Genomic DNA, 576716 nt, shown 5'->3' with positions numbered 1-576716 from the left:
TCAACCCTGCCTTAAGAAGGCCATTTTTAATTCAGTCAATTGTTCTTTAAAAATGGAGAGGCTGAGAGAGAGAGAGGAAGGAGAGCTACCCAACTGATGTGCACACTGGGCACAACTGCAGCTCACTGAGAAAACATCCCCTTTTACGCAAGGATAAGGTAAAGTTCCAGCCAGGGAGAAATGGCAGGTGCTCCCCACCGAGGAAGGATTGCTCTGGGGTTAAAATGCTGGGGTGGGCTGCTGGTGTGCTGGATTCAGTTCCCAGCTCTGCCACAAGCTTCTTGTGTGACCCAGGGCAAGTCACTTAACTTTTCCGTATTTAACTTCCCCATCTACAAAATGGAGCTAAAAGTGCATCTTCCCTCCCACTTTTTGTCTACTTAGAGTGTAAGCTCTTTGTGGCAACAGCTGTTTGTGCAGTGCCCAACACAATGGGGCCCCGATCGTGGGTGGTGACTCAACGTGCTATATGATGTTATAAAACCTTGGCAACGTTTCTCAGTCTGGGCGCAATCGTTTTCCCAGGGATGTCTCCGGAAAAGATCCGGGCATCGATTTCTGATGCCCTTCCGACGACACGCAGGTTTACCCTCCCTAAAACACCCCCTGACCATGCAGCTCTGTTGGCTTCAATGGGAGTTTGGCCTTTGTAAAGAGAAAGTACAAATTAAAGACAAATTTTATTCTCCGTGGGTGATGGTTTCAAACATTACTAAGGGAGTTAGTCCCTGTGAAAGTCAAGGGCAGGTGCACTGGTGTCAAGCCAAGGTAACGTCATTAAAGTCAGTGGAGTTGCTCGTATTGACACCTGCGTAACTGAGACCAGGCCTTCTATTAGGATTTCAGGTTTTAGCTCACTATGTTGTGTCTATTTTGGGGCCATGGCAGTTATGGGGAAAGGAGCAGCCCATGAGCCAGGTTTCAAATTGCTAGCTACATCCCTGATCACATCACGGAGGAGAAACCAAGGAAATGAATATACCCCAAACAAACCGAACCTCAGGGCAAGCAGCGATCAGCTGTCTAGTGCGTAGCCTTAGAAAATAAAATGAACTAGAATTACGTGATCCTGCCCTTGAAAACAGATCCATTTGTGACCTAATCTGTGACTCTGGGAACACACAGCTCTGGTCTCTCTGCTTTGTGCGCTAAATGGCAAGAAATACTATCTTGCATGCAGGCCTATCACACTGATATCTTAAGGGATTTCATTCCCCAGGATTACATTTTAATATTTTAAAGCAAACAGGACGTACATTTCCGTTTAATCCAAAGCAACAGACTTAGCGGGCAGAACTGGGACTTCGTAGGATGGGGATGTACGCAGATTTATTCAGAGAACAAATGGATTTATGGAAATGAGTTAGTGGATCTCTCAGAATTCAGTACAGGACAATTAGGGGACTACAGTAGGGAGTCCTGTCCCTTTTCTCGATACATCCATGGGAGAACAGCATGGCAAAGCTGCGAGTTTAAACAAGGTGTCCTGAATCCTACTCCTTCCTCTTAAATATCTTATAGTTCATAAATACGCCACATTTCATATAAGGTAGCGAATGTCTATTCAAAGAGCAAGGGGGCTAACCATAAGTTCACAGTTTTAAATCTGTTGGACTCCAGTGGTCCTGATTTGTCTCTCACTCACCCTGGTGTGAATTAGGAGAAACTCCATGGAAGTCACTGGGCCTGTTTCTCCTCTCAGTTACACTAGTATAAATCAGGAGTCAACTCAGTTGAAATAAATGGAACTGCACCAGTATGAGATCAGAATATTGCTGCTATAAAACCAGCATGAGATTGGAATCAGCCCCAGTGTATTACAAGGAAGCTATAACCAACGCCTGGAAATATTATTATTTTTTGAAATCTGAAAAAAAAAAGAAGAAAAAATTGATTGTAATTTCCTTCTGATTTGGAAAATCAAATCCTCTAGGCATGGACTCCATTCCTCTTCCTTTCCTCCAGTCCCTCTGTGTGTGTCGTTCTAGCCTATAGGGCTGTCGCGGTCTGCAGTTCCACTGGAGTGTTAGCTCTGTATTATTTCACTCCCTGGGCGAAGCGGCGGGGAGACACTCTTTATGAAAGATGCCATATAAAAATAAATGGAATTGAATTAGAATAACAACTAAAGCCATTTCTTCTCAGTCCTCACATTAATCCATTTAGTTTGATTATCTGGATCCTCCAAAGGAAGATTTGCATCTCGCTCTTGCCAATTTCCACTGTTCCTTCCTTTCCCCTTAGATGAGCCTCGTCAGTTTCTAATTTGTAGTCTTTTTTTTCCCCCTCCCCTGCATAGAGGCTTCAAAGAGATTTTTACCTGGCAATCAACTTTCTTGGCAGGTTGGATTAAGTGGTGATTAAGTGGTCAAATTGCAGCAAGTGACAAAATTATAATGAAATTTTCAGGACTTAAATTAAGGTAAGGGAAGCAAATACCCTCTTTTAAAAGAAATAATGATGTGGAAGGCCTGGAACATAATGAGAAGTGTATCAGTGGCAATTTGATTTTTTAATGGGAGGTTGCATGCTGACATGCAGTGGCTTCCACAAATTCAGTGGTGAATATTTTATGTTCATGACATGCTCACAGAGAAGTTAAATAGAGAATATAAATACACTTGCCAGAAGATTGCAATTTAACATTACTTTATTTCTTAGAATTCAGAACAATAACACACAAGAACCCAAATCAGAGAGAGACAAAGCAGGCTGCTCACTAAGGCAGGCTGGTACCACTCACCCCGCCTTATTCTGGGTTGGATGTCTGCTGAACTGACCACTATTAGGTCCAGATTGCACGCACCTGTACAGAGACACACACACACTCCCCAGCCTGTAAGGAAGACCAGGAAAAATCATGAAATTTAAAGTGACAGCCTAGAAGTTTAACACAGTTTTCAATGCACCACAGCATGCAGCGTAGGAGTCCTGTATCTGACTGAGGCTGGAGCATATCATACAGTGAGGGGTGGGAAACTAACACCACGTGAATAGCACTAAGGCTGTGGGACAAACCGAGGCCTCGGTTTTAGACCCAGTCACACATTGTGAAGAGGAGGCTCATGGGCTTGAGTATCAGTTCAGGATGGAGCATCAGCCTTAACCTGGCTGCTTTTTCTCATGCGTACACCGATCCTTTCATTTTAAATTCAGCTGGGTGGCTGAAATTCATGCTGGCACAGAGGGGATGCCCCAGGGTTGGGCTGGAGGAGGGGAGAATGGCGCAGACAAGACACCTAAAGTAGCCTTCTCAACACAATGTGCTGCAGAGGTGGTATCAGCGAGAGCCAAGAACACTGGGGAGGGGCTGCTGTTGCCGCAGTGGTCCTGACGCCCTCGGTCGTTGGGAAAGGTGCTCATCAGCCTGTGGGTATGTGACGGGTGTGAATCCTCCAGGTGGCAGAGCCAGCAGTAATGGGAGGAGTTCGAGCAAAGGCGTTTGAGTGCTGCGGGGCGGGGGGCGCTCTGAGGGAGAGGTCTAGTGGGTTGTGGATTACTCTCCCAAGGAGGAATTCAATTGTTTGAGTCTCTGAGAATGGGTCTGGACAAAGCCGTGGAGAATAAACAGTGCTGTGGGGAGGAATTATCCCTCCCCCCCAGGGGGATGGAGATGATGAGTCAATCTATCTTTCCCTTCTGTGATTTCTGTGATTGAGTTAAGCCCCTCAGGCAGGGCAGCGGAGGAAATGAATGATGGAAAGTCCTAGGTCCCCGGGGCTCCCAAGGAGGGAATTGTTTGCGTTGGAAGTTTGGTTCCATGGCTTTCGCCCCACTTTCCGCTGCCCCTCTGCTCCTTTCGCGGGCGGGGGGGAAGGGAAGGACTCCCTTGAAGTGTTGGTGAAGTGCACTGGTTTTCTCGAAGTTGCAGAGTCACTGGGTCACCAGCAGCACCCAGCACCACACGCTAAACCCGACCACCAGAATGATACCAAAGCATTGTAGCCCACAGGAGGCTAGACAATTACACCTCTACCCCGATAGAACGCTGTCCTCGGGAGCCACCGCGTTAGAGGTGAAACCGCGTTATAGCGAACGTGCTTTGATCCGCCCGAGCGCACAGCCCTGCCCCCCCGGAGCACTGCTTTACTGCGTTATATCTGAATTCGTGTTACATTGGGTGGTGTTATATCGGGGTAGAGGTGCATGTGCCACAGATCTGTCTTTCCCAACACCTTCCTTTGTTCTGAGTTATTATTATTGATCATGCTTATTACGGCATTGCCCAGGGACCAACTGAGAATGGGGCCCCATTGTGCTAGGAGCTGTACAAACACAGAGAGTGCTTGCTTTTCCTTCAGCTTAGCATGACAAGGCAGAGATAGGGAACTTCCCTAAACACTCCCAGGGCCGCCCAGAGGATTCAGGGGGCCTGGGGCAAAGCAATTTCGGGGGGCCCTTCCATAAAAAAAAGTTGCAATACTGTAGAATACTATATTCTCGGGGGGGCCTGGGGCAAATTGCCCCACTCCCTCCCCACCCCCCTGGGCGGCCCTGCTCACTCCTGTGTTTGCTTTAGATCACTAACAAACACAGATCTGAGAGAGGTTTCAGCTAGCCTGATTTACATGTGGTTTGCCTGGGCATGAATCTATAACATTGATAGGGCTGCAATATGGACAGACTGTAGGGAGAAAAAATCCCCTTCTCCAAAACTTCAACCCTCAGATGCTAAACCCCTTTGGGCAAGGGACCTTCTCTTTGTTCTGCGTCTGCCCCACGCCTAGTGTAATGGGGTCTGTGCCTGGGACTGGTAGGTGTTACTGCAAAAATAATAATAAAATAATGATAATAATAAATATAAATAATAAATAAAAAACCATCTCACTAATTCTGCAGGTGGACATTTCATCTCGGTGGGGAACACATCATTGGGCCAGATTCTAGTCTCAGTTACTCTGGTTTAAATTGGGGAGCAAGGGAGTTACTCCTAATTTGCCCTTGTGTAAAGCAGATCAGAATGTGGCTGTTATGCCACACAAGGCAGAGCAGGTTAAATTAGGTCAATTAACCTGGGAGGCAGCGCCTGGGAGGAGATTGAGGCTTGAAGGACAAGCACTCAGTGAAGATGGAGCCCAGCTGGGCAGGGGCTGGCTGAGCTAGAATAAAACCAGCCAGAGGAGCCTAGAGGAGAAGGTGGCTGTATGGGAAGTAGGCTGCAGTGACTCTGAGGGATGGTGGTGTGAGCAGCTATAGCGAATGGCAAGAAAGTAAAGAAAGGAGCGGTCTGCAGTTATTCCATGGGAGGAGGGCATTTGGGTTGGTAAAGCCAGAGGATGGGGCCAGAAGATAAAGTGGGGAAAGAGGAAAGAATCCAGGGAAATAGCAGGGTCTGGGAGCAAGCAGACCACAGTTGCTAGGTATAGAGTTCCTAGGCTGGATCCCAGAGTAGGGGGTGGGCTCGGGTTTCCCCCACCAGCTGCTGGGAAATTGGCACAGGACCTGGCTTAGAGGGCATGAGGACAGCTGACCCAGTGGGACTCTGATATCCCCGAAGGGGAGGACTGTCCAGTGACCTGGCTGGAGGGCTGGATCATAAAAAAGGAGCACTGCAGGTCTCGGAGAACGAGGAGACGCCATGGTGTGAGGAAAGGGGCATCAGACCAAAATGGAGCTAGTTCCCATGTGGCCCCAAGGAGGTGCCCAGCAGTGAGTAAGCCCCATGACAGTGGCACACTGACTTTAGTGGGAGTTTCGTCTGCCTAAGAAAGGAGTGCAGGATAGGCAGTAGAGATCAGGAGGAAAATGTTGCCCCCTGTACGTTACACAGGTATGTGCCTATGCACGCTCTGCAAGGCATATAGGTCATCACCATACATGTGGCACGCCCTGTATGGGACATGTGAAGGAGGCTGGAGACTGCAGCCCTAAAAAGAGACCCCAATCCCAGTACTGGTCCCTGAGCTGATTCCTCTTGGGTGCTTCTCTTACTGCTGTTGAACAAGTGACTGATATCCCTCTGTTCAGTGCCAAGGAAGGAATTGCTCTTGTCAGCTGGTGCTGTAGGAGCTAGCTGAACTAAACCTATCTGGAGGTCTGCTCTAATCTTTTGTATTGCCATCCCCTAGGAGCTACACAACAGAAGGAGATGCCCTTAGTTCAGCCCTTTGGACATGGGAAATGCGCGTGCCTGGACTGGCGTGGTGCCAGAGCTCTGGCAGATACAACAAAGACCTTGAATTTCAAACATGGTCATGGGGATTCCCTTGATCCTCTGAGTGTGCTAAACTCTGTGTCCTCTGCTAACGCTGTGCTCTCATCACAAAGGAGGAGATGGAGACATCAGGGAATGGGAAACGGAATTCTACCTTTAGCTCTCCCCTCCTTTACAGCTTTAGGAAGCATGCAAGCTACCAGAGCAGTGACCTACTGCATAGGTCCTGCTGCCAGTGATGACCAGTAGCCACCCAGATATTCGAGTTAAAAAAATAGTGTTCAGATCTCATGCTTTGCGGTGTAACATGAGTGCTACTGGAGTCAGGCACGAAACTATTCCTCCTGTGTTCCACATCACTCAATGCGCTAGATGCATTACAAAGGATTTTGCTTTTTTCGGAAGCATCACTGTACATTACAGGTCCCCCTGTGTGCCCATCCATAGAGGACGTGAGTCCCTTAAAGCAGTGCCTCTCAACCTTTCCAGACTACTGTCCCCCTTTCAGGGGTCTGATTTGTCTTGTGGGACCCCAAGTTGCACCTCACTTCAAAACTACTTGCTTATAGAATCAGACCTAAAAATACAGAAGCGTCACAGACACGCTGTTACTGACGAAGTGCTGACTTTCTCCTTTTTACCATATAATTATAAAATAAACCAATTGGGATATAAATATTGTACTTACATTGCAGTGTATAGGACATAGAGCAGTATAAACAAGTCATTGTCTGGATGAAATTTTAGTTTGTACTGACTTGGCTCGCGCTTTTTATGCTGCCTGTTGTGTAACTTGGCAAATATCTAGATGAGTTGATGTAACCCTGGAAGAGCTCTGTGTACCCCCAGGGGTACGTGTACCCCTGGTTGAGAGCCATTCCCCTAAAGCTTCCATTAGAAAGCATCAGCTCAAAGCACGGCAGTTTATGCTTTTGGCTCTGGAGGTCCCCGGTTCAGTCCTTGATGTGTCAGCCAGGATGGTAACCATTGCGTAAGTACAAAGATGAGGGTATATAAACCTAGGAGCTGACCTGATCCCCGGGAAGTCAGTGGGACTATCTGCTGAGAACACAATCCTGAAATTCCCTGCTTATGTCAGCCGTGACAGTCCTTGCTCTGAGTGTGGGGACAACCACAGCTTGAACTGAAGGAACAAACTCTGGCAGTGGGAAGGAAATTCCCTCCCTAAAAATATACTAGCTTAGAATGTATCAGGAGAAGGCGAAGACAGAGGAAAGGAAGGTTTGCCCCAGCTGGATGTCCATCATTTCAGCACTATGTACAATGTGACCTGGTACCTCAGTGGGTGTGACTGAGTGAAATCTAGTGAGATTGTTTGGTGATATTAAAAACCTGGGGAACTCCTCTAACAACATGGTTTTCAAACTGTGGTCTGCATACCACCAGTGATCCACTGGTGGTCACGTGGACCTGGCTAGTGACATGAGGCTGGTTCTTGTCCTAGCTTCCAACTGCAAAATCACATTAGCGAGACTAGCAGTAGATTGAATCTTTGCTAATGGTACTTCTCCACGTAAGCCACTGCCATAGTTTCCAGAGCTGTTATGAGTTCACAGATGGGATGGAATATGGCCACCAGAATCATGCAGTTAGGATGTGGTCTACTCTATGAACCAGTCTGAGACTCGCTGCTGTCCAGTGCAATCTGACTGAGTGAGTCACTGAAAACGTCCTGGGTCAGTCAGACTTCTAAAGAAGCTCATGATCCGCGGTGCATCTAAATGGCGCATGCAGCTGCTGCCATTGCGTATGGCATGTAAATGGACATTTGGATGCACAGTGGCCTGATTTGCACATACAATGGTGGTAATTGCACATGCAAATTATACACAATGCAGCACATGTCTCCTTTCTAAAAGCTGTCCGTCTGTTACTCTGCATCTAAAATAAAGTCACGGGCAGTTTTAAGTTCCCAGGATGTGTATTTTTTGGCTTTTGAAGGACAATCAACACCCTGAGCTCTGTTCTCCCTGTTTCTTTCCCAGCATGTCCACCTCCCCGGTCTGCTGGCTGGCTTCCCAAGCCATGGTTTCGATCCCCAAGTGCTGACATTGCATAGTTTAGTAAGAGAGGCATATTGCATGGATTTCTAGTGTAAATTACGGGACAATCCAAGATAAACATTTTGAAAGAGATGGCAGAATAAAGGGGGTGAAAGAAATGTTTGGGGCCATATCCTGCCACCATTTACATTGCTCTAAATCCAGAGTAATTCCACCAACTGGAGCAGCCTTTGCTGATTTCAGTGGAGTTAGTCTGACTCCTCACTGATGTAACTGAGAACAGAATCTGGCTTGTTAGGTTCAGTTACTACCCACTGCGGAGCAGGCAAGAGTATGATTTCAAATGATTCAGCTTGAGACAGCAGTCTGCATAGAAAAATATTCATATGGCTACCCCATAGGAATGAGGGTTGACCTTCTGACCCACATGCCTTGTGCGTTGATGCTCTCTGATCTGAAAGAGGGGGTGAATTTTATAGGGAAAAAGAAGCATCAATATTTTTTTCTTTAATACTTTGTGGGGAGACAAATTACGACTGATTCCAAAGTCGTAATTTGGACTTTGGTGTCCCTTCTGATAGGAAGGCACCGAAGAGGTATGAAGATATGTCTCTTCACATGTTCATCCACTGAATCTACAAACCTGCCCATGTAGCATTAGATCTCAGAAGAACTATATATCCTCATAACATCATCTGGAATATTTTTGTTCCATAAATGCAATGGATCCAAATTCAGCCTTCAGCTACAAAGGTGCAAACTGAAAAGCATTTGGTGTGGAAATGTCAGCTGAAGGTAACATTTTCTCTGGGCTGTTTTATGACCATCTGTTTCCGATACTGTTTTGAGCAATTTTGGATACCATTGTTATGAATGCACAGAAATGCAATGAATCAGTCAACCACATGGTAGGAAATATATTCTAGTTTGATTTTTTTTTCAATGATCCAGTGATAAAAATACTTACTCATGGATTTACATGACACGTGACTTACTGGGAAATGGGCAGTAGATTGTAAATAAAGGTTCACTTTTTAAATTTGTAACGCTGTTGTTAATTGCGAAGTGTTATATTCGATATCAGTATATTGTTGCTTGAGTTGCACCCTATGTATGGCTTACTCTTAAAATGTCGCTCCGTGCTTTTAAAAACTAAGGCCGAGATCCCCAAAGGTCTAATGGAAGTGAGGTGTCTAAATACCTTGGGGGATCGAGGCCTTAAGTGCATTTTATAAGTAGAAAACCTACTGCAAACCCTTACTCCTGTTGATGTTGGTGGGGTTATTCCCACAAATAAGGAGTATTTACACAAGTGTTTGCAGAATTGGACACTGTACTTTTCATTATTCTTACAGGGCCCAGAGTATGGTTGCTATGGGAGATTTGTCTGAATAAGGAATGCAGGATTGGCCTGCTTGTTTCTGTTCAAGTTTTCCTAGCATCATAAGGCAAGAACCAGTACGATTTTATTTCCCTTGTCCACTTTTTTCTCCAAGGCCAGTCGAACTCCAAACATTTTCTGCATGCAAACCAATATAAGTATAACTTAGCTTGAAAAATTCACTCAGTGTTGAAGGCTGGCTGGAATTCAAAGTCTCAGCAAGGGAATGAATGGTTTAGATGTGGGTCCAGCCCTCTTCTAACGCCGAAGTGCTGCCTGATTCTTTAGTGTTTACTGATTTCCACTTAATTAGTAATTAATGAGCTGGGAGATTGTAGGGTTCGAGTCCCAGAATCAGGCATAACAGAAACAAGGTTATCAAGTTCAATATCGGCCTGGGAACCCTGGTGTGCACAAGGAAGACATTCATAGCGGGGCAAGGTAAAACTCGAAATGTTTTTATTAGCACAACTAGCAAAGACACAAACGCTCCAAAACACATTAAAAACTAGCAAACTACAGAAGTGAAGCAGTCTCTGGTACCATTCCTCACATACGTACTCTCACTCTTTCTTGGGGAGCTGGTGGTAAGAGACAAAGGTCCTGCTCTGTCCCTGGCATCCGATGGTCCAGGTCCCCTTCTTACATGGTGGTCTTGCCTGTTATAGGGCCGAGGGGGTGTCATGAATATTCATACAAATGCCCAGCCTCCCTTGTCCATAATCAGCCTTCTTCACCCATATCCTATAGGTTAGTGTATTCATGATTTTAGCCTACTACCGTACACAGAAATTCATTGCCAAGTAGGGTGACCAGATGTCCCAATTTTATAGGGACAGTCCCGATTTTTGGGTCTTTTTCTTATATGGGCTCCTATTACCCCCCCCACCCCCATCCCGATTTTTCACATTTGCTGTCTGGTCACCCTATTGCCAAGGCAGGTCTACGGTTAAGCATTTGCCAAGATTTTATCCTAAAATATGCAAACCAATTATCAGTTCAGTGTTCCCACAGTTACCTGGTATCAGAGGTGCTGGAACAATTTGTATAGTGGGGGCACAGGTGCTGACTTTTCATTGTGCCGGGAGGTGCTCTACGCTCCGGCTCTGCCCCAGGCCCGCCCCCCCTCCACCCCTCAATGCCACACCCCTGCCCCGCCTCTTCCCACCCCTGTACCATCCCCTCCCCAGAGTGTGCCGCATCCTCGCTCCTTCCCCCTCTCTCCCAGCCTCCTGCATGCCACAAAACAGCTGATTGTGGCAGGCGGGAGACGCAGGGACGGAGGAGGAGGCGCTGATTGGCAGGGCCTGCCAGTGAGCAGGAGGCACTGGTGGGTGGGGAGGAGCTGCTAGGGGGGCCTGATGTGGGTGCTCAGCTCCCACCATTTTTTCCTGTGGGTGATGAAGCCCCGGAGCACCCACGGACTTGCCACCTATGAGTGGGGGTGCTGAGAGCCATTGAACTAAACTGTACGCCCCGTATATGATGGAAACCACTTCAAGCCAGGGAGTGCAGCAGTAGCCACACAACTCCTAGTTCTAGCACCTATGTCTGCTATCACTTTCTACAGACACCCCCTCTTATGCAAACTATTCCCAGCTCCCCCAAACCCAGAGTGACTGTCAGGCCAATTATGCCAAAGTTCATGAGCCTCAAAGCCGTATGCTAAGTGTTTAAGCAAATGTCGTACTGGCCGGTAGGTTTCTTGAGTTACTGCTAAGTAAAATAAAATGCTAAAGGTAGCTCTATGGGCTACACAAGTGGTTTTGATTTTAAAAATTAGATTTGGCATTTACAGCATGCGATCCTTCCGTCATACGGTCTAAATGCCTTTGGTATTTGGAAAGTGAAACACAACATGGTCCCAATCCTGTGAGATGTTGAGTGCTCCCCACTCCAACTGAATTCAATGGGAGTTGGGAATACATTGGCCCTGATCCAGCTTATGCTTAAATTTAAGCAGGTTTAGTTCCATTGACTTCAGTGGGACTGCTCACATGCTTAATGTTAAGTGCAGGCTTAAATGCTTTGCTGTGTTGGGGTGCTTGCAGGATCAAAGTCTAAATAGCCAAGATGTTGAAGATTTAGAACCATCGTCTTTGCATTTAACAGCTAACATTTCCCAGTGATTTTTCGGAAGGATTTTAACTACAGATGGCACACATGCTAACTACATTGTTCAAAGAGGCTGGGATGGCCCACCTGTTCCAGACTATTGGGTATGTAATGCCACCTAATTACACATGTGCCCATGAGAGCAGAACCATTCCTCTCTGGCATCTCTCGCACAGATTTTTTTATTTTGCTTATCACATATCTACCCAAGAGAGATGCTTAAGTTTCTTGGCTGAATAATCCAACTTTCTGCAACTAGCTGAACCAAGGAGAAGCTGAAAAATGCCTCTCCAATGACAAACACAATTTTTAGGCTCTGTCAGGTCCAAGTTTGACTATTCTGGCTCTGTGAGAGTATGTGTATGTTTGGCTTCCCCCACTGTAAAATAGGGATCATTGAGAAGGATGAGAGGAAATGGAAGTATTAATATTTTTTCACTTTTTCTACCCCTCTGGTTAACAGACCCAGATGAGATCCTGCATGAAGCACCCTGAATTTCCTTTGTCTTCATGGTGACCTCACTCATTTGCACGACTGATTGTTACATCCATTGCAGATTGCCAACATTTGCAAATTAGTGAGTGAACAAACACAGGAAATAAAATTGGGCCCAGATCTCCAGCAGGTGTACATTAGCATAATTCTCTTGCATCTAATTACACCAGCCGGGGATCTGGCCCATTAATCTGCTGCATCACAAAATGCACTTGGTTCATTTATGTTGACACGTTTCATTTAGTCTTCACTCTGCAGGATGCTAGTACTTTCCAATATATCAATGAACACATGGTAGCACGTTTTATAAACATCATGAAGTCTTGGTAAGAGGAGACCTCAGGATGGCTGTTGAAGTTAAATCAAATATTATTAATAAGGTTTGCAAAGCCCCTTGGCAGTGAAAAGTGCTCCGGAAGTGCTAAGTATTGTTGTCTGCAGTGTTGCTGTAGCCAGGATATGAGAGAGACAGAGGTGGGCAAGGTAATATCTGTTATTGGACCAACTTCTGTTGAGAGAGCTGAGCTTTGAAGTTTCACTGAGTTCTTCACAGAGCTTCCCTAGACCTGAAGAAGAGCTCTGTGAAGTTCGAAAACTTGTCTTTTCCACACATCAAAAGTTGGTTGGCCTGAAAAAGTATTATTGTTATCCCACTATAGTGTTGCCTCTGCTATTAAATCTTAGGTGAGCTGTGCCTAGCAGAGTGGGATCTCAAGCCTTGATCAGGACATCTAGGTACTACCATAATATTCCTAGTAAATGGGTGATAGTGCCACATAAGAAGGATCAGGTCCATGGATTAGCAAAGTGACAAGAAGCAATGTTTTCCTATAGAATAAATACAGTAGAGAGAGACACACACACCCGACACAAACATCAGTATTGTATTTTTTCTAATTTAAATAAATATACCAATTCAATATTACACCGTAACTCTAACATGGAATTATGATGTGATGGGGAAAAATAATGAGCATACACTGCATACGGTCCAAAGACTATTGGCATGATGGACGCTTTTCTCACTGGCTCAAATGAGATAATCTTTTCCAACAGGTTTTGTTTCCAGAAAAAAATTCTCTGTAGTCCTCTACAGACCCCAAGTACATGGAAGATTGAAATCAAAAGCTGCCTTTAGTCGTTCTGAGGGTGATCCTGCAAGGTGTTTTAGTGGGAGTTGAAGGTGCTGCTGGCCTTTATGGTATGTGTGTTTATAAATGCACATGTCTATTGTATATGGGTGGAATTTTCAACTGAAAGCCAATAGGAGTCTGGCAGTCAACTCCCTTAGGCGCCTATGAAAATCTCATTCTTTGTGTCTCTGTATACTGTCTTTGTATATGTGCCTGTAAGTAAAGAGAGGCAGTGTGGTCTAGTGGCTACTGACCTGGGACTCAGAAGACCTGTCTTTTATTCCTGGCTGTGCCATTGGCCTGCTGCATGACCGTTTCCACTCTGTGCCTCAGTTTCCCATCTGTAAAATAATACTGACCTCCTTTGTAAAGGGCTTTGAGATCTACTGATGAAAAAACACTATATAAGAAGTATCACTATGATTATGTGTGTGTGTGTGTATACCTAGATATATTTTTGTGCGTTTGCATATATACATACATAGATTTGTGTGTTGTTATAGCAGGGTGTGACAGAGGCTTGCCTAATATAATACGCCCCAGTCACAGGCACCAGTGGCTGGATTCTGCACCCTCTTACATTGCAGTAGTGTAAACAGTTCGCTGTTAGTGGAGTGACTCCAGATTTACACCGGCGAGCCAGTTCTGGCAGGACCCTTTCAGGCAGAGGAACCGCACGATTTATAAGCGACTCAGAATTTATTGTTAGAAACAAACCACGACGACCGGAGGCTTTTAAATCCCGGGTAGGCATGAAAGCGGAAAGAACAGTGAGAATGCAACCAAGAGGCAGCGGCGTCCCAGAAAGGAGGGTGGGCAGTACTGGTTTGCACCTTCTCTCCCTCCACCCCTCCCCGTGGGCTCGCTGCCAGCCCTTCCCACGCCGGCCGGTGGGCCCGTCCCAATCCCCCCAAGGCGGGGGACCTGGCCTTTTTTTTCTCTTCCCCCCCTTATGCCTCTGCCATTTTGTCAGCTAGAGAGAGAAGTCACAGGCAAGGCAACTGTGCAGCCTGCAGGTCAGGGGCGGGTCAGCTCTGGGGAACAGAGTCCAAAGCCAGGCAGCCACCACCACCCAGCCTCAGCCTGCTTCTGGCTGGGGTGTGGGGGGGGGGGGGGGTGCAGCCACTTGGCTTTCCGCAGGGGGGCGGGGGGAGCTGACAGCCTTACAAAAGCGTGTCATCTATCTGGTGACTAATAGGCCTGGGCTGACAAGAACTGATGAAGCCCCTTTCCCGGGCTGATAAGGAGAGGGCGGAAGGGTGGGCCAGGCCGGGTGAGATTCTGCGGGGGGATCAGGGCCAGGGGGGTGGGGCTGGGCCAGGAAGGTGGCCTGGGGCGATCAGAAATGGGAGAGGCACCAGGCCGGGATTTGGGGTGCAGACGGGCTGGGGGGGCAGCCTCCATCTATAGACCCAGGCCAATGTAATAAGGACAGCGGCCTCCTCCCGGAGCTTTGCTTAATGGGATGCTGGGGAGGACAGGGTCGCCGCTCGCGGCTCCTTCCGCGGGCCTGGGGAATCATCCATCTTGCTCTAACCCTATTTTCAAAAAATATAAAAGGAAAGAAAAGGCGGTGGAGGGGGTGGCGGCGAGAGAAAAATGATGAATCCGCTCGGCGCTTTTGTTCTCCCACGATTCCTGTAAGGGACAAAAAAAAATTAAATAAAAGCCAGGCCCATTTTTTTCCCCCCACTCGGTGTTGCCATGGGATAGAAAGCGCCCGCTTCTCAATAGGGTGACGCCTTTGGGAAGGAAAAAATCATTAACGTGATGAGTTGCATCTGTTCCCTGGTTTTGATGTCAAGTCTCCAGCCTGCTGGCTTTCCCATCGCCCCCATTGCTAATTTATTTGAATACTCTGCGTCGTTAACATCTGAGACGATGAGTGTTGCATTGGAGGCACTCGGCCGTTTGCAGGATCTGGCCCTGTGGCATATTGATCTGGGTTCATGAAGCTACAGCTCATGAAAGGCAGGCTCCTTAGTGGTTAGAGCCAGGGACTAGGATGTAAGAATCCTGAGTTCTAGTCCCAGCTCCGAGGGTATATGGTCTATTGATCAGTACAGGGGACTGACAGTCAAAACTTCTGGGTTTTAGTCCTGGGTCTGATGCTGACTTGCTATAGGAATCCCAGCAAGGTGTTTCATCTCATTGTGCCTATTTCCCCCTCTGTAGCAGGTGGGTAATAATGCTTCACAAGGAGGCTGGGAGAGTCCCAACCACACTTGGAGCGAGATCCTAGGACAAAAGGTGCTGTAGATAGATTTTATTATGCATGAGGGTACATTCTCCTTACCTGCACATGCCCGAAGAGGCAAAAGATTGCTGCTTGCACTGTTGCCTTCGGTCCTGTCAGCTACAAATAATTAAGAAATCAAACCAATAAACTTTATGCTTCTGTTTGTGCTCAGTTCTCAGAACCTTGCTTTCCTCGAGGAATTACCGACATGCGTATTATTAGTACCCCCTGGTATTTACTGCATCTGGAGGGGGAGGGGGAAAAATCTTTGATGTAACGCACTCTAATAAAAACATGTTTGTACAGTAGACCAGACTCTCTCAAAGACTCTTAGGTATGAGGGAATGTGCCTGATATTTCCAATTGCCTGTTACAAAGTATGTGTGTATAATCAACTTTATTGGAGCTGTGTGCTGGAATATCGCAGCCCTAGCGGCGCTGGGAGCCATAAAGCAAAGACCTTCCCAGTACAAGACAGTACAGACAGAGCCAACGCAGAGGGCACTGTTTTCTTACCCAGCTGTGGGTTCTAGCTGCCCATCTCTCATTTCTAGGCTATTTATAAATGAAGTGAGTGATGCAGAAAGGCCCTGTGATCCTGTCTATGAGACTCCATACACAGTCTCACGTCCCCTAAGGAGGGCCAGGGACTCGCTGTTAGACAGAGTGATGTATTTGCGACTCTTTGTAATGGGCAGCTACGTTCATTCGTATCAGCACAGAGGGAAAGGGGGGAGGTGCTGATATGAATTTTTGTGTATGAGCCAATTATTTCTTGGCCCCGTGCTGCTCTGCCGCTGCTCCTGCATGCTGAAATGTGTAGATCATGCTAGTGAGAGCCAGCATATCGAGCCAGATCCTAATCTTGGTCTCCCTGGTAGAAGGGCTTTAGCCTGCTCCCCCAGAAATCAATGGAGAGCTAATATAAATCGGGGCAGCTCTGTAGAAGTCAGTGAAGCTACACCAGTTTACACCGGCTGAGGATCTGGCCCCCTGACTTCAATGGGAGCAGGAGCAGACCCTGTATTATCACTGAAATTACTCCTGATTACAGTGGTGAAATCCGACTCTGGCCTATCGGCCATAACTCACTGCTGTCATTGCATGGCTGTCCCAACTGCTTTTAATCACCTGCCTTAAATAAATGCGCTGGATGGCTCAGGAGCAGCTTAGATTTGGTCTTTGCCAGCTCCCATTGGAGCAGGAGCAGGCAGTAGTTTAGCCTGACCATTGAGTGAGCTTGCTAAAAAAAAAAAGAAAGAAAGCAATTGAAAAGCACCCTCTGTCCTGCACGCATGTGTCCTGGTGAAGCGTCGCAGTTAATTGCTACAGAAACTGGTCAGCAGTGTCAAACAGATTGACAAATGAAACTGCAGTGGTTGAAATGTTTCATTTCCAAAGAGCACAGGAAAGTTGGTGACTTAAGATCGTTGTAATGATCTGGAGCCTGGTTTTCCTCTCACTCAGATGGGTGTAATTCAGGAAATAAATCTAATAAATCTAAATCACAGATCCTCAGCGGGGGTAAATCATAGTTCTCTTGACTTCAGTGCATCAGTTTACCCCAACTGAAGATCTGGGCCCATAAGAGCACTTCCATTTTCAGAAAGAAGCAATTTAATTTTTACACATGTCGCAGGAGATCATAAACAGGAGTAGCTCTCTGAAAGTCAATGGAGCTATGCTAATTTACATCAGCAGAAGGATCTTGCTCACAAAGGTCCAGTTCAAGTCAGGTGTAACCCAGCTGATGTCAATGAACTGATTTGTTCCACTGAATGAAAATATCCATCTCGCTTTGCTGGTTTTAGACGGAAGTTTTCTTTGGGATGAAAGAAAGTGACGTAAATGGCATCTGAAAACTAAAAAAACAAAAGAGTAACTTTCACAAAAGCTGTTTTGCACACTCTGTGCATAATTTGGTAGCACTAGGATTTGTCGGTATCAGTTTACTAGATTCTGCGTAAAAGGTTTGGAGTCATTATTAGAAACGCTATAAACAGGTCTGTGGTTCTTCTTTGAATTTAGGAACGAAAGGGCTGTTTCATTATCATTAAACTTGAGTTTGAGTCACTGTGTGACTGGGTGTCTGGATTTTTATTGCGAGCCAGGACTTTCAAAAGCTCCTTGAATGTTAATTTTGCCCTTAAAGCAATGGTGTCCAGGCCTTTGATCATTCAAGCTGGTCATTTCTTATAGCTGAGGTAAAAAAAGATTGATTGAATGATCATGGGGCTTTTCTTTTTTTCGGCTGTTAGAAGTGTTGACGGAAAGGAGTGCTTTGAGCAGATCTAACTTTGCAGTAATCCTGGCCTGATGTTTGCAGGAGATATTTGATGTTTGCAGGAGATACTCATTGTTTCGTTTTCGATGTTCTATTGTGCCTTGCTGAGCTGATGAGTAAGATTCGTTGCATAGTGAGGCTACTCAGGTTACTTGAACCACTTGAAATATCCTCCATTCTTTAGGACAAGTATTTCATTCATTCTGAAAGAATCTCACTCCTGAGCGGAGGCAGGGCAAACAGAAGATCTATGTGCCACTTACATTTCTCTTTTTTTCCCCCTTTTCTTTTTTTGAGTGGCGCATAGGCCGGAATTTCCTCTGTAGCCAGCATTCAGAAAGCACCGTTCCCAATTCTTACTATGGGCAAACAGACAGGGTGGTGGAAGTGGTAAGCTGTGGCTCTGTGACCTTCTCTGGAGCCAGAGGAAGGTCCTTTCTGTGAGATCCATTGGACTGATGCTGCACTGGCCAGAGAGGGGCATATTGAGGGCAGGGATGGGGGGACCCCATTTTCCACTTCTTTCCCTCTGGGCCTGACAGATTTCTGAGACAGAAACTATTCTAGAATCTGTATTAGCACCCATGGCTCCCGGCTGAGAGCAGCATAGGTGCAGCAGAGGTATCCAACAGCCCCCGGGAAGGCAGGGGGCTGGGCAGAGTTGGAGCTACCGTTCCATGAAGATCACCTGAGATTCTTTAAAGCAGGGGTCTCAAACTCCCCGCCCACGGGCCATCTGTGGCCCACGAGCCTCCCCAATGTGGCCCGCAGGGCTCCAGCAGTTTTGGGGCCGGGTCTCTCCCTTGGCCCCACCTGCCGCCCCCGGGCGCTCCCCGTCCAGGGGCCCCGGCAGTGCTGCGGAGCTGAGTGGCATCTGCCTGCTCGCTCCAATGGCTGCCGGCCCCCCACAGTTGCCCAGGGGCGGGGCTGTATCTTTGCCCGCTGCCCCCATCCCGAGCCCCCCTGGGGGCAGTGCCTGGGGGCAGCAGTGCACGGAGGCCCCCCGGCCAACCCCGCCTTGGAGCCCCAGATAAGCGCCGCACCCCCTAACCCCCTCCCAGAGCCTGCACCCCCACCCCCCAACTCTCTCCCAGAGCTTGCACCCCCCCCCTTCCCACACACTGCCTCCTGTCCCCAAACTCCATCCAGAGCCTGCACCCCAGGCCCCCTTCCCCACGCAACCTCCCTCCCAGAGCCTGCATCCCAATCCCCTCCCCCAGACCTCCTCTCCCACCCAAACTCCCTCCCAGAGCCTTAGGCAGGTAGGGGCAGAGTTTTTTGGGGGGTGGAGTTTTGGGGGGCAGGTTCTGGGCAGCACGAGTGACATTGGCCCACTGGGAGGATTTGAGGACTGGCACTGGCCCTAAGGTAAATTGAGTTTGAGACCCCTGCCTTGAAGTGTTTCCTGGGTTGTCTGTCCCCCTCTCATAGCATGCAGTCCAGCTCCCACTGGAGTTAGTGAAATATCTCCCCTTGACTTCTGTAGACGTTGGATCGGCTTGTGGATTTTACAAGATATACGCATTTGAGTTTCTTCATCTGGTAAAGCTATGATTTCCCCCCAACTCTTAATCCTAAGCACACGCGTGCGCACCCCTCCCCCCCCCCCCCAGATGCTCTGTTTGTGGCTGTTGAATTTGTTTTTTCACACGTGTGACTGTTAAAGCAGCCAAGGAGCATAATCCGAAAAGAAAGCACATTTCAGGTTCAATTAATGACTTCTATACCCAGGGCGATTGTGTTGGTCTGGGTGCAACGATATGTTTGCAGAGATAAGTGTGAGTGTAACCTGATGACACAAGTTGCATGCCTTAAAATGTCAGGCAAAGTTCACACGACCCATGTGAAATGAGTTAAAATTTAACACAAGTCTGCAAAGCATTGTGCTGTAATTGAATCCCAGATGTGGACGGGAAGCATGCTCCAACATGTCCAAAATTCTCCTAAACCATATTATTCCTCTTGAAAAAGATCCATTTAAAGGAGGCGGCTGCCATGATGTATAGTCAGATGTATGTTCTTTTCCCTCTTCAGCAAAAAGCCCTATTCTGTAAACTTCGGAGTCATTCGGCAACATTTCTGATGTGTCAAAAGTGGTTTAAAAATCATGAAATGTTCAGCTGAAGCAGAAGCAGGGAGAACACAGCTCAGGCCCAAGGAGCTGAATGCTAAGTGGTGCAGTGCTGAGCACAACAGTCAATTAAACTGTACCCACGCATTATGGGTAAAATGGCTTTTCAGCATCTTGACGCTGTAGTGTGGGTTTGTGGTGTTTTTCCTTTACTAACTGCCAATTTTCTTTTTTGTCCTGGTGTGGTAGAGTGCAAGCTACTCAGGGCTTTGGAAATAGAAAGTCATTTTGTTTTTCTTTAGTATGTTTCTTGCAGCTTTTGCCTCATAAAACAAAGCTTTTAACATTCTGCAGTAGAAATTGTGCTGGTGTGGGAGCTGGGCTGCTCTGGGGAGATATGGGCTCCGTTCCTGGCTCTGCCACAGCCTTCCTGGGTGATAAAGGGCAAGTTACTTAACCTTTGTATGCCTCACTTCCCCATCTGTAAAATGGAGATAATAATACTTCCCTGACTCACTTGAGTTTTGTGTGTACTTGGGACATGATCAGATACTACTGTGATGGGGACCATATAATCAGCTAGCTGGGGATAGGTGTGTGTCCATGTATCTGCAAGATGCTCACCTATCACAGTTATGGGTAAAGAATCTATTCTAGGGTTGCCACCTTTCTAATGGCTGGTAACCGGACCCCTGAGGCCCTGCCCCCTGTACTGCCTCTTTCCCCAGACCCCGCCCCTTCTCCGTCTCGTCCTCCCAAGATAAAAAAAACCCCAAACATCAGAGCTTGTCGAATGGCACCCGGCCCCACAAGCCAAAACCCGGACTGTCTGGGTGGCAAACCTAATATGCCTCGACAGACATGGCATATGTCCAGAACTGCTGGGCATATGCCACCTCCTATGGGCTGAATCATGAAGGTGATTAGAAATTCTAAAAGGCAAAGACTTACCAGGTCATCCAGTCCAGGCCTGGAGGCCAGTGCAGGAAAGCCCCCACCTGATTTTCAAATGCTCTCTCCAGTCTGTGCCCCAAGGGCTGCTGCGGCTTTCATCACCTCCCTTGGGAAACTGACTTGGTGTCTAACCAATTGCAGTTTCAAAGCTGTTGAGGCCCCAGGAGTAGCCATGGCGGCATGAGGAAGAGCTGACCCCTGTCCTGGGCACGCTAGCATGTTGTCAGTAAATTGCACTTCGAGGATCACTGTTGTCAGCAGATTCGACTCCTTCTCCCTGAAGGTGGGGGGTCGTGATGGGACCCACCGTTGCATTGTGTGTCTTTGGCACAATAGCAGACAAGGAAGGGGCAGCAGTGTTGCCTCCACCAGCTGAGAACCACGTCCCCTTTAGAGCAGATCCAGATGGGCTTCCGCACAGCAAGATAAAACAAACCAGTAGGTGACATTCTCCCTTTCTCCAAGCCCACTCCCCTGGCCATGAAGCAATGTGAAAACAGCAGAAATGCAGAAGGAAAAGAGAAAGGGAAACGCAAGCAGATACCATGTCCTGTTGCAGGCCAGCCATCTAAACCTTATTCCCCTCTTGCTTACAGGAGTGTGACCATGAACTGGAATGGGGGTAAGAGCAGAATCGAACCCCCTTGCAGCCACCCTGCCTCAGCAGAACAAAGTTGCAATGAGGTTAATTAAAACACACATTGGGCTGGATTCTCTGGAACGACACTATCTTCTCGCAGGCAAGTACAATCTGCCATCATTGCATTTCTTAGCATCAACTAATGATTTTCATGATCTTGTATTCATTGTAGTGAAATATTGCAAAGAGCGATGGATTGTCAGTTTTCTGTCTTTGAATCAGGTAGAGTCTTTTTATTTGAACTCCCTAGGCTGAATTTTGATCTCCGTTCCGCCAGGACGCTGGAGTCCCTTTGGATTTGAAATCAGTGATAGGACTATGGGAAAGATTCGATTAAAAAGAAGTGGAAGGGAGGGGAAATGATCTCCGTGCTGTGGATCTCCCCAGGGTACGTTTACACGGCATTGTAAATCCAGGTCTGTGGGACCCAGGATTGTGGACTCAGTGTTTCCAAGTCCACACTTAAGTGTCCACACAACATTGCAAACCTGGATTTACAGTTGCTGGACCCGAGTCTCACAGCCGTATTGCCACTACGCAGACTTTCCGACTCGGGGCTGCGGCTTGAGCTGTGTTCTTCTGCAAAGTGACAGGGCTTAGCCCCCAGCCACAGCAGGATTCAGGCTCTGTCCCACCCCCCAGTAGGGTCCTAGGACCTGGGTCGTGAGTGTTTACTGACTGATTCAATGTGGACAGAGTCAAACCTGAGTCAGAGCCTGGGGTTAACGTGCAGTGGAGGCATCCCCCCAGCGTTTCTTGTCTGTCTGCAAGATTTTGTGGGCAGGGAGTGTCTCATTATCTGTATCCCGTACAGCACCAAGCACATTGTTGGCACTTAAAAAAATAATGATAATACTCAGCTTTACTCTGAAGGAAACAAAAACAGCAGTTGGTGCTCTCTGTTCAGCACTGATCAACTGAAGAATCCGGTTCAGGTTGTAAAAATCACGATAGAGCCCCTAGATGGTGAGTTCCTTGGGACAAGGACTTGTCAGAGATGGAGCCGAGTGGCAAAGTTATGGGGGTGTTTGGAGCTGGGGTTTCGGTCTGGCTTCTCCTCTCTGTTCATTGCACGTTAAGTAGCTGTGGTACTCTGTAATCCTACTGATCCGTGCTTCATTTGATCTTATGGAGCATCTGTTGTATGTGGCCGCACGGCAAGGCTCCCAGCTGGCTGCAGGAGTCTGTGATTAGAGAACGCTGCAAGGTATGACTAAAACCCTTGTGTGATTTGCTCGTAAGGGCTTCTTCATAAGCCAGCTAAAAACAAATTTAGCACTTACTGCTCTGAAGAGTAAACACTTACATGCCCTCTCATCTGCCCAAGTGCTTTGTTTATTATTCAGAGCAGCTAAACTGGAGCCGTTTTCCATGGAGATGTAGTACCTCCTTCAGATTAGCCAGCTTAATTAGATCCTGGTTGCACAGAGCTTTGCTCTGATAGAGGTGCTGATGAGCAAAAGTTGAACAATGATTACTTCCAGACACCAAGTCCTCCATCCCACAGCGCTGTCTGTGATGACCCTTACCCCTGCGCAATGCGCCATCTCTGCCTTTCGCTCAAGAAAGGCCACAAGTGGACCAGTGAAGTTGGGACACCTCATGCAGCAGGAATTCCGGTTCAGGGCTGCCGGTGGAGCAGCATCTGAAGTCCCAGAATTCAGAGGGGCTGAGCCGTAAAATTAAATCTGGGCTTCAGGAAGCAGAATTCAAAAGCTTAGGACAAGGAGCCATGTTCTCAGCCACCCTGAATTCACACTCGCAACCGTCTGGGCCTGCAGAGTGGCCGCATACCTAGTTTGTGCATGTAAATCCCGTCTGTGTGTTATTGGGATGGGCATCTTGGATTTCTTTCATGATGTTTTCCTACCTACATTGGCAATGGGCCAGACTGGGAGGGACCCAGCTATAGGCTGCTACTTGGGGTTAAAGATCCCACCTGAAAGTGAATAGCATATGGCTAATTTGTATGAAGGTTGGAAGCGCAGAGCATATGAGAAGGATGCTAGAAGTAAGCCAGGGTAAAGGGGCACAGAGTCAATAGGTTAGAGGCAGGCCCTGCCCTAAAGAGCTTATTGTCAAGACAAAGAGCGAGGGGGGAGAAAGGGATACAGCACCGAAGAGGAAGAGTGAGAACTAAGGCACAGAGGGGTTGAGTGACTTGTCCAAAGTCACGCAGAGAGTCCATGGCTGAGTCCCAGCTCAGCTCCAGAACATCTTCCTCTTCCTGTGTTCTACTCTAGGGGGAAATGTTACATTTCAGATACCCCTGTGGGCTAATCACCAATAGCAAATGCCACCATTTAATGGTGACCACTGTGAGTCACAATCCATAAAAGCCAGACCCCCCAGACTCCTAGTTTAAAAGGCGAAGGTGGCTCATGGTCCAGTGGTTAGAGTGGGACTTGGAAGACCTGGGTTTACATCCCTGCACCACCACAGACCTCCTGTGTGTGTCCTAGGGAAACCGCTTAGCCTCTCTGCCGCAGATCCCCGCTTTACAGAGGGGAAAATAGTTCCCTACCTCACAGGGGTATTGTGAGGATAAATATATTAGCGATTCAGAAGCACTAAGATACTATAGTAATGGAGGCCAGATAAGTTCCCTAGATAGCTGGTTATACACAATTAAAACTAAAACATCCCATAAGCAGAGAGTTATACACTATTAAAGCTGAAACGTCCCATAAGGGACATCCGTTGATGAACAAGAAAAACAGTCAGCAGTAAACCACCACCATAGCACTAGACATAATAACAGACAAGGCACAAGAAGAATATGACACACAGACAACCAGGAGCAAAACGTATGTCACGGAAGACTACAAGGACATCAGATATCGCCTACAGAGTCTGGCCAAGAATAGTAACACTGGAGTGGACTTAACCTTTCCCGGGAAGCCCTCGGAGCAACAGCAGCAACACAAATAAAAGCTGTGTCCCTTTAACATACTCGCTCTTATTTTGAAAGAGTTGATAACTTTGGTATCAATGGGAGGAGGATGCCAAGGTTTAAATTACATAATCTCCAGTCCCTGCTGAGTGGGAGAGACCTGTCTCCTCAAAGTGAGAGGCGGTGGTGTGCCAAAAGCTACCTGCCAATTGCAACAAAAGGCAAATCAGCTCTGTGTTTCAATCCAGGCCTCTCAACCTGCCAAGGCCCATATGGGATGAAGAGCCAGGATGAAGGGCATAAACCCCACTATTAATGCAGGAAGCCCGCAATGCTGTGGGATTCCTTCCTTTAGTAGAAATAACTCTTTCTGTAACTGCCCTGGCATGATTCTGCATTTCTGATGTAAACCATTATCAGCAAAAGTGAGAGAACATGAAATGCATGCACTGTAGATCATTTTAGGGCTAAAATGATGGACACCTCTCGAGGGAATTTTGAGAGGTATGCCCGAGTCCTTTCTCAATTTGCGACACACTTGAGCACTGGCCAGTTTTGTTGCAATGTTCATGAATTTTCCATTTGCAACTGGGGCGTGATTGCACAACTTTTTCAGCTGAACACAGGCCAGTTTTGCAGAGAAAATGACATGACTGACCTTAAAGAGGTAGCTTTGAAACACCAAGGGCAAATGTCCACATTTGAATTATTGGTTCAGCTTTGCCTTTCACTGTGGGACCTGGCTCCATCTTTCCCAACATGATTTTGAGGTTAAAAGCTGCCATTTTGTCATATCTGGCAGAAAAGCAAAGATTGAGGGACCCCAAAATAACTCCCCCCTCAAAAAAAAAGCTGAAACAAAAAAATAATTTTGGTGCAGAATTCCATAGAAAACTTTCTCAACACTTTCTCAGGTGTCATTGCTAGCTGCAGCTGTATGTGATGCAAACAACTCTTCCTCAAGGCTTTCCTTACACGGGTCTTTTAATGCACCTCGGACTACAACAACACCTGCTATTGTAGGAGCTCTAGCAAGCTCAGACTGTCAAAGTGTGCTGTAGCTTTGGTTGCTGATGTGCTTCAAGGACTTGCTTTCTAAAGAGCTTATTTGTGACATTCAGAGCTGCTGATGCAGGACAATAAAGCTAACATGCTAATGATCAGAAAGCCACGAGGCCTCTTGCTTCCCACTCTTCCCCTACTCACACGCATCCATAGTTGCCCACAACGACCTGGATGAAATTCCACCTCACCACTGAGAATGGAGAATGAGGATGTTATGCCTGGGTGTAGTACTCCAGCCTCATTGCTCCCTGACATGATTCATCGATCGGGGCTATTAATGACGTAAGTCTAACAAACAGCACTGCATCGTGAGCTATGCGGTCCAGGCCCGTGCAGTGTCACAAATGCTGCGAAGTTTTCATCAGTGGCACAAAATGGCAACATTTATATTTGGTATGAATTATTGATCTTGTTCTTACCACTAATAACTAGAGTGGATCAAATTATTCATTGGAAATATTTGTAATGAATACAGCCCCATTCCCCCCCTCATTTGCAAATTATTCATGAATTGATCCTGATCTTTGATTCGTTACTTGCTGTTTTTCACCCAATAATTTATGCAAATTGATTTCAGCCTATGAGTGTTCAGACGCTGTTCTACTCAACGGTTTTCTCTTTGTGACGTAGGACTGGTCATCTAAGTCCCATCATATTTTTTCTGCTCCCTGGGAGAGAGACTGATCCAAAGCCCACTGAAATCCATGGGGGTCTTTCCAGATTACTTCACTGAGCTTTGGGTCAGGTCCTGCGTGATTGAACAGGAGGCTAAAACATGGCCGATTGCACATAACAAGTGGGGAATACTGTTCTCTGCACACGAATAGCACGTGAATACGAACATTCATCGGAAGGATAACCATTCACCACACAGTTCCGTGACCCCACAACCCATTCGTTAGCCGCATCACTAGCAGTTCCATAATTATGCCTAGATCCTCATTCCAGGCCCCGTTGTGCTAGGCATTGTATTCACATATAATGAAAAGATGGTCCCTGACCAGATAGTTTACCATCTAAGCACACAGCAAGAGGCAACACGCGGAAACAACAAACAGATGAGGGAAGCATAAGGTGACAGGGAGACACTGATGACTCTTGCAAATAATAAGGGATACAAACTGGTCAAGGCCAACACTCACTTCTTCGCCTGCGCACAGATTCTCACAAACAGCACTTTTGTTCTCCCCGCTCAGAAGAAGGGTTTAATCATCCAGTCCAGACCTTTCCCTGCACACTCCTGGCAAGGGCAAACCAAACCAAACTCAAGCCCAGCTAGCCTAGCCCACAGCACAAATGACAAAGGAACTGTGATTAGGATCTGGAAGAGGATCCTTTCCCGCAAGATGAAACAAGACTAGATCACTAAACGAGTAACATTACAATTGTGGATGATGGATGGCAATTGCTTCATATACCCTGGACTGAACTACTGTACAAGGAAAATTTATGCTGACTATGTGTGGGAATTGTACTTTTTTGTATTCTCTTTCTTATGTTCACCCAAGTACGCGTAGTTCACTGTGAAAACACTGGAACAGTAGAAGGGTGTTCCCTTTTACCTGAATTTTGTGTAGGCTGATTGCATAGGGCTTTGCTATTGTTTAATATTATGTTAGTCTGTTGAGCACCCTGCCTTCTGATGTGAAAGGCAAACAGAAAGCTATTTAAAAATAACCTTTCCTTTGTATAACATCACACATCCACAATGTAGCAAATGTCCAGCGAAGCAAAGCATGTCCAGTTTTGTCTCCTGCAAGAAACCTCCTCAGCCTATTATGGGAGGCCAAATGTTACTTCCCCCATTTCACAGACCGGTAAACAGAGAAATCTTAAGTATCAGAGGGGTAGCCATGTTAGTCTGGATCTGTAAAAGCAACAAAGAATCCTGTGGCACCTTATAGACTAACAGACGTTTTGCAGCATGAGCTTTCGTGGGTGAATACCCACTTCTTCGGATGCAAGTGGTGGAAATTTCCAGGGGCAGGTTTATATATGCAAGCAAGAAGCAAGCTAGAGATAGATATCTCTATCTATTCACCCACGAAAGCTCATGCTGCAAAATGTCTGTTAGTCTATAAGGTGCCACAGGATTCTTTGTTGCTTTTAGAGAAATCTTAAGTGATTTGCCCAAGGTTGCATAGTAAGACAATGGCTAAGCTGGGATCAGAACTTTGTAACAGTGTGTCAGATTCTAAAACCCTGCACAGAAAGTTGGAGGTCTTCTGCAGTCTAACCCTAGGTTCTAGGACTCTAAATAAAGATGCAGAGCTATTTTCTGACTCTTGCTGGGAGCCAGACCAGACAGGTCCTATTAGCAACCCAAGATATGAAAGGTATTAAACATCTACCTAAGGCAGAAGGAAACAGAGCAGAAATACAGAGATCCTGCAGGAAGCAATCCCAGATGTGTGCTGTGTTATAGGCATCGTGTCTACCTGCTCAACAGAGCCAAAGTACCAAAATCAGCTATAAGTCACAGCATTATTATTGTTGTTTCAAGTATGCGTGCTGATACTCACATTTTGGAATAAGAGTGCTCTATTTCAAAATAACTTAATTCAATGTTTTATTTAGATTTCTGTTACCATGTAGACAAGCCTCCAGTCAAGCTGACCTTGCTGACTTGAAAGGGTCTTGCTCCACTCTTCGGTTGCGTTAGTAATTGTCAGAGTTGGTCAGCCCAGCCATCATCTTCTACCCTGTCCTCCTACCTCATCTGATGACAGAACCAGAGCGAGATTATTTCATCGCTGGGTGAACTCATCACAATAGCATCTCAGCCTTCACCAGGCATTCCCCTTCACGGCCCAAGTTTGTTATTAGCTTCGTGGGGATCCGACCCCCCTCAACTTCTACCTGCAAAACAAAAATGCCTTCTTTTTTTTCCCCAAAGCCACAAAGTGACTATTCAGGCTTCAAGCCTGGAGGCCAACAGCAGAGGTAACACCTTTTCCCTTCCCCCTCTTATACAGAGATATTGCATTCATTCATCTCAGGGGCTGCAGAGTGCTTACAGGCTGACAATACATTATGATGATATAGGTCTTCATTTCATGCTGTCAGGGACTATAACAACTGTATCTATTACCCAGGAGGCCTAACAGGAGTTTTCAGGGAGCTTGCTTACCTGGGCCTGGGCTAACTTGACCTTTCTTCAGCTGAATGCTAGGGGCAGTTCTGTTATCCCCCTTCCTCTTCCTCCATCCTTTTGTGTTCTCAGCTGGAATATGGAAGGAGGAAGGCCTGCTGATGCTGATGCTGTTCTGGGTTGAGCAGAAGGGAGCAGGGGAATGACAGATCAATGACCCTGTGCTCAGTAAACACAATGAGGTAATTCTACTGAGTACAGGCTCATCAATTCCTGAACTTCACTGCGGCTTCCCTGGTGCTCGGTCTCAGATACAGTTGGCCTGCTGGAAAGCTCAGGTGTGAGGCTGTCACTGAGATAAAGGAGGGCTAATTAAGACCCAATAAGCTAAATGATTTGTTATCTTAGTGCAATATATTACTGCAGCCTATTGATCCCAGAAATACACATGAGTCAGAGACACTGACAAGGCCAGGTCCCTCGCTCTGAATATCCCATACCAAGCAATCTCCTTCCAGCTCACCAATCTACCGCACTCACCCTGGCCAAAGGCAGAGCAAGAGGGGAACAAGAATCCCATCCAGGATGCTGTTAGGTCAGAGCTATTTACTCTGTGTGATTAGTGAAAAGCCTCCCTTGGAACAACTGCTAGTGATAATGAAAGTCATTTTTCCAGGGGAGATTAACCCAGAGACATCCTGGTGCTCTGAATTGCTGTGATGAGGACAAGAACAGAAATGCAGTAATGCCAAAAAGGTTCCCGTTTACAAGGGAGGAATCCAAGGTAATTGCCTGCTCCCTCTCAGAGTGTGTGGTTGATTGGATGGGTCCGTTAAATGGTGGGAGGAAGAGATCCTGTGTATATTCAAAGGGCTGGGGCTTGCTTCTAGAACAAAGAACACAATAATACAGGACTGAAAAAAGGGCCCTGACCCAGATCCTCAGAGCGGTAAATGGGCCGTTCCAGTGAAGTTACTCAGAGCTGCGGAGGATATGGATACTCGCCATACTGCTGTGTCTCGCTTCTTTTGTTACCTGTTATGGCCCTAAGCCTGCAGTAGGATCCATGCAGGCTCCCCTCATGCCCATGGTGTCCCATTAGCAGAGTGAGACTGAGCGCAGGTTAAGGTGAACAAGTGGGACTTGACTATACCCTGTGGACTGCTCTGTGCCGGTGGCTGAGTAGCTTCCAGCCACGACTCCCTGTGTTCCCTGTTCTGCTGATGTCCCCTTGCTAACTGTTTCTCTAGGGAACGTGGGCCCTCTGACTCCATTCCACCGAGCACGATACATGTGGAGAGCAAGGGGCTCTGTATGGACGAAAGGGTCCAGCCAGGTGGTTCCAATTTCAAACTTTATTCAATCTTTTCCAGGAACTCGAAAGGATTCTGTAGCCATGTAGGCTTCTCTGTTGTAAATGAGGCTACACCTCAGAATCTTCTGCTCCAAAAGCATTGACTAGTACAGTATTAAGACCTATCTCCTCTGTACACTCTAGGAGTGGCATTTCCAAAAGCACTCAACATTGGCCTCTGCTCCCACTGAAGTCAATAGCAAAACTAGTAATATTAGTAATTTGTATGACAGCCATGCCTACAAGCTGCAATCATAGACCAGGTCCTCATTGTGCTAGGTGCTGTACAGACAAGTAACAAAGGAGCCAGTCCTTGTCCCAGGGAGCTTATAGTTTACAAATTAGCCAGCACACAACAGGAGGATGAGATGTACAAATGGAGGGGGAATGGGTCTGGAGGGTGAGGTGACAAGAAAAGGGATAGAGCTAGCAGAAAAGCAGTCGTCAATGAGAACAAGATTAGGCCAACCCTCTGCAATTGTGCACCTCCAACCTTAGAGGGCAACGGGGCCATAACCACGTGAGTAAATCTGACATTCCATCCAGCAGAGGGCAGCGTCTCTCTCATGTATGTGCACATAGAGCTGGGTAAAATGTTTCAATCTCAACTTTTTTTTTATGAATAACACAGATTCTGCAACACTGAAATATTTCACAAATTTCATGACAATTTTGCTGAATTGATTCTGTTGGGGAAAAAAATTAAAAAATCCAAAAAATTGAAATGTTTTGATTTTTTTAAAATTCAAAATGATTTTTCCTTTAGAAATGTCCTTTAACTTTATTTAAAAATAATCAAATGTTACAAAACACTCAAAAACAAAACAAAACATTTGGTTTCAGGTGGAACAAAACACCAAAATGATTTTTTTCAACTTTTCAATTTGCCAAAAACTTTATTTTCAATTATACCAGAAACAATTTGTTCACAATTTTTTCAGGAGAGGAGGGATGTATAACGCACTTCAAAATGCATGACATTGGCATGGGAAAGAACTTCTCTGTCTCTATGGGCATTCAATGCAATGCTCAGTGACAAGTGCAGTCCATGACCTATCATTGTCTAATGCCAATAGACCCCAGTTGTCGGTGGCTGGGATTGAACCTGGGACCTCTGGAGCTTAGTGCATGAGCCAAAAGCCATTCTTGATGCCACTAGATGGGACAGAACACCACACCCAGGAGGTGTGTGGGTTACATACTTCTCCTAGCTGGGGAAGCACAACACGAGCTTCAGAGACTTCCCAGTTGAAATCCCAGACAAGCCCCCACTTGTAACACCAACAGACCCCAGTCAGCGGTGGGTGGTATCAAACCTGGGACCTTAGTGCATGAGCCTCTACTGCATGAGCCAAAAGCCACCCGGCTCTTAGCTAAGGCTGTCGAGCAGACTCATTTTTTTCTTTCTCTCTCTCAGTGGTCTCGGTGCCACTCGATGGGACAGAACACCACACCCAGAAGGTGTGTGGGTTACAATTGTTCCTTCCATACTCCCCCTGGGGCCTTCGGCAGGCCGGAGGAAGCAGAGTTCACCTTGCACTATTCCTTTCTGAGATCCTCTTAGTGTGGTGCAACTCTGCTTCATCCCCCAGCTCAAAGCTGGGGCATCGTGGTGCAACCTAGTTCTCCTCCAGCAAGAGATACTGAGCCACTCTGAAAAGTCACTTCAAAACAGGGACAGGCCTGGCAAGCCAATAACAAGGCTAGTCTGGTAGGTCTTGATGCCCAGATTCTCAAACCCACTCACCTACCATTGTTCTCCCAGGGGCGAATTCTCCAGTCTTCTCCGTGGAAGGTGCTGAGCCCTGAGCACCTTTTGGAAAGATTAAGGGGAGAGTTGATCACAGCCTGTAACTACCTAGATGGGGAGCAAAATATTTTATAATTGGCTCTTCAACCTAGCAGGGAAGGTCTAACACGATCCAGTGGCTGGAAGCTGAAGCTAGACAAATTCTGACAGGAAATAAGCTGCACATTTTTACAGAGTAATTAACCACTGGAACAACTTACCAAGGGCCGTGGTGGACTCTCCATCACTGGCCATTTTTAAATCAAGATCTGATTCTTGTTTCTAAATGATCTGCTCTAGGAATTATTTGGGGGCAGTGTCTCTGGCCTGTGTTACACAGGAAGTCAGACTAGATGATCGCAGTGGGATCTATGAAACCTAGCCCTCAGGGGCATCAAATGTGGTGGTCTCCAGAGTGCCCTGCTTTCAACACAAATGGGTTGCTCGCCCTTCTCTGTTCTTAGTTTTGGGGAAATGGTTGACATTGGAAACAAAGACTCGTGGAGCTGAGGTTACAGAAACAGTCAGTTCCACTGAAGGCAGGGATCCCACAGCTCTGTCAGTTTCCTACATCAACAGCTGTTCTGTGTCCATCCTTTTGACTCTTTGTCACACACTGAGTCCCCCCGATGATAATACCAATCTTGTTTTCATCAGTAGACCTCCAAGGAGATCAGTATCATTATCCCCATCTGTAACATTTTACAGATGGGAAAACTGAGGCACCCAGAGGGGACGTGACTGGCCCCAGGTGACCCAGCAGGCTAGTGACAAGACCACAAATGGAACTGAGTCCCAGCGCAGTGCTCTCTCCACAAAGTCTCTCTGTCTCAGGCAGGAGCGCTGCCAGCTTTTTTGGCGCCCTAGGCAGCAGAAGGTACCGCCCCCGAAATGCCGCTGACGACCGGGGCGGCCGAAGATCCAGCCGCCGCGGTCGCTGCCCCCCAAATGTTAGTGCCCTGGGCGACCGCCTAGGTCGCCTAATGCATTGCCCGGCCCTGGTCTCAGGAGTGACTCTGTCCTTGACACTCCTGTGACCCTAAGAGCTGAGCCAGGAGAATGAATCCGAGGCATTTTATGGAGCAAAAGAAAATCAGACCAATGCAGGCCCCCACAGGCTCATGTGCGCCAAAGCCGTGCACACTTACAGAGAGGGCCTGGCTGCCAAGAGGCCTATCAGTGCTCCCTGATAACGCCTATCGCTCCACTTGCACTTACTCATGTCCCTGAGCAGACGTGTGTGCGCTTCTATTTTTTTTCCTCATTAAGGAAGTCACACCCTTTGATTACATAACCATCAGCAAACCCTCTGCAAAAGCAAACAAACTTGACATTCACTTAACCTGCTGCACTCATCTCGGCAGAAATTAAGTCACTGGAGTCTGGTAGCACATTTTCCCAAATACCTCTTGCTTCGTCCCAGGAGCGCCTGGTTTCCTAATGAATCCAGCAACCCAGAAACCCTTACAAAAATCAAGTATCAGAGGGGTAGCTGTGTTAGTCTGGATCTGTAAAAGCAGCAAAGAGTCCTGTGGCACCTTATAGACTAACAGACGTACTGGAGCATGAGCTTTCGTGGGTGAATACCCACTTCGTCAGATGCATGTATTCACCAACGAAAGCTCATGCTCCAATACGTCTGTTAGTCTATAAAGTGCCACAGGCCCCTTACAAAAATGACTCCGGGAGAGTCCCAACCTTCCGCATCTACATAGCTGCAACACCCACCTTCCCTATTACAGTGTTGATTGGCTGCAACATTCTGCTTCACTTCCTGTCCTGAACTGTTGCCTCGCACTGTTGTGCACCGTTCAACAGCAGCTCCACAGCTAGTAGACAGGACACAAGCCAGGACACCTGGGTTCTCATGTCACTTCTGCCCCCGACTCCGTGTGTGACCTTGTACAAACCTCTTCCCCTCTGTTTATTGGCCTGGGGTCCTTTTCATACATACAGCGAATACAACCCTCCTCCCTAACACAACAGACCCCTCCACAGTTTGGATGGCAGAGGAGCTTAAAGAGAGGGCTGGGCTATGAGGTTTGGATCTGAGTCCAGTTTTAAGGTGTTTGGGTCCAAGGGTTTTGGTTCCTTCCAACCCAGACACTGCTGAGTCTTCTTAAAAATCCTGTGTACAGCTTAGCTGCTGCTGCTGCCTGTTTGAGCAGAGGAGGTCAGAGACAAGCTGCTTTATATTCCTCCCCTTGGTAACAAACGCCTTCCTTTCTCCTTCAGAGAGCTGGCAGCCCAGGGCAGTATTTCTGAAAGGCAAGTGTATTGCCTAACTGGAGACAGAATAAAAAAAAACCTGTCAGGCAGGCCAGTTAACTGGCAGGGAGCGATGTCTCACCCAGTGGCAGCTGACGTGCCCTCCTGTTCTTTAGGCTGAACATCAACAGGTAAATAATATGCAATTTTGGGTGATGTGCTGACGTGCTCCTACCCCTCCCTTCCTTTGGGGCCCTGACAGCCTGTGAGCTGGTTCAAAACCCATTGACACCAATGGGAGTCTTTCCACTGACTTCACTGAGCTTTGGATCAGAGAATCAGACCCTCCAACAGGATTAAAGTACAGAGATTTTTTTCCCTACATGGATCTACAGGTGATCGAGTGGCACGTACCAGTCTATATTTAGCTCAGCGTTTCAGCTGTAAAGTGGAAGGAAGGGGGGCATGTCTCTCCTGCCGTAAGAATGTAGGAGTCAATAATACAAATAATCTATATTATTTATTATTTAACGGGGTTCTAAATCAGCCCAAAACCAAGTGAAACAAACGCAGGCATGGGACTGAGAATTGTGCATTGAAACAAATAACCTGAAATGGATTAATGTCTATTACAACTACCCCTGAGTCTGGGGAATGTATTGTAAAGTGTAATCCTATGCTGGCAAAAGAATGGTTGGGAAGCAAGGATGGTCTCAGCATTAAGGCACTGGTGTGGAACTTAGGAGATCTGAGTTCAATTCGTGTTTGCACATAAATGGAGAGCAGCCAACGTATCTGTGGGCACTGTCAGTATTGCCAACTCTCACCATTTTATTGTGAGTCTTAATGATATTTGGTGTTTTACTTAAATCCACAGCTCCTGGAGACAAGTGATCACATGAGACTCTCAGCAAAGAATCCTGTGGCACCTTATAGACTAACAGACGTTTTGCAGCATGAGCTTTCGTGGGTGAATACCCACTTCTTCCGAAGAAGTGGGTATTCACCCACGAAAGCTCATGCTGCAAAACGTCTTTTAGTCTATAAGGTGCCACAGGATTCTTTGCTGCTTCTACAGAACCAGACTAACACGGCTACCCCTCTGATACATGAGACTCTCAGTGTGCATTAAAATCAAATAGGTTTCTAGCCCTAGATGTTGTAAGAAAAGCTCAAAAATATGTCCCAGGTGTAATCTAAAGACTCAGAAACAAGAAGGCAATAAATAAATAAAGAAAGAAATAAATCCCCAAACCACCCCCCACTTTTTTTTTATCTTGTGATTTTTAAGACAGTCTCCTGATTTGGAAGGGCCTGGCTCATGTTTTATGAACATTTGGCATTGGCCTTACGGATAAGTACAAAACATAATTAATAATATTCATCATCATCATCTGTTAAAACAGATGAGTTTTAGACAGAACTGCAGGAAACCATTGATTTAGAAAGGCTGCTGACTACTATTTTGATATCAGTTCACATGAAACCAACCGCTCTGAAAACCTTTTAATAGATCAGAAAGGTTAGGGTTTGTAGTTGGTGCCATTTTTATTTCCATTGCATGTATACAGTATGATTTAGAAGTGTGTTACCTAGGGACAATCTACTTGAGGTACAGAATGTACAGAAATTCAATCCCTATGTTCCTGGAGCTGCCTATAGCCCCGGGTTAAATATTTGAGCCTATGGCTCCTCTTTCTGTTGGAGCTAGAATAGGGGACTCAAGAATGTAACTGATGAACTCTCTATTTTCAGGCCACACAAGACACTATTGCAACGACTGGGCCTGTAAGTCGGGCAGGCTGGAAAACAAGAATTCCATTTTGCCAAAACTCTTGAGGTTTTAAAATTTGTTTTCATTCCGCATCAGAACGAAAACTAGAGAGAGAGAGAGAGAGAGAGACCCATCCCCAGAATAGTTAATAGCCCAGTGGGATGTGGCTACCTAGGCTCAAGTCCTTACTCCAAATCAGCCAGACCAGGGACGTTCCACCATGGACCTGAGAAAACTTTCTGATGAAATTTGCATTGAAACATAAGGTTTCTGGAAAAAAATTCCCGTCCAACTTTATCTATAAGCCACATTAGCTACAGAATCCAACTCACTTACATAGACCTTCAATCCACAGCCTTGAGCTGTATTTTCACAATGATCTATTCTTTACTGATGAGCTAGAATGCTTTGATGTCTTTGGGGTTATATTACAAGCAGGGGAAAAAATATCTGATTCCTTTTATTAATATTAATATTATTCTTATTACATAAGTGCCTAGAGACCAACCAAGATTGAGAGTCGATTGTGCTGCAAACATAGATCAGGAGACATTTCCTGCCCCAAAGAACTTAATCTATACATAGACAAAGGGCAACATTTTCTAAAGCTGCTAAGTGACTTGGGCACCTCCGTCTCATTGCCTTTCAATCAGATTTAGGCCCCCAAATGACTTAGGTGTTTTTGAAAATTTTACCCCAAATCTAAATGATCCTTTCCTTAATAAATGACTCTGTTTATCAGAACCCTTTATGCTCCCTTTGACTTGGGAGTCCTCTTTCACTGATGAACCATACATTGGAATGGCCAAGGAGGAACAGGTAGAACTCCCTTTCGGAGCCCATCAGTGTTACGGATTCATTAGGCACGCGCATGAAATGGAAATCTAGATCAGGATCAGAAGTCAGCAGGTGCTCAGATGCAGGATTTTGCGTTGGGCCCATCTGTAATCTGCTGCTGACTGTCATGGTCACAAGGAAATCTCTCCCCTCTGAGATAACCTTGCTGCTTCCCCAGTATGCCCAGATCCTACAAAGTCAGAAATCATACCCAGAAGTCAGAGGTGTCTGTGTAGCACCATGCCATCATAGCTGTGGTTCTGTCTGTGCCTGGCTAGATGAGATGATTGCAATGGATGACCTTTTCTGCCTTTACTCACTTTAGCCTGATGCTCTCTCATTCACACCAGTTTTAGGCTAGGGTAATGTAGTCAACTTCAAGGGAGATTTCCTGATTTACGCCTATCCAACCTGTTCGGAGTCTGGTCCACTGACTCTGCACATGGGAGCCACTGGCCATTCCGCAGGATCATACCCTTTGTTCGTCTGAGGGCACTGAGTTAAAGACTCGGGCACCACATTTTCTGTGGTCTGAGTCATAATTTCCCTGCGTCGTCTCTTGCAAAAGTTACCAATGAAAGGACACTTGTCATGTCAGCCTGCTTACACTAAAAAATGACTCTCCCTTAAAGGCAGAATTTCTAAAGATACCCTAAAGGTGGCATTAAAGTGCAATTAAGGTTATATTCCTCTAGGGATGCCAGATTGGATTTACCTTCCTTTAAGACAGGAAGGAAATTTCAGCTCCAATAGGTTGACAGTGTCCCTTTAAACTTTTCCGCTAATCTGTTTGGGTGTTTGGGTTTTTTCCATTAAATAAATGGATGGCTTTTACCTGTACGTTTTCTCCTGTCATTGGGTTAGGGGGTTGCACTGTATTAAAGACCTCGGTTTTCTCAGTAGAAAACAAGTTTGATCATTCAGAAAGGGAGCTAAATGCCTGTTTGAGAACACAACCTTTATTTTCCAGACAAATGGTTCACTTGCACGCAGGAAGCCAGTATACAGCACAGTAGGAAAAAAAAATAATTAAAAATTAAAAAGCCCAATAGTAATGTAGGTCAAGATGCTGCCACATGCTGCTGAGATGACTTATTTGGTATTTGAGATTTCACATCTTAAGGCAAGATAAACGGAAAGAGAGATTCTGGTGCAGAAATTCTGCTTAAGGCTAAGTGAATGGCTGCGTGAGTAAGCTAATCCATATCTGGTCCAGATAAAGGAATTGAGACCTATTATAGATACAGTCAACAGATACTTTGCAAATGTTTCCCGTCACCCAAAACACACACAGTCCTGAAGCCTCACTAAACAGGCCTGGTTTTCAGAATCAGTCATTGGCCTATTTGCCAAAGACATCACTCTTTATTCTGTATTGATTTTTAAATCACATGCTATAATGTAAGAAGTCCAAAGTGTTGCCGGGCATCAGAGAGGAAAGTTTGTCATCACATGAAAAACACTCTGTCCCTGGCCAGTGGCCTTCCATCTCTCTCATATAGGTATTCCTACCACACTCATGGTGGTGGCACTTGGAACTACCCCTTCTCTGACACCCCTATGAAATAGGGATACAATACCCTCATTTAACAGCTGAGGAAACAGAGGTGCAGATAGGGCAAGTGAGTTGTCCGGGGTCATAGGTGAAATCAGCAGCAGGAAATGAACGAAAATCTCCTAGACTTTAGCCTTAACCACAAGGTCTTCTTTGCTGATGACTCAGATTTCCTCCTGCATTGGGTTTCTTCAATCTAAGATGATCATTCTCTCTAATCAGGGAAGGTACCTCAAAATGTAGCTTTGCCTCCACCTACTCCTACCTTTCTGTCTCATTGAGAAGGCAGGACAACAGCCCTGGGAACCGAGGTCTGATCAGCAGACAGCAGCTGCAGCAGAGACTTCGTGCCAGCTTCAGCGGCTTGTTAATTAAGGAAACATGTTGTCTCATGTACACACCTCCGCAAAGATGCTGTATTAGCATGATAAGTATTTAACACTTGGCACAGGGGGAAATTCCCACTTAGCTTCCAGCAAGAGCTGAGCTTGCTGGGGTGAACATGGCAGAGCGAGGGTTTGTGGGAGGGAGAGAGCCATGGTGAACGGAGGCATTGTCCCAGAGCAGCTGAGGGTTAAACTTCACCCTTCTGTTGGGAGCGCTGTTGGAAAATGGATCTTAAAAGGGAAAGTGTTCGAGTTGGTCAGGAGTTTTTCATTGGAAAATGCAGATTCAGCTAAACTTCCTGGGAAAGAATCAGTCTGACAAATCTCCCAGTTCAATAAAAGTTTTGAAATTGTCAAAACATTTCTAGTGGACAGTTATCGAATGAAAATGTCTGGTTTTCCAGTTGACAATTGCTTTTCATTTTGAAATTTAAGCTAATGATAGTGAAAAATGTATAATGAAAATGGTACAAATTGAAATGAAACGTCATGAAATATCAAGCTGCTTTGACCTGCGCCAATTATTTTTTATTATTTTATTTTGTGGACAATTTTGAGATTTTGACTTTTTGTCCTGATTCTGCATGGGCAAAATTTTCAAAATCTCAAAAATCTTCACAGGGCAGCCAAACCGGTTCGGGCCCAGCCGTAGACAGCCTGTTCCTCCCTCTTTGTACTATTGCAATGTGTGCCCTGCGGGGAGACTTTAGTGGGGCATAGGCCTTGCTCTGGCCTTCTGCACAGGTCCTGGACAGAGGGGAGGGCAGCTCAGCTGTTGGGTTCATCTTTCTATCTAATGCACAGTAAGACCCCTGTAACAGGAGCTGCCGCAGTGAGTGGATATCAACCCCCATCCTGCAACGGGGGCATTAATCTTTCCTAACCCTGAGCTATGGGGCCATGAAATAAGGCTCACCTCTCATTAGGGCGACCAGACAGCAAGTGTGAAAAATCGCGACGGGGTGGGAGGATAATTGGAGCCTATATAAGAAAAAGACCCAAAAATCAGGACTGTCTCTATAAAATCGGAACCTCTGGTCACCCCACCTCTCACCACCTTCCTGTGTGGCTCACCTTTATTTACATCTCCACACCTCCTTCCATTCATTCAAAAAGTTCCTCCACTCTCATCTGTTCCGTTCTGCCTTCCAGCTATCAGGGCTGTCCGGGTTCTGTAGCCTATCCTGCCTGCTCCTCGCTTTACTCTGCAAGCTTTTCAGGACAGAGGCCTCTTCGTTTTGCATGCCTGACCCACTGTGCAATGCCTATTGTGATGGCACTATAGCTACAATAATAAACAAGCTTCCCGATGTCATGCGCTGGTGGGCTCAGCTGCCTGGGAGCTGCCAGCAGGAGCTCTTCATTCTGACTGCTGATATCTCACTCAGATTGCTGGGTTAGTAGCCAGTTCCCCCTCCGGCCCCTTTCTTCCTAGGATCCAAGAGACTGGGGATGGACAGCACGGGTCTGATCCTCAGCTAATGTAAATCCGACATCACTGGAGTCCACTGAAGTCAATGGAAATATGCTCATTGAGCACTGAGCAACTCCCTGGCTGGGTGGTCAAGGAGATGCATGAATAGCTCCTTGAAGGCAGTGGGGGGACTGATGTGTTTGAGTGCACTCTTACTATGATCCCATCTAGCATGGTGCTGGTCACGCCGCATGTGAGCATAGCAGGATCCCCATCACCACCACTACCAAGAGTTTAATAAAAACCTCCAGTAAAGGCCAGTTCTAGGGTTCCTTTCACAGGCAAAACGCCCATGACCATCACTGGGGCAGGTTTGCATATGTCTGCTTTTTTCCTTCTGGTGCCCAGACCAGAGTGATCTACAAGTCATGATCAGAAAGTAAATGCTACTATTTGCATCTCTGAGATCCTTTTCCCTCTGCATTGTATGGCACAGTGAATGCATAGAAATCTATCCCTCCCTTTTCATGGGCAGGTTATATTAGCATTTTCCATATGTTTGAATGCAGAGAAATCTTTTGTTTGGGCCAAAATCAGTAATTATAATTCAATATTAGCGCAGAGTGGATGAGTCAGGAAAGAAAGCATTTTTGCCTCATGCCCTCAAGGTCCAAGATATATCGCTAACTTAGCCTCTTATGTGTGTGGTCTTAATGTAGGGCTTTTGCAAACATCATTAGCAATCCATGAGCGTGGCAATAACCCATGACCAAGCTGCAACCCTCAGTTTAATTCCCTATAGTAGGCAAGTGCACAATACCTGGATGGCCTTAATTCGATTCATGTTTGGGATGGGTGGCAGAGAGCGGTGAGTGAGTTTTCTCCCAGAGTGGTGACCATCATCGCTGGGAAGTCACATGAATATGGATCAGCCCAGATAGCACTCCCATGGTAACAATAATGAACGATGAAATTCTGGGTTTGATTCCTGGCTCTTCCAGACTTTCTGTGTGACTGCGGCAGGTCACTGAATCTCTGTGTCACAGCTCCCCATCCTACCCAAGGTCTGTCTTGGCTCTTCAGACTGTCAGTTCTTTGGGGCGGGGATTGTCTTTTATTATGTGTATGTACAGCACCTGGCACGCTGGGGCCTGATGCTGAGTGGTGCTCAAATAACAATACAAATAATAATAGTAATTAGTAAGTGCCTGCCAAGTACTCTAAATCCTTCACTTTCGTGAAAAGTTAACCCCAATAAATAACACCATAATCAAAGAGAAGCAAGGAATGTGTAGGCACTCTTCAATATCTGAGTCATCTTTTTTTTTTTTAAATAAATAACCACATGGCACTAGCTCACAATAAAAGGTAAGGGACTGGCACATGTCGGTTCTTGCCTTGAATAGATTAGCCTAGTGACTGCTTGTTTGGTTTCTTTTTAAAGCACGTGGATCCACAGCAAGTTGGACATGACCTAATGTCTTAGTGAGCCTGAAAAGTTACAGCCAGATGTGGTTTCAAATGGCCGAGCTCTCTACCTCTGAAACCTGAGGTTTATTAATGAACGTGACCATTGAACCTGAAAGGGCTGTTGTAATTATCTCAGCCAAGTTTCCTTGCTCTTCACAGAAAGGCTGATGTGCACTCTGGGCTCCTGGGGACCAGCTGTGAGTACCCAGTGTAGCAGACACGGCATCTTTTCGAGGTGAGTAAATAGGTTAAGGTCATTTCCTACAATGACAGGTCTACGGCTTCATTGAATGGCTGGATAGAGATAACAGACCAACAGGGGTCACTGAAGATAAAGGCTCCAGAGGAGAGAAATAATTACACGTGAAGGGCATCATCTTCCTTCCAATGACAAGCTCCCTGTCAGAGGCCTCCAGTGTTGAGATTTACTGGATGGGATGGTGCATACACAGAATAGAACGGCATCATGTGTCTCTAGCTGGGGCAGTTGCTGAGGGGAGTATTGAGGCCGGATAGCCAAAGGAGCATTGTTCCCGTCTATGCTGGAAAATCGGAGTGTGAAATTCCTTCTGAGACAGGGAACAATTCAGGACCAGTGCTGGGTCCAAGCTCCCACCAGAAATCTGAATATGGATTCTACTGTGCAGCACCTGTCCCAGTAAAGACAGTCTCCTGAGGTTCTACTTCCCATCCATTCTAGGGATGAGCCTTCCCTGCCCTCTCCACCCCTGGGTTGTGGTGCAGTTCCTACAGGCAGGGCCAGGCATGAGAGAACGGTCTTCTCGTCCCAGGGCCCAGGCGAAGAGAGATTAATCAGCAAGAATCTAATCCATCTCCACCTCCTCCCCATCTCCCCTGCCGACAGGTGCATGCTCCTCGAACCAGCCTGTTGAAACCAGCCTGGTCTTCCAAGCCTTCGCTCTTTATTCAAGCCACTGTTGGCTGTTCTTGTCAACTCTTTGGGATGAGCGTGGGCTGTGATGCCCCACTTCGTTCTAATGAAGATCCAGTACAAGGAAGGCTGTAAAAGTCACACACCGTTGGCCTTGTTACTAGAGCTTTTGCCCACCGAAGTGAGACCTGCGTTTAATTTCCAGTCTCTTGCTTCCTAGACAGGCAGAAGTACAATGGAGGAAGCTCACCGTAGGAGCCTGATTCCGCCAGCACTGAAGCCACTGGAAACACCACCACTGACCCAATCAAGTACTAAATACTTGGGGAAGGATTTGTTTCAGGTCACCCAGCAGCCGATGAGCCTCCAGCCAATCTTCCTGGATCTGAAGAATGAGCCACAAGAACCCAGAGAGTTACTATTGTGGGGAGATAAGAGCAACCCCACATCTCTTTTAGGGAAGCAGCAGACTTTCCAGCCGCCCCAGAGTAAACAAAACTGATGTTTGATGTGTACTTTTCCCACCCCTTCACAAAATGGGAGCATGAAAAATTTAGAAGCTGCAGCAGCTGGCTAGAGAAGGGGAATACCCACTGGGAGCTTTTCACACCTGTTTTTGTCTCTTTGAAGTTTCACACCAGTGAGTAACTGTGAGCTCAGGAATGGAATGCATCAGCTGTATTTCCCAAATATCAGCAAAGTGTGTGTGTGTGTGTGAGAGAGAGAGAGAGAGAGAGAGAGAGAACAAACCATTATCATCCTTCTTAGTACCACTTAGCTGAACTGTTAAAAAGATCCAGGGCTCCCAAAGACAATTAAGCTCAAGGGAAGCCATAAATTTCAATAAACATCAGCCCAAGTTTTCTTCACTGCTTGAAACAACAGATATAATTTCATTGGTTACTGAGCTCACACTCCCAAAGGGATCGCAGATAAAAAGCCACTTATTCAGAACGCCAAACCCAGGCTTCTCTTGTCTTTCTGCCTACCAGAGGGGTCAGGTTTCCCAGCAGGGGAACATGGGCCTCGTGGTTTGCAGGGCGTTGAGCATGACTGGGAAAACCTTTGAAGATTTGGTACGTCCGTGGCACTGAGCCAGGGCCTAGTATGGGGGACACCCAGCCAGACACCTGGGCCTGCTACTTGTGAAGCACTAACATGCTAGGAAGGCATCAGACCTGATAGCATCAGGCCCTGGCACCCTTTATGCAGGCAGGCTCTGCAGCTCTCAACTGCTTGTCCTTACCAGGACCCAGAGAAAGGGCTGCATGACAGGGGCCTTCATTTCGGGTCCGTGTCACACAGTCCGAAAGGGCTTGTTTCTCAAGATAAGGCTGGAGGCTAGAAGGAGCCCCAAGTATCCCGTAGCCAGACTGGCCAACGGCATTGTCTGGGGCGGCCGGCTTCAGGCACTATTCCTACAAAGGCAACACAGATGGTTACATTCTCCATCAAAAGATGACCCTAAACTGTAGGTGCAAGTCTGGGCACAGAATGGAAACTGCAAGCACAACTGCAGATGAGCACTGAGAGATTGCTGCTTGGGCTCGGGCAGTGCAGTGTGTTGAAAATTGCAAGCTATGTCTCTCAGTTTAAGGGGTTTCCTGGTCCTTCTTGCAAGGTAGAGGGCTCTGTGCAGTCTGGGTCTTCAACAATCAGTCTGCAAAGGGCCAGCCTAGAATCAGGTGACCTGAGTTGTGCCCAGTGCTTAATTTGTAAAGAAAGAGGTGCCAGGGCTCAAACAATTATTTTACATTCATAACTGATGCAGCAAGCCCAGAGGTGCTGGGGCTATGAACTCCCAAGCCTTGTGCCCCGGCAAGCCCTGGCACCAATTAAGCATTTGTTTGGCCTCTCCACGTTAGAGAACAGCCTGCTTTGTCTCTCTCTGGTTTTGGTTCTTGTGCGTTAATGTTCTGAATTCTAAGAAACAAAGTTGTGTTACGTTGCAATGTTCCAGCAAGAGTATTGCAGGTTTTTATCTGACTTCTCTGGTTGTACGCCATGAACATAACTGCGATTTCCCAGTTTGCAAGGGCAGCAGCACGTGTTATGCACACACATTTTGGAATGCTTCTCCCCATGCAAGAGCTACACCAAGGAATCACCCAGCAATCTAGGAAATTTGCCTCCAGGACTTTTTGCAGAAGGCTTTCCAATTGCAGACAGGCCAGGTCCTGGTTTTTGACAGCCGGCCAATTGCAGTTTCCATACAGCCAGCTTCAGAATGTTGCTCCCTGCTCATAGTGTTGCTTCCTTACATTTTGATTTAAGTTCTTGCATGCTTCTTGTATTGATTTCTCTCAGATGTATTTTATGGGGAATAAGCACTCAAACCAGAAAGGCCAAGACCTCCTACATTGCGCACAGCATAATAATAGATGAGTCTCTTCCCTCTCTTGTGCACGCTCTTTTCCCCCTTCTTGTTTGAATCCACTTCAGTTTGTACTGGGACAAGAAATGAAAAATGAGCAAACAGGAGGGTGGGGGGTTCTCTCCTTAAGTGTAAAACTGGGTATGTGAGGTGAGCAGTTGGGAAGGGACCTAATGCAACGGGTTTGCTCTAGGACGCAAGTGGGAAGATATTTGCTTGGGATTGTTTGGAAGTGGGGTGGTGTATTTAATACACTTTCTGCCCTTTGGAAATGTCAGATGCCAGCAAGGGTAATGCTCTTATGAATTGCAGAGGGCTGGAAATACTACAGCCAGAACTGCAGGATGCCAGCTTGTCTGAAGTGGGGAGCCACCTCAGGCCAGTCAGCATTCTGCTTCTCTCTCACCTGGTATCGGAAGGCAGCATGGCCAAAAGTAAGGCAATCCGGGTTCTTTTGCTGACTCTGTCACTAACTTTTTTTGTGAGCGGATGCAATTCATCCATCTTCTGTCAGACTGAGTTTCCCATAGTCTGTAAAATGGGGATGACCCTATTCACCCACCTTTCTAAGAACCAAATCAAAAGACCATTGAAGTCAATGGAAAAACGTCCATTGACTTCAGTGGATTTTGAATCAGGCCCCTTGTGCTTTGAGATTCTCAAGTGCTACATAATGCAAAGATGTTGTTGTTATTATTATTATTTTATTTTATTATATAGTACTAAGCAAGGAGACTTGATCACCACCAAGAACCTGAAAGTTACAGATTGGGAAGCCAGTTTGAATGAAGTAAGAACTAATCCACATTTTTGCCCAAGCCTCAAACTCATTCCAGACTGTTTCCTGGCAGAAAGAAGGTCAGATATTTTTTTTTCATATGTCTCTGCATTTTCTGGAATCTGTCTGCAACCGGATGCATCAAAATACCACAAGGAAGGATGCTCTGGCTGTTGCAATACTTCTGACCTCAAAAGAACCGGGAAGTGCCAGAAATCTCACAAGACAGCCTGTTCTACTGAGATTTCCAGCCCAGTGATTTATTGCTCTGAGTATCTAAGGAGTATCATTCTGATTCCTGCTACAGCTAGCAGGATTTTAATTTTAAAGACATAGTGAAATTCAACTCTCTGCAGAGTGACAGCAGCGCCACTGAAGTCCCATTTGAACCATGGATTGCAGTGTACTTGAGTGGTGCCTGGAAAGAGTAAAATGGAGATTGTTGATGTTTTCACTGCCTAATACAAACTGTCTAGAGGTAAAACTTTTGGGACTTTTTTAAAAAAAGAAAGGTTACTTGTGAATCTTTTGATCAATATTGCCAATATCAGGTGTCCCAAAATCATGAATCAGGCTGGCAAAATCATGAGATTTAAAAAAACACTAAATTTTGGATTCTTGTTTGTCTTCTGTCTTCTGAGCTTTTTGGTAACATTTTCAACTTTTCTCCAGAACCTAGAAGGCTAGAAACGACTCTTTTTTTTTTAAAGTGGAAGTTAAAATTCTCACTTAATCACATACCTCCAGGAGGTGGGGCTTTCAGAACACCACCAACTATCACAAGACTCACGATAAAATCATGAGAGGTGGCAACACTGCTTGATTTCCTTTTTCTCCTTCTGTTTCAGCTCAACTCAGTCACTTCTGTCCAAGACAAGATATTTGCCTCTTCTAAATAAATCTTACATCCCATTTGGATTAAAGACTTTCCGTTGCATCCTCTGAGTATAATCTATCTGATTTGCATCTTCAAGAAACTGAATTAAAACCAACTAAAAACTACACACAGGGCACATGGAATTAATAGGATGCATGAACTATTCAAGAGTTCTCATTTGGATTGTGGTGCTTTGGCCTCTTATTTATTGTGATCTCTGTTTCCTGTGGCTTTGGTTGGGCTGGGCAAGCTGGGAACCTTTAAATATGGAAAGAGTGAAAACACAAGGTATTGGATTCAGGAGTCTGAGTTTTGCACCATAGAAACTGAGACCATTGTAGAGAAGGTATGAGACAAACTTTGAAATCCAAGGCAACAAATGGAATAGCTGTGATAGCAAACCATGATCAAGAAAATACACCCAATTTTAAATTGGGTTTAGTGCTGTATTTCTAATTCACTTCTCATAGATATTTTCCATGTTGAGGAAAAATCCAGCCGTCTTTGCTTAGCCTCTAACAGAGCTATCACCAGGATTGTTGCAAGATAGGACTAAACTGCCATGATTCTAAGCGTGTACTCTCTTCTAAATGCACATGCATCACTGGGTGAACATTAACAGGGGCACTGTGGATGGCTGGTTTAAGAGTAAACGTTGGCTACCCTTTAGAGCAAAGGGCTGAGTTTTCAGGACTCCTGTGTTTATTCTTGGCTCAGATATGGATTTCTGCAATCTTAGGTAAGTCCTTTAACCTCTCTGTGCCCCAGTTTAACTGTCTATAAAATAATCCATGTGAGGGTGGGTTAATTAACATTTGTAACATGTTCTGAGATCCTCAGATAAAAGGCTCTGTAGCAGCCTGCTCTTATGGTTCCTTTGGCAGTCATCCAGGGGTTCCCAAACTGTGCTAAGTGAGGCTGATGTTCCATCAATTCATTTTGCAACAATTTCTTAAGAAGGCGGCACGTGACCCAGTAAAGTCTGGGACGTGCTGCTCATTGGTGTTGTTAGTCTCTCGCTGTCATGAGCAGTCACATCCCTTTTTTAAAGAAGGGGAGGGGGAAAGCGAGCCCCCCAAAAGCAAAGCCAGTGTCTGCCCCTTGGATAGCCGCACTTCAGCTGAAGTGGGCATGTGATATGAAAGGCAACTGATTGCCAAAGCAAAACAGATAGGATTCCTCTTCAGCAGGGACGGTTTAGAGCTAATCAGTTATCTCCATTACATGTATTGTTCAAAAACACGCCTCGCTAGAATAGCCAAGGACACCAGAGCTCCCTCCCCTCCTCTCATGTCAGACAAGGGGAGGAAGAGAACGGATCTTAATGCTCAGTTACCACTGAACTGCAAACAGAGTGGGCAAGCTCCTGTGATTGGTGACTATTTTAAGATGAATAAAAAGATGTGAAGGAAACAAGCCCCTTTCCAGCTACAGGGCTGAATTCTGCCCGCCAGCATCCCGGTATCAATCCAACCAAGTCACAGGAGTTACTCGGAATTGATACCAGTTTATCAGAGAGCAAAGTTTGGCTCATGGCATCACCTATAATTTCTCACTTTGCAGCACCCTCTGGGCTGGACCCGAAGAAGGCAACCCAGACACCACCGATGCAGCAGTTCCTTTTTCAGACGTGCTGGTGGCGGTTCTTTTTCTCTCCCTCTGTCTCCTGTGGTTACCACAGGTGAAGGAGAAGCACACGAGAGTGTCGTCCTGGTGAGAGCATTACAAAATGTCTCCGCCAGTCGGCCCGAGTCATCCAGAGGGCATCGGCTTCACCTTTTGACTCCTCACCTCTTGAACCCCAGCTGCCCCCGGTGCTGCTGCCTGGGTAATATGATTTGTACAGATTGCTTGATTTCACCCTTGTATAGCCAGACAATTCATAAGCTCTCGGCAGAGAGAAGGCAGGGTAATGTGTGCCCGCCGCCTCCAGTCCAGAGCGGTAAGGTCTGCACTGCATTGAACTAGCTTGGCAGGAACAGAGAGCGGATCAGCATCCAGAGGCAGGGCTGGGATATTCCCTGAACTGAAGCCAGTGTTCAGTTCTACATTAGACAATGGCCTCTTGTCATCCACGGAGCGGTGACAGGAGAATCCTTCCTGGCCAGGTCTGACTCTGGATTTGGGGGACTTGAGAGACAGAATAAGGAACTCAGATTTGCCCTGTAGGCCTTTCTTTCCTTTGCAGTTGAGAAGGATTAGCAAAGGTTTGGGCACTTGCTGTGATCACACTCAGGGTTAGCCTTGGCCCGGATGGAGTCAATGAGACGTATTTCACCCTCGAGGAGGAAATAAGGCCTCAGCTGAAGTACTGTGTCCAGTTCTGGGCGTCACATTTCAGGAAAGAGGTGGACAAATTGGAGAAAGTCCAGAGAAGAGCAGCAAAAATCATTAAAGTTCTAGAAAGTTTGTCCTATGAGAGAAGATTGAAAAAAGTGGGTTTGGTTAGTCTGGAGAAGAGAAGGCTGAGAGAGGACATGATGACGGTTTTCAAATACATAAAAGGTTGATACAAAGAGGAGGGTGAAAAATTGCTCTTATTAACAAGAGCAATGGGATTAAATTGCAGCAAGGTCAGTTTAGGTTGGACATTAGGAAAAACTTCCTAACTGTCAGAATAGTTAAGCACTGGAACAAATTGCCTACAGAGGCTGTGGAATCTCTCTCATTGGAGGTTTTTAAGAACAATTTAGACAAACACCTGTCAGAGTTAGTGCAGGAGACTGCACTAGATGATCTCAGGATGACAAGATGTCCCGATTTTATAGGGACAGTCCTGATTTTTGGGTCTTTTTCTTACATAGACTCCTATTATTCCTCCCCGTCCCTGATTTTTCACATTTGCTGTCTGGTCACCCTAGATGATCTATAGGTCTCTTCCGGTCCTGCACTTGGATGATTCTATTGAATTGTGGTACATCCAGTACCTGCAATGAGAGATCCAAATCTCCTTGAATCAACAGAATGGGTCCCCTTGGGGGGTCAACGGGCTTTGGGTCAAGGCAACCTTGCAACAACACTGATTCCAGCAGAACTGGTTTGGCATGTTCATATGCAGCGCACCTTACACCGGTGGTTGTACAAGTGCATTCTGGGATTCCTGAAGTACCCAGGCCAGGTACCCAGCACCATTGCTGAAAGCAAGGGTGTCTGAGTCTTTTCAAATCAGAGGCACTGCATTGTGAGATCAGAGGACTGGCTGAATGAATGTGCCTTTGACATTGTGGCTTACTCTGCTGCCCTGGGAAGAAACTAATAATAATAACAATCCCTCGTTTTGATATATGAACCACACTTCACAGACATTAGTTGTGTCAATGCGCTAAAGGAAGAGGCTCAGATACTGCACTGATAAGAGTAGTACAAGAACCTATATAGTCCCAGTCTAGTGCCTTGCCTGGAAAACTCTCTTTTCTCAAGGTTGTACAATTTCAACTACACTTTATTTAAGACCAGGCCATGGAGCTAGCTGGATCCTGACCCAAGCCACTAGAGAGCACAGGGTGTCGCATACAGGAAACTTCACCCTCAGCCATTGTCTTAGTAACCAGTGCCAGATTAGACAGCTGTGGAGCCATTACACGGCTATTAACATCCAAATTCATTTCCGAGGCTGGAGCTAACTCTCTGTAATACGGACTCTTTTGCAGCTGTGACTCAGTGTGGCACCTGAGCTGAGAGGTTAATGATACAGGGATGTCAGCAGCCGTAATTATATTCCCATTTTTCTAGTCCTTGATTAGTTTTAGAGCAGATTTAGTGTCAAAAATTTTGTGCCTAAACTGTGACAAAAGTGTTTCATTATTACTTAATAAATGGGCCAAAGGGGAGGGCATGTGTTTAAGGTCTGGGTTGTAAAAGCTTTTTTATTTCACCTTACTAAGGCTCCTCCCTCACTGCACAGCATGAATGCTCTGACCTGAGGCCTATTTCAAAACTTAGTAACTGTGCATTTCCTTGGAAATCTCTTTAATACAATTCACTTTTCTGGCATCATCTTTACCTGTTTGGGATCTTGGCTGTGGGGTGTTTCACCCAGTGACACCATCACAATAGTTCCACAATTCTTGTTAAACAAGTTCCACTAAGGTAGGAGCCTGCTGTTATTTACCAGCCCGTGCCAGTTAACGTCGTCATTGACTGTTTGTCTGTCGCCCCAAAATGTGCTAGGAGCCTTGCAGAAAAAATAAAAGAACAAAGCCTCTACCCCAGAGAGATGAAAATCTAATGGGAAATACTGGGTCTTCCCAAACATAAGACTTCCTCTATTCCTCAGTGACTAGAGAATTGAATACGTTGTAATATGGGTAATAATGGTGAGAACGAATGGAGTCTTTTTTATTTCTACAGCTCCTTAAATGAAATGGTAGCTAGCTTACTCTTCAGTGTGTGGCATATGTCCTGTCTCTGTATCTGCTCCCCAGAGAATAGCTACCTGCTCCAGCTCCCACTTAATGGATTTAGGGTATGTGACTGCATCTTGCATAGACATACCCACGCTAGATTTACCCCTGCTAGCATGGCAAAAAATAGCAGTGTCAATGAGTCTGCATAGGCTCTAACAACAAGAGAAGCTCCCTAGGCTCCCAGCTTGTTTGCCCAGCCCTATGCTAGCCCGGGCACATCTACCTAAGCTGCAATCACACCTTGGAGTGCAGTGTAGATGCACCTTTAGGCCAGGTCCACACTATGGGATTACTTCAGTATAATTGTGTCGCTCATGGGGTGTGAAAAATCGACACCCCTGAGCGGTGGCGTTATACCGACCTAGGCACTGGTGTAGACAGCGCTATGTCTCCCGCCAACATTGCTCTGGCAGAGGCGGATTAACTATGGCAATGGGAGAGCTCTCTCCCGTCGGTGTGCAGCATCTTCACTAAAGCGCTACAGTGTTTTAAGTAAAGGGAGGTGGAGTGATGTGTCCAAAGTCAGTGGCAGAGCTAGGAAAAGAACCCAGAAGTCCAGACTGTGAGACCCCTGCTCCAAACACTGGGGGACAGGGCCTCAGGAACTGAAGTTAGTGGAGCTATGACCAAAAAAAACCCCAGCTGTGGATCTGCCTCCTTGGACTGCTCTAGCTAGAATGAATCTTCAAACAACTCGGTGAGATTGTTTATTCCTTTCACCAGCACTTTGTCACCTTCTCAGAAAAATAAAACGGGAACTCAGCCCTGTGACTACTGAAGCCAGGGGGAGTATTCCTGTTGTCTTGAGTGTGTGCCGGACCAAGCTCCAGATAAGCAGAAGACAGGTGTGGTTGAACTTTATGACGCTCAGATGCTTGCTGTCCTCTCTTCTGTGCTTTCCCATTTCTCCTGATGGTTACTAAAGATCAAGGCCATCCCTAATGGCTTTCTCCTTGACCTGTGATCAGCCGCAGAACTACAGAAGTTTCCATCCCAAGACTGCTTAATGTTTAACTTCTGGAGACTGATATGATATAATTTTGACTTTATTCAGACATGTTGGCTCAAAGGAGTTGACTGAAAATCATTAGCAAGACGGCTCTCATTCCTGCTCTTGACTTTTTAATTGCTCAGGAGATCTGCATGGAACATTTACAGCAAAACCGTCAACCACATGAAACGCGCCTGGTTTGAAGTTTCATTTCAGCAGAGCAGGGTACAATGGAAACCAACCAGATACCAGTGCAGTCACTTTCATTGTCTTTGGTGCAGTTACTCCACTGGAGTTGTGAGCAGAATTGGGTTGAAAATATTTAAAAGTCCAAAGGTGAATAAGAAACAAATAACAACCACTTTTAATTAAAAGTCTGAACTCAGCTGAAACCGTACAAGCAAGCTGGGAATGGACAACTCCATTTCTGCCCAGTTCAGCATAACCTCCAATCTATCTATCTATCTATCTATCTATCTATCTATCTATCTATCTATCTATCTGGCACCACAGTATCTAAAGGCTGAAATACGAAAGGTGGGATTTCTAAGCCAAGTGCTCCCCACTTGTGGCTTCACGGCTTTTTGTTTGTTTAAATCAGTGTAGCTCCTTTCGCTGTAGGGAGGTATATACAAAGGTGCAGCTCGGGCACTGGGTTCTGAAGGTGGCTAGACACAAACACAGAGTCCCCCGTTCCACAGCCTGAGAGGAAGCACTGACCCTCATTTCCCACCAGTCTAACTCTAGATCCTATGTCGTTAATGAGCGTGGCTCAGTGAGGTCAAGCCCAGCCCTCCTCAGCAGGATAACCAGTGATAAGCATTGCACCTTCTTCGCTGGGTCTAGCCTGAAGGCAGGATATGCTTGTTAGTTGCTTTTGGGAACACTAGGCATATACCACCAAGCCCTTCCATCATCATCTTCAAGGCAAATCCTTGCAGACTGAGCCCCGCCCAGCCTGAGCTCTAGCTAGGTCCTTAAGATGGCCTGGATGTTCCACACGCTGGTGGCAAATATAAAATTGGTGCCTGGAAACCCTTTCATGGCCATCACCAATGCCACATAGATGGCTCTACATGCCAGGAGAGCTGGTGACAGATACCTATTGGCAGGGTTCTAAACATGCCTATATTCAGGAATGCCCAGTGGAGGTCCAAAGAGCCTCCTTTCCCTCCCTGAGCTAACTATGATTTACTATGGGGGGAAAACAACTGGCAAGAGTGGAAATGACCTTCCTCGGACTCTCCTGCAGCCAAAGGCAGGTGAGAAAGGCCGTCCACAGCGTCCCGGCTTGGAGGAGGGTGAAAACGCTGTGGGTGTGCCGGAATGGGGCTGGGAGCTAGGGCCAGGGCAGATCACGGCAACCTCCTGACAGAGCCTTGTAGCCTGAGTGCAGAATAACGCTGCCCCTTCGGAGTCAAAAGTGCATCCACTTCCCATCTTGTTCCTGGGGCAGGCTCCCGCGTTCCCGGTGCAAAGATTGGACACCGTGCTGAAGCTACCCAGGCTCAAACTAGTGTTAATTAGACGGAGAACACAAGCCCCCCACACTGTAAATCTCCATTAGCAATTAGACTGAACGGGCCATAAAAGAGAATTTACAATGAATCCACAAGGCAATACCGGTTGGATTCTTGGCTCTGTTGCAGCCTCCAATAAAGTCTCCTTTTATTATAGCCCATACCCTGTCCTCAGGAAAACATACAAGCCCCAGGCTTCTGGAAACAGCCTCAGCCAGATGATGCCAGGTACTTGTTGCACTTTGATTTGCTACAGGCGATGTGGGGGTGGAGTACAAGGTGCCTTAGAAAACCTGAGCATTTTCAGCCTGTTGTTACTCTTTTGATCCCAGTGTGACACTGAATCATTGCAGGTGTGCAGCACCAGACCCTGATAGCCCCTATAAACTGACACCATAAATAGTACCCAGCTTGTAAAACACTCCAGTAAATATAAACACTGTGTCATATGGTACCTAGGTTCCCAGGCAGCAGAATGTTGGTCTGGTGGGCTTCGTTCTGGGGGGTTTCTTTTTAAATAATGGCTTTTGTTTGAAGTCATCGTGAACAGATGATATTGAGCACACAAGATATGGGCACAAATCCAATCAACTATGGGAAGCCCAGGCCGGGAAGACCTTCAGAGAGCTCCAGGTTCATGTTAGGAAAAAGCGAGTGAAGCTTGGTTATTGCAACTCGTTCTACTTAGGAATGAAGCCACCCACCCTGAGAAAGCCCCAACTGGTACCAAGGGCAACTGCCTGTCTCCCTAGCAACACAGGTTGCCATGAACACATCACCCTGTTACTCCTCTCTCTGCATTGGCTCCCCACTGAACAGAATACAGCTGGAGATCCCTACTCTGATAGTCAAAGCCGGCCCCCGTCAAATGGCCCCAGCTAGCTGAGGAATGGCACCTCCCTCTTGCAACCAGCGCTACGTTCCACTGGCCAATGAAACTGTCGGCCAATAGCAGGAGGGAGTGTGGGAGACAGGACTTTTGTGGGGGGGACACAGACTGTGGAACTTGCTCTTTCAGGAGATAAGAATGATCACAGCGCTTACCTCACTCAGAAATAAAGACATAACCCAGCACCGCAGCTTAACTTTTCCTCAATAATTTATTTACACATGTGCACGCAACACACTCGTTCACTCATACACATGAACATAAACGAGCCAACAAACACACACAAAAACCTTGTAAACTTAAATCAGAAGGAAAAGACAGAGGAAGAAAGAGACTGTTGTTAATTTTATTCCTGAATGCTTGGGAAGCATTATGTGATGGGGCCTTCTAGGTAGTTAGACAGAGAGATACCAGTATTGCCAGCCTCAAATGTTCAAAAATCATGAATGAGAACCCCATTCCCAAATCTCAGGATTGACTTAAAAATCAAGAGGTTGTTTTTTTTTAAATGTAGTTTGAGTTCTTTTTATTCGCCTTTTGGTCTTTGATCTGTTGAGTCACACTCGGGTCATATCTGTTTGTATGTACTCAACTCTGAGGGCTAGAAACCAACTTTTTTATAAAATGAAAGCAGGGAAGTCTCATATATTCACAGGACTCCAGGAGATGGGGCTTTAAAACATGAAATATCACGAGACTCGCCAAAAAAAAAAATCCCGAAAGCTGGTCACACTTAGGCTACGTCTAGGTTGCAAATAAAAAGTGTGATTGGAGCACGGGGAGGCATAATCTAGCATGGGTAACTATAGCAGTGCAGATGTGGTGGCATGCACTTCAGCGTGGGTTAGTAACCAGAGTACATACCCACGTACCCTTAGGGTATGTCTGCCCAGTAACAGGGAGGGTGCTTCCCAGCACAGGTGGATGGACAGACGCTAACTCTGCTTGAGCTAGTGCACTACGAAATAGCAGTGTGGCTGCAGGAGCACGGGCAGTGACTTGGACTAGTTGCCTGAGTATGTAGCCGTGCTGCCATGCCCACTCTTGCTGGTTTTAGTGTGATAGCTCACGCACTGCTCGCACGTCTGTCTACCTGTGCTGGGACGCACGCCCCCTGTTACTGGATAGATGGAGATGGGTGGATGGATGGATTAGACACAGATCTCAGATTTGCTTGAGGATGACTTCACATCACTTCAGGGCCTCCTTTGAATCTCCATGTCCCCTCCTTGTGCACCTGACCAAAACCATCAAAGTCAGTGAAAAGGAGCCACTGACTAGATCAGGCCTTCAGGACTCTGGTCCAAAAGAGAGCAGCACCCCCAGCTGGAGGCTTGAGGTACTGCACCAGTAGGGTCTAAACTCCATCCATACTTGCTGTCCTCACATGGTGTCCTGCAGTGTCTATCCGTGCTGACTGGGAAAGGGCTGACTTCATTTAGACAGAGGTGGGGCCTTTCAGGGAGGGGAAGGGAGAAGCTGGTTGGGGTATGATGGGGAGGAAAAGGCTTTGGTCCTAATTTTCAAAGCAATTAATGGATCAAAGCCCAGCAACATTTCAGACCGAGTTTTTGTCTATGAACCGTGGCAACAGCTGTGCTCCTCTAGGCCAGCTCAGAGCCCATGGTGAAGTGCAACAGAGCTGAGGGTAAATCATTCTTTGCTGAGGGGATCCAGCAATGGAACAAACTTTTAGAGGGGATCAAGCAATTCCAGTGTCGGAGCCTCTTTAGCAAACACTGCAAAACCTTCCATCTTCCAAAAAAGCTTTCTGCTGTTGAGAGCATTGAAGAGTCCATCTCCCTGGGCTGCGAGCAGCACACCGGACATCCTCTAACAATTAGGTCTTGCTGCGCGAAGTCCATGTCTGCTTATGGATGCAAAAACGTCTCTGCATTTAGACAAAGTTCAGGATCTATCAAACCTGTGTATTGCCTGAAGTGCTATATTGGTCAGAAACCTGGACCATCTTACAGGCAAACTTGGAGTGGCTAGAGACACTCTATCTGTGTGGTCAGCGCTAAAACCTGGGCATAAAGCAGTTTGCCTTTGTGTGAAATGCCATGATGTCACAGCGATCTGGTCTTCCTTCAAATGCTCATGTTCAAAAGCAGCACTGTACGCTCTTTGGCCATGTCACCAGGATGGACAAAAACACCCCAGCAAACCGTGCTCTGAAACTCTCCATCGATACACAAAGGGGTGTGTGCCCTGACCCTCCCTGGTGTCGGCTGCGGGTCTGTGCCAGAGATTTTTTGATCTGTAGGACTGAGCCAGATATGGAAATTTCACTACATGATGCCTGGTACAGTGCCATCAACCGGGGTCACTCTAGCTGGCATAATGGTCCTCGGTAGATTATGCACATTTGGTGATGATGATGATGATGACTGTAAGGATGAGGTTCAGAATACTGACATCCTCTTCTAACCAGTAAACCCCAAACTAACAAAAAGGGGGAAATTGCTAAAAATCTAAAAATTCAAAACCAAAAACTCTACCCCAGCATAGTTTTTACACCAAGAAGGGAGATGTGCCAGAAACTCCATGAAGTCCACAAGGGATTTCCTTATTTCTATTAACTTTACATGATAGGTGCCCAGATACTTTGGTGATGGGTAGCAGGATAGCATCCGAAAACAGATAGATAGAAAATGTGAGGCTCGCAAGACCCTTTGGGAGGAAACAATGTGCTTGTTAATTCAAACACACTCAGGATGCTCCAGGTGCTGGTATGAAATCATTGGTTTTTATTTAGTTCACTGGTTAGGTATGATTGTTCTGAACTGCGATTCAACCTTGTTCTCGTATATATCTTGCCGTGTTAAAAGTAACAAGTCTCTCACCTCTGGAGCCATATCTCTGTAATTTGTATCCTTGCCATGGCTGCAGTGTTTAGCTGGAGGGTTTCATATCTTTTAGACAGCCACCTGTCAATTATCAATCTCTTCAATAAATAAAATAAATCCGTTGTGACATTTTTTTATATAAAAAGTAAATATCTCTAGATGTCTGTAATGAAGTCAGCAGCGCGAGGCTAGGAACATTCAGATTGATTTCCCAGGGAATTTCTTACCGATTCTAACACTGTGGTTTGAACCTTTTTTTAAAACTGAAATTCAATTTACTGGTATCCAATTACACGGCTCCCTTTTTACAGGCCGGGGCAAGGAATATTTCCATTCTCACTGTCACCACTTGTGTGTCCAGCTCTTCTGTAGGGCCAAATTCTGCTCTCATTTACACTAGTGACAATCCCTAGGAACTGCCAGATCAAATCAGACCGGGGTCTATTTCATCCAGCTGACGTCAGATGCTTCAGAGGAAGGTGCAAGAATCCCTGTAGCTGCTGGCAGTTATGGAATAATCTGCCCCCAGGAAAAGTTTCTTCCTAACTGCCATTGGTTAGAAGTTGCCCTGGAGCATGTATTTCTATCCCTTCTATAGCTATTGGGGGGTTTATTCTTTACTGTTATTACTCTGGATGTTCTTTAAAAAGCAACCAAGAGTCCTGTGGCACCTTATAGACGAAGCGGGTATTCACCCACGAAAGCTCATGCTCCAATATGTCTGTTAGTCTAGAAGGTGCCACAGGACTCTTTGTTGCTTTTTACAGATCCAGACTAACACGGCTACCCCTCTGATATCTGGATGTTCTTGTTACTTATGTAAATATTCAACCCCCCTTTTTTAAATCTTGCTAAACTCTTGGCCTTGATGGGGTCATGGGGCAGTGAGTTCCACAGGCCAATTTGCATTGTGTGAAGAACTGTTTCCTTTCAACAGTTTTAAGTTTTTCATCTTGTAGCATGAGACAAGGTGACTGGCAGTGCCCAGTCTGGCCCTACACCTCTCCCCGCACCTGCTCATAACACTCCTCCATATCCTCTCTCCTTCAGCTCCCTTTGTCATCAGCTCTCACTTCCAGGTATGCCTCTTCTTTTGTGCCACTCTCTAGGTTTGGAATAACCTCCCACCTCCCAAGCATAATCCCTCTCCTTCAAATCTTTCTGTTATGAAGCCTTCTACATGGATTGCCTTGATTAAACCCAGTGCCTGTGGAATATTCTTCTCTGCGTTGGCCGGGAAGCCCCTCTGGCCAGGCACTGGCCAGGGTTTAGATGCTCATAGCATTATTCATGCGAAACTACTGGTGGAATAAGATACTATTCAGCATGAGGAGAGGTATCAGAATCTGGAACCAAGTGCCTGGGGCTCAGTAAACATCTCAGAGTGACGAGGGGCACAAGGCAAAACCTCTGATAAACACCCCGAGGTGCAGAATGCAAAACCTGTGTTTGCATTTCACCATCATAGGCCAAACCTAGGCCCTGGATCCAAACACCTCTGAACCTCACGGTGTTAGGAGTCTAAAGTCAGATCCACATTGTGCAGTTTGGGCTCCTTTCTGAATAACCGCGAGACACACAGCTGGGCCCAGACTCCAGCTGGGGAGTCAGCATCAGCAGCCTAAGTAACTATCCCAACCAAAATCCTAATTTCCACAAACTGATTCTATGTAGTGCTGAGTTCAGTGGGAGTTGACAGAGCTTGGTACCTCATGAGGCTGAGGGGGCTAAGGCCGGCTCTGCAAATAAAAATTAAGGCACCAGCTGAAATTTTAGGTTTTTGGTTTTTTTAAAAGATAACATCTCATTTTGGATGAAAACCAGATAGTATCAATTATGTATGAGGGATCTTGGCCAGTGGCATCTCTGGCTTCCATCTCCAGAAAGTAGCAGCCCAGCTCTCGGCAGCATAAACAAGGCTGGCTGTCTTCACCCTCCGTGTTAATATAGATGTTAAAGGGAAATACCAGACACACCCCCCTTCAAAGGCAGGTTAAATCAGTGGCTCGGTGTAATGAGGATGCGGGGGCTGGACATAGTGCTAAAGGGACAAAGAGACAATGGGAGTAACTAGAAAACTGCTGTTTTTCCTTCTGTGTGAAAACCAAAGACTCTAATCCATTGTAAACAGCAGCTCTGTTGGCATCACTTTGCAGCCCTCTCTGTATGTCCCTGCGTGACACCATCCGCTTGGCTTTAACCAGCTCACGCCTGGATCAGTCTCATCTAAACATGCCCCATTCCCCTCCGAGTGTCACTCCACTGACTTCAGTGACGTTAGTTCTGATCCACGCTGCGGTAAGTGAGAGCAGAAGCTGGCTTGGGTTTTCTCCTGGGTTTTAGCCCACAAAAAGCGCATGCCCAAATAAATGTGTTAGTCTCTAAGGTGCCACAAGGACTCCTCGCTCTCTATACAGTGTTGGCACTTTCCTCTTGGATCAAAACCAGTTGGGGCTACAAATCTAGCACTTTCTCAGACTCACAGGAGAATTGTGCTTCTAATGTGCTCTAAGCCTCCCCGGGCTGTGAAACACCATAGCTAGGTGTTAAGGAGAAATAACTGAGTGTTTTCTGTGGCTGTTTGCAAAAGGGTGGGGGAGACACTGATGTAATAGGAGATATTAGCCAGGACATCTGCCTAATGCACCTCACGCCTGACGTACAACATTGTTGCTGTTCTGTTTGAGACTGTGCCTTTACTTCAGTTTGGATGTCCTCTGCACCCCCATCCCTGTTTTTCCAGTCTTGCCCTTCTCGAAAACTACCAAAGCACCCAAGGAACAAAAATACCTATGCTAAAAACTCTGATACAGGCCCCTTCCTTAGGAGGAGCGCAACTGTCTTTGAAAGCCCTTTTACAGATGGGGAAACCGAGTCACAGAGATTTAAAGTATCTTGCCCAGGGTCCCGCAACAAGTCTACAGCAGAGCTAGGAGTAGAGCCTGGTTTGCCTGATGCCCTTGCATAATTTTGCCCACGAGCCCATTCTTCCTCCCTAAAGCTTCAGCTACTGATCCTAGGCAGTAGTCTGCAGGGGCCATAACAAGCATTAGTCATCCACGTCCTATCAATCTTGCATGATGCATGTGTTTACCACCAGTGGGAGGGTCTTTTTTATATATTTTACTGCAGTAAGTGTCCCTCTTTCTGTGGCCAGAGAAATTACTACTCGGTGCTTTTACAGCATAATAAAGAGAATGTGTTATACCTTGCATAAATTTAGCTCCTGATCTGATGACCAAGAAAATTTTCACCTTCTCTGTCCCTAATTGCATAGACGAGTGCTTACAGCCATCCATAATGGGCGTTGGGGAGAAGAGAAGGGCTGTGCTTAGTGAAAAGTGAAAATAATAATCATATACACGCATACATATATATACTGAGCTGGAAACACTGAAGCTTTCTAAATCTACCCAGCAATCCTGTGCTAATCAGTTCCATCATCACAGTCACAAATATAACTCGGGGACAATAAATAAACCAACTGGAGTTAAATAAGTTCAGCTTCTTAACCTTTGGACTGATCAATCCGCATGTTATCTCATTTCTCTCTCCCTGTGTTACCCTTCCCCCCCTCCCCATCTCTCCCTCTGTTTGTAAATGTCAAGGCAGATTGACAGCTGAGCTAATAGAGAGCTAGGAGGAGGTAGTGGAGTTGTTGGCAAAAGCGCAGATTCCATGAAAATCACTGGGTGATTCCCTTGTGAGAACTCTGTTGTGTGTGTGAACAGGCCTTTACCATTTTGCCTATAGGAGAAAAGACCTCACAGATGTAGCTGTGAATGGGTTTGTTTAAAAGTCCTATGGAAAAGAGACCTCCACCCTCTGCACTCAATGGGGTAGGTAGCTCCTGTTCTCTGAAGTCAGTGAGAGATAGCCGTACCTTGTGGAAGGTTCAGAGCTATATGGCTTCCTCTGGGACCTTTGGCAAGTCACCCTCTCTGCCGCTGTTTTCCCATCTGTACAACAGGGATGATAACATCTGCCTCCCTCCCAGGGGAGTTGAGAGGAGTCAGTTACTATTTGAAAGGCATCACATCCTTTAAATGCTACAAACCTAGTTCACTGTGCTTCCCTTTTCCATAGCAATGCTCATCGAAACCTAGCCTGGACAACATGCTAGTTAGGGAACAATCCTGTGCCAGCTGAACCAGAGACTGGATGACCTCAGTCGATCTGCCCCGTCCCTTCTTCGGTGATCAAGAAAGCCAGCGAGTACAGTGTAGCCAAGAGTGTCATAATGACTTGTTGACTTGCTTGCACTTTGCTGTAGGGAGGAGGCTTCTTGAGCCGTGCCCCTATCCATAAGGTGCCACAGGACTCTTTGCTGCTCCTATCCATGCATCCATCCCTAGCCCAGCATGATCCATCCATCCCAAATGTCCCCTCAATTCACTTGAGGGTGGAAGCCTTCCCAGCATGGCCGCTGCCCACCGTGCTAAAAGATCTGGCCATATTGGCCTCTTTACGTCTGTTCCCAGAAGTCCATAATATTCATGATCATCCTCAGAAACTGTCTCTTCCCTTCCTCAAGGCTACAGAGTCCTGCTTTTCCCCAGCCGGGAAAGGGAAGCTGTTCCCTGCCTCCCACTTCTCTCTGAAGATGGGTTTAAGGAAATTAGTCACTATGCAAGATTGGAAAAACTGATTTGTTAGAGTAAGTTAAAAGCGGAGCCCAGATGAGGACATCTGCACACCACATGCCAGTCTCATTAAAGCACCAATAAATCTATCCAGGCTGGTACCAACTTAAGGAGGCCTAAGTTCTGCCAGACCTAGCTGGGAAAGTGTCTAATGATTGTTGCTTTGAAGGGAAATGCTTCTTTGCTGAAACTAGAGCTTGTTAAAAAAAAAGTGAGGGGGAGCAGGGGGGAATTGCAAACTTTTGCAATTTCGAAGTTGTTTTGCAGCTTTTGAAATGTATACTAATTTTAATAGAAATGTATCATCACTGAAAACTGCATTTTCTTGCAGAGTCAAAAAATTTGATAACTGTGCATTGGACTAAAATTTGGGTAAAACTATTGATTAAAATTGTCACGGAAACTTTTGGAGGGAAAAAGATTGATATGTTGACAATTTTCCACAAAGCGATTTGTATTTAAAAAGGCCATTTTTCATCCAAAAAGAAAAACTTTCCATGTGAAAAATTTGGATCAAGAATGTGATACAACTTTTGTCTTCTTGTGCTGACTTGCACTGAACAATTGTTGTCTCTGCAGGACATTTATTCTGTCTGATACTAGTTAACAATAGAAAGCTTTTGAGCAAGTAAAACCTACCCAGGAATCACAATTGAGGTGTTCTAAACCTGAACTCACCAGCATCTCCTACATGGAAGAATCAGATACCGAGCAGGATGGGTGAAATTCTGGCCCTATTGAAGTCAATGAGAGTTTTTCAATTGGCTTCACTGGAGCCAGGATTTCACCTCGTGTGTTTTTACATCATTCTCAACTTGCTACCACTGGATGCTGCCGGGGACAAAACGTACATATTCCCTGCCTATAGCATGTTTGGTTCTAAAGTGTGCTGTCAGTCTCCAACTTTAATGAACATTAAAACTCCCAGGGGGGGGGAGTAAGAAGATTGGTAATGAGTCATATGGAAAAAAAACAGGAGTACTTGTGGCACCTTAAAGACTAACAAATTTATTTTTTTTTTTTATGATGAGTGAGCTAGCTGAGCTCTCTTCGGATTAGGAGATAGACACACACACACAGGATACATATACATACATAGAGAGATGAAAAAAAAAATGATGCATGCATGCCAGCAGGCAGAAATAAATCAAATGATTTGATGAGCGTTAGCAGGAAAAAAAAAAACTTTTTGATATGATATAAGATGGATATATAGAAGGTGAGAGAGAGAAAAATATAGGAAATAGATTCAATTGGTGTAATGACCCAACCATTCCCAGTCTTTGTTTAGACCACAGTTAATAGTATCTAGTTTGCATATTAATTCAAGTTCAGCAGTCTCTCTTTGGAGTCTGTTTTGATCCTTCATCTCTAAGGCCTTGACTAGGATAAAAGGTGTGCTGACGTTCTAAAAGGTTAGAACGTCAGAGCTAACATGGCCTAACACACATTAAAAGTTGAGTGCAGACAACAGCAGCATATACTGTAACATGTGCTAAGTGAATCAAGTTAAAATCTAGACTCCCCGCTCGGCTTTAACTTGATCATCTTAGCAGTGCCCCTTAGTTAACACATTCTAACATCACACCTGTTACCCTAGTCTAGACAAAACCTAGGTCTCTGGTTCAAATGCAATGTCTAAAGTTGTTGCCAATGGATGGCTGTTGGGAGGCATCTACAGGCAAGTCGCATCTTAGGCGCATTTAACATGCACGAATTCAGCTTTGCGCGGTCAGCAAAAACAGGGGAAACAAAGAAAAATAACAATATAAAAATTGCATCTGTAGTGCAGGCGATTCCGCCCACCATTCAACTCAATGAGTGTTACACTATACACGGTTTTCACTTTTTGCGCTAACCGCAGAACGGAACCCCCGCGTAAGATGAGACTTGTCTGTATATGAAATGGGTTAGTAGCCTTGGGTAAGGTAGGAACTGCTCAAGCGTCCATGGGAAACTAAGTAGATGTCTGGTGGACACCTTCAGAAGAGGATAATAAATAGATGAGCTTTTGGAGAATGAAATACTCATTCAGCCCCTTCATAGGTGACCCCTCCAAGGCACATTGGGGGGGAATGACCTGTCTGACCCATCACAACATGTCCTGAACACTAATTATTGGTGAATAAATTGGAACACTGAGGAAATCCCAGGAACTGCTTCCAGGAGGCGAGGTATCTGTCATTCCCCATTTTACAGACAGGGAAACAGGCAAAGAGATGGGTTATGATTTGCCCAAGATCACATAGCAGGACTGTGTCAGAACCAGATCTCCTGACTACCCGGTTCTGTGTGTCTCCTATGAATTGCAATGGCTACATGAGACCAGATTCAAGATCCCAAGGCCAGATTTCCCAGTGCTCAGTACTCGACTTGCAAAAGTACCCCGTATTCAGTTCCCATTGGGATACTTCTGGGCAGATCTTCCAAAGAGCTCACTACCTAGTATACATCCAGGCAGGGTGCTAAACTCTTTTGAAAATCTGTTGCATGCAGTAGAGCTTTCTCTGTATCTCGAGACATCACTGACTCTTATAAAGAAAGAGAGGGATGTCCGTCTGTACACACACCATCTTCCCCCTCCTACTCCCGCAGGAGTTTTGCAGGGCTAACGCTGTTTTAGATAAAAGATACCAAAAAATGAAATGTACTGAGAATGGCTGGGAACAGGACATTCAGACTGCAAGAGAACCAGACAGGGTAACTGACCAAAATCCCCGTCTCCAGCAGAAATCTAAACCACCGACTCCACATGACTTCATTTACTCAGCAGCAGCAGCGGCAGCAGTCGCCATCGCTGTGGCCACTTCTAAAGTGTATTCCATCAGGGGTAATGGGTCTTTCCTCAGAACCTGTGTTTTCATAGTAAATCTTCGGCCTTACACTGCATTACAGAGTTCAGCTGCTGCTAATCCTTAAAAACAATTCATTTCCAACTGCAAAGTGCAATAAAGAAAGGATAATCACTATTAATATTAGTTATTGTTATTGATTTCAGCTTTAAAGAATTGATTTTCAGTCCGGGCTGCATTTATGAGTCTTTTTGCTGAAGATGCATATCCAGCACCCACCGCTATTTTTAGATCCTTGCCCCAGCCCCAGGCCTCAGCCCAAATTGGAACCAGGGTGAATCAGACAAAAGGAAGAGGGGAAGAAAATTGGCTGAGGGAAGATCTTTCCTTTCTCCTCAGAGGAAAGGAGGGAGACTCAGAGTGGACTCAGCCCACTCTGACGGCAAGTGCCCAGGGAGCTCTGACTGTCCCTCAGGATGGGAGCAGAGGACCAGTGGGGTTTTCCGGGTTGAGCCATCATTTTCTTGCTTCCTGGTCATCCGCCATTGCATCATGAGACTAACTTTATGCCCAAGATGGTAGGTTAAATGGGTGTTACAAAGGCCTTGTCTAGAGTGGGGGAAAGGTATTGACCTACCAGACTCGACTGTGCGGCTGGCTAGCCGGCAATCAGAGGTGTGACTGCAGCAAGTGTAGACCCATCTGAGCTCGCTTTGACTAGCAATGGCGGTGAAGCCGTGCCACCATGGGCGGCAGCACGGGCTGCAGAAGCCTGTCTAGGACTTTGGGTGTGTACTCAAGCGTCTAGTCCATGCTACCACAGCTTCACTATTGTGATCTTGGTTGGGACGTCTTGGCGCTTCATCAACAACATTTGTTTTGATAGCCCCCCAAGACCACACTGCATCCCCCACCACTCCCAAAGAGGAGAAGAAAAGCTACAAAGGAGCTAAATTCAGACCCATGAACGCCCCATGGTACAGAATTAAATGTATAGCGAGTGCAACCAACCAGCCTCCTTTACTCTCTTGAAATCCAATTTCTTCTGCTTCTGTGCCTTATAGAAAAGAAATCAGGCATAGCAGCCTTGTAGAGAGGTTTCCTGAATCCACAGCATCATACTGGTCCTTCCCACCACTTTTCCCCTGCAATAAATATGATGCTTCTGACCTTGTTATTTTTAGGTTTAATCTTTTCTGCTCATAGCTCAGGAACCCAACATTCCACTTCCACCCCTCAGCCTTTGAGGCCTGAGACAAAAATTAAATGAAGCCAGTTTTACACATGAACTCCGTGGAAAGGTGTGATATGGTTTGATGTAGCAGTGCTGTAAATGGTTTGCCTGGCACTACATCCACATAGGCCACCTGGATCTTCATTCCAGGCATGCGGGAGTAAGCAAACACTGCGTGCTCCCTTATTCCCCTTCCTCCAGCCCATGTGGGTGGGGGGGAGCCAGGAATGGGAGAAACCACAATTCCATTCCCCACTCACAAGCCAGTGCAGATGAGGTGCTGTGGTTAAATGTCACAATTTGCTGACGGTAAGACCAGCAGTAAATTACTACTCTCCAGGAGTGAGGAAGATGTGGGGGAGGAATTGTGACTGAGAGAGACGCCCATGAGTCACAGCACCTCCTGCAGTGGTGCAGCTTAAGACACAGCTGGGCTAAGGAGGCATAGCACCTCTGAAAAAATCCCAAAGGCTAAGGTTTAATTCATCTGAAAGGCCCAGCTTGGGCACCCAAATCACAGACCACATTGGAAAATCCCTGCCTAATAAATATGCATGTGTATTGACACATGAGAGTAGCAATAAGACTTTCAGTGGGAATCAGGTGCCTAACAGCCCTTCGTGATTTGAAAAATTTCCTCTTGGTTACATTGAATCCGATGATGAACGGCATGGTCTGGGGCTGGCGGGTTGGGGGAGGTTGCAAAGATTTAGCCAAGACTCCAAAGTAATTAAATTAATATTTAATCAAGTCATTATTTTCCTCTATTTTTGTTTAAACCCTGGGTAGAATGGCTTCAAATATTGTTTCACGCTATTACTGTGCTATAAATTATTTCCCCATAGCATGGCGAGGCTTTGTAATGTGATAGATATATATATATATATATATATATATATATATATATATATATATATATATATATATATATATTTTATAGTGCCATAAAGCAATTATGAGCCAGACAACAAACTCTTACAGAAGTGACATATTTTATGCTGAAATTATAATGAAATTAAAAGGTGTCTCCTCCCCTCAACATTTATAGAATGCATATAATCTGTGTCAGGTGCAGTGTGAGTAGAGATGCTCACCCATGGAAAGCAAAGACTGCTGCTGAAAATGCTGTTAAAAAAATTATCCCTCTAAGTTTGATATTTTCAAAATATTTTCAACACATCTTTTTTGCCTAGCAATGGCAAAGCTACACATAGCACAAACAATTCCTGTTTCTAACGGGTGATTTGTATTGCTGTCTAGCTCACCGTGTAGGTCTGGATAATGCACATTTTGGGAATGGTTGGTCTAATGGTTATAGCAATAGCATGAGAATCTCTCTCCCCAACAGAAGTTGGTCCAGTAAAAGCTATCTCACCTTGTCTCTCTATGTGGCCTGGGGCTGAGATCCTCAAAAGTATTTAGGCAGCTAACTCCAAATGGGATCTGGACCTGGGAGCCTAAGTCCCATTTTCAAAAGCAACGTAGGCCCTCGGGAACCTAAGTCTCTTTGAAAAGCAAGGGGTGCTTTTGAAAATTTTGCCCTGGGCTCCTTTGTGCCTCACTCTACCCACGTCTAGGATACTTATAATTGACCTGTCACCACAGAGGGATGTGAGGCTTAATTAAGTACAAATGAGAGAATAACGGCTTAGCCATTTGAACCCTTGATGTCTATTTGGCTGCCATTCAACTTGAAAACGGGGTAAAAGGGTGGGTATGAAAAATGCAGTCATCTGAAGCAGAATGTGAATGAGATCTAGTGACTGGAGCAGGGAGTCAGATCTTGGGCATTCTGTTCCTGTTTCTGCCACTGGCTTACAGCATGGCCTTGGGCAAGACACTTAACCTCACTCTGCTTCAGGCCTGGTCTACACTCAAAGCTTACATCGGTGGAACTACATCTCTCAGGGGCATGAAAAATCCACACCCCTGAGTGACGCAGCTATGCTGACTCCCATGTAGACAGCACTAGGTCGACAGAAGAATTCTTCTATGGCCCTAGCTACTGTCTTTCAGGGAGGTGGATTACCTCTGCCAGTAGGAGAACCCCTCCCATCCGCATAGGTAGTCTCTGCACTGAAGCACTACAGCTGTGCCTCTGTAGTGTTTTAAGTGTAGACATACCCTACGTTTTCTCATCTGAAACTGGAGCACGTCTAATAATGAATCCCTACTTCCCAGGGGTGCTCTGAGGTTTAATTCATTAACGGTATTACGTATTATTTACTCGCTAATTATTTGTGCTCCACTTTGACTGTTCTGGCAGTAACATGCTGGCTAAATGTATTGTGCCCTCATCTAGCATCTTGAGGAGATTTTCAAAAGCACAAAGGCCAGTTAGGTGGGCAACTCCTATTGACAGTCACCTAACTCCACTCTGTGCTTTGCAGCATCTCCCCACTATGAACCTGCTGCTGTTACTAGGTGCTGGAGTCAGTTGCGCCTTAATTCATATCTTAATTCAAGCCTTTGCCTGTGCTACTAAATGTTCTATCTCTGCTCATGAGCCGTACTGGGGTGTTAAATGGTTATTGACAAAGATCACGCGACCACCTGCTAATCAGAGCTGGGCGAAGAATGGAATTTTCAGTTCACTGGCGGTTCTGAAAAATTGAAAAAAAAATTGTTTCTGGTCGAACCAAAAATGCTTTTTTTCCCCCACAAAATTTTCAATGAATTGGAAAGTAAAACGAAAAAGAAAATATTCATGTCTGATCAAAACAAAACATTTCATTTCAACACTGCCAAAACGTTCCATTTTTTCAGTTTGGTCGAAACTATTTGGTAAACTCAACATGGATTTGAGAATAGCTTCAGGTCGACTGAAAACGCATTTCTCAGCAAATAAACTATTTGCGAAAAAAGTTCGCCCAGCTCTGTTTGCTAGAAGTTGGGAATGGACGACAGGGGATGGATCACTTGATAATTACCTGTTCTGTTCATTCCCTCTGAAGCACCTGGCATTGGCCACTGTTGGAAGAAAGGATACTGGACTACATGGACCTTTGGTCTGACCCAGTATGGCCATTCTTATCTGCTCCAAAGCACCCAGTATCAACACGATAAAAGGTCAAAATTAACACAAGGCAATGGTGACCCCATTCTGGAAATTCTTTTTCTAAAGCCCAAAGTACTTTTTATGGAGAGCCGAGAGCAAACTTCTCCCACACTGCAGGGTGTGGTGCAACTCTGCTGTCTGAAGTTATTACAGCAGAATTCGTTCTCATGTGCTTATGTGTGTTCTTAGTGGGGACCATGTGCCGAGTAAGAATTTCTACCTTAGTGATAATGGTTCTAGCCCAAAAGGAAATGGCTTTTGTGGTTTCAGCCAAGCTTTTCTAGGAAAGTGCATTGCTCCCGCCCCACAACTTTCTTCTCTTCCTGCCTGTATCGCACACACAGTTATAATCCTGTAGGTCGGATATTTGCTACCCTGGAAAGGAGGCAACATTGAGGGCTACATACAGTGGGAAGCAAGGTGAAGGTAATTTCTGAGGTAATGCCGTGAAAGAGAGTGGTTAGAACAGGGGGCTGAGAGTCAGGACTCAAGATCTGTTCAAGGTTCTGCTTTTGACTCACTGGCTATGTCTACCCTTGAGCTGGGGGTGTGATTCCCAGCTGAAGGAGGCATACTTGCCCTAGCTCTGCTCCAGCTAGCATGCTAAACGTAATAGTGTAGCCACAGGCAGCAGTGAGTAGCAGCATAGCTAGCCACCCTGAGTATATACCTGTGGGGTCTGGGTGGGTTTGTACGCAGGGCAGCTAACCCATGCTACTGCAGCTATGCTATTTTTTGCACTCTGGCTTTCATCAAGAGTATGTCAGCTTGAGCTGGGACTCACACCCCAAGCTCCAAGTGTAGACATAGCCACTGGGTGATTCCTGTCATGTCACTGCTCTGTGCCTCAGTTTCCCCACCTGAAGCCAGAGGGAGTACACATGTGGGTAAGGGCTAAGGATCATGTTCCATGTGACTAACACTGTTCAAACACTGCCATTCTCAGGACCCATGTGAAGACAGATAAATTTCTCCTCTCACCATCTCCAGAAGGGTCAAAATATACATTAGGAGCAAGAACAGTTTAGTTGAAATAATTTTTTACAGATCTAGCTAGACTTTTGCCATTTCTGCTTGTGAAATAGCTGTGCAATTGCAGAACTAAGAACTCACATTTCTTCAGGATAAATCCATATGCTGATAGTTGGTGCTTTGCTAGAGAAAGGTCATTTAGATTACTGCATGACAGAGCTTAAGCACCCTCGGTATCCTTCCTGTCTTGACTGCTTTTTCAGCTTGAAATCCTTTCTGGGAACACGCAGAGGAAAAACAGAGAACAGTCCCTACAAGTGTGTGCATTTATTTCATCCTTCTACACTATATGCTTGAATGTGAATAGGGATAATTTCTGGTGTGCTCTAGCTGAAGAAAAGAAAATGGCCTTTTAATCACTTCTAAACCTCTTAACTCTCCTTGGTTACTGAACAAACAAAAAAATCCCTCTAGTTTGGGGGTGCCCTTAAGAATTCTGCCCAGCCCAGAAGCAGACAATGACCCATTGTAAAGTCTTTTCTTGCTGCTATGTCGGTTTCTGCCTCCATGTCCTGTTGGAACACACACCTTTGCTGAGACTGTGTTACAGACAGTGTCAGCCTGGAGTCACTCCACTGACTTCAGCCACCTGGTGTTCTGTCTCGGCGCAAGTCATGCTGACTTATGAAAATATAAAAAGAATAACGCCTTGCGCGTCTTTTTCAGCGGGCGCGGGGGAGGGCAGGGGTTAAATCCAGTCCTCATAGAGCCGAACTCTACCCAATAAAAGCGGATGTGGCCCTTCCCAGATGCACACAAATCAGAGACACATGCTCCATCTGCTATTACAGCCCACGTGCGCTGTTTGGTCTATCTGTAGTACCTAGGTTATCTGTAGTGGGTGGGTGAGATTCTGAGGCCTGCGTTGTGCAGGAGATCAGACTAGATGATCATAATGGTCCCTTGTGACCTTAAAGTGTAAGACTCTAAGACTTTATTTTGGTTTTAACTCCTCAGTACTGAAAGAGTCACTTTTCTCCAGCCGCTTCCACCATCTCGCGTTATAACAAGGGGCACGTTCTTCACTGTGAAGGGGCAGCTTGAAAGCTATGTTCAGTTCCTGGCCTAAAGAACTTGACAGTGCCCTTCTGAAACCAGCTCCAGACTGTTGTCCAACCCCAGCGCTTTTTCTCTCTCTGAACCCTGCCATGAGCAGCTAAACATCAGGAACCTATTCAAGGGACTGTTCCGCATTAGCAGAAATCCAATTATTAGCCGCCATCCGATGTCTCCCTGCCCCTTCCCCCTCTTTCACGGGCCTGAAAGATGCCATTTGTAACACTCAGCAGGTTAGAGGCAATCAGCCATCCAACGGCTCTGGAAATAGCAATAGTGGAGGCATGTGGCTGGTGCAGTTGCTGGGACTCTGGAAGCTGAATGTTTATACAAGCCCATTCCTGTGATTTCATTGACAACAGAGCCCTCTTGGGTAAAGTCCAGTGTTACGTTGTCCGTGAACAAAGAGCAAAGTTACCTCAGAGTGAGCAGACAGCCAGCGGATAGAAGGGGAGTACAGACAGTACAGAGAGGGATAATCTTACATACACAGGCTGACGAAAGGACTTTAGAACATGGGACACAAACAGCTTTCTGAATGGCTGCCAGTTGCATCTAAACTGTGTGGAGGGAGCGTAGTCTAGTGGTTAGCACACAGGGCTGGGCATCCAGTCATAGCTGTAGTGCTAACTCACTACACGACCCTGCCATGGTTGTTTTTCAATCTTTGCTGCGGCTTCCGCTCTCACTGTTGGTCTGTCTTGTTAGATTTTAAGCTCAAAGACTGTCTCTCATTTTGCATTCACACAGCGCCCAGCACAACGGGGTCCCGCTCTCGGCTGGGAGTGCCTCTAGGTGCTGCCACAACACAACGTCTAAGACTCTGTAAACTGGGGATAAAGATATTTCCCCATCTCAAGAGTCCAGTTGTTAAACATCTACAAAATGCTTTGAGATCCTTGGATGAAGGCTCCTGTCCGTGTAATAATGAGCATTGCTCCAGGAAAGGTCCTCATCTGGTCTTTTATTTTATTTTTATTGCTAAATTCTGCTTCAGTAAAGAAAGAAAACAACACTCCAGGCAGCTCATTTCTAAGGGATTATTGCTGCGCTTAGATGGTTAAAGTCACTTACCCTCCAAACCTCCCGCAATGTAGCAGCACTTGAGGCATGCAATAATCGGCCGTGAATGCAGCATCTGGCGTGTCATATTGGCAACATCTATCTTTGACTATAGTCTATCGTGCCAGTAGCGCATTATAGCGCCAGTAGAGGGGTGCTTTGCACTGACGGGGCATCTTTCAGGCAGTGAGCTCAAGCAGCCTTACAAATGGGGGTTAATTGAGCCTCACGACACCTCTTTGAGGCAGGTGGGTATTGCAGTCTCCGTTGTGCAGGCGGGGGGAATCTGATGAGCAGTTTAAGTGACTTTCCCAATGTGAGGCAGGAGTTCAGGAAGAAACTAGGGGCTCTGCCGCCCAGTGCAGTGGTGCTAACCACTAGACCACACTGCCTTTCATTTATATATAGAGGGCTTGATTCATTCCCGGGTGTTTGCTGTAGGCCCTCAGTGGTAAGAAGTCCTCTGAGAGGGGAAAGGATAGAGGGCCAGTGAGCAAGGTGCCCACAATCCTTTCTCTTCCAAAGAGCCAACAGCTGAGCAGAGCAAGCCGGGGGTAAGGCAGGGCCAAAGCTGCGGGGAGATAGGCCCCAGCTAGAATGGAAATCTGCCGTCCCCTGGCAGAATTGTGATGGGGCTGCAGCTTATGCATGAGACAGCCCCTCCTGCACCGCAGCGCCCCCTAGCACCATGCAGGGGAATGGTTCCGTTCTCACTCAGAAGGTTGGATTATGAAAAAAAAGAGCACCTGTACTTATACAGTCTAGTCCGTTGGCATGCGGACCCTTATTCCCTGCAACGTGAGATGCCCAAAAGGGGACTCGGAGTGGAGGGGAAGGCTTGACCTGAATTCAAGCTGACCCACCTGACGGTGTGGGTGAGCTTGTGTCAGGTGAGGCTGCTGAATCACACCTGCTGGAGTCATGCCCTGCAATGACAGATAGCCACTCTTTACAAGCAACATCTGGACGGGGATTCATCTCACCTTCCTCAGCCAGAAAATGAGCGTGGGAGTGGCAGCTGATTACAAACAGGCAAGGCAGAATGAGAGTTTTGGGATGAGACGCACTATATTAGAGAATATTGACCTGCGGAATTCACTGCCACGAGATAGCCTGGAGGTCAAGAGCTTAGTAACAGTCACAAATGGGCTAGGCATGCCCATGGATGGTGAGAACAACTACAGCTTCACTAGATGGGATAAAAAGAGAAGAGAGAGAGCATAAGCCAACCTTCCCCTGCAGACAGCAGACTTGCCCATTATGGGGTTTTCCTGCACCTTACTCCAAAGTAACTAGTCCTGGCCATTGCTAACGGCAGGGTTCTAGGCTAGATGGACCAGTGGTCTGGTTAGATATAGCCGTTCCTATGGGCAAGGGACACGGAAATTGGGGGATATAGGCCTGGCCTAAAACAATGGGGGGGGAAGTAGGAACCTGATGATAAAAACTCCCCCCTGAGCTACCACCCCAGCACAGCCCCCTAACGCCATCATTCCTGCCCCCGGAAGTGCTGTGACCCAGACCCTCCCTCCTGCAGCTGCAGCCCTCAGCCGGGGAAACGTCCTCCCCACCATGCCCCTGCAGCGCCCACCCAGTTGTGTGCGATACTTGTGAATCCACTGGAGCTTGGCGGGTTTGTTCTTGTTTTTAATCCTCGCATGAGGCAAGGCTGGGATCCGGAATGCCTTTGAGTCCACCAGGCACAGTGCCAGGAATGTGCCGGTCACATGAGCCTCTGCGAGGCCTGCCTTCCGCTCCTCAGAGCAAGGGCTTAGCGAGTACCTGCCCAGCTGAACGGCTAGGCTGGATGGGATTAATTCTGACTCGGGGTTTCCAGCAGTGAGCAAGGCTTGTTCACAGCAGCGCCTCTTGGCAGCATTACATCAGGCTCAGCAGGCCCCGCTCTGCGCTGCAGGGCTGTCCGATTTCATTACCGTTAGCCACCACGTCGATCAATAGCAGCCCTCCATGTCACAAGCTGGGAGCTTCTGCCGAGCAAGCAGCTTGAAACAGACCGTTTCCAAGCCCTGGAACCCACCAGAGATTGGCGGGGAGCGGAGCAAGGGGGAGAATAGGGATGGGGAAGGATCAGCTGGTAAGTAGCCTGGGCCATTATCTGGGGAGCCCTGCAAACTCTGCTTCCTACCCTAGCAGCAGCAACAACAAAAGCAAACCAAATGTGCACCCAAAACCTGGCAGCAACTCCCCGATTCCTCCCTCCCGCCTCAGCACAAATCGGTCTTTTCCCCCCAGCTAAGTAGGCAGGAAGCACCTCGTCCGACAATGACAGCATGAGAGCTGAGCATGCTAGGCATGTCATGGCCAAGATGTTATACAAGGGCTCTTTGTAACAGGCTTCCATGACGCTGGAGACCAGGGTACAGAAAGCAGCCTTGGCTCAGAGACAAGGCTGAGCCTGAAATCCTCCAGGGCTACCAATGTAAAGGCTCTGCAAGCATCTTAGATGGTCCCTGATGGTCCCCTGACTGGGATGCAAGGACAGGCCTACCACGCAGATAAAAGAGCAGCACAACGCTCGTGACTGTGCTGGTGGGTCACTGCAGGCTAGTGGGGTGATTGTTGGCCTCGGGTAGTGGAATTCCTACAAGTCACTCATTAGCCTTGCACGGAGGTCCCCCTCTGATAGCCTATTCGGATGATCCGCTCTTGGGGAGGAAGTCTCCATTTTCCTTCCTGATATGCTGGGTCAGCTACGCCCCCAAGTTCTCAACCTCCTGCAGCCCCCAGATCTTCCAAAGCAGAGGAGATGCTGCTTGTTTTCTGTGTCCATACAGAGCGAAAGAGGAGCAGTCCCCAGCTACCTGCCTCTGAACAGCCCTTGGTCTCTCCATGCACTGCCTGATGCCCTTTTGCTCATTGGTCCTTGGCATTTGGTTGCAGGCTGCACTCTAGGCAACTCGTCACTGGCTGGCTGCTATTCAACTTAAGACCTCCAGTGTGGGGGCCGGGAGGGAGGGGAGAGAGAGGAGGGGCCAGATCCCCACCTGATGTAAATCAGAGCATGTCTGCTGAAGTCAGGGGAGCTCTACTTAGCTGTAGAGATGGTTGAAAATTTTCATCAGTACAGGTTTTTCCGTCGGAAAATGCTGCTGCCACAAAATTTCGGGGACCGTTTCCACGTCATTCCTGTTTTTGACAGGAAATTATCAAACGGTTCGGTTTCAATAAGGTTAAAATGTTTTGTTTCACTGTTGTTATTCCACCCTTTCTGTTTATAATATAATGGAGTCATATAATCAGTTAATAAATAGACTAAAAGATGTGTTTCGATAAGGTCGAAATTAAATATTTTGGGAAAATTCTGAGATGTTGGCTTCTTGTCTTGCCTCGGGGCTAGATGAAACCTCGGAATTTCCCGAGGGATGGAAATTCTGTTTTTCCACCAGCTCTGTTAATCTCTCCCAGCTAGAGATCTGGCTTATGAAATCCAGTGTTAACCACACTTCGCTCTGTGCAACAACAGCAAAAGCGGTCATGGCGATGAAGTGAGACATGCAGATCATCCAAAGCCACCAGGCACATATTACCCACAACATACCGGGTTGCTCTGCCGAGTGGCATCCGACAATTGCATTGCTCCCAGGCTGTGGTCTGTGGGGGCTGATGCTGCTCAGAGAGGACTTGTTCCTATTGGAGCTCCTGAAGCTTTAGGATCTGCACCTTCCTTTTAATGCATCTCAGGGGATGACGTGCCTGGAAGAACGCAGCAACCCCAAGGCCCTTACTTCTCTCTTAGGACAGATGGATTTATTGTTTTCCTCTGGCTGCCAGTGCCAAGGGGAGAGGAAGTGTTGGAGGAAGCTCACTCAGCTGATTAAATCTGTCAAGAGCAGACCTCTCAACATCACCCCACCTGAGGACAGATGTCCTTGTCGTGGTATTTTTCTTTTCAATGTTCTCCCCCACACGTCCCATGAGGCGGGGGACTGGGTTTATTACCCTCTTTCTGCTGTTTGGAATCTGACCAAGGGCCTGCCCTTGGAAGTGACTAAAAGTTCTCAGAGTCGACAGACAAAGGCTCCGCGTAACCTTGGCAAGTTGCAGTGGTCGGGTGTTGGCAGCCAGCACGCAAGAAAGGAGTGCAGGAGGCAGCAGCAGTGTAAATCAGAGTCTGAAGAAACAGGCGCAGGAAAGGGAAAGGACCAGGGCAGGCCATGCCATGAAACAGGCGAGAGGCTTAACCTGCAGAACGTCAGAATTCAAGATGAGTTCCAATCACCCCACCCCATCCTGAAACGTGGATGCTTCTCTCCACTATTGGCACCCCCTTTGGTATGTCAAATCTCCTGAGTACAGGCTTGTCTTGAGGTTGCTTCTGGGTGGGCAGGGATACGGAGAACACGGTATCAGCCTTCCTGTGGGTCTGGAACCCAGAACCTGAAACTGCAGTGGCTTGTCTAAACGAAATGGAGTGCTGAGGCCTGGGGCAAAGGAATGACCCAAACTTCAGCGGGAGATTTTGGTGCACAGCACCTCTGCAGATCTTGCCACTTACTTATGTGCTTAACTTTAGGCACCTAAGTTTGCAAATTTTGGCCTTAACATGCCCATGCCTCCATTTCCCCATCTGTGACCTGAGGCTAATGAGATTTATCTGCTTCCCAGGATTGTTGAGAGGCTTTTTCATTAAGGCTTATAACTGTATTGCCAACAACAAGCATTCACAAACCATGAATCAGGCTTTCAAAAAATCACAAGATTGGCTTGAAAATCATGAGGTTTCTTTCAATGATAATTTTGGGGCTTATTTTATTGGTCTTCTGGTTTAGGATACTCTATGGTTGTTTTCAAACTTTTCTCCACAACCGCAAATGAAAGCCGAAATCCCTGAAAGCCGAAATCCATGATAGTCACATGACTCCTGAAGCTGGAGCTTTAAGAAAAAAAATATTGCAAGACTCATGGTGAAATTGTGAAAGTTGGCAACACTGCTAGACTACACTTTACGATCCTTGAATGGAAGATAAATATACATTATATTAATTATTATTATTATATGCAGTATATAAATGCATTACAACCAAAAATATCAAACTTGGGTGACTGAAGGTAGTTTGCTAAAAACATACATAAGCATCTAAATAAAAGGGACTTGATTGCAAAGACATTGAAGTCAATGGGATTTGTGGCTTCTTAGCATTTCTGAAAATCACGCCACTTTGATTTAGGTACTTGAAGTGCGGATTTAGGAGACTAACTTTACACACCCACATATATACATAGCATTGCAAAATATAGTAGTGCTCTAAAAATTCCTTGCAATCCGGTTTGCACTTGTGTCAGAGTGCACGCCTTGTCACACATGCTGTTTAACAGATGTCTGATTTCAGTCATTGCGCTGACTTCCTGCCTGCAGTTCCTGGGGTGCTGTAGGTTTCCACAGTCCACCTGCATGCAAGAGTAATGAAGCAGCAGAACATGTGTAACTGAGTCCACGATCAAGCAGTTTTTGGTGCCAAACGACAAGAACAAGAGCTGATGTGTGCCATCTTTTGCTGAAAGCCCATAGTCCATTTCTATCACACAACTTTCTGTGTCACCTTCAGTTTCGCAGCAACATCTGACCTGAGCTCCAATTGTTACTCACGCTAATATCTACTGCAAAATCTTCCTACTCCCTCTCCCCATCTTTAATGCATCTAGGCTAGTGGTTAAAGCAGAGAATTGAGACTCCTGGGTTCTATTAATACTTACCTACTGCTCAGAGTTGTGCGACTTCATTAATTAGGACTAGATCAAAGCACGGTGCATAAATTGCACCAACCCAGGAGGCTTTTGTGGCTCAGAGACACAATTCTTACTCCTTGCTGGCAGGGGTAGTTTCTGCAGCAAATTACGACCCCTTCATCCTTGCTGGCTCATCTACTCTTGCCAGTGAGTAGGAGGCATGGAGCCACGGTTCTGGTCATTCCCCAGCACCCAGCCCACCAGCGCCAGGTACAGAGTAAGCAGATGGGAAGCGTCTACGTATGGGTGCATTCTCGGGGGGGGAAACACCAACACAGCAATTTGGGGCCTGATTTGAACCTCACTTTACACCCATTTTACATCTGAATCACTGGTACTATTCTCCTGATTTACACCACTGCAATGGTAGCCTGATCCTGCAAATGGCTCCATGTACCCATATGTCTGTTCGGGTCAGGTCCGTAGATTGGAATTGGCCCATTCTTTCTAAAGACAAATCCTGGCCAATTAAAAATAAATGGAGAGGTGACCATGAGGTTTAGCCAGGATTTTGTTGTGAAATTTCTGGCTCGTGTGCTGGATTCATGCCCCACTCCCTGCCTGGCTTCTCTGAAAATGAAGCAGATCGAAGCAGCCATTCCTGCATTGGCACCTTACCGATGGGAAAAATTTAAATTGTTTATTTAAAGGAATCTGAAGACTCTTTTAGCTAGTTAAACCAACATTTAGGGATTGATCCTGCTGTCACTGGAGTGTCAATGTCTGAACTCCCATTTAGCTACAATTGTGCTGGATCAAACCCTTACAGATGAATATTTGCCATGAACCAGACATTTTCGATATCCCCATTGCAGTGTCACTTACTTCACAGCTACCTGTGGTGCCGTAGGGGCAGCTGCCGTTCCACTGACGTTTCCCAGCGGGACGTCCAGTCCGCTGATGCGGATGAGGCCCTTACACACCACATTCAGCCTTAGTAAAGGGAGTGCAACATACTGAAGTTGATGGGACTGGGGCTTGCGGACAGGCTAAAGCACTTGGCAGGGACCTAGCTTGTATTCCTGGCTCTTCTGCTGGGTGACTTTGGGCACGTCACGTCCCCTCTCTACGCCTCAGTTTCCCCATCTGTAAGATGACACTGACCTTCCTTTATAAAGTCCTTTGCGACCTATAGACGAAAAGTGCTCGATAAAAACTAGGTATTGCTAGTAGGGCTAGTTTTGACCCAAGAACTGCAGTTCAGCGTTGGGTCCCCCTTCAGCAGAGCAGTTAGCCACTTGCTTAATGTTAAGCAAGGTTTTAAGTTTCAGCGGCATCAATGAGAACTGAGCATGTACTTGACGTTAAGTGTGTGGTGAGGCTCTAAGGAGCCCACTGGAGTTAGGCCTTCGACTCCCATTGAAATGGGACTTGGGCACCTGACTAAGGGCTTTTGCTGAATAGGGGCCTTGGTGAAGACAGCAGCTTCCTCGTCCATAACAGAATGGGCCAAATTCTTCTCCTGGTTGCACCTGTATAACTCCATTTGCCCTGTATCTATTATAGTACATTAGAGATTTTCTTTAAAAACAGGCATTCTGGAAAAACGTTCACCTTCCTCTCTCACTGACTATGAACCCTCGTAACCAAGGATGGAAGAAGCTAGAGACCATGTGGGGCCTGACGCTGTTTAGTTTTACAGCAGTATAACTCCACTGGCATCACAGAATCATAGGACTGGAAGGGACCTCGAGAGGTCGTCTAGTCCAGTCCCCTGCCCTCATGGCAGGGCTAAGTATTATCTAGACCATCCCTGGCAGGTGTTTGTCTAAGCTGCTCTTTAAAATCTCCAGTGATGGAGATTCCACAACCTCCCTAGGTAATTTATCCCAGTGCTTAACCACTCTGACAGTTAGGAAGTTTTTCCTAATATCCAACCTAAACTGCCCTGGCTGCAATTTAAGCCCATTGCTTCTTGTCCTATCCTCAGTAGAACTGCTCCTGATTGCCCAGGTGTGAAATCAGACCTCGGGTGCCCCTGTGGCTCGGAGAATGGGAATTTGCGGTGCATTTAAAAACTCTTTGCTCCATTATTTTCATGTGAGCTCCATTTTTAGAGGGAAGTTATGGAAAATTCAATGGAAATCCAGGGGTATTTATTGTGTGATTAAGCAAGATCAGCTCTGAACTATCGCAGCAAGATATATTGCTGCACTCAGACCAAAATGCCAACCTTCTGAGACTTAGTTGGAAAATCAAACTCACGGCTGCTTGGCTCCAAGGGAAAATCCTGAAAGCTGCCAACATTTTATTCAGTCATGTTTCCTCAGCAGCCACAGTGAGGGGGAGGATGGAGAGAAACAGGGGCCTGTATTCACTCTAGGGACAACCACGTTGAGCCATCCAGTTGCAACACATTTGTCTCCCAACATGGTTACGTGTTAATCTAGCAGCAAAGGCAGGACCAAGCCGTGTTTTAACTGAGTGCCCCATGCTACAGAAAAGTAGCTGGAATATGATTCAATCTCATCCATACTGTGAGGTTAACACATGGTTTTATTGTTTTGGAGGACAACCATGTTGAAGCAGGGTTTATACTCGATTGATTCCACAGCATGGCCTCTCTTTCTCCTCACTCCCCCAGCGTTCTTTGAAGCAACACGTCTGTATTAAATGTTGGCAGTTTTTCCTCTGCGCCAAACAGCAGTGACTTTTGTTTTCCATGCAGTTGTAAAGGGGGCTGTTTTTTCAGGCTGTCTGCATGACTAAGTCTGGCTAACAAGTCTAGCTGGGAGCCTTCTGAGGTGTGCTTACCTAATTAGCCAGGAGCAAAACAAGAAAGGTTTATAGACCTTGATTTCAAGTGAATTTTCCATGACATCTCTTTAAAAGAAAAGAGAGATTGTAGTCAAATATGGGTTTTTAAGTCCAAATGTTCCCAGCAGACAGAGAAAGTCTGATTTTTTTTTTATTTTTTTTTTTTGCAGGGATGGGAGGGGATTGCTTTTGTTGTTGTTGTTTCTTTGTTTGTTTTGTTATAAATGAATGGAAAACTTCCTAGCAAAGAGAGAGAGAGCGAGCGAGCACTGGGATTCAGAGAGCACGTTAAAGGCCGGTCCACACTAGAACGCTTTGGGTCACAGTTTGTAGGAAGGTTACATTTATCAATGTATAAAGGGTAAATAAATCAAGAATAGATGTTTTAATCCATTGTTATACAATCCAACAGGCTGCTTGCAGCCATGGCTTATAAACCTTTATACTTCCTTCTACTGATGTGCTTCTAAGTACCTGAAACATATTTTGCTCCTGTCTAGAACATGCTTACACAGAGCTCTTCTGGTGCGACACCCCCAGCTTTGGAACAGTCTCTAGAAGGAACCCCTTCCGTGGGCAGGCTGTGTGGCCAACCCGGTGCAGGAAGAGTCAGGCCGCTTGGGGGTCTGGCACCCCTTCACCTCCAAGGGGTCTCACTCTTCCAGCCACTCACCACCTCCTTAAACTGAACCTCTGGGGCTCCAGCCCTCCTGTTTCACCCTGTGAGCTCGGCTCAGTGAGTCCAGCTGAGATTGACTCCTGGTAGAGACTTGTCCGCTCTTCGGGAATTAATGCACCTCGCCAAGTATTTGCAGTGACACTCAAACGGCGTTGTCAAAACAGCAGGGTTTATTAGTCCACTGGAACGCACCAGAGGAAGTGCTTAGGTTAGCACAGAGAAATGAAGGTTAAAGCATAGACCATTCTGCTTAGCCCAGAGCCCAGCCAAAAACCCTGTGGTTCAAAATGAAAAACTCTCTGTAGTCTCGAAAGCATGTCTCTTGCACTAACAGATGTCAGTCCGATAAAAGATATTACTTCACCCACCTTGGCTCTCTAACATCCTTGGCCCAACCTGGCTACAACAACGGAGCATGTAACATGCTTGTAGCAGCTATTACCTCTCGATATTAAGGCTTTATTTATAAATGGTGTATAAAGGGTTAATAGATTGTGACTGAAATTTGCCCAGTGGAAGTACACTGCTGTAGTTTTGCACTGGTGCACACCTCTAATGTAGACAGACTGCACTGATGTCAAGCAGGGTTGTACTCAATTGCAGAGATTCATGCTTTTAGTCCTTGGTTCAGTCTCTTGTGCTGGCCAGACTGGCAGCCTTCCTATTGACACTTGAATTTTTAATCCATGTTCCAGGTTAACTAATCTGTTTCATTAGTGGAATGCGGACAGAGCCCCAGTGTCTGTAGCCAGTTGTGTTTACACAAGAATTTACCATCGTGTTAGTTACCAGGTGTTAAAACAGGACTAAATATTCAAGCACAGCCACACCCTCAGTGAATGAGAGAGGAGCATACACGTACCCACTGTGGGAAAGGAAAGGGACACAGGACTGGAGGGGCTCTGACAGCAGACAGAGGTGTGTAGAAGAGTCCCAAAGTCCCTTGCGAAAGGCAGGCCTGTTCGTTAATGACAAGACAGGAAGCCGAAAGGGGGAGTCACAAATGTTACTCCAATGAGCTAGACGCTAGCTGTGCTCATGGCTACCTCCAGGCTGACACTCTAAGCTGTAGTCAAAGGTTGATGACGCCAGTACAACGTTGCTAACGGAGATGCTGTGCCGATGTCGCTACGTGCATGTTGTGTGGGAACGCCGTATAGTCCTATTTCTGGTACTGGTTCTGGGAACTCGGTAATGGGATTCAGCAGAGGCAGCCCTGGTGTGAAACCATTCAGCAGCCGCATCCAAGTACTTCGTTAAATGGTTAACGTTAAGGAAAAACTCTTACTTTCCAAGGCTGATCATAACTCAGCTGTAAAAATTTGTTCCAGGTGGCAATTTGGCAGATGGCGTCTGTTTTCATTTTACCCCATGTGCAGAAATATTGCAAGAGACACTAATGAGTGGCTGATTTCACATATTATGGGCCAGATCCTCAGCTGATGACAGCCACCATTATACATGAGGTGGGGATTAGACCCGTAAGAGTGAACTGGTCCCAATTCAAACCTGTGGTGTACTGAAAACTGTAAGAATTGCATGCTGTCACTTTAAATACTGGTCCTGCTGGTAAGATAGGGAGCTCTGTAGGAAAGTGTGCAAGTGTGATCAGTGTTAATCTGGAGCCAGACAGCCTAGACTAATGTGGGGTGATTTGTGCCTTTTTGCACTAGAGAGCAGCCTGCTTTGTCTCTCTCTGGTTTTGGGTTCTTGTGTGTTCTGAATTTTAAGAAATAGGGTAGTGTTATGATGCACCCTTCCAGCAAGAGAGCCTCTTTCAGAAAATTCCCAAAACAACAAGTAGCAGACAGTTGTTTCAGGCTTCCCAAAAATTCAGAGATATTTCTGTTTGGTTTCTTAAATGACATTAAGATTGTTCTGCTAAAAAAAATTGGAGTAGGCACATAATAAAACCTTAGGACCAGCTCTTCAGCTGGTGGAAATCAAAGAAGCTCCATTAAATTCAGTAGCGCTCTGCACATTTACACAAGCTGAGGTTCTGACCTTTGGAGTCCAGTGCTTACAACACTTACTGCTGAGCACAGGGCTCATTATTATGAGTGACCCTTCTGGCTTCCTTGCACCTAATCACAGTAGGAAACACGGCCCTCGGAAAAAAGCATTTATTGCATCGGGCACTGCATGGCTTCATTTCTGTGGTTTTAAAACGTTATTTGGATATAAGTTAGAAGCTGGGGGAATGGGATTTGTAGCATCATGGAAGAATAAGGGCATATTTTCATTATCCTACTTTGGCATTCTCAGCTGCCACTGGAATCAATGGGAGCTACTGTTCAGCGTCTCTTAAAAATGGGATATTTATCGATATATGGAGTTAGGGGAGTAACCTTAGGCACCCAAGTTTGAAAGCTTCAGCCTCAACCTTCCCCCTTGCCTCAGTTTTAGCATCTGTAAAATACTTGCCTTACCTTGCGGGGGAGGGGGGTAGAATTCATTAGCAGAGCTGTGCAAAGCTTAGTGAATTCTCCCTGCAGAGGTTCCTATACCTATATTTGCAGGGGTTGTTCACCGCCCCCCCTGTAGCCACGTTCCAGCTTGTGTTTCAGGTTTAAGCAAACCCAAAAAATCAAATCAACACCCAGCTGGAAAAAAACAGAGCCATAAAGTTATTATGGTTTCTATTACTGTACTGCCTACAGGCCCCAGTTGTCCTGAGCACTGTACAGGCAGACAATAAGAGACAGTTCTGGCTTCAAAGAGCTTACAATCTAAATAGTCCAGATGGACAAAGGACAGATCATGATCCCTGCTTGACAGACGGGGAACTGAGGCACAGAGATATTAAAGCCTGGTCTACACTAGGAAATTAGGTCAGTATAATTGTGTCGCTCAGGGTTGTGAAAGATCCACACTCCTGAGCAATGCAGTTAAACCGACCTAACCCCCAGTGTAAACAGCACTAGGTCAAAGGGAGAATTCTCCCATCGACTTAGCTACCCGCTCTCGGGGAGGTGGAGTACCTATGCCCACAGGACAACCCCTCCCATTGGCATAGGCAGTGTCTTCACTGAAGCCCTAAGCAGCACAGTTGATCCACTGCAGCATTTTAAGCGTAGACAAGCCCGGAGTGACATGACCAAGGTCATACAAAAAGTCTGTGGCAGAGGCCCAGATCTCTTGGGTCCATAGGCTCTGACTTCCCCTCTAGCCAGGGGGTGTTTAACACTCCCCTCCACCAAGCACCTGTTATTTTTCTCTGTGGGTGCTCCAGTCCTGGAGCACCCATGGAGTCAGTGCCTATGCTTGGGTCCCAGGATATATCTACACTATGGCCACTAGCGCGGCACCGCTACGGCACCCTAGTGTAGACGCTCCCAGCATCGACAGATGGGCAAAATCCCAGAAAAATGGGAAAAGCCTATCTGCAAGAGGCGGGAATCCTTCCGCCGACCTAGCCACGTCCACACCAGGGCTTAGGTCAATCTAACAATGGTGCTAACGGCGCCAATGTTTTCATAGCCTACGCAATGTAGCTAGGTTGACCTACACTTTAGGTGCAGACCAGGCTCCACTCCAGTCCCTTAACCACTGGTCCAGAGTTAGACCTGAACTTTCGCCACAGCTCAGGGTGTTCATCTCTACGGCGTGGGGGTTGGGCTCGTCACTCTCCATAACACCAGTGATGAGAGCATCACCCCCACCCTGGCCCTTTTATACAGGGTAAAAGAGCTGGAGCAGCATAAAGGGGCCCTGGAAGCCCCCACCCCACCCTTATGTCCTGTGCACAATTCCTATAAGTCTGTGTTCCAAGGACTCCTCGCAAGCCCAGACGTAGGGGGGTCATGTCAGGGTGGGCCACAGCACCCAAGCTCGCCCCAGATCTGAACCCCACTGCACGTTGTCCTAACGGCTCTGATCATAACAGCTTGATACGGGTCCTAGCGCCACCTTACTAGTCTGCCTGGTGTCTCATTTCCCCACCTCCGTTCTGCGATTTGTTACGAGAGACACCCCAGCTCATTCCCATTAGAAACACCCGTGGCTTGCTGTTCCTGTCTGCAGCCCCTTTAAGCGAGTGTCTGATTTCTTGTTATCTGTCTGCTGCTCAGAAGTATTTTGCCTGAGTCTCAAGCAGCCAAAGAAATTTGCTGACCAAGGGCTAATTCCTTGTTCCCCCAAAATGAGCGCATAGAGGTGGCTTCTCTTGCTCGGTGTCCCCTGGCAGTGGGTGACCTGCACAGTGTCAGCACATCCACACACACGAAGCAGAAGGGCCCTGAGCCAGATCCGGATCTTAGCGCCACCAGTGTAAATCCGGAGTAACCCCACTGGGCTTCATTGTCCTCTCACACTGGTGAAAATCCAAAGAAACTCCACTGAAGTCAGAGGGGCTACTCTAGTTTCATACTGGAGTAAGTGAAGTGATTCAGACCACGTGGATTCGCACCAGTGTAGCTGAGATGAGAGTATGGGCTCCGATCTGGGCACTAACATCCAAAGTCTGAGCACATTTACACCCTTTTTTTACACCAGAGGAACCCCATTGGTCCCAGTTCTCCAGTTCAACTCCATTGGCTTCGGTACAGTTACTTCTTATTTACACCTGCATGGGAGGAAAAAAGAGACCACTGGGCCCAGTTCTTCATTGCCCTGCTTCTTGGGTAGAACCTTTTATGCCAGTGCAAAGCGAGTATGAAACCGCACCCTGCTTTGCACCCACCTTGCACTTAGGTGGCACTACTGAAAATGACCAAAGTGCAGCGCAACAATGAATTGGCCCCATTAGACCAGATCTGCCGCTGGTGTCAATCAGCGAAAGGCCATTGATTTAAAAGGAACAATGCCAAATCAAACCAACTGAGGGTAACTCTTCAATGGAGTTACTCCTGATTTACGCCACTGTTTGAAACAGAAGAATCATGCCCCAAGAGGGAGAGCTGGCAAAAATCCACATGGTGAGAAGCATTTCTTGCCACTTGGACTTAAATTGGGATTTATAATTACAGCTTTTCTCTGATTCACTTACCGGAGGTTCATTTGATTGAAAAGTGACATAGCTGCTGACACCAAAAGTGTGGAAGCCCAGAGTCAAGACAAACACATGGTTTTCTTGCTTTAGTACTATTTAACCTTGGGTTTACTCCTTTACTAGACTCCAGCAATGTAACAGCTGCCTGCAGGAGACTGGACACGGCAGATTTTATTAGTATGCCGTAACATTCATTCAGCAAAAGACTGGGATTGTTTACTTTAGAAAAATAGATGAATTGGGGTGGAGGGAGCATGGTAAGAATATATAAAATAATGAGTGGCCTTGAGATGGGAGATCAGGAACTTCCTTTCTCATAATACCAGAACAAGGGGGCATCCCAAGAAATCGAAAGGTGGCAAATTCAAAGCTGATGAGGCAATATTTTTGTGCACAGTTCGTAATTAGACTGTGGAACTCATTGCCACGGGATTACCTTGAAGCCAAGAAGTTAGAAGGCTTCAAAGGCCTCGATACTTATATCATTAATAAGAAAATCCACTTTTACAGTAGTAAAAACTTTAGAAAAAGTACTTTGGGAAAGGATATAAGACCCCACAATTCAGGGCTTAAACCAATCTCTAACTATTAGGGGTTAAGAGGAGACTTTCCTGGTGAATTAATTATACTGCCTACTCTATGGTTTAGTGTACCTTCCTCTGAAACATCTGGTTATGGCCACTGGCAGAGATAGGATACTGGCATATATGTATCTTGGGACTGATCCAGTATGGTGATTCTATTCTAGTCTATTCTATACAGGTTCTTATCCATGCTCATCATCATCACATCTTCATTCCTAAACTCCTATGTTAACTGATACAGAGAAAACTAGGTTTTTTTGCATCTCTTTCTATAGACAAGCCCACCGCTTTGACAGAAACAGCCTGTCTCCTCAGCCTAACCTGCTCATTATCAGCCATTCATTGCAGAAAGCGTTGGCTGAAGCTCATTCTTAGCAGGCGATGGTTATTAAGTTGTTGACAGAAAGCTCATCCACTTTGAACAGTTATCATGGCACTGTTCAGGCTGCTCCTGACAGAGCCCCTTGTCAAGCAGATGCCACGTGTCGGCAAACCCTCCCTCTGGATACATATTTCTCCCATTTTCCTTATTAATATGTGTAAATGATTTTCCCGACATGGGCACGGCCACGCTGGCATGTTTGATTAGGCATGTGCAGCAGTTTGGAAGGGGAAACGGCGACAGATGCACACGGAAATGGCTTCCCCAGAATACGTATTTATCTGCAAAGCAATCAATAGGAGCGTGAGTGTAATTCATAGCTGGTTGATCTCTGTTATGACACTTATCTTTAAGAACGGAGAGACAGAGGGATCTGATTTGTAGTGGCACTGCCATGGGTAAATTAGCCCTCCCTGAAAGGGAAGGTAAACTATATACACACAGGACTCGGTCCACCCACGTGCATCCGCCTTGTGGTCGGTAAGGCAGCAGCCGGGCAGATAACTGGCACCCAGTTGCACAACAGTTGTGGGAGTGGGAAATTCTGCTCTCATGCTAAATACCACTTGATCTTTGACGTGCACACAGAGCAGATAGGACCCCAAGCTTGGGTACCTAAAGTTAGGCACCTATCTCTGTACTAGATACCTATGTCAAAGATTAGTTTTTCAGAGGTGCATAAGAGCAGCCATACTGCGTCAGACCAATGGTCCATCTATCCCAGTGGCCAGTGGCAGCTGCTTCAGAGGGCATGAACGGAACAGGGCAATTATCGAGTGCTCCAGTCCCTGTCCTCCAGTCCCTGCATCTGGCAGTGTGCTGAGAGGCCACATCTCCAACTGAAGTCAATGGGTTTGTATTTGTCCTTGAAAGACCCACCCTGGACAATGCTGAATTTGTTCTAGAATCTGGGTGTGCGTGCACACACACACACACACACACACACACACACACACACACAAATTGGTCCCAAGCCACAACATTCCAGTCTCACTTTTTAACCCATCAAAATTCAGGGATCTGGGGTTTTGCCTTATCCCATTATAGAATATAGAAGAAGGGGTCGGCTTTGCAGTCAGGATCTGAGTTTGGATCCTGAACCTCTGTTCACTTCAGAGCCGTTCAGGTCCAAGGTCTACGCTCTGGCCCATGTTTAGTAGATTCATACCTTCTCCTGAAAAGTCAGCCCCGGTGACTAGCTTTGTGGTGGCCACAGTTAGCAGCGCACGCACTGTTTTGAAGAGCGAGACCCTGGTTCAGCACGGTGTGACTGTAGATTTACACGTGAAGTGGAAGGAGTTACCCTAGTGCAGCACTGGATAAAGCAGCAATGAACAGGGCCAACGCTGTGATCTGTCTATGGGCTAAAAGCTGTAGATGGATGGAATTTAAATTCCCATTTTGTGGCACAGCGGCTCGTAGCCTTTGGAGCTGCACCGGGGGCAACCTGAGAGCACAGCATAAATTTAGAGGGGAAAACCAGAACTCAGTAAAACTCCCTAGCATGTTGGCCACCCCTGGGCTTCCTGGTGCTGGGAGGAAACGTATTGGCTGGATCTTCAGCTTGTGTAAATCAGCATAGCACTACTGACTTCAGTGAGACCCCAACCAGGGATGTGGCCCACAGTAATGCAATCTGGTGGGATTATGAGGCAGATGCTGCAAAGTCTGGTTGAGGATGCTCAGCTCCTTACATGGGGAGTTTACAGGATCAGGTCCCTTCTACTTTCTCCCTTCCATTCCCCAAATGGGACTTGCTAAGTACAGATTAGTGGGAAGTCTCTGCAATCTCTGTCATGCAGAGTTAGCTGATCTCTCACAGACACAGCAGCCCGTTGGCAAAGTAAGAATTGGCCAGGGCTCCAGCTCAAAGCAAAGCACCAGAACCTCCTGGAAAACGTGAGGTTTTCAGTGAATTTTCCACATTGTTGCTTTTCTGCCAGAAATGCCTTCGGATCGTGCATGATGCCCTGTCACATTCCCACTACCACCCTGCATGGCTGACCTGCTAATTGCAGGGAAAGGCTCTGGGGACCCACGTGAGGATCCTGCACCCATGACACCACCCTGGAAAGCTCAGGGTTTTGAAAACAGGTGGCCGATGAAAAAGGTCTGGCTTAAAATCAAACCCAACGCATGTAAATTAGTAACACTCTCCCCCACGGAGTGCTTCTGTTAGCACAGTCCAATGTCCTTGCATGCTGTAGCCTTTAAGGGAGAGCAGACTGTGAATTCAAACAAACCAGAGGGCTTGTCCATAGGAGGAAGGTAAGTCCTTGTATTTCCCAGGGTTGCAGGCTTTTTAAAAGCATTGAATGCTTCTGTTTTCAAGCCTATTGGAGACGACAGAGGAACATTTAAAAGACTTTTTAAAATTGCCCAGTGTTGGTGGAAAGGGCGCAGGACTGCACTCATTCTGTAGGGGTGCACTCTTCTCCTGCAGTGTCAAGGATACACGTTCACAAGCAGACAGCAAGGAGATGAGAGAACATCAAAGCAGCCAGATGCAAGAAGCAGGGACTGCTAAAAGGGCTGGATGAGAGAGGGGGCGGAGTTCAGAGTGGTTAAAGAGGGAAGGGATTTCAATTATCTAAATTCCATCCATGGTCTAACTCCACTGAGTAGGAATCACATGTAGCACTTCCTCGGAAGATCTCAAAGCACTTGACCTAGGAGACGAAGTGGGTATTCACCCACGAAAGCTCATGCTCCAAAACGTCTGTTAGTCTATAAGGTGCCACAGGACTCTTTGCTGCTTTTGACCTAGGAGAGTAAATGTAACGCCCAATTTTACCGATGGGGAAACTGAGGCACAGAGCAGGGCCATGACACGTTGAGTCAAAGGCAGATCCACGAGTAGAACCCAGCTCTTCTGACACTGAGTGTATGCTGGAGGTCATGTGCCTCCCAGGATATGATAAACATAATTCACACACAGAGACACAATTTAAGCAAATAGAGTTTCCCCCAGAGAAATAATCCCTTTGCTCTGATTGAAAAGTCAAATTTTTGATCAGACATAATGGCACGTTATGTCAAAGATCTTTTTCTGCCCTCCTTCCCTTTTAACTCATCAGTGTTGCAGATGCATTTTCCTTTCATCCTGAGCTCTAGCGAAGTAACCGTGTGGATCAGCGAGAGCGGTGTATCTCTTTAAGGAGAGAAGAGGGGAGGGTGGTGGGAATGGATAGAGGAGAGAATCTTCTTTAAGGATGAAGAGGACAGGAGACAAAATGTTCTTGCTCAACATTGTAAACAACCCTAAAGTGTTTTGAAAGTCTCTGTCAATATAAATTACTGAGAAACAAGACACAGGAATTGCAAAAGAAGAACCCAGCTGGAGAAAGGCTGCCTGCTGCCTCCGCCTCAGACGCTCAGTGGGATGTGGCAATAACACTCTCTTTCCCTCACACATTCTTTTCTATTCTTCTCCCTCTTTCTTTCTCTCTCTCGCTCTTCGGAGCTGCACTGAGTACACCGTGCAACGTGCACGCACAGACATATCCTCTGTGCTCTGCCACTACCGCCTGGTCTAAATGGGGAAATTGACCGGCTTAGCTATAGTGATATAATTAAGAGTAGAGACATCAGCTAAACCAGAAAAAGGCACTTGAAATCCCAATAGATGCTATTCACCTGGGGAGTTATACCAGCCTAGCAACAGCACTGTAATTACACCGGAATAGTCCTGCTGGTCAGTTTGCCCATGGAGACAAGCCCTACCAGAGCATAGTTCTTTCTTTTCCTTTCTCTAAGCTTTTTGATTTCAAGTACAAACACTGAGGCCTTGTGGATTTGCCCTCATTCATAGGCGCCGGGGCTGGAGCACCCACGGGGAAAAATTAGTGGGTGCTCTGCACCCACCAGCAGCCAAGCTCCGCCTCCTCACCTCCTTCTCCCCTCCCAAGCATGCCACATCCCCGCTCCTCCCGCTCCCTCCCTCCCAGCACTTCCCACCCCACCACCGCCTAACAGCTGTTTGGTGGCGCTTAGGACTCAGGGGAGGAGGCGGGGAAGGGGGTGGAATGGGGGGGGAAAGGGGGCGGTACAGGTATGGGAAGAGGCAGGGGCGGGGGGGGGGGCGAGCACCCACCAGGCAGAGGGGAAGTCGCTGCCTATTCCCTCATTATAGCCACCAGGGCAAACCTCTAACATAGGCCTGCGAAGTGTTATTTACACTGGTGGGGCTTACCTCTGTTCGCAGCTCGTGGCTTCTAGCTATTTTACCCTGTCTGCACTAGGGCTTTGCAATGGTGCAGAAACATTGAGTGTTGGCTGATATCAGGGCAATTCCCTAGTGTAGTCAAGGCCTGATTCTCCTCTCATTCGGGTGTAATGGGTGCAACCACTGTGGTATATCCAGTTTTTTAACCACCTTGTATATATCCGCCACTAGTGTGGTTGTAAGAATAAGCCTTTCTCACTCCTGCGTTCCCCTCCCCAGCCAACTTTTTGGTATGTAGTTGAACTACAGTCACTTAAGCCCCAGAGTAACCCCATTTAATTCAGCTCAGTAACATCAGGCCAGAGAGGTGGCTGACCCCTAGATCTCTCTGTATAAAGTCAAGGTGGACCTGAGGCACAGCGTTTGAGCCCATTTTTGGATCTAAGGCCCATTGAAGTCAGTGGAAAATTCAGAACACAGCATCCATTTCCTTGGCACGTTCGTCTTTTGCAGCGTTTCTGTGGGAATCAGGGAATTAGCTTTGGTTGCTTAACACGTGGCCGTGTATATGAACTTGAAGCGGTAAGTTACCAAACCTTGTAGGTCAAAATGCACATTAGGCCTATTAACTTCTCTGGGCTTCCAATCAAGCCATAAATGAAAAATGTGGATGAAATGAAGAGAAAAAAAGCAAGAGTTAAGAACTGATGTGAGAGAGGGGCAGGATCTTCTTGTCTAATGGGCTCTTGTAGCAATGGCCCAAATTCATCTTTGATGGAATTCTTTCAAAGATCAGGGAATTAACACCAGAGGTAAATTCAGACGCCCCTCTTTTTACACTTATAATGGAAACCTCTTAGTAAAACTAGGAGGAAGTTTGTCCCAAAACAGAAACGCCGACTTCACCTGATGACATTCTGAAACAATACAGGACTTTCATTCTGCTTCACTGTAGATGGAGTTTGACTCCATCGGAGTTCAGTACAAGATGAGTTCCACTGAATCCTTCACCTAGAAAGTTTCCAGAGATATTTAACAGTTAGATAATTAATATACAGGCATGGCTTCACTCACCACTGAAATGCAAACAAGTCTGGGGTGAAAGGGAGCCAGGCTACGGGATAATATTTCTGTTAGACGGTAGGAAATTTGAACAGAAATACATTTCAAGAAATACATTATAATGGTCCCAAACTGAAACGCTAGATCCTAACAATACCCTGAATCTTGAACACATTCAGATCCAGCTACAAATTTGGTGGTTCATGCCCATCTGTATTGGGAGTCTTATGTGGCTGCTGCTCCTGGGGAATGAGCTCGGGAAAGCGGAGGGAATAGCCACATTTTACAATTATTTGTATCACAGTAGCACCTAGAAGACCCAACCAGTATCAGGGCTCCATTGTGCTAGGCGCTGTACAAACACAATCAATGGAAGTTAAGCACCTAAATACCTTTGAGGATCTGAGTCATAGTCCCTGCCCTGAAGATCTTACATCCCAGACCCCAGTCTTGCAACGATGAATGCAGGCGCGTAACTTTACACCCGTGATTAGTTCCACTGCATCCAATGGAGCTACCCTCATACTTAAAGTTAAGCAAGTGAGTCAATCTTTGTAGGATATGGGCAAGGAGTGGGAGAGGAACCAGTAGTGATGAAGTGATTTGTCCAAGGTCACACAACAGGGCACTGGGCGATCTGGGCCCATGAAAGCACACTGATTTACACCAGGCTCTGGCCATTCATTGATCCCAGCCAAGGAGGATAAACTGAGGTGATTAATGGAGAGGTTTTCTCTATTGCCCCCTCATGCGCAGCTGTCCTGTCATCCAGCAAGCTCTCTCAGCCCGCTGTCTTAAATATCCATCCTGATCCCAGAATATCCCTGATCCTGTGCTCCGGCCTCAATTAGGAAAAAAAATAAACCCAGCGTTTTAACTTCAAATGCAACGCTAATAATTGTCCCACGAGCGGCATGAAGCAGGCAGTGCTCTCCCGTCCGCTCGCAAGGAGCATTTTGGCTGACGTCTCTCCCTGTCAGCGTTTAGAAATATGACACTATGGACTGTTTGAAGGAGCAGAACTAACAAGCCAACAAATCAGGCTGTTGCCAAGTCCTCCTCCCCCTCTCTGTCTGGTACAATAACAGCCTATGGGGGGAAGGCTCCGAGAACTGCTGAATGGCTCGATATCCAGCAGCCAAAAAAATTCAGAACCACACATCTCAATTAATTCAGCCCGAAGCATCCGTAGACAGTGACCAAAAAAAAAAGGAAGACGAAGAAGAGGGAGAAATGACATGGCCTCGTTTCAAGCCTTGCCTAAACCCCTGAAAGGCTTGGGCAATAATTATAAAAGCCCTTTAGCGCCGCTGCCCTAAATTCTCCAAACTACGTGTCTGATAGTGAGGCAAAAGGGACAGCGGTGGGCATGTCAAATAAATGGAGCAAAAGGGTTTAAAAGCTTTATTGAGGTCCCAAAGGACACAGTGATGGGCACACAGCACATTCTAGCCAGCCGCAGCAAGGTCAAGTAGATAAGGACCGGACTGAGGGTGAGGACACCTGAGTTCTATTTGTGGCTCTGACCTTGGGTAATCACTTCACTTGTGTTTCCCGTCTCAGCCTAGGGGACTGTTTAGAGTATCAATTCTTCAGGGCAGGCACTGTCTCTCGCTGTGTATTTGCAAAACACCTAGTCCAAAGGGTCATGAGCTCAGCTGAGGGCCTCCCGGTGCTGTCATAATAATCAGATGGCTGTTTAACAGCACCGGCTGCTCGGTTTTCAAAAGTGACACTAGCCCTGGATGATTTTCTCTTTTTAATTTCTATGAACAAATTTTCACCAAAAAAATGTTCATCCCTTTTTACCGGCTTTAATGGCCACTGAGTTTGGCTGCCTTTGATACAGGGTCACAATTCAAGGTAACTGCACCTGCGTGGTCCCCGGAGGGTTCCCCCTGTAAGCTCCCAGCTCCTCAGCCATCACCAGTCTTGGGAAGACACCCGTGTTTCCTTCCTGACCAGGGTGTTTTCAGGCTACCCCAACAAGCCGGACAGCCTAAATAGGCCAGCATCTGCACTTAGCTTCCTCTGTGAGCCATGGAACTGCCAGCAGGTATAAGGTGAAAGCATTACAGAGAAAATGTCTTAAGAGCTATACCAGAACCTACATACATGCTAATAAGCTTACCAGCGATTCCCCTCCCAAGTCCGAGAAGGGCTCTGGTAGGAGTCAGTCTTTCAGATCCCACCAAGGCGGGTTTCTGTGGTTACAACAAGTTAGTAACAGCCTTAGCTAAGCACAGTCACCGTCCTTCCTTTATACAGCTTGGGCCTTTCATCTTGACTTTATGTACCAGGTGATTAGCAGACAAAAGTCCACTCCTCAGAGCACAGCTTCAAAAGGCTGAGTTTTTGCCTAAAGCAGGGGTGGAGAATTTGCAGTCACCTCCCTCTAGACATTCCCCAGAAAATCAGCATCACACATGTTGGCCCAAAAGACCCTTCTTGTCTGCCGCATTGTTCAGTACAGTCCTTTGAGCATCCAGGCCCACAATAATACAGGACTTGTGCATTTCATACAATGGACTCCAAAGATACTTAATCTTAATTTAACAAGGTTTTCCAAAGATATTGCAGGAAATTGCCAGACCTGCCACAAGGGTCATTTTCAGGCTCACTGAGCGCTCCCCACTCCAGTTTATGTTGATGCTTTGTACCTCTGAACATAAGACCCCTTCAGGAATTTCAAGCCAGGTGCTCAGAAATTCAGCATGCAGAGTTAAAGGCCACTATTCAGAGTGTGGCTTCAAATGACTTGTCTAATTCAGTGGCACAGCTGGGAACAGACCCCAACCCCCTTGCTCTGCAAGCTAATGGTCTAGCTAGTGAACCAAGCTATAGCTGGGGATATGTTTTAGACTCGCACACAGGTTGCTACCTACTGTAGGCCTTGCTCTCATTCTAATAATAGCATCAGCAGCACCGTAATGGTGAGAGCACAGGGAAGTATTGGGATTACAACACATAAAAACTACCAAACTAAACAAGGCCTGTTTAAATGGCTTGGTGGCTATGCCCCTGCTCTAGGACTGCTAAGACCCAGGTTCAGGCTCCTGCAATATCACAGACTCCCTGGGTGCATGGCTTAGTTTTTATGTGCCGCTGCTCCCCATCTGTAAAATAGGAATAGCAATACTTTCCCTGCTTCACAGGGGTGCTGCGAAGCTAAATAAACTAGAGATTATAAAGTGCTTTGAGATCCACTGCTGAAAAGTGCTTAAAAGGACCACCTGTTATTACCAGTATTCCACTAAGTCTTACACACATCTATCTATCTATCTATATACATCACTGTACAGATTGAAGCTAGCAATTGTGTGCCAACACTCCCACTGTGCAGAACTCAGTGACATTCAGCAGAAAGGCCAGTTTTCTCATGATGGTGTTTGCATTCCCCATATACATTCTGCCTGTTAACAGGAAAGCCAGGGAACTGGAAGGATGAGTCAAAGTGTTTGGAAATGCTGCAGGTTCCCTATTGGAATGGTCCCCTGCACTATTAACACTGCAGCAGACAAGGAGCCAGAAGCAGAGATGCTCCTGCAGAACTTTGTGTTGGGTCTTTTTTTCTACCTCTTTGAACAAGGGAGTCTGCAGGAGCCTCTTTTTCATGCTTGCCTGAGTTTAGCAACACAGTTAAGGCTAAACTGCCACACCTGTGCACGGGGTGGGGTCAGGAGCAAGCAGCATGGCATTGTGGGATAGCTGAGGCTGCTATATAAGGCCACAGTGGCTGTAGTCAGGGACAGGCCAGAGAGAGGGTGGTCTGAGGTGTGGTGGGGCTGCTGGCATGCTCAGTAGTGAGCTCTAGGGCTGTAGTCTAAGGTGATTTGAGCTCCAGTAAGGTGTTTTGTTTGTAGTTTCTGCTTATTGAACAAACCTAGATCTGTATCTCATGCTTCACAAAAAGTAATGACTGATATTTATTTGTTTAGTGGCTAAACACTTCTGGAGGTTCATTTACATTAGAGACAGAACTGAGCTGTAAAGTCTGCCTCTATCTAGCTTAGAAATGTCTAGGGTGCCAGAGTATCTCCGTGCTACAGGGAATAATTAAGAATTGCACAGAGAGCAGCCAGGATGCATCTAAATCTCCTCAATGTTCAGAAGACTCCAAATCAATGGTTTTGATTTAGCCCATTAGATAGCAAGGGGCAACTGCAAAGTTCAGCTCTAGATCCTAAGTTTGCTTTGGGGGAGAGAACTGGTGTTGGAATTTACCTCTGATTTGCATCCTTCTAAAGTCTGCCTATATGAAAATGTCCTGCTAGGCAGCATGCTGGGGGTAAGAACGCATCAGGAGAGGTTTTCTTAGGAGTACTCCACACTCCTTTGGCAGTACCCAATATGGAAGATGTGTCCCTTCCCTCACAGGACTCACAACCAAACATAGAGCCTAGTAGGGCGGTTCACCCATAACACTAAACACACACCACACTAACATGTGTGAATACAATACACAGTACAGAGGAGATCAGGCCTTCAGTGCTGATGCAAAGGATAGTCTCATAATGCGTTTCCAAAATGTGCGTGCACCCCATACTAAACAGTCATTGCATAATGACTGATCATTACTAGGGCTTATGATGTGCTAGGTGCTTCTCCACATGGTCTCTGCTCTTACTCGAAAGAATCTCAGAAGCTGGAAATGCATCTTTGGTAACAAAAAGGGCTCCTATGTGTGTCCCTCATACAATATTTCTCCTTCACAGTTTCAAAGCCCAAAGAAAGGAAGAAATTACGTAGAGCCAATAGCCCAAGAGAGGGTCCATGTGCCAGCCTGATCTATCAGCTGTAGATTTGTACCAAAGTTTGAATCCTAAACTTCACAGCATGTGCCTTGCCTGTAAGAGACTTTGGTCCTAATAGAGGTGGAATACAGAATTTGTTATACTGGATGACACCAGGGGTCCATTTAGTCCAACTTCCTCCCTCCCTGGAGTAGCAGATACCTGATGCTTTGAAGGAAGGGATTAACACCCCCCCTCCCCCCTGATAATGTATCTAGCTGAAACTGTGTATGAGGAGGAAAATCTCTTCCTGGCCTCTGAAGGCAATCAGTTTGCATCCTGCTACAAGAGCTAGGATAAGAGAGAATTCACTGATAAAAGTCTAAAGCATGAAATCTAAATAATTGTACCAGGAAAACAGTCTTGAATAATCCTAACACAGGAAAATGGAAATCAGACAACCAGCAGGGAGCATTGCCACCCTGGAGAGTTAACAAACAACACTCTTATGCTATGTGAAAACTATTGGCCAGTTGGTGCAGAACAGCATCAATAAGGTTTGCCAGACGTTTGTCTATTCCATAGACTTGTGCTCAATGTTCTTGTCCAGGTTTCTATGTTGTATGTATTCTATGTTTCAACAGTAAAGTACAATGCCAGGAGGAAATGTTCATTTCTCATACAAATCCTTTGGCAGAACATAACAATGGGTCCCCTCTCCTTTTCCTAGCTTAAATTTCCCCAAGATAATTCCTCAGTGTCAGGAGACAAGGCACACCTTTTGGATGCATCCTCATACAACCTGGGATCAGCAGAGCTCTGTGCATTGCATGGCAGGACAGGAAGGGTATCTTCTTGTATAAGAACTCGGCCTCACCAGACATGCCTCGTCGTGAGTGAGAGAGAGCCTATGGAAGTCCGTGGGAGTCTCTCCATTGAATTCAACGGGTTTGGGATGAAACCATTTGCAATTAGCTCAAACAATGGCAACTTTGGGGTTCTTTTTACTTGGGTTCTCTTCTAAAACCAAGGGGGACAAAATCTGCTTTTGGAGTTTTGGGGTTCACCTTTTCCAGCTTTTCTCTGCAACCATGAAAGCTAGAAATGTTGATGAAAGATGAGATTATCCCATATTCATATGATTCCAGGAGCTGGAGTTTCTGAAATAGCCTGAGACTGGCAATGAAATCTCACGCCTAGGCCAAACTGCATCTCAAACCTCTAACCTGCAGCAGCTGCACCTGTTGATTTTTTTCCCTTTTTTCACTGAACCTTCTGCATATGTGTGGGAGCTCAGGGGATTTCCCCATGATTTCCCCCTCTTTTCTAGCTTTCCTGTTGCATCCTACCTGACCTAGAAGGGCAAATAGAACTCCCTTCACAGATCAACACTCTTCCTTAGTCATCCCAGCTGTACAGGGTAACACAACCCCATTCATTCCCTCCACCACTAAGGCCACAGCAATCCCACCACAGGATGGGTCAGAGGTTCCACATGAGTTCCTTATGACTCATTCCCCTGACCCAATGAGATCCAAGAAAGGTCCATTTTTCCACTATTCCTTATATAAGGTTGATGTGAGGCCTTCTTTTTTGGACCTGGACCATCATAAAACTAAAGTTCCAGCTTCCTGCATCCTAGGGAGACTTTTTTTTTTTAATATGAATTTTCATCTACGTGATTTAAATGTGCGCTGGCCCTGTCAAACGGAAGGACAATAATGAGGAGTTATTGCCCAGTCGTCAGACTCTGATTTGGGTAGAACAAGCTATTTGGAGCAGGACTCCTGGATTCTCTTCCTTGCTCGGCCGCTGAATGGATGAGCTTGAACGAGTCATTGAACTCTGTGGCTCAGTTTACACCTCTGTAAAACCAATAAAATAATACCTACAGAGAATGTGGTGAGACTTCATGAATGTGTGTGAAGTGCACCAAGATCCTCTGATGAAAGGAGCTAGATCAGTGCACATTTGAATTCTTATTAACCTGTTCTGGTGCATGAGCATCCAGTTATTATTTATTTGTATCACAGTAGCACCTAGAGGCTCAAACCAAGACCGGGGTCCCATCGTGAGCTGCGTGCTGTCCACACATATAGTAAGCATTAGTCCCTGGCCCACAAAGCATATAGTCTCCATAGACAAGAGAGACAAAGTGTGACAGAGAGGTATGTTGTCCCCATTTGACAAAAGGGAAACTGAGGCAGAGACTGATTGCGCAAGGTCACACACAGAGTCTGGCAGAGCCAGGAATTTAAACCTGCTCTCTTGAATTCCTGTCCAGTGCCTTAAAAACAAGCACATCCTTCCTTTCTGATCTGATACTTCCCCACTTTGCAGGAGAAACCAAATCCAACCTCACGATGGAGTCACCTGCGGGGCATGACAGGTAATTACAATTCATACTCTGCAGCAAATGGCCCCACTATATAAAAGTGTTATTGACTGAATACCAGTGAATGAAAAGAGTCCACGAAGGTAACTTCCTTTTTCTAAATGTTTAATCTCCACCATTAGCGCTGGTGTGTTAAAGGAGGTTTAGGACAATTTAATAGCTCATAAAACTTTATAGTCCCCGTTGAAATTGGAGTGATAACTCTGGAGTGCAAAGCTATACTTCGCTAAACGTCTCCCTTAGATTTTTTTTTTTCGTATTGGAAGCTTAACATCTGCTACAGAAAAACAAAAAGGATCTGTTTTCACTGTCGAGAGGCATAAGCATCCTGCTGCTTTTCATTCTGTTTATATGTTTACTGCTTAAAACTTTGGCATCAATATTCTCCTTCGTTATTGAGATTCTGATCACTTAGAGGAAGGAAGAGACTAAATAAACCAAAGCTGACCTGTGCTCAATTTAACCTGTGAGCAGAATAGAAGCCAAGGAGACCCCTAATTCCATCCATCAGTTTTGTCTAGGGTTCTTTTCCATTCCAATTAATACTGTAATTTCATAGCCAAATTGTGGCAGTATTGACATGTGTGGAGCTATCCTAGGAAGAGGCAGTGTGGACTGGAGGCAGGATCTGGAAACTGGGTTCTACTCTTGACTTAGTCATTACTCTGCTGTGTGACATGATCTGTGCCTCAATTCTCCTGTCTGTAAAATGGGGATAAAGATACTTACCTTCCTTGAAAGCATAAAGGGTCCTATGGACAAAAAGCAACGTGTAAGAGCTAAGTATTTTTATTGTACTGAGAGACCAAATAAACCCCATTATATCCCTCAGACTATATCGGAGGAGTTTGTAGCGTTTGAATTTTTTTCTCCATCAAATTGAAATTTGGGAATCTCTCAAAATTGCTTTCAGACCAAATCCCAATTCAAGCTTTTAGGCCATTTTTAAAAGTACCTTTCTTCATATTTAACAATGGGCTCTTCAGTCTAGCAGAGAAAGGTCTAACAGGATCCAAAGGGTGGGAGCTGAAGCGAGACAAATTCAGACAGGAAATCAGGTGTAAATTTTTAACAGTGAGAGTAATTAACCACTGGAACAATTTACAAAGAGTTGTGGTGGATTCTCCATCACCGGCAATTTTTAAATCAAGATGGGATGTTTTTCTAAAAGCTCTGCTCTAGGAATTACTGTGGGGAAGTTCTCTGGCCTGTGTTATACAGGAGGTCAGACTAGATGATCACAGTGGTTCCTTTTGGCCTTGGAGTCTATAAATGTATCAAAAAACATGAAAAATGAATCAGTGACTGAAAGACCTAGAACAGAAGAACTGGGGGAGGGGTGAATTTGAGCAGTGATTCACATGGAAAAATTAAACAAGTGTGTTAGCAAACATTAATTAGGATTTAACATTCCAACCCCGAGAAAGAGAAGGTTAACAATTAGCTTGGAGAGGCTTTTTCTGCCAGTGGTCTCGTCCCACTGGGAGCATATTAAATGAATTTGTCATTTCATCTAAAGAGCCCTGCCACAGAAGACTAAGTCCGTTTGGTTAGGATCCTCATAACATTTCACTGGAAATGGGTTCAGTGTGGCCTAGCGGGAAACGCACTGGAGTGGGACTTGCGAGACTTGGGTTCTCTCCCTCTTTCTCCTGCTGGGTGACCTTGGGCAAGACCATGTCCCAGCTCTGTGCCTCAGTTTCCCCATCTGTAAAATGCTTTGAGATCTACTGATGAAAAGTGCTATATGAGAGCTAACTATTTATTACCAGAGATGGCTGGGGAATTTGGAGCTAGGTGTCTGTTTCATCCGCGATTGGCTGCCAGAGATGTATCAATAGATATTGTGTCTCAGACTGAAACAGAATACAAGCTTTATGGCAGAGGTCTGGTTTGGTAAGGTCTGGGTCTGGTGACTTGGGTATGCATGAGGTTTTTAAGGTCAGGCTTGACAAAGCCCTGGCTGGGATGATTTAGTTGGGTTTGGTCCTGCTTTGAGCAGGGGGTTGGACTAGATACCTCCTGAGGTCCCTTCCAACCCTGAGATTCTATGATTCTATGACATGCTGGGGTATATCATAGCATGGTCTGGATATAGCAATATGTCAGGGTATGGTATGGTTTGCGGTAGCATGATACGTAGTGAAGATGAGTGAATAATTTGCCCTGAATAGTTTATTCCTCCAGTTTCCTCTTTTTCTGGCTCCCAAGCAGCTGGCAAAAGTCTTAGATAGATCCATTATTTCAAATGATTAATGAAATACGCCGTGATATTTTTTTCCTTATGGGGCTAGATCACGCTCCTCTCGGCACAACCCAGGGTGAGGAGCCACACCACGCCCGGAGGAGCACCAGGAGTTCAGTCCTCTCCCCCTCCGGGACAGTCCTGCCCTGCTGGAATGACGCCGTGCCTGAAGCAGGCCCCTCATTTCTATACCCAGAAATAGGAAGTCAGCTCTGCGGCTCCTGCCAAGTCCAGCCATTTTCCCAACATTTGGATTGCCCAGTTCCAGTGTTTTGGTCAGAATGGTTCTAAAAATAGCGTCCGGCAATGACATTTGGATCCAAATCCGTTAACCCGCAAAGACAAGACACATTTGTATGTGTGGTTTGTGTCTGGGCCCATCTCTAACTGCTCCAGATTGGCAGACATTTTTTGCACGAACACCTTCCTGGACAACCCATGATTTTGCAAATGCAGTGGCAGCAGTTGAAGGGTTAAAGAGCCTTTAATGGGCACCCCTTAGGGATTCCCCTTCAGGCCTCAGTCATGGCTTTGCCTTTGGTGAAAGATTTCCTCCCTACAATAGATGACATTTAGGCCATTAGGGGATCCTTTGCGGGAAATACTGCTTATTCCCTTACAGGTGGTCCCCATAATTAGCAATTAGGATAATGCAATATTGAAAATGCAAGACACAAATTTAATTAGTTGTGTTTTATTAGAGTAACTAAGGAGAAGGCCCCCGGACTCCACTGAAGGAGAGAGATCAATACAGAACATCTATTTTCACTAGAAAACAATTGCAGCTGATGGCTGTCCGTGGAGCGCAGTGTGGCATGATGGAGTAGCTCTCCACTGCAAACCATTCCTAAGAGAGAAGGGGAAGGGTTCTTGCACGGGGCCTGGTAAATGAATGATCAATATCTCCAGGGAGTCTCTGTGTAATCTCAGTTAGTGTTACAGAACAGCTAATAGGAGATGACACATAGCTATAGGGAGATGGCTTCCATAGCTCAATTAACTAATTATCTTTTAAGCCGTTCTGACTCAGATGGGAAATAATGGCCGAGGAGCTTTGCTTTTTAATTTAGTTTCCTTTTTTGTTTGTTGCTGGCAACTCTCTTTCCATTGCTAGAGCTGCATCACAGACTCTTAACCTGAGTTTCTGGTCCACACACACCCCATGTGCACCGACCAAACAAAAATACACACAGACATAACCACATGTGAACGTGCCTTCCATGTATGCACAATCCAAGCACCGTTACCATGTTTGCATACACACAATTGCATTGTGTACACACAATGGGTATACGCACAAGCAGACAGTTAATTTCCTCCACCCTGGATTTACTGGCATATCTACTTGCATTTCTCATTTTCCAGAGAATCTCTCCTTGCACGCTTTAGGCCTGTCTTCACTACAGCATTAGCTAGGGCAAAACTCAAGTGCTGCCCCTAACCCAACTCCCATCCACACACACACATCTCTAGCTTGAGCTAAGGTGGCTTTAAAATTGAGCCAGCTGACCTGTCAGGTACGACTACACTGCATTGGGAGTGAGTCTCCCATAGGGTGACCAGATGTCTCGATTTTATAGGGACAGTCCTGATATTTGGGGCTTTTTCTTATATAGGCTCCTATTACCCCCCACCCCCTGTCCTGATTTTTCACACTTGCTGTCTGGTCAGCCTAGTCTCCCAGCCGGGCTCCAGTTAGCACACTAATGGAGTAATGGGGATGTTGTGCCGGAGCTGCTGCATACTTTAGCACGCTAGCTTGAGCTCCACTCGCACGTGTCCGTCCCCCCAGGCGGGAAGGCTTGTTCCCAGCTGCAGTGTAGACGTACCCGCCGAGGGAACGGCTTGAAGCCGACACTCGAGCTAGCCCAGGCAGTGGGGATGCCGCGACAGGCAACAGCTAGAGACAGCACCACTCATCAGCTGTGAATCTGATCGCTCTACAAATCCAGACGGTCTGTGTCACTCAGGTGTTGGTTGCAGCGTGGCAGAGCGGGGCTAGCTCCGTGGAGTAACTCCGGTGGGGTAACATGAGCTAACGGTTGCAGGGGACACAGGTGTTCGCTTAGGGAGGGGAGGACTGTGGATGTGGGTTGTGGAAGAAGGTAACTCCTCTTTTTACTCTTCCAGTAGCCCCTCATGGATCCCTTCTGCCCCACCATGGACAAACTGTCGTCACAGTCACTTTTATCAGGGTAGTGCACCTGATTCCTCACTCTCGGGACTTGTCTACACACACAACTATGCACCGGTTTCACTGTAATCTTTTTTTTCTTTTTGAACTATCCCATCCTCCCCATGTGGACACACTTAAATTGGTTGACAACTAGCTTCTATCAATTTATATGAAACGATAGACGGCAGGTGGCGTAACTTTGTATGGCTCATTAGAGCGATTAAAATATAGTCCTTGCTCCAAAGAGTTTACAATCTACGTGCATTTACCTTTACGCCTGTTCTGTAATTCTCATGTTGTTCTCTGTATTACAATAGCATCTAAAAGCCCCAGCCGAGATCAGGGCCCCGTTGTGCTAGTGCAGTACACACGCATAGTAAGATCAAGTTCCTGCATGCAAGAGCTTACAATGTAATGAAATCAACAAGACAAACAGCCGGGAGGAAAGACGTCCTATCACCCTCTTTACGAGGTGAGGAAAAGAGGAGGCTGAGGTGAGGTGCCCAGAGCTGGCAATTGAACCCGTGTTTTTTGAATTGCAGTCGGCTGCCTTAACCACAAAGCTGTTCTTCCCCTCGCTTCAGCGACCGGCCTCAGTCAAGACAAAGGAGTAATAGCACTGGCGGGCTGCTGCCGATGGCAAAAATTAGTGATTCAGCGGTGCTCGCCCCGTGCTCTCTCCGAGACAAGAACTTGAATCAAAAATGCCTGGGCCTGAACTAAGATCGAACTTTTAAAAACAAACGACGAAGATAAAATGCAAAATGGCCATCATTTCTCAGCTCTGGCCGCTTCCGCCGACTAAGCCAATACCGTTTCCACCTTTACAGGGGGAAAAAAACAAAAGCGCAGAGCAATCCAATAGCACAAAGGGAAATAAATACACAGGGACCCCAAACTCATCTCAGCCTAGTGGGAGCAAAGCCTTATGCGATATTTAATGTTTTCCGGGAAGATTCTTATATAAAAATCACTCAGGCTTTGATAAGATCACAGCAAGAGGACAGGAGGAAATTGCAGTTTTGCCCAATGCTTGATCTTACTCTGCTGAACTTGCTGTATCTGAGACATTAGAGCCCAGCCTTAATGGCACCATATTAAGCTGAGACAATGCAGCCCTGTGACCTTGCGATGCTTGATGGCCATATGTGCTATTTTAATGAAAAATTGGGCCTTAAGTAAATGGCCACCTATCGGCAGAAGCCTGTTAACAGGATTTCTCTCCTAGTGAAGCCTCGGTTGTGGGGGAGGGTGGAGAGAATTGGTATGTAGCAGCCATCGTCTTCCCTCTGTGAATGACCCTCTGCTAATGCTAGCCTGGCCTATCATGCCGGCAGAACCCAAATCTAATAGCTCTTTAATCACAGTGGAAGGAGTGTGTCCAATTACAACAGGGGACTGGGAATCAGAACACCTGGGTTCTGCCTCTGGCTTTGCCTGACTGGCTTGCCGTGTATGAACTTGGGCAAACTGCCTCTGTTTTACCCTTCTTAAAATGGGCTGAAGGTCACAGAGCTTAATGAATTACTGTTTGTGAAGCGCTTTAAGATCTTTGCACGAAGGGCGCTAATAGAAATGCAAAAGCAGCAAAGAGTCCTGTGGCACCTTATAGACTAACAGACGTATCGGAGCATGAGCTTTCCTGGGTGAATACCCACTTCGTCGGAAATGCAAAGCACCGTGGGCCTGATTTGCGCAGTTCCCGTTGACTTCAGCCAGAGCGGTGGGGGCGGAGCACCTCTGAAAACGAAGTACTATGATTATTTACTATCACCAATGGAAGCCACTGGTAACCGTGCACTGGAGAGAAGTTCCCCTCTTTCACCCCCCTAAAATCTCACCCTAAAAACATTTCTCTTGGGCGGCTAGCAAGCTCCCTTAGCTTAGAATCCAGCCTCCTTTTTGCGCGATCCCACGCAGCTACCCCTTCCAGACGTACACACTGTTTTCCTCCACCAACAAATTGAAGCTGTAAATATTGATATCTTTTCCTTCCAAGGCTCTTTAAATGCCCTCTGATACTTAAAAACTATTAAGTGCACCCATCATTACTAACCTGTGAAGTAAATGTATCCTAATGGGCAGGCAAGCTACACTCACTCCAACAAATCATTTCTAATGAATAGCACCTGGCACATGCATCACGTTTAAATGCCAAAGGAAATCCATCTGTGTTAGCCAGTGAAAAGAGACAGGCATATCTCCCTTGCTTTCTTTCCAAGGTATGGAAGGGGTTTGGCTGGTAACACTTAAGTGTGACTGTTTTCAATCTGTTCCCATTCCTGCAGTCAGGAGTCTTCAAGGAAGATTTCCCAACAGCCGGGCTGCTCCCAGCATACAATGGAGAAGGGTCTCTCTGAGCTGCATGAAAGGCTTTAAATGGAAACCAGCATTTCTCTTTGCGCACACACAATGCTTTTCTGACCCCAGGCTGACCTCACCCTCGAATCTGGGGTTCACAGCCCCAGCCTTGAACCCAGCTCTGGTTTTTCACGTTTGGCCTTTCTATTTCCTGAGGTCAGGCAGCCCACCGCTCCATTAGCATTAGGCAACTCTGCGCTCATTTGCCAAAACTGACATCCTGGGAAAGTCCTGATGAATTTATGAATTAGAGGCTACGAATGCCAGTAAAAGAATTCAAGTTGGGTTGGGTTCTTTTCGTTTGCAGGAAATCAGCTGGGATGCTGCTTTTTTTGCAAAACACAATTGGCTTCGAAACCTGCTAAAGCTGCTTTGGCAGCACATTTATTTTAAGGAAAACAAAAAGTTTTTAAAAGGCAAAAAAGGGAAGGAAAGGACTGAGCGAGAACTGGGTGGAATATCATTAGGCGAAGTTCCCTTGAGGTGAAGTAGCCTCACCTTTTGGAATTAGCAATTGCAACATCTAAGCGTAAGGTAAAATTTATACCCAATAAATCACGTGTCAAGTGCCCACACGGAGAGGTCATTAAACAGATGTATGAGCCGAAAGGCAAAGCCCATCTATTTAGAAAGCCGCTCCAAGTGTCAGCATCTCTCCAGAGCGCTCAGGGCAAGGTAGCTAACAAACGTCGAAGAATATTTCCTTCCCGGTGTGCCTATTGGGGGGGGCTTTACTTTAAACAACTCTTTCTCAGATCAGCTCCACTCGATAGGGAAGATGTGAAATGAGCGCGCATCAAACAAATTGGGAAGCATGGCCAGAAGGGTTGATGGATGGAGGTGCGTCTGTGATTAATAATCAAACCCAGAGCTTTTACTGGGAGTCATGTGGAAAATGTGGCTTTGGAAACATCTGACTAGATCCCAAACAAGTGATGGTTTTCTTTCTTTGTTTTCTTTTCTCCGCCCCGCTCTCCAGCTCCACTGCTTACCCTCACCCCTGCTTTGCTTTTCTTGTCTGGATTCACTAATTAAAATCTCTTATTATCGTTACCTGGTCTGAGGGGCAGCTCTAAAGGCTCCTATTCTCCTCTGATTTATGTCTTGTGTACCTCAGGCTTCAGTGGAAAAATAATTGACCAAACAATAAAAGGACACGAAGTAGCTCCTCATTCAAATACCGTGGTGTCCAATCTATTGTTCTCCCTAGGAACTGCTGAAACCGTCCGGTTAAATGTCCCACTACTGAGCTGCCCTGGTGTAAAAGCAAGTGGGGAAAATAACGAGAAAAACTGAGCTTGCTCAAAGGCCACAATCATTCTATGACCAGGTGAATTAATTGGGGTGAACTGAGCCTCGCGCTTCAGCTGATGGGTGCAGGGTGTTTTTCTCTTATTGCATAATTAGTCAGGTTCATTATGAGGAGGTTTTCACTTGCCTGTGGAGCATCAAGGAACTGGGAACGGGTAGGAACCTAGGCCTGAAGGCCCACTGATATCCTCTGGAATGGCAAATCTTGTATTCCAATGTATGAGCTCTGCATTGCCACACGGTTTGATTCCTAGTCTCAGCCTTGATTGCTTCATGGGGAATTTGGTTGGATTCCTGGTCCAGGTCTTTTGCTCCCTGGGGCTGTCGTAGCTGGAGGGGAGTCAGTGCAGAGTGCCACCTTAGGAAGGCAGAGAAAAGAAGACCTCACCTTGATCCAGTGTCACTCCTCTGGCTGACGGAAGAGAGAATCATACGACACTCCCAAGGACGTCCTCCCAGCCAGCTCTCCTTGGCTGGAAGTATTTAGTTGTCCTGAAGACCCCTTGAAGGTGGGGAGAATGACTTTTAAAACTGGTAGTAGAGTGGGGGAATCGTCAGAGCCCCACCAGGGAAGCAGAGAACGCTCCCTAATTATACATCATCTCTGCTTTTAAGTCTTTCAGAAATGCTGTGTTGGATACAAAGTTGCCATCAGGTATCTTTCACCTGCTGGCTAGTGCTTACTTAGCAGGTTATCATAGTGAGTCTCGCAACTACCGCTGTACAAATCACTGGGTTTTTTTTATTTTTTAGTTTGGTGGCTATTCAGAAGAACAATAATAATAATTAATACAACAACTAGTTGTGAGTCAGTATGACACGAAAGCTTTTTGAAATTTTTGTTGAAACAAGAAGTTGACAAAATAATTCGTTTCAGCTGGAACAAAATGTTTCATTTGACCCAGAATAAATTTTTGGGTCTTTTTTTTGAGCATTTTGAAACTTTTATTGAAATTGAAGTAAGTTTCAAAATGAAAAATTGTGTCAAAACAAAATGTTTCATTTTTTTCCACAATTGTTTTTTTTTGCGGGGGGGGGGGGGGGGGGAGAAGCAGGAGTCAACCAAAATAATTCAGCAAAATCAACACCAATTCACAAAACATTTTGGTCAACCTGCATCTGGATTTTTCAGGAAAAAAAGCTTTGAACAAAAAATGTCACCCACTCTCTCCGCAGCATTGCAACAGCTGTTGTTTCTCAAGGCTGGGCCATCCAATTCCTTCAGGGCACCAGTTTGCTTGACAGCAAAACTTGCTGGAGTCTTCTCTTTCCAGCTCTTTTTCTTAATCCCTTTGAATAAACCCCTCTGGCTAGCGAGGAAAGCCCCTCTCTCCCACCTGGAATGTGAGAGTCCCCGTTGTCTCCTATGGTGGCTCAGAATTTTGCTATTGCCCTGTCTCACTGGCTTATTACAATGGCTGCAAATAGCTATGTGGCCTTATCTGTTGGGAAATGGAAGACGTTCCACCCTTTGGAAGCGGCTGTGTCATTCACGGGGGCTTTTACTAGCCCCAGAATTGTGCTATGAGCTCTGTTAGGTGATACTACAGCACCAAAGGACAAATTCTGAAGTCTCTATGCAGGCAAAAGTCTCTATTGATTACAAGGTCTTGAGTAATGACCATAGGATCAGATCCTACAATGGGATTGGGCCCTTTCAGTTTATCTGCATTATTCATTAGTGCTGGAGAGAAACAAAGCTACACGGCCTTTGATTTCTCACCCTACCATTCTCCTGACACCGGGGTGGCTAGTGAAGGGTTTGTCATTAATACTGGGGTGGGAAGAATGCATTGTTTAACGTGTGATCATTGAAAAAAGGAATGTTTTTGTTGCCAAAGGACTATTTTTAATTGTAATGTAGATCCAGTTAGGACAATGACATAGCTGCTGTGTGAGAATAACAGGTTGTTTTTAGAATAAACTGGATTACTAAACCTTAAAGAGAAACCTCAGACATATTCTATTCCCAGGTACCCATGTGCAACCATCCTGAAATGTACCTGTGTCACCGAGTGAAATTTGACCCTGTATCTGGATGCATACTAGGACAGTGGAAGTATGTCCTTCTGAAGCAATATTTGGAAAAGATGTGATCTAGTGGTCAGAAGACAGGGCTGGCAATGACGCTGACATCTTTGAGGTAGTTGCTTCACCTCCCTAAAGGGGAGATCGTATGGATTTAATAAGGTAATGACAAATCCATGTCCAGCTATGCTGCACATCATGGCCATTAGGGGTCGGTGATGTTCTGTGGCCTGCAATGTGCAGGAGGTCAGGCTAGATAATCACAATGGTCCCTCCTGACCTAAACATCTATGAACTTATGCAGGGCTACAGTGCACATCCTTGTCTTCCATAAACACAGGGTATTAGCACTTGAACTAGTGGAGAATCTCTGTTAGCAGAAGGGGACCTATAACACACAGTTGAGCAATTCTGATTCCATCCGGTAGAGGGCAGCAGCACAGGAGCCAATCCATCACAGTATGATTTATTTCTACCAGATCACTTAAAAAAAGAAGTGATGATACATTTAATTTGAATGATGTGTGTTCATTTACCTACTAGGGGACAATAATCCCCTCCACTGGAGAAAGTACTGGGTGAAATCCTTTGGCCTGTGTTGCACTAAAGAGAGAATGCTGGCCCCATCTGGCCTTTTAAAGTCTAGGAATTGTCTTCCATTGACTCCTTCAAGTGGGTAGATTATTTGTGACAGGGAAGTTAAGGGATTCTTGTTTATACATCTCTGGCCATGATCCAGCAGATTACACCTATGGCACCAGAGGAAATGACAGAGTTTTATATAGAGTATACATTCCACGTACTATATCGCATATAAATATGTGGGGGGGACATATTTGGCACCACCTATTCCTGTAAGTGATGTAATCTTCGGGAAGTTACTTAGCAACCGTGGAAAATGTTTTGGAGGTTTTAATTTTTCAGGATGGTATATTTATGCAGTTCAGCTAATCAGCTTGCTGGCAAGTCCGCGGCAATGATCTCATTTTCTTCATCATTATTTTATGTGAATTGGGCTTTTAGCAGTAAAGAGACCACAAAGATTTAATTCAAAAAATGTGATCGCTTTACGTTTCAAGGGTATCGTTAACATGGCATCTACACAAATAACCATGGTAACAAACTGGTAATTAGTACATATATGGCACTTATTATTAATACAGAAACAGGATAAGTTCCAAATCAACACAGATAACAGTATATTATTACCATGGTAATTACCTACAGTAACACACACAAATTGAACTAAATGGCCAATTGAACTAGAGTGAATGGCTTTTTATTCCAGTCCCTAAATAATGTGCATTCTTGGCTGAATAGTTCAAGGTAAATAAAACTGTTTTTAATTTATTGCCAACTTCTTTTTTGGAGTGGGGGCAGGAATGCTAATTTAACTTTTAGCTAACTGTAATATAATTACTGTATAGGTTCCACAGTGTAAGCTGTGCTCAACTCTTCTGAAAGGACAAAAAGGATAAAAGTTATTGGTTTTCCAGTTTAGCAGCAGGTTTACTTCTGTCATTCCAGCCATGAAGTAATGTTGAACATTTTTAAAGGGACAATGCCAAGTAATTTAGGCCCTAAATTCAGTCTGTTTTGTTTTTTTTAAATAAAGGAGAGGGAGAAATTGTGTTTGGAGGGGGGTTGAAAAAAGTATAAAACATGAATAAAAAAGCCATTGCTGTTGTATTAAAATCAATAAAAACAGGGTTTTTTTCAACTGAACCATTCCCAGTTTTGGACACCAGCGCACAAGTATTGCACTAGTGCATTTGAAATAGGAAGTGCAATAGACTTTAAACAAAAAGTGAAACTGACCAGTCTTGTGACTGGGTCAAGTGAAGTGCAAAAAGTAAGTAAACTGCATAAAATGATATATTTTTTTTAAATTCATTCCGTTTTAATAGGGTGTTACGTTATATTCTGTTTAAGGTCACAATCAAAATAAAATTCAATGGCCTATATTTGTGGCATGAGAGTAAAACTGAAACAATAAATTAAAAATTTGAACCCCCACCACAGAACCCCAGCACAGGTCTCACTGGCCATCTTTGCTCGGGTATAGTCCAGGATTGAAAGAGCAGGAGTGTTGATGTTCAGGACAATTGCTTGGCTGGCGGGAAGGGGGAACACTACTGATTATTATACAGAATGCATTCATACCGTTACCTTGTCCTTCCCACCCATTCCCAAGCCTTGTCTGTTTCTTCCAACCATTGTGTCTTGTTATAACTCTAGACTATGAACTCTGGCAGAAGGAATGTCTTTTTGACCTGAAGGAGAGCTCTGTGGAGCTCAAAAGTTTGTCTCTTTCACCAACAGAAGTTGGTTCAATAAAAGATATTCCCTTACCCACCTTGTCATCTTTTTGCTTGTCCCTAGAACAATGTGGCCCTGAGAGGGCCTCTAGGTTTTATCATCATGTAAATGATAAGAATCATTCTTTAGACTGTAACTCTTCAGGGCAAGGACTTGTCTTTTGCTGTGTGTATGTACAGCCCCTAGCGCTATGGAGCCCTGATCTTTATGCAAAAAATAATCAAAATAACTCTTGTCAGGTTGGAAGGGTCACAGCGTCCCTCAGGAAACTTGCTGGCACTGGCAGAGTCGCATGGGTGTTGTGAGGGGGTGCGGGGGGGGACTGCATGCCTTCTGTCTGTTATGTGTCTCCAGTGCTACTGCTTTCTCACTTTCACGAGCATTACAGTCACTTTTCAGAGGCAACAAATACCCAGCCAGGTTCTCAGCTAGGGTAAATCTAGCAAATGCTCGCTGAGAACCTGGCCCACATACTTTAGAGATCAGTCCTGCAGCCTTTACTCATGCAAGTCATCTCACTAAATGGAGCTGAGGCTGCTCTCAAATCACTGGTGTTCATGAAAGCAGAATCTCAACTCGGATGAGACTCCTCCCAGCAGACATAACTATTAGCAGGACTAAGGAGTGCAGGCAGGGTAGGAAGAAAGCAGCAGAAGAGCACTTTAGAAAGGACAGCACGTCTGTTGTTGCACAAGGCAATGCTGGCCATGCAAAATAGCCTCCTATCTTGTTTGTCGTGTCCCGTTATTTTTAGTTCTTATTTTATGGCTTGAAGACCTGTTGCCACTAGAGATGCAGTTAACACATCCAAGTCCTAATTCCTTTTAATAAAACATGGGCAGCAAATAATTCTTCTGGGGATTTTTTACACAAGTAAAGTCCTACATATTCAACATCAAGGAGGTTAAAAATAAAAACCACACACACGCGCACACGCACAAGCTTTTATCTTAAACAGAAGAATATTTATGGACTGATTTTTCCAACCAGTTTTGTACCTGGCCTTTTGTAAATTTGGGCCTGCAGTTTTGCACGTGTAATCATTTGTGCACCCAAATTGCAATAACTAGATGGCTAGTATACTAAATGCATGAACAGTGGTCTTCACGCTCACATGCTCTCTGTGCCCACGCATGGGGTTCTGTGGGTGAAAATGTCAAGGTCTCTGTTAAAGTTTGCCTCTTAAAAATTATTATTCTAGGTTCTTTTGGTTTTGTATTATAGTCTCCTGGATTCTTCCTTCTTGGAAGGCATTTCTTAAATATTTTCTTTGACATAAGAATGGCCATACTGAATCAGACCAATGGTCCATCTAGCCCAGTATCCTGTCTTCCAACTAGCCCGTGCCAGATGCTTCAGACCAGGGACCCTCTTAACAAATTTCTTGGCATGGCAAGTGGCTTTGTTCCCACTAAATGAAATGACCAACGTTTCCTCTGTATAATAGAGGGAGAAGTGCAGAAGTTTTTTGTTGTTTTCCTGCCAGGGACAGAATAAAGATTGCACAGTTATTCATAGCTCTTTTTCCCACTTTTCTCTAGATGAGCATTAGTATTTCAACTGCCTGTTGGTAATTCAGACAAGACTGCTTCTCGAGCCAATTAAGCAGTGCAGCACTGAAGTGTATATTGTGTTTCTGTGATAGGGACAAATGGCACACCAGGGACTATGGTGAAGTATGACTTTAGTTGCTAGCTCAGTGACCACAGAGGGCATAATCATTCCTTTTTAGCCTCACTGGGATTAGATAGATACACAGATAGACCCTTATGTGAGACCAGACAGACAGACCCTACTGCACAAAAATATTATTCTTTTTATTACTTTAAAAAAACCCAACAAGTCTTTAAACGGCCTTGGCTCTTTATTAGTAAGTTTCCATTTGGCACACAGGAGAAACTGTTCTTTTATCGGGGCCGTCTTTTATCGTGCGTTACCTTTTGATTTGCAGGAAAATTGTTATTTTAGCAGGCAAGCATTTAAATATGTCTCGCTGTATTTGGTTTGGCTCTGGGAGCATGGAAAATCTATTCCTTTAACAAGCATTCATTTAACATGGGTTTCAATAAAGCCAAATTGTCTGCAACTCAATTTTATGCAATCCCATCTGTATTCTCTATACAGCTCTTTCCAAATCCCAAACCCACCTAATATTGTTCCAGTGCTTTCTGCCTGGCCTGCCAGGCCAGAATTGTATGCGACTCCTTTTAGCATGCAACAGAAGTAGCAATACTTTCATTGCCATACAGTGCTGTCTGCTGAGGCCTTTCCACCCCGTCCCTTCACTCCTGCTGCCTGACTCACATAGTTGATGCCACTTGAAATTAACCAGCATTAGGGCTTGCTTCTGCAGCCCTCTCCCCACACAGCTGCAGCTGATCATTACCCAGGTACAAACGAAGCCTTTTTAACGCTTGTTTGATGCTCAGTCTGTTGTTTCTTTCCCATTCATGTGGCTAATAACATGACTTGGGGAGCAGGAGGTCATTACTTTGTGCTCCTTTAGTACCGTACTGTGTGTCTCACCTCTTTAGAGCAGTTCTGCTTTTTTTTTCTTTGACAACTCTCTTAAACACAGGCCCATCCAGTGCAAATACGAGTGCAAAGTATTATCCTTCTGGTCATAACACTGCTAGAGAGAATGATTGTTCATTAGTGCTTAAGAATCTATTGTTACAATTAATTCTGAATGTGTGTTATTTATTAGGTGACTGTTATTAAGTAATTTTATCAGTAACGGTTGATGGAAACAAGTGATGGTCAGTGGAGTGGGGGAACGGAGAAGCTTCAGCAGGTGTGATCCCTGCTCACCTTGCACCAGGATTTTAGAACAGACTTTTTCATTATGGCAGAGGAACTGGCCCATGCATCAGTCAAGTTTCACTTAAGCACTACTTTGAGGGTTTACTTCGAATGTAATTGGTGCATGGGACTGGCCCCTCTGCAAAGAGGTGGATTTAATCCTGACTGTTCATAGGGCTGATTGTCTCTCGTTCAGTACTGCTGATCTTGTCAGTTGCATTCCCGGTTCTAATGTTGCTTGGCTGGGAGTTGCAACCGTCTGGTTGGGCTGAGCATGAGTTTCACAAGCTATGTGCTGCAGCTTGGGTCGGAGAGGCTTGGAAAGCCAACAACCCCTAGAGAGACAATGGAGACAAACTCAAACAAACCAAGAGTGATCAACCCTGGCCAGATCCTCCCAAAATCCTCCAGCAAGCCCTGGGGACCACCATCATTACTACCAGAATTCTTACCTTAAAGGTCTTCAGGGACCAGCCTGAAACTTGTAGGGGGGATATTGGTGCTGTAAGTAGGAGTCATGGAAGGGGGCCACTTTAAGATTATGATGCTCATTGGCTTCCCAGCTATGAGGCCAAGCTCAGTTTACGTTCCATGAGGTCTCAAACACAAGTCATGTTAAAACCCCGTCCAAGCATCTTTGTGGTTTGAGCTGAATATTTCAGACCGCTCCAACAGTAACACACGGCGGTCCGGCCGGTGAATCTCAGCTACAAGGACAGGGATTGCAGCTCTGCACTCTGAGCTGTGTGTTCTGAGACTTTCTAGCGTTGGCTGTGGATTATAAAGCAGATCTTGGGCCAGAGCCTCAGCTGGCTTCAATGGTGCTATGCAGCTCCTGCTTAGCATATAGGCAACATGCCTCAGATGGCACATGACCGGGATTCTTTGCCGAATTTGATCCGCTGGGTGGATCAGTCACTTTCCCGCCATGGGCCGGGTACTGACGGGGGAGTGCGACGGGAACGCTGATACATGCCTGCCGGTGCTATGCTGGTTTGCACCTACCAAGAGGTTGGTCCCTGATCTAGCCATGAAGAACGAGAATGGTATCTGGGCATGTGTGCACACGCGCACAGACTCATGGGAGCTGGGGGGTGAGGGTGAAGATCTGAACAGATTCAGGAATCAGGAGCTTTCTGCGCTGTCTGTGCTATTTTGTTATTTTAAATTCCAGAGGGGCTGCATTCCCTGGTCCAATCTGTTCATTAAATCTACACAATACCCAGCTACTCGGGGGGTGGGCCTTGCCTGCATCATTGGTTCTCGAAAGACAATAAACCTTGGGATGTAATTGAAAACAGGATAACAAAGGAATTCGTTATTATTTCTTTTCACTGATGTTGCAGCCTAGATGAGTGAGCATCGATCCCTCCACGCTCTCATTCCATTTCCCTAATTGTTACGAGGATGAAGTCGTTTCAAGGTTACCTTGCTCTGAGAGAACGGAGGTACTGCAGAAGGGCTGAGTCATTCAGGCCTATACACGGAAACCAGGAACATGTTAGCTGCAGCTGTGCTGAAATGCAGCCACTGCTAGCAATTTGGGCATCTGTCTGTACCACTTACCAACTCTGCGTCTTTACCAAACTGCAAATTCCATTCTCAATGTGGGGGCAAGTTGACCTCTCTGTTGTGCGTTTTACCTCCATGTTGGACTGAAATTCCAAGGCCTAGAGATACAGTGGTGACAGAGGGTCATTAACTCCAGGTCCTCTCTCCTCAAACATAAACATCCTAGAGACAATAGACTGGCTCCCAGCCAGGAAAACTGGTTTGTCAGGGAGAGGATACCTGGCACCGAAGTCATCTGGTAGAGGTCTGGGATCACCAGACGAGGCTGATCTGACAGAAGGAGTGGAAAGGGCAGGAGTTAATCTGTTTTGAGGACTTCAGCCATTTTCACCAGCTCAAGCTGAGGGAGCCTGATGAGGCTGAGATGGTCCAGGACTCCCAAGCTAGAGTGAGGGGCATTGCATTCAGGATGTTTGTTTCGGTATGATCTGCCCTCCGTGCTTTATCCATTCAGTAAAGAGCAAGGTGTTAGAATCTGTGCACAGTGTCCGTGTGCCTAGGTGTTATCCCCTGGCACGTGGGCCCTTGAAGTCACAAACCAAAAGGCTCACCCCTTCTGCTGGGATTCTGGGAGAGGTGCTGCTGAAGCACAGTGTCTCTGACTGGGGCAGACAGGGATTGTTTCGCTAAGCGCTGCTATGTAGACGCTAATACCCCTGCAGATGGTTTTATGCCAGTACTGCCAACATTGGCTCTGCCCGCTGCTCGGATCACATCATTCACCTGACTTCCTCTGCCTACATCCAGATCAGTTCCTCGTTCTCGCCTTTAAGCACAGGCTTCATTGTAGGCATGTCCCTAATAATAAAGCAATTAGGCCCGTGCTTAAATCCCAGCTGAAGTGCTTGCATGCTGCATCAGGATCTCTGGCACCAAACAGCTCCACCTACCCCTTCCTACTTCTCATCTCTCCCTTCCTCCTGCACCCGCTCCAGCTAATCAGCCATTAGGCTTCTCTCCTCACCACTCCCACTCTTGACTTTGTACCTCCCTTCACGCTGCCTGCTGTGCTTGGCTCATCTTCCTCCTTCCACGGCTCCAAATTTCCTCTCCCTCCTCCTTCAAAGCCACTCCCTGCATCTGGCTTCCCATCACTGGTGTCAGATCTCGCTGCCATCCTTTATTTTGTGTATTGCATCCATCCACCGTAAACTATCACCTCCCAGGGCAGAGACGTTCGGCAGCATCCTCAGGCCCAGCTGAAGTCTGCTTTGCACAGGGCCTCCTGCAGAGTCAAGTCAGGGTGACCAGATGTCCTGATTTTATAGGAACAGTCCTGATTTTTGGTCCTTTTTCTTATATAGGCTCCTATTACCCCACCCCCACCCCGTCTCGATTTTTCACACTTGCTGTCTGGTCGAGTAAAGGGGGCAGTTTGTTCCTGTGCCACAGTCCTGGAGCCAGCAAGTTGTACTTGCCATTTCTTTTAATCCGGCAAAACTCCTGCTGACTTCGATATTTGCCTCGTCTTCTCTCAGCTGTCTTCTCACTCTCTGCAACGTTCGGGAAGAACCTTTCCATGTCCTTGACAAGGACGTCAGACAATCGCGGCACACACCGTCCCTGGAGATTCCGGCTTTACACAAGACCTGGAGTACGCTTGGACAAGAGCGTCACGTAGGGCTCTGTAGCTGGGCCAGTACAAAGCGGGTGGTTCTTTACATTATTATCACTGAGTCAGCACATTAATTCCAGGCTGCTGTAGATCTGGGGCACAAAACTCCACGTTACCTTAAAAAACCTTAAGTGACTGACCAAGACTCCCCCCCTCCCCCCCGAGCCTCTTTGTTACTGTTTGTTTTGAAGCCGGCGCTGCTGTTGCCATGCGAGCGCCTTTTGTTGCTATGGTTTAATTTTTTATTTCTGATTTTTATGTATATGCTGGGAACACGATTGCTGACTTCAGCCTGCCCATTTTGCAGGCCTGATTCTGCCAGGTGATTGTGGCTTCCAAATTTTCACCCCATCTCACCCTCAGCCTCTCTACTTGCATGTGCAAATATGTGCACAAACATCTACCAGCATGCACCTCAGGGAGCTAGGCCCGAATTGCCCAATGTACGCGTGCCTGTTAAGCAAGGGAGATCAGTGTGAAAAATGTAACCCACACACCTCCTGGCTGCGGTGCTCTGTCCTTTCTATTGGCACTGAGACCACTTAAAGAGAGAGATAAAATGAGTCTGCTCCACAGCCTTAGCTAACAGCCAGTTGGCTTTTAGCTCATGCACTAAGCTCCAGAGGTCCCAGAATATCAGGGTTGGAAGGTCATATAGTCTAACGTGCTGCTCAAAGCAGGACCAATCCCCAGGCAGATTTTTGCCCCAATTCCCTAACTGGCCCCCTCAAGGATTGAACTCACAATCCTGGGTTTAGCAGGCCAATGCTCAAACCACTGAGCTATCCCTGCCCCCCAATCCTGGCTGCTGATGACTAGAATCTATCAGTGTTACGAACACATAATAGCTGGGCTTCATGTCTCCCTGGTTCCCCCGCCTCAATGGGGCACTTTAAGGAGCTCTGTCTCACTCAGAGGCTGACTCCCCCTAGGTTTGCCATAATGCTTTTGCTGGCTGTTTACCCACCCCCAGGGTCTGGGGGCAGCAGGGTGTGTTTAGAGAAGGGCCCTTGACTCTGGAATTTGCTCCCACTTGATCCTCCAGAGCCTCAGCTGGGCAGATCTGGGGACTCCTATATAGCATGTCAGTTGACATGACTGTGTAATAACTGAAAGCAGAATTGGCCCTTCTGTAGCTTTTTGCAGATTTGGAGGGTCCTTATCTCATCACTGGCTGAGAAGAGCAGATGCAGGGGAGGGGTTGATCTACGCCAGCTCTTGACAACAGTAGTTTGTTTTCATTTCTATAACAGGCCCCCCAGACACCACTGAGAGGACGGGAGCAAGGTGAGTTTTTACACAGGCTCACGTGAGTTTTGCACATGCAAACCTCTGTGTGTTCATTTAAAGTGGACACCGCCAATGACAAGGAGGCTTTTTGTGTCTGTGTGAACCTTGGCTGCAGTATGAACTCCTTCAATCCACGAGTGTCATAGGTAAGACACGGGAGGTTCTGCTCTACTCAGCTGGAGTCCTGCGTCCAGTTCCAGGCACCACACTGTAGGAAAGAGGCGGAGAAATTGGATCGCATCCCATGGAGAGCAACAAAATGAAAAGAGGTTTGGAAAACATGACCTGTGAGGAGAGGCTGAAAGGACTGGGCAGGTTTTAGTCTGGCGACAGCTGAGAGGAGACGCGATAGCAGTTTTCAAGTGGGTAAAAGGTTGTTATGAAGAGGATAGTGACCAATTGTTCCCCACGCCCACCCAAGCACAAGAAATAATTGGCTTAGTAGGTAGCATGGAGATTTAGGTTAAATATTAGGAAAAACTTTCTCCAATAGTTAAGCGCTGGACCAGGTTGTCTAAGGGGGTTGTGCAATCCCCATCACTGGAGGTTTTTAAGAACAGGTTAGACCAACACCTGGCAGGGACGGGTTAGATGTACTTAATCCTGCCTCAGTGCAGAGGACTGGACTAGATCGGGGTTCTGAAACTTTCTCTTTCTGAGTCCCCTCCCCTCACCCCCAACATGCTATAAAAACTCCTTGGCCCACCTGTGCCACAATAACTGGTTTTCTGCATAGAAAAGCCAGGGCCGGTGTTGGGGGGTGGCAAGCAGGGTGGTTGCCTGGGGCCCCACGCCAGAGGCGCCCCTGTGAAGCTACACGGGTCACGCTTCAGCTTCGGCCCCTGTGGCAGGGCTCAGGGCCCCAGGCTTCAGACCCATGAGGTGGGGCTTCCGCTTTCTGTCCTGGGCCCCAGTGAGTCTAATGCTGGCCCTGCTTGGAGGCTCCCCTGAAACCTGCTCACGGCCCCTCAGAGGGTCCTGGACCCCTGGTTGAGAACCACCAGACTAGATGACCTCTTGAGAGCCGTATCAGCCCTACGTTTCTATGAAATACAGAAAGTGCCCAATGCTATAGCACCATGTCCATTAAAGGGGCAGAGGAAGCGTTTCCCCCAATCATATAACATCAGTTAACTTGCCTGCAGAGTGCACAGCAACTGCCATTACAGGCTTTTCAGTTACTACAATCTTCCCCACTGCTGCGTAGGGAACACCCCGGACTCTGCGGTAATGTTAATTATTTGCAAACCGCATTGCCACTGGAGGGCATTCTAGCCGTGGTTTTCCCACTGACGAAAGGATAACCTGTGCAAATTCCCTTGGCAAGCCTGTGCTTCTAGCTGTACGAACAGCAGACAGGAGGCCTCTAGCAAGGGTTATACCTAGGCCTCTGCCAAATTCACGGCTGTGAAAAACATGTCACGGACCATGAAATCTGGTGCCCCCTGTGAAATCTGGCTATTGTATGGGGGTCATGGCATGGCCATCCTTACTTCTGCACTGCCTTCAGAGCCGGGTGGCCGGAGAGTCTACTGGCCAGGCACCCAGCAGCAGTGCAGAAGCAAAGGTGGCATGGTCTGGTATTGCCACTCTTACTTCTGCGCTGCTGCTGGCGGCAGCGCTGCCTTCAGAGCTGGGTTCCTGGCCTGCAGCTGCCACTCTCCAGCCACCCAGCTCTGAAGGCAGCGCAGAAATAAGGGTGGCAACACTGCGACCACCCTACAGTAGCCTTGCGACCGACCGCCCGCCAATGACCCTCTTTTGGGTCGGGACCCCCATGGTTACAACATGGTGAAATTTAAAATATAAATATCTGAAACTGTGAAATTCAAGATTTTAAAAATGCTATCACCGTGAAATTTACCCAAATGGATTGTGAATTTGGTAGAGCCCTAGCTATACGTCAGCAAAGGGTCACACGCGTCCTGGTGCTTCACTGGCCATTATGCAGGAGGATACTGGGGGAAAAAACCTGTTGACCAGCTCAGCTGCCTCCTCCCAGAATTCCAGCAGGGAAAGGATGTATGTGGTGATGTGCTACCACACAGAGCTATTTGAATGACTGCAGCTTCTTCAAAAGCCTGAACGCCAGGCTAAACTCCATGCATCACTGTTGTTATTAGAGGCCTTAAAGTTTTGATCTGTCTGAATGATCAAAGCTGCTCAGCTATAGAGTTGTGGTTCAAGCCCATCTCCATTGTTATTTAACAGCTGTTTGTATTATTCCCGGCATCCCTTTTTCCACACCCAATGGCTTCCTGTTAGTCATTAATACAGATGGGAGGGGTGCTTTAGGATTAAGACATGGAACTGAAGCTCAGCAGAGCAGGGTTCAATTCCTGGCTCTACCAGGCCTTTGAGCAAGTCACTTAATTGCTCCGTGCCTCAGTTTCCCCATATGTGAAATGAGGATAACAATCCTTCCTTTGCCCTGTCTTGTCTATTTAAATTGTAAGGGCTTTGGCATATAAATATTAATTCAGGAATAAGCCGTTCCCTTTCTCTAATTACTTCCGGCTTCCTCTCCATAGGTCACAGAGTGAACGATGCATAGAAAAATATGGCCCCAGTAGCTGTGAACTCCTCAGAGGGGTTTTGGTGACATGACGGATATCACAGAACAATCATTAGAGTCCTGTGATGCATGTCTAGTCCTGTGTTTTGTTATAGGCTGTATTAAGCGCCCTGTCCATCCTGGGACTCCAGCGGTGTTTTCGCATGCCTCCGGCTAATTTAGTTTCAGATATGGTTTTGTCAGTATGGACTGAACCATCCATGGTAGAGTTGCCAACCCCCCAGGGTTGTCCTGGAGTCTCCAGGAATTAAAGATTAATCTTTAAAGGTTATGTCATGTGATGAAACCTCCAGGAATACGTCCAACCAAAATTGGCAACCCTAATCCATGTTAGAAATCTGTTTTAAAAATCCCATGGCAGCTGATTTCTGGACTGCTGAAGTGTTCAAATGGGAGGGAGGAAGCAGCTGAATCTGTACACAAGAATACACGGTGGACAGACTACAGGTGGTCGGCTTTGCCTGCTGCTTAACAGTCAGCCAAGCTGCTGCTCAGCTCCCAAAATACAATTCCTATGGGCAACCTACCCTCGTAGTTTCCAGAATCAACCACTAGGTGGGACTTTCACTGAACCATGTTAACTTAAAGAGGCTACGTATTCAGACATCTATAGGAGCTTGGCCAAACAGCCTCCCGTCTGGTGGGACAGGATGGCTGACGGAGTGGACTTGACTTCTGGATGAGTGGTTCAGATCTTGCCCAGCCTGTTAATAACCGAAAGGTGTTACTGTCCAGTGGCCCATGTATCAAACAAGATCAGTCCAAGCGCCAATGGGTAAAGTGGTCCACATCAGAGAACACCACCACCACAGCTGTCACCAACTGGTCAGAGCCTCAGCAGAGGAACAAATGGGCCAAGGAGACTAAAGTCACCTTTTATCCCCAGACATGGTCCCACAGGCAAAATTTGAGCAGATTGGGCAGGGCAGGGCCGGAGATGGGGGGAGGGACATAAGCCATTTTAAATCTGTCTGATGAAATAAAGAGCTTGTTGCTGATCTGCAGCTGGTGTGTTCTTTAGTTAAGTGAGGGTCTAGCTGCATTTCAAACAGACCATCCTGTAGTCTATCCATTACCAGACAACACATTTTATTATTCATAGAGATTTATCCTTACTAAACTGGATTCCAAAGACCATCAGACATGATTGATGGAAATAAACATTACTATAATTTATCACCTCCACCACCTTTTTTAAAGTCCCCTTTTGATTTTTTCCCAACCCACTGGTATGAACTGGCAAGATTTTCGGGCAGTTAAGAAAAAAGATTAAAGACTAGATGCTCCACCTATTTACACCAGCTGAGGATCTGTCACTAAAACTTATCACAGCTTGCAGCAGTATTGCCAGCCATGATTTAAAAATCAAACAATTGCAAGATTAGCCTAAAAATTATGAGATTTAAAGGAGAAAATATCCAGTAGCGTTGGGGTTCTTTATGTTTACCTTCCAGTGTAGGAGCTTTAAGGAGTTCAGATTGTCAAGCTTTTCTCAACACTCATGAGACTTTGAAGCTTCCTTCTTGTTTTTGAATGAAAGCTGAGTCTTACATAATCAAATGACTCCAGAACCTGGGGCTTTAAGAGCAACCCTAAATATCTCAAGACTCGCAAGTGCTGGCAATGCTGTTGCAGTGTTCTTTGTTCTTTCAAAATGTCGTCTGTTTCCAGAGTTTTCATTTCTCTTTAAATATCTGAGGAAAGGTTTAGTGCAACATCCTCGCCTTTATACACTCCATCTTTAAACCCATCTCATCCTCCTATCACCCTTTCCCCCTCCCTGCCACATGGGATCAATACAATCACGGATCTATTGATCAAAGTCTGACATCTGGCTTCTGAATTTTGATGAGGGGCAACTTCAGAGAAGATCTGATGAGAAAAGAAACTGAAACATTTTCTACGGGTTTTAAAAATTAAACTAGGTCAGAATCATAGAAATGTGGGGCTGGAAGGGACCTTTCAAATCCAGCCTCCGGCACTGAAACAGAGCCTAGTAAACCTAGAACATCTCTGACAGGTGTGTCCAACCAGCCACTAGGACAGCGAAGCTGTCAGAAAAGGAAATTAGGTTAGTCCAGCTTTGTGTATCTGTTAAGTATGTGTCTTAGAGCCATGTGTTTGCATGTCCTTTTAAAGACAGGCTTCCTTTAAGTCCTATAAAAGTTTTTCTGGTCTTTGTATAAATCAGGGATGATCGCTACATTTTGACACCATCACTGGCTTCCCTCTCTACTGAACCTCACCCAGGTTAGACTCGACACTTAGGTGGAATGTACAAATTTTCAGTGCAACAGCCTGAGAATTAACTCAAACCTTGTGCTGCTAATGCTTTTCCTGGCGAGCGCCTTGACAGTACATGGGAGGACAGAGATACCACGTCATCCCTGGTGCAACTCTATTGACTGAAGTGGAGTTACACCAGGAACAATATTTGGCCTGGTACCTTTTGAGGGCTCTACGGGGCTATAAAGCCATTTTTAACTTTGAGCGTTTTGTCCAGGCTGTGTAAAAGGTTTGTTGTCAAGGCTCCAAAGAGGGGGACAGTACTGGGCTGATTCAGATTGACAACAGAAGAAGGCTGTCCTCTGTTTAACACCTCTCTGTGTGGCTTTCCCTTCCAGCTCAGCTTTGTAAATCTTGGTCGCTTCCCCCACCCTATTCCTAGGCACAACTCCAGGTCCTGATGTACAAAAATGGAGATAAAAATCACACAGCAGCCTGGGTGTTCACTGCGGGGCTCCCTGAAAACCCAACCAACTGTCCTTTTTTATTTTTTTTTTAAGTAGATGAGCTATGTGAGACACACATTCCATGGTGCTTGCTGCTTTCAGTACCGTGCGGTTTAACCATCTGTTGCTGTTGACGCAGCCTCTCTAGCTGCGAAGAAATAAAGCTGGCAAGACCAGTTCCTACCAATGTGACAGAGGGCTAACAGCAGCTGGCATGAAAAGGAAGAGGTGGTCTGTGACATTAGAAAAGCCAGTTCCTGGTTCTGCCACAGACTTCCTGCGTGACTGTGGGCAAGTTACTTAAATAATCTGTGCCTCAGTTCCCCATCTGCACAACTGGGTCAATAAACCCTTCCTGTCTCCCACACTTTGTCTGACTTGTCTATTTAGATTGCAGGCTTTTGGGCCGAGATTATTTCTTGCTATGTGTTTTGGACCAGACTTAGCAATGAAGGGGCCCTGATCTCGGTTAGGGATGCTAGGAGCTACTTGCTGCTACTGATGATGATGGTTTTCTATACAGGTTCCAATCTCCGGAGTGGTGGAAGTGCTGTTATCACATGGCATGGCTGGCAATTCTGTATTGTGCTATGCAGCCCTTTCTGATATTTACATGTGTCCCAGAATCAAAAGCAAGGAGGGGCAGCTTCTGATGCAAGGATTCAAATCCAAACACTGCTCTTGAGTTTTTAAGACATTCGGGCTATGTACACACTATAACTTACATCAGTATAAGTTATGTCGCTCAGGGGTGTGAATAAGCCAGCCTCCAAGGGACGTAAGTTACACCGACCTAAGCACCAGTGTGGACAGCTTCTCCTGCAGACATAGCTACTGCCACTTGTGGGGGCTGGAGGAATTAAGTCAACGGGACTGTAGCCATAGCCTCAGTTTGGACATCTTGAGTTTAAACCCTATCTCTAGTTCTGTGAATTGGACGCGGGTTCTTGTGTCAATTTCACATGATCAGTTACAGTAATTTGGCTGAAATAAACTCAAACAAGTCCATTCTCTCCCACCCTCCAGACCAGATCACTTCCTCCTTTGCCTGGTGTGTGTGTTGGGTTGCCCCTGCTCTTGCTTTTTTGTTTCCCCTTTTAAAGCAGCACTAGAGAAAGCGTCAGGCTGAGCAGTTGCTCTACAAGGTAACAAATCTTCCATATTGTTCCCTCTCCTTTATTTACCCTGAGTGCACAGTAGCAATTCAGGCTGGAAAAGTGCCGTGTTTTCAGAGGCGTGCAGCCCTGAAAATTGATGTTTGCTTTAATCAATCTCCGAGGAGCCCTTGGGGGCTGTGAGAGGTGTGACACTGGAGATTTGTTCTATTGATTAATTGAACACCGAGATGGGGGGGAGAATCAAACACTCTGAGTGGATAAAAGCCTGTAGGTGAATAAGGCTATTGTTGGGGTTTGGTTTCGATGTTTTGTTTTTTCCTCTTCTTTTCCTACCTGCAGGGCTGTTAAGAACCAGGATAACATTTCAGATTCTGATATTTCTTTTCCCCACTTCAAATCCCCTTAATTATAGCAACTCCCATCATGCCCCCGTCCTTCTCTGCCACAAATAAGATTTTCAGTTATTGGATCTGACAGCTCTAATTCCTTAGACGTTTTCTCACTCTTTGCTTGTAGAGGGGGGAAGGCAAATATCGCAGGTTTCAGAATCTGAGCACCTTGGAAACTGTAATATGCATCCTCTTCTTGGGAGGGGGGAGAAAGGTTCTGAATGGGGGAATTTGAGGGAAGGTGGGATTTCGGACACATGCTGGCTAAAGAGAGTTAAATTTGTCTGAGCGAGCATTTGGTTTGGGCTACTGGAAAATGTTTCCAATTTTAAACTGATCGCATTAGTAAGTGCAGCTGTTGAAAAAACGGTACGAAAAATCATGGGGGGGTTGGGTTTTTTTAATATTTACTTTGTTATTATTTTTTAATTTCACTGACATGTTTCAATCGTTGGAAAAAAAGCTGATCAACAAACCCAAACATATTTTATGAACATTTTTGGTGGAGTTGTTCCCTCTCCTTGAAAACCAATTTTTTGATATAAAATTTCAGCAAAAATGCCTCTTTGGGTCAGGTACTATCATCTTCTATGATTGTACCACACCAAGCACCAACTTGGTGGGCCTGTGGATGAAATACAAATAATTTCTGTTGCATTTATCTTCCTGGCACGTTGTACATTAAGAGCCCTGTTCTTTTATCAGGGACTTGCAGGGCTGATCAGCGAAGGAGAATTGTGGCGTAACACAAAGCCAAATTCATCCTTGGTATAATTCCATCTGCTTCTGCGAAGTTACGCCAAAGATGAATTTGGCCTCTGGAGCCTTGCATTAGGCTGCAGGTTCAAATCCAGGCCAGGTGAGTGCTGCCAATGGGAAGATGTCACTGTCTGGTTTCGGTGGCTTTTGTGAAACGAGAGGAGGGGTGTCAGACTCGTTCCCATAAGAGAGGTATCCACAGCACTAGAACTGCAGGAGCTGGTGGTCACAGCAGAGGACTGAATGGGCGGTGGAACCTTAAAGCATACCAGCGCAGCAGAGTAGAGGACACTTCTTTTGCTGCACCTATGCTGTATACCGGTCTGGGGCTAAAGCATTTCAGATCCCCGGGGAGTGTATCCAGCACTTTTACCGGGCACACACATTCACACAAAACATAAGACACTGGATTCTATCTTGGCTCTTCTAGACAGTACCTGAGCTCCAGCTTCACTCAAAACATTTTCTGTTTGCTGCCTCTTTGGCTTTAGTGCACAGAAAATGCACCCTTTGATGCAGGCTGCTTAATGGCAAGTTTCCACATAACACAGACATCATCATAATCCAGGAAACCCCCTCTGTGGTGCAAAGCCCCTTTTCTATGTGTGCCTACTAACGAGCTTTCCATCGTTAGCGCCAGACAGTTTTAATTTCCGTTCTCTACTGCTCTCCTGCACTCAGATTTGCAAGGCTTGGGGATGCTGTCATTCATCTCCTTAGATGTTACCATTTCCTCTCTCCTCTTGTAGAGCAAAGAACCCAGCGAGGGGCAAAACTCACTGTGGGTGTAGGCAGTCACGATTTCACCGACTGCAGTGGCACTGGATCCCTTTACGCCAGTGATTAATCTGGCCCTCAGTGTAAGAAAGAGGTGCAGAGTCTTTATGGGCCGTGCCTCCTTTCTCTGGCAAAGGAAAGGCTAGCGAAGCTACAGCACTGAGGGGAGGAAATCCAAGCTGCTGCTGACGGGTGATAGCTCACCCTGACGTCTGTTTCTCTGACATGGTCATTGAAACAGGTAATGCCCACTTAGACGTCTAGATGACATTGGACCAGCACATGCATCTTCCGAGGTACCTCTGTACAGATGCCTACACCCTCCTAAGCTCCATTGCTCCTTCAGAACATGTGTATATCTGTGGCGTGGAATGAGAACCTAGCACACTTCGTCTTGTCTTTAACCTGCTCATCACCCCACCTCAGGGCTTTGGATTGAAGCTATCGTCCTGCTGGCCAAAGAGAACTGGAGAGATTCCTTTCGGTGTCCCTCAATGCCGCTCCTAAATCAGCTAGATCTGGGGTTCTCAACCTTTTTCTTTCTGAGCCCTCCCACCATCCCCATGCTATAAAAACTCCACGGCCCACCAGTGCCACAAGAGCTGGTTTTCTGCCTATAAAAGCCAGGGCCTGTGTTGGGGGGTAGCAAGCAGGGCAATTGCCTGAGGCCCCATGCCAGAGGGGCCCCCACGAAGCTACATTGCTCAGGCTCCAGCCCTGGGTGGCGGGGGTCAGCCCCATATGGTGGGGCTTTGGCTTTCTGCCCTGGGCAGCAGCAAGTCTAACACTGGCCCTGCTTGGCGGACCCCTTGAAACCTGCTCACAGTCCCCCAGGGAGCCCCAGACCCCTGGCTGAGAACCAGTGAGCTAGATGATCATTCTGTGATAACATGGAGCACCCCCACACCTAGGAACAAAGTTGTTCCCAGCTTCCTGGGGAGCAAGAGACCAGGCTCCCATCTAAGGAGAGATCTAGGGAAAACCTTCTCACTTCAGGGCACAAGACAACCACTAACTGCCTCATGGCCAGATTATTCTATATCTGTTCATTACCCATTTTCTTGCACCGTCCTTGGGAGCATATGACATTGGCTATGGTCCGAGACAGGGTCTGGTCCTACCCAGCATGGCAAGCTGGGTATTATGGGAATTCCTGTGGTTCTATGGGAGCTCTAACCAGTATGGCTGCACAGCAATACAAGACCCGTGGCACTGAGCTGACTTGGGCTTGCAGGGCTTGGGCCGTGGGGCTAAAAACAGCAGGGCAGACATTTGAGTTTGGGCTGGAGCCCGGGCTCTGAGACGCGGCAAGGTGGGGAGGGGATCAGAGCCCAAACATCTACACTGCTATTTTTAGCCCTGCAACCCAAGCCCAAGTCAGTTGACCCGAGCTCTGGAACTCACTGATGAGGGGTTGTTATTGCTGTGTAAATGTGCCCTAAGTGACTGGGCTGGGCCTTGGATACTTGGACAATCCATGTCCAAGAGAAACTACGGCACCTTCATTAGCCTCTTCTGTGCCCAGAGACTTCCACCTGTCTGACCCTCTGCACCAGTGCTGTACAGCTTTGCCTGGCAGAGCTGTGCCCTTGCCTGCGACAGGAGGTTGAGCACTTAATTAATCAGATTATCCCTTGTGTACTAATCAGCAGCCTTGTGCTCATACCTCAGGAACTGATGCCAGACGAGTTTTTTCTCTTGTCACATAAGCAGTTAGTGTTGGATGGCTGCAGAGTCTCCATAGGCACGATAAGCAATTTATCGTGTTTCATGTCTGTGCCTCAACTTGGCTGGAATCTTTCCTAGGAACCAGCGGAGGTAGAGGAATAGCCCATAACTGCCCGAAGGAGGCAATGCTCTTCGACCGTCTACTAAGCTGTACCCTGATTTTATGCTACATCAGGGTTAAACTGACCCGCTCCCCACTGTTTAACACTGTTCAGAGAATAGATACAGTGATCAGCCTAGACCTCCTGCTAACATTGGTAACCGTGTGCCTTGAAGAATTAGCTGTTCAGATGAGCTGTCCATCAAGAGTATGACGTCCCGTTGGAAAGGAGATTCAGGGCAGATGATATCCAGTGGCTGAAATCCGTGATATCCCATGGCTAAAATGGCAGCATCTGAGTGAAACTGCAAAAAATAATTCTCATTGACAAAATGGACTAGACTAATTCTTCAGCTCATGTCAACGGACCTCTCTCTTGTGAAATCAATGGTGTTTACATCAGGTGAGGGACTGTCCCTGTGTATTGCTGAGGAACAAACGCCGGGGGTGTATGTTAATGCTGCAGTGTGTCCTGTACGTAGAGGAGCCCAGGGCGCAAGAGACATAAAGCTGATTTTAGGATGTACATTTGTATGAGCTGGTCAGGAGTGTGGCTGTGTAAGTCACAACAGAAAAGCAACTGAAAATAAATTGTGTATGTGCCCCTGGTTCATAAGCTAAACTGGTTCTCCCATCTTCCCCTCCTTGAGGTGTCCGGCTGAGGAAGCCAAGTGCTACAGTGCAGTGACTCCAGTCTCGTGAACCTGTCACCTGCACCAGAGTTATTGTGATTTAAGTCCAGGGACCTGTATCGTCCACGCCAAAGTGTGAGTGAAAGAACCTGGGTGGGAAAAGGGCACAATGTTTTGTGCATGCCAGAAGAGCAACCCCTCTTATGGTCTCTTAATAAAGGTCCAGTGGTTCAATCTCGTCTTCTTTTGTGCTACAAGAAGGGGACATGCCTCTATTGATACGCTACTCCAGACCCACCAAACAGCCAGGGGGCCCAGCAATGGTGTCGTCCAGCCCCACAGCAAGTGAAAAGGACTGGGTACGAACCACTGTGAGCAGCCATCACTGGATGAGGACACCGTGCCTGAATCTCCCTTCCCGTCAGTGTTACAGTGATATAACTCCGTCAGCCCCAGGGGAGTTCCTTCCTCCAGACTTACATCAGGGGAAGTGAAAGAAGAATCAGGCCCGTAACATTACTGAGTGTTGTGATTTACTGGTACATGTCCTGGTCTCAACTGGGGTGGGTGGGAAGGGAAACTTAAATTTTAATAGTATCAACCGCTGCAGTGTGTACGCTCTCCCTTCCTGTAGTAGCATCGCAGCAGCTTTACATTTAATTCCCTCCACCCCTGCGAGCGACCTTCACTGAAGGACAGAAGAGAACAAACTGTGACATAAATATACATCCCTCCTCCTCAGCAGAATCTGTGAAGTCGGCCGCAGTGGCCCCAGGGTGTAAGATGCTAAAACAACAGTACGGAAGGAAAAGGTTTAACCCGGTTGTGCCATGCTGGATAAATTAGATAATTGGGCAAGAAGATGTTGTAATACACAGATGATCCATTAGCAGGTTCCTTAAGGAAGGATGAATCTAGCTTCTGAGCGGAGGAGAATAACACCTTTTGACTTATTAGCAGCCGACCGACGCATGCATTATTTAGAGGTCTCCCAAGAGCGAGCACAAACGAACGCCTTTTGTTATCGCAGGCCAATCACCGGAAAGCAAAGTCCGCCATCGAGAACTTCCCAACAAGCAGCAGCCCTCGCTGTCTGAAGAATCCACACTCGTTACACAGTACACAGGGTCCAGGCGTGGACTCTTAGTGTCTCTAAATGGGAGTATTAAGACGGGCCAAGCCATATTGGTCAGATACGCTCTTCGATGAATGTAGCTGTTCTTTGTCAAATAGTGTAACCAATTAATCAAATTGCACCTGGTATCCAGACAGCTCTGGTTCTTATAGCTGGGTCAGGCCAGTTGATAGCTTGGGTTTTGTATTATTATTTACTAAAGAGAAAAAGGTTGCCCCACTCCCTTTCTTACTAACTTCAGCTTCAAATCAACTATGGGTTTGTGGCCATTCATGCAGGAGCATGGCACTTTTGTGTCACAATGAATGGCACTTTGGTTCCATTCTATGAGGTTGGAGACTATATTTGCCCTGAACTGTTGAGAGCATCTTCCTATATACATTCCTCTAAATCACCATTTCTTTTTCTGCCAGAAAGCACTCCTGCTTTGGGAGGGGAATGGGTTTCATGACCTGAGAATGCTTTTCGGTCACTCATGTCTATGGGTCACCCCATCCCTTTTCTAATATGTAAAGGGAGAGGAGCAAATCAAAGGGGAAAGTTGTCTTGGGCCCGCCGTACCAGAAGAGAGATCTATGCTGGAATGCTACCCGGCACCCACTGAAGATGTCTGCCTGCTCCACACCCCTGCGGGTCCTGCATACTGAACGAGTGGGGTTTTTCCATTCTTTGTCCCCTCTCCTTATTTGTATATGGAAAGAGAGCTGATGAGGCACTGACTCTCTAACCTTGGAATCCTCATCAATGCAGCGGCAACAAACCCAAAAGCATTGGGGATTAAACCCAGGCTCTTCAGTACCCAAAGCACAGGCCTCTACTACTTGAGCTAAAGGAGCAACTCCTTTAGCTGGAGTTAAGTAGTAGGCTGTTATAATTGCTGGGCCTACCCTTAGAGGAAAAGACAAGATCACCAATGCTCAATCAAGCATCGTCATTCATGAGAATATTTTTTGTTCTTTGTCTATACAACGCCTAGCATAATGGGGTCCTGCTCCAGGACTGGGATGTCAAGGTGCTACAATAATAAACTATCTGAATTCTAATCAAGCACCTATTCTGCAAACTTGTGCATCCACATTCTGCCAATTTATGAATAAACTGCTAATTCCCCACTTTTCCTGAACACTTCCCTGATTAGAAACGAATCAGCAATACGTGACAACTGGCACAATCTGCTAATCTAAAAAGCTGACCAACTCTAGTCTCTGCACTATTCTGGATCCAACTCTCTCCTGGCTGTACAGGACTTTAAAAAAAAATCTGCTCTAAGAATTATTTCGGGGAAGTTCTGTGGCCCGTGTTATACAGGGGGTCAGACTAGGTGATCACAATGGTCACTTCTGGCTTTGGAATCTCTGAATCACTAGAACTTTTGTGTTTTTGCACAATCAAGGCAAGATGGGGAATGAGAAAAATCAGTGTGGTTGCCCTGCAAAATCATGTTCTTCTACTTCTAAACAATGGCCCCCATCTTCCAAGGTGACAAGTGAGCTTTGGTGTCTCCATTATTGGCTGCCCAACTAAAGACACCTCAATGGGGCTTGATTTTGCAAGGGCTGGGGATTCTGAACACTTTCTGAATATCAGGACCCTTTAAGGACTCTCCAGGTGAGGCCCAAAAATTGAAGCATTTGTGTGTGTGTAAGCAATCCCCCAAAGTCCGTACCATAATGAGAAGCAAAACAAGAAGAATGAGAATCTGTTGCTTTGTCTGAAATTTGGAGTGGATCACCCCTGCTTTTTACTAGCTACGGAAACGAATGGCTATAAACAATGTGCACTTCCAGAGCATGAATTAAACAGCACGTCGGCAATGTGACTGTGTTTTAAGTGATGTTTATTTATCCTCGAGTTGCACAAGCATTTATTAAATTTTAATGTACATTGTTCCTGGGTAAATGGGAATCCTTTCTCCAACCTAAGCACTAAGAGCAGAGATAAGCAAATGTTAACGAGAGCTCTCCAATGCATGCAGTGTCTCAGGAAATCTCCCTGAGCCAGAGCGAGGCAGGGATGATCCACTGGGGGACTACAACATAAGAATAAATAATACTGGAATTAAATAGCTGCTGTGCCTCTGTTGATAGCATCAGAGCTGTCCAACTGTGTGCCATAGGCCTCATACAGCTAACAGAGATTCTCCTTTAGTTAAGGTGGTAGACGACTGTGCTTCTGGATCCAAGTTCTATCCCCACTGAGGCCATAACATTCCTAGTAGTCATGGTTCTGCATCATAATGGCTGCGAAGGTCCTAGAGGCTCTCAGATCTGTTACGGTACTTTGCATCTTTCTCCCAAGAATCCCAACGTGCTTTACAAAGGCTAGGGAGGGCTTGCCTCCACTGGGAATTTTACTGTCCTAGCCATGCCTAGTGTAGACAAGCCCTGAGTGGTGTTCTCCTCGCTTCACAGATGTGGCAATGGAGGCCCTGAGAAGCTAAGTGGATTGTCCTTGATCCTATAGCGATGCTGTGATGGAGCTGGCACTAAAACCCCATCTCCAAATGCCCAGTTTTGTGCTCTATTTGGCAACCCTGCCTACCTTACACCCAAAAGCACTATCAGCTGGACCAAGTTTATATGTGTTTGTGCCTCACTGAATCATAGAATATCAGGGTTGGAAGGGACCTCAGGAGGTCATCTAGTCCAACCCCCTGCTCAAAGCAAGACCAATCCCCAGACAGATCTTGGAAGGTCTGTCATGTATTTTAGCCCCCAATTACCCTCTGTTTCATAAACCAACCCCAAATAAGCTTTCTTCTCTAATCAGTTTTCCTTGCATAGCGTAGCTAGATCTTTCTCACACATTACAAGAGCAGTGGCACACACTGTGGATTTGCAGGGCTAAGAGTTCTGCACAGTAGCACGGTGGATTACTGAACTAGATTTCCACTGCTTGGGTTTGCATGCTATAAATTAGGGCTTGGTCTACAGTTAAAAGTTAGATTGACATAGCTAGGGTACTCAGGGGTGTGAAAAACCCCTATGCTGATCTAGCCCCAGTGTAGACGTGGCTTGTAGAGGTAGATTACCTACGGAAAATCAAAACCATTTCCGTCAATGCAGGAAGCGTCTACACTACGGCGCTACAGCATGATAGCACCCATAGTGTAGACATAGCCTAGGTCGCAAGCAAAATGTGCGGTGTTCTACTTCCTAGTGGGTGCACACCACAAAGACAGCACACAACATGGGACGCCACGGCAGGCAGCGTTAGCCTTTGTTCTGGTGAAGCTTGAGAGCAGAATGAATAGTCAAAGTCCTGAAGATCAGACCTGTCTGGGAGGAAAAGATTGAAATAGAAAGGAAGCTGCAGGTCCACAATGAGATGACGTGGCAGGGCTGGGGCCAGGCTATCTGTCAAGGCTGGATTACATTGGGGTGGGAGGCTAACAGGAGGGGTGCTGCTGGTTAGAACTATGGGGCAATAGCTGTGTGAAGGGAAATTGCAACCGGATAAGAGCCTACTACTGCTTACAGCTGATGGTTGTCATTCCTTTAGCTCAAGTAGCAAAGGCTCATGCTTTTGATAGCGAAGATCTGTGATGCAAACTCCCCTGGCATCCCAGGCAGGAGGATCGTTACATTTATTCTACCGTCAATCTAGAAGCCCAGTTTTATACTGGTGCTAGGAGAGACTGAAATTACAGAATGTCCCAGCATCCCAGGTTCTGACATCAGCCAGAGGGGATGGAATGACCCTTTGCAAGCCTGTAGAACAGCCCCAGAGATCAGATATTATCCTGACCTGAGAGCACAGCAAAGCCTTAGTAAGGCAAACCTTCTGTGCATTGATGGTGTTGCTGCAGCTCACGGCTCCTCCATTTGAAGGCTGGTTCTCTATCATCTACTATTACAAGGAGGTGCAGTTCAGTCCAAACACCTCGCTGCTTTTCCGAGGCGCATCGGGAGAGTTTTCCCTGCACTTGGGAAGGGGGAGGCAGTCACAGGAGGAGAAGCTGCTTAGCATGGTTCTCCGAACAGAAAAAGGAGCTGTGACTTGTAGGAACATTTCCGAACTCATGTTTGTTCCCTCTCTCTCTGGTCTGGGCAGAATGTCAAAGCCTGCTTTGAGCTGGAAATATTTGAAGACCAGCACTCACTAGAGACTAAAACAATGGCAATGCTTTAGCTACTGAGGCTTTCATAAAAGGGCTTTTGAGCAGAAACTGCTTCGGTTTTTTTCAAGAAAGGATTGTGCTAGCTGCCCTGTGTGCGTGTCTATGTGTCTGTGTGTAAAATAGTATCTTGAAGTTCAGTCGGGTGTTTCATCTGAAAGTATTATACAAACATACAATGGAACCACTGAAATGCAGCCACCTCTGGGAGTACAAGAGAGAAACCACCAATCGCACCCCTGAACAATGGAGGAAGAAGAAATTTTAGATAAGGAGACCAGGGCAAATCCCAGCTCTTAAGTTAAAAAAGAAAGGGCGGGAGAGGGAGAGGGAGGCAGGAGGGTTTAATTCCCGTGCAGAGTAGAGACAGCCTCATTTCCAAGGGCTTATCCAAAAGATCAACACATGGCAAACTGTGGAAATCCACCTCTCTGGGTAAGAAGGCCAAAAAGAACACTGCTGGGATTTCAACCTAGGCTCCAGCAGAAAGTCTAGGTGCTAGTGTGTCAAACCTGCTAAAGGCCAATCAGCCTTCCTTTAGGATCCACTCAATCCATATTTTCATCTCCCGCTCTCTCTAGTCTGTGATATTCACATACACATTAGGTAAGCGAGGGCAGGTAGCCTGCAGCCAAACCAACACACGCTGCGATCTTGTCAGATCTCATATAAACTAAGCAGGTTGGGGGTGGAAAGCTGGGGAAATAACAAGGCCGTAGAATGTGGAGTCTGCGAAACGGACTCATAAGATCCCGGCTGGCTCAAAACAAACTCCTTCATCGTCTCTCGGAACTCCACGGGCAGCCAGGGCCCGTGCGGAAGCAGTGGACGTAAGGGGCTGGCTGCAGCCTTGCGCGTGAGCTCCCATTTGCGACAGGCTCCAGGCGTAGCTTCACGCAAAGGACTTTGCAATCCTCCTCCTTGGGGGCGACAAACGGGTGGGGAACCAAGCTGCTGGGCTGACACACATCAGAGAGAGCAAAGACCTAACTTGGCTATCTTGCACTGACCCCCCTGTCCCAGCTAGTGCAGGATTCTTTCCCTCCAGGGGAGAAATCCGGCCTCTGCTGACATCAGAGCAAAACTCCCATTAATGTCATGGAGCCAGGATTCCTCCCTAGAGCTTTGCTCAGGCTAGTTTACTCCATTTTAATGCCTCAGGATTATTCCAGGCCTTGTCTACCCTGGAGATTAGTCTTCATTACTCCCTAGCTGCAGGCAGGTGAACCCCTCAGTGCAGGCAGGTGAAACCAGTCTGGTGTAGATCATCCCTTCTAGAAACTGGGGTGGGCTGCACCTCTGCAAACACTGGTCACTAGCAGCTTACCCTGGCAGTTCTAGAAGTTTGCCCCGGTGAAGCTAAGTGGTTGGCCAACAACAGTTGCGATCAGAAACTCACCTACTGACTGTAAGTCAGCACTAGCCATCCTGTAGCCTAAGTTTCCTGGTCTCAATTTCTTCCCATTGTTCCCCAGTTAAATCCCCTCGGCCTGTCCTAAATACTTATTGGCCCTCCTGGGTGTTCAAAGCTTTGTCCGCAATTATCACCGCCCCCTTCAGTCACTGGTTGTCCAGGTTATCCGGATTGAGCTCTCTCCATCTTGCCTCCTGAAGTCAGTTCCCGCAGTTGTGTGTGTGCACAGAACGATAGATTGCCACTGCTTTCCAGTATAAATCAAATCCCTCCCAACACTCCAAAGTAGCATTTTCAACCTCCGGGTGCTAATAGAATCCAGCAGGAGAAAGAAATGTCAGCTAAGGAGCTGCCGCTGTTTTGAGAGTGCGGTGGAGCTGATCCGCTACCCTGGGGCAAAAGGAGCAATCTTAGGGCAAAGGTTAAAGAGTTCAGGCGCACTTCAGCCTACTTAACTGCAACAGGCCTCTTACACATTGCAAGATGGATGACTCAAGCTGGGGAAGGGGGGCAAAATTGGGTAAGCAGTAGCGCCACCTGGAGGAGCATGCAAAGCACAATGGAAAAAACGGATGCTACTCAGGTACCACCTCGACAAGAAGCAGAAGAAACTCGGTTTGGTTCACGGGAGGTCTGGAGACTCATTATGATTTGGCATCAGCAACAACTGGGGCTTTTCTGAGCCAGAACAACACTCAAAAACTCCTCAAAGAGAACCCAGATGCAAGCCCTTTATGTGGTTTCGGGGCAAACCTGAGTGAAACCACCAAATTTTCACTGCAAAAGTATAGCATGGTGCTTACCTACACAAATAAATGATCGATGGTGATCCTAATGATTACTGCAGCTCGGTAAATGGGTTTTGTGCCTGTGAAATTTTCAAGGAAAATTGAAATGTTTGTTTTCATTCACATTTTTCTTAATTTGAGGGAGGGGTTGTCAAAAAAAAACCCAAACCTTAAAATCTAAAAAGTGAAAATGTTTTTGCCTGAACACCAACCCACCAGCATTTTGGGGACTGGTCAACATTTTTCTGGTTCTGAAAGCTCTTTTGAACACTATGGTCTCGCTGTGCCTCAGTTTCCCAATCTGTAAAATGGGAGCAGTACTTCCCTCTGAGAGGTGCTGTGAGTATAGATATATTAATGAGGGAAGGTGTATATTACAGATGAGGAAGATATAGTAATGGAGATGGAGGCCATAGAAGCACCGAGCCAGACCCCATTCAGCCATCTTTGCGTGATTGTGGCCTTCCACAGGGCTGCTCCTGGGGAAAATCTCCTGGGCCCTACTTCTGCTTTGATGGGACATTTTTGATCTGCATCTCCATGGATTGAGGCTTGATTGGAGAGTTCAGCCATAAAGCAAGAAAACCTCACAAGGGATTATAGGAACGACAGGGGAGGCTCCTTTAATGGATCTGTTTGAAAATACAGCTCTCAGTGGGTCTGTGAGCCAGTCACTGATGCTGGAGAAGCTGATGTTACAGGCTTCATGGTTCTTTAAGTTACCCCTGGTTCTTATTAACTTTTTTTTTTTTTTTTTTTGGTAGGGGTGGGGGTGAGTTTTTCAGCTCCCATTGTGAATGGGGAGACTCTTGGAGATCCAAGGGCGCCCTCTGGTGGAAAGAACTGGCTGAGCTAGAAGAGAGGTGTTCAAATGCCAGTGGCTAAAATTCTCATCTGATACCCACTGCATCCTTGGCAGAAATTCCAGGTGACAACGAAGCAGCTCTTAGACCAAAGAGCTGGCTGTGTTGGTGTGCTGGTTTCTGGGGCTAAAATGGCCCTTGGTAGAAAGAGTGGTAGCAGGGTTCAGCTGGAGCCTGCCAGCATTGAATAACAATAATAATAATATCGAGCTCGGACAGTGCTTTGCCTCAGTAGCTCTCCAAGCACTTTACAAGCACCCGGGGAAAGCCCAGGGCAGGATATCTAAGTGCCAGGCACTGGCTGAGCAGCTCATTCAGGCGTGTGGGACTGTACCTTCTACAGGGCACCGTTAGGGGACAGAAATAAAGCAAGATAGGAAGGCATTGCTCTGGCCAGTGCTCTGGTATTATCAGGGCCCGCCCTGTGTGACCCATCCCGCACTGGGACCCATCTACTCCTACCCACAGCTGCCTGCTTGCCCCCCCGCCTCAGGCTGCACTATCGCCTCATCCCACCGTGAAGCTTCATTTATACACCGAGTTGCAGGGCAACCTTCCACATGGAGCTTCAGGAGTTCATGGCCGAGCACTGAGGAGCAGCTGGGTCAGGCAGGATGAGCTTTGCAAGGAGCCTGGAAAACAGGGTCCTATGTGGGCCTCTCGTTTAGTATGACCAGGGCTGGGTGAATGCAGGGGTTTCTCTTTGCAGGGCCTCAGGCCTTGATCCTGGAACTCAGCGCCTTGCGTCACTGGGAACTCCAAGCCCCAGGCTCTATAGACAAGCCCTGGCCCAAGTTCCAGGTTGGCACCGCTTCAGTAATCCCCACAATCCAACAGGACCGAGAAATCTCCAGTGTCAGAAGCCCCCACTCGCCCTCGGCACTGGCTCAGGGAGAGCAAAGGGCTAGTACCGGGGAGGAGGTGCCTTAGCCATACCGTCACGTGAGGAATCAGGACGCAGGTTCGCTGCCCCTCTCGGGAGCGACTCCGAAGGTCGTCAGTCAGCAGCCATGGAAGGAGCCCTGGGAACTGGCGAGTTGTGAGTCGTGGGGCATGCGGGGCTGAGAGAAGAAGCAGGCCCTTGCTGGCAGGGGGTGTGCAGTAGCAGGAAGAGCAGTCCTCAAGCACGAGGCAGCTACTTTGGCTAGATGGCAGGAGGACAATTCAATGAACCCCTTGACAACAGGCCCAAGCTCTGTTGGTACCTACCCACGGCTGCTCAAACACCCTCTCACAAAGTAATGGGCCAGAAGGAACAGCCCAAGAATGAGGCCTCAGGGGCTCGCTGTAGCTCCAGGCCCCTTGTGTCCCTGCTGCACTGCCTCCTGTGCTGTGGGGCTGGCTGGGCTTGGCTCTCCTTTAAATGAAGCTTCTTAAACATTTTAAAAACCTTATTTAATTTACATACAACAATAGTTTCATTATATATTATAGACTTCTAGAAAGAGACCTTCTAAAAAACATTAAAATGTATGACTGGCACGCAAAACCTTAAATTAGAGTGACTAAATGAAGACTCGTCCCACCACTTCTGAAAGGTTGCCGACCCCTGGTCTACGGAATCCACCGTCCCCTATATGGCTACTCCACTGTCACTCAAGTGCCCCATGTCCTCCAAGGCCTTCCCATGATTCCCCCCCACCCCATGTGCCCAGAAAGGCAAGCCCAGCCCTCCCACAATTCCCTGGGAAAGAATTCATAGTGCAGCTCAGCGTAGGGCAGCACTGGGGACCATGAGAGGTGCGCCTGGAAGTCCCATCCCACAAAGGAAGGAGTGCAGCGCCCGTGTGGAGACAGCAGCTTGAGGGTCACTTTGCAGAGTGGCTGCTCTCACTCGAGCCAGGCTAACTCCAGAGCAGTAGGTCAAGTGGAGGTAACCCAAGCTATCTCTGCAGTGAAGCCTTCCCTCCACCCAGTAAGCCCATGCAAAATATGCTAGGAATTCTCCTCTCTGGGGATTGACCTCCCCTTGGGAAGAACAAGGATATTCCCCCAAAACCAGCAGCCCCCAAGGCCTGGGGAGGCCAGAGCCAATGGCATGGTGACTCCATACTCCCACCAGCACCCCAGTGACATGGTCCATATAGGATCTTATGTCCCTAGGAATTTTCCTTTTGGCCCACTGTCCCCATGGCAGCCCTAGAAATGCTGGTATCATATTCCACCGCCAATTACTAAGTAGTGAGGGATATCTCCCACCTAACAAATCCCTTCAGAGAAGATCCTTGGTGATCAAAATCACTCTAAAGACAATAGATGTATTGTGTGATAGACCCAGGCCAGTTGGGAACAGCAAAGTAGTAGAAGGGAGATATAGTGGCCACTGGATAAGCAGTTTTCTGTTCCCTGAGTGACCAGAACAGGGGCTGCTCCAGGCTAACGAGAACACCATTAACCTACCCGCTGAAGTCCTGCATGCTATAAAGAGCGGCTCACCTCTCTCTTCAGCTGTGGAGAAGAGTGTTCCTAGGGGAACTTCTGAAGAGGAAAAGCAAATATGCTGTGGCACGTCTCCTTTGCCCAGCCAATGGCCATCATCTTGGCTAAGAGCAGGAACTGAACCAGGGACCACCAGAGCTATAGGAACAGGTCGCTGCTCTAGAGCCAGCTGTTGTAAATGACTCTCCTCCTCTATGGGTCAGGCCCAGCAGCAGACACATAATACACTGACCAGTGGATTACACACAACCCCAGCCACAGGGTTTCCCTCCCAACAGCCTGCAACAATGGAGGAACAACAAAAGCCCTATGTGTGGTGTATCCTACCTTCAGGTGTGTGATTAAGCCTGGGGCCTTGCTGGGTCACTTTGCTTGGTGTCTTTATTGAGAGAGAAGAGAAAAGGAACATGGGTTTTCTTTCAAATCTAACTTGTTAGAACAGTGAAGTGTTCGTGCCAGTCAGCAGATGCCTTCTCCCCGTTGGCCCATGCTCAGTAGATAGCTGGCCCTTGGATCTCAGAGGAGGAAGACGGCCATAATGACTGAGGACACCAGGAGGCAGCAGCTGGACAGGGTATAATGTGGGAGGGCAGATCTCGGGGAGCCATTGCACAGATCCGTGTCACAGCAATGGATCCGCACACCCGGCAGCTCCTGCTGTTGGCAGTGACGGGACGTGGCACAACCACTAGTCAGCAGGATTCCCAGCACCACTGCAGAGCAAGCAGAGAGAACATCCCGTCAAGGCAGAGGGACATAGTTGGTCCAAACAAAGTAAAACACAGTGCAATATAATCAGTGGCGGGTGAACCTCAGAGAGGGTGGTCCTGGTCCTGATTCTGATCCTGGTCTTACTTACTCTGCTTGTACCCACTCTCACTGCAGTGAATTCACCTGGCTGACACCATGCCGAGCAAGAGCAAAATCCGCTAGTTCTACAAAATTCTCGAGAGCTGCCTCACTCCTGTGGGACTTCCGAGTGTGGACACACGCTATTTCCAGGGTCAGGAAATGTGTCCTGTGTCACTCTGTCCAAAGCCACACAAACAGGGTCCTGAGCTGCACTTTGGAAATGTAAGCAGATCTATTCGATATCATGCCCAATTAAAGATGGTCTCTGCAAGTCGAGACCTGGCTCTTTGCAATGGTCTGGGCACTTCATTACCCAACTGAGAATGGCTTGATGACTTTTGCTGCTCATACCAACTTCAAGGGCCTGATCCAAGGCCCAGTGCAGTCAATGGAAGCATCTCCACTGTCTTCAAATGGGTATGGATCAGGACCCATCTCAACACCCTTTGGTTGTTATGCTCTGGCTTGCAGGCTGAATTACAGGACAAACGCTGCCCCCTATAGGGCTGTAACAAAACAACATCATAGTCTGGTACCAGCAAAAATAAACTGATTTGCTTTTGCTTTTGCACAACAGCATTGCCGATCAGAGAACCCCCCAGACAAGTGAAATGCAGGCAGACTTACCGCTTTCTGTTTTAATGCAGAACCGGTGTTTGAAGCCCTGGTGAGAATGGGAGCAGGTAATCACTTCTGGGTTGGAGCAGCCCATGTCAACGTACTTTGTGCCAACGATGATATTGCAGCCGTAGCACTGTAGACCAGAAGCTAAACAAGACCATTGGAAACATGACTAGATTCTTCCAAGGGCAAATACGTCAGTTCTTTTTAGAGATCCTTCAATAAAATGTTTGTGTTGCCCGTTACCTTGCCGAGCTGATTTAAGCTATGAATCACAAAGTCAACTCTCTCTTACAGTTGTGCAGCCAATGGGACCCAGGAATATCCTCATACCATTATAACAATACCTCCTTTTTCCCACTAGAGGTCACTGTAAAACCAGAGCTATGAGAGAGAGCCGGGACCAAGCCTGAGGGAGCATAATTAGAAGCAGTTTTGTAAGCAGTACAAGAAATCTTACTGCCACAGACCTCTCTGATTTAGGCTCAGATCCTCAACATTATTTAGGTGCCTAACTCTCATGGGACTTAAGAGCCTAAGTACCTTTGACGATATGGATGTTGGTGACTTTAGGGGTATCTCTGTGTATATCACAGAATGTGTTTGGTTATTATTGTGATCGTTATTATATAGGCCAACAAATGCATCAGGTAACTGGAAAATTAAATACAAAGCATTCAGTCCAAGTCTAGGATATCGTGCATCCATCTTGCTTTAAAAAGAGTTTCTGCTCTGAAAAGTGGGTGCAAAAATGGCCCCGGGGGGTCTGCATTTATTCCCATGTTTTGAGTTGCGTTTGAATTGTGTTTCACCGATTCCAGACCAAACGTGCTCAGCACGCAAGTCAAAATGGGTTTTTCCTACATCCCAGCCCTGCAAACACAACCTGCGAGCTGAAAGCCAAACTGGTTTCTTTCCTTTCCACACATCCTCATCAGTGATAAGGGTTCCACAAGGCAACTTCTGCTCTTATGGAGCCCGAATTACACCTGTGGAGCCCCCTTGCTAGGTAACTCTCAGTCCCGGAGCTGGAGCTCAGAGAACCATTCTGTTGATGATGCACAAGAGGGAATGCGGCCCAGCTCTTGTCCATCAGCTGTGCAGGGCTAACAGGACTAAAAAGTGGCACAAACTTATTTTAGCCATTAAAGTCAGCATCTCTGATGCCGAATGCACACGGTCTGGACAAGGTGCCCCGGTAACTTATCAGGGCAGACTTACACTCTAATCTGGTATTTCTCACCAGGCTGACATCACTACTCTATGGGTGGGATGAAAATGTTGTTAATCAGATGCTGTTTCCCAGTAGCAGAGACAATATATACACCCTCCCACATATTGAAAGTCTCTCCCTCTCTCTAGTCAAATAACTCTGCCTGTGAAACAGATCCCACAAATATATACTCCAAGAAGATATCATTAAGCAAACAGAAATCTAGACTATGATCTCTGAAGAGCCAAGAAAAATAATTTCGCCTTCATTTGCACATATATCATTGTCATTTGGATGCTTATTTTTTTCTATTCACGTCTTCCCTTTATTAATCCCTGGTGTCTAGCAGAGCGGCAAACTGACAATGAAATATCAGAGGGGACAGGATGGAAAAGCAATTGTGTGTGACCTCTGGGACAGTGAGTCCCACCCAGTGTTCCAAGTCCCCTTACGGTACAAGGATAGCACATGTTTTCCCAGCCGGATTTAGTTGTGTCCTCTGAGAATTGCCCGTAGTCTAAGCCTGGGTGAAAATCAAGCCATCTCAAGTCCCTAAAAAACTGTGGCCATGGACAGAAAGGAGCAGTAAGGATTTTCATGCAGTCATCATGGGAATTTTAAGGCAGACACAGCATCTGATCCCTGTATTGCGCTCAATGAGCAGAGCAACAGAAGTCGGCAACTCCTTGACTATAGCAGCATTGGATCTCCCACTGTTCCACTGATCTCTGTGCAGCCCTCCAGTGCTGGAGACCTGGCACCGCTTCCACATCCCACCCAAATAATAATACTTAGCCCTTCCGTAAGCCCTCTCAGCTTCGCATCTCAAAGCATTTCACTGAACAGAGAGGGAAATAAAGCCACAAAGGAGCGTTTCCCAAGGCCACCCAGTGAAGAGCGTTAGGAACAGAACCCAGGACTCCTGACTCATGCTAGATCCATGCTCGTCTTTCATCTGTACCCCTCTTTTTATACAATATATGATTCTATCCATTCAGTTTCTGAAACCACCATGACTCAGCAATGACTAGGTAGACCCTGGGTGGAAATGCCCTTAAATTTCCTCCAAAAATAAATCACATTTTAGCAGCTAGGAGGTTAAAAAAGCAACTTCAAACCACCAGCTGGCACATTTATAGCCTTGTAGATTGGAAGCACTTACCCACTGGAAGAACGAAAGCCACAGTCATCAGAGAGAGGATCCCGTATGCAGCACCAAGTCTGTGTCTTAACAGCATGGGGATCAGTTCCAGGGATCCACACTAAGTTAAAAACAAAACAAATCAAATGTGTGTGTGCGAAGTGTAGACAGAACAGACCATCTAACCCTTGCAGCCATTCCTGGCCCTTGGCATGCCCGCTACAATCTCCAGGCATGTGCATCATTCTGCGCTACTTGAAAATCATCTTGTTATTAACTCAGAACCATGGAAACCTTCTTTAGAATCGCATCATGAAACAGACAGAAAAAGACAGCTCGTACGTATAAGATCTTCTTGCAGCCGTCCCCTAAGTCTCTCAATCACGGCGGTGTTGGGGTTTTTGTTTTCCTCCTGAGAGAGTCCCCTGATTCTTTCGCTTCACGAACAGACTGTGTGTGTGTGTGTGTGTGACCCTCGGTTATTTCTGTCCTATTTCCTCTATCCATGATCGTTACCCATTAATACTATCACGCAGCAGCTCTTGGAGAGAAATTCTTCCTAATCAAGATTTAGTTCTAAATCCACTTGGAAATCCTCTAATTCAGTTGGATTAGACAGAAGGGTTGGGGGTTTTTTCCCCTTTTTTTTCTTTTTCCTCTTTGAGCGTTTTCATCTGGTTGAACTGACTTTGTGTGACATACTGTGCTATTTAAAGAGGCCAAGAATAATTTTATTAAAGAGAAATGGACTGATTTTAAATCCCAAATTAAGATTTTCGAACAAAAAGTACCCCCCGGTGGGGTGATGGTGTTAGAGAAAAATTGGAGGCAGGCAGAAATGGTTTACAATTTTTTTTATCATTTCTTTAAAAGAAAACAGTTTCTTTTTTAAACTGGAGAGAGGCCAGAAGTAAAATCCCAGACCTGAACGGTGTCTTGCCCCAGCATTAGGGAGGGACGATGGTCCAGTGGTTAAGACACTGGCTTAGGAGACCAGGGTTTGGGTCCCTGCTCTAATAGATTTCCTGTGTGACCTTGATGAAGTCATGGAGTCTCTCTCTGCCTCAGTTTCCCATGTGGATAATAGCCCTGCCCTGCCTCCCAGGCGTGTGGTGAGGTAATAATAATACCTAGCGCTTATAAAGCACTTTTCATCCATACATCTCAAAGCAATTAACAGAAGGGCTCAGTACCATTATCTCCCCTTTTACAGATGGGGAAACTGAGGCAGAAAGAGGGAAAGTGACTTGGCCATGGGCATCCCCAACAGGCCAGAAGTAAAGCCAGGAACAGAATCTAGGTTCCACTGCAATGCAGTAGCCACCAGGCCACATAGACTCTCAGTACACGTGCTTATTGGCTACACACCAAGGAATTTGGATGTGCAATTCAGAGAGCTTTGGATGCTCAATTCCCATTAGTTTTAATGGGATTTGGGCATCTAAATACATTAGGCTGCTTTGAAAATCTCAGCCAAAACCTAGATCTGAATTTTACAACTGCTCCCTTTCTTTATCACATGATGAACCATCCTCTGGACCCAACATCCCCTCTCCCCAGAGTTGGAGTGCTTGAAAGACAGACTCGGGGCCCCAATCCTGGAACGACCTCCATCTCAGCCAACTCCTTTGCCCCCTGGACTTCAGAGTGGTTCTGCGTGGGCACAGGGCCCTGCCTGCATAATGCTCCTTGCAGGATTGGAGGCCTTGTTCGGTGTATTAGTCACAGAGTTTAATGTCTTACAGAAGAAGGCCGAGCTTTCCTTTTGCCATACTGAGATGTCCTAGGAACACGTCCAACGTCACTGCGGAATCACTAATTACTCTGTCATCTGCAGAGATGGGCTTTTTAGAAGGAATCGTTTTCTTCAGCGGGAGAGAAATGCATGACTCAGGATAACACTTCCTAGCCTAGTTTTGTATCTTGGGTGAAATTCACCCCATGAGCAGAAGGCCTATGCGGCATATACATCCTGCTTGCGCTGGGTCCTTTGCTCCAGGGGTGAATTTCACGTAATACCCACACAGCGTCCTGTTTATCGGGGACTGTAGCAGGGTAATTAGCCCCTGCTCAGCCAGCCCCAATCAGGGGCAATAGATTGGGGCTGGGGCGAAGCCTGGTGCCTGGCCCTTAGAACTGGCTGCACCTGCGGGCCTGAGGATTCAGGGGCTATAAAGGCTGGCTGGCAGCCAAAAGGGGCAAATGGCCAGGGAAAGGTCAGTCTCCAGGCTGAGGGCAGGCTCTGGGTAGGAGCAGGGCCGGCTCTACAGTTTTCGCTGCCCCAAGCAGCGCGCCGAATTGCCGCCCTGGGCGCGGTGGGGGGGGCAGTCCGTGCGCCCTTAGGGCGGCAGGCGCGTTTCCGCGGCGGCGGCAATTCGGCGGCAGCTTCTAAGTTTAGCTGAAGCCGCCGAGGACAGTGATTTCAGCTGGCATCTCTAGAAGTTACTGCAATACACATAACAATACTAAGAACAAAAACCAGCAGCCACGCATGACATTGGCAAATCCATCCTCAAAGCCCCCGTGTTCAGCCTTTTATCCTGTGTTTTATTCCGCTCCCAGATTTTTTTTCCTGGTGTCTTGCAACATGGTCCAACCCTCCTGCCCCGCACACACACGCACCCCCCACCCATCCCAAAAATACACACACTCCTTTTTGTTTCTGGCTTATTCCACAAGCCATATAAAAAACTTCCCACCGGCTCTACCCAAAAGTCAGCTGCACCAGTCTTAAAAATCATGGACGCAAACCCAGCCCTGTCTGTACTAGCGATTCCACTGGCGCTACTATTAAACTCTAGCTGGTCGGAAACCAGAATTTCAGACCTCTGAGAAATGTCAAGATTTGGGAGGGATGGCCCCAAATGAGGATGAAAAGGCAAAATTTTGAACATTTTTGTTAAATTAAATTCTCTTCCCCCCACCCCCCCCCCACCTCCGAAAAATCATTTCAGGTCAGTCAAAATGGTTCATTTTGTTAAAATAAAACTGTTTTATTTTTACCCTTTTTATTTTTTTATGTTTAAAAAATTGAAAGGAAAAGTCCTTTCAAAACAAAAAAGATGTAAACTTCACCAAAACATCTTGGTTTGGCATTTTTTGGATGAAGTTTCAAAACTTTTTTCAAAATATTTTTCAAACCCCGATTTCAATTGAAATTGACATGATTTCGTGAACGATTTTGGTTTTCATTGAAACAGTGTATTCTGATGGAAAACTGGACACACAATTTCCAACCAGCTCTAAGTTAAACCTGCCAGCAGCTGCATTCCTGAGCAGCCAATTCACACCTGCTGGGCAATCGCTAGCCTAAAAATATCTTGGTACAGGGAGCACACAGCACCAGAGGAGAGATCAGCGGTGGAAAAGTGATAGCCAAGAGACCCAAGTTTTAACCAGTGGTATGAGGAAGAGGAAGACAGTTGCACAAGCAAAGCACAGTGGATGCGTTAAAAAATAAAAGGGCACAAAGTAGGAGAAGAGACAAATGCTGATTTCAGACTATTGTGAGTCTCCATTGACCTCAATTGAGATATTGCTGATTTACACCAGCATGAGATCAGAATCAGGCCCACTGGTGACACTTCAGTTATTGCTGATTTGCACCAATATCAGTGAGATCAGAATCAGGCCTGTAGCAACCAGCATGGAACTTGGAGGGAGGAACACGGGTTGCAGGAGAGAAGCATTTGGAGGAGGCATCAGGAAGTCAGTCTGTGTGCACATGACTGGCATGCTCGCTGCAGTTGCAGATCTCTGTAAATAATCCTCTTAATGAAGAGTCAGTTTAGTTTCACAAAAGTAAACTCCTTTCATGTTATTACCCAGCACACGGTACCAGGGGCGGCTCTAGGCATTTTGCTGCCCCAAGCACGGCAGGCAAGCTGCCTTCGGCCCTCCGCAGGCAAGCCTCCAAAGGCAGCCTGCCTGCCGCCCTCGCGGCGACCGTCAGAGCACCCCCAGTGGCTTGCCGCCCCAAGCACGTGCTTGGCGTGCTGGGGCCTGGAGCCACCCCTGCATGGTACATGAATCAAGGCCTGAGTTACTCGTGATTTGCGTCAGTAACATCCGAATCAGGCCCATTGACATGAATGGAATTCTTGCTGATTTGCACCAGTGTATGTGAGATCAGAAGCAGGCTCACTGGGAGGACTAGGGCACAGAGCTCAGAGTGGAAGTGGAGCCTGAGATGCAGCCTCCTAGAGCACTGAGAGCAAGGATAAGAGGTATGCTCCCGTCAATGATTTGCTGGCCGGACTGGATTCAGAATTTGCAACTGCTGGTGGCAATGCCCCGCAGCAGGGACACAACGGCCAGATCAGAGCCCCATCGCCACTGCTCTCAGCCTGCCATACCCTCAAAGTTCTTGGCCATCTAATCGGTGAGGTCCCAAGTCTCGCCAGCTCCCCCACCTCCAAAGCCCAAGCTCTAAATGTAGCTAATTGGACTTAAAGAGCTAATGCTTACTGAGAAGAGAGAACAACCGAATGTATGGGATTAAAAAATTAAAATGGCAAAATAAGCAGCTTAGCTAGCGTGGACATCAACCGCTCGTTAGCTGCACCGGGGAAAGCAGTTTCTCTGGGTCACATCCTCTCACCCAGTGTCTGACTCATGCTGCTGGGGTCACAAGGACAAATAGAAGAGTGAGGTGCTGGCTGCCTGAGGAAATCTCTCCATGTGTAAAGGGATTGGGGAGGGGGGAAACATAAGCAGAGAAATAGAAGCCTTGATCATTGTCACTTTCATTCCACACTGTGCCTAGGCTGCCACTCCACATGAATAAAGCTTCCAATGGGATAGGAGAAATGGGCTGGACTGGAGCTGTTTTGTCTGCACACCATAGCACTGCTGTAGCCCTTTTTACTCCATGGTATCAAAATGCTTTTCAAGGATCAGTATTGCTATCCACATTTTCCAGATGGGGAAACTGAGGCACAGAGCAGTTAAGTAACTTGCCCAAGGCTGCACAGCCAGCTAGTGGCAAAATTGGGACTAGCACCCAGATCTCCCAGTTCTGATCACATGTCACCTACTGGGTCAATGTATTACGCATCCCCCTTTAGCAGCTGGTCCATCCAGGATAATAGCCTACTATTGCTACCTAATAATGGAATTTACTCATTTAGCTCAAGTGGCAGCTGTCAATGCTTTAAAGCTGAAAATCCCAGGTTCAAAGCCCAGTGGTGAGTCACAAGAGAGCCAGTTCATGTTCAGTTTGTATGGTCCAGATCCACAAAAGTATTTAGGCTCCTCACTTCCATTGAAATCAATGGAAAAAGACTCTTCTCCAGCAAGAGGAGTGCTGGCTCACGACTTGCCGTCTGCTTCTCCAACAGCACTGAATGATTATGGTACGGATTTGTCCTTGGGAAATCTCCCCACTAATTAGGATGTATGGCTCAACTAGCAACTGGAAATTGAGCCTTATCTCCCTGTAGACCTATTCAGTAGCTAGTTTGGTCATTAATATTTCACTTGGAGGCAACACATACTTGTCTAAGTCAAGTCCAAGCACTCAATATGGCCAATTCATGTTGAACCAAAGAAGCAGCGCCTAGGAGAGCTGCCTAAATAATGCAGACCATTTATTGAAATCATCACACACACACACACACACACACACACACACACACCAGCGTCTTGCCTCAGAACAATGTGAGTGTAACAAATGTCTAACGTGGTGAAGACCAAAAGCCTGCAGGAGGAGATCAAGTGCCTCCTTGGGATTAATGACATTCAGCCATAAATCCTAGGATTCAACAAGCAGAGGAAGCTAACTTTTAATCTTCAATGCGCTACATTGGTTTCGGAGTTGAGAGACCAATTGTATGAAAGAAGATCTGGCGTCAGCTGATACAAATCAGCGTAACCCTGTTGAGCTGATGGAGTGACACCGATTTAGAGCCAGATATTCAACTAGTGTAAATGTGCATCAACCTTCAACCAAACCATACACTTCCATGAACTTGTCCAGTTTCATAAGGTAGGCCAGGTATTTTGGATGAGAGCAGGGCCGGCTCCAAGGTTTTTGCTGCCCCAAGCAGCAAAAAAAAAAAAAGCTGTGATTGCGATCTGCGGGAGCTCTACCACCGCTGCTTCAGTCTTCGGCGGCAGGTCCTTTGCTCCAAGAGGGAGTGAGGAACCCACCGCCGAAGAGCCGGATGTGCCGTGGGCTGGGCTAATACCTGGAGCCAGCCCTGGATGAGAGGCTCCCAACCTGGAAATCCCAAGGTGCCGTGGAAAACCAGGCCATTGATTCAATAGGCAGGACTCTTCTCTTTCAGACAGGACTGAACTCACACCTGGACACATTGGTCTTATAGCTCACCAAAGGCTGACACTTCCAGCAGCACAAAGTCTTGACCACTTGCAGTCTTTTAAAGCTCCTCCCCATAACAAAAGCTCCACCCAAGTGAATCACCAGAAAGAGACGTCGCTCACAGAAGATCAGCGGTTCCCAAACCATGCGCTGTGCCCCCAAGTTGGGCTGCACCCTCAGCAGATGAATATACAAACCAAATCCTAACGCATCCAGACCCGCTCTACAAAATGGCATCCTCTGAGCAGCGTGACCTCGCGTGCACTGTACGTGCAAGGTCACGCTGCCTGGAAGATGCCTTTTTGTGGAGCACGTATTTCTGTTTGGGCCCATGCAGATGCCGCATGAGTTTCAGTCTCCAGTAGTGAGTCTAGTCATGTAGTTATTGGGTCACAGGAATCAATAAGTCTCAGAATTGGGGTCATGCAGGCAAAAAGTTTGGGAACCACTGCAGTAGATGGTGCAGACATTCCTAATATGATCATGGTGGCAAGTGGTTCAACTGGACTCCTGGAACCTGGCTCCCCCTTGGTGGGGCATGCATGTACCCAGGGCTGCTGCTGGACTCTTCGGCCATAGCTGCTTCTCAATTAGGGTTCAGATAAGCGGTGGCATCTCCAAACACCACCTGCTTAGGTCACCAAAATGAAATGTCACTCACGGTAAATTGTGCTGATCTGAGTGACCCTTCCACTCCCTTCTCAGAGGAAGAATGGAAGTGTCAACAGTCCTGATATTTAAGTTGTCACTGAGCATCTAACACCTTATGGAGCAGAAATTTGAAATTTGGCCAGGAAATTTGCCTCGTCTCCCTGTTTCTTACACAAGCAATGACCAAAGCGTGACGCTGCTCCGCTCATGAGGTCACAATCTGAGGTGCTTCCATTGCTGATTTGCCTTGGCTTCTTGCTTTCATTTCCTTTGGAGCCCATTCTTTGAGAGCGTGTTTTTGGTGCTGATGCCACCTTTGGGATTAGCATAAACGTCCCTCATCACGTCATTAGCCCTGATGTAATTTACAGAGATTTATCAGCACTGGACAATTGGAATCAGCAAACTGCATTCCTCCCCTGATTGAGAAAAATTTGATTAACAAGTTCATGGTACATTCATGTTCTCACTTAAACCTTTGGGATACCCAGAAAGATGGATAAACCGAGCACAGATTAGACGGTTTTGCGGGTAAATCCTTCTTAGAGCTCATCCCCAACCAGAGACATAATTTATCACATGGCACTAATTTCCCCTTCTCCGTCAAATCCCCCAGTGAATGGGTCTCAGTCTGGGGCAGCTGGAACGCTAGTTTATTGTGAATGCTGCAGGCACAAAACCCAGCATGTTGCTTGTTTGCACCTGAAATATTTGTTGATTGTAAACACTGAATTTGCAGCTGCTCTTAGACACTCATTTTTCATTGAACTTTCTAAAGAGTCTATTTGGATGTGTTCAAAACATAAAAGAAGAAATAAAATAATGAAACATGGCACTATCACCACTGGATCTCAAAGATGTTAGTTAATTAACCTCCGGGAGGTCTGCGTTATTGTATTCATTTTACCGACAGCTGAAATGAGCCACAAAGAGATTAGTACTCGCCTCGGGTCACGCACAAAAGAGTCCCTGGCAGAACCAGGGATAGATACCAGGAGGAAGAGCCTCAAATGGTGTAAGTTGCCAATGGAATGATGACATTTACACCAGCTGAGGATTTGCACCCAGAAGCACTGACCCCAGTCCTTTATACTGACCTTTAGAGGACACAGACTCCCCGCCCCAAAATTCTGCACTCCATGTTTCTGAGACTAAGGAAATTGTTCTGGGTTTGCTCCATTCAGAATCTGCCTACTGTAATGGAGACAGAACTAAACTCTGGGGGATTTCACGGGGATTAGGAAGAATTCACATGGGATTCAGAATTCAAAATGCTAAACCCCAAACCACACCCACGTCTCAACAGTTCATTCATGGGCCTCGAGCTTTTTAGACCTACAAAATGCCACCCAAGCAGGTAAAATCCCAGGATTGCAGGATGCCTTTTATATCAATTTGTGTCTCCATAGGCAAAGAAGGAACACACTCATATGCCTTTTATCCTCATCCCATCCCATCCCCTTCCTATGGTCTCTCTCTCTCTCTCGCCTGAGTCACAACTGAAATTGAGATTGTAAACTCCCTGAGGCAAGAGCTGTGTCTTTCTAAGCCTTCTGTGGCACACCCAGAGAGCTGCAAAATAATTAATAACTATACCAGCTCCCTTGTCTGTGACACCATCCTGTGCACTCACCCCACTGCACTTGTTTCATTACAGAAGGCCTTACGTGCCCAGAGGTGCCCTAAAGAAAACTCTGGTAAAGACAGAGCTGTATCTCAGCTGGGATGCTGAGCTGGAAACTGGACCTTTTCCATAGTTTGGGGGTCACTGGATCAGGGACGGAGGGTCAGTTCATTATATCAGCCCTAGAATCTGGCTCGGTGCTGTTCAAATACAGCAAGTTGAAAAATGCTGATAATTTTTCATGCAAAATTTTAAAATCATTGTTGTCTCACAGGTTTCAACCAGCTACTCCAGCCCTGCAGATGCAATGCAAGGAACTTCTTGAGGGCCTCCTGCATTCTTTGGGCACTGTGCTCATATATGGCAATATACAGACCAGCCCAATCTCTCCCCAACTCCCCAGTTCAATGTCTCAGGACCAGAGAGGTGTGACACAGAAGGCTTACAGGGATTAAGACACCCCATGGGCCTGACTGAATCACCCTCATGCTGGAGCAAAGTATGAACAACTCCACTGACATCAGTGTTACAGGTGGGGCTCAGAGAAACCTAAGTCCTCTATACCCCCAGTCTCTGCCCCCTTGGGGGTCCTTGAAGCCCCATTGTGCCACCGCTCTCTGCCCCTTTGGGGTCCCGAGAATGCTAAATTGCCAGCCTTGCCTAAAGTCCTGAAATGAAAAAACAACTACAGTAAAAATGTGGGTTTTTACATCAGTTTTCTTAAAAACAAAAACCAACACTGAAAAAATAATAATTAAATAGAAAAAAGTGTAAACGTTCTAAAAAGTTTTTAGAGAGACAAAGTGGGGGAGTTAATCGCTTTTCTTGGACCAGCTTCTCTTAGGGTGACCAGCTGTCCCTATTTTATAGGGACAGTCCCAATATTTGGGGCTTTTTCTTCTATAGGCGCCTATTACCTCCCACCGCCTGGCCCGATTTTTCACACTTGAGTCACCCTAGCCTCTGTTGGTGAAAGCGAGACGCTTTCACAGAGCTCCTGTGCTGCTGTGGGGCTTTTATTTAAAAAAAAAAAACGTATTTGTAAAACAATGAACTTTTTGTCCCAGTTGGGATTCGAACCTGTAACTCAGGCTCTGCCCCGCCCCGCTGCGGCCGCCATCGTGGGTGAGGCGGATAGGGGCTGGGAACTGTAGCTGCCACATTCAAAATGGCCAGTAAATGTATGTGCTGTTTGGAGACCGCTGATTCGGCTAGGATGTTTCGGGTTGTTGGCGTGCGAGGGGCTTTTTCAGGCCCGTCCAACACGTAGCCCCATGGGAGGATCTTCACAGACGAAAGCGGGATCCTATCGTATTTTTAGGAGCTAAAATTCAGCCCCCCCTTGTATCCGACTCATCTGACTCCTGTGTTCTGATTGGCTAAAAGCGATGAATATATTAGAGAAAGAGAGACAGGCAACAGCCTAGTTTTAGTGGCTTTATGGAATTATTTGGCTTCTGAATCACATTACCAAAGGACAATCCCAGGTTAGTCAATACATATTAGTTTTATGAATCAGCTAAAATATGACTAGTTGATTCTTCATGCTATTTAATTGCTTTTAGACGATATTTCTGAAATCACCATAATTGCTAAATTTTTAATATTCCAGCTATTTAAAAGCATAGGGCCTGTGTTTTGTTCTTGTGTTGTATGAAAGGAGAGAAGGTTAGCACTCCCCTTGATAAGGATGGAAGAGGTCCTAGTGACCTTTACAACACGCATATGGTTAAGGCATTGCCACTTACTTCGTGGCATCTAACCAAGTTTTTTTTTTTTGCTCTGTGATAGGCCAGTAGAGGACAATAGCCATTGTAATGGACAAGGCTGTTTGGTTCAGCATAATCCCATATCACCACTAAAAAGATCATTTGTGAAATGCAGCAATAAAGTCAAAGTATCATATAAACACCACAAGTAAAACCGCAGAGTAAATTAGCTCAGCAAGGCCATTTTCTCCTGCTGATTTTCAGTTCTGTCAAGCGTGGGTTTTATGCATTATCATGGCCACGGTTTGAAAACAGAAATAAATGTTAATGATATGTTAATCCCATTTTAACGATGAAAAATGAGACTTTGCATCAAAGAAATGACTCCATTTTTATAGTGCGATATAACTCACCCACCACATGTAACTATATCGTCATACTATGATACAGTGTCTGGATGTGTGTGATGGTTTAAAAAAAAAATGGGGAAAAAATCATTGCAAAAATCATTTTCTAGGTAGATGAAGTCCTGGTACACAATAGAGGATATTCACATTGCTCATAACTTGCAATCAGCATTTGCTAGGTATTCGACTATTTTCTCTCTTGTTCATGTTTGCGTAGCACCTGATGGGCACCACCATAATACAAATAATAAAAGTGGTTGAAAATCTGAAATATTTTTAAAAGACCTAAACCCCATTGGAAAACTCCAGTATCCTACATATAGTTTAATAATTTACTAGAAATTAGATAATTCATGGAGGAATCGAGCTCATTCTAAATCAGGCTGGCTAGGATGACAAAACCCAGGAGTTTTAATGAAAAACTAAGGAAGAAACCATTTTTGTTTTGGTTTCAGAAATCATGGCTGTGATGACACACATACAGCCTTGTATTTCCAAGAGCACAACTCTGTGCCCCACAAGACCTGTGGGGAATTCACAAATTCTCAAAACAACTTTCAGGATCCGCACAACGCAGCATTTATTACATTGTGATGCACCATCATGTCATAATGCTGATTTGGACGTGACATGTCACTACAGCCATTCCTAGTCCAACTAGGTCAGATGCTGAAAATGGACACACAGCCCTTCTGAAATGCTCTGTGCACAGAGAAGGGCAGTAGCCAGGTGGACAGTATGCTCTACAATGCTGGGGAGGGAGAAAATTTGCCGCAGAGGCTTGTCTGAGATCCCGAATGCTGCTTGTTCAGTCCCAAGTCCTATATGTATTCTCTCATTGTTTCCTTGTATACCCCCATCTTTCTGTAACTATCTCATCTTATCAGGAGTGGCTCCAGGCCCCAGCACGCCCCTGATAAAATGAGAGAGTCCTGTGGCATGCCTGCGGGAGGCCCGCCGAAGCCGCAAGACCAGCGGACCGTCCGCAGGCAAGCCGCGGAAGGCAGCCTGCCTGCTGTGCTTGGGGTGGCAGAATTCCTAGAGTCGCCCCTGCATCTTATGCTTAGACTGCAAGCTCTTTGGAGCAGGGATCATCATAACTGACTAACACCTGCCTAGCTGGAGCCTGTAAAAGTGAACATCTGAACTCTGTCTCAGAGACTACACTCCAGGGAGGAGGAAGTTATCCCTTTTATTACTTAGTTTAGCCCCTCAGGCAGGGATGGTAGCACAAGGCTGGGTCAGAAGCTATTTTTATTAGAAGGTTGGGGCTTAATACTCTCATTTCTACAGTGCTTTCCTTCTGAGTTCATCATGCGGCACTCACAAGACAGGTGGGTAGGGCACATGTTCCCTATTTCACAGACAGGGAACCTACCACAACCTAACTTTCAGAGGCGTTGAGCATCTGCAGTTCCCATTGACTAGCAGGGATTTTAGTGCTCAAACTCTTAGCAATCAGTTCACGAGCGACTTACTATGTGCCAAAGAGCTAAGAACAAACAGAAGCTACAGTTATAAAATCAGGGGTAGGTCCTATAGTTACACACTTTGTTATTCCAAGGCAGAATCCCACTGAGCTAAACAGAAGCCCTTGCTGGAGAAACTGCTTGTTGCATGTGAATCCCCTCGCGTGCAAACAATCAGCAAGCAAGCCGTACACGCTGGCTGAATCAGCCATCTTGAAACTCTAAGAACATAAGAACGGCCGTACTGGGTCAGACCAAAGGTCCATCTAGCCCAGTATCTGTCTACCGACAGTGGCCAATGCCAGGTGCCCCAGAGGGTGCGAAACTTACAGGCAATGATCAAGTGATCTCTCTCCTACTAGGTATTTACCGTAATGAGTTAAAAGATATTGACTCAACATTTTGGAATAGCGTTCAATAGTGTAGGTTTAGTAGGTAGAATGTGATAGGAACATGACAAGTCTTTTAATCAAGAGTGGATGTCACTATCCATAGCACAAAAAACAGGATAATTTTATTTCAAGAACCTTAAGAAATTACATCAGACTGTGTGAATAGCACCTTATAGGAACAGAATCTCACAGGATTCTTGTGACATGGTGTTACTGATACATACAGCAATTCCAAAGTGGGGGGAATCTGACTAGGGACATAGTGCTCCCTTGTTTCTGTACTATGAGTGACTGCAATGAGAAAACAAACACAGGAGGAGTAAGGCTGGCTTAACAGCCCAGCTTGAACCCTATATTTATGCAGGAAAAAATATTGACCCTTAAATGTCTCATCATCCTAGATGGTACAAATTAAAATATGTAGCTTCCAGCTTCAATTTGAACAAGGAGTGGAGAAGCTAGTAAGCCACATGCCAACACCACCAAGTGTTTCAGATTTGGGCCCACTCTACATCAGGTTGTTTCTACTGGTCCATGCTGTGTTAGGTGCTTTAGTGAAGAACCTGACTATTGAGAGAGCCTGTTAAACTACTCCCACTTATTAAATAAAAAAGGACTACATGAAAAAGTTGACAGGACCTCTACACCTAAACTAAATCTGATGATTCAGAAAATTCCATTATTAGCAGACTGTCTTATAAACCTACTCAGTCAAGAGATTGTTCTGCAGCTGTGTTCCCAAGAGTGGCATGCTTACACATGGGATTCACTGTATTTACCAGAAAGCCAGCTCAGGTGTAGCTGAATTCTAAAGGAACGTTTGCAGGTGCACACTTTGTACTGGGAAGTTAATACACCTAAGGTATTAAACATCAGTTTCCACAGCCCTCTCCCCTTCAGATCATCCACAGAAAGAAACAGAACGAAGCAATTTCTAAGTGCCCTGTACCCTCTTGCACTGTTGCTTGGCAGAGGCAATCATCAATATGGGTAAAACTCTCTGCCTTTCACTACTAAGGGAAAAATCCCTTCTCGTGGGTAACACAAGGAGTTTGCACTACTTATTTGAAAGTTTAAGATTCGATGCAAAAATGGGGCTGCCAGAATTGGGCACTTTTACCTCCACAAGAGAAGGTGGTCAGAAGGAACACCCTAGGCAAAAAAAATCTCACATTCTGCCCCACCAAGATTTGGTTTGAGATGAGTCTTGTTTTATGGCAGATGTTTGCCTATTTTTGGCTACTAGGCTTTTTTTGTTGCAAATGGTCAAGACTAATCTCCAGCTAGTTCTCAAACTCCTGTTTGCCTGCTGGAAGATGCAGTAATCCTTTAACCCAATGATTATTTAGCAGTTGAGACTTTTGCTTCCCCTATAGACAGGGCAGCAGAATGGCCAGAATTCTTTTCACCTTAAGTAAGAGTCTAGCCCAGGGGTGGCCAGCCCATGGCTCCGGAGCCACACGCGGCTTTTCAGAAGTTAATATGCGACTCCTTGTACATGCACTGACTCCGGGGCTGGAGCTACAGGTGCCAACTTTCCAGTGTGCTCAACCCCAGGCTCTGCCCCCACTCCTCCCCTTCCCACCCCCTCCCCTGAGCCTGTCGTGCCCCCCTAGCCTCCTGCACACTGTGGGAGGCACAGGGAGGGAGGGGGAGGTGCTGATCAGTGGGGATACCAGCAGGCGGGGCGGGGGAGCAGATGGGGGGCTGCTGACTTATTACTGTGGCTCTTTGGCAATGTACATTGGTAAATTCTGGCTCCTTCTCAGGCGCAGGTTGGCCGCCCCGGTCTAGTCCATGTGATAGTTTACACGTGTTGCCTCAAGCTGAGGACTCCTTCCACGTAACCATCTCTGCTGGCTTCTTTCAAGTGCATCTGGACTGGAGTTCTGCTCATCATCTCTTCCCTCCACAAAATGGACTCTAGCCCCTCTTATAAAATATTGGGGTCAATGATCTGGTAAAACTTCTACAGCAGAAGTGGGCTGAAAAAAAAAGTTGGTTTTGGAGGCAGTCTTGTGAGCTGAAGGGACGCGGACACTTCACATTAGTGCACTCTCACCACCAGCGTACACATAAAATCCCACCTTTTTATTATGGCGTATGGTTCTGGTCTGGATGTGTCAATACCACACTAGTGTGACAAAAAAGGGAAAAAGACATAGCGACGCTGAAATAGTTACAGAGTCATGCTATTAGCAACACAGGTCGATACGATGGATTTCCAAGATACAAAATTGTTTGAGGTGGTTGTTTTTTTCCCTACACTGAACTAACTTTACAATATTTTGTGAACTTGCTTTTTTTCCAGTGAAGAGAAAAATGTAAAATATGCTGAGAACAACTACAAGCAGGAATCATTTTAATGGTTAACAGAAAAAAAAAGCTGTAACTTTGTTCTATAACAGCATCTATTAAACACAAGTAACGAAAGGTCGGCAACTATACAGAAGTAAGAGTAGATATTTCACCACAGGAGTCTGAAGTTGGGGCAGGAAAGGGAACTCTGGAACTGGATGGTTTTATTTGGTCACAAAGTTTGAGCTGAGTGTTTAAAATGAGGCATCCTTAAAGATGCAGCACTCCTATTCAAAACAACAAAGAGAAACTTCTGATAGACTAGAACCTACCGGTCTGGAAAAAAAATATTTAAAAAAAATAAAAATTAGACATTTAAAAAAAATCCAAATATTTCTAGTATTACGACTTAACTTACTGTTACAAAACAGACCGACGGCTCCTCCTTAAGCAGCAACAAGACAGCCAAGGAGCAATGACACCTTCACCACAAAGTACAGTATCTCTGGGTTTTCCAATTCAAGGCTGATACTCCTAATGCGATGTTAGAACAATCCGTTTGTCTGCCAAGTGATCAGGCACGAAAAGGAGAGACTGCCTCTTTTTTCCACCACACTGCCCGGCTCTCGCAACAAGCTAAGACATTCTCTTTGGGTCAAGACTAACAGAAACCGCTTTCTCAAATATTCTTCAGGTTTCCTGCCAACCTGGGTTTTATCATTATTATTCTCATGGGGGCAGGGGGAGGGGGGAGGTTTTTTTTTTTTGTTTTTTTTTAAAAACCACAATTTTCCTGACAGTCTCTAAAGTGATACTGAAAGTGTTTAACAGTCACTCTTCCACAGTTTAATTGTTTTGTCGTTTTCTAGTGCCGCTGATGCAATGATGTTTTCTGTTGGGTGACAAGCTGTTGAGATCACAACATCTAAATAAAAGGAGAGAGAGAGAGAGACAGATGTCATCATTTATACCAGTCCAAGCTGCTTTGGTTCAGAGCAGGTATTTTCAGCTCAGATGTGCAGAGCTGCCCCATCATAAGACATGGCCAGGTTCTCTCTCAACAGCAGATACTGATATGAGTATGATGGATTTATGAATACAAATGTTAGTGGGCCTACCCCAATTGTGAGTTTAATAGCTGGAGAGTGGGTGAAAGTTTATACGATATTACAACAGGCCGAACTTAGGGAACTATTTCACAGCAGTACTATAGGAAAGAACCAGACAGACCCAATGTTCCAACTACACTGCATGCCTACGGTTTCCTGGTGTAAATGAGGACAGAGAAAAGCCCACCAAAGCAAATAGCAGATAGTTGATTAAGCCACAAGTGCCCCAAACTCACAATTGAAAGTCCTGATCCTCCAAAGACTTACGCACATGCTTCACTTTACAGATTGCAAACAGTCCCATTTGCTTCAATGGGCATGCTCAGTGCATAGGGTTAAGTAGGTGCATAAATCTGCAGGATCTGGCCCTAAGATACTGATCATGCAAACACTTAAGCACGCGCATAATTCTATTCACATGGGTTATGCCCCTGACTACTCATGTGAGTAAAGTTGAGCATGTGCTTAAGCGTTTGTAGGCTAAGTGTTCAAGACTCTTTGCAGATGGGGTCAGTGTCTCTAAAGATGCCTCAAGCTCACCTGGAACTCGTCCTTGGACAAGTGCAGCTTTGGGAGGAGCCAATGGCCAAGGTTTTCCCAAAGTGACTAGTGACTTGAGAAGCCTCATGTCACACGACACTTGTGAAAATCTTGGCCAATTTCGTTCCATATAATTCAAGGAAAACAATGCCTCTGATATGACAATAATTCCTGTCAAAATGCCCATCAAGTGTCAGGGAAACACACCATTTGTCCTAATCATGCCCCATTCAGGCCGATTTTTATATTAATCCCATCTGTCAAATTCTAAACAAACGCTAAAAACAGACATTTCCAGGTCACACTCTCAAATGAACCTTAAACGCTGTGTGCTCGTTATTTATTCAGGTAAGGAACGCTTAATCAAAATCAGTGTAACAAAAAGCAGATTCGCACCTGTGTGTCCCTGTAATTTCTGTACAATCTCTTTTGTTTGGAGGTTCCAAATATACACCAGGTTGTCCTCTGAACCAGACACAATCCACTGGAAAAAATGCAGAGGGAAATACGTAGTTATTGACATGCCATTTTAGTCTTTCCTGCCACCCCAGCTTTAATTGCTATTTCCTCTATATAGGTTCATATACCACCCTCATCACCATAGCACTTGAGTGCCTTCCAGTTGTGCATTAAGCAACATGGCTAACATCAGTCATGTGTGGTTTATTCTCCCTTTCTCTCCCCCTCACCCCCAGTGCAGTAGAGTATTTTGTTTCGGTAGGCCTTGGGGTTTGTTTTCATATGTCCATACTCTTCTGTCTCAAATCACACTATCTAGCTCTTCTACAGTGCTTTTCATATGTGGTTCTCAAAGACTTCAAAGGTCGGGATCATTATTCCCATTTTACAGATGGGGAAACTGAGGCACAGAGCCAGGGGGAAGAGAGGGGATGTAACTTGCTCAATATCACCCAGCAAGCCAGTGGCAGAAATAGAAATAGAACTCAGGTCTTTTGAATCTTGGTCCAATGCTCCTTCCACTAGGCCATGCCAAAGGCCAAAAAGGCTGGTGGAAGAAGTGGGCTTAGCCCTCGAAGCAGAAGGCGGTGTGGTTTAAGATGGATCTTAGTCCTTGGGGGAAATCTCAGAACGGCCCCTCAAGAAAGCTCCATCTCCTGCACAGGGATGCTGTGGTCCTAGAGACAGCATCTCAACCAAGACTCATACACAGCAACGCACAATCTGTAACAGGCAGGTGCTGTATTATGAGTTAATATGGCTGCTCATCACTAAGGTTTTCCCTACGTTACTGGGGTACATTAAACCTGGCACAGTTCTAAGCACTGAGCCTACACTGGCACCTGTGGCAAACAGGTACCCTGGAGCACCCACACAGCTGAAAGGAGTTTGCTAAAACTTTCCCTAAAATGGTCCCTTTCAACCAAGCCTCCAGAAAGTAAAGTGTCCAGGAGGTTGAAACCTTGGGACCGTTGCTTCTATTACAATCCCTCCTCATTACTTGGAAGTTTGCAACATTAATTATAGCACTTGTTGTACTGGGCTCCCCCCAGGGTGAAAACAGTTCTGCACTAAGGGCATGTCAGCTATTTATGGCCCAGAGAGATTTGCATCATCTCCTTAATTTAGATGAAAAATAAATCCTCAAAAGCACCCACATCACTAAAAGCAGCTCAGTAATCACCAACCTTCCCACCAGTGACGGAGAAGTTTGCAAAGATGCAGTATTTCTCATTCTTGTGACCTGTGTACGTCTTCAGGCACTGGAAGAGAAGAGCAAAAGGCAAAAAAACATAAGCACAGCTGGCAATGAGATATCTAGCAGTCAAGGACAAACTCCCTTTGCAGGGCAGACTAAATACATCTGTGCACATTTCCCGCCCCCCATCAACTCATCCAAAGGATGCATAGGCCATCTCTGCCCTAGAATGCTAACCAATCACTTTTGGGGGGGAATGACCCCAATTTGTCACTTCCACCCACAGAAAAAACAAGGCAAGAACAATTTACCAGTTCAAGAAACATAGAATTCAAGGTCTCTGGGCATCATAAAAATGTAAAGGAACTTTTTAAATGATCCCATTTAGTCCACTACTATAGAACAAGGCTGTAACAAATATTATTTATAGTAATTATATTGTACAGATGACAGAGAAAAAGCTTAACCTTATTTGAAGCCATCCAAAGCAGGCTACAAACCTAGCTAGGACTTTACAGTAAGAGATTGTGACTGTACCTTTCCTTTGCTGTAGTCCCAAAGTTTCAGTGTGCTAGAGAACAAAAAGGAGAACAAGGATTTTAGGTTTGTTTTATTGCACCGGTCATGTTTTCTTGGTACATAAAAGTTTTTCCATACTAGAGCTTCCCAGAGTCTACATTAGTCATTCTAGTCTGGCTTGGGAATGCAGTTTCAGCTAACCCAAAAATTGGATTTTATTTACATGCCATTTGTATTCGCCTCTGAGAAAAAAATATGGAGCAAGTCTTTAAAAATGCATTTTGTCAAGTCCTTTTCTCTTCATACGTGAACAGACGCTATGTGGAGGTATGTGACCGACAGAGCTGAGAATTGTCATTCAGTTCCTTTCGTCCCCCACGTTTTGAGCTAACACATACTGCAAGATACAGATTTTGGACCAAGCAAAACCAAGCCAGAACCACATGCTGTCCTGCATCTAGGTAGTTACAGGGATTGTGTAATGGGATGAGAGTTTTAAATCAGTCAGTAGTAGGCAAAAGAGACAACGTTCAAATTCTATTTGGTAGCCTAAGTGAAATTGGTTTCAGACAGGTATGTCTCTTTCACACACAAAAGAACACACAAAAACCCCACCCATATTCAAGTATGAGGCAACAATGTTGACTCCCCTGCTCTGGCTTGCAAAATAGCCTTAATTTTGGGTTTCCTTGCACTCACCGGATGAAAAGAGAAGGAACAATCCTGTAATGTCTTTTATGAGAAGACATTCAAAGATAACTAGCTCATCACCCTGTGACTTAGGGATGGGAGGGACTCATTACAGCAGCAGCAATTAATACTTAAGGGTGGAGAAGGGAGAGTGGCTGGTCCTTGCTAAGCAGTGGCACTGGAAATATTCCAGTCGGAGAACTCTCAATAGAACCAATCCCCCTGCATAGCTTTTCTGCTTTGTATGCCCAGCTCTTTTAGCATTGCTGCCTTTGAGACAGAGACTCACAGCCTTTCATGGTGTTACAGGAAGAGAACCATTTGATCAAGGAACTACTTCATGATGAAGGCTCTGAAAAGATGCAAAGCTAAGAGTGCACAGGGGTATGTCAACAGCAGTGCTAAGACTGCCAATGGCATGAACTTTGCTGATGTTCTGACAATAGAATTCCCAGAGGACTGGATTATAGAAATTTGATGGTAGGTATTGAGTTTACCCATCATAAGAATATTACAATAGCATAAAAAAAGGTTACATTTGAAGTTGATGAATGTACTTTAAATGTATTTTTGAAAACCTACTTGTCCAGAGTTGCTGCTAGTATGTATTTGCCATTTGGAGAGAATTTCACAAAAGACACGGGAGGGTTATCATCATCTGTGTTGGAAATACAAGGATGTTACACAGAATATAATGAAATATTTCTCTCATGGACAAAGACTTTCTTGTGATAAAACACACCGACCGCCGATTACAAAAGCCAGCTTCAAGATTAGTTTAGTTAAGTTTTTGTTCAGCTACCATTTTATACTTCAAGCAAACTGATGGGAGATACAGGAAACTGGCAATGTGAAATAGTTCAAGAGGAAGAATATTAGGTTTGCTAGCATTTTATTATTCCATAATCGTCTATTACCCAACCTTCCCACTCCTGCATCAACCTTCCCTATAGTCCACAGCGTGGCTGTAAAAGTCAGAAGTAAGGCCCTACTTCATTTGAGAGATTGTGGAACATGCAATACTGAGCTTCCACCACAATTTTGGCTTTAATTAGCTTACTTTGCACAGTCCTCAATTTTGCATGTGTTTTGAGTATGCAAATAGTACTGCACTAACGTTTAATGCCTGTAAAATGTTCAAGGCTAAAGTGATTGGACTCAATTTCTACAGCACTTGTTTAGTCTTCTGAATTGTAGTCACTGAATTTTATATTGTCAGTCTTTTTTTTTTTTAAATGAATGTAATATTAAAATATATATACCTATCTCATAGAACTGGAAGGGACCCCAAAAGGTCATTGAGTCCAGCCCCCTGCCTTCACTAGCAGGACCAAGTACTGATTGTGCCCCAGATCCCTAAGTGGCCCCCTCAAGGATTGAATTCACAACCCTGGGTTTAGCAGGCCAACACTCAAACCACTGAGCTATTCCCACCCCCATTGCAACAAAATGTCTGGTTATCAAAAAAAAAAATAGCAGGCATAACATAATACTTGAGTGTTTATATCATTCCAGTAATTTTTTTTCTTAAACAAATAGGACTTTTGCCAAAAGCTGGGAATGGGTGACAGGGGATGGATCAGTTGATGATAACCTGTTCTGTTCATTCCCTCTGAAGCACTTGGCACTGGCCACTGTTGGAAGACAGGATACTGGCTAGATGGACCATTGGTTTGACCCAGTATGGCCGTTCTTATGTCTACTCTGGCTTGTCTGCAACTATTTGAAGATCATCCCAAGATTAGGGCCTTAGTCATAAAACCATTACACTAAGACACACCCTACTGCTCAAGTCTGTCCATTGTGAACACCAGAAGGTGTAGTTTTGCCTATGTCACTTCATGTTAACACTAGAATCTGGTCATCAGAGGCACAACATGCGCACTGTCTTAAGAAGGGCATCCGTTCTCAAACACCCGCAACCCTAAACTGTAAACACATTGAGTCTTCTCCCACTGCAGTATGTAGCTATCATTTCTGAAAAGTGAAATAAGACTTACTTTTGCCATAGCAGTTGCAAGCCAATGCACAGCCAGGCCTAATACTACAATGACTAGTGGAAAACCCTGTAGTACAGGTACTTCGATTTATCGTCAGCACACACCGGACAATATTCCAAGCCTAAGGAAGTTTCCTACACATGTGAGAGAGGCTATTTCCCCTAAAATCAACTGCAAGGATGGTTGTGTATGAAGAGGACAGTGTTAGAAGGAAAAGAGAGAAACCAAAGCCAATAAAAAACCACCTAACAGCAGTCAGTCATGCTGAGTACTTCATATTCTGTATGATAATACAGCAGAGAGAATCAACACACACACACACACATTTGCCTGCTTACCAATCAGTGTTTTTAAGCACTGGCCTGATGCCGTATCCCAGATTCGACTTTAACAAAAAAAAAAGAGACAGACATGAGTCAATACAATACATTCCATAGGAACAACAGTATCAACTTAGAACTTTACATTTTAACCTCGAAGTTATGATATAAGAAGTGAAAAACTAAAAGAATCTACATTTTTAAAGTTATTTTTATGTAAGGAGCCTAGAAGGCTATGGCACATAATAAATGTTACTGAAGAAATAACCACTTACCAGAGACCATCATAGCTACTTGACACTATCAGGGACCCATCACGATTAAAATGCACCTGTGGTTTTATATATGGGGGGAAAATAGCAGTATTCATGTTTATGAAGAGCAAGAAGTCACATTCGAAAATTATTTATCTCCCAAGTAGTACGCTGGGTCCCAATTATCACAAAACTAGTATACTGCGATTCATGTGGAGGGTGGCAAGAATTCTACAACGTGATGATGGGCACAGAAAGTTCAGACATATCAGGTTAAAAAAAAGCACTGGAAATTTTACTGTAAGTCAGCCTTGCAAAATTCCAATGCCTCATTTGCATTCGCCTGATTTTTTTTTTTCCAGCTTGAATACAAACAGCTGCAGTTAATTCAGTTAGCAGGGTAATGGCTGGGCAAATAGATTGAGACTAGCTGGTAAATTTTCATAACAATTACTAGACTGTTTTGAGAGGCCTCTTGAAACATTAAGACCTGAACTAATTCACTGCTCCAATGTCGTGAGGAATTTTGCTAACAGTAGCGAGACCATACTAGAAGAGTGCATTATAGTTACACGCACACCTCAGCCTGGTCCATTTATTTTCTTCAGTCACCCATGAGCTTCCCGCAAAGCCCCAGTAAAGTGAATTTTAAATAGCAAGTATTGAAACACACCCATGAGGGTGGTGGAGAGGGGGTTTGTAAGATCATACAAATTTCTGGTAAGCATTGTGGACTATACTCCATTTTAATGTCAGATCCGTGTGTCCAGAGCAGCCATAGCTTAAAATGTCTGAAGCTTAGAATTCTGCTCACCTCTGCTTTCATTTAGTAACATTTCATCTCTGTTAAGAGCTGCACACTTTCTGTTTTCCCTACCATGAATGGATTTAAAAAAAAAAAACAAAAAAAAAAAACACCACACACGTTTTAGTCACTTTCATCCACGAAATGGATGAGATTTTAAATGCAGTTTATTTTGAAGTTAGCTCGTTCTACCTCCTGAAGTGGTTTAGAATAATGATAAAGTTATGGAGCAAGTCAGATGTACAGCAAATTCAGATTTTCATTGAGCAGACAGGAGTAGTCCCCACAATTTGTGCTTTTATAGCAGATGCCGCCTGTTATTATGCCCAGAAGCAGAAATCCATGCTGGGGTTCGAGTGGTAAGTATGGGTCAGTGGCATCTCCATGTTCATTAAGACCCTTACAAGTCATCACATGGCATTTATTACACTGTGTCCTTCACCAAGGGGCAGACAGAGAGTAACAGTGAGACACTGCTCCCTTCTTTGCAAATGGGGAAAAAGCCCTGCTAGATGCAGGCAAACATGTCAGCATGTTAATGTATCTCAAGGCACTTACAGCTGAAACTGGGTCAGAATGCGCAGGCAGCGTCTTGAGGCACTTCCCTGTTTTCACATCCCATATCCTCACACTTTCGTCAAACTGAAGATCAGAGGACAAAGTCACACAGTGATTTTCAAATGCACTCACTCCCCGGCCGTACTGCCCAGCCCACATGAACGGATTAACAGGTTTCATCAGGGAGGGGAAAGAAATATGCATGACTACATTCCTCAAGCATACAGACTTATTTCTGCTTGGGAGCAACCAAGATTTTAATGGAATTCATCTTCCCTGCTAGTCACTCAGCACTGTTCACTTAGTGTGGGGCTCTTCAAAGGAGTTAAATCCTAACCTTCATGCTTTGCACTTCATGGGACTTTCCTGTGTCAATCACAAGGGGTTTTATGAATTTTAAGCTCAAATATTCATGCAAGGAAGCTAGTATTTATCCCTAGCTTACAGACAAAATAATTCAGGTTTAAATGACCTGCTCAAGGTGACACAGCAAGCTGGGAGAAATGTGAGAAGAGAACCCAAGAGTCCTATTCCCAAATCCCTTCACAAGCCAGATGCATAATGCTTCCTAGCTGCACAGCAAGCTGTTGAAATTGTCATGAAGCTATGTTTCAGTGATGCCATGGTTTGCATGAAATGGTCAAATAATCCCTGAAAGAGATAAGGGTATCTTCCAGAGCAATCACAGAATCTGAACTACAAAGATACAAGGAGCTTCTAGTTCCCAAGCTAGTCATGCCAGAGCAGCTCTCAGGACTTAAGCAAGGCTTTGCAATGAAGTGAATGTAGATATGCTGACTGCTAGTGAAGCCAGAAAGAACATCTGGAGCTAGACCTATAGCCAACACTTATGGTGCTATGGGTGAAGCCCCAAACTTCTAAAGCTGGGCTGAGGGCTTTGACCGTGGCTCAACAGCCAATACAGTAGTGATGCTACCAACTCTCCCCTTTAAGACTTCATTTAATTACATGTTATGCATAGAAGAATTGAGATGGTCTAGACTTCTGCAGGGTGTCTGGGACTTGTACTCCACTGAGAGTGTGTTCACTTACCGAGCCTGAAACAATGAGGTTGGACTGGGGGTTGAAGTTGCAGCAGAAGACATAGTTACTGTGCCCCTTCAGTGTCTTCAGACACTTGCCCTGAATAATTTAATTTATTTAATTTAAAATATTATTAGTCAAACATACACACAATAGATTTACCAGTAACTTTCCACACCTTCAAAATTCCCATGGTGACCTACATTCAGAACTAGTCAGACTGTGATAAAGGAACAACGTCAGGTTACATTTCTACCCCAAATCTAGGCTTCTATTAAAAAAAAAAAATCCCTCATGTTTTTATGGGACAGGAACAGTTAAACAAAACAGAAACAAGGTGTTGCCAACCCCAACCCTGTCCCATTCTCATAGTGCATGAGTACCAGGCGGTTAAACTGATTAGGAACAAAAGTGAAATGAACTAGCTTATTTTAATTGCCAATACAGAAGGCAAGCAAGCTGCATCACTGGTGAAAAGTTAATGACAAATGTTCCATGTCAAGTTAATCTTCTTCATTTTAAGATGCCCCAAGAGAGGACTGGGGAGAACAGAGAGAACTGAAGCCCCGCCCTTACCGAGCTCACATCCCAGATTTTGAGAGTTTTGTCATCAGAGGCAGAGACAAGAAGGTTGGAATCTGATGACCATGCTACGTCAGAGATACCCTGAAACAAAGGAAAGCAATTTAACACTGAGCTTTGCTTGCTCATTCACTCCAGAACAGGCAAAACATAGACAGTTTCATATTTGAAGCCACAAAGAGAGAAAAGCAAGGTTACCTTAACTTGGGAAAATCAGCGTAGAAATGGATCACAGCAACTTTAACACATCTTCCTCTTACCACAGGATAGCCAATGATTCAGGGAAGCTTTTAACTTTGCTGAGCCTCGCATTGCAAGAGCCTAGTGGTTTGTTCAACCAGCAGTTCTAGTTACTCTGGGACCTGGTCCTCTTTTTGAAGTTCATAAACAACAACTTACACATAGCTGGGTTAGATTGATTTCCTTCCCCCTCCCTGAAGAGGGGCTCATCCCTACTATCTGCCTGAAATGACCCACAGTAAGATTTTCAAAAGCACCCAAGTGACTTAGGAGCCTAAGTCATGTTTTCAAAAGTGATTTAGGCAGCTGGGTCCTATTGACTTTCAGTGAGATTTAGGAGCCTGAGTCTCAATGGAAGTGAACAGGACACAGGTATCATCTAAGTCAGTGCTTCTCAAAGCCGGTCCGCCGCTTGTGCAGGGAAAGCCCCTGGTGGTCCAGGACAGTTTGTTAACCTGTCACGTCCGCAGGTTCGGCCAATTGCAGCTCCCATTGGCCGCAGTTCGCTGCTCCAGGCCAATGGGAGCTGCAGGAAGCGGCATGGGCCAAGGGATGTGCTGGCTGCAGCTTCCCGCAGCGCCCATTGGCCTGGAGCGGCAAACCGCAGCCAATGGGGGCTGCGATTGGCCAAACCTGCAGACGCAGCAGGTAAACAAACCATTCCGGCCCGCCAGGGGCTTTCCCTGAACAAGCAGCGGACCAGCTTTGAGAAGCACTGATCTAAGTCACTTTTTAAAACTGGACTTCAGTACTTTGGAAGGTATTTCTTCATTTTCAAACATTAGATCTTATTTCCTGAATTTCAGTGGGTGAAGTCATGAGAAATGTCAGGTTCCCTTTAAAAAAAAAAAGCACCATTCTGATCAAAATTTAAAGCAAATCCTGTAGGCAGAGCATTATACCATGTAGTTTTCCTAGGTGGAAGCCAGCTGTTCAAACAGGTAGTGTTAGTGCTCACAAAGGGAATGATTTCACACCGGCTAAACATTGTGCATCTAGGTGCTTTATCAGCAGTCCACAGGTTTCTGCCCATCTCCCTCAATCCTGACCTGAAACATCCCCGTTATTCCAGGACCGGGCCATCATCATCATACAGGGTTGGATGGGGGGTTGCCATAGGGTCAAATATACCCTACCCTCAGATGAGACCAAACAATTTGCTGTCACGTGAATTAAACCACTATACGAAGGCTTCTGGAGGTGAAAGCTAGCATATTAACCCATTACGCAAGCCCCAGATGCAATACTGAATTGCAATTGCGATCTGAAAGGACAGCTATTTAGACTGCAGAATATTCTTTAGAGTTCAATACTTACCAGTTTGTGACCAGATATTGTTTTTTCAAACTTGCCATCATATGCTCCCCAAATTTTAATTAGTTTGTCAGCCGCTAAAAAGAGAAAAGATTCCCAATTACTAACCAAGCAGCACTAAAAATAGCTACCTCACTCCCTTAAAGAGAGAGAAGCACAATGGCTACTTTTCTGCAAACACATCACAGTTTTTACCCTCAAGCACAGTCTTCAATGCATAAGGTAGAGTGTAAACAAAAATGACAAAGTTTCACTGCAGAAGTTGAGATTACACATGCTGCCTTGAAAGTAAATGGTCTCAACTAATTCAGTTCCAAAATTGGATCTAGTGTAATGTATCTGACAAGCGCTGACCTTTTGGTTTCTCATTTTTTAAATTAAATTTATTGCCAATGAGAAAAAAAGTTACCATGCCACATGAGACACTGAAACACTTCTGCCTCAGAGAGAGCAAAAACTGATCCATAAAATGGGCTGACATTACTGCTCGTGAGAAACAAACCCGCTACCCATGATCATGTTAGCTTGTGCTCTGTAGGAGAGAAAGAGGTTGATATTTGCCAGGTGTTAAAAGTTAGAGAACTGTCCGGGGAGGGAGGATAAATTAACTTATAGAAGGTACTATGAAGAGGGAGAAGTTAATTTCTATGGAGTATACTGCCTATATAAAGGCAAGTCACAATAAAGGAAAAGACCAGAATTACTGCCCATTTCTAGAGGCCACGGTGATTTCAGTAGCCATCTCCATCACCTTCAGTCTTGTTCCTCTAAACTGCCTTTTTCCTCTCCAATCCCCTCTAGGTAACCAGTGCCCAGTTATGTGGTACTTGATTCAAAAGGAAGTTGTCAGGCACTTGCAACGGTCACCAAAGAAAAGGTTAAATAGATAAAGGTGGGCTTTGAGTTCTAGGCAAAAAACCTGTCAAGTGCATCAGTCTTGTATATTTCACCTGGCTACTTACAAGAAAGGAACAGGCAGACTCTCCAAGATGCAATTATATTACAATGCCAATGGAGGGGAGTGAGAGCTAGGAGCCCTCTGGGTGAATCCCACCTCAATGCAGAGAATGCAAAATGGTCGCTCATGCCGGGCTTAAGCCAAAGTTTAAGTGGTGCAAAGGGCTGCACGGGGCCCCCTCTGCAAAAGGATTAATTTCACATGTATCCACAATCAGTGTGTAACTGCATTGTTTTTTGTAAAGTGGCTCAGTAGCACAAGTTGAGCATCTCAAGCCCTTCAAGCCCAGCAGAGGAAGATCCAGCATATTGGACAACAGGACATAAAAGCCAACATTAAAGTGGGTCAAACTTTGAAACAGCCGGCTTTGAGTGTCCCTTTAAAAAACAAGCCATGTGGTTATATTCCCCCACCTTCTGATCACTGTTCATTAAGATTAGCCATCTACCTGTCTCCCAACAGGAGGTTCACATGTGCACAATTCAGATAACGGGAAGGAATTAACGAAGACTTATACTTACAGGAGCTGGCCAGCCACTCTCCATTGGGACTAAACTTTACGGATGAAACTGCCTTAGTGTGTCCTGCTAACGTGAACTTTAAAGCGTAGTTTGGTTTTACGGGTGCCGGCTGTAAGAAAGAGTCACACAAGTAAGATGACCGGAGCTTTAACTCGGCGTTTCAGTTGTAACTGGGGTATCAGACTGAGCCACTGTGCAATGCTCTGCACTTGCATGGCAATCCAGATTTAATCCTTTATTTTTTAAAACTTTAAGTTCCTAGCCTTTATGTTTATGAAGGAAACTTGAGCCAGTACTGTCTTCCTGAGCCAACAGAGAAACATGTTCAAACAATGGGTTAAATTCATCCTTGGTGTAACTCCAGCCAAGTCAGCATTACCAGGAATAAAGCTGGCCCAAGAAGTCTGAGAAGTGTGAAATGAGCCATTGATCTCAATGGAGTGACCTGTGAAGGATTTTAAAAAATTGGGGTTGAGCCTTTTTGCTTCTTTATGATTTAAAAAGAAGACCTGAAAAGCTCCCCCACCAACCATAACTTTTCACCTTAAATATCAGCAATGTCAAATCCAACCTTCCCTGGTTTTGCTGGCGGACTTTTTGGTCAAGGGGTTTCAGAGGGGCGCTGCGAGTTCTCACACCCTTATTGATGGGGCTATGGTCTTTAACAAAGGCATCCTTTCTCCCAAATGTCCACAGGCATTGAAAAATTTGAAGTCACTTGCAATCTGTTCCTCTCTCTATTGAGATAACAAATTCACCAGTTCTCCAGTTGTCCTAGAGCTGTCCAATGGTAGATAAGAGCTGAATTGCTAGTGCAGAAAGCACTAAAATATTTTCTTGATAAGACTCTTTTAGGCTTTTTTTAAATATCACAAAACAGAAAAGGGTACAAGGCCCCCTTTTCTTTTCTTTTTTAAACCTTTTGCAAGTCACCTTTACATACCAGCACTGGCTATTTCACTGGTGATCTTTTCAGCTGAAATATTCAGCTACTCTAGGATTGCGGGAAGGCTTTGGTAGGATACCATAACATTCCCCCAGTCTGACCCCGATTGTAATAATTGTGGAAATCATAATTAGCAGTAGAAATAATTAAAGAAACCAAACTTCTAACAGACCTCATAATTCCCTCCTGGCTAACTGGAAACCCTGTTTATTATTTCAAGAAACCCTGACAGTGTCTCCCCATTTCTCAGCAAAGATTTAATACTAGTGTCACACCAATGTCTTACTACTGTGATGGCATTAGTTACAAAATATACTATGCCAAATTTATGAATACTCTGAAGTGTTACCATAAAACAAAAATGTATACATTTTGTGATATATTCTCTTTAATTCATTTTGCAAACTAGCAAAATTCAATAAACCACACTGGACCTCCGTTATACATGTTGAAGGTTACATTATCCACCTGTATCAAAACTAAGCTCTTTCGAGCAATGGCAGGAATCTTGTTCTCTGTCTTGTCCACAAAGCATGTAGCACATTCTTGGCTCTGAACAAAATTAGGAGAAATCTTGAACAATTCTTTTAATTCATGTAAGTTATTCAAATTCAGTTTCTTAAATACCCCAGTACTATTTGTAAGTTTGCCAGTAAAAGATGCAAGTAACTTCCATGTGTACTGACAAGAGGAGATATAGTTCTGAGATTTACACGCACCTTGGTCTGATTGGTTGAGGAGGAAGGAGTAGATTGTGTTTTAGTGGATTCTGCATCTGGTTTCTTCTCTTCTGTTGCCATGGTTCTCAAACTAGCAAGTCAGACGTATGGTGCTTGCAGCGATGAATGAATGTGCTGCTTCAAAAGGGAGCCTTTCACACCAAAAAGAACGGCTCTAATAACACAAACCTACGAGAAAACGAAGCCCCACTGTTAGCCATCAAGGAAATTATTTCAGCACTTAGAAAAAGAGCATTAAACACAACAGTGCATCCTAACCATAATCCATGTCCCCAAATAACCAGTGAAAACACAAAGTTTCATGCCCATGACTTTGTACCATATGCACTGCTCCTCTCAACTCCCCTTCTTATAAGCTAAACTATGGAGCCTTTTGCTAGCCACATTGTGCTTGTCCTTTTTCTCAGATGCCAAACAACATTTAAACAGCTAAGCACATTACTGTTCATGAGAACTCTTTTCCATGTAAAGAACTGCTGTAGTTACCACAGAATTGTTAACCAGTGGCAAGGGAGGTGATCCATGTGATGCTCTGAGAAGTTGTGGTCTATAGAATACAAGCTCAAGAACCTCAGTTATGACCTATTATCACATTTTGCAAGGCTCCTCTGCACCATATTCAGCAATCACTAAGAATACAGTACAGCTGTGAGGATCTGGCAAGGGTTGGGGTAGTTTATTTCTCAACACACTCCCTGAAATGCCATTAAAATTAAATAGTTCAAAAGCGTAAGAGACACAAAGGTTTCATTTCATGGAACAGATGCAAGTAATAGCCCTGGACGTCTTTTGGGCTGAATGACAGACATGATGCAAAACCTATGATAATGCAAAATATGCAACAGGCATACCCAGATCTCAAAATCCTATTAGCTTCCTCTGCTCTCTCAATTCACCCATTTCAACCAAGTGTTGCCTCCTTAACTGCATTTCAGAGCAGCAAATCACACTCGTTTCTATTTCTGCCATATACTTGGAAGATGTTTCACCTGATTAAGAGCCAGCCTTGTAATAGTCTCAACAGACTCGCCTTCTGAAACAAAACCTGTAAGTGCTGTGCCAATGTTCTGCAATCAAGGCTTATACTGCAGAGGGAGTAACCTCTACTGCAGCCCAAGTAGATTTCAGCCTGACAATGGGAAATACCTCTGACACAGACAGTAAGGCTCTGTCTTTAGGAACAAATTATTAGTGTAATTTCCCCATTGTTGCTACCACCAGTTCTGTTCTGCTGATAGCAGCTGTATTTGGAGTGACGGCGTAGGTGACTGGTAGCAGCATTTTAAGCATCATATCGTCACTGGGGGGCTATGCAGCATGGTATTGCCCATTGCTTGTCTAGACTAAAGTTCTCTTTGGTGGAGATGAGCCGCTGGTAGGAAATTTGGAAGAGATCTTTGGAAACGGTATGTCAGCTTTTCAGAGTGTAGCTCTGTTTAGGACAATGTTATTCATCATTCAGCACAGGAACAAGAGGCAGCTTTCTGCACCAAACAGTAGAAACAGCAATAGTCAGTCCAGGTTTCCTGAATGGCAATTGGCTGATGACAATATGGCTAAGACTGAGCTCATGAAGAGACTTATAACCAACCAAATCATTAATGCTTAATGCTTCAGCCTGCTGAAGAGAGTACAAACTCTACTTCCGTACATGTGCCAGTCCAACGTCCAGTCACCTGCAGCAGCCTGGGCACCCAGGATGAGACACACACACTGTTCTCCATGTAATGAATGGTAAGGGCCAGGATCGAGACATGTAAGTAACATGGGCCACACGAGCACCCCAGAACCAGTTCACAGTAGGTGGGGGGGAAAGGAATAATGCATCCCCCTTACAGAGGCTATAAAGCATGTGAACCAAGGAAGGGAAAGGTTGATGCATGCAAAGCAAGATACAGAATATGGGAGCTAGAGAGGAGGGCAGATCCATACACCCTGGACACGGACTGATGCATGCCCCAGCCTAGCACAGGAGCTGTGGGGGGGAGGGAGGAGGCGCAGGGCCAGGCCTATGCATACCTAGGACAAGGTCTGATTCATGTGCCAGCCTGGCATAGGAACTAGAGAACGCGGAGCAAGTCCATACATCCCGGAAGCAGGGACTGGTGAGTGCTAGGGAGGGGACATATTTATGCACTCCCCATGGGCACTAGAGAGAAAGCAGATCTGTGCACCCTGTGGGCAGGGGCTGGTACACACCCCACACACATGGAAGCTAGGGAGGTGCAGGTCCATACACCCTGGGCAGATCCATGTACCCACATGGGTTCTCAGGAGGGGACAGGACAATGCCCCCTGAGGGCGGGTCCATTCACTCCCCATGGGCCTGGAGAGGGACCAAGGACTGGTGCATGCCCCCAACACACATAGAGGCTAGGGAGGGGGCGATGCATAGGGGCTATGTGGGCAGGTCCATGGTCCCCAGGGCGGGCTCGTGCATACCCCACACATGTGCAAGCTAGGGAGGGGGCAGGTCCATACCCCCCCATTCCTCCCATGGGTGCTAGGGAGGGGCCGGTGCATACCCCCCCCAGGGGTGCTAGGGAGGGGCCGGGGCTGGTGCATGCCCCCCCCAAGGGAGGCTAGGGCCGGGGCCGGTCCGCGCGCACCCCCCCCCCCACGCGGGCAGGTCCCCGGCAGGAGGCAGAGCCCGGCGCGTGCCCCGCGGGTCGGGTCAGGGCGGGGACAGCGGGGCCGGGCCGCGAGGCGGAGGCTGGCGCGTGCCCGCCAGTAGGGGGCGGGGGGCTCTGGCCCCGGTCAGTCACTTACCGGGGGGCGGGGCGCCGCCTCCTCCTCGGCGGGGAGCAGGGCCGGGGAGGGGGGAAGCGGCGGCAGCTCCGTAGCCGCCAGGCGGGGGAATGTGGGGCGGCGCATGCGCTAAGGGTGGGAGGGGTGCATAATGCCGCTCTCTCCTGGGGACGCTACGGCGAGACAGCAGGGACAGAAACAGCGGCAGGCCGGGTCCACTGGCAACGCCTTAAAGGGCTAGAAGCCTTTTCTGGGTGAAGAGTTGGCAGGGATGGGTGGGGGGAACTAGGTGTGGTTTGGTGGAAGCCTGCTCGGTTGGGGGCCCCCAGGCCACGCACGGATGCACAGCAGCCAAGGTTCCTCCAGAGATCCCAGCTGGGCTCTGCGATGCACAGCTCCAGTCCAGAGGCTCCTGTGCTGCCCACGTGCGCAATTCCCATTGAAGTCACTGAGCGCTAGACCAAAGCCCAACCTGAGACTTCCCAAGCAGGAGCCCTCAAGGCCTGACTCTTCCCTGCCCGCTACCCCTGTAGTCATTTACACATGGGTGTAAAGTGCTGCCTCTGGGGGGAGCGGAGGAGAGTTCTGGGCTGGGGGTGGCGCGCACACACACACGGTTCTGACTGTTACCATGTCCACTCTGAAAATATGTGGGCCCCAGGTCTGCAAACAGTCAACATACATGGCTCATATTAGGAAACCCAGGCCCAAAACTGCAGCGCTGCTTTAAAACTCAAATTTAAAAAAATTTTAAATTTTGGGCAGGTCCCATGGTTATTGTGTCTTACTGATTCCAGATCAAATGAACTCCATTTGCAAATGAAAAGGTGACTTTTAGCACCCAGCCTTGCAAATTCACTCTGGCATCTGGACTCAAGCTGTGTTCTTTCAAATCAATGACACTCGGGCTCAGGAGCCACAAGTGGCCCTTTAATGTGTCTCCTGAAGCTCATGATATTAAAATACTGTGTGATTTAATTATTAACCAATCAGGATGCTTTTACTATGTCATTAACCAATTGTGAAATACTTGGTCAGTTATTTTGTTGTGGGAATTATGTGAATTCACACTACTGTGGCTCTCTTAGGTAATGTTGATTGCCAATTTGTTTCCTGAACCACTGAGGTCAGAGTATCACTGTTATACATTATTGCTAGTGGTCTACTTAGATCACAGAGAAATCCCACATTTTTCAAGGGTTGGTCATGGCATAATAGCAAATATGCAGATGTGTCCATACAGTATATAAGCATTGTACTGTACTATTGTTAGGTTTGTAAGTCACCCTGGGTAAGGGAGTCTGCTAAATCAACGGTTCTCAAACTTTTTTTGCTGGGACCCCCTTTGAAAATATTTCAGGCTGTTACAACCTCCTCCCCAAAAAGTGACACCCCCCCATCCCATACCAAGGCACCCTTACTTCTGGCTGGCTGCCCAGCACCACCGCCAGCAGCAGCGCAGCAGCGGATACTCTCTGGTCACCCAGCACTGAAGGCAGTGCAGAAGTAAGGGTGGCAATACTGCAACACCTCCCTGCCCTCCCACCAATAGCCAGATTTCATGAGGGAGGCCAGATTTCAGAGACTGTGATGCATTTTTCATGGCCATGAATTTGGTGGAGTCCTAATTATTGCCTGTAATGCAGATTCTCCAGTATGAATTATGTTTTCAGTAACTCATGTGCAACACCCCAGTCTCATAGTCGGGCCATCAGCAACACCTGCCTGGGCAAGACCCTCGTCTCCAGGCTGTGCCTTTGGTGACACTTTTGCAATGCCCAGTGCCACTGAGAACATAATTTGGAGACTATGGACGTGCCCAGATGTTGCTGAGGGCACAATTCATCCTGAAGAATCTTTACTACTGACAATGCGTTTAAAAAAAAAAAAAAAAAAGCTTGATTTTCAGAGGCCAGGCTGACTTTGTAGAGCTTGCAACAAATAAATCATAGTTTGATTTGTAAAATGAGCAAATACGATCAGGAATTAGAGGCAGAGTAAACCTGGTGCCTCACAATCATAAAGGTGTGGCACACAGGAATGCTGTCAAGGGACTGGTTTCATTTTTGGGCCCCCATGGAGTGCTTTCCAATATTGACTTTCAGGATGAGTAAACAGCTGGTATTAAAGGGACTCCCCTAGTCTCAAATCCTTATGATGTAGCTAGTGCCCCATTTGGGTTGCTACACTAGCACTTTCCCTATTGATAAGAAAATCCTCACTAAAGGAAAACGGGTGACTGGACCACTCAGGAAATTGATAATAAGACACATAGCCTTGCTGGTTCAAATCCAGCCTATATGCTGTAGTGACCGAAAGCGGTTACCCTTTGGTCTACTCAGACCAGGGTTAGATGACATAACAGTGAAAGTTCTCACAACTGGTCAATGCTGCTGCCAGCATTGGTGTAGCTGCATTAGTCCTAGTGCAACAGTCGGAGAACTGCAATGGAGACACAGCCTGTGATGGCTGTTCAGTCACTTGTATGAAATGAACTGATGGTCTTAATCCACTTCCTTACACACAAGTATCCACATAACCCCCCCTCCCACTTCCATCCCTCCACACACTATCACAGCTACTCTTATTCACCCCCCAGCATATAAGTACAGAACCATGCAGACAGGTCTCCATCTGAACCGGCACTGAGGTGAGTTGGTGGAGCAGCAGCTGTGAAGTTTGCATTGCCATGGGCCCTGCTAGATCTGTTTTGTGGGTAGATAGAGGACTCCAATCACCAGAGCAGACAATGCGGCTCGGTTCACCAACAGTAAATTAACAACCTATACCGATGAAAAAAGAAAATCAGGATTCCCAACGACTATACCACATGCAAATGTTCAGTGTAGTCACCTTCTCGTCTGTATCTCTTTGTCTTTTGCTTCAGTGCTGGTGATTGTGTAATACAATGGCCTAATACATATCACCATGTCTCCCTCTAGTCATTACCTATGACGTGATCTCTTCTTGAGCTCAAGTGATTAGAGACTCGTGCTTTTGGTGCTGGAGGTATCGGATTCAATCCCCAGTGATGACTGATGTCTGGGTATATACAAGGGCCTCGGCTTGAAACGCTTGCCTTGATACTTCAGTGGATCTCAGGAAAACTATTGTCTATCAGTGTGAATAATGACTGCAGCTGTACCAATCTTTTAAGACAGCTTTGGTTTTTTGGTTAGATTGTGCAAGACAACTCAAAGCAGCTCTTAAACAAGCTGCAGTATGCACCCCAAGTGGCACTGCTGAACGCATAATAAAAACTCTGTTCTGACCCTGCACAGGAGAGCCCATGAAAAGGTTTCAGAGCAGTAGCCGTGTTAGTCTGTAGCAGCAAAAACAATGAGGAGTCCTTGTGGCACCTTAGAGACTAACACATTTATTTGGGTATAAGCTTTCGTGGGCTAGAACCCACTTCATCAGATGCATGAAGTGAAAAATACAGGGATTCTTAAAACTGCAATGCCCATCTGGTGAAGTGAAGAAATAGATTGACAGAGCCAGAAGGGTACCAAGAAGTCACCTACTACAAGACAGGCCCAACAAAGAAAGTAACAGAACACCACTAGCTGTCACCTACAGCCCCCAACTAAAACCTCTCCAGCACATCACCAAGGATCTACAACCTATCCTGAAGGACGATGCCTCACTCTCACAGACATTGGGAGACAGGCCAGTCCTCACCTACAGACAGGCCCCCAACCTGAAGCAAATACTTAACAGCAACTACACACCACACAACAAAAACACCAAACCCTGCTACAAACCCCGGTGCCAACTCTGTCCACATATCTATTCAAGGGACACCATCATAGGACCTAACCACATCAGCCAGACCATCTGGGGCTCGTTCACCTGCACATCATGTGCCAGCAATGCCCCTCTGCCATGTACATTGGCCAAACCAGACAGTCTCTACACAAAAGAATAAATGGACACAAATCTGCCATCAGGAATCATAACATTAAAAAACCAGTAGGAGAACACTTCAATCTCTCTGGTCACTCAATAACAGACCTAAAAGTGGCAATTCTTCAACAAAAAATTCAAAAAGAGACTCCAATGTGCAGCTGCAGAACTGGAATTAATTTGCAAACTGGATACCATCAGATTAGGCCTGAATAAAGACTGGGAGTGGTTGGGTCATTACAAAACCTAAACTTAATTTCCCCAATACTAATTTCTTCCTACAGTTACTCACACCTTCTTGTCAACTGTCTGTAATGGGCCACTCTCTTAGCACTTTATTAGCTATTTTTCCTCCCTTGGTATCCTGCTGTTAATTGATTTATCTCATTAAACTGACCTCACACTTGGTAAAGCAACTCCCATCCTTTCATGTATTTATACCTGCTCCTGTATTTTTCACTTCATGCATCTGATGAAGTGGGTTCTAGCCCATGAAAGCTTATGTCCAAATAAATGTGTTAGTCTCTCAGGTGCCACAAGGATTCCTTGTTGTTTTTAATGAAAAGGTTACAACACATAAGGGCTGAATTTAGCAAATAGAATCTATCCCAATTATGCTCCATGCAAGCTCTATAACATTTTACAGGGTCTCAGAACATCCACACAAAGGCCCACATTTAGGAAAGCACTTAAGCAGATGCTTAACTTTAAGCATGTTAAGTGCTTTCCTGAACTGAGGCCAAAGGCTCCACAGAAATTGCAACAAGCTGCCTTCGTTTAACAGAGAATAAAAGACAAGAAAAGTGTGTCAAGAGCTGGTCCTTTAACAAAGATCTTTGAGATCCAAAAGTTCTAACGGCAGTTGGGGAATGGAAATTCTCTGGTGTTGGGGGGATTCAAGGAAAATTTTACTGCCTGCTTAGGAAATCTGGAGCAGGAATTTAAAGAATTAAACCTTATAAAGCAAACCTGGAGGAGGGGCATAAGTTGAAGATAGGAAACAGAGTTGGAAAGCTGCACAATCCCCAGGGACAGCATTAAGAGACACATCCAGTTCAGTTCTCCTTTTTTGTAACCTAAAGGTTGGTTGGTTTGTTTAAATAGACTAAGTTCACCATTTTAAAAGCAGGTACTTATTCATTTGACATTGTTCCTACCAAAAAGTATTTGCTTTTCTTGCTAAAGATTATAATTCACATGTACTGCGCCCCACCTCTCACTTACTCCCTTGTTTTGGAGATTTCACCTACCACTTCCAGGGTGCTCTTAATTTTTATTACTATTTTGCTAGTACCTAAAGATCTCAAAGTGCTTAACAAACAGTAATTAAGCATCTCAACAACACTGCATTTCCCCCTGCCCTAGGAGCTGGGTAAAAAAAAACAATTAACTTTTTTAAATTAAACAAAACTATTTTTAATTATAATAGGCCCTGTTAAGCACATGCCCAATTTTAAGTACCTGAGGTTTTGATGGGATTGCTCAGATGTATCAAGTTAGGCCCCTACATTTGGAGACAGAAGCTGGCGTGGAACTCAGCCTCTTGCTTACAGAGTGGGGCATCTTGCTGAAAGTATTGATCTGTGATCTTTACCAGCTGTCCATTGACCTGCAGGTGGAATGTAAGGTGTTGGTTATAACCTATAATAGGGCCCTACCAAATTCACAGTCTATTTTGGTCAATTTCATGGTCATAGGATTTTAAAAGTCATAAATATCTCAGTTTCAGATATTTAAATCTGAAATGTCGGGTATTGTAACTGTGGGGGGTCCTGACTGAAAACAAGCTTGTGCGGGAGGGAATTGCAAGACTATTGGGGGGGGGGGTCACAGTATTACCACCCATATTTCTGTGCTCTTGCCTTCAGAGCTGGGCAGCCAGAGGGATTTCAGTTCTCTGAACATTTTGAAGTTTTTGGTTTGTCATCTCAATTCAGGATGAAAATTTGTGAAAACTCAAGTTTTTGCATAACTAAAATTTGGTTTCCCAGCCAACTGCAGTGTTGGGGTACCCACAGTCTTGGATAGGTGTCATCATTTTCAAAATATTTAAAATCTAAATAAACAAATAAATATCTTGCTGAAACCTGAGGTCCCAGTGCTGCTCCCATTGAAGTGAATGGGAATTTTGTCACAGATTTCACTAACAGCAGGATCAAACCCTCAAAGTTGGATCCAAAATAAATTGAAGTTCCTGGAAAGATTATCATTGAGTTCTGATAAGCACTGGATCAAGTCCTTAGGCCCCAGTGTCTTGCACACACTTACACACGCACTTACATTTACAGCAGTGAGTAGTAAGGGACTTTCTCAGTTGCAAAGTTAAGCACGTGTGTAAGTCTTTGCAGGACTGGGGCCTTAACTAGTATTTTTATTAGTCTGAGACATTAATACTGCAGACAAGAAAAAACATGTACCAGGTCAAATGGCAAACAAGAAGTTATATACTAGTCAAGAAAACGAATGCATTTACTCAGGATTAAGACTAGGCATAGTAGATCCACCAACATCTTCTGTGTTTTTAAAGAGCATCTGATCCATAGCAGATTGCAAATTCTCTGTGATTGCTGACAATGCCACTCTGTTTTTTTCCAAACCACGGCTACATCATGTTCATACGCTCACTCCTGAATTTAAAAACAAACACTGAAAGGTTTCCAGGCAGATTATTTTTTTCCTATACATGAATTTATGTCCAAACCCTGCTTGCTCACTGTAAGTGATGAAATGTTACCATTAGCAAAGTGAGCAGATCTGGTGTGAGCTTCCCCCCATACTGCATGCACAGGTTCCCACAGACAGTAACCAGGGGGTCAGAAAGGGCCTGATCTTGAAAAGTTAGGGGTAGAGAGATTATTTTACCTGTATATTTGGCACTGGTGCAACCACTGCTGGAATAGCGTATCCAGTTCTCGTGTCCAAAATTCAAGAAGTATGTTGACAAATTGGAGAGGGTTCAGTGAAGAGCTATGAGAAGGAGTAAAGGATTAGGAAAACCTGCTGTATAGTCAGGGCCGGCTCCAGGGTTTTTGCCACCCCAAGCAGAAAAAAAAAAAAAAAAAAAAGCTGCGATCGCAATCAGCTCTACTGCTGCCGCTTCAGTCTTTGGCGGCAATTCGGTGGCAGGTTCTTTGCTCCAAGAGGGAGGGAGGGACCTGCTGCCAAAGAGCCGGATGTGCCGCCCCTCTCTGTTGGCTGCCCCAACCAACTGCTTGCTGGGCTGGTGCCTGGAGCCAGCCCTGTTTATAGTGATAGACTCAGTGATCTAATTATCTTAACAAAGAGAAGGCTAAGGGGTGACTTGATCAAAGTTTAAAAGTAGCTACATGGGGAACAAATATTTGATAATGGGCTCTTCAGTCTAACCGAGAAAAGTGTGATGCAATCCATGGGATGAATTGTAACTGAAATCGTTTTGGTACACCCCTTTGTTTGGTATACTGGTATAAAACTGCCTCCTGCTGGTATAGCTTATTCTCCTGCCCGTACAAACAGCTGTAGCTGTATAAGCAGACGTATACCAGTATAACTGCGTTCACGCTCAGGGGGTTGTGTAGCTCTGACCAGGGGCGGCTCCCTAGACATTTCGCCTCCCCAAGCACGGCGGCATGCCGCGGGGGGGCGCTCTGCCGGTCGCCGGTCCCGTGGCTCCGGTGGACCTCCCGCAGGCAAGCCGCCGAGGACAGCCTGCTTGCCACCCTCCCGGCGACCGGCAGAGCGCCCCCCCGCGGCATGCCGCCCCAAGCTCGCGCTTGGCGTGCTGGGGCCTGGAGCCGCCCTGGCTTTGACAAGCCTGGTATAACCAAAGCAGGACAACTTGTAAGTATAGGCAAGACCCAGAGCCAATTCTCTGCTCCACCACAGACTCCCTGTGGGACCTTGGGCCCAGTCACTCGGGGTATGTCTCCCGAGCCCGCGAGCCTCTGAGCCCAGGTCAACAGACTCTGGCTTGCGCTACCCAGAGCCAGCCCTGGGCATAAGCAAACAGCAATTACTTAGGGCCCCGAGCAGCTCAAAGGGGGGGCCTATTAATTATTAGCATGTGTTGTGTGGGGGCCCCCCCAAATATTCCTGCTGAGGGTTCCCAATGGGCTAGCACCAGCACTGCTGGGACTGCACTGAAAACGACGGTGTCGATGTTTTGGCTCAGGCCAGAGGCTGAGCTTGGCTTCTGAAGCCCGAGGAGTGGGGTGGGCCCAAGCCGCAGCTTAAAAGCACTGTCTACACACCTGCTCTTAACCCGGCAGTGCAAGCCCGAGCCTGGCGATCTGGGCTCAGAGACACTGCCGGGGCAGCTGCTGCGGCGTAGACATACCTTCAGTCACATTGTGCCTCAGTTTCCCACAAGCTCCGCTACCTCACAAGACTGGAGCATTGTGAGGAAAAATGCCCAACCAGAAGCGGTGCTCAGATCCTATGTTAATGGGACCATAGATGTACCTAAGATAGATAGAGAGAGCCCCTCACAGTCTAAACTGGCAAGACAGACGAAGGGGTGGGAGAGGAAATAGAGAGAAAGCCACTTGCCCAAGGTCACGCAGCTGGTTCAAGCCTCAGCAGCAAATAAAATCCCAGTCTCCTGACTCCCAGCCCGGTGCCTTTCCCACTAGCCCGCAGCACAACACTGCCTCTCTTTTCACCCTCTCTGCTGCCTTCTCTTCTGCTCGCTTATATTCAGGACTGTGCTCACCCTGAAAACAACTGGAACTCTACCCAACAGCGGATATTTACTGCCCCTTAGTTCAATGTCCGCCTGCTTCTGTCTGGAACGGAACAGCATCAGGGATGCTTCTCTGTGCTTTTCAATGCAGCTAGATCAAAGCAAAGCAAATTCCTGCCCGTGGGCCTAATTGAGGGAGCTGCAGCAGAGTCATGCCTAAGTATCTCTTCTTTCTATCAGCATTCTTTTCTGTTCAGTCTTTCCCTCTGCTTCCCCCAGACATGTGTTTAACTGGCTAAATGATTTGTGGTTCTTGTCTTTGACTTTAAGGTGTCTGTAAGCCACCTTTGTTTTCCATGTTCTGAAGCCATTTGGGGGCTGCCATGATCTCTGATGTCAGAGCAGCGCTCCCTCGCCCCAGGCGCCCCTCACACCACTGCTTTCTACTGGACGGAATTAGAATTGCTAGGGCCGTGGGTCATAGGCCCTATATTGCTTACAACTAGTGGAGAGTATCCGTTAGCTCAAGTGATGAGGGCCTGCGCATTCAGAGTAGAAGGATCCGACTTCTATCCTTCCTCTGTCTTCACAACATCCCATGTGCTCAGTGTGTGCTGCACAGCGACAGCTACAATGTCCTAGATGGACATGGATTCATGGGCAGTGGGTATCAAAGGCCAGGGCAGGCTAAGCCTCCCCTAACCCAGGCCATGCCCCTGCCCATGTTCCACCCCGAAGCCTCACCTCCCTCCCTCCCTCTCCCCCCTGAAGCTGGTGGGGATTCAGCTCCAGTGGCAGCCTGGAGCTCAGGCCTAACTGTGCCCAGGGCCACCCTGGGTGGCTCAGGCCAGCGGTTCGGCCTAGAGGTTGGGCCAGCAGCTCGACCTGGCGGTTGGGCCAGTGCCTCAATCTGAGGGTCCGACCAGCGATTTGGCCTGGCGCCGGGGCCGGTCAGTGGCCTGGTGCTCGAGCCAGCTGACGCCGCTCCTGCATGAATTGGTTACAGTGTGGTCAGTTGGTGATACCTCCTTTGGCTCTCAGATAGTTCACATTCTTCCCACCGTCTCACTAGTCAGCATGGCAGTGCACCTGTTCTAGGGCGCATAGACAGCTTGGCAGTCAGAGTCCCTTGGGTGGAGGCTCCATTTTCCCTTTTCCATCTGGAGAACAAGGGCTTGGCAGTGAATGCTGTGGAAGGATAAAGGCCATGCAGGCGCTGACAGACATTAGCATGCACTCAATGGTGTATTTTTTGGGGGGTAGCATTATCCAGTGGTTAGAGCAAGGGGAACAGACTGTGGTCCCTTCACCTCACTGTGCCCCAGCTTCTCCGGCACTGAAAGGGGGTGATAATATTTACCCACCCTCAGGAGGATGTTCGGATGATTATTGAAGTGCTCTGAAATCCTCAGATGAAAGGCAATATAGTAGTGCAAACTATAATTATTCCTTTCCAAACCCCGAACCTGATGTGTCACCCTTACTCAGGAAAGTAACCCTTACTTCGCTGAGTAGTCCCCCTGACTCCAGCAGGAGCGTTCATGTGAGTAAGGACTACTCAGGGCTGCAATAATAAGCATCTATACCCTGACTCCAATACCACTGCTCCCTGCCTATGAATTCCTACTCCAATTACTTCTCTGACTCACCTACAACGTAGTATTTAACTGGCCACTATTCTCTCCCCCCTCCCCCCCGCCATACTCAGCTTTTGCTGAATATGTTCCCCATTAGCACTGTACCATTAAATCCTGGACCAAGCTTGCTGCCCTTTGTGTACCTGGATGCATGAGGTCCCCCGAGGCCCATGGCTGCTGGCGGATGACAAAGTGGCAGGACTGTGACTGCCAGCCTTGAGCTTTGCAGAGCTGGAGGAGTCACCGCTGCAGACTCTCCTGTGCTTAGCTCGGTGTGGGTATATAGGGAAAGGGAGTGAAACTTCACAATGCCACTCTGAGATAGAGGAGTGTAATTCTGCCTATTTTCTTGATGGGGAAAACAAAGCACAGAAAGGCAAATAAACTTGCTAAAGGTTTCACAGCAGGTCAGTAGCTAGGGCAAAATAAAACCCAGGTGTCCTGGCTCCCAGTCCAGTGCTCTAACCTCTAGGAAACACTGCCTCTCCTGATTATAAAAATCAGACAGGACCCAATCCTGCCAGGTTCCAAGGCCCAGCTCCTCAAAGGCATTTGGGCACCTGACTCCCATGGTTCCTGGGGCTTAACAGCAATGGTCTCTGAGAACCATTTTTGCACTGATGACATTAAATGGGATTTTCTGCAGATTTAGTTGAATTGGTGCAAAAACCAGAGTGCGGCCCAGCCCTGGGAAGGGCACCCATTTTGCATGGACAGACAGATTCCCCTTTCCAATGCCAGCCAGCCATCCATCATGGTGTGTGTGTGTGTGTGTGTTAAGCAGCCTGGTGGTAAGGGGTTAAACGCAACAGTGCAGTGTGGCGGAGTAAATAAACTGCAGGTGTGTGGTTAACGAGGTACTAATTGAGTAACTGGGGGTGTGACTAAAAGGGACCACAGAGGCTAATCAGAGGGCTTTTGTTGAAGGCAGAATGGCTGAAGTCCTGAGCTCCCTGAATGAAAACAAAAAGCTGTTGAATGTTTTGTTTCTTTTTGCCTCCCTCTTGTACAACATGGAAAAACTGGAGCTCTGGCTCCCAAGAGTGGGCAGATTTTTAGGGTCTTGTCTATATTAGAAAATTGCACTGAATTAACTGAATTGGCTTAGAAACTAGTTTAATTGGAGGGTTGCACCTCCCTTCAGAAACCCTCTGATTGTGGGTTAAGAGTGCCTTATAGGGCGGTAGGGGATTTCCCTAGGCCTAGATCCTCAAAAGTATTTAGGTGCCCAACTCCCCTTGATTTGAGTTAGCTGCCTCTATACCTGTGGGGATCTAGACTTTCCTGACATAAGCCAAATGGCTCCAAGGCGCTCTTCTACCAAACCAGAGCGTCCACACGCAAGGATTGTGCCCAATTAATAAAACTAGTTTAAACAATAAAACTAAAACAATTTAGTATGATTTTCTTGTGTAGACAAGACTTTACGGTATTCCTAGCAAGGTTTGCTTTTTTCCACCCTGAGTGGATGCAACTAGGCTCATCAGACACAAGAGAACAAGAGTGGAGGTAGGTGAGCGATTGCCTAGTATGACGCTTCAGGATAAAAGCTGATAGGCCTTCGGGCCCGGCAGGTAGTATCCCCCTATATAGCATTGCACGCTTGGCTAGATGCAGGGGAATGTTGTTATTCTGGGATTAATTCTGTCCTGAGTTACACCTGGTACTCATTAGTGAGCATGCACTAGGTACAGCTGAAGACTGGTTGCTTTTTAGATTAATATAGCACTCTGCAGCATCAAGATGCTGCTCAAGCAATCATTAAATAATTAGTATAACATTTCTGTAGGGTTGGTAGATCAGTCAGTGCTCTTGGCCCCTTTTATAAATGGAAATGCCAAGAGGTTAGATGGCTTGCCAAGGACACACAGCAAGTCACTGGCGGGGTTAGAATACAGAAATCCCAGGCTCCGAATGCCATGCACTCCCCATTAAGCCCGTGTGGCACCCACGCTGCCCAGGGAGGGGTTTCATGTCGTTGTATTTGTAAGACTTCTCTGTGGTGCTCATCGCTATGTTATCCGGGTAGCTCACAACATTCATGAATTTATTCCCTCAACACTCCTGTGAGGCGGGTAGCCATTGTGGGGGGGAGAAGGGGGGCAGGAGCACCATAGTAGTTGAAACTCATTTAAAAGGTTGAAACTAATTTAAGTGAGGATTTTTCTAAGTGCTCTAAAATCCACATGCTTGCCTGGCTTGTTTTAAAAATTGCTGGGCCTCATGGAGGTCCAAGATAGGGCTAGATGCCCAACTGCGGTCACTTGAGTAAGGGCTTCCTGACATACAGCTCCTTCCCCTAGAAAAATCATGTGATGTGAAAATTGTCTGGCTCTTGCATGCTTCTTTGCACATCCCCATGGCACAAATTGTGGCTCTGAGCCTCCTCACCTGACGTCACCTGTTCAGTTCCGATCTCAGCTAGTGTCTCGCCCCCCACTGCCCCTTTGGAGAAGCAATATTTAAAGGGGATTCAGGGTAGAAGTTGGATCCACAATGTGGCATGAGACAATGAAAGACATTTTTGCACATGCAGCAGGACTTGGGGCTTTGTTGAAAGCCACAGTATTTTCAGACAGCCTGTTGTTGGAGTATGTGGGTAGTTCTAGGTGACATGGGGAGACCATAGTGTAGGTTAGTTTACCACCTTTTTTACCACTAGACTCCATATTCCCCAAAGGAGAAGTGGGTAAACTCCATTTCCCCATGTTTCCCTTCAACTACACTATTGCAGTTGAGGACTGTGGTCAAGGGGGTTTTAGGTAAGGTCCCACCCAAGAAGGAGCTGATCTTAATAATCAAAGAAATCCACAGCATAGAAGATTGTTTTGAAAACTGGTCTACCCCAATGGGCTGGAGGAAAGTTTGTGATACCAATTTTGAATCTTTTGATCAAAAGGTTCCCAAAATACAGCCCCCTATATTGTTAATTTAAAAAATGCTCTAAAATCCAGGTGCATAAAGAAAATCTTGAACACTGGTGAGACACAACAAGGGTAGGGGAGCACTTCTTGGTGCAAATTTAGTCATTTCTTCAAGAGATTTGTCACATACAGCCCCTTCCCCGCCTCTTAGAGGGAGCTGATTTTAACACCCCAATTGCTCTAAGATCCAGGTGCATAAATGAGATTGTCTTGAAAACTGATATTTCACAACAGGGTCTCTGGGGTAGACTTTAGGACAGAGGGAGAACAACACCCATTGAGATGAATGGGTCAGTTCACACCTCTCGGAGCTATTGTGCTCATCTCTAAGGCTATGATTTAGTCAGGGAGGTCGCGTCAGTACCACATGTCGGTGACTTCTTCGGCCTCAGCTGGGTCTGGCCGTGGGGGCTGCAGCCAGGGCCGTGCGCCCGCCCCCATCGCAGCTTCTGCAGGGGGATGAAACCAGAGCCATGTGCCCCTGCTCCGCAGTTTGTATGGTTATTTTTAGTAAAAGTCACGGACAGGTCACGGGCTCTGTGAATTTTTGTTTGTTGCCCATGACCTGTCCGTGACTTTTATGAAAAATAACCGTGACAAAATCTTCGCCTTCCTCATCTCTAAGGGGCGTTCAGACTCTTCTGCGAACTTTGCATTGAGATGAGTGGGGTGCTGGGTTCAGACAGTGCAATTGACGGAACATGCTGGCCTATGCTACAAAGGGAGTTTTGTAGCAGTCCAGTGGCCTACAGAAGTGCTCTCCAGGGCAGGGGTAAATGCAGGGGATGGGCCAGAGGAAATCCTTAAGACCAGGGCCAATAGCTGGTGACATCTGGCAACTCTGGAGTGATTTGTGCAGCGTGGTTGAATATCAGCCAGGAGGACCTAGCTGATGTTCACTAAGCCTGTACTAAATGTGGTTTTTGCCTTTGTGAGGACACAGTCTGATGCTTTCTTCTACAGTACCCATCTGCCGTGTCCCCACAATGGTCTATCATATGGAAGGGTAGAGTGCTACGGTGTTGCTCGGGGATGGGATGGGTCATCACTCAGAGGACAGCTTGCAGGCTGGGGCTGGTGCATACTTTGACTCAATTTGCTGCTTTCCAAAGGTTTAAGCAGAGGTGCACTCGGTGTTCTGGAAAGGTGCGAGGTTCTGCCAGTCAACCTCAGTTCTGCGTTATCCAAGTTTTTGAGCAATTTATTATCTCCACTCACGGAGAATAACACCACCACCTAGCTCTTATATAGCACTTTTCATCCGTAGCTCTCAAAGACTTTTAAAAAGGAAGTCAGGATCGTTATCCCCAGTTTACATATGGGGAAACCGAGGCACAGAACAGTTAAAGTGATTTGTCCATGGTCACACAAGAAGGCTGTGGCAGAGCAGGGAGCAGAACCCAGTTCTCCTTCATTGCTGTCTAGTGCCTTAACCATAAGACCTTCCTTATTCTGGAGCAGATTCTGATCATTGCTGGAGGTAGCCTGTCATACCATATCTACAGGGATGTAACCCCATGCTCCAGGTATCCCTAAATTTCTGACTGTCAGAAACTGGGACAGGGGGTGGATCACTTGATAATTGCCCAGTTCTGTTCATTTCCTCTGAAGCATCTGGCATTGACTGCTGTCGGAAGAGAGGATACTGGGCTAGATGGGCCATTGGTCTGACCCAGTATGGCCGTTCTTATGTACCTTACAGACCAAGGATAGCAAAATCTGTGATCCTACTGTGCATTGTCAGTGAGATACTTATGATTCTCTACTAGAGTCATAGCTTCATAGATACTTGGAAGTGAAGTTTGAATTGTGTGTATGATTTTTTTTTCAAACAGAGTGTTTAAGGCCTTCATCCCACAAAATGCTCCATGCAAGCAGGCATATGAGCAGAGCCCCATGGGAGTCAATATGATTCCATGTGAGTGCAGGGGCCCATCTGCACAGGACAGCTCACAGGATCAGAGCCTCATTGCTGTCACTAGTCCACATGGTATTAAGAGCTTCAGGCTGAGATCTATCCATGCTGCTTGTTCTCTCCTCTAGCTGGAGGAGGTTACTTTAGCTGAGCCTATTTCGTTATTGCAATCAATCAGACCTTTCAATGGGACTGTTGTTCTGAGGTGAAGCAGGGGGCTGAAGCCTTGCTCGCTGCAACACCAACAGTGCCGCGGAGGCGTGGCAGAAATGACTGTGGCTGTTAGCTCTATTTCCCTATTTATTTTATTTTTCTAACCCACGATGCCGTTGGTCTGTGTGACCCAGGATCCTGAATTTGATTCTCAGCATATTGCACTTGGTGTTGCCAACTTGCATGGTTTGATTGCGAGTCTTGAGTTATTCAGTGCTTTCCTTTAAGTTCCAGCTCTGGGAGTCATGTGATTATATGAAAATAAGTTTCTAGCCCTCATAATTGTGGAGAAAAGCTGGAAAACAAGAATTTTAAAGGCAATGACACCAAAGGAAAATAAAACAAACCCAAATGTTATTTTGAAGCCAATATCATAACTTTTTTGGAGGAGTGAACTAATGATTTTTGAATGCTCAGGGTTGGCAATGCTGATTACAAGTCTGCTTTTCAAAAGTGTTGAGAAGTGCAAGTTCCATTGAATCCAATGGGAATTACAGAGCTCAGCACCTCTGAAGATCAGGCCTTCCATGTATTATTGCCAGTTGCTTTATTGCCTCTTATTGAGGCATAAAACGTAAGTCTTCCTCATTGTAGACTCTAACTGATTGAGTAATTTTTAATAACTGGATAACTGGTTGTGGGTAGTATTTACAAGAGAAGGAAGGTTGAGTATATGTAGAACAATTTTGCAAACTTCAGCTCAACCACTGCAAGTACTTTTTTATCATATGGCCAAGTAGAAAATCTTTATTGTCGTTATCAATCAGCATAGTACAAACGTTAATATTTGTGCTTAAGACAGTAAATTGTACAAGACACATAAATTCAGAGGGCCAAATTGTTAAATTTGTGACAATTATTCTAGCATAGCAATTGCAATTATTTTTTCCTTGTGCTACTTGGATGTTTTATTTGAGTGCAGATGAGAGTTTTGTCTCCTATATTTTTCATAATTGCCATATTGGATTAGATTAGTGGTGCATGTTTTCCTGTGTCCTGTCTCTGACTGTAGTCAGGCTAAGATGCTTCAAAGGAAGGTATAGACATCCTCCTGTCCCATATGGACTATTAAGCCCAGATCCTGTAACCAGATCCATTAGCAAGACCTCTCCAGTAGTGTGGAGTCCCATTGATTTCAACGGGACTCCACAAGGTCTGAGCTAGTAGATTTGGTTGCAGGATCGGGACCTAAGAGGGGAACGTTCATGGTAGTTACAGGTGTGTTTCCCAGATTAACAGGAATAAATGTGGGTTTGGTTGTACAAGCAGATGCAGCCTCAAATACTGTGGTGGCAGTGTTTTCTAAGAAATCTTCGAAAATGAGGTCCAGTGGTTCACACTGTCAATGTGTTTCTGATTACTAAATCCATGGCAAGATGGAAATTTGGAAAGGACTAAAAGCACATTTTGCCAGGGGGAGGAGCATATACAACACTTTTTGTTTTGTTTCATTTTCGGATAACTGCAAAACTCTCTAAATGGAATGTTCCTGACTATTCCTTTCCCCACTCCCACAAGAAAACAAAATCATAATTGTGATGAGAACAGGCGTGAGAAATTTGAGTCCCGTAGGTCACATTTTTCAGAAACGTATCCTCTGAAAACAAGGCCTTACAATGAAAGTGCCTCCAACTACGGTTATAATAAACCAACTTATTAATTGGCATCTGTGCCTGGCTGTTTATATAACGAGCAGCATGGAAGCCTCTACTGGCATATGCATCCAGAGAGAAATCCCTTAACTACTTATTTTTTATACTGACATTCAAATGTTTCCCCGGATTCATTTGTTTTCCAATTGCTATATTTTATTTTGTACTGAAGGAATTGAATCATATTTTTGGTTATAATAAATGTGTTGGGTTTTTTATTCTTTTTACCAATGTCTGCATTTGTTGATCCAAATGCATATATTCTGTTGCTCTTTTTGTTACAACTTCATTGTGCTTCCAAGAATGTTCAGATCTGATGCTCTTCAGAGTGTGTTTTTAATATCTACACTTTATTTTTTTATGATTTGCATTTGTTGGATTATTGCATCATTTTTGATTTTGGTTTGCAATGGTTGATGCATGATTATGAAATGCATCAACCACTGCAAAACTGTAACATGATTTGCACTTGGATGCATTTCATGCCATGCTATTATGGCTTGCATTGGTTGCATTCTGTTTTTATTGTGACTTGTATTGCTTGTTGCATAATAACTGTGAGTTCGCTCTAGCCAATGCAAACCATAAAAAAAAAAGTATAAAAATACATCTCATATGACCTTGGTATACAACTGCACGCATGTTTCCAGGAGATAAAAACGCATTACAGGGCTCTGAAAGAATCTGCACATTTCCAGTTGCACTTTTAAGGGCTCTTGTCGTTGTACCTTTAGAGACTGAGAGGAGCAAAGCCAGTCGGAGAGGGGAAGCCTGGATCTTCACCCAGCAATGTCTGCCCTTAGGGAGACCCCCAGCCAACAGATCTTTACAGATTTTTGCCACAAGCCCCCCACAAACCAATCCAGATCTTGCCTCTCCTGGGGAAGGAGCATGTTTAAATGTCATACACACCCGCTGACCTGGGAATAACCCCCTACTGTTTCTCTCTTCTGCCCACTGGTCCAACGGAGGAAGAGTGGGGGGGAGAGACAGAATGGAGGAGCGCGGGGGATGCTGGGACTTGTAGTCCTCAGGACTACCGCTGTCCTTTCCCGTGCTTGGTGCAAAAACTGCCTTCCCCACATGGCTTTGCGCCTGGGCGCATGAGCTCTCCATAGCTTTAGCGCATCTATTATGCTGCCTTGCTGAGGATAAAAAGAAGAGCAACTGGAGGGACTATAAGGCAAACGTTGCTGGAGCTGCCGGGGCAAAGTAATCTATTTAATCTTACCCTTTATTCGTTCGATGCTTTGTTTTGCATTGCTAGCAGCGGGCCATGTTTTCTGGAGGAGGGGGAGTGGGGGGGAGGGGGTGAATGCAAAACCCACTTGGGAAAGGCTAATGCGCTTTTTTTTTTTTTTGCAAGCCCTTTAACGCTCCCCTTGGTTCTGCAGCCTTTGTGCGTTGCAACAATGTAACAAAGCCAGCTGGAGATCGGATACCGTGTGGCTGCTGATTTCTCTCTCTCTCTTTATATTCTTCTTCCCCTTCCTCTCACCCGGCGCCCAAAGCAGCCCCATAAGGAGCTCTGGGGGGGGGGGGGATGTCTGCAACTGAGACCCTGCCTCTCGCATTGCATCCCCCTCTCTGCCGATCCACCCCCCCACGCCCCATCCCCCCAAAAGGCACAGGCTGGAGTTTGTGCGGCGCTGGGAGGTCGCAGTCCATCTTCCTTACGGAAGGGATTTTTTCCTCTCTCTCTCTCTCTCCTTCTGCCCGCCATCTTTTGAAGGGGAAAATTAGGGGCGAGGAAAAAGGAGGGCTTCAGGCTTCATGTAAAATAGTCATAATAATTAATAAAAGAGCCAAAGACCCGTTCGTAGCTGAGGCCACGCAGTTGGGTTTACAGCTCCGCCAGTCCCCTGCAAGCAAATGGCCAGTCAGTTACCAGCCTCTAGTCAATTTCACAGGAGCACAAAGTATCCTCCCCCCCAGTCCTCTTTGCTGAGCTCTGAGTTGCAAGAAGCCGGAGAGAAGGAGTTGGGGCCGTGGAAGTGTTTTCAAGGCGTGGACTTGGTCTCTGCTGTCTGGTTTTTGTGCACCGGGCTCGAAGGTGCCCGGGTTGTGTGTCTGGCCAAGAAAGGGCAGCAAACTGCGAAGTGTGTCCCTGGGAGAAAAGCTGCTAATGTTGAGTGATCACTTGAGTTGCTCACAGCCATTTCCCCGCCCTGGTTCACTACCGTGCAAGGTAGGAGAGGGTCTGAAGCAGGTTGCCTCGATACTAGTATAAAATGCATGTAAACATAGGGGTTGGGGTTTGAACCAAACTGCTGCAAATAAATTAAAACAAAGGGTTAGTTGCCTAAAGTGACATCTCTTAAGATGTAAATCTGGGTGCAAAAAGAAACCTGGGCTACAAATAATGTTTTGTGTGAAATCCAAATAAAAGAGCAGTCACTGTGCTAGGAACAGTGCCTCAGATGGAGGGGTAGAGAGGAGTTAAACATTTAAAGCTCTAACGTCAGCCTTTGCCATTTATCCTCTCTGTTTACTAGTTGCCCCAGCTTGGAAAATGGAGCTAGCCTACTGTTTCCAGTCTAGTCAGTTTCACTTTCAGGCTTTCACACTATGCTGCAATGTTTGGGTTACAAACATCACAGTGGGAGTGTTTCAGCCTAAAGGAGAAGTCCTACAGAATATAAATCCGGAGTCAATTTAACAAGGTTCTTTAGGAAATGTAACATCCCCATAGAAAGTACCCGTGATAGGGCAGAGAATGATCTCCTTTCCATAGGGTTTCTTTTAATCATCCTGTAACAGGTCTGCCACATGGATATGTTTTTCCATGGATAGCTATAGGAATGAAAGCAAAAAAACCAAACCCAACCTTTTAGTTTAGAAGAGAAATAACACTCTCATTAAGGCTGTGAAAGCTCTCTCTCTCCTTTTAAATACAAGCCTTAAAATTCCAGTTTAAGCCACTCTGCATTATTAAATAGTAGTTAGGGGAAAGCACAATTAGCAAAGCACACCTGGTGTCCCCTGCTGGGGAAGAGCTGTTTTTGACAAGCTAGTTAGTATTTGTAAGGCACACAGAGTTATGTGAGTCATGCTAAGGGGCTGTCTCCAAATTAAACTGGAAATTAAGATCAAAGGCTCACCCTGTAATGTGTCAAGGTGTTCGATAGGACTTGGGTCACCTACCATATGTGCTGTAATATTCGGGTTCATTGGGGAAGGGGGAGGGGGTTAAAAGTGCAGAATAAATTGTTTCTTTCAAGAACAAAAGGTGAGATCAATAACTGACACATAACTACAGTTTTGTATTGCTTTTATCAAAGTAATACTTTGAAAAAAGGTGAATACGCTGCATGTGTTAAGTGCTCTCCTAATGTGAAGACCATAGAACCAGGAGACCAGGACTGCTCCAAACGACCTCTAATATATTTTGTTAGCTTAGAATTTTAGGGAGGTTCAAATTATACACGAGTAAGGCTTTGCTGAATAGCAAGACTTCCAGCCCAGATGCCTTGTTTTTATAAAAGGGTTTAATTCACAATCTCTTGTGTGTGACTAGAATAAGCCCCAAGATCGTATTTCTCTTTTCCTTGCCTCAGTCAATTTAAAATACGCAAGCACGTATTTGGTGCTTTCAGACCATGCTTAATAAATGAAGTGGGCATGTGTGTAACAGTTGTACTCAATATCCAGTGTAAGCCTGACCACAATTCTCTGTGCTATGCTGTATATACAGTATTCGATGCATAGACAGTCACTGTTCATACCAAAGACCTTATTAGAAATGATGGTTATACTTGCAGGTTAAAATTTTCAAAGATGCTTAAATGATTTAGGAGTCTAAATCTTATTATCAAAAGTGACTTGGGCACTTAGGGGGCTAAAGCCCACTGACTTCCAGTAGGATGTAGCCTCCTAAGTCTTTTGAAATGGGACTTAGGTGACTTAGAAATTTTTGCCTGCAGTCACTTTTTAAAACATCAGCCCAGACATTTAACATTTATTCTTTTTCTTTTAATGTGCTGAGAGTTTAGTTTCTATTGTAGGCGACAGTGTTCTTTCACATTTTATTTTTAAGTGAAGCTGGTTTTGTGAGAGAGTGTCTGAAAATGAAACCCATTTGAAACCACAGTTATGCATTCCTGCACCGCTAAAACTTAACGGGTGGATTGACATAAACCAAAATTTATGCAAAGATCCGTTTCTCCTGGGCTAGAGATTTTGTATTACGCAGCGGCATCCCAGAATTATGTTTCCAACATAAGTCTTGTCCCGTAAAACTAGGGGACAATAACGGAGTTTCTTATAAACTTAAACCATGACCCCAGATCCTGTGATTTAGTCTGTCTGAGCAGAGCCCCCTGGCCTGCACAGACCCATTGACTCCAATGTGATTTGCATGTGTTGAGAGGTTAGGATTGCACTTACATGTGCATCTTTAATATATGCACATGTGAAATGATATAGCTTAACATTTGTGGTGTTCAGAGCTTTTAAAAATGCACCTGTACAATAAGGGCTTGGCCCGACACCCATTGCAGTCTGTCGCCAGGTCTACACAACAACGTTTTGCTGGCGTAACTATGTCAGTTAAGAGTGTACAAAAAATCATAACCCTAACCGGCATAGCCATGTCAATATATTCAGTTTATACTGGCAAAAGATCTAAGCTGCGTCTCCATTAGGGAGGATAGCTACACCAGCAAAGCCTTTGTAATATAGACTAGGCCTTAGAATCTCACTCGAGAATCTGTAAGCCAGCCCCCTTACCCCTGTTTGCGCCCCACCCCCACCCATGCAGCTGGGGCCGGGAGCAGTGCTGTGTCTCCGGGAGGGGGGAACCGGGACAGCAGCAAGGGGGCAAAGGCTGGGGATGGGCACGGGGCCAGTAGCAGAGCCCCAGCCGTGAGGCTAGCATCTGGGAGCGGGGGTCCAGGTATGGGGCCGTGGGCACGGGGCCAGTGGCCAGGGAGCGGGGCCAGTGCCCCAAGAGCAGAGCCCTGGGCGCGGGACCGAGAGTGGGGCCCCGGACACACGGCCAGTGCCTGGGGAGCGGGGCCGCTGGCCGGACCCAAGCCGCTGGCCCTGTGCAAAACCTGGGGGTGTTCAGTACCCCTAGTTCCCATGCCTGTAAGTCTAACCCCTCTTCTCAGCAACAGCCGAGTGATGTAAAGAGGGCTCACGTTTCAAAGACTTAGGCCTGGTCTAGACTTAAAAATTAGATTGACCTAGAGCCATGTTGCTCAGGGCTGCGAAAAATTTCGTATCCTGAGCGCTGTAGTTAGGTCGACCTAACACCCAGTGTAGACACAGATAGGTCAGTGGAATAGTCTTCCATCAACCTAGCTACTGCCTCTTGGAGAGGTGGATTAACTACCTCAACAGAAAACTCCCTCCCGTCCATATAGGAAGTGTTTACACTACGATAGTATGGTGGCACAGCTGCTGTGCTGTGTCTGTGCCACTGAAGTGTAGACTTACCCCGTTACTTTTACAAAATATATCACTCTCCATCTACTTTGGTATACAATTACTATCCATTCGGACTAATCTACACTTGTTTAAATAAATGAACAAAGAACATTTTGCAGTTCAGCATCCTTGATTGTTCTTTAATACCACTTATTCTCCTCTTCGCTTATTTGCAAAATTCATTAATCCACAGTGGTCTCCCAGTCATTTGCATGAGCCCTATGTTTTGTTTTGTTTTTAAAAGTACCAGTACTGCATTCGTCTGCAGGAATAGCCCAGAGCACCCTTGTAAACAGCGGAGTTGTGGGAATTAGCAAGGTGCGCCTTACCCGTTGTCTGGCACCGTGTTCAGTGGGCTGATGGTTCGCACCCTCAGGAAGTTTGCAGATGACACTAAGCCGGGGGGAGAGGTAGATATGCTGGAGCAATGGTGAGCAACCAGTGGCCAACAGGCCGCATGCATCCCGTCAGGATAATCTGCTGGCGGGCTGCTAGACCATTTGTTTACATTTGCATGGCTGCCCGCAGTTCCCAGTGGCCACGGTTCGCCGTTCCTCGCCAATGGGAGCTGCGGGATGTGGCAGCCAGGCCTGCGCTATGTCTCGCAGCTCCCACTGGCCGAGATCGGCGAACCGCAGCTACTGGGAGCTGCGGGCGGCCATGCAAATGTAAACAAATGGTTTGGCGGATTACCCTGATGGGCCGCAGGTTCCCACCATTGTGCTGAAGCGTAGGGATAGGGTCCAGAGTGACCTAAACAAATTGGAGGATGAAATCTGATGAGGTTCAACAAGAAAAAGTGCAGAGTCCTGCACTTAGGATGGAAGAATCCCATGCAGGCTGGTGACCAACTGGCTAAGCAGCAGTTCTGTAGAAAAGGACCTGGGGATTACAGTGGACGAGAAGCTGGATATGAGTCAACAGTGTGCCCTCATTGCCAAGAAGGCTAGCGGCAGATTGGGCTACATTAGTAGGAGCATTGCCAGCAGATCAAGGGAAGTGATTATTCCCTTATATTTGGCACTGGTGAGGCCACATCTGGAGTACTGCATCCAGTTTTGGGCCCCCCACTACAGAAACGATGTGGGCAAATTGAAGAGAGTCCAGTGGAGGACAATGAAAATGATCAGGGGGCTGGGGCACATGACTTACGAGGAGAGGCTGAGGGAACTGGGCTTGTTTAGTCTACAGAAGAGAAGAATGAGGGGAGATTTGATAGCTGCCTTCAACTACCTGAAGGGGATGGTTCCAAAGAGGATGGAGCTCGGCTGTTCTCAGTGGTGGCAGATGACAAGACAAGGAGCAATGGTCTCAAGTTGCAGTGAGGGAGATCTAGGTTGGATATTAGGAAAAACTATTTCTCTAGGAGGGAGCTGAAGCACTGGAATGGGTTACTTTGGGAGGTGGTGGAGTCTCCTTCCTTAGAGGTTTTTAAGGTCTGGCTTGACAGAGCCCTGGCTGGGATGATTTAGTTGGGGTTGGCCCTGCTTTGAGCAGGGGGTTGGACTAGATGACCTCCTGAGGTCACTTCGAACCCTAATCTTCTATGATTCTGTGATTCTCCAAAATGTCCCCTCTCAGTCTGTTAGTTTCTGTTGCATCTTACTGTGGTTTCAGCTTTATGTAAATCATTATTTCTTCATGGAGGTGGAACATTTGTTAGAAATACTCCTTGTGTGGTTTTATACATTGCCTGCCACTAGACCCTATTTTAGAAGGCAAGGATTTAAAAACAAAAATGCTCCTGGATAGTGGTGTGGAAGTTTGTAATAACAAGCTGCTATCATTACTTTTTAGTAGAGTCTCATAATTGATAGGGCACAAACTGAAGAAACACTTGTTTCTATTTTGGGTGCCCTTGCTTACCTTGCCAGGACTGGTTCTCTCTTCTTAGCTCCTTGTTTTGCTCAGTCAGACAAGCAGGCACCGTAGCCCTTCATTGAGTGTCAGCCACATGAGTAGCCTCCGTAAAAATACTTACTTGTTTGTCCTTTCCCACCTCCCAGTCCCATCATTCTGGTTGCAACTCAACTGTCTCCTCCCCCTCATCAATACAATGGGCCTAGAAAGTACTATTTGGTATGAAATTTCAAGGAGTTGGGAGATGGCTCAGAACCAGAGTACCTGATCCAAACACTCCTGAACTTCTGAACTTCCTCAAAGTTCAGGTCCAACCTGCATGGCTTGGGCCCATTTCTGGTTGCCATGGCACCTTGAGAATGTTCCACCAGGTGTGTTTCTTGAGCACCCCTGTCCTGTTCTGTGTGCCCTACTAAAAGGCCAGATGGTGGCATCCCCAGTCGGGTTGTGAGCACTAACTCCCATGAGTACGTTACAAGTCAGTGTTTACCTATTTAACGGTGTGAGTAAGACGTCCACAGTACAGCCACAGTTTTAACAAATGAGCTTTAGGGCTTCAGGACATCTCTACACAGCACTGTCCACACACACACTATGCACTGATATGACTAACACACTATCGACAGGAGAACGTTGCACTGGTATCACTTGCACCCTGTATAGTTAGTTAAACCAGTGCAAAAGCCTGTGTGGAAGCGCTCCTTTCAATATAAAGCCTGGTCTACCTGCAGTTTCTGCACTGATATTACTATTTTGGTTAGGGGGTGTGTGATTTTTTTCACTAAGGGTATGTCTACACTACCCGTCAGATCGGCGGGTAGTGATTGATCTATCGGGGATTGATGTATCGTGTCTCATCTAGACGTGATACATTGATCCCCGAACGCACTCCCCGTCCACTTCGGAACTCCACCAGGGCGAGAGGTGGAAGCGGAGTCGACGGGGGAGTGGTGGCCGTCGATCCCGCGCCGCGAGGACACAAAGTAAGTCAATCTAAGTCGATCTAAGATACACAACTTCAGCTACAAGACGTATCTTAGATCGATTCCCCCTCCCTCCCCCCAGTGTAGACCAGGCCTTATACTGGCACCACCCCTAGTGTAGATGCGTCCCTATACTGGTATGGTTTATTCCCCTTCCTGTGTGGGAATAAGCTATACTGGAATAAGCACTTTTATATGACTATATCTGTGTCTCCACTAGGGGGATTGTATTGTTTTAATCAGTGGTTCCCAAACTTTAACAACCTGTGAACCCCTTTCACTAAAATGTCAAGTCTCGCAAGCCCCCTCCTAAAAATGAATATTTCCAGGGATTTTCTCCTTTATCTGAGTATAAATTAGAAAAGCAGTGATCTTGGGAATATAAAATTTGTTTTTATGACACACTATTTATTATTAATTATTACTTATCATACAGTATTTTTATTACATTATGAAAACGGCAACATTCTTCCAAGATCTCACTTTCGTAGCTTGTATCACTTTGAATAAACCTGTTATAAGACAAGGCTCCTATGTTTCATCAAGGAGTATCAGATGTGAAACAGCAGGAAGGTATTTAAGAAACCAACTCAAAAGAGTTCCCTCCTACACAAGCATTCAGGTCTTGAGCAGTCCAGGCAAACAACGCACGTTACAACAAAGTTTAAACTTGTTCTTCATAATAATTTAAAAAACAAGACTAGCTGCCTATTTAATTTTAAAAACAGCAAAAAATATCCACCTCCCTTTCCATTTCTTATAAGGAGTCTTGAAGTTTAAATCTCCTCAGCGTGATAGATATGCTTGCTTTGATCTGCTTAGTGCTTGGAAGTCCAGGGGCTGCGGGCTGCTGGCCCCGGGCTGCCCGGGGTCCCTAGGGACAGCTCTGGCTTCCATTAGGGATTTTTTTCCCGAGAACCCCCTGTAACATTTTGCGAACCCTCAGGGGTTCACAAACCCCAGTTTGGGAACCACTTGTTTTAATCATACTTGTATACCTAAAACCAGGGGTGGGCAAACTTTTTGGCCTGAGGGTCACAGCGGGAAATAGAAATTGTATGGAGGGCCATGAATGCTCACAAAATTGGGGTTGGGGTGTGTGGGGGGGTGCGGGCTCCGGGGTGGGGCTGAGGATGAGGAATTTGGGCTGTAGGTGGATGCTCTGGGCTGTGACCAAGGGGTTCGGAGGGCAGGAGGGGGATCAGGGCTGGGGTAGGAGGTTGGGGTGTGGGGAGAGGCTCAGGAGTGCGGCCCCCGACCCAGCGCCCCGGCTGGAGCAGGGCCAAGCCGTATGGTGCGGCTCAGGGGCCGGCTTAAAACGGCTCTGGCCTGTGGGCTATAGTTTGCCCGCCCCTTCCAAAAACAGTATCACTTTTGTGTGTAGGCAAGGCCTAAAAATGGCTGCTTATGGTTTAATTAAACTTGTTCCTGACTGACTTAAGCTAAACCAAAACCAGCCACTCTTAAACCGAAATAAGTGTGTCCACACACAACCTTTTGCGCCTGTTCAATTACACTGGTTTAAATTCACACCTTTAAATTATAACGGTGCCATTTTCTTGTGAAGGACAAGACCTTTACATTGGTTTAGAAGCAGATTTAGTTAAATTGATGCAACCCAGTTCTATGGATGCTCTTAAACTGATTTAAGAGTGCCTCATATTTATTTACCAAGGCTTTGTCTGCAGGGAAAGGTTGCCCCAGCATAATTTACAGTGTGAATTTGAACCGATATTTAAATTGGTGCAAACCCTTGTATAGAAGTTGTTATTCGGTTTAAGGTCTTGTCTACACACACAAGTGGTACTGCTATAACTATGCTGGCATAATTAAAGCAGTGCAACACCCGTAGGCTATGTCTACACTACAGACTTCAGCCTGCCTAGCTGTGTCACTCAGGCCCGTGAAGAGGTATGAACCTTGACCACTGTAACTGCAGCAGCAAGGGCTGTTAGGGCTGACGCAGTTACATTGGCAAAACTGCCCTTTTATCAGTATAATTTATTTTGGTTGGGGGGCAGAGGTGAAATAAGTTATACTGGTAAAAGTGCAGCTTTGTCTGTGTAGCTGCATCCACACTCGGAGTGCTTGGCCAGTATAGTATATTGCAGCGGTTCTCAAACTGTGGGTCAGGACCATAAAGTGGGTCACTGCCCTGTTTTAATGGGGTCTCCAGGGCTGGTGGAGTGTCTATAGTGACTGCTGCTGTAGTGGTTTAAGTGTGTAGACCAGGGATGGCCAACCCATGGCTCCGGAGCCCATGCAGCTTTTCAGAAGTTAATATGCGGCTCCTTGCATAGGCACCGACTCCGGGGCTGGAGCTGCAGGCACCAACTTTCCAATGTACCAGGGGGTGCTCACTGCTCAACCTCCTGCTCTGGCCCAGGCCCTGCCCCCACTCCACCCCTTCCCCCGAGCCTGCCATGCCCTTGCTTTTCCCCCATCCCCCACCAGAGCCTCCTGCGCACCGCGTAACAGCCGATCGTGGCAGGTGGGAGGCGTGGGGAGGGAGCGGGAGGCACTGATCGGTGAGGCTGCCGGGCAGGAGGTGCTGCAGGTTGGAGTGGGGGGAGCTGATGGGGGGGCTGCTGACGTATTACTGTGGCTCTTTGGCAATGTACATTGGTAAATTCTGGCTCCTTCTCAGGCTCAGGTTGGCCGCCCCTGGTGTAGACATACCCTAAAATTGTTGTTTTTTTTTAAAAAAATTATGTAGCTTAATCCTGGTCCACATTTATTAGTTTTGCCAGCATAGTGTGGTGAGTTAGGGGTGTGGATTTGCCATCATAGCTATTCTGGCAAAAGATCTGTTGTAGACTCAGCGATATGGGCAAAAATTCTTTTTTGCTGTTATAGGTTATATCGTTCAGGGAACTGGTATAAGCTATTCCGGCAAATCTTTTAAGTGGAGATAAGACCTTAGTTGATTCCTTACTGATTTAAGGCACTTTTAAGCCCGTGGAAGAGTGTCCACATGAAGGGTTTGTGCCAATTAAAATGAATTAGTTTCTAAACCAATTTCGTTAAATCAGTACAACTGCTGTTGATGAAGTCTAAGGCTTTGTCTATGCTGGCACTTTCATCACTAAAACTTTTGTCGCTCAGGGGTGTGAAAAAACACGCCCCCCCCCTCCCCGAACGACAAAAGTTTTAACAATGAAAAGTGTCGGTGTGGCCAGCGCTTCATTGGTGGGAGCGGTGCTCCCGGCGATGAAGCTACCGCCCCTGGTTTTATTTTGTTGCTGGGAGAACTCTCTCCTGGCGATCAACAGCGGCCACACAGTGCACCTGCGGCTGTGGCAGCACAGCCACGCCGTAGCAACGTGCGCAGTGTAGATGTAACCTACGTCGTCTTTGCTTTTAAAATATATTTCAGTACACGTATTTATTGGGAGGTATCCATCATGAAAACTGAAATACTAGTTCACTGATTCTGACAAAGTACCTCTTGTGATGCAGCCTCCTTACTTATTTCACTTGTCGATTTACTCACTAATTTTGCTAAGTTCGTCGCCTGTGTTGGGTTTCCCTATCATCAGTGTGAATTAGTAAGTGCCTGTGCTTTCCAGCCCGGGTTTTCAAAGGAGTTTAAGGGCATTAGAAACCCAACTATTGTAATGAGAATTGGGTGCGTCGTTCACTTGGCCCCATCTGAAAACCCTCGCCTTAATTAAGTTAAAAAGCAAACAATCATCGTCATTAATATTTTTGCCTTACAGCAAACCCGTTCTGTTTTGTGATCTGAGACTTTATTTCGTTCTATTTTTGGAGCAAGAGAAGCAATTGCTGGCACAAAGAATGTGTTGGAGGGAAATCTTGGTGATGGGAGTTGCTTTCTGTTGAATCAACACAGTAGTTATGTTGTGTCTTATGAAATGCTTCTGAGCAAGGCGGCATGTAGTTCTGTCTCTGCGTTTGGAACTTTGTCTTAATTATCAGTGTTCGTATTGAGCTGAACCTTGGGATGAGGTCCTGTTCAGGGCCATGTGTCTGGCTCTCCTGAAGGCATTAGGAATTCTTATGTGTAACCAGACAATACAAATCAGTATTATCCAGAATTACGCGTTTTGTATATCAGATGTATATGGGGACGATGATCTTCTGACTAGCCAGTAAAATATAGGACCCCTTTTTTTTTTTGCATTGCTTCTGTATGTACTGTGCTGCCTAACATGCCTTTTGGAACTACTGTGCCTTTAAAAAAAATAATTAAGAAGGGATATGTTGTTGCATATACTGTATCTTCTTAAAAACGAATCCGGATGGAAGTTGAATGTGGTTGTGTCTACAAGCACAATCTGGAAGTACTTCAAACCTTCCCTAATTGATACCTGTTTATAGGGACCTACACTGGTTTCGTATTTATTGTTTAAAAGCCCTTTCACAGATTGCCTCAGTATTGTGGGAAGAACTATCAAGCGAATGGTGATCTGAGCTTCTGCAATTTCTTCAGATGTCAAGTAACGGTCCTGTTTCTAAAATGAACCATACAGCATCATCTAGATTCTTATATGGCTCCTAGTACTGCAGTATTTGACACCTCACAAACATTCATGATTTTCGCCGTGTGTGATGGGAAGTACTGTCATGCCCATTTTACAGAAGGGAAATGGAGGCACAGAGACACTGATTTGCCCAAGGTCACGTGGTGTGTCACGGCCAGCAGCACCAGGAATCACCCCCGGTCTCTGCATTCCAGACCAGTGCTTTCACTGCTTAGCTCTCTTTTTCTGTAGCTCTTTGCAGTGGTAGTGCTGCTTGGAGTTGTTCCGTAAAGGGTTTTCTTTTTCTTTTTCAAAAAGCTTTCTGTCCAGCAACTTTTCTCTTTGGAAGTGGGAGGGTGGGAAAGGAAACAATTACGACAAATGCTGCTAGCTGTAGCGGAAAGACTGTACATAATTTCCTAACATAAAATCCGACTGAATCAAGGCGAGCGTGTGGTTCTCTTTCTAAACGTGCATTGGGCACAATACTCAGATTGAAAAGCCGAAGAACTGGCTGCTTTTTCTGCGCTTTTACATTTTAGTTTAACAGTGCAGATCACATCCTTTAAAAGGAAAAAAAAACCCTGCTACGGTGGAAACATACGATAATCCCACTAGGAGTTCTGAACCCTGTGTTCTGCTTTCTGGATGTACACAAATGCTCCTATTATGTGTGTGTCATCTGGGCTTTGTACTAATGCCACCGTCTTTTTTATTTAAAGCAGAAATCTAGTTTTCTTGCCTGAACTTGGAAAGTCTGTTTCCAGGAGATCGCTGCCGGAGGATGAATGTTTAATAATGTTCATTATTGGTATTGCATAGAATGGCCGAGGCAGTTTCCAGATGGAAAGGAAGGTAGAGTCCAGGCCTTTAGAGATCCTGCTTTAAAGAGTGATCATTTAGGAATGGGACAACCTATGGGACATGGTGTGGTCTAATGGCTAGGGCAGGGGTGGCCAACCTCAGCCAAGAAGGAGCCAGAATTTACCAATGTACATTGCCAAAGAGCCACAGTAATACGTCAGCAGCCCCCCGCCCCCACCAGCTCCCCCCCGCTCCCAGCGCCTCCCGCCCACCGGCAGCTCCGCCGATCAGCGCCTTCCCCTTCCCCCCCACCCCATCAGCTTTTTCGTGGTGTGCAGGAGGCTGGGGGGGGGGGTAGAGGGGGAGGAGCGAGGGCACGGCAGGCTCAGGGAGGGGGTGAGAAGGGGTGGAGTGGGGGCAGGGCCTATGGCAGAGCCAGGGGTTGAGCACCTCCTGCACATTGGAAAGTTGGCGCCTGTAGCTCCAGCCCCGGATTCGGTGCCTATACAAGGAGCCGCATATTAACTTCTGAAGAGCCGCATGTGGCTCCGGAGCCATAGGTTGGCCACCCCTGGGCTAGGCGCACTGGGTTGGAAATCAGGAGCCCTAGGTGCTAGTCCTGGTTCTGCTAGTGACCTTGCACAAGTTTTCCTTCAGGTTCTTGAGGGCAGGGACTCTAGCTCAGCGTGTGTATGGTGCTCTGATGTTGGCTGGAGTCTCTAGGGTTTCCTGTAACGCTAATAATAAGCAGAGGTGTCAAGGTGGTACATGGCCAGGTCTTGGCAAAGGTTAGTTTTAGATGTTTTACCTCTTAGTATGAGTCAGCTGGATTCCCTGAAGACAGCAGAGGTGGGGCTTTGGGAGGGATTTGAAAACGGGGAGGTAGGAGGCCTTGCCGATGGGCTCAGAGATGGCATTCCACGGGCGTGGAAGAACATTTAGCGTGAAGCTGTCAAACGGCGTGCGAAGCTGGCATCGCGGGTGCGGCTGATGGCAGGGGAAGGAGATGGGAAATGTGATGCACTGAAATTAGCCTGGACTCTCCTTCTATATCCCTACACCTGGAGTTTCACTGTCTGCTCGTTTGTCAGGGAAATTATTAAAGAATGGACCTGCCATCCCATATTATTATTTATTATTTGTCTTGCCATAGCACTGAGGTGCCCAGTCATGGACCAGGGTCCCGTAGTGCCAGGTGCTGTACGGACACAGAACAAAAAGATGGGGTGTGTCCCCAAAGCACTTACAGGCTGAATAACAAAAGAGTACCTCTGGTGCTGCCACTCCTGCGTGGGGAAAAAAATTTCAAAAAGTGTGTGTGTGTGTATGTGTGTGCATTTTAAACTAGAATCTTCACATTGTTACCCCTTCTTCTGATACCAGTCTCCCTTTCCAGCACCTGTTTGCCAATTGGTAGCATGTGTCGGGCCTAGCTATCCAGCAGAGCAGAAATCAGCTGCAGCTTTATTTGCACATGTACTCCAGTCTTGAAATGAAATGGTCAAACAGCGTGCAGGGCAATCCCTTCTTTCAGGACTCTCAGCCCAGTGCCGATACTCGGTTCCCAGGGAGCAACTCTTCCTCAGGAACTGACTCCAGTAAGGCGTCCCAGACAGAGAGCAAATTCTTCTGCTGCTCATTTAGCTCCTTGTTTCCTGAAGCCTCTTCATTAAAACCGTGCGGAACCCCAAAACTAGCAGCAACACAGCATGTCTTTCCAAGAGTCAAAACGGGCTCACGGTGGGTGACAGCACCACCTGGGGACGCGTCGCCTGGCCTAACAAAATGTTTGGAGATTATTTCTGTTGTTCCCAGTATGACGGCTTTAAAAGCCGTAGGTCTCCGTGCAGGAAGTTCTTTCCAAAGGTGCATGGCACACGTCTGAATGCTTGCAAGAACGGGATATAAGAAACTGAGCTCTGGAGGGCGGTGGTAAGGCATATCACAACATTAATACACCACCAGGAATAAATGCTTTAGTCCATATTTATCTGGTAGACCCTCCGTTCATTAGAGGTGGCCAAAAAACTGTTCTAAACGCTGCCAACACGTACGCAGTCACAATTTCCAGTACTGACTAGTAACCTTGAGTGCCTGTTTGAGGCATCCTTACAAGGCCTGCTTTTTTTCAGCGCGCGCTGAGCATGTGTCCTCTGCAAACCAGACCTCTGGTCGGTGTCTCAAATCGGGTGTCCAAAAATGAAGTTCCTGGAAATTGCCGGTTGCTTTTGAAAATCTTGGCCATCTGTATTTACCTAAGGGACCCCCTGGCTTCTTCGGAGGAAACACCTGCTCATATAATCTCCAGCGAGAGACCAATGGGGCAAAATCCTTCAAAATAATCAAGCGAGTATAAAACACCCAAGTCGAAAGCCAAGTAACTGATTTAATCTCCATGCGCTCTTTTCTTTCCTCTCTCATGCAGAGGTGAGCTAAGGGCAGAATTGTGACCATAACTCGGAATCTCAGACTTTAGCTGGAGTTATTCTGATTAACAAATAAATCCGTGGCATTTGGAGTTAATGATCTGGGAAACAATGACAACAACGGAGGCCAATGGGGACTTTCCGATCATGGGAATCTGCAGTGTAACAAAGGCATCCTAAAGCAAAATCCCAGTTTCCTGTCATGATGCCAGCTGCAAGGATTCTCCACTTTCCCTTCCAAGTTTTAAGGGGTGACTTAAGGTTTGTGTCGCATTATCTGGTAAGTGCTGACTTCAAGCGACTGGCCATCTCCAAGTCTTGTTTGCGAATTGTACACCCCTAGCATTTGCAGCACAGCTCCCTACTCCCATGTGTCACAAGCTCCCAAAGGCTGTTTAAAGGGCTCCGGCAGGGCAGGAGGCGGGGAAGGATTTCTGTAAGTCACTTTTTTATTTTCTCTGGAGCCCCTAAGGGAGGGGCTGTCGGATACACAATCTCCAGCCCTGACTGAGCTCCTCATAGTGGGAGACCCATTGAAGTAATTGGGGCTCCTGATTGAAGCAGGGTCCTATTTCCCGACACCCTCTCCCCCCCCACCCCCCAAAAAAAGATTTATGTTCTCATTTCTGGGTGGGTTGGGACTCTTCCTGTTTCTCAGCTCTGTCAAAGTAACCGTGCAGACTGCTGCAGTAAGAAAGAGTTGGTGGGCTCAGACGTGAATAGAAAGCACCTCCCCTTTTAGTTTGCAATAAGGACGAGCTTTAAGAAAACCCACCCTCCCTTGCTCCACACAGAGCAGCAGTGGACTGAGCAGTCTGTTCAGTGTTCCACGTTGCCAAAGGAGGTGGCAGAACCGTTAGCCAAAGCAGCAGGCTTACTGGCACGGGGCTTTATAGCCTATTCTCAGACAGGCTCCCCCAGTCCGTGGGCTCCATCAGTGGGGTGAGATGTTATCCTCGGGATGGAGGGAATTATTAACCTGATTTCTCCAGGCCAACTGTCGCTCCAGCGACTGGCCCATGCATGCCACGCAAAGCTAAAAAAGAAAAGAAAAATCCTCCAAGCCCGGCTGTGTGTCTGATGACTAGGCTGGCTGGGTGAGGAGCCAAAACCCGCAGCCGTGCCAGATTCCGCGGTGGGGAAGGCTGCAGCGCATTTAAGCGGAACAGTCTGTGACTCAGTGGAAGCAGAGATTTCTCGTCCACTTTGGGCTCAGGTTTTGTTTCGGATGTTTTGTTAAAACTGGGAGCAATCTCCTACAATGGACAGAGCAGCGCGGGGCCCTTCCGTTTAGTGATGGAGGGGTCAGATTTAAAGTGGCAGTGTCAGTAATTGCAGATAGGCAGCCAAAAACTGCAAGAGCCATTTTTATACTTCCTCAGAATTACAGAGCTGGGGACTATACAGGGGAAAAGAGATGATTTAAAATGGAAAAATATTGCTCAAGGGCTAATACGAGTCTCAGTTTAGGCCCTGATCAGCAAGGCACTTACACACACATGCACAAAGTTAAACACATGCTTAAGTCTGTCTCTATGCAGTAAATCATGTAAGTACATGCTAAGCTCGCTCTTAGATGGTAAGCTCTTTTGGGGCAGCGGCCGCCGTTCTGTTCAGTGTCTGTGCAGCATTTAGCACAGCGGTCCATGACTGAGGCTCCTGCATGCTACTGCTGTACAAATAACTGATGGTTGATGTCAACGAGACTTAAGCATGTGCTCAATTGCTCTGCTGAATTGGGGCTTTACAATCTGAGCCACGTGCCACGTAATTTCACTCTGTAAGCTCTTTGGAGTTCTGTGTTTGCACCGTGCCTAGCACAATGGGATCCTGGCCCACACCTAGGGCTGTAGCCACTACGGTAATACAAAGAGTAAATAATAATACAGGTTTTGCGGCAAACCTCTGCCTGGGTTAAAAATTTCGCCCCGTGTGCATCAACATACACTGCAGTCAAAGCTGAGGCCTAGAGCTGGGTGTTTTACTTCTGCCAGTGGCCATGCAACAATATGGACCTGCTCCATTGCTTTTGGCACGTGATGCTCATCGGGGAAACATCAGGAGGTTTGCCGGACACGTTCTGGTCTCTCAGGGCCTGTGCGCACTACCACTTATGTCGTTATAATTGATGTCGCTCAGGGGTGTGAATAAGCCACGCCCCCGAAGCACCGACCTACCCGCGAGTGGGGACATCGCTCTGTCGGCGAGAGAGCTTCTCGTGGAGGTGGAGTTATGCCAAAGGGAAGGGGGACCCCTAATCGCGCTCACCCCCTTTGCTGCTCTCGTGAAACCCGCCTCCACACACTCTTTGCCTGTTGTTGTTAGGATTTAGCACTTCTATTCCAGTAGCACCCAGAGGCCTCAGCCAAGATCAGGGCCCCCCTGGGCTGGGTGTTGTGCATGCATCTAATAAATGACCAGACTTCGCCCCATACTAAAGACAGCAAACAAGCTAAGCTTCCCCTGCCTTTGTCTTCATGCCAGCTCCCATGCTGCCCCCTCTGGAATCCTCGCCTCATCCCTGCCTGCCAGCTGCTAACCCTCCCTGATCCAAATTCCTCAAAGCTGCTACCCCACCGCTTGCTTGTCATTTAAAGATGGGGGCAAGAGAAGTAAAAAAGAGAGGAAAAGCTAAATCAAAGCAACCCCTGTGGCAAACAAACAGGAAGCTATTCAGGCGAGGGTTCAAGGAAGGGGCATTGAAGGAGAGCACAACTCCCCCTCCTCTCCTCAAAGCACGGGAAGGGCTTCTCCCCTTTCTGGCGTGGGAGAGTGAGAACAGGAGGGACATCCCCTCCACCTTGTGTCTCCTAAGAATTCCTGCTCCTATTTCAATCTGGTTTAAACCCGGTGCGTGACTGAACTTTCCTCTAGGCATCCTGGTGTGTTTCACAGGGCAGAGACGATGTCTTCTGTATACTGTCTTCCAAGCGTAATTAAGTCTCATGAACCTTGCAAATTGTGACATCTGGCATTACCCTGTCTGCCCTTAGCTTGTGAGCTCCTCAGAGCAGGGACCATCCTTAAGCATTTGGAAAGTGCCTAGAACATAGTGGGTGCTACTGTACATGGAAAATAACTCTGTCCAGTCTCCCTGGACGGCAGGCAATAGGACTGTGTGGCATATTGAGGAGAGTGTTGGAATTGGAAGCTATCACTTCGAGTGGGTGTGGTGGGGTGGCGGTCTTAGTCCTGCTTGCAGGCGCGGGGACTCTGTAAGAAAGCTTGCAGCCACAGAGTCAGTTCTGGAAAGAGTCAGCTTAAAGCAAGGTGAGGTGAATTGTGCCTGGCTGCCTTAGGGAGCAGCCTGTTTTTTCTCTCTCTGGTTTTAGGTTCTTGTATGTTATCATTCTGAATTATAAGAAATAAAGTAGTGTTACGTTGCAGCCTTCCAGCAGGAGTATTTGTTTTTATCTAATTTCTCAGTGTGTGTGTGCTGAAAGCATAACAGCCTACTTTATTCACTTAGGAAAGAAAACTGCAATAGTCTGAGTCTCTGTATAAATGCTCTGACAGATCTGTGACCCATTGAATGGTGAAACACGTGTACAAATAAATACTATCTTGAATGGGGGGAAAATGTTGGCAAATGTTGGTGTTTCAAGGCTGGATTAGGACTGGGCTGCTTGGACATAAGAAGAGATAAAAACGCACCTGAACTGAGTAGCCAGCATCCTCTTGTGTTTCTATACGTAATAAATCATACAGCAAAACTCCCAGGTCCAGCTTGAGGGAGAAGTTCTCTCAGCTCTGACACACTGAGTGCTCTCATTCACAGTGATGAATCAGCTGGCAAATACACATTAAAGCCTTCTGTATGCTAGTAATGACTGTTTCCATTTCCAGTGTTGTTGCTTTAACAGTATGAAAAACACAGAAATAGGCACATTTTAACTAGATCTGGTCTCAAGCTGCAAGATCGAGGATTTGAATGATCACACTTTCAGCAGCATTGGCATGCAGAGTTTTGGTTTAGAGTCATCTTAAAACACAAGGGGATGCTGGCTACTCAGTTCAGGTGAGTTTTTATTTCTTCTTATGTCCAATGGGATTGCAGTATGCAAATAAATTAGGGTCAATTGTAGGAGGACTGGCTGAGTTGCCTCTGATGTCACAGTGCCACCTCCTGTTCTCCCTAAAGTGCTTAACTTTCTTGATATTTAAACTAAAGTTTTAAAAGATTCTTTCTGGTTTATGTAATTAAGTTTTACTTAATTACTGTTCATATTACGGTGCTGCGGAGAGGCCCCAACTAAGATCAGCCCCACCCCACTGTGCTAGGTGCTGTAGAAACACACATGTTCAAAGATTATAAAGCCACAAGTGACCCCTGTGATCACCTAGTCTGACCTTCTTTATAATACAGGCCATGGAACTTCCCTGAAATAATTCTTGCTTGCACTGTAGCATATCTTTTAGAAAAAGCATAGGAAGAGATAGCTCCCGTCCCAAAGAGTTTACATCTAATTAGACAAGATTGACAAAATAAGGCAGAAAGGTGGTATGATTATCCCCATTGTACAGAGGAGAAGATGAAGCACAGAGAAAGACCACATAGAAAGTTGACCCCCTATCTCCTGGATGCCAGTCCAGTGCCTTAAAAAAATAACATCTCTTCAGGTTAGAATGTTATGAAAACAGGACGAGAAGATGCAGGGAAGTTCTAACAAAACCGGGATTTTTGTTGTTGAAGATCTTGCGTTTATCCTCAGTAATTTAAAAACACAATAGAAGGCAATCTTGAGAGATGGCACATACAGTTAAAAAAAGTGACCAATGCCCTGCAGTTAAGGTTGCCTCAAAAAATTTGTTCCCAAATTTTCTTGTTTTTAATTTCAGTCTTTGAAGGGGGTTCAGCTCATTAACCAAAACACTGAAATAAACATTAGATTTGAAGGATGTACCCCAAGGGCTGCAGTCAGGGTTATATGTGCTGCTTAGATGATATATGGCTCTTAGTCGGTGGGTGTCTGAAATCTGCGCAGAATCCTAGTTCAGAGCTGGGGTTGAGTGAGATAAAAGGGAGGGGGAAACATTATGACATTTAATTTTTTAAAAATTCCTGTTGGATTTGTTATTTTTTTCTTGAAATTCAAAATTTTGAAATATTTTGTCAATAAACAGGGAAAACTGTTGTGAAAATGTTTTTTTTCCTTTTTGTATTTCAAAGTTTGAAATGCTGAATTAAGTCCACTTTGTGAAGTTTGAAAAACGGTGACCAGATCACACCAGTGTCGCTGTTTTTCCAGTCGCCCCACCCACCTGTGGCTCCCATCCAGTCTCTGTCTGTCAATGACACTCGACAAAAACAAAACCCTCTTAGCTGGAAGGTTTCACTGTGCAAAGGGGACACAATTGGGGGACAGCATTACCTTATGTGAGGGTTGAGGGGAACAGTGCTGTAGAGAATGGCCCCACACCTACCTTTCCTTGCCCCATGGAGCTTGAACCCCATGGATTCCGTGGTATCAGAGAAAAGGGGATGGATCTTCCCATTGCAGGCCCTTCAGTTTGTGGAAGCAGAGCTGATGATAGGGTTTATTATATCTTCTTAGGATGTAAGAGAATTTTTACATCCTGTGAATAGATGTTGGTTAGAGTCATACTTGGGCTCCTGTTTTCTATGTACACATCGTAGGTGGACTGCCGTGTTTTACACACACGTGTGCACACCAGACATGGATTTGTTTGGGATTAAACACTTTTCTACACAAAACCCTTTTTGAAATAGGAGCCCCTCCTGGGCACAGACAAGCTTGGCCCTGATTGGCTCTGCGCATTCTATTTTGGAGCCCAAAGCGGTGTCTGATTGGCCGAGTTGCCTCTTATGTCACTATCCGATTGCCATCACAGAATACTTTCACTTTGTTCTCTTGGTTACAGCGAGGTTCATGGAATGCTCTCTTTCATGTGAGCTTGTGCCTTGGCTCCCAGCATACAACTGAGAATATTTATATTTAATCATTCCTCTCTTTTATGTAGATGCATGTTTCTATTTTTGTAAAACTCCCCTAAATTAAATAAGTGTTCAGTGTTTACTGCCATCTAATCAGCTACTCAAAGGGTAGGTTGAAGTTCTACGCTTAGTCTTGATTTTCAGCTATGATGGTTAAAAATACATTAAATGAGAATTTTGTCTAGGATGTTTCTTTGCAGTGTCTCCCTCTTCACATGTCACTGCTGCTTCTGTATTTCCCTCCTTTTGTGACCGGGTTTTCACCACATAGCCTAGAAACATATGTCAGCGGGAGTATTTGTGTACTTGTCTGAATGTATTTTAAATATTTTGCCAATAGAAAGAGTGCGTGGTCTCTTTACTGTGAAAAAATGTTGCTGTGGTTCTGATGTGGGTTGAACTATCAAATGTTTATGGAAGATGACAAAACAAAGCTGTTTACAGCGTGGTATCCAAGACATAATGACGCTAGAGAGTTTGTCATCCAGGAGTGTGCTAGAGAAAACCTGGACTAAAGTAATGGAATTTTGTGTGGACTCATATTTCAGATGTGCCATTAAAAGACAGAACGGAATATTCTCTGTCTGTCTGTTCCGGGGCTGACAAACTCTTTGATTGTTGCTTGAATTGCAGGAGCACTGTTGATACCCCCATGGGAAACTGGGTGCACGTTGTAGTCAGCCTAGTAAGAGACGGACCTTGCCCTAAAGAACTTCATGGTAGGGAGCACATCTAAATAGAGAGATCATCTCTGGGGCCGTCTTCCTTTAGCAATTAATCTGACCACCTCCCCTTCCAGTCAAGAGCCAATTCTCAACGATGCGATGTACCTAGGACAATTGCAGCAAATGTTTGTGTATGACACAGCTGGCTCCTCCTCTTTGTTTCCAGCTGCTTCTGTACAGTCCAGATTCTTCTTTGCAATTAATATGAGATGCTGGTAGAAGCCGATGGAACAAGGAGCCAGAACCAGCATCATGAGACCAGCCAGTTTGCCATAGATCACTAGCAAGTGCTCTGCAGTCCATGGGTTTGGGAACTGCTGAGCTAATCTATGCATCTAGGTTTTTGTACCATGCCCATCATTATGGTATCTGAGCTTGACAGCAAATGCAGTGGATCAGGTAGGGTGACCAGACAGCAAGTGTGAAAAATCAGGACTGGGTAGGGGGTAATAGGAGCCTATATAAGAAAAAGACCCCAAAATTGGGATTGTCGCTATAAAATTGGGACATCTGGTCACCCTAGGATCAGGTGAAGGGGTTGGGTTTAGCCATGTCTAGGGTGTGTGTTGTTTTTGAACATGTGTGTTTCAATGAAATATCTGTATTTACACTCCACCGCTTCCTCCTCTCTCTCCTGGTCTAGGTTGCATGGTTGGGCCCTGGAAATGGGATGTCAATCCCATTCAGGGAGCATAAAGGAAGACAGAGAATCTCCTAGTTGCCGCTGCAACAGTAAGTGAGACCCAGAGGTAGGAAAATGTCAACGGTCACATCAGCGATACAGGCTCCCCAGGGCCCTGTCAATCCACCCCCCCCAGAAGTTACCAACCCCAACAAGCCCGGGCGGAAGACCAACCAGTTGCAGTACATGCAAAATGTTGTGGTGAAGACCTTGTGGAAGCATCAGTTTGCTTGGCCCTTCTATCAACCCGTCGATGCAATTAAATTGAATTTACCAGTAAGTATTCTTTCCTTTGCTTTGTGTCCTCTGCCAGGAGAGCTCTGCTTTAGCGATGTGCAATTTCCGCTCATGTGAAGTGAAATGTTGTTAGGTTCCTTCTGATTCCACAACTCCCCAGAGTTGCCGTGCTGAGCACTGGCCCCTGCATAGCGAAACGAGTGGGGTAGTCATTTGTTTCCCAGTACCCTGAATGTGAGATGACCTTTCACAGACCTGACTTCTTCGAAACTAGTCGAAGTTATGTTAACTCTTATCCATTATTAGATGGATTTTTTATTTTATTTTATTTTTTGGTTCTGTTTATTAAGAAGCTCCTTAGGCCTCTGCTATTTTTGAGTTTTTGTTGTAGATTAGAATGTTACCTTAATAGCTTCTGGCGTATGCTCAAAGAAAGAGCATAAGGACTGCCTTTTGGAATTATGCAATGGGTTTTCCAAGAGCAGGAGATGTCCCTGAAATCTTTGAGTCAGGAATAGGAGCTGGAACACTCGAGAACTGAAATAGTGTTTTCACTTAATGTCAGACTCTCCTAACTTTGGCCTGGTCTGCACTAGAAAGGTTTACTGGCATTGCCATGTTGGTTAGGAGTGTGAAAAAATCACACTCCTAATCAACCTAGCTGTGCTGGCAAAAGCCCTAGTAGATGCAGTTATAAGTGGGGGAAAAAGTCCTTTTGCCAGTCTAGCTTATTCTGTTCGGGGAGCTGGTTTAAGCTATACCAGTAAAAACGTTCTTTTGCCTCTCCATAGGGGAGGATTCCCAGTATAACTATACCAGCAAGCCCGTTTAAATGCAGACAAGGCCTTTGTCTCATAAACTCATGCTACACAAAGCTGTTTTTTAAAAGAAACCTCTGAACATCCTAGTTCCTGCTGCATCTCGTAAAGATCAAGGGCTCAATTCCTTTTCCAGAGGTACATGCACAGCTCCCATTGACTTCACCATGGTCTGCACACATTCACCTGACAGCAAAGACAGTTTCCCTATTAACGGTTAGCATGAACTTGCCTCCCCAGATCTCCGCTCCAGGAGTCAGCACCAAGCCAGCCACTGCTGGACCCTTTCAAGGAAATTGGTGCTAACTCCAGCTTGCGTCCTCAGACTATGATCGCAGCAGCGGAAGGACTATGCATCTGATTTCCAAAGGTTCTGAGCACCTTGGCTTCCGCTTTGACCTGCCTGCCCATCCCATTAGTTGCAGAGAAAAAGGGTTTATTTCGGGTTAATTTGTAGTTAAAAGTGGTAGGCGTGTTTTCAGTCTTGTTCTAGTTCTGACATTTCAGGATTGCCGTTTGAAAATCAGACACCACCAGGAAAGCAGGGTCTTCACTTTATGGGGAAGGTGCCTCCTGTCTGATGTCCCCCATTGGGGAGGGGAAGCTGTTCTCATTGGGGATGTATAGGGCCTATTGCGTCCTGACCTAACAAGCTAGATCAGAGAGACCTTGCCTTTAAGTCTGCTTGCGAGCATTCCGGCATTAACACCACACGCTGGCATCAGGCCAGTTTAAATTGTGTTTCCAATTGGCTTTACTGGATTTGGTGCCAAGGAAGAAAAGAGGAGAATGCCCATCATCAAGGGGCAACTCTTTGCTAGATGCCTTGGGAATGCCGGACCCAAAGCAGAAGAAATAGCACAGACAGTGACTCTCCCGCTCAGCACTGACGTTCCATCTCTCTCGTCAGCCTCTCGTCCTCTGCTTCTAGCCCGGCTGAGTGTCAGTCTCTGTGTAGGCCATAGGACACAGGAGAAAGCCGGATGACTAACTGGTGAATGGAGTTTCTCTGAGCTTCTTTCCCTCTGTGATCTGAGTCATGCTCTTTCCTTTGTCCTCTCTGATCCTGGTCAGGCAGGCAGGCGGCAACTGAGGGCAAGACCTAGGTGCCTCTTTTATAAAGACGCGAGCCCCATGCCCTCATGCATCAAGATAGCTCTGGCTGCTTTGAACGGTTCGGTGGTTGCAAGAGCGACTCCGCAAAGTCTCACTCTGTGATTTCAATTGGGAGAGCTCCAGTTCCCATTAGTTATTACCTGAGTTTATGGACTGGATCAAGATCTTCTTTTGAAGTTCATAATGTTGATAGGCTCTAGTTAAAATAGTTGCCTGAAGAGTAAAATACGTTAATGCCTGTGTAATATTTCAATACCGCTGTTCTCCTTTGTATCTATTTTTTAAATGGATTTAGTTTCATTTCGGAGGAGTTTAGTGGTGGTCCTAAGGGAAGGGCAGGGAGAAATTTAAGGAAACGGTGGAAGAACAGTTGCTTTTTTCACACACGGTCTAAATCAAACCTACACAGGCCAGGAAACCGAGTTTTCCACTTCATCCTTAGCAGCTACGTGATGGTTGCTCCTTGTGTGCTCCAGACATAGCTGGTCTCTCAGGTCATTCCCTGGTGTTGGGCACAGAGATAGTCAATGGTCATATAGGGCTTCACGTGGCTATAGGAACAGGGATCCTTTCACCGTCCCCCAAGATATGCAAATTGCACCCCCCCACTGGGAGGGGCCCTGTGTCATCGCAGCATCTACAGCTGCCTGGTTAGGCACCAGTTAAAGCGGAAGCCCTTGGAAAGCAGGAAGTGGCACCGAACTGATTGCTAATGTTCATCAGCTGATGCTGTGACCCTTCTTTCTAATGCCCACGTTTGGAAACGTTACCCATTTCAGAGGCAAAACCAGCTGGTAACACAGCTTCATGAAGTTCAGCTGATCCATTGTTAAGATCTTGTCTGTGCTACAGCTTTGGCTACAGAAATGGCCCCCGTTTCTAGCATCCACTGGATCACAGGTGTATTCAAAAAAGAATGAGATAAGTTCACGGAGGGTAGGTCCAATTAGCCAACATGATCAGGGAGGCATGTCCCTAAACCTCTGACTGCCAGAAGCTGGGGCTGGACGACAGGGGATGGATCACGCAATAATTGCCCTCTTCGGTTTATTCCTTCTGAAGCATCTGACACTGGCCACTGTCAGAAGACGGGATACTGGGCCAGATGAGCCATTGATCTGACCCAGTGTGACCATTTTATGTTCTTATGTGTTTGGTCTAGCGACAAAAGACGACATTGTTCCATTCTGTGCTACAAACCAAAATTACATCTATAACCAGGTTAGGGGGACAGCTGGGTTGAAACCATGTTCCATGGAAAGCTGGTTGAAAAACCTGTTCCCCTCCCCTCCCCCAATATCAGGTACAAGATGTTTGCGGCAAACTTGATTTTTTTTTTTTTTTTACGTTGATAGTGTCCCTTTATGTGTGGATCTTTCAGCATGTCTGAGAAATTCCGAGGTTTACGAATAAAGCCCCTTTTTAAAAATAAAATTAAGAGATTGGCTCAAATCTCCCCACTGAGGAGTAAGTGAAAGCAAAGGTTATTTTGGCAGTCTGAGCAGAGAATGGAAATGTGTCTGTATGTGGTGAAGGGGAGGTTGGGAACGGAGGAAGATGCTTTTTAGCAGCTGGCTAACAAATCCTGTGAACAAACAGGTCCAAAGCAGTGTTGCATGTAACATCTTTACTGTTTCTTGAACAGGATTATCACAAAATAATCAAAAACCCGATGGACATGGGGACAATTAAGAAGCGACTGGAACATAACTATTACTGGAGTGCCAGTGAATGCATGCAGGATTTCAACACAATGTTTACAAATTGTTACATTTACAACAAGGTAAAGAATGCAGACAAACTCCTAGCTGTGGCTCTGAATAGGGAAGCCTGCGGGTGGCTATTCCACTGCAGCTTTTGACTAGGGATAACTTGTGCACTAAAACCCTCCTGGCAATGCCATTAATGGTAATCATATTACTTTTAAATGTACAAAGCTGTCTTTGTGTTGCATGTTTCTTTGCCCTCCCTGGTTAAAATGGCAAATGTGTTCTTAACTGTAGGTAGAATTAATATCTTGGGGTTACACAGCGAGTCAGCCGAGACTTCAGCCCTTTAATTTCACGGAGGAATTCTTTCAGATTAGCTAATGTTTGCACAAAGCTTTGTAGATGTTAAGTGGAAATATTAAGTGCTAAGTGTTATTCTCTTTGTCCAGTAGTAACTAATATCAGATACTCCTCTCAGCAGCAGAGGGCAGGTAAATAACTCCTATCATTATATCCGCTGTCCATGCCTCATGCGTTCTTCCATAAATCTCTCGTGCACTTTGTTGGTTGCTTATATATGCTTTTTTTTTTTTTTTTGGCTTTAAAGTGCTTTTTATTCCTTGTATTCTTTTTCCTAAGATAGTTCATCATTGACCCATGCTGGGGAGCGAGCTGAAATAAATACATTAATTAGTTAGTACTGCAGCGAGGAAGGTGTTTATTCTCTTCTCCTGAATATTTTGCCAGACACGGATTGGCAGCTCCTCTGTTGCAGCTCACTGCTTCTGAACTGATATGTGGGACAGCAATGGTGTGGGCTTCTAAAGGAAGCCGTCTTCTGGCTCTTCATTGTATTTAGAGGCTGTAATTTGCCAGCTGGTCGAGGACAGGCGTCAGAGGGTACGTGCACACTGCAATGAAAGACCCACAGCACGACTGCGGCTGGCCTGGGGCAACTGACTCAGGTTCCTGGGGCTTGGGCTGCGGGGCTATACCATTGCAGTGCAGACGTTCAGGCTTGGGCTGGAGCCGGAGCTCGGGGACCTTCCCCCCCTTGCAGGGTCCTAGATCCTGGGCTCCAGCCCAAGACCCAACGTCTACACAGCAGTTTTTCAGCCCTGGAGCCCGAACCCTGTGACTCCAAGTCAGCTGACCTGGACCAACCAGGCTTTTTTCATCCCCATGTAGACATGCCCTTAGAGCCCAGGCTCCAGCCTAAGTCCAAACCTCTACACTGCTATTTTAACCTCGCAGCCTGAGCCTGAGTCAGTTGATCTGGGCTCCGATACTTGGTACTGCGGGGGGTTTTTTTATCGCCGTGTAGACATACCAACTGAGGCTGGCGTGAACACCAGAGAAGGGGTAAAGAGTTATTTAATTCTCAGAGCTATGGAGCATTTATTCATTGGAAGACGGTGTACATTTCCGGCTAGGGGATAAATGAAACAACGCGATTGTAAAGGCTTTCAGCCCCTCCTTGCTTCTCACGGGTGCATTATGCTAGTGCTGCCTTGTTCTGTCCACCCAGCCCACGGATGACATCGTCCTCATGGCGCAAGCCCTGGAGAAGATTTTTCTGCAGAAAGTAGCCCAGATGCCCCAGGAGGAAGTTGAGTTATTACCACCAGTCCCTAAAGGCAAAGGTCGCAAGCCAGCAGCGAGCGCACAGAGTGCAGGTACTGACCTGACCAGATGGTAATCAATGTTGCAAGCCCATTGCTGATTCCTGACCCCCTTCCACCCTGCCTGACTAGACACACAATTAGGAGGGTAGAAAAGGTGTGTGGTCTAATGGGCAGAGCAGTTGAATGAGATTCAGGACGTGTGGATCCTGCTTGTCTATCTATCCAAGGTACTTATGGGGTGCCCATCACCGTAGTATCTGCCTGCCTGCCAGTCTTTTAATGTATTTATCCTCATGGCAGGCCTGTGAGGGAGGACACTGCTATTCTCTCCAGAGCACAGAGAGACTAAGGGCCAGATATGGGTCTAACTCCCATTGAAATCACAGGGGTGAAAACACGGGTTTGCATTGATTTAACAAAACAGGAGCAAGTTGCTGTGTAGATGAAATCTGACTGTGGCTTTGGGCAAGTCAGTTTGCCTTTTGTGCCTCAAGTTCCACGTATGTCAGCTAAGGCACTAAGTCTGTAAAGCGTCTTTTGAAGGTGCTGTAGAAGTGCAAAGAATTATTATTAATCAACAATAGAACAGTGCTGGAATTTAAAAAACAAAAAACCCAAACACTTTTGCACGTTGTATTAAAATGCAGCTACTTCTGTGGGACAGATTACCGCCACCCTATAACAGGAATGGCAGCGTGGTGTGGCGTATAATGCACTAGTCTGGGAATCCTGGGTTCTGTTCCCACTTCCCCTTTTCATTTGCACCATAACCATGGGCAAGTTACCTGAACTTTCTCTGTGAAGAGGCTTGAGGTCTATGGAGTTAAAGTGCCACATAAGTAGGCCTGGGTGAGACTTTTTTGGTGAAAAATGCAGATTTGGCGACATGGAAACGTTTTGTGAATTCCTGTTAGCTTTGCCGAGTTGTTTTGGTTGGAAAAAAACAAAACAAACACATTCTGAAAAATGTAAACATTTCATTTTGACATTTTTGAAATGAACCGTTTTGATGTTCCGGTTCGGGGTGATGCTTTTTGTTCAAAACTTTCTTTTATTAAAAGAAAAAAAATTTACATGTTTAAAAATGGTTGAAATGGAAACAAACCGTTTCATTCAACCTGACATGAATTTTTTGTTGACTTTTCAATTCACCGATAAATTTTGAAAAAAAATTTCTTTTCTGTTTGACCCAAAATGGACATTTAAAAAAAAAAAAGCCAGGATTGCAGTGACCTGAAAAATCAGTTTTTTACCCAGCCCCGTAGACTAGTGGTATTTATTATTAGCTGTGCAGAGCAGTAGCAAAAGCAGATTGAACCCAGTGGAGGTTTTCCTGCTGTGAACAGTTCAGCGTCCTTTCTAGAGAATCCACACCCTTCCCTACCCTCCCATCGGTCATCTCCTTTGCTGAGCACAGGCTAGTTCTGAGAGAGACTGGACAGAACAGAAACTGTCCCAGAACAGCAGAGTGACAGTCAGGGCTTGGAGCAGTTTGCTCACATATGGGCGTCCAGACACCGCAGAGAGAGCGGAAAGGTCCAGACGGTCATTGCTGTAGAGTCCAGAGGCAACAGCCTCTCTTGGTCGAGCTAGCGGAGGGGCTGTTGAATGTGCTGTGTCACATGTGTTTAATTGTATCGTTTTAAAGGAGCGCAGCAAGCAGCGGCCGTGTCATCTGTCTCCCCGCCAGCCCCTTTCCAGAACGTCCCTCCAGCTGTCTCTCAGACACCCGTTATCGCCGCCACGCCTGTGCCAACCATCACCGCAAACGTCCCGCCTGTAACTGCTCCTCCTGCTGCCGCTGCCCCTCCTCCTGCTGCTCCGATTATGACAGTGGTTCCTCCCACGCCACCTGTAGTCAAGGTAAACCGAGCAACCAACCGTCTTTCTCTTTGCAGCGCCGCATTTTTAGATGGGCAACCACTGGTCAGAAACGTGAGTTACTTCCCTTTGCATTTGACTTTCCAACTCCACAGATATCACCACCAGTCAGCCAGCTACGAGGCTGCATGAACGTAATGGCCTCTGAGGGCCCAGTGCCCTACTCCACCTAAGAACTCCCTGCTCTCACCAGTTGTCCCGTAGATTTTGGTAGGACTGCTCCTTTCAGGTTTACAAGAGCAGGCCCAACGAACATACAGCTCCATTTTTGTTTCAAACGGGCATAGCGCAGATCAGGAAGGGCCTGATCCTGCATTCCTGACTCCAGGGCAGTCAGTGGGAGTTTTGTCACAGTAAAGACTGCAGGAGGGCCCTCCAGCTGGAAGGTATTGAAAGCAGCTTTGTGCTTTGAGAACCCGAGAAATATCAGTAGGATCAGCAAGTTCTGTCTTTCTTACTGATTGTATCCTGCTACCAATTGTACGCCTGTATTTTACTATTTAATTGGCTAATTTAATTTCCCAGTAAATTAAATTACTGCTCCAAACAGCTGCTGGCTGAATACCATTTTTTTAAAGAAAAAAATTGGATGAAAGTGTTAATCTAGTGACATAAGATTTTTTTTTTCTGCTTGAAATTTAACTTTAAAACCGGGGTGTTAACAATGTTCTGTAGAGGATAGCGAGCCCTGGACTGGAACACGGGGGATATGGGTTCTAGTCCCAGTTTTGCTACTGTCTTGCTGTGGGGGACCTTGGCCAAATCACATCCCCTTTCTGTGCCTCAGTTTCCTCACCTATAGAATGGAGATAATGATATTGGTCTCCTTTGTGTAAAAGCACGTTGAGATCTACAGATAAAAAGTGCTATGTAAGAGCTAGATACTACTAGTGATGTCATGGTAGCACCCAGAGGTTATAATCGAGATCCGGATCCTATTGTGCTAGACTTCGTACAAACATAAATAAGTCCTAATACCGTAAATGGCATGACTATAATTTAAATCCTCTTCACATGTTCCGGCCAAAGGCGGCATTAGCACTTCAGAACTACCTGTACCATAAATTTACAGATTCATGCCACAAGGTGAGAGAAGGTTGCGTCTGTTAATAATCATGGAGCTTATTGTTTGGGATTTTCTTTTTTATTTCCCACAGAATTAACCCTTGAATTTGCAAATTTATAACCCAAATCTTCTGCCAGCTAAATCCACACTGCACAGAAGTCTCTTTCATTCCGGATGCACTCTGTGCACAAATAACTCATTTCCTAGTCACCCATATATTTTGCATATTAAAGAGGCTAGTAAAAACTGACTTTTGCAAGAAAACATTGTTGCTCCCCAAGGGCCTGATTCTCTCCTCACATCAGTAATACTCAGTAATACAACTCCCGTTGTAGTCAATGGAGCTACAGCCGTGTAAACCCGGCGTAAGTAAGAGGAGAATCAGGCTATGTGGCAAGAATCAGTTGTGCTGGCTGAGCAGGATCAGGCCCCGAAATGTCCCGTGCCAGCACGGTCTGCAGGCAGGACCTGCATTCCCGACCACCTGTTCTTTGTTTCAGAAAAAGGGAGTGAAGCGAAAAGCGGACACGACCACGCCCACCACCTCAGCCATCACTGCCAGCCGGAGCGAGTCGCCCACCCCGCTGTCAGACCCCAAGCAGGCGAAAGTCGTCGCTCGCCGAGAGAGCGGCGGCCGGCCAATCAAGCCACCAAAGAAAGACCTCGAAGACGGGGAGGTCCCCCAGCATGCGGGGAAAAAGGGCAAACTCTCCGAGCACCTCAAATACTGTGACAGCATCCTGAAGGAGATGCTCTCTAAGAAACACGCAGCCTACGCATGGCCCTTTTACAAGCCTGTCGATGCAGAGGCCTTGGAATTACATGACTATCATGATATTATCAAACACCCCATGGATCTCAGTACTGTGAAAGTACGTCCACATTTACCACCTCTTTTGCAGGGTGTCTTAGCTCTCTGGTTGCGAATAGAAGAGGGGCTACGGCTCTTGCAGTGGGTCAGTTCTTGGTGGGTGGGGTGGAAAATTGACCAGATTTGTGGACCATTCAGATTTATTTTTTTTCTATTTTGTTTCCCTTTTTCCATGACCTGGAATGTTTCCCTGTACCCTGTATTCCACACTGTGCAGTGCCAACAGCTCCCCGAGCAGATAGTCCGGCTATCTAAACAAATGCCCCCTTGACAGCGCTGTGCTCTGAACACAGGATGTGCGGTATTTCGTAGGGTTCGATCCATAGAACCCCATGTACAGCAGTCACTGCCTTCCCATCAGTTGTTTGTGTGGCGTGGGCTCTGGATGGTCTTTGTGTGACGCCAGGTGGGACCTGATTATCGTCTGTTCACTCCGCGGTGGTAGACGTTACAAATGTAGCAGCGTTGCTAGCTAGCAGTGGTTCATGGCTGCCTCGTAGAGAAGCAGGTATTTCGACTTAGCTTACCTTGGTTTGAACTTGAGCGTGCTTTTCTTTTGGGGTGGGGAGGTTTCCCTCCATCCGCAGGGCTCCATGTTGCCGCCCCTCCCCCAACCCCACCCTGTTCTGCTGGTCAATCGGCCATAGGAATCTCTGTTGGTTGAAATGAGATTTTTCCACCCACAGGCAAGAGATGAAGATGCTCCTGCTTGCTTTTACTTTTTATGTTGAGGGCTTAAACCTGCTCCCCTTAAAGCCAATGAGTGGGATTTCCAGAAATGCCTAAGTGACTTAAGAGACTCCTCAGTCACCATCCTTTTTCTGAGTGCTCCTAAGTCACTTAGGTCTTTGGAAAATCCCATCCACTACTTCTATGCACTATAATAATGGTCCAAAAGATCTTCCAAGTGATGCTGCAGTGCCTGGGACTACTACTGCAGTCTGTTTTTTAAGGGAGGGGATTTTGTCAGCATGAGCTACTGCATGAACCCTGAGGTGAGGAGCCAATAATTCGTGAGTTCTAAGCCTTGGGCAAATCATTTCACCTATCTGTGCCTCATTTTCTCCATCTGTAAAATGGGGATAATAATATTTCCCTACCTCACAGGGGTGTTGCGAGGACTGATGTTTGTAAGGCCCTACGTATGTGCTAAGTATCGTTATCAGGAATGTTTACCCCACCCAGGGCCGGCTCTCTGCTGGCTGAGATGCTGCAAGCAGCCACTTGTGGAGTGATGACTCAAAGACCATCTTTATTCTGAGCTTGCATTTGCCCTCACTCTGTAAACCCGAGCCATCCCAGCGCTCAGGATTTCGTTTTAGATTTGCCACTGAGCCAAGCCGAGCTAAAGGCCTCCAGCGACTTCCTGGGAGGAGAAAAGGAAAGACGCTTGGGTGAGTTGAGTTTGCGCGAGCGCTGGTCATACTGCAGAGAAGGGATTCTGGTGTAGGCAAGAGATGGGGGAACTGGTGGCAGAGCCCTGGTGCGCTGGCTGGGTCCAGGTTGAGAGCGTGGGAGAATGGCTCCAATGGCTCTTGGTGCATGTGTCGTTTCTTGGGAGGCAGACCAGCGTGGAGTAGGCAGGCAGCAGGAAGGGCCTCATGGAATACGGTTTGTAGTAGGAGGAGACCAGGGCAGATCAATGCTGGGGATCTGGGAGACTGAAAGACTTTTCTGCCTGTATCTTCTGCAGTGCTAATCGAGGGGAGAGCATGAGTATTTTCTTGACTCGTTTTCCTTTTCTCTCAGGGGCTGGGGGTGGCGGAGAGAGAGGCGTCCTCCATGTCCCCACTGGAGGGCTGAGGTCCCCCTGGCATTTCAGGTGCAGCTGCCATCTTTGCTCTCTTTGGGTGACCAGCAGTGGAGGCTCCTCTGGGATGCATGGGGTGGGCAGTGTCCTGTTTGGATTGCCATGCTCTATCCCCTGCCCTTCAGATTTGCTTTGTGGATTCCCATGGAGTCCCATCGGGCTCCAGGTGGCCATGAGGCTCCATCCGCATGGATGAGATCACAGAACCGTACCCACTGCCAGAAAATCTATGCTCAGCTTCATGTCCATTTTCCCCACTCACTTCCAGATGTCAGCAGCTGCAGTGCTGGCCAGGAGCCCAATCCTGCTGCCATCAAGCCAGCAGCAGAACTCTCATTGATTTCAGAGGGAGCATGATCAGACCATGGATGGGACTTTCTCTTTCTCATGCTTACTAGTGTTCCCCCTTAGATCATTTTGGAGCAGTTCCTGCCTCGAGCAGTCTGTCTGTCTGCCTCAGTAGCATTCTCAGCCACGGAAGTTTTAATCTAGCATAGATTGACTTTGATTCTTATTGTTTACACAATAAGGACGGTGATCAATTGCTCTCCATGTCCACTGAAGGTCGGACAAGAACTAATTGGCTTAGTTTGCAGCAAGGGAGATTTAGGTTAGATATTAGGAAAAGCTTTCTAACAATAAGGGTAGTTAAGTAGGAGGACAGGTTACCAAGGAAGGTTGTGGAATCTCCATCATTGGAGGTTTTAAAGAACAGGTTAGACCAACATCTAGGGATGGTTTAGTTTACTTGGGCCTGCCTTAGTGCACTAGATGACCTCTTCAGGCCGCTCCCAGCTCTACGTCTATGTGATTCTGTTCGATTGACATTCCTGCCTCAATCCTTGCCCTGCAATGGAACTGGAATACATACAGGAAGAAGAGACACCTGAAACGTTTATAAACCAAACAATCTGTTTGTCTCAGCTGTGGAGAATTTACATGCTAAGGCCCCAATCCTGCAAGCTCTTATCCAGATGAGTAATCCCATTGGCGCTAATCATGGGTAAAGTGACATGCTTAAGTGTTTGCAGGATGTGGGCTATCAGACGGACAGACAGGATACCCTGGAGGTCCTAAGGGACATACCTGGCTTAAAGCACGATCCTGTTAATTCTTTTGCACATGAGTAATTTTATTGACAAGAGGCATCCCATTAAGGCCACTGGGACTGTTGGAACTAGGGGTGCTGCACTCCCTGGCGTGAAGCAGTGTCCATTATATAGAGGGTTTACAGTTTGGTTCGATGGTTCTCAGGACCCCCACTATACAAATTGTCCCAGTACCCTGCTCACGTGAGTAAATTTGCTGCGGCGTATAAGTGTTTGCAGGATATGGCTATTAGATTGTAGGGTTTTATTATTATTACTTTCACATGGCTCCCTTTTCCCTTCATATGAAATTTTGCTGACGGTGTTGAGGTGTTTGAGTTAATCATCTGGAATTAAGAAATCTGGACCGAGGCCCTAATTTTTAAGAGGACCCCTAACAAAGTCTGTAATTCTCCAATTAGATACCTGTGGATGCAATTGGGTGGGTTCATGCCCTTGCAGTTATTTATGCCCAGTTACTGCATGCACACGATTCCAAATTCAGCCCTGAATATCTGTAAAGATCTTTGGTTTCTTTAATGGGGTTTGGAAGGATATTTGTTCCAAAGCTGACTGTCCCTGGCTCAGTCCCTGCCTTACCCCAGTACAGACTCCCATTTTGGTAATATGATTTTTTTGGAGCTATGAATAAAATCTTCTCTAGCTGTCTTGCATACGTGCTGGACCTACGGGTGCTGGGGGTGCTGCCACACCCCATGGCTTGAAGTGGTTTCCATCATAGACAGGTTTTACAGCTTGATTCAGTGGCTCTCAGCACCCCCACTATACAAATTGTTCCAGCACCTCTGCTGTCTTGTGTTAAGAATGGTCAGTAAATTACTGATGGCCGGATCCTTCTTGGCTATCTCACTCGAGTAGTGCATTGACTTCAGTGGACTATTTTTGGGCCCAATCCTTGAAGGTGCCAAGTGGATTCAACTTTCTTGAGGTCATTGGAAGCCAAAGGTGCAGAGGGCCTTTCCAGAGATGCATAGCACCTTGCAAGATTGCCAAGTGAGTAAGGCAAGTGGGATTTCCGCTCCCGCCAAGATATAGATCTAAGGAATGAAATCCTGATCCTAATGAAGTCCATTGACTTCAGTGGGGCCAGAGTTTTGCCCAACGATCCATGGAAGCAAGATGCTTTAGATGAGTTCTGTGTATTATCCATGTTTTTAAGAAAAGCAGACCTATTTGAGAACACTGTGGCTTCTTTGGCCAGCACTAAATTCACACTTAGGGTCCTCTCCATTTGCTTTCGGTGCTTTTATGGACCTCAAATTTTTGACTGCAACGTATAAAACATGTGGACCTCTGACTGCACTGTCTATGCAACTGAGTGATGTTCTCCTCCCATTTGCAGTCTGTACTTTATTAGTACCGTCGGGAAGGTTGGAGACAAATTAACGGTGACCCCTGTATAGTCTTTTATAGATAAAGAGACTGGAACTGCCTTTCACAGGGTAGAATTTTTCTTAATAAATTCTCTTTGAAGTGCTGTCTGGGATTATTTTCTTCTGAACTGTTTTTCTGTCACCCTTGGCTTGTTGGTACTCTTTCATAAACCACCATAGTGTGATTTAATTGAGACAGGCCCTGTACAATGTAACATTAACAAAACGTTACATCTCCTCTAGCACAAGTGCCAGCGGGCTTTGTTTATGAGTCTGGAAGGTCCTGGGTTCAGTTTTGTAGTGATGATCAGTGTGCTGGTATGTGGAGTGCAGCCACATCCCTTGAGCATTATGCGGAAATTAACCTCTTTAGCAACTAGAATACATGGTCTTGTGTGTGCCTGTCGCTCCTGCTCCCTGGATGTGTGAGGGTTAATTCTGCAGAGTTAATATTTCATGTCTCGGTAGGTATTTGTCTAAGGGCCTGCAGTGAATTGTGAAGCAATAGGTGTATCTCAGATGGTTTGGAGGGTACTTTCTGACTGTGCTTGTACCAGTAAGGTGGGCTGGGCTGGTTGCCAGGACTATCTCCAGAAAAGGAGAGATGATGAGGGAATACAACTGAGCTGATTCTTATAGGCCGGCAGACCGAGAAAGGATCTTTAGTGCAGAGTGGGAATGTGTCTGAAGGGGGGGCTGCAGGGTAGAGTGGATCAAGACAGAATGGGAAGAGCTGAGAGAACTGTAGGGCTCTCCTGTCCGATTCCTTGCAGAAGTTTCTACTATTAATGAGCATGTGCCCATGTAAATTCCAGGAGCATCACAGAGCAAAACTGGTGCTGTAGAGTGTGTAATTCCTCCATGGTTAGCAGAGAGTGGAACTGTTTGGTGGAGTGGCGAGCAGGAATGATACACGTTGAGGGGGTTCTGGAGTACACTACATCAGTGAAAGAGGATGGATTAATTTAACAACTCTCTGGCTGCTGCAGGTTATTTGGTAATTACACTCAAAGAGATTAAAAATAATTGCATGGAGCCTGGACTCAGGACTAATCCTTTGCAATTCCCATAGCTGTATCCAAGGACAAACATTACTCCACCCTCTTCACAGCGCTGAGGCATCATCCCTGTTTTCCAGATGGGAAGACTGAGGCACAGGGAGCTGAAAGGTTATGCCCAAGATCACCCAGTGCGAGACCTGGGAACGGAACCCAGAACGCCCGACTCCCAGCCCTGTGCACTGGCCATTAGGTCTCTCTTTGTCACTGCAGAGACAGAAATATGGATGTGTTTGCCCTTTATTTACCTCGGAGGACACAAGTAACCATACTCGGCAGTTGCCATGTAAGAGGATTTGCTTCCAGAATAAACCGTTGGCCTCCAGGAAGTTAAAGGTGCAAGTCTGTGAATTTTCTTGTAGCAAACTGCTGTGGTTTCGGAGCAGCCCAGTTCCGGGTTTTAAAGCAGGGGGAGTTTTTTTTGTTTTTTTCAGGGAGTTGCAAAGTTTTCTTTAATTGCAGCTGTTCCGGGGATAATTTCCTCTAGGCTTAAAAGAACTAACCTAGGAGTTCATGTAACTTGCGAGCGGGTTAGGAAGAGTCCTGGCCTGAGTCCCAGCTGATGTAAATCGTCACAGCGCTATGGAAGGCAACGGAGAAATCCTGATTTACGCCTGCTGAGAGTCTGCTCCCTTGTCCCTGAGCCACACAGTTGGGGCACCAGGGTCTCCTGTCATGAAATTACTAATTTAAAAGACTCCATAAGCCCTAAGGCTGGGCTTTCTGGAGGGAGGCAGTGAAAGTTGGGTGCCTAAAGGTGTCTACACTGCAGTCGGAGGTGCGATAGCAGCCATGTCCAAGCTAGTGTTGATCTAGCCGGTTCATAGACCGATAGCAGGGTAGCTGCAGAAGCACAGGCTTAAACATACCTGGGCAGCTAACCTGCGCTGAAATCCTGCTGCCATGGCACACAAACTAGGTGAATTAAAGCTAGCTCAGGTATAGCGACAGGTGCTGCATTCACACCTGATTGCAGCAGAGCCGTACCTAAGCCTTTCTCGTCCCCTCTCTCACCAGACTCTCTCATTCTGACTTGCAATTGCAAACTTCCCTCATCTGCTAGCGCCTAAGCAGCTCGGCAAGTCAAGAACCCAAAGGCATTTCATGCAGCCATTTGAAGTCCACGTTCTCGGTCTTTCCTGAGTGAATTTTCTTTAAAACAAAAATTAAAAAAAAAAATCCAGTGATCAAAAGGCCCTGGAGTTAGAAAACCTTTGGTTTTGGATGAAACCGAACCCTCGCGCACTGATGTGTGCAATAATCAGCCAGTGGACATGCCAAACCAACACAAGATCCTCAAAAAGGCCTTTCCAGTAGGAAGGCATATTTTAAAGTAACAGGGCTCTTTAGTTTTAAGGTACTGTTTTGCTTTGGAATTGGTCCAGAATGTTTTTCATACAAGGCCAAACTGTTCTTGATCTGTAGGAGCACAAATCTGTCTCTTCCCTCCCCTGCCCCAGTCCTGCAGCTCAAAGGCGTTCTCTGGCTTATTAAATCCCCCAGAATGGGATCTTGTCACACAGCCATGTCTGTCAAGCTTTCTCGTCGCAGCGTGACGTGCTAGTGTAGTAAGGTCACTGCTCTGAATCCAGATTTCCTACCAAAATTAGTTCAGTAAGGATGAAATTCACATCTGTGTAGATTGCCAGCACAAGAGCTATCTGCCACTGAAGTCTCACTTGAGCCCGTTTGAGTTAATTACAAGGCTCACTCCGTAGCCCTTACACATGTGTATCTCCCAATGAAGTGAATGGGAATGCTGTATGCATTAGGACCAAATATTGGGGCCGTTATTACTTAAGTGGTACATACGCTTTCCACTGGCCCTGTGCACAGGGGTGAATTTTACCATACGAAGCCTGCAGTCCCTCTGCATGCAAAACCCTCCTCGTTTCAAGGAGAGAGACAGGTACAGAGAGCTGCAGAATGGAGGCTTTTAACCATTCAGCACATGCAGCATTTCTGTATGGTAGATATAAATCAAGCCTACACAGTTAGATTTTACACATTCTGTAAAAGAAACTGCTGTGCACCCACAAATCTCGTAAGTCTATCGGAATGAAGTCATGCAGGGAAATATCCCACTGCACTACAGTTAAACTGGACTTAAGGCTGAGTACGTCTCTCTAACTGAAGAGTAAAACATTGCTCCAAGACGGCTGCAGTTTTTCTCTTAACAAGCATTACAAACTCCGGGAGTTCAGAGTTAAGGTTAAACTGAAAAGGAATGGGTGGAAGTTGAGACTGGAAAAATTCTAACTGGAAATACGGTGCAATTTTTTTTTTTACCTTGTAGCAATTAGCTAATGCAGAGAGGGTAATTAGCGGTTGGGACAGCTTCCCAAGGGCTGCAGTAGATCCTCCATCACTTGGAGTCATTAAGTCAGGATGGGATGGTTTCTAAAAGACAGACTCTAGCTCAACTTCAGTTGGACTCGATTCAGGAATCACTGAGTGGAATTTTCCGGCTTGTGTTATGCAGGATGTCAGGTTAGATGACCCTCATGGTCTCTCCTGGCCTTAAAATCTATGAATCTTCGAGGGGAGGAAAAAAATCCCAACATGTTACGGGATGGAAATGCACATTTAATGCATCCAATCAACTGTAACTTTGTCCTCTGATGACCCTAGCTTCCAGTGTTCCTTTCTCTGTTCTTTTCTTAGTTAGTGTCCCATCCTGCAAACCTTTGCTCATCCCATTAATGTTTTGCAGCATTTACCCTTGACATTGTGCTATATATTATCTAGGATCAAGGACACAGGGTAGAGTTTTAAGGAGCAGACCTGTGTGCCAGAGTCTCAGCTGGTTTACATCACCACCACTCTGTTAGCTGCAACTGCGGGGCGGTGATATGAGGATCTAGCCCCTTAAAATTTGAAAACCTGGTGGAATTGGACAGGGACAGGGACTGTGACTGAAGAGACGCCGAGAAGGGTGACCCCTCAGTGCGCTCCCTCTTTGGCATCACACTGGAATTTTGTTACCTCTTTTGGCAGAGGCAAAGTTGTGTCTTTTTTCCGGAACCCTCATTTCTAGTAGAAAATGAACTCTTGCGACCTTTCATAGACTGTCAGTTTAAACAGAACTTCTTGGAATATTAGAGTTAAAATCACTGTGATACAACAGTCAAAGGATTCGATTTATTTAAAATATTATCTGAAGCCTCGATGTCACTTAGCAGCTTGAATTCAGCAAGCTAGACCGACCTGCTGCTGTCGTAAGCTAACAGTTTTTTAACTACTCTGCTCTCTCTGTGATGCACCTTTCGTCTGTGCAGTCGCTACGAATGCATTTTGCTTATGGCTCTTTTCCCCTCCCTCTCCCTTTGGCTTATTTGTTTGCAGAAAAAAATGGACAGCCGGGAATACCAGGACGCACAAGGTTTTGCGGCGGATATTCGGTTAATGTTCTCTAATTGTTACAAGTACAATCCCCCAGACCACGAAGTTGTAGCCATGGCCAGGAAACTCCAGGTAAAGATGTTGGCAAATGCATCTTGCAGAGAGTACATTTTAGTTCCCCCTTAGGAGGAGCCTTCAAGGTTCTGGACGCACTCAGCTCCTCTTGATGTCAATCCAGGAGGGTCCTTGACTGCCCTGGTATTTGGAAAGGGCCATAGATGCCCTGTGCGGTACCCTGTTCTTCACATGCTGTGACTCAAAGCTGAACACTCTGCTCAAAGTTTGGCCTAATCATTGCTTCGCAAGGTGCTAGGACAGTGACCTTGCGTTTACATAATACACCCCTCTGAACGCCCCATTGAAGAAGTGGGAGAAATTGTGCAGTCTGAAAACTATGCTAGCAACGTACCAGCCTAAAGCCAACCTCCAAGGCTGTTGCAGCAGATGTTCTCACGCTCGCAAACAAGAGGTACTGTTAGTGTCAATACTGGCAGGGTTTTTTCTGAACTGGACGGAGGAGCTAAATCCTAGAACGAGAGTCTAACCAAGCAGCAGAGCAGCAAGTAAGTAGTTATGAAGAAAACAAATGCACAGGGAATTGCCAGACCCATGGTCCATCTAGCGCAGTGTCTGGTCTCTGCCAGTAGTCAGAGCCAGATACTTCGGAGGAAGGTGTAAGAACCTCACAGGAGGGATATATCTGATAATCTGTCCCTAAGCAGGTCTCAGACGATTTTACAAAGAGAGATTAAAGTGTGATCCAACTCCTGTTAAGAGGCTTTCCATTGACTTCCAAGGAGCTTGGATCCACCTCTTACGACTTTAGACCCTAAACTCTCTGGGGCAAGGGATGCTTCCCGGTTACTTGTCTGTCCCGCACAATTGATCAGGGTTCCTAGCATGGCCTTAATAATGATCTTAAAAGATGCAGAATGAGGTCATTGTGGCTGAGGCATCTTTGTCACTCTGAATCCAACAATCTCTGCAGGACGTCTTCGAGATGAGATTTGCAAAGATGCCGGACGAGCCTGTGGAGCCCCCACCCCCACCTCCTGCGACGGCGCCAGTCGTCAGTAAAAGCACGGAAAGCAGCCACAGCAGCGAGGAGAGCTCGTCTGACTCCGACAGCTCCGACTCTGAAGAAGAGCGAGCGACCAGGCTGGCTGAGCTCCAGGAGCAGGTGAGCAGCAGGCCAGCTCCGAGCAGCCTCTCCATAGTGAGCGGTGTGTCTGTGCCTGTGGTGTGCACGTCTACAAAATGCAGAGTAGAGCGGCACTTGTGGGTATCGATTTGTTGTAAAAATCCCCTCTGGGCTGAGACCTGGCAATCAAGATATCCCCCCCCCCCCCAAGCCTTTATGATGCAGGAAAAACCTAGTCTATGGGAAATGTTTTCTTTGTAACAACAATGCTTGGCACTTCCATTGCACGCTTCCTCCAAGGATCCCAAAGCAGTTGGCTAATATGAATGAAACCCCACAACACCCCTGGGATAATCGAGGAAAAGATTATCACACCCATTTTATAGGCAGGGAAGCTCAGGCATACTCAAGTGTACCACCTGCTCCCTTTGTGATCTTGGGCAAGTTTCGCTGGGTCTCAGGTCCCTTTGTGTAAAATGGGGTTAAGGATACTTCTTTCCTCTCTCCTATTGGCTGTCTTGGCTGTAAGCTCTACAGGGCAGGGACTGTCTCTTATGTGTACGTGCAGCGCCAAACACAAGGGGGGCTTGGTTGCGGTTTCCAGGTGCCACCAGAACATACCTAAATAATCAAGTGACTTACCCAGCAGGTCATTGGCAGAGCCAAGAATAGAACCCAGCTACCCTGATACCTCAGTCCTAACCACTAAATTCCCTACTTTTCCATGAGTTTCTCCACTCAAGAGGTGGCTACTTTTCATTTGCCTAAAGAATGGGGACTAAGTTTTCTCCTGAGGGTCAACTTCCGTGGACCCATATTTAACTCTTTAAAGAAAGGTTACTAAAAATCAAACAAAGTCTCCCAGCTGAAATCAGTAGACTCAGCCCACTGATTAACTTTAAAAGCTGCTGGTGTGAATGGGAGAGGTGTGAGCACATCTGGGTGGGTGGGTGGAGTCTGTGCCTGGAAGAGTTGAGTGTGTTGATAATGGGGCTCGACTCTTCTGTTCTCCCCGCAGCTGAAGGCCGTCCATGAGCAGCTAGCTGCTTTGTCGCAAGCGCCCGTGAACAAACCAAAGAAAAAAAAAGAGAAGAAGGAAAAAGAGAAGAAAAAGAAAGACAAGGAGAAAGAGAAAGAAAAAGAGAAGCACAAAGTGAAAGCCGAGGAGGAGAAGAAACCCAAGGTTGCCCAACCAGCAAAACAGACCCAGCAGAAGAAAGCACCAGCTAAAAAAGCAAACAGCACGACCCCAGCTAACAGGTGGGTGTTCAGCATCTTGTCCGGAGTCTTCCTATATGTTAGTCTTTCCCTTCCCTTGCCAGTTTTCTAGAATGAGCTTTCTGTTATCCATACTAGCCTATGGGGAACCACACAAGGTTTGGAGGGTCACATCGAATAAACATCTTGGGTGAGAATTTTGAAAGCACTCGGCATTGGCCTACCTCTGCATCTGTTGAAGTCAATGCTGAAACTCCCACTGACTTCAAGGAGAACAGAGTTAGGCCAGCACTGAGCATTAATGAAGATGCCCTCCCCCCCCCCCAAAATGCAGACACTGATTAGAATCTCTTGAGTCTTGAGCTGGAAATTGATCCATCCTATTTCTAATGCCCTGGTCATTGGCGTTAGCTAGGAAGGCATCTCCAGATCAGGCTTTTTCTCGTGCTTTCTGCCTCTGGTTAGCCAATGAGAACTTCCACTCCAGTGCCAGCTGGGGCCTGGACTAGCAGAAGTGCCTACAAATGCTGAAAAGGAGAAATGGAGTTAAAAAGTTAACCCCGTACTGTATTTCAGAACTTTGAAAAAGCTCCAGTTCTGTTCCAGCTGGGCAGAGGGTCTGGGTTGGGGTCAGTTACTTTGGGCCAGGTCCCTGTTCCTGTTGAAGTCAGTGGGAGTTCTGTCATGGGTTCAGGATCTGGCCCCTTCTTTCCGACGTGGCTTCTCTCCCCCTAATGCAGACACACTGTAAAACACAGAAAGGGCCCCAACCTGATCCCAGTGAAGTCCAAGCGAAAAACGAGTGTTGAGTTTCTTGCAGTCCTCGCCTAACGAAGCCCACCCCAAAGGGTTACATCCATCATCTAGTTCTGTGGTGCTGTGATGGGCTGTACCCCTCTGGCGCCCTCTCGGAGTGAGGGGGGAGGTGCTTCTCTTGTCTCGGATGTCCTTCTCTGGACGGCGGTGTGACTGTAGTCTGGGTTCCAGACTTGGGGTACAACTTTCCGGCTGTGCCCGAGGGAGTCTGTCCTCTTCTGGGGCGGGAAAAAGGGAGGTGTTAAAGAAGTCCAAAAGAAAAAAGCCAGAATACCTCCACGGCCTACAAAAAGGGTTGCGTCCCTGCAGTCTCATGTAGGGTAAAGGCCAGTAGTCCTGAGGGGAAGATCTGGGCTCCTTATCCCTTTTGTCGAAACAACCTGGGCTAAGTCCTGGGTCTCTGAGAAGGAAAGTAAGGAAAAAGCTGGTCCCTCTGTTTCCTCAGGGAGCTCAGTCAGTTGTTGCTCTGGACAAGTTCCCCAGCAGACGGCCCCTGGGGACTGGGGGTTCTGTGCACTAGCTCTGTTTGCTCTTGAATGCCGCCCAGCCTGAACCAGGATCCTCCTTTTTAAGGACCTGCCCTTTTCCAGGATTGATAAGCCTTGGAGTGCAGCAGATTGGGGCCTACTGAGCCCAGAGGCAGGGGCGGCTCCAGACATTTTGCCGCCCCAAGCACGGAGGGTCCGCTGGTCCCGCGGCTTCGGTGGACCCTCCGCAGGCAAGCCGCCGAAGGCAGCCTGCCTGCCGCCCTCACGGCGCTGGCAGAGCGCCCCCCGCGGCTTGCCGCCTCAGGCACGCGCTTGGAGCGCTGGTGCCTGGAGCCGCCCCTGCCCAGAGGAGCTCTTCAACCCCTTATTGCCTGGGGTGGTGCCCTCACAGTCAGTAACAACTGCCAACATGCCAGACCGAATTGTGTCCTAAATTGTCTCAGTGCTAGACATGGGATGTTAGGCCCCTATTCAGGACTAGCATTCCTGTTCGAGACAGCACTTAAGTACATACTTCAGTCCCACTGACATCACTGGGTCTTGAACAGAGGCTTAAGTGCTCTCCTGAATCGAGACAGCATCCCTCAACATTAGGGATCGGTGGTCACGCCAGTTTACAGTTTGTAACCGTCCGCATTCGTGAGAGAACATTTGGTACAAGGGGAGGAGAAATGAACGCGATACACCAGCGAGCATGTTTGTGCTTTCAAACCCTCCAGGCAGCCTAAAAAAGGAGGCAAGCAGGCGTCTGCACCCTACGATTCTGAGGAGGAGGAGGAGGGCTTGCCCATGACCTATGACGAGAAGAGGCAGCTCAGCTTGGACATCAACCGCCTGCCAGGGGAAAAGCTGGGCCGGGTGGTGCACATCATCCAATCCCGGGAACCTTCCCTCAGGGACTCCAACCCCGACGAGATAGAAATAGATTTTGAAACCTTGAAGCCCACCACTTTACGAGAACTGGAGAGATACGTCAAGTCTTGTTTACAGAAAAAACAAAGGAAACCGTTTTGTAAGTTACCTCCTGGCTCACGAGTTCCCCATCAGCCCCCCGGCACGGGCGGCGAGGGGTTGCTCATTAAGACCCTCTTCTTATCAAACTCTTTTTCCAAGTATTGATTACTTGTTGGCAATCTGATGGTGATTTTTTTAAAAGGCCTCTTTCCCCCAGTGGAAATGTCCAAGACCCTCCTCTTTAATCTGTTCCTGCCCTCCCCAAAATCCTATTCCATGGAAGGCTGAAGGTTCCAAGCTCCCCGGGACGGCGCTCTTTCCCTCCAGAATCTGGGAGGGGCTTATTGTTTGTATTCCGATAGCGTCTAGAAAGCACGACCAAAATCCAGGCCTCCTTGTGCTAGGTACTGTGCATACACCTAGAAGGATACGTTCCCTGGTGGGGAACCAACACAGAGAGATGAAGTGACTTGCCCAAAGTCACACACACAGTCTGTGGCAGAGCCAGGAATTGAGCCCTGATATCCTGAGTTGTGTCTTAACTGTAAGACTGTCCTTCCTTGATGGGTGGTCTCTGCTTTGTCCCCACCCCCTCACCTCTGGGAGCAAAGACTCAAATGTAGCAGATAACCATGATCCCTGCAGAGTAGCCCATTTTGCTGCCACATGACTTCCAGAGAGCGCTAAGCAAATTTATTTTTTTCTGACATCTCGATAGGTTTTTTTTCTTGCTTTTTCTTGTACAGTAGAACTTCAGAGTTACAAACACCAGAGTTATGAACTGACCAATCAACCCCACTCCTCATTTGGAATGGGAAGTCCGCAATCAGGCAGCAGCAGAGACGAAAAAGAAAATGCAAATACAGTACAGTGCTGTGTTAAACGTAAACTACTAAAAAATAAAGGGAAAGCAGCATTTTTCTTCTACATACTAAGTTTCAAAGCTGTATTAAGTCGCTGTTCAGTTGTAATATTTTGAAGGAACAACCATAAGGTTTTGTTCAGAGTTACGAACAACCTCCATTCCTGAGGTGTCCATAACTCTGAGGTTCTACTGTATCAGCTTGATTTTGACTGAATCCCTTTACTGCTGGAACAATTCAGAGACTCTCCAGAATAATTATGTATGCAGAGCATTTTATTTTTGCAACCAAAGCCTGTGTTAACATGGAAAACCACAGAGTGTCATTAGTGCAGGCGTGTGAAGTTTGCATACCCTGCACTGATGAACAGGGCTTTGTCTGTGACAATGTCAACTGCAGTGACAATGTCAACACCATGGAATATAACAAAATTTTTCTGCCACATTCTGTTTATTGCAATGTTTAGTGTTCAGAGGGTGCTCTGTGTAAGTGTTTGGTGGGAGGGTTTTGGTTTATCGTTACTTTAAAATAATACAGAGGAATTTAGGTATTTGGACCCAGGATCAAGCCAGTGGGCCATCTGTCCTGTTTCTGATAGTGGCCAACATCTGATGTGCAACAGTCGAAAGTATACAATTCTGTACTGTGGGGGGATATTTCTTCCTCACCTCAGCTAGCATTAATTTATGATCTGAAGCGTGAGGATTGTTGATACTTCTTAACATTTTTAATCCTAGCTAATGCAAATACATTCTTGCCACCTGCTATTTTTGCCTGTATCAGTTGCAGTTCTCTTTTTTTAAGCAACAAAACAGCTGAATTCTTGCATGAAAAATCTAGATCTTGATGGCAAATGCCTGCTTCTGACAACCTTTAATGGGACACTTTGTTTTACAGGGCAGAAAACTCATGTAACAATTCTTTAATTACAATGTAACTATTGACCATATAAGTGGCTGGTAAGTAACCTGTAACTACAAGGTTATTACATGGATATTTCTATCTTCTAAAATAGTTTCCAAGAGATCTTAAAACAAACAAACAAACAAAAAATCATGTCAAGGGGGATTGTTATCTGAGAGTCTAGGCAACTTTGTGTGTTGTCCTCTGTAGGGATGTGTAATTGCTATGTGGTCACATGATCTTCACAGTGTAACTACAGAGCAGTTGCCTAGTTGTGTGTGCCCTGTAAAATAGTGATGTCCACTTTTTTTTCCCCCCAACCATGCAGTCTCAGAAATTGTGCGTTCCTCCTCCACAGCTGCAAGTGGGAAAAAGCAAGCAGCAAAATCTAAAGAAGAGTTAGCTCAGGAAAAGAAGAAAGAGTTAGAAAAACGGTTACAGGATGTCAGCGGGCAGCTAAACAACAACAAGAAACCTGCAAAAAAAGGTAACTGGCCCCACTTCATTGGTCACATGTAGTTAGGTTTCATTGCTGTACACAGTCCCTGGGCCAAATCAGTTACTATATAGAGACAGATATATGTGTAGAGAGTGAATCAATTAATATGTGGAGCTAAGTTTCAGACTGATGCGTCTACTTAAAAAAAAATGTGCACAATTCCCATTACCAGACAAATTATTAGTCTTTATTAACTTGGGCTTGTCTACATGAGAAAGTTGCATCAGTTTAACTTAGGATATGATTTTAAAGTGATTTAGTTAAAGCAGAGCGAAAGGTTGTGTGAACAGTCTTACTTCAGTTTAAACCAAGCTTATTCTGGTTTAGCTTATGTCAATTAGGAATCAGTTGAGGCTTACAAGTAGCTTCACTCACTGACTGCATTGGGGCAGGACTCCAACGGACGTTGAAGACGGGGATTGTCGCCCTGGCTGATTTGTCCTCATCATATGACACTGTCTGGAAACAGGGCCTCCTCCTTGATCTCCCGCATCATTCACTGCTGGCAAACGATCCCTCTCTTGGCAGCAATGACTGGTGACTGCCGCTTTAAGCTACACCTTATTAGCCAGATCAGTAGACCAAGAACTCTTAACTTGGGCATCCCTCAGGGCTCCATCCTGGCCCAGATACTTTTTAATCTATACGCTGTGGATATCCCAGTGATGGAAATTCATGTATGTGGATGACGTTGCTCTACCTGTTCAGCACACAAGCCTTCATACCATCAGCTGCACCCTAACCCTAGATCCTACCACAATGGCTGATTCATTCCAATGCTGGAAACTTAGGCCTAGCTCGAAAAAAACCAGTGGTGACCGCTTTCCATCTGAACCATCAAATTACTAATACCAAACTCCATGTGCAGTTCTGTGGCGAGAGAGTCAGGCATGAGGCTAACCCAAAGTATCTTGGTGTTACGCTGGACCGGAGTTCGACCTTTCAACAACACCTGCGATAGGGTCGGGTCTCGTGTCGTGCTTATCAGGAAATCGGCTGGAATGTCATGGGGCTCCAGTCCACGGACCTTATGAACAGCAACAATTGCCGTGGTACATTCTGCGGCTGAATGCTGTGCGCCAGTGACCCTAGCAGCCACCCTAAACTCCTTGATGCTCAACTCAATAACGCCACGCGCATAGTGTCAGGGATGCTCAAATCGACTCCAGACAACTGGCTCCAGGTCCTATCGCACATCCAGCCTCCACCCATTAGAAGAGCTGCCCAGACATCTCGCTTTCTCAACCGTGTCCATGCAAACATGAGGCTCCCGCTGCACAATGACCTGCAGAACCCACCAAAGACCAGATTCAAATCCTGCAGCCCTCAATGGAACCACATCAAGACCCTTACACTCAACTTTGACGCTGGGACTCAATGGAGAGCCACATGGAGCTTTTCAACTGCTCAAAACAGCCCGTTGTTGACCCTTCTGAGGAACCACTGGGTTTTGATTTATATCAGAAAGACGGGTGCAGATTGAACTGCATCAGGACATCTCATGGGAGATGTAGGCAAACCCTCTTTAAATGGAAAATGTGACAAACACCTGGATGCGACTGTGGTCCCCAGCCACAAACGATGGAGCACATATCTGAGTGTTCCCTTTGTTCTTTCGCACGGGGCCTGAAAGACATTCCCCAGCTCACTGGGGCAGGAATTGTACTGGCTGTCAAACCTAGATATAAATTTGTAGCCATTGCTACCTATCCAAGCCATATGAAAGAAGTAGTAGTTAAGGCTAAACTGAAAGAAGAGTGTTTACGCAGGGGTTTGCACTCATTGAACAAAATTGGTTTAAAAACTGATTTAAGGCCACATCTACATTATGAGCAAGGGCTGTTATTCCCTTGCTCATGTACACATACTCACTCTGTCTCTCATGCAGCTAATGTGGGTATAAATAGTATAGCCATGGTAGCACAGATAATGGCAGCGGAAGCATGGCTTAGCAGTGCTGTGTACAAGCCAGTGTTAAACCAGTGGGTACATACTCAGCACCACTAAACTGGGCCTCTGCAGCCGTGACCCATGCTACCCCAGCTACGCTACTAGTTATACCATAGCTCAGTGAGAGCTACAGCGAGCGTGTCTACACGAGAGGACTCACACCCCTTGCTCATAGTGTAGATGTAGCCTAAGTTAAACTGGTGCAACTTCCTCATGTAGACAAGGCTGTAGACTGAATAACAGGCTTGACAGCCTCCAAGCTTAGATCTTGCCCAGCTGGGGTAGAACCTATGTATTGATAATCTGATAAACCTGCCTTTTTCCTACAGGAAAATTTTACTAACAAACATTATTCATCTCCCTGGGTTGGCTCTCCGAGAATGCCCAGAACCCAGAGCTTGGGGGAAATACCCACTGAGCAGTCCCCAGCAAAATCCACGGGCTGAATTCTCCTCTTAGCTGCACTGGTGTGAATCTTTTAAAGAACAGCTGGAGTCCAGCTGGTGGAAGTTGCCCAGGTGGAGGCTGTGCTAGCCAGCTTCAGGCCCTGCACGCTGAGTGTGGGCTATGTACTTGTGCCGTCCAGTTGAAACCAACCTGAGATTCAAGTTGTATGTATCGTGGGTTGTTTGGTTTTGGGTTTTTTTCCATTGAACATTTGCTATTAAAATAATTGGCCACTTAAAAAGCTTGCTACCTGGGCAGTTCCACTTTAAGGCCTTCTCCAATTTTCCAGAGGTTTTGGATGTTGCCGCATCTATCGGATTGTACCATGCCAGCCCCTAGACTGTTCAACCCAAGGGTGGGAAGAGTGTAGGGAGGGGTGTATATGAATAAATATTTCATAGTTCAGATCTCTTTCAAATAAATGATGCACAACCTACTTCCCTCTAGAAAAGTCTGGCTCGGCTCCATCCGGAGGCCCTTCCCGTCTCAGCAGCAGCAGCTCCTCAGAATCTGGAAGCAGCAGTTCAAGCGGATCCAGTTCGGACAGCAGCGATTCAGAATAAACTAGACACTTAACAAAAAAAAATGGACAACATACACACCAATACTCTGCAGTGTTCCCTTCTATGGTTAATATACTACTTTTGTTCCACGGTGGTCAGGTTTTTTTCTCTCTCTCATTTTTTATTTTTTTTTTTAATTCAGTGTTATAAAAGATATCTTCCAATTTTTTCTTTGCTTTTAATAGGTCAAAGATCTTTTTTGTGTGTGCGTGTGACTAGACTTTATGATAAGTAGTTCACTTTGCGTAAAGTCTCTAAATTTTTTTAACTGAAGATGGTTGCTTGGATGTGACAAGAACTTTGAACTCTTAACAAGAGATCCATAGAAAAAACTGCAAGGTGTAGTATACAGGTGTTTTTTTGTTTGTTCCCCCCCCCCCTTTTAATACACCCAACCTGGCTCACTACGACGCAAGGAAAAAATTTTAAAAAAAGAAATCTCTGTAAAATGGTACTGTATCTGAAAGATGTTAGCTTTTGAACTAGTTGGTGTATTTGTTATTAGCACTAGTATTCTTAATCTCCAAGTCTACAGTGTGATGAAAATGTCAGATGCTATCATCTTTTTACATAAAAAAACAAAAACTCATGTACTGTGGATTGTTAAAATGTATCCTTTTGGGGGAGGGGGATAGAGAAGTAGGCTCCTATTCAGGAAGGTACTTAAGCATGTGCTTAACTTTAAGCATGTGAGCAATAGAGCTGGTCAGAATTCCCCGCCCCCCTCGAAAATTTTGACTTTTTGTTGAAAAAATAAAACATGTTCAGTCTTTCAACAAAAATCAACATTTTTTTGAGGAGAACAGACACTCTGTGTCACTGAAAACCTCCAATTTCCCATCAAAAAATTTTCAACCACCCTAATGAGCCAGACCCCCTGACATCAAGGAGACGACCCACATGCTCAAAATGAGATATGTGCTCCAAGTACCTTCCCAAATCAGAGGCTATAGACAGGTTGGAGATAAAGTGGACACTGCAGCCTCAGCCCAGGCCATGTCACCAATGGAATGGGGGAGGGAGATTGAATGTTTTTTATCCTATCTTTGTATCAGCAAGGAGCTCCTAGGAGGGAACGCTACTTCTGTGTCTCGCAGGGTGCAGGTTTCCAAACACTGAAACTTTTACCTCAAGGGGAAAAAAAAAGGGGGGGAAGGGGTCAGAAAACCAGAAAAAAAGACATTTTTTTCGTAAGGCTCAGCAATTTTCTATGAGAGTCCAGCCTAATGTTTAAACCTGCACTGCTGCAACACATACTCCATTGTCACTGTCCCTAATTTCATGTATATATAAATACTTTATTTATTAACACCATTGGTCATTTGAAACATTAAGAAAACTGCATTATGAAGAACAGCAGAAATGCAGAGGTTTTTTTAAATGGTTTGAACCAGTCTAAAAAAAAAAAAATCTGAGACCTTATTTAAATGTATTGGACTTTTTACCTACAGGTGCTACAGTCCATTATTTCCTGTGTCGGTGCTCTATCATGTTTTGTGTACTCAATTTTTTTTTTGTTCCTTCTTTTCTCTTGCTTTTTTTGTACAGAATTTGGAGACTTACAGGTATAGATGACTTCCAGATGCAGCACATTTTTATTTTATCTTATTTGTAATTTTTCCACAAGATCTTTCTCTGTTTTTTTTTTAATCCAATTTTAGGAAAACCCCAGTTCTATAATATAAACTTTGTAACCCAAGGGGCGGAAATGTATAGAAAATTGAATTCTTGATTTTTTTTAAAAAAAAAACTTTTTATTGTAAAGAAAAAAAATATACAGAGTTTAACAGCAGTTATGCTTTTCCCTATCCGACCCCTAGTTCCCTGAGGCTACCTCGTTGCCTCTTTCATGGGAAGCTTTGACATTTGCCCTGCAGAGGCCCATATTAGCAGACTGCCAAGAGCCTTTGGGCTGCACCTTATCCTCATAAAGTGGTGCAGGTTGCAGCTGTCCTCATTTTATAATACAGGGGTGTGGCCTATGAGGACGGCAAATCCCAGCATGCAATGTTCCCAGCAAGTTTAGCTTCCAAAGAGCTGGAGAGAAAACGTTGGATGCTGGGACATGTGGTCCAGGTGGGCAGCACCTCCTTTTTGAAAGTGAGGGAATCCGTGGGGCCTGTTCCTAGAACACCATGGCTTGCACTTTGGGGCGTCTTTGCTCTAAAATGTTCACTTTGGTGCAAAAGTTACTGTATCCAGGCTCAATTGTCACTCAGTTCCCATGTAACCACATTTGATTGGACAGACTTTTAGAGATGAAATAGCTGCCTTACCCTTGCATCTGTCTACAAACTACATCATCGTCACCTCAGTCAGCATTTCAGGAAAGATGGCGAGTTATTCATACATAACTCTAATGCAACTGAAGTGGCTCTGTGTATGCGTCTTAATGACAAAATCAGCAGCAGCTGTGCACAGAATCTGCCAAAGCCCCAAGAAGCATTATCCTGTTGTGCTATAGGAATGGAGCCTGATTCTGTAAGACACTGAATGCCTCCTATAGGTTGCTGAAGAGCCTCTAGTCACTTTGAAATCAATGGGATATTCAGCCTTTCTGCAGGAGGTGCTCAGGGCCTTGCAGGATTGGGCCCTACAGCATTTGCAAGGAATGGATCAATGAGGGTATCCAGCATCTTACTGAAATTAACAATTTACCTTTTCCATTAAACTGAGGTTCATTTTAGTTCCTATATTTTTTTAAAAACTGCCCTTCGTTGTTTAAATTTAAAAAAACAACAAAACTTCTCCCCTAAACAGATCCTTAGTAATATATTTTTAAACGTTACTGTGAGGAAATGTAATATACATCTAATTAGAGCTTATGGTGGGTTTTTGTTGTTTTTGGTGGGTTTTTTTCTTTTTGAAGGGTGGATTTGCTTTTTGTTTTTGTTTTAACCTTTAATGCGTGTTAAAAGAAACTGAGGACTATTTGGTTTTAAATAGATCTGAGCAATTCAATGCCAATCTGGAAAAAAAATGCTGTGAAATAAGCTATTTCCTTCATACTGAAATCCTCCCCCATGCGCATCTGGGTTACATCTATTAAATGAATATGAAATTCACTCAGTGACATAGTCATTGGTGGCAATTTACACAAGCTGATGAGCTGCCCCAGAGTGTTTACATCAAGTAAATAAAAATAAGTTTGATACTTGTAAGAAAATGGAGGTGGGGGGAGCCCACAGCAGAAAGGAGAAGAATATGTATGTCCCTAATCAACCCGTGTCAGTATATCATTTAAAAGCTTTATAAAATGATCGTAGGTTAAGCCTATTTCTTGTCACACCATAAGGCCCAGACTCCTATGGAAGCTGAGGAACATCGGCCTCCCAAGGATCAGGCCCTAGTTCACCTAGAAAACGAATGTGTTGATTAAAAATTTTTCACTGAATAGATACAGTTGAGGCAAAACACATTCAGTGTTTTTATTGCTGTGATTTTAAATTTCCTATCAACAGGGTTTGAAATTGTAGAACTGATATCCATTCAGAATGTAAAAATGTGTATAACCAGTTACTACTTTTTTACACACACACACACACACGCATTAAAGTGTTCTCTGGTTGGTGGAATCAGACTACAGTTACCTAATTTAATTTTCTCTCTACTTTTGGGACTCTTAGACCAGTTTTTAATTTGTTTCCTTTTTTTAAACGATGTTTTTTAAGTCTAGGGGTGGAGCTAGGGGTGGGAGTTGGGGCATGACAAAAAAAACTTTTTAGTAATGGATTTTAAAAATACATGTTCTAAAACGCAAGCAATTAGCATTATGGTGCAACTGTGGGCAGGCTGTGAGTTATAGGAGATTAATACAGGGCAGGAGGAGGTCATTACAGTAGCAGCATTCTCGTCCTTGTAAAATGGTTAGATGCATTTTTTAAAAATGGCATTTGCATATCTTTTAAAAAAAAACATTTTTTAAAAGTAAATTAAACAACCCACCAGCTAGGATTTGACACAGGCCTTTTAGAGCTTACGCCCCGATAACTGGCATAACAATTCCAAAACAATTTGTTGTTGTACGTTTTGTTCCGTTTTTCCTTTTTTTTTTAATATTTAAAACAAATGTTACTTTTCTGTATGATGTGCATGCAAATTTACCGTAACTCTTTTTCTTAAGACTTTTTAGTGCCATTTCTAGTATATTCCTGTAAAAGTCAGTTACTGAAGAATGAGTCAATGTAACTAGTTTTAGCTTGTTTATTGCAAATGCTGGCCTCGACACAACAGAATTTAAAAAGTTAGAAAGTAATCTTTGATGTTACTGGTAATCATGGACCCCTCTCCTGGGGCATTTGTTTTGTTTTCATAATAAAAAAAAAAAAGTGCCTGTGCGTGTGAAGTTTTATACATTGCTTGTTTCCGTCCTTCCCCCGGGGTCTTCACCATGGTTGAAATTATATGAGGTCCTGATTCAGCAAAGCACTTAAGTAATATTGCCAAGTACTTATGTCTCTGGTTAACTTCAAGCACATGCATAAATCCCAGTGTAGTCGGTGCTTTGTTGAATAGGGATGTGCTTACGGCTTTGTCTACACACGCAAGTGGCACCACTTTGCATTTGCCAGTATGGTCAAAGTGGTATAATCCCCCTAGTGTGGACATAGTTATACAGGTATAAATGTGCTTCTACTGGTATAGCGTTGCCTGTACAAGCAAGGGAATAAGCTATACCAGTATAAGGCACCTGTATCCCAGGTTAACTGTGTTCACACTATGGATTGTACTGTAAAACTATATTGGTTAAAAAAAGAACCACACTGGTACAAAAACTATCTAGACCAGGTCTCAAGTACTTTGCTGACTCAGGGCCATAGTGCTGGAGTGATCTAGGCTATTGCTTCCATGGTTTCCCCAACTAATTGTTCAGGATTTATTTTTCAGCAACCATCCTGCTTTAGGCCCTAATTCTGCAACTGGATCCATGTAGATGGACCCTTACCACTGAAATCAATAGGGGCCCTGCCTGGAGTGTGGGTCTATTTGCAGGATTGGGGGCATAGGTAAGCTACAGCATGGTTCTTGAAGTTTACCTGAAAAGAATCTGGGGGAAGGGGCATTGGTTTGGTTTAAGTTTTTTTTTTTGTTTTTACATCAGAAATTCAGCTCTCGTCTGCCCTGATTTTCTAGAAGACTCCATGGATGACCAGAGAACTAGAGAGATATGATAGCCTGGTCACCAAGGAGATGCAAACTGATTTACTGAGAAGGGAAATGATTTTTATTCAGATGGTTTTAAAACTTTGCTTTTTGTAGACAGCTCTTTACTCAAATGTCTAATGGACGACTCTCTTGGTTAAACATTCCGCACCTCCAAGACCCAACCCTTCGATGTAGGACATGGAAAGCTCCCGATACATTTCTCCGGGGCTTCCAAAGAAATTTCCAGGGGAACAAAAAAAAAAAAATACTTGGTGTGCCTGATATTTGCATGACTGCCCTTTGCGCTCCAGGAGAGAAGTCCTGGCCACAATCAAGTCAATAGCAAAACTCCGATTGATTACAATAGGGTCAGGGCTTCATCCCAGGTGCTTGGATTCCAGCTGTCACCTGCACACATTTGCAAGTGGTAGAACAGGACTCTCCCCTTTCCATCTGCCCACCTGCATCCACTAGCTGGCTCTTCATGACCAATTCTGAGACTGCGTCCTCACTGCCAAAAAGGTGGGTTTTTAAGAGCAAGGTTGTTGCTAACACACATTAGCTATCTTGCTGTAAAATCCTAGTAGAAACAAGGCGCAGACAGTTGTTACGGTGGGGTAGGTGGGTGAGGTCAACATTATGTTCCCCACCTGAAGGATCTTGGCTAAGCTACATCTCCATAACAACTACAGAGCATAAGGCATAGACAAGGTTATGCCATTCTGGCAATGTACAGGGCATTTGCACTCACTTTCAGTGAGTCATAGAGGGGTAAAGGACCTGAGGTTAAATGAGAATCAGGCCTGTTATCTTGACTTGGGAAGTGCTATATTAAAAGAGGGAAGCTGAGGAATTTCACTGTGGTTTAACAGCTGCTTAGGCACCAGTTAATTACTTTGAACTGGCCAAAACTAACGCCAGATGCTGGAATTTTTACCAACACTGACCCCACTTACACAGCAGCCATTGGTTGGTCCAGTTGGTTGGTCCAGTCTGTCTTGTGAGCCAGCACAGGTGCAAGAGAGGTAAGTGTTTTATTAATAATAACCTGTAAGAGGCACAATCAGCACCACTGGGCATAGTCAGGGGGTTAATGAAAAGCTGGACCAATTGGTATTGGAAACGTTGGAGCTACTTTCAAGTGGCTAAGACTGTGGTTTGCCTGTGAGAGGCAACTCAGTCAGATCTGGCTAGGTACACATTTTTCTGCCATGTGCTGGCTATTTTAGGTCTTATTTTCAGGCACTATATACCCCAAGGACAGGGGTAGCTGAGCCCCAAGAGGGTTTGCTCCTGCATCTCCATCCCCTTTAAAAATAATAATAGCAGGTGTACTGGGTCAGACCAATGGTCCATCTAGCCCAGTATCCTGTTTTCCGGAAGCGGCTGGGACCAGATGCTTCAGAGAGAATGAACAGAGCAGGGCAATTTTCAGTGATCCATTCTCTCGTCCACACTCAATTTCTGGCAGTCAGATGCTTAGGGACACTCAGCGCCATGAGCCATTCCTACATGACAGCATTAAAAATTATGTGACATTTACTCTCTTCCTGTAGTTGTTTTATTCTTGTTAAATGGCGTCTCTCTCTCTTTCTCTTCTGCTGCAGGAGAGCTACTTCCACAGGATGCGCTGTCCCAGAAAAGGCAAAGTCTGCCCTGAGCCACAGATGGCTTATCAGGCTGATGTGGTTTACAGTGTGTCATTTTCCATCAACCACTTTTGACTTCCCCAACCCTATGGATCCAGGTGCCTATGCTGCAGCTGAGTGAGCTGGAGGCAGCTTTTCAGTGAAACTGAGCTAGACTTGAACACATGACCTGCTGGATTGTCATAATGCACCTTAACCACTTTGCCACTGCACCTCAAGCTGGCCAAGCAGGAATCTCAAGTAGGAATTAGAGATGTTATTTTACCTCTGTATTTGGCTCTGCTGTGACTACTGCTGCTGGATACCGTGTTCAGATCTGGTGTCCACAATGCAAGAAGGATATTGATAAACTGGAGCCCTGCGAATGACTAAAGGATCAGTGATAGACTCAAGGAGCTCAAGCTAGTTAGCTTAACAAAGAGAAGATTAAAGGAAACGATCACAGTCTATAAGTACCTACATGGGGAACAAATATTTGATAATGGGCTCTTCAATCTAGCAGATAAAGATAGAACACGATTCAATAGCTGGAAGTTAAAGCTAGAGAAATTCAGACTGTAAAAAATTTTTTAACAGAGAGGGTAAGTAGGTGTCGGAACAATTTACCAAGGGCATGGTGGGTTCTCCATCACCGGCTATTTTTAAATTGTGAGGGACCGGCATGCGGGCAGTTGTGCATAGTTGTAGGAGCTGGAGCCTAAGGTCAGTCTGGGAGTGAGAGGCCAGATGTCAGGAATCAGAGCTGGGTTGCCTGTAGTGAGGCACGGCTGGATCCAAGGCAGCAGCGGGGCTGGGAACAAGCAGGCGCCATTGTAGCAAATGCTTTGAGCAGACAGCACCCTGCTACTGCTGCTGGTCTTAACAGCAAGTGTGCTGATCCCCTCAGCCAATCAGGCGGCTCCACTGAGGCTTAGCTGCACTTGTTAGACTGCCTGGGGGTTTAGCTAGAAGGTAAGCAGGACTCTGTGGGTCCTTACTGGACATAATTCAAGATTGGATGTTTTTTCTGAATGATCTGCTCTAGGAATTATTCTGGGAAGTTCTCTGGCCTGTGTTATACAGAAGGTCAGACCCGATGATCACTGTGGTCCCTTCTGGCTTGGAATCTATGAAAGGACGGACAGCATATGGCTCCCTGTCAGCTCAGTGGACTCGCTTTGACATCTTCACTGTAGCCCTTCATGCTCACGAGAAGCAGCGACAGCAGGGGTACTCATCAAATCCCATCTCAAGCTCCACAGGAAGAGTTCACAAAACCTTTGGGCTGTTGAATCAGCAATGAAGACTGAGCAGCTGTGCAACAGCACTGTCCTGGAGACTCCAGCCTCACCCACAACTAGCTAACCACAGGTAACCTCGGCTGCAGATTTCTGTTCTATGAGACTCATCCTTACGTTAAGGAATAAATGGCGATCAGACACCCCTAGTTAATACAATCCCCAATTGGGTGTATCTGCATAAATACCTATCTGCCCGATACCTTGCCTTGGTCAGTATTTTGAGCTGTAATACAAATAATAATCAGACGGGCTAAGGCAGTTAATGTGGAAAAGAAAAAACAGCTGGTACAGATGACACATTCAAACCATTTTAATTGACATCAATAGACAACAAATGCATTTACAATAACTGCACCAACACTGCATAACTAATTACAGAAACTCGGTTCATACGAGTCATGCCACCAAATCTGCCAAGACTACTGAGAATACATTAATACTAAGTGATGAGAAAAGATACAATCACATTTGGAGGGATGTTCAGAAAAGCAAGCAATACAACATCCCCTTAGTGCCAAGTAAGGCCTGTGCCTGTAGACATGCTTAACTTTACCCACCCAAATAGTCCCGAGGAGACCAAGGTCATGTGTGCAAAATAAAGCCTATGCATAAGTGTTTGCAGGATATGGGCCCAAGTTAAACTTTCTGAACATACAGTAGTTTGTAGTAATCATGGATACGTGCATAAATAGTAACAGCTAAACAAATCAGGGCTAACTCTGATCTAGCGAATGCACTTGCTAACAGTAAGTGCTGAGTGCAGAAAAACTAGTTCATCCACAGTAGAATGGATGTGTTATTGTTAGCTTGGGAGAAGGCTGGATACCGAATTTTTCTGTATATTAAGAAACTTTAAGGTGCTTAAAAAGTTTTAAAAATAAAACTTCTTGGAATAAGCCTAATGACTACTGAGAAGTACAGGAGAATGGGCCCAATTCTGCAACATGCTTAGCTTTAGGCAGATGGGTAGCCCAACTGAAGTGAGTTAAGCAGGTGCCCGAGTGCTTTGTTGGATCAGGGCCACGGCCGCAATAAGTACCTGGCTGAATTGGGGTCTAGGGGTCTGATCCAGCAAAATACTTAAGGCATTTTAACTGTAGGCACGTGATTAGTGCCACCGAAGTCAACGGGACTGTGCACATGCTTGAGTTTAAGCATGTGCTGGATGAGCCATGTAATTCCCATGATTTCTAAGGGCTTGAGCCTGCCCTGCTAGATCAAGCCCTAATATACACAATAGGGTAGCGATGGCAGACACAACTGGGAGCCAGACACCAGTGTTCATTTCCAGATGTAGAAGTCTGGTTTTTTTAAAAATCCTTTAGACTTTGACAACGGAAAAAAATAATTTCTGGACACAATTTTTTAAATACTGATATCAACTACAATTAAATACAAGACGTTGTTTGTCAAAACTTAAATAAAAAATCCTTCCTAGCTTTATGTATAATGGACACTCCCATTATTTTTGTTTGAAATAGGAACTGCATAAATAGAGTGAGACACATTACGAAGGCTAAATGCATAACTGTTACATGCATTAAGGTTTAACTAGACAGAACGCTTGAACAAGAAAATCCCTTTTGCCGTTGACCTATGGCTGTAGCACTCTTGTTTTCTTTCAGACATTTCTTTCCTTTCAACCCTTACCAAGCGATGTGTGTGTTTGTTAACAGAAGCTTTCTTCATTATTACTCTCCTAAATCTCTCCTTGCCTATCTGATGATTCAGTCATCATTCTGGTGATATGCTTTTGAACTATTATGTGACTCGTGCAATTGTTACTTAAGCAGAGTATTATTCATATGAGTCGTCCTACTGACTTCACAGAATGATGCCTTCAAATTGGTACCTCCATGATACTGAACTGTAATATCAGAGAGAAGCAACTGCCTTTATACACCTCTCTTACCCAGACCCTTCTAAGGCCCAAATGTAACTTCACTCAGTACATCCTTTCCCTATTCTGCTTAATACTGTAAATTATTCAACTCAACTGCCAGATCATGAATTGAGATTGTAAGAGACCATTTATAGGGAAAATATGAAAAGGGGACAGGAAAAGTCCAAAATGAAGGTTCTGTGTATTTTTGCAGACCAATCTCACTAGAAACATTCTGAAGAATGATCAAATGAAAACAGTTTGGACTCCAACATTGCCGAGATGCATTTGCAAGGCCGCCATTGCAGAATTTTGCTAGTGTATAAGGACTGGCAAGTGAAACTGACTAGCCTATTTTCATCATTCAGTCTCAGTGAAATACGTAACATAAATCAGTGGCATAAACAGTGAAAATAAATGTAAACTTCAAACATCCTTTCAGTTTTAATAATCTTCTAAGGGCCAGTCCACAGCAAAAGTTGTACAGCCTAATGATAGTGGTACAGTTAAAATGGTAAACCGCCCCGGCCTCTGATGCTATTATATTGGTATAAACTTGCTTATGCCAGAATAGCTATTCTTGTAAGGGAAGGGGAATAAGCTACACAGGTGTAAGACAGGTTTATACCAATGTGTATTCACACTAGGGACTATACTGATACAATGATTTCAGTAACAAAATCACACCCATAACTGAAACAGTTACACTGGTACCCAATCAGAGGGTAGGTCAGGCATAAAGCAGTTAGACACACAAGGAAGGCAGTATGTCTTTTTCTTTTTTAGCCTGATCCCTTGATTTAACATTTTGGCCTTTTCCTCTAGTAAGGTGTCCCCAGTCTTCATCTCTTCATACCACACTGAACCTTGGTAGGTTGATCCCAATTATCTGATAGTCAGCAGTGATGGGAAACAATGTAACCAAACCTGCCATTAATATTAATGGTGGCTTTTGAATGAAAATGTTGGTTAGAACTTGCCTGAGGCCTAGCACAGGTTCTTTCATGTATTTGTTTGCCATGTACAGATCTCTGACATGAAGCCTTTAAAATTACATAATCATGCAAAACTTTGATTGCCCAGTGTCTCTGGAGACATCCAGTTTGTTTTTGTCCCGTACCAGGATGGCCTCGTTACCATACTGCGAGTACCACATACTCCGGCTTCTACTCAAGTATGTACCAGGTGGGACAGTCTCCAACTTCTGCTGCTGCTGCTGCCAGATGAGCAACGAAGTGTCCCTGTAACGAAGCCTGGCATAGCTCTCAGATAAGGCTTTTTCAGCTAGTGGCACCCGTCCATTCATTACTCTGCCTGTCATTCACTCTGGAATGACACTGGAGACTAAACGTGTTTCGTACCAGCTCTCAAGCGCTGTAGTGGATTCGTTGGCTTAATCGGGGCTTCACAGGTATAAGCCAGGGTACAATGCTGCTCCTACTGCTCTGAGATAAAAGGCAATCTCCTTTAGCTGTGGCACTATTGGGGTTCATGACATATAGGTCAGCATGCATAACATGCTGTACAACACTTCTGACACAGGCTCGTCTGTATGTTACAGCACCATAGAAGACTTGTGCTTACTCTCAGTGTAATAAATTAGGACTTCTGAAGGACCGATTGTACATTGATGATGCCCTGTCATTTTGCAAAGGCTTATTGTGCACACACCCCATTTGGTACTGGAGTCCATGGAGAGAGAGCCTCAACAACCTGAAACGGAGGCCTAAAGGCTAATGGCTGGCTCAGGAAAATCCAGACCCCTTAGAGAGATTTTAATTAAACGGTGAAACAACAGAGATCTAGGAGTTCAACGTAGTCCAGACTTGCGCCCATTTCACTGCTTGTGCCTGGTTTCTTTACCCTTTAAAATGGATTTATTGATAGGCGTGCGCATGAGTCACTTCATTAAAAAGCACCAAGCAACAGATCCCCACTGGGTCTGGTCGGTGCAGCGTATCTGAAGCACATCGATTAAGTTATCTCTGGTTTTCCAATTCCCAAAGATGTGTTCTCTAGTAATAATCATGACTCTCCAATGGAAAAGCAGCAAATGTTACAGTTTGGCTGGAGGTAAGGCTGAGAAAATCCCAGTGAAATAGACATGGATGGTACAATGTGCCGTGTCAATACCTTGTTGCACGTGAGTGGGTGGTAAAGGTCTTTGCAAGCTGATTCATGGGCCTTTCCTTCTCACTGCAGACTGGCTTCCCACTGGGGTTCACCCTTCATTTTGTTCAATCTGTGTTGCAGCTTCAACCTAGAGTGACATGAAGAACACGGCTGCTCACATCCTCCCACCCAGAGCAAAGAACACCCTAGGCACCGGTCAGAGCTCTGGGTCCGGCAGGTACTTTTCAATCTGCTTGGGGGATGCATTAGTCTTCTTCACTTTGCTCCCCTTGTTAATATTTTAGGGGAGTGAGTTGTTCCCCTCCCCAACCTCCCTTAGCCCCTTTTGTGCTGATCTTTGCTTTCGACTCCCACTAGTTATTGCTGGGGTGACGAGCTATATCGCCAACCCCCCCCAGTCACTGCTGGGGTGATCGATACCCCCAACCCCCCAGCCACTGCTGGGGTGATCGATACCCCCAACCCCCCAGTCACTGCGGGGGGGTGATCGATACCCCCAACCCCCAAGTCACTGCTGCGGGGGGGTGATCGATACCCCCAGCCCCCCAGTCACTGTGGGGGGGTGATCAATACCCCTAATCCCCACCCCAACCCCCCAGTCACTGTGGGGGGGTGATCAATACCCCTAATCCCCACCCCAACCCCCCAGTCACTGCGGGGGGGTGATCAATACCCCTAATCCCCCCCCCAACCCCCCAGTCACTGCGGGGGGGTGATCGATACCCCCAAGTCACTGCTGCGGGGGGGTGATCGATACCCCCAACCCCCCAGTCACTATGGGGCGGTGATCGATACCCCCAACCCCCCAGTCACTGCTGCGGGGGGGTGATCGATACCCTTCCCCCCCGTCACTCCCTCCCGCTACCTGCCGCGCTCCGCTGCGCTCTGGCCTCGGCTTCCCCGTCGCCACGAAACCGCTGCGGCTGCGAGTTCCGAGAGCATCGATGGGCAGGGGAGGCGCACGAGCGCCGAGCACCCCCCCCCCCCCGCGGGGCGCTGCGCCTCGCGCTGCCCCGTGCCCAGCCCTGCCTCGTGCCCTGTGCCTGGTGCTGCCCTGTGCGCTGTGCGGTGCCTGGCGCTGCCCCTTGCCCTGTGCGGTGCCTGGTGCTGCCCCGTGCGCTGTGCGGTGCCTGGCACTTCCCTCTGCCCCTGTGCGCTGCCCCGTGCGCTGTGCGGTGCCTGGCGCTGCCCCCTGCCCCTGTGTGGGACCAGGCCCTGCCCTGGGCGCTGCCCCGTGCCCAGCCCTGCCTCGTGCCCTGTGCGCTGTGCGCTGCCCCTGTGTGGTGCCAGGCCCTGCCCTGTGCGCTGCCTCGTGCCCAGCCCTGCCCCTTGCCCTGTGCGGTGCCTGGTGCTGCCCCGTGCGCTGTGCGGTGCCTGGCACTTCCTCTGCCCCTGTGCGCTGCCCGTGCGCTGTGCGGTGCCTGGCACTTCCCTCTGCCCCTGTGCGCTGCCCGTGCGCTGTGCGGTGCCTGGCGCTGCCCCTGCCCCTGTGTGGTGCCAGGCCCTGCCCTGTGCGCTGCCTCGTGCCCAGCCCTGCCCCTTGCCCTGTGCGGTGCCTGGTGCTGCCCCGTGCGCTGTGCGGTGCCTGGCACTTCCCTCTGCCCCTGTGCGCTGCCCCGTGCGCTGTGCGGTGCCTGGCGCTGCCCCCTGCCCCTGTGTGGTGCCAGGCCCTGCCCTGGGCGCTGCCCCGTGCCCAGCCCTGCCCCTTGCCCTGTGCGGTGCCTGGCGCTGCCCCCTGCCCCTGTGCACTGCCCCATGCCCAGTGTGCTCCGTGGTGCCTGGCACTGCCCTGTGCCCCTGTGTGCTGTGTGTTGCCCGGCCCTCCCCCGTTCCCCTGTGCACTGTGGTGCCTGGCACTGCCCTGTGCGTGGTGTGAGGCCTGGCGTTGCCATTGTGCTCTGCGCAGTTCACTGCGCTCCATATTTTGGGGAGCCTGGTTGCCTTGCAGGGTGCACGGTACTGCTTGTGGCACCACGAGCCCCACTCCACTGAGGTTCTCTTGAGGTTTTGACGCACTGGGTTGTGTTGCAGCAAGTCCCTTCGTGCCCCTGATGTGACTTAAAAATAATACATTTGGGATGCTTTTTATTTGCTTTTCACTCGGGTCACATTTTCAAGTGTTTTTCTACAGTCTTGAGGACTAGATTATGTGTTTTTAAGGCTGAAAGCTGAGATTCACATGACTCCAGAAGTTGGGTGTAGGGAGGCTGTGTGGTTTCCCGGTGCCCCAGAGTGGGACGAGCTCTGCCGGACATGAGAGTGGGCGGAGCCAGAGCACTCTAAGCCCGCCCCCCAGAGGGCGGCTTGAGCAAGGACTCCTGCGGCCTGACTGATTCGCCAAGGGGCCGTGCAAGGACTGAGGGAGGTGGTGTGGTTCCCCGCCACCCTGGAGAGGGACAACCCCGACGAACCCTCTCTACATTGGGGCTTTAAGAAAAATATTGTGTCTCTTGCAGCTTTACCAACTCTCACATCTGCAGTGTGCAAATGCCACTCTACCCAGACAGCTGGACATTCCTGATTGCTGAAACAGCACAGCACACATGGCATGCAACTCAGTGCAACAATAACATTCCTGGGTATACATAGGTAATAACAATCATAACATAAAAGCAGTGATTTTAGTCTGTCGATGGATAGCTGTTACCAATGCGATGCATCTCAGACTTGCAGACTCCTATCTCTTCTCTTACGGGAAATAAGTTATGCACTAGCCTGATTAGATTGGCAGGGTACTCGAAGGTTGGCTGCCAGTCAGACTGACTGGATGATAGTGCATATGTGATCTCTGCCTTGAAGATTCATGGATTATGAGTCCAGAAGTGACCATTTTTTTATCGTCTTGTCTGACCTCCTGATGCAGCATGGCCAACCCCAAGTGTTTGAAAATCAAGAGTCAGGTCCTCGAAAAATCACGAGGTTTTTAAAATGTGAGGTTCTTGTTATTTGCTGATGAGGCCTTTAGGGTTCATGGTTTTTAAGCTTTGTTTCACAACCACAAGAGCTGGAAATGGACTATTTAAAAATGAAAGTGGAGATTATCAGGTAATCAACTGATTGCAGAAGCTGGGGCTTTAAGGGAAACACGGCGTATTGTGAGACAAGCAATAAAATCACGAGAGTTGCAAGGAGGAGATGCAGTCTCTGTGTCCTAACAGGAGGATAAGTAGGCAAGTATAATGAGATTCCCAGTGCACAGAAAGAGGTTGACTGGGGTGAATTGGGTTTTATGATTATTTGTATTTTAGCAGCACCTTGAAACTCCAGCTGGGATCAGCGCTAGGTGCTGTACATGCACACCGTGAGAGACAATGCCTGACCCAGAGAGATTACAGTCTAAACAGAAAAGGCGGACAAAGGGAATGATAGTCTTTGCCTCAGTTCCCTGTATGTAAAATGGAGCTAAGGGATTTTCCTGAGGTCAAACAGGAAGTCTCTAGCTGAACCAGGAACTGAATCCAGTCAAGTGTTTTCAGAACAAGACTTTCCTTCCTTTCTTAGTGGTTTTGTGTTTCATAGTGGATGGGAGCAAAGATGTTGTTTGGGGCTGAATATGAAGACCATGGTGTAAGATGTGGTTGTCCCTTGACCACAGTGTGTAGTTGGGATGGGAAATTGTCTCTCTGGCTGTATAAGATATTGGTGTCTCTGGCTAATAATCATAGAAATGTAGCACTGGAAAGGACCTCGATAGGTCACTTAGTCCAGTCCCCTGAACTGAGGCAGGACTAAGTATTATCTAGACCATCCCTGACAGGAGTTTGTCTAGCCTGTTCTTAAAAACTTCCAGTGACAGAGATTCCACAGATAATTTGCTCCAGTGCTTAACTACCCTTACAGTTAGGAAGTTTTTCCTAATGACTCAACTACATCTCCAGTTTAAGCCCATTACATTCTTGTCCTGTCCTCAGTGGTTAGGGAGAACAATTTATCACCCTTCTCTTTATAACAACCTTTCACATACTTGGTGAGTAGGTGAACAGAAGGTTGAAGACTGGGCCTTGTGTAATGGGTGTCGCTTATGGGAGTTTATAGCCAATATTGGAAATGTATACAATGAACCATAGTTGGGTGTCAGAGGATGTTTAGTTATTGACTGAAGCTGAGTAAGGATCGGAGGTCAGAGTTAAGGTTATGTTTGGAATATTCAGTGTGAAATTTACACATGTACACTTATTTAAGAACCTGTATGAACTGTGAGTGTAACCAAATAGTTATCTACCCTCTCTTAATTGTTCATTTCCATATTTTTTAATGCTTAGGTTTTTCTTAGCTGTAATTTTTTTGGCAAACATAAGAGGGAATTTCTCTTAAGGTTAGCTATTTTTACCCTGCTGATGATGCTAAATTTAAACTCTCACACTTCACATCTCTTGTGGCTAAAATGCCATTGAACATTTTGCTAAATATCTGATGCATGAAATCATTAGACAAATAGATTATTATTTATTATTATTATTATTATTTATTTCTATTACCGTAGGCTCTAGGGGCCCGAATCATGGACCAAGACCCCATTTTGCTAGCTACCATCCCCTTCACATGTGGCTTTCATTTACATATTTCAAAAAATACCGTGTTATTTCCAACAAATAGAGATACATTACTACTCTACACTTCCTGCCTGCATCCAAAAGTGTTGACCTGAGAAAGAAAGGAGAAGAAAAGGAATGAATGAACCTGCAGAAATGTTCCCATTCAAATATTCTGACAGTGCTTGTGAAGTCAGGTCTGTGCCTCCTACTAGCATGGAAGAGAAAGCAGACTGGCTCACGCTCCAGCTTGTGGGAGTTTGAGAGCAAAATGCAGAATCTTTAGTGGATCCAGATTTATTTTTTGGCATGGTCAGGGTATCTCGAGCTTCTCCAAAACTGGTGGTGGCATCATCATCATCGAGCCCACAGCAAACTAACCCCTGCAGTAACTGAAGTGATTAAGTTGCAAAGCTAACAAAAGAAGAAGAATTGAAAGCTCTTGGCCTCCAAAAGTCAGCTGCTGTCTCTGTCTACGTGACCCTCCCCTTGTCCTCTTTGAATCCTTGCGTTGTCTGCCAACAAGTGCACTTCCCAAATAAATGTTTTAGAACAGCAATAGGTATTACACAGGCAAACACCACTCTGATGCCAGCAAATGCCTGACTCCCATTCTCCAAAGGAAACTTTGATGTCTTTCAACTAAACCCAGGGGTGTGAGTTCAATCCTAGAGGGGGCCACTTAGGGAGCTGGGGCAAAAATCTGTCTGGGGATTGGTCCTGCTTTGAGCAGTGGGTTGGACTAGGTGACCTCCTGAGGTCCCTTCCAACCCTGATATTCTATGAATGTTACAGAGCATCTATTTTTCTTTCCCTATAAATGACTTAGCCTCTCCATTCTTCTGACTTGTTACACTATATTACAGTACTATGAAACCCAGTCTACTCTACCCCTTAAGAGCATGATGTGCTATCCAGCTTCAGTTCATTTACTCTCTGATCATAAGGCAGAGCGCTGTGGGTGAAAGGTATTAATATGACTGTGTCCATGATAAAGGGTGATGGTGTTGGAAAGGAAGTGCCATCTCTATACCCCAGTGACAGTTGCAGCATTAGTAATTAACCACTGGACCAATTTACCAAGGATTGTGGTGCATTGTCCATCACCAAGAATTTTTAAACCAAGATGAAATGTTTCTAAAAGCTCTGCTCTAGGAATTACTTGGGGACGTTGTATGGCCCATGTTATACAGGAGGTTAGACTAGATGAGCACAATGGTTCCTTCGGGCCTTGGAATTTATAAGAACCTAGTCATGTGTGGCTCCTCCAGGGATAGGAGCAAGGGAAAGGGACGAGAGGCTAACAGTAGCTATGGAGGGTGTTTGTGCAGGAAGACCAGACACATTGCAGCAGTGGTGTAACTGGGTACAATTCTTGCCTGCACCTAGTGGGTATGCTGATGTGTGACTGCTTAGCAGAGCAGCACCCAGGACTAGGGGAGCCAGCCACCAGGAAGCTGAGAGAAGGGGCAGCCAGACCCTGCCATAGCTTCCCTCTCCCACGCGGCCTACACATGGGACACCCTGATGACCGAGAAACAGTGATAACTGGCATGCAGCAGCTAGTCTCATAAGTTATATGTGGCTCACAACCATCTTTTATAAAATAGCCAGTTATTCTAGTCAACAAAAACGTGAGTCAGGGAGTTAAGTAAATCTACTGCAGCAACTCATTGGGCACCTGCAGCTTCACAGCTGTTTGATTGCTGCAGGTCATGGCCACTCTGAACATCATGGTGACAGCAAGCGTAGATCCTTTTGTTCCCAAAAATGCTGGCCCCTAACAGTTGAGCCAAAAGAATCGCCATTAGTTTTAGCAGTATAAAGGTTATGATAAATCAGTGCACTTCCAGTTCCCTCCAGAAGATGGCAGTGTTAATACATACAGATTAGCCAGTTCACGCACTTCCATCTAATTTCTCTCTTTTAGGGTTTCTGCAGAGCCACTACCATGGTATCTAATGCTTCCCTAAAGTATTCTAGTAAGGTCTGCAGCGGACTTCATGGGGTCTTCTAGCTATAGCAGGCTCTCACAGTTATCACTAGAAAGGCCCGATTAAGTTAGAGGAGGCTCTGTGCTCTAAGATCCAGGTTTAAAATACTCCCTGAAATCATTTGTTCAAACTGCAGCAGTATCAGTTCTAGTCTTTTATTGTTCCGAGATGGAATGGTTGAATTCCATGCACTTTTCTCTGGGTATGATTTTAAAAGGAACCCAGGTCGCCCCTGCACTGCTTGGCTAATAAAAGTCCTATTGCTGCTTTAAAAAAAAAAATACTACTGCTTTTCCCAGCCAAAATACTCCCTTCTTGCACTAGTGTGCAGCATGCTGTGTATTGGCTGGCTGCTATGCTCCACCACAGAGGTGGCTGCAGGTAAGTTGTATTGTATATAGATAGGGGAGCACCTTGGGATGAAAAGCCAAAATATTATTACAATTAATGTCTCCTTGAAGATAAATCTTTCTAGGCTTAGCCAGTGTGGATGGGACGGTAACAGTACACTGGAGGCAATACAAATATTAACATTCTGTCTCCAGCAGAGAGCAGCAGATAAGCATCTGTCTGTGAAAGGCCTCCGGCAGTTGGCTCAGTAACAAATTTAATGCTAGCTATCACTCCCAACACTGCCAATAGGCAGAGGGGAAGAAGATCTATCACAGAACTGAACCCACTCTTGTATAATTTAGAGAGGCTGCTTCTCATCTTAGGCGCATGCAAACAGCACCTACCATAGGTGCAGTTCTCCAGTGCTTTCCTTGAAATATTTTGTCTATTTTAAAACATACATATAAAGTAATTGCAAAGTATATGGCGGGTGTGCATTATTTTCTTTGGTTTGCCTTAAAGGAGTTTAGCTGTTATCAAAATACCTCGGCTAGCAGTCCTTTTTATTGTTGCAGAGGTAGGTGAGGAACTAGCCTGGAGCTGCACCTTGTACGCAGATGCGAGCTTTGCAGATGCAGTGATTGCTCCTAAATGTCCAGAAGCAAAGCACACTTTTTATGAAGCAGTGAAAAGCCAAGATCTAGCTAGAGGCGTTACATATATACATGTATACACTGAGCGGTAGTCCTCCACCTCCAGAAGCGATCTCATGAAGCAGTATAGTACACACTGAGCCAAATGGATCCTTGGTGTAACATGATTCTTTCCCAGCTGGTGCTGTTAGAGCTCTAGCATTGTGCAGTGAAAACCATGACAAAGAACAAAAAGAACCTGAAAGCTGCTCTAAGAAATCATGTTACTGGGGAATTAGAAATTCCATACTGTACTCTACACAGCCCATATTTGCCTAACCCCATAGCGGGGTGCAGCTCTGAATATGAAATGTGTATACAAACTGATATCTTGCTCCCTCTGAGCCTTTAGTATCTCTCTATTCTGCCAGGTTAACCAGCGCTCATACACAGTCTGATCAATAACATACCAGGAGCAGCCAGGTCACCGGTGTCTTAGGCCATAAGAAATTTGCTCACAGGAAATTAAATAATAGTTCAGCATTCTGTAGTGCTGTTCTTCTTCCCCTGTTGGATCATGCTGGAAGAAAAATTCCTCCTTCTGTGTCTGCACTTGAATAAATTTGAGAGGTTATCGTTGCATTTCTCTGACAAGCGGATGAATAGTTCCTATTCACTTCACTATCCATTCCAAAGCTTCCATTTTTCCTGTAGAAACCCTGGATGGCAATTAAAGGAGGGAGAAGCTCTCTGGGAAGGGGGAAAAAACAGAATAAAAAAAAGGTTTGTCTAAATTGTGTTTGTCTGACTTGGGATGGGAGAGTGTGCAGAAGATTACAGGTGAAATTTAGAGGATGCCCCCAAGGAGTTTAAGGCTGAGAGTTCAGTTTTGTAATAAATAACTAGATCCTGGCTTTTAGAAGGGTTGCCATGAACATTGTTCAAAAGTTAATGAACACTTTTTGTTTGGGTTAAACATTTCCCTGCAGTATTTACAACCCAAAGATAAGACAGAGGGACTTTGCCTCCTGGTTCCATCACAGACCTCAGTTTGATCTTGGGGAAGCCACTTATGGCCAAATTTCCAGGGCTCCCAGGGTGACATGTACGGTCAGACGCTCAAAACCAGCCAGCACCCCCGCTACTGAGCTTTTTTGAAAATCTGACTGCTTATTTTAGTCTCTAAATGGGAGCTGAAACCTTCTGAAAATCTGCTCTCACTCTCTGCTTCTGTTTCCCATCTGTAACATGGGATAAATAATAACACTGCCTTCTTGTCCTTCTCAAGTGTATCTGCAACATCTAGCCTGATCGTGCCCTGATCTTGGTTGATTCCTTGAGGTCAGTAGTTCTCAACCTGTTTACTATAGTGGGTTACATATGTAGCTCTCTCTCTCTGTGTTACGTGGGCCATAGCCACACACTATATATCTGCTACCTGTATGGCCCTGAGGATGTCGAAGGGGTTGCAGCTGGGTGCTGATTGGGCCACAAGCAGCCTGGGGCTTGAGAACCACTGGGCTAGATACACCCTTGTACAAAGGAGTAAGTGAAACTGACTGAAAACCAGAGCTGACATTGACCAGCCTGTGTTGATTCTCACAGGCCGAGAAAAGGGCTATAGAAATACACCCCTGAACCAACAACATGAATGGTAAAAAGTAAAGGTGAGGAGTGAATGATCTAGGCCCCTTGCAGCAAGGTACTTAAGCATGGGCCGAATTTTAAATCCGTGCCAGGACACTAGTCCCAGGCAGGGACCTGCCATGGATGGGAAGCGGTGTTAGGCGAGAAGGTGACCTGGGGTCTGTGACTTCCCTGGGCAGTGTCGCTTTAAATGTTTCCATGGAAACATTTAACGCCAAAAAATATAACTCCTCCGCGCCAGGCCTGACCCTGTGTCTTCCAACATCAGTGTCAGCAGCGGGGAGTCTCCCGGCCGCTCCTGGGGGGGAGACTCCGCCGGGGCAGGCTCAGCCCCCCCGGGCAGCGCGGCTCCGGTCCTGCCAGGGGCGGCCTGGAGGGGGCCCCACCCCCGGCTGCCCCCGACCCCCGCGCTAGGTTCCTCCTGCGAGGGGAGGAAGTTGAGTTGGGCGAGGGGAGGGGAGTGGAGCAGAGCAGCCGCCGAGCTCCTCCTCCTCCTCCTCCGCTGCAGCCGGGCAGGAGACCGGACCCGGAGCAGGCAGGGGCCAGCTGCCGCCCCCAGCCAGCCAGCCCCCGCGGGGAGGAAGGGACGCGGGAGCCGCCGCCGCTCCGCGCCAAGGGGGGACACATTGGATCTCCGCGGCGCGTCGGCCTCTTTGTCTGCCGCCCCCCGCCCGGGAGAGTTGCCGGTTTGCAGCCCCCCCCCCCCCCCCCGGAGCAGGGGGCAGGGGCCGCTTTTGTGGCTGGGACAGCGCTGCCCGCGGATCCCCGCCGCCCCTCCTCGGGGGAGCCCCCTGCGCCCCAGGCCAGCTTGGAGAGAAGGGGGCGATCGAGAGTGCGCTGCGCTGCGGGGCTTTCTCCGGAGAGAGGCGGGCGAGCCGGAGGGGCGGATTTCTTCTTCTTTGCCTTGTCCAGCGCCGGGACGCCGCAGAGCAGCGCCCCAGGGCCGGGTGCCTCGGCTTTGTTGGCTCGCCACGTGAACCCACTTCGGGACGGCGGCAGCCCGCCGGGGAGCCCCAGACAAAGCCCCATTGAGAAGAGGGCAGGGGACGTCCAGCAACTCCAGGGGGAGGCTGGAGAGAGACCAGCGACCCTCCCCCGCGAGCAGGAGCCACCTGAGGGGAGGGGGCAGGCGGGGGTGGGGTCTTAGCCCCCCACGCGCGTCTCTCTCCTTTCCGGGCTGGAGCTGGACGGGAGAGCCGACCCCAGCGTGTGGGGGAGAGATGCTGAAAGGAGCCGCTGAGCTGGGATCTATGGAGCATTTTATAGGAAAGAAGTAACGCTGCCAAAATCCCGCCGGGGAGCGATAAGAAGGAGCCTTGGAAGTGTCGGTCCCCCCCTATGAAATGCTTCCCGCACTGGCTGCACATCGAAATGGGAAGGAGCAATAGCGCTTTACGGTCTTGCAAAGGGAAGCTTCGAAACTAACCCAGGAGCCTCCAGATCCAAGGAGGAGGAACCGCTGCAGGCTGCTGGTGTGTGTCCTCAATGAACAGGAGCGGGGGCTGGAACCGCTGGCAACTCATCTAGGACAAGTTCCCCCCCCCGAAGGATCCATTTCTCTGAAGGAGCATGGAGGAGTGGAGGCAGTGTGGCCGCTGGCTGATCGACTGTAAGGTTTTGCCCCCGAACCACAGGGTGGTCTGGCCCTCAGCTGTTGTCTTTGACCTGGCTCAGGCTTTGAGAGATGGAGTCTTGCTCTGCCAGCTGCTTCATAACCTGTCACCTGGATCTATCGATCTCAAGGACATCAATTTCAGGCCACAGATGTCACAGGTAAAATGAGCCTGGGATGCAGACAGTATTTGAAGGAAGCCAAATACTCCACGTGGGGATGATTAGCATTAACACCATTAATGGGGCACCATCAGCTTGAATCTAGTCAGTTAACAAAAAAAACTGCATTAAAAGTAGCTTCAGGTGCTAGATCTGCCCTTGAGTCCATCCCCACCTCTTGCTAACTGGTGCGGCTCTAGAATCACATTTCTCTGTTTTTTAAAAGTATCTTTCCCTTGTTGCTGTGTGACAGACCCACAAAAAGAGTGGAAAGTGTGTGTCCATGGGAAATGGTGAATTATAGACAAGTAAACAAACTGGCAAAATGGAAGTATTCCACCTCCAGTCTCCCTTCGTTCATAGCCCTATTAGGGGTTTCATGTAACTAACTGGTGTACAAAATTCAGACGGAAATGGTTTTGGTTTTAAGGTGACAGTGTCCCTTTAATGTTGGTATTTCAGAGAATAGGACTGGGCTTCAAACACTGCCCTGAACACTTACTAGCCCAGAGACAAAATCTCGCCCACCTTCTACCATGATTTAAAAAAAAAAACAACCAAACCATGATCTTACTCATCTGACACAAATAAATAAAACGACTTGCCCTGGGTGAGAAGAATTCTACAAAACTCTGTTAAATGCTATTTTAACCACAGCATGATAGCATAGCTTCCTGCCCCAGCTGGCAGAGCAATCTGATGATGGGTCACTACTCCTGTGCAGTGCCAATGGGGATGGGATCCCCCCCTGGTTCAGGCGTTTGTGCTAGCAGATTACATAGTAGGATTGAGGCCAGAGGGTGTCATAACCCCTATATGATCCTTTTTACGGCTCATCTGTTAAAGGGACTCTGTCAAGTAGTTATAGGTCAAATTCTGCAATCAGATCTGTGTGGGTGTAGGCAGCTTTCCCCCAGAGATGCCACTGGGATTGTGCACAGGTTCAGTGGTCCTGCTGCCTGGCAAGATTGGATCTTAAGGGTTTTGAACTTTAAAAAAAAAAGATCAGAACCAGAAATGTTTCCAGACTTTTTTTATTTTACTGAAAAGTGTTTTTTGTTTCTGTTTGTTTGTTTTAAAAAATATTTCCTTTAGGTTTTTGCAATCCAAGCATTTGTGGTATTTACTCTAGAAGTGCATGGGAAACCAGAGAATGAAAGTGACTAGAAACACAAATGAAGCTGGCTCCTCTCTTTGCTGTCCACACTGAGCTAACTGTGGAAATAAACAAGTAGCCTATATGCTGATGAGTAGATATTAAACATGTGGCCTGTTCTAATAACCTCAGGTTTTATTGGTAACAAAGGCAAGGGAATGTTATTGGTAGCAAGGGTATCCGGGTGTGATGTTTTTCCAAACATAAATTCAACTTGACTACTCTCAAAGATAAATAGTAGGTCATCCTGAGTCCTAAATGTATGGACTGCAACCATCCTCTCTATCCTGGGACTGCCTTTGCGTTTGTTGCATGAGTGGGTTTTGCTATATATTTTCTAGTAAGGTTTTCAGCTGTTGTGATTTCTTGCCTATAATAACTTGTAAGTTTTAAGGAAATACTGAAAAACTATTGATTGCCCTGTACACTTTCAATCAAAATTCAAGGACTTGGTGTTGAGTACAAACTTACTCTCGGTTCTGCAAAGATTTAAGCACTTGCTTAACTTTACACATTAGTAGTCGGTGCGGCTCTAGGTATTTTGCCGCCCCAAGCACGGCAGGCAGGCTGCCTTCGGTGGCTTGCCTGCAGAGGGTCCGCTGGTCCTGTGGCTTCGGCGAACCTCGAGGTTTGCCGAAGCCGCGGGACCAGCGGACCCTCCGCAGGCAAGCCACCGAAGGCAGCCTGCCTGCCGCCCTCGCGGCGACCAGCAGAGCGCCCCCTGCAGCTTGCTGCCCCCCAAGCATGCGCTTGGCGTGCTGGGGCCTGGAGCCGCCCCTGTTTGGTGTTTGCGTTATAAACTGATCAAACGGCCTTTCTAAGAATCTGATTTCAGTGTTTGATCTCTTAGCCATAGTTTATGTTTGGAGGAAACATCTAGTTGCGCAATGTAATGATCTGTGCGTTCTCAGAACACCCTGAGGGTGACACTCTGCATTCTTTTCTTTTAAGGAAACATTACAGTCCTCCCAGTACACTTTCGGTTCCAGATCGACTGTGTGTGGAATTCAGAGTTGGCCTAAAATGATTTACAGATAGCTGAACTATAGTAGAGCTCTCGGTGTTTGTAAAGGAACTTATTGACACCTTAGTTCTGGCCGCTGTCTGCTTTGTGAGGCTAGGGTCATAGAGGAGTTCGATATCTAGTTAGTGGCTGCTTTTAGAGCTGTTGAGAACGTACTACTCCTGATGAAATTACTGGAAGCTATGGGAATTTATGATTTCTGGAAATTCAAGTAAAACTACACACAGCTGAATAAAATGGTCCTACTTTTTAGTCTAAAAGTACCCTGCTTTTCTAGTTGTACTTGCAAAGTACTCTTTAAAGCAAAAACATTTTAAATTTTTAAATCTTTAAAACTGATAAGATTAGAAAACCTGGGCGTGCATCGTAACCAAAGGACTTGTAAACCATTTCCTCTTTCACTTAAGACCCGATCCAAAGCCCTTTCCACGCACATCAGTGGTTTTGGGGTTAGGAACTAGTGATTTTCCAAGGGCAGCTAGTGACTTCACAAATAGATCAAGGGTCATCTTGCTCCTCTCCTTGCTGTGTTCTAGGGGATCTGTGAGGCTGTCAGCTATTGGAGGTAACAGGACTTTGACAAAGGAAGGCTGGCCCACTGGTTAGAGCACTAGCCTAGGAATCGGAAGACATGCTTAATTCCCTGCTCTGCCACAGACTTCCCCTGTGACGTGACCTTGGGCAAGTCACTTAGTCTCAGTTCCTCATCTGTACAATGGGCATAACAGTGCTGCCCTGCCTCACAGGGGTGTTGGGGTGGGGGGTAACTATATTATAGACTAAAGGGCTCAGATACTGTGGCAATGGGGGCCATACAAGATTAAGTAAAGAAGGAACAGATCCTTCAAACGCTGCATTTGAAATACAGACACGCACACAGGGCATATTGGCCTGGTTAGGTCAGCAGTGTCTTTCTTTTTACAGAAGTTCTTCACTTCGCCTTAAATGCTGGAGAGAGAGAAACTCATAGTAGATATGATGCAGGCAGGGTAATATTCTGCCCTCGGTTTCACCTGCTCATAGTCAGTGATGTAAATTGGGTTACACAGGTGTGGAACGAGAGGCAGAATTTTGCCTGTGGTGAGAGTTCGTTTCAAAGGCCAGCAGTGAAATTATGTCTTGGTGAAAAGGAAATGCTTTTTGATCCAGAGGATGCTGGTGTCTGTGACTTTCCCCTTCATGCTGATTAGCAGTGGAATTTATTTTACCTGCAGCCATTAGAAGTATCCTGGAGAACGCACTGTGAAGTTGGTCTGTCAGGTCCTATCCTGAAACCAGAAAAAACAGCCTTGTAAAAGGCAACAAGGACTTGCTTGTGTTCCGTGCTGATGAGAGGTTAGCTGAGGATTGCCTCATCCCGATACTGTGCTGTACTTGTTGGGCAGAGGAACCATGCGTAGCAGAGAGTCAGTTAGTCAGACCAGAGGAGCTTTGCTCCTTGATGCTGTGTGGAGTTGGTGCCAGGGCATATTCGTTCTGACTCTGTAAAAAGCCAGCTCTGCAATCCGAGGTCTCAGGTTGGCTCATTCATGTTGCATCTCAGAGACTTTGGTTTGTTCCCTGATGCTGCTGGCTAGGGTAAGATTTGCCAGCACCCTAGTCAGCCCTAACTTTCTAGCCATGGTGTGCTAAGTAGAGGCCTCAATGGCCAGTGCTGTGTTCTGCACATCAGTGCAAGGCTGGCTTTGGTGAGACCTGACTTCTGCTAACGAATCATATTGCTGCGGGAGCGAGGTCCAAAGTGGTGGAAAGTAAGAAAATGGCTTTAATCCCCTTCCCCTCCCATCCTTATTGATCTGTCCATTACTGCTATTGGATTTTATTATGAATCAGGAGACCCAGCTGATGCAAGGGACATCCTTGTTTGCAAAATGCAAGCAGCTGCCGCAACCCCAGGGTTGAAATCCTTCAGTCTCCTGGGTGGAATTCTATAGCCAACCTCCTTCATCATCCCTCCCTTGACTCACCTCCCAGAACCTTTGGAGCTCTCCATGTCCTCCCGGTGGTAATCTTTGCTGCCACTATGGCTAATTTCCAGGCTCCGGGTTAGAGCAGTAGTTGCACACTGCAGCTGGCTCCCTTGTATCCGTTGCTCTTTTCATAATTAAAACAAGGAGAGGGGTTTTATTTTCCCCTTGAAAGATAACTGCTAGTTTTGAGTTTCGCATTTTTATTGCTGGTTAGATTTGCTTGTAATTTTGTTAAGTCTTTGACCCAAATACAAATTAAATAAGTGCCTCTGCCCTGTGATACAGCTTGGCAATTTTTCTCGGTTGTAACGTCGTTTGACTTCACATGAGTTTGATTGTGGCTCAGTTAATTTTCCGTGACAGGGAAACCTTGACTTGTACTCGTGCTGTTGCAAAGGCCAGTCAGAGGTGAGCTACCAAATCGGGTCCTAATTACACAAGGAGCTCTGCGTGGGCAAACATCTGTGCCAGCACAGAGCCCTCGTTACTTCAGTGAGGCTCTGGATCAGCTGTGTGGCGCTCCCTTGCCAGGCAGGGAGTAGGTTTGGTTTTGATCCAGACTTTCTCATGGAGTATCTTGCGAACACTCTGATCTAATTAACCAGATTTGTAATAGAAATAGCTGCTTGTTCTCTTGGCTACGATCTTGTATAATATCCGATACATCCTCTGTTGAAGGCTATAAGTTCCACCCTGGTCTAATAGATCTTTTCCATCTGTACTGTGAACTTTCAGGGATGAAGAGAATGTTTGGTGTCCTTCAAGAGGACAAGAACAAAAAACTAATCCACCTTGCCATTGCTTCTGTCTAGAAGTTGCTTTTCTTATTCCATAGTTTGCTAATAATTGTAGGCAGGGCCGGACAGTTGTGATCCAGTGGCTTGGTCAGAGGGCTGAAAGTTGGAGAAACATGGGCTCGAATCCCAATTCTGTCACTCACTTGCTGTTCAATCTTGGCAAGTCATTTCACCTCCTTGCACCTCACTTTCCCATCTGTAAAATGGGGCTAGTAATGCTTTTGTAAAACAACTTTGACCTATGGATGGAAAGGGCTATATATGCACACCAGGTATCTTCATTACGAATAAGTGAAATTAGCTGAACTACAGAAGCAGCTAATGTTCCTGATTTCGAAGAACATCCATTTGAATGGGAGAAGTTGGGAACTGTTGGCTGAGGTTACATGCTACTACGTTGGTTGCTGTGCCCTTGGTAAGGAAATAGTTACTGCTTGTATTCCCCTGCAGGTGGGAGAAGGGGTTCCAGATACCTTGTCACCTAAGACTCGCCCACTCCAGTAATTGCATCAGCAGAACGAATGTTGGGTGCTTGGTTTATTAGCAGTCCAACCTTTTTTTAGCAGCAGGCTACCACTTTGTGGGCTTTGATTAGGAAAAAAGAGGATGTGAAAGTTACTATGACTTCAACCATGTCTCTGCCTCGATTGCAGATAGCTTCTGATATGTGTTAGCTGCTCCTGGTTGACCCTAGCTCCTACTGGGACAGACTATGACCAACCTGTCTGTTATTTCATTAGCAATAAGTGATGCAGTGAGCAGGCAGTTGTAGGAAAGAGATCTTTACTGATTGTGTAGATGCCAGCGTTACATGCTAAGAGGTCTGTGTTTGAGAGCACTCAGACCAGGGCCGGTTCCAGGGGTTTTGCCGCCTCAAGCAGCCAAAAAAAAAAAAAAAAAGCCGCGATCGCGATCTGTGGCATTTCAGCGGGAGGTCCTTCGCTCCGACCGGGAGTGAGGGACCCTCCGCCGAATTGTCACCAAATAGCTGGATGTGCCGCCCCTCTCCGGAGTGGCCGCCCCAAGCACCTGCTTGCTAAGATGGTGCCTGGAGCCGGCCCTGACTCTGGCCCACCTCAGACTCCTGAGCCACTGGTGTTGCACCAAAAAAGATTCCTACTGTCACCTGTCCCTCTTCTGCCAGTTCCACTCAATCATACGACATATGTTAACTCAGTGTTCGTCATGACTTCTTGTCCTAGCCAAGATAAGGCCTTTGGGGCTGGTGGGGGGGAGTAACTGTTGGTTGCTCTAGAAGGCACGTAGGGAGAGTCCGTAAGCTTCATGAGATGCAGGAAGAACAGCATTGCAGGGGCGTATACCATGAAACAGGCCTATCCCTTAATTTATCAATTGGTGTCAGTTCTACTCTCAAGGCGGAGGTAACAATAATAAATACTGGGGGACGACAATGAATCCTGCCTCTGCAGCATTTTAATACCATTCGCTGCCGGCACGTTAACCCTTCTTTTTCCAACAATTTTGTTTTAAAGCCATGTGGGGGAAAGCAGCTTTAAGAGACATTCTGTCCAGAAAGTCACAATCGCTTCATTTCCTCTCCTCTCCCCCCCAACCCCCCATGCCCTGGTTTTGAACAAGACCATTAACTCAAGTACAACTGAGCTTGATGTTACCTGCCCTGGAAGGCAAACCACGCACCTGGCAAACTGGTGGCTAACAGTGGCGTATTATCGCCACGGCCGGCAAATCTGCAGGGGCGGCAAATTTATAATAGCAGCATTTTTGTAATCGTGGCATCAGTGACGCCGCGATTCTCCCAATCATAGCGCGTATTGAAACCACCAATGACGGTGCGACTCCATTTAGTAAACATACTCTTGAGAATCCTAAACTGCACCAGACCCCCACGTGAACGCGGGGTTTCGGATCCATGCGCGGTCCCGCACTATAAGCGAAATCGCACTATACAGACATGCGTTCATTGTTTATAATTTGTAAATGTTCAATTATTTTAATGATATTTAGATTCATTTTCGCTCAAACGAATTTGTAAAAAAAAAACTAAAACAAGTTCATATGGGGCCAGGGGGTGGCAATTATTTCAGGGCTAGGGGCGGCAAAATCATTAATCCACCACTGGTGGCTAGAGCTGGTGGGGCACTGGCATCTCTGTCCCATGGGAAATTTTAGCATTTTGAACTGAAATGTTGCAATTTCCTGTGTAGTGTAACGTTTTGTTTTGGGTCATTCCAAATGTTTTGTTTCAGTAAAATTAACTTTATCAAAATGCTGTCTCCCCTTCCACCCCCCTTAATAATTGAAATGGACGTGTTCCCGCAGAATGTCTCAGTTTGGACAAATCAACATTTTCTGTTGGAAAACTTCTGACCGGCTCTGCTGGTTACGAAATCAATTGGCAGCAGAGATTCCTGTCTTTCGATAACTGTAATGTTTCCATAACTCCTATGGCTTGTCTAGACTACAGAGTCTTGGGGTGTGTGTGGGGTTTATAGCTATGCTGGCAGAGCCCCTTAATGGAGATGGAGTATAAGCTAACAGGAGGAATTCCTCTGCCAGCACAGCTACACCCCTTCCCTGAGCAGCATTAGCTAAGCTGCTAGCAGTGCTCTGCTGGTAGCATAGTGCGGTATAAAGGCCTGGAGATGTAGCCTGCCTCTTGTTCTGCTGTCCTTTCTCAGCCTTGTGTTCTCTTTACTCCTGTGCTCCTTTCCCTGCCTGAATGCCACTTTTCAGGATCAGCTCAAACATGAACAATTCTTTGCGCCTTTCACAAACGGGGGCCTTTTGAAAATACCTGGCCTGGGACAGGAACCCTGCTCAAAAGGACTTATCCTTGCCATTTCAGGCCTCTCTCGTCCTTGAGTGAATTTCCTGATCGGCAGGGTGAATTCTGTTGAATAACACTGAGTTCCTGTCAATAAAATCAGCCCCGTCTTGTAGAACAGAGGGAATTTTTAAGTCTCCAGGACTGTAGTAGGTATTTTTGGTCTTACCTAGGAAATTATGTCAAGAAAAGCCAGCAGGAATATATTTGGCATCTTGAACTGCTTTTGAGGTTTGATCATTTTTGCCAGCCTTTCAGGGAAAGTCAGTGTTTGGTGTTAAACTTTTTCCCAAGTGCAATGATGAAACTTTGCTCAGTGTTCAAAGATTCTGCTTTTATGTACTTAAGTATCTCCAGTGATCACATTGATGCCAACTAATTATAATCACAGGGCAATAAAGACGTCTTTCTGTGGAAGTAAGTGCTCTGTGTCACTGATCATTATCAAAATGCATGTTCCCCACTAATGTACTGATTGCTTTAGCATATGTGTTTCCCTGCTGGGGTGTTATAGCTGCTAAGATGCTGAAGTCCATATATACACATACATAGGTGCTTGAGGGAGGTGATAGGTTTGTGCACATTGAGGGCTTGATCGTCCAATCTGCTGGGTATCCAAAACCCCATGGTGCTGCAGGTTCTCTGTTAGGACCTTTACTTTTATTTTTGATGAACATATGCTCATTTTTGCCATTGCATTAAAAATAGTCTGGATACTAGAGGCTATTAAATCATATGGTGTGTTAGTGTCAGTAATGGTTGGCCCATAAAAGTTTATCTCTTAGAACATGTCCAGATGTGCAGGTAATTAATTGTGGCCTGGCATGTGTAGTGGTTTGTTACTCTTTAGTCTGCTGAGACCCAGTGAATGTAATCTGCATGATGGAACTATTGGCCATTTTTCTATTTATCTATTGATGGGAAGACCAATAGACACCTGACTTTCTCCAGTAGATCAGAATAACCCGCTGTGTCCAGTGAACTGTTGGAATAACACACCTGTCTTCCAGAGAGAAGAGGAGTGAAGTAAAATAACGTGCTATCAAAGGCCTACTTATTGATGATCTAGGCATTCATTTGTTACGACAACTCAAAGCGAGCAGTTTAAAAAAAATTCAGTACATAGAAGATCAAGGCATGTCGGCACACTTGGCACTAGTAATTATTCACAAGGGTTTGGGACTTCAAGATGTTGCTTGAAAGCTTTATAGCTTCAGTGCTTGTAATGACTTTCACATGTCATGTTAGTTGTTTAATATAACTCCGCATTAGTACAGCCTCCTTGGCTGAATAGTTAAGATAGGTAGATTACAGAGAAGGATGTTTTTTTAAATAACCTATTGGCTGGCAGGAATTCGATAGACACTGAATGGAAAAGGTGTTTGTATTGTATAGAACTTGGATGCCCTATAACACTAAATGCTATGCAGACATGTGGTAAAAGAGCTGAGAGTTTGAAAGACCAGATGCACCAGGTGTAGGAGATCAGTAAACAGGGATGTGGGGAAGGGGAATGTAGAAGAGCAGTTGCATGAGCATGTTTTGTCTTGGCTGGTGTTGTGTACATTTCATAGGTGTAGTATTAAGCAGCTCGGTAGCAGTACTCCCAGCTTGCCACCGGCCTTGCCCTGGTCAGCTGAATATTGGTGGATCAGTCTGTTTACGAAGCGTATCTTTGACTCTGAGGGTTTGTCTATGCTGCAGCGGTGCAGCTGCAGAGCTTAGGGAGGATGCTACCTACATGCATGGGAGAGCTCCTCTTGTCTGTAGATATTCCACCTCCCTGACCGGCAGCAACTATGGCGACTGTAGAAGCCCTCCTGTCAACTTAGCGCTGTGTACACCGGGAGTTCAGTCGCTATGACTGTGTTGCTCAGGAAGTGGATTTTCCACACCCCATAGCGATGTATTGAACTGGTATAGGCTGGCAGTGACGGCCAAGTCTCAGTGTTTGGGTAGAGAATTGGACCTCTTCACTGGTACAGAAACCAAAGTGTTCTTTGTTTTTTTTCATAGTCTTCTGATCCATCTAGAACCTTGTGGTCTGTATAGTCATCTGTTTGTTACCTTCTGGCTTGCCCTTTCCTACCCTGCTGGTTTTCCCTCACGCTCTGCTTCTTACAGGTCAGTTCTGCTCCAAAAAGTAATGGTAAAATAGTCTGCTGTACCCATGTTTACTGCATCTCCGTGACTTCTAGTTCAGATATGCTCGGTTTTACGTGGAAAAAGGTGTTTGTTTCTTGCCAATCCTGCAAGCTCCACCTTGAGCCCAAGAACTGACCTGAGTTCTTCCCTTCTCCTGCATTGTATTATCACCAGGAATAAATAAGCTACATGCCAGCTGGTTCCCTGCCCCCACCACAAATGGTGCACTCTGTGCCGGCCGTGAGGCTGCCCAGGTGGAACGCACTCACCCTGCAAGTGGAATGTAATAAAACAATTGTTGCCCGAGAAGGTGGAGGGAGTGAGCTGGATTCTGTTGGCTCTGTCAGCTCTAGGGCTCAGAGGAACAAAAAGTAGTGAAAACGGACTTGCTGTTTTGAGTGACTCAAGAGTGATTTAAATACTCACAGGAAACAGATCTCTTGTGTAAGAAGGTGCCTTTGCTTTCTTTCTTTCTTTTTTTTTTTTTTAACCTGGTTGCTCTTCAAGTGTAGGCCCTCTTCAAGCGCTTCATCCAGCTATCTTGTCTGCCCTCCCTGACCATTATGGTGAAATCCTCTTGCCCTGGATGGCCATCTAATAATATTTCTACGGAGAGAAAGTAATGTTAAACAGTGCCCATCCAATAACACTTGTGATACTTAACTTTTACTAGCTAGTTAGAGGGTGGAGAAGTTAATCAGAATTTGATGCTTACTCTATTGCCAGCCTGGTGTATACGTGCAGTGGAGTTAGTGAGTTATACGGCTAGGACAACGATAATGCGCGTGTGTATACATCACCTTCCTGACCACTGCTCAGTGGCAAGTTGAGCTTGTGGTGAGGGAGCTTAGTGCTGGAGCTTAACGTCAGATCGAGGCAGCAGGTACCAGATTATACGAAATGATCCATAGACTTTTACGGATGCTAGGATCAGTATTTCTTGACTGTGCCGCACAGCTTCACCTTGGTTCCTTCGTCGGTTCTTGAGGCCTCTGAGGAGGGACCACATTCTGCTCTGTTACATTGATGTAAACCCAATCTGGTGACTACACTGAAGTCGGGGGAATCACTCTACGTGGTTGTAACCAAGGGCATATTCTTGGGCCACAGTTCATACCCCTTTTTTTGTCTGCCCCTTAAACCCCCCCAGAAAACACAAGCCTCTTACACTGGTGCTTCTGTTTAGGCTTCAGGCTTTTCCCTTGTCGCCTTAATTTCCCACCCATGCCTCCACCTAAATAAGATCTCAAATATGCTAATCCCACACATGTCTGATTTCTTATCGCCTGCAGGCTTCTTCCTATGTGAGAACCCAGCATGCTGCCAAGAAACGGATTATAGTGCTTAAAGCAGTGTGGTACGCAGCCATCTCTGGTGAAGCAGAGGCAGACACAGTGCCCTTCAGAGTAGGGTTGGAACTTTCATGGTATCTCTGGGTGGAGCTTGTTGCAAATGACCGGGTGTAGGTGCCTTTTTCCGAAACAAAATTCCTTTTACTAGTTGGTGGGCTGCAAGACACTTAAGTAAGAAGGGTTCAGTCAAACTGCACTGAAGACCGGTGGAGGCAGGTAAGTAAAACAAGAGCATACCAGAAACATGGCAAGGTATTTTATAGGCTTTGTGTTAAGGTTGGGTTCAGTTTTCACTTGGAGCAGGGATTTAACTCTTGGATTTGTATGAAGAATATAGTACATCTCCCCCAAACTTCTTAAATAACAGAAGTAAACCTTTATTCATTGGTTTTTATGGAGACTTTCCACTAAATCTTACTTAATTGGCGTTAAAATGAATTAAAACAAAAAGTGGACCTTTTGTGACCTTTTCTCCTAACTCTTTTGCTGACAAATGGCTGTCTTGTCATTCACGCTTTCCACATAGTTAAAACTCATTAAATGTTCATATAAATAACTTGTCTTATAATAAACCAAGTGTGAGTACAATATAGCTTGTACTAATTCTGGGGTCTGCCTCCGATCTGTCAAAATCCACTATCTACTTTGAACTTTATCTGGTCCCATTACTGTAGTATCTGAGCACTGCACAATCCTTAACGTGTTTATTCTTGAAACATCACTGTGAGGTAGGGAAGGGTTTTTGTTTGTTTGTTTGTTTTTAATCTCAACAAAAAGGAGGATCAGGATTGACTTGATTACAGTCTGTAAGTGTCTACATAGGGAACAGACATTTAATAATGGACTTGTCAGCTTAGCAGAGAAATGGCTGGAAACTGAAGCCAAACGAATTCAGAGTTGAACGAGGCGAACCATTGGAACCGTTTGCCAAGAGGCATAGTGGATTCTCCATTGTTGGCCATTTTAGAAAAACATTGCATCTTAATTTTAAAAGATCTGCTCTAGGAATTATTTTGGGGGCAGCTCTATGGTGTATGTAATATATACAGGAGCGGCAAAGAGTCCTGTGGCACCTTATGGGCTAACAAACGTATTGGAGCATGAGCTTTCGTGGGTGAATACCCACTTTGTCAGATGCAAGTAGTGGAAATTTCCAGAGGAAGGTATAAATATGCAAGCAAGAATCAGGCTAGAGATAATGAGGTTAGTTCAATCAGGGAGGATGAGGCCCTCTTCTAGCAGCTGAGGTGTGAACACCAAGGGAGGAGAAACTGGTTTTGTAGTTGGCTAGCCATTCACAGTCTTTGTTTAATCCTGAGCTGATGGTGTCAAATTTGCAGATGAACTGAAGCTCAGCAGTTTCTCTTTGACGTCTGGTCCTGAAGTTTTTGCCGCTTTTACAGATCCAGACTCACACGGCTCCCCCTCTGATATGTAATACAGGAGGTCAGCCTGGATGATCACAGTGGTCTCTTCTGGCTTTGGAATCAATGAATCTATTAATTTTTGCCCCTGTTTTACAAGTGGGGAATTGAGGCGTAGACAAACTGCGTCACTCGCCCAAGGTTACATAGGGATCAGGGTGGATCAGGAATTGAGTCCAACCTTCCCAAGTCGAAGGCCAGTGCCCTACCTGCTGGGCCAGTCTCCCTTCCTCCCAGATGAATTATTTGAACTCTTCAAAGTTTTGAAATGAAACATAATTAAACTCTCCCTTGTTGTTGAACATCTGTTCCCCTTGAAACACTCCCTCTGCAATTGGTCTACTAAGTGTGTGGGTGGATGGGATTTTTCTGTCCCCTTCTTCTTAAAAGCGGCTTTTAATAGAAATCTCCATTTGCAGCTACAAACGTGGTATTAATCAAATGGCTTTTCTCAACATTACATTTCTCTTTAAAGAGAGCCCGGAAAAAGTCTGTTTCTAACAAAGAGATGGATTTTTTTTCTTATGTTTTCTTTGGTTGCAGCTCAAGGTTATACTGCAGCTGATGATGCAATACAACCACTGCAACCAATCTGACCCACCGCTCCCCTCCCCCGTCTGTGTTAAATGATGGTTTGCAGCCTCCGATGTTTCATACAGGGTCAGTCAGCACTGGGGCTCTTCCGTGCAAGTCGATTGCTGTGCTAGGCTGGTAGAGCGGATGGATGGGGAAAACAGGCGGTGAAGTACAGCACATAGATACAGTTAATAAATCTTTGCCATTTAGGCAGTTGTCTTCTGGATTTCTTTATAGCGAGCATCATCTTTACTGCTGGTTTTCAACAACTGGTTCCCTTGGGTATGAGCAGTGTGTTTTCAGTGCAGTTTGATGTGCATGTGCACTGGTAGCAAATGTCCCACGAGAGCAATGGTTCTCAGCCAGGGGTACACACACCCTGGGGGTATGCAGAGGTCTTCCAGCGGGGTACAGCAACTCATGTAGATATTTGCCTAGTTTTACAACAGGCGACATAAAAAGCACCAGCAAAGTCAGTACAAACTAAAATGCCATACAATGACTTGTTTACACTGCTCTACACACTGAAATATAAGTACAATATTTCTATTCCAAATGATTTATTTTTATAATTGTATGGTAAAAGTGAGAAGTCAGCAATTTTCCAATAACTGTGCCATGACACTTTTTTTGGTATTTTTATGTCTGTGTAAGCAAGTAGTTAAGTGATGTGGAACTTGGGGGTACACAAGACAAATCAGACTCCTGAAAGGGGTACAGTAGTCTGGAAGGTTGAGAGCCTCTGCACTACTGCATTGGGTTCTTCCACTGAATGGGGCAAGGTGCAGTAAGCGTTTTCCATCCTCCACCCTTAATCTGTCCTAGAAGTATTTTGAGGTAGGAATGAAGACTTCACCTTCAGGAATGGTCTGGTTTAGATCCAATCCTGGATTCATAGATGGGGCCCAGTCTGGGAATTATGTTAATTGTAGGGATTAGCCAAGATCCCTTCCTACTACCTCTTAGCGATTCATGGATTGCCCAGTTCACTTCAAAGGGAAACATACAGCAGGTAATCTAGAGACCATGTACTTTGCTTCTGACTCAATCGCTGAAGTCAGTGGCAGTTTTGCCTGAACAAGGAACGTAGGTGCATAAGAAGGCAGGAGTCAGTGCTTTCAGGGTAAAAGAAATTGAGGCAATTGGATACAAACAAGCATGTAGCTCATCTGTGTTGCTTCAATTTAAAGTCCTGAATTGCATAGAAAATAGCAACCCCCAAAATCCATCCTGTAGAATGCAGTTAAGAATTATATCCCCGCCATAGAATTCTGTAGGATCACAAAAGACTTGTAGAGAGCTTGAAAACAAATACGGCTTTCAAAGTAATTTCTAGGAATCCCTTTTGGTTTCATCCCTATTAAATTCTGTAGGATTTTCCCATAAGGATTCCCCCATATACCCTTTCAGTGTACCAGCAACATTTTCACCTCATCCCTTAAGCTTCTGCCAAGCGATGGAGCCAAAAGGGTGCTGGATCTTGTGATCTGGGAGAAAGTCCATTGGTGACTAGGCAGAGACCATGATGTCCCCTTGAAACCTACCAGGATTCCTCCACCACGCACTTGAGGTCAAGTCTAGGTAGTTCCATGGATTGCAAAGCAATGAGTGTACACTGCATGTTTTCCCTTAGTTGGCCAATAATTGAGTGCTTGGGTCATGCCGGCTTAGTCTGCTCCCTCCTGGAAAGCCACCATCCCAGTGTTGTCCTTGAGTTGGTGTTTCCTTGTGGGACTGTGAAGTAAATTTGCCCCACCACCAGATGGTGCAATGTATTCCTGCTTGGAATGGTTAGTCTGGAATCAGCCATTACTTGCTGTGATGCCACTGACTTGACTGTTGCAGGGGTTGAGTTTTACAAGGCTTTGTAGGTCTAGTACGCTTTCTAAATTTTTATAATGGCTGTGCCCTGTTGTTCAGAGTTGTTAGCTGCACATGGTTTGTCCTGGCCTGTACTGACAGCTGACCTGATGCTGAACTTGATTTAGCAAGTGTAGAGCAGGCTAAAAGAGGGGGTGAGATCTCCTTCAAGCTGCCAGACTCTGATTCAGCACTGACTCCATTGGGACGTCAACATGTGCTTAAAAGTGACACGTGTGCTTGGTTGAATTGGGGCCTGCAATCCATCTGAAAACTGAGTTCAGTTTGTGTTGGATTTTCTTGATAACGAAAATTTACCCTTTCCCGTCCAACATGTGCTTTACCACTGATGTTGGGGGGGAAAAATTGGACCTTTTTATTGCGTTCATCTCTTTCGGTATATCTTGTAGTAGTTTAGCTGCTAAATGGTATCTGAAAGAAGCTTAAGAGGAAGCAATATAGAGATATAGATTTATTTAAAAAAAAAAAGCGAGAGAGCACTGAGAAGTAATTTTTGTTTACTGATAACATGGAATTATTTGCCAAATCTGATATACTCCCACATGGAAGGAAAGTATTTGGCCATATGGAGAACAACTGACAGACAGGACTCTAGTTGCCAGGGGATACAGTGTCCCCTCTCTCTTGTTGGAGGATATTTCACTTGAATGAAAATAATCGTCTCCTGGACACTCTTGACCGTGTGTGTGTGTGGGGGGGCCTTCTTGTTGGTTATTACAAGTGGTGCCTAAAGTATGCTTTTAAAGGGCCTGATCGCCATGAGGTGCTGAAATCCCCCAATTCTCATCAAATCAATGGGATCTGAGGGTGGTTGGAAGCTTGTAAGATCAGACTTTGAGGATCTGATTCAGTGAAACACTTAAGCACATGCTGAAATCTAGCTGAGGTCGATAAGACCCAGGCACTTAAGTATGCTGCTGAATTGGCGCTAAGAAATCTTCAGTGGATAGTTGGGAATAGACCAGTTTGCCGAATCAAGTTTGATTGTACATTTTAAAAAGAAAGTTATTGCAATGTCTTCTGTCGTAATACTAGTGAGTGGCCTTACTGAACAGATGACTCCTGAATTGCCTTGAAAATTTACACTGGGTTGAAATATGATTTATAAGCAGTTTTTGTTTTCTAAGCAAGCCAATTGGGTAGTAAAATTTCATCTTGATCCTCTAAATATGGCTATTGAACTTCATTTGGTATCTCCAGTATTCATAGCTGTGCTGGGCTTTGAGCTTCAGAGTTGAGATAAGGATCTGGACTGCCCCAAAGTTTGGAGGTGCTTAGATCTAGGGATTTGGTTTGGTGTGGGGTTTGCTCTGCTCTAAATCTACCACAGCCAGGGCCGGCTCCAGGGGTTTTGCCGCCCCAAGAAGCCAAAAAAAAAAAGCTGCAATCGTGATCTACAGCAATTCAGCGGGAGGTCTTTCGCTCCGAGCGGGAGTGAGGGACCCACCGCCGAATTGCCGCCGAATACCTTAAAATGCCGCCCCGCTCCGGAGTTGCCGCCCCAAGCACTTGCTTGGTAAGCTGGTACCTGGAGCCGGCCCTGACCACAGCATTAGAACTGGGATTTTTGCAGGAGCTGAAAAGGGCTAGACACCTGCTTCTCTGAAAATCCCAGCCTAAATTTAAAAAATGGGCCCAGAAGTGTGCAAAATAGCCCCGGAAAAGGAAAAAGTCATGCAGAATTTCAAGGCTCTTTGAGTCTACGGAACTGATCCTGCAAGCACTGGCTCATGTGAGTAACCTCACCCAGTGATGCAATTTTTATTGCAAGTCGCAAAATAATTGATGCTTTCTGTAAAGCCCTAGTTCCTGGAATCATGTGATATGAGAGAATCTTGGCTTATGGTTTTTGTTGAATGCCAGTTTCTAGCCCACATGGTTATGGAGAAAAGCATGAAAATGTGACCCCTTAAGGCTCCCAAACCAGAGGGCAAAGAAAAAGAACCCAAAATGTATTTCTTATCTTGAAAAGAATCCTGGAGATTGTAAAATCTCTTGGGTTTTTTTGACGCCTGATTCATAACTTTTGCATTGTTGGAGCTGGGAACACTGTCAAGGGGAATACTTGCTTGAGTAATCCTTACTCAAGCGAGTAAAGGCTCAATCGCTTAAGTCCTTAGCTCTCGGTCCTGCTGTACACAATTCTTGAGCAGACTCCGGCACTTGTGCAGAGCCCAGTTGACTTACATGGGCCTGTGTCTCGGTCGGCCACCCACACGGAACTCTCTTTCGCAGGGTTAGGGACATACTTATTGCTTTGTAGTGTGGTCTCTCTTTGCATTCAGCTTTTCCAAGATATGTATGTTCTATTCTCCATTGTCGAACAATCAAATGAATCAGTTTTTGAGCAAAAAGTGCTTTCACATCAAAAACACATTGGAATTCAAATTGTTGCAGGCTCTGAGTGCAAAAAAAGCCATGATGTCAAATTGCAAGTCAATATTTTGGGGGCATGTAATGTGCTTCCCCCAATTCCCACGCTCTACCTGCTGCCCTTGGAATCGTGCGATTTTTTTTTGCATGAGAATGTTCATGTCGTGAAATGTGAGTCTTGCACAGCTCTGCTGTGATGCCTGCTCAGATTAGGCAGGACTGCATATTCCCAGGAAAATATCCACAAAACACCTGTCCCAGTTAGTCTTCCTCCCCATGTCCCAGTGGATTCGCTGAATATCTGATACTTGTGGGCCATCTTTGTTTGCAAACCAACCACTCGTCACTGGAGAGAATGTGTGTGCGTGGAACAGCCAAGAAACCAAGCAGGAGTGTTGCATTGCAGATCTGAGAACTGGAGCTACTGGCTGCTTTAGTCTGAATTATTTACTCTTAAGAAACTCTCTCCACCTCCCCAAATGTTAGATACTGAATTGAACGTGATTGGTGGAGGTAAATGAGATGAAGATGGGATCTGATGTGTCTGTGCATGAGTGAGAAGATTGTCCTGGATACACGGCACTTCAGCAGGGTAATTTTGTAAACGTTTGTGTTCTGCACATTATAGCAATGCCAAGGTGGGACAAAGGGTTTTGGCTAGAGCTGGGAGAATAATTGTGTGGGGTGTTTGTTTTTCGTCTTGCTTTTTTATTGTTCAGATGACAAACTGAAAAACATAAACAAAAATATCACTTCAGGTCAACCCAAAACAACAATTTTTTTTTATTTTGCAGAATCGAAAACCCCAAAATATTTCAAAACATTTTGTGTAGTTTCTGATGCTTTCACCTTTTCAGTTAAACTTCAGCTAACTTTTGAAACAAAGTATCAGAGGGGTAGCCGTGTTAGTCTGGATCTGTAAAAGCAGCAAAGAGTCCTGTGGCACCTTATCGACTAACAGACGTATTGGAGCGTGAGCTTTCGTGGGTGAATACCCACTTCTTCGGATGCATGCATCCGACAGGACTCTTTGCTGCTTTTGAAACACAGTCAATGTTTAATTTCGAAAATGTCAAACCAAAATGTTTACTTTTTTTTTGGAATTTTTTCCCAGTTTTGGGGGCCAAAACTATTTGCTAAATTTGCAAACAGTTTTAGTTGACCCCAAACTGCATTTTAAACCAAAAAATGCAGTTTGCTGGGGTGGGGGGGAAAAGTCTCTGGTTTTGGCCTGTCTCTACATTTTCTATTTTAAGAACAATTGCTACAAGTACCCTGTTGACGTGTTCTCTCACTGATCCAATAGCTGTGTTGGACATTAGCGTTGATATTTTTCTGTAAGTGTAACTTTTTGGATTTTTGATGCGTGTGTTTTACAGGTGGAATTTTTCAGAAGTGCTCAGGGCTTATGGGCTCCCATAAAGCCGATGGGAATGCTCCCATCAACTCCACGGAAAGCCAAGGGAGGGCAGGGCTGAGTACTTTTGAAAATTCCAGTCTAAATATGAATGTGGAATTTTTAGAAAGCTTTCAACACTTATATTCTCTGGTGGTGGAGTCATTCTTATACCAATTCCTGTTAAAATGCTGTTGTTTAGTGTTTGGAAAAACCCTGCAAAAAATTGAGTGGTGGATTGCTTGGCAGGGATGAAAATGAAATTTTCGATGAAAAATTTCATTGGAAGTTCAATGTTTTCCTAATTTTGACCAGCTCTTGGTGGTGGTGCTTACAGATTCTAACTGATACTGGGATCCATGCCCACCAAAACTTACTATCTAAACGTACGTGACAGGCACAGGATGGGAGAAAGGTGAAGTGACTTGTCCAAGGTCACCCAGGAAATCTGTGTTTGAGTCAGGAACCCAGACCTTCTGATGCCAAGCCCACTGCTTTGCCTTCGACTCTGTCTTCTCGGATGCTGCATTACATGGACTCCATAAATTTTAAGGCCAGAAGGGACCATCTAGTCTGACCTCCTGCATGTCACAGGCCACAGAACCTCACCTACTCCTGAAATAGGCCCCTACCCTCTGGCTAAGTTATTGAAGTCTTCAAATCATGGCTTAAAGCTTCAAGTTGCAGAGAATTCGCCATTTACACTAGTTCAGATAGTGACTATGCGCCCCCCGTCACCTCCTCCCCCCGGCCCGGTCCCTCATTCTGACCTGGGAAAATTCCTTCCCAACCCCAGATATGGTGATCAGTTAGACCCTGAGCATGTGGGCAAGACCCACCAGGCAGAAAGGAGAGCAGAGCGTTTGCTGTGCCAACTAGAAAATCCTAGGTCCTGCTATATGTACGTCACTTTTACATTACAATTAAGATTCAATTAGGTTTTAGTTTTGAACTGCACTGCACTTCTCTGCCTTATCTAACAGCAACCTTTTCCCACAGAAGTCAATTCACTGAAGCTTGAATTTTTGCATTACAAATGATAGGAATGTTAATGCTGATGGCATTATTACATTTCGTAGTGGGATTTTCAGGTATAAATGCTGACATTTCTCACCTAGTTTGCATGGTATTTAATTTTTTTTTGTATGCTGAAATAATGTCCCCATGACAGGAAAGTATATTAAAGCAAGGAAGATTTAGACTGGATAGCTTCACTGGAATAGGCTGAGTTTCTATTAAAGAAGTACTTGCTGAATGCATCACACTGTGCATAGAGAGGCAGGGTGGTCTTATGTTTAAGCCAGTGGGCTAGGATTCAGGAGATCTATTATTCCCCTGGTATACCACAGATTTGCTGTGTGATTTTTGGGTAAATCGCTTAATCTTTCTGCCGTAGTTCCCCACCTGTAAAACGAGGATAATTCTTCCTTTGTCTTATCTGTTTAGAATACAAGTGTTTGTACAGCACCTTGCACAGCGGGGTCCTGATCTTAGCTGGGACCGTGCTAATACTACCAGTGTACGTAATAAGCTCACTAACAGCACTGCAGTAAACTTTCAGTAACTGTCACTTTTAAAACCTTGGCAAGCACATGTTTGTGAGTGCGGTTCAGGCAGCTTTGTCTACACTACAAACACTTCCTCATGGGCGGTGTGAATTATTTATTTATTGGGGGGTAAATTTCCCTAGTACAGACAGCTGAGGTGTCTATAAAAGGTGGGCGTGAAGCATAATAAAAAAGCTTTATTGAGGCAACAATGCCAGCTTGATAGAATATTCTTTTTAAAAGCCTGGTTCTTGCAGGAAGCATTTTTAATTAGTTAATTCTAGATTGTTGTGCCTCTTCCCCCCTCCCCCCCCGTCACTTTCCTCTGAATTATATTTGCTAACGTGTTTAATGGCTTTCCCTTCAGAAAAGCACAATTTATTCAAAAGGTCATAAACAGATTCTGGCATTAATTACTGCGCGAGCGGCTCTGGATTGTGCTGTGGAAGTTGATTCTGTTGGGAAAGCTAAATCTTTCACAGTTAAATTTATCCATGGGTAAAATGACTGTGTGCGCCCCCAAAAAATCCCCACCTCAGCGTGAAAACTCCAGAAAAGGTCACGGCATCTGTAATGCCAGAGCTTGTCGGAAGTCAGCAGGACTCTTGCTGTCAATTTCTACCTGCTTTGGATCAGGCCGTTCAGTAGCATTTCTCTCCCCCGCACCCCCCCACGGGCTCACCTCCCATTTCACAGAAAATCATTAAGAGTATTTGTTATTTGCATTTGACCCCATTATTGCTATTGATCACTAGGAGCGCTTCAAGCAGGAGATGGTGCAGGCTCATCAGTGGCTGTTGGAAAGGAAGTGTCGAAGTCTGATTTGCTAACCTGACAGATGTGGATAGTCCCCAAAGGCCTTGATTTTTTGCAATGGGGGCTCCCCATGGTTGCCATCAGTTTTTGATGGCAAGCGGGATGCCTACAATGGGATGTGATTGCGCAGCCTTTTATCCCACTCTTGCACGTTGCTAATGCGGCCGGTTACTCAATGGCTTGTACATTAATTTGATAGTTTTTGTAACCTCCAAGTTTTAAGAGGCTGCAACATCTGTTCCCAAAGGTGATAAAATGGCACTTAGGAGAAATTCGCATGAGGCATTTGGGTGGGGGAGAGGAGGAAAGAATCCTTTATAGAAAAACTAAGTGTAAATGTATTCATGGAAGATGAGGGCTTAATGAATGTTTTTTTGTTTTTCTATTCACTGATGTTTCTTGGCAATATGAGCAAAATCTGCTCCTTCATGTCACTGGAGTGAAATGTGAGTGACACCACCGTTTGGGCTCTGTCTTGGCCAGAGGTTTTAGTTCTTGAATACTCTGTATTTTGGCATTATCTGTCACCCAAAACGCCTGCACAAGGGAATCCTTTTGTCCATATTTTGCTTTTTTTCCAATGTCATTGTATGTTCCTCCCAAGAGACTCCAAATGGCCACATTGGTCATTCCAGGTGGGCTGGGCATAGGACTGTAAATGTTCAGAAGCAAGCTAGAGTGCCTCAGGTTTTGGGCACCCAGCTGGAGAGCCCATAAAAGAGCCTGGCTTTCAGAAGGCGGGCGCACAGCGCTTTCTAGAAATTGGGACCCCTTTGGGATACCTCCAGGTGGGCACTCAACGTCTCTGCTCACTTCTGTAAACCTTGGCCCTGTTTCTAGAGTGTTCTCGGACAGCAACATGCGTCACGTCATCTTTCCCGGAGCGCTGCCTGATGAGTGTGTCTGGCTTGACGTGTGCTGCTCAACTGTGGACAGAAGAGACCTAAGTTCAGGTGAATTAGCCAAACCACGGATAAGAGCTGCCTGGCTTGTGACCAAACAGGTGGTCTTTCCCCTCCTCAGTATTCTCATTTTTTCACCTGTTGGAGCCATTTATGGCCTATTCAAAACGTCATGTGGCGTTTTATGGGACAGTGGCTCTATTTGTGAGAAAGCAGCAGGCGTTAAAACAAAGAAGCTCATTTCCGACTCATGGGGTGGGGTGGGGTTGGGGGTCTGAGAAGGCTGGGAGGGGATCAAGGAAGAGAGAAAGGGATTTCACCAGGATAACTCAAGGTAGGTACATGGCTGGCTGTAGAGCCCACCGCATTCAGCCTAGCTCTTTGTTGGTTGCTAGTCAGTGGCCTTTTTAGTTTATACCTCCCGGGAGCCTCTGGCAAATCAGCAATATCTTGGTGACTCTCTTTTTAGCTCCAGGTTGGGTATCTGTAATGCTTCCTGTTAATTATGGTAGAGTGGGAGAGCAGTGGCTAGAATCATGGGCCCCATGCATGCCAGTCCTGCCCCACACCGCTCCTGCAACTCAAATGCTGGCCCAGATTCTTGACCGGGATCCAGCCCCTCTGCATTGATCAGGTGGCTCAAAGGGGCTGGGTTCTGGCCGTATGTGGCCCTTGATGTCGGGGAACTTTCCTCTGGTATAAAAACTGTTGGAAGTGGCTCCTACATCAGTTGCGCACTGGTGTAAGGGCAGCAGGAAGGGCACATTGGGGATGGAAGAGGGGTGTGATGGAGTAGTGCTCCGCTATGCCTGGCCTGCCTGGAGTTCCTTAAAGATCCCTAGAATTGGGCCGCCCCAAGCACGTGCTTGGTTTGCTGGTGCCAAGAGCCGGTCCTGGCCAGGATTTAGAACAGCCCTTTGCCTTCTCTAACTCTTGCTAGGGCCAGCTCAGACTGACCGTCTGGATCCCCGATGTCCTCTCCCCTCTCCCCTCTCCTTCACAGAGCAGAGCTCAGCTGCAGGGAGGAATCTGACTTGATGCCTGTCTGCTACGAGGAACCTGCCAGCTCTGCTATATGGTGCAGAGAGTTTTGTGATGAGGGGAAATCCCCTCGTGTGGGTGTGTCCTCACAGCACAGTTAACTTGGGTCTCCACCTGTTTTTTAACCCAACACCCCCTACCATCCATGCAGAAAAACTTCTGACCCAGGTGTGGAGGTGCTTTAAATCCAGGCTTGCTTACTCCCCTGGGGATGTGCATCAGGACATGGGCTCCACTTTAACTTTGGACTGCAACCTGCCCACTGTGCAGTGAGGATGCAGGTGCTGATAGTCCTCCAATGCCATCCCACCGTTTCCCCTAATCCCCTGTCCGAAGGACGGACACGTTCTGCAATGGACTGGGATACAATCCTAGCATGCCTTAGCTTAAAGCATGTGGGTTGTGCCTCCAGAGAGACATGGGCGAGTGCAGGACCAGTGACAGGAACGCAGGCAGGGCTTTGCAGTGGGGATGCTCGCACCTGGGCTAAGCTAATTCAGGTGCTCCGACCTGGGTGCCGATCACCCAGGTTCACTATGCAGGGTAGACATGCCCTGAGGGGGCCTGTGTGATGGTAACAGGCTCCTTGAACCCAGATCCACAGAAGAGAAGAGCCAGCACGCTTAAACCAACGTCCCGTTTAGCCCTCTGCCTTCCAGTAAGTGTCCATTTGCAAACCCCACGTGCAGTAGGGTGACCAGACAGCAAGTGTGAAAAATCGGGACAGGGGGTTGGGGGTAATAGGAGCCTATATGAGAGAGACCCAAAAATCAGGACTCTCCCTATAAAATCAGGACATCTGCTCACCCTAACTTGAAGCAGCCTTGCTGGATCTTGCTTGCAGTCTCAGAGGTGGGGGCTCTGATGTGTGGGAATTGACCAGAGTTGGCAAAGTTTCTTCTCTGAACGTCGAATAAAAGCAGAGTTTATGGAATCCATAAAATCGGCTTGTTTAGTTAGGATTACTCTGGGGTATGTGGACTGGAGCATATTTTTTTTTTTTGCCTTCTGCTCTCAGCCTGTTTTGAACTGGGAGGCAGACACACACTCAATGAGTCAACTGGTCAAACGACATCTGCAAGTATCTTAATTGGCAGCCATCACAGCAAACTCTTACAACTGTGCAACAGGATGTATAATGTTGCCCTGCGTTTGAGACTTGACTGTAAAATGAGGCAAAACTCAAGTGATAGGAACTTTAACTGTCTCGGTCCCACTTATCTGCTTGTCCAGAGAATTGTCTTTGGTAGGGCAGACCTGTGGCCCCTTTGACAGGATATATGCGGCATGACCATGGCAACAAGGAACTCTGTGCTTTGAATGATGCAGTTGTGCTGTAGTTCCTTCAGCTGCTTGGGCTCCTTTGTTAGGTCCTTTCTGGAAGTATGTCACGAATGATGTCATTGCCATGGAATACAGTTTGACAATCGGGCCCTGGCGTTGGCTAGTTGTAGGGTTATTTCCTGGTTCTTTCTGTCCCTTTGGAATGGTTGTGTTTAAAAAGAGTTGAATCGGGATCTGGATTCTGTTGACTCTTTGTATCACCTGGGACAAGTTGTTTCACCTTTTCTGTCACAGGCTCCTTGTTTGTAAAATGGGACCAAAGATCCTGACAGTGTGGCCAACCTTGGTGATTTTTATCGTGAGTTTTTCATGGTTGTTTGGTATTTTTCTTTAAGCCCTAGCTCCTGGAGTCCTGTGATTATATGAGAATCTTGGCTTTCATTTAAAAAAGTACACTTCTTGTCCTCCTGGTTGTGGAGAAAAGTGCAAAAATGTGACCAGAGTGCTCCCTGAAGGCTCAGAAACCTTAAAGGGCAAATAAAAAGACTCCAATTATTTTTTTAAAAATCTCACGACTTGCAAACTAATCTTTTTTTTTTTTTAATAGTGAAGGTTGGCAATACTGCTTACTTGCCTTTAGAAGTGTGTAATATTGTCTTTGTATTGTACAATGCCAGGGCGAACCTTTTGGAATTGCTCTTGTCTGATTGGGAGGGAATGGACTCTGAGAGGCGGGGCAGATCCTCCATTGGTATAAATAAGCACAGCTCTATTGAAGTCCGTTCATACCTGCAGAAGATCTGGTCTTTCATTTGTTGTGCAGCATACTTTGCTAGCAAGGATGGAGAAAAGCTTTTCTCTTACTCATAGCCCCCGTGCTGTTGCTTTGTCTTCAGAAATCAATTATTTACTTGATTTTTCTGCACCAGCGTGCCGTAACACCAATTGAATTTAGGCAGAAACCCCTCTCTTTCCAATGCAGGGGGGAATAGGAGGTGGCATAAATATCTTAATTCACAAAGCTTTTCCTTTCACAGATGTGGCTTCCAATTTCTCCAATGCTTTTCTGATTTAACGTATGTCCACGAAAAGAGAGATACACATTTTTCTCCCTGAGATTTGCATCACAGAACACCAACTTCAGATGGGTTGGGAAAAAAAGGAATTACTTCAGTCTTCTTTCTGATTCTGTTATATCAGTTGGAAATGTCCTATTTTGAGGCGCAGAAGGCTCATCCCTTAATAACAGTGTTATAGTGTGACAATCCAACACAATAAAGGCCTGGTATAGACTGGGGGTATTATGGCATGTAAGCCTGCTATTCACCAACAGGAGAACTATTATTAGTGTGATCTTGGTATCTTTTATGGCGAGAGCCATATGACAGGCTGGAGTAAGTAATAGCACAGGTATCTTTGTGAAAAGTGGTATTTAACCTGCCTTTATGAAAGGGATTAAAAAAACGCTGTGTCACAGGCAACTTAATAATGGCCCAGAATTCTCTTTGTTGCACTGGTGAATGGGATCTGACATGCAGTCGAGAATAGAAGATATGCAAAACTCTCTTTCCAGTTCACTTGCTTGGCTTACGATTTTACTCAGACCCCTGAAACAATAAATGAGACTTAAAGTTAAGAATCTTTAAGGAAAAAACCTAGATGGCTTCTTTAGAGTTCTCCTTCAGGACTTTTTCTGTATGCTAGAAGGTGCAGGTGTATTTTGTAGGTATCGAACTATGAAATTTCACCCTATATACACCCCACGGTGTACAGCCAGGACCAGTGCAACTGCTATGTACCACTTGAGTCCTATTAAAACCCTTAAAGCTGTTCACAACTCTGGGGATTTTATTGCGTCTAGTGATTTTGGGGGGGGGGGGGGGGGATCTTAAATCCCCAACTGCTGGGATTATGTTGTCACTTGAGCATCACAGCTTTCATTGAAAAACAAAGGACATTTCTAGTCCTCCTGGCTGCAGGGAAGAGCTTGAAAACCTGAACTCTGAAGTCCCCCTACAGCACACCAAAAGACACCTAAAACGAGTCCTACATTTATTAATTTTAAAAAAATGATTTTTTTAAAACGGTTGGTTTGTGGGCCTGACTCACGACGTTTGAAATGCTTGGGATCGGCAATACTGGGCCAATAGGTCTTGTTCTTCTCCCTCCACGCAGAGATTGGGTTCATCCATGGTGCTTTACACACCTGGGCGTTCGCAGCACCCTGCTCCAAAGAGCTTAAACTTGTCAGTCACAGGCCCAGGACTTCCTGGCACATTTATGGACTGCTGCACCCTTATGAGATGAGCACTCAGATTAACTAAATTATAGTAACTCCATAAACGTGTCACTCGTTGACATCCTCAGTGATAACAACGATGGAAAACCCTGCTAGAATAAAAGCTTAGGTGGGTTAATCTTGTTGTCAAAGCCACAGATGTAGCTTTTGGTATCGCTCTAAAGCCTGGCTCCTAGTACATATTAAAAGAGCCAGAGGAAAAACTTCCTCCATTGTCTTTCACCTTTCTTTCCTGACATCAGGGTGAAATCCAGGCCCTCTTGAAGTCCAGGACAAAGCTCCCTTTGATTTCAGTGGGGCCAGGATTTCAGCCCAGTTGTGAAGGGAAACTTGCACAATTAATGCAACTCATTTAAATGCAACAGTAGAAATATCATTAAAAGTAAAGGCCCCCGTTCTTAAGGCAGGGACTGGCCTTTTGTTCTGTGTTTGTACAGCACCTAGCACGATGGGGTCCTGGTGCATGACTGAGGCACTACAATAAATAATAGTGAGTGCCCGATCTTTGGGCTCGACTGTACGGGCAGCTAGTGCACAATAAGATGGGATGTGACTCTACCGCTCCCTAGCGCATTAAAAGTTCTCTAGTGCAGGAGTAGATGAAAGCTAGCATGATGGAGACTTGCCTCACCCTCCACCCCCAGCTTGCCACATGCTGTCCATATAGCCAGGCCCTTAGATGCTAGGTGTCTGATTGTCTGTCAGAGATGTGAGGCACCTGCTTGTCCCCATTGAATTCCATGGGACCTTTGGTGGTATAGCCCCTCTGACAATTGGTTCCTAGAAGTCTTGAATCGGGCACCAAAAATTAGAGGCCCCTTGAAAATCTGGCTCCTGTATTTGCGTCAGTGAAAGCTTTGAACGTTCCCCACAAACCGTTGTTGAGGAGTTTGCTGCAGGTAAAATAAAGGAAGCTGTGTTTACATCAGCATCTGATGCAAAGAACATAAAATCTCCTCTCCTCCTCCGTTTAACCCTGAAATGTGCTACGCTGACAGAATGGGTACCAGGTTAGTACCCTGCTCTGGGTAGAGCTCTCAGTCCCACATCCCTTGCCTTCCCTTCTGATTTCCTGTTTCCAGGATGCTGAAGCAACGGAGTATAAATTTATAATTGTAGCTGCTTTCCTCTTAAATAACATCTGCTATTTCCGTAATCCAGGAAGGCATGTTCTCCACTGAAGTGAAACCCTTGACCAATTCGAATAGGTCTGCAGAGTGCTGGCCAGAATGTTCAGCTACTATAGTGATGGGCGTGGTATTAAATACTTGGAGAGTGATTGATTTACTGCATCATCCAATTTGGTACACTTCAGTTAATCCATCTTTGTCTGCACCATACTGCATGGTGGAATGCAGTTGTGGGAGAGACAGGGTGTTACCAGCTGTTCACGGCATGCAGTACATATTTTACTGTTACTATCCGTCATTCACCGTTTGTTCTTGGCGGGGTTTGGTAAGTTGGCTGTAAGCAGCGGATGCATGTAACCACAAGACCGCCCTTCCTTCTGAGTTAAAGCACTGGGCTGGGACTCTGGTGATTTGGATTCTATTCACAGATTTCCTGTGTGACCTTGAGCAAACCTCCCTCTCTGAATTCGCCATCTGTAAAATGGGGATAATGGGCTAAGAGTGAGAGAAAGAAGGACTCTTTCCTTTGTTTAGATTCAGTTCTTCGGGGCCGGGGCTCTCTTACAATGTGAAGGTCCCTAGGGCAATGGGCTCTGATCTCCACCCAGTCCTGCAATAGGGGTGAAAGGAATATTAAACACTTACTGGTACAGCACCCTGTTCCCAGCCTTGGGTAGAAGGGGAGGGGCTGGGGGTCAGCCTCCCACAGCCAGCCCATCCGCACTGCCTGGCCCGTGCTGCCCAGTGCTCCGGCCGCTACTGTGTTAGTGGCAGCCAGGAGCCTCGGGCCCTTTTAAATCACCAGCCCTGGGGCAGCTGCCCCCCCCCACTCCCACTCCTTTCGGTGGCCTGGGAGGGGCAAAAGGGGCGACGACATTAAAGCTCTGCTGCCATGGCTGCGTATGGGCTGGTACCAGCTTCCTACCGGTACGCCGTACCGGCCTACTTTCACCCCTGCCTCTGGCTGAGTTACTGAAGTTATCAAATCTGGTTCTTGTTTCAGAGAACCCACCGTTTAAACCTGCAAGTGACCCATGTCCTATGTTGCAGAGGAAGGCAAACCCCCCTCTAGGGTCTCTGCCAATTGGAGCTGGGGGAAAACTCCTTCCCGACCCCAAATATGGTGATCCCTTAGACCCTGAGCAGGTGGGCACAGCCCAAGTCTTGGGAAAGAATTCTCTGTAACAGAGTTAGAAAATCATAGAATATCAGGGTTGGAAGGGACCTCAGGAGGTCTAGCCCCAGCCCCCTGCTCAAAGCAGGATCAATCCCCAGACAGATCTTTACCCAGTTCCCTAAATGGCCTCCTCAAGGATTGAACTCACAACCCTGGGTTTAGCAGGCCAATGCTCAAACCACTGAGCGATCCCTCCTCCCAGTTCTTTCCATCTCTAGTGCCCCGTCTCTGGCAGAAGGGACACCCAACAATTGACCATCCCTTCTGACCATCCTCCCACCTGCTGGCTTCTCTGCAGCGGGGAGCTCCTGGAACCATGCAGGAGTGGTGGCAGGTTAATAGGCACATGGGTCAGAATGACTCTGCACCCCGTAAATGCTCAGTCACTTGATAGACCAGAGCAGTTACTGTCCGGGGAGTGGAGAAGGGTGAGTGCAGAAACAAGACTATTCATCTCCCAGAACTGAATGGTGCTGGATGCAGTTCTCCTCTCTTGAGTATGTACAAGGCTTAGAACTTTTGAATTAAACGTTTTGTTTTTGTTTCAAGGGACGCTGTCAAGGCTGGTTTGGTGAAATCACCCCTCCAGTCTCAGCTGTGCTTTTAGTATTCAGCTGTAGGCACAAAGTGAGATTGAATGTGGATTCCTGTCTGCTTGCCTGCTATTTCTGGACCTTATCCTGCATCCACTGAAGTCAATGCTGAAGCATTCAGAGCCTTCAGTGATGCAGGCTCCTCCTGTGAGCAGGCAAGGGAGCGAAATACAGAAGCGTTTTGCTCCCTAAAGAGATTCTAAGCTCAGGAATCTTGCATTTCATTTGTCTGTCTGTCCTAAACAAGGACTCACAAAGGGGCACACTAGGAGGTGTGGGCTGGTATCTCTGACTCTGGGCCAGACGTTTTTGCCAGTATCAAAGGTCGGTTAGAACAGGCTAGGACTAAGGAAACTCGGCACCCTAGAGGGGTTGTTTGGATCAGCCAGGAGAGAAGCTGAAATTTTAGAACCAAGTTGCAAGTTGGAGAGCTGGTGTACCTAGGTTGCTGACTTTTCATCATCCACTTCCTGCTTGAAGCATGCGGTTGCCCAGAGAGCTTTGACTTCGCTGTCATGCAAAAGCGCTCAAGGTGATCCTAGTCGAAGGAAACGGAAACGTTTCCGTTCTGATTTGAAAGCAAGTCTCTCACCAGTGTGCCTCACCTTGTCATGTGAAAACTCAGAGAAGCGATTCTAACTGCCCAGAGGGCCAGCCCGAGGTCCGTGCGCCAGCTGAAAGCCTCAAAATAAACCTTAGGTGGGATTTAAATAGGTCTTGTGCTGCCTGGCCTTCCACGTGGGGTAAAAGCTCCTCACTTCAGTCATTGGCCTACGATCTTCAGGATTTTTGGAGATGCCTCTCTATGTGGGTGCCCAGCTGGGGAGTCTTTAAAGGGGACGGACTTCCAAAGACTGTGTGCTCAGCGCTTCTGAAACCAAGTTAGTAGAGCCCTGCATGGAGACACAAATGTGTCTCCGCATCCGATCGGCAGATAATCCGTGGATTTGCAGGGCTCTACACCAGGGGCCGGACTGAGGCTTCGAGGCACACCGCCCCCCTCCGGAGCCTGGTCGGGGAGAGACACGCTGGCAGCTGTGGGGAGCCACGGCGGACTCTCCACCTGCCCTGAGCGTGGGGCCTGAGCAGCCCACGGCCCCTATCCCTACCGTCCAGGGCAGGTGGAGGATCCACACTGCGGTTCCTCACAGCTGCCTGCCTGATGTTCGTGTCAGAGCCCTGGGCGGTTACAAAATTTGTAGCCACGTCCATGGATATAAAGCAGATACCCGCGGATTTGCAGGGCTCTACAGGTTAGGCATCTGCAGTCCGGTCCTGTGTGAAAATAGCAGGCCATTCTTTCTAAGGGATTTTGTGTGTGCGAACCTTGTTTAAAGCTGGCAGCGTACAGGCTCAGTGTCAACTGGATCGGCTTCCCCCCAGCGTGGCTAATGGGCGGAGTGATGAACAGGAAGGCATCTCTGTTTTTGGAGTAGTTCAGGTTACGCATGGCTAAAAGCAAACTCTGCACTTCCCAGCTATTCAAATGCGTCAGAAGGGGAGGGAGTGGTGGTGGGGAGGGAAAAGATGCATTTGTGATGGCTGTGTATCCCAAAGTTTCTCCCTCACAGATGTGTAGTGTGGTTGACCAGTAGTGGAGTTGTAAAACAACTGAGATTTCAATCCAGTTGGGTAAGAAGTGGAGGTAAAAGTTGTCTACTTTTTAAAGAGGAATTTTGATATCCGGAGAAAGGACAGAAAACTTAAAACCACATCCTGGATGTGTTTCTTTTCTCACCATATTGGCAAATAGCGACCGCTTGGGTTTAAACTGTGAACGTGGCCCGTCTTCTCATCCCTGATGATGATGAAGAAAATAGGCTCCCGCAAACATGTCTGAACATATGTAACTTTATGTACATTACTATTCCCGTTGATGTTAAGCTGGTGCATACGAGTTGGCAGGGCCTGACTAGCCTGCAGTGAAGCTCATCGTGCATAATTTGTGACCTCATTCCTGGGGTGCTCGAACGATGCAGACAGTTGTGACTCTGGGATCAGGCAGGAGGAAACGTGAGCTCTGAGCGAGAGCAGCTTTATTAAACTGCAAATCCCTCCATTAAGAGCAGCACACTAGCTGGATCCCCTTTGTCTCAGATTTCACACTTAGAAACTTTCCCCAAGGCAGAAGTCCTTGGAAAAGCTTAAGACTTGGCAGGTATACGCCTCACCTGTTGTTTTTCAGTGACAGGCTTCATGATAAGGCAGCTTAAATACATTGGACGGCAATGGAAGTCTGTATTTGGGGGCGAGGGGAAGTCAAAACGTCTGTCAAATCCCTGCCTGTTTCCTGCTGTCTGCATGCATCCAAAGTTACATCATACTGAGCCCAGGGCTCTTGCTGGGAGAAAATTCCGCAGTTACTCAGGCAACTGTTCTGTTTAGAAACATGGCAATGTTTCCTTTCCTTCCTCCCATGCTGCTGAGTGCTGGCTGCCACTCGCTGGCTCTGGTGTCATCAGAGTGCATCTCTGTTTTTCCTTCAGGGCTGGCTGCTGAAGCATAAGGCGGGAAAAGGCTTAATGCCTCCTAGGCTGTGGCATTAGCTTTTGCCTCTTTCCTCACTGTTGTGAAACAGCTGGGTTTTTTCCCAGCTGCATGCAGCAGTACTTCCCACAGCCTTTTCACAAAGGGCCCCCTGTTTAAGGACTTTTTATAGGGACCTGGGACATCAACTCTTCGTTGACTTCGGCTTGTAAGGCAGGATGTCCTTGCATCCCCAGCATCTGTCCCACCCTCCCGCTGTCTAGCTGGGGAATGATTGACAATATTTCTCTTTTTTTTGAGAGCCACCACGAAACTGAAGATCCTCCCCTTTCGATGCTTTTGTTAACCAGCCATCAATAGCCACTTTGGACAAGCGCAGATCTCTGACAGAATGAGAGATTTGTCCTCGGCCCTGCTCTCCTATCATAAGCTAACATGTTGTAGTTTATATTATGGTAGCACCTTGTCATCATGAATCAAAGTCCCATTGTGCTAGATCACGTACAGCTCCAAAGTGACCTCGGCTTAGACCAGGCTCTGTATTGTAACAAACCGAAGGCTACCTTGGCACTGGCTACGCTGTACTCTGCAGCCTGTGGCAGCTTCATGGCAACAGTGGGGGGAGAGTTTTTCTCCTTTCTCTTAAAAGCTTGCGCTGAATGAGAATCCTGTGAGGTTTTAGCAGCACAGCTCTGATTCCATCCGGTAGGGCAGGGGTAGGCGACCTATGGCACGCGTGCTGAAGGCGGCACGTGAGCTGATTTTCAGTGGCACTCACACTGCCTGGGTCCTGGCCACTGGTCCAGGGCGCTCTGCATTTTAATTTAATTTTAAATGAAGCTTCTTTAAACATTTTAAAAACCTTATTTACTTTTTCTATAAACTATTGTTGTATGTAGAGACCTTCTAAAAACGTTAAAATGTATGACTGGCACACAAAACCTTAAATTAGAGTGAATAAATGAAGGCTCAGCACACCACTTCTGAAAGGTTGCCGACCCCTGCAGTAGGGGATGATGGACATACACACTAGCCAAGTTGCTACTATGTCTTGGCTGATGACTAATGGGACCCACCCACTTTGGGGTCCATCAGTGGTGCTTTTTCATTTATCAGCATGGAACTCCCTTAGGGTGACCAGATGTTCTGATATTAGGGGCTTTGTCTTCTCTACATAACTGTACCCCCCTCCCCCTTGGGGTTGAGGTGGGGAAGCCCTGATTTTTCGCACTGGCAATCTGATCACCCTAAATTTCCCTCCTCATTATATGCTTTGTGTGCTGCCACCGGAGCACTCCTGTTGGTCTGGAGAACAAGCACAGCAATCAACCATGCATCTGTCACTCAGTAGGATACACTAGTAGTCCCTGGGCAGATGGAAGTTGTTGTGGTTTAAAGATAAACTCGTGTTCTAGGTACAAAACCATGTAGAATTTATTAATAAAACTTGTCAAACTTCCTAGAAAATTCAATTTTATTTATATTTTGATGGGTGGGGGCAGACATCCCTCCCCCCGCCAGCAAACCATCTGTAGTTCTTAGGAGGGTTTTTTTGTGTCTAAATCAGACATAAGTTAGATAGGTATGTGGTAGTGAGTGGGAACGACTCCTTGGTGTTTGCTGAAAGGATACATTATGCATTTAATAACACAGACTATTTCAAAGCTCCCTGACTTCATCCCGCCTCTGAGATACCATCCCCGTGCCAGATGTCAGTTGCACAGATGTTAGTTACTCCAAAAATCCCAGAGAGGGAAAGCCCTTGTGCGTCTGCATCTCTCTAAAGGAGTCCCAATCTGCTTCTTGAGTATAACCAGAAGTGACGAGTAATAACTTCACATAACATTTCATTTCTCCTCCCCCCAACATGCCCACTCAGGGAAGAGAACTTTCTCCTCTTGGAACATAAGGAAATGTTTGGTTTTTTAGTAACAGCTTTTTGCATGGAAAGCTGCACCTTGGAGAAAGGATGTTTCATTTCACTGGTGTTTATGGCCCTGTAAAACACTATGTAACCTTAAAACTTTTTTTCCTAGCTAGCCCTGATTGCAGTATGCAGCGGTGCAATTTCTCCCTGAACAGCTCTGGTTAATGTGCATCATAGGCCCAACTTCTGTGGAAATTGCTATCTGATTACTTGCTTTATGATTCTTTTAAGAAAAAACAACACTCACTGACTTGTAAACAAATGTTCTTATTAACTTTGATTTAGGCTGTGTAGAATTGAGCATATCTTATATTCTGACAAATGCCTATGTATGGGCTCTTGCACCGTAATGTTGTGCTTTGTGCCTCAATTTTTAAGAGGAGAGAATCTGTTTGCAAATGCAGTACCATGCCTGCTTTAATTCACTACAAGCTTCAGGGGTTAGTCAATATGTAGCCAAATAGGAAGCATGTCTCTTGCATAAATACAAATCTTCAGTGGCTATCTGCTACTCTCATAACTTTTCCTCTGTTGCATACATATGATCTAGAGAATTCTCCTTACATTTCACACTGGTTTTTTTTTGCAGGCTGTTGCTAAGAGAAGGATTACTTTAAATCAGAGCAAAGATTGTATTTTTATGGGCGCTATATAGGCAGTTTAAGTAGTGAAAATGAATTTAAATTGGGTGATATGTGGAAATGGAAAAATGGGGCAGAATTCAGATGGCATCTCCTTGTAAAAACGTGGGGAGATAGGGTAGTGGGACCCTGTATTTGGGTGCATACTGGTGTGGACCAGGTCAGTTAAATTAAGCAGGCCGATTTAAATAACTTCAGTTTGGTGGTCAGAGCTTTTGTTCTGGGCTAGAACCTTTTTGACTTATAGATCAGCTCCTATTAGAAGTTGAGGGGATTGTCCTTTTGGGTGGACATGACCTCTGATGCAGTGAAGTGCAAGTGGATTTTAAGAGGATAACCTGTTTTGTTATTTAGGAAACTGGTTTTCATAGCTGGGTTAAAATGTGGAAGCAGGAAAATTCCCGATCAGATGCAGTTTCAGGCTGCACTCGTTTCCCTTCCCACCGAAGCACAAAATGTCTCCATCTTCCCCAACGAGTCTTTTAGGTCTTGTCTAAACACACCAGTTGTACTGCTTTAACTAGACCTGTACAACCCCCTACTGTAAACGTGGTTATAGTGATGCACAGCTGTTTATACCAGCGTAGCACTTCCAGTGCAGGAAGGGGAATAAACTACACCCCATAACTGCATTAACACTAGGTGTTGTAACTGGTATAACTATTTTGGGTTTTTTTTTTAAAAGTCACACACTAACTGACTTAGTTCTACCTCTACAAAACCATAGTTGTATCCAGACAAAATCTGTCTGTAGATCAGGATTTAAATAGGTACGATCCTGGAAGTGGAGGCAGGGCAAGATTGTGAACTCTTGAGGGCAAATTGACCTTTGTCACTTTCTCATCATGTACTTTGTGTGCACACGTGAGCTCATGTGAGCTTGGGTTTCTCCCATAAATCAGCAATAACTTTACTGAAGTGGATGGTGGCAGAGCAGAATCATGCTCAGTAGGTGACTCTGTACAGCATATGATTTACTAGGAAGGTGTTAAGGATCAGAGGGGTCGCCGTGTTAGTCTGGATCTGTAAAAGCAGCAAAGAGTCCTGTGGCACCTTATAGACTAACAGATGTTTTGGAACATGAGCTTTTAGTAAGGTGTTAGTGAGCAGCAATTTAAAAACTTTCTGTTATGCTTAGAAATCTTGGCCTAATTGTGTGAAATAGTCCAGTTAACACTTTTTGAAAGATGTTAGTTTTGAATGTGGATCATGGATTTGTAACTAATTCAGAGGGTGGGTGGACATTTGTTTGAAAGCCTCTCCATGCGTCTTAAACTCAACGCTTCTCTTGCGTTAAGGGAAAATGAGACTCTGGGGTGCTGGACTTTAGTCCTAGTTAATCTGGTGGCGATAAGAGGTATTGTTGGAAAAACAAATATTCGACACAAAGCAGGTGTGAAATACAAAATGAAAAAACGCTTGTGTTCAGGGTTTAAAATATGTGGATGTCAAAAGTTACTCCCCCTCACCTCCAATAACGATACTACACCGGATGCCATTACACTTCATTCAAAAGGTGCTAAAGAGATGACTGGCTCTCCATATTCCCTGTTTTAAGGAAAGTGAAGATCTTCAAAACCTTCCTCTCTCGTTTTAGAGATGGCAGCTTTGCAATATGTTAGATCTGCGAATATGACAGGCTTGAATGTGTGCTAGGAGGTGGATATTAGATTATAGATTTATGTTTACCTTATTAAATTCCAAAATACCATCTATAAAGATCCAGAACCTTATTTCAAGGAATCAGCAGGGTCGTGGAGCAGTACTGATTCACACCACGTGAGGAGCTGTCCTTTTATTCTGCTTGATGAGCAAAGGAGCCAGGAGATTCATTTTTACGTAAATTGTCCACATCCTATAAAAGTGCATTTGTATCATATTAGTCGCTTAAGTGCTATGTTGGAATAAAGTCTACCTCTCCAGAGTGCCAAAAATGTTCCTGCTACTGGTGAATATTCACATTTATCAGAGAGAGATTTAAAACAAATTGGGTGAAAGAGGAGACTCTGTCTGTGTCTGTGTCTGTGTGTCTCTCTCTCTCTCTCTCTCAAATTATTTAGAAGGTCACCAGCAGTGTTCTCGCCAGTTCCAGATAGTTCTGGGGCACAGGTGAAAGTGACACCCTCAGCTCTGGGAGTGGGGAGGCCACATTTTAGAAAATACAAGGAGACAAGTGTCCCACAGCTCCGCAAGTGCAAGGGTCATACATGGAATGCGGCCTTCACTAGGCATGCTTGCTGCAAGGCTCAGTGATTTCAAGGTTTAATGCATCATCCACATGCGCTCTTCAGACTTTTGCCAGGATAGTTTGGCGAGGGGAGAGTAGGTGAATAATTAGATCAGTGGGACTGGGTGACTGTTCAGCACATCTGAAAATCAGGCAGGTGCTTAAAAGGCTGAAAATTAGGCTTTTATTTTTTTAATATAATCTTAGCCTTGAAACTCACTCCAGGTCCTTGAGCCTGGGTTTGATTTTGAGCAAACCTGGGCTACTTTGTTCTGGTTCTGAGTTTTCCAGGTTTGTTTGGATCTAATTCAGAAAGTTTGAGTTTGCAGAGGCAGTGTCCTATCAGGTTTTTCCCAGCTCTACTTAATAGCTTTGAATGGCTGCTGTATAACCAAAATCTGATTTAACTATATGTTTGAAACCTTAAAAAGAAGTCACTATCCCACCACATAAAGAAGTCTTTAGTTCATTTTGGCACAATCCCTTTTTAAACTGCAGGAAACATTGCCGTACAACGTTAACATTGGCCAGTGTGTCTCATTAAATTCCACTTTACAAAAATAACTGGAAGTGGAAGGTGCTGGGGTTTTGTAGCATACTTTTCTCCCCTAAGCGTGAATCAGGGATAATTGACAAGGTGTAAAAAGAAAGCAAAATAAAACTGGCCTCTCACGGGACTTACCCCATATGCTAAAGGGCAAATTCTGCTCTCTGAAACATGCATGCAGTGCTAGTTAATTTCCCTGGCAGTTGCATGTTCGTATCCAAGATCTTAGTCTGGCCCCACAGTTTGGATAGGCAGTGAAATTAGAACAGCAGAAAAAATATATTTCCTCTGGACCTGTGCTAAATAAAAGAGGAGAAACAGCTGTTGCCTCATCGTTAGCACAATAATAAAATACTTAGTGTTCTGTGACAGACTGAATCAAATTCAGAGGAAAAACTGTACTAATTTGCCGCTCTGGACAGTGGGAAAATATTTTGACACAAATTTGGTAGAAGAAAATGAATAGCCGCTGAAATCCTAATGCTCTTTCGGTTCCCTGAGAAATAGAACATGCAGTTGGACGGTTGAACTGGTCTGAGAGAGGACTGCTTGTCTGGTTTTAATAGTTTCTCCTCTGCCCCAGGAAAGGCAGCTGTTGACTCGCTCTGGGAAACACCCCAGATAACTTGTGAGTCATGTTGCCATGTGCAGGGGAAGATTCCTGGAGAGCTTTGCCTTGTTCATAGCTAATCCCATGCCAACTTCTGTTACAAGCTGTATGCTGTCCAGGTGCATAACTCAGGAGTGTTCCGGAACAGGAAGTGTTTGGGTGTCCCATTCAGGGCAGAGGAATAGTGCTTGGCACCGACCTATGCGGTGGCTTTTATGCACCGATCTCCGTAATAATAATAATACGCCTTTTGTGCTCTCCTTTTGAACATGGAGCAGCACAGATAGGTGAAGTGATTTAAGGTCACCGCCTGAATTAAAGGCATAGCCAGGATTAGAACCCAAGTCTAAAGACCCGTAGTTCTGTGCTTTACCCACTTGGCAATGCTGCCTCTTGAGAAAGAGAGCAAGGGAGGATGGCTGCAGAGTCCCAGTTCCACATCTGAATCTGAACTGCCTCCAATTTTAGGATGGGATCAGGGCAGGTTGATTCCAGATCTTCCATTAAGTTAGAAAAATTGCGTATTATGGCTTAGCCAGGACTATTGGAACCACAGTTCATGAAGTACCTGCGTTGTTTGCCACTAGAGGATAGAAGCTGGAAGATAAAATAGCTACAAAGCCACGTATTACTTTCCAGTTATGTCATGTAACTGAATGGCCGTTACAGAACGCCCACTAAGCTGCACATGCTCATTACGCCCTGCTAAGCTCAGAGAAGAGACATTCAAACCCGCACATGGTATCGATTATGGCAGGTCTACATCTGTTTGAATGCAGAACGCCGAGCCCTTTCCAACAACTAGGGTTTCCTTTACAGTTATGATGTCATGACTGAGGAGTGACAGTTTTTCTCCTTCTGTTTTTCACCTGGCTTTCATTACAACATTTGAGTGATTTGAAATAATACATGGTGTTCTGCAATAATAAATTACACTCTTCCATTCCTAGCAGGGGAAGAAAAGCTGCATTGAAATGACAATACAGCTATGACATAAATTATATTAACCGCCCCCCCACCCCAATCCAGGAGATCAAAGTTCATTTTGCCTTCTCGTCTCATGCATACATTAAGGATGATACATGAGCTTTCAAATTTCCTGTTTCCTCTTAGTGTCACAAGCTTTGTGCCACTTACAGTTAATGTTTAGTTAGTTAATTTCCTTGTATTTGTAACTGTACTTTGAAAAGGAAAGTAACAAACAGATCTTGAAGTGAAGATTACAAAAGGCACATATAAGTGTCCCCGTTTTCTGGTAGTCAGGAAAAACACTTACTTTGTGTTATAAATGGGTTATTCTTTCCTAAGAGGCGAGGATGCCTTCATTAGCACTGTGTCCCCCAGATGGAAAAGGCAAAGCCCATTGACGGTCAGTAAGAGTCTTCCCACTGAGGTCAACAGCTTTGGGTTAGGGCCTGATAGACGCATAACCTTTCTGTTGGAGTTGGTTAGGAAAAAAATGGACTAAAATGAAATTCAGATGAAAAAGGGAAACTTTTTGTGTGACTCTTTCCCCCCACCCCCTTTTTTTTTTCCAGTCCTGTATAGGTACTTTGTAATTTTTCAAATAACCAGTAGCATTCGGTAGCTGGAGTCTCCACCCTCAATTAAATTGTGTGACAGGGTTTTAAAAGACTCACTGAGGAATTCTGCGGGGCAGATCCTTTCCCCTGCCTGAACTCTGCGGAGAGCTTGCTTAGGTTAGGAGCTCTCCGGGGCAGGAGCCGTCTTTTTGTTTGGTGTCTTTTGAACGGTGCCTAGTACAGTAGGGTCCTGATCTGTGACCAGGGCTCCTGGGTGCGACCACAGTAATAATACTGAGGCCTGATGGAGGGGTTCACAGGGAGCCAGGTGTGGATTCTTGAGCCACAGGTAGTGATCAGAGGAGCAGAAGTAGAGGAAATGGCCACCAGTGGGCTGCACCTGTGTGGTCCTCAGCCAATGGTGTAAAGGCTTTTTTCACAAGTGGAAATTTTCCCTGCTCAGGGCAATGGTATCTCCCTCATCCTTTTTCCCCCCTCCCCACAAGGGCCATCTCTGACTATCCTCACAGTGCACCACAGCAGAGAAGCCAGAAAATAGCTTTTCAGAATAACTTCTGTAGAACCCTTGGTTGGTTTCTTCCTACGAATTCTGTAGCACTTTCCCGCAGGGTAAAAACATACAGCAAAACCAATGCAATTCTCACTCTGTGTCAAACTGCAATCACAGCAAACCTAAATTATTTGGAGGTGGGGCAAGAACAAGAGAGCTGGAAAGTTGCCTGTGTGTTTCTGATGTGCACATAATCATAGTAACGAACAGAGATCTGGATTCCACTTCTGGTCCTTCTGTCTAATAATGGGCTGAACCAAAAGCTAGGCTCTGATGAAGCTCCAACCCTTACGGTCTGGAACATACAGCCTGGACTCATCTAATCAATATGACATGTAATTTCTCTTCTCCCACCCTCCCCTACTTGTTCATTTCTGAGTTTTTAGCTGGGACAGGAAGCTGCAGCTCTGACATACTGTGGGAGAAGCTGCCCTTTTTATATTTCTGGTGTGACCAGAAGCAGGAAATACGAGAAATCTCCAATGATTTCCAGTCTTATTTTGCAGACTCAAGTGGTTTGGATCAGCAGCCAAACATCTGAATGCTTCTCTGAAAGGAATCTCCAGATCTTCTAAGGCTCTTGCTCATCGCTGCCAATAACATACAGTGGGGCAACGTTAAAAACTGTCTTCACCGTGGTGCATTCAGTAACCCCGGCATCTTCCTGCACTTAGACTAGGAAAGTCTAATAGCCCAAAAACTGTGGAGTGCTTTACACATGATGATAATGGGAGCATAAATATACTTAATGACAAGTACATTTATAAGCAGATGAGAGTGTGTCAAATCATGAGCTTTTAATGGTGACCGCTGGCTGTTTTGGGACCTAGGCTAGACATGCTCAGGCCAAATGTTTCCCTTGCTGTTGTTCACACTCTGCCTGATCCTGCGGGGGTGCTGATGGGCTTTTACTTCCCATTCAAGAGGCTCTGGCATGGAGAGCACTCGGCTGTTTCAAGGATCAGGCCCTGTTGCATCCCCACGACAAGAGAAAGGCAGGGTGCTCTAGTGGATTGGGGACTGAACTGGGCGGCCTTGCTTCTCTTCCCAGCTCTGCCACTGACCTGCTACATGACCTTGGGCAAACGCCTTCATCTCTGCATCTGTTTCCTTTTCCACTCTTTGCCTGTCTATTTAGGGGCCATCTCTTACTATGAGTTTGTATTGCTCCTAGTTCTCTGGAGCGCTGATTGCACTTGGGGCTTTAGGCATTGCCGGAATACAAATCATGAATCACTAAAGCAGTCGGTAAGAGAAGGCACGTAGTGAGTTGCAATGTACGCGAAGCTGGTGCCTTGGAACAGGTCCATTCTACTTTTCGTTAATTGGGGGTGGGGTGGGGTGAGAATTTTAGATCATCAGAGTGACTCAGCCCAGAATCTGTATGACGTGAACCAGCCCTACAGAAAGTTCTCATTCCTGGTCTGGGGATGCCCTGCCTCTCATCTCAGCAGTATTGTGGACATTGATCTTTACAGTAAATATGCACATAAAACCTGGCATCTGGTTTGGCTGTCTTGCAGACTCAGATGCACCCAGAGTGTGTTTGTATACACGTGTTGTCTAGCTCCCCGGGTTCAGTGCTGGCCTTGAAAGTAGTTGGATTAAAAAACTCTCTCATTGGGAGCAAAATAAAAGGGCTTTGCTGTTTGTCAAAGAGATCAGCTTTGTGTTACACGTGAGTGCACCCTTAGGGTTAATATGCCTTGTTTGTTGACACACAGGAGTTTTTAAAACTCAAAATGAGTGTCTTCGAAGGAGTACCAAGTACAAATTACATGGAAAACAAATCAGTGTTGCTTTGATGTTGCCTTATGATACATTTTTCCATTCTTAGCTGGAGTGCAAACAGCAAGCTGCCTCTAAGCCCTAGTCCAGGGGTTGGCACCCGTTCAGAAGTGGTGGGCCGTGTCTTCATTTATTCACTCTGATTTAAGGTTTCGCGTGCCAGTCATACATTTTAACGTTTTTAGAAGGTCTCTTTCTATAAGTCTATAATAGATAACTGAACTATTGTTGTATGTAAAGTAAATAAGGTTTTTAAAATGTTTAAGAAGCTTCATTTAAAATTAAATTAAAATGCAGAGCCTCCCTGCCCGGTGGCCAGGACCCGGCAGTGTGAATGCCGCTGAAAATCAGCTCGCGTGCCGCCTTCGGCACGGTTGCTATAGGTTGCCTACCCCTGCCCTAGTCTTTCTCCAGCTTTTGCAGCTGTATGGTGCTCTGCTTTGGGGCCAGATGCAAACCCAGTGAGCAACCCAGCCTGTACTGTGTTTGATACTGACGTGCTCTGTGAGCGAGAGACCCTACTGGACGCCTGATGGGGAATGTGGACAACCCCCGTAAGCCATATTGTGATGCTTTTCAGAATGTTGTGATGCGCTCTCATCAAAGAGGTGTGGATAATGGACGTGGCTTGCCTCAGGGTAGCTCTGCCAATCTGGTTAGGGTGTAGGGCTCCTCTTTAGTAGCCAGAAGGGTAAAACAGCGGGCTAGGAAAGGACCTTCGGAGGGATTCTCCTTCCACTCGTGGTGTGGTCCAGTATCCATTCCTTCCCAGATGTTAGCTGAGTCCAGATGGGCAGATATTAATTTAGGAAAACCCTAGAGCCCTATTTGTCTGAATTTAAGGAACAAGGAATGCCCGGGGGTGGGAGAGGGCGGGGAGTGCCTTGTCTTCGTATGTCCAGTAAACAGGAGTAGGTCTGCACTGGTGAGGACAGATCCAGCAAAGATACAACCCACTGGAGCTCCTAACTATGAGAACAGGGCCTGTCTCACCACTCCTTTACCTTGAGATGCTGGCTTAGGAGAAGCCCACTGGAGAGTAAAGAGCAAACTATAAAGGCAAAGTATTTTTGCAGCACAGGGAGATGATTTCCCATTCCTAAGTCTTGCACTGCCCCTTTGCAACCCATAGCACTTTGTGTGTGTGTGTGTGTGTGTGTGTGTATGTGTGTGTCCTTCCTAATCCTGCTCCTGAGAGTCTGAGTGCTGTGCAAACTGTGTGGGTGCTCACAGTCTAGGAGGATGAAGGGGCATCCGTCTCTATCACCCCTGCATTATGCAAGGAATAAGGGTGACTGCTCCAAGGAGCATTTGGCTGTTCCAGCCCTACTCAGTTAGAGGGAGGGTTAGTGGACACCTGGGGACTCCTAAAGGTGTAGGATCACTGGACTCTGGAAAAGTTCTTATTGCTCCTGGGAATGGATAGGGCAGATGTCTTTAAATAAGACGCATTCTAAAATGTAACTGACTGGAACAAAGTCAGCTGCCTGGGGTGATACTAGATATGGTGTGGAGGCTGGGTTTGGGATTTCTGAAACCTCAGTGCAGGGTTTTGGGGTTTGCAAACCTTAAAACCACAAGTAGTTTGGATCCATGATCCATTTTATTGGAACCACCAAAGTCTGGGTGGCTGCTGTGGAGGTTCTGGGTTGTTCTCGTGTCTCAGGATAACCAGAGAATCTGACACTGTAAACATTTCATATTCGTTCTTCAGGGCAATACAATGCAAACGCTCCTATAATAATTAATAATACATCATCCTTATGTAGCCTTTTTCACCCATAGATCTCAGAGCCCATTGCAGTTGGCCTCATTTGATCTTCCGCTGTTGGATGCTTGCACTCAAATGAGTGTCTCAGCTTCATTTAATGACCCACAGACACAATATTGTCCTCTCCATTATGCTGACTAATGCAAACCTAATTCTGGGCAAACAGTACAAAAACTGCCTGGATTTAGCAAGCTGTTCTGTTTTCTCCAGGAGATGTAAACGATAGCAGAGAATAGGAGCCACCCATTGTGAAAAGGTAGCTGGCAAGGTTCCGAAGGCAAATACCCATGTCAGCTGAGAGCGGCCATGTCTCCAGATACTTGTGTGACTCCCGCTGCACCTGCTTTAATAACCGCTTCGTGCCTTGCTGCTTGAGACAGCACAGTCCTTGTGTCCAGTGGACGGCAGGGTTGTTGAGTTGGATAGACCTGCTTGCTTTTTCAGGGGAAGTCATTTGATGTTCTCAAGCCTGAGTTTCTGAGGGGCCGCTGGCCAAGAATTGCTCCCAACCCTTTTCCCTAGCCCACCTTGGTACCCACGGCTCTGCTAGCATTCTTCATTCTGCCCTAGTGTTCCATCCTATCTCGCGTGTTTTTGGACAGATCCCATTTCTGCTTCCAGTTTTTCCAACCCGTCTGCCTGGTGTTTGCGCTTTTTTTTTTTTCCCCCCAACCTTTTTATGACCCGTTTTTATGTAACGGAGCAAAATAAGCAAGACCCGCCTGTGCCCTGGCCCACAAGGGAAGTACAGGCTCTGCTGATCTTTCTAAGGATAAAGTGGAACAAGCGTCTACAGCTGCCTCCGCTTTGTGCCTGTGCTCGGCCCTTCCGTTACTTGTTGGCTGGTGACAGTTACATACTGTGATCCTGATGCTCAGCTAACTCTGCTCCTGCCCTACCCAGGTTCTGGGGGTCACCCAGCTGCACCCCCTTCATCTCCACCCCAAGTTAGTGCATCTGAGGCTGTTCTGTTTACATTCTGCCCCCAATGGGACACGGACACAGACAATTGTTTTAGCGCAGTGGTGGTCTCCAGCTCCATCCCCTCCTTCCCACTCTGTGGCCCCTACCCTGAGGCTGGGGAGCAGGGCATGCGAGAGAGTTCTGATGCCAGCTCAGCACCAGCTGCGTGGGGCCCTTCAGTAAAGGGGATTCTCAGGGGTCTGTTGAAAGCCTCCTTCCGCTGCCAGAGCAGCACAAAGGGGCCTCGGCAGCAGCGAGAATCGGGCCCTGTAAAGCTGTCTATCTCCAAAGCACGGGAGTAGAAACAAGTTGATTTAAACCAAAGGGTACATCTGCCCTGCCGCTGGGAGTTGTGATTCCCTGCACAGGTAAACTCACGCTAGCTCAGCGCACGCTAGCATGTGAAAAGTAGCCAAGTGGGCGGCTTGGCCTAGCTGCCCGCATCCACGCCTGCCTGCCTTCCTCGAGTCGAGCTCAGGGGGGTGTATCTTGAGCTGAGCGAGTGCATGTCTGCCCACCTGCACTGGCAATCACAGGTCCCAGCCAAAGTTTAGACAAACCTGAAGTGTCCGGTCTCCTTTTCAGCTGGTTGTGCATCTCTTCAGGTGTTTCTTTTCTGCTTTCCCTTGTCTGTCACCTTCTTCCGCTCAAGTCTGCCACCTGTGAGCCAACTTCCTTGAACTTCTGCTTCCAGGGAGACCTGTCTCTTTGTGAGAGGGCCGGGAACTCTAGTTAATTGCTTGTGATTAGGCAAGAGTAGATTTGCAAGAGCCAGTCGCTCAGGTGGGGAAAACGAAGATAAAGGTTCCTTCGAGGTGGAAGGTTTGGACTTCAGCATATTTTCTAGGTTATTCACAGCAGCAGCTGCCTGTGTTCATCACAGCGCATGGACTGTTATCCTGATATGAAAGACCTTTTCCCTTTGAGAGAGTAAGCAAGAGTCAAAAGCTCCTGTGAGCTGATGGGGATTTTTCTTATAACTGTCTGCTTTGCTCATTTGTGTGCTACTCTTAAAACAACAAATAGAGTGAAAACCCTGGACAAACAGGGAGCTGCTCTGTTTCCATTTCAAAATATGAAACCTGTATTTTTATTCATCTGCCACTAAAAAGAAACTGGCACCTGCAACCCAATCCCCTGCCCCTTGTAACAATTCAGGAACTGAGACAGTGCCTTCTGTTTTATTCATTAACTATGGGCATCTCATACCAAGTAACACAAGGCCACAGTTGAGATTTGGGATCCCTTTGTGCCTGCTCCTACCTAGAGCAAGAAACAGTCCTTCCCCTGGAGAGCTCGCAATCTAGGAGACACAACAAAGGGTGGGAGAAAGATAGGATTATCTCCTTTTGACAGGAGGGAAACTGAGGCACGGGGAACTGAGTCCAAGAGGGAGTCTATGGAAACGTGAAGGATTGAATGCACCCAGATCTCCTGAGTCTCAATCCAGTGTCTTAACCAGAAACCTGTCCTTTCGTTCAGCACTTTGAGACCCTCAGCTGAAATAAATACCTAGCAACCACCTATACTTTGCATGATCGAAGGGCTACAGAAGCATCAATAACTCCTAACCCTGCAGTAACTTCTGTCCTCCCCCATTTTATAGATGGAGGGGAAACTGAGGCAGCGACACCTTGATTGACTTGCCTGAGCTTGCACAATGGGTCTGCAGCAGAGTCATGCCTATAGCTCAAGATGTTTTAACTCCTAGCCCTGTGCTTCAACCACTAGGCTTACTTTCTCTTTTCAAATAATAATGTTTGAATACTTGATTTATTTATTTTTAAAATGGATCCTTTAAACACTTTTCTGTCCAGGCTCTCTCCTGTGCAGAGTTTCAGCCCAAATGAAGAGTAAAATAATTTTGCTGTGGAATAGGAAGTTCTGTTGCAAGCTTTGGGTTATTGGCCTTTTAAGTAACCTTCAATGCTTTGTTTACGTGAGAATGCTTAGGAAAGTGAAGCTGAATTCACTGAAGATGTGAATTTAAGATGCATAAGTTTAAAGCATGTTAAATCCTCATGTGGGTGCTCTCTATCAGAAGGAAGTGGCCTTAATTTGCTGTAGCTTAAGTTTAAACTTTCGTTTTTCACGTCATACCTTTTGGCTATTTTGGCTTAACTTTTCTTAGACTCCACATATAGACAAGCTCTCCATTTTTGCTGAAGGAAATGATTGAAATCAACCATTGCATGCTCTTCATCCCTCGGTATTGCTAAAACCTGATAAGTTGTGGGGAGAGGGAAAGCTTCTGTGAAGTCCATACACAGTGTTTCGACTTCATTAATCAGCTTTGCTAAGTGGAATATTCCTAGCTCGTGAGCATTCTATAAAGGCGATGTCTTTCGAATGGGGAAAAATTATAGCCTGCTTAGCACTTAATTGTTCAAGAATAATTCCGGTCCCCACTTTTCAACAGATAAATCTGAAGTCGTAACAACCAGAAACGTTATCTGTCAGTCCAAGATAATTGATGAGCCGCGGCTTGAATCTAAACCTAAATGGGCTTTAAACGAGAAAATTCTGGAGACGGTGGCACCATATATCATCTCGGAGGCTGCTGCTTTGTATGAAAGAGACAGTGGGGCAAATTGAGAATGAATGAAGCTATGGAGGATTTGACGCTATTGGTAGTGTCACGTCAGCTCTGGTTATCTTTCAGATTTCTTCTGCTTCTTCTGGAATTTGCTGAGTAATGCCTCATTCGGAGGTTAGCTGCATGGAGCAGAATCTAACTTTACACTCCGTTCCCCAGGGCCCCTTATGGACCATGTGGTTGACCGTGACACGCTTCCCACACACCCTCTATCCCTGGGGCTGGTAGCAAGGCCAGTGCAGAATTCTTCTGCCGACCTAGTCCCAGCCAGGGAGAAACTCCTGCACAGGGTGTGCTCTCTGGGGTTCATGTCCTCCTTCCTGCCCTCTCCCAGGGCCCCTCTATGCCGCCAGAGTGGCATAAAGGTGTCTTAATGTAACTGGGAGTTGAGGCCCATTGAGTCTCATGAAAGGCTTAAGCTTGTGCTGTATGATGATACCTGCTGCCTCATTAATCATTGTGAATTTCTACATTTCATCTATTGGGCTCCATGGTGGCGACTCTTCTCCTCCCTCCCCCAATCTGGTCTTTGTTTCACTGACATGAAAGCAGTGATTGAACAGATGCACATGGCCTCCCGCTAGAGGTTTCCTTTGGCTCTGTGCTTCTGAGCTGTGCTCGCCACAAGATAAGGGGAAATCTTACATCACGGTCAGGAAGTGCTAAAGAAAGTTCCTTTTGTCATTCGTCACCGTGTTATCTTCAGCATTAAAGCTGCAGCATTCCTTGCATGCTGCAGGGTCCATTTAAAGCCCACAGCTTGGACCAAGTCCAGTCAGCAACATGGCTGGATGCCCAGCCCTCCCGTTCTATTGTGTGTAACACAGCCCCTCCAACGTACTTCCTCCCTGAAGAGTTAACTCTGGCCTCGTGAATTCCCTGCTGCAGAAAAGTCCTACCTTGCTTGGGAGCCAAAGCTGCCACCTTTCTGAAATCCCATCCCATCCATCATACCGTCTGCCCCGTTCTTTCCTCCTAGCTTATTTCCTGCTTTATTAAATTTCTATTGAGAGCTTTCAGAATGCCCACTAGCCTCCCTATCAAAAGCACTTATGATACCGTCCTCTAAATGCAATGACTCCAGATACAATGATGCTGATGCTGGAAGTCATTCAGTTATTACACAGCTGCCGGGGTGAATGTCCTGTTCTACCTTCCAGGGTTGGGGCCCTCAGGGTTTGAGAAAATATTAACGATAAACTAAAATATTGCTGCACAGAGTTCATTTTCTTGAACAAAAGAATCTCTCAAACATTCGAGGTATATTGGCTTTACAGAAACTCGGGGATATTTGGTGTTTATATTGATCCCTCCTCTGTAGAGTTAAAGGAAGGACAAGAATGCTGGGGGCGATGAGAAGCTATTTTTATTTGTTTGATTCCGGTAGCACTCGCAATGTACTAGACCTTTACCCACGAGCTTGGGAAAGTCTTACCATGGGGAAGCACAGCTGTCCAGCCAACCCAGGTGTTACTGTGTCTAGTCATATGGAGAATCTCATGATGACTGGTAATGGGGAAGGATGGATGTGGGCTAATCTCAAGCGTTCAATCTGTTGAGGAAATGTGTCATTGCTCACACCTTCTTGTCAAACTGTCTCCTAAATGGGCTCTCTTGATTATCACTACAAAAGTTCTTTTTTTTTCTTCTCCTGCTGACAGTAGCTCATCTTAATTTAATTAGCCTCTTAGAGGTGGTAGGGCAACTCCCACCTTTTCATGTTCTCTGTATGTATATATATCTCCTCACTATATGTTCCATTCTTTGCACCTGATGAAGTGGATTGTAGCCCACGAAAGCTTATGCTCAAATAAATGTGTTAGTCTCTAAGGTGCCACAAGTCCTCCTGTTCTTTTTGCGGATACAGACTAACACGGCTGCTACTCTGAAACATTGCTTTTATTGTTAGCGCTGTACCCTGACACCCTTCATCCATGCCAACACCCCAAAATTTAGCTAAGGATTTTGGGCCAGATGCTCAGTTGGTGCAAAGCAATATAGCTCCAGCTGGAGCGAGAGGTTTACCAATTTATACTGGCTGAGGACCTGGTCCCTTGTATTCAGGGCTTAAATTCAGCTGGAGCCATCTGGAGCTGAGATCTGGAAATTATTTTCAAACCTGAGGGAGCGCACACACCGCCCACCCCCTGGGGCTGAAGCCCTGAGCCCCGTGTGTTGGGGGTTGGGGAAAGGCTCCAGGAAACGAATTTAAGCTCTGCTTGTATTCATCACCTTTCATGACAAAGAATGCAAAATAGGGGTGTGTGTGTGAATGAACGCTTCATCTCCGAGGCGGGAGATGGTAGCTAATCTGATGTACAACGCACCACAGCCATTGGGGGAGGGGAAGAGTTGACTCTGGACGCTCTGGTAAATCCTCTGTTTAGGGAATGTACAGGCCAACGCTGCGCTTCTTCAGGCTTTTGCTGGAAGACCCTACCTGACCCTCCCTGGCAACTGCAAAGAAGTCCATTTATCTGTGATAGAAGGGTGAGGGACTGAGCGGGCTTTGCTATGGTTCTGGGAGTGGGGTCTAGCTACTTGAGACCTGATGGTTAGACAACCAAGCTATTCCCCTTCCATTGTTTAGCAAATACACACTCAAATGAGAGGGAGGGTGGCCATATGGTTAAGGTGCTGGATGGGGACTCCACGCTGGGTTCAATTCCTAACTCTACCACCAACTCCCTGTGTGCCCTTGGGCAGGTCATAGTCTCTCTGTGCCTCAGTTCCCCCTCTGTACAATGGGGATGGTAACCCTTTCTTTCTCCCACTTTTAAATCTGTCGTCTCTATGTATTACTGCAAGCTCTTTGGAGCAGGGATGATTTCTGTACAGCACCTTGCGCAAGAGAGCCCTGATCTCGGCTGGGAATTCTAGGTGCTACAGGACTAGAATTAATAAATGGGTAGCCCATCGCCTATGGAGCTATAAGAGGCCTCCCCAAACAGCCAGCCTGCTGCCTTTGGAGTGCGCCACCACCCCACTCATATTCCACCCCCAGGCCCCACTCCCGCTCGTCCTCTTTCCTCCAAGGCTCCGTCTGTTCCCCTCCCTGCTCCACCAGCATGGGGGCCTCATGGGAGAGGGTGAAGAGGCCTGCGTGAGCAGTAAGCCATAGGCTGGTGGGAGGGGGTGAAGAGGTGGGGGAGGGGGTAAAGAGGCACAAGCAGCCGGGAGGGGGCCAAGCAGGCCTGGGGACGGAGCGTGGGGCTGAGCAGGGCCGGGGCCATGGTCCGGGCACACGCAGCCTCCCCAATGGAGAAGTCCACATGCCGCCCATGGCAAGCTCCCTGCTAGACTCATTGCTTTTCTAGGTGAAACCGGACTGAATGTTTCCTTCCTCGCAGACATGTAACGACCAAATAATTCCTGTGCATTTCACTAGACTCTGCAGCCACCTTGAGGGTTTGGCTCTTCTCGGTTTTTTTAAACAAGGTCTCTCAGGATTTGTAATTGATTGGGGCTGAGAAGTAGGTTAGTCTGCTGGAGAAGTGCAGCTGTTTGTACACAGCTGCCGATATCTCTGCTGTATGGGCTATGTGCCAGATTACTTAAGGTCAGGTTGCAACGGAGATCCATTAGGCTAAACCCAGACTACAAGGGGAATGACTGTTTTTCTTGAGGCACTTCCTTTGATCGCCTTGTGGTTGGGATTATTTGCTTTTCCTTTGTCTCAGGTGCTGAATGCTAATGAGGCCGGAATCCTGCTGGAACCTAAACTAGTTGGTTTGTGTTTAATCAGATGATAAAACTTATTTTTATCTTGTTTAGTCCAGAAGGAGCCAGTCCGGGAACTCTCCAGTTCCTGCTCATTCAAGTATTCCCATGGGATTGCTTGTGTGAGTTAGGGCTGTGGGACTGAGGCCTAAATGGGGGAATGCGGATAACCTTGCTGACATTATAGCTGGACTAAGGACAGGAAAGGAGCTGTGAGTTCACGTAGAATGTCTGTAGAAGGGTGGGCATGTAGGATCATGGGTGGCCCATTTTAGCAATGTTAAGTAACATCAAGCATACTCAAGTCTACTTAAGTGCACCAATCCACGTGTACTCAGCAGTGTCACAGAATCTACATTGCGATGCAGAACGGTGCTTCTGATTTTAAACGTTGATTAAAAATACCTGGTGTCCGTAAGCCTCGTGGTTGTGAAGAAAGCCTTTGAAATGTGATCAGGATGTAAGTTGAGGCCTGGGTCTTGAAACAAAATCACCCTAAGCAGTGAACTGCCATGTTCATCTCGGTGAATCATGAACTCTGAAACCTAATGTCAGCTTGAAAAATTCCCCTCTATTTCTACTGATTGGCTTTTCTGAAACATCCAGCCAATGTAGCGCTCATTGCTGGGAGATGGGGTGGGCCAGGCTGCTGGTTTCTGGAGCACTCAGCGTTCTAATCTCCATCTCTCCCCAACTTTACCTTCATATTCATTCCCTCCACGAAAGGGGACTGAAAAAAGAGTTGCATCGATGTGCCAAGAGCCTCAACAGCTTCCCGAATGCCAGCAGCCCAAATAGACCCACTTGTCCCCTCCTCCGCTTTCCCCGAACGTTCTTCCAATGCAGTTCGGTGTTTTCAGTACAGAATGTTGTGGCAAGCTGAAAATTTGGCAGCAGCCCAAAATAAATCTGATTTTATATGAAAACAAATAACCCAAGGAGCCACTGTACTGATTAAATCCAGTACAACAATAAATAATACAGTGAAAACCTTAATTTAGGGAATAAACACAGCCAGAAGCCACTGCCACACATCCGAGTCCCAGAAATCGGGGGAGTCTCGCTATGGAATTTAGGACCAGCTTGCTGCAGAGCGCATGAGTGTGTGGCGGAGGATATGGGTGTGGCTGCATAGGGTCGTGGATGGTAGTGGAACAGGCTGGGGCTGGCTGCAGTTTACAGCCGACTCTCATTGCTGGGTTCTGGAATTTTGCCATAAAAACCAGCTCAGTTGTTTAAATACAAGCCCTCATTTGCTTCATTGCAAAGAGCAGCACAGTGGGGTCATGACTGTAATGATGATTCCATGTCTGAAGAAAGCTGGTAATTGGGGGACTCCTTCAAGGTAGCCTGTATAACGGAGGACCCATTACAGCTCTCCTGGGATCATGCTCTTAATCAGAGCTGACCAAAGAATCTTAATTCTTGTTCTGATTGGCTTCAAGGACTAATTTCATTCTATTAAACCTTTTTCTTGCTCTCCCCTACACGCCGCTGAAGGTTTATCCCCAGGTCCTCCCGGTTTTAAATTCTTCATTGGCTAACGAAGCACTGCCAGGATGTCGCCCCCAAATCTTTCACAATTCCACTAACTCCCACTGTAGTGCCGCTCCACAAAGTCAGCGCTTTCAAAGGAAGTGTCTGCTCCAGACGAGGTGGTGCCAGGAGATGCTGATTTCCGTAAGGCTGTGGAAGTTGCATTTGTCACTCAAGGTGTCCGCTTTCACAACTAATTGGGAAAGGTGGTGTTGGGTTTTCTTGTTCCTTGGGCGAGTCACCAGTCATACTGATGTGCAGCATGTGGAACTGACAATTAAGGAAAATCAGTTCCCTCTCCCAAAACCACACAATGTGTCTGTTTCATCTGAGAGCAGCTCCTGTCACTGCTGTAAGAGCCTCTGCGTTGGGTGAAGCGTTCCTGCAACACAATTGCTTTTCATCCAGGATGTAGGGCTAAGCCTCCTCTCTTGCCCGGGTGTAGATCCTCTATTCCAATAGGAGCTGTGAGGACAAACCACCATACTAGTTTTAAAATGGAGCTGTCTACATTTGAGGGGGAAGAATAGCTCAGTGGTTTGAGCATCAGCCTGCTAAACCCACGGTTGTGAGTTCCATCCTTGAAGGGGCCACCCAGGGATCTGGGGCAAAAATCAGTACTTGGCCTGCTAGTGAAGGGAGGGGGCTGGACTCAATGACCTTTCGAGGTCCCTTCCAGTTCTAGGAGATAGGTATATCTCCAATTATAATAATATAATTAATTTCTGAATGGGATCATATGATGGGAGTGCTGCAATAGAAGGGGAGTGGACTCAATGACTAGGCGGTCCCCTCCAGTCCTATGTTGGTTGAGTTACCTCTGTTAAAATGAGAGGAGAGCTGGATCCAGAGTGCTTCACACAGCTAGATAATACCAGTGTAGATTTACTGGCGTAATGTATCCACTCTACACCTATATTATCATGAGTAGTGGGGGTGGTGGATTAAGAGGTATAAGCAATGAAGACGTGAGCACAAATGAGATTTGAGAGGAGTTTGGAGGAGAAGGGGGTTTAAGTTCATGTCCTTGTCATAATCGTACTTAGTGGCAATTCTGTCAAAAGTGTGTGCAGTGGAAGAGAGGGGAGCATTCAGCGCCCACAGGAATGAATGGCGGGATTGTTCAGCAGAGGTATGTGGAGGTGCCAGTCAGCTGGCTCTTGGTCTGGGAGCTTTCAGGGAGCCAAGAGTTAGAACAGCACAGTTAGCTGCCAGGCTTCCGAAATAAATCTCTGCCCTGGCTAAAAGGCTTTTATGTTGATGTCACCATGTGGGACACTTAAAAGAAACATCAGCACCTCCTCTCTGTTCTCCAGACGGAATCTGTGCACTTCCTCGTGAGCACGTGTGATCCATTACAAATAGGGATGGCAGGACTCCAGGGCAAGTGAAGGCAAGAATGCAACAAATTGTACTGTCCTTGCAGGGTGTGGAACTCCCACCTGCCTTAGGAGTGAGGGAGGTAGGAGGACCTCGAGGCTCCAGCTGAGCAACGTACCTAATCACATGCACAGCTCTAAGCTTGTGAGAGTCCCACTGATGTTAAGTTAGGCGTGGGCTGAACTAGCTGGTTACATGGATTTTGATGTGACTTGCACGCTGCTAGCCATTGCAATCACCCCATGACAGCATGTGCTCAGCCAGTTGTAGCTAATTAACAGGTGGAACTTCTGTAGCACCGTCTAAACCAAAAGATTTAACGATCTTTCAGAAATATTTTTAAAACACCTCAATGTCCATGTGAAGTGGATAAGTGTACGTATTATACAGGTGGGGATCACCAGGCAATGGTTGTACTGTAGCAAGGTGAGAAGCAGTTACTTGGCTCTCTTTAATACAGGTGTCAGAGTTGTAGAGATGAAGGCAGGTTTTGTGTTAAGACACTCGACTGATACTCAGGACCTAGGCTAAGGCCTGGTCTACACTGGGGGGGGGGGTGTCGATGTAAGATACGCAACTTCAGCTATGGGAATACCGTAGCTGAAGTCGAAGTATCTTATTCCGACTTACCTCCCGTCCTCACCATGCGGGATCGACGTCCACGGCTCCTCGTGTCGACTCCGCTACCGCCGCTCGCTCCAGTGGAGTTCCGGAGTCGACGGGAGCGCGTTCGGGGATTGATATATCGATCCCCAAAAAATCGATCGCTACCTGCCGATACGGCGGGTAGTCTGGACGTACCCTAAGTTCCCAGCTCTGTGGCATATGTCTGTGTGGGCAAATTGTTTAACCTTGCTCTGTCTCAGATTCCCTATCTGTAAAATGGGGACAATTCTAATTTCCTACTGCACAGTGCTGCGGTGAAGATAAATTAATTGACTGTATCATGCTTGGATGCTAACGTGATGCAGGCCATCTAAGTGTATTGGTAGAAAGTTTTCCTTCTTCCATCAGCCTTTTCAGAGGCTCTTTAAATGGTTAGTTGAATTCTTCCTGGACTCTTGTCAGCTGTGTGAACTCAGCAACTGTCTGATTGCATATGCACTGTGGTTTTTGATGTATTCCACAGATGTTACCTGGAGCAGTAGAAGAGACTGTGATACAAACGCAAAGGGAGTTTTTTTGCACTAATTTAGCAATTGGTAGTGGAGCCACCAGCATGATAGCTTCCAAATTTGAATAAGATGCACAATGACAGCAGCAGGTAGCTCTTGTTTGATGGAGTTTTCAATTATTATTATTTTTGCTCTTTGCTCCTCTCCAGTGAGATGAGATTAGATAGGTTGGATAGAAATAATCTTAAAATCTTGTTATGGCTCATGCCCACTCACCAGTGAAAATACTGTCAGCAGAAGACTTCTAGTTTGCTTTGATGCTGCGCTTGCTCCTTGATCTTTCTGAACTCAGATGCTGTGAAGCTGAGTTCTTCAAAGAATTTGAACTGAAATTCTACAGCACAGATCTTGGGGGTTCAGTTTTTAAGTCCTCTGTCTGCCAGGGGAGATTTTTGAATCCACTGCTGCGAGAGACAGTCATTCTTGTCCGTAGATTCCAACCCTTATTTCTGCCTGTGCATTGGGACAACAGGGTGAGGCGGATGCTATGAATACTGCAAAAGGGGAAGGCAGTTGTTTTGCATTCAGGATTATGAAAGGAAGCTCGCTTTTCATCATCTGTAATTATGGTTAAAACCTGTGTCATTAACTTTTCAAATTGGAGGCTTAAAAGGATTTAAAGTAAATACTTAGTGGAAATTTGAGATGAATGAGACGTTAACAAAAAAACAGACCCCTTCTATAAACAAATTAGTTTGCATAGGCTGAAAGCTCCTGTAGAGGCCTGGAAGACTGGATTTAGTATGAACCCTACGCATTCGCATACCCACCCATCCAGCCGTATGTATGTTGTAAGACAATTCTGTAGAGTCTAGTCAGTGTTAATTTTGTCTTTTCAATCACTCCCACTATCATTCTGCCCCAGGTCTATTCAACTAATTAGAATGTCCTGAGGTTTATAATGATTCTGATGATGTAATGCTTCTAGCCTGTGTTTATTGGTTGAGTTTTATTGCCTACTGCTGGAACTGTGTGGTTGGAAGACACAATCTCCCTGTTTGCCTAGTTTAAATTAGTTTCTCATTAATGAAGTGGTCTTTCTAACCCACTGCCTGACTAGGGTTGCCAACTTTCTACTCCCACAAAACCAAACACCCCTGCCCTGCCACCCCTTCTCAGAGGACCCCACCCTTACTCACTTGCTCATTTTCAGTGGGGTGGGATGAAGAGTGGGGGAGTGAGAGCTCCGGCTGGGGGTGTGGGGCCAGGGATGAGGGATTTGGATGTAGGAGGGGGCTTTGGGCTGGGACTGATGGGTTTGGGGGGGAGTGGGGAGCAGGACTGGGGCAGGGGGTTGCGGTGCAGGCTCCGAGTGACGCTTACCTCAAGCAGCTCCCGGAAGTAGCAGCACATCCCCGCTCTGGCTTCTATGCGGAGGTGTGTCCAGGTGGCTCTGTGCAATGCTCTGTTTGCAGGTGCCGTCCCTGCAGCTCCCATTGGCTGCCATTCCCGGCCAATGGGAGCTGCATAGCTGGCGCTTGTGGCGGGGGCAGCATGAGGATCCCCTGGCTGCCCCTAAGCGTAGGAACCGGAGGGGGGACATGCTGCTGCTTCCGGGAGCCACACAGAGCTATGGCAGGCAGGAAGCCTGCCTTGTCCCGCTGCGCCACCAACCAGACTTCTAACGGCCTGGTCAGAGGTGCTGACTGGAGCTTCCAGGGTCCCTTTTTGACTGGGCATTCCGGTCGAAAACTGGACACCTGGCAATCCTATGCCTGACCCCTTAAATATTATTGCATTTGGGGTTATATTTATTGGCACACTTCATGCTGTTTTCTTTGTGGAGATACGAGTTGGCCAAGAAGGTTATGGTTTCATTCTTTGCAAAACTTTTGTTTGGTAGGTTTTAAATTGCATATTTGTAAAGTTTGCAAGTAGCAATTTCTACCATGCTAAATTGTTCAGTTGGGGACCATTAACAGTACCATGTGACTACAATGTTACTGACCCAACACACACTGTGTGGCTGTTGCAACCAAATATGCAATTTGAAACTTGCCCTGAGTAGTCACATGACATTGCTTCCATTCCTTGATTGGTTCATTTATGTAACAATGTGAGAATTAAGAATATTTGTGAACCGTTTGTCGATGAGCAAGCAATTGAAGAAATCCGTGGAGAACTTTGCATAATGAGTACACTGGAGAATTTTGCATGGAAAACTTGCCAACAGAAAGAAGGTGAAATTAATTAAATACGTTATTTGCTGCAGTCATTCAGTCTGCTCTAATTAATAACAGGGGTGAGAGCCAAACAACTGAAGCAACACCTTACTCCTCTGATCCCTTCTTTTCTTGTTGCCATACATTAGTGTAGAAAGAGCCCTCTGTGTTCCCAGATTACAAGACCCCTGAAGGTCACGCACACATGGTCACAGTGGAACAATCCATTATTGCTATTGTCAAAGATGGCATCTTTTTTTTAAGCGGCATTGGATTACTCAGCCGATTTGAGCCGTATGACTAGTGGCTGAACAATCTTAAGTATTTTACGGTGGTCACAAATGAGATGAGAATTCAGATGGGCTAAAAATTAACGATGACCAAAACACTGTGAAAACAATCTTCACTGTGAGAGACTTGCTGTTCTGTGTTTGTTTTGTTTTTGTTTTTTAACTTAAGGGTCTCTGCTTGGTGACCTGCCTCTGATTTGGTCCACCATCCACCAACTTCATTTCAGGTTGGATCACAAGAATGGCAGCTATCATCTCTGGAATGTGCTGGGGGTTCTGTTTTCTAGCATGTCAATTAGCTGACGTGTCAGCACATTGGAAGAAGTTGGAGGGGGAAAGTAAAGTACTGTTTGGATCAGCTGCCGATAGTTTCTGACCTGAGAGGGCAAAACAAAAATTTTTTTTTCTCTCCTTGCTCCTTTGTTCATGTCACTTGTACTTTTTATTTTTGTAACTATATGGTGTGTGTGTGTGTGTACACTCGTATTCCGTGTAATGTCTGAGCCTTGCATGGGGAGCCATGGAATAGATTCAAATTGTCATTAGTTGCAAACTCAGTAATAAATTTTTATATAATTTTTAGCTTAACTTGTAGTCAACTTAGAGCTTGAAAAGGAAACATCCTGCTCTTTAGTTGTTTAGACCCTATGCCTTGTGAACACGCACTTGAACTTCAAGTTTTGTTTCCAAAAGAGCCTGTGTTGATGGTATTATTGAACGAACACACACACACACACACACACACACACACACACACACACACACACACACACACACACACACACACACACACACACACACACAGAGTGAGGAACCTGTTTGTACTAGAATGCTCAGTAAACAAATGCATCTTCTCACCAGCCAGTTCCCATATTCTTCTTCACTTCCTGTTGCATGTGAATTTTGATTAATGTCTACAGTAAATTACTCGTACAGAATTATAGCCATATCTCTTTTTTTTTTCTCTCTTTGCAGTTTCTCTGTTTGAAGAACATTCGAACGTTCTTAAAAGTCTGTCATGACAAATTTGGGCTAAGGAACAGCGAGCTGTTTGACCCCTTTGACCTCTTCGACGTGCGGGATTTTGGAAAGGTAAAAGTTCACTCCTAATCTGTGTCGAAAAAAAGGTTTGAAAGCGCTTTTACTGCTGCTGGAAGCCGAGACTGTTTGCAAAATGATCAGCCCATCATTGGGCAGGACATACAACCAGCTTGGATTCTGCATAGCTCGTGTAACGCACACCCGCTCTGCGTGGCACTGTCTTCCCCGCCCCTGGTGGTGGCTGGGCCCTGTGATGGATCGATGAGCGTGCTACAGCCTTGGCCCTCTTAGCTCAGGCAGTGCAGAGGCTCGTGCTTTAGAACGGTTGCTCCTCCTCTGCCCTGAGTGGCTAATCATAGTTCAGGGCTCGGGGGGTTTTCCAGCTGGGAGTAAAAATTGGTCCTAGCCAGTTATTTCTTGCAGCCTTGTTTATTGACTCTGAATGCAGAAGAAACGAACAAAAAGGGGCCATTTCTTAGCTTAAAGCCCCAGGGTCACACTGCCCTCACAGGTTACTGCTTGGTTTTCTTGCTCCCCCCACCCCAATTTTGTCTCTGTGTGTTCTCTGACGGACCCACACCTACTTGGTCACAATACCCAGTCGACCCTTCTGTCCCCATGGGGCAGACTCTGTTGCCCCTTAACTTTTCTTACAGCTGTCTTAAATGAAGGCCTCGTTCACACATCGGTTTCAACAAGGTTTTAACTCAACCCACAGCTCACAGCCGAACCCCCAGGTCCCCATACTGGTTCAGTCTGTACTGCTGGTGACCCTCTCAGGGCGCGGCACAACAGGCAAGTGTACGCGGGGCCAATTTACAATTCAGCTCAAAGATCCAATTCTACAGGAGTTTGAGCAGTTTCAAAATTCTTCTTGCCTGTTCACTTAGACCAAGTAAACGGATGAGTGAAATCTCCCAGGCACCCGACAGATTTCCTTTTTGGGGAACAAAACATTGTACTGGTCGCTCATAAAGATAGACAGTTATTTGCTGAGATGATGTTATTGGAGGCAGTGGGTCTAGTGGATTTGGCAGAGATCTGGGACTCCGAAGACCTGGGTTCTGCTTCAGATTCTGCCACTGGCCTGGTGGCTCACCTTGGGCAAGTTACTTCATATCTCTGTTTCCCTTCCCTTTTGTCTGTTTTGTCTCCTGAGATTTGCAATTGCTTCTGTCTCTTGATAGGTGTACAAACAGTACTGAGAGCAGTGGGGTCCCAATCTCAGTTGAGGCCTCTAGGTGCACTTACGATATAATACCCAAATATATAGAGATCGGTTTGTTTCCACGATGGTGAGTAGATTTCAGGCTTGGGCTAGTTAATCCCTTCGGTGCTTTTGAAAAATGACTTTTCCGACCACCAGCCCCCCAGACAATAATTTTGTTTTATTTGTGCCGTGTGTTACGTAGATGAGAGAGCAAAGGGAGCATTTCCTTTTTCAGTGTTTAATGGCAGCACTGAATTCTGGATGAAGCCCGGGTGGAAGGGAGCTTCTGAATGGTTTTGACGCGAGTGTCTGTCTGAGATCCCTTTTACTAGAATTCAATGGCATTAGCACTGTAATGTTACTTTGATGGATATCAGGTCTGGGGAAGCCTTCACACACAAGGCAGTGTATTCCATTCTTCGGGCAATATTGGTGTTAATAAGTCACTCCGCTGTTTTAGGAGCTATGCATTGCTTTATGTCTCCTGAGCTACAAGGCATATGCTATGTGAAGGCATCCACTTTTCTGATTAGCTGAAGAGTAGCTTTCCACTGGCTGATGGGGAAAGATTAGATTATATTTATTGCCTAATTTATTTTGGGGACTATTATCTGGAACTTGCAATTGAAGGAGTTTGTTTTATGAGTTCATGATTTATGAACCGCAAGGGGACTCTTGTTCCAGTTTTGAGACTACAGATGCACAGAAGCTGGGCTGGGGGAAGAACTGTTGTCTCGAATGCTGGTTTGCTTTCACATTTTGTTGCAGTTTATGGTACCAAATGGCTCAGCAAGGTTATTAATTGGAGCTGGTTTTTTACCCATTGAGACCATACCAGCTGAACATCCTCCCACTTCTTTTCTCTCTCACTTACAATCGAGGTGTGACTGGTCTCTAGAACATCATTCTGCCTCTGCTGAAAGCAAATCAGAGGTTAAATACCATGGGAAAGTCGTACAAAATTACTTTCCATTTTGAATCACAAATTGTATAACTCCTGAGAGCGCAAAGGAGTCTTTAAATTAGATCCCCACTGGCCAAATGCAGACTTCAGCCACACGCAATTCTTCGTGGAGCCCATTCATTACTTAGATCAATAACACTTTTCAGTTACAGGACACTCATGCCATGTAAGAGCCTTTTATATACAATGCAGAGTAATGGTTGACCATTTAATTATATGGTAAGCACAGAGTAACGATGCTGGGTGTTTCCATTTTCAGATATCACTTATAGCTATTTCTGGCCTCCAAACTAGAAGGCCAGTTAGGTAACGATTACTAATGATGTTTGGACTTGCTGAAAGGTGCCAGGGGCATGTAGTTATTCTGTATTTACTTGTTGACCTTCATAGGCCGTCTGTAAATAAAGGGGCATTACATGTAGTATGCGCAGGAGCTTTCCGATGGACATCTGGGTTCTTTACAATAAGAAAAGTGCTAAAAGAACCCTCAAATTCTTCCCTCCTTCCCCCCAACAACAGGCTGATGCTTTGCTCCTTTAGATACAGTGAGCCGGATCCTCAGCTGGTCCAAAGCAGTACAGACTTCAGTGGAGCAACTGCCGAGTTTACATCTGCTGAGTTACTGCTGTGTCCATTTTCCTGTTGACTCCTATTCGGCGTCTGAGGGACCCTTCTCCCCTCCCCCCCACCCGTGTATTATTACCTTAGATTTACGTTGTCATGAACTCTTAGGGCCAGGTGCTTGGGTGTGTCTGAGCTCAGTGCATGTGGGGAGGTATGCGGTCGCACTCCACCCCCGTCTCTACCACTATAACCCTGAGGGCTTGTTCGTTCCCTGGCAAGAATTAAAGCAGCCTTGGGGCTGCTTTAATTGCACTGGCTAGAACGGCCCCCTACAGGTTTTCTCCTCTGTCCAGGATCTCTGGCTTTATGCTACCTCCATAGTGCATGGGGCTTCCTAGCTGCCCTCTGAGGCCAGCTTTCCGTCTGTGTGAGCAGACTGAAGGGTCAAAGATCTGTCCCCTCTTTTACCAGGCTCTGGACTTCGGAGAACTGAAAATAGCTGCCCTGTTGTTTCATTGCCTGAAGAAATAAAAGTCCAGTCTCAGTAACTGAAATACTCCTTTTATGGAGGTTGTGGGCATTTGCTTGGAGAATCTGACAGACCGATCTTCCATTACAGGCTGACCCTCATGGTGAAGACACAGCGTAGTCTGGTGGTTAAAAGGGAAACATGGCAAGTCAGGAGTTCTAGTCTTGTCTCTGCCATTCACTTGCAGTTGGACCTTGGGCAAGTCATTTCTCTGCTGGTTTTAGTGGCTTGTCTCACAGGTTGTTGAAGTTGGATTGATGTTGGTAAAGGGTTTGGGATCCTAAGTCAGAAATAGCCGTAGAAGTGAAAAGTTCTGTTGCTGTCATCGTGGGATGCTGGAACGCAGGGCCTAGGCAAACAGATGTGTATTTTTCTTGGGTGTTGCATAGTTTTTCTTGCCATGTGTCATAATTACCAAAAAGAATTGCTCTAGATCAGGGGTCTGCTTGCTTCCAGTGCTTTTTTCCCGGTGTTTAGACCCTGCTGTTAAGCAATAATATTTTGACAGTGACATGCCCAGATCTGGCTAAGATTTCTAAAAGTGACTACGGTTTTGGAAAAAGCAACAGAGTCCTGTGGCACCTTTAAGACTAACAGATGTATTGGAGCATAAGCTTTCGTGGGTGAATACCCACCACGTTAGACGCATACGGTTTTGGGCATTTCAATTTTTGGGTGTCTGACTTGAGATGCCTTTAAAAAGGCCTGATTTTCTGAGGGCAGGTGCTCAGCACCTTCTGTGCAATGAGGCCTCTTCAAGGTCTCTCAAGTTGCACCTGCCAAATCAATAATCACCTTTGAAAAGCTCAGCCCGTATGCGTGTGACTTCACTGCAGCTGCCGTGGGTGTGGGATTCTGAGGAAGAAGCACACCATTGCCTTCAATTTAGGGTCAGATCCTGCAATGCACTGACTTCCTCCTGAGAGGTACTGAGTGCCTGTAACATCCGCTGAAGGAAATGGGGCCGTTCAGTCCTTGGAAGAATCCTGTAATAGCAAAGGGAACAAAAATAATGCCCAACTACGTCTGTGATTTTTTTTTTTTTTGCTCTGTACATATGTGCATTTAATTTAATGACAGCAATAACATAAAGCTTAGCTCTTGCATAGCTCTTCAATTTGTTGGCACTAGATGTAATGAGATCAGATGTACATAAATATGGATTAAACGCTTCATCACTGAGTCAGCATGGAGGCAGCGAGGTTCATGAAAGGGAGTTACTCACTTTCAGTAACTTGCAGTAATACGCTTCAGGTTTCTTTTTTGTGGAGAGATAATTCACCATCCATAAACCTGTGGAGTGTGCTGTTTATTAACCTCCTCCTTCTCTCTTCTGTACTCCCAGGCTTGTTTAACTGCCCTGACTTTCTGCTGAACTTGATGGAATGTTTCAAAGAACCTTTTTACGAGTCCTGGGTCTCTCACGGTCTGAACTGTAGGCGTGCAGTGATGCTGCTATAAAAATCAGAAGGGGAAGCCCAGTCATAAATCCCCTGAAATACAGGGGGATGTTGACTCTTCCAGCATCTGAGATAAACCAGTTGTTTCAGTGGGCGTGTTGCTTCTGGTACAGAGACTCAAACCATTAAAGTTCGTTTAACTTTGCATGTCCCTGGCTCGCACAGATGGGCCTCAGCTGCAGAACTTGGATGTGGGTCTTAACTCTTCCAAACGTTTGGGGAGTATTCGGATGCAAGAGTTTTTTTTTTTCCAGGCCCATCTTTGATCTGATCAATTAATCTTCACATGCTGCAACTGTCTCACTGAGCTGGCTCAGGGGGTTGCGCACCCGTGGCTTGTTTTTCGTGTCTGGTGCTTGGGGAAGGAGGAGCGCGTGGCGGGGGACCGTGGTGTGTGTGAATGTAGCATGCGTGAGTGGTTGCAACACTACTGGTTTGAAGAAGGGAAGCAGGGAGGAGAAAATAGGGAGGCTTCAGGGAGAGGGAAATATACTAGGCTGATAGGGAGGTGGGAAGTGCTTATTATATGGTCAGATGAAAACTTGGTGTACAAATGTTTACAGCATGTATTTAAAATTTGGAATCATTTTTCATGTAAAGAAGTACCTTTTCTCCCAAGAGGCTGCAGGATGGCCTGGTGGAATATTCTTGAAAAGGTCTAGGCGGTCCAAAGCCAGGCCCGATCTTTCTGAACCTGATGCCTTGGCTGTTCCATGTCTGTGACTTCCCCTTTCCTCCGTCCCACATCCTTGTTTTCAGAGGTGCCGGGCACCCACAGCTCTCGCTGGTTTCACTGAAACCGGTGACAGCCACGATGCAACTGACTCAGGAGCTCTGCAGACGGACCCGCAACTGATTTCTGGTTTCTCCTGTGTTGGCGGCTGCTCTACTCTCCCAATCTTTCCTCAGTCCTCGTTGGCTGAAACAGGATCTTGTGATCTCAAAGTGCTGTTTGGATTCCACAATAATAGGAACCTTTATGAAAACTTCAGTGAGAAGAGCATTTGCACCATAGCCTGGGAAGTCAAAGAATGCACCAGTGCACATGCATAGATGCCCCAGCTCTGCAGAAACCAAGATGCCTGACACTGTAAAATTTACTTTTTTTGTTTTTGTTTGTTAATGAAACATCATTCCTCGACAGGGCCCGATCATCAGAGGTCCAGAACGCTTGCATCACCTGCTGACTTCAATGGGAGCTGTGGGGGCTCAGCAACGGCTACAATGTGCTTCTAGTTTTTTTTTCCAAGCAATTGTGGTGTGAAATATTGCCAGAGTCGATACAACTTTAATTCTCCTTGGTTTTGGGCTTTAGAAGGGAGATTTTTTTTCAGAATCAGTCAAGGGATTTAGGAAGACACATTCCCACTGGAAAGAATTGGCACTAGTCTTGCTAATTTCTTAATCATTTTTTGAAAAAATGTCCCGTAAAATAACCATCTCCTCCTTTTGAATTTTATTGTAATACCCCTTTGGCAATATTTTAGTGTGTGCCTTCAAAATCAGGCACTTATTTATAACATGCTCCGTGTGCTGTAAGGGGGAGGGAGAGAGAATTATATGATATAATATAGGTAATTGAAAATTACAAGGCTCTGGGTAAATGGATGTGTTCCGGTGCCATGATAAACAAAGACAGCTAAACGCCCACCCTTCCACCCACAGCCAAGCTGCTGGCAGTGCAAACAGCTCTGCTTTTCCCATCCTTTGTTTGTTTTGCTGGCTTATTGCAGCCAAGAAAGAATTAAAAGCGATGTGTTTTTCTTTAGCATGGTCACTCTCTGATTATCTCTTTGCAATAGCACTTGTAGGGGTTGGGAGGTGGGGGGAGAGGGAGGGCCATTAGCAGAGCTGAATGTAACCAACTGCTGTGAACCAACATCTGATCTTAACACCGGAGTTCATCCTCTGTGGCATGTGTCCTGTTTATTTACGAATCCTCACGTTGAATGCCCTACAGAACAGATTTCACCTTCTTATAAGTCCCTGCACTGACTAGTCAGGTGACCATTGCATGGTAGTTGGATGTGTATCCAAAAAGGGGCAGAATCAGAAATAAAAATGGTTCTACTTGCTGTACAACTTGTCAAACGTGGTGGGTGGGTGGGTTGGGATGTGAGAAGAATTATCCAAAAAAAAGGCGTGTGCATTTCTTTAATCCCCAAGACAGCAGTAGTGTAACTGGCCTGCAGAGAGAGGGTGTGTGGGTGTGTGAGAGAGAGGAATATTGGCAGATCTTTACTTACAGAGATGAAGGATGACTGCACGAACCCATCAAGACACCTAGCGCCAACCATGTCTGTTTTTTAAACGAACGTGCTGAGATTACAGACTGCCGTAGCATACTAGTTTCTTAAAAGAACTGCAGATTCGCAGATAGACATCCTGGTCTGTTTTAGAGCGAGCTGATTTGTAGCTCAGCTGGGATCCAGTCCTAGAACATTTGGCCGGAAACTTTAAAACTGCAGTGGAATCATTAAGAGGCCTGGGGCTCTAGATACCAGGATGAACAGTAAAAATGGATGGTGTGTGTGTGTGTGTGAGTAAAAATCCTTTAAAGCAAGGGCTTTTTGGCAGGAGGTAAGATAATATCAAGCTTCATACTGTGTTTTAATCCTGTGATCATAAAACTTTACCTAGTTTAGAACGAAGAAGCTGCTATGATGAATGGAAAAGGGGGAGAAATATCCACCTTGACTCTGTTACTAGACAAACTTCTTATCCTTTCCTCTTACCAAATGTTGCAAAGTGTTTAGTTGTAATCTATTCGGGGGAGAGGTGCTCCAAAATTTTCAAACAGCACTCAGCAGGTGCAGTGTGTCGAACAGATGTTTTCAGCTAAAATACTCAAAGTATGTACAGGAAGCCTTGTTACTGTACTTCCTTAAAACACGAGACAAATGAATTTCAGATTTCTGTGGCTGCTCAAGCATATACCAGACAGTGCTTTCTGTTATGCAGGGTATTGCAGACAGTTGGGGTTTGTTTAAACATTACTATGTTTAGCCTTTAATTGATAGTGATGACTGATGCTATGTGCCTAAAGAAAAGTCCGCATTGAGGCCCTGATACTGTGGGACACGGTTTTTACCCGTCCAGAACCAGTAGCTGGATGGAGATCTTCTACTTTTTAAGCTCTTAAGGGCAGGAACTGTCTCTTTCTTTGGGTTTGTACAGCACCAACCAGAATGGGGCCTCAAATTTGGTCGCAACTCTCAATTTCCATTCCGTAGGCAGTTTTGATATTTCAGGTTTTTTTTTCTGAATTGGATTTAAAATAGATTTTCCCCCTTCCCCCCGAAATGAAATTTTCAACCAGTTTTCTCTTTGGATTGATTGGGAATGTTTTTGTGTTGATAAAAGATTACTTCTGATTTTGACTCTTTTGAAAAATAAATCAGTGGGGGGGAGGGAATCAAAACAGTGGTTTTAAAAATGAAAAATTGAAGTGCTTTGTTCCGCTTTGTTCCGAATGAAATTTCGTTGAAATCAACCTGCGAAAGAGTTTCAAGAAAGAGTGGCATTTTCCAACGTGCTAGTAATTAATAACCATTGAAAGCCTGATGCAGAGACGTACCTATGAAATTGCTATATGGCCATCTGGAGGGGTGTGCTACATAGAGTGAAACCTCCTATGAAGCAAGTATTTAATTGCACAATAATCATGTTAAATGAGCTGAATCTCTGTCCTGTGCATTTCAGAGCTCTCCAATATGTCATGAGTTCAAGAATAAAAACCCTCCTTTGTCCAATAAATAACTGACCCTGGAATAAAGTTTTAGGCATAAAGAACCTAACTACATGGAATTTAGATCATAAAGTGAAATGGACATTTATTAAGCCAACATTTGGCGAAGGAGTGAGGTTCCCAGATCAAAAATAAGACTTCGGGCTTGTCTGTGTGGTGCAGCAGTGCACCCCGGAGCAGTGTGAGTAATCAAGCGTTCAGAAGTGTTTCACTCTAGTTGCCCTGTACAGCTCCCACCCCAACATGCTCTAAAAGTGCATTGATCTAGTACTATTTCAAGTGTGCAGTAGGTACCTTTTTAGAGCGCAGCAGTGGGGTCTGGCCAGAGCAGTTAGAGCGCCTTTAAAGTGTTGTGCTCTACAGTTTGCATCTGTCTGGTGCACATTGCGGACAAGCCTGTTAGTGTCTTTTCATCCAAGGTCACCACAAGGAGAGGTGCCTTGTAAAGATACGCTCGCAAAGTACGTTAAACCCCACATTTTCAAATGGGGAAACTGAGGCACAGGCAGGGTGACTTTGACACTATTGGAAACGTGGGCGAGTTGGCAACAGGATACAAGTGTTCTTATTTCTGATCCTTTGCTCTAACCATGAGGCAGCAGTGCCTCTTTGGATGGTAAAATATGTTTTGAGCCAGGGCTGTAAGAATGGTTCATGTCCTATTACACACACAAGAACTTTCATTGCAGAATGGGCACTCTCTCTAAGAGTGGGCTTCTTTGAACCTTTTTGTATGCTGTACCCGCAAACCCTCCTTTTCAAGCTATGCCAGTGCTACGGCCCTGGAGCAAGGTGGCAGAAGTTAGTGTGCGTCTGGGAGTCCCCAGGCGTCCTGTGTTGCCGGAGTTAACTTACAGGGGATTGTAGTGGCACAGTGTGTACGGTATTTGAGAGGCAGACACGTAGCTATCTGTAGAGGCCAGTAATAATCCCCTGCCTTACGGTTTTATGCAATTTTGCACTGGATCTTTAATGCAAACCCTCCTGTGATAATACAGCCGAACCCTGCCAGCCCAAATAGCACGAGTGCCATGCTGAGTGCCCAAGCTGTGAGCTGGGCCACACCAGGCAATGTCCCCTCCCATCCTCTTGGCCACAGTTAGCCCTGTATTGATTACAGCTTAGGAACCACGCTTCCTTTCGAAATCTGGCAGCTTGAGATGTGCAGTGACTGGATCGGAATCTGGCTGATGAGAAACATGTAATGCGACATCCTTGGGTGGCCCTTGACTATGGCATTCTAAGCACTTGCTCCTCCTGTGCGGCTTGACAGCAGGGAGAGGGAAGGAGTGTGTTGAGGGACTGCGGCTCAGTATAAAGCTGCTGGAACTCCCAGCAGCAGATGTGCATCTCCACTGATGCCACTAGAGGAAAGGATCCGCTTACAACCGGCAAATCCTGCTCAATATTTTAATAGGTCTTTAGTGATACCATTTAAGAGGAAGAAGGATCCTTCCTCTTCACCCAGAGGCTGCAGTGGGCTTCTGTGAAATGACAAGCAAGGGCAAAGCATTTCATTTCTTGTCATGTAAAAGCAGCAAAGAGTCCTGTGGCACCTTATAGACTAACAGACGTATTGGAGCATGAGCTTTCGTGGGTGAATACCCACTTCGTTGGATGCATGGTCTTCTTGTCATGGTGCAAGTAAGAAACCCCAGATCCCACCACCTATCTTTTCCAGTGGGCTCCAGATGTGTTCTCGAGTCAGGCTGGGCAGAGCATTCTGGGGCAATGAGGAGTTTGTGACATGGGTGCAGGCCTTTGCTTTTCTGTGACTCAACTCTGTCATGTGAGCTGATAAAAGTCTGAGCGTGTCTCCTTCTGCCATTGCACTTAGGTTTTGGAACTGTCTCTCCGTACTCGGTGTGCCAAACCACTTCCCACTCTTAGCTCAAATCCCTCCTTATCCACAAAGCCCTTTCAAAGAGGAACCCACAAAGAATACAGACTGTGATTATTTTATTTTTTTTAGGACTGGTGTGTGTCAGATACAGACACATGGGCCCAGTTCTGCAATCCTTCCTGACCTGGGGTGAAACTCACTCTGGTGTAGGAAGCCTGGGCAGCTCTTCGGCTCTGCGCTGGCATGAATTTTACTTGCTGAGTAGCAGTGTACTCATTCACTCAAACTGCCCTTTTGGTGTCAGCGGAGCTATCTGTGCAAGTCGTGTCCAGTGTAAGGATTGCAGAATAAGGCCACTGTACTGTAAGCTCCTTTGGGTAGGGGCCACTTCTGCTTGCGTAGTATTGAGGGAATTGATGGGGCTCAATAATATCACCCCACAGAAGCTTTTAGGTGCTGTGAATCTACCCTGTGCCTTTTTCTTGTGTCTTCTCCCCTCCGCCCTTACAAATCTGGACTGTTCATAGCCCTGCTGCTTTCCAGTGAAACTGAAAGAGCCAGAAATGTTGGTTCTGGGAAGTTTTTTCTTTTCTTTTCTTGGCTGCTTTCCCTGGGATTTTCCAAAGGGTTCCATTACGGGGTATTATGTTTCAGATCAAACAAGTATTCACAAGACCCTTCCCAACTGCCGTTGTCTGGTTAGGAGAATTTCTGCTGGTAAGCCTCAAGTAACCTTTGGAATATTTAACAGGCATGTAATGAAAGATGTTGATCAGGATATATCTAGGTTTTTCTGAACACGTATAAATTGCTTTTCTGTTACTCTTGTGAGCTTTCTGACCCCCACTCTCAGTAATTTTATACAAACCCCCGGAAACGGGGCTCACGCTTTTTTTTTTTTGTGTGTAGCTGGGAATGGTAAAACATTTACTGAAGTCGCTCTCGCCAAAAGTCAACCTGTTTCCTACTGTTTTACCCATTGTTTGAGAAATGACTGGTATTAGTTGAACCCTTCGAGGTCATTCTCCTGGAACGGCTTTTACTATGTCTTGCCAGGTTTAAAAGACTTAGTGACACCGTCAACTTGAAAATCACAGCTGGGGTTGGAATCTTTGTACCATCTATAGTTACAAGTCAGACCTTAGATGACCACAACTGGAAGACGTTAGCAGGCAAAGTGCATTTCCCTCCATGTTTTCAGTGTTTACTTTGTGCATCTGACAGCACTTGGTGTATAGCCTTCATGGGGGGCGGCGGGAAGGGAGCTATCTCAGGAAATACTATTTAAAGGGAACTTTTATCAGTAACTGGAATTTTGGAAATTAGTTGCTTTCAAAAACATTCAAGCTGATAGAGCCCTGTTACATTTTCCATGCTGGGGGGTGACCTGCTACCTACAACTGCAAAAGCTGCATATGGTCTTATTAGAACTGTTTTGCATTAACGTGCAAATGAATTTTTATTTTTATTTTATTTTTTTAAGGGCCCATTGGCACAAGCTTGTATCCCATAAGCATTCAGGTTAAACCCGGGTTCTGAGTTATTCCTAGAGGGTGAGATCTTACAGCAACACTTTTAGTGATAGTGACACCGAGAGATGTAGATCACAAATTGTATAAGTAATTAAAGGTGCCCAGAGTTTCTGATACCTTTAAGCAGTTGAGTGTGTTGAATTCCAAGGCCCTGATTCTCCAAACACTTAACCACATGTGCAGGGTGACTCCTGTGAATAGGCCAATTGAAGTAAATGGGATTATTGACATGAGACACGAAGTCCTTGTAATATTGGGGTCAAAGTTTAGGACCCCGATTCTGCAGTTCTCCCCTTTCTTTCTCCCAGGCAGCTCTTCCCCAAGCACTTGTGCAGTGGAGGGGGGCTGAGGAACTGGAATTAAACCCTGGTTCACCGTGGCCTAAAAAGGGGAGATCACCATTCACCATCATGCCTTTAATAGCAAGACACCTATTGGGGAGTCAGATAGAGCTCTTCTGTTTGTTGTTTAAAACTAGGCTAAAATATCTCTGGAACCATAAAATCTGGTGCTAAGGATTGTCCCAAGTTCCTAGTATACAATAGAGGCAATTAATTTACTTCTGCACAAATTCACATGGGAGTAAATTTGTATCGGTGTAACACATAAGAAATAAAAGAATAAGTGTCAATCGAAGGTGGGTTACCTAGCTCCATGTGCCTTAAAATGGTGCCGGGGTCGTTTTCCATCTCTGATGAGAATTCCACCCCATACTTGTTGATATGCAAAAACCAGTTTATTATTAGAGCAGGTTAGTAAATGTGTTTTGTGGAAAATTTTGATGAGAATAAAAAATAATTTTTATCCATTTTGCAGAGAAAATTTCGATTTTTTTCCCCCCTCAGCAAAAATGTGAATACCAAAATATTTTGACGAAGACCAGAAATATTTCAACTTAGAGATGCAGCTGAGGTGCCTCAGAGATTTATTTATTTATGTATTTATTTATTTATTTTTGGTGCCTCATGCTCCCATTCTCACTGGATCTCCTGTTGGAGATGGGGGGTGGTGCATCATGGGAGTCCTTGGCCATAGTGCATCATGGAAGTAGTAGTCTGAGAGTGCCCAACCATGGAGGGAGAATGGAAGTGCAAGGCAATTGAACTACAACTTCCATGAGGCACTCCAGTAGGATACACAAAATAAAATATTCTGGCATGTCGATGTTCAGTTGTTGTTTGGTGTTTTTTAAAACTAAAATGAAATCCCCAGTCTGGGTGGGGTGTAATCGTGTTCCGATGGCTTTTCAAAGCCACTCTCTAGACCATGCCATACAAAGTGAGGCTGGAATGACTGACCCAACAGAAAATTGTCTGCATTAGCAAGAGCCACTAAGCATAACGTTCTGTTGAATGGAGACCGTTTCCCATTGGAGCGTACTACATGTTAGGCTTAGGGGGGTTTATTTATATGAACCCTTTTTATTTTGTTGGCTTGTATCCTTTTTCTGTGACTGGCGGAAAGCATGGAGTGGGAGGAAGAACAACCCAGCTGCAGTGAAAACCATGCCCTGCAGATCAGTGCTCCACCTGCAGTCAACTGACAGCTCTGACTCATTCTCAGCATTTCTCTGATTGATCTAATGAGCCTCAGATGTTGATTCTATAGCTAGTTCATTTAAGCTTTCAGTCTTAACAGTGTGTATGTAAGTGAGACATTCTTATCTTCAACATCATTCACTTCCCACCAATCGCATATTAAAAGGCCATCACTGTAGTAAGAGAGCAACATTAACGAACCATGGGTAAAACTACACGACCTGGGCACACGCCACTTAGCACTTTTCTTGGCCTCCCATCCCAGTCCCGTCATTAGTAATATTGGAGAACTTTGGAGCCAGCCTGCAGTCACTAAATATTTTGCAGATGTTTCGAATAATAAGGCATGGCCTAGAGAGGTGGTTGGTTTAGCATTGTCCGAGATTTATGGTGAGGATTTTGCAGCTCTAGGCCTGGTCTGCACTAGGGGGGGTGTTGATGTAAGATACGCAACTTCCCGTAGCTGAAGTCGACCTATCTTATTCCGACTACCTCCCGTCCTCACGGCGCGGGATCGACGGCCGTGGCTCCCCCGTCGACTCCGCTACTGCCGCTCACTCTGATGGAGTCCCGGAGTCAATGGGGAGTGCGTTCAGGGATTGATATATCGCATTTCGATGAGACACGATATATCGATCTCCGATAAATCGATCATTACCCGCCGATACGGCGGGTAGTCTGGACGTACCCTTTGTTGCTTAAGTTTTTAGTAAAGGTGGAGACTACTTCAGGGTACAGCAGCAACATGCAAATAGTTTTATACAGTTATTTACAAGCTAAGCCCTGGGATGGGGTGTGCTTTTGGGATTTTTTTGGGTGGCGCTACCTCTGCTTATGCTGGTAACAGCCTCCTCTCATTCCCTTTACCCAGTGCTACTTATTGATGAGTGTCTTCTCCTCTGCAGCTCCTGGGAGCGCCTCCTTGCATCTCTCTTCCCCATCAACTGCCCCCAGATAACTTAGTTCAGCAAGGTAGTTAAGCATGTGCCTCCCTGTAAGCATGAGTAGTCTCATTAAAATCCGTTGGGGCTGCTCTTGTATTTAAAGTTAAGCATATGCTTAAGTACCTTGCTGCATCTTCCATGCCTATTCTTATTTTTTCTTGTCCTCTGCTGCTATGATTCGGATCACATTTAACGCAATACATTGGTTTTGGAACATGATTTGTTTGAAAGATTGTTAACCAAAACAAAGTGTTTGGTCTTGCAGACTGTCAATTTCTATGTAAGGTGCTTATATGGCCCTATTCCCCTTTACCATAGTACTTGAGCACTCAGTCTTTAATCCTCAGCACACACCTGGGCGGTAGGCCATGTTCTGACTGCCATTTACAGATGGGGAACTGAGGCACAACGCGGCTTGCCAAAAGTGTCACAGGATATTTGTGGCAGAGCAGAAATAGAACCTGGGTCTCCTGTGGCCCAGGCTAATGCTCTAATCACTGGACCATTATTCCTCTCCTAAGAGTGCATAGTCCCATTGACGGCAGCTGAGTTACTCATGTGAGTAGGGGCATATTCATGCAAAGATCAAGCCCTGAAGCTGCAGTGAAGGCTGCTTTTGGAAAGGTATGCGGTAGAACTCAGGTTAAATTTTTACCAATAGTATGACTCTGTTAGAACTAGGAGAGTAATTTCCAAATTGTCCCTGTTTTGGTGAATATTTGTTAAAAATTTTGGAGATGGGACTTTTTTGCTTCTAAATCCCATAGGTGCTTTTGAAAATCTCCACTACGTTGCTGAGTTTAGAAATGTTCAATGGCACCCTTATAGGACTATGAGCCAATAGGGAAAATAATATGCCATCCTACAAGACTGTACTGTAGTATTTTGCAGTACACCCATAACTTCTGGTCTGAAGGCGCAGCTGCACTCTGTCCTGTTTTTCTACCACACATTCCAAATATTTATATTAGTTGCTTTGTGTCAGTCCTGCCAGGGTAATGTCAGGAAGGCTGCCTGTGAAATTCAACTCTCCGGTTTCTAGAATCATACTCATTGGAGCTGGAAGAGAGCTGTTGGTTCACAACCATTCCATTTCCCAGGGCCAGTGTGTGTTCTCTCTGTAGTATATAGTATAATCATTCTAGTGCTTTGGCAGTCTAGTTTGAAGAGATGGGCCTTCCCTGTTTCCCATGGGACACTGTTTCTAATCTTGTTAGGAAGCTTTTTGTGATACTTCGCTTAGTTTCCTTTATTTAATTTCATCCCATTTCACCTAGTTATATTCCACTTGTACAACCTGAAACAATTCATACAAATGAAAGGGGTGTGTGCGTGTGTGTGTTGGAAGGATGGTTTGGTGGCTGAAGGCAATAGGCTGACACCCAGGATGATGGGGTTCAATACCTGGATCTGCCACCAACTCGCTGGTGTGGCGTGGGGCATGTTGCTTGCTCCCCTACAGTTCTCCATATGTAAAAAAAGGGATAATAAATAGAGCTGCTGAAAAACTTTCCATTGAAACTTTTTTTTCCAACAGAATTTTGAGGTTTCGACTAAACCAAAACCTTTCCAGGATGTCTGCTTTTCTTGAAACTTTTTGAAAAATTTTTTATTAGAAGGATCTCCTCTCTCCCCCCACCCTCCGAAATGTTAAGGCAAAAGCAGAAGCTTTTTTGTGCGTGTGTTTTGGACTAAAAAAATTCATTTTTTCAGATTTTTTTTTTTTTGGTGTCTTTGAAATAAAACAACAACAAATAATTTTTCCATAGAAACCTCCTGCCTTACTTTCTGACCATCTCTGATAATAAGTAATACTTTCTCCTTGTCCACTTTGATTTTAAATTCTTTGGGGCTTCTTTCTGTGTGTCCGTTCAGCATCTCGCACAATGAGTTTGTAATTTTGGTCGAGGCCTTTAGGAACTACTGTTACATAAAGAGCAACACCATTGTTCCTTACTAAGGGTACGTCTACGCTACCCGCTGGATCAGCGGGCAGGGATCGATTTATCGCGTCTAGTCTAGACGCGATAAATCGACCCCTGAGCGCTCTCCCGTCGACTCCTGTACTCCACCGCCGTGAGAGACGCAGGCGGAGTTGACGGGGGAGTGGCAGCAGTCAACTCACTGCGGTGAAGACACCGCGGTAAGTCGATCTAAGTACAGTATGTCGACTTCAGCTACGTTATTCATGTAGCTGAAGTTGCATAACTTAGATCAATTTTCCCCCCTCTCCCCGCACACCCAGTGTAGACCAGGGCTGAGAGAGGCCCAAAACTGCTAAGCTGACACAAACCATTGCTAATGGCATTCCAATTGGTATGAGTGTGCATCAGTCAGTGAATGGCACACAAGAGTGAAAGGAACTGGGGATCCATCCAGGCAAGATTTAAGTGCAAACCTGGAATGTAATTTTAAGGGAAGCCCCACTGTGGCGGTACTGCTATTTCTGTGTGTGCATGCAGAAGACAAAACGCACGATGATGATGCTAGAACACAGTTGTGAAAGTTCTGCTTACTGAGCAAAGGCCAATCATGGTTGAAAGCAAGAACATTGCTCTGTTCCGCCTGTAGGGTGCATCTGAATTTGATGTGATGGAATCACTGTCCGACGGGAAGGAGAAATGTAGTCTTCCAAGTCATTGGGCCCCAAAGATTGTGCAAAAAATTGGGTCTCTCACACAGAAATAGCACTCTTTCTGATGTGCACGGGGCTTTATCAAAAGGACCTCTGTGCTACAGAATCAGAGCTGAGATCACAGTACACTGAAGATGTGAACTGAGCTGGTTGAATCCCAGGCTCTGAACATAGGAATAACCATTCTATGTTATCTACTTATCTCGAGCCTCACATTTCAATTCCACTCCGGGGGCATCATTTCAGAAGCTGGATTTGTACTGTAAAGTAAATTTAGTGTAAAGTAGTAATAAAAAAACAATCATGCCACTAGAAAAAAGATGAAAAGTGATTATGTGAACATAGAAAATTCTACCTCAGAGCGCAGAGCGTGGATGTCAGTGTTTTATGACCTCTTTTTGTGAGAACAGATTAGAGCAACGGTGATGAGGAGAAGAAACATTTTTCATAAAGAATTTAAGCAATAATTAGAGGTGTCTCTCTGAAAGGTGGATAGGCACATGCTGCTGGTGGAGAGATTCCCCCAGAAAATATTTGGGAAGATGAGGGGAGGTGCTTTTAAAGGACCCTTAACTTTTCTCAAAATATTTTTGGAAGATCAGAGCTGCTTTTTTTGCAGTTCTGGTTTTCACCTTGAGATGCTAGTAGCGTTGGAGTTCCATAGATTCAGAGTTTAAGACCAGAAGGGACCATTAGATCCTCTAGTGAGTCTGACCTCCTGTATAACACAGTTATCCTTTTATAGAGCCCTTTTATAGTGTCTGACTAGAGCATATCTTCCAGAAAGGCATCCAGTCATGATCTGAAGACATCCAGAGATGGAAAATCCACCGCTTCCCTTGGTAGTTCCAATTGCTAATGAGTTGTCAGAAACGGATCCACCAGCAGCACTTGGGGGATTGCTTTTTCAGAAGTGCTGAGCACCTACAACTCTCATTGAAGTCAGTTGGGGCTGTGGGTGCCCCGTACCATGAAAGACCAAGCCGTTAAGGTACTGCAGTGATGGCTGTTACACAAAACCTTTAGGAGTATTGGCCAAGATGATCAAAAGGCCTAGGGATTTTGAGTGCCCCAATTTTTGGTGCCCCACTTAAGCACCTCAAAAGGGTCTGATTTTTCAGAGCACATGTGCTCAGCACTTTTAGGAAATTGGACATCTTTATAGTGAGTCTGTCTGTGCATTTAGAATAATTAATTATTGGTCATTCTGCACTTGAGAATTTTTCCCCACGAAAGCGCAGGCACCTGTTGCAGGCAGTGGTGCTCTGAGGTGCAGAAGGAAGTCAGGATGTCTGTGTAAAATCTGTGTTTCAGAAGGGACAGGCTTCATGGTATAAATCCAACTGGCAAGACCACATGAAGGACTTTAACCTTGTGGGCCTAGTTCATTTTCTTTTTGTTTCCCTCAGTCAATTTCCTGCATCAGCTAAACACCAGCCTGCTTTCCCTCCCCCTCTCCTTTGGATAATATTGCTCAAATTATTGGAGTGTGAAGAATTGACTCTTAAAATGCCCATTGGCAAATTCTGTTTGAGCATTGATGAAATCCAACCTCCCTGCAAGCTTATAATTAATGACAAACTGCAATATGGTGAAGTTTGATGTGCTCCCTGGTGAAAACATCTGATCGTCCCTCCCTTACACGCTTGAGGTCACTAGATATCACAATCACTGAACATCATAAGCTCAACCTGAACCAATTACAAGAGGGAGGAAGGAGGTGGGTACAGGGGAGGGACAAATCCAGGCAAAAGGCTATGGGTTCATCTCCATCACTGGTTACCACTCCCACCTCTCTGCCTTGTGCTCTGTTGTCTCTAGATTTTGAGGGCGCTGTTTTGTCTTCACACTTGCCTGTAAAATGCTTTGGACGTTAATGCTGTAGAAATGGCCAGGTTCGCTGGGCAGTCTGTAAAAACGGACAGACCACGCTTTTCAAGTGCCACTGGGCATGTGCTACAGATCCCCCTCTGTACCAATCCACGGAGGAGATGAGGGAGAGCCCCCGGCTGTGGAACCGTGACTCTTTAGCTGATGCTGTAGCACCCTTTGAGCTCGGGAGGAGTGCAAGCTCTGGTGTGCTGGCCCAGGGGGCAGTCCTCATCCCAGGAGGTAGATGTGAAAGGTGATGTGATCAGAGGGTTAAGCTTCGTGCTGCCTGTGGCTAGGTGACAGGTTGTGCAAGGAGGCAGGCAGAGTGGCAGAGTATGGCCCTTTGGGAAGATTGTGATTTGCACCCGAGGGTCAGAATTTGGTCTAAACTGTTAGCTTGGGGGGATGGTTCTTTTCTGCCTATGTTCACTTACTGTGATACCTTGTTACTGTCCTTTGAGGAGAGGACACTGGCTGTGACTGTATCTTTCTTTTCCTGCTGAATCATTCCACCAATTTGCAAGAGAATGTCTCTCCTAATCCATCCTGGCTGTCTTTTGGTTCTCTGCCTGTACCCCACCGAGTACAGTGGCATCCTGGTGCATGGCTAGGCAGTACCCCAATACTAATAACATACAGTAACTCCTCGCTTAACCTTGTAGCTATGCTCCTGAAAAATGCTACTTTAAGCAAGATGATGTTAAGTAAATCCAATTTCCCCATAAGAATTAATGTACATAGGGGGAGTTGGGTTCCAGGGAAAAAATTTTCGCCAGACAAAAGACTATGTTTTATTTATGTATATACACAGTATAAGATTTTTTTTAAACAGTTTAATACTGTACCCAGCAATGATGATTGTGAAGCTTGGTTGAGGTGGTGGAGCCAAAGGGTGGAAGAGGGTGGGATATTTACCGGGGAATGCCTTACAGCTAAATGATGAACTAGCACTCGGCTGAGCCCTCAAGGGTTAACACATTGTTGTTAATGTAGCCTCTCACTCTACAAGGCCGCATGAATGGAGGGAGGAGACGCTGCATGGCAGAGAGAGACAGAGAGACACCGTGCGTGTGAGAGAGAGGTGTACATTCCCCCTTTAAGTACAGTGACCCCACTCTAAGTACACTGCCTTTTAAAGTAGATCCGCAGTAGAGACAGCAGCTGCTGCCAGCCATCTTCCTCCGTCCTCTGCTCTGTCGTGTCCCCCCTGCTCTGTGGAGGTGGGTTGCAAGGGCAGGGGGCAGACACCCTGACATTAGCACCCCTCTTTCCTCCCCCTCGGTGCACAGCAAGCAGGAGGCTCCCAGGTGCAGCTCCAAGGCAGAGGGCAGGAGCAGCACATGGCAGTGTGAGGGGAGACAGCTGAACTGCCCGGCAATTGATAGCCTGCTGGACAGCTGCCGCCCGTACGGGGAACTTAGAGGGGCTGCTGCTCCACCCTGGTTCCAAGCCCCCACCAGCTAGCGCCAATGGGCTGCTCTTTCAGCAAGCAGTGAACAAAGCAGGTAGCTGCCAAACAACGTTCTAAGGCAGCGTTGCACAACTTTAAATGAGCATGTTCTCTAATCGATCAGCCGCGTAACAACATTAACCGGGACAAGTGGTCAAGTCCTAAGTGTTCAAAAATCAGGCGTCAAGCCCACCAAATTGAGATTTAAAAAAACCAAAACAACTTTGGGTTTTTCTATTAGTTGTTGAGCGTTTCTCTATAGCTGAGGGCTAGAAACAATTTTTATTAAATGAAAGCTCCAGTTCTCACATAATCCTGGGATTCCAGGAATTGGGATTTTCCAAAAGACCCCATCAAATAGCATGAGACTTGCAATAGGCTGACTCATGTCATTTTGTCGTCTCATACACTCGATGGGTAGGCTTGGCAGAATTCAATATTTATTTTTAAGAATTTTGACCGAGAATATCGATGTTTAAGTTTTAAGTATTTTCCTCCCCAATTTTTAACAACTTAAACTTTCGTAGTTGTGGGAAATGAATGGGTCAGATGATTAAATAATCAGGGCGGCCCAGGGGGGCAATTGGCCCCGGGCCCTGCAGGGGCCCCACGAGCCCTGGCCTGGCGGCGTTCCGGGTCTTCGGTGGCATTTCGGCGGCAGGGGGCCCTTCAGTGCTGCTGAAGACTGAAGGACGCCCCCCGCCGCCAAAGACCCGGACCACCGCCAGGTGAGTACAAGCACCGCAGCTCCCCAGCTTTGCCCCAGGCCCCCTGAATCCTCTGGGCGGCCCTGTAAATAATGACCCTAAACGCTGAGATTCACAAAGGTAAAGCTTTATGAATGCCGTCTAACTGTCTGCAACTCCCGTGCGGCGAATGTCCCAGCTGGCTGTTTTAGCAGACCTGGAAATATGGGCTAATTTAGGCAGTATTAATTACAACACCTTTATACACGTTAAGATAGGACTAATAAGTTCTTAAGCAGCATCCTGCTTACTTTGCTTATCTGTAAACTCTGATGATTATTAATGGAAATATTTTTTTCGTGTGTGTGTGTGTGTGTGTGTACGGTGAAATCAATGTTTACCGACACTTACTGATAACAAATCTAATCCTTCCAAGCCTACTGATAAATATGCATCAGACTGCGAGAGCTCCATGCAGCATGTTGTTACCTAGTTAAACCAGGCTTCTCTTTTGGGCTGAGTTCTGCCATGCATTCAACAGTAACGCGACTTGAACAGCCAGTCGCATTAGGAAAATGGGAGTGACAGGGCTGAAGCTGGTTTTAAGAGGTTATTTCCCCTCCTTGTCCTCCCCTCCCCCCGCTGCCACTGGACCAGGATTGTGCTTCCTGCAGCACAGGGTGTTGGGGTGGTGGTGGTCTTTGCTGCCTTGAGCTAGCTGGGGCATTGTCTGCGTGTTTGATTGTTGCAGGCATAGTACAATTGGACACATTCTTCTCCCCTCCTAGCACCCCTCCCCCGGTCCCTCATTACTATGACCTTTTATGTGATGGAAAATAAAGAACTAAAATCCAGGCCAATAATAGTGATTATATAATTAGTGGCTTTACCTCAGCATATTTTTCTGCTTGTTTTCTAACCTTGCTGTCAATTGTTTTCATCTGTTAGCGATTTGTGACTGCCAGAAGATGCTAATTGTATCCGAAGCAAAGCAATTTGATGCTTTCCAGGAAAACAATGACTAGTACATTCAGGGTCAGAAAATGAACCTGAAACCCCTTAATAAAGGTGAATTTTCATGTTGCTTTTCCAATGGCCGACCTCAAATTCTGAATTAGTGTGTCCTAGAGAATAAACTATGAATGCAAATAGCTATAATATCCACAGACATATAATCACCTCTATTTGTGTGGGGGTGTTTATACGCACAGATGAACTAGGTGCTGAATCCTCAGCTGGCGAACATTGGCACAGCTCCTTTGAAATCAAAGGTGTTTTACTGTACCTCTTTTGTCTTTTTGTCTTTTGCCTTGGTGTTCACACATCAACTGCTAGAAGAGGGCCTCATCCTCCCTGATTGAACTAACCTCCTTATCTCCAGACTGATTCTTGCCTGCATATTTATACCTGCCTCTAGAAATTTCCATTACATGCATCTGACGAAGTGGGCATTCACCCACGAAAGCTTATGCTCCAATACATCTGTTAGTCTTTAAGGTGCAACAGGTCTCGTTGCTTTTTACAGATCCAGACTAACACGGCTACCCCTCTGATACTTGATCTTTTGTCTTAGATGTTTTGCTGTTAACCTATAGCTCAGGTGAGCAGAGCCCTGAGCTGTTAAGTGCCCTGGGATCTGTCTTCACTAAAGCTATGATTCTGAGTTGTCATACTGTACATTGCAGCAACAACCGTGAATTCCTAGATAGCCAAGGGCTTGCTGCAGCACATACATCTCTCTTGTTTGTTTCTTTCTACTCCCCATCCTGTTCTTCCCTCTCCTCCTGAGCCTCCTTCCTGAATGTATTTATCATCTTCCAACCACTGTAGCCTTCATGCCGCCGCCTTTGTCCCTCCCTGCTCCTGGATTGTGCTAATCCTCCTTGCAAACCAAGTGCTCCTGGTAGGAGCAGCTTCTGCCAGAGCTCCCCCGGACAGCCCAACAAGTATAGAATCTGGGGCAGAGCCTCCCATTACAGTTAGTGGATCTCTGCCAGTTTATGCGACCAGAGGCTCTGGTCTTGTGTATTTACGAATCATCTGCAAAACCCTGCACTGCTTGGAACTTGGACCATCAATCTCTCTCCTATACTGTCTGAGCTGTGTGGTCGGTCTGATTTGGATTGTAAACTAATTGGGGTAGCGAGTTTGTACAGTGCAGAGAGCACGGCACTAGCAGCATAATGGCCAAACTCTGATACCTTTACTCACTTTCAGAAGTTCCTTACTTGGTGAGTAGTCCCAGTGAAACTGAAGGCCTCTTTATGGTAATAAGGGATACGCCGTGTGAGTAAGGGGAGCGGAATCTGGGCTTTAAAAAGTGTGTGCGCGCGAGAGATATAAAAATATTGCTATTCCTTTGGCAGCAGGGGCTAGCGAATATTCAGGGTCTTGCAGGGGTTGTTTCCTTAGGATAGGAAATCAATTATGAGTCAGGTGTGTGTATATATTTGGTGTCGTCGTGTTCTTCACAAAGAATGTACACACGGTCCTGTTTCCCTGACCACAGTAGAAATAAACAGCAGGTGATTTCCTTGCCTAGAAGTTTCCAAGTCTGCCACTCTAGTGAGCTCTGTGCCCTCTGCATCCTCTCTGGGTGCTGCTCACAACTGCTTCTCCAGGCCTTCTGCTGATTTTTCTGTCTCTAAGACACCCAGGCTGGAAAGCCAATATCCTAGCCCTTGCATTTGTAATTGGTGAAACCCCTCAGCCTACGTGATTTAGGGCTTGTCTAGAGGGGAAAATATACTTGTTAGAATTATACTGCCGTAACTTCCCATGTGGACACAGTGAAGAGTGAATAGTTATCTGTATGTTGTGCTATTGTAGCCATATCAGTCCTAGGATATTAGAGAGACAAGGTGGGTGAGGTAATATCTTGTATTGGACCAACTTCTCTCTCTCTCTCTCTCTCTCTAACAATAGTTGGTCCAATACAAGATATTACCTCACCCACCTTGTCTCTCTCTAGTTATCTGGTCATTTCCCCACATAGGCTAGCCCTGACCTGTTGTGTGACTTGGGCAGTCCTGCCATTGTTTGTAGCTCTTTGTTAAATAAAGGGGTTTGATCAGGAGCGGCGCCAGGGTTTTTGCTGCCCTAGGCGGCAGCACTCCTCCTCTGAGCATTCGGCGGCGGGGGTCCTTCCGCTCTGCGTCTTTGGAGTACTTCAGTGGTGGATCCCGGAGCGAGTGAAGGACCTGCCGCCGAATTTCCACCGAAGACCCAGAGCGGAAGGAACCCCCCCACTGCCGAATTTACGCCGAGGGTGGCAAAATGCCGCCCCACAAATCCTGCCACCCTAGGCGACCGCCTGGGGTCGCCTAGTGGAAGCGCCAGCCCTGGGTTTGATTAGTCCTTCCTCTAAGCCTTAAAGAGTTCTTGGCACACCCACCCACCCACCGGGGCTATGATTTTTTCCTTAGATCAGCCACTCACCTGATGGAAGTAATTCGCAGTTTTCATCATAACGTATTTATGAACATTTGCTCTAATATGACAATGTTTTATCAGATAATCTGCTACTATCGATGGGAGGGGGAGAGTTAGGAAAGGAAACGGAGGTTTGGAAAGCGCCCTGGAATGGGTCGGATCATAGAGTGTTTGTGCTGTGACTGGGGTCTTGATGTAGCTCGACCAACATTCAGCATACGGTCAAGCTGGTCAAGCACAAGGAGTTGGCCCCGTTCTATACCAGAGCAGCTTCCACAGCCTGGAACCCGTATCTCCGAGGCAGTGCCGGTGTCGGCCCCGTGACCAAGATCTATGGGGGCCACCAGCACAATGGCGTCATGCCCAGCCACTTCAGCCACAGCTCCAAGCGCGTGGCCAGAAGGGTGCTGCAGGCCCTGGAGGCAAGGGTGGCTCCAGGCCCCAGCACGCCTGCGGGAGGTCTGCCGAAGCTGTGGGACCAGCAGACCCTCCGCAGGCAAGCCGCTGAAGGCAGCCTGCCTGCCGTGCTTGGGGCGGCAAAATGCCTAGAGCCGCCCCTGCCTGGAGGGGCTAAAAATGGTGGGGAAGGATCAGGATGGAGGTTGCAAACTCACCCCCAAGGACAGAGAGATCTGGACAGAATTGCTGGCCAGGTGGCAGCTGCAAACAAGAAACATTGAAATGAAAGTCAGATAATTAAAAACCAGTTCCTGTTCTTTTGTTCTTTTAAAACGACTGAGCTCCCTTAAAAGGCAGCATACACAAGCTGACAAAATGCTGAGGTGGGTTTCTCTCTCCGGTGACATTTTTTTCAGGTTTGTTTTCAGATAGTGTCCTTTAGATGTCCAGCTTCTGGAAGCAAATAAACAGCTGGAGATACAACCGCCCTGTGTGTCATGCAGTATTAATTGTAGGGTTCTTATAAACAAAGTTTCTCATCTGACTATTCCAGGCAGATATTGGCATGTCTAGCCTAGAGAAGAATTCCTTTAAAATAGCGTTGTCATTTCCCCCCCCCCTACAATAGGCAGCTCTTTTAATGTGTGACCTGTTTAAATAAAATGTAGTGTTTTTTTTGAAACCCCATAAAACTGACAGATCCACTTAACTTTTGGCACGTTCCTGCCTCTCCCCTTCACCGCACACTAATCCAGATGTATCCTGCATCTTTTTGCCACAAAAAGTCTTGTCTAGATATACCTATTGATTACTCTTATCCGTAGTAAGTTCCTGTTAGAATACAAGTGATCTGAAGGGCAAGCAAATCTTTAGATATTAGTTTGTTTTTATTTGTATTCCTAGCCACTTTAAAGACAGTGTAAATGGTTTTAGAAACATAAATCGTGTTAATGTCATAACAAGGACATAGAAAAAAATACTAAGTGAGATTATAAACATCAGAGGATTAACAGGACAGGTGCAAAGGCCTCAAATAATATCAGAAGGTTAAGTTTTGTGTTTGAACTGTGCGCGTTTAGTAAAGCTGGTCAAATGATCGTGGGGGAAGGGTTCTATGAAAGATCAGAGTGGTGAAGCCTGGGATCAGAATATCTCTGTCTAAATCAGTGGTTCTTGGGCCACGGGCTGCTTGCAGCCCAATCAGCACACAGCTGCAGCCCATGTGACATCCTCAGGGCCCTACAGGTAGTATATATAGTGTGTGGATGCAGCCCACATAGAGAGCTGCGTGTACAGCCCACAATGGTGACTAGGTTGGGAGCTACTGGTCCAGATAATTCCATGGACCCCTCATAACTGGCTGCCTCATAAATAGTGATGGATTTTTCTTAACACCCTTGCAAGATACGGAAGTGCTGTTATTCCCGTTTCACGGAGGGGGAGCTGAGGGCACAGAGCGATTACACGACTCGCTTGAGGCCACACAGTGAGTCAGTGGAACAGCTGGTAATTGAACCCAGCTCTCCTGAGGCCCTGTCTTGTGCTTAAGGTATGTCTACACTGCAACAAACCAACAACAAAAACCCACCTCGCAGCAGAGAGTCTCAGAGCCTGGGTCCACTGACTTGGGTTCCCACTACGGGGATAAAAATAGCAGTGTAAACATTCCCGTGCGGGCAGGAATCCAGGTTCTGAAACCCAATGAGAGAGGAGAGTCCAGATGTCTACACTGCTATTTTTAGTCCCGTAGTGTGAACCCCATGAGAACGAGTCACTTGACGAGTGGGCTAGTGCTTGGGATGTGCTATAGACCACTGGGATCTGATTTGGATATGGATAGAGACCTCTTTAATATTTACTTCATGGGAATTGTGAGATCATGTGAGACTTTAACTTCCCACATATAGACTGGAGAACACGTGCTAGTAATAACAGGGCTCAGATTTTCCTGGATGTGATAGCTGATGGATTCCTTCACCAAGTAGTTGCTGAACCAACAAGAGGGGATGCCATTTTAGATTTGGTTTTGGTGAAAAGAAATGGTTGTAGGGGGACAACCTTGGTTCGAGTGATCATGAGCTAATTCAGTTCAAACTAGATGGAAGGATAAACAAAAATAGATCTGTGCCTAGGGTTTTTTATTTCAAAAGGGCTAACCTTAAAAAATTAACGAAATTAGTTAGGGAAGTGGATTGGACTGAAGAACTTGTGGATCTAAATGCAGAGGAGGCCTGGAATTACTTCAGGTCAAAGTTGTAGAAACTATCAGAAGAATGCATACCAAGAAAGGGGAAAAAATTCATAGGCAGGAGTTGTAGACCAAGCTGGATGAGCAAGCATCTCAGAGAGGTGATTAAGAAAAGCAGAAAGCCTACAAGGCATGGAAGATGGGAGGGATCAGCAAGGAAAGCTACCTTATTGAGGTCAGAACATGTAGGGATTAAGTGAGAAAGGCCAAAACCCATGTAGAGTTGAACCTTGCAAAGGGAATTAAAACCAATAGTAAAAGGTTCTATAGCCATATAAATAAGAAGAAAACAAAGAAAGAAGTGGGACCACTAAACACTGAGGGTGGAGTGGAGGTTAAGGGTAATCTAGGCATGGCCCAATATCTAAACAGATTGCCTCAGTCTTTAATGAGGAGCTTAGGGATAATGGCAGGATGACAAATGGGAATGAGGATATGGAGGTAGATATTACTACATTCGAGGTAGAAGCCGAACTCAAACAGCTTAATGGGACGAAATCAGGGGGCCCAGATAATCTTCATCCAAGAATATTAAAGGAACTGGCACATAAAATTGCAAGCCCATTAGCAAGAATTTTTAATGAATCTGTAAACTCAGGGGTTGTACTGTATGACTGGAGAATTGCTAACATATTTGTATTTTTAAGAAAGGAAAAAAAGGTGATCCGGATACCTACAGGCCTGTTAGTTTGACATCTGTAGTATGCAAGGTCTTGGGGAAATTTTTGAAGGAGGAAGTAGTTAGGCACATTGAGGTCAATGGTAATTAGGACAAAATACAACATGGTTTTACAAAAGGTAGATCGTGCCAAACCAACCTGATCTCCTTCTTTGAGACGGTAACAGACTTTTTAGGCAAAGGAAACACAGTGGATCTAATTCACCTCAATTTCAGTAAGGCATTTGATATGGTTCCACATGGGGAGTATCTACTACTCTATCCTAGTGATAGGGAACAATTAGAGTAACTTTACTGACTGATTAGAGCTACATCAAGGATTTGCACCAAACCTGGAATGTGCTCAGATTGAGCCTCAGTTTGAAGTTTGATACGTTCCTTGAAGAGGGGGATGCCTGTGGAGCTATCAGCCTACTTCAGTGACCACCCCACCATCTTGGCACCTCTCCTCATCCATCTTTCAACTCACCCCCTGCCCCCAACACCTCGTCACAGGATTTACGGGGGAGGGTGTTGGTGTTGGCCAAAGTCCAATCCTCAGGTGAACTTGGAAGGGGCTGTTTACACTGAGTCCACAGATCTGGAAGTCAGAGAAGCGACTTCCTGCATAAATCAGTTCTAGTACTTTAAGGGTTTGCTGTGGAAAACCAAACTGGCTGACAACATTGAGTGCTGCAGGGTGCTCTTTGCAGAGGGGCGACATCATGCACTGACCCTTACGGCCAAGCTAGTCAAAAGAGGCGAACGAATCTGGGGGCCCAGTTGGATTCACCTTAAAGGGGCCTGATTGCCAGAAAGTGCTGAGCAGCCAACCTCTGAAAATCGGAGCACGTAGAGCTGTCTCAAGTCAGGCACCCAGGATAGGGTTGCCACCTGTCTGTGTTTTACCTGCACAGTCCAGTTTTTGGCTTCTGGGGCCAGGTGCCATTTAAGGTTCCCAGGTGCCAGGTTTTCAGGAACGTGGCAACCCTAAATGGCACCCGAACCAAAAGCCTGGTTATCGGGGGCACAGTGAGGCACCAGGTCACTAACCTGTGCCAGCCCCTGCTCAGCCAGGGCAGCTTCCTACCTGCAGCCAACTCCTTGAGACAATCCAGTGAGTGGCTGGGGGAAGGGAAGGAGGCAGAGAATGGGACTGGGTCCGGTTACTAGGAATTAGAAAGGTGGCAACCCTAACCCAGAATCTTTAGTTCTTTTGGAAAATCTTGGCCATTGTCTTCTGGGTTGGCACTGCAGTGTTGGTTTGTGTTGCTCTGTCCCAGCCATGTGTCGCTGTTCAGTTCTCCAATCTTTTCTGTCAGGGAAACATTCATCTAGTGGCATTAAAAAATTAAATTGTTGTACCATCAAACATTTATATACGGAGAGACACAAGCTGTCAATAATCTCGATGTCTTTTAACACCAGCTCCCTTTGTGTTTTGTTACAGCGGCTGATGGAGCAATTAATTTTATTGTTTGAAAATAATTTTCTGCAGTGTTTGATTTGCACGGCTTTAGCCTTACACTTTTTAATGATTTCTCTATTAATTGCACTGTTTTTGCTAAGCCGAAGATACCTTTCAAGTGGAGAAAGAAAGATGATCTAATACTGTGGGTAAAACATTAGGAGCAGCAAATTAAATCATGTTTAATGGTGTTAGAATCCCAATTGCAAAGGCAAATGGAGCTTGTGAAGCAGCACAATGAATGAAGAATTGCAGGAGTTTCTTTGAGAAATTTGTATAGTTTCAAAGTAGAATTGATGGCTAAAATGTTATAATGTAGTTTATATAAACGGTGATCATAGGGCCAGACTGAATCTACAGCAAGGATTGTGGTCAGACTATAACAACCCAAGAGAGAATTTGGTCAAGCCACAGGGAGTAGTACAGTCTCCTGCAAAAAGTGTCAAAGGATCATTAATGACCAGAAGCGGCCAGGATGACTGTTTACCCCTCCGTAGAGTTGCCAACTGTCTAATCCACGGGTGGCCAACCTGAGCCTGAGAAGGAGCCAGACTTTACCAGTGTACGTTGCCAAAGAGCCACAGTAATACGCCAGCAGCCCCTCATCAGCTCCCCCCACTCCCAGCGCCTCCTGCCCACCGGCAGCTCCGCCCCTCCCTCCCTGCACCTCCCGATCAGCTGTTTCGTGGCGCGCAGGAGGCTCTGGGGGGGCGTGGGTGGAGCGAGGGCACGGCAGGCTCAGGGAGGGGGTGAGAAGGGGTGGAGTGGGGGCAGGGCCTGTGGCAGAGTCAGGGGTTGAGCACCCCCAGCACATTGGAAAGTTGGCGCCTGGAGCTCCAGCCCCAGAGTCGGTGCCTGTACAAGGAGCCGCATATTAACTTCTGAGGAGCTGCATGTGGCTCTGGAGTGATGGGTTGGCCACCCCTGGCTAATGGCACAAACCCCAAAACCCTTGCCCTGCCCTTCCCCGAGGCTCTGCCCCGCCCCACCCCGTCTCTGAAGTCCCGCCCCCACTAACTATATTCCCTCCTCCCTCTGTCGCTCATTGGCCCTCCTCCATCCTCACTCACTTTCACCAGGCTGCGGCAGGGGGTTGGCGTATGGGAGGGGGGTGAGGGGTACGGGCTCTGGCTGGGCGGCACTTACCTTGGGCAGCTCCTGAAAGCGACTGACTCTGGCAGCAGCTCCTAAGAGGAGGGCCCGTGGGGGGGTGTCTCCACACACTGCCCCAGCCCCCAGGCACCATCCCCACAGCTCCTGTTGGCTGCAGTTCCTGGCCAATGGGAGCTGCAGAGTCGGCGTTCGGAGTGGGAGCGGTGCGTGGAGACCCCCTCCCCTCCCCCCAGGGGCTGCAGGGACGTGCCGGCCGCTTCCGGAGCAGCGCAGAGTCAGGGCAGGCAGGGAGCCTGCCTTAGCCTCGCTGTGCTGCTGGACTATTAGTGCCTAAAATCTCCCGGTTTAACTTCAGTAGCCTCCAGGAGCTAGAGCCTGATTCTGGGAGCTAGAGCCTGATTCCGGGAGGCTCCTGGTGAAACCAGAAGGGTTGGCAACCCTAGGCTAGAGCCACTGCATAAGTGCTGCTTCCTGCCGGTTCACTGGTGCCCCTTCCTGCAGCACCCAGGTTTTGGCTTGAGGCCTCCCACCATAGTGCTTGTTGGGCCCGGCCCAGCGTGGCTTTTGAAATCTGATGAGAAAACAGATCAAGGGGGAAAAGTCTCAAATTGATTGTCCTTTGAGTGTGTGTGTGTGTGTGTGTGTGTGTGTGTGAGAGAGAGAGAGAGAGAGAGAGCGCTCGCTCTCTCACGCACACAGAAATTATATATATATATAACACACACATGTATATGGATGTCTATGTGCATATATGGTTCAATATATCCCCAACATTAAAAAATAATTATGCTGTCTAGTCCTGTTCCATTTCAGCCCAGCCATCCCCACTAGAGTTAAAAACCAACAAAAACAAACAAAAAAACCCCATTCTTATTAAAAGCCCTCAGTGAAAACTGAAGGGTCTGGGCCAATGAGCACGAAGGCCATAGTCCTGCAAAGCCATCCGTACCCGCTTAGCTGTGTGCACAGTAAATGCGACTGCCATGGGCAATGCAGCTCAGTGTGCTGAGTTCAGTGTTGGCGGGATTGGCTCCTGAAATGTGTGAATAGGCCACATTGGACCCAGCTCCCCTACCTAGACACCTAGTGTGATGCATCAGCTTAAAGTGGCAGAATCTTTTCTGTCACAACAGCTGTTTCTTGATCTGGAAAGAGAAGTGACCATTCCCCACTGCTGTGGTCTTCGCCTTGGTTATTCGTGCCTTTGTCATGACGGCAATGAGAGCCATCTGGAGGCTTCAGCTGGCAAACTGCAGTTGCCCGCCTCCTAAGTGTGGTGATCGCCTGAACTGCAGAACATCTGCGCTCCATGCTCTGCATGGGCTGCCAGTTAGCTTCCAGGTATGACTGAATAAATGTGTCAGGTCTGGGACCTGGCTTGGTAAGACCTCTCTGTCTTATCATGGAGATGATGATCAGTGGGGGGTGCTGCTGTAGGCATTCTCAACTCAGGATGTTCCTCTGTGGAGCTCACTCCATCCTTCAGCTGCCCAGGACCCAAGGTTTGCAGACTTCAAGGCGCAGCATAAGGTGCACGTAATTTATTCAGGCCTTTTAGGAGAATTATTGGATTTGGCAGGTGGGCAGCTACTGAGAACAAGAGTGATGTTCTGGCTACAGAAGAGAGTAGCTTTCTAGTTCATCTAGTTGGTGAATTTCTAATCGTCAGGCGTCCAGGTTCTCCGCAACAGGAGCCATAGAAATGTTTTGATGAATCTAGTTGAATCATGTTTACATGCATGTTACACCCGGCTCTGTAATTTTGCACTGAGTAACTGCATTTAAGTGAATTTCAGTACTTGGTTTTGGATCTGTCCTAAAATCAAGGTATTTAAAGCAGGTGAAAACTACTGTAAGGTCAGCTCAATGTGTCCTCCTGACCAGCTTTGGAAGAGTCTTTCATATAAACATTTGGGCTTTCAGCATATTTGCAGTTTGAATATATGGTGCATTGCTATGGAGAAGAGTTTCTGTCTCAATTTCTTTTCATGAGAAAATGTTCCTATAATGCATAAAACCATAATCACATTAATATTGTATCAGTAAAACACAGGGGGTAAAAAAAATCAATGGGGCTCAGCAGCAAAATGTTTATGTAACGATTTCTTTTGCTTTAATGTTTTAGTGGCTGTGACTGTCATGGAGTTACATAGCCATTGGACCGAGTATCTGGACTAGCGAGAGGAAGGTTGGCCCGAAAGTTAGGGTGCAAGTCAGACATTCAGGAGACCTGGTTTCAAGTCTCTGCTCTCCCACGGACTCCATGTGTGACCTTGGGCAAGTTATTTCGTTACTCTGTGCCTCAATTTCCCGTCTGTAAAATTGGGGGTGGTAATGTTTTCTTTCACCCACACCTTGCCTGCTTTGTCTATTTAGACTGTAAGCAGGAATGCACAGGGGCCATATCAGTACCTGTAGGTAGTCCTCCTGAATTCAGGGGATTTGTGTAGGTTTGTGTTCCAGAACAGGTTTTTAAGAAATTAAAAAAAAAAATTGCTTTGTTTTTAAAAAAAAAAAGCAAAACCTTATGAGTAAACCACCTCCAGCAAAAGTAACACGTTTCCAACTATGGGATTTTAGATGCAAAATCACTTGCGGTTCTTGTTCTGTTATTCACCGTTACCTGAGCAAGATCAAACAGCTAGTAGTTTTGCAAGGAAAATCGATAGTTAAACTTGAACAGCTAATAACAGTGAAGGATTTGAGGGAGATTTTTGTTGTTGTTGAGAATGAGGAATGCTTGCTTCAGTTTATAATTAATAGTTTTCCAGGGCATTTCTGCTGGGAGAACAATGAGGACATTGAAAGCTGATATTTGCTGTGCATTCTAAATGACTGATTCTCACCCAGACCTGTCCTGATTGGCTTAAAAAGAAAGGACTTCGTTTGACATGGCAGGCTCACTGGGAGCAATTGTGTCACACCCTGAAGATCAGAGTGCACAGAAAATTGCAGCCTTGCATCTGTTCTGAATATATATATTTAAATTCAGAAACAACTGTCCCCAAAAAACACCCCTGACTGATAAAAATTTACAACTTTTCTGACTGCAGGAATCGGGTAAACCATGTTGCAGCATCCTGATGACTTGTTTCCCTCAGATGCCTCTTTCTTTTTCTCTTTGAATATAATCTTACAATATTATAAGAGCTCTATTACTCATCACTTATCGGCCTTTTTAAATATGTATGAACTTCTCAGGGAGAGCAAGAGAAATGACAAGCGACTAAGAAAGACAACAGATGCATGATGGTTTCCACAGCTACGTTGTTTGACGTGCTGCTTTTTCTGGTGTTCTAAATCATGAATATTTACAGACAACAACGTTTCTGTTCTTTCGGTTTTACAGAGTGAGTTTGGTTTTTTTAAAGAAGGAAGTGATTGTCCTGGTGCAACTGTGATGATAGCATTGAAAGCTGGGATTACAGTAGCACTACCTGACTAGCCTTTTTATATTTTTATTTTTTTTTGCTGCCGGTGAGCAGATGTTGAGTTGTGGAAAGTGACTTGGTAAAAATGGCATGGGGGGGGGGGTTCCTTGTTGGTCATCTAAGTGATTTTATATATAATATGAATAAAATTTGGTAGCAAATGAGAGTCAAGCTGGTTCCTTCGTCTACTAAAGGTTCTGCCAATCAGCCTATCTTCAGACAATGCCATTACCTTTCATGGGGTTTTACCAATGCCGTTGGTTCGAAGGTAGGCCCCAGCTCTGACCGGAGTGCCCTGGGTCCCGGAGTAGCCCGAGGGATTTCAATGGAACTCCTTTTGGAGTAAGCCTTTGTGTTCACGCTGAATAGTACCGATCAGGATCAGGCCCCTTCAATATAAAAACAGTCCTGTTGGTGCACAAGAGAGGCCAAAATCCTGCTCTCCCATGAATAACTAACTGTGTTGGCTCAACCAGGAGTAATAATAGAAAAGAATAAGACAGCTGGCTCCCAGCTCCCCAGCCGGGCTGCTGCCGGGTCCCTGCTCCAAGCTGGGCTGCCTCCCAGTTCGGAGCAGAGACCCGACAGCAGCCCAGCTGGGGAGCTGGGAGCTGGTTTTCCTGTCAATTTCACGGCTTCAGTGAAGCCGTGAAATTGACAAGAATCACAGCCAACTGCTTGTCAAGGCGGTTTTATTATGTTGGCGTAGCAGGGGAGTTACGTCGCAGGAAGAGCATTTCAGTGTGTACGCCTCTACTCGACGAAAGTCGACTTTTGTCAACAAAAGTGCATCGTGTAAACAAGGCCAAAGTCCCTTTGCAGTGTAGAACTGTGCTTTCAGGTTCCAACCCCTTCTCCTATGCACTGAGGCCACGGGGACTGCTTGTTCACACAGACTTCTCACGCAAGCAAGGCCTGCGGCATTGGAGGCTGGCCCTACGGGTAGCTATGCACACGAGCACTCACTGGAGCTCTTCACATGAGTATGTGTCTGTAGGTTCAGATCCTTGGTTGGCTGCAGGGTAAGTTAAGTGTGGGCTTGAAATTACCATCCCACCCCTCCAGAGACGTGGAGATGAGCTGGGAGTTGTCTGTGCTGTTCCATTGTGATTCTTCAACTGAACACCAGTCTCGCGACTGGATTACGAACAGAGATGCACCTCCCAGAAGGATCCTGGCAGAGCTACACTGCTGGCAAAACAGACGCTTCAGTGAAGTAATGATACAGCAGTAAAAGAGTACATGAGATTTATTTCAGACGCACTGAACTAATTTGCCTGTCTCATTGAGGGAAGTGGCTGATAGACTAAATCAGAATCCCTATTAAATGCAAATCAAGAAAATTCATGTTAGCGTAATTTAAACTTGTCATCTTAATGTTTTTCCAAGGAAGAAGGGAGGTGAGCTAGCAAGAAAACGAGCTCAGGAAAAGAAAAACCTGCAGTGATGCAGTTCTGCTTTCAGCAAAAATACATGTTACCTGTTATACTGTAGCATATGGTGTACTGTAATATTATATAAAACCCCATGTTGTGGCATTGATGATTCATGCAGCAGTTGTGTTTGCTGGGACAGTAGGATAGGCTTTGAATATATATTTGATTTTAATTTTATCCTTAAGCTTTCCTGTGCTATATTGCAGAAAACCTACTGGTAATTGTCCCTCAGACATCTAATATGAGCAAGGAATCAATAAATCTCTAGTGAGGATAAGTTTATTGCTTGTGCCTTGTGAAATATCCAGAAATGCTTGGGGGAGAGAAGATGCCATTTAAAGAAAATTATTTCCTAGCTTATTATTCCAAAACAAAACATTTTATTCTGTCAACCATTTCTCAGTTTTAGTGAGAAATTTTCCTTTCCACTGATGTTGGACTCATTAGAAAACTGACCTTTGATAATTCCAACAAACCAGGGCTGGGACCACTAGCTGACTTTTTTTTTGTTTCAGTATTTAAAAAAAAAAAGTTATTCAATATTTAGTCTTGAGAGAAAAAGTAATATAAATAATTGCCCTATTAAAAACAATCATATGGTACAATAAACTTAGATAATGTGTTAGGATATAAACTGAGGCATTGGGGTGTGGGGGTGTGTATAAAGGGGTGTGTGTACACACGTATCGATAATTAGTGTGCGTATGCATACAATTTAAATACATGTTCTGTGTATCTATACTCCTCTTTCTCTCCCCCCTCCCCCCCCCCCCCCCCCGGAAAAGTCAATTAAAAAAGAAAACGTTGCCAAAGGGAACTTGTACTTGCTGTTATATTTAAAAGAACGCTTTTCCTTTACCCTCAGGAAAAAACAGAACTCTGAGCCTAATTCTCCTCCCATTTTTTGTAAATCAGGAGTGACTCCTCTTAACTCAGTGGAATGACCTGGATGTAACATTGATAGGAGGGAGGAGGTGGATTAGGCTGGCCCTATATTTTCCATGAGGAATTGTCTCTGTTTCCATAGTCTCTCCAGAGTGGAATGTGAAGCCAGTCACGTGTGAGTGAAAGCTGAACTTTCCAACTCGCCATGTTGGGAGTGGGTGTGACACGGCATTCCTGGCACCTCCACATTCCACGTGGCCTGCAGACAGGGTGTGTTCTCTTTCCCAGGAACTCAGTGTCATTCAGTGGAATTGATCCTGTGGGATTTTAAGAGGGGACTGGAAGCGTTTGCCCCTCTCTAATGGCTAATGTGAAATGAATATGGAAGGCAGGTGGTTAGAGCTGCAGGCTTGAAGTTAGTAGTTCTGAGTTCGCTTCCCAGCTCTTACTGTCTCATCTCTTTGACCTGAGGCAAGTCATGGAGGGTAAACTTTCCAGGTGCATCTAAAGGGTTTAGGAGCCTAGGTCCTGTTAAGGTTCATTGAGAAGGCAATGGGACTTAGGCTCCTAAGTCACTGAGGCACTTTTGAAAATGTTGTTCCGAGCCTCTGATTCCCCAGCTGGAAGCTGAAGATTAAAAATGCCGACCTACCTCACTGGGGTGCTCTGAGCTTTATTTAATGTCTTTCGTTGGTTCTGGAATGAAAGGTGCTGGGTCAAGTTATTTCCAAAACGCACACGTTTTCTCCATGAATGGCTATAAATGAATAATTGTGGGCTATTGTTCCCTGCCCGTGTGGCTGTGTTGACAAAACATGAGGATTCTGCTTTTGTTGCTCATGATTCAGCTCTGTCTGAAGGCAGTTTTCCAGGAGCGCTAGTCGGTATAGCCGCCGCCTCGTGCCGTGTTAGTGCTCCAGCGGGTAGTGATGAGATGGTGCTGCGGTTCGAATGCTGATGCCACCGTTCTGACTCTTACGTCAGACAAGCCTCAAAACTTTATTGTCCCGCATGTGGCACCGCGAGGAAGGAGGCGGGTGCAGCACTAGCCCTGTGAGGAAACCACAGTATTGCTAAAAATACGTGGAAAGGCGCAGATCTGCGAAGGCAGAACTTTGCACAGCAACGAGTGGTTGAATTGTCAAGGGGGCAAATCTCACCTGTCCTCCTGCTCCGTCCTCCCCGAGCTGTTCTGCTGGGTAGGGAGTGAAGTAGAGGGCTTGGGTGGGGGTGGCTGCATGGGCACCCCAGGAATATGGTCCATAGGCTGCCTAGCATGGAGGAGTGGCTTGAAGTTGTGAATAAGTGAATTCAGCCACACAGCTCTTGGTGTGTGTTGGAAAGGTGAGAAGCAGGGTTGCACATGAGAGGCCCTGGAGGCTACATCAGCTCTGCACCCTGGGGGTGAGATGTCTTTTTCCCCTCCTGGGGACTTGCCCAGTGTGGCAAGGCCAGGATTGTGGACCAGGCTCTTACAGAACTGAGAAGGCAGGACAGTTTCCCAGTGTTATGCTGAATGCTAGGTCAGCCCCTCCAAAAGGAACAGAGCCTGCTCATCTCCGTGCCAGCCTCCCGTAAGGTCCCTGGCGTGCTGAAAGCTCACAAAGGCATGTGAAGGCAGAACACTAGGGTGATTCTTCGTCTGTGACTCATGTGAACTCTCTGCTGTTCACAGTGCGTTTGGAGCACTCGAATGAAATGTCTTTTGTCACAGAGCAGCTGGACTCTGAGCGAGGTTCAGTGCAACCCCAATTGCAGGCTGTATGTTGTGCGGCATTTCAAGTAGTCTGGGGCTTATATTTCTGCTTCCTTGTACAAGGCAGTCTCACTCCCTCTGCTTCTCCACAGACCAGTTCCTTTGTGTGTGTCTACAGCGTGCTGGTGGACCTGACCGGGGATGTGACTTGTCACTGAAGTGTAGTGAACAACAGAAGGCCTAATGCCAGGGCTGTGTGGGCGCTGCTGCAGCATGTACCGTAAGGCCTGCTGTCTTTGCCTCCAAAATACTTTATTCTGAGGCGCTGGACTCCCGCGGCTCTTTCAACATCTTGGGTTCTGGACTCAGTTATTGAGCTCCCAGGATCCTGTTTAACCCCCTGCACAATAAAGAGCTTTGGGAAAGCCTGAGGCGAAATCCATTCCTTAACAAGAATGTTCTGGTGGTTAATGCATTGGACTGGGATTTGGGAGATCTGAGTTCAAATCCTGGTTCTCCCAGCAGGACCTGGTACAAGCTATACTGGCAAAAGCACTTTTATGCTGGTATAAGCTGCATCCGCATTAGAAGGGTTTGCCAGCATAACTATGCCAGCAAAACTTTTCTAGTGTAGACTAGGCCTTTCTGTACTTCCCCTCTCTGAATGTAAAACGGGAGGTGGTGATACTTCTTTCTCCCACCTTTTTGTCTGGCTCCTCTATTTAGATGGTAAACTCTTCGGAGACGGGCCTGTCACTGTAGGTATCTACGGCATCTAGCACAATGAACTCAGTTGCGATGTCTAGACACACATTTTTTTAATTTGCATTACAATAGTAAGAACCACCAACAATAGAGATCATCTTGATCCCACTTCCGCTGAAATCTGGTTGTTTGGATGCAGAATCTTGTGGCTAGGGCCTTTTGTTTCTTAAATACATAACAAGCTACCTTTTGTCTCCGACATCTGCCTTCCACTGCTCTGTACCAAACGATATCGTCCCCTCATGTGTAATTAAACCTGTCCTCTCTGATGTGTGTCTGCTCTTTGCTTAACTCATTGTGTGACTTCACAGCAACTGTAGGAGCTTTTCAGGGGGCCCGTGTAGTCCAGAGACAGGACATTAGATTGGGATTCAGGATACTTTTTCTACACCTAGCTGTGTCATTGATCTGCTGTGTGACTGGGGGCCTGTTTCCCCATCTGTACGCTGTGGATACTGTAGAATGCTATTTAATAACTGAATATAATTATTTTCCCTTTAAGGGAGCCTGTGTTCACCTGGGAAATCACTTTAGCTGGATGCATTATCCACAATAGAAGCAAATAACCTGCCATTATACACATCCAGGCTTGTTCAAGTTCATGCTGGGCCAAGTTATTGTTGTGTTGTTGTTTTTTTTAAGTCATTCCAAGCTCTCTTATTTGAAGTGGGTTCCGGTGTGGCTACCTACCACAATGTTCATTGCCATTAATGTTTGCCAGTCTGCTTAAAGAATGTTGTATCCTGAGGGTGAAATTAAGCTGAATTTGGACATGACTAGATGAGTGGCTTTTGGGCGGGAGGGGAAATACCAAAATACTGAGGTGTGTCAATGGGATCTTACAAAAGCAAATGTTGAAACATTCTTTTAAGAATAATAATAAAACCCTGGCGTGTGCCTATTTAAGCACCACTGTCCTCTGTAGGAAGAGATTAGAACTGCGCTGCTGTGTGTTGCAAAATGCAGAAACCAGTTTTTAAAGTGTTTTGTGAAAAACTTCATCTAAATTTTGAGTTTTAGGGGGGGAAAAATGTCTCCACTCTTGAAGCTGGTCAAAAACCAGCCAAAAGTGCTTTAAACCTTTTGCAGGAAGAGCAGCAGCAAAGCTGGAACTGAATAGGCAGCAGACAGGTGTGTGCACACAGAAAGAGAGGATTGGGGTGAAGGGGTGGGCGTGAGGATGTTTTGTGTTATTCCTTGGCCCTAATAAACATAAACAGGAGAACAGACAAATTCTCAAACAGATTTTTTTAAGTGACTTTTAAACCAATCAGGAGGTACTATTGAAATGGGGCTGTAGCAGAAAGTAGAAATCCTTTAAATTAACCAGAAAACACTTCATATTGACAATGTCCCTTTAAATGTCAGATGGAAACTGCACCTTTTGTCAGCTTTTCGGTTGACTAGGTTCCTAGGTACAGGTGATGAGGTGCTTCTCCCAACACAGTCCCCGCTGTGTAAAATCTTAACTCTTGCCCCTTTCCTGGGGTTTGCCTTTAACTATGAAGACATGAACAATAAAATAACTTAAAGATCAGTTCAAACCTCACCATGCTTGGCTTCTCCTCCGATTCCTCCCTTAGCACTGTTCAGCCCACAGCCTAGGTCCTCTCTCCCTAGACAGCATCTCCTTTTATACCTAGGTGGAGTAATGAGTCACATGCATGTGAGTCGGCAGAACCCACAGAACCCTTTTTCCCCTCAGAAGCACCACCCAGTAACAGAACAGGGACTGTGGCAAAGGCCCTAGCATCTCCGGGAAGCGCCCAACACCATTTATTTATATATGCAGTGCGGTGTGTGCATACCATTTCACAGACAAATAAAATACACCAGCACTTCCCTGAAGATCCTGTGATCTGTGTTTATACCAAGCATGATGGGTGGTGATGAATGAGAGGGTTAGGCAGGACCAGGGTTACAATAATATCTCGCTGGTTACTCTGCGCTAAGTGAGCTTCCTGGTGGGGTGTCTTCTTTTTAAGAACTGCTATTTGCTCCAATGGGGTGTCCTCCTTTTGTGCGTGCAGGGGAAGTGGTTGGAGGTAAAGGAGGTGGGAAGTGTCTTGCAAGAGGACAGATGGTGGCATGACGGAGGGGAAGAACAGGGGAGACAACGGGAAAGGAGAGGGAGGGTGGAGACGAGAGACAGGAGGACAAGTGCAGCTGGGTGGGTAAACTTGAACCGACAGCAGTGAGTTAGTGGGGTGATTCATGGCAGCCAATAGGGTAGAGGCGATGGGCTACGGGCAAAGACGCGAGAGATGAGCTGTGAATAGCCACTAGGGGGTGCTGTCCCTAGTCTCTGAGAATAGTAACAGTCTGGCAAGAAGGTGGCTGGTGTCCCAGCGGTGGGGGTGAGAAGATCCAAGGGTGCCAGGCAGGTGATTGTTGGAGATTCGGGCAGGCTGGGGTGGTGGCTGGAGGCTACCTAGGCTGGGGCTCTCTGGGGGAACTGCCTCTCATGTGCTCCCTTGGAAAGCTGTTGACAGCAGTGAGAACCACGGAGGTGGAGACTGTAAAGGCTAGTTCCTTAGAAAGGCTCCCCTCATGGGGGCCAGCAGAGGGATAAGCTGTCGGTTCTGGCTTCCTCTCCTGCTGCTGCAGCGACTAGGAAAAAAAATACAGGGGACCAAACTCTGCTCTGACACACCAGTGTGAACCGGGAGTAACTCCAGTGATTTCAATAGCTGATAACTTCAGTGAAGTTATTCCAGATTTAGGTTCTGGTTCATCAAGGTACGTAAGTATGTGCCTGACTTTTTAATCACGGGGAGTCAATGGTACTTCGTGCTCACGCGCCTTGCTGAACGGGGCCTCACACAGATATAACTGAGCAAAATTTTGTGGTGTTTTTCAGCTGACAGATCACTACATAATACAGGGCACGGTGGGTCAATCAATTACTAACCATCTGGTCGGTTACTCTGAAGACTGACCTCTCCCTGTGGGCAAATCAAAGACCGAGTAACTTTTTCCTGTCTACAGTTATCTCCTTTGGTGCTGTGCAATGTCCGGAACTGGTGTCATTGTCCTTAGGAGCTGCAGATTTCCTTTAGCAGCCTGCTAAATTTATGGAGCTACCATATGGAGTTTCCATTTCTTTTCCAGCCTCGCTCCTTGAACAGTTTAGAGATGCACCCTGAATACATGCACTGCCTCTGTGCAGAGGGTTTAATTCTGGACTGAATTGCTGTAAGTGCTCTATAAATAGATTATTTGGTGAGAAATAGAATGAAAGTCTTGGCAAACAGCAGCAGCCATGGGTAGATGGGGAAGTATGAATCACCCCTATTCTAGATTAAGATTTCAGTTTCCCGTCTTCTTTTTTTCCCTGTCTGCCCGAAGTTTTTCCACCACTTTGAACATTCTGTGAGACAGATGCACGTTTCCAGTCATGGCAAGGCGGTGGGAAGAGAGGCATGCTCAATCCCCTTGACATGTGAAGTGTAGTAGAAGATAATAGAGTGCAATATGTCGCGGGGTCAAAGATACAGTTCTTCCTCAGAAAACACTGTGCTGACAACGCTCTGGATTTCTCACAGCTTCCTAAAATGATGCTCCCTCTTTCTGGGTCATCCAGCAGGCTCTGCTTGGATTTGTTTGCTTTACTACAATTGATCTTAGAGGGAGGAAGTTTGATTTATTCCTTGGATTTAGGTGGACTGTAGGGCCTCTTCTCAGGCAAGAGGCAGTCAATGGATATTATTTGTGAGCCTGCTCTTTGGAATGGAAAACTGGTCTGTGTGTCTGTGATCTCAGTAGCTGTCCAGGGCTTTAGAAGCTCATGCTTATAGCTCTGGAGTTTCTTAGTTCAATCTGCTGTCAAGCCCATGATGGTGATGGCCACAAAACAAGGGCTCAGCCAGAATTTGAACTACAGTGGACATCAGACTCCAGATGAGCTTCCTCTGTCCAGGGAAAGGATGTAACCCACTGATCAAGGTATGTTATAAATCTCCTTCTGTGCCCAGGCCACAGAGGATTTGCATCTGTTACAACCCCCAGCTACAACACTTAATCCTTTACCTCAGGCTCTGGAGGTTCATGCTTCTAGCTTTGAAGGTCCCCAGTTCAGTCCTCAGTCGTGATCAAGAAGGCAGCCATCAGGGAAAGCTGAATCTATGCTTGTCTAGTAGCAGGAATACTTTCCCATCATGAGCTTTCAGCTGAACCTAGAATCACCGGACTCACCAAAAGCCAACACCTCTAGGAGTCGATGTCTGATGCCGTGTTTGGAGCAGCCTGGCCATGCTGGGAAGATGAGCGGTGGGGAGCGATGCCATGCTGAAAATGCACCGTTGCAACCTCACCTTAGTCCATGTGGTGTGCAGCTGGAGATGCACCGTGCTTGGAGAGGGCAACTCTTCAGATGTGACAGCAAGAAAGATAAATTGACAATCGCACAAGGGGCAGGAAACAGAGGCTGGAATTATCCCAGCTATCCAGGAGAACAGAGAAATCTCAAGTCCACATCAGCCTTCCATCTTTTGGGAAGCAGTGCCTTGGCTAACTGGATCAGCAGAAGAATAAAGCTTGAAAGAGACAACCTTCCCTTGAATTAGAGAGAGCTTGAACCTATTGCCAAGGTCCAACCACCCTCGAATTTCAGATATTTCTGTATCTTGTTCTCATCGTCAATTCAGATAAGCATGGTCTGGGGAAATAGATTATTTTATTTTATTTATTTTTTGGCCACCAGTCAAAGCCACTGTGTGCTGGGTTTTGCAGCAAATAATCAAAGTGGGATGCAGTATAGCCTCCCGTTCTTGGAAAAAAGGGCCTTTTTTAAAAGCAGAAGGCAACTTGGATAATTTTGGTTAGCTCTTGAATGTTCATGGGATTCCTGCTTCACAGACCTTGGGCAGGCGTCAGAGAGAATCCATCAACTTCCTCCTGATCTCCAATCTCCTATGGCAAGAGTCTCTACTTTGACCTCAGACCCTGTCAAAACCACCAGCTGCTCCAGTGAAAGAGCCACCTGTGTTTTGTAAGCTATTTGCTTAATTAAAACACACCATTATCTTGCCAACAGGTAAACTTCAAAGCACTGATCTGCTCCTGAGCCATACAAGCAAATACTGACTTCTTCATATTGGCAACATTAAAGGAGAGAGCTGTGGAGAGGAGCCCTCTGTGCTTATGGGAGTGTCAGGACAAAGGACACTGGCCAGCATTGCACTGCCGACAGGTATTGTAGAAGCTTTTTGCCAGTCCGCCTGAATCCTGCCTCACCGCAAACCCTCCCTTCCAGCCATGGCTTGTCTTGATCAGACACTGCCCGCTCGTGCAGAATTGTCCCAGGTCGTGCGTTGTCTTTGTGATAAAGACAAACGAGACCGAACATTTTCTCTTTCCTTTGGAAAATCAGCTCTCACAGCTGGATTTTATTTTATTTTTTTAAACACATACTTTGGTTTGGTTTTGTTTGTCCCCAGCCATAGTGTCCTGGACCTAATAATTAGCGTTTATTTAGTCTCCATTGTTGAAGGCCTGTGTCTATCAGGAGGCTTTCGGAACACGTACTGGAGAATAGCCTTTGGGTTCAATGTGCATTTCTGCTAAATACATTTAAATTACTTTATATGTCAAGTGACTTCATGTGTCACAGGAGCAGCTAAAGAGGGTTTTAAGACAGCATCCGACTTTAAATTCGATGTGTCTATGGGCATTTCACTAGAAAAACGGATCTGCTATTGGGGAGAACTGCAGCCAAAGCAATGGGTGTTTTGGGGCTGCTTCTTATGCGTTTGTTCAGTGCCTAGAACACATGGGCCCTGACTTTGGCTGAAGCCCTTAAATTAACTCATTTAAAAGCCTGACTGGAGGCTGCATGCCTACAAGTAATTTTGTTACCCCTACAAAAGACATCTGAGGTCTGGGATTGGCCATCTTGTTTCCATAACATTATTGGGCTAATGCTGTTAAACGTAAACATCAAGGTAGTGACAGCTAATGGACACCTGAAAGTTCATTTTGAAGCCATCATTTTAAGTTGCTGTAGAAGCAGCCTTGTGGCAATCACTATTTGAAACCGAGCACACCTGTAAGAGCCACTGGAGTGAGGAGTTACAGGCCAACTGTGTAGAACTGTCTCTTTTTGAGGTATTTGTGGAATAGGTCTGAGGAGCGATTCTTTAGGACAATGTTAGTGCTTTGTGGAGGTTTTTTTGTTATAATTTCATTGTTCTACCAGTTCAGGCTAAAGATTTTTCCCAAGTATCCTCTCCTTTTCTTAATAACAGATTGTCAGAAAGCATCACTTCTAGTCCGGAGAGCGAAAACACTCTAATAGAGCCACTTCCCCAGTTTATATTGAAAATGTCACTATTCTACTTCCATGTTTCATTCAGTGACAGTGTTAATACATTTATATTGAGGTGGAAATGGTACAAAAAGTCAAAAGGCAGAGAGTCCTGTGAAAAGACAAATCAATACTTGGCCTTCTACCATTACTCCTGGGGGAATTCTGTGCCAACAAATTAGAAGTTCTGCGCACAATATTTTAAAATTCTGCATATTTTATTTGTCAAAATCACACCATGTAATCACTCCAGATGCAATTATTTTGTTAATTTATTTCAAAATACCTGCCAACACGTATGTCAATAATACAGACAACAGCAAAAAAGATTCCCCCAGGAGTAGAGAGTTAAAGAAACCCCTATGGCACCCCAGTTCCAGTTGGGGGTTGCTGGAGCGGGCTATGTAGGTCCCCAAACACCTGCACTCCCACCCCTGCCAGTGCCCAGCTGCGTGGCACCCCCAAGCCCAGACACCAGGACCCCCCCTTCTCCTGGAGCCCAGCCATAGGGCACCCCCGGCCCTGACACCAGCATCCCCAGAGCCTCCCCTCAGCCCCAGTTTCTTTATTGTCCTGCCAGGGGACATGATGTGTTGCAGCTCTGCCCTGCCACATCCTTTGCCAGAGCTGGGTCTCCCGGGCCCTCTCCCGTCCTTGAGGGAATGCAAGCAGAGCATGCAGTCTCCAGCCCAGCCAGGGCTCCAGCAGCTCCTGTGGCGGCCAGCAGCTGTGCAGCCCCAATTCTGCAGGGGAAACAGGGAAGTCTGCAAAATTCTACATTGCACAGTGGCGCAGATTTCCCCCAGGAGTGTATCATAAAGTTGAAATGCTGGTGTTTTTGTAAAGTAGATGAATCCTGCCAACTATAATTCTCGCAAATCTTTCTGCTTCAATTAATGTGCCAAAGTGGCTGAGATAATATCTTTTACTGGACCGACATCTGTTGGTGAGAGAGAGAATCTTTCAAGCTAACAGAGGTGTAGCTCAAAAGATTCTCTCTCATCAACAGAAGCTGATCCAATAAAAGATATTTCCCTTGCCTTGTCTCTCTAATATCCTGGGACCGACACGGTTACAACACTGCATACGTCAATGAATGGCTAGATTCATTCATCCCTTCATGGATGTCTTTTGATTCACGCATTTCTCCGTCATGTATCCTGTGCATTCAGCAAATTGACTTAAAGTGGTGATTCTTCCTATACTTTTCCAGTATTGATATATGCAAGAACATGAATGTAATACGTTCGGCCTCCCATGGTGTTGGAAACCCATCCACGTCTACTGAAGAAAATGTATGATTTGTTTCCCCCTAATTAGTTTTCTATTGAGTGAGTTGCTGCAGTTTTTGTTCTTTAACTCTTGATCTTGGGGGCTTGCTTTCCCCAGTCACTAATAAGCTTTGTAACCACTCTGGAGCTGCTAGTGTCAACCTGTGGATTAAAAACCATTTTCGGGATTGTCTCTCTCTTTATAAGATCGAGTTGAAATACATGTGTCCTATGGTTATGGCATGGCTAAAAATACCCACTGCTAACTGAGCTTACCTGAGATACACTTGCTTCCAAAAGATTTAATGTTGGGTTCTCTGTTTGTTTGCATTAGATTAGAGACAGATTTGGTACCCTCAGACTATTTCTCAATCCTTTGTGAGTTTGGGAGAAGTTTCTTCATACCCAGAGGCTATGTTCCTCCATTAAACTTCCACCTGCAAAGTGTTGTCACTGAGACTTTGCCTTTCCTAACAAAGGGCTGGATTTAGCTCCCTTCGTTCACCTGGGGGTTGGTAGGAATCCGGGGGAAGGGACAGAAACTCTCAAGAACAAGCTCTGATCCCATAGGCTGTTCTGTATGGGCTCAGGGGTCCCCCAGAGTGGCTTGCAGGAAGTCGCCTCCAAAGCCATGGTACCTAGCACATGAGTGGGTCATCACGAGAGCACAAGGGCAGTTTGACAGGTGTGCTTGTGGCTGGTAAATCCCAACTCTCAGTCCGCGACGGGGATGAATAAACCTGAATTGTGCTCTCACCATAGGAATACCTCAAACAGGGAATTATGTAAGAGTTTATAATAAAGACCTTCCAGGGCAGAAAACTAAAACAAGAATGCAGGAAACACTTCTCCTCCTGGGAAATTACAGTTTCCAATTTGATAATTGACCCTGTGACGGGGATGGGCGTGACGGATTCATGACAGGTTTTGTGCAACCCTGCAGACAGATCTGTGCTGCTGCCTTATTCTCTTTTCACTCTAAAAAGTTGGCTTTTTTGCTGCTAAGAAGATCACTGTGTTATGTGACTTGCAGGTACGTTAGCCAGTCGCACCATACACCGCTTGGCTCATCCTATCCTTACAAGCGCTTGTTTCCTATGGAGGGATGGCTAGTGAGGGAGGGATCACATGGCCCATGCGATATGATTTGAAGGAGGAAAGAAAATAGATGGCAAAGAGGTAGCAAAGAGCTTGTTCCACCCTGGCTCTTCTCTGTCATCTCATCTGGGTCTTTGTAATCATTTTGAACTGCGCTTGGGATTGCCTGGAAGTACAATGGTTTGTCAATGACTGTCATTTTCTTTGTTACTTTCAGGCTGGTTGTTTCAAAACTCATTACACTTGGCATTTATTTACAGAAGGCTGGAAGAGCTTGAACCAGAGGCGCAGAATGGGAATTGATTTATGGGGATGGTGTGTGATCTAGAAAATGTCAAATGTTCCCTCTAGAGTCTATAAATTGGCTTTGATTCCAATGAGTCTTTATACCATAAATATAAATCCGCTCCAGCGGCACTGTGCAACGTCTAGGAGGTTGACGTAGTCCTAGGTATCCGAACATAACGGAACCCGCTTTATTACAGCGTTCCTCTTGAAAGTAACTACGCATCAGAGATGAGTGAATACTGATGTTACATGCAGTGTGTAGCTGCCTCGGCATAACTTTGCCTTATGGGATGTGGTCAGGTGGGAGGCTTTTGGTTCAGGGAAGAGTCAGCTGCTGTAATACAAATCTGTTTTTAATACACTGGTCAAAAATAACACCGGTACAAACCTATAAGAAGATAGGCCTACGTTTTCAAAAGTGACAAGTGATTTTTTTGGGAGCCCAACTTGAGAGGCCTTTAATGGGGCCTAATTTTCCGGGGAGTAAATGCTCAGCACTTTCGATCAATTGGGTCCCGTTTAGATGTCTTGGGTTGGGCCCCTACAATCACGTAGACGAGGGGTCGGCAACCTTTCAGCAGTGGTGGGCCGAGTCTTCATTTATTCACTCTAATGTAAGGTGTCGCGTGCCAGTCATACATTTTAACGTTGTTAGAAGGTCTCTTTCTATAAGTCTATAATATAGAACTAAACTATTGTTGTATGGCAAGTAAATAAGGTTTTTAAAATGTGTAAGAAGCTTCATTTAAAATTAAATTAAAATGCAGAGCCCCCCGGACCGGTGGCCAGGACCCAGGCAGTGTGAGTGCCACTGAAAATCAGCTCGTGTGCTGCCCTTGGCACCCACGCCATAGGTTGCCTACCCCGGACTTAGACATTGTGGCTATTGTGATTTGAGGTCCCGATGCTGCAAAAACTTGCACCCTATGGTATGTAACGTGACACATGTGTGTGTTCCCATGGAACTCAGTAGGACTACTGAAGCGCTGGCAGGCTTGGGACCTGAATGCAATGGTAAGTTTTTAAAAAATCCATTTCCCCCCCCTGTAACCTTGTAGCTCTGGGAGGTTGTGAGCTCTGCATCAGTGACACCTGAAATCTTGCAGGACAAGAGTGATGGTATGATGTCCTTGACAAGTGGAGAGGAGCTATAGGACTAATGTTCACAAGATCATCTAAAATATTAAGTATCAGCAGGATAGCCATGTTTGTCTGGATCTGTAAAAGCAGCAGAGTCCCGTGGCATCTTATAGACTAACAGACGTATTGGACCATGAGCGTTCGTGGGTGAATACCCACTTCGTTGGATACATGCATCCGACGAAGTGGGTATTCACCCATGTAAGCTCTTGCTCCAATATGTCTGTTAGTCTATAAGGTGCCACAGGAGTCTTTGCTGCTTTTAAAAATATTAAGAATCAGTGTCTACCGATCTGCCCCTTTTTCTATAGCGATAGCTATCTCTTTATGGTATATAGAGAGAGATAGAAATGTTACATAATCTATGCAGTATGTTAACCGTTTAGCACAAGTAGATGGCTGGCTATGCCATGGTTTTAAACAGGGACCAGTAACAGTGACAGCAGTGGAACGAATGAGTGAAGAGCAGGACTAAGAGCCAGGAGGGGGTGTGTGTGTGTGTGTTAGCCTGATTTTTTTTGACTGGCTGCAAAGCTTTGGGCAAATCATTCCTTCTCCGGGTGCATCTGTCAAGCCGAGTGCAATTGGGAGACATAGCAGGAAGTAGCATGAGGAACAGCTGCTGCATTTCTGGGGACGTAAATGACCATACGGCTCCAGTGCTCCCAAGCCAAGATTCTGATTTTCAGTTTCGTGCCTACTGCTACTAGCTAGTTACATGGCATCAAATAGAAGGCGAATGCACCTGGTATTCTTTGACCACCTTTAAGAGGGCCCTTAATTAAACTGCCCCAAAATTCGGAGGGGGTGAAATTCACCCCTGTGCAGACAGCTAAAATAAAGACCCCGCACGGCTTAGGCCAGGGTTTCTCAAACAGGGGTTGCCGCTTGTGCAGGGAAAGCCGCTGGCGGGCTGGACCGGTTTGTTTACCTGCCCCGTCTGCAGGTCCGGCCGACCGCGGCTCCCACTGGCCGCGGTTTGCTGCTCCGGGCCAATGGGGGCTGCTGAAGCGGCGGCCAGTAAGTCCCTCGGCCTGCGCCACTTCCAGCAGCTCCCATTGGCCCGGAGCAGTGATCCAGAGCCAGTGGGAGCCGCGATCGGCTGGACCTGTGGACGGGGCAGGTAAACACACCGGCCCGGCCCGCCAGGGGCGTTTCCTACACAAGCGGCGACCCCAGTTTGAGAAACCCTGGCTTAGGCTATGTATATATTGCAAACATGGGGTGTGCTTGCTGCTCGTGTAGCCACACCCGAGCGAGGTTTCATCTAGCCAGCTCAGGTACTGATCGCAATGAAGCCGTGTCAGCGCTAGCCTGAGTAATTACCCAGGGTTCTGGGCAGTGGACAGCCTGTGTTGCTACAGCTTCACAGCTCTGGTACTCAAACTGCTGCTCACGTGGACATTTTGAGCTAGTCAATCACACCCCATGACTGCAGTATAGACATACCCTTAGTCCTTCAGAATAGGACTTATTTGGTGCATTGCCTTCCTTTATGAGGGTGAACGTCCACAAAGACTAGTGGTGGACCTCTGCAGAGCGTGTGCTGGGTTTGAGCTTTGTACCTTCTTTTTTTGCTTGGTGGATGTAGGTCTTATGCCCTATGGGCTTGATCCAAAGTCCACATAAAGATCCCTGTTGGTGTCAATATCCTTTGGCTCAAGCTCCAAATTGGGCCACCTTCTTATATAAGATAGTGATAGCGTTGGAAATGCTGCTTCACGGTGGAACCTCATAGTGCTGGGCTGCTATCAAGCAACTAATAAAATCAGATGTTCGTGGTTGGGGGAGTATAACTGAGATTAACCATGTTAGCTGTTAGCAGCAAAGCCAGGGAAGGGAGATCACACACTAATTATTCCTGTGCCTCATGAAAACAGCATGGACAGTCTCTTTTCATATTTCTTAGGAGAAAGAAGTAGATTATTTTTTGCAAATGGGTATATCAAATCTAGAAGATACTCCCCTAAATAAACAAGCCCTGTTAGGGCAGGTCAGTATTCATTCTGAGTCTGTGCGGTCTGACAATGTCACTTTCAATAGAGGGCCATCTGAAATGAAACGTTGGTCTTTAGAGTGAATGTAGACAAATGGATGTGTTCCAGGAATGTCTGGGAGCCCTTACCTTCCAGACAGCCTGTCTGACACACCAGACCAGATTGCTATTGGGTGCTTCTTTTCTAAACTTAATGCAAGGTCTGTCAACTACGATATCATTTTTACATCTCATTATTTGTAATCTCTGTTGCTGTCTTTAACTTTTGCTTCTTTGCAATGTGTCTCTCCCTACTCAAATTGCTTTGACGTCTTCTCTAGCACACACATTTGAATCACTGTACACTTGCCTGACTCATCACTTTATATTTGTTCCATCTTCATATCTTAATTGAAACATTAAAAGAGCCTATATTACCATAAGAGGGACCTGCTGCTTTGTCCCTAAACTATATCTACAAAGACAGCATCTCTTGCTAACATCCATTTTTGTAACTTAATTTTCTCCCGTTCTAGTTTACCCATCTTCTTCCCCTGCCCCCTCTGCAACTCCACAGCTCTCCTCCTTAGCTGCAAAAACCTCAGTTAATGGAGGACGTGGGCAGGGGTGAAAGTAGAAATAGGGACTTACTGGTACGGAGCTGGGTTGGGGCTGGCTCTGGCCCCTTGGGCAGAAGGGGTGGGGATGCGGGGGTCAGAGACAGCCCTGGCCCACCCTGTACCGGTAAGTGCCCTCCCCCTCCTCTGCCGGGGTAGCAGCGGCAGCCGGGAGAGTCGGCAGCAGTTTAAAGAGCCCAGGGCTCGGCCGGTGCTACTGCCCTGGGCCCTTTAAACCACTGCCAGAGCCTCCGGCTGCCGCCGCTACCCCAGGGCTCCGGGGGCTATTTAAGAGGTCTGGGGCTCCCCTGCCTCTACTGCTCCGGGCCCTTTAAATAGCTGCCGCAGCCCTGGGGTAATGGCAGCAGGGCTCCGGCGGCTGTTTAAAGGGCCCAGGGCAGTAGAGACAGCGGGAGCCCCGCTGCCGCTACCCCAGGGCTCCAGCAGTGATTTAAAGCTGTTGCTGGGAGCCCCAAGCCGCTTAAATTGCCGCCTGGGGAAGCCACGCCACGCCAGTACGGTGGACCAGCTCTTGCCGGTACGCTGTACCGGCTGACTTTCACCTCTGGCCGTGGGAATGCTGCAATGACAGGGCCACGACCATCAGAGACAGCCAAGGTAGGCTGCAGTGTAATAGAATGATCCCACCTCGGCAAGCCCATCTGCGGTGCCCCGGTTCATAACCACGCATAGCTCATCTGTAGATCTCAGTGTTTTGTCTCATCATCTCTATTGTATAGCTGGGGAAACCGAAGCACAGACCGGTGAAGTGACCTGCTCAATATTCCTCTGTGAGTCGGTGGTAAAACCAAAACGTAGAACCCAGCTCTCTTGATTGCCAGTCCATGGCACCACACTGCCTCCCTGATGCTGAACGAAGGTGCCCATCGATACCATAGTCCTCTGTTGATACATGCTGTCCTTAGAACATGTAGCTTATTAGGACATGCGGACTGCGGAAGGGAGCCTCCCAGCCGAGATCGAGGGACTCGGGCTAGCAGGGCCTACGCTAGCTCTCTAAGAATACCTGCACAGACAGCACTTTGCAGTTGCTGTTTGGGCTGGAGCTCAGGCTCTGAAGGTCACCCCCATCCTTAGGCTTCGGAGTGCAAACTCCAGCCCGAGCTGCAAGATCAAAGTGGTGTTTTTAGAGCACTAGAGTAGACCTTGCGAGCATGAGTCTGTTGAGCAGGTCCGGGCTGCAAGGCTGTGTAGACATACCCTAGATAGGAAGTTCCTTTTCTAACTGAGAAACAACCACCAGAAATTGCCACCCGATGCAACTTCTCTAGTGCAGAAACATTACATACATATCTGGCTTTTGCTTTACCAGTGAGTGATTGTATGAAAGAATTGGCTCCAGCAAGCACCAAATGGTGTGGGATCTCTCATTGCTCTGGATGGGGCTTTAATTTAGAGCAAGCCTTGTAAAAATCTGTCAGTTTCATAAGTGCCCTTCAGCTTTAGCGGGAGGTTTGATCTTTGCTAACCTGCAGGGCTCTGGAAAAGTGAAGGGAGCGATCAGCTCTCATTTATTTAAAAAGTCGAATGAGTTTTGCTGGAGTGAGGACTGGAGGTTCTTGGTTAGCCAGCTTTATCTGAGAGGTGACGGCTGGGGCCGTGGAAGTCGTCAGTGGCTTTGAGATGATGAACTACAGTGTTTCTAAGGATGTGAATACAATTTTGAAGAAATCTGTTAGAGCAGCCAGTCAGTGGGGCACCCAAGGCAATACTGCTGGGAGGGGCCATCCCGCTTTTGTGAAACAGCTGGATTTTGAATTCATTTGGAATCCTTTTGTGTCTTATCTAACAGCAGCAGAAAATGAACAACTGAAGTGTCTGTGCTCTTCAACATGAACAGGACAAATGTTAAGCGAACACAAATGGGATGATCATTTCCACATTCCTAATTGCCAAATTGAAATCCTGGGTTTGCTTAGGAATTTTGATGATCTTGACTAGAGATGGGCAGAAGCTGTAACTCACATCAGAACCCCCTTAGATTTTTGATTTTGTTTTTGGATACACTCGTGTGGTGTTTGGTTATTGGTCAGATTCAAAAATGTTTTCTGGGCCTGGTGAGCACTGAGGCAGCTCGGTAAAATTTTTGTTTTCGGGCTGTCAAACCCCAGATTGGACCCATAGTCTTAACATGTTCTTAAACCTAGACCCCAAACTCTCACTGTAACCTGTATACGAACACCGTCTCCTTGGTACATCCCTCGTGGTTCCGTTCGGGGGTGGACCAGTGACAGTTTTAAGAAATCACTGTCTCCCAGTGCTGGACTTGGATACTACGACACAGTGAATAATCTGCAAATCATCTCATTGAAATCAGTGGAGCAACTCATGGACTAAGATTCTAACAGAAATAAGGGTAATAGAATTTGGTCCTAACTGTCCAAAGCCATGGAACAATTCCTTGTTGTCGAGCTGTGATATTGCAGGGGGGAACCAATGCATTTTGATAGATACTCTATTTATTGTTGTTAGGTTATTTTGATAGCACTGCATATGGGCATGATGAGTAAGAGGCCTATTCTGCACAGTTGAGATTCTAATATTATGAATATGCTGTCTAGCTTAGTGCATATTTATAGTTCTCCTTTGTCAAAGTCCAACCTTCCAGCAGGCTATTGTCCTAGCTCCTACATGGTATGAGATAATATAGGGGCATACTCTTTGCAAGATTGCAAGTGTCCTAAACTAACTCTGGGTACAGCTACACTGCTGCTAGGAGCATCCTCCCTAGTACAGGTAAGCACACGTGCTATCGCTGCTTGAGGTCGCAACTAAAAATAGCCTTGTAGTTCGGGTAGCCCAGGTGGCAGCTCAAGTTAGCTGCCCGAGTACAAACCCACTCAGGACCTCATGGGCATGTGGTTGAACAACTGGATCGATCCCCCACTCCTGGTACACTGCTCTGTATAGCACACTAGCTCCAGCAGAGCTATCACGTCTGTCTGCCCTCACTGGGAAGCGTGTAGACCAGGGGTAGGCAACCTATGGCACATGTGCCGAAGGCGGCACTCCAGCTGATTTTCAGTGGCACTCACACTGCCCGGGTCCCGGCCACCGGTCCGAGGGACTCTGCATTTTAATTTAATTTTAAATAAAGCTTCTTAAACATTTTAAAAACCTTATTTACTTTACATACAACAATAGTTTAGTTCTATATTATCGACTTATAGAAAGAGACCTTCTAAAAATGTTAAAATGTATGACCGGCACGCGAAACCTTAAATGAGAGTGAATAAATGAAGATTTGGCCCACCACTTCTGAAAGGTTGCCAACCCCTGGTGTAGACGTACCCTCTGAGGCAATTGCTAACCTTGGGCACAGTTTCCCAGTTAATGAGAAGGCAACTTTGAAGATTATCCTTCTGAAATGGTTTATTGGAGCTGTCTTCTACCAGCTGGATGAAGTGAGAAGTCAAGGTGGTCTTACCTCTCCTGGGCCTGTGGATGATGAGAGTGTGGAGGCAGTAAGGATTTGGGGCCTGATCCAAAGCTCACTGCAGGCAAAAGGAGTCTTTGCCTTGACATCAACGGGCTTTGGATCAGGGCCTTGAAGATAGCGATCGGCCTGTAGTAACTGTACAGCATCCCAGTGCTCCAACTGGCTGAGATCGTTCCACCATAGCGTACCTCAGAAATAAAGCCCTCCCCTTGTTTTTGTTACCAGTGAACCAATAGTGACGCCCAGGGTGCTTAACACGATGACAGTCATTATTGCACTGATATAGCCCAGTGTGCAAGGGACTTATTAGATAATTTTATTTATGCTGTGGGGATTTCTGCTTCTTCTCAGTTAGTTTCTCTGACTGTTGGAACCTGCTGCTAACCTCTGTGGTGCAATTAGCTGTACATTGTGTTCTTCCTTTTGCATGTCATGGTGCCATAGGAAATAATCAATAGAAGGCTTCCACTACCTACTTCCTTTCTATTTTATGGGGAGGTTGGCACTAGATGCATCTTTCCTCCCTGCTGCCACCTGTCCATTGGCAACTGCTGGGCTGCTACCCTGGGTACTATCCCTTTTCCATCCAAAGTATATTTGTTCTGTTGCTGTGATGAGGCCCGTTAGTCAACTGATTATAACACTGGGATACAGGGCACTGTGTCCCAAGGACTGCAATGTTGAACTAGTTTTGGTTGTTATCAACCTCCGACTGTGGCTCTTGGATATATAAGGTGAATTTAATTATAGATGGCTGTATTTGTTTGACAGTGTCTGGGGATGTACACACTCCGTGTATATCTCATAGGAAAGGGAAAGAGAGGTTAGTTTAGAGTAGCGTGTGCATGTGTGTAAAATAAATGTATATTAAACGCATTCATGCATTGCTGAACTCTATGGCTAAATTCCAAACCAAGCCCAAAATTCTATCTTGGGATCTACCCTCTCTTCCCCTCCACCCCTTATCAAATCCTCTAATCAATCCCTTGACATATGCAGGACCCCTTCCAATTTACATGATATTTAGGCTATTCTATGAAAGATAAATTTTTCAAAAATATTGACTATTCCAGTGCTTTCCCTGTAAGGTGGATCTGCTGTTGTTAGAAGTCCGTTTGGATGATAAGCATATCAAAGTCGAAATATTATTGTATCCATATCAATAAGATGCTCTTTACCGGGCAAGGATATTGCCAGCATTTGTAAGGAGAGATATAAAGCCTCTGTGACCAAGCTGATTTGTTATTTTGTGATTCAGAAAAAAAGATCAAGCCTCTAAACAGCAAGTTAGAGCATCAGACTGTGTTTCAACGATGCGTTCAGTTCTCGTTCTCTGAAGCTCAATGTAGATCTTATCACTGCCGCCGCGTTTGCTTTGTCATTTTCTTTGCCACCTATAGCTCAGCAAAGTGAGACTTAAGTGCTCACTGACAAAGAGCGGATGTAAGTGGAGACTCGTAATAAATTCTTGGCAATCTTGCCACTCCCGCAGCACTATGTTCAGGATTACTCGCCTACCTGCCTCTGTTCTCGGCAGGAGACCCTATGGCCCTTGTACCTGAGTGTGAAATCTGTAGGCAGTATAATAAAAAACTAAGTTAATATTGGTGGACCTCATTTCACCTGTCCAAGCTGTCTGGAAAGTTTTTATTTAAGTCAGCATAAAATCTCATAAACGGTGACAAAGTGATATCGACTCTACTGGTTTTTTCATTTAAAAAGTCATTAAAAACCAACCCCAACCTGATGATGAATGGAATGGAATTTTTTTCCATACAGCGCTAAACAGTGCAGAGTCCCCAGGGAGTCCAGTTATCCACACTGACGACACGTTACTCAGAGTCCCCTCCTGTCTTTTTGTCTCTCTTTTTCCCTACCACATCTCATGGTCTGCCAGGAGCAATCTCCACTTCCTGCTGGCCTGCGTCTGTCACCCACCAGGATATGTCGTCTGCTGTAGGCTAGATTTCTAACCAATCAAGGATCATGTAAGGTTATTAGTGATAATATATTTAGCTGGTTAGGAAGCAGGGTTGTGTGTGTGTTTCTGCTTTGAGGTTGATTTAAAAAGTGCCAGTGACTTTTTAGGAAGATCTAAGCATAAAGCAAATTTTGAAACAGATGGAGATGGTGATTTCACCCTTTTGTTTTATACCTATTAGCGTAGATAATCTACTTTTGTTGTTAAATCCTGGATTAGGATATTTACGCTTACATGCCAAATAGCTTCTCGGCCCTTCTGTTTTGTCTTTTCTGCGTGTTTCAGTTTTCCAGCTCTTTGTCTCTGAGCATATTTCGTGCCTCCAGACGCATTCGCTTTCCCTGAATAAGTCCCATGAACCTTAAAAATCAGGCCTCTGATTACAAACTAGTGAGCACAGACCATGATCCTGTAAGGAGGTATGTGCAGAGATCTGTTCTTGGAGCTCCTTGAAGGATCATTGCCTAAAACCTCCCTGCTGATCTCAGCTAGACCTCCTTCACCATAGCCCACCTCCATCTTCCCCAACCTGGCCAGTGTTCCTCCCGCTCCTCCTCCTTGCTCATCTGTGAAAGTCCCCGGGGACCCAGCACATGTACTCAGTTGTCACTGCTGTTCTGTAACCCACCACTCTTCACCCATCTCCCTCTGCCCACTCCTGCATCTCTGGCTGTTCCTCTGGCACGTTGTTCCTGCATCTCTGGCTGTTCCTCTGGCACGTTGTTCCTCTGCCACCAACATGACCAAACCCAAGCTCCTTGCATGTCCTCCTTTTTTTCTGAGGTACGTCTCTGGCACCCAATATCATAGTATCTGTGAGCACCTCACAAGTTTGTATTTGTCCTCACAATGCACCGGGAGGTAGGGAAGGCCAATCATCCCCATTTTACAGATGGGGAACTGAGGCCCAGAGAGACTAAGGACCAGACTTTCAAAGGGTTGTAAGTGTCTAAATCCCATTAATTGCAATTGGAGTTGGATACCTAAATACCTTGAAAATCTGGCCCTAAGTGACTTGCCCCAGTCACCCAGAGAGTCTGGGTCCAATTCTGTGCTCCTCCAGAGAGCTCCAGGCTCGCACCCCACCTGATGAACTATCATTCCTCCATTGCCCTTGACAGCACCTGGTGGAGCTAGGCATGGCTAACAGCAGTGCTTTCCTCCCTCTGTTTCTTGAGCCCCGAGTTCACACAGAAGATAGAGGAAGCAGTTGATGTGTCACTTTGGCTTTTCAAGGCTTGGTGGTTTGAATTTCTGCCCAGACTGTAAGGTCTCTGAAGCAGGGACTCTCCTCTTTGCTCAGTGAAGCCTTGATCCTTAATTAGGGGTTTCTCCAGTGTTACTCTAGTAGAAATAACAATGATTTCCACAGGAGCCCGTTTTCTGACCTGCCCAGAGCAGAGTGGAGCGAGAGTGGGGTTTTCTTTGTCTTCCGATTTTCTGTTTTCTCCAAACCCCTTTGTCTTTCCATGCGTTGCATCGCATTCCATTCTTCAAGCTTTCAGGGGCACAGCAAGCTATGCTCCCTGCTGCCCAGAAATGGGGGGAAGAATGTGTCTTTATCTCCCTGGCCGTACATGAAAAGCCTTGGCCGCAGGATATGTTTATGCACGTTGAGCTAGGGAAAAAAGGGAGCAGAGTTATCCTCTGGATGATCAAGTTTATTTTTAATTTATTTTTTTTCAAAGACTCAAAACTGCATTTTTTCCCTCCCACTTTTCCGATCGTGCCCTTGAAGATTTTGACTCTCATCTCCAACAATAACATCCCCCTCGTTCCTGTTGTGTTTCTAGGCTAAAGTGACTGGCACAAGGGGTGAGGCTGATCTGCCAAAAGTGAGTGCCCCATGACCTATGCCAGAATCGCCTCTTTCCGCCCCCTCCCCTCCTCAGGGCCCCAAAGGTGCAATGAATTAATGCACTAGTGTCTTCCCCAGTGGAAGGCTGGATTAGGTTATAAGCGAAGATGAATTGGGTGGCTTATACCTCATTCGAAAGGCGATGTTTTTGTCTGTCACAGATTCATCGCACAGCTTGGTCCAGTTCAGCATGGCTGGCTGAAGAGGGACCTATGGCAGAATTATTTGGTAAAGATGCATTGGTAAATCCAAGGAATTTTGCATCATTCTCCGAATGCATCTTAATCAGTGCAGTGAATTGCATAAACGTTTCCTTAAAATACATATCTAACCCCCCCTTTCCCTATTGCACATGGCTGTATTGAATCACAGCGTTATGCTTTTATACCTGCTGTTTAATACTCATGCATATAAATATGGCTTGGCTTTTCTTGGCCGCTCTAGGAATAGCTTGGCTGTCTTTGTACCTTGGGGGCTTCTGAAGCGTGCAAAGGAAAAGAAGCAAAAGTGCAATTCTTGTGTTTCTACCTTGGTCAAGTTGCTTAATAATCTTTAGGCCTGTGTTTTCTGTCACACGCACACTCTGTACACCGCCCTCACACAGGGAGGGTGATTGCCTGGTGCTCTCTGCCCTCCATGCCTGGCTGAGCCCCCGGGACGGACCTGCCTCTCCTGGTACGTGGTGCCACGTCTTCCTGAGGCCACACGTGGGGGGCATGCAGGGTCACATGCCCAGATTTCTGCCAGGGTTCACACAGGGTGGAGGGGAGCAGGTGAAGAGGGTGTCCAGGGGGTGCTGCGGAGCCTGCAGGGTCAGGACATGAACAGGCTGGAAATCGCTCCTCTCTCTCTCCCCCCCCCCGCCCCCCATCACTCCAGAGCTTAGCTCGGCTCCTCTTGGCCAGCGCCCTGGGCCAGAGGGTCTTGGGCTTTCCTGGGGCGTCGGCCCAGCTGGAGGCAGTGGGGTGGGGGAAGGAAGGAGCCGGCTGGCCAGGCTGTTGGTGAGCTGAGCGCTCCGACTAGGGGCTTGCTCTCGGCACAGTGCTGGCAGCGGGACGTGCCCCGTCGGGCGCAAAGGGGGGAGGAGGGAATATGGAGGAGCAGTGGGGCTGGGGGGTGAAGGGGCAAAGCAGGGAGAGAACAGCAAGAGGGGGAGCATGTAAAGGGTCGATGGGTGGGCAGCAAAGGCGACACGGAACTGGCCGCCGCGTGGTACGTGCCTGCGCTTGCCAGCCAGCGCAGCGTGCAGCCAGTGCCAGCTGGACAGGGGGCGGGGCCCTGCTGGCCGAGAGCTGGTCCAGCAGGGGCTGCACTGACGGTCCAGCAGGGGGAGTGGCCACCCCCGCATGCTGCATCTTCGCCCCCCTACCAGCCTTGCACACTCACCCCCATCATCGGCCACTGGATGCCCCCACTCACTGCCAGTGAGCGGGCGGTTGGCGACCAGGGATCCGGCCAGCAGCAGGACCCGCCAGTACTGATGTGGGGGGAGACAGAAAATATGGGACAACTTGGTCGTTTTTTAAGAAAAAATTGGGACAGCTGCAGGAGGGCTTGAATGTGAGACTGTTCCTTTCAAAACAAGACGTCTGGTCACCCTAAACTTGGGGGAAAGTTTTCCTCTCTTCAGTACCTAAGTGGCTGGATACCATCAGCTGCAGTTTTGTCAATTTCAAAACAGATTAAAAATGTAGGGTTTTTTTTTCCTTCTGAAAAAAATCTATCTACCCACCCTATCTAATTTAGTTGTTGTTTGGTTTGGGGAAGCAGTCCTGCTCCTTCAGTCACCAGAACTTTTTTCATACTGTGATTATTTTATTCAGGCCAGAGTCCAAGGAGTGAATATTTATTCCTCAGTCTGAAATTATGTACAGTTTAAGCCATTTTGTCCTGAGCTGTTTATAAAGCAGAGAGGCCACTTCCTCTTCCCATTTTTCATAGTTTAATCAATGGTTTCTTTTTAATCACTGAGTGCAAAGCCATGGAAGAATCATTTCTTTCCCCTCTCTGTTATTCCATTAGATGATCCTTTTCTAGCTACTAAAAACCAACCTGACGTACAACGAGAGAAATGAATTCCTCGCTTCACTTCATCGAAGGAAATCAGCTGTACTGTTATCAAGATAGAAATAAAATAAAATAAACAGCAATAGCAATAGCAAGATCTGTCTGACGAGATTCCTGTTTTGTTGGTTTTAGCTCCCATTTGGAAGCCCAGGTTCTCGATCCTCAGCCATTTGCACCCATTTCATTTCAGCATTCAGGGGACTGCTCCTGTGTGTGTTTTAATGCAAACACTCCAGTGGCTGCAAACAGGTAGCAGACAGTCAAATCCTCAACAGACTTGAAAGACTGAATCTTGGGGTAAAATTTTCAAAAGTGCAGAGTCAAAAGTGACTTGTGCCCGTTTTTGAAAATGGGACTCAGCCTCCTTAATTGCTTTTCAATTTTGTACCCTTAGTGGTTTATTTTAAGACATCACAGAAAATAGAGACCATGTGCTGCTGAATGGACTGAAATGACTCTGATTTGTATGCAAAGGAGATTTAGATAACCAATGTTCTACTGTATGGGGCAGATCCAGTGCTCCACCAATGGCTGTAGAAGAAATCCCATTGATTGCAGTGGGCATGTACGTAAAATTATGTACATGATTTTCCTTGTTCTGGGTTCTCGTCATAGATTCCATAGTGTCATTGTTCAGAACGTAAATAAAGACCATGCCGGCCCTATAGACGTCTTCCTGAGTGAGGCAAATTCATAAGACAGGACAGCGCTCTTTTAAAATAAATAATTAAATCTGAGTAATAGATCCAGGTTGGCTTTTGTGGCATGTTTCTTTGTTTTTCATTCAGCTTAGCTTACGCAATGTTAAGAAGCTTACTAAGTACTCCATATGTTGGGAACAATTAAGTGGATCCTCTGTGGCTAAGCATAAACAATAGCGAGCTGCTTTGTTTATGCATCAAAAATGGTTGTAGCTGGAAGACCAGAAAACGGAAGTGTAAATTGCTGCCTCTGCTAGTTTGAAGGTGGGAATTAGGATCCCTGGAATAACACACCTGACTGGAATCCCAAGTTCAGGCTGCTAAAAGGCCAAGCTTAAACCTGCACCCCCGCCCCCTTGTTCTCCTTAACGTAGCCTGTTGTTTGATTTTAAATATGCCACTTTACAGAAACCAATGTGTCGTTCAGTCATTTCTACCATCAGTGCCTTTTTTTTTTAAGGGAGTCCCATGTATAAAGAACCCATATTCCAAGTAATTTATACTCCAGGCCAGATCCTCAGCCAGTGTAAATGGAATGCGGATCCATTAGACATCAAATGAGCTGCTCCCGTTTGCTCCAGCTGAGGAGCTGAGCCTGTGTTGCATTACTTGGATGTGGAAAGCCTGGCTGCAGCAGCAGAGATGTTATCTTGATATAGGCTGAAAACCTCTTAAATGGCAATCTCAGGTCTTAAAAAAAACATACAAGTAGAAAGGCTTTTTGTGGGTAATGTAATTACGGGTCCAGTGCTGCCTTGGCTAGCCCATCGGCTTCTGTGGCTTTGCTTTCCATGGGTTTTTAACATAGGAGTGACGACGCTCCTGGTTATTTAAGTGTCTGCAGCAGGGCTGTATTTGATGGCATTACGTGGGCCTGAAGAGCAGGAGTATCGAACGCCATCGCTCGCGGGCCCCCGCTCTGCAAATGGTTGGTCGGGGTCAGTTTGTGTCTGTCTGTCTTTGGGGGTTGTACTGAAATCCATACTACCCACGAAAATCTATACTGTGTGTATCTGCCAGCCTGTCATTCCGCACTGTAGCACTCTCGGATAGTCTGAATGACTGTTCCTTGGCTAAAGACGTGAAAGATGCAGCCAGACTTGTGTGTCCAGTGGCAAAGCTCAATAGCACTTTTCCTTTATAAACCTTTCCTGAGGGCAGTAGATGCGTCACATCTCCCAGCTCAACCGCAGACGTACCTGGAGGGTACAGGGAAAGGAAGCGACATGTGCTAGCTCTGCTTCAGCTAACGTGCTTAAAAATAGTTGTTCCCTCCCAGCGCCAGTCTCTGCCCTCGGCGGACATGCCTGGCCTGGCTTGGGGCGGCTCTGAAGTATGGCTGACGGGGCAGATGCGGCCCAAGGGCAGGAAGATGAGTCTGTCCAGCTTCGGGGACCTGGTCGGATCTTATGACCAACTCACGGGCGGGCGAAACCTGCCTAGGGGTGTGTGTGTGTGTGTGTGTGTGTGTGTGTGGAGGGGGGGTGGGGGGAAGAGCACCATCTGCTTAGCAGTGAACTGCAGGGTGCAACCCGGCTAGGACTTGCCTCAGGAACACGGCAGAGATTCATTTCCAGTCAGGTCCTTCCTAGCTGGTTCCAGTCACAGCAATGCAGCCCAGGACACTTCCCTTCCCCATCCCCTTTCTGCCTCAAAGTCTCCCCCATCCTCTCCTGCCTTCCCAGGCCCACTTGGAGCTGTGCTAACATGACCCCCCTCCCCAGCCTACTGCCACGCAGGAGAAGGGAAGCGTGGTCTCTAACCCGCCAGACTTGCCATGGAGACAGGTCGTTGCCTGTCCACCATAAACTGGGGCCAGAGAACTGAAACGGGACCCACCCGAATTGTCATGCGCCTCGAAATATTCCCTTGGAGGTGTGGTCTCCTGGGTGGAGCACTGAGCTGGGAGTCAGGAGACCTGAGATTTTCTTCCTGTCTCTGCTACTGACCTGTTACATGATCTTTGGCAAGTCACTCCTGCCACCGGCTCCCTGTGCCTCAGTTTCCCTCTTTGTGAAATAGGGATAATGATACTGTCCTTTTTGTAAAATGCAAAGTATTCGTAACTACAGAAGTTCATTCTTTTGTGGCTGGGTTTATGCGGGAGAAGTCACTGTAAGGCCTGCAAGAAGTGGGCAGAGGCCTTGATACCTTTATAGTTTCTGGCTTCAGACAATAAGTGTAAAGAGTCGAATCCTTCACTGTTGTTTACAGACACCACTTAGAAACCTCCCCATTTGAACGGAAACACAGAAGTGATTCTTTTTATCACTGCAGCACAGTGTTTACTTCTCAGGTTTCATCCTGCAAGATCTCTTGGAATTTTTCTCCTCTGCTAATAGCATCGGCCCCTTTTCAGCTCCCCTTCCTGAAAGGATGGGCTATCTAGTGCCGGGGGATTTTGTTTTCAAAATGAGTCTCTTTCTCAAATATCAACATAGCAAATACATTGAAACTGCTGTGTAAATACTATAAAATGCTGAGCCATTGACTGAGCATTTTCTCTAAACAAATGTAAATGTAATTACGATATTACTACTTAAAAGCGCAGGAGATCACAGCAAATACTTGGGATGGAGTCTTTCATGCATAAAAGGCATGCACAGATTTTTTTTCCTGGAACATTAACCTCTTATCTTCTCTCCCACACTGTTTCTTAATCTTGATCTCCTCCTCCTATTAAAATTCATGGTGCTTTCCCTTCCACCATCACCCCCACCAGTGCATAAGTTTAAAGCATAAAGATAAATTTGGGGTGATATTAGCCACGAAGCCCTGAGCCAGCACTGGCGTATAAAGTTGCAACATCTTAGAGATGCCCTTTTCAAGACTCAATTCCTCTCCTCCTCCCTGGGGATGGTAATTTTCAATTTGCCTACACCAAAGGCAAATTACTACTTCCATTTCACCAAAAAATTGAACTTTGGAAAATTTCAACCAGCCCTAGGTGCGTGGGAGAGAGTCAGCTGGACTGGGGAGATGGTGATTTTCATTTCGTGCCCAATTCAGCAAAATACCTGAGCACATGCCTATGTCTGACTTCTGTGGGCCTGAAGCACAGGGTTAAAGTTAAGCACGTGTTTGTGCTTTGCTGAATCAGGGTCTTATTGCTAGCTGTGGGTAGCATGATGGGATTAATTAGAGGAAGGCTTTGGTTTCCACCTGAGCAAAGTAAATGGTTTATTTTAAAGTTTTTTAAAATGATGCTTGGCTGCAATTTGATTAACGTTTAATTTCTCTGTCCCTGAACACCTTGGTTTGGCATCCTCTGTGCTAAGCAGGCATTCAATAATACTGCTTCCACCACTTCTGCATTTCAGGTGTTAAAGCAGGAGGATTTTATCAGGTCATTGATTAACTTTTTATTTACACGTCCTGTGCCAGAGGGTTTTGTTTTGTTTTGTTTTAATTATCGGATTCTTTCTAATTGTAGCCTAAAGCTGCTGTATCTTGGCTGGTGAAAGTGTTGAATTGTTGGTACATATCTCATTTAATCCCTTGGATGCCGGACATGTCCCTTCTTGTCGTCTGCTGCATCACCCTAATTAATCCCTTTCAACCGGGATATTTCAGAATCCACCTAACAGGGCGAGGGTGGAGATTGGCTAGATGTGCCCAGTGTGTATTGCATCCGGGAAGCAGAAGTTAGCACTTCACCTGCTCCTCGGTTAATCTTGGGTGTCAGCCATTACAGAATAGACCCCTCTCTAGTTGAAAACAAAGGTCTGTTTTAGAGTGAGTTTAATTCAAAATCTCTGCAACTGTGGAGTTTAAAAAAGCGACAAAGAGTCCTGTGGCACCTTTTAGACCAACAGACATCTGACGAAGTGAGTATTCACCCACGAAAGCTTATGCTCTGATACATCTGTTGATCTATAAGGTGCCACAGGACTCTCTGTTGCTTTTTTACAGATCCAGACTAACACGCGACCCCTCTGATACTTGACACTGTGGAGTTTAAGATATTGTGACCAGAGAGCTCAGTCAGGACCCTCAGCAAAATTACTGCTCTCTCTGGAATTCAGTCATTCAGGGTCACTACTTTCACTGAGGAGAGAGCTTCAAAAAGGATGTCTCTCTGCTGCATTCATTAGCAGCGTTTCCTGTCTAGTGTTTTTCCTTTCTTCATACAGTGCTTATCCAGGAACCGGGACTATTTCCTGCGATGCATTTGTCCAGCACTTAGCATAATGGGGTCCCAGTCCGGACCGGGGTCTCTAGATGATGGTGCAATACAAATAATAAGGGACGGACTGAACACAGATAGGTAAACCTGATGATTTTTATTAAGACTTGACAGTTAAACTTGCTAAACCATTTTCAATTGATTCGTGGCTCTTCTCGGCTTCTCTGCCTTGATTTAGGCAATTTTCTCGTGTGGTGATGGTAGTTTGTATTGTGGGAGTGCTCATGTTCAGGGCCCCTATTGTGCTGGGAGCTGTACAAATGCCTGGTAATAGATGGTCTTTGTGGGAATAGATTTAAGGAGGGTGTCAAAAGCAGCCAATAGGCAGCAGGAATTACAATACTCTTGGTGTTGATTGTGCAGCAAAGATCCTGAGGATTTTTAATCTCCTGTTGGCAGCTGCATTTAGGACCTGCTTTAATTGAAATCGACAGCAAGAATAGGCTGACCAGATGTCCCGATTTTATATGGACAGTCCTGATATTTGGGGCTTTGTCTTATATAGGCGACTATTACCCCCCACCCTCTGTCCTAATTTTTCATACTTGCTGTCTGGTCACCCTAAGCAAGAAGCCCCTAGTTTTTCCACTCAAGTAAATTGCTTCATTTATTTGTAATGCATTTTTTTTTGTTCGGAGTGCTCACTGTGGCATGGGTGAAGTGGCTGGTCATCAGACCACTCCTAAGGGCCCAAGCAGGAAAGGTGCATTATTGATTCCTCCTGGATAATGGTGCCTGGCTGGCAAAAGGTGAAATAGATGGTCTGCCCGAACTAGGCTTAGTAGGGTTCTAGCATGAATAGAGATTTTTCCCCTGGCACCACCCTTGAAAACTACTGCTAAATACCATCCTGAGGGGTGGTGGGATGATATAGGCATGGACCTCACACACTAGTCTTTCTCCACATTGGTTATGGTTGAATCCTCCTAGCCACTATTGTATTTAGATTGTAAGCTCTATGGGGCAGGGACTGTATACATACTGTTGGAGTATTAGTAGTTGTTAGAACAGTAACATACGTGTATATAATGAGAAGCTCTTTGATAGCATTTTTTTACTGGCAGATCTCCAAGTGTTGTTCAAAGGAGGTCAATATCACGGCTCCCATTGTAAAGATGGGGAAACCGAGGCACACAGCAGTGACACGACTTGCTTAAGGTCACCCAGCAGGCTAGTAGCAGAATCCGGAATAGAACCAGGTCGTGAGAGTCACAATCCATTGCTTTATCTACTAGGCCACACTATCTCTCTCAGCAGAAAGGGACTGTGTTCCCCGATTTTGGCCTCAAGCTGCTGCCATGATACCACATGACAAATAATAAACTAGTGCTAAACACAGTGGCTCTCACAGTTTCAACCACAGCGTGACCACAGGCTAGAAGCTGGTGTGTCTAATCTAATCTTGATTGGACAAATTATGGGTTAGACTCAGTCACTGTGATGTGTATGAGTCAAACTTTCCGATGTGCTGGTTGTGAATTTGAATATTTCCCTTCATTTGATGGTCGTAGTAAGTGTGTGTGCAAGTCTGTCTCTGATTGCTGCACTGAGAAGGTCAGACACACTAAGCATGCGCTGACAAATATAACATTTATCTATTGATGGATTTTATTTGTTTTCACTAGCTAGCTGCATCCTTTATTACACTGGCAGAGCCAAGAGCAATTTCATTCAGGCCCTGGCTAATGAGCAAAAGATCTGATATGATCAGCCTAGCCATTTTACAAAAATACAATGATGGGAAATGTTTGTGCGGGACTCAAACCCTCTCAGCAAACTGCCCTGCGTATAGAAACCCAGACATGAAAAGAAGCTGGTCTAGATTCATGACTTGCTGAATTTAAATGTCCAGTTTGACACAGGAAATATGGCTGAACATTATCAATGGGCAGGAGGCCACTGAGGGCTGCTGGAGCATCTTGTCACTCTGAGAGCACTGATGAGGCGAGACTTCCAGCCCCTCCGAGGGAAAAGATGTCAGCTTTATAATAGGAGGAGACATGTTGTGGAATTTAGGAGGATCTGTCCGAGCAAGGTGGGCTGGAAGAAATCCTCTGACAGCAAGTGAGTCTCCTCTGGGATGCAGAATGGACAAGCAGGCATCCAAACCCAACTCGCAGCTACAGTGACCTCTGCAGTCACAGGAGAGTACAAAGGGACATGTTCTCCTTCTACCTTCCCCTGGCCTCATCCTGTCCTGGACGTCCCTTTCAAGGGAGCTGGATGACTAATCCATTCTCTCTTTTGCTCTCCCCCAACTCTTCATGTGTTTGCATCAGAGGAGGGCGTTCTGCTTTAGATGGGGAAAAGGAGATGTCCGTTTCCCTTGTGGCTAATGTGATGCAGTGTGATCACAGGGTTTCTTTGCTGTTTGATTTAAAGGCAGATTGTTTTTTTACATAAATGAAGCCCATAAGGGTCAGATTGCAGGATTGGGGCCATATTTTTAAAACTTAATGGGCCAAATTAAGCCCTTGCATAAATAGGTGTGACTCCACTTGGCCAATATATGAGAAGCGTTTTCTCCGTGGGCTCCTCAAGTCCAGAGTGGAGGAGGATGTATTTTTTTCTCAGCAAGCAGGAAGCATCCAAAAATGTCCCTGCTTTAGTTTAGGGGATTGGGAACAGGTGAGGCACTACGACCTCTTGGATTGACCTGTAGAAGTAGGAAGTGAATCTCAAAGATCTGTTTTCGGGTCCCAGCTCTTCCACTCGCTCTAAATGCCGTGCCCAAGGTCACACAGGCAGTCTCTCCATGCTGATCTGTAACAAACTGTGTTTATATCGCCTCCAGCACAATGGAGCTCTGTTCTCAGTTGGGGCATTTTGATGCTATCATAATACAATCAGTAAGATACAAATACACACCTTCTGTTGTGATTTGGCAGCCACTCCCGCTGCCCTAGGGCATCAGTAGCATGTTTTACCATTGACTTAAATGGGAGGATGATTGGGCCCTGTCTATTTATTTTTTGCAGGTCACCTTTTTTAGCTGCTTTTTCTTAAACAATATGCCCTCGCCTTTAACTGACAAGAAAGGAAATGTTTTCAGACACTTCATTTATTTTAGGTTGACCTCAGCTCCCAAAAGGAAGGCCCACAGTTAGCTGCATGGTCTCCAGTGGGATAAAGATCGGGGCTGTCAGTGACGCCGAGGTGCATGTGTTTTGAATGCCATTAATTAACTGGAGTTCCATTCCGGGGTAGCAGTTCCCCTCATTAACAAGGAGAAAAATGCTACCTCCAGACAGCACAGCGGAGAGTTCCAGAAACCTTCCGGTCTCCTCTTCAGAGACTGGTGCACTCTCAGCTGGGACTTGGTTTACAGTATCGTCATGTATTATTCAGCTGAAATAATACATATTCTAACACTGCAATTGTACAGGGCAAGGGAGAGTAATTCCAAGGAAATCTTCAGCCACGGAATATTAACATTCAAAGCATGAATAAACTCCTGGGGTGTGTGCGTGTGCATGTGCGTGTGCGTGTGTGTGTAAAACACTCTTAGATTTTCTTTCTTAACAGAGGAAGATAAATCCCCTCCAAATGAAATGGTTCGCAAACACCTAGCACTGTTTTTCAGTGCAGTGAAACTATTCAGGAGTTTGGCAGCCTCTGTATACCCTTAATGGGGGAAATCCGTGATTTGTGTTCATATGTTATTTCTGACTACAAGCTCAGTTATAGAAGCTTAAATTTACTCTCTGATGCTTCCAGATTAACACGCCAAAGCTCTGGGGAAAAAAAACGAAACAGATCTGGAAGGTCAAAGTCTGAATCAAGCATCCTTTAAAAATATATGAGAGCTTCCAGTTTTGGGTGACTCTCTTTTGACTGAGAGTCTGGGTTCTTGATTTTAAATGCTGTTTATGTCTGCGATACAATAAATAATTAACCAGCTAGCAGAGCTGCAGATTTCTTTAATTGGCAATAGAAATTGACTTTTTTATTTGGGGGGGCGGGGGAAACTTGGTGCTTAATCTTCTTAATAGCATTCACCTTTGATCGTGATATTTTAAATGTTAAGTATCTCTAAGAAGAAAAAAGCATAAGTTAATTTAAGTAAGGCTTATTACACTAATTGGTATTAAAAAAATAACCCTGAGCTTTGTTTGTTTAAAGTTGGTGTTTTTTAGATAGAATTAAATTTCCATATTTCCAGCAATTAGGCACTTGTCTTAAGGTCTAAAATGTTGCTAGAAAAGCCCCTTTCTTTAACTGAGTAAATAAGATTTAGCTCTTGGCCTTTACCTAGCTGTTTCTATGGAAACCAGTTTTTAGTACCAAGTAGGCTGCTTTAAATCTGTATCGCTCCAAATACGGTCACATACCGGCTCGCGGGAGAGTTGCAATAAAACTCAACCAAACGGTTAACTCCCCAATTGGTTACTGCTCACGAGTTACTGGTCTCAGTGCAGGAGTAACGAAGTTAAATGTGTTGCCCGGTGTCGCACCCTAGGTCACACTACAGGATCTAATGGTCCCTTCTGGCCTTCATCAGTTCAGAGAGTTTAACAAGCTGTGCGTTTATCATGATGCATCATTATTGTCATTAGATCCTATGTAATCATTATGTATGGTTAGGGTTGGGGTCCCCCTCCTCATTTTGGTAGCATTTTAATGTTTCGTAGACGTGAGCTAGTGATGGTACAGGCATAACTCAGGCAGGTGAAGCATGAGCAGTACAGCTCTGCCTGTGTCCTTCATTTTTGGCCAGCATAACCCACAGCTCTTCCAATGAGTGAAAGGAATAACTCCACTAGCTGGCAGCTGTAGTAGGCTCTTACCGTCTATGTGGACCAACTGCTAGAGGGAAGGAACATATATTTTATGTTCCTGGTGCGTTTGGATTGCCGCAAATGCCATTCACATACCCCAACCTCAGCAATATCTGAGATGTACTGAATTCAGGCAAACTCTTACGAGGGCGTATTAAAGAGTGCAGAGTGGCCTTATACACCTGCATAGGACCCTGGCAAAGGCTGCCATTAGCACTCCCTGAGCACAAGGAGGGTGAATCAGATAATGAGTCCCCAGTAGCTATATGGCACCAAAAGTGAGAGCCAGCATGGGTGGGGTCCAGAGCCCCACTAAACTTGAGAGCCTGCTGGTGCTGGAAGGAGCACGTACTGTTTAATTTCTGAAGGCCCGTGTACAATCTATACCAGGGGTAGGCAACTTATGGAGCTTGCGTGCCGCCTTCGGCGCGTGTGCATTTTCAGTGGCACTCACACTGCCCGGGTCCTGGCCACCGGTCCGGGGGGGCTCTGCATTTTAACTTAATTTAAATGAAACTTCTTAAACATTTTAAAAACCTTATTTATTGTACATACAACAATAGCTTAGTTATCTATTATAGACTTATAGAAAGAGACCTTCTAAAAGCGTTAAAATGTATGACTGACACGCAAAACCTTAAATCAGAGTGAATAAATGAAGACTCGGCCCACCACTTCTGAAAGGTTGCCGACCCCTGGTCTATACTAACCTCTATATCTCCAACCACAGTTTTGACTACAATATGAGTATATTGGCCTGTTGGATCTGGCATTTGACTTGGAGTCAGGAGTGCGGGGTTCTATCCTGACCTCTGATCATTTATCAAGTTATTTAAGATCTGCCGTTGAAAAGCACTAGCTGGATCTGATTCAAAGCCCATTGAAGTCAGTGAAAAGGTTGCCCCTGACTGCAGTGAGCAATGGCTCATACTCCATAAGAGCTAAGCGATACCTGTTGTTCAGCTTTGGATTCCAAGTCAGGTGTAATTGTTTAAGAAAATTACAAGCCAAAAAAGCCTCCCTGTGCTATTGAAAGTATTATGAAAGTATTATGTGATTAGCATTGGGTAATAGAACATCTCTCTCTCTGGCCGTTAGGGCCAAAGGATACGTATTTTCATTTTATTTTCAACTGCACAACTTTTAGAGATGACAGTAGCGTTTTTCTTCATGCTCGTCGAAGCAGAAAAGGCCTAGTGGAATGCACATCATCTTTATTCAAACCTCCACATTATTTTATGCGGTGTTGTAATCAGGGTATGCAGCAAATCCCTTGGTCTGTCCCCGGGGCTGAAGGGAGCATAGACGGTCACTGTCCGGTTGGATGGCTGAAGACGGGCGGCCTTTCTGCTCTCTTAGCTAGTGTGTCAAAAGATCATTTCACTTAAGCAATTAGCATCCTGATGAAAGGTTGGAAATAAAATGACACTGAATCAATCAGAGTCTTGCTTTGAGTTTGCTAGTTTGCATTAGTGCTGGAGAGTGTACGACCGTCGTATGCAGCCTGAATCGTTCAGTCGTCAGTGAGTATGCCAGTCTCATTTTAACCTTATCCTGTTCATATCCATTATGCTACATCCCGCCTCTTCCCTATCTCCTGCCCGCTCTTTATTAGTAAGGATATTTGCATGACAATAGGATCACATTCCTTAAGACAGTTCATCTGTTTTATTCCCCGTAATCTTCTGTTTATGAAATCCCATTCAGTTGCTGTGGAAACTTACCCTCACAAAGGGAGGGTTGTGATCGGAGGTGGGTAAATAAACAGCAGCTGAACTCTTTAAGGCAAACTTCCATCCGTGTTTGCATACCAAGGTCACTTGCGGTAATGAGGGCAGAAAATATGCTATGAATCTCATGTCAGGATCATAAGAGAAGGACCGGGGTCCTCACGAGGTCCGTGTTGGCCAACACTGTGGTATCAGAGATGCTTCAGCTATTTCCTGTGGTGAGCACAGGGAATTGCTGCTTCATTTTACATAAGGTCATTGCTGGTAAATGCAGCTCCCATCTTGATGGGCCAATGGCTTCCCCCTAAGCAACCACCACCTTCTGCCATCACCTGCCTCCTGGTGCTTTGGGATCATTGATGTGACTCACTTCTTTGGGCCACGAAGCCAAAGGATGGGTCCCTGCGAGCTGATTGCTAAGTCAGCCGTGGGGGAAAGTGGTTAGAGAACCCAGTCTCTGCGGTGACTCACTAATGGCGTAGTCCAGCCGGACCGCTCATGGGGAGTGGCCTTCGGGGCGGTGCCTGCACAATGCAAGGTCCCTGGAAAGGCCTGGGGGCCCCCTGTGACTGCCCAAGAGCCCTTTGCTGGGTAAATGAGCAACTCGACTCATTCTAGCCATAGGGAAATAATGCAGAGCCCTGTTCCCCAGCAGCCATCACTTGAACTCTGTTAAACAGAAAAAGTACCTGGTCTGCTTCTGATTTCCCTTACACTGGTGTAAATTAGGAGTAACTCTGCTAAAATCAGTAGGGCTCATTCTCCCTCATACAGTGGTGTAAATCAGGACTCAACCCATGAAGCTATTCATTTATAGCATGGTGGTGTCGGGAGGTGCTAGGTTCTGTACAAACGTATAACAAGGAGGCAATCCCTCCCTCAAAGAGCTCACAGTTTGAGACTATAGACAACAAGTAGGTAGAGGGAATGGGATGGGGGGAGCACAAAGAATGATGAAATGATACCAGTCTGCAAGAAAAACAGCCATCGCAGCAAACCAGCTGCCTAACCGTGGTCAGTGGAGCCATGCGGATTTACACCAGCTGCAGATCTGGCCCAGTTGTGCAATAACAACTGGGCCCAGGGTGTAGCAACTGTCATGTCACTAGTTCATACATTTCTGGACAATGTAAAGCAATGCTTGGTGCACGGCCTGTGTCACTGCGGGGGAGAATCAGAAAGGGGGCAATCGTTTTTATTTTTAGAACTGTAGTCTGCTGAAATAGTAATAGTCATCTGCTCCCCTCCCCTTGTTTTACTGTTTTTGGAGTTGTATGGAATTCAGATTCTTGAGCTCTTCATTTAATGTGCCCGGGCTCTTTCTAATCGTTATTTGCTGTAATCAACTTTACCAGCCAGGTTAGTGTGTGTGTGTGTGTGTTAGGGTTTTATTTGTGTGCATTTTAGGTTTTTATGTACATGCTTTGTGTGTCTGGCTTCAGGGATGATTATTGCGTAGTTATGGATACTGGCATATGGGGTTCAAAGATAGCACCGATGACAATACAAATACTTAGGGGTGAAAGTAATTTACAAGACTTACCGGTACTGCCAGAGTCCTGGGGGGGCGTGGCCACAACTGGAAGTGGCGTGGCCACAACTGGAAGAGGTGGTGCCTCTCAAGATTTAAAGGCCCTGGGGCACCAGCTGTGGCTGGGAGCCCCAGGGCCTTTAAATCAACCCGGGGCTCCCAGCTGCAGAGGAGGCTAGGAGCCCCCGGGGCTCTGGGGCAAATTAAAGAGCCCGGGGCTCCGGCCGCCACGGAGCTCCGAACCCTTTAAATCCCGGTCCCCACCCGGCTGCCGGAGCCGCAAGCAGGATTCAAAGGGCTCTGGGCTGCCTGCAGCCGCAGGAGCTCTGAGCCCTTTAAATCCCGGCCCCAGCCTGGCCGCCGGAGCCACGGGCGGGATTCAAAGGGCTCAGGGCTGCCCGCAGCCGCAGGGAGCCCAGAGCCCTTTAAATCCCCACCACAGAAACTGGTACCGGACCTGTTTACTTTCACCTCTGCAAACACTCTGCTAGACAATGGGGTCTGTTCCCCCTCCCCCTCCCCCGTGGCTACACAGCACCTGTCAGCTGGTTCTTTCAGCAAACTGATGTCTCCGCGTCCTGGGAGATGCAGAATGAGCTGATGTGGTCTTCAGTGAAGCACTCGACTCAAATCATCTGCTGCTGCTTAGCGTATGTCACAGTGGAATCAGAGGGGTGGCTGCAGCACATACATGCACGGGCTAGGTAGCCCCCGCTTAAGTCTGTGCTGGTAACGCTTCACTACTCTTGCTGTCTGAGCTAGCTAGACTAAAGTGAGCTTGTACGTCTACACATGCTGCATCCACACCTACGATTGCAGTGTAGACATAACCTTAGTCAGTGACGAGGCAGAGCCAAAGCCCTGGAGGAGAATACTCCCACATTTTGGAAAAATTCAGAACTGTGCGGCTGCCCCTTCCTATACATGGTGGGGGCAAAACCATGGATCTGGATCCAGACCTCATGTCTCAAGCCAATCCACCCATGCTCCATTTAAACCTACTAAACAATCTCCTGTGACTATCTAATACAAGAATGTGTCTGTTAAATGGAGCCCCAGGGTACTTTTCAGGGGGGCTTTTTGGAATCATTTCCAGGGTTTTTTTCTGCATAGCTTTTCCCCATCAGAGCTGTATTTCCCCATGGTTATCTTACCAGCACCCAATTTTAAAATAGCCTCCGTGCAACACATGGGCCCCTGTATATAGTAAATGCAAATTTATGAATGACTAAACTCTTTCCAAGTGATAAGATGCTCTGAAGTTAAAAATCCAGTAATGAATATGCTCATTGTAACCCCAGAGCTGTGCACTTAACAGGTCACAGTTTTATTTAACTCACTTCTGTGTTTTTATTTGAAGATTGTCCTGGAGTGCAGTATCAATTACACACTCATTACGCTTCACAATACAATGCTGTACAAGAGGAGCTTACACAGCAGTTCTCAGGCAAATGTATCCCAAGGCACTTAACAATGAAAACGGAGTGCTAGAAACGCAGAAGTGCTCTTCAGAGAGAGTAAAGACACAGAAGGAAAAGATAAGGGGTAGGAAAGTAGCTATGTAAATCTGTAGACTCTTTCAGACCTTCACTGAGAGCGAATATTTGAGGCGCGTGGTGTATGGTCAGGAGGACTGCCTCTTGCAGGTTGGGTCTAACTGATTGCCATATTTGGGGTCTGGAAGGAATTGCCCCTCGGGACACATGGACAGAGACACTGGGGTTCTTTCGCCTTCCTCTGCAACATGGGACATGGGTCACTTGCAGATTTATCTAGTGTAAATGGGTGGATTCTCTGTAACTTGAAGTTTTTAAATCCTGATTTGAGGGCTTCAGTAACTCAGCCGGAGGTTAGGGGTCTATTACTGGAGTGGTGGGTGGATGTGAAGTCTATGTAGAAGCTGTTGTGGGAAAGACATTTTGTAGGATGTCTGTCTTTTAATTTGTGTAATCTGTGGGCATAAACCTGGTTGAGCCTCCTGTTCTAATATTTCATTACAAATTCTTATATAAGGTTTGGAAAGCACTTAGTCTTGGATAACGAGGAGTCCGTTGGCTATGATTCTATGACACCTTAAAGACTAACAGATTTATTTCAGCATAAGCTTTTGTGGGTAAAAAACCCCACTTCAGATTCGTGGAGTGAAAATTACAGATTGAGGCATTATTATACTAGGCTACACTCGCAGCCGCAGCCGCGCAGCGTTGAAGCGCTAAGCCGCCAAGCCCAGCACCAGGAGGAGAGCTCCCAGCGCTGTCCCCCTCCTCCCTCCTGTAGGGGACCACAGAACAGCGCCAGAGCTCGCCAGCAGCGCTGCTTTTTTACACTGGCGCTACTAGCTGCCACGCCAACATGCAGCGCTGGAGAGGGTGTGTTTTCACACCCTGCTGCAGCGCTGCAAATTTGTAAGTGTAGCCAAGCCCTAACACATGAAGAGAAGGGAGTTACTTTACAAGTGGAGAACCAGTGTTAACAAGGCCAATTCAATCAGCGTGGATGTGGTCCACTCCCAATAATTGATGAGAAGGTGTCAATACCAAGAGATTTCTTTTGCTTTTGCTTTTGTAGTGAGCCAGCCACTCCTGGTTCCTATTCAAGCCCAAATTAATGGTGTTAAATTTGCAAATGAATTGTAGCTCTGCAGTTTCTCTTTGAAGTCTGTATTTGAAGGGTTTGTTGTTGTTGTTGAAGGATGGCTACTTTTCAATCTGTTGTAGAATGCCCAGGGAGATTGAAGTGTTCTCCTACTGGCTTTTGTATGTTACCATTCCTGATGTCTGATTTGTGTCCATTTATTCTTTTACATAGAGACTGTCCGGTTTGGCCAATGTACATGGCAGAGGGGCATTGCGGGCACGTGATGGCATATATCACATTAGTAGATGTGCAGGTGAATGAGCCCCTGATGGTGTGGCTGATGTGGCTGGGTCCTCTGATGGTGTCGCTAGAGTAGATACGGGGACAGAGTATGCAACGAGGTTTGTTACAGGGATTGGTTCCTGGGTTAGTGTTTCTGTGGTGTGGTGGGTAGTTGCTGGTGAGTATTTATTTGCTTCAGGTTGTGGGGCTGTCTGTAAGCGAGGACTGGCCTGCCTCCCAAGGTCTGAGAGTGAGGGATTGTTTTCCAGGATAGGTTGTAGATCATTGATGATGTGCCAGAGTGGTTTTAGTTGGGGGCTGTATGTGATGGCCAGTGGTGTTGTGTTGTTTTCGTTGTTGGGCCTGTCCTGTAGTAGGTGACTTCTGGGTACCTGTCTTGCTCTGCCAAACAGTTTCCTCACTTCCCCAGGTGGGTATTGCAGTTTTAAGAATGCTTGATAAAGATCTTGTAGGTGTTTGCCTCTGTCTGAGGGATTGGAGCAAATTCTTTTGTATCTTAGGGCTTGGCTGAAGACAATGGATCGTGTGATGTGTCCTGGATGGAAGCTGGAGGCATGTAGGTAAATATAGCCATCAGTAGGTTTCTGGTATAGGGTGGTGGTGATGTGACCATCACTTATTTGCACTGTAGTATCCAGGAAGTGGATCTGTTGTGTGGACTGGTCCAGGCTGAGGTTGATGGTGAGGTGGAAATTGTTAAAATCCAGGTGGAATTCTTCAAGGGCCTCCTTCCTGTGGGTCCATACGATGAAGATGTCATCAGTGTAGCGCAAGGAGAGGAGGAGTGCTAGGGGACGAGAGCTGAGGAAGCGTTGTTCTAAGTCAGCCATAAAAATGTTGAAGTGGGTTTTTTACCCACGAAAGCTTAGGCCCAAATAAATCTGTTAGTCTTTAAGGTGCCCCGGACTCCTCATTGCTTTTGTGGATACAGACTAACACGGCTACCCCTCTGATGCTTCGTCTTGGATTAAAAACAGCATGGCGTAATACATACAAACCCAGCTCAGAACGATGTTCCCAAGGCACGTGCCACGAGAAAGGGCAGCAGGCAGAAGTGACACAAAACGATTACGGCTCTGCAACATTAGATAGGGAGTCAGTGGGCCGTGTTCTGTTGTGTGTGAGGGAACGTTTTTGGCAGCATCATTTTTCACAAGGAGAATTTGCAGCATTTCCTCATGAAGTGCCTTGAAAGGGCCATGACACCCCTGCAGGGCTCTGATAACGTGGACTACAGTGCCCTGCATCCATACTGTGGATCCGTTAATGATTCTGTGTTGTTCACATCCCCCTTCTCGACGAGAATGTCCATGGGTAAATCCCAGCCATGGTACAAGGTCTGCCAGTGGAATGATCAGCCATGGACGAGAAATGGATCTGAGTGTTCAACCTCTGGGTGACAGGTGGCGTTAAGGAAACGGGCAGAGTTATGTAACCATGGGTGGGAAAGCTCCAGGCAACTGTGGAACTCACTGTTGTCCATGGGCCGGATCCTCAGCTGCCATACATCAGTGCAACTCCATTGATTTAAATGGAGCTGTGCTGATTTGTGCCAGCTAAGTTGGCACACTTGTTTGCGTTGTCCCTTTGGCGCACTGTGTCTTGAGGATTCTTTCTCACGCTGCGTTAACTGCTCACTGTCTTAGCAGTGCCAAGCACATCTGGCAGTCACAGATGTTCAGCACTGCCCGGACGTAGCTAGTTCCCCCAGTATTACAGGTGACTTTCAAAACCTGCTCCTGAAACTCCTGCCTGCAGCAAAGCATGTAATAGCTTCAGTTGCAAACATTGCTGAAAGTTTTAACCCCCTTGGGGACAGATGAGGAAGAGCAAGAGGGGTTTTCCCCAAGGCTGAATGGAGGTTAAGGTAATACAGACGATTTGCTTTTACGGTATGAACGTCTCAGCTCAGTACAGGGACCTGGGGGTAAGCCATGGACAGAATCGCCTATTCAGCGACAGGAACCTGGCTGGTGGCAAACGCTGCGGTTTAAAACTCTGCCACTTGCAATTGGAAGGGGACGTTCGCTGGTTGGAATGCCTTGCGAGAACCATAGAGCATCAGCTGAGAAGCAGCTGCAGAAGAGCCAGGGACTTGAGCCATTAAATACTGCACGCAACAGAGTCAGTTTAAACGTTTCTGGTGCAGGGGTCTAATTGCCTTAAACGTGCTGCATCGTCTGCTTAGCCCGAGCTGAGGCTCTTTGAGGTCAGAATCCTGCTAGTCCAGGCCCTAGCTACAGCCAACCGAACAGTTCACCTGACCTTCGCTCTGCCAATTGGATTATGCAGGACATCAATAAATACACCTTATTAAACAGTTGCCAACATTCACTAACTCAAATAGAATTCTAACAGGAGCGTTTTCCAGCTACGTCACTTGTGTTTTCTTTCTCACTCCCTTTCTCTCTCTCTCTCGTCCTGCCTTCCTCCCTCGTTTGCCCCCTGTCGTTTCTTATACCCATTTGGACCTAACTGCATTTGTTCTGGCTGTTTTGTGGTAGAAATACATTTCAGGTGAGCAGGAGGAGGAGGAGGAGTGACCTTTTCCCTTTATCTACTCTGATTTCTAGCCTTTCCTCTCCGCACAGCATCAAGCTGCAGGCCAGTCATGTATATTTAGCCACTGGCAGTGTGGAGACATCAGAGTCACTACCCTGTGAACAGGCCAGGGGTGTGGCTGGCACTGTCTGAGCAGTACAGTCACAGTGAGATGCCGTCTCGCTCTGTCTTTGGAGTCTGAGTTCTCCATCACGTGGCCAACCTCTGGGCAGCCCACAGCACAGGGGCTCGAGTGCTCTTGTGAACCTGGCATCTCCTCTGTGGCGAATCAGGGAGTGGTTGCTATGGGCACCAGGCCCATGTATTTTAATAGGGGTTAAAATATTAAAATCCCAACCTGTTGAGAATTGTAATGAATTCGTGGATGTGTTTTGAAATGTAACGTTCACCGCAGCCACAAGCCCCTCCGTGCGATCTCCTTCACCATTACCCGTTGATTAGCACTGCAACCACCCGGCAGCGTGCAGGGGGCCCCCATTCTGCACGTTCCAGTGCACTGCACTTTGAATGCCATCAACGTGCCAAGGGAATGCGGGACAAATGTGATACACACGGGGCAACGGTTATTTTTAAGGGACACGATGCTGTGCCTATGCTACGAAGCCGTGCGCCAGGCAGGATGTGATTTGTGGCCAGGGGCAGATTCTGTGCTGCGGTACGTTGGCAGGGCTGCAGTGGTGTCACGCTGATTTACAGCAGCTCAGGGCCTGTCCCTTAGTGTGTGATCCTTCGCGGGGCATCTCAACCTTTTTCTTTCTGAACCCCCCGCCCCCGACATGCTATTAAAAACTCCACAGCCCACCTGTGCCACAACAACTGGTTTTCGGCATATAAAAAGCCAGGGCCGGCGTTACGGGATAACAAGCAGGGCCATTGCCCTGGGGCCCCATGCCACAGAGGACACTGCAAAGGTAAGTTGCTCAGGCTTCTGCTTCAGCCCCATGCGGTGGGGCTTCGGCTTTCTGCCCTGGGGCCCAGAGAGTCCAACGCTGGTCCTGCTTGGGGGACCCCATGAAACCTGCTCACGGCCCCACAAGGGACCCCAGACCCCTGGTGAGAACCACTGTCCTAAAGTCATGCAAGATGCTACCTGTCAAGATCACACTTTTTAAGGTTCCATTTATGAGCAAGTTATAATAAATAATTAATAGATGTTTTAAAACACGACTGTGTGGAGTACAGCAGGTCAACAGGTTGCTTAGAAACACCACTTTATAACCATCACTTGCACCTTCTACTGCTGGGCTCTTAATCCTCTGCCACAGAGAATGCCCCTGGTAATCATGTGTTAACCTCTTATAAAGCATTTAGTAATGGAATCGTAATATGTAGCGTGGCCACTGCCAAAAGGAGGATGTCTCTTTAAAATACGGGAGGGGTTGTCTCCTTTGTTAGGATAGATCTGGACATTTTACTGGAGATTTGCTCTAAATACACGGCAGTTATTGCTATTTTCCTCCTTTCCTTTATTTGCCTATCAACCCCCTTGGCGACTTGTATCGTCTCTACTCTGCTCTATTCTATCTGGCCCTTTGCTTATGTGCTCTTCTCTTAATAGACAAAGGAAACCAACCAGGGGAAAGGGAACTCTGGGTCTCTCGCATGGCAGTCCAGAGCACTGGTCAGTCAGTCCACCACACTCATTTCCCTACTTGTGCAATTATTTTTGTTCTGCTATCCCATATCACCATTTTGAAAAATTCCATTTGGACTCAAGTAGGAGGAAAATTGCTTTTCCAACATTTGCCTTTGAGAATGTAATTTTGGGGAGAAAAGTTGTATGTATAAAAATCGTATAATCAAATGATTAAAAGAGTTTAACGTGTGATTTTTATTCCTCCGGCTGTAAAGCTGAGCAGGTGAATCTTAAATTGTTAAATAAGTCAAACATAATTATCCCAGCATATGTATTTCAGAAGTACAGAAGCTGGAATGCAAAATAATAGGCATGAGTAAATGCTTTTGTGTAGATTGTATTCCTAAGGGGAATGTCATTTTGACAAGATTTTTTTTTTCCTTCCCTTCCTTTTGCAAGCCTGTCTTGTACCGCTGTGATGTCTGCACGGAAGTCAGTTCCGTCCAAGTGCAGTTCATTTTTATGTGGAATTATTCAAGCCTTTCAGATTCATCCCCGTGGACTGGCTTCTTGTGAAGCTCAATAACATGATACTGGTTCAATGCAACACAGAGAATTTGACAAAGTTAAAGTCCCTGTTTGGAATGGAAATTCCCAATCTTTTCATTTTTCCCTTTCAGTGGCACTGTCTGACACATCCACTCTAGTACAAGCCAAACGACTAGATCTGGTCAGAATTTTTTGTTCAAAACTTTTAAGTTTCCACTGGAAATGCCTGTTTTCAGTGGATTTTTTTAGGGTTCTTCTGTCCAAAAAGGGAAAGTATTTTGTCTTATAATTTCTTTGATGAAAACCCAAAATATCTGTAAAAATTTTGACAAATTGAACATTTGTTTTTGCTGAAAATTTTCCCAAGAGAAGGGGAAAAATTTTTTTGCACCCATTCCAACACCTAAGCTTAACCCAGGCTGAGCTTTTTCTTTTTACGATTTCAACTGAACCTGCAAAAAGAGTCTTTCTTAGGCTTTATAGCCAGTATTTCTCTTTACACTACATAGCTTGGGGCAATTTTATCTCTGCTCCACATCAGTGTCCTGGGAGCTGTCCTTGGGTTCTGCACTGAATGAACGAATGGTTAGCACTGGTAATCTCACTTGTTTTCTTCCTAACCCTGGTGCAGTGAAGTCAGTGAGACAGGAACATTCAAGTTTAAGACACTCTCACTCTTGCTTTCTGGTGACCTGAAACTGACAAGTGATAGCCTAGTCTCTAGGCTAACTTGGTACTTGGCATCCTGTGAGCAGAGATAGACAAGTATGTTGAAATGTGAGAAATGGTGTCTGCTGAGCTGATCCGATCCGCTAGCCAGGAGATCCAGTCCAAAGAGGAAGGAACATCAGGGCAGCTGCAGGGTCAGGTGAGACAGCCAGGCAGGGTCCGAGTAGCAACCTGGCGCAATGGCTTGTTGCTCAGACAAGGCCAGAAAAGAAACAGGACGTCCTATATATCACCAGCCAATCAGAGTCATGGCAAAGTTGGCCAATCAGGGCAATTTGATGAGTCAGTTTGGCTTGATGGCCAAAGCTGCTTCCCAAGAATCCAGTGTGCCTTGATTTGATACCAGGGTCCTGACACACAGTGTAAACATCAAGCTATAGGAACTGACAAGCTGGATCACACCCAAGGTCCATCTAGCCTGTCTCTGGCAGTGGCCAGCACTTGTTGCTTTGAGTACAAAAAGGCCTGTAGTAAACAATCGTGGAATAATCAGCTCAAAGGAGAAGATTATTCCTAACCCCCAAGCAGCTAGCTATCAGCTCATGCCTTAAAACATGAGGGCTGATTTCCCTAGTTATTTCATTCCTGGCTTCATGATTTGCTTTGGTGGCTTCTGGCTTTCTGGGTACAGTTTGAGGTATATTGGTTTTAACCTATAAAGCCATAAGTGGTCTGAGATCTGTCTCTTTGGGACCATTTATTCCCAGTCTTTTAGGGTATGTCTACTCTGCAAAAAAAAAACCCCAAACAACTCTGTGGCAGTGAGACTGAGCACAGGTCAAGCTCCCGCTATGGGACCGAAAATAGCAGTGGAGATTCCATCTGGGACTGGAGCCCGGGCTCTGAGACCTGGGCTCTGTGAGTCACTGCCAAAGGTGGTATTTTGCTTTGTAGACATACCCTTAGCCAGTTTTTAATTCATGGTATGACTTTCCCTCTTATCCTTTTCTTTGACAGCCTCTCGTGAGGGGCGTTGTCAAGGGCTTACATCCATCTTTATGCTGCAAACTAGATGACCTTTGTCATCAGCGTTCATTCTAAAACGTGACTCTTTCAGCCACACCCCAGCACGTGAAATCTTCTCCTCCTCCATGTTAGCACAATAAGAGACACTGTGGTTAAGAGGAAGAGGAGAGAGGGTAACTACATTCCTCCTGAATTCTTTTATTGCCTATAATATCCCAATAAGGGGATCAAGGAAAGCACATTGAAGCACTGTACACTGTGTATGCACACATCTTGTATTGTGACTGGGTAGATATTCTGCTTTGCTGTCTATGTAGTTTTAATGTTGCGTGTTGAAATTCATTAGAGTGGGTGGTTTCTGTAGACTCCATATTTGTCCAATATGTTCTTGTTAATTTTTAAACACTTGCATTTTAGCAGTAGATGAACAGCTGGTGGCACTTTCAAAACTGTATTATATCCTCCAAGTCACTAACATATATCTGCCAGGCTAATTTACTGAGTTAGGGAGAGCACCGAGCCGCGTAATTTTTTTGTTTTCAAGTTGCGCTTTATTACACATCATCCTGAGTGGCAAAAGTCTTTAGTTTGAACAGCAGCCTCTTGGAATTTGTCACGTTCTGGGGGCAGCTATTCAGCAAGGCAATTCTTCCCCCTCCGTCCTCATTTGGGTCCCCTCCTGCTGATGCTGCATCAGTCCGTCATCCAATTTTCTTGTAATGTTATACTTGATTGTGTTTCTCTGTTATTCGTGCGGCTGCAGTTAAATGAGCACATGACAATTCCATCTGCGGAACCCGTCTTAACTTCTCCAATGCGGTTATTTACATTTTATAAACTGATGACGAGAAACATCATCTGCATGTTCTTGTTTTTTTTAATGTAAAGATCTAATCTATGGGATTTTAATAGTCATAGATTTTTAAAGCCAGAAGGAACCTTTAAATGATGTAGTCTGAGCTACTGTATAACACACCATATAATTTCACACGGTTACCTCTGAATTGAGCCAAGTAACTTTTGAGAAGTAATATGCACAGCCCTTTGGGAAGCTAACATTTTGGATGGGTTTTTTTGCAACTCTCAAGTGGGCCAGTATGTGATGGTATCTGAGAGATCCAGATTTCAAGCAGCCTACTTTGTACTAAAAACTGGTGTCCATAGAAACAGCTAGGTAGAGTGTAAAAGCTAGCTCTTATTTACTCACTTAAAGAAAGGGCCTTTTTCTAGCTATATTCTATCCACCACTGCAGTTTCTAAGAAATGATTATGGCATCTGGGTATTCTGTATAATATTGTCCAAAAAGAGTTTCATAGTGGACTGTGCCCTTAGGTTCTCCGAGACTTTAAGGCCAGAAAAACTTTAAGGCCTCATCATGCTCATCTAGTTTGACCTCCTGTACATTGCAGGCCACAGACCCTTGCCCACCCACTCCTGAAATGGACCCCTAGCCTCTGGCTGAGTTACTGAAGTATCTTGATTTGAAGACTTCAAATTACAGATAATCCACCATTTACTCTAGTTCAAACCACCAAGTGATTTGTGCCCCATGCTGCAGAGGAAGGTGAAAACCTTCCAGGTCCCTGCCAATCTGACTGGGGAAAAATTCCTTCCCAACCCCAAATATGGCTGTGACGTTGCACCCCATAAAGCTTTATGGAAATATGCTTATAAATGTATATATGGCATAACTGGAATATGTTTTATGCTACACATGCCATGTAACATATCTCCGTAAAGGTTATGATCTGCTAAATCTATTCCTCCTATCTGCATGCATGTATCATTTTTGCGTTTGAAGTTATAATATTGGCTGTGTACTTACTTAATTTCTAAATAGCCTTAGTAATGCATTTGGTCAGCTTCTTGAGGAAGGAATATGCAAGTTAAGTGCCCAATCAAGAAGCACTTAACGGACAATGGATCTTGGAAGGCTCCAATCCACATAAGAAGTCTACTTGAGGACTTTCAAGGTTCAAGGCAGCAGGTGAACCGTGGCTGCTACCTGTAAGTTCTGAGTCATGCATGGACATGTGACTTGCCCATGTGACTCCAAAACTCCATCTTGTAGCTGGACTTTGCATATGAGAGAGGAGAGGGTCTCCACCCACAAGAGAGGCTATTTAAACTCATGGGAGACCCCTCCATTTTGTCTTCAGCTGACTCAAGTGGTAGCCTCTCCACCCCCAAGGATACCTGAAAGAAACTGGAACAAAGGACAGTAACTACAGGGGGTGTGAGTGATTGCTGGACCCAGACTAGAAGGAGACTAGTCTGTAAAAGGAAGCTTACTGGAGCACCTCTGAGGGTGAAGTTTTATCTATATTCAGTTTTCTTAGTGTATTACGCATAGGCTTGCATGTAGTATTTTATTTTGTTTGGTAATTCACTTTGTTCTGTCTGCTATTACTTGGAACCACTTCAATCCTACTTTCTGTATTTAATAAAATCACTCAGAAACAAAGATCTTCCTGGAAAATTTTTTTCAACATTTTTCAGATTTTTCAATGGAAAAAAAAACAGAAAATGTCCATGAAATTATTTTTTATTTCTGTCAAAAAAAATTTTTTTGGGGGGTGGGGGTGGAGATAGGGAGAAGGGGTATACCATTTTCCAACTAGCTCTAGTGAAGATCTCCTAGTTAACTTTCTACCACTGCTATCACGGTGAGGTTTTTGCATCTCCAAAAAAAGTTAGTGTTTTACTACAAAAAGAACGAGGAGTCCTTGTGGCACCTTAGAAACCAACAAATTTATTTGAGCATAAGCTTTTGTGGGCTACAGAGATTCAAAAGCAACAGTTTCCCCTCTAGTGGAATAGCCGACTTACTGCATTTGAACATATTCTAGCTATAATTTCTTGACTCTTACTATATTTCGCAATCTTAACTGTCTTATTTGTGTAAACCATCTAACAGTTACAGACATAGGAACCCTTTAGTGTTCTTAATTGTCTTCTTAAACCTCATAAACACCTGCTCTTCTTAGACAATAGTCTTCTCTCTTATATATAAATAAAGTTGTTTCTTTTGAAACCACTATTACGGTAATTGGGCAAATATGCAAAATAGCATAAATTGTGCTGCTGAGGGAGAGAAGGTTATGAAATCAGATGGAGACCTCTGCCTTATGTCTCTCACCCAACCGTTGTCCCGTGGTAGCAATATCCAGGCTTATAGACCAAGCATTTCATCATTTTTATCTTCTGAGTGATCCAAAAAATTGTTCCTCACTGTAGTTGCCTCAGAATCCTGGAATTTCCCCTTGTAGCTCTAAACTTCTTGGAATCGCTTTGTTTTGGCTAACCACGCTAGTTTCAGAAATGAATTAGCCCAGCACATGTTTTAGGCTGAGGATGAGCCTGGGTATTTGTAATGGAGATGTTACAAGAAAAAAAGCAAGCACTGATGCTTTGTGCGGTTACCTTCAATTGCATTCTCTAGATCAGGGGTAGGCAACCTATGGCACGCGTGCCAAAGGCGGCACGTGAGCTGATTTTCAGTGGCCTGGGTCCTGGCCACCAGTCCGGGGAGATCTGCATTTTAATTTAATTTTAAATGAAGCTTCTGAAACATTTTAAAAACCTTATTTACTTTACATACAACAATAGTTTAGTTACATATTATACACTTCTAGAAAGAGACCTTCTAAAAACATTAAAATGTATGACTGGCACGTGAAACCTTAAATTGGAGTGAATAAATGAAGACTCGGCCCACCACTTCTGAAAGGTTGCCGACCCCTGCTCTAGATAGAGCAGTGCAGTTCATTTCCACTTGCCCTGTTGTTCAGGCTGGAAACACCTCAAAGTTAACTTCCTTTATTTAAAAGGGGGGGGAAAAGTCTTCTATGGTCCCCCATCACCTCAAGATAATCCTGTGAGCAGGCCGTGCCCAGAACAAGCACATCCCTGATTCTCCCCAACCCCAGAAACCTCCCAGCTTAACTGCTGGTTATTGATTGTTCCTCTGTTTCTAGAACCTGGAATTCCAGCGCTGTGCGAGTACATCCATCCTTGTGTAAACTGATGGGGGGAAAACCCAAAGGTGAGCTGGTTAGGGGAGACCGCAAGTAACTGAGAGCTTGTGTACACAGGAAAGTTAGATCAGCATTCGCTAAATTGTGAATTTAAACGGTTATACCAATATAACCCCCCTGTGTGCACATTCTTATTCTGCTATAGATTGTCCTTTTTCAGTTAGGCTTATGTTGGTTGGGAAGGGGTTTAAACTAAACTGAAAAAAAGGCCCCTCTTACATTGAATTAAAAATGTTCACACGCAGGGGTATACCAGTATAACCATACAGTATAACTAACTGGTAAAACTTTCCTGTGTAGACAAGCTCCTGAGTGTCATTGTCTAGCTTCTTTGCTGTTTGATTGTAGCTGTGTTGAGCCCAGGATATGAGAGAGGCAAGAGGGGTGAGGTAATATCTTCGGCCAACTTCTGTTAGTGAAAGCAACAAGCTTTTGTGGCTTTCAAAAGCTTATCGCTTTCACCGGCAGAAATTGGTCCAATAAAAGACGTTACCTCGCTCGTCTCGTGTCTCTCATTGCTTAGCTTGACGCTCTAACGCAGAATGAAGAAATCTGCAGAGAAACATGGTCTTTTTAGTGTGATCTCTGTCAGGTTCCAACTCTAGGGAGAAATCAATAACAACATCATATAGGCTCATGAGAGTCCCAGAGGTCCTCTGGCTAGGAGCAACTAAAGATTAAGACAAAGCAGAGTATCCTGCAGCTTTAGATTGCTCTGTAATGGTCACAATGTCAGTAAACTCTCTGCAGTGGCTATTTGAGTGAAACTGGACAGCTAAGTAGTGAAAAACAATGGTCGTATGCGTACTTCCATTTTTTCATGATCTCTGTATGTATAAATATCTCCTGTCGGTGTGTTCCATTCTATGCATCCGAAGAAGTGAGCTGTAGCCCATGAAAGCTTATGCTCAAATAAATTTGTTAGTCTCTAAGGTGCCACAAGTACTCCTGTTCATTTCTGATGTGGAATTCTCACGGTTCCTCCAGACAGGAGGAGAGCTGCATTTGCCCAGCCACTCTCCCACCCAGCTCTATGAGTGAGGCGCGCTCGCGCTCTTTCTCTGCTCTCTGCTCCTGGACTATTCCTCTAGCTAACGTGGGCTCCAGTTTCCAATGGGCTGAAGGGACTGAACTGAGAGCAGATGGTGTATTTTGAAATACCTGCTGAATCTTTCCTGTCCCGTTAGTGATGCGTTTCAGGGAGTTGCTATGCAAAGAGCACGGTCAGCCCTTGGCTGCTTTTGAAGATTATCAGTGTGAGGAAATTTTAAGCTTCGGGGACAACTTTAAGGTGTTCAAGGCCTTAATGACTGGCTTTTACGCCCAGTTCAGCCTATTCTTGTTGGTCCGTTTCTTGGCGGAAAGATATGGGTGAAATTCTGGCCCCACTGAAGTCAATGGGAGCTTTGTCATTAACTTCAACAGAGCTAGAATTTCAGCCCATCCCTTTACTGTCTTTGCATATAGTACCACAAGTGCTTCACAAATGGTGGTGGTGATGCTGAATGGTATTTTTTCTCTTGGGGATGAGAAGACGGTTACAAGTCCCATTCTATAGCTGGTAAACATACCCCGTTAGGGGGGTATTCTCACCAATGGCAGAATTAGCCCCTTGAGCGATAATTTGATTTATTTGATGCCTTTGTCTTAAAGGACAAAGAGAAGTTCAGCCTGTCGTGTGCCGCTTTTCAAAGCCCCCTTTCATCAAAATCTGTGAGCCGTGCTGTGCTTGAGGGCCAAGTGAATTGTGACCAAGTGAAGATGATTGTAATAATTTAAGTTTCCACTTGACAAGGAGGTTGGTATCATTAGCCCCACTTTAAAGATGGAGAAACTGAGGCACAGAGCGGTGGGGAAATGACTTCAGTTCACTAAGGAAGCCAGTGGCAAGTCTGGGAATGAAATCCAATCTGTCCCCTTGCATAATCAGTTTCAGTAAGAATTTGTCTTAGCAATCAGCTGTGGTTTTTAAAACATAAGGCATGAACCTTGCACTTTGGCAGTAAAACAGCAAAATCCAGTACAGGGGTGATCTAATGGTCCCGTCTGACCTTAAACCTCAATGCAAGTTTTGGCACTCAAGCTTGCAGATGTGGCCTTTTAGCCTCTCGACGTGTGTGTGTGTGTGTGTGTGTGTGTGTGTTGAAATACCTTTTCGGGGTGGTGTTGGGTGGAATTAATATTGGGATGGGACATTGCAACCTTTAGGCGGAAGGGCTGGATTCTTTGGGGCAGGAATGTTCAGGGGACCCCTTTAAAATAAATGGTCTATCTTAACAATTCACAAGTCTGCAGAGCGAGAATTCGCCTCCTGACTTGTGTCCCACGCTTGAACTGTCACCGTCTTGCCTCAAGTGAACTTATCAAAGATTACTAGCCATGTGGAAGCAGGGCCCTACACTCTCTTACGAGCTAGGTGCTTTGCAAACGCTATGAGTGATACAGTCCGTAAAACATCTTGCAGTGCCTCTTCCAAGGAATATCCAGAGAAGCCTGTGCCCATGGGCTGGGGGTTCAGTTTTAATTCATTATGCTGTCCCTGGCCGAAGAATTTTAAGATGTTTGAACAGGCATAATAGAGGTGATCCAGAGGGGGCATAGTGGGATTTGAGCTGGTTGACTTTGGGGAAATCCACTTGGCAAGCAAGCCCATAGTAACAATAAAAAAAAGTTTACAAGATGTTTGCCGCTCTCTGGAGCCGAAGAGAAGATTAGCGTGAATGAAATAATCAAAGCACATGCATGCTGTGCTGTAGCCCAGTTAATGCTCTTTCCTGTTCTTCTTCTCTCTGTTGTCTCGACTAAAAATATCTAATGCTTTGATATGCTCTGGGACCCCTGTGTCAATCATAAAGCATGAACGCTGCACGGCTTCGTCTCGGAAGCAGAACCCTGTCTATGGTATCTCTGTTTCATTGTTCTTTCAGTGAATGGAAGTTGTTAACAAGGAAAGGGTAGTTGTTATTATGGTCCAAGTGACTTCTGAATAGCATTAATTGGTAGAACACTGTGGGTCAGATTGTGATGCTGTTATGCACAGTGTGTAGCACCTTACTCCACCTGGAGTCCCGCTGAGTTCAATGGGAAGTGCGGCACAGAGAAATTAAGTAACTTGCCCAAGGTCACACAGCAAATTTGTGGCAAAGTGGAGAATTGAACTCAGAGCTCCTAATTCAGTACCTTTAACCCACCAGACCACTCTTCCTTCCAAGGGAAAGAGAGATACTGATAAAGAAGTTGTCTTAGGTCTCAGGTAGGATTCTGTGTTGGTAGCAGAGAATTGGTAGGAAAAATGGGTGGAATTTGTGATTTTTTTTAAATTTTCTTTTTAAATGTTAACTTCTTTTAAAAATTTCCGTTTGTCCCCCCCAAAACCAAAAGATTCTAATCAGTAGCTTCTTTTTTTTTTTCCAGTTTCATTTGAATGGGCTCTGAATGCAGCTTCCCCATGCGCATCTTAAATGTGTCTCCATTTTCCCATAAAGGAGTCCCAGCCAATTTCTTTGACTCCTTTCTTAGTCTTGCAAAGCCTGCTTTTTAAAAAGGACAATAACACTTCTATTGCTGGCCTCTTTAAAGACCCTTGTCGGCATTTCGAACCCGTTATCACCAGATCTGCGGTGCAGCATCTACATTGCTTGTCATATCAAGTGCAGTTGATTTGATCAGAATGACTTTTGACCGGCTTGCCTGCTCAACATACAGTCCTATAATAACTTGAAAGAATGTCTTCTTCTAACCTTGGTACTCTAGTTTCCTCTCTCAGTTCAGGGGCAACTTAAATCTTTGCTCTCCTCGGAATATTCCATTGGCTGCCTTAAAGGATCTCCTAGTGGTAGCCGTGTTAGTCTGTATCAGCAAAAAAGCCGAGGAGTCCTTGTGGCACACACTTCCTGATCTACTCTCTTATCCTATCCAAGGCCTAGAGCTGTACAAATAATATATATATTTTTTTGCTGCGCTGTCAATCCTGGGGAAAAAACAACCCAACATTTCAGGTCGAACAAACCATTTCACTTTCGAGTAGTTTTAATGTTTAATTTTTTAAAAACAAAATTAAACAACGTTTTGGAACCAAAAGTCGTTGTGAAGTAAAGAATCAAAGTGTTTCATTTTGTAAATGTCAAAATGTTTAGATTTGTAAAAAATGTTTAGTTTTTACCAAAACCATTTGGAGAATTGACATGAATATGCAAAATGTTTGGTATCGCTGTATCTACTTTTTTTCTTTTTCTTTTTCTTTCTTTCTTTTTTTTTAGGGCTGGGGGGAGTTTTGGTCAAAAAATTTCTCCAGGCTCTAAGACCCAACAAATAATAGCAAAAGATGGAATCTGAACTGACATGTTTAATTTCTTTCTTGAGCATGGCTTCCCGCTCTCCTTCCCGCCCGCACATCTCCTAAGTTCTCCCGCAGCTTCGTTTTGCTCTGAGCTGCTTTCCTTTCCCCTCCATAAAGCTGTTGAGGTGGAAACGTTTCTTCCAGGTGACCGTCCGCCTGCTTGGTCGAGAAGCTGAATGGTTCGAAGGTCTGTTGACTCTGGGGGGATTCTTATTCAAAGCTCTAGGAGACTCATAGCTGTGGGGAAAGCAATGCCGGCAGAAAAGGTCAAACTTCCCTGCAAGTGTGCAGATGTAGCTTTGAATGAGTCAAAGCAAGAACTCCCAGTGCAATTCATGATGATGCCTTTTGTGGTACACTTGGAAGGGCTCCTGGACATCCTGGTCCTTTTTATGTGTTTTTTTTTAAATATTATGGGATTTTATTTTAGCTTAATGCCATTTGTACACATTTAAAATATAGAGGGGTCTCTTCTTTAACCCCCTTTGATGAAATGATCTCCAGTCTAGCTTAGCCCTTGAGTTGGGTTTTATGAATGGATTTTGGAGTCTTGGGGTCTGAGCCAAGGCCTGACAGTGTCAACAGAAAGGCTCCCATTGATGTTATCCTAGCAGCTTCATTCAAAAGAGGCAGGTGGATGTTGTTGTTTTGGCGACTAGTAAATTTGCTGGAAAGTGTGGTTTAGGAGGGCACTGAAACTACTTGTGAATTCAGGTCAAATTCGGCAAATAGTTTCAGCTGGGAAAAAAATCGGGAATATTGAAATGAACGGTAAGGGGGTGGAAGAGGGTCAACGTTACACAGGGCAGTTAGTGTTCACTCTCACTAGGAGCTGAGCACCTAACAGCCCTTTGTGCCTTTGTAAATCGTCCCCCGATTGTCACTTCTTGGGGGGGTTTATTTCCTGTGTCACCCCGCAGAACCCTAAGCTTGGAGACTGGACATTTAAATACACAGCTCTTGCCTTGATCAGAGTAGCTGGGAGCAAATGAAGAGCTGGATTGCAGAGGGGCTCAGAGAGCCGTGTTAGAGACGGTTGGCAGAACGTTAAACACAGGTCTGCAGAGTTTGGGAAAGAAAATAATAATAATAGGCTGAAAGAGATTCTTTTATTGTTCTGTTGTATTTGCCTTAGTGGGCTTCAATTGGGAGCAGTTGGGAGTGGTGTGATCAGAGATTATTTTGACTGAGGTTCAGATAGCTGAAGTTGCTCAGCCCTCTGCAAAGCAGACTGTTTCTCACTCAGGTCTTCCAAGTGTGGGCCCCCCAGCAGGTGGGGGCCAAAACACTCTGGGGTTTCAGTTTATGAACTGCACCTTTACAAACACTGATTCTTATCAATCACTTCTGAGGTCCCCTGGCCAGGCTAGTGCTTTGACCTTACATCAAGGTGATTAGTCTTCAGTGGATACAACAAAGGCGAGTATTTGGAGAGGCATAACGGAGCCTAGTGGCACAGCCCAGGATCTGTTTCTGTTGTGCATGGGATGAACAAGATTGTGCTCAAGTCCCAGGGCTCCAGGAGGTGTACAGTGGCCCCGCCCTGTTCCCAAGAACTCTTCTAAACTTTTAAGAAACTCCACAGGGTTGGATTCTTGGTCAAGCTGTAACATTCTTACTGTTGCATTTCTCTAGCTGCTGGAGTAAAGATGAAGGAAATAAGCCAAGGATAATGTCAGACTGTTTTTCTTTGGTAGGCAAATTGCCTTTGTGCAAGTCAGTTGATTTTTATATGAGAGTTTTTAACACATGAGTATTCATAAAACCTTTCCACTTTGTGTGCTGCATGCATGCATATATAAAAATAAAAAATTGCACTAACTGCATTTTGGAACAATATGAAAATCTGAACTTCACCCTTGAAGGTATGTGACATATCTATTATTTTTCACTTACATAGAAGGCCTTGATCAAAAGGGATTAAACATAATACAGACTTAAGCCATTTTCTCAGAAGCAGGTTTTGAAATGTTTTGCATCCGACTAGCTGTGTGTGTTTTCCATCAGTTTCGACAAATCCAGTCAATAAAGGAGGGTGGGCTGACTGGCCATGCAGCCTTTCTGGAGAAAGAGCCTGCCATTGCAGTCCTGTATACTGTAAAATCAGCTTCCAAGCCTCAAGGCTACAGGAGTCCTTAGCACTCTTGTTGGCTTGAAGTTATTTAGATGTCTTTAAAGTAGCGCTGATTAAAGGGATGGGATGAGTGTATTTCATCTAACATGAGCTGCTTAGTCTGCATAGTTTGTTTCCTGTAATGAAGAGTCAGTCCCAGAGCATAATGCTGGACCCTGGGGTATGAATCTCATTCATCTGAAGTTCTTAGAAGTTGCCGCCACCACTGTGGAATCTGAGCACTGTGTGCAGATCTGATTGTCCACAGTTCTGATCTAAAAGGAGAAGGTTTATTGTACACTCTTTACTGGGCTGGTTCACTCCTGCAGGTGCAACAGGGAAGGATGCAAAATACATCCTCCCTGCTCTCATGGGAGCAACTGTATCTGCAGAAGGGGGATTCACCCCATGGGAGGGCAATGGTGGTATGGTCACTACCAGGGGCGGCTCTAGACACCAGCGCGCCAAGCAGGCGCTTGGGGCGGCCGTTTCCCGGGGGGGCGGCATTTGGCTCTGGTTGAGCTCCCGCCGGCATGCCTGCGGCAGGTCCACCGGAGCCCGGGACGAGCGGACCTGCCGCAGGCATGACTGCGGCAGGTCCGCTCGTCCCGGGCTCCGGTGGACCTGCCGCAGGCATGCCGGCAGGAGCTCAACCGGAGCCGCGGGAAGAGGGGACCCGCCGCGGGACCGGGGAAGGGCGGCGCAGCGCTCCGCGCTGCTTGGGGCAGCCTACTGTCTAGAGCTGCCCCTGGTCACTACCTTTCCAGGGGAGTCTTGGCAGGGAGGACAGCTTTAAAATCTGTCCCAGGAGTGCCAAGTGGGCAGTGACCCCTGGAGAAGGGCACTTATTCTGGAATAGCCAGAGTAAGGGCTTGGCTACACTTGCGGATGTAGAGTGCTTTGAGTTAAACCAGCCTTTGGAGAGCGCAGTAGGGAAAGCGCTGCAGTCTGTCAACGCTGACAACTGCAAGCGCACTGGCGTGGGCACATTTGCAGCACTTGCAGTGACATTGGGAGTAGTGCAGTATGGACAGTATCCCAGCATTCCAAGTGGCTGCAACGTGCTTTTCAAATGCCGGGGGTGGAGTGGAGTGTGACAGGGAGTGTGTTGTGTGTATGTGTGTGTGGGGGCGGGGGAGAGTGCTGCCCCCCATAATGTGCCTGCTTGGAGGGAGATTTATGAAACTTGTATCCGTGCTATGAAATTATAAGTCACCTGCTGGAACCTTTCCCCCCCCCCCCCCAATTTTCCAGATAATCATCTTCTTGCATAACACAGATGTGATAATTATGATCAAGAGACTTGGCGCTAGGTAGCACAAGGGTGACGGGGTGACACAGGGTTGCCTTTCTGGGATCCCCAAGATGTATAAAGTTACACAGCAGCCAGGCACGCTTTAAATCGGCAATGGAAACGTGGTGGAGATGAATGCCTTGTATTAGTCTGCTGCGTTCCTCCCTCCTGAGCATGGGGAGGCTTCTGGTGGTTTCTTTCATTTGTTCAAATGATGTCTAGATCTTGGCACTGTGCTTCTTTGTGCGAGTTCCTAGCTGCGCTTCACAATGCATGCAGGCAATGCAGATTGCACCCTGCTTATTCAGAAATTGAAATCCATATCTGATAGGGGGTTGTGCATCCCCGCTCCCGTACCTGTGCTAAGCCATTATCATTATCCTTAAGTGTTTAGTAGAGATGGGGTCCCAAACAAAGACCTGGCTCTGAACCTCAGCTGGTATAAATTGGCATAGTCACCTTGTCTTAAGTGGAGTTTGCGGCACCTGAGGATGAGACCCCCCTGGGGTGTCTCTATATCGCTCTGTGTCTAGGCATTTGTGCCAGGCTCACTGGTATCTGAGCACCTAAAACTTCATGCCTGGCTCTTTCTCTCCATCATTGGCTGAACCAGAATCCCAGATCCAAACAACCCCCAAACTTCAGAGAAAATCTCAAACTTAGCTTTTAATTTTGTGGCATGACCCTGTCTCTGGTGAAGAGCAGCATGCTTGTCATTCTGACGCTGGGAATTTCCTTTGTTTTCTCATGTCCTCTCTCTCGTTTCCAGATAATGAGCTTGTAAGTGCGGTGGAAGCATTTGGCCGGCACTGTATGTTCTGCACCTTAAGTATGTAGGTAACAGGATGCTGTATCATTTAAAAAGGCCAATTTAGTGACTGCACTGAGGAATAACCCTTCCCATATGTCATGCAAAGATGTATCTAAAGAATGGTGGTGGTTTTTCAAAATTAAAACTGACCTTTACAAATATTGAATTATTACCTAGTCACCCAAACGAGTTCTCCCATAATTTTCCTATCTTCCCCATGCCCAATCAAACAAACACACCTACCTGCTCTAAGACTTCCCTTCCAGGTGCTTGGTTGGCCCTACCAGGTGCTCGTTTCTCTGCGGCGGTACCTGTGTGTGTTACATTGGCTCTCAGCTCTGCCTGGCTGTGGAACTTCCAGGATCAGGAAGATTTACTAAAATATCTACAGCTCCTTCTCGGAAAGAGAAGAGCACTAGGAAAGAGCAGAATGCAACCTTGAGGCTGCCACAAGTGGAGCAGACAGCAGAGTTACACACCACTGTGTTTTACATGCTTGGAAATTAACACATAGTTGAAACAATACAGCAGGTATACTTGTGGGGATTTGCTAGAGTCCATTGTTTTCCATAATGCAATTTAATAAATATATAGAGGCATAGCAGAATAAAGGTTTTATTTTCTTGTATAATTTTGACAGACATTTAATTGTTAAGCATTTTTTTCTATTTTTCTCCATTTAAACGTTCACAGTTGCACAAAATTATGGGTTTTAAGAATTTTTTCAGTTTTTATCAAATCAAATTTTCTTGGTTCTGTGAAACAATTGTGGGTGGTGGTGGTCAGGCAATAATTTAATGACAGTAGAGGTTTAACCATTTGAATCTCAACATCTATAACACGAAACACACATTGTCCACCTCACATGCCAAAATATACAAGCTAAATACACTTGAATCAAACTCTAATAAGCTCCCAAGCAGCATTGTCTCACTTTGCCTGTCTGTACATTTTGATGATCATTGATGGCAATACTTTTTGATTGCTTTGTGTATATGGTGAAATCAACATTTACCAATAAAAATTGAATCCTTCCAAGCCTACATAACAGTAAACCAGCACAGGCTGAAGGATGCAAAGAACCTAGGAGAAGCTAGACCCAGGCTAATATTGTAATGCAATCTTACACTTCTTTGTGTGGATAACAAAACAGGAGCTGCTTTGTTTCATTCCTTTCCCTAGTCATGGCTTTAGGGATAACAGTGGAACCATAATCTTGCAAATGCTACAGAAGCTAAAATCTGATGTTCCAAAGTCAGCCACCGCACCATTCAGCTCCCCAGACTTGTACTGCAGTTATCAGATATATAAATAGCAATGTGTGTGTGTGTGTGTGTGTGTGTGTGTGTGTGTGTGTGTATACAGAATGTGAATTGTGTAAGTAATTGTGAATATCTGTGCCTGTGTGTTTATGTACATGTACACCTCTACCTCGATAGAAAGCAGTCCTCGGTAGGCAAAAAATCTTACCGCATTATAGGTGAAACCGCGTTATATCGAACTTGCTTTGATCCGCCAGAGTACGCAGCCCCCCCCCCCCCCCGGAGCACTGCTTTACCATGTTATAGCTGAATTTGCGTTGTATCGGGGTAGAGGTGTATCTATAGGAATTATAGTGTATGCTCATCTAGAATGAAAATCTGAGCTAGAGATGTGTGTAATTGTGTGTATTTTTGTGCCTGTTTGTGTGTAGTGTGTGTGTGTGCATGTGAAAAAAATACAGAGCGTGTGTGTGTTTAAAATTGTGTGATCAGAACCTCCATACCATAAGTGGATTATAAACAGATAAGACATTGTGGTGTTGGAACAGTTTCCTGTAAGAGGCGTGTAACTTAAGCCTGATTGACTCTAAAGATGTTACAGTCTTTGAGAAGATGTTTGTCTCTTGAGCGTGTGCAGAGTTTTCTCTCTTTGAAAATTTCCCCCTAGGTAAGCCTAGACAGCATTCCCTCTTCTTCCCCCCTCCTCCTCCTTTTTTAAGCCATTGATTGTGCTGTATTTGCTCTCTGGGTAAGTTAATTAGACAGAGGTCTCTTGATCAATGAACATTTTAACTTCCCATGTGAACTGGAAATTACAACCCTGTTGTAGATGGCAAACATTGTGCCAAACACTGCTCATCTCCCTGCAATCCTGGTTTCTGGTTCTTGCTGCATTGTTCAGCCTTTGGCGTCTTTTCCAGATAAATTACAGATCAACTGCAATGTTAATTGGGGGCAGAGGGGAGGAGCCAGTTTGACCATATGGAGAATAGACTCTGTTTTTTCTTTATTAAAGTCCATTAAATGGGCAGATGAAGAACTCTGAAGTGTAAACAGGCCTCAGGGAAGCCATCTCTGAGGTCACCTGATTCTTTTCAGCTGGCAGGACAGATTTGCTTTATTGATTTGCACTTACTGCGGTGACAGCTCCAGGAAGCTGAATCAAACTCTCTTCTTTGGGATTTTTTTATTTTAATGGCAAGGCAAACACAGTTCTTTGGATTATTTTGCTGTGTTCCCTAATGTTTCACAATACCCATGTAAATCATATAGCTTTTTCTAATGGGACAATTTTGAAATGTCATAGGAAGCTGAGACAAGACCAACTTGAAAAGAGTGGCCCCATTCCCTCACCTCAATGTTCAAGGGCTTTTGGGTCCAGAGTCCGGCTTTGGGCCCATCTCGAATAAAAATGGACGTCTTAGTTCTCCTTCCGCCCCAAAGATGAATTCAGTTATTGTTTTAAGCAGAACCAAAATATGGTTGGCTAATAAGTGCATAGAGGTTATAGCCCATCAGTGCTATTCACTGGATAATGTACCTTAATTAGAACACATCCTGTATTCTCCCTGCCCTCTGAGGCCACTGGGACAAGTTTAAGGGCAGGGCTACACTACAAAGCTAAGTCGGCCTAAGTTATGCAACTCCAGCTACGTGAATGACGTCGCTAGAGTTGATGTACTTAGGTCACCTTATTGCGGTGTCTACACCGCGCTGGGTCGATGGGAGAAACTCTCTCGTCGACTTACCTTATGCATGTGATATATGCCATCATGTGCCAGCAATGCCCCTTTGCTATGTACATTTGTCTACGCAAAAGAATAAATGGACACAAATCAGACATCAAGAATTATAACATTCGAAAACCAGTAGGAGAACACTTCAACCTCCCTGGACACTCAATAACAGACTTAACGTGGCAATTCTTCAACAAAAAAACTTCAGAAACAGGCTCCAATGAGAAAGTGCAGAACTGGAATTAATTTGCAGACTGGACACCACCAAATTAGGCCTGAATAAAAACTGGGAGTGGCTGGGTCACTACAAAAACTAATTTCCCTCTGATACTCGCACCTTCTTGTCAACTGTTTGAAATGGGCCACCTTGATTACATTCATAGACTCATAGAATATCATAGTTGGAAGGGACCTCAAGAGGTCATCTAGTCCAACCCCCAGCACATTGGCCTCATTAGCTCTACAAAAGTGATTTTTCTTCCCTTTGTATTCACCCCTTCTTGTCAACTGTTGAGAATAGGCCACTTCCACCTTAATTGAATTGGCTCATTAGCACTGACCCCCCACACACACTTGGTATGGCAACTCCCATATTTTCATATGCTGTATATTTATACCTGTCTACTGTATTTTAGCCCATGAAAGCTTATGCCCAGATAAATTTGTTAGCCTCTAAGGTGCCACAAGGACTCCTCACTGTTTTTGCTGATACAGACTAACAGGGCCACCACTCTGAAACCTTTCAGCAGATCATAACCTATCCCCTGACACCTTACAAGGCATGCTTTATATATAAGATCACAAAAATATGAAAATGCAGAATATAGGGTTTACAGTATGTTCCCCATGGTATAGAATGTCACAGTAGGTTATTAATTCCCTTTGGCACTTTTGAAGCTATTACCCTCAATGCCTCCGTTTCCCCATTTATCAAATATCTACCTGCCTGACAGGTGTGTTGAGGTTCAATTAATGTTTTCAAAGAACTTTGAGAGCCTCCCACGACAGGCGCTCTAGAAGTACAAGTGAAAGCACTTGTGGAAATACGAGTTTGGTGAGCTCGAGCACCTCGTGGGAGAGCAATTTATGCTACTTCACTAGCAAAGGAATAAGCAATTGTGTTTACTGCTGACTTTTTAGTAAGGGTTTTATTCAAACAAAATCACGGCGGGCATAATTTATGTTTCTGCCCGGGTATCACTTAAGCAACAGTGATTTTTATGAAAGCACTTATTTGGTTATACATATGGGGCCAGATTCTCAGCTGGCGTCAAAGAGCATAGATCCAGTGAAGTCAGTGGAGCTACTCCTGTTTATACCAACTGAGGATCTGGCCGTGTGTGTATGTATGTGTGTCTCTCTCTCTCTCTCTCTCTCTCTCTCTCTCTGTGCTTCTGCATGTCTGGCTGTATCAATCTAGATACAGAGAGAAGTGCATGTGTGTATGTATATTTATATAACTTCCTTCTTCCTTTATGCCACGTTCCTGGTGAGGGTTGCAACATGGAGAGCAGGAAGGACCAGATCGCTCGTTCTTCCGCTCCTCCTGTGGGATTTATATATCTACATATAGATATATACACACACTATTTAAACATATATATATATATATACATACATATACATATACATATATGTTGTGCATATTCAATTGATCCGTGTGTCTCCATGTATACTGTGTGTGTGTGTGTGTGTGTGTGTGTGTGTGTGTGTGTGTGCGCGTACACACACACACACACACATTTATAAACACCTGTCAGGGATGGTCTAGGTTTACTTGGCCCTGCCTCAGCACAGAAGGCTGGACTTGATACTTTTCAAAGTCCTTTCCAGCCCATGAATGTCTATGGTTCTGTGCACACTTGCCTGTGGAAGAGGAGAGATGGTTTTAGTTGATAAGAGAAATGGGTTCAAATCTTGGCTTTGACCTAGATTCCCTGCATGACTTTGGGCAAGATACTTAGTCTCTCTGTGTCTCAGTTGGGGATAATAATTACTACCACCTATTGATGATCATGCAAGTCATTTATATTTTGTTATTTTTCACGCTGTCGCTCTGACATCGAAACTTAAGCAACCCCGAAAAATATTGATCCTGCTTAGATCTTCTGTCATCCTTCCAGTAATCACTTTTGTCAGTTTCAGCATTAGTGTACCATGTCTCTGACAAATGGAGCACATGCCTTCGGCATTCCATTCTTGTAATTGATGGGCTTTCAAAGTGTGATGCAGGGAGAGAGCACTCTGCAGGTACTGGCGTTTAATCACACGGTTCCTAAGATCTCTGGTTTCAGTTTCACATGCTGCTGCACAGAGGAGCTAAAGTAGCTTAGCTTATATTTATTTAATGCGGGATCCTGTATCGTTCAGAAATGTGAGACCGTGACGTTGTGATGTTGGAGCCGGGTTTTGTAATTCACGCTCCGGATCCTTTTTAAAACTATGTTTCATGGAATTACCGTGTTTTTCCAATAAATCCTCTTAGAATACCAAGGGGATAAAACTAATTTTTTACCGTAGTATTTAACAATTGTCATATTTTCAGTTATTTTCACAGCTCTGTTAAAGTAATTCAACTGATTAAGTCAAGTACAATAGTCAAAGGAAAGTTTAGGAAGAGATTTTCTTAGGGGAACAGGTAGTATATTGCTCTTGTGGTATTGTCCTTGCAGATTTTAATGTCGTTTCTGTGAAGATTTTCCTGTAGCATTGCTTGTGAGTCTCTTGACCTTATGCAATAGAGCAACTGGGGAGGGACTGTGTGTCTAAAAGTCTTCAACCTGGATCACCAGCAGTGCTGAGATGCGGGGACTTTCAGCACACAAGCATGGACCTCAGCCACTCCATTAGCTGGCAGGAGTAGTTGGTTGTTATCCTTTATATCAGTGCTGCCCAAGCTTTTCCTGTCGCACCCCCACAGTCATGGAATCCGTCTGCCCCCACCCCCCATTACTGCATAGCCAAGGCTTCCTCAGCAGAAGAGCTTGGGCTGAAGGCAGAGCTGGGGGCAGAACTGGCTCTGGGGGAGGAGCTGGGGCTAGTGGCAAGAGCTGGCCTGGGGCTAGAGAGGGAATGAGGGCAGAGTTGGGCTGGGGCCAGCGCTCCAGGCTGGGGTCAGGCGCCAGAGTGGAGCTGGGTGGTGCTCCTTCCCCGCCCCTCCTGTGGGGGCTGGCCCAGTACCCACCCCCCACCCTGCGCATCCCCAAGTTTCCTGACCACTACTTTATACAGACCAGCTGCTAGAGGGAGATGTGACAGATACACTTTACAAGTGGTTACTTTTGCACATCAGGATCTTAACAAAGGTGTCTCCATTTCTCATATCCAGATTTCAGGTCGTATTCTACTCGGTTGGGGTTGCTTTAGGAACAGGCTTATTTTGTGTTTCCATTTGCTGCAGAGAAGGGTGTGTTTTCACAGTTGTGCGTGTGTGTGTCACTGTTTTCATTTTCCATCTGGCAGAGAACCGGTTCTCAAAAGCAAACTTTGCTGGATCATGGGTGGGTGAGAACCCAAAGGTGACCTTACTCGGATGTAGGTTCTTCTCATTGGGAGAATCAGTTTCTCCAAGTAGAAAGGAGAAGCACTGACTGATGGGCTGTCCTTGTCTTTCTCATTGCTTCTGCCAAAGCCAGCTCGGGAATTTAAACACGCACAACATCTTTTCCTGTGTAGTAATCACGCTTCGGAACAGTATGGCCATTATGCACCATGTGCAGCGTAGCCAGGTCTATGCTGCTTTTGCATCTAGGAAATCTGTTGATTTATTGCTGCCAAAACTTCCTTCATGTCCCTCTGAATCTTTGCATTCATTGTCCATTGGCTGCAGTTGTGATGAGCCATGAGGAAGGGATTGTGAGGACTTGGCTTGTGTACGCGTATTGTAGGTGCCACTTCATTTTTACTGGAGCGAGTCGGAACTGTTCCATTGTATCATAGGCCTGATGCTGCTATCAGCCAGTGCAGGTTTCCTGAGATCAGCTAGCAGAGACCTGTGCTGCTGAAACCGAAGAATCCGAGTGTCTCTCTCTGCTGCCCTGAAGCTCTGGGTGGGTGTGACGTGCAGCATAGACCAGTTATAAAGTCCCAGGCAGCCACAGACTTGTTACAGGGTTCAGCTACTTTGACCTGGGTTGAGTCGGTTTCAGTCGCTTTTATAACTCCCTAGCAAAATTCTGACTTTAGTTGTTGTATCTGCACCATCCCCTTAGCTTTTCCCCGTAAAGTCACTCATTGATGCCAGCTAGGGAGCGTCACTGGAATTTTAGGAGTGCCCTGAGGTGAAGCGGCTCAGTAGCTACTGAGCTCTCTCTGAGGAATAATTTCCATTCTTTTAGCAGGCTGATCAAACAATATCTCCTATAGTCCCACGTACAAATGCCAGTGCAGCCTGCTTCCAGCAACAGTCACTGGCTCGGTTAGCATGTTCCGGCTGTAGAGTTAGCTCAAATTTAGAAGAAACCCCAGCAGATTTTTGTTGGTGGTGTTGTAAAATCAGATCCAGTCTTCCACTCTAGTCAGCTCTGGGATATCAGTGTCAGCATAAAAAACAGAGAGAGAGACAGAGAGACACACTCGTATCCATGTCAGAGAGGAGAAGCCATTAAGTGGTGGAATACGTATTTATTGCTGTTGTATTAAAGGAACCTGGCAAATAAAAAAAGCACTATCGTTTCAAAGCATTAATTCCTGTACTTATCTTGGGAGTCTTAGGAGGAGGAGAAAGCTGTGCAGCTAATTTGGCGGCAGTCTCCACTCTGTAGCTAAACGGAGGCGATGTTTATTTGCAGCTTTTACTGCGTCTAAATGTCAGCTTGCTTTGCTTTTGCTCCGCTCCATCTGCGTCGTTTCCCCTTCCAGCTCCTTTTGAGAGATGACGGCCCCTGCTCTGCATTCATCGCAGATCAGCCTCTTTGCTACAGAATGGATTTTGGTTTTGCTTTTACTATTTGAGGGTGGGATTTGCACAAGTGCCTCAGTGATTTAGGAGCAGGAGTCTCTTCAGTAGGATTTGTGGTGGGGTGGGGAGGGCCTGGCTAGATGTGATGGGGGTCCTGGTATGGAAAAGGTTTAAGAACTCCTGTGCTTGGTAAGCAGGATCTCTGCCGTGGTATGGATGGGGACTGGAGGCATAATCAGGGCTGCCCAGAGGATTCAGGGAGCCTGGGGCAAAGCAATTTTGGGGGCCCCTTCCATTAAAAAAAGTTGCAGTACTATAGAATACTATATTCTGGTGGGGGGCCCTGTGGGGCCCAAGGCTGGGGGCAAATTGCCCCACTTGCCCCCCCCTCCCCCGGGCAGCCCTGGGCGTATAGGGGTGAAGGGTTACATTGCACAGCCTTTACTCGCTCAGTGAGCACTTCCTCACATACATCGTCCCATTGCAGTCACTGAGGCGTCTCGTACGTCAGGGCCTGCTGGCATGGCCCAGAGCTGTGCAGGCTCATCCCGCAGTAGCCTTCCTAAGCTCCCATACGGGGCCGGGGCCAGGACTAGATCCCAAGAACCCCTGTAGCCCTTGGCCATGCTTTCATCAGGGTGTGGTTCAACCTGTACAATGTGTCAAGGGGATATTTGACTAAAACACAGAGGTTTTGTAAAAATGCTCCCTACCCAAATGCTTCCTTTTCTTTTAGAGCCCACTCACCATGGGCTGCCAACTTTCTACTCCCATAAACCAACACGCTGGCCCCGCTCACTCCCTCTCCCCTCCCTCTGTCGCTCGCTTGCTTTCCCCACCCTCGCTCACTCACTCCCTTTCACCGGGCTGGCTCAGGGAGCTGGGGTGTGAGAGGGGCTGAGGGCTCTGGCTGGGGGTGCAGGCTCTGGGATGGAACCAGGGATGAGGGGCTTGGAGTGCAGGAGGGGGCTCTGGGCTGGGGGTGCAGGTTCCAGGGTGGGGCCAGAAATCAGGGGTTCAGGGAGCAGGAGGAGGCTCCAGGCTTGGGCAGGGGATTAGGGTGCAAGGGGGGGGGTGAGAGCTCCGGCTGGGGGTGTGGGCTCTGATGTGGGGCTGGGAATGAGGGATTTGGGGTGTAAGAGGGTGCTCTGGCCTGGGACTGAGTGGTTCAGAAGGCGGGAGTGGGATCAGGGCTGGGACAGGTGGTTGGAGTATGGGGGTAGGAGTGAGGGCTCCGGGTGGGGGGTGTGGACGTTGGGGTGTGGCTGGGGATGAGGGGTTGGGGGGGCAGGAGGGTGCTTTGGACTGGGATCAAGGGGTTCAGAGAGCGGGAGGGGATTGTGGCTGTGGCAGGGGGGCAGGGCCCAGGAGGGGTGCGGGCTCTGGTCGGCGCTTCCCTCAAGCAGCTCCCGGAAGCAGCGGCATGTCCCCTCTCCAACTCCTATGTGGAGGTGCAGCCAGGCAGCTCTGTGTGCTGCCCCGTCCACAGGCGCCACCCCTGCAGCTCCCTTTGGCTGCAGTTCCCAGCCAATGGGAGCTGCAGGGGCAGCATGCAGAGCCCCTTGGCTGCCCCTATGCATAGGAGCTGGAGATGTTCATTTAAATAATGATGCTTCTTTCTGGAAGTGCATCTCTGATCAGTGCCTGTTAAAGGGTTTAACCTTATGAGTTTGAGAGTTGTAATTTCTTGTCCCTGGAACACCACTGTACAAGGCCCGACACGGATTTTCTGAACAGTGGGATGGCCTAGCAAATATCTGCCTTGGGATTATTTTAACCCTTTCCTCCATCTACAACCCAAGACCCCTATTAGAAAAGGGCACCATTTATTCAACCCTTCCTGATGAGTTTCAGAGACTGGATCTAAACCACATCTGGTGTCTCGCTTCCATCTTGCAGAACAAAAGTCAAACCCACCCTGGGTGCTGACAGTGTCTCGCGAGCGTTTGCTGACGCGCGTTATATTTTGCTCAGTTCGGCATAGGGACTCAGCAGACAACTGAGCTGCTCTCCAATCTTGCCTTTGGGTTGAATTCACCACTTCCTGTTTAAAACGAACATACAAACACTGAAGGGCATTTAACCATCGCCACAGATCCAGGGGTTTTGTGCTATGCCCGAACTCTTTAACAGTTCCCCTGAGGAACCTCTTCAGTGTGCCAGGGGCCCCCTCCCCCACCCCGGCTTCCTGCTGTTCCTTAAGTATAGGGACCATGGCCTAATGCCTCTGAGACTGAGCCTCCGGCACTCCTGTTTCACACCGTGAGCTCTGCCCAGCTCTGTCCAGCTGTGATAGACTCCTGGTCAGGGACTTTTACACGCCCACGGTCAGCACTTCTCCTAGCCTCCTGTCACCTCTCCCAGCAGACCCTTGCTGACATCATATGTTCCACCTCCCCCAGGTTCCCATTGGTAGGTGTCAGTTGTTCAGTCTTGGGGGTTCCCGTTGTCTTTCCAAATCCTTCATTCATGTGAGTGAGTTTCAGCTGTCAATGACCCATTCATACCAACCCAGACAGTTACTGACACAGGTACTTCAAGTCTCCTGCTCTGCCCCAAGAGCAGCTTTTTAACCCTCTTGCACCCACGGGGTAGCAATCCTTAGCCAAGGAAGTCATGGATATCATTCATAAAAATCGTACGGAAAATCCCCACTTGCTCACAGCTGTTACCGAAGGATTTAAAGGACCAAGAGGTGCCGGCAAAGTCATCCACCCCCTGAGGTTGGGGAAGCTGAGCAGGTTCGTTGAGTCTCCTGATAAATGCTTTTTGTTTTTGTTTCATTTTACTTTATTTCATTTCATTTACTTTTCTTTTTCTGTGAGCAACTTGCCTCTGAGATCTGGCTGGCCCTCAGGGGATCCGTTTGCAGCCCTTTTGGGAAGACGCCAGTTGTAAACGTTTCCCGTCCTTATTCCTGTTTGTTACAGTAGCGCCTGGAGACGTCAACAGAGATTTGGGATTTGTGCTAGGCGCTGTACAAATATGTAGTACGAGAGCGTCCCCGAGGCATTTACAATCTAATGGGGAGGATTTTCACACGCTCCCGAGGCGTTTAGGGGCACAAGTTCCATTGTAAGTCAGTGGAGCGCTTGTGGGCCTGTATCCTTAATGCACTTCTGAAACTGCCCCCTAAATAGATGATCCAGACCAAGGGCGGGGGAGAGGATGGAATATTACCCCTTTTACAGGCCCTGGTGCCGCCCCTTGAATTGATCTCATGTAATAGCACCAACTAAAAAGAGAGACGTTGCATGCAATAACAACGAGCTGTTACTGTTGCACTACACTTACGCTCCGGGGAATTTATGTGCAAGAATCCAGGAAGCGAAACAGACTTGACTGGATGGTTTTCAGCCCTCATTGAATTGGCAAACGTAGGGAAAAGATCACATACCAATTAAACAACAGGGATTAACAGTTTAAGGAAATACAGCCCTGCTTCTTGGTAGCTGAGGACGGATCAAGGTCAACGTGACTCTTGCTCCACTGGATCAGGGAGCGATCTGCCTGCATTGATACTTTGCGTTAATTCCCCATGGCATGTAGTATCCTGTCGGGGACACAGCTACAAAGTTAGCTTGATTAATCCTATTTTACAGGTAGGGGAAACTGAGACTCGGAGAGGTTGACCTTCCCAAGGTCACACAGAAGGAGTTAATAGCAGAGTCTGAAATAGAACTAAGGTCTTGTAACTCCCAGGCGACTATCCAAGTTGCTTCATCTTTTTGCTCTGTTAGTACAGCGCCTAGCACAATGGGGCCCTGGTGCATGACAAGGGTGCCTAGGTGCTGTCACAATGCAAATAATGAGAGAATTTCCCTTTTGATTTTTCCCCCTTTTTTTAAAAAAAGCAAAACAAAACCTATTCAGTGGGCTCTTCTCCAAATGCTGCTCTTTACTCTTCAAGCTTCAGCATGGAGCTGGATCAGCGTGCTCCCTTCCAGCATGTGGCATAAGTGGAAATCAGGCCTGGTCCCTTGTGGAACCCACGGCATCTGAAAGCAGCTGGAAGTCAGCCTCTGGTGAAACCCTCCGAGCAGGCACGTTGGAGCAGGAAAGGGTTAAGCCAGTCATCAGAAACTATTATTATTTACGAACCACCCCAGCAACAGCCAGCTAAGTGGAATGAGGAAGTTTTGCTGCCTAGTGGGGATGAGAGAGCCCTTAGCAGCCTGCATAGAGAGGCAGTGAATAGCCCTGATGCTGTCGTTCCGATGGTCAACTACCTATGTTCTGTGTCCAAAGGAAACCGTGTACAGTAGATTAATCTTTTCTTTACCTGGCAATGAGCTACCACTGTTCCATAGCAACATTAGAGAGCAACTTTGCATACAAGATGATCACAAAAAAGACCATTTGGTAGAGGAGTAGATTGTATCCAGGAGACATTAATTAACAACAAATATTCTCAGTAAAGTCTGTGGAATGCTGGAGTGGTAATTACCTCTATTGTGTGCTAGTGTATGTAGCAATAAACGAATGGTGCTGTTGGTTTAACACGCGTTGCACTGGGCGTTCATGTACTATATATAGGTCAGAAAGGAGCACTGATATTATGCAATGGGCAATAACGTGAACGGAGCATAAATAATCAATCAGGAGTAAGTAAGTTGTCATGTTTTGCATGTTATGTGCTGGCTTACAACTTTTGGGGTGTGTCTCCAATGAATAATTGAGCTAGTGGAGAAGCTTTCCAAGAGCCATGTGTGGTGTTGAAGTGAGTGATCGATTGAGGAGTCTGAGGATGGGAAATGAAGGGATGTAATGGAAGGGTTCCAGTGACTTTGGGGTTTAAATGATCAGAACTGGAGGTGCACAACTGTGTGTGTGTGTGTGTGTGTGTGTGTGTGTGCGCACGCGCGCGCACAGTAATGGGAAATTGCATAGGCAAATGTCCACTTGTATGTCTAACTGTCTAGGTGACACCATCTGTGTACCGAGGCAACCAGCTAGATGGTTGCCTGACCATCTTCACATACATCTGTCATGATTGTGTACACAAACTAGGCATGCAAATGCACCTGGTAATTCTCCAGATCTATTTTTCCTGAGCCATGAGCTGGAGAAATTCTGCTGCTGCTGTCTAACTTGAAGATGGCTAATAGTGTCCTGTGTGATGCTGTGTTCAACTGGATTGCTGAGAGGATGGCATTCCTGACTACGTTTCTGACATGCTTTTGAATCCCCCTTGCTTAGCCATCCAGTTTATTGGCCTGGGGACACCTTGCAACTGCTTTTTTGAAGAAGCAAGGAATTGCACTCTGTTGTGTGACCCTACTGTTGCAGGGGAAGTGGTGGGAACTGGCTTCTTATACTGACTGACCTCAATTTTGTCCCCCCAAGGTCCATTAGTATTGTACTCGTAAAATAAAGAGTGCTGTATAATACACTGTGGACTGAAAGGAGACCATCAGATCAATTAATTGCAGTCTGCAAGATGGATTCAGCCCCCTTAAATAACTATGGGCATCTCGTTCAGTGTGTTCCAACAGTGGCTTCCACAGCAAGGCACTACAACCTGTCTAAAGGACGCCCTTTCTAGGGAATGCACTAAGGCTTGTTCAGGCAAATCGAACCAAACTTGAGCCCACCGAAGTGATACGTGTGAGTGAGTAGAATCCCATGTAACCATTAGATTTTCCTCTTGGGTGTTACCATGTGTCTGTTCTGCCACGGATTTTACTCCCTTCCACACTCAGGGTTGTGGTGCATGATTGTTCTTGCAGAGCTCAGTCTAGTGGTGATGGGATGCTCTCCAGCCTATTTTCTAATCCCTCCCCTTTTCCCCCTGTAACACTTGGTTATCCTTACATTGAAGCCAGAGTGGGAATGGCTGTATTGGATTGTTCTGTCTCTCACAGTAGACTCTTAAGGAATTATAACGCCATAAGGTTTATTTAGCACCTTCACAGAATCATAGAAGATTAGGGTTGGAAGAGACCTCAGGAGGTCATCTAGTCCAACCCCCTGCTCACAGCAGGACCAACCCCAACTAAATCACCCCAGCCAGGGCTTTGTCAAGCCAGGCCTTAAAAACCTCTAAGGATGGAGATTCTGTTACCTCCCTAGATAACCCATTCCAGTGCTTCACCACCATCCTAGTGAAATAGTTTTTCCTAATATCCAACCTAGACCTCCCTCACTGCAACTTGAGACCATTGCTTCTTGTTCTGCCATCTGCCACCACTGAAAACAGCCGAGCTCCATCCTCTTTGGAAACTCTCCCCCCGCCCCGCCCCGCAAGTAGTTGAAGGCTGCTATCAAATCCCTCCTCACTCTTCTCTTCTGCAGACTAAATAAGCCCAGTTCCCTCAGCCTCTCCTCATAAGTCATGTGCCCCAGCCCCCTGATCATTTTTGTTGCTCTTCACTGGACTCTTTCCAATTTGTCCACATCGTTTCTGTAGTGGGGGCCCCAAAACTGGATGCAGTACTCCAGAGGTGGCCTCACTAGTGCCGAATAGAGGGGAATAATCACTTCCATCGATCTGCTGGCAATGCTCCTATTAATGCAGCCCAATATGCCGTTAGCCTTCTTGGCAACAAGGGCACACTGCTGACTCATATCCAGCTTTTCATCCACTGTAATCCCCAGGTCCTTTTCTGCAGAACTGCTGCCTAGCCAGTCGGTCCCCCCCGTAGCAGTGCATGGGATTCTTCCATCCTAAGTGCAGGACTCTGCACTTGTCCTTGTTGAACCTCATCAGATTTCTTTTGGCCCAATCCTCCAATTTGTCTAGGTCACTCTGGACCCTATCCCTACCCTCCAGTGTATCTACCTCTCCCTCCAGCTTAGTATCATCCACGAACTTGCTGAGGGTGCAATCCATTCCATCATCCAGATCATTAATGAAGATATTGAACAAAACTAACCCCTGGGGCACTCCACTTGATTCCGGCTGCCAACTAGACATCGAGCTGTTGATCACTACCCATTGAGCCCGACGATCTAGCCAGTTTTCTGTCCACCTTATAGTCCATTCATCCAATCCATACTTGGATGGGGGAGGGATAGTTCAGTGGTTTGAGCATTGGCCTGCTAAACCCAGAGTTGAGTTCAATCCTTGAGGGGCCTTTTAGGGATCTGGGGCAAAAAACTGTCAGGGAGAGTACTTGGTCCTGTTAGTGAAGGCAGGGGACTGGACTCTATGACCTTTCAAGGTCCCTTCCAGTTCTATGAGATAGGTATATCTCCATACATTTTTTTATTTTATTTCTTTAACTTGCTGGCAAGAATACTGTGGGAGACTATATCAAAAGCTTTGCTAAAGTCAAGGTATATCACATCCACCACTTTCCCCATATCCACAGAGCCAGTTATCTCTGAAGGCAGTCAGGTTGGTCAGGCATCACTTGCCCTTGGCGAATCCATGTTGACTGTTCCTGATCACCTTTCATCCCAAAGTGCATTGCGTAGTGTCTATTTCCAGAAGCACTTTATCACTGAAATGGAAACAGCTGTGGAGTGGGAGAGAATGGGTTCACACCACTGTGTATCAGAGCGGGAGAGGAAGTTTTGGCCAAGGACAAGGAGTCTAAGCCTTAGGGCCCTCAATGTCCACACAGAGTTTAAGGCCAGAAGGGACGACCAAACCATCTAGTCCAATCTCCTCTATCACAGGCCACCAACACCACCCGGCGCCCGCACAGTAACTCCAACAACGGAAGTGAGACCAAAGTATTACAGCCCACAGGAAACTAAGCTGTTATGTGCCACAGGCAGAGAATAGCAGAGACCAAGGTGGACAAGTGCCTGAGGACTCTGCAATGGCAGAGAATGAAGTGAGGTATACCCAGGTAATCCCAGTAAGTGGGATCCCATGCTTCAGAAGAAAGTGAACTATCCTCCCGCCCCCCAATCACTTCCTATCCGTCTGGAGGGAAATTCCTTCCTGACCTCATGTACGATGCTTAATTAGCCACTGATCATCTGAGCAAGAACCACCAATCCAGCACCTGAGAGAGAGAGAGAGAATGTTCGGTGGTGGCACCTCAGAACACTGGCGTACTCCATCTCCAGCCATGGCCATCCCTGATCCTTTAGAGGAAGGAGACTAGAAAAACAAGAAACCCCAAAATACATTGGAGGGGAGGAAAAAATCCTTTCCCGACCCCAACAAGTGACCAGCTGAAACCTGGAAGCATGAACTTTTAGGAATAAACAGTACTGAGTCTTTTAAGGTTTCATCCCAAGGGACCAACACAGTATAAATTCCCTGGAGCTCAGTTTATCTCCCATGAGAAGATGAAGGCCAAAGTGAGTGCCACCAGATCCGAGTCTGTGTTTCCAGGTGGCCTAAGGTAGGTTAAACCTGATGCCAAGATAGCTGAGCCATCCTCTCCAGCAGCCCTTTAATGTAAAAGATAAATCCCAAGAGAAGTGAGAGTAAAGAGACTGAGGAACAAAGAGCCCAGGAGCGCAAGCGACAGCAGTTTCTAAGCAGGAATAGGAGGGGCAGGATAAGGTGGATTTTCAAAGGTTTGATTGTTCGCTCTAAGTTGCTCCAGCAAACTGACACATTTATCTTTACCCTGACACTGAACATGACATTAAGAAAACCCGACGGCCCGGGTGAAACATGGTGGGTGGCAACTCAGCCTCCCACCAGCAGCTCATTCTTGTGAAGTGCGTACTCATCGGAGTGTCACATCCCATCCTCCAGAGCTGTCTGCAGGGATGAGCACAGGGAGTGTGTGCCGCGTGCTCCCCTTCCCGAAGATGCCATTGCAGCTGGGATCTGACAGATGAGGGAGCAGCGTTGCTCTCGCCTGCACCCTGCCAGGTTTAACCTTTATGCTGCTACGAAGAGAGGGCTTCGGTCTACCGTGGGGCTGTGCTGTCACATGTGGTTCTTTCCACTGTCGGGTTTGTGTGAAAACCCTGGTCCTGCGGCTACATGGAAATTTCCCCTTGCTCTTACTCCCGCTACCTCCCCCCCGCAAGTTGTGAGCAATTCCACATGCCCCTCCCAGTGATACTCTTGGGGCCATTGTGTTTTAGCAGCCCTGTCAGCTGGGCCTTCAGAGAGAGGGGCTTTCCCTTTCGTGCAGGTGGTGTATGATATTTCCCGTTCGGAAACAGCTCCGCAGACTCAAGCTCCCAGATTCCGGACGATCGGTAGCTCAGGAGTGTTGGGATTCTGGGGTTTGGGTTGGCCTATTATGGGGTGGGTCAACTGCAACATGAAGCTCTGTGTATGGGTTTGGATCTGAAACCGCCTTCCTCCCGACCCCCAATATTTAGAAGAGTGTCTAAGTGCGTGTTCCCAGAGGCCGGATTTCGGTTCGGGTTCATCTCTGCTTAGCATAGATCCGACTTTGTTTGGATGCAGGAAGCATCCTCTCACCCATGCTAGACTGTGTTCCAGTCTCACTCAGAATCCGTCATGGTGGCTTGCAACCGCAAGCCCAGTGATGAGACTCGTGAAGTCTGCTCCGACTGTAGGGGCAAACCCATAGAACAGAGAGAGGCTGCGGGGATTTCTAGCATGCAAATTATAATGTTGTCAGTCTGGAGTCAATCAGCAGTTGGTCAATTATAATGTCAGTCAGTGAGAGCATTTTGGGACGGGGAGAGAGATCTTGTATCTAGAGACGTCTAAAATAAACTCTAGTATCAGAAATGAAATGTGGTGGTAGAAAGAGAAGACTAGTACATTGCATGACACTGATTTTTTTTCTTATTGTTTATTCATTTATTATTTTTAAATTCCTCCTCTCCCCAAAGAAACCCACACCTTTGAAGGGAAAATTAACTCAATTTGTTGAGGAAATTTCCATCTGTTCTCTCGGCCAAGGCTTTCAAAAGGGACTGGTGATTTGGGGACACTTAACTTGAAACGCCTGATTTTCAGAAAGTGCTCCGCAGCCCCCTTCTGAAAATCAGGACCCTCTTCAAGCCATCTCAAGTTCAGCCTCTAAAATCACCTTTTGAAAGTGTTGGGCCGCTCGTGCCATTCCTCTGTCACATTGGCTCAGTTTGATGACCTCACACCACGCAGCATTTTTCATTTTGTTCCTTGAGGAATCGGTTGCATTGGAAAATGGCCAGCCAAATCATTTGATCTGCTTGCTGACATTCCAAAAATATTAAGGAATTCTAAATGTCAAGAATTCAAACAATGCAGCACTTCACAGCCACACTTATATGGGAAAACAACAACAAAAATTCTCCAACTACCCTTTACAGCTTGAATGTGCAGCAAGTGTATGTTTGTGTGTGTCTGTTTCATTGTTTATAGCCCAGTTTCTGGCATCTTGTATTCAGCAGAATGTTACCTGAGGCTTTTATGGACTCTTTTTTGCATATTGAATAAGGCTAATGCAGTTTTGTTGGGGGAAGTTGGATTGAGAAATCAGGGGTGGGAAAACTATTCATAAGGATGTGCCTCATAATCTGCAGCAAAATCAGGCTTCAGATCCTCAAGTATTGTTTCCCAAGCAGCATGTGTAAATGGCTTTAATAATCTTGTCTCATCGGCTTGCACTAAGCTCTGTCCTTATTTCCACTCTTGCAGTAATTGCTTATGGAATGGTAAAACCTGACTGCCTGGCGAGAATGTCCAGTGGTACCTCAGTTGATTGATTCTGTATGGCAGTGTGGCAGCCAGAGCTATAAAGCGGTTCTGATTGTTACAGCCCTTTCGAGTATGGTTCAAGGGACTAGCACATTTGGAAGTTATTGCTTATGATTTCTTGTGCGTCTTGCAATATCATTTTAAAGTTACAGCAGCCACAGTGCCGCTTGTTTAAAGTTCAGAACTGTGCATTGGTTTCATTAAAGGAAACGAAAGCTCTGGCAGTTTTTCTTTTTAATTCCCTGTGGCAAGACCTTGCTTTGTTTGTAATTTCTCATTCATAAAGAGAGGCGGGGGGGGGGGACCTACCACCTCCTCAGTGCTTTGGACGAAGACGGGGGGAGGCTACTATTATAATTAATACAATAGCTGTATTACTATTAGTAGCGATATGTGTTTGCATTATGGCAGCACTTGGGGTATGTCTGCTCTGCAATACAGCACTGCTGGTTTGGGTCAGCCCTCCCCTCTCCAAGGGTCCCAGAGCCCAGGCTCCAGTCTGAGCCCAAACATGTGGCCTGCAGTTTTAAAGCTCCGGGAGCCCGAGACAGCTGACACGGGCCAGCATGGGGGTTTTATTGCAGTGTAGACCTATTCTTAGATTGGGGTCCCGTTGTGCTTGGTGCTGTACATACCCATGGGCAGGAGACAATCCCTGCTGTGAAGAGCTTACAATATAAATAGAAAAATCTGACAAAGGATGGCAGAAAGGAGGTATTGTCCTTATTTTGGGGGAACTGAGTTACAGAGAGAATAAGGCCTCGGTCTAGCAAGCTCTTAAGCTGATTGGGCCAGCAATGCCCCTCTGCTATGTACATCGGCCAAACTGGACATTCCCTACGTAAAAGGATAAATGGACACAAATCAGATATTAGGAATGGCAATATACAAAAACCTGTAGGAGAACACTTCCGTCTCCCTGGACACACAATAGCAGATTTAAAGGTAGCCATCCTGCAGCAAAAAAACTTCAGGACCAGACTTCAAAGAGAAACTGCTGAGCTTCAGTTCATCTGCAAATTTGACACCATCAGCTCAGGATTAAACAAAGACTGTGAATGGCTTGCCAACTACAGAACCAGTTTCTCCTCCCTTGGTGTTCACACCTCAACTGCTAGAAGAGGGCCTCCTCCTCCCTGATTGAACTAACCTCGTTATCTCTAGCCTGATTCTTGCTTGCATATATATACCTGCCCCTGGAAATTTCCACTACATGCATCCGACGAAGTGGGTATTCACCCACAAAAGCTCATGCTCCAATACGTCTATTAGTCTATAAGGTGCCACAGGACCCTTTGTCGCTTTTTACAGATCCAGACTAACACGCCTACCCCTCTGATACTTAAGCACTTGTGTAATTTTAAGCATGTTCGTAAGCCCACTGGAATCAATGGGGACTTAAAGTTAAGCACATATTTAAACACTTTGCTGGGTTGGGGCCTGAGGGACTCGTACCCAGGGAGTCTCTAGAAAGAGCAGGCTCTTGAACCAGGATCTCCTAAGTCCCAGTGCAGTGCATTTGCCCCAAGACAGTGGTGGAGATGATGATGCTTTCTTGACACTGTTCAAGCCTCGTTTTACAAAGGTGCTGAGCGTTTGTAACTTCCACTGACACCGTGGAAGGTGTTGGCTTCCAGGGCCTCTTTAGAAAGCCTCTTTACATAAGTGCCTCGCTCTAGGTATATGCATCTAACTTTAGACCCCCACGTTTGTAAATTCTAGGCATTCTTTATATTCGGAATCCAAGTTGGTGGCTTTGATTTGGCAAAATGTTCAGAATTTAGCTAGCTCCACTTTTTTTAAAAAAAGGAAAAATACCCGGAAGTAGCAAATAATCTACTTGATCCTTAATTTCACTGGAAATCAAACTCTGTCGTGATTGCTCCTGTCTCATAAGCGAACTCTTATGCTTAATAAGCTTGATTAGTAATAGACTCTACTGCAGTGTGCTATCAAAATAGGATAGGAAAAGCCCTTTCTTGATTTAAGTCATGCACGGGGGGAGGGATAGCTCAGTGGTTTGAGCATTGGCCTGCTAAACCCAGGGTTGTGAATCCAGCCCTTAAGGGGGCCACTTAGGGATCGGGAGCAAAATCAGTACTTGGTCCTGCTAGTGAAGGCAGGGGGCTGGACTCAATGACCCTTCAGGGTCCTCTTCCAGTTCTGTGAGATAGGTATAGCTCCATATATTAGACAGTATGAACTTTATCTGATGCTGCAAACTGGCTCTGCATATCCTATTATGCATTTGGCCTACTATATTTCAAATGCCACTAGCCTGTGGTGGAGCTTTCATTTTCTATAACTCCTTCTGTCAAAGGATCTCAAGGCACATATCTAGAGCTGTGCAAATAACAGACTTTTCCTTTTTGGTTCACCGGCCATTCTGAAAAATTGGGGGAAAGACTTGTTTTGTGTTGAACTGAAAACTAAGATTTTTGGAATTTTTTGGTTAATTTTTTGGGGAAAAAAAAATCAGGGTGAACAAAATGTTTTGGTTAATTTTGACCATTTAAAAGTTTTTTATTGTGTTTTTTAAAATAAAATTAAAGAGAAATTTGAGATGAAAAGTCATTTTGAACCAAAAAGATCAAAATATTTTCTTTAAGAAAATCTTGAAATGAAATATTTTGACTTTTTTGAGAATTTTTGGGGGGCAGTTTTGCCATGAACAGTTTGAAACCAAATTCACTAAATATTTTGGTATCACCAAAAAAAAGTTTTGTCTGACAAAGTGAATCCAGTTCTAGTCTTATAATTTTATAAATGGGGGAAACTGAGTCACAGAGAGGCTAAATAACATGCCTAGGGTGTGTGTGGGTGGGAGAGAGTCACACGTGTTTTGGAAAGGTTGGGAACAGAACCCAGTTTCCGTGAATCCCTGTCATGTGGTTTAAACTTGTTTCCTCTCCTGCTGCTTCTGTCATTTTTTAAAAGGGAAACTCAACATTTATTTAAAAACGCTCATTAAAATGACAGCTTGCACATTTACCCTTTAAAATGCTAAGATTGATGTCCTGTCATTCGCATGAAGGCAGTGTTTTGCATAGCCTGGAGCTTGCAGGCAGGGCTGGCTCAGGTTTTAAAGTAGGGTTGGTCTCTCTCTCTCTCTCTCTTACTTTCTCTGTTTGGAACCTATTTGTTCGCTGAAGTGTGACATTACCAGAAATCACATTTTTACTTGACATTTCTCAGAGTCACAGTAAACGGGGGAATGGCCGGAGATAAGCGCACAGGAATAAAGATGAAATATAGAGCCAGGTTCCCAGCAGCTACCGTCAATGGAAACGGAGCTCCTTTCGGCTTGGTTTGGTTTTTTTTCTTCTCCTTGGAACTTTCGTTCAGAAGAGCTGTTGATTGAAGTGCCTTGGGGTTTTTTTTGTTTTTTTTTTTAAATCCCCTCTCATAAACTGTTTCATTAAGAGCTGGATGAATTTTTTCATGAAAAACCTTTTTAGCTGAAAAATGCAGATTCGGGTCAACAAAACAATTCATGAATCCCGGTTGGTTTGGGTGAATTGTTTAAGTTGGTGGGGGAGGGGAAAGAAAAGGTTTTCTGAATTAAAAAAAAAAAAACTTTGTTTTGGAATTTTTTTCTTTAAAAAACCTACAAATTGAAACAAAATGTCTTGTTTTGAGTCAACCCTAATGATGTCTAGTATCAGAGGGGGAGCCGTGTTAGTCTGGATCTGTAAAAGCAGCAGAGTCCTGTGGCACCTTATAGACTAACAGACGTATTGGAGCATGAGCTTTCGTGGGTGAATACCCACTTCCTCGCATCCGAAGTGGATATTCACCCACGAAAGCTCATGCTCCAAAACCTCTGTTAACCCTAATGAGAGTTTCTGACTTTTATTTTGCCAATAAATTTTAAACATTTTTGTTCCAGGTTGACCCAATTCCATTTTTTGGAGGGGCGAGGGGACCAGCACTCAAACTGTACATTCAGTTATTTGACCAGCTCTAATTTCATTTTCAAAGTATATCTGGGTGAGGATCTTAGCTGTGACTTAGACTGAAGGAGTTGGACTGTAAGTTGTTTGGGGCAGGGACTGTAATTTTGTTCGATATTTGTACAGTGCCTAGCACAATTGGGTGCATGACTGGGGCTCCCTACACTGCTGTAATAATAGTGATGAGGGTGATCTGGTGTTTGCCCGAATGAAACCTTTAAACGCTCTCACTATGGGTGAGGGGTCAAAGTTATTAAGTCAAGCAAATGCCAGCAATAGTAGCAAAAAAGGATGCTTTGTCTAATAAACTAAGTTGCTAATTTTAGCTGTGTGTTTGGAGGCACAGTCCGTAACAGACTCTAAAGAGAGATGGCCTTGTGAGCTATTGGGATAATGCTCTCCATTGTGCCTTTGATTTGTCAAAATATCAGGTTCTGAAAGTACTCTGTTCAGATGTGCTGGGACAGGAAGATGTCCAAGGTACAGGGAAAGTTCCTTGTTTCACTCCGGTATAATTTTTCTGTGCTGATCTCCAGTTAGTAATGTTTTCAGCCAGGAGAAACTTGGCCAAGTTTTGACACTCGCCAAGTTCTGCTCTCGATTTGCTGAATAATTCAGGTTCTCTCTTCACCATGTAACAGTTAACTGTTAAATGCAAAACTACGGCTCTTATGCTTCAGTTTTGTTGCCTCTTATGCTTCAGTTCCAAGTCATGTGTAGCAGGAGTTGAAGACCAAAGGTCCCTCTTGCAGGCCTCATGCTGGAATTAATAGTAATTATCGGTTAGAGAAATGGCAGAATGACACAGGCTGCAAACGTATGAATGAGGAGGTGTAGGGACTTCTGGGATGAAATCCTGGCTCCACTAAGATCAAGGGGACCAGGGGGAGTAAGATTCCACCCAGGAAGTCTTGCACTTTTTCTCACGCCTGTACAACAAAAACAGGTCAGAGATGGGTCTCCTCACTTACAAACTCGCCGTTAATTTGTCATCGCTAGGTTATTTCATGTAAGATGTGATTTCCATTACTCACACCGTCCACCCCTTCCCAGCAATATTGTTTCAACTTTCCAGTGCCTCAATAAAGCAATTTTTTTGCCATTGCAATAATGATCGCAATTCACGTAGTGCACCTGTTAAGTCATATACACCACGTATTAGGCATTCTCTGGGAGATTTGCAGTGGTGGTGTAGCCGTGTTGGTCCCAGGGAATGAGTGAGACAAGGGGGGAGAGAATCTTTTGTTGGACCAACATCCATCCATTGGTGAAAGGAGACAAGCTTTTGACCTCCACAGAGCTCTTTTTCTGGCCTTCTGTGGGGGAAGCAGGTATTACGTGGCCTGCAGTTCGCTGTATTAATTGTTGGGCTTTGCTTTATTCCTTTACACATGATCTTCTCCCCAGGGGAGTGTGACGATAAGCATTTGCCAACCATATGGCTGATGCCTACAGCTGGATTGAAATGATGCCGGCAAGCGGCAGGTTCTGGTCTCTGTCGTTTGCTGGTGTTCAGGATTGTCTGTAAACTCAGAGTGCGCTAACATTGCCTATGCCTTGATTCATAACACTTCCTGGCATCCCGATGGTTGTCACCAGCTCAGTGTCACTCTATTTGGATGGCAGAACTTCATGGACTATCCATTAAGGGACATTCTTTCCTCCAAGTTGCTACGCTGACCCAATGCCCCAGCTTGGTGTTTGAGGCCATTGAGCGAATAGAGGGTACCATAGTCCAGATGATTAGGGTTGCCAACCTTCCAGGATTAGCCTGCAGTCTCCAGGAATTAAAGATTAATCTTTAATTAAAGATTAATGTCCTTTGATGAAATCTCCAGGAATACATCAACCAAAATTGGCAACCCTGCACATGATACATAAAGCTGAGGCCCAGAACATGGTGTGGTCGTTAAAGGTTCCATGGCACTTTTCATGTTAACCTGAATGTCCTGGTAAAATTCCAGTGTGATTAGTTCTATTCTGCCTCCCAATGCTGCTTTTCCCCATTGCACGTTCTTCCTCTTTCCTTGTTTGCAAGTATTAAAGTGAAATGTGACCAAATTTCACTCCTCAGAGATCTGACTTTGCATCATGGCATCACATAAACACCACTCCAGAACAAAACCAAAGTAGGACTTTCAGTTACTACTGACTGCATGGGGAGCACAGGTAGAGGCCAAGGATGAATGCTTTTGGAAATCCCTCCTTCTGCAAAGCAGCCAGCAAGGTAGCACTAACGTACCAGGGACGTGCCTTCCAAATGCCCAACGATGACTTTGGAAAACTCTCAAAAGAGATGATTCCCAGAGAAACCATCCCCAGTTTTACAATGAATCCCATACGTGCTGGGACCAGACTTTGGGAGCAGAGTTAATGCTGTGCAGTTACCCATGCAGTGCAGAAATAATCAATAAAGCTCATGACTATCTACCTCACCACTGGGTCTTGATGCTTTGCTTTAAGGTGTAACCAGGAGCATGTTGTTCACGATCCTAAGGGACAGCAATAAATGTTCTGCCGTAGCGCATTAGGGCCATGCTGAGCCCAAAGGGCAGCTCTTAGCAGCAGGAGTGAGCGTTCAGTAGTTTTCTTCTGTCTGCAGCAGTAGGTCACTTGGGGTGTGTGACTGTCTAGCATCATTCACAACCACCTCTCACACGAGTCAGGCACAATAAACATCCTAGTGGGGTGGAGGTGAGGGGACGTGGCATAGCAGCCTGTCCATCTCTGCTCTTGTTTTCAAACTCTCGAGCTCCACGCCAGGCTTTGGTGCAAACCACAGCCTGCGCTGGGTTACTGTGAAGCCTCTCTGAGTTGGCGGTTTTCCACGTAGAACATGCCAAGGGAAACAAACATGCCTTGTGGGAGCTCTGCCCAGTTTACACGGTTATTTTTAATTGCATGATTGGTGGTGGTGGTGGGTGGTGGTGGTTTTATCATTGACAGTAACTCCGAGAGGCCCCCATGAAGGCTTCCTTGCTGCAGAAGTGGAGTAGGGTTGACAGGGAGATGGACTATGTGCCATCTCCACTACGAGTTCCTAAGTTCTCTGTACAATTCTATGTATGAAAAACACACTTTTTTATTATTACTATTATTCCCTATGAACGTTGGTCAGGGACAGGGTGGGACGGGACACATTAAGAACATGTTCTTTCAGCTTGATTCTGGACTTCTAGGACACTCGGAGGACAAAGAAGCCTTACATTGAAAGGCGAGGCACCCCTTGCAGAGGGATGGTATTGATCTGCTGTGGGGTCTCTGCACCAGCTCTGTTCCCAGCCTTCAGCCCAGGGTGTGTGTCAGGAGCATGGCCGGAGCAGTCTGTCCTGTGGCTCCTGTGATGGGTGGCCTCCCTTCAAGATGCCACCTGATGTACTGAGTTACCACTGAGCCCTCCTGTTCTGCCAGCCTGGGCCCCCTTTGCCATGTCTTGCTGAGCCAGACTCTTAAGCCTCCTCTAGCACACACACAGACAGGACCACACCCAGCTGCAGAATGACACAGACACTGAAATCAGCTCTGGGAAGACTCAGCTTAAGGGACTTGCCCCAGCACTCAAGTGCCCACCTCCCTTGGAGTGCAGACCCAAAGGGATATTGTCTTGCACTATATAGAAAAATCTGCACAGCGCAAGCTCATAAAAATTCACCCTCACCCTCACTGCAAAGAGAGAGATGCACAACTTCTCCCCCCCCCCCCCCACGGTTAGAAATGGCACAAACTGGGTTTAACAATATACAAAACAAATTTATTAACTATAAAAGGCAGATTTGAAGTGAATATAAGGGATAGCAAACAGAACAAAGCTTGCATCCGACGAAGTGGGTATTCACCCACGAAAGCTCATGCTCCAATACGTCTGTTAGTCTATAAGGTGCCACAGGACTCTTTGCTGCTTTTACAGATCCAGACTAACACGGCTCCCCCTCTGATACAGAACAAAGCAAATTACTGAGCAAATAAAATAAAACACACAGACTAAACTTAATACACTAAAGGAATTGGCTACAAATAGTAATTTCTCACCTTAAATGTTATTTCAGGTAGATTGCAAAGATTCTTGAAAGCCAACTGCACTGGCCTGCAGCTTGAAACTTCAGGTATTATTACTCACAGGCTAAACAGCCTTCCAATCTGGGCTCAACTGTTCTCCCCCTAGTTCAGTTCTTGCTTCCGGGTGTTTTTCAGTGTCTCTTTGGGCAGGGAGGCAGAGATGTCACTCCCCTGCCTTGTACAGCTTTTGTGAATGGTGGGAACTCTTTGTCTTCCGGTGGAAAAACACTGGCATTCCAAGGTGCGGTCCAGTACCAGGTGACTCAGTCACATGTCTTTGCAGGGCTGTAGCTGCCATTATTCAGAGGCTGTTTGGATTATCCACAGGAAGACTAAGCTCTTTCACAGTCCATTGTCTCTGCTGATAGGCCATTGGGCCTGTCTGACTTTTTCATTGTTGTACCTGAAAGGCTAATTGTGGGTATTCCCCAAAGTAGCACATTTGAAATACAGATACGTGGTCAATATTCCTAACTTTAGATACAGAAATGATACATGCATATAAATTGGATAATCACATTCAGTAAATTATAACCTTTCCAGTGATACCTTACATGAGCCATCTTGCATAAAGTATATCTCGGTTATGCCATATTCATATCATAACAATATTTCTATGAAGAATATGGGGTGTAATGTCACAGCTCCTCTCTGCCCAACCCCAAGACTAGTCTAACTTGCAGGAGACTCCACGGCCCTAGAATGCTGGGGGCATTAAGATGGCCCATGTCCCACCCGATTAACTGAGAATCCGGCTTGTATCGTTGCCTGGATGATCTGAGGGATCTGGAGCATGCAGAAAGCAAAAATAAACAGTAAGGCCCTGATCTCACAATGAGCTACTGGTGCCCACGTCGGGCACAGAGGCAGGCACCCGTCTGCATGTTCATTGCGGAATCCTTGCCTAGAGTATGAAGTTAGCCTAAAGCGAGCCCCCTAAGCTGCATTTTCTCCATGATTGATTGAGCAAGAAGTCTCTCTTATGGGGTTGGCTGCATGTTGGGGCAAGCGGGAGGGAGACAATGAAAAGTAGCTTTTCCTCTTCGTGTCAGCTCGAAAACAGGAAAGAATTGTAGCAGAAGCAGATGGAATGCCTCCGGCCTGGGCTTTTGTAGGTCAGATGATTGTTTTTCTGCTTGTTTGGTAAATTTAACTCCATTTAAGTATCTGTCTCTTCTTAATAATATGTTCTTTTTCCTGACCTCTTTACAAATCAGAAATGACAGTTACATTCAAGTGGCAGAACAACTGTGGGGACAAGTGCTCAAGGGTGAGGTTTGTAATGTCGAGTGAGAGTCTTGAAAATGTCTACTGGGCTGATTGAGAAGTCTCCTCTTTGGACAGAATGTTTGCACCTTGTGTGTGTGTGTGTGTGTGTGATCTGCTATAGCCTCAATTACAGCAAGCCTTGGAGAGAGGGCTGAAGTTAACGAAATAACTTCTGTTAAATGGTTTTGAATACTCATGATGGCATTTAGTAAATTTTAGTAATTAAACACTTTGTTTTTAAACTTTGCAATACCTGTAGCTGGCATTCTGTAACACGTACATGGGCCCAGATTCAGTAAAGCCCTTGAAAAGGTGCTAAACTTAAATAACTTGCTTAAGTATATGCATGCATTGATTCCAGCGGGTTCCTAAGTGCTTTGCTGAATAGCAGAATTGCCAAGTCTATGATTTTATAGTGGGTTTCATGATATTTGGTGTTTTTCTTAAAGTCCAAGCTCCTGGAGTTATATTATTACATGAGAATCTCCTCTTTAATTAAAAAAAAAAAAAGATTTAGATCTCATGGTTGCAAAGAAAATCTTGAAGATGGGAACGCTGAAGGCTCAAAAACGTGAAAGTAAATGAAAAAACCCCACAATCTGTTATTTTTAAAAATCATGAATCTTGTGATTTTTTTTTAAAGGCTTTGGTATGCTTTGGCCATACCAAAATAGGGATGCTTTCCTGAATTGTGTCCAGGCAGAATAACCCATAGCATTTTAAAAACTAACAGATTTATTTGGGCATAAGATTTCATGGGTAAAACCCCCACTTCTTCAGCTGCATGGAGTGAAAATGACAGATACAGGCATAAATATACTGACACATGAAGAGAAGGGAGTTGCCTTACAAGTGGAGAGCCAGTGTTAACAAGGCCAATTCAGTCAGGGTGGATGTGGGTGTCACTTCCTCATCAGTTATTGGGAGTGGACCACGTCCACCCTGACTGAATTGGCTTGTTAACACTGGTTCTCCACTTGTAAGGCAACTCCCTTCTCTTCATTTGTCAGTATATGTATGCCTGTATCTGTCATTTTCACTCCATGCAGCTGAAGAAATGGGTTTTTTTCCCATGGAAGCTTATGCCCAAATAAATCGGTTAGTCTTTAAGATGCCACCGGACTCCTCGTTGTTTTCGTGGATACAGACTAACACGGCTACCCCTCTGATACCTGGCGCCATAGCATTTTGATACTACATGGCAATACTGATTTTACTGAGTGATTTTTGTGCTTTCAAATGGATTTTATAGAAATCGAAACTGTTGTGAGAAAAAATGAGAAAACCCCGCAGACTACGTTCAAGTGGAAAATACACCACAAGACACACAGCTTTGGCACTTGGCTAGAAGAGATGTTCAACATGCTGTATACAACTCGAATGTTTGCCTTTTACTTTGCTACATCAAACCCTATGGGTTTTCCCTTTGTTAAAGGGACACTGGCCTGATAACAAGCTATTTAAACACATAAGAGTATACTGCTTATTTTCACTGCAGCATGCTCGACATCCGACCATCCAGATAGATGGATGTGCCCAGGAGAGCTTACAGACTCTCCTGTGTGTGACTAGGTCCATTGAGATCAGTCAGGCCTGGTTCACATCACTCGTGTGTTTGCAAGGATTTTAATTTTAGATGCGACTCGGCGACTGAAGCTATCGCACAATAGAAGGAGAGTGGGTTGAGTAAGAATAATATCCGAGCCGTTATGTATTTATGGCACGTGCATACCTTGATGATTCATTTGAAAGGGGTTCAGCATGCTAGAGCGGAAGTCATTCCTTGTGTCGGGGGACAGCGTGAGCATTAATGGCAACACTTTTGGGGAATCAAGGGGGTGGGGAGTGTGTGTGTGTGTGTGGGGGTGGGTGGGTCAGAGTTGTAAGACTGGGGTAAATTCTCTGCTGGTATACATGGGCATAACTCCCTTTGCAGTCAATGCAGTCACGCCCATGTACACTAGCAGAGAATTTGGCTCTCTGTCAGATACAAAAGCAAGGGGGGGATTCATGTAGGGCCTTGAAGGCCAAAGACAAGATGATCAGCCCTTTACCGAAGTCCTTGACACCACCCTAGGGCTTATCTACGCCACCAAGTTTTGTTGACAAAACTTACGTCGACACCCAAAGGTCAACAAAACAAAATTCGCCAAAGGGTGTTCACACTTGCTCCCTCTGTCGACAGATCATGTCCACATTGGGGACACCATCATCGATAGGGTGAGACATCCCCACGGTGCATTGATCCCACAGTGCAGTGTTGTGGGAAGGAAGAGCTGAGCGCTGCGCATCTTGGGATTCTCTCCGAGTTCTCCACAGCCCCCTCAGCTGCTAGTAGCTCTGTGAGCTCTCTGTGCTGAGGAATGGCAAAGCAGCACAGCGTCTGTCCCCCTCCGGCTGCAGGATGATTTGCTGCTCTTTGTTCGTTCCCCAAATGGAGCAGCACACAGATACTTCCCGGAGCTTTGGAAGGGGAGGGGCGCATGCCTGCAGGGCAGCAGAGATCAAACACTGAGCAGAGCAATCAGGGCAGGTATTGGGGGATACTGACGGAAGCCAGTTCTGTCGACAAAACAATCAGCAGTGTGTACACTGGCTCTTTGTCAACAATAAAGGGAGGGGAAAAGTCAAACGTCTCACGTAGGGGTGGAAGATTTTTGTTGCCAAAACTGGGTGTTTGTTGCGACAAAAGTCCCATTGTGTGTACGGTCTTGCTGTTTGTCGCCAAAAGGCAGTTTTTGGTGACAAAACTTGCCAGTGCAGACAAGCCCTTAGAGTGCTGAAATGGAAAACTCTTTTCATAGCCATGTGCATCCCTGTTTACTTCCTCTCCCCACCTACCCTCCAGAGCAACTACACAGGATTGTTTCACCTTATCTATCGTCAGTTTCACTTTCTGCTGTGTCTACAGTAGTCCAGTGCTTTGGGGTTGGGTTTTCAACACTGCAGGGAATGTTGAAACGAAAAAGGAAAAAAAATTAAATGCAATCAAAAATTCCTCCAATTGAAATCCTTTCTTTTTTTTAACACCTTCCCCCCCAAAAATTCTGATCCTATTTTGTAAAATCCCTCAGCCACCAACCCACCTTCTTTCTGTAACTACACCTGCATTTTCAGCTTTGTGTAGACAGAAGATTCTTAAGTTGAACGTAGGTAATTTTCAAAAAGGTGAAATGCAAGAAAGTTCGATTTCGGGGGAGAGAAAAAAACAAACAAAGCAACCAACGAATCCAAAAGGGGAAACAAAAAAACAATTGAAATCCTCTGACAAAAAAACAGGTGCTAAGAAAGACGAAAGCCATATATAGCACCCCAGATACTACCAAATGTTGTTGAATCCAGCTGTGTCCAGAATCTAGAGGGATTTGACTGTATTGAGAGGTCAAAAGGTTTCATCTTGCATTCTTAAGTGTCTCGTTGGCAATGTCTCGGCTGATCTCTCTCTTTCCGGAGAGATCCTCGGAGTGCTGGCTACAGCCCCGCGGATACCTGTCTCGTATGCTTTATAAATGTCACCAGCCTAACCCCCCACTCTGCATCGTACTGTCACCAGCCTTCTGGCTAAGGAGGGCTGAAGAGGACTTTAGTTTTGACAGGGTCTGAATCATGATCCACCAGAGGAATTGGTAGTAAGCATAAGTGCTGCTGCACCTCCTGGCTTGAAGTAGTAATAACCCAAATACATGATTTCTGCCTTCAGCATTCCCACTATAAAAATTGTTCCAGCACTAATGGTCGTGAGCATGGCCTGAGGCATTCCTGTCACCTGCTAGCCTGGGCAGCAAGAATCCAAGAGCAGAGCCCATGTTTTCCTGCATGGTAATAAAGGTGAAGTGGCCAGATTTGAAAGAAAGCCCAATACAGTGGGCATCACAGTGGAAGCTGCTGGATGCTGAGATCTTCAGAAAATCTGGTCCTAATACTGAGTTACCAGTTCATGATGTCATAAGTCTAGTAAAGCTTTGCATTTACATGTCATTCTGCACGTAGGGTCTCAAAGCAATTTTATAAACACTTCCTAACACCTCTGTGAGGTAGGTAAGAACGCTTATCCCCATTTTACAGATGGGGAAATTGAATCCCAGGCAAAGTAGCACTTAGTGAAGATCAGCTATTCTGTGGCGGTGCCCGGAATAGAACCCAGGAGTCTTGACCGCCACTCCCAGGCACTAACCACTTCTTTGGAAGTTCACTAGCTAAAGAGAATTTTGTAGTGCCAGGCAGTGGAGGAAACCGTGTTGGAAAAGGGGAGACCAAGGAAAGAAAATATTGCAATGAAATATAAAACAGGTTTTCATTTTTTTTTCTTTGCAGGGACTGGAAATTGATGGCTGCATGTGTGTAAAAGACAAAGACTTTTTTTTTCTTTTTTTAAAATGAAAAGTGTATTCAGTTTTTCTCATTCAAGGTTAAAATTGCAATGTGTTTTGTCAATTTACAAAAGTTATCGGAGCTATACCTGGTAGAAAAACAGGATGAATTTTTCACAGCATACACAAAAAAAATTCATGCTGGCTTTTTTCTTGTTGAAATATTAATGCTTCTTTATTTTTGGCCATTTATCAGATTCTGGGTCAGATCTATTAACAAAACAAGACAGTGAGCCAAGTTCACTCTGATATAAGTGGACACAACTGCGTTGAAATGATAGGAGCTGAGCCCACTTCCCGCTAGCAGTGAAATTTGGCTCAATCTATTTATTTCATGTGCAAAAAGATCATAAATGATCCAATAGAAGACTGCATGGCTAGACTTCGTCAAGAGGTACCTGGTTATTGCATAAAACTATTAGAGCAGATCTAGAATGCGTGAGCTCCAAGATGGGATTTCCTTGTATTACATTGGTACCTATTTGTTTCCTTTATATTAGAAGGTTAACGTTTTTGTGTGTTTCTATTCAGCAGCAAAAACGAAAGTTGTGTTAGCATTGACGGAATGTCATGTGAACACCGTGAGGGCTATGTGCTGTCACATCAATCTTTAAAGCCCTTGTGTGTTATCTGCTGGTTTGTTGGAATGTTCCAGTTTTACTTTGCCTCTTGATAGGGTTGTGATCTCAGTTTTAATAAAGTTTAGTGGGGCAGGGACCATCTTTCTGTTCTGTGTTTGTGCAGCGCCTAACACAATGGGTCCTGATCAATGACCGGGGCTGCTGGGAACTACCACACAACTGATCATAAGGGCCTGTTTGTCAGGGGGGCCATGTACTCACATTTCAGTAGTAGTCAATGGAAGCAGCAGATGTTCAGCAGGTCTGAAAATCGATCCCCAAGTATCTTTCTCTCCATAGTTTTAGCTATAGCTTCCCTTTTCTATTGTAATCACACCAGGGTTTTTTTTTGTTTTCTCCTTTCCAGGTGATATCAGCTGTATCCAGACTTTCCCACCACAGTATCGTTCAAACCAAAGGAATTAGGTAAGATTCTTTTAACATGATGCTTTAGATAAAATTGGCTTCCCCTCCACCCCCAGTGCGTAATCACATCGGAATCTACAAAGATAATAAGTTGGCAGTGTTCATGTGAAAGTTAGACACCAGACAGGCTGCTTTTGTGATGCTTATTAAAGTAAACTGCTGACTATAGTTCATACGTTTCCTCAGCAGTACAGACTCCTACCCAGATCGAACCAGGGATGTCTTACAAATGTACTTGGTAGTTACAGAATTTCTTCTGAGTTAGGTAAGATCAGATAATTGAAGTATTTCTCAGATCATTACCTGTACTTAGGTGCACTATATGCTTAGCAGACTCCTGGAGAAGTTTCTGTGGGGGAAAAACCAGTGGCAGGATATCTCTTAACTTCATCCAGACTTTTCTCGTCTAATGTTTGAGTCTGGTTGAGTCTCTCATGGAATATCCAACTGTGAATCAGGGTCTCTGGAAAAAACCAAGCCACAGACCCCAGAGGAATTCTCACAAATATCTGTCCTCTTTGCACTCGTTATCTGCTGGAGTTTTCAGTGATTCCATGGCTGTGGTTGCCTTCATGATCATCAGCTATTCTGCTCACTCTGGCCACATGCTGATAAAGGGGAATGCAACCTAGGATGACTTATACAAAACCGCAGGTCTCTGCTACCTTGAGCTAGGGGAACGGCCAGAGCAGCAATCTATGTGGCATTGTGCTCCTGTAATTATTAATTGTTGGCAAATTTCCCAGAGGAAATGTTAATCTGGAACTTTGTCGCATAGCTCAGGGGTGGCCAGCCTGAGCCGGATAAGGAACCAGAATTTACCAGTGTACATTGCCAAAGAGCCACAGTAATATGCCAGCAGCCCCCCATCAGCTCCCTCACCCCGCTCCCAGCGCCTCCTGCCCACCGGCAGCCCTGCCAATCAGCGCCTCCCCTTCCCTCCCCGCACCTCCCGATCAGCTGTTTCGTGGCGTGCAGGAGGCTCCGGAGGGGGAGGAGCAAGGGCACGGCAGGCTCAGGGGAGGGGGCGGGAAGGGGAGGAGTGGGGGCAGGGCCCGTGGCAGAGCCACTGCTCAATTTCCTGAGGAGTCACATAGTGTTTAATACAGAAAAACTGCTGGTGTGACCGTTAGCTAGGACATGAACAGGTATTAATGGAGGGGAACAGTTTTGGTTTACGGGCTATTTGGCACAGTAGTTGGGAGGGACCTTTTCCTAATTGCTTGAACAATAGGGAAGGCGTTTTATATCAACAGTGCAAATCCATCCTCCTCTTGTCGTCTTTATGGAATTCCTTGCAAAACGTTTTTAAATGATTGAGTTGCTTCTAATGCAGTTTTATTAGCCTGTGAGACAACATCAGAGCAAAGAGTGTGTAGGTAGTTTGCATGTGTGCACAGTCATTGCAGGCAGGGCTGGCTTTAGGGCGATTCACCCGATTCCCTTGAATCGGGCCCCCGCACCCTAAGAGGGCCCCGCAACATCCCTAAGACCCTCCGCCGCTGTGCCATCGAAGGCACTGGCAGCCAATAGCACTTCCGCCGAAGTCCCGCCGCTGTCTTCGGCGGCAGCTCGATCGTTGCTGTGGAAGAAGGACCCGCCGCTGCCGTGCCGCTGAAGGCAGCTCTTTCGAATCAGGCCCCGCAGTGCCTAAAGCCGGCCCTGACTGCAGGGTGGGCACAGATAGAAGTGAGAGGGAGACGTTTCCTCCTCCTAAGCTTTATACAGTCCAGTGTATGTCCCCTCTCCCAGTAAATCTGCAACACTCCTGCATTTTCACCCCAACTGTCCTTAGGTTTTATGGTGACTTGCACCTCTGTTCTGTACGTTCCCAAAATAACCCCCACAGAGTGTTTGTTTTTTTTAATACAAACTCTCTTGTGGCATCTGGTAGAATCCTGGGTTGTTCCATGCAGGAAAACTGGGATCTTGGCCACACAAGCCTAGTTCCACTTCCTGGGAATAAACACCCTTCTGTCTTGTTGGATCTACAGCCATCCTGGGCCTGAAACAAAGCGTCCCCACAAGAGTGGCTGTCCCCCTTTCCTACCACTCCCTTCAAAGGCTGGCTGCTGTCATTGAAATGCTAATGACGGTTAAATAACTGGCCAGGAAAACCCTAGCAAATCAGGCTCCAGTCACTGAAATGTTCTGTGTATTCATACCTGCTACTGTATTTTCCACTCCATGCATCTGATGAAGTGGGTTCTAGTCCACGAAAGCCTGTGCCCAAATAAATGTTAGTCTCTAAGGTGCCACAAGGGCTCCTCGTTGTTTTTGCTGATACAGACTAACACGGTTACCGCTCTGAAATGAAGGGGATTATGTGGGCTAGAGGGAGCCAGTTGGCGATTTTGGTAGTTCACAACCTGCAGGGCTAATGTGGAGCCTGATTTCATTGGGTCAGTTGTCCTGGCTATGACTGAAAGAACAGGGAAAAGCTGTTTCCATTGTTTAAAAAGTCCAACCCGTTCTTTATGATCATTGTGGGAAGTTTGATACTGACGTTTGACTCGCTGATCCCCTTCGCTGTGATGGTCTGATTCCCCTAACCTTGGGGGAGCAGGATTCTGGGTTCCCCCTCAGCCTGCACCTGACAACTCTAGTACTGGGGGGACTGCCGTGAAGGGCTGAGCTTCTGGGCGAGGTGCTGTCTCGCTCTTGTTAGGCACAGCCGGTTGGAACTGGAAACGAAATAAAGCTGCGCTCCTGCAAACACCTTAAGTGCCAAGCAATCACCGAGCACCACAGCAAGGCTCCCTCAGGGTGGCGAAACACCTCACGTATCAGAGAGGGCAGTGCCGAAAGATCCCTGGCTACCCAGCTCTTCAGGGATCTGACTCTGAAAGGGGCTGCATTAGGGGCGCTGACTTTCGCCATGGGGCTGCAGCAGATTCATAGTGCAGGCTTGTTTGGGGAGAATGCTTCCCTTTTGCACATCTGCCCATGGCAGGCTAGCTGCAAAAACGGTGCTTCAGTTTGCACATACAGGCTACTGCTGTTGCGTGAGTCATAGTCTAGAACTCCCAAATTCACTTCCCAGCTCTGATCCTTTCTCTATGGCCTTGGGCCAGTCACTTCACCCCTTTGCTTTAGGCCTGGTCTACACACAGATTTTGTATCAGTCTAACTGTTGGTTAGGGGGAGGATTTTTGTTGTTTTTACTGATATGGTTATACCAGTGCAATCCCAAGTGTGGAGACAGTCATAGTGGCAGTCAGCTGATTCCCCTTCCCATGCAAGAATAGGCATAAAGTGCCTTTATATTGCTATAACTGTATCCACACTCTGGGGTTTGTACCCCTGTAACTATGCCGATATAGTTAAAGGGATGCAAGTTTTGTGTGTAAGATGAGCTCTAAACAGTGAAACTGACAGCTTCCACAAGGTACAATGGGCAGTGTGCTGAGCGAAGGTTTGAAAAGTGCTGTGCGGATCAAAAGCCCCATCTGAGTTAGGCACTGTTTATTATTCAGAGTAGTCTTGAGTCCTGGAGAAGGCTATAGTGATTATTATTTTAAGGGAAAAAAGCATCAAAGCATTGTGGGAGCGGGCGGAGGGAAATCCACATGTATAGATTACACTGACCTTGCGAAAGGTAGGCCCTGGCTTGGTGTGTTGCTTACACCCTCTTGCGGTTCTTTCACTCTTTTCTGATCACTTACCCAGGTCTGAAAGGTGCAGGAAGAGCAAGCTGGCCATACTGCTAAGCCTGCTGTAGACCAATAACATTCTGCAAGGCCTGAATCACGCTTCCATTGAAGTCAATTGGGAGACTCCCATTAAGTTTAACGGGGGGCTGGTTGGAACCCCAAGTCCAGTAGACAGCCAGGATGCAAGAGGCCCGATGGCTTGTAGTCCATTGGTGTGATATTCCCCCCTACAGTATATCAATTAAATTTTCACATTTATTTTATTACAGGCTTTTAAAACTCCCATTAAACTCTCTTATCTGGAAATCTTTGGCATAGTAATTACAGAAGCAAAGTGTTGATGACACTTTTTTTTTTTGGTTGCACTTTCTGACTCCGTGTTTTTCCTACGTGTTAACCTCACCTTCCCCTGTTCGTCAGCTGCCCGTACAGGAATACGTAGTGCTGATCGCTTTCTTCACCCTCAAAAAAAATACCATGAAAGTTCTTCCCCTTCTCACCACCCCCTCTCCTAGCTAGGGCGACCAGATGTCCCGATTTTATAGGGACAGTCCCAATTTTGGGGTCTTTTTCTTATATAGGCTCCTATTACCCCTCCCCACCCCCGTCCCGATTTTTCACATTTGCTGTCTGGTCACCCTAACCCTAGCAATAAGAAAATACATACCTACCTTTTATCCATTCCTGCATTTTTTTTAATTAGATCACTTCTTGCACTGTCATCTTAAAAAGCCTTGACTATGGAAACCAAGCGCAGATGAACTTTATATGAAAACTAGCAGCAGCGTTTGCTCTCTGAAATGACTGCAGACATCTGCCATCTCGGAACCTGATCCCTGCTCCTTTTGATGCAGGTCTCCACAGATGGCAGCAACCCCCTCCTTGTCTTAGGGAGGTTGTTTATATGAATGTCTTAGGATCCCAGGGCCTGGGTTCTAGCCTGAATATTTACACTGCTGTTTTATGTCCACGCAGCCCAAGCTCCGCGTGCCCGAGTCACCGACCCAGGCCAGCTGCAGGTGTTTTCTTGCAGTGTAGGTGTTCTCTAAAGTCTGACCCAAAGTCTGTTGAAATCAGTGGGAAAACTCCCATTGACATTTGGCTTTGGCTCAAGCCCTAAGCCCTTAGAAAACCAAACAAATATAGGCCACTTGTTCACACATTGTATATAGTCTTCAGCACTGTTAAATGAAGGGATTTTCTCCCACAAAGCATTTTTTGGCTCTAGGCTTTGGGATCATGCAGGAAAATCCATACTTAAAAAAAACATCAACTCCCCAAGCCTATTGTTTTTCTTAAATATGTTCCATGATCATGCAATCTCCCGCGAAGGACAGAAAGATAAAACAAAACTCGTATGTTACTCAGAATCTTTCTACCTAATAAAGATTTTCTAGCTGTGTGGGCCTTGCCAGAGAAACCCTGTTTCACAGAGTAATTCAGGTGTAGCTATGCAGTGATGACAGCGTGTTTCCTCCAAAGAACAAGCTACAAATAGCGAAAGCCTATTGTTAATGAAGTGGTCTGTTTGCAGTATATCACTGCAGTTGGACTTAATATACGGCAGCTGTAGCTGCAGACGGCGCTGCATGTTTACTACTTGGGCTGTGTTATAATTTCAGTGGCAAATTTTTGACTTCGTTTGGTGCCGTGTAGCCCTGAGTGCATGTTGCATTGACTTACCTCCCGGCTGCTGCTCTGCTTCTGTTGATTGCTAAGATAAAAATGGGATTTATCTGTCGCACAAGGTGGTTTGTTCAACATAAGTTGTTATCCCTCCCACCTTCATCCCCCCACTAATTAAAAAAGCCCCCCCCGTGCACACACAGAATTACAGGACCCACCACCCGCTGTCTGTTGTGCTCTGGGTTGCTGTGGCTCAAGCCACGAAGGCCAGTTGGGTTTCAAACCGTGACACACCACAGTGACCATGTCCCTTGACTTTTTGAATACTATTCCATGCATAATGAGTTTCTTGCTGCAAAGGGAGGTTTATTGTTCCCTTAAGAAGAGACTTTTTCTGCCTGTATCTCTGGTTCAAGGCCTTCAAAGGAAGAGGATGATGATGTGGTTAAGACATCAGACGGGCCTGGGTTCAATTGCTGCTCTGCCCCAGATTCCCTGCCCGATTCTGGTCACATCACTTAATTTCTCTGTGCCTCCTTTTCCCGTCTGTCCAATGGGGGTGATGATACTTCCTTTGTCTTGTCTCTTAGAGTGTTATGCGTATATGCAGCACCTAGCACAACTGGGTTCTGAGCTCAGTCAGAGCCTCTAGGCGCTACAGAAATGGAATAGTATTTTTTTCCTATAGCACGTCTCACTGTAATAGCCAAGTGTAGTGTTGTTTTTTCACAGTGCAAAGTGGATACATTGTTGGGGATACAGAGACAGAGGTGGTTCTGGTGTAATTTTTCATCCCTAGAGAGAAGGAATCTCTGTTTAACACTTTTCTCTCTGTTTCATACTGCTACCCATCACCATAGTACAGGGGTCGGCAACCTTTCAGAAGTGGTGTGCCGAATCTTAGTTATTCACTCTGATTTAAGGTTTCGTGTGCCAGTCATACATTCTAACGTTTTTAGAAGGTCTCTTTCTATAAGTCTATAATATAGAATTAAACGATTGTATGTAAAGTAAATAAGGTTTTTTTAAATGTTTAAGAAGCTTCATTTAAAGTTAAATTAAAATGCAGAGCACCCCGGACCGGTAGCCAGGACCCGGGCAGTGTGAGTGCCACTGAAAATCAGCTCGCGTGCCGAAGGTTGCCTGCCCCTGCCATAGTATCTTAGTACCTTCTGTGTAAAATCAGTAGCTGTAGTGAAGTCCCTAGTGGACTTCCTGGAATCTCTGGCGCTGCTGCCACATAGTATCAATACACTCCTCAGTCAAGCACAGGCCTAGTCAGCTGACTGCTTTACTTTTCCCCAGTGGCTTTGTTAATGCCACCGCTGACATCAGACTTGAAGCAGGTGGGGAAATGATGGCGCATCAGCAGAAGAGCTGCCATTGAAGGAATGGACCATAGTCTCGTTTATAGCCAGAGGACGCAGGAGGGAATCCGGCAATCCCAATCCGTACCAAATTTGGTCCCTTCCCTGAGATTTAACAGGCTCTCCTGTGCCTCGCTCTTGCATTGCTATAGTTACATTTCCTTTCCTTTTGGAGAGGGCAGCTGTCACGAGAAGAGTATTCTCAAATGGATGAGTTTTGAGAGCCCTTTGGGAGCCCAGCTATTCACAGATCCTGTGCTAATGTAAATTTCTAATAACTGGATTAATGGGGTATAGACGCTGTAAAAAATGGAACTATAAACAGGACGTACATTGCAAAAATCCCCCACTCTGTGTGCAGCTGAATTACTCTGGTTGAGACACTTTCAAAACCCCAGTGCTTTACAATACAGTGACTGTTCTTAAAGAGAAGTTTTGTGTAATTAAAACAGCTACCATGACTACAGTAATCAGTGAGCTGGGCAACATACCAAAGCCGATGAGACCCAAAGAAAAAGCCCTTTGTCCTTGAAACGCTATGCTGCATGATGTACACAGGTATTGATAATTGCAGCATAAGAAAATAATTGGGAAGGATCACCAAATTAGTGTGAATGGTGCTCGTTATGGAGCACAGATGGGATCAGCAACCAATGCTCTAATACATGCTGTGATCACTGGTAATAAGAATTAGATGTGGTCTTCTGGGATCCCCACCCACAGAACCTCAATCCACATTTTCCTTGGCAAGGGAGATCATTTAATAGATTTCAGACCAAACTCCTAGCCATAAATTAAAGCCCATTGAGACATTTGGCACTGATTTTATCTGGGCATTTTAGCCTACAGATGATGGTAACGATTCAGTGTTGTTCTATTGCATTGAATAGCCGACACAGCCCCAACTTGAAGTCATGTCTCCATTGTGCTAGGTGCTGTACAAACATACAGTGGAAGACAGTCCCTGTCCCAAAGACCTCACAGTCTAACTAAAGAAGAGTGAGATCAAAGAAGTATTATTGTCCCCATTTACAGATGGGGACACCCCAATTCGAGAAGCAGTTGTCTGTCTTTAGGCTTGTGGGTAGTCCCATTAGCTGTAAAGTACTTAAAGTTAGGCATGTGCTTAAGTACCTTGCTGAATCGAGGCAGAGAGATTGTGATTTGCCACAGGGAGTCCATGGCAGAGCTGAGAACTGACCTCCATTATCCTGAGTCCAGTCCTGTGGCTCAACCAAACGGCCATCCTTGTTCTATGCACGCTGCAGCGGACTAAGGCTCCCAAAGGCAGTTCACGCAAGCCTTGGGCTTTCAAAGGTGTGCTTGCATACTGAAGTCCATGGCAGATCTCCTATTGATTTCAGTGAGCACAGAATTGGTCCTCTAGTCTGCGAGGGCATTTTTTTCTTTCATTAAAGTGATGGAATCCATCTCGCATACCCAAGTGGGGTGAGTGCAGCAAATTAGAACTTGGCTTAGGTGGTGCCAGGTTGTCAACTATCCCTGTAGAATCATCCAATGTGGCTTGTTCACGTTGTGCCTTAGTTTATCATACTAGAGAGATGGTATGATTGTTATCCTCAGAAGGCAAACGCAAGGGGTATATGGATTCTGTACAGTGACACGGCACTTGTAATTACATCCCGGCTCTTGTTTGCCTGATTACTAATAGCACGTGCAGGAAACACTCTTGGATTCTGTGCGATCCCTGCCAGTCTCTCAGAAATGAACGCGTTGCTTCAGAGACGGCAGCTGGGTTTATTCCCAGCCACATGCATGTGGTTGCTGTTTAATTGCATCTACAGTGTGAAAACATCTTTCAAGAAGGCTGCATATTCCTCTGATGCAAGGAGGACACAAGACATTACTGAGGTGTCTGGTGGCACTTTAAAGACTAACAGATTTATTTGGGCATAAGCGGGTTTTTTACCCACGAAAACGTATGCGCAAATAAATCTGTTAGTCTTTAAGGTGCAACGGACTCCTCATTGTTTTTGTGGATACAGACGAACAGAGCTACCCCTCTGATACCTTAGAAATTATTGGATACATTTTGAGGCTTTGAGAAGGTATCGTGTGTTGCAGCCGTGTTTTTGATTAATCACCAGTCAGGTTAAATGAGAGAGAGAGAGAGACTGAATGGGGATAAATGATGGAGACATTGTGGTGAAAGAGGAGATTTTAAGCGTATGTGTTAGACATGTCCAGTCATTAGAGATTATTGAAAGCCATTCATAATCAAATATTACAAACTGTTGGATATCTATGACCAAAGGATCCCTTGGTGATCCTCCCAGGGCTTCTTAGTGAAAATGGTCAAACGAAAAGAAATGAAGAATTAATCTCTCATTGGCTAGTGGATGCTTGGGGATTGATAGCTGCAGTGCAAAAAGAAACAGTCCAAAACTAGAGGAAGGATTTTGTTTTTATTTTAAAAGGGAAGTTGCTATGGGAAAATTAAATATCCAAAGTCACTTTTTAATAATGCTAGGCTCTTGGCTTCAGTAATACCTTGTGGCAGTGAGTTCCACCGGCAGAATGTGGGCTGCTTGGGGTGGGTTGGAAAGCATGTCCTTTTATCTGTTTGAAATATATATGTCCCTTGGAAACCGAGTTCTGCAAGCGGAGCAGGAGGTTTAGAAATAACGGCTCATGCTGCCTCATCCATTTTTAATGTGTGTGCACAGTGCAACTATTTGAAAAGATAAAGGAGTTAGCGGGTTCAAAGAGCCCTTCTTGAAAGTAAATCCCTTATATGTGAACTGAACCCCCTGAAGTGACTCTGCACTGACACCGCAGCTAATAAAATTGATTTTTTTTTAAAATCCCACTATTTTAGCAAATGGGGGGCGAGGGGTATCTTATTTTGGTCAGACCTGCTTGCATAGTGAGGGCAGTCAGCCTCTTGGCCAAGTCGTGGCTGTGCACGGACGCTGCTTTGGTGGAGGGACAGAGAATGAGAACTTGTCTTGTACTTGCTTTGGGGAACTAGGTCTGAATTCTGATCTTTCTTGAGGCTTTTTTTCTACTGCTAAAGAGCTGGAGTTTTTTGCCTCAGGGTCACGGTGTGTGCGAGCGATTCCCCAGGCAAAACCATGAGATAAGGCATGTTAGTTTTACCACAAAGCAAAGTACACTAACCCCTGCCTGGGGTTTGTCTCAGGAGGTTAACCGAACCAAAGTGCCTTGTTTTCCCTTCGTTTTTACCTTAGGAGAGCTCACAAATGCTAGTTGCCCCGAGGTTTAAAAAAAAGGCATCCTTCTTAGCAGTGAAGACAAGCATGTTGCCCAAGGATGCATGGCACTTGTTGCCGAGGGGATGCGCTTGATCTCAGGGGATGAGGCGCTGCTGATTACAGGGCCCGGAGAAGTCACTGTCGATCACCAGCAGGGAAGTCCTGCTTTGCATTCCAGCAAGGAGAGTGAGCGAGTCGGTGGGTGATGAGGGGAATGGAGCGGCAGCAGGCCCGGGAGAGTGGGCAGCTGGGTTCTGTTCCGGGCAGTACCACAGACTTGCATGGAAGCTTTTGGGCATTAATCACAGGCCATTTATTTACGTGTCTAAATGTGGATGTATTTTAGGCACCTACCTGTGTGACTGTGCCAGCTTTAACGCCACCGGGCCTCAGCTTCCGCCCCGCAGCATGCGAGTAGTGAGGGAAGGAGAGGCGTACTTCTATGATGGCTGGAAAGTGTTTTCAGATCTCACCTGGGAGGCACTACATCACCACGGACTATTATTTCACCAGCTCCTATTAAAGTCAATGGAAAGACTCCCATTGATGACTTCATTGGGCGTGGGATCAGGCCCTATTGTGACAAAGGCTCAGAGTGATACTTGAAGAAGGGCCTAAGTGACATAGGCACACAACATCCTTTACCTTGGCCTTGTGCTCCCAGCTCATTTGGGTGCTCTAAGAAAGCCCGTCCTCTGGCTCTCAAACAGCTGTGTGCTCTGACTTCCGCTTTGGTTCCAGGGCTTGCAGGAGGTCGGAGGCTCCTGGTACAAATAACGGCAAGTAAAATTCAAAGTCAGTGCATCTCTTCCGTGATTGAACCCCTGCGGCGCTCGTGTTCGCACTGGCGTATTCCAGCTGGGAATACCACAAAGGAATGGGGTACAGACGCCTACTGAGCCAGCCACATGCTAATGTCAGCTAGCTCGCACCAGGTTAATGTTGCTTCAGGAGCAAATCCTAAAGAGTGTGTTGCTTTTCTCTTGTTACAGCTGCCGCGGCTTGCTGTGTGTAGCAGCATATGCCATTGAGCCCGGGGCCATGAAAAATTGCAGCATTCCTCTGCAGCCCTTGACTTGTTCTCCTAACGTTCATTGCTTAATGATGCGTCACCGTGTTTGCAAAGGCGTGCGGTGTTCAGCCTTTGCATCCTCCGCTCTTTGTTCTTTCCTCTTAGCCCAGCGCTGTTCGCTGCCGTGAAAACCTGTCTTGCAGGAGAGATCTGACAATAGAGGGCTGACAATAGGCCGAAACAGGCGCCTCCTAGCCAGGCTTAAACCCCTGTGGCTGTCATTCCTCAATGCAACATCCTTCCCCTCTCCCAACCTGGAGTAGCTGGGTTGCGAAGCATGGAAGGCTAGGGGAGATGGAATCTCCCTCCAAGGCCCGCTTTGCTGCTATGCCTCCAAACGGTGCGGAATGGGGACTACCTAGCAACGGATCCACGGTCCCTGCTTCTGAACTCCCTCACCTCTGCCCTGTCCCCAGCCACGGCCAAGCACCGGTGTGGCGGGAGCTTGGGCTGCAGTGAACAAGGTGGTGTGGAACCCTGGCACTGAGGTCTGAAACGGCAGAACTGCCCTGGTTTCATTGCGTTTGGGGCCCTCGGCGGCTGCTGAGAAGGGAGTAGAATGTTGCCCGCTCTATTTAAAGGAACACTGTCAAAATGGACACGCCCCGGTTCTCAGATCATGTCCCTGAACCCTCTGAATGCTGCAGCTTTAGCTCAAATGGAAAACTCCTGCAACCCACCTTTGTCAACAAAACCAAAACCCGACTGACAAGATTTTGCATCCCTCTGCCCAGCACTACCCTCAAAACAAACCGCCCCTCCTGCTATGGGGAAATCTGTTGCCGGCCAGAGCCAGGGCTGCAGCTTTGACATTGCTTGAGCTTCTGTACTAAGGAACCTGCCGCTATCACTAGTGAGTGTGTCTGTGGCGAGGGGTTTCACATGCATGTTGTGTGGTCCCTCCCCTCAGCCTCCCTGTACTGCTCAAGAGATGGTAACATTATAGGATTCCTCTAGAGCAGTGAGGGAGCAGCATTCATGTGTGTGCATTATAATGCCCTGCCTGTTTGGAAGAAGAGGGATGGAGACTGACTAAGCAGGCGGCTGCCCTGACTTGCCCATAGAGCAAACCAAGGCTGGTATATCTGATTTTCGGTAGCTGAGGCCCAAGAGTCTCCTTTTAACCTATCAAGGCACGTGCCTGTAACTGGTTTTCTATCAAGCCCAGAGGAAGCGAGGCGAGGTGCTAGTCTCTCTCCAGGGTGATGATTTTTCAAGAAGCACCCAGGTCTAGAGCTGAAGAAATTCTTGATTCTTTTGGTGTGGTGGCCAAACTGGAGTGGGGGTGTGAAGAAAAGTTCCTTTCATAAGAGCCCTGGAGTGTTTACAGCCTAAATAGGGGAGAGACACACAAGGCTGGGAAGGAAACAAAGACCACAGGGAGGTTTTCCCACGGTCACACAGCTGGGAATAGAGCCTAGATCTTTTGAATCCCAGTCCAATACTTTATCCGTTGGACCAACATAGGCCTGAGTCAGAACTCTCCGATCCAAACTCCTCCACGCCTGGTGTGTTGATTCAGGAATTAAATCCAGAGTTAGGGCCAAATTCTCCATCTTGCTTTGCACTCCCTAATTGTCTGAACCCAAATACTGGATGGGAGCAGCCTGAAATTTGGCGTGGGATGATATCAGAAACAGAAGTTTGTGTTCCTGCCAGCAAAACTCGGCTCCTGCAAATCCAAGCATCAGGTCCCCCCCCAAGGCAATTAACCAAGAAGAAATCACTTCCGCTCACCATCCCAGAGGAGAGAAGGAATGATAAGTGAAAATCTTTTATATGGATTTGAAAAATTTCTCCTGTGTAATGCAGCCCTCATGCTGTTTGCATTTGGCCTCTAGTCCCTTCGCCCCACGGGATGGTAAATCAGCTCAGGATGTGGCTCTAGCCAGATGTGAATCTGACAAGCAATTAAAGTCTCTAGCGATTAAGTTTGGAAATGTCTGCAGGCAGTGATTGTGAGGAGGAGGTACTAATGGGATCTCTTATCCTAGATGGTTTGATTTACTAGGACCATTTTATTCACGGTCGTTATGCTCTCAGTAATTACCTATGCCCGTTATATTTTAAGTTCAGTATTACTATAAAATGGGTTTAGAAGATTGTGTAATGAATCCATGTCCTGAAATCACCCTTGGTTACTACTAGCACCCGCTTCTTCAGCTCCACAAACTCACACCTCTGCCGCCTGAGCCAAAAGAAGGATTTTACCTCCGTCTGGCAGTAACTGCCATATCCCATCTGTCGGCCAGTTGCTAGAGGGTAACAGCTTTTTGTCACTGCTACATCCAAAGCCAGTACGCTTCAGAGAGCGAATGCATGTAGTGACTTCTGTCGCGGTACATTTTTTTAGGGATTCCAGCGTTCCAGAGTGGAAAGGGCACAGTAATTAGGAATAGATTTAGAAGTCAGGCTTTATTTAGGCTGTGTGTTTCCACAGTCGGTACAAACAAACCCAGGGCCTGCACTGTCGGGGACATGACCGATTTTTCGCATGGGAGGTACCATCCCGGAATTGTAAAGCCAGCTTTCCCAAAGACACTTTCTTTCCCCGTTTTTTAAATACAATACCCAACAGGATAAATGTCATGTCCTTAGGATTGGGTGAGCCCCCCATGTCTCTTGGGATCCAATTTGAACGTGAGTCTCCTGTGGTGAAAGACTAGTGTCATGAGACTCCTTTAAACATGCCACAGATTGCTTCGATGGCGTGATGAATGCATGCGCTGCATATGTGGTCCTTGCTCATCATCTTCTGCACACAGTAATACCGATGCTGACAAGAGTCGCAGACCCCATCCTTTGTATAAAGACTTCGCGTTAGCTCAGTGAACTTGTGGCAAAGTCCCAGGGGACAAATGCTAGCATGCTACAGAACACCCAAATGGACTCTCAGCAAGACATTAAGGAGCCAATTCTCTGCTGGTGTAAATCGGCATAGCTCCATTTAAGTCATTGAACTCAATGGAGCTGTGACCGTTTATATCAGCTGAGGATATGGCCCTCGGTGCTTATGATTTCCCAGCCCAATACACCTAACAGCCAAGGACTTGATGAAAGGGCAGAAGCATGCCCAAGGGGATACAGCACCAGAGAAGAGAAGGAAGGGACCAGTTCAAAATATGGGCTATGCTTTGTGTCCACGCTGACGAGTTGAACCAAAACCCCAGCTCCAAACCACTGCTGTACATTAGAAAAGCTTAGATCGCTGCCAGCCCCTGGCTCCCTGTTGGACTGAGTGGAACTCCTGGATTTGACAGTCCTGAAGTCTGGAAAATTTCAGATCCAGATGCAGATTTGCCTGTAGAGATTGGCCGATATAACTGGAGAACTCTGCATTGATTTGTTTTATCCTCTCAGGAATGTGGCAATGGTACCAACACTTGTTTGGGAATCCCACCATCAGCCCATTCAGAGAGGAGAGCTCTCTTAGTCCCTTCTGACCTTAAAATCTATTCATCTATTGTGATCATCTAGTCCAGGGGTAGGCAACCTATGGCACGGGTGCCGAAGGCGGCGCACGAGCTGATTTTCAGCGGCACTCACGCTGCCCGGGTGCTGGCCACCAGTCCTGGGGGCTCTGCATTTTAGTTTAATTTTAAATGAAGCTTCTTAAACATTTTAAAAACCTTATTTACTTTACATACAACAATAGTTTAGTTAGATATTATAGACTTATAGAAAGAGACCTTCTAAAAACATTAAAATGTATGACTGGCACGCAAAACCTTAAATTAGAGTGAATAAATGAAGACTTGGCACAGCACTTCTGAAAGGTTGCCGAACCCTGATCTAGTCTGACCTCCTGCACGTTGCAGGCCAAACAACTTTGCCCACCCGCTCACTCCTGTAACAAACCCCTAACCTCTGGCTGAGTTGCTGAAGTCCTCAAATCATGGTTTAAAGGCTTCAAGTTACAGAGAATTCACCATTTACACTAGTTTAAACCTGCAAGTGATCCGTGCCCCATGCTGCAGAGGAAGACGAAACCCCCCCAGGGTCTCTGCCAATCTGACCCGGAGGAAAATTCCTTCCCAACCCCAAATATGGCCATCAGCTGAACCCTGAGCATGTGGGCAAGACCCACCAGGCAGATACCTGGGGAAGAATTCTCTGTAGTAACTCAGATCCCTCCCTCTTTAGTGTCGCTCTGACTCTGCCCCTCTCTAGTTTGCTTCAGCTGGATTCATCCCCAAGTCTGATAAAGCTGCTGAAAAATCTGTTGTCGTTAGTGAGATCCAATGGAGAAAGTATTACCCTGTCCAGACCCAGCCTCTCCCAATGTGCCAACCTTCTGGCTTGAGCCCATGTGACCCCAGTCTAATGCCCTACCCATTTCCCCCAAGTCCTTTAGAAGAGTATCAAAACCTGTCTCAGAATTCACTGCAGTAGTGCATGACAGACAACAAAGCACATGGGCACAATTGTGTTGAGTCCCTTTGGAATCACATTCAATGGACATTCCAACAGAAAAATGGCTGAAAACGTAAGAACGACCATACTGGGTTGGACCATTGGTCCATCTAGCCCTGTGGACTCTGACAGTGGCCAGTACCAGATGTTTCAGAGGGAATGAACGGAACAGGGCAATTGTTGAGTGATGCATCTTCCCCTGTCGTCCAGTCCTAGCTTCTGGCAGTCAGAGGTTTAGGCACACCCAGAGTGTGGGATTGCGTGCCTGACCATCTTGGCTAATTGGACTATCCTCCATGAATGTATCTAATTCTCTCTTTAGGCTTCTAGGCGCTACTTTAATACAAATAATGACCAACAATAATGCCGATTAGTTGTTAGGGAGAAATTATGTATGCGTGATTCTATTTCTGTTGGCACATGGGTGTTTCTTATGGTGACTCCAGCTCGTAAGGTGCTTGCACAGGATTCATAGACCATGTCTGCTGCTGGGACTATTGAAAATATTTTCATACCTTGCTTAGATTTAGGTAAAACATAACTTGTGGGGGGGGGGAGTTTATAGCTTTTTTCTTTTAATGAAAATATTTACTAATGTCAGGAAATTTCAGGGAATCATGGGGAAACTGTTAATCATCCATGGAATGCATTGCAGATCTGCACATTCTGGCTCTTGGATGCATAGATGTCACTTATCTTTATATTTCTGAATAAAAAGGTAGAGTCAGCAGAGAGCGAATAAGACTTGTGAATTTTGGCAGAGCTATTGCTTTTTTTTGTTTGGCAATGATGAGGTTAGTAATCAGGGGGCATTTTGTGACCTAATAGCTGAAAGCCGCCACGGCCTGTGGCTTGGTCTGTCTTTCCGATTTCTCACACTGTGTTTAAGCTCAGAATAGTGCTGTTCCCTTTATGAAAAAGTACATCCTGTGGCCCTCCCCTGCCCCTAATGTTAGAGTATTTCAGATGTTGGGTAGCGGAGTTTGGTGTGTGTGTTTTACGGGTCCCTCTCTGTGCCCAATCTACAGCTTTGTGTCTCCTTCAGCCAGAGCTACAGAGCCTTGATTCTTTAGATTAAGTTACAGCAAGTTGGGCTGTCAGCTCTGGTGGTCCTTGGTTCAGTTCTCAGTGTACTGGCCAAGATGGTGGCCATCCTAGGTGCATGTGGAAGAAACGTGTATGTGCGCACACAATTAAAAACACGTAGATCTGTGTAGAGACCTTGCTCTGTTAAGTGGCCCTAACCAGAAGTACTTTAGTTTTTCACTCCTCTCATGCTTATCCTTTTCGGAACCTCAGGGAGCTCCCCATTTTGGCCTCGCCCTGCAGTGTGGCCATGCCGTGTTCTCCTGAAGGAGGAGTGGAAAGGACTAGTGATGCCCAGTCAGGTGTCTCTCCAGTGGAAGGGAGGCTGTCTCTCAGGAATGACTTCTCCAAGTGATTCAGGGCATGACTTCACTGCTGGAGTTCGTCCACTGGAGCTAGCTTAGCTCAAGGGAGAGCTGCTACGCTGCAAAACAACACCCCAGCTACCCAGAGTGATTGGCTCAGCCGCTGATGAGTTGCGCTCACTTGAACTGTTGCCTGTAACTGCATCCCCGCTGCATTCTTAGCTCAAGCATCAGCAGCTCTCGGGCTTCAGACAGACCCTTCCCATCCCCTAATCCCTGCAGCACGCAGCTAGCTTGAGTTGAAAGCATCACCTAACGAGTAGAGAGCTTTGTGTGTGGATGGGAGTTGGGTTGCGGCAACACTTGGGTTATACCTCGAGCTAATGCGCAGTGAAAACAAGCCTTAAATCACTTGGAGGCGTCATTCCTGAAGGCCCGGAGACCAGAGAGATGCCAGCAACCCCCAAATTCTCACCTTGGCTCTGCTGCTGACTCCCTCACTTAACCCTTCTGCAAAATGGAGGTACCTACCTGAGGGCTGGGAACAGGTGTTCATGGCCGGTAACGTTTACAGTTTGGAGATAGAAAGCCCTGACTCTCTGATCCCTTTCTTCCTGGGGTGTGCTCAGTGCTTACCGGTAGAGATGTGTCAAAGCCCAGATGGGTTCTGAGATGTCTGACGTACTTATACAGCCCAGTGTCTGAGCCTCTCCCTGCCGTTAACGTATTTATCCTCACGTCACCCCTCGAACGCAGGGCAGTCCTATTATCCCCATTTTACAGACGGGGAGCTGAGATACAGAGAGTGGCTGCTCACCGTCACGCTGGGAGTCTTTGCACGGCAGGGAACTGAACCAGGCTCTCCTAAGGTCCAAGATTGCATCGGAACCACTGGACCATCCTTCCTCTCTGTAGTAAGCCAGCCAGAGGTGGAAACTATCTAGCATAGCGGGTGTCCACCCGCTTTCTTCTTTCTGTCTCAGCAGTGGGGCAGATAAGGCCATATACAATGCAGTATGCTGTCAGTTGTAGGTTGCGGTCTTTTCCAACTTGGTTTTCTTTTGGATTGGAGGCCCCGGCCAAATTTGTTTCTGGGGATGGCTGAGTTAATGCTCTGGAGAAGATGTTTTGGCTGGAAGGGGAGAGGTTCCCTGTTGGATCGTATCCATCTGTTACTGTCACAGTTGAGCTGAAGTGAGGAGAAAGCGGCACCACATTCTACTGCTAAATGCTAGTCGGTGTCAAACTTTTCCCCTTAAATGCGATAATGTGTTGAAACGCACGAAGGATATGAGCTGTTATTCTTTCTCCTCCTCTCTAAAAACACTTGCTTCAGATCTTAGTAAAAGATAAACCAGGGTATATACCGTAGATAAACAACGGGCACTGTACCAGAGGTCTCTGCAGACAACCCTGGTCCCAGCCTCTATTTCAGGTGAGACAGAGGCTAAGTGAGCTACACAGGCAAGGATTCAACCTGATCAAACTCACAGAATCCCCCTCTTCCCTTCTCAGCTTAATTTTAGTGATCGGTTTTTGCAGCCCTCCTTAGCATGACAAGGCCAGAAACCTCCTCCAGACCACACATGCTCCTGCTCTGACCCCCTCCTTGGCATTGGGGGTGGGAGGGGTAGCTCAGTGGTTTGAGCATTGGCCTGTTAAACCCAGCATTGTGAGTTCAATCCTTGAGGGGGCCACTTAGGGATTTGGGGCAAAAATCTGTCTGGGGATTGATCCTGCTTTGAGCAGGGGGTTGGACTAGATACCTCCTGAGGTCCCTTCCAATCCTGATATTCTATGATTCTATATAGTTAAGGCTACGAGTCTTTCACGGAGGTCACGGTTTCCGTGACTGTCTGTGACTTCTGGAGCAGCCAGCAGCAGCAATTTCGGTGTGTGGGAGGGGGCTAGAGGCAGGGTGTTGGCAGGTGCGGGAGGGGGGACTTACCTTGGGGTGGGGGGCTCCCACTGGCATGGCCCTGCAGCTCCTAGGTGGAGGAACCAGGGGGCTCCGCCCGCTGCCAACGCCCACAAACCCTGCCCCCATAGCTCCCATTGGCTGCAGTTCCAGCCAATGGGAGCTGCGCAGCCGGTGCTTTTGGCAGGAGCAGCGTGCAGAGTCCCCTGGTCCCTCCACTGCCTAGGAGCTGCAGGGACACACAGAGCTGGGTAGGGAGCTGCCAGCCCTGCCATCTTCCCCCTCCCCCGGCACCAGCAGGGGTCCCAGGCCACCTCCCCCAGCACCTGCGGCACCCCTGGACTGGCCCCCTAGAGCACCCGCTGCCCCCCACCCAAACTTTAGTTAGGGGTGTATAGTAAAAGTCATGGACCAGTCACGAGCTGTGAATTTTTTACTGCCCGTGACCTGTCCATGACTTCTACTAAAAATACCCATGACTAAAATGTCTCCTTGCATATAGTGCATTAAGGCTTTGTCTGCACAAGGGCGGCATGTGGAGGAGGTGTTGCCACATGCCGCAGTGAAAAGCAGGCTGTGTCCACGCTGCAGTGTGTAGCTACATGTGTCAGTGAAAGGCTCTGGCAGGGAGGAGGCAGTGAGGAGAGACTTCAGCTGCCGCAGCTTTTCCCTGTTGCCGGAGTCTGTCCCTGCGGCAGGAGAAACACTCCAGTCCCAGTGTAGACGGGATACGGCTTGGGCGAGTAAACAGCCACATAGGTTCTGTACTAAGGTCCATACTCTCACTCTGGAGTGTCTTTACCCGTCTAAGCCATGTGTCCCCATCTACGCCGCTGATTATACCCATGCTGTAGGGAGAGGGCGGTGGCTACCTATCCATGTCCTCTACACGCTGCCAAAAGAAGTGTATCTATGATCATGTAATAGTGTCTCTGCGATATCTTATTGCGTAGTTTATGAGTTTCCCACTAGAGCTCTGCTGCAATCAAACCCGCATTGATAAGTTTTGTCACACCCAGACCGCCCATAACAGTAAAACCGTAATGGTTCGATGCAGCCCTCGGAAAGTTTGCCCAGTCTGAGCCGTTTCTTTTGAGATATGAGGAATGTAACTGAATGGTCAGTTTTTAATTAAGTGCAGAGTTTTCCATCTTTGCACTGCAGGAAGCGCTCGTCGTGTTCTGCTTTATAATAACAACACTTTTTGGCATTTATGGTACTTTGGTACATTTTAGCCATCTCAAAGCACTTCACAAATGTGAGTCGATGCCATTATTCCTGTTCCTAGAATGGGCAGCAAGGGACAGAGCAGTGAAATGACTCACCCGGTGCTTTGTACCAGTCAGTAGCACAGCTCGTAATAGAACATGAAGGCTCTTGATTTGAAGGGCCTACTCTGCTCGCAGCTGCTTTGTCATCAGAGGAACTTCTGACTTCAGTGCTAACTTACTCCTTTTGCAGTCCCACTGAAGCCAGCGATGAGTGTGTTTTCAGTTGTGATTAAATGCCTTGTGAAACCGCCTGGCTTTCTTTGAACGACTCCCTGGGTACGCCCCAAAGGATGACATTTCTCTGTGATCCCATGAGGCCCATTAAAGCTTTTGGAAGCCAAAGCCAATGGATGGCAAGTGAGCTACAGCAAAAGCATAATGGGATGCGGGGGAGAGGGGACGATCTCATGTTTCGGGAATAACTGATCACGGTGTAAGAAACGAAAAGGTGGTAAAAACTTGGTTGTTTTGACAGTTCCAAATAGCTGAGATTACTGTCCTTCCTGATGAGAAATGCATGCTGAGATTTAAAAGAATCCTTCAGAAACAGTTAAGACCAGCCTTCAAGAGTAAGAAGCAGGCACTCTGAGTGCTTGTCTTCCCTGCAGCTAAACACCAGGGACTGGCCCATGTCAGCAGAGTTGGGCTCACAGGGGAGGAGAGATCCAGAGCCTGAGCCCAAATGTCTACACCACAATTTTCCCGCCCCGCAGCCTGCGCCCCAGGAGCCCAAGTCAGCTGTCATGGGCCGGCCATGGGTGTTAAATTGCAGTGTAGACATACCCGTAGTGTTCCAGGGAACCTGCTGTAAAATCAACATTTTTTTTTTAATTGGGGAGTTGAGTATATTTTCAGTCCATTGGAAGTACTTAACACCAACCAATCAAACCACCACCTGGTTTCTTGGATGGATGATTGGCTACCCACAAAACATCCAGACCCTTAAATCCCAGAGGGGCTGGGCAGATGCAGGAGAAATCTAAGGCGATGACTGAAAAGTGACCTTCCATAAATGTGCCATATGGGCGGCAAATGCTTGTCTAGGACTGATGGGTCGGAGTAGAAGCTCTTTGTCACAGAAAGCAATGTCCGCATGTTGTGACAGTTGTGATTATTTTTTATAGATGAGATTTATTATAAGCCGTGCCCTGGAGTTCCAAACCGTCTCAGCCAATCAGGATGCAGCATCAGAAGCTGCGTGTTTAATTATTGAAAGGAAGCTGTCAAGTCCCCCGTACTGATGTGCCTTGAAAAGTTCTGCTTTATGGCAAGCCCAGCTCCTTACTCCCATTTAGCGTTTAGAATAACCTCCATCTGCACTCACACCCTGCAGCTGCTTCCCCCAGGCACACAGATGTGACAATGGCTCCAGGCCAGCAAGGGAGTGTTGAAAAGGATCCATTGACAGCAAAGGGCCAGATCTTTCTCTGCTGTAAATCAGCATCCCTCCTTTGAAGCCAGTGAAGCTGTGTCCATTCAGGCCGGCTGATGATTGGGCACCAAAAAAGCTTATGCTGAAAGTGCCATTTCTAAAGTGAGGTTCAACTTGTGAGGTTATCATCTTGATGGCATTACATCTTGCCTTCGAGTTTCATTGTGCTTCCTGTGTAAGGTTCTTCAAAATGTTTCCAAGTCCTGCCCAACTTTAGGGGAGTTCGTCCTTAAAATAGCTAAGCTATCCTGTTCTCTCTTGATTTCTCAAATAGTCTTATTTATACAGGAGTCGCAATGTAAATGATTACTAAGAAGGAAAGGGGTTACACCAGTTGAGGATCTGTCCCCGGAACAAAGCTGTAAAATCGAGATGGAGACTGTGAACATCCCAAAGATTTGAGCAAGTAGGGATGGGGACTGGATCTAGGGGTTTGGTTCAGGTCTATCTCTGTGGCAAAAGAGACTATATCATACAACCTTGTGAACGGATTCGAGACCTGCACTAAGGGTGCTGATGGACTTTTAGATGAACCCAAAACCCCAGCTTGGATTTAACTATGGATTTTCACAGCTGGTGTTAAATGACTCCCTCCTCCATCTATACAGAAGAGAAAGAGAGAGAGGGATATTTTGTGACCACCAAGAAACAGATCCTGGCTGAAGCCTCCTCTGCTGGTTGCATAGCTACAGGCATTAGGGCCAAAATTTTCAAACGGAGGCACCTACATTCACATTTAGGTGTCTAAGTAAAAGTGGACTAACTCTTAGCGGTGCTTAGCACCGTTGCTTCTTATTGACGTCTCTAGCCACTGTCTGCAATTCTGGAAAATAGGTGCCTAAATATGGATTCAAGTGCCTAACCTGAGGTACCCATTTGAAAATGTGGGCCTATGCCCTTACGTGTGGCAGAGCTGTCCAGGAAATGTAGCTTCCCAGTGCGACCGGCCGTATCAGTACAGGACGATGATCTGTGTTATATTCTGCCTGAATTGCAAGGGCATCGGTGTTCATTTCCTATTGGTGAAAGGGAAAAAACTCCCGTGTGCTCTTATTGGTGCTTATGGAAAATATAGCCACTCCCACTTTAGATCAGTGTCAGTCTGTCCTGTCTTCCTTGCATGCCCCTCCGCCCGGGCCTTGACTCTGCGTTGAAACCAATAGCAAAGCTCCCTGGGGTTTCACTGGAAGTAAGATCCAGCCCCTAACTTTACAGAATAACCACAGGTGACAAAGTCTGATGATTATGTCAGTAAAATGTGATTGGGCCTGATCCTCTGTAACTCCATTGGCTTCAGTTCAGTTCGCACCAGCAGAGGATCTGGCCCATCGTGCTTGTCGTGAAATCTCCCAGTGAAATGGCTCCAATGGAAGCAGCCACCATTTCACCGGTGGCACATGCCTATCTTTAGCCCTTTAAAAGGCAGGTTTTAAAAAGCATGATCACTGGGTTGGGAAAAAAAGGCACAGCACAGCAGAGCGTAGCATCTCAGCCCTGAGCCCTTAGAGGCATGGGGGCGTCTCCTGCTAGGGATGAGTCATCTCATCCTAGTCCCTGGTGGATGTTCGCCCCTATCACAAAGTCATTTGCATGGAGTCTCCGCCTCAGTAGCCACAGACCGAAACAGGGAGGGTGCAGCTGACCGGGACTGTAACAGAACAAGGAGTGAGACGTTTGTCCAGCACTTGTTTGATACCACTGCTGGCCTTTAGCCATGCTCCTGGTGCTTCACTTTTATAAGGACTGCATGCCTCCAGGGATGGGAAACAAGTCAGGCCGCTTCCTCTGTGTTTTATTACAGCGTGGTTTGCCTCTAACAAGCTAATATGGGAAATCATCTTAGTAAAATGAGCCAGCTCCATGACCCTCAGCACTCTCTGACCACACCCCCAAGAGGTCTGCAGCCTGGCTTTTGGGTTCTGGGCCGGATACCCAGACGGTGAAAACATAACAAGGAAAACATCTTCCCCTTTGTCTGTTAACATCAAGTTGCAGTTTATCTAGCTGTTCCCATTTAATAATTCACAAGGGATAGCAGCCAGGCAACGCGTGGGCTGTGCTGGGTCCATCAGAATGGAGGGTGTTCGTGTGTGTGTGCACGCGTCTGTGTAACACCGACCGACCGCAGTCATCGGGATCGAACCTGGGACCTCAATGCATGAGCCTTTACTGCATGAGCTAAGTGTCACATATTTATTAGGTAAGGCTGTGGCACTCTTTAATATCTAAGTTGTCTCAGTGCCACTACAGGGGACAGAACATCACAGCCAGGAGGGGTGTGGGTTACACATGCATGCACACGCACTTGTAATATCCACTCCAGTATCCACATACACACAGGACATGGCCAGGGTGCCATCACAGCACAAGGTGACCGGAGTGATTGGTTGTTTTTTTTTTCATATTAGGTGACTCCTCAGATATTAATTTATTGTACCCATGTGTGTCATATTTGGTCACAGGATTATTTCTGCATTTGCTTCTGAGTTGTTTAAGCTCCAGGAAAACACTGTATCACATGCACATAAGCTCTCTGACCCGGAAAATATCCTAAGTGTTTCATAAGATCAAGGACGTACTTTGCATTGCATGCCAAGACTGCTCATTTTCCGCTGTAATAGTTGTCTTTAATAAATAAATAAATAAATAAAAGGACTTTGTTCCAAATTCCATAACAAATAGCACAGAGTCTCTCCCCCTTCTGGAAGACTATAAATCAAATGCATCAGATCAGTCCTACTTGTGATTTGCTCTTTGTTCTCTCGAAATAACACACTGCTGAACGCTGTGTTTTCTGTCTGTTAAGAAACTTACTCTGGGAGGTTTATTATCTTCATTCTGCAGGGGATTGTTCCAGAAACATTTGAAGTTGTTTGGAGTTTTGCCATTGACTTCAATGCAATTAGGATCAGGGTTTAGCTGCTCCCAAGGCTTAAGGGATGTTTTGGGAAGATATTGGCCAACGGGTGCTGTTTAGGGGAGATTGAGTAGGAAACGAAGTGTATTTTTATAGTGTAAAATAAGAGAGATTGTTGCCCCTAGAAGGGGCAATGCACATCTGTGCAGGAGGCAGAGCTTTCTCGGAGGCTAGTCTGAGACCAGGCAACAAACTCCCCCAGGGACTAAGAATGATCACAAACTTCACCACCTTCTGCTCCAAGTACCAGGCGCACGTCTCTGACTGGCCGCCTTCAATATAAACAGAGCAACAGGGACATTGAATAAAAATCACCCAAACCCTGCCAAAACAAACCACTCGGAAACCACCCATAACAGATGTTGTTAGTCACATTGCTTAATGCACAGCTGGAAGGCACTCTCATGCTATGGTGAGGAGAGTGGTTTTAGAGCCTATATAGAATAGAATAGACCTTGGAGTGGGAATCGGGACATGATTTCTGTTCCCAGCACTGCCACAAACCTCTCTGTATGGCCTTGAGCATGCCATTTAATCTGTCTCTGCTTTAGTTTCCCCTTGTATAGAATGTGAATAACCATTCTTACCCCCCTTGTTTTGAGATCGATATCCTGTATTTTTATTTATGTATCTTATTGGGCGAGCTATGGATTGGATCCTGCAGCTTTGGATAGAAACCGCCTTCGATCCCTATTCCTGGGCTGTGGTTTAGAGATGTTTACTTCCCCCCTGAAATTATTTGACTGTTATATGCAAGTGCCTGATAGGTCATGAGTTATCAGGCCTTAAAACGCCTCACCTATTGCTGGCTTGCTTTTTCTCGCTCATTTCATTTCAGACGTGGTTTTGGAAGTTGACATCTCACAAAGCACTAGATTAAGGGATTAAAGTGGGGTTTGTCAAAGGTGCCTGAGAGAGTGAGATGCAGAAGTCCCATTTCAAGATGTGGGGGTGGGGGTGAGGGGAGGCTTCTGAAAATCTCCCCCTCAGAACCTGACTCTCCTCTCACATATGTGAGTTTAAATTGGGGTCAATTTCACTGAAGTTTGTGGAGTTACACAGGTGTAAAACTAATGAGAAAGTAGAACGAGGCTCTAATGCCCTGTGCTAACTGAAAGCTTCATTCCAAGCTGCCTTCATAACCGATACCAGCAAGAGAAATTTAATTTTAGGCCTAGCAGTTGTTGAGGTTGTGGCTGCTCAAATCATACTGGAACCCAAGTATGTTTTGGAAGGAGTGTTGCAAAGCAAGACAGTAATCAGAATGACGTGACTGTGCAGTATGTCTCCTGAGCCACCAAGGCAAGAAACAAACAAGATGTCAGTCTCTTGGAAAGACGACATTCCCAGCATTCCTTTCTAGTGCCAATGGCTTGCAGTGAGAGCTCATCCAGGGCTCAATATCGCCAGTCGCCAACCCTGCAGCAGCCTCATTTTCTTTCTCTGAACCCGTATTTTGACTGCCGATAACTGAATGCATTCGCTCTCTTCAGATAAGGAGGAACTGTATTTGGCTTTGCTCATTTTCCTATCAGGATTGGGCCTGGAATTTTCAAAAAGAGTGAGGTGTTCATTTCCCTTTGAATTTCGGTGGGATTGGGGTTCTAACTCTCCCAGCTCCCTTTGAAGATCTTTCCAGGGTGTGTCTCCATCTGATACTTGGAGATTTGAAGGGTTCGTGCCCCAGGGGAATTGTCACCTTTTAGTGCCCTTTAAAGAAAGGGGAGGGGGGAAAGGTGAGCTAAATAATAAAATACAAACTGGCCCATATCAGTACACCAGCTCTGAACGTCTCTGAACTTTGGGGAAGTTCACATCTGGATTCGAATTTTATGATTCGGTCCCATGTCTATATAAAAGCAACATTGATCCCAATATTTTAGATAACACAGTATAGCTCCATATGGACTAATGCCAAAAATAAGAGGCTGCCTCAGTGTATCTAAATACGAACGTTAACCAAAAACTAACCCGCAAACTGGGTATGTTTAGCCAATAATGGTTAGGTTAAAAGTTCACCTAGCGTGTCTTTTTTGTTTTTTGTTTTTTGGTTTGGCTTTTTTTTTTTTGTAGGGTAGCTTTGACCCATGTATCATCATGGGACAAAAACGAGAGAGGGACGCTCTTTTCACAAAGACACAAAATCTGTCACGCCGGCAACTGAAGTGGAAAACTTCATTTCCTAGACATAGGACATGAGCTCTTCTGGAAGGGAACCTGATAAAAGGTCCCTGGAAGGTGATCTAATGGAAAGCAGGGAATACAAGAAAGTGCTGTAAGAATTGACTGAACAGCACTGATGCATGCACTTCCCCTTTCAAAGCCTGGGGCACAGGTTCTCCTTCGTGTAGTGTTGCTAAGGGTCAGCCTCCTTTTTAGCATGTTCATTAATGTGTGTTCTTTGTCTGCATGAAGTGCTATAAAAAAAATCTTGGTTAGAATTTGACCGTTTTATTTGTCTATCGGAGGTGCATTACTGGCCTGCGTTGCTGCAGTGTCTGATAACAAGGCATGGGACAGATGCAGAACAGAGGCACAGAGAGACGAAAGAACTTGCCCAAGGTTGTTACACAGGATGTCTGTGACAAGGCAAGGAATTGAACCTGGGTTCTCCCAAGTCCTCGGCTGTTGTCCTACCCACTGGGCCAGCCTTCCTCTCTGAGTTCCTCATGGTTTGAATTTTGACAAAATCTGCCCCACTGATTTTATGATGTAGCTGGCTTTGTGTCAGGCTCAATCCTGCTCCCATGGAAGTAGAAGTAGGTATGTTAAAGGGAACTAGACTGTGTTGGCTTGCAGGGGTGGCTCTAGCTATTTTGCCGCCCCAAGCACAGCAGTCAGGCAGCCTTCGGCGGCATGCCTGTGGGAGGTCCCCAGTCCCGTGGATTCGGTGGCTTGCCTGCGGGAGATCCCCAGTCCCGTGGATTCGGTGGCTTGCTTGCGGGAGGTCTGCCGGTCCTGCGGCTTCGGCATACCCACCACCGAATTGCTGCCGAATCCATGGGACCAGAGGACCTCCCGCAGGCAAGTTGCCGAAGGCTGCCTGACTGCTGCCCTCGCACAGACTGGCAGGGCGCCCCCTGTGGCTTGCCACCCCAGGCACGTGCTTGGAGCGCTGGTGCCTGGAGCCGTCGCTGTTGGCTTGGTAAGCAGGGACTGATATGACCTAATAGATTGTTTTCACTTTCTAATGCCTATGACTCTAATTCTCAATCCAGGTGTGATAGCACAGCACTGGGCTAATAGATAAACTAAAAAGAAAACCAAAAACAAACCAACACCCTGGATAGATAAACCGTGTGTGCTAGGAAATCATGTCACTACACCCTAAATGTGCTGAAGGAAAATTCAGTGGAAAGTGTTAGCAAAAAAAAATTATTCCTGTAATAATGGTTTCTTCGTATTGTCTCATGTGATGCAGAAATGTACTTTCTTCTCTGCAAAGTGAAGGGAAAATTGGATATAAATAGGAAGAAGTTTTAGATAATCAGCTTATTAATAATAATAATAATCAGTATCAAAGTACTGCCTAAAGCCCTCAGTTGAGATCAGGGTCCCTTTGTGCTAGGCACTGCACAAACACAGTGAGGGACATCCCTTGCCCCAATGAGCTTACAGTGCCGATAGACAAGGCAGACAAAGGCTGGGAGGAAGGAAGGACTGTGTGTCCTATTTTATAGATGGGGAAATGCGGCACAAAGAGAGAAAAGCCCTGTTCCTGCAGTTGATCAGCACAGGGGAATTGCGGCCCCCTTGAAACCGTGGAGGGAGGCTCTGTGCGGCTGCTGCAGTCTACTTGTATGCTGCAGGACTGGAGCCTTGGGGACTAGCCGTAAGTTACACAGTCTGTGACAGAGCTGGAAACAGATCCAGGGTCTTCCAAGTCCCAGCTGTAAGTTACCACAAAGACCATCCTTCCTCTCTAGTTCTTTGTGTAATCTCCGCCTCATTGTGTTTTCCTCTTGAATTGCACTTTTTGTTTCTGTAGTTCTCCTTGAAGCAACTGGGGCTGCAGAGAGAGAGGCTGTGAATCCCATACCTGCCTTTTTTACTTTTCTGTTTTTCCCCCCAGTCAAGGTGAAAGAGCTGGGACAGCATGTGAAATTGCAATCTGTAAAAACCACTCCCATGTGTTTCTCTTTGCCATTTCTTTACCTTAGCCACTGATTGAACCTATAGCCTAGAATTTCAGTTGGAAACGTGTGACTTTATTATTCTTAATTACTGTTTTACCTCCTTGCTTCCTGCCAGGCTGAACAGTAGAGAAAGAAGGAAACCGTTTAAGAGATTAAAAGCAAGTTGCATTTAAAAGAGAGAAAGCTGGGCACCGTGTTTTCAGTGTTCTTTCTAAACAAGCACCAGTTAAAACGAAAATGACTTTTCGTGGCTTCTTTTATTTGTATTTATTTATTTATTTCCAATCAAGCCACATAGTGTGCGCAGGGGCTGTTCATACGGCACCAACAGTGTGCTAGGAGCTTTCTAGAACATGCGTGGGAACAAGGTCCCTGCCCAGAAGACTTTGCAATTCTTACCATAGATGTAGCACATTCCATCTATGGGTCTCAAAGCCCATGATAAAGAAAGATAAATATCGAGGAGCCAGGTTCTTTTCCAATCTGCCCTATAGATGCACAACATGTAAAGCCCAAGTTTACCTACTGGGGAATTAACAATAATGTAAAATAAAGATCGGTTTAAACCTTCTCTCCAGGATTGGCTGTTCCGTGGGGTCCTCCCTCAGGACTGCTCAGCCCACACCGTAGGTCATCTTCCCCCTTCCCCCCACTATAGACAGTCTCACCTCCCTTATGTCCCAGTGGTGTAACACACAACCTTCCACACTGAGTCAATAGTAACCACTTACCCTTTACTGGTAGGATCCACACTTTGCTAGATGGGTAACCTGTTTTGAGTAAACACTGCCAGCCTATTACAATAGCATTATTCACATTTTTCAGATGAGGAAACCAAGTGGCAGAAATATTAATTGTCTTGCCCAGGGGGATGGTGACAGAGCTGGGAATGGAGTCCAGGTGGCCTGATTCCCAGTCTGGTGCTGCTGTGTTCTGTGTTGGCTCCTGTTGCCAAGCAGCCTTTATTCAGATGAAAGTAGGAGGCCAGGACACGACGAGGCTTTGTGGGATTGGCTGATCGATTTCTTTGATTTGTTTCTTTTTTATTAAGTTTGAAGATTTCAGTCGTCATGGATTTAAAGTTACGGTAAACGTTTAATGGCATCAAACAAAGCTGCAGGTCTCTAGTGCCTTACCCAAGGACCTCAACGCATTTAAAGAAATGTTAAGCCTCACAGCATCCCAGCAAGGGAGTTAATTATGCTCCTGTATAAGTTTTTCCTCAGCTAGGGCCAAATTCACCATTGTGCAGAAAGCCAGCACTAGAATTAGTCACTGCTTAAGTGCCACTGAGAGCACAAATTGGACTTAGCTGCTGCATAGGCCTCATGCTTGACCGCTGCCCAGGTGCATTTCCACCCTATATGCATTAATTTTGTGCTCGACCTATGGCGGGGGGAACTCTTTTCCCACCCTTGAAATCACTCTAGTTCTGCTGCCCAGTGACCCACTTCCTTAACCCTCCTCTGTTTTCTTTGTCTCAAGCAGAATCTGGTGCCAGTTTCCATGATATCCTTAGCCGAGCGCATTGGTAGCTGGCGACTTGCACAGAATTGATTTGTCGGAGGTTCACGTGTCTTTTCTATTAGTCACTGACCCCTGGGTTGCAGCAGGAGACAAACGCACACACTCAAATATGCGTTGATTAAATGAAAACCACAGACCCTTGGGATCGTCAGCCGCAAGTGTTCAAAAAACCATGAATCAGCCCCTGAAAATCATTAGATTTGTTAAAATAATCCACTACAGGTTCTTTTTCTTTGTCTTCTGATTTCTGAGCCTTGAGGATGCACTTGCTTCATGTTTTCAGGCTTTTCTCTGCAGCCATGAGGGCTAGAAACGACAGTTGCAAATTTCACACAACTTGTGATAAAATCATGATGGTTGGCAACAATGGGCTGTGCTCCCTAACATTACTTCTTTGTGACTAGACCGATAGAAGTGGCTGTCTCCAACTCTGTTCTTAAGTTCCTTGTTCGCATCATGAATGCAAACTCTCAGAACATGATCCCATTTACCCAGTTTGAGACAATTTCTACAGTTCAGTGGGCAGTGGTGCGCCTTTCCCTTTTTAGTTCAGTGCCTTGATGCTGTGTTACTTTGAACCAAACTAACTGCAGATTTGAGCCCTGTTAAGAAACATTTACTTGGTCTGATGCGATTGCCAAGGGAGGACAGAAGTAAGGCAGGTTAGTACTAGTGAACTGATCCAAGAATAGCAAAATCTGGGGCTTGCTGGCCATGTATTAAACCTTTCATGCGAATCCATCTATTTTGAAACCGGAGAAGGAGGAAATTAAACTTGGGTGTGGTTAAAAGTTCGCCTGTATCCAATTTTGCTCACCGACAACATAAACCTCAAATGCAGTATCCTAGTTAGCTGGACGGTGCTATGGGGAATCCACTACCACTTGTATTCTCAGGGCCTCATTGGTACTCTCATTGGCCTGCTAAACCCAGGGTTGTGAGTTCAATCCTTAGGGGGGCCACTTAGGGATCTGTGGCAAAAATCAGTACTTGGTCCTGCTAGTGAAGGCACAGGGCTGGAGTGAATGACCTTTCAGGGGCCTTTCCAGTTCTATGAGATAGATATAGCTCCATATATTATATAGTGGGGAGGAATAGCTCAGTGGTTTGAGTATTCACCTGCTAAACCCAGGGTTGTGAGCTCAATCCTTGAGGGGGCCATTTAGGGAACTGGGGTAAAAATCTGTCTGGGGATTGGTCCTGCTTTGAGCAGGCAGTTGGACTAGATGATCTCCAAGGTCCCTTCCAACCCTGATATTCTATGATTCATGGATCCTTTCCATGCACCTTATTCCCCCTCTCTCAATTCCTGCACTCCCTCTGCTATCATATCTATTAACAGCAGTGCCATGAATAGACGACAAGGGGGAAACTGATCAGCTTTGATATCTCTCTGCCTTTATTTAGTTTCATCCAGCCAGCTAGCAGCTCTGAGCAAAGGTTATTGTGTTCACAATCCAGGGAGTCCCAGCTTGGCCATCTGGAGTGAAGTGCAAGGTTGACTATGGAAGATGGGTGAGGCCTTCTGCAGGGACTGCTTAGTAACTAGAGGCATCCATCCCTACCAGCACATTAGCCCACTGAAGCCTGTGCCAGCAATAATATATTGGGTTTAATTAAAGCAGTATTTTTTCATCTCCTCCATATATTATTTGATTATTGCTTCAGAATGAGCCAAAGAATTTATTTCTTTGCTCTTTTAATCTGCCCCTTCCTTTTTGCTTTTGGTGTTCATTCCCCCACCCCACCCCCCGGGCTTTTAACTGCTTAAAGCGATCAGACTGTTGTTAGCTTAAGTAAATAAGAGCATTTTTCACAAGCATTGCACTTGAAGACATGTTTGTTCATTGCAGATGGAAGCCATTATGGCTGGACCAGTTCCGTGTGGTAACTCTAGCACGATGGGGCACCCAGATGCTGGACTTGATTCCAATGGCGCTGGAACAATTTGTACGGGGGGAGGGGGGTGCTGAGAGCCATGGAACAAAACTGTAAACCCTGTATATGATGGACCCCATTTCAAGCCAGGGGTGCGATAGCACCCCTAGTTTCACCACCCCTACTTGATTCTTCAGTTCCCTGCACCTTGTGCTAAAGTCAGTTCCAGCTGTGCTAAGCGAGGCCACAGTGGGTATAAAATTGGGTTTGCAGAAACAAAGGTGCGTTTGTGCAGCACCTACCACAGTGACGTTTTGGTTCAAGACTGAGGCTCCTGGGTGCTACCGCAACACAAAATAACAAATAATTATAATACAAATGCTCTCACTGGGAATGGAGAGTTGTGATTTGTTAGCTTTTAACACCCGGTAGCCGTCAGGTAGAAATGCCAGCATGAGATGGAAGGCCATGGAGGAACAAGCCTAGTGTCTGGGGGGGGAGGGAGGTTTCCTTTGAAAGTGCAGGTAGCACCCTGCCAACCCCCCCCCCCCCAAAAAAAAACCAACAAACCAACAAGCACCACCTAGTTTTGTTGGAGCCTAGGCGTCAACTTGACCAGCTCAGCACACGTTAATCCGAGCTGCCTTGTCTGTTTTAGAGAGCATTAGTTAGCGTGAGCTAGCTACCGTGTTCTAGCCACATACCTTTAAATCTTAGTCCAAGGTGGCTAAGACCCAGAGGGTCCGTGTGATCACAAGTGCACATATCACTGTAGGCACCACGGGGATTGTATAAGAGGACGTTTGGCCAGGGTAGAGCAAAACTCGAGTCATGTAAACGAACAGAATGTCAAACATGACTCTGCACCCTCGCAGGCAGGGACAAGTCATGTCTGACATTGCGTCATGGATGAACCCTAGGGCTAACCATGGCCAGCGGCCACAGTGTGAACTACGTCTTGTCCGTGTCTCCATTGAGTGCAGAGTCCTGATTAACGCTGCCATAGTTAACGGGTCTCCCTGACGTTGTGCTCTAGCATGACCTAATTTCCTACTGCAGCCACAACCCTGAGCCCAAGCTGAAAACTGAGAAGAGGTCTTATCAGAAGCTGATGCCCGTGGGGCTGGATATGTGTCATACAAATCAGTGTAGTACTGATGGATGTTTTTGTTCCAAAGCAACCCCTCGTTTACACGATGTGCTGATCTGATTTCTCATGGGCTAGAGCAAATGATGATTGTATGTGCAAGAGGTCAGCATTACCAATAACGTATTTTCTCTCCTCTCTTCCAGACCCTTCCCTTCCGAGGAGACCACAGAGAACGATGATGACGTCTATCGGAGCTTGGAGGAACTGGCTGAGTAAGTGGCTGTGCAGAAAACAAACAAACAAAAAGTCGCAATTCAGTTTCAGCAAGGAATGATCAAAGAGGGAGGCCCGGCACTCAGATCCCAGCTGTCCTATTTTATCTTCTTGCCAAGAAATTTTTGTGCTGCTACAATAGTCTGGATTTTTTTTCCCCCATGTAGAGCGCTGGGAGACATCAATTCTAACAGAGCTCAATGGGAGGTGATTGGAGGCTAAGACTATGAAGATTCCTCCATAACTCTAAATCCCATTTAAATACATGGGGACCGTATGTGATTCCCCTGATTGTCTGAGTCGGGAGTACCTCAGAGAAGGGAGTACCTCCCCTTTAACTGTCTCCTCTCAGCAGCAGGTAGTTAGGGGATTACAGATCAGTAGATAATCCACACAAGAAGGTCTTGTGCAGAGCATAATTCTGGAAACTCCACATCACGTGCCCTGTTGCTCTGTTTAATCCTAACAGTGCACTCAGTACTGTACAGTTTGCAAAAATACACTGTCCCGGACCTGAGGAGCATGCGGTCCAGAAAGTCAGATACTTGGGAAATGGCCATACTGGAAAAACAAGAGATGGAGAAAATGTCATGGGGTCCCGTAGGGAATAGGAGAGAGGGATCAGGGAGTCTTTCTACTAGAGATCCTGACTGTGTGTGTACTGAGGAAACTGTCTAAATGGACAAGGCAGGGAGAAAGGAGGTATTAATATCCCAATGTACAGATGGGGAACTGAGGCACAGAGAGGGGGATGCTGGAGGCCAGACAGGAACTCTGTGGAAAAGGCCGGATTTGAACGCTGGTCTCCCGAGTCCCGGGCTAGTGCCTGCAGTGATTGGTTTGTGGGGTTCCTGGCTTTGGCACTCCCCGATCGGTGATTTTCACGCTTGGTGATGGGAGATAAGGGACACTCGCCTTTATGTTGTCACTAGAGTAAAGCTGGAATCTGGTTGCGGCTCTTGTAGTTCCACAATAGCGAGTTCATCTACATTGGGATTTTCACAGGAGCCGATGAGTACTGGTATATGGCAGTGGGGTGTCTAACTCCCTTAGGCTACAATGAAAATGTCAGCCAGTCTTTTTAGGGCTTCAAACACACGACTAATTGGATTGATGTCTGATCATATGGTGTGTTGTGGGGATGCCGTTGGCAGGTCCGTTTCTATCTTTATCTCTGGCGTCTGTCTCTGCTATTGTGACAATATTGAAGATTTTTAACAACCTTGAACCAAATCATAGAGAGTGAAATCCTGGCCCCATTGAAGTTGATGGCAAAATTCCCATTAACTTCAGCGGGGCCAGGATTTCAGTAACGTGCAATCCGTTTCATATGGGGAGAAAATTTGCAAGGGTGGATATATGGCTTTATACAGTTAAATATTATTGTTCAACAGCATAAATAATAAAGCTTAATCCAATGAGTTCCTTATGGCTTCAGTTATTACAAAAGTAAATCATAAATTGATACGTGGAACGGAGTATATCTGAGTCCCTAACTTGTGGTTTGTTCCTAGCAGTGATAATTGAATACATTTTAACATATATAGGGCTCCTTTCAAAAATAAGACTTTCCCCCTCCTAATGGTCTTAAAATCATTTTAATATTGGGTTTTAAAATTCCTGATTCTGACCCATATGCATGTTTTAAATTGGGGGATACATTTGTGTGTGAATTCCTGGTGTTTGCTAAAGTGATTAGGGCTATTGGAGCTGGCTGTGATCCAGGCAGTGTGGGCAGGCAATATTTTCCTTAAAATAAATGTTTTCAGTCTGTGCTCCATACAAGGAACAGATTATTCTTTAAAAAGAAGGATTCACACCTGTAATTACTTTGCTGCTAGTCTCTGCTGCTTCTAGGATGTGACTGTTCCGTTCTATCTGTATATGTTCTTCTATAACCCCCATTCCCAGATTACCTGAGTAATGGAGGGATTATTAATGGATTTTATCCTCACAATGCCCCTGTGAGATTGGAAAAGTTTGCCCTTGATCTCTCTGTGCCTCAGTTCCTAATTGGTAAAATGGGACTAATATACTTCCTAAGTTCCTAATGGACTTAATAGCCTAACTCAGTAGGAAACCCACTCCCATTGTCTTTCAATGAAAATAAGGCTCCTCTCCTTGCTGTCCCAGCTTCGCTGCATTTTTTAACCCCACATATCTCTCCTCCACATGAGATCCAGGCTACAAAGTTTGTGGTTGTTCAGATCCACCCGTTGATCAAAGCCGGTGCATGCATGTCCACCCGAGTTGCCAATCCCACCTCCAGCTGCTGTGTAGACGTACCCTTAGGAATGTCCTCAATATTAATGTTCTAGCTCCATGAGGGGTGGCCTGAGCAGCATGATCCATTAGTAGTGGTCTCTCGTTCTGTCTTCCACAAGGAGACTCTAATTTGAGATGCTCAATACCAAATACTGTGCAATAATGTTGCATCCTGGCAAGCGCTGGATAGCATGAGAAAAGAAGAGGTCGTTCCTGAGCTGGGAATGATTCACTGTCCCAAATGTCTTTAGCATCCAGCGGCCATGGGGGAGGTACGAGCCCATCCTTAAATGTTTCTCAGGTGCTAGGAAATGATTTTCACAGCAAGCTGTAAAAGGATCCAATTCCAGGAAGTACAGCCACTATTGAACAGCGAAACCGCATGTAACAATCTTCCCTACTTTGTAAACCTTTCATTGCTTTTTGCTGCTCTGTATTTTTCCCCCCATTAGCTACCCAGACACGATTCTACTGCAGATTATTGGACTGTCTCCCCTTCCCCCCCAACTATTTCTAAAATGGGTTGTAGCTCTGTTCTGAAAATAACTGCCAAAGCTTCCATCAATAATGGAGCCAAATTATCTTCGTTAACTTCAGCCCAGGGGAACAATTTGTATAGTGGGGCTGCTGAGAACCATTGACCGGACCTGTAAACCCTGTATATGATGGAAACCACTTCAAGCAAGGGGGTTCAGGAGCACCCCTAGTTCCAGCACCTATGCTTCAGTATGGTAGGCTACAGCCTGTGATGGATAGCCACTGCAGAGGAATGCAGCATAGAGCATTTACATACATAGTAAATAAACGGAGTTGGTCTAAGCTGCTCCCAATTGAGAGTTTTATTATTAACTTAAATGGGAGCAGAGTTTGGCCAATACTGAGTGCTTTTGCAAATCTCATCCTTAATGCCTCTAGTGTACACAAGTGGAATTGCAGGAGGGATAATGGGACAAACCTAATATTTGGATGGACCAACACGTACATGGGGCCAAACAGTCCCGTTGGGTGAAATCTGGTCCCCACTGAAGTTAATGGCAAAGCTGCTGTTGCCTGCGGTCAGGCCAGGTTTTCACCAGTTGTTTTCAGCGACACTGCTTGTGTGAGTGAAGCGAGCAGGGTTCATTTATGTATTTGAGAGGGTTAGGAGTAGAGCTGGCTGGGCATGTTCCAGCCAAAATATTTTCTGACCAAAAATGCAGTTTCCACAAAATAAAAATTTTTCATGGGAAAATTTCAACGTTGCCAGTACAAAATATTTAGTTTGACCTAAAGCAGAATATTTAATTTTGATGAACGTATTCAAAGCCTTTCATTTCCAAGTTTGACAACACATGACACTGTGTTTCCCCATCAGCACGTTGCCTTGCAGGAGCTGTAGTTCCGGCTCGCATTCTCTCCTAGGGCCAGGCACCCCGAGGACTACATGCCTCATAATGCAATGAGGATTTCCTCTGACCGAGACGTGTGGTTCCTCATGGGAGATGCATGAGTCTGGGTGCATCATTGGACATGTTGTCTAGCCATTGGAACCTGGCCCAGAGGCAAGAGTGAGGGTATCTGGCTCCCAAACAACAACTCCCGTGGGGCAACACACCACTGTGAAGAATGTGATTTAATATTGAACTGGCTTGAAACAAAGACTTTCAGGTCAGTCCAATAAACCAAAACAAACATTTTAATGTTTGGAACATTGAAATATTTCATTTTGATCAAAAATATTGAAATGAAGCATTTTGATATTTCCAAATACAAAATTTTCAGAACTTCTGTTTGGTGAAAAGCTTTGAAATGTCAAGTTTTCATCTTCTAGCTTAAGTGATAGTGAGCTTTTGAAGCAAGAGGATCTGAGTTCCAGCCACGTTTTCTCTACAAAACTCCCAAGAAGCCAGGGCACGCAGCACGATGACAGCTGTGAAATCCTCAATGGCCATAGAATTGTTACATTATTATTGTAATTACTGTAAGAGCAACCACAACGTTCTGTGGCAAAAGAAAAATCTCTGACTTTTATAAATCAATAGAACTGTGCTCAGTGTGGTCATAGGTATCGTACAAACAAGCTGTTTCTTTCAGTGCAAGTCAAATTTGCCACAGGGAAACTTGTGCGTGTAAAGAACGTTCATGCCTTGATGCACACATTGTGCTTTCAGATTTGAGGTTCCGAGTCGCATATTCTGAACACAGAAGTGCCTGCCGGGGGAGTGGGAGCAACCCATTCAGAAGATCGAGAGATAATTATTTGCAACAACAGTTCATAAAAATTGGACTGATCATTGAAAGGGAGGTTAAGAAAAAACAAATCTTTCAAGGGAGCTAAAGGTTGCTGAGTGCCCTGCCTCCGCCCCGTGTTCTCTTTTCAGTTAGCCAGATGGCTGACTGGAGAAAGCTGGTGTAGTGGGGCAGATGGCAAGGCCCCGGGAGTTTAAGTAGTGCAAGCGCAGTGCTGTGAGTGGGGGATCGGAGGAGGAGGGGGGTCATTTTCCTCTACTGTGCAGTTTCTCTTGGAGTCCTGTGATATCAAATGTTTCAGCTTGCTACAGAGAAGCCTGATCACAGAGTTTATGGGGAAAGGGCCACTGAAAATGATAGAGGCTGAGCTCTCATCCAGAATTGATCCGGATGCTGGTGATAACACAATAGCCCGTTTCACCGGCACCAGCTGATAAAAATCAAAGCCCTGTTTGTCCTAAAGGACCTCTGGTGAGTCTGCTAGCCCTCCCCCCCCTCCGCCCCCCCTTATCACGGCTGACTTGATTTGATCATTCTGAAATCAACTCTGATAGATGGCTGTCCAATCTAGCATTGACTGTATCTACAGATGGCCATATCCCAGCCTCCCTTGATGGTTTGTTTAATTTTCCTCACCTTTCTTACAGCTCTAAAGTTTTACTTAACATTTAACCTAAATTTTCTCTCCTGACTCTTAAACCCATTCTGCTTATTTTGTCACATTAGATTTAAAACCAATTGATCCCTGTCCTCTTTACATCATCAAAAAGCTTCTGTAGGGTGTATCTGATCGACTGTATCCAATATCGTTATGGCGCAGTCCTTTTATGCTCATAAGAATCCAGCAATCCCATTTTGGCTTCATTGGCCTGCATGTTGTTGTTCTGGTTCATTTCACATCATCTGACGGCAGAGCTTGTCAATCTCCATGATGAACTGGAGTCCATTTAAAAAAAAAAAAGTGTTTCTTTGATCCCTTCTGAAACGAGGAATGTCCCAGTACTGGGAGATTCTGTATATCAGTTTGTTTTGGGTTTTCCCCAAACAGCTGCAAAGTACATGTGGGAAAACTTAGGACAACGTGTTTTGAGCAAGACCTGAGGGGCCGGTGGAAGAACAGGGTTGTTACAGGAAAACCTCGGAAGGGAAGATACACTGGGTTGTGGTTAAGGCACTGGGACGTGTGTCCAGAAATGTGGGTTCAGTCGACACTTCCTGTGTGATGGGACAAGCTGCTTAACCTCTTAAAGCCTCACTTCCCTGTCTGGAAAATAGGAAGGATTGTTATCCCCTTTTCCCACCTCTTTCTGTCCTGTTCATTTAAACTGTCCATTCTTTGGGGGCAGGGCCTGGCTCTTATATGTACGTACAGTGCCTAGCGTCACGGGGCTCCTCTCTGAAATGGGGCATCTAGGTACTGTTGCAATACACAGTCAGAGCTGCATTGTCTAGGAGAATGTGGAGAACATTAGATTTGGTGAAGTGACTATATGCCTATCCTGTCTTTTTAAATACCTCACTTCAGGTGGGTGCATATTCCACGCACATGCCAGGAATGTAGTTGCAGGGTGGTCCTGAAGTTATTGGACCCAAGTAGAGTGCACTGTAGCTCTCAGGGTGAACATGCTTTCCAGGGTAGAATTTGAACCCAAGCTTGCAGAGGAGGCCTCAGTCTTAACAGAACTCAAATGCTCAGCCATCCTGACACGGAAACGTGTATCCCTTAGAAACACTTGTGTTTGAGAGGGTTGGGTTTATGTTGTTGGTACTAGCATTACAGTAGTGTCTCATGGTGCCTACCAAGATCAATAGCTCATTGAGCTAGACAGGGTATAACAGCCCCTGCCCCAAAGAGCTTACAGTCTCCAAGGGTCCATCCACCTGGAGTGGGCAGGTGGAATTGCCAGCTGGAGAAGACATACCCAGGCTAGCTCTCATCAAGCTAGCGTGCTAAAAATAGCATAGCTGGGCAGTGCAAGCAGTGGGAGTAGCTAGCTCACTGAGTATGATCCCATCCGAAACCCTAGGCACGTACTTGGGGTGCCTAGACCCCCCCCCCACACACACACACACTGCTCATGTCACTGTGGCTACGCTGCTATTTTTAAGACGCTAGCTCAATCAGACAAAATGGGAGGCAGACGGAGTGGGAGGGAAAACAAGCACTGAGAGACAAGGTGACTTGCCCATGGTCACCAAGCAGGTCAGCGGCCAAGCCAGGAATAGAATGCAGGTCTCCTGAGCCCTGATCCTGTGCCTGGTGCTGCCTCAGTGAGTGATGAAAGGCACCGATATTGCTTCCTCTAACATGACCATGTTAGATGATTTGCAACGTGTCTTCTCTGAAGGAGTTGGGTTTTAATTAAACTTTTCAAAGATGCCTGTCATTGGGCTGCTTTCTCCCCCCTCCCCCCTTTGGGTTTGACCATGTGCGAATTGATTAAGTGTGCGTAGGCTCTTCAAACGTCCCTCATGTGTCCTGATTTCTGTCCTAATGTCATTGTATTCCTCCTTTGTTGAATAAATGTGGCACTTGTCTTTGATTCATAGCTTAGCAGGCAAAGATGCAAGCTTGTATCGTCCTAAGGAAGCCAAGTTTAACTCCCAGTTTCAGGGACCGGAAGTGATAATCCAGCTTACCCAGTACTGAGATCCTAAGGCCCTTAGGGCAGTGACAGACTGTGTTCTGCATTTGTACAGAGCCTAGCACAGTGGGGTTCTGGCCCATAACTAGGACTTCTAGACACTGATAATACAAATAATAATAATAATTAATACCCTATTCAGCACTGGCACTTGGGCTGAGGGGTTTGCTAACATGAAAGTTAGTTTCCCACTAGTGGAATTGTTGATACAATACAAAACCACCTCCTTCCCTCCCTTTTCACATCTGTGCATATTTGATGCATGTCTTTTGTGTCTCTCAAATCTGTCTGAGGAGGAATTGCCTGCAGGATTTTCATTGCTAAGTGCTATCGGACATGTTGCTACTCGTGGGGCAGTGAGCTCAGCAGAGAGCTAACTTTGGTTGCCTGACTAAAGCCTTGTCGACAGTCTAGGCATGTTTGGACTCATGATTCCCCACTCATGCACAGGGCCGCCCAGAGGATTCAGGGGGCCTGGGGCAAAGCAATTTTGGGGGCCTCTTCCATAAAAAAAATGTCAATACTATAGAATACTATATTCTCGTGGGGGGCCCTGCGGAGCCCAGGGCAAATTGCCCCACTTGCTCCCCCCTCACGGGCGGCCCTGGGAAAAATAAACCTGTCGCATCTCAGCACAAACCCACTTTTGAGAAAACTTCTTTACAAGGTATCACTGGTTCTCAGCCATTGTTCAAGCCAGATTCTTCTCTTGGGAAGATATTGAAGGTCAAAGACCATTTTACCCAGAGGGACTGACTGAAAGCTCATAGGATACTGAGCCCCGTCCTCGGTACCACTCTTATTTCTTCTATAAACCTATATGGGGTTGTCTACGCAGCGAGTTAGAGTGCGGCGAGCCGGGGTGTGAATCTACAGCTTGGTAGCTTGCTGTGCACTTAGGGTGACCTAAATATGGCTTTGCTCAAGGCATTAAAATGTATCATACTTTTTACTATTTCCCTTCTTTTAAACACAGTTGCGTTGATGTGTCGGGCACAGCTGACTTCTTCAGTACACTGGAAAGCATTACAAGACTTTCAGAGAAAGTAACCCTGGATCCTGACCGTTCGGCAGCTAATTTTTGTTTTGATTGGTTTGGGGGCATGTTCACCCTTGGTGTAACTCCAGTGCGGTTCGTGCGCTCACGCCAGGGACAGATTTGCTGACAGTCTTTGCTTTGTCTCAGAAAAGCATATTGTCCCGTGGGAAGGATTTGGATACACACGTGCAAACGCAGTGGGTGTTGTGTGAGACTCGTAACGGGAGCGGCGCTGCTAGAACGCAGCTTATGGAAATGCCCTGCAGAACGTAATCTGGGTGAAACCAATAGGATTCTATAGCAATTCCTGTGCGATCCTATAGCTCTTGCTTAGCCAGGAAAGATCACTCAAGGCGCCACCAAAAAAAAAAAAGTTTCCTTCACAAGCAGGTTTGAGGCAGGAAAGTAGCAGGATACTCAGGTATTGACTGAGCTTTATTTTCCTGACAAATTGACCCCTCTGCGCAAGAGTTCCCAAGGCTGCAAACAGTCAGGCTAACAAGAAGCCTCTTTAAAGCCAGAAACTAGCGCACGCAGCACAGTCCTGCAACAAAAATGTAAATTGCCCTTTGATCCCCCCTTGCCTGTTGGCCTGTATCTTGATGTTATCAGGGAAGCAGGGAAGTGGTACCACCTCCCCTGGCCATTCCATGATCTATGACCACACAGGATAAGGGTGGTGCCACCCTCCAGCATGTACAGGCAGCCACATACCTTGAAAGATGCGACTGTTTCTATCAGGGGAGTGCACATCATACAGATGCCATTGGTGTCAATGGTTTGCCCTGGTTTGAACAGAAGCAGGGTTGGACTCTGTCAAGTGCATACGATGAAGCAATCCCTGCAGTATCATTGCTCATATCCCATGTCTCTGTGAAGCTCTTAGCTGGGAAGGGGGAGACACTGTGGAATGCAGAATTTGGGTCCGCTGGACTGGGGTGAATATTGTGGAAAGTCACACTTCTTTCTAGTCAGTTTTACCTTTTGGTTTCTGTGTACATTGCTGATAGTTCTTGTGATGAGTCTTGCAATATTTGGGGGTTTCTTAAAGACCCAGCTCCTGGAGTCAGGTGATTACATGAGAATATCAGCTTTTATTTTAAAATAGTAAGTCTCTAGCTCTCATGGTTGCACAGAAAAGCATGGAAAAAGTGACCGCTAAAGACTCAAAAGCAAGGCAGATAAAGATCTGTTTTAAATAATGATAATTAAACCAGTCTCCTCATGGTAGAACAACTAGGGCTGGCAGTAGTGACGGCTCTGCCATAACACCGTGATGTGTGCATTGCTAGGACCACAGAAGGAACAAAGAAATAATTGATTTAGAAATACTTCATTGAAATAATTCAGTTAAAATTCATTTTTAAACTCCTTTTAAAATGTTTCTATGAATACTAGATTTTATACAACTTTAAAAAAATTATTAAACTACAATTCTGGCCTTACATTATCCAAGAATCTCCTTCCGAAGAGTAGTGAGTTTCAATCTATTTCCTTCGTATACAGCATCTTTCTCCAAACATATATTTGCAGTCAGCTACTTTGATGGATGCTAAACCTGGACACAGTATCTGTGAGATCTTTCTGTTCTCATCCCTAGATACCAAGTAGCGATGCTGCAGCTTTATGAAAAGTCCAGTAGAATTTAATAGAAAGTTTTAACCTTTCTCTGGGTTTTTTTTAAACACATTTTATAGACCAGAAAACTGTATCTTGTAGAACAGAGAATGATATTGCTGCTATACATTTTTAGAAGGTGACTCAAAAATCCTTCGGCAAGGAGATCGTTCTCTATAGACCAGGGTAAAATTTTCGAAACCACTGATGTGACTGAGGGAACTTTTGTCCTATTTTCAAAAGTGACTTCGGTCCCTTGACACAGAGGCTCCTTAGCAAAGGATCCCTGATTCTTTGCAAACTCCTCTCACCTCAGTCCTGACAAACTCACTACACCAAGCACATGTCTTACAGCGTATTTATCTATGAAGAGTAGCATGCAACTTATCTATGGAAAGTTTGTAACTTGTCAAGCTTCATAAGCATTGTGAGATGTATGTATATTGATGTAATATTTAAGGAATAATGTATTGATATTGAAAGTATGCTTTATGGACTTGGAGTAAAAATTAGTTACCAGGAGATAAAGTGTCTTGGTGATGGCCCATAGGGGGAATTATAATCCCCACCCCTGTTTACCCGATGATGTAATGCAAAGCTAAATTGTTTAGCCTTGCTCAGTCTCAAGACTTTTAATGGCAACTGCCAACAATCGAAACCACTTGAAGGTGTACAAAGGAACTTACAACAAGACAGGAGATTAATAGAAACAAAAGACTGTTTCGATATAAGATGGAGGAGGGAGAAACAGTTGGTATCTAGTCACTGAGGAAACCCCTTGTGGAGTGCAAGTGCTTTCGTGAATGTTTGGATCCTGGTTCTTGTGAAACCGGCCAGCTCTGCAACAGACACAACTTTGGCGGGGGGGGGAGACCTACTTTATTACATAGAAAAGGTAACTATCAATAAGCGTAGACCCAGGTTTGTGTTTTGTTTTGTATTGTTCCCATTTGTTCGCACCGCACTCTCTTATTTCTAGCTAAATCCCTATTCTTTCTTAAATGAACCTACTTTTGTTTATTAGAAGTGCTCATGAGTGCGGTGCATTTTACAGGAGTGGTGGTTTAAGGTGAAACTGGTGATCTGCAGTACACTGCTCCTTCGGGAGCAGAGGATTTGGATTTTCTGTGAGTAGCCAGTGTTAGGAGTTGGGTATCCCAGGGGAAAGCTTCAAAGGGACGCGGGGACTGGGGTACACGTCCTATTAACCTGCAAGGCAGAACCTGGGCTGGCACAGTCCAGAGGAGAGCGGCTGGAAGGCTGGTAGAGTTAGGGAGCTGACACCCACATAGGCAAGATACCATCACACTGGAGGCAGGGGATAACAACGTGACTCTGTCCTGGGTGCCCCCAGAACCATCACAGGCCCTTAGGTGCCTGAACCCCATTTTAATGAGACTTAGGCTCCTGTGGTCTTAAATCACGTTTGAAAACAGGAATGAAGCTCTTTTGAAAATTTTACCCCAGATCCTCTGGCTTAACATTGCACGTCTCTGACTGAATCAATGGACTGATGCTATTTATGTCATCTGAGCATCTGGCCATTGTTCATTGTCACTGTGGTGCCGAGTTATTAAGTTGCTACAGACTAAAATCCTCTTGATGTATTTTTTTAATAGTGGTCTATTTCCAACTGGGGCACGTGACTTGCAAAGATCGATGAAAATCAATATGCAAAAAGCACTGATGTCAACAGTAATATACAAAGCAGAAGGATTCTACAACCTACAGTCTGTCCTGGGAGATTCTGTCCAATCTACACGTTTGATAGTTCACCACAAGAATAGCAGTCCCTCTCCACTTCTCAGCAAAGGTTTAAAAGGAAAATGCTTTGGTAAATAAGGTCCTGAGATTTCATTATTGTAATACCAGCGCTGCTTGCTGATTGGAGCTGCTCTAGAACTTTGCATCTACGGAGCTATCTTAAATGACAGACTCGAATTGCTTCCCACCATCTCTCTGGTGATGTGGGTATGGTCATCCCCATTCTACAGACAAGGAAATTGAGGCACAAAGAGGTTAAATAACTTGCCAAAGGTCACACAGCAAGTCTGTCGCAGAGCTGGGAATAGAACCCCGTGTTCTTATTCCTGATCTCTTCTAACTACAGGTTCATCCTTCACTGTTACTAAGTGCTGGGCTGCATTAGGAAGCGTGAACAGTAGTGATTAACGGGAAAAGCCACAGGTGTCAAAATAAGCAAACAAAATTCCTGTTGAGGTGTTAATGGACCGTTCTGGAGCTTTTAATCATGTTAATTACTGTTATCAGTGAGACTGCTTGTGTGAGTAACAGCTACATGCATGACTCTCAGCTGCTCCCACACACAATTCTGTCATTGTTAGTGTCTCTTCTGGTTCTTAGTGGGATTTAGCAATGTTCCCTCGTCCCCTAAATTCTGACGCTTCAGCCCCAGGATGGATTAATGTAACTGATTCTTGTGTTTCTCAGTGTTTCTGTTGCAGCCTGTCATTCAGAAAATGCTTTGCACTTTGATATTAGGAGCATAATTGCAGTGCAAGACCCCAGTCTTGAGAGACAGCTTGTCTGTCTTGCCAGGGTCCCTTAACACTGAGCGATGGGCTGAATGGAGGAGGCCGGAAGGGGGAGTTCTGAGCCTCTGTGCATTGGGGTTCTTGAGCCACTGTGCCTGTGGGGACAATCTAGTCCTAATGACGTTGCTGCTAGTCAGTGGCTCTAAAAGCCAGCAGGGTGCTTATGGTCAAGGGTGGGAACCTTCGCAAGAAGCTGAATCAGACGATTAAAGAGGAAAGGAGGGGAAACTCCGGGAGAAGTACACCGGAATGAATGTGGGGATGGAAGAGTCAAACCCTCAGTGAAAATAAACCACAGAATCAACTTTTACCCTAATAGGATTCTGCCTGATGCGCCCCATGTGATATTTACACTCCATTGTCTGTAACATGTCATGCGACTCACTGTTCATTCTGTATTCAGCGTCCCACGCTTAGTGGCTGGTCCACCGAGGATGGGAGCCTCCTACTGCTGCCGCCTAGAGGAATGACTCCTTTAGGTCAAATGGCAGAGACTCAGGATTTTAGTGCCTGAAGGCCTGGTTTCAGTTCCTGGTGGTGGACAATACACATGTAAAATGACTTTTAAAAAGACAGGTTTCCGAGAGGCAGCCGTGTTAGTCGGTTTCAGCAAAAAGAGCGAGGAGTCCTTGTGGCACCTTAGAGACTAACAAATTTATGTGGGCATAAGCTAAAAAAACAACAGTCCTGAAGTCCCACCCCCTCCTGATTTCATTTGGTGTAAACTGCCACATGGATTTCTCATTCTGAAACCTTGGCCTGACTGTCAAAGGTGCTGAGCACCAGCATCTCCCTGTGACTTCAGTGGGTGGTGCGGGTACTCAGCACCGTGGACATTAACCCATCTGTGACTTTCAGCCAGCTTGTAACTCAGGAAGGCCACCCCACTCACTCATGTGGTTGTGGTTTACTCCTGGGCCTTAATCGAGTAGGAGAGCTTGATCCTCGCCCTGGAGAGCTAGGAGTTAAATGCTGGTTGCTGGAGAGTGGAGTTGCGCGGGGGAGGTTTGTGTAGTAGGTTGTCCAATGTTAGCTGCAGTGAAGGGCTTTCTTCCTCATTTTGTCTGCTTCCCACAGCCTGCGCCCTTGGTGGTGACACCCTGGTTGTTGCTTGCCTTGTTCTATTTCTCTACCTAACATCAGGATGGTACAGGGCTGTCAAGAGAAACTCTTCAGGGGTAAATGGCGGCCCCATGCCATCTATCTAGAACAAGTTAACGACGCTGTCTCTTCTGTTTATCCTTGGGGGCTTTGGCAGCAGGCTGGCAGATCTCTGTCACCAGTGTTGAGACTTCCCATCATTCAAAGCTCTACGTGTTATTGAGCTGGGCCTCATGAGGCTGGGAGACTATCAGTCAGTCTGTCTACGTTTTGGGCCCGTGTGACCAGGAGACATTTGATCTACAGAGTTGGTTTTGTTCCAGTCGTTCCCTGTGGTCAGGATGCATGTTAGAGTGAGGACTGCGGGGAAGCCAGCGGCAGTGCAGGAGCTGGAAACAGAACGATGCTCTGGCACCGAACACTGAGACTTCTAGTCGTGATGATGCAGTAGATGTGGGTGCTGGGCTGGCATTGTTCAGGGGCTTCACACGGGGCTCTTTTGTCTTGGTCACCCCGTCCATCGTCCTGCTGGCTGATAGAAGGAATAGCAGATGCGGTATTAACTCAACCATAAGCTTCCTAATGACTTTCCAGCCACCGAATGATGCATGGCGATGCAGCTAGAAATCTGATGGGTGCCTGCTGGAATGGAAGATAAATGGGGAGTCTGGAGGTAGTCGCTCTAGCTGTGGAGAAGAGCTCAGAATACAAATATTGGGACAGATAATAACTGCAGCGACGACACTTGGAAGAAGGGAAGATGGATCGCTGGCTATTAGTGGGTATTACAGCAGCTACAGCGTATCGCTCGGTAGGAACAGAGTTGATACAGAACACCGGTGCATTTATTTAAAAACAGACTTTTATTGACTACATCTCTATTTAGAAATGGAAATAATGGCACGTAAAAGAGAAATAAAACCCACTTTTGCAAATATTTTCGGTCTTGTTGTCTGGCCAGCCCTGATCCTGAGTTGGATTTTGTGTCTATCTTATTCTCTCCTTCTATGTTGCAAGGCATTGGGACTTCTACGTGCTCCCTTCTCTTTCTGGCAGAAGGAGATGTTCTTCGCACAGCTAAGAATGTTTGTTTGCCCTCTTCAAAGCTTTTCGGAAAGCAGGCCTCTCAGTCAACTATGATTCTGCAGAATATCACATTATTCTCGGTGCCTCTTAGCTACCTCTGCATTGATGTGTTAGCATCTTTGGCTGGGTCAGTCAGCAGTTTGCTTTGAGTTTCATCCTGGAGAGTTGTTTATATTTTTTCTAGGGAGAGTTAAAATAATTCAAATCCAGGCTTCTAAAAATACATTGCCTAGCACAGAGACAAGTTAGAAATCGCTCAGGGAGTGGACTCAGCCATTGTTCAACCCAGATTCTTCTCTTGGGAAGATATTGATGGTCAAAGATCATTTTACCCACAAATTTGGTATTTTGCACTAAGCTTAGTGCAGGTAACTCTATTACTGCAGCCTAAAAGAAGCAGGGTGGATTTGCTTAGATTGCAAGCCCTTCAGTCCAGGGACCATTATTATTATTATTTGTATTACCATGTTTGTACAGTGCCTAACGCAGTGCATCGCTGATCAGTGACTGGTACATGCTACCTCAGTATAAATAGTACATCGGAATAACTGAGATCAACATTTAGCCTCTCTTAGATTTACTGAGCCACTGAATGAAACAAACACTGTAAATCCAAAGTCCATGTTTCTTTTATTTTCTGTGTGTGTGTGTGTGTGTGTAAAGTAAAAGAAATATGTTTAAAATCAAGCTGAGGCCAGGTTCATGTTTCTAGTTCAATATCACCAATCCCAGGTGTTCAAAAATCATGAAATTGGTGTAAAAATCATGAGACTTTTACAAAATGTTGGTTTCTTCTCATTTGCCTTCTGCTTTTTTCCCCATAAGTCTTTAGGGTGCACTTGAGTTGTGTTTTCAAGTTTTTCTCACAACCATCAAGGTAGAAACTCACTCTGTAACAACGAAAGCTGAGATTTGCATGTATTCACATGACTCCAGGAGCTGGGGCTTTAAGAAACACACCAAAAATCACAAGACTCACAGTAAAATCATGGGAGTGGGCAATGGCTATTTGAATGTGGCTGTCATCTCGGTGTCTTCCTCTTGCATCCTGATTTCCTCCGTTGGACCTGTGCACTTGTGCAGAGTCCCATGAAAGTCAGCAGGGCCCCATGCACGTGCAGGAGTACATCCATATGGATCTGACTCCAGATCTGGGATCTGTATCAGCACAGTGGGGCCCAAGCAGAGTCTCTGTGCGCTGCCATAATAATTATATTTATTAATAAAAAATAACAACAATAAAGATCTGTTGCTTAAATATAGTCTCTTTGTGTGCTGCTCTCCCCTCCGCCTGAAGCTTCCCCTGTTCTTCTGGCTGTGTGGGGATCTTCTCTAGCATTTCAATGACTTGTGCAAGCAAAGGTTGCCAGAGCACAGCTTTGAACACAGGATGCGTGATTCTATCACACACAGCGTTTAAAGAAAGCATTGGCACAGAGCGGCAATATTTCCCCTTGTGCTACAAGAAACAAAGCTTTGTGTTTAGGTTGCAAGATTGCCACAAGCGTTTCTGAGTTAAAAGAAAGGGAACAAACACAGTTCCGATGCCCTTTTGGAAGTTTACAGCTCAGGCAACTGTTAGCATAAACTTGACCTGACAGCTCAAGGTCTCAGAGAGCCACATCTCTGTTTTAACCCTGTAGAATTTATTAAGCCCATTAACACTTATAATTAGGCTTGGAAGGATTAGATTTTTATCGGTAAACGTCGATTTCACCGTACACACAGAAACTGGTGACAAAATATTTTCTTTGCTGAGGATCAAAATGTGCAGATTGGTAACGAAAGACAAGTGCTGCTTGAGAACTTGTTAGAGTTTGATTTAAGGACAGTTACGTTGTATATTTTGATATGTGATGTTGACAATTTGGGTTATATAAAGCTTTAACTTTTTCAATTTCAGTGTCTACTGTTGTTAAACAATAATCATCTGGACCCCCTCCCTTGCCACCCCCCAATAAATGCCCACAATTGTGAAAATTTAAATTGATTAAAAAATGCTTAAAAATAAACATCGATGTTACCCATCAAAATTATTTAAAAAAAATAAAAGCGTAATTGTGCCAAGCCTACTTCTAATTATGCCCCAGGATACGGACGGCTTTGGAAATGTGGGTAACAGAGTGTAAGTGTGGTATCAGACATATAGGAGATGGTCAGAGTAATAGATATTTAGCACCTGAAAAATAAGACTGTAAAAATCCTACACAGAATTATTTTTCTGCTGCTCACAGTCGCTCATTCTGTCTCTGCGGGGTACGTGTATGTGCCAATGAAGAGCTAGATTCTAAGCTCTTCAGAGCTGGGTCTGTGTTTTAATATGTGTTTGTACATCAGCTACTACAGGCAGGTCCCAGCCCTATTTGCGGCCTCTGAGTGCTGTTACAGTGCCAATACTACCACTAAAGAGCATATGAGCTACTGCTCCAGGCCCCCCTGTGGCCCAGATTCCTCCCTGGTGTACATGAGGGCTAATCTGTTGGAGCTAATGGAGCTGGCCCAGGTCTGAATTTGGCACCATGATAAAATGCGAGATCCATCAGCTGGTGTAAATTGGCTTAGATCCATCTGAGGCAATGGAGCTACGCTGATGGATAGTAGCTCAGGGTCTGAGCCGGTGTTTACTAAGTGGAATAGGAATAAGTGGCCAATTGCTTCATGTGCTGACAGTTCATCAACGCCATGGGGCAGCTGAAAGAGTAACCAAGTGTCAAGAACATTGATCCTGTTTCTTTCATCTGCGTCATAGCGAAGAAGCAACTGGGTGCACATCTGTGTTTTCAGGGGCCCCATCAGCCGCATGCATTTCTCCCAAGCCAGTCGGAAGGCAAGTTTCTGGAGGAATGAGCACAGGGCTGGGAGTGAGGAGGACTTGTGGGCTAATGTTGGCTCTGCCACTGATTCCCTATGTGACCTTGGGCACGTCCCCTTACCTCTCAGTCGGTTTCCCCATATGTAAAACGGGGTAATAATGCTCTCTGGGGCAGGGACTCTCACTCCGTGTTACTATAGTACCCTGCATCTTGGTCCCGATCTTGGCTGTAGCCTGTCTACACTGCACACTAAGCCCTGGTCTGTGGGACCCAGCCTTGTAGACCCAATGTTCCCAAGCCTATGCTTGAGCGTCCACACTGCATTGTAAACCTGGGTTTACCATTGCTGAACCCAGATCTCTGTCATGCTAACATGTCCAAACTGTACTATGCAGGCCTTCTGGTTCAGGTCTGCGGCTTGAGCTGCATCCACACTCCAAAGTGACAGGGCTCAGAACCAAGTCACGGTGGGGCTTGGCCTCTGACCCACCTGCCTAGCAGGGTCCTGAGTGCTTGCTGAGCCGAGTCAGATGATCTGTGTGTGGACAGAAGAGGGCCTTGGGCTCCACCCGGAGTCGAGCCCAGGCTTAGTGTGCAGTGTACACATCTCCTGGGAGGTCAGACTGGATGATCACAATGGTCCCTTCTGCTCTTGGAATCGATGAATCTGTGAGCCTCCCAGGGGTGTTGGCAGGACTAACTAACTGATGTCTAACCAGTGCTTAGAACAGACAACGTGCTATAAAGAGCTGCAGTGTTTGGGGCCAGGAGGGGAGCCAGTTTCTTTTGATGTTTGAAATAGGCTGGTCTGTTAGAAGTAAGACAGCTGTGGAGTTTTACCTTAGACGCCAGTGTAAACGTAGGTGTCGTTTGGGTTGCAGTAGTGCCCATAGGCCCCAGCTAACACCGCAAATACTTAGCGAGAAGGTCCCTGTCCTGGAAAGCTCCCAGTCTAATAGAGAAGACAGACAAAAGCGGGGGAGGGAAATAAAAGTGCACAGAGAAGTGAAGTGAGCTGCCCAAGGCGGAGCCAAGAGTAGGACCCAGAGCTCCTGACTCCCACTCCAGTTTCCTATCCACTAGACCGTGCTACCTCGTGATGGTGGTTACGGTCCCTGGGTTTACACCGCAAAGTGTTTGTTTTGCATCGTTCCAGCATCCAAGTGGGAGGCGTGGAGGTGAAATCATACCACGGTAGCTGATACCAAAAAAGTGCCTCCTTAATGCAAAATGGGAAAGAGAAATGAGGACATTACCGGTTTTGGGGGGGTTTCTCCCTCTTCCCCCTCCCCCATTCTTTACTGGATGCTATGGCTCACTTGCAATAATCTACCTATAGCGAATGTATCCCCATGTTTTCTAAATCCTCTTGTTTTCCTTTCAGTGAACATGATCTGGGGGAGGATATTTACGACTGCGTCCCTTGTGAAGATGAAGGCGATGATATCTACGAAGATATCATCAAAGTGGAAGTTCAGCAACCTATGGTAACAATTGATGCATTTTAAATACCATAGCTTGAAGGGGGTTTAAAAACAAACACGCAGTGCGCCCACCGATGGAAGATAATGATCTCAAACTTGTTTGAGTCATTCCTTGGAAATGAGCTGGGTGGCAGGGGAAAGGGAGACAGTGAGAGGAAGAGTGATCGAGCTGATCCCGTAGGGTTTCTCAAAGGCTTTCCATGGTGCTGTCATCTAAAGGATGGGAGGAAAGAAGTTCTAAGAATCCCCATCGTGAAGGAGTGCAAAAATACGAACTCGCTGCTGAGCCAAAGCAGCGTGTGTCACTTCATCCCTTTCTAAGGCGAGCGATGTGACTCATACCTGCACAATTAGCCGGTTGTGTGTCTGACGCTGCAAGTATTCTTAGATCCAGGTGAGGGTTGGCAGATATTTGCAATGAAAATGTAGTTTTTCTCTTGGGTATTTTTACTGTACCACTTAAAATCTACCAGCTCTGGTATATCCCAAGGCTGAGATTTACAAAGCTGCCTAGGAGGGTTGGATGCCTGAGTCCCTGAATTAATTGTAATGGGTATTTGAGCATCCAGATCCATTAGTCAGCTTTGAAAGTCGCAGCCAAAAGCTACACGAGGTTGGGAATTGTAACAGGGCTCTAGGTTCTACGGGGCCATGGACACCAGTGGAAAGGCTCATGCTGATTTCAGTGGGCCTTGGATCAGTCCCTATTGCTTCTGTGGTACCAAGCTTTGAATGGAATCTCTCAGGAATGAAATTCTCCCCTGTGCAGAGGGGTCGGGACAACACTGACAAACCACTTAAGTCCTATTTTGAGGACTTAAGTGCTGCCTACGTTACTCTGCATGGCAGAGAATTTCTTCTCCTCTGTGAACGAAGCCGTGTGTTGTCTAGGAACAGAGGGGTATATTACACTGAATGCACATGGAAAATGTTCTCCTGGAGCATGCTACCAAATAATTAGTATCATGAAAAAGGATAAAAGCCAAGGAGGCTCTTTTCCCAGCTAAACATTTAGATGCACTACTTTTGTTGTTTCTGCTGATGGAAAATTTCAAGAGGAGCATGAATGTCCAAACTTCTTGAGATTCATGTGAAATTCTTCCACCCCCGGGATCCGTGTAGATTCTAATTACTGTCTTCTGGCTGCACACTACAGCTGCCAAGATTCATAACTCTGGGAGAAAGCAGGATAAATGGACAAGTTCACTGGTCAATTAAATTCCCTGAGTGAGGCCTGTAATCATAAATCACAGATCGCTGCAGCTGGCAATCGGAGGTGTGGGTTGGCAGGAACTTTGCTTCGCAGAGTCCGAGTGAGCCCAGGATGCAAACTCTGTCGTTGAGCTGCCAGGAATGTGTGCTCTGATCTCTCCTCAGTGCTACACCTGGTGTAACTCATAGATGTCGACGGAGAGTCTGCTAGTTTAATTGGGATCAGAATCAGAGTCTCTGAAGGCCCAGCCTTGAGAGGGTGCACCCATAAGTCAGTGTCAATTGAGAGGGCTCAGCAATGCCCAGGGTCAGGTCTTGAGGCTGTTTCTGTGCTAAGCACCGTGATAAAGGAATTCCCACTGGTGCTAGTTCTGGGTTAGCTGCACTGATCTTAGCGCCGGTGGAAACACCAGTAGCTACTTGCATTTTTATCACTAAGGCTACGTCTACACTACAAGTTTGGGCTGGGATTCCCAGCTCCCCTAGACATGCTCTCATCTGAGCTAGGGCACTAACAGTAGGAGTGTAGCTGCAGTAACAGAGGCAGCAATGGCACAGTACAAGCTGCCACCGGTACATACCTCCGGGGTTCAGGCGGGTTGTACTCAGGGCAGCTAGCCCGCGCTGCCACGGCCACACGACTAGCGTGAGTGTGTCTACACAAGCTGGGAATCAGACCCCCAGCTCAAAGTGTAGATGCAACCTAAGAGCTAGGACTTCTACTGATGCCGTTAGTGGGATTTTGGGGGTAGAATTCCCTAGTGCAAGTAAGGCTAAAATGAAGGAAAACCTCCCTACTTGTCATTTCCCCCAGATTTCTGGAAGCAATCTGTGCCCGACGTGCTTCTCGTAAAATCCTGGGGTTCGTTCACACTGGTTGTGATGGCCCATTTTGCATATTTCATATTTACAACCTCAGATTTTGTAATGCTGTCCTGAATATTGTTGTTAATGGCTGATTAATAAGAGCTTTAGCCTCTGATTTAAAAATCCAATAAACCATTTCCCTTCCCTCAGTATCTTCGAAGTAACTGCTGAATGCTTTCAAGTTAATGCATGTTGGTAAAATGTGAAGATGTCAATAGAAAATGCAAGTTAAAAGACGCAAACCAAATATATACATCCATGCACGCTGTTGTTCCCAAGCAGGAGTCTGCTCCCATCAGAGGTTTAATTTGCTTTTAAATGGGTATAACAAGTGTGAGATTTATTTTTATAGCTTTCCAAGGACTTCAAGGAAGGTGGTTATTGGAAGGCTTAGAATCAGACTGATGTTTTAAAGGTGCGGCCCCCTGCTGGCTGTAACAGCTCCATGCTGTTTTTCTCATGCCTGAGTCATGAGGCTTTGATGCACCTCTCTGTTCGGACACAGGTTGAGATCTTGGGCTATCACCATCGGTTTGAGAACAGTGTGATGATGCAAGATGCAGGTTTTGTGTATATAGCCTCAGTTCAGCAGAAGGTGCAGCCTCACTTAGGCTGATTCCCGGGGCAAAATGGAGTTTGCAGCTACCGTAGCCTGTGCTGCTGCAGCCCGTGCTACCCACGGCTGCTACACTATTTTTAGTGTGCTGGTGCAAGCTGGGAGTCACACCGCTAGCTCATAGTGTAGACGTAACCTAAAGACATTCAGCCCGTTGAACTAGTGGGGACTTGGGACTGAAGTGCTGTTAGCTGAGTAGGTGCAAACCCTGGCTTGTCCCCAGCCACATTGAGGCTGGAATTTTTGGCCGGGTTCAGCACTCCCAGCTGGAGCTGGGTTTTCTGAAGAGCTCAGCACGTTGGGTATGGGGCTTTTTTGAACATCTGGTCTCAGTTGTGGACGCTGTGCAGTCTCCACCATGTAGGGTGACCATCAACGGGATCTTGCAGCAAGGGGAAACAATATCCAAGCCACCCTAAAAATGACCTTTCAAGCAACAACCACCTTCTTGGAGGCCCCCTTCAAAAAAAGACTCGATTGTTCTGAAGGAAAACTCGAACAGTAAGCTCCTTAAGACACTTGCAAAGTGCCCTGTAGTGAGAGACTTAGCGGGTGTGTCTACACTGCCCCTGAGAGCGAAAGCTGTGCTCTGCAGGCTTGTGTTAGCAGGGCTCCCACTAGCATGCCCAAAAGAGCTGTGTAGATGTTACTTTGGCATTGTGGCTTGGGCTGTCCCAGCTCCTGCCCTGCCAGACTCAAGAGCCCAAGTCACGTCGTCTACACAGCCATTTTTAGAGCGCTAGCACAAGTCCCACTAACACAAGTGTGTGGACTCGGGCTGGGAAGCTTGCTCCCCGGTGCAGTGTAAAGATACCCAAGGAGGTCAGTGGGTTTGGTTTATCCAAAAGAAGATCACAACGTGATTTGATGATGGGGAGGAAAATACTGGTTACTCAAAGGGCTCCTTAATCTAGTGGAGAAAGTCATGTTAAGAACCAATGGCTGGAAGTTAAAACCAGATGACCTCTGGGCACAGGTTTAGAAACAATGCCTTTGTAACAGTGTGGGTGAGTAATCATGGGAGCAAACTACCAAACTTCTCCATCTTTTGAAGTCTGCGCATCAAGACTGTAGCCAGACATAAGTTATTGCGCTCAATATGGAGGTAACTGGATGATCTTCTCTGGTCTAGTCTGTGTTATGTGGGAGGTCAGAGTAAACGATCTAAGGGTTCCTTCTGGCCTTATGATCTTTGAATTCATAATTATGCCCTTTTTAATACTTTTAAACTTCATGCAGAGCCTGAAGGTCAGTGACTGACTCCAGTGAAGCTACCCTGATACACTCATGCTGAAGATCTGGTCCTCAATGTTTTCTTAGCTCCTGACTTCCCTTCCTTCTCTCTAGCAAAAGTATAAAGTTCTTTATTTTTATGATAGTGGCCTTTAATTTCATCTAAATGTTGAGGAAAAATTGGTGGACATTTACAAATTGCCTTTTTTTTTTAATACCAAATGTATAATGTTAATTGGTTTTGCTTATATTTCTGCATGCTTCAGATTAGATATATGCAGGTAAGTAGGAGACAGTGACCAAGAGAGTTTGGTTTCTGTCTGGCCAATATGCTGTCTTGCACTCTTTCATATGGGTTGTACAAAGAGTGGTAATTCTCCCCTATTGCAGACTCAGTACTGCTTAACCCCAAACATTCAAAAATCATGACTCAGAGCCCCATCCACAAATTATGAGATTGTGCTAAAAATCATGAGATTAAAAAAAATACATTTGGGGTTATTTTATATTTGTCTTCTATTTTTTGAGCATTTTGGGGGGTCACAGTTTCTAGCTTTTCTATGCAACCACGAGGGCTAGAATCTTACTTTTCTAGAAAAAAGGAAAGCTAAGATTCTCAGATAATCACATGACTCCAGGAGCTGGGGCTTTAAGAAAAGCACCAAATATGAGAGCTGGGGTAAAATCACGGGGGCTGGCAACACTGATGACCCATACAAGTGTACCACCTAAGTCCCATTTAGGTACTTGTGAGCTTCACACAAGAAAACAAAGTTTAAAAAAAAGAGAGAGACACTTTTTCTTTTGACTGACATCTTTTGGTTATAGTCCTCTATGTAAATTGTATAGTACATGCAAAGGGTGAAATTAACCCCAATGGGAGTTTTGCCATTAACTTCAGCCAGGATTTTACCCAACGTTTTGCAGACAGAAATGGATCCCTTTCACATAAATGATTGAAAATTTGGTTTCTGGCTTCCTGAGCTTGTGTGAGTTGGGAGTTTGCTGTCACTGAATGACACATTAAAGAACCACTGTAAGCAAGCAGGTTGAAACACTCTAAGGACACTCAAGCATGCGTTGTTTATTTCTCTAGAAAATGGGAATGACAGAAGATGACAAAAGAAATTGCTGTTTGCTAGAAATTCAGGAGACCGAGGCCAAATATTACAAAACACTTGAAGACATAGAAAAGGTGAGAGCCGGCCTTCTTTTCTATCGCTACGTTTCATGTCAACAGCTTCAGGTTGCATTTGATCTTGCATTACTCTTGCTGGATTAGTTCTTGCTTCTGGAGCTCCATAGTACTGGGTGTTTGTGATAGAAGGCAGGACAGAGGCATTCAAACGTAAGCCCATGCTGGGTACATAACACGCAGAAAAAAGGAACCTATTTTATCTGATCGCTGCCTATTTAAAGTTTACTTAAAAAACTATGTTGTTATTTCAGATTCCAACCTCAGCAGTAAGACGCACTCAATTCTTTACGTTGCCAGGCCCAATCTCTGGATAAAACTGGCTTTTATAGATTTCTTATCACTCTTTGATCGCCATTGAATAATTTGAAAGAACCTATTTATTCCAGGCAGTTCTTGAAAGTGCTGAAGCCGTGCTGACTTGTCATTGAAACTAATTGGATTAAAAGTAACATTTCACACATGCATTCATGGGCTTTAATTGGTTTTGATAAATTCTGGTTGCATTCTCACTTTTAAAAGAACGAACACTTCAGCAACAGAAAGGTGCAATGCATCCGACTGGAGGCTGGATATTTTCTTTTCCCCTTCAGTGATTACAGATGAGTAGAATTAAAAAAGGCCAGATATTGTTTCTACTTCTTTTCCTTTCCCTTTAAAAATGTTTGCCTTTCTTACAAAGAAGCTCTGAAAGAGAGCCGCACAATTAAACAAGATTCCAGGCTTTGACGTTCATATTAGTGATGTACACATTTCTTGTTCTTTGAAAACCACTATTAACCTTGTGTTTCAGCCCGGAGGAAGAGGTAAATTATTCCCTTGGTATGAGCTCTGAGAGGAGATTTTTTGCTGGGGCGGGGTTAAGGTCCTGTAATAAACTATATTCTGTCTGCATGTTCTGTAGCTATGGGCAGTGCAGACTTTCCCATTAATACCCATTGGGTCAGAAAAGCATCTCCAATGGAGTCGTGTTCTTCAAAGGCAAAAAAAATTCAAGCTGACTGGGAGTTTTTCTACTAATCAAACAGCTAAAACTGATGCTATTCACCATTGCAACTGATGATTACTTTGTGAAAAAACTAGCAAGTCGACAACAGCAACAAAAAGAACCCCGCCCTCCACCCGCATTGGATACAGACAGGATCATGACTCGTGCTTTTCCCCCTCGCTGAGTGGCTGATGTTTTAAATGGGGCAGGGTGCAAAAGCTAAGAATAAGCATCCCAAAGAGCTGCAAACTGTAAACCAGCGAAGCTGTTGCTCTGACAAAGTGCCGGGCAGCTGGCAGTTTTAAGAGTTTAATTTGCATACAGATTAACAATCCTGAAGTGTGGTTTTTGTAGGTGTATCTATATGTGTATCTAGAGAGCTCGATAGATATCTCTGTCTACAGAGATAGCTAGATATCTACATATCTTGTGTAGGCATAGAGGGCCACGTTATACCCTCCTGAATATGGCTCCTCTTCACGGGGAGGAGTCCTCATGGCACCTTAGAGCCTAACAAATTTATTTGGGCATAAGCTTTCGTGGGCGAAAACCCACTTCATCAGATGCACGGAGTGGAAAATACAGTAGGCAGGTATACACAGAACATGAAGTGGGTTCTAGCCCACGAAAACTTATGCCCACATAAATGTGTTAGTCCCTAAGGTGCCACAAGGACTCCTCGTTGTTTTTGCTGATACAGACTAACACGGCTACCCCGCTGAAACCTGTTAATGGGGAGGAATGCTCAGGGAGCAACTTCTAAAGGTAAAGCCAGGGTGTCTTTCCCATCTCCCTAGTGTCTCTGCAGGCGTTAATCCTTCCACAGCTCACTTGGCAGAGTTCCTTCTTCCTCTCCCTCTGAAGAGGTATAACTTAGTCCAGGGATTCTCAATCTTTTTTTGCTGGGGCCTCTTTGGAAAATATTTCAGGCTGTGAAGACCCCCACCCCTCCAAAGTGACTATCCCCCATATCATGCCACCCTTACTTCTGCGCTGGTGCTGCTGACAATGCTGCCTTCAGAGCTGGGTGCCTGGCCAGTAGCCGGCACTCTCCGGCTGCCCAGCTCTGAAGGCAGCACAGAAATAAGGGTAGCAATACCACAACCCCCCAACAATAGACTTGCAACCCCCTGTTTGCCTCAGGACCCCCAGTTTGAGAAACACCGACTTAGTCCACAGAGCGAGAATGTGCAGTTAATTTAAATTAACTGTATTCTGGCTCAGAGCTTCCTTCACGAGTGGGTGGTAAATGCCTTAGCTGTTCACTGTCGACGATCTGGCTTGCAGCCCGGCTTTTAAGTCAAGTGAAATCTTGTTCATGTTCTTGACAACCTGACCGTCTCACAAAACATTTGTGGCATCCCAGTCCCAGACGGTCCAGCCCTACCCTCCACAGAGATGTGGCTGAGCATAAGCACAATGAGCCAGGTTGCATGATCCTTGCCCATGCTGTGGTTGGTTTTAGTAAATGTCTTGTCAGTCTTATCCCTTGGCAAGTGTGAAAATTCACCAAGATTCCCCTCCAGACAGTTCAAGCACTGCAACAATTTTAGCTTAAAAAAGAAAGAATCTTATTGTATTTGCTCATTTATTTCAATAAGTTTTCCATTTACCTCTTGCAGAACTATATGAATCCATTAAAGCTGGTACTGACTCCACAAGAGATGGAATCTATTTTTATCAATTTGGAGGTAACAGAGTCTAAACATCATTGCTTTAAATCTTTGCTCCTCTCAGATGCAGCTTATGCTTCATCCTGTTTAAGAAGCAGCACTCAGATTTCATGTAAAATTCATTGCTTTAGTCTGTGTGGTTTCAGTTGTTATGGCCACAGAGCTTGGCTTGGGCCCTTTAACACTGAAGTGGAACTTAGGTATTGTATAAAGACAAGGACACAGTTTTACAATAAGGAAATTATTTTGCCAGTTTCTTTGTGTGTCTGTGTCTGTGTGTGTCTGTGTTCAGATAATGTCTGTTGTAAAGAATTACATAGCTACAGGAACAGGCAGTGTGGCTTAGTGAGGGATGTGAGAGACGGGTTTTATACCCAGCACTGCAACTGGCCTGCTTGGAGAACTCGGGCAGGTCACTTCACCTCATTAGCTCAGTCCCTATCTTTGAATCGGGGATAATGGTACCTTCTGCCTGTGTAAAGTGCTTTGAGATCTATGGGTGAAAAGTGCTATACTATGGGTGGAAAGTACTAGGTATTCTTGTTATGCATGTGCACGCGCAGCCTAGATTCTCCTCCAGTTTGATCCTGCTGTGACGCCATAATCCAACATTTGAAGCTTTCATCTGTGTACAGCGAAGTTGATACAGGATCAAGTTCTGTTAGGTGCTTATTGGGTGAAGATTCACCTCTGGGCAGAAAGCTAGATAAGGCCTACGTAGTATTTAAGTCCTACTTAAGGCAAGCTAGGCCCTGCCTAGTCCTCCTGCTAGCCCTCTTCAGGGGGTGAATTCCCCCTTCATGCAGGTGAAGTGAATTCTGTGTTCAGCCTGCTTTCCAGATCTGATTTATGATCTGTTTCTGATCTTTTGGTGTTTGACCTACCGATATCAGTCGCTGGCTGCTCCCCCACGCCCAGCTTCCCACCCCTTTCCCAGACAGTCCAAGGAGAGGTAGTAAGTTATCTGACCTATCATCTCCACATATGGCCAGATCCTCCTCCTGTTCCAGGTGGCCACCATGTTATCACCTAAGTGCCATCTGGGATGGCAAGATGATGAATGGCTCTTCTCCCATAGTAGCACTGCCAAAGACAGCTGGCAGCACTGGGAGAACAGCATGAGCCTCGTTAATGGAGACTTCAGGGCTCATCAGGATGTTTTCGTGGTGCACCTTCATGGCTTGTTTACTCTGCAGTAGCGTAGGAGGCTTAGCTCTTGCTTCAACCTGACATGTGCTGATGGCAGCCGCACAGGTTGCTATAATTAAGCAGTTGAACTTTCCTAACCAAAGGCAGCCAGACACATTTGTTCCATTATCAGCATAGGCCCATCATGTCAGTGATTTAGATTCAATACAGGCATTGCTCCACCTTCTTGGTCCATTTTTACAAGGCTGCATTGTATGGGCTTTACGGTATTATGGCAGGTTATTGTATGCTGCTAGACTGCTCCCAGTAGACTTAGTAAAGGGAGTGTAACATGCCCAGAACCCCTCTATGCATTTATCGTTGTATAACCTTCTAACTTAATTACACCCTCGTATTCATGGTGATTTAGGGATATATCTCACTGTCGTCACTTGCATTAAAACAATTAATAAGGCAAAGAGCTGGTCTACTCTGGGAACTTGCGCCTCTCAGGAGAATGAAAAATCCACATCCTTGACAGACGTAGTTATGCCAACCTGACCCCTGGTGCAGCCAGTGCTAGGTTGATGGAAGAACTCTTCTGTTTACCTAGCTACTGCCTCTCGGGGAGGTAGATTACCTACACCGATGGGAGAACGGCAGCTGCAGCAGTCTGTTTAGATGTAGCCAAAAAATGACTGCAAGGTTACTTAAAGTAATGCATGTGCATTAACTAAACACTTTACATGCATGCGCATAGATTGAGTTTCAGGATTTTTAACATATTGATTTTTTCATTGTTTTAGGACCTAATTAAAGTGCACTTCAATTTCCTGAGGGCCATCGATGTCTGTATGATGTCTGGAGGAAGTAGCTTGGCGAAAGTTTTTCTAGAATTCAAAGAAAGGTAAAAAGAACGAAAGACAAAGCCAACATAGAGGGAGCTCTAATTGTGACAAGCTAAATCCTGATTGAGCGTTGCTCATTACAGGGCATAATCTGAGAGTGAAAAATATTGAAAAGAAAAACACCGATCTTGATGGACCAGGAAGCCCTGTCCTCTGCTAACCCCTCCCACTCCTACTTAGTTAAGACCCTGTTTTGGTTAGTTTCATTTCCCAGTGTAGGCAGGAAAGGGACTGAAAGAATGCACCACACTTTTCACACCTGGCTGCTGCCCCGCAGGATTTCTGGCCATTGGTTGGGGGAACATGTCTGGTAAATGGTGGAATGATGGGAAGGGGCATGGAGGTATGAACAGGGTAGGAGACGTGAAGAAAGAGGGAAATCTGTCTCTAAATAAGCTGTTGCTGCTATTTCACGACACCTTGGCTAGATCCCTATTGCGGATAAATGAGTATAGCTCTATTGATGTTAAAAGGAGCTCACTCGATTTACACAAGCTGAAGAGATGGCCCAGTGTGTGTAAAGCTCACCTGCACACACCAGAAAGTTTAAACAGCTCCCCCAGTCCTTGGCAGCATCCACAGGACTCTGCAGAAGCATAAACAAATCCCCCAGTAACATCAGATATTCAGGAGTCCCAGTGTTGTATTTACTGTAGATGAGGTAAGAAAGCACCACTCTCTGTTAACGTGTAAGGTCCTGATGCCGTGCCGATGTCCTATCAGCATAGGAGCTCCTGTTCCAAACCAGTTCTTGTTCTGCTCCTTTCGGTGTCCTTCCAAAACACATGTGCCACACAGTGAGTGATAGGTTAGTGACCACCTGCACCCAGGTAGTTTGATCATTATGAGTGTAACCTCGTTCTGCCCTGTTGTCCCAGACTGCGATTAGCATCCGCTGCAAAGGATATGATGGCATCAGGAATGGAAGCCTCAAGGGCAACACGGCGTTGGGTAGATTGTCCTATAACCGTTTTCTTCCCATACACAATGATCCTGGCCATATTGCATGACTGAAGCTTTCCTCATATTTGCTAAACCCACGTGTGTTGTAGGATCAAGAGGGGGAGAAGCCCATGCGGAGGTCTGCGTTCAAAGGCAGGGTGGTCTAAACCTTTCCCAGACCCCATTGTGCCATGGTCTGGTTTGGATGTCCTCGGGGCTGAACGTCATGCAACTAACGCTTTTGTCTGTAAAACCCACAGGAGAATAAAGATGAGAGCCTGTAACTTCACAGAGGCGGAATAACGCCTTGCCTTTGTGAGTGTTTAACTGGGGTCTCCTGCGGGACGCAAAGGGTCAATGAGAGTTAAGGGCATGCTGCATCCTTGCAGAGTCATTTCCTTTGTCTACAGAGGGCACCTCGGTCTGGTAGATCAAAGCGACTGTTCTCTCCTCCATCTGGCGCTGCTGACATCCCGCACCTATGGGAGGATTAATAGATTTAAAGCCTAGATTAAGTTACATAGAGGAGTCTAAGTTTTGGCAGCTGCAAACAGGAGTATCCAGGAACATGCAGATAAGGTTAATGAAAGTCTTAATAATATTCTTAATAATAATGAAAGGCCTGATTTATTGTGGAATAATGCCAGGGTGTTACTGCTGTGTGATTCAACCAGTGTCTAGACGTGGAAATGCCTCTTAGAAGTCAATAACTCCAGAAATACCATCTGCATTAATAACAAACCACAAGGTCAGATAGTCCATCATTCATGATGCTGCTTTTAGAAAGTAAATGTTTTTGGATTAAAAGAGAATAGTTGTTTGGGAAAAGAATGCAAAACAATTTTTAAAAAAAATATCATTTTGATCTCCTAATTCCTGACTTTGCTTGTCCTTAAACATTCTGATACTGTCATGCTGGGAGCAGTCTTTTCTGGACTATATAGTCCAGGTCAGGATTTAGGAACACCCTGTGTGGTGACGCAAGGCAGCACAGGTTGGATTAATCTGGGAGCTGGAGAACCCTTGAGAACCACAAAGTCTGTCTGTGTCTAGCAGCTTCAATAAAGAATCCCCTTTATAGTCCTCACAACCAAATCTGGTCTCTTCTCCATGAAGGTCACAACAGGCACTGATTCAAGAAAGTCTCAGAAAACAGACCTCCAAGAGAGAGCTCACCTTCCAGGAAACATAGCATAGCGGGGTGTCTCAGAAATACCGGACTTATCTGCAGACAAGTAGCATACCCCAGGCTTCCATGTTCTAAGAAGTTAGTCAAGGATGGTACTGCCAGAACTTCTAGAAGCCGTGGTACCATGTCCATCAATCTATAAGCTTGCCTTGACTCAACAGAATCCCTCTCCATAGGGAATGGGTTGCTCAGAGGGTTTTGCAATCTCTGTCTGAAAACTCCTGGACTGGGCTGCTTTTGTTGTGTGTGTATTTTATTGACACTTATGTGAGGAGCCTGTGGGTGCGAGGGACCCTATAAATAAATGTTTGCTGCTGTTAATTGAGGAGTTAGAGCTTGGCAGAGGGCAGATAGTTAGGTGGCTGCTGTGTCTGTGTGCGTGTGAACTTGCCAACCCGTTTTCAAAAGGAGTTTACAAATAACATTTTTTTGAAGAGGTTGAAAACCTTCCAGATACACAACTGAATTAATCAGACCTCCAGCTGTGAGCAGCCCGATCTCGACTGGCAGCTGCAAATCCTCACACACGCTCCAGAGACCTCAAATACCAAAATGTTCTTCAGATCTGTCGTTCAGACAGTTTTAATCGCTCGGGTGGAACAGTGGTTTTGCAGGGGCATTTTTTTTATTACTATTACTAAATTGCAGATAGGCCAGATGAGAAAGGAGAGGCTTAATTTATGCAACATCTGTGTCTAAACCAACCAGGCCTTGCTCTGGTTATATCCCCAGTTCAGATGTTGCCTGTTGGGGCGGAAGGTTTGCTCCTCTCAGACTGCCTGATGATTGGACAGTAGCTATCTTGGGTAGCAATAGTGGTGTACATGTGGTGGCATGGAGTACGTGCGGGCTAGGAGCCACACTCCTCAGCCAGCTTGTACTTGGATAGCTAGCCTGTGCCTCTGCATCTAGATTACTATTGTTACATGTGCAAACTGGATTAGCGGTTGCTGTGGTTTGCCTACCCATCGCACCTTCACTTGCTGTGTAGACATATCCAGTGTTAAACCTCCTTCTGGTGCCATCTTCCAAGCATTACCTCTGTCTGGTGCATGAACAACAAGAGAAACGCCTTCAGCACAGAGCTGTCCCTCCCATGCAGCAGCCAGGCGGCTCAGTTTTTTAAAGCCAGTTTCCCCCAAACTGCTCTTTCAGTCCGTCTATTCCCTCTTTGCTCCCAAAGAATAGCTTGAGCCGGCTGCAGAGCTCTTCCATGCCTCGGGGTCAGGAGACAAGGGGGTTGCTTTAAAGCGATTGCTGTCCCCAGAGGGGTTTGGAAACTGGTGCTAGGGAACCTGAAAGCCCAGCTAAAGCACTGAAGAGCTCCAAATGGAAAGGCCTGTCACTTTTCTAGCCCTTGCGATGATTTAAGGTTTTACCAGCAGTACCTTGGGCTTTGAAGGGAGATGTCGAGTCTTCCTGCCAGCTGGCTGCAGAAGTGTCTGAGTAGCCATGCATATGCCGGAGTGACTGCGTATTTGCACGTGTTTATAAAGCTAACTAGAAGAACCATCATGTAATGTAGAGGCATTGGATGGTGTCCCTTTAAACAGCGTGGGAGCCCTCTAGCAGGACTCCCCGTCGTCTACGGAAGAAGCCCCCCGAACCTAACAGAGCAGCTGTGGATACATGTGGCCCAGCCTTGTATGTGGCTAGTAAACATGATTATTTGGTCCCCAGCTGTCCATGTGGGTTCCTCATATTTGTAATATTGTGTAAAGGGCAAAGACATGACAGTCAGTCTACCCCGAAATTAGTGGGGAACATAAATGTAGCATTTTTCTCTCTCTCTCTCTCTCTCTCTAATATAATGGGCTCATGGTAGGTGCATCAGGAATCCTGCTGCAGTTCCCGGATTTAAGACCACCTGGCCCCAGTGCAAGGTAGATGCAGCCCTACTGCTCAGGTAACATCCCTCAGGGACCTTACGCCAGAGCTAGATTGGGCACAGCAGAGCTCTGCTTCACCCTGCCTCGCCCCAGCATGCCCGCTTCTTCCCCTAATGCCTGGGGTTGAAAGAGGGTAGTTGGTGAAGGACCAGCTCACCTCCAACAGTGACTTCCCCTGCACAGGGGGAATTCTCCCCTGGCCGCCTCTGAGTGGTTTAAGGCCACTTTGTGCTGGATGTGTTGCGCAAAGTGGGCGTAGCGTTGGCAAGTTAGAGGGATTTTCCCATAGCTGCACCTCGGTGGTGCTGGTAGAAGAGGCATTCGTGCCTGTACACTAGAGTTGCCAACTGTGTACTCGCACAAAACTGAACACCTTTGTCCCTGCCCGTCCTGCCCCCCCTCCGAGGCCCCGCCCCCACTCATTCCATCTGGTGCTCGCTCTGCCCACCCTCACGCACTCGCTCATTTTCACCAGGCTGGCTTAGGGGGTGAGGGCTCCAGGGTGGTGCCAGGGATGAGGGCTTTGGGGTGTGTGAGGGCTCTGGCTGGTCGTGAAGACTCTGGGGTGGGGCTGGGGATGAGGGGTTCAGGGTGTAGGAGGGTGCTCCGGGCTGGGATCGAGGGGTTCGGAGAGTGGGAGGGGGATCAGGGCTGGGGCAGGGTGTTGGAGCATGGGAGGAAGGGGTGAGGGCTGGGGGTGCAGGCGCTGGGGAAGAGCGGTTTGGGGTGCAGGAGGGTGCTCCAGGCTGGGATCAAGGTGTTCGGATGGGATCAGGGTTGGAGCGTGGGGGCGGAGGGGAGATTAGGGTGCAGGCTCTGAAAAGGTGCTTACCTCAAGCAGCTCCCGGAAGCAGCACCATCTCCCCACTCCGCTCCTGCACGGAGGCGTAGCCAGGCGGCTCTACATGCTGCCCCGTCCGTGGGCACTGCCCTCGCAGCTCCGATTGGCCATGGTTCCCGGCCAATGGGAGCTGTGGAGCTGGTGCTTGGGGTGGGGGCAGCGTGCAGAGCCTCCTGGCTGCCCCTAGGGGCATAGAAGCCGGAGGGGGGACATGCTGCTGCCTTAGTCCTGCTGTGCCGCCGACTGGACTTTTAATGACCTGGTCAGCAGTGCTGACCGGAGCCGCCTGATCCACAGAGAAGATGAGTCTGTTACAGCCCCACCTGGAGAGTGTTGGCTCATTAGCTCAAGCTGTAACAGTTCGTGCTTTTAGCTCCGGAGTTCCCCAGTTCAGTCTTTGGTATGGTGGCCATCACAAGCCAGAGGAAGCTGGAGCAGCACGTGTGAACAAGGTCACTAATACAACCCCACTGCACATAACACCAGGGCTCCAGTGTCTGCCAGATCTGGGGGTGGGCAGTCTAATGACATGCATCCCACCCTCCCCCGATGGTATAAAAGAAAGGGGCTGCCAGTCGAGCGGTCTCCATGAGCTCCCCCTTTTTGGCTTTGGAATGTTCACCTTCTCCCACCTCCTGGGACGAAATGGCCTGAACCAGTTGCACTTCTGGGCATGCTAGAAGCCTGTGTGCATTGAAGGAATTTGGGGTGAGAATTCTAATCCGTATTGGGTTGGCTGCCTGCCGATTCACATGAGATGTGGTTGGGGGTGAGAAAGGAAAAGGGCGGTTGCTGTTCTGATGAATTATGTTGCTCTTCTTTATTATGTTTTGTTTTGTTTTTTAATGTAGATGAAGGGCTCTCAGATGTCTATAGAGAGGTTCTTAGGTGTGGAGTTTTCTCAATAGGGAACTGGATTAGAGGAGGTTTGGGAACAAATTGATAAATTAAACAGTGATAAATCACCAGGGCCAGTTGATATTCACATAAATGTTCTGAAGGAACGCATGAAATTGCAGAGCCACTAACTGTGGTATATAACTTATTGCTTAAATCAGCCTCTGTACCAGATGACTGGAGGATAGCTAATGTAACACCCATTTTTCAAAAAGGCTCCAGAGGCGATCCTGGCAGTTACAGACCAGTAAGCCTAACTTCAGTACCAGGCAAATTGGTTGAAACTATAGTAAAGAACAGAATTAACAGACATATAGACCAGTACATTATGTTAGGGATGCTTCAACATGGCGTTTAAACGTCAAGACATGATTTCCCATCTATTAGAATTCTTTGAAAGGGATCAACAAACGTGTGGACAAGGGTGATCCAGTGGATATAGTGTATTTCGACTTTTAGAAAGCCTTTGACAAGGTCTCACACCAAAGGCTCTTAAGCAAAGTAAGCAGTCGTGAGACAAGAGAGAAGGGCCTCTCATGGATCAGTAATTAGTTAAAAGACAGGAAACAAAGAGTAGGAATAAATGGTCAGTTTTCACAGCTGAGAAAAGTGAATAGTGGGGCCCCCCTAGGATCGATACTGGGGCCAGTGCTGTTCAACATATTCATAAATGATCTGGGAAAAGGGGTAAACAGTGACGGGGCAAAGTTTTGCAGACAATCCAAAATTACTCAAGGTAGTTAAGTCCAAACCAGACTGTGAAGAGTAACAAAACAGAGTGACTGGGCAAGAAAATGGCAGATGAAATTTCATATTGATAAATGCAAAGTACTGCACACTGGAAAACGTAATCTGAAGTATAGATACAAAATGAGAGAGTCTAAATTAGCTGTTACCAAGAAAGAGATCTCGGAGTCGTTGTGGATAGTTCTCTGAAAACATCTGCTCAGTGTGCAGCAGCAGTCAAAAAAAGCGAACAGAATTTCAGGAGCCATTAGGAAAGGATTAGCTAATAAGACAAAGTATTATAATGGCATCATATAAATCCCTGGTAGGCCCACACTTTGAATATTGCATGCAGTTCTGGTCGCCCCATCTCAGAAAAGATATACTAGAACTGGAATAAAAGTATAGAGAAGGGCAACAAAAATAAGTAGGGCATGGAGCAGCTTCCATGTAAGGAGAGATTAAAAAGACTGGGCCTTCTCAGCCTAGAAGAGAGGTGACTGAGAGGGGATTTGGTCTATACTCATGAACGATGTGGAGAAATTGAATAGCTGAGTGTATTTACCCCTTCACATAACACAAGAACTTGGGGTCACCCGATGAAATTAACAGGCAGCAGGTTTAAAACATAAGGAAGTCGTCTTTGCACAAGGCACAGTCAACCTGTGGAACTCATTGCCAGGGGATGTTGTGAAGACCAGAAGTATAACTGGGTTCAAAAAAGAATGAGAGAAGTTCATAGAGGATAGGTCCATCAGTGGCTACTGACCAAGATGGTCAAGGAGGCAGCCCCAGGCTCTGGGTGTCCCTAAACTGCCAGAAGCTGGGACTGGATGACGGGGGAAGGATCACGCAATAAATTACCCTGTTCAGTTCATTCCCTCTGAAGCATCTGGCACCGGTCACTGTTGGAAGACAGGATACTGGGCTAGATGGGCCATTGTCTATCCCAGTGTGGTCAGTCTTATGATGCTAGCACTCAGGAGACCTGGGTTCTATTCCCAGTTCTGCCTGTGACCCCGACTAGTCGCTGTCCCTCTGTCTCCCCTCCCCTTAGGACTGCATTGTGCTTGCCAGTGGCTCAATCCGTGGCATTAACTTGGTTAGCTCCTCTGCTAAGGCAATCAAGTCAATAGGTTAAAGACAGGAGGCTATTTCTTTCTAGCATCAATTTGATACAGAAGCTGGAAATAAAATGCTTGTATTTAATCCTCTCTCAACCCCTCTCTCCCCCCAAAAGGCCGTGCTAGCTAACTCTTAAAATTACTCTTCAGGCCGGGTTATTCCAACAAACAAGTCAACCACCCGGCTTCAACAGGGTAATTAAACTGTGCGAAGCTCCTTCTCTGGCGTACGCCACGAGACGCTCCAAGCAGTGAAATGCCAATTGCTGACACTTTTTTTTTTTTGTATTTGTCACACGAGAGAGAGAGAGAGAGAGAGAATAAAAATGGGTCAAGCCCAGTGCTTCTTAACGACGCCTGCAAGCTGCGGGGGAGGAGGGTTTCCTTTGGAAGAGAGCAGGTTTTGTTGCAGAAAGTCAGTAAGTGCTTTACGGTTTGGGGAGGTGATTGCTCTTTTGCAGCTTTTGAAGATTTAGCTCTTCCTGACCGGGCCAGAGGGCAGCGCGTTGGGCTCAGATTTGCAATGTGCCGCCTGGGGCATTTGGCAGGGAGGGAGGAGAGAAACCACAAGCCGCAGAGTGAAACTTCAGTGCCACTCGTGTCTACCGAAGATGCACAGTTCCTCGGCACCTTGCCACGTGAAAAATTGGAAGTGCAAACAAGGCCCAAAGCAAACTGTCAGTTCCTGATACAGGGCTAAGAAAAGAGTTCCTCTCCCTTTTGCCTGTGAACTGTTTTCTTTAGCAAAGGAGTCCAAGTCCCCCCATTTCGCCTCACTGCTATGAGGAAGGTCTGACATCGACGTCCCTTTCTAACGGGGCACCCTCACAGTAAAACACATTCACGCTGATTACCAAAGACAGCGGTTTCAACACGGTGAACTGGCTGTGCACTAGGGAGCATGCTCTGGAATCTGAACCTTGAGCGTAGACTTGTGTCACCAGGGCAGTCCTGGCTGGAGGTGTCAGTGAGAGAACAGAGACAGACAAGGTTAAGTCTCTTCCCCCCAATCCCTCCCCACCCAGTTGTTAGATCAACCATTGAAACATGTCAGGCAACATACTCCCCCCCCGCCCAGCCTTTCTGAACACCCCAAACCCTCAAGCCCCTGTGTCATTCTGGCTGCAGTTTGCTGTTGATCCGCTATCAGTTCCTTTCAATACAGCGACTAGCACTGCACAGAATATTCCGAATCTGGCCTTGCTTGTCTCTTATTAAAGGCTACAATTAATAATGTTCAGAGCAGAACAGCTGTGTCTGGTTTGGGGTTTGGTTTCTTCACCCTGCCAAAGGGCTCAGATACGGTTTTTCCCTCCAGTATAATCTTAAAATCCTTCTCCTTTTGAGGATCTCTAGGGGATGACATCTGAAGGCGTATTCCCTTCCTTTGCTTTTATCCTAAGCCTCATAAGATTTATGTACATTGAATTGTATAAGCTACTTATCTGCCCTGGCTCTTATTCTGGGCGGGTCCGTTTTCCGTTGTCGTCCCCTCCTCCTTTACAATGACTCTCCACCTTCATTCCCAGGAGATGCCAGCACTGTACTTTTTAGAGTATGTTCTCTCTTCCAAGCCATATTGATCTCTGGAAGTGTGGCATTCTTCGTGCCACTTCTCATTAGCTCTGGGGCTTTGATTTCCATGCTGAGGCATTGCCCACTTGAGTAACTCATCTCCTGTTCCATGCTTATGGCTTTAGCATATACCATTGTTGTACATTTGCTGCCAGGCATTCTTGCTTACTACATTATTTTATTATTTGTATTAGGGTAGAACTTAAAAAACCCCATTGTGCCAAATGCCAAACATACATATAGCAAGAGAGAATATACCAAGAGCTTGCATCCTAAATAGCTAGAGGATGGGAGAAAGGAAGTATTGCCTTCATTTCACGATGGGGGAAACTGAGGCACAGAGAAATTAAGTGACTTGCCCAGAGTCTCACAGGGAGTCTGTGGCAGACAAAGGAATTGAACCCCCCTCTTGAGGCCCAGTCCAATAATGTCGCCATCACAGTATCCTACCTCTCTAAAGCTGTGAGAACTACATTTTCCAGAATGGCCTGTGGGAACCTCTCTGCTAGGGCAAGCTCTGTTAAGACAAGGGAGAAGTGCACTCGAAGTTTTCAATGTGTGTTTCGTGAGAACAGGAGGATCCATGAGAACGTTGTTGTTTCCGCACACAGTGGTGCACCTCGAGGCTCCCAAATCCCAGCAAACGCTGCACTGCACCCTCTCCCCCCCCAGGACAGCAAGAACTATGCGACCACCCCTGTTCCAGGAAAAAAAACCCTAATATTTCCCTTGTAAATGGGTTCACAGCTCATCCATGTGCCCTCTGCGTAATGCTTGAACGTTCACTATGGGCTCGCTCTGCTATCTATGTATTAAAGCTACTCGTACGGGCTACTGAAATGTGCTTTTAAGTAGAGTGAGCTGGCATTTTAAAGACTGTGTGGTGGGCAAAGTCCTGGCCCTGTTGAAACCCACGGGCGTTTTGGCCATTGACTTGAGCAGGGCCAGGGGTTGTTTTGTGTATCCAGAGGCTGTTTTGTGGGGGGGAATTGTTAACACAATCATTGGTGCGGGGATGAGGATGCTGTCAAAAGATTTCACCCAGCTCTGAACACTGACATAACCTCCCCCAGGGGGGACGTGAGACTGCCTTCATCACTGCATGCAAAGTGCCCTGAGGTCCTTGCGTGCGACGGGCAAAGTGTTATTTGATACTGTGGTTCATTTGTATTGCTAGATGGCCAGGACAATAGGGCAATGCTAGCTGGACATGTACTGGGGTTTAGATGATATGCCCTGTAGAAATACCATAGGTAGGTAGATGAGCCAAAAACATGGGCCAAGATATAACCACCTGTTGGGTTAGAATCAGAGGGGGACAGTTGAAACGTAAAGTTTGGCAGTGAGAAATCTTGTGAGCAGTAGATTTAAATACAGCTCTGCTCTCCCATAAACTACTGGGAAGGTACCTTCTTCCTGCACTGCCTCGGAAGTAGGGAGCGCATGGAGCTGTGGACACTGGACAATGTGCATAGCTGCCCATCGGTGGGAGAGCAAGAGCTCTGACGGACGGCGGAGAGGAGGCTGGGTTCAGCAGGAGAAGCCAAAAGTGCCGCCTCCTATTTGTGTGCTTGTTCATGTGTCTAAGGGCAGCGCAATGTGCCAAGTAGGTGAGGGAACCCCCCCCCCCCCCCGGTGCTGCTTGTCTTTTAGCTTTGCCGCGGACTTGCTGCCCTCCCCACTCGGAACGCCAGTGCTGCCTGCAGCCGCTGAGTGGGTAAATGTAACATTTTAATGCTGCTGGTCCCAGAAAGAGCTTATTGTGCGCGTCACCGAAGAGTTAGAGAAGCATTTTAGGGTGCTGCATTATGTACGAACTGAGCTGTGTTGCTGATTTAATGCCCAGTAGGGCTGCCATGGTGGGCGGGAATCTACTGGGAAGAACAGTTGCAGCTGCTCACCGAGAGGGTCTCCAAACGGACTCGCGACAGAATAGAATTGTTCGGGTGTCCGTTGGTTTAGTGCTGCCGGAGTTATGTTTTCATACGGCAGTTTCACAGGAGATGAGGAGAGACTGGACTTTCTCTTTGGTCTTGGTGTCTGAAGAGCTGTTCTAACGTATTGTTGTTATTTGGAGCTGTTCTAATGTATTGTTGTTATTTGTATCACACAGTCACCTAGAGATCAGGGCCCCATTGTGCTGGGCAAGGCGCAGACACAGAGTGCGGGACAGTCCTTGCCACAAAGAACTCCTAGTCAAGGAAGTGGTATTTTCCCCATTGAACAGCTGAGGAATTGAGGCCAAGAGAGCTAATGTGACTAGTCCAGTGTCACAGAGGGAGTCTGTGGCTGTGTCTGAAACACTTTGTAAATCTCATATGCTAAATGGAGATTTAAATGTGTGTTCTTGGAGCTCCTTTTAAACCGGCTGCATGTTACTGCACATGTTGAGATATCGTTAAGGGAAAAAGCCAGAGGAATAATCTGTATTGGCTGCAACTTCATCAGGTATTGAATGTTCCATAAATCTCTCCATTAAATTACTCGGCTGGGTTTGAGAATCACAGATTTACACAGTGACACTAGGTCAGGGATACCGGGCTCTTCCCTAGCATGTGACAGGTCTCTGAAATAATGGATGAGTTACAGTATGTGGTTGCATGTGTCCTGTTTTACCAGGTACAATACACTTAATGGCTAGAAAGTATGTGAGGGGGACGGGGGACATACAGGATTAATGGACTTAGGGTTTAAAAAAAACCCAAAACATAATCCACAGCAAGACCTGTCTCTGCATCTGACCCTGGATGTGTATATCATTGCATCGGTTTCCAGCCCTATAGTACTGGTGTGGAGCTGAAGGATGCAAATATCCCAACTCTGTTCTCGACTCCACCTGCCCAGAAAAGTACACAAGCCGTGGATATAAAACAGCCTGACCTTGGCAAGCATCTTAGGCCCTGCACCTGCAAAGGCTTGTTTGATGAGACTGCTCTCGTACCGCAGATTTGACATGTGTATGGGGTTTTGCAGGATCAGGGCCTTATTTTTCAATGCCTCGGCTCCTCCTTTGGAAAATGATGTTAATACCCTGTTTTGTCACCTTTTGTCTGACTTGTCTGTTTAGACAGTAAGTTCTTCGTGGCAGGGACTGTCTCTTACCTGGGTCTGTACAGCACCTCGTACAATGTGGTCCCGATCTCAGTCGAGGCCTCTGGTTTTCTACGGTAATGCAAACAATAATAATTGCTGAGTCCTTTCTGAGCATTTTGCTAGAAGAGAAGGAACATCACGTAGTCTGGACTGAAATGTAGGAGTCATAGCTTCTGTTACCTGGTCCTGCAACTGACTTGCTCCATGACCTTGGGCAAGTCACTCTGCTTCTGTTTGTAAAACACGGATCATATTTGCCTACCTCACAGGAGTGCTGGGAGACTTAAGTAATAACGGTAAATGCCTGGGGGTCCTTAAGTGAAAGAGGGGCCTGGATATGGTGTTGGTTGTTTCATCAAACATGAACACTTGTGGTTTGGAAAATGTTATGGTTTCGGTGTATTATCGTACTAAGAGCCTAGTCACGGGCCACGATCCCACCGCAGTGGGCACTGTACGAACACAGAACAAAATAAGACGTCCCTGCCCCAAAGAGCTTCCAATCCAAGTATAAACCGAGACAGCAGACGGACAGACAGACGGGGAAGTACACGGAAACAGAGACAACACAGGTCAGTTTGATAGGCAGGGATATTAGCCCACCGGCAGCCTGGCCATTGTCACAGTGTGGCTGGAAGCCAGTTATGTAGTTTTATGGCATTGGCAGGATGTGCTGTGAGCCACGCTGGAGAAATTAAATACATTTCTCAATTGAAAGGTTTTTATTTTACCTTTAAGCCTCCTGAGATCTAGGTGGTTTTGTTGCTTTAATGCCGCGCATGATCTGCTTTTGCAAATAGCAGCGCTAACCCGGTGTAAACTGAGCGGAAGTGATTAGGGAGGGGGAAAGTCTATTAAGATATGGGGGGGGAGGGAGGGATTGCTGCCTATGTTGTCACCTGAAGAAAACACTTCGCTGCACGAGGGCTCACTGTCTAGCAGCCTCTGCATGCAGTGGCGTGTGTGCAGGATCTGTGGTGTGCATGCACCATTTACCGTTGTATTTACTGAGCCTCCAGAGCCAGTCTGACTCAGAGTTCAACGCACTCACCTCCCCTGACAATGTCCAGTGTGAATAAACTGCATGCAACATACAGCAAGGGGGAAAGGCACCACGATGACCCGTGAATCGCCAGTATCTTTCCCAATCGGCTTTCCAAGGGTTATTGCTTAAACATCAAGCTACCTAGGATCAAATGGGGGAAGCGAGTTAACGGAAAGGAATCAGAGGGGAAGTCGTGTTTGGGGAGGGAGAAGCTGTAGGACCCTGGGTGAACTTTAGAGGTCGCCCATCCATTCATTCCCGCGCCGTGGACAGCATCCACGGCTTTGACTCGGGACACCCAGCTCGACAGGCTTGTTGATCTCTAGATGTGTGGTTTGGGGGAGGTAACAAAATAGACAATGTAACTGGTGCACCTGGGCCACTGGAGTCAAGGTGCATTAACTACATAATTGCTAATACATTCCCACGGCTCCATTTAGTATGTGGGCAGTGCGATTTGTATTGCAATCATTGGGTACGAGATACGGTGCGTGGGGTGATGTATTTGCTTACCATTGATGGAGCCATTTCATAACATGCTATGAAGGAGATTCTTCCTGGAGGCAGGTTTTCTTTTCTTTTCTTTTCTTTTAAATGCTCCTTCCTGAAACAGATTCTTTTTAAATATATCTGTCCTGCAAATAGACTTGAGCCACAAGATTGTGGGATTATATCCAGATTGCAAGCTCTTGGAAACAGGGGGTAACTTTTTGTTCTGTGTTTTGTACAGCTCCTAGCACAATGGGGTCATGGTCCATGACGGGGCTCCCAAGTGCTACTGCAAATAATACTTTACTTAATACTTTAAATAATACTACAAATAATAATTTAACAACAATACCCAAGGATGGATCTAGACTATTTTCAGTGGTACCAGACGACAGAACAAGAAGCAATGGTTTCAAGTTGCAGTGGGGAAGGTTTAGGTTGGATATTAGGGGGAAATTTTCACTAGGAGGGTGTTGAAGCACTGGACTGGGTTACCTAGGGAGGTGGTGGAATCTCCATCATTAGAGGTTTTTAAGGTCAGGCTTGACAAAGCCCTGGCTGGGATGATTTAGCTGGGGATTGGTCCTGCTTTGAGCAGGGGGTTGGACTAGATACCTCCTGAGGTCCCTTCCAACCCTGATATTCTATGAGTCTATGAAACAAGGGCGTTGAGCCCTGGGACTTCAGTACAGCTCCCTATTAGGGTGACCAGATGTCCTGATTTTATAGGTACAGTTTCAATTTTGGGGGCTTTTACTTATATAGGCTCCTATTACCCCCCAATCCCCATCCCGATTTTTTGCACTTGCTGTCTGGTTACCCTACTCCCTATAGAGATAAGAACCCGGTAGGAAGTTGGGATCTGGATTCAGATCCAGACTTTTCCAAAGTCCTGATGTGTTTCGATCCAGAGTTTTGAGCCAGACCCATCTCTGTTCAGAAAGTTACCAAAAAAGAAACTGGTGTCTGAAAAGAGAAAGGAAGGTGCGGCTCTCAGAATACGCTATTTGAGAAGTAAAAGCAGCAAAGAGTCCTGTGGCACCTTATAGACTAACAGACGTATTGGAGCATGAGCTTTTGTGGGTGAATACCCACTTCGTCGGATGTATTCACCCACGAAAGCTCATGCTCCAATACGTCTGTTAGTCTATAAGGTACCACGGGACTCTGCTGCTTTTACAGATCCAGACTAACACGGCTCCCCCTCTGATATTTGAGAAGTAGCAGCAGAGCGGATAGGCAGACTCCCTATACTGGGCTGTTTTGGAGCGTCTCAGTCCGTGGAAAGAGGAAGAAGGAAAGGGTCCTTCCCCCTGTGTGAACAGGAACTTCATAGCAATCCAGAGCCGGGAGGTATTAGCACTGCACCATATAATTACAGCTTAACATCTGCTCTCACCCAAGCAAACTTGGATTTAGGAAGGTTACAGGCCAATGTTGGAATTATGCCAGGGCTCTGGGACCTGGCAGTTGAGGGACGAGCCACTTTACTTTGTGTAATGCAGTGGTCCCCAACCTTTTTCGTCTGGTCCTCCATGGCGGCAGACGAGCATCCTCCGAAATTCCGCCGACAAGCGGCAACATCAATAGGTGTCACCGCCAAAATGCCGCCGACAAGTAGCGTCATCCAGAGGCGTCGCTGCCAAAATACCACCGAAAATCGGCGGCATTTCGGCGGTGATGCCTCTGGATGACACAGCTTGTCGGCGGCATTTCGGTGGATGCTCGTCGGCCGGCCAGTACGCAGGCGCACTTAGATGCCCCGGTGGGTGCCATGGCACCTGCAGGCACCGCGTTGGGGACCCCTGGGGGAGGACAGATTAATTGAAATGTCCCTTCTACTCCCCACTAGGGTGACCAGATGTCCCGATTTTATAGGGACAATCCCGATATTTGGGGCTTTTTCTTATATAGAGGCTTTTCCCCCCACCCGCTTTCCTGATTTTTCACACTTGCTGTCTGGTCACCCTACTCCCCACCAGCCTAATTTTGGCGACCGGATTTCCCCCACAGGCTCGAACACGCTTCTCTGAAAACCTCAGTGTTTCGATGTTAAACAGGCGGTGCCGTAAAAGAGTGTTAATACTTCACTGAGCAGTTATATCGGGGGAGTAGCTCTTTGCTTTGCGCTTTCCCGTATTTTTTTTATAATGAGTAATAACTGCCGGCAAATGTTTCTGATTAAATCCTCTCCAGGCTGTTGATTTATGGCGAGTACTGCAGCCATATGGAATGCGCCCAAAATACCCTGAACGGTCTCATTGCAAACAGAGAGGACGTTAGGCAAAAAGTTGAGGTAAGTGGATGTAGGGGTGACTGGGATGATGCCCGAGGTGTTCAATCCAAAAGCTCTTTTGTGTTCTGCCTCCCTTCCTGGATTTACTTCGTTGTCAGGTTTAGACACGGCTGATGGGATCGAATGATTAAGGCGAATTTCCCAATAACTTTGATGAAAGAGGGAAGGAAGAATTGGGGGGGGCTGATTCTGGGGCAGCACAAGGGGGTTGGCAGGCAAAGATGGCATCAGCCACTCAGATTGTGGGTCTGCCAGTCTGCCGCCTGGCATAAATTAGAGCAGCCCAGGCATTCTTTACATGGGCCACTGAGCAGCCCAGAATCTCCATAATACCTTGTACTATTGTCCTTCTGCCTCCCACTCCCACCCCATGCAGGGCCAGTGCTAGAGAAGTTCCCACTAGCCGCTTGTAGCTTTTTAATAGCCACTGTATGGAGCAGGGGGCAGAATTTGCCTCTGACACCTGTATAGCCTCCATGGCGCAAGGCTTAAAGCTGCCATGTTTAGACTGTTTCATGAATGTGTTTCATTCCCCCCCCCTTTTTAAATACTCTGGCTTTGTAGCAGGAAGGCCCCCAAAGCCTCCCCCAGCCAGCCAGTTGTGTCACGATAAATGAGAGCCATGGATGATGTGTGAATAACTCTCAGCCTCATTCCTGCCCCCCAAGCCGGAGAAAGTCACCTCTGCGATGGCTCCACCCCGGGAAGATGAAATCACTCCCTGCCTCTGTCCTTGGGGCGTTCTGCGCCCGATCCGAAGCCAGGAGGAGTCTTTCCATTGTCTCCAGTGGGCTTTGGATCCGGCGCCTATGTCACTGGTGCTGAATTTCTGGCAGATGTTTGTGCAGCTGGAGCCAGGTGAATGCGGGCAGTTTCCACCCGCAGCTCTGGCAGCTCCTGCTCTGGGTCAGCCCAGCCCTTCCTCCCTCTGATGCTCCAGTTTTGTGCCTCCCTTGAGCAGAGATTTTTGGACCATGTTCAGTTCTGGCACAAGCTGTTACAACCTATTGAAGTCAATGGGGACATGGGCCTACTTACTCTGACTCGGCGTTGGGGACTGAATTGTTCTGTCTCCTGTGTTGTGTGCCTAGATAGCTCCTTGGGGCTAGGACAGCGAGACCACCAGACCCATCTTCTCTTTACATCAATAGGAATCTGTATCGCATGGGCTACCGGGCTAGGGATGATCTTTCTATCTAGTCTAGACACGTCTCTGGCCCCCACTACGGTGGTAGCTGAGCCCTGCACAATCTTTAGTGTATTTGTCCTCGCAACACCGCTGTGAGGTAGAGGTAGAGTGATCAGATGTCCCGATTTTGGGGTCTTTTTCATGTATAGGCTCCTATTACCCTCCACCCCCTGTTCCGAGTTTTCACATTTGCTGTCTGGTCACCTTAGGTAGAGGAGCCAGAAAGGACAGGCTACTTGAGCTGCTAGTTGTTTCCAGCTGTAATTCCTGCTTCATTCGCGATGTTAATCTCAAATTGCTGGGCTGCCTCTGCATGTTATTTTACTGTCCACAAACGGCCAGTGATTCACCGTGCAAATGCAGTAACGTGGTTACGAACTGAATCCCTTTTTATAACCCCCACCCCCTGGCGCTCACATCAAAATATAACGATCTAGATTATGCCCAGTACCCGCGGCGCTGCTGCTGTGACCTCTAGCTGTTCATCCATTTCTCCTTATTTAATCACATTTCCGCTTGTTAGCAGAGCCTATCTCTCTGCGTAGCCTAATACGCATTGTATCCGGCCCATCGCAATGCACTAGTCTTATAGATTAACATTGTCTGCGATAAGGGAGACGCTCTCTCACTTTCTAGGTGCCCCCTCACCAGTGGATTTGGGGCAGTCGCTCACTATGTCCCAGTCACTACTTCCCCTCTGTGGACTGGATCGGATTCCCATCAAAACTGAACAATGCTGCCCCTGGCTCAGCTGGAGTGGTCACTACTTGAGCATTCTGGAGCCACCCCCCTACTCCCCAGGAGGCTGGGTACGCTGCTCCCAGTGCTTCTGTGCCCTGCCTGGAGAGAGGAAGCAAGGGTCTCACACCCAGGTCTCCCACATGCAAAGGAGCACAACTACCTGTGCAGGAGTGGAAGTGACAGGCGGTACTGTGTGTATGTGATGGAACTGGGACATCCGCCCCAACCCCAGTGCCCCTACTGGGAAAATTAGGAGCAAATAATGCATTGTGCTTTGAGCGTTTACAGAAGCAAACCAAAGCAGCTTGAGAAGAATTTTTTCCCACCTCTTCATTTATTTTATTTCATTGTTAGGAATGCACATTGAAGGTTCAGGATGGGAAGTTTAAATTGCAAGATCTGCTGGTGGTACCAATGCAAAGGGTCTTGAAGTATCATCTCCTATTAAAAGTAAGTGTTTCCGAATCAAAATTTTCCTTGCGGTGGCCGTGCTTGCCATAGCATCTCTGGCCTTTTCCCATAGCAAATGGAATCAGCAGAGCAAGGGATTTTTTTATCTTTAAATGAAATAATTACCAGAGCTGCTTAAACACAACATAATGTTTGTGCCATCTTTTAAAGTACAATGACCAAGGCTAATTCCGCACTAGTTGGCTATGAGAGGCAGTTAATGAATACAAAATAATCTTTCATAGAATCTGATTATGTGTGAAATTTCTCCCGTCAGCTCAGTATAACAGATCCCCCAAGCACCAAGAGCTTTGCTGGTTCGTCTCCTTCTGGTTATAGCTTCCGACTGACTGCCACAGCTTCGTTGCTAGATGTTCACAGTGGCCTGCAGTATTGTGCACTGTTACAGGAGGTGGGCAGTGGTGTGTGAAACTTTCCTAACACGCTCAGAATATTTTTTGCAGGAGCTTCTCAGCCATTCGTCTGATCGGCCAGAAAAGCAACAACTCAAGGAAGCTTTGGAAGCCATGCAGGTAGGAGATGAGTGACGCAGTCCCCCCGCAGGGAACGGGTAGAAGCAGCATGCCCTTGAACGTTAGGCTGAAATGATGATCAATCAGGGTCACGCTATTATTATTTATCTGTGTTACAGTAGCACCAAGAGGTCAGTGCCCCGTTGCTTTAGGCACGTTACAAACACATAACAGAAACCATTCCTGCCCCAAAGAGCTTAAAACCTAAAGACTTATTTCTTCAAAGATAGTGATGCTTGCAAAGAGTTCAGACATAGCCCGTTTCAGATCGCTCAGCTTAGAGGTGTTAAGATTCCGTAAACATGCTTCTTCTTTTCTTTGCAAAAGCTGCAGGGAGAGATGTGTGTCACTACTCAGGTGAAATACTTCTACCTGGGAGGGGAAGGAAGGTCAATTATATGTAGCAAAAACTTCAGAGGGAAAAGTGTAACACATCTGGGCAGAGGATGCTTTGCTTTAGGATATGCGTATGCACTCTAGTTGCTATTAGAAGTCATTTCACAACAAATGCATAGTTGGCACCATTATCTCCTCTCCAAAGCACAGTGGGAAGCTGGTATTGGTTGACAATTTTGCACTCATAACCATTGTATGTAGATGTACTGTGACATTCGACTCTCGCTTTCACCAGTGTAAATCTGGAGTGACTTCATTGACGTGTGTGGCGTTACTTCGAATCTACACCAGTGTTGTGGAAATCTGTCCCTCTGTGTGTGTACTGTGTCTGCATGGAGCATTGATGGGGCTGCACCATCATCCAGATCAATACCACTGAGTGGAGTGGGTTGGGATTTTTCCATCTAAATTGTTTGGGTCTTTCTGAAAACCTTGAAACCCCCAAATTTGAGAGAAAACACATCAAAACCAAATTCATTTTCCTCATGGTTTTCTGCAGGTTTCTCTGGTTTTACAGTCATGTAATTCAGAGCAGAATCAGCCTGTAGGACCAATCATTAAACCCAGATTGTCCTCATGATCCTGTAGAACATTTACCACTGAGCTGCCCTCTATGTTCTGAGATCACGTTGTTTGTTTTCTGCCTCTGAGGATCAGCTTTTTTTCTAATGACACTGCATTTCCTAGGACTTACATAAGTTGAGTGACCTTTTTAGTCATTATCCCTGGTAGCCAGTGCATCCAGCGCTGGTATGTAGGTCATGGGAACATGAAGGTTGTTTGAAGGACATTGCAGTCTAATCTACTGCTGCTAACAGGCACTGACCTACCTTGATTCTCTTACATTACAAAGCTAAACTTGTGGGTTCCCCCAAAGTAGTTTTCTGAAGCCCTTCTTTCTGCAACGTGAATTATCTAAGTGCGGCCTATGACTCCCTGAATGCCGTGGGTGGCTTCTTACCTTCTGGACCAACTGGGAATTGAAAGTTTGTTTGGTTTTGTACTGCAAGGATCAAGAATTACATCAGTTGTGCCCCAGGCTGTTGCATGCAATGTGCCTTTGACGCCTGCCACAGTCAGTGGGAATTAAGGATGCCCAGCAATTTCCAGAGTAATGCCTGGGGGGGAGAGGGAGGGCTGATTCAGTGATGAACTTAGAGGTGCCTAGATCCACGTTGATGGGACTGCTCACGTGCTTTAAGTTAGGCATGTGTTAAGTGCCTTGTTGAGCTCAGGTTGTAGTGCCTGAAATCCACGTTTCACGCACAAATGCATAAGGGGGAACAGTCCCTATTACGATATAGGCCTGATCTGAAGTCAATGGGCGTCTGTCTATTGATTTCAGTGGGCACTGAGTCAGACCCATAGAGCCTGACCCGTTTTTACTATTATCCTTGAGATTTCTCCCACTGTGTTGGAAACTTCAACCAATGTATGGGTGGGATTGCGGGGGAACTACTCAGGTCCATGGATAGACAGAGATTTATAATATAAACCTGGATGGTGAGCAAGGATTTAAATGGCAGGGGAGGAATTGGGAAGGAGACTCTTTGAAAATAAATCAGTCCCTTAATATGGAAAGAAAGAGCCACGACGTGTCCTTCCCTTCCCCCATTTTTCACTGTCTGAGAGTAAGTCTATACTGCAGAAACAAAAGACCCATCACAGCAAGTTTCAGGGCCGCCCAGAGGATTCAGGGGGCCTGGGGCAAAGCGGGGGAGCTTGTACACATCGGGCGGCGCTCTGAGGCGGCGGCGGAGGGCCCTTCAGTCACTCCGCGTCTTCGGCAGCACTGAAGGGCCCCCCGCCGCCGAAATGCCGCCAAAGGCCCGGAACGACTGAAGGGCCCCCCGCCGCCGAAATGCCACCGCCAGGTGAGGAAAGGGATTCTCGGCCAGGGCTCGCGGGGCCCCTGTGGGGCCAGGGGCCGGGGGAAAATTGCCCCACTTGCCCCCCCTTCTGGGCGGCCCTGGCAAGTTTACAGCAATGTAGACATTCTGACTTAGGCTGGAGTCCAGGCTCTGAGAGCATCCCCCTCGCTGGGTTCCAGAGTCCAGGTTCCAGCCTGAGCCCGAACGTCTACACTGCTATTTTTAGCCCCATCGCGTGAGCCCGAGTCATTTGACCTTGGTTCTGAGACTTGCTACAGTGGGTCTCTTTTTTTTTGCAGTGTAAACATATCGTGAGTGCTGGTGTGAGCTATTCCGTCTGATATCCAGAACTCCCCACCTGAAAAATTCACTGTTCTCTGGGCGATTAGTGAAATGTGGTGATAGTTTAAAAAAGGAAGAGAGAGTCACAGAGACATTTTCATGCATTGCAGGATTCTGTCTTTCCACTATTTGATTCCTTTGGTGGCTGTGTTTTTTGAAGAGATCAGGCTTTGTTGAATAAGATGCAGTGCTAATAATAAAAAATCCTGGCTGTGCTAAAGGTTCAGTGTTATCTTTATAAAGCTGCCAGTAGCCATCAGACAGGATCGTTCGCTTCCGTTTTCACACCATCACAAGGGTATAGATTTGACTCTGTGTTGGACTTGCCATGGTTCACAGGAAGCAGCAAAATTTTACTTTAATTGGTATGAAAATCTAGTCTTAGTTTTCAAATGGTTTATTTCATCTAGAGTCCAGCCTTGTTCATTAGCTGGACGATTCTAGCGCTCCTGTGCGCCAATGATGGGAAACTCAGATGTCTAGTTAGCCAAGCCTAGAGCTGAATTATCCCAAGGGCTTCAACCTCACTTCTGATTTTTCCATGCATGGTCATTTGCATGAGCTAGCAGTAGGATTTGCACCAGGCAATGGCATTTGTGCAAGATTTGCACATGTACGTCTTTGGCATATGCAAAATCCCATCGCCTGGGTGCACAGTCTTGCACGCAAATCACTGCGTACAACGCAAAGGTTGCTTTAATGCTTGTTACATTGTGAAGGGGCCCAGTTTGCACATCTGGTCAAGCTGACAATTCACTGTAGCTCTCAAGGCTGTGCTTCTCCCATGTTTGCAAGATGGCTTGTTCCATACGGGGAAGCAGATGAGAAGGGAAGTGGCTTCAGGTGACTTTGACATGCAGGGGAATCTTACTTCACCTGATCACTTTCCCCTTTTCCCCCATCCTAACTGTTACTGACACTGACTATTTAAATGGGTATTATGTGATGTTATATAAGTATTGTCATTTAAGATTACAATTATCATCTCTGATTAATCCTTCTTATGTTGGAAAGCTGTAGAAAGTTTGCACCCAAGGGGATGTCTTGAAAAATTCTGTGTTGTTCAGATTTAATCCAAGCTGACAAGAATTATAGTTGAGGGAAAAGAGACAGAGGCATCTAGATGACAGGCCATAAATATATTAAAAAATACTGTTCAAGATGTAGTAAGAAATTAGTGTGGTGAAAGGGGTAGAGAAGTCTTTCTCTGCCCTCTGGGTCAGAATTCAGGTAACTGGGGAATCTGGCTGGAGAATGCACTAACCAGGAGAAATCTGATCTCTGTAATGCAAAGACACACTTGGTTACTGTGACTCTTTTCAGCACAGGAATAGTTCCACTAAAGTTTTCCCTTGTATTGGAAGAATTCTTTTCCAGATGTCTGAACCATTTGCAGTTGGGATGTTAGAGGTTGTGTGCGTTCAGGGCCCCCATCGCTATTTTGCAAGATGCTTTACCTTTATAAGAACTCCATTGGTGTTGCTGAAATAAGTCCCGATCCAGCAAAGCGCTTAAGCACGTGTTTAAAGTCGCATTGAAGTACATGGGAGTCCTGAAATGTTTTTAGGGGTTTGCTGGATTGGGGCTAGAGTGCTAAAAAGTTGTCAAGAGGCTTAGGAGCAAGTATAGACATGGTCCTTGTCCAGAGTAGCTTCCTGTCTGTTTAGTTCACATGTAGACAGAGGATGGGCAGAGATACAGTGGTTAAGAATATCTGGCACATGCCTTTTGCACGAGGCTGATGATGAATGGAGTGAAGAAGGAGTTGAAAGAAAGGGTGAAAGGCACTGCGTGAGAATGGAGTAGAAAGAAAATAAAGAGCTTTCTGACTCTTCTCAAAGAGTTATGCTGGATGGAACTGGAACGTCAGCTCAGGCAGCCCCTGAATGGAAAGTCAGGACTGTGCTTTCTAAGACTTTCTAAGGGTACGTCTATACTACCTGCTGGATCGGCGGGTAGTGTTCGCTGTATCAGGGATCAATTTATCGCGTCTCGTCTGGACGCGATAAATCAATCCGCTAATCGACGCCCGTACTCCACCTCGGCAGGAGAAATAAGCGGAGTCAACAGCGGCGCCGCGGCAGTCGACTTGCTGCCGTGAGGACAGCCAGGTAAGTCAAACTAAGATACTTCAACTTCAGCTACGTGAATAGCATAACTGAAGTTGCGTATCTTAGTTCGAACCCCCCCACTAGTGTATCCCAGGCCCAAGTCAGTCATACTTTCTAATGCTAATTTAAAGTATTGCCCTCTTCTGTTCATCGGTAGAGTTGCAGTGTCTATCTAATTATTTAACAAGAAAATCCTAGAAGGGCACATGGGAAAGGATGGAGAATGTTTGGGCCAAGATGCTTAAGGAGTCTCAGAAGGGTTGAATGATACAGCTGGCAGAGTATTGAGCACTCTTGGTGTATGAGCAATGTACTGATGCAGAGATTATAGATAGTGATACCAGACATGCTTGGGTGGTTTGCTTACTTGGTTTTAATTGACTGATTCTTGTTTTAAATCCAGCAGAAATATTTTGCGCTAGTTCTGAGTTCCCCAATTTGTATTTTCTCTGACACAGCCAATGTGCTATCTGGTGGTTTGATTCCCACAGAGCTGCTGCTATCTTCACTTTCTGAAGTGACTCCTGAAGTCAAGTGTTTTGGGGTTTTTTAAAGGATTCTTGATTAGAAGGGAAACAGAAATACTGAATCAACATTTGCTTTTCTCTTAAGGACTTGGCCATGTACATAAATGAAGTCAAGAGAGACAAAGAGACCTTAAAGAAAATACGTGAATTTCAGAAATCTATAGAAAACTTGGTGAGTTTGAGAATCTTCTCTTTTCCTCCTAGCCCCCAACTTTTAATTTTATCTTTATTAACATTCTTGGATTCTCCAGACAAGTATTAAAAAATTTCACTTATCACCTGTACTTATCTTTAAAAGACCAATTTGTATTTGATCAACCTCTTATTATCATCTGTGTATTAATTTTTGTTCACATTCCAAAAAATGGAACCCATACATTATAAAATCTATTTGATCCTGATGTGGGACTGTCATTTTTTTCCATTGAAAGGATTTTCCATACTTTATTTCGGCATGCCGCTAATGTTGGGGGACCGTCCTTTTCCAAAAATGAATTCTTGCACATCTGGCTGCTGTTTAAAATTTAAAAAAATTTATTTCACTATTAAGCGGGTAGAGAGAGGAGATGAATAAACATTTTTATAAACAAGAGTATAGCCCAGTATACAAGGGAAAGAGCAGTACAAGTAATATATTCCTGAGCACAGAACTCCAAAAATATGGACCAGACATCTGTCTTTCAAACCTCATGAGGGACTGATCTGCTGAAGTGCAGCTGAAGTCAACGGGAGCTGAGTACACTCAGCACCGCACACCTCTCTGTGTTACCCTGAGTCCGGAGGACACTGTCGACTTTAATAGATGATTCTTTAACAGACTTGAGACAGAATCCCTAGTTTTCAAGAGAAACCTGAGAAAACTCCAGAGTGGGATGTAGGCCTTTGCAGCTCATAGGTTTTGATTGGAACAGTCATGATAAGCCATGATCTGTATGAGAAATGAGATGTGTGGTGCTCTTTAAAAATTGGAATGTGAATGGGTACTTTAAGCATCTGCTTTTCCCTGCTGCAGTCTGAGAGCTGGTGTGACATGCAGAAGATGAAATGTTAGCAAAGCAGTCATTTCTTGCTTCAAATCAATCCCACACACACTCTGCTCTGTGTTTAATTTCGTTCCTCGGTAGCGGATGTTATGGATTTATTCTCATTATGTATACACAACCCACACAGCACAGCAATGAAATAACCACAGACTATATGCACAGCTGTATACAATATGTATTTTTCCGATCAACAGTGAAGCTTCAAGATTTTTTTTAATAAGAAAAGAGCACTCTGTAGGTGGAGTGTTTCATATCACTCAGTAACAGTGCAGTATTGAGTAGTATTTGCAAGGGCTTCGGGGGGCAAGAGAGATTTGTGATTCTGGTCTCTGAATCTGCCCCAAATCTCTGGTTTTGGTTCCAGATGGGAGCCATAATTGGAAGGCCTCTATTTTCTGTTTCCAGTGCAGTTTCAATAGAAAATCTCCTGAGAGTAGCTGATCTGGTGAGATTTCTGCCACCCAGAGTGGAAATCTTGCAAAAATTACTTGACCGCTAAACTTTTGCACCCAGATCCTTGGCTTGACTTGTCATCAAACCCAGACACTAGCCTCAGGGTTCTAACAGCACTTCTAGGGTTGTTTTCTGTGGTAACTGTCACCTATTGATATTCCATCTGGCTTTAGGTGATACTGTTTATGTAAATCTCTGCCACTCAAGATAGACCCCATAGTGTAATCTTACGCGAGTGCGCCTTCTCTGTTTACCAAGTCTTTGGGATGTTCTCCCTCTGTGTATTCAAATCCATCCCAGCTAACATTACTAGTGAGGTGATTCACTTTTTGGTTATGTGTTTTGGTGAGTGGCGGTTCTCTCCTTTGCTAGGGGCCCGTTTTGGAATCTGAGCTGGGTTTGGGTGTTGCTGAGGGAGGAGGGGCTTTATTGCCCTTTGGAAACTGTCTTCTTTGTTTCTTTACGTTTTGTGCCACATTCAGAGACTTTTTGGGCTCAGAAATAAAAACCTCTCTTCGCTAACATACGTTTTGCTATCCACAGCAAGGGAAACTGGAAGAATTCGGGAGGCCAAAGATAGACGGTGAACTGAAAGTCCGTTCAATAGTGAACCACACCAAGCAGGACAGGTGAGTGAATGAAGAAACAAAGAAATGGACAGTGAAAAGAGACAACATTCGACCAGAAAGCTAAGTTACAGGAAACACCATTCAAAATGCTACATGCAGCACAGGGCTCCTTGTTGCTTTCCCACCAGGGTAGTGTGACCAGATGTCCTGATTTTATAGGGACAGTGCCAATATTTGGGGCTTTGTCTTATATAGGCGCCTATTACCCTGTCCCAATTTTTCACACTTGCTGGCTGGTGACCCTAGCCGGGGGCTCTAATACAGCTTAACATCTGTCTTAGAATCATAATGGGTTTAGATCCCTAGGTCACGGGCTCAGTCCTGGCTCATGCTGATCACCCAGGGGCATCGCCTTACACTTGGTGGCTGGTATAAGAATTTGAGCTGGGCAGGCTTCAGAGGTTCCCTGACCAGGGCGTGTGCGGAACCTGCAGGTAGATGGCGTCGCTTTCTGTCCCCCTCTAGTGGCTGAAGCACAGAGGTTTATGAATCACCTACAGTCTTTGAGCCAAAGAAGCTTGGAAAGTAGAAGCTCCTGCTTTTAGGTGCAGAGGCTCCAGGTTCAATTCCCATTGCTGACAGCCCACCTAGGGGGTGTTGCATTACACAGAAAAGACTGGATAATCATCCCATCCATCCTTCTGCCAATGCAGGATTTTCCCTACCGTATGTTTTGTAGTGCACCGGCCATCTAGTTTGAAGAGGCCCAATCTTCTAGAGATAAGAAGTCAGACCTTAGTATGGATTTCAGCTCTCTGCCTCCCAGCAATTTAGTGTGTTTGAAAGCAGGTGTGGCCCATTATAAGGCGGTGACAGGTAAGCTGCGAAATTCATCTCTAGGCCCAGGTTTAGATGCTGACTAGTGCGCTCCTAAAGCCTGGAGGGTCTTCACTTCCAGTGTCTCCCCTCAGGCCCCAGTCATATATCCCACAATGCCCAGAGGCAGAAGCTTTCAAGTCCGAAGTTAAATCATAAAAAACTGGCAATTCTAGAGTCCACAAGTTTCATCCACAGTGAAATGCTTAGGTTGTTTTTGTTACTTTAAATCTCATTGTAAGGGGGGCTAAAGCTCTCTCGGGCTTTGCAAATGCAAACTCTTCTCTGTTCCCGTTTAGATTCGCTGCCAACCCGTGGAATTGTAGGACGTGTAGTTAGATTAAAGTGGCTTACACTGATTTTGAGTCCTACAGAGAGGGCACTCAGAGGAAAGACGTCTTCTTACTTTTTCTGCAGAGTCAAATAAAGCTGCATCCCTATTGAAGGGATTGTGTGTGCTAGGTGAACCTTTCCAGTGGCTGATTTCAGGGTGTCTCAAACAGAGCTGGGGAGCTTTTTCCTGTATGATTACAGAATACTGTATGTTTCCTGGAGGTTACCTACAAGTGAAATATACAACAGCTCTTGGGTGCTCTGGTTTACAGTTAGAAGAGCCTCAGGAAGCAAAACTGACATGTCTTCTCACTCCGTGGCCTGCATATGAAACACCTTTAAAACCCACTTTGAGAGCTCTATCATCACACGAGTCAGAACATTTTCTTATAAAAAGAACTGTTGTTCTGAAGTTTTTCCAAACAAACAAACTGAAGGTTAATTTTATTTTTCACCTAATCCCTTGCCCAGTAAGACGATCTGTGGGCCAAATTGTCTCCCTTGTAGTCAGTTGAGTGATACCAGCAGGACATTTGGTCCTATGTTTCCACACATTTCATCCTCATTAATTTGGTCGTTACTTAGAATTGCATTGATGCCGAGCACCTTCAATGTTAAATCATTATATAGCTAGCAATGTTTCACCGTCCTGACTGGGGAATAATCTCCGCTGAGCTTTCTGTGAAAGGTGTGTATATATGTAATTAGATGTGGAATTGCTTTCTGGCAGGTATTTATTTTTGTTCGATAAAGTGGTGATCGTCTGTAAAAGGAAAGGATACAATTATGAGTTGAAAGAAATTATCGAGCTGCTTTTCCATAAGATGACCGATGATCCCATGAACAACAAGGACATTAAGAAGGTAGGTGAACAGAGCAAGGAACTGGTTTAGCTCTCTTGGGCAGCTTTTCATACCCATGCAGGTCAGTGTCCGAGGGCACTTCCTCTCCCATCAGACTTGTAAAACAGAAATAGCACTTGTAAAATCTGGACAATCAACCCTTCGATTTCAGGGCAAGGAGCTTAGAAATGGGAGGCTGAGCCGGGTCCCCTGACCTGGGGCCTTCAAGAGCCGTTGAGAAGTTCGAATGACTTGACTGGAATGGGGGAAGCTGTTCTGTTCTTTTAGAGAAGCCACTCTCAGAGAGAGTAATTCACAGATAAATTGGAAAGGATAAAAATGACCTAAAAAAAGAATGGAGGATGGGGAAGAATGGGCAGGACATGCATGTGTTTATTCCGATTCACTCATCCGGGTGGCTGGGCGTTAGTTGTGTGTGTCTCATTCCGGGCTCCAAGCTTCATGCTCCCTGTGCCTTGGTGCATTTTACAGCATACTAAACTAATATTCTAGACCGCAGATCATAGCAAGCACAGCGGCTCTTGCGTTCTCAAGCACGAGCTCCTGAGTTGTCACTGGCAGAGGGAATGTGGGCTGGGTGGCCAGGTTTATCATTGCCTGTTGTTCAGAAGAGCTAATGGGAGTGGAACCTCCAGCAATAACTGTTCTGGAAAACGCATCTCTAACAGTTACTCCTTTCTAGTGCTGCATGGGGGTTATCAGTACTGGAGTTCAAATATCCCGGTAGAGAGTGCTGTTTCTTTAAAAATAGCCGACCCAAAGGTCGTGGTGGAAGCCTTTGTCTGGTGGGATCTTTGTAGCTTCTTGGACCTGTCCCTCAGCAGACAACCCTTGAAGATGTAGAAAGTGTCTATTTTTCAGGGTTAGCATGGACATGGCAGGCTTTTTGCATTGGGTACACTCTTCTAAACCAAGTTTCTCTATCAGAGATACACATACTTTGCCTGGTTTTGGGCTGAGGCCATGACACAAAGGAAAATCTGCATCCCAGTAGACTCCACAGCTTAGCAGCTTTGGCCACCCCGTTAGTGTGGTACAATGTACAGGATAGCAACAAGGGACCTGTTGTGCCATTTTGAAAATAATTGGTGGCTTTGCTGCTGTGATGTTGAAGAGAGATTGCTAGCCTTGTGTTTTAATGAATTGTGTTTCCACTTTGCTCTCTTATGCTTTCTAGTCTCATGGAAAAATGGTAAGCAACCACGAGATCCACTTTATTTTCTTTAACGTTGTAGTGAACTGGCTAGTGTGTATATGCACCACTGCCTTCTGCAGGGCAGGTTGGATGTGTGTCATAGGCTCTATATGGCTGGTGAATGGAAAGTCTCCTTTAGCTTTAATGGCAGGGACCTGAGCCTTTGGAGCTGCGGGATCTGGGTCCTCTCCCATCTGCTGCCATGAAATTCTGGTTGATGATGGTGTGCACCAGAGTCAACCATTAAGTCATTTGTTGCAAGGTACAATAGAGATACAGAGTTGGTCTTTGCACCACTCCCCTGCTTTTATCACCAGAGAGGTCCATTGTAACCACAGAGGCAAGTAAAGAGAACACAGTAAAACAGATTACAAATGGACCTGAATTAGCCTCCCCCCGCCATGTTGTTGCTTAAGCATTCAGCACAAAGGGGTGAGGGAGAAAGAACCAACATCTGATCATTTATTTTGGTTTCCTGTTGCAGTGGTCATATGGGTTCTACCTGATTCACCTTCAAGGAAAGCAGGGCTTCCAGTTTTTCTGCAAGACGGAAGACATGAAGAGGAAGTGGATGGAGCAGTTTGAAATGGCAATGTGAGTGTTTTAAGCTTCCCTGCAAAAATCATCTCTGGGTGCACACCATTGCTGCTAATGAAACATGGCCTGGTCAACTCAGTTGCTAGTTCTCAGAGCCCAGAGCTCTGATCTGACTTCCATCAGGCTTCCATGCACAAAGGGCGTCCGGAATTGGGCCTGATGTGATAGCATCTAACCAGACGGTTCATGCAAAAAGCGTGTGCAGGGAAGATGTCTATAGAAATTGCCACCTTGGGAGAAAACCTCTGGCGTGCAGCGTTGAGCATGTATTTGACCAAACAACTGGAGTTAAGGGTTAAATCTGCACAGATAGTCAGCACAAGGGCGTTGCAGCCTATTTAAGCCCTATTTTGAGGATATAAGTAGTGCGTAGGTCTTATATTGGCCTTCTGCACAGTGGTGAATTCTAGCTAATGACTGACTTAGGAGGGAAAGACAGGATCATGTGTGAAAATATCAATGAAAGTTTAATGCACCATGCATAACCCCCTCCCGACAGCTAGCCCCAAATGATTCGCTGATTCTTTTACTCTTGTGCAAGATCTTATACCATGCTCTGTGATTTCAAAACTTGGACTGAAATCCAGACAGTAGCTGCAACCAAAGACCATAGAACTCAGAAAGTCTGGCAAGGGCAGGTTGATGCAACTTTGGGGGTTTGTCTTTCGTTTTGCTTTTTCCCCTCTTTGGAATTAGGTCCAACATTAAGCCAGAAAAAGCCAACGCAAATCACCACAACTTCCAGATGTACACGTTTGAAAAGACGACCAACTGCAAAGCGTGCAAGATGTTTTTAAGGTGAGCAATGCTCTTCTGGCTCTTTAGATGAAAACTTTTCAAAAAAAAAAAATCTCCATTAAAAAAAAAATGTAACTGCTCATTCATCATTTCCCTGGTCTTTCGCCCAGTCGAGAGAAGATGTGAGTTGGGAAGGGCTAGGAACCTGAGATTCTCTGACTTACTGCTTGTCAGCTCTGGAATTTCAGGCTGTGGCGAATTTGAAATCCGTGTTGCTGCTGTTTTTTCATTATTCTTCATGTGTATGATTGCAGGGCTCTAACTGGGATAACAGTACTGCGAATGGTGGCACAGAATCCCACACCATAGGCCCCTTCGCCCTGACCCGGGAGGACAAATTTGGGTGGGAACAAGCTGTGGTTTTATCGGTATTTCATGCACACACCTGCCCAATGTTAACTGATGGCTGTGCTGTATTTGCCACTCCCCTCTCTGCCCCTAAGATGGAGCCATCTTTGTTCTGCATGTACTCTGGCCCCCAAAAGGGGAGATTTTCAAAGGCACAGTGGGCAAAGAGGTACCCAACACCTGCTGAAGGTCAGTGGGAATCCCAGCCTAAGCCTTTTCCACAAACCATGCCCTCATGTCACCAACCGGGATGTTAGCTCTGCAGTATCATGGTCACACTACTCAGCCACTCCCTGTGTTGGGCCCATGGGTGTCTTCCAGCTCTCCAGACTTGTGGTTGTATTTGAACTATAGATTTTAACGCATTAATCTGCACCAAGCCTGGCTGTCTTCTCACATTGGGGGCAGCCCACTTACTTGACACCCCACTGCTGTCGCATCGCAGGCAGGCTGGTCCAATAGGGGAGCAACCAAGAGTTCTCTTGACTGTTTCCCCATCCCCAAACCTGGATTCTGCGTAGCCTTCCATCCTCTGGGGGACTCCATCTTCAACACAGTGGGTCTGCTGTCTAACACAGGGGTTCTCAACCTTTTTCTTTCTGAGGCACCCCCAACATGCTATAAAAACTCCGTGGCCCACCTGTGCCATAACAACTGGTTTTCTGCATATAGAAGCCAGAGCCGGTGTTAGAGGGTAGCAGGTAGGGCAGTTGTCTGGGGCCCCATGCCACAGGACCCCACAAAGCTAAGTTCAGCTTCAGCCTCGGGTGGCGGGGCTCAGGCCCCTGGACTTCAGTCCCATCTGGTGGGGGCTTCAGCTTTCTGCCCTGGGTCCCAGCGAATCTAACACTGGCCCTGCTTGGTGGCCCCTCTGAAACCTGCTCGAGAACCACTGATCTAACAGACATTTCACGGGGACGCAATAATGGGAGACTGTCATGTGTGAGGTCTTTGTGACTTAAAACTCATACAATTTCTCAGCCCTTTGGCAAGTTGTTTTCAACATCTAAAATGGGCGTGTCTTTTGTATTCCCTCGTTTCATTCTTTTCCTTTCCTCTGCTCTCAATTCACACCCAGCTGCCAGACGTCCAGCTCACCTCTGCTGTATCGCATAAATGACCCTAATGGTCAGGATAGCCTAGGAGCTATAAGTCCATGCCCCTGCCCCATTGCTGTGGGAAAGCAGGTACAAAGATCTGGCCATTTGACAGGAAACAGAATCCTTTATGCATCATTGCAGAATTTCAGCAAGGAGCAAGAATTGCTGGCCTGAGGCTGTAGATAAATCTTGCATGCAAGGACCATATGCTGAAGCTATAACCTGCCCAGGGGGGCTGCTTATTGCCTGGCCTACCCAATGGCAAATGAAATGATCATTAGCTCAACAAATGTTGCATTAAGAAACTCCTTGTGAATATAGAATTGTGTGCATTGTCGCTGCTGGTCTTTATATGCTATTCTGAGACCTTTTCCATCAATAACATTTAATAGCTAAACTAATCAGGATTCACATAAACACTGTATCCATGTGGGTTTTTGCTATACAGTCCTGCAAGCTCGTGATCTGGTAACTAATGACAAGCCATCATTTAGTAATAGGTCTTTGCACTTATACTGCATATTTCACAGGGAGAATTTGAAAGCACATCACAAGAAATTAGGTTTCAAAAACCACCTCCCCATCTCTGCCTCCTGAGGTTGGCTAAATCCTATTATCCCCACTTCACAGATAAGTAAACTGAGGCACAGGGAGGTTAAGTGATTTACCTAACGTCAAGTGGCAGAGCTGGGAATAAATCCCAGGAGTCTGATAGTTTAACTGCACCAGAGGTATGTCCTCCTTTCAGTGTGATGCCTATCAGTAGTAGTATAACTTCATGACCAGTGTAGATTTGTCTATATTAACGCTGTAGGAGAGTCAGGTTCTTTTTAAACACAGATCATACACTCTTCTCCGGTTTGTTAGTGTGTTCCCACTGACCAATTTGATACCTTTGCTTAATCCTCCTCTGTACAAAAACACCAATGCTTATTGCTGGGATTTTAGACTCAATGGAAGTTTTTATTGAATGAATTTGACCTTCCCTGCTTGAAAACAGCTGAGATTTTAGCCCAACATTATGACGTCAGCTGTACAGCCTTCTGCAGATACAGCAAGCTCAACTGGGAAATAGGGCTCTGTGTTGATGTTCGGCTTTCATCGGGTGGTGTTTGGCCTTCCATAAGGGTGTAGCTTTCATAAGTGGATGGCTTGCAGGGATGGTACAGGGGTAGGGAGTCTACTCACCACTAAGTCACCAGCTTGAAGCTCCAGGTTAGAGGTGACTGCAGGTTACCACCTGATGAGTCTGGGGCCCCAACATGAAATGAGCTGGTGGTTTCAATCCGCTTCTTAAGGGACACGTGCACGTTGCAAAAGTCACAATTGTCGTTGACACAGATACACCCACGTGGGCCACCAACAGCAGAGAAGCTGAGGAATGAATGAAGGAGAAGGCTGAGCAACCATCATCTCCCCAGATGTGGGTCCTATCAGCTCAGAGTAGAGGCATATTTCCTTCCTAGTACTCTTATTCCTGCAGGTTGGATACACTGAATGATTGTCAGTCTGGCACCTTTCACATATGTTAGTCACTAGCAAAAAAAAATAGTAAAATTTTACAGAATAAACTATCATGCAAGGAGTAAAACACACAGGTAATTGGGGAGGAATATCAAGGAAGGGACCGGAATGAAGAAATGTCCAACTTCTCTTTTTACAGAGGAACTTTCTATCAGGGCTATCTGTGCATGAAATGTGGATCAGGTGCTCATAAAGAATGCTTGGAAATTATTCCTCCCTGCAAGATCAGTAAGTCTCTCGACATTTTAGTGGTTTTTAAAAGGGCTTGGCTTCTTGTGAATGATCTGATAGATAAAAGTTGTTTTCTTACTAAATGTTGTTTTCTTACTAGCACTAAATGTTATCCATTGTTTTATGTCCAGTTCTGAATAGATTAAGAAATTTTTTTAAAGAGTTTTCCATCCACTTCCTAATATGGTAACTCTCTGTGTGTAGCTCTTGTGTGTGTTTGAGTATATGTATATTCTGACTATTTCAAGGAGTCCCCTGTAGTAAATACACATATATTTCAGGGGACTACTCTGAATACAGTAAAGGAACATAAAGCCAGCAAGCAAGTTGGAAAGATATTTAATAATCCCTACCATGCATCAGGTGGGATCTTGCAACCAACTTGACTGATTCATAGAATATCAGGGTTGGAAGGGACTTTAGGAGGTCATTTAGTCCAACCCCCTGCTCAAAGCAGGACCAATCCCCAGACAGATTTTTGCCCCAGATCCCTAAATGGCCCCCTCAAGGATTGAACTCTTAACGCTGGGTTTAGCGGGCCAATGCTCAAACCCCTGAGCTATCCCTCCCCCCCTAAAATAAATGCCTCTGCAGGCAGATTTGCTGAAGCTTATGTTAGAAGAGACTTACTGTAGTAGGACGTGAAATACAGGGTATAATAGATCCGATTTAGGAGCAATCTTGAGATTCCTACCCGAACAGCTGTTTACGGTGAAGCTGCAGAGTTTGGCTGTGGGTTGTGGGAGGCAGAGGGGTAACAGAAGGTAATTTACTGCACTGTTTAATACCCCTTCTTGGCTAAGTCTTGTCAAACCAGTCTCTGAGAAGACGAAGTCGTCTTCCCTCCAGGTAAAAGTGTTGCCGCTTAGAAAGTAACAAGGATAGGGAAGAGGGACAACAATGAAGGAAAATTCCATCAGGCCCCCTAAGTCGGCAGGGGAGTGTGTGTGTGTGTGTGTGTGTGTGTAATGGAGACAAACAAATAGGCTGTCAGTAGATGGCTCCATTGGGGTACTATATTTACATCTGCAACTGCTCTGCTGTGGTGGTTGGTGGGGCAGTTCTTAGTCTAATTTCCAATGGGCATTTGGGCAATATAACCACACAATGCTCTTTCTCTCTCTCACCCCCAAGCCCTCACTACGCACGCAGCCAGGCACAAATCCGCAGGGCGTGGCTCAGGATGTGTTTGTCACCAAAGAGTTGTTTGCAGGCCTGAGGTGCGTTGGCAGAGCTGAGTGTGATTTGGGGCCTGAGCCACAGCCCAGCGATGTGGATGGAAAGGTTCCTACTGACTTCAGTGGGCGTTGGAGCAAGTCTGTAGTGCCTCACTTTTGGTCCCTTCTGTCAAGATGATGAGGCACTGCAGCCACTTGAGTTATGCCATGGAGTAGAGGGAAGTGCAAAACAGAGGGTTGTTTCCCCCTAAATTAACCAATTATTTTAACATTTATTTTCAGGTTCTCCAGCAGACCAGGTACGTTTGTTTAACAAGCCTCTCATTCCCTCCTAACTCCCTGTCAGGCAGGGGCTGTGGGGGCATCTGTGTTTCACTAGTCCAGATTGAATTACAGCTGTGAGGTTACAACTAGCCCTGGAGGCAGCATGGGCCTTGGGGAGGGTCCCCAGCAGTCACTGCAAACGTTACATTGGATAATATCCATGTCATGTCATCCTAGGGACCTGATCCTACAAGGAGCTGATCACCCCCAATTTCCTTTCACTTCTGTGGGATTTGGGGGATCTGAGCACCTGTCAGGATAAGTGCTGGTAACAGATGTCCTTCGTTTTAGTCCAGAATTGGCCTGTTCCACATGGGCTTTGCCTGCCATTTGTGGTGATCACCGTCAGATGTGCTGACTCACAATGCTGCAATGACTCTGCATTCTGAACGATCATAGATGGAGAACTTGGGCAACAGGATAAATTTTCACCTCAGTATTTCCCCTGCTAAAATTGTGAAGATTCCTCATACAGAGAATGGAAACTTTTCTGTCCCTCAAGTGAAGGATTATGGGTAGCTACAGCATGATACGCCCCTCACCTTAGGAAAAAATGGAATCTGCACAGGGAGCTTTGCGGTGATCAGGGCAGGAGCAGAGGTTACTATGGTACTTAAGGGCATCTCATTTTATCTTTAAATACATTCAGTTGCAGTAAGTTTTATTGAACATAAACTATTTTCTCTCTCTTTGCAGGACTCATTAAATACAGGACCTGGTAAGGGTGGTGTTGGTGTTGGTGTTTTGTAAATGGGTAATGTAGGGGAGGCAGAATTGGGATCTGGTTCAAAGAGGCTGATGATGGCAAATACAGTGTTTGCACCTAAAGCCTGGTCTACACTTAAGTATCAGAGGGGTAGCCGTGTTAGTCTGGATCTGTAAAAGCAGCAAAGGGTCTTGTGGCACCTTATAGACTAACAGATGTACTGGAGCACGAGCTTTCGTGGGTGAATTCGTTGCATCCGACAAAGTGGATATTCACCCACGAAAGTTCATGCTCCAAAACATCTGTTAGTCTATAAGGTGCCACAGGACTCTTTGCCGTGTCTACACTTAAGTTATACTGGTACAACTATGTTGGTTAGGGGGGTGATTTTTCGCCAACATACTTATGCCACTAAATCCCTACACTTATACTAGCATGAAGATGCCTTATACCAGTTTAAGCACTCTTATACCAGTATAACTGCATCCACACTGGGGGGGGGGGGTTGATGTTTGTTTTTTTTGTGTTTTGCTTCTTTAACAGTACCAGTATAGGGCTGGTCTACACTGAAAAGTTACATCGGCAGAGCTACCTCTCTCGGGGTGTGAAAAATCCACATCCCTGAGAGATGTAGTTAAGCCAACCTACCTCCATTGTAGACAACATTAGGTCGATGGGAAGAATTCTTCCGTCAGCCTAGCTACTGCTTCTCAGGGAGTTGGAATGACTACTCTGATGGGAGAACCCCTCCCTTTGCTGTAGTAAGTGTCTACACTGAAGCACTGGTGTAGCATTTTAAGTGTGGGCATAGCCATATTTAAAGCAGCAAAACTTTTGTATGTAGACAAGCCTTAAGAAGCCAGGAGACTGGGGTAACCCTCATTCTGCTCACAGGCACGTGCCCTCACAGTTATGGCTGAGATTGAGGAGGTTGGTCCCATGGTCTGAGCACCAGTTTAGGATTTGGGAGACCCAAGCTCAAGTCACTGCTCTACCACAGACTTCCTGTGTGGCCTTGGGCCAGTCACTTAGCCGCCTCTCAGTTCCCATGTGTATCATGGGGACAACAGTACTGCCCAGTCTCCCCGGGATTGTGAAGATAAATACATTAAACACTGGGAGGTGCTCAGATACTCCAGCAGTGAGGGCTGTATAAGTGTGGTTGTTACAGGAAAGCCCGGACTGGGGGAAAAGTCCTCCTAATCCAACCTGGCAACGTGAAAATTTTGAGCATGAGCATTCTGCTCTCATTAGCTGTGGGGTGGGGGTGAGGTAAAAGCAGCTGAAAAGAAGGGGGCTAAGATAAATATTGTCAGTTGAGTGCGGCAGGGGAGGAATATTTAACACATGATCATTCGCAGCGCAGAATGTCAGTTCCAAATCCCATCAACAGTCAATGGGAGCTGGGCGCCTAACTCGTCGTCCCCTCAGAAATCCCACTCTGTGTCACTCAGCCTGGGATGATTCGCGCGTGGCTTGTTGTTGCCCAACTAAAGCCTGCCTGAGATTTCACGGTTGCAAGGCAGGTGCCATCTTTGCAGCTGGGGTTCAGTTGGGCCCATCGTTATCTGCCCCCAACGTTTTAGCTTGCCGGACTCTCTCATGCTAGCCATGTAGCTTGAGCAAATCAAAGTGCCATGCCATGAGCATGAATGAGCTATGCCGGCAAATCCTGACTGCTAATCTTCTCTGGGTTAGTGGCTCGCAAGATGGCCTTCTCGTAACAATAGGTTTTGTTTCCTTCCTCTTTCTAGGTCCTAAAATGGTGGCTGTTCAGAATTACCATGGCAACCCAGCTCACCCAGGAAAGCCAGTGTTAACGTTTCAGACCGGGGACATCATAGAACTGCTCAGAGGGGACCCTGATTCGCAGTGGTGGGAAGTGAGTGAAGTCGTTCTTTGGAAATGTTCAGAAGTCCTTACACAGAGGCTACTGCAGGGCCGGTGCTTCCATTAGACGACCCTAGGCGATCGCCTAGGGCACCAGGATTCGGGGGGCGGCATTTTGCGCACTCCCCACGGGGCACGTGGGAGCTTCGGGTTCCGCTCCCGTTGCGCCGCCGAAGAAGGACCCTCCGCTGACGTGCCGCGGAAAACAGCGGCAGGAAATTGAGCTACCGCTGACGTTTCGGCAATGACTGCCACTGTCTCCTGCGGCATTTCGGCGGAGGGTCCTTCTTCAGCGGCGCGAGGGGAGCAGAACCGGAAGCTCCCGCGCGCCCCCTGGGGAGCGTGCAAAATGCCGCCCCCGAATACTGCCTAGGGTGCCAGAAACTCTGGCGCCGCTCCTGGGCTACTGGCTAGTCATAAAGTTCTTATTTATTTATTTATTTATTTCCCCCTTTGCACTTTTATTCACTGGAGTTTGCCAGCCATCGTCCGAATAAATTCTCTGAGGCATATTTTCAGCTTGTGTCAGGGAGACATAACATACACAGTTCTCCGAAACTGGAGCAAAGAATCCAATTTCTTTGGCACAGTGCTGACGTTAATCTTTATTTACAGGGGAGGTTAATACAGACAAAGAAGTCTGGTTATTTTCCCAGTTCATCGGTGAAGCCCTGTCCTGTGGACGCCAGGGTAAGTGCGTAAAGACAGACCTGAGCCCAACACCTCCAAGCTTGGGCATGCTCAGGTTTGGGGGGTTTGACTTGGGGCCCATCTCCTACAGCAAGACAGCTTAAATCGTGGGCTGTACACCAGCATGCAGCTGGAGTATCTCTGCTTATTGGAGTCACTCCGGATATAACTGATGTAAGCCTCAATTGGGAACTGTCTTCCTTGCTGTCGGGATTTTGTTTGAGATGGGTGAATATTTATGCTCAAAATGGGCAAGTTCATCACATGGTGCCGGCTTGGATGGATGCCTTTCTCCAGAGCGTAGCTTCACACGCTGCCTTGCCTGGGACCTCCAGCTAGCCCTAGGAGAGACTATAGCACCTCCTGGAGAGAGTTTTGCCTGCAGGCCTGGCTCAGTCACGGAGGACTGAAGAATGTGTTGGGGGAGATTTCTGACCGAGGCTCAAAGTCAGTCAGGGACACTCGATGGAGTCTGCAAATTGTTTCACTTAAAGGGACACAGCCATGCATATTTATCAGGCTAAAAGAATTACCTTTGATGGTGCTTTGTACCTTCATAGTGGCCCGGTCTTGGAGACCTCTAATGTGTTGGATGGTTGTGTTAATGGGTAACCAAGTGAAGTCCCATCTGTTAATTTAATTTTCCATTTTCTGCCAATTAACCAAAACTGAGCCAGTGCATTGAGCCATTTGCTAGCAGTTATGAAAGGACTGGAGGAGTGTAGATCATTGGCACTTACCCAGTAAGGGGAGCCTGGTATTCTTCAGTCCAGCCCTAAACCCTAAATTTGACCCATACTGGGTTTCGGGGCTTGATCTTTCCATTAACTCCTGGGGCTTTGGGGCCCTTAGAATAAATGAATCTCCTGAGTAAGTGAATTCTGTGCTCAAGCTGCACAGCAATTGCAGGTGTCCCGTGCATGTTGTGTGCTCTCCTTAGTGTAACACGCACTTCGCTTCTCCCTTAGCACACTCTTCCCTCACTCCTGTTGCAACTCCCCGGCTCCTTGTCCTTGCACCTTTAACGTCTTCATTCCGTTAAACTGCATTTTAACAAGTGCTTTAGCACAAGGATGTGCGACAGCCAGAAGTCTGGGACTAATTTTCCAACCTGGGCTTCTTTCCAAATCTGGGGTCTTCATTCACAAACCCCACCGCCCAACTCAGCCGTGCTCATTCTCTGCACCCTTGCTGGCCCATTTTAGGGAGTATGCCCAAGCCCCATATAACATATTACTTTACTAACGTATCTTTAGTACTGCAGTAAATGCATTCTTCCTATTCAGGCTTTACATGTAACCCATGCAAATGCTCCTCTCACTTCCCCATTTAAACCCTGGCAATAGCCTTTAGTCTGCTTGGGTGATGTGCTTGGCCGTGGTTTGACCCACATGCCAACTCCCTGACCTGCTGGCTTGTGGGGCAATTTGTATAATCTTTAGACCACAAGCCGTCCTGCCATGGGGCCAGCGTTGGTCGGGGATAACTTCCAGTGACTCATCTGCTCCCCTCCACCTTACCTTTGTGCTTGGCCTAAGAAAAAGATTGTCCCAAAACATTAACAGAAATAAAAACGGGTTGAGGATGTGGAGGGAAAGATGTTTTCAGCCAGCGGGCAATGCAGTGTGGTTCAGTGGATAGGGCACTGCACTACCCTGGGAGTCTAGAAGACCTGGGTTCTCTTGTTAGCATCACCCCTAGCTTGCTGTGTGGCCTTGGGCAAGTTTGCTTACCTCTACGGGCCCTGATTTCATCATCTGCCGCTTGGAGATAATGCTGAGCCAGCACTGTCAGGTGCTTTGAGATTGCATTTGAGAGAAGCTAAGTTGTGGTTGGTTGTTAACAAGTTTTCAAAGCTTTGAATTACTCTACACTTGAATGTCTACACTTACAGGGGTGTAAATTGCATGTCCCCCTAGCCCGGGTATAAATAGCAGTGTGGCCGGCAAGCCCCTGCTTAGTTGAGTAGAGCAAAGACATGCCAAGACCTTAGGGAAGGAACCCTGCAGGGTCTCTACCTGCCCAAGCAGTGCAGTGTCCCCCTGCTGGAACCTATCTCCCCTCTAGAGACGTTCCCTGTCTCATATAGCACCCCACTACTGTGTGAATGCAGCCTGCTTTTCACTGCAGCATGTAGCCACACGTAGGACCACAGACTGGTCAGATAAATCAAAATACCCAATACACTTGGCACAGCTGGTTTGTGTGTGCGCGCCAACGAGAGAATCCGTTGATTATAACCCTCTTCCTCTGACTCCGAGGCCAATAACTCATAAAATGCTTGGCACATAAAAACGCTCCCATACAGAGGAGTGTATCCGAGATGATCTATAATCTAATTAGGATCTGCGCTCCACAGTAATAAGCGGTGTTCTCTTTGCTCTAGCCTCCCAGCAGCCGGCCTCCTTCGAGAGAAATAGACTACACGGTGTATCCTTGGTAAGTCGGTCGTTAAACGAGACATTCTGATAGAAATGCTTTACTGCCGACATAAAGATATATTGGCTTTACCCTTTAATTCCATTACTTTGTCACAAATCCGCTATGGGATAAATTATGAATGCACTTTGGAAGCTCCCCTCATCCTCCCCAACCCCGGTCCACTGTCGATGTACAGGAGCCGTGAGACTTTCAGGCAAATAGAGCTAAAATGGCATAGTCAGTTGGTGCATTAGCATTTCACTTCTGAAGTCTTGAGTTTGCATGCCGACTTCAGAGCCTGATCCAATGCCAGCTGAAATCAATGGGACTCCTTTTACATGGACTGCAGTGGGCTTTGGATCAGAGCACAGGTAGGAAATGCATTTGTTGAGCTTTTGCTACTTTGCCTGGGTTGGCAGGTCCCTGCTCAGGAGAAGGGTGTTGGATGTTAGTGTAGGGCATGGGCAGATCTTTGCAGGAGAAGCTTGCCCTTCCCTCTAGTTCTGCCCATTGGTATCAGTGCTTTACTTAAGCCCACAAAGTTTTTCATTGAAACCTATGCACCTTGGGACTCATTCCCCATCCAGGTGGCTTTCTAGGAACAGTATAAAAACAAAAGACTTCAGAGAAGGGAAGGGGCTGCACTCTGCACCATTACATCTTTTCTCTTAACTTGCAAAGCAGTTACTTGCCATGTAAGTATCTCTGGTCACTGTTTTGCCTATTGATAAAGGGTTTGATCAGACCCCCATTCTCTCTTACTCACCCATCCCGCTCCTGACTTTTACAAATGGATTTTTTTGTTAAAACATATTTTTAAATATTAATATAAAAACCTCCATAAATTAAAATTACCTACATTCCTGGATAACCTGGCAAATCAAGGAAGTCCCCTCATGAGTACTCATGCTGTGAACTCCACACCCATCTAGGATAGTGTCTTTTGTCCTACTTGACCGTAGTCCGTGTCCTTACTGCTGTACAGCTAACAGAGGAGATTGTCGAAGGATAGTTTGGTACCCAACTCCCATTGAAAGGTGGGTACCAAACTGGCCTTTGTAGCTTTGAAAATCTCCCCCCAGAATCCCTGCCCCAAGGAGGCTCTGACCTAGAAGATGGCTAGCTCTGACTCCCGGAAGCAGGAGTTTGAAATGAACTGCATTGACAGTCATTAGTTTCCTTTTAAGAAGACACTTGGAGGCTGAGGATTCAAAAGCTCTCACCATTGTCCCAGCTCTGCTCCCACCCCTGCCAAGTGCTGGGAACCCTGGGCTCCCAGTGACTATGGTGGGAATTCAGGTCATTTGACACTTGCAGCAAGTGCCCCCAGGGTTGGACCGGACTGTATAGTCCTTGTAGAAGACTTGCTGCTAGGACTTCCGGTTCTGTGCTGTGTCAGGGTGACACAGCATTTATGTGCCTGGTATCAGCAAGCAGGCTGCTCACTCGTCTTTGGAGCGTGTTGCCATCCAGGATGTTCTGTGGGGAAGATCGAGCGATAACCAGTGACTGTAAAGTCCACATGAGCTCTTGGTTTAATGAGTGGCTCATGGGCTTATGCAAAAGCCAGGAAAGGTAATTGATTGGTCCCTGTTACCTGCCAGTTAGGGAGCCGCAGAAGTCAGGGTTGATTGTAGACTTTTTGACCCCAGCCCAATTCAAAACACAGTAGAAATCCTGTGTTACGAGACAGAGCCTTGTCAGCCAAACCTACAGTCAGTACTGGCTGCTCTGTGATCTCAGCACCGAACAGGGAGTGTTTCTTTAGGTTTGCAGGAAACATGGAGAGGCAACAGACAGACAACCTGCTGAAGTCGCACGTCAGCGGGACGTACCTGATTCGAGAGAGACCAGCAGAGGCCGAGCGCTTTGCCATCAGTATTAAGTGAGTATAGCAACGGATGCTTATGTTAACGGAGCTTGGACAAGGTGGTAAAGTGACTGCTGGGTAACCGGCGCGAGGCATTGAGCTGATGTCACTGGGGTGTGAAATTGACCATGTTGGACCGATAAGCTTTATTTCCTCTGGTTCTGCACCTGAGGAAAGCTTGTGATTTTAATGACAGCCTGATCGCCTTAGACATCAGAGAAGCTGTCTACAGAAGATGCTCCCTTTTCCCTTTCGGATTTGAAATGGCAAGTGCAGTGCAGTCCCACTGATCTACCTGGAGTCCTATGTTTTAAGACTCGTTAGTACTGGTGTCCCTTTGTAGGATGAGAGAGTCTCGTTCTGGCTGTGTTTGGCTTCATAGAGGTTCCCTGTAAGGAACTACTGTGAAGTAAAAGAGCGCACACTGATGAAGAGATTGGTACTGGACTGTTTAAACATGAGGATTTCTGGCTTATTGAAGTATTGGCCTTTAAAGTAAAGGCGCCATTGATGGTTTTAGTATGCCGCTGTGTAGCCATCTGGTTAATCCGGCATATTGTGAACATTCGGAATGGTTGGTAAGGCACCAGAGTGCTACATGCTCACTCTCATTTCATTATTTACACACAATGGAACAGCTTCAACAGGAGAGACTGAGAGACTGGCACTAGAATATCCCATAGCCCATTGGTTAGAGCATCTCCTGCAGGGAACAACGCCCAATTTCAAATCCCTGCTGCACATCAGGCAAAGGGGAGAATTGAACCTGGGTCACCCACATGCCAGGTGAGTGCTCTAACCACTGGGCTAAAAATTACAAGGGAAGCAAAACTACCACAATTTCCACCTCCTCTGGCCATTTTGTGAATGACGCCGGAAAACTTTTGCTGGGGCTGAAACTGTTTTTGGCAAATTCATGAATTGTTCTGGGTCACCCAACGTTGCACTTTTTGGCAAATGAATTGTTTGTTCTAAACCCTGCACCCAGCCCCTCTGCTGAGTTCTGTTCCCGACTCCGACACCGACTCCCTTGGTCACTTACCCTCTGTGCTTTCGATTCCCCCTCTGGGACGGGGAAAAGGCTGGTGCACCTGCTGGGGGGTTGAGCCGAGTGGGTGGTGGTGATAAAGCGTTGGTAGACGGCAGAGTGCTACGTGCTAATATACGGCGGGACAGAAGCTGAAGTGCAAGGGTCAGGATGTTTCTGAAGTGCCTGCTGCGATTGTTGTCACAGGTTTAACGAGGAAGTCAAGCACATTAAGGTGGTGGAGAAAGACAACTGGATTCACATCACAGAAGCCAAAAAATTTGAAAGCCTTTTGGTATGTTTTTTAATCTGCTTTTCTCACGGTGCGCGTGACTTGCTTTTCTGGAGCCGCGCTGAGCCCCATCGGTGATCACATGTACTCGATGTGTTCTCTCTAGGAATTGGTCGAATACTACCAGACCCACTCGCTGAAGGAGAGCTTTAAACAGCTGGATACAACGTTAAAATATCCATACAAATCCCGAGAACGTTCTACCTCCAGAACCTTCACTCGCTCCCCAGGTGAAACCCAGCGTGCCTAGCACAGTGACTTTCATCTACAACAGCCCAGATGTTTCATGGACAGCTACCCCTCTAGTCCCCCTTTTAAGAAATACCTGTGTGATAGATGTAGGAGCCCTAGCTGGTCTCCAGGGAACAAAGGGGTTCATAGGCCAAAAGGAACTGTCAGATCATTTAGCCTGACCGCTGGAAAGAAATGTGCCCAGTATGGGACTTGAACCCATGATCCTGAGCATGAGTCTGAGCTAACCAAAAAGTTTCAACCAAAAATGAATTTTGTTCATGAACATTTTCATTTTGGTTAAAAAGGCATTTTCCATCAAAAAAAAATTTTTTTTAACTGGAAATGTTCAACTGGCTCTGTCCATTTTTCTTCAATGGCCAGTTGCTCCCAATTTATTTCTTTTGCTCCCAGCGAAGGCAAGAGAATTGGGCCCACTGACTTCAATGGACTCACTCCTGATTTACACCAGTGTAAGCAGGAGGAGAATCTGGCCCATTGGATTTTAACTGTGTAGCTGTATCCTAAGTCCTCCCAGAGCTTTTCCTGCCTTAATTTAGCCACAGCTGAGGCTCCCAAACAAGAACGGCTGCATGCTTAGTATTTTCTTTTTTGCAAGCTTCTACTGCACTGTGGATTTTTAATTTCCTTTTTAATTCTTGTTCTTCTGCCTCTGTTTCTAACCTCTTTGCAGCTTCCTGCGCTTCCTACAACTTTTCTTTTCTCAGTCCTCAGGGCCTCAACTTTTCTTCTCAGAATTCCTCCACTCCTTTCTGGTCAGGTATATAGCTCCTTCTGTTCTTGAGAAGAAAGCACCATCTACTGGCCATCTCTAGGGCAGCAGGGCCTCTGCCTCATTTTTGACAGGACACAAACGGTATCAGCTTGAAAGCCATCCGCAGTGGGACCCTCCACCTGCCCCCTGCCATCCCTCCCCATCTATATAAAAAGTTCAGCTAAGGTATTGCCCCTCCTTGGGGGTGTCAGCTGCGGGCAGAATCTGGTAACCAGAAAAATGCAGGAAACCAAATAAGAAAACACAGTGAATTAAATATTGAGAAAAGGGGTCGGGGGAGAAAAAAAATCTAAATCTAGTGGATTGGGATCTCATGATATACTTCAAGCTTGACCCGTTTTTCCTGTCTCTCTCGTAGATGAAACATTGGCATCACACCATTTTAAAGACTGTTTTTTCCTTGCTACAATAATAGAATTTTCATTTCCAGTAGTTTTTGAGCTCTAATGTCTGAGCATGCTCAGTAGCGTTATAATTAGGGCAGCTGGGAGGAGCCCATGTTGTCAAAAAGTGATGGAATCCCCTATAAAATGTTGGAGCGATATTCAACTCCAACGTGCATCCGACAAGCATCTTCCTTCTCCTGCGGTACCAGCAACACCTTAAATGATCAGAAGTGAAAAAGGTGTTTAGAACCCAATCGCTTCTTGCTGTTTATGCCTTTTCACTTTTAGCATTTCCATCAGCCTGGACAGTGAAAATCACATCTTATTCCTGCCGGGCTTGGTTACATAATTTTAAAAGAAAGATTCCTTCCCCGGAGAGCTTTTCTGGAAATCTGCATCCTGCAAGTGAATGAGATTGATACAAAAAATCAGCTCTGAGCACGCTTCTGGTGAAAGAGTTCAAAGCTTTCATCGTTCACACTCTGTTCTCCAGCCTGGCACCTTTACTAGGCCATATGAGCCCTGCAGTAAATGTATTTTCTGTGTGTTCATTGTCTGTTACCATCTGCATCTCCTTACATCCTGAGCGCTGAAAACCTGGGCAAAGCTTCCTCCTCCAAACCCAGTTCAACCTCGGTTTGCAAAATATTTAAAATTGTAAACAGTTTTTTAACTGAAAAGCCCTTAAGACTAAAGGACAGTTTCATAGAAACAAACAGCAGGGGGAAAAAAAACTTTTTTTGTAAACTTAAAAACCCACCCTTTTACCCCCTTGTTTGCCTGTGACTCTGAGAGCATGATCACTGCTATAACCATGTCCCTTCACATCATTTAAACCCCCGGACTCCCTCTGCCTGTATAACCTGCAGGACAATGTTGCAGAGAATTCAGGTGGTACATTTCCCATATTGCCTTTGCAACCTCTGTGCTAAAGAGAGAACCCCTCTCTTTCCTGGCCGGAAGCAACTGAGATCTGCACCATTTGCTACAATCTGGTTCTGTTCAATTCCTAATCCCGGGGAAGATGTTAATAATGGAATGCACCTTGCATGTTGTAAACTGATGACCAGTTTCTGGTCCTTCTGAACTAAATATATGAGTACAGTTTCTAAAAAAGGATTAGCGATGTCTGTTAATAAGAATAGCATCTGCAGTTCTGCTGACATTGTGCTCTGAAGTGTGTGGTCTACAAACTGATTATGAGCTAGGATCAGAAAGAAATTCCCCATTGCTAGGATATTGTTGAAAAACTGTGTCCCAAATAGGGGCCTTTTCACCAAAGCACCTATTTTGGCCAACGGCCTCTGTCAGAGAGAGGACACCACCCTAGGTGGTCAGTCCTTGTATTGCAATTCACAAGTTCCTTATCTCAGTGCCATTGAGAGACTTTGCCATTGTGGCTAATCCCAGCAGCTAATAAAGAGGTAGTTTAAATATAAATTGCTTTGTGGAATCTCCCTTAGATGAGGTGGCCCATTAGATGTTAGAGCAGTGAAGCAACGACTGGAAGTGATGGAGATAACTTTGGAATAGATTTTTCTTGTTCTCTTTATTTTTTTATAAAACCTTTGCTTCTATCCCACTTCCCCCTTTCCATAGAGATACCCCGTGGCCCAATCACCTGTAGCAACACCCGACAATCTCTCTCTCTCTCTCCACACACACACACACACACACACACACACACAACAGTCCCTTTCCTGGGTGTCCTTCAAAGTTTTAAATCCAGTGACTAGAGGGATGATGCAACTGATTGAGGCCCATTATGAGACCAATGAGATGTTGATAATGGAAAACCCAGCACCTTGGAAACCATGCAATTCCAATTCACGCATGGCTGAAGGATTAAAATAGAGCCACCTCAATATCTAATTGACTATCTTAGTCCACAGAGCTGTTTTCTGCCCTGAGCTTGCAATGGAAATGAGGACTCTGGTAAAAACCCAGGTTGAACACAGTCTAGCTTTTCCCAGGATTCAGATGATCTCACACTGCAGCGCAGGCCTCTAATTCCTTTTCCTTGTCCACCCGCAGTGGTCACGCCTCCGGCCATAGGGACGGCGGTGGCACGCTACAACTTCGCCGCACGGGACATGCGAGAGCTCTCTTTGCGAGAGGGCGACGTGGTGAAAATCTACAGCAGGATAGGCGGGGACCAGGGATGGTGGAAGGGAGAAACAAATGGAAGAGTAAGTGATGGAGAGATGAGGGTTCTTTTATATTTAAATAACACCACTTTGCCTTTTTAGAATAGTAGGTGTGTGCAGATGTGGACTCGCTAAGAGAGCGGGTCAGAATTTTCCAAATTTCAATCTAGTTTTATTTAAAAAAAAAAGAAACGGGAGGAGGGCGAGGGAAACATTGCCTTTTCCCTGTTTTCAGCCAGCTCTACTAATTAATCCGCAGGAGGTGGAAGAGTAAGAATTAGCCCCATTTTACAGATGGGGAAAACTAAGACGGAAGGTGACTTGACAAAGGTGTTGAAATGAATAGGCGACAGCAGTGAGATTAGCCAGGACTTCCCGACTCCCAGTTTTGTGCTTGTTCCTCCAGACCACACTGCCTTATGGTTTCAACTTAAGCCTTGTCTACACTGTCGGCAGCATGTCTTGTATGTACAGGTACACGCTGCAGTGAAAAGCAGGCTGCGTCCACACTGTGGTGTGTAGCTACGTGTGACAGCAAAAGGCTCTGGCCGGGGGAGTTATCACTGCTGGAGCTGCTGGATGCCTTTCCCAGCTGCCTACCCCTGCCAGAGCCTTTCCCTGCTGCTGGAGCCTTTCCAGGCCTCCAGCCTTGGGGAGGGATTGGGACAGCACCCTTGTAAAAACAGCAGTGTAGACCATGGAAGGCATGGCTTGGGCATGTAGAGAGCTGTGTAGGGTATTTCCCATAGGTTCGTGCGTGTCTCAACTCACTGTCTACTCTGCTATTTATACCTGTGCTAGGATATGTACTCTACACACCTTTAGTAAGAGAGAATTGTGTGCACCAGCTAAAGGTTGGACACATGGAAAAGACTTCAGGAAACCAGGGTTGCAGCTCTGCAGTTGGATTCCTGCCTGGGAAAGCAATGGACTTCTCCAGCTTGCTTCCCTTTACCATGCAATGGACCAGCATCCCATTCCTCCTTCTGATGGAGGTCGTCCTTGGCCAATACTGCAAAATTATTCCTTTCAAAAGCACAGCACCTGGCAGTGACCTTTAAATGTAGAGCAGCACAGAGACCGGGAACGGCATCAGGGCCAGTCTCACAGGCGTCTGGATCTGATCCACCTTATGGCTTTATGCTGGGAACTGACACAAGAATGGCTCTGAAAGTCCATGGCTCAGAATCATAGACATTAGCAATTGTACTGGGTACAAGTGATGGTGCCTGAGGATGCCCCCAGGGAGACTACTCCACAGTGTAATGATGCTGATCTGCAGTGCCTCCTGTCAGACTTTGTAGACACTACTGAGTTAATCCACAGAGCAGCCCTCTGTGGGGGAGGTTTGTTGTTCCTTTTTTAGTAATGGGGAAGACTGAGGCACAGTGGATAAATGACTTGGCCCAGGTCCTACAGACAGAATCAGTAGCATAGTCAGGACTAGAACCTAGTCTGACTCTGTCCCGTGTTCTCATTATTGGACCATGCTGGAGAACCAAGTGCTCTTCCACCCAGACTAAAGTCTCAGTCTCCCATAGCTGGGAGCAAGACATTGTATATGTGTCAGCTCTATGGATATAGGACCAGACTTCTGGGGCAACGTAAATGGTGGGATGATGGAGCCCGTTCTACGAGAGAAATGTCTCTCTGCTCAGTTTGGGTGGGTCTCTTTGCATATCCATGCCCAAGGGGTTCTGCTCATCTTTCCTTTTCTGCTGCAGATTGGTTGGTTTCCTTCGACCTACGTGGAGGAGGAGGGAGTATAACGAGGACTGGATCTCTGGCAGGCATCGCCGAGCGCCCAGGAAAAGCCACTGGAGAGTGTGCACAGTGGTCCCAACGCCCAGGGCTCTGAGTGAAACGCAATCAGAAATCCTCCAGTATTAACAAGTCTATTGTGAATTGTTTACAATCAATCCTCTGTAAAGTGTGTGTGCGCGTCAGGGGGTGCCACTGGCTCTCAGTCCTGGGTTGTGTTACTTGTGTGTAAGAGAGAGTGTCTATAAGGTAACATTTGTCTGTAACGGCAGCAGGAGGGTCCTGGGAAGATCATGCTCAACAGCCCTGCCTGAGCAGGACAACTCAGCACAGCTCTGCTCTGACACTTCATCCAAACCTATTTCACGGAGGGTGTCTCAAAAGCCACCCTGGGGCTCATGGGAGGCAGGGGCCAAAGGTTCACGCTGACTGAAGGTGGAGGGAGCGTTTCAGATTTCTACTGAGAAGGAGCAAGCCAGCCCCAAAGTATCAGAAGAGGCGACCTCACCCCACCCTGCTCTCTCCCCCTGCTGCTTGAATGGACCCCTCTGGATAGCGATTTTTCTTGTCAAGTCAGTGTGTTTGACGGCAGAGCCCAACTCTGCTGCCCCCCTGAGGTGATTTGGGGAGCAGAGCAGAGGCATGGTGAGGAGGTGTCTCTCTGTGAGCTTTGTAAGATACCCGTTGTAAACTAGGAATGAGTTTTTGAAGAGAGAGAGAGAGAGACAGGCGTGAAGTCAAACTGGATACAGCCACCCCCAGACATCATGAGAGAGTTCCAGTTTTGCAACGTTGGTCCGTTCTCTCGGACTAACTTTGGTCCCACTAGATTCACCCAGGACAGAAGGGACAGCACCGCCTGTATCAGGATGTGTGGCGGTGTTCGGGGGCTGCGGAATGTGCCCTCCCTGGGAAGAGTATTTGGAAGCCATTGATGTGCTGGGTGGCACATACGGTAATAGCTCCAGATGTGCATCATCTGCTCCAGCGTGTGCACCATTCACAGCGTACCTGTCCTGTGCTTAACAAGAATACAGAAGCCCCTGCCAGATGAATGGCCCGTTCCTGTAGCCATTATACGCATCTGCCTCATTGACCTCCAACGGGGCTCACTCACCTGATTAAGGACCGCAGGCTGAATCCCTCATTATCCAAAAATACATTGTAAAAGAGTCTCTTTGCCCCATCCACCAGCACCATGAGGTTACGCCCCAAGTCTTTCCACCTGTTTTTCCCCCTCCCGTCACCCCTGGAGCCAATAAGGAAAATTCTGTGTTGCCCCAGCACTGTGTCTTTTTCATCATTGCACTGCTCTGAATAACTTACTCCTGGGTCTCTTGCTTTCCAAGTTATGTCCATTTTATGGGATAGGCAGAACTGTCCAGTGGAATCAATTTCACGTGACCTCTGCCAGGTGCTGCCCTTTGCTCACCAGGGTGGCATTTCCTTTCAAAGTGCATTATTTAAAACAAACATGATGCATCCCCGACAAGGAACAACTCCCACTTCCCCCACGGCCAAGCCCAAGAAATTCTCCTCCTGTTGCTTTAAATGAGGCTTGGTCTGCGCTACAGAGTTAGGTCGACCTAAGGCAGCTTACGTCCACCTAATTGTGTCAGTGTACACACTACAGCCTTGCTCCCGCCGATGTAAGTGCCCTACTATACTAACATCATAACTCCACCTCCATCAGAGAGGCGTAGGGCTTATGTCGGTATAGTTAGAGTGACGCAGTGTCTGTGTAGACACTGCATTACTTACATTGGCTGTTGGCTGTCATTCTTGTCAAATTCACAGCTCCAGCTGGGCAGCCAGGCTCCCAGCGGGGAGCTGCGTGTGGAGCTGAGATCCCGGGCTTTCAACCCCCCCACTCACCCCACCACTGCCCCTCTTAAGTCGGTGGAAGTGCTCCTGGTGAGGACGCACACCATCGACAGAAGAAGAGTAGTGTGGACATGAACCACTGCAGTTGTAAGTCAACCTAAGATTCTAGTGTAGACATGCCCTCAGTGCAGTTTTGGATCGTTGCTCCCATCTCACGTTTTTCAGCAGCCCGACAGCTTTGAGACTTTGCTACTGGGCTTTGGGCCAGATTCTGCTCTCATTTGCACTGATGTAAATCCAGAGGAACTCTAGATTTGCACTGGCGTAATGGACACCAACTGAAGTGATCACGGCTGCTCGCCTTTAGAGGAGAGCTACAGCCACACATCTTACAATGGACGAATAAAGAAACGATATCTAGCCATTCTGCAAATGCTCCAGGTATAATCTGTGGAATTATAGCCAAATTGTTGCTGCCAGATTGGGATACTAAAGCCAAAAGGAGAATACTGTGCACTGAATGAAAAGGAAAACAAACGACCTTTGAAGGTAAATTGCTGTTTAGTGACCAGGCACAAGCTGAATAATTTTGCTGCTTGTTTTGCTGTATGTTTTCCTGTGTTCTGTCTCAATCAGTGTGAACTGCCTGTTTGCTCGTTCTTCCTTGTGCCAAAGCCGCCAGTGAAACATTCACGTTGCACCATATTGATTAGAAAATATTTTAGTTTAAGCGATGATTGACTAACCGATGCCTGCTGCTCAAATGCCAAAGTCTAAACATACCTGTGGTCAGGTTATAGGGGATTGCAATTTGCACACAGCCAAGGGGCGGTTCCTCTTACCCATTTTGCTCTGCAGAGTGCTGGAAAGAACAGAGCAGTCAGATGTCTTGTGGTTTTGTTAAAGGCTATTGTCCAGTGCTAACCTATCTCAGTTCAGTCTTCTTGATTGTCCACAACCTCTGTACCTTTTGACTTTTGTCATCTCAGCCTGCCAGTATTGAAAGGAAATGAGGCAGAGCTTTGGAGAAGGAAGCCAAAAGGAGGCTGAGGGTTTGTGTACATGGGGACACTCAGGAAAATTAATCTGAATTAATTTTTAAAGTGGATTAGATAAACTGCATTAAATCCTTTTGTGGATGCTCTTATTCAGAAGTAAAGTGGCCTTAATTCAGATCAGTTGACTTCACTTTGGAAATTAAGTTTGAATTCAGCTAAGGACACTTTAATTCTAAATGATTGTCCACACAGGTCTTAATGCAGTTTAACTAATCCACTGTGAATTCACACCCTTAGTTAGTTCAGATTAATTTTCCTGAGTGTCACCATGTACACAAGCCATATGGGGAGTTGCAGGCTTAGCTCCCACTGAAAGGGAATTGGGAGTTGGGCACTCACATCCATTAAGCTCCTTTGAGACTCCCAGCCTACAGGCCGAGCTTCTCAAGGCTCACCGGTGATTTTGGTTGCCCATCTTCAGATGACTTCAAGGGGCCTGATTTCCAAAAACTGCTGAGTATCTGCTCTCTGTGGGAAAAAAAGTCTTTAAGATGTCGCAAGTTAGGCACCCAAAAATCACTAGTCACTTTTGAAAATGTAGATCAAAGGATCTGATTCAACCTTCAGTAGCATCTGAGGGCAGAATTTGGGTCCAGAAGACCCAACAAAAAATGGATAAAGAGAAGAAAATTCAAGATAAGAACATAAGAATGGCCATGCTGGGTCAGACCAAAGGTCTATCTAGCCCAGTATCCGACAGTGGCCAGTGCCAGGTGCCCCAGAGGGAATGAACAGAACAGGGAATCATCAAGTGATCCATCCCCTGTTGCTCATTCCCAGCTTCTGGCAGACAGAGGCTAGCGACACCATCCCTGCCCATCCTGGCTAGTAGCCATTGATGGACTGATCCTCCATGAACTTACCTAGTTCTTTCTTGAACCCTGTTATAGTCTTGGCCTTCACAACATCCCCTGGCAAAGAGTTTCACAGTTTGACTGTGCGTTGTGAGAAAAAATACTTCCTTTTGTTTTAAACCTGCTGCCTATTAATTTCATTTGGTGACCCCTAGTTCTTGTGTTATGAGAAGGAGTAAATAACACTCCCTTATTTACTTTCTCCACACCAGCCATGATTTTATAGACCTCTATCATATCCCCCCCTTAGTCATCTCTTCTCCAAGCTGAGAAGTCTCAATCTTATTAATCTCTCCTCATATGGAAAGATGGTTTCATTTATGCCTCAGACATTTCTTAAGCCTTAGCTGAATCTGTTGTTTAAAATTTCTGTTAAAAAAAGTCGTTATGTTGTGAGGGTCTGTGGACAGTCAACCCCTATAAAAAAGCATGGACCCCATATCACTGGAGCCTTATTCGTTCTCTCATGTAGCATGTATAGTTATCTTTGCCTGTTACCAAACCATGTAATAGATACTGTACAGTCTCTGCGCGTAACCAGGAATGGCTCCCCCTCCTCACTCTCAGCAAAAATGAATCATTCCTCAGAAAATCTCAATCTCTCTCTCTCTCTCTCTCTCTCTCTCTCTCGTGTTTACTGTTGTAAGAAACTTGTTTCAAAAGATTCTTCTTGTTTGTAATTATTCAGCCAATTGCCACGCTATATATCTGTGAATAAGAAGGGGAAATGTTTTTTATGATGGCGAGAAAATTGTATATATATTTTAGTTCATCGCAAAACATTCAAAATTGTAACAGGATATGTTGGAAAATATGTAAACTCCTTGATTTTTTTTTCCCTTTGCACTGCACTAATTGAGGTCGAGGGGGCGGGTGGAGGGAATGTAAGATAAAAAGTTTGTTTATGGAATAGTTTCTAGCTCGGAATTTGGAAATCATTTGGAGTAGCTTGTAATGCTGGAATAGAAGCTTTAGCTGCGACTTAGAAACCCTTCTTGCATGAGGTTTTCCAGATCTTTTTCAGTTACAGTACATCAAAGTAAATCCCACAACAAAAACAAAGTGTAATTTTACTGATAGATTTTTTTTTCCCCCAAACCATGGTTTTTACTGCAAATAAACCTACATTCTTTTCTGCATAAGAGGGTTGGTTTCATGTTGGACTTCTTGTTTCAAAACATTTGCTTTGGGAAGATAGGTATTGCCAGACTGGATCTGACCCCTGGCCCATCTACTCCAGTTTCCTTTCTCCAACAGTGGCCAGCACCAGCTGCTGCAAAAGATGCAAGAACCCTGCTCCAGCCAGCTATGAGATAATCTGCCCAGAGAGAAGTTTATTCCTGACCTACTAATTTGAGGTTGGCTGCTTATGCCCTGGAACATGAGAGTTCATAGTCCTTCCCAAACCTTTTTTTTTTTTTTTAAATCCTTACTATTACAGGTTGAATACTCATGTTTTCCAATGAAACAACCAATCCTTTTTAAAGCCTGCTATGCTTTGTACAGTGCAGCTTTTTCTTCTTGCCCAGCCATCCGCTGTTTCCATTTTCTGGGCAAATTAAAAATACTGGCACGTTGATAGTACAATAACTTAGAATTTTTGCAACGTTGAGACTTTGCTAAGCAGTTGGTCGATTAGGCCAAGATCACTGCATTTTTTGCCTCGATGGGCTTTTATGCACAGAGTTAAGATACAGGTTTATGTGAGATGAGTCACAATTCTGCATCATCTTCAGTTACTACGGAAAGTCAACAGCATTCTCTATCGGTGTAAAAATCATAAAGCCGCGTAAAAGCTATGCCAGAGGCTTTTCTCCAGGATGGGCCTGTTTCCCCAGAGAAGGGGGACCCAAAATTTCACTATGAAGTGTCATATGATTGAATTAATAATAAAATATTTATTAAATAGGTCTGTACCATAGTATCCCTGCTGCTTTTCCCTATTCTCTTTGACGCTTCAGCAATAGCCTTTAACTATCCTCCCACATTAGCTGGGAGAACTTGCTAGTGGCAGCAGAATGTACGTTGGTGACATTTCACTTTCTTTCTCAGCAAAGTTTCGGAGATGATTCAGAAAGTTGCTTCTCAATAGAGGTTGCTTTAAATGTGACTCCTATGGGGATAGTTCCAGCAGCCCTAGCCACACCACTTCCCCAGCCATTGTCACCCTTTTTTATGGGCAGTACTGGACATCTGTGAACCTTCCTGCAGAGTTTCTGTCACCTGGGGCCTTGACCCTTTCATTCTGCCATCAGAGTCTCCCATAACCCTGAGCTGAATCTAGACTCCCAACAACGCTATTGTTGTAGATCAGGTGTCGGTAACCTTTCAGAAGTGGTGTGCCAAGTCTTCATTTATTCACTCTGATTTAAGGTTTCGTGTGCCAGTCATACATTTTAACGTTTTTAGAAGGTCTCTTTCTATAAAGTCTATAATATATAACTAAACTATTGTATGTAAAGTAAATAAGGTTTTAAAAATGTTTCAGAAGCTTCATTTAAAATTAAATTAAAATGCAGAGCCCCCCGGACCGGTGGCCAGGACCCGGGCAGTGTTGAGTGCCACTGAAAATCAGCTTGCGTGCCGCCTTTGGCACCCGTGCCATAGGTTGCCTACCCCTGCTGTAGATGGACAATCAAGGCCAGACACGCAATGCCCTGGGAGAGGCAGAGAATCGGTGCCTGCCCCATCGCTTGATAATCGGAAGCTAACCCCATGGCTCACTCCTGAGAACTCTGGGTCCTTGCCAGATCCTCAAACTTACTAGTGGAATTCTTCACCGGCACCAGACCCAGGCCATGGAGCTTGCTGCCAGGAGGAGTAAGAATTGTTACTAAGCTCACTGCATACACGGGTCAATGCACAACCTACCTCTCCACCCAGCCTTTCCCACAATGGGGCTCTTGTTCTTCTGGCACCAATCCCCTTGCACCCCAAGGTGGCTGCTCAGTGGCAGGGAAGAAAGAGAATCCTTCAGCTCCTGGGAAGCATTCTGAGATGCGAGTGCTGCGCAGAGGCTGACTGGAATGGGTCCGTTTGAGAGCATGGGCAGGGGGGTAAATGTAAGGGGCTGGCTAGCCATGTTTTTAGTGCCACGGGTCAGCATCACTGGGCTTCTCAGGAAAATGAGTTTCAGATTGCGATTTGAAGGGGCAGAAATCTGATTCGCTGGGAGTTTCAGGCATATCGGAGGAAGCATGAAGCCAAGGGGAGCAATAGTAGCTTTACGCGCACCTTGATCAGTGCAGAGGCAAGTAACAATAAACCTTGGAGGGACACCACCTGGGTATAAGTAGACACATGCTGGAAGCTCCTTCCTTGAAATGGGAACTGCTGACTCTTCTGATTTATTAACCCAGCTAAAAGGAGCCCTAGCTGCTGGAAATGCTGCCTCTTATAATAAGCAAACAGATGCAGCTGGTTATGTCTCTGCTGTCCCTTTAATCAGCCTGTGATCAACAGACACCGGGTCCCATGTGGAGACAGAGTCTGCAGCAAAGTTGTCACAGCAGCCAGCTGAGCTGCACCAGCACCACCACAGCTGCTGACTAAGCATGTCCCTGCCTCCTTTGCTATGCCTCTGACCCGCCCTCCACTGCCTCTCTGAGCCAGTCAGAGGCCAGCATGCAGCCGCCTCCCCTCTCCTCTGAAAGTCTTGGCAGGCAAGTCTCTAATGCACAGTGTACACAGACGAGCAACACAGGCCGACCATAAGTGCAAGCAGAACCATTATTGCCTCTGAACAGCTCAGTAGCACGAGGCCCTGGAAATCTTTGCAACATCACTGCATTGTAGGCTTCCCCCAAATGAGAGTGCCGGAGTTCTGTACTGAGCCTATCGCTCCTACTGCACTATAGCTCTTACCCAGATATCTTAAAGCACAATATAATGGTGGCTATCATGATCCTCATTTTAGAGATGGGGAAAACTGAGGCACAGAGTAGGGCTGTGACTTGCCCAAGGCCTGGACTGCAGAACCCAAGTCTCCTGATTCCCATTCCCATGCCCTTCACAGGGGAGACTTAATTGAGATATGCACCCATGCAGTAGCACCTTCCTAAAACGCTTAAAATCAGGCTGGCACCATGCACAGGGACAAAGAGGCAGGAGTCACGTGCAGTCTCGATGCCAAGTTCTGGCGGCGATAAAATTGCCGTATGTTTCCAGCTTCATGCACCTTGTTCATTGTGAGCTGCAGTTTTGCAACATGATTGACTGATTCATTTGTGCATTAGCCACAAGGTGTTACATGACCGAGAAAACTCCAGCCGGTTCTCAGAAAATATTTCACTTCTCCATCTGCAGTGCATTTCCAGCGCTCATTACAAGAACATAATCTGTGTGTGGAATGTGGGGACCGGACTGGCTTAGATCCTGCCTAGAATATCCACTATTGCAACCATTCTCAACCAGAGGCCTGGGGGCCACGAGCAGGTTTCCGGGGGTCCATCAAGCAGGGCCAGTGTTAGACTCGCTGGGGCCCAGGGCAGAGAGCCGAAGCCCCGCCACCTGGGGCTGAAGCCCAGGGCCCAGACCCCTGCCACTTGGCGCTGAAGATGAGCAACGTAGCTTTGTGGGGGCCCCGGCTGTTGTGGCACAGGTGGGCCATGGAGTTTTTATAGCATGTTGGCGTGGCCTCAGAAAGAAGAAGGTTGAGAACCCCTGCTCTATTGCTCCCGTTCATGTGACTTCCCTCCTGGTAACAATGGTGAGCAAACAACGTAGTCAAGGCACCATTAGACACAGGCCTTTTAATGACTGGCTCCTAGATCTGCTTTGAATTTGATGTTGAAATAAGCTGTTGTAATATGCCCTAGATCAGTGGTTCTCAGCCAGGGGTATGCGTACCCCCGGGGGTACGCAGTGGTCTTCCAGGTGGGTACATCAACTCATCTAGATATTTGCCTAGTTTTACAACAGGCGACATAAAAAGCACTAGCAAAGTCAGTACAAACTAAAATGTCATCCAGACTATGACTTGTTTATACTGCTCCCTATGCGATACACTGCAATGTAAGTACAATATTTATATTCCAGTTGATTTATTTTATAATTCTATGGTAAAAAGGAGAAAGTCAGCAATGTGTCAGTAATAACATGCTGTGACATTTTTGTATTTTTATGTTTGTCTGTGTAAGCAAGTAGATTTTAAGGGAGGTGAAACTTGGGGGTACGCAAGACAAATCAGACTCCTGGAAGGGGGTACAGTAGTCTGGAAAGATTGAATGCCAAGTTGTATTGTCTCTAAGGGTATGTCTTCACTACCCGTCGGATCGGCGGGCAGCGATCGATCCAGCAGGGATCGATCTATCGCGTCTAGACTAGACCCGATATATCAACCCCCGAGCGCTTTCCCGTCGACTCCTGTACTCCGCTGCCGCGAGAGGCGCAGGCAGAGTCGACAGGGGAGCAGCAGCAGTCGACTTACTGCAGTGAAGACACCGCGGTAAGTCGATCTAAGTACGTCAACTTCAGCTACGTTATTCATGTAGCTGAAGTTGCGTAACTTAGATCGATTCCCCTGCCCAGGCTAGACCAGGGCTAACATGAGATCACTTCTAAACCCAACCTCTAACGGATAAGCTGGGTATATGCTAATTGCAAATATAGTCAGTCCCAGGATATTAGAGAGACAGTCTAATGTCTCTCTAATTACAAATAGACCGATTCTGCCCTGAGCTTTTCCTGTGTCAGATTAAAACAACCCATTGCAAGCAGGAGCAAAAAGCGTGACGCAAGAGTCTCACTTAATTGCATCCTTTGTCCTGCTGATTGGTGTTTTAATCAGAATGTCTTGTTCCTTGCTAGGCTGCCCCAACCTGCTTACAATGTCTTTGTACTCTGCCCAAAGGGACCCAATCTCATGTGGGAACTCTAGGCACTACTGTAATATAAATAATCATCTTTCTGGTGGAGGAGAATGTTCTAAATACAATATTTAAAAAACAAAAAAGTTTGGGATCCAAACCCGAGCTTTGAATAGTGCAGTCCAGGCTCACTTCCAATTAAAGCTCCAGTCCAGGTTTGATTTTACTCTGCTGACATTTTAAGGGCATGAGGATAATTTAAC

At 46.0% G+C, this 576716-nt stretch overlaps 4 protein-coding genes, 1 long non-coding RNA gene and 1 other non-coding gene across 22 annotated transcripts; 3 read left to right on the top strand and 3 right to left on the bottom strand.

The window, feature by feature from the left end:
- Positions 1–28583: 28583 nt before the first annotated feature.
- Positions 28584–39648, bottom strand: LOC120386637. Its single transcript, XR_005589830.1, has 3 exons — positions 39518–39648; positions 31642–31707; positions 28584–28672 (listed from the first exon to the last, which is right to left on the bottom strand). It is a non-coding gene; the product is annotated as an uncharacterized LOC120386637 (long non-coding RNA).
- Positions 39649–154630: 114982 nt separating this feature from the next.
- Positions 154631–154758, top strand: LOC120387039. The gene has a single exon (XR_005590013.1). It is a non-coding gene; the product is annotated as a U6atac minor spliceosomal RNA (small nuclear RNA).
- A 4548-nt stretch (positions 154759–159306) lies between these two features.
- WDR5 (WD repeat domain 5) lies at positions 159307–182296 on the bottom strand. 3 transcript variants are annotated; one of them, XM_039506069.1, is made up of 14 exons: positions 182172–182296; positions 174036–174224; positions 172371–172479; positions 170895–170968; positions 169332–169421; positions 168765–168854; positions 167712–167795; positions 166370–166425; positions 166113–166159; positions 164357–164432; positions 163103–163136; positions 162555–162629; positions 161305–161392; positions 159307–160184 (listed from the first exon to the last, which is right to left on the bottom strand). In XM_039506069.1, the coding sequence occupies exons 2-14, from the start codon at positions 174114–174116 to the stop codon at positions 160084–160086; spliced, it is 1005 nt and encodes a 334-aa protein (XP_039362003.1). In that variant the 5' UTR covers positions 174117–174224; positions 182172–182296; the 3' UTR covers positions 159307–160083. The 3 variants fall into 3 exon arrangements, with proteins under 3 accessions (XP_039362003.1, XP_039362001.1, XP_039362004.1); XM_039506067.1 differs by lacking the exon at positions 182172–182296 and adding an exon at positions 176826–176979; XM_039506070.1 differs by lacking the exon at positions 182172–182296 and adding an exon at positions 174543–174609.
- BRD3 (bromodomain containing 3) lies at positions 181575–249233 on the top strand. Of its 13 annotated transcripts, XM_039506056.1 has the most exons (14): positions 215586–215762; positions 216288–216373; positions 216546–216778; positions 217023–217337; positions 220878–221015; positions 222470–222617; positions 224215–224429; positions 226014–226385; positions 235080–235208; positions 236125–236316; positions 237296–237537; positions 239519–239811; positions 241848–242006; positions 244863–249233. In XM_039506056.1, the coding sequence occupies exons 4-14, from the start codon at positions 217137–217139 to the stop codon at positions 244976–244978; spliced, it is 2205 nt and encodes a 734-aa protein (XP_039361990.1). In that variant the 5' UTR covers positions 215586–215762; positions 216288–216373; positions 216546–216778; positions 217023–217136; the 3' UTR covers positions 244979–249233. The 13 variants fall into 13 exon arrangements, with proteins under 13 accessions (XP_039361993.1, XP_039361994.1, XP_039361988.1 ...); XM_039506059.1 differs by lacking the exons at positions 215586–215762; positions 216288–216373 and adding an exon at positions 181575–181792; XM_039506060.1 differs by lacking the exons at positions 215586–215762; positions 216546–216778 and adding an exon at positions 181575–181792.
- Positions 249234–253346: 4113 nt separating this feature from the next.
- On the bottom strand, positions 253347–258026 carry BRD3OS (BRD3 opposite strand). The gene is made up of 2 exons (XM_039505958.1): positions 257933–258026; positions 253347–257194 (listed from the first exon to the last, which is right to left on the bottom strand). The coding sequence occupies exon 2, from the start codon at positions 256253–256255 to the stop codon at positions 255986–255988; it is 270 nt and encodes an 89-aa protein (XP_039361892.1). The 5' UTR covers positions 256256–257194; positions 257933–258026; the 3' UTR covers positions 253347–255985.
- Positions 258027–267209: 9183 nt separating this feature from the next.
- VAV2 (vav guanine nucleotide exchange factor 2) lies at positions 267210–570526 on the top strand. Of its 3 annotated transcripts, XM_039506401.1 has the most exons (27): positions 267214–267978; positions 326557–326673; positions 455083–455141; positions 488272–488340; positions 507076–507178; positions 512200–512298; positions 514909–514977; positions 516894–516994; positions 533002–533101; positions 535386–535481; positions 535946–536014; positions 541347–541433; positions 543301–543386; positions 545266–545398; positions 547078–547187; positions 547887–547988; positions 551100–551188; positions 552652–552668; positions 553390–553411; positions 555154–555281; positions 555905–555979; positions 558366–558418; positions 560169–560285; positions 561505–561592; positions 561696–561819; positions 565037–565191; positions 566874–570526. In XM_039506401.1, exons 1-27 carry the CDS (start codon positions 267775–267777, stop codon positions 566916–566918), a joined length of 2517 nt encoding a protein of 838 aa, XP_039362335.1. In that variant the 5' UTR covers positions 267214–267774; the 3' UTR covers positions 566919–570526. The 3 variants fall into 3 exon arrangements, with proteins under 3 accessions (XP_039362336.1, XP_039362335.1, XP_039362337.1); XM_039506402.1 differs by lacking the exon at positions 555905–555979 and having other exon boundaries at positions 267210–267978; XM_039506403.1 differs by lacking the exons at positions 267214–267978; positions 326557–326673; positions 455083–455141 and adding an exon at positions 484629–484660.
- Positions 570527–576716: the final 6190 nt, after the last annotated feature.

Source organism: Mauremys reevesii, linkage group 19 (genome assembly GCF_016161935.1).
Source record: "Mauremys reevesii isolate NIE-2019 linkage group 19, ASM1616193v1, whole genome shotgun sequence".
NCBI classification, from domain to species: domain Eukaryota; kingdom Metazoa; phylum Chordata; order Testudines; family Geoemydidae; genus Mauremys; species Mauremys reevesii.
The sequence above is the reverse complement of the archived record's forward strand: the minus strand, read 5'-3'. Positions and strand labels throughout refer to the sequence as shown.

What these genes read in the sequence shown, in the direction of transcription:
- BRD3OS (XM_039505958.1), bottom strand. Translation starts at nt 256,255, where the DNA reads ATGACAGGCAGAGTAATGAATGGACGGGTGCCACTAGCTGAAAAAGCC.
- WDR5 (XM_039506069.1), bottom strand. Translation starts at nt 174,116, where the DNA reads ATGGCAACAGAAGAGAAGAAACCAGATGCAGAATCCACTAAAACACAA. An exon ending in AGTAGCTATGATGGTCTCTG is followed by an intron (nt 166,160 to 166,369) that starts GTAAGTGGTTAT and finishes TTTTTGTTAAAG; the next exon opens with TCGAATCTGGGATACGGCAT. An exon ending in GAAATTACAGGGACACACAG is followed by an intron (nt 160,185 to 161,304) that starts GTGCGAATCTGC and finishes CCTTTTATTTAG; the next exon opens with ATGTTGTGATCTCAACAGCT.
- VAV2 (XM_039506401.1), top strand. Translation starts at nt 267,775, where the DNA reads ATGGAGGAGTGGAGGCAGTGTGGCCGCTGGCTGATCGACTGTAAGGTT. An exon ending in TGGAAGTTCAGCAACCTATG is followed by an intron (nt 507,179 to 512,199) that starts GTAACAATTGAT and finishes TTATTTCTCTAG; the next exon opens with AAAATGGGAATGACAGAAGA. An exon ending in GAGCAGTTTGAAATGGCAAT is followed by an intron (nt 547,188 to 547,886) that starts GTGAGTGTTTTA and finishes CTTTGGAATTAG; the next exon opens with GTCCAACATTAAGCCAGAAA.
- BRD3 (XM_039506054.1), top strand. Translation starts at nt 217,137, where the DNA reads ATGTCAACGGTCACATCAGCGATACAGGCTCCCCAGGGCCCTGTCAAT. An exon ending in AGCGAGCGCACAGAGTGCAG is followed by an intron (nt 222,618 to 224,214) that starts GTACTGACCTGA and finishes ATCGTTTTAAAG; the next exon opens with GAGCGCAGCAAGCAGCGGCC. An exon ending in CCACGCCACCTGTAGTCAAG is followed by an intron (nt 224,430 to 226,013) that starts GTAAACCGAGCA and finishes TCTTTGTTTCAG; the next exon opens with AAAAAGGGAGTGAAGCGAAA.